Here is a 576,716-nt window from a genome sequence, read left to right as displayed (position 1 = left end):
TTGGATAGGAAAAGTAGAGGAAATAAGGCGCCTAGAAGACCTCGTCCTCACAGCACAGCACAGACAAGAAACCTTCTCCAACACTTGGCAACAATAGAATATTTTCATTTACTCAGACGAGGGTCAAGACCTAAAAGGATCCACCACTAATACATAAGATGTAATCCCCCTTAGTACCGATCCCCTATTAGACAAAGCTAACATAGATCCACATCAATGAGACACGAGAAAATCTTCCCGACACTCCTGGTTCGAGGGAACATTTCCCCTACCCCCCCCCCTTTTTTTTTTTTTCCCTCCACATCTCTTGACCAAAAACCCCCCTTTCCTTTGTTCTCAATATAACCCTGACTGCTTTTTCCATCCTTTCTATCCCCTTTTCTTGACCCCCCCCTTTTTTTTTTACAAATAAGAGAAAATGATGGGACCGGACGCATGTGCCTCTCCAACACATCTAGACGTAAATAAACACAGAGACATCCTCTTTTTTGGGTACAAAACCTTACTAATAACGACATGTATATCAAATAAGTTGAGAAATCCAGGTGACCACAGAAGAAGAAAATGTCACTCCACTGAAGTATATTAGAAGTGATACCTATGTGTCAGGATTTGATGTTAGTAATATTGTTCTCTACTTTGTCTCAATGTGTTATCCTGTAAAATGTAGGCCCGTGTGGCCCTGTTCCTGCTATAAATAAAAAAATAAAAAAAAAAATTAAAAAAAATAAATGGCAAACCGGACACTGTGTGGTGTCATCCAATGCACCCTGTTGCCATATGGGGTCTGTTGAGCTGCAGTGAATAGCCATCGAGCTATCACACTAATGGATCATCCAGGCCACCATCCAACTTCCTCAGCTGAGTTAGTTCCTGCTAGCTTCAACTGGCCAACTGCGCATGCATGGGCGTGGCGTAATACGTCATCCGTGACGCAGGAAACCTCTCTATCGCAGTGTAAACTCTGACATGTTTCACTAGATAGCACCTGTTTTTTTCAAGGATCAAAAGGGATCCAAAGCTGGCTGTGTACGGGGGGGGGGGGAATACAGAAGTGGCTGTGTACGGGGGGCTGTACAGAGGTGGCTGTGGACAGGGGGGGTACAGAGGTGGCTGTGGACGAGGGGGGGTACAGAGGTGGCTGTGGATGGGGGGCGGGTATAGAGGTGGCTGTGGAGAGGGGGGTATAGAGGTGGCTGTGGACAACAGAGGTGGCTGTGGACAGGGCGGATACAGAGGTGGCTGTGGACAGGGCGGATACAGAGGTGGCTGTGGACAGAGCGGATACAGAGGTGGCTGTGGACTGTATTATATTATACTGTCCTATTATTCACTCTGTATATAAATGTAATCTACAAAAGTGTCTGTGTTCTATAGTAAAAATGCAGCTCTATACCTCATTAAGAGTGCCACTCGGTGCTCACGTGACCCGCCGCCTCTCTCTTTTCTTCATCTAACAATTGCAGCGGGCGGGGCTGAGAATGACGTCAGTCAGGAGGGGAGGAAGGGAGGCAGCTAGTCACCTGAGCCACCGAGCAGCGCTCTTGATGAGGTATATAGCTGCATTTTTATTATATAACACAGTGACTTTTGCAGATGAAATTTTTAAACAGGCAATTCCTTGTGCATGGGTCAGGTGTCCATGTATTAATCACGGGCACTGACAAGCCAGAGATTTAGCGACGGCGGGCCGGGTGCGGGCCATGGGTTGCCAACCCCTGCTTTACTGCATATACAGACTGATTTTACTGTTGTGGGTTTAGCAACTCTTTAAGGTGATTGAAGACTGGCAAATTGCTAGGGTCACCCCAAGAGTGCATCCATAAAACCCCACCTACTGTGTGAGGCACTAGTTTTGCTTTTGTCCTTTTAGTGATGGACATGTGCTCCTCTGGCGAAGTGTTTTTCCTTTTTTCATCACTTTTGTTTGTGGAATAGGTGTGGATAGTAAGGCAGGGTTTCCTTCAAATTGACACCAATTTCTGGCATTTAATAACATGATCCATAGTGTGTAGCACACTATGTGATTTTATAAGCAGAGGATTTAGGAATTATCCCATCTAGTGTCAAGAAGATGAGGTAATTACATCACGCCTCCCAGATGATGCATTCCCACCCACCTTTTTTTGCCGAAAACACAGAGCACATTGCTGTACTCTTGCTGCCATAATACAGAGACAAAGTCACAGGAATACAGCCAATGCCTAGGTTATAGTAGCTCCTTATCTGCACGATTAAAACCCTATCCATTCTGCATGCTAGTCTGTGCATACCATACTTGGGAACCCCCATCTAACAATAGGAGACCATAGGAGCAAGGGAGCTGGGACAAAAAGGCTAAATAGCATTCATCTGCAGATGGCCTACAGTAAACTCAAACCTCTGTTAAAAGTGATAGCTGTTCCCTTGTGCTGGAGCAATGCCCTATAATGACATGGCTCCCCTCAGCTGCCTCTTGCTCCCTCTTATGGGGCGTACACACGGTCGGACTTTTCCACCTGACTGGTCTGACGGACGCCGACGGACCAAATCTGGTGGACAATCCGATCTTGTGTGGGCTTTACCGGACCTTCAGCGGACTTTTCCAGTCGCAAATCTGACGGACTTTAGCTTTGGAACAGGCTTCAAATCTTTACGTCGTAACTCCGCCGGTCCCAGAAATCCGCTCGTCTGTATGCTAGTCTGACGGACAAAAACCGACGCTAGGGCAGCTATTGGCTACTGGCTATCAACTTCCTTATTTTAGTCCGGTGTACGTCATCACGTACGAATCCATCTGACTTTGGTGTGATCGTGTGTAGGCAAGTCCGTTCGTTATAAAGTCCGTCGAAAGTCCGTTGGAAAGTTTGTCGGAGCAGTCCAGTCAAAGTCCGCCCGTGTGTACACGGCATTAGGCTTATACCATGCAGCCTGTCTGACTAAATAAGGCCAGAAATGCGTCTATTTCCCCTCATCGTCCTCTATTTCCCCTGACCTCGTCCAGGATTCAGAGGTGGGACCTCCTTTACTTGAGGTTATTTAGGGAGAAAAGTATTGACCCTGATTTTGTGATGGAGACTGCAGAAGATTTTGTATCCCCTTGCATTTTATGTGGCGCAAGGCACTATGGCTTTCTGCTAAATTTTCTCTTCAGTGGACAAACTAATTGATGTGGTGCACGCTAACCTTTGCTTAGTAACACCTGATTCTCCACAGCCTAAAGAAGTCCCTATGGGCGCTAAGAAAATAGGACAAGACAAATTGGTTGTGCAGTTTGAAGACTGACCCAATCCTGAGAGTATTGACTACTCCTCCTAAACTTTTTGCTAAAATGTATCCTATGGAAAAAAAATTTAAGAAGACTTGGGCTGTTCCAGTAGTGGATCTTGCTATTTCAGTTTTCAAAAAAACACCTTACAGTTCTTGGTGAGGATTTTACCTCTGTTATTCATTTGATGGGCATCTGGAAACCTTTATTCTTTGCCCTTGAAGGTCCTGCCCTGCAGCCAGCTATTGCTGCCATGTCTATTTACCAAACTATTGCTAACTGGACAAGACATATGGCCAGGTACCAGGGACCTGTTTTGGGGGACCCTGCTCTCTTAGAATAGTTGCAGCTGATTCCATTAGCATTATAGTTTTGTGTTGATGGTCTGAAGAATGTAATCCGCCAAGTCCCTAGAATGTCTCTTATCTCTGGGATTTTGAGGTTCAGAGCTATGTCTGCTGAACCTGCTTTTGTAAAAAAAAGTTTTTCAATGAGGAAGTCACCAGGGAAAAGGGTATTTCCACTCTATAACAAAAGTCAGTCTTCACTCTCCCTACATGTCTCCTTTCAAATCGAAGTTTTAACACCTTCTTTTTTGCAAGCCGTCGACTCCCAAATCCATCAGGCCATGCTCAGAAGCTCTCCTTAGAATGAAGGGGTGCTCCCACTGGAGTCTTTTGGCTTTTTGTTCCACACTCAATCCAAGATGTTACTGTCCTTTGGGTCAAATCTGTTCTTTCAAGAGGGTACAAAATAAGAGTTTCTATTTCTGTCCCCTCTTCGCTTTTTTTCTTCCAATCTACCAGCTTCAGACCAAAAGAAGGCGGATTTAATGACCACCTTGTATCAACTTCAGGTGTAAGAAGTGGCTGTACTAGTTCCTTTTATATAAGAATAATTTCAAGTTTTTTTATGGAAGCCTATTTACATTTGATGGAATCAATCTGTCACTGCTTCTCTCCAACAAGGAGAATATCTATCTAACCCCTCACATCAGCACTTTCTGGGTTTTGCAGTGGGATACAACAGTTTGTTGCACTACCATTCTGGCTCTCCTCTGTGCCCAGAGTGTTGACAAAGGTGCTTGCTTCGCATTCATGTCAGAGTTTACCTCGACGAAGACTTCATGCTAAAGCACCTCTCTTGGCCACACCTTGTATGCCAACATTTGAAGGACAATTCAATTCCTTCAAACCTTTGGAAAGTTGATTATCCTGCCAAAGTCTGCTGTCTAGCCTAAGAACATCTTAAACACAGCCCAAGCCAGAATTTTCCTTCCCCAAAAGAAAGTTGCTACCCTAAGATCCCACATGAGGATCCTCAGGTCAAAATGGCACCCCTCTGTTCACTTCTGCATAAGGAGGACCTGTCACAAACGATTCCTATTACAAGGGATGTTTACATTCCTTGTAATAGGAATAAAAGTGAGGAAAAAATGTAAAAGAAATTGTAAAAATAAAAAAATTAAAGTAAAAAAAAAAAACTTAAAACGCCCCTGTCCCCGGTAGCTCGCACTCAGAAGCGAACGCACGCGTAAGTCCCACCCACATATGTAAACGCTGTTCAAACCACACATGTGAGGCATTGCCACATGCGTTAGACCTCGAGCAACAATTCTAGCACAAGATCTCCTCTGTAACTCTAAACATGTAACCTGTAAAAATTTAAAGCGTAGAAAAGTAATTTTCTAGCAAAAAAATGATGATTTTTACATGTAGGAGAGGAGTGCCAGAATAGGCCCTGTATGGAAGTGGAACAACCACAACATACAGGGATATACAATGTAATACTGACATAAAATCCAAAACATTAGTTGGACTTGTGTCTTTTTTTTAACCTCGCCTACTATGTAAAAGTAATCGATCACATGACTTCTGATCACTCAGTTATTGATCTGATCCAAGTGGAAAACAGTGACTGTCAATGTCTGTCATTGTCCACTCTGTTCCTCCAATGCTCACTGGAGTGCTAAGCTGGGAGAACAGTCTCCAGCTCTCAGCCACATGCTGAAAGGTGGATCCAGCTGTCATTCAGGCAGCCTGTGGGATCCCAACAATATTATTGGGATCATTCCCAAGCCTGGCACAGCTCTGCCCCATCAGCTAATAGCAAGACATAGCCTGCTTTAAGCTGACTTTGGGTCACAGGACTACAAAAGTAAATGTTCTCCTGTGACCCACAAGAGAATCATGGCCAAAAAAACTTTGGCTATGCTTCTCTATTAAGACTGTGCTCTCGGCTTATTAACAGGATTATTAAAATATCTCAGAGTAGAAAAAGGGAAGTTTGTTTTGGCATGAGTTACATATTGACAAACTTTTCTGTATCCTTTTTCCATTTTCTTAATGGTATGCTGTTTTAATACTGCCTTTTTGTATTGTGCAGTTTGTTTATATTCTGTCAACACTATGTGTATGGTTTCTGTTAAAGGTTTTTAGGCTATTCCATAGTTGACAGATTACACAATGCAGTGTGGTTTTGCCTGAGTTTTTTCCCAATCTATAGAGCTTGTAAACAGAAGTGATACAATACATTTTATTATGGCTGACTGATGCATATATTGTGTAATTCTTTAGGCCCCTTTCACACTAGGGTGGTGGGGGCGTCGGCGGTAAAACGGCGTTATTTTTAGCGCTGCTTTACCGTCGTTCTAGGGGCGGTATTCGGTTTTAACCCCCACTGGCGGACGAAAAAGGGTTAAAACCGCTCGCATAGCGCAGCTACAGCGGCGGTATAGCCGCGCTGCCCCATTGATTTCAATGGGCAGGAGCGGTGAATACACCGCTCCTTCACCGCTCCAAAGATGCTGTTTGCAGAAGTTTTTTTTCTCTCCTGCCAGCGCACCGCTTCAGTGTGAAAGCCCTCGGGCTTTCACACTGGAGAAATAGCAGCGGCAGTTTTAGGTCGGTTTGCAGGCGCTATTTTTAGCGCAATAACGCCTGCAAACCGCCCCAGTGTGAAAGGGGCCTTAAAGGTAGTCAAAGAAGTGAAAGAGCAGTCTTTAGTTGAGAACATTAGACAGTTAATAGAAATTGGCCATGTGATAAGCATCTAAGTACAATGTACTAATGATTTGTTATAATTTTAATTTAATTTTAACAATACCTAGATGCTTAATATTTGGCCAATTATTTGAGAGAATCATTTAATATGCTGTTAATATTATTATGCATTCTTATATTTGACATTGCTCTGCTTCAAATGCCACCGGACACATTGGATTACAGGTACCGGTAATCGATAACCGGTATCATGTGATCGCTATGAATGGTCATAGCATACCTCCCAACATTTTGAGATGGGAATGAGGGACACCTATGTAGGCATAGGACACGCCCCCTGCCACACCCCTTAAAAGAGAATTAACCAAAAAAAAGGTTAATTAAATCCACAAGAACTTTTTTTACCACTACTATTCCTTTTAAAATGTACAAATGCAGCGATTTAGAAATTGAAGGAAAGGTTTAGCACCGGGAAACACTTTTTGAAAGATTAAAAAGTGCATTTTATATAAAACTATATGGATCAGACCAAAATGGGGGACAAATTAGGGGGGAAGAGGGACAGAGGAACATTGTTCCAAATCAGGGACAGTCCCTCGAAATCAGGGACAGTTGGGAGCTATGGTCATAGAGATCACACGATAACAATGTAAACAACCTGTCATGAATGGCTTTCCATTCATGAACAGCTTGCTTAATGTTGTAATCTGTGAGTGGTCCACAGCAATTGTGCTGCCCATTTTCCTGTGCACATTTGGTTTCCACTTTAGTCTGATTAGATATGGGAGGAGTTTCTGGGGGTTGTCTATCCCCTATTTGGTTTTATTTTACTATAAATACTTTCAGTCTGAGTATAGTCACCAGCTATGATTAAGCATCTATATTGATGTGAAGCGCCTTAGCCTGTCTGTACCTTTCATCACCATGATGTAACAGAATTTGGATATTCTACACTGTTTTGCCACGAATAAAAGGTGTTATTTGGAGTGCGGCCGTTCACCTGTTTTTCTTCAATTTTCATTAGCAATCACATGGTACCTGGCTACCTATACCATGTGATTGGCTACAGCTAATCATAGATCACAACCAAAAGCAAGCTGTTCCATTCACGACATCTAAAACGAAACTATTAATAACGGTGTAAAAAAAAAAAAAATCCTGATCGCCCCACTAGAGTAGCATAGTGTCACTATGGTAAAAAAAAGCCAAAAAAAAAATTCATTTTTTTTTTTTTTTAATTTATATGGTTACCAGTCAGTATATCTGACCACTGCCACACCAGTAGATGATGACGCTGCATTGCACTGGCGATAGTATGTAAAAAAAAAAAAAACACATTTGATTTCTATTTTCATAAAAATTGTGACAAAATTACAACTTCAAAAAACTTGCCACGCCTCTTACTAAATACCTCAGACTGCTTTCCAAAAAGGGGTATTTTGGGGAGGCATTTGTACTGTCCTGGCAGTTTAGAATAAATGGCAGTAAATGAGATGGGGGGGTGGGGGGTTCATCAGTACGTTAGAATTGATCAGTTAAAAAAAGTGTGTGTGTGGTAGCACTTTCACCGAGCAGCAAAAGGTCACTGGTTCGAATCCCAACCACTACCTGCGTGGGTTTCCTCCCACACTCCAAAGACATGCTGGTAGGTTAATTGCATCCTGTCTAAAGTGGCCCTAGTATGTTTATGTATGAATCTGAGTTGGGGACTTAGATTGTAAGCTCCTTGAGGGCAGGGACTGATGTGAATGTATATGTAAAGCACTGCGTAAATTGATGGCGCTATATAAGTACCTGAAATAAATTGAGAAAAAAAAATATATATACACAATTTTCTCATTTGTTTATTGACAGACACAGCACTCCATTATTCAGAACCATAGGGTTATATCGCCCCCTACAGGAGTAGGACACTAGGCAGAAAACGCCTATGGGCAGTCCTAGGTGATATACACCCCCCTCTCTGCTATAGGCCTTCAGTTTTTTTTCTGCCTAGTCAGGACCTAGTTCCTTGCTGGGATGTCTGGTCCTGGCAATTTTTTGTTTTTGCTTTTTAAGGTATTTTTTCTCTTGGATTTTTTCCTGTGAGATCTACAATCAACTGCCAGACTGAGCGATGGGCTGGATACTTAGATCCCGTGGTCTCCCCAGTCTGGCCAGCGAACACGTGCAGACCGCAGCTACGCGCATGGTCGGCCGCGACATAGCCCTACTGGAGGCGGGCTGGCCGAGTTAAACGCCTCGTGAGGTCCTATACGACCGGGTCTTGGCCTGTGTCACAGCGTTCCTCATGGCCGACAGCCCCCCCTTCTGTGGCGAGGAGGATCCATCTGGCAGCGCTACACTCGCTGGAGCGGTAAGTAAGGGGCCCCTCCTCTCCTTCCCTGGAGTGATGTGGGGCGTGGGTACTCCCTGGGGTGGTCGGTCCCTCTGGGGTTCTCCACTATATCCCCCTCCCCTTTCCCCGGGTGGCCTCTGGCTTAGGTGCTTCGGACGCTCTGTCCACCTCCCCTCCAGGGTTGTCACTATGGGGGGGGAGTACACCTTGGCATCTGATGGTTGGGTGACCAGACAACCGCACATCCGCGCCCTCTGCGGCAGCCCTCCACTAATTTAGGCCACGGCTTTGCGGCTTACGAGCACTTGCGGCGGAGGGCCAAAAATTAAGGCCACATTGCGTGGGGTGGCCCTAGAGCGGGCGGCGGAGGTCGACACTTTCCGTGCGGCATCCGCCCTCCTTCCTCGGTTCTAGCCTGGTCCGGTCTCCCCCGTGGACCTGTGCGCTCGGTGTTCCCTTATTACTTCTGTGTGGGAAACTCTATCCCCTGTATTTGCACGTGCTGTCGCTTCAGTTAGACTGTGCCGTTATCGGATGTGAACAAGGACCGCTGTGGGGGCTTCAATCTCAGGTAAGTAATTCATAATGAGCTAGTATGCTATACTAGCTCATTATGCCTTTGTCTTGCAGATTTTTTTTTTTTAGGGTTTACAACCACTTTAAAGAGTGGACTGTTCCACAAGTAGTGTGGATCCCCCTGTCTCTATGTTGCGCAAGGCGACCATGATTCTTTTAGAGGAGTCTCTGGCTTTAAAGGATTCGGCTGACATACCTGGAGGGGGAGCAGGTTCTCTCTGCTTTTGCTGAGTTGGTGGACCAGTTGGTCTGGGGGCTGCAGTTTTATGCAATGCCTCTTGGACGCAGTTCCCTTGGTTGCTAAGCTCTCTGTTTCTGCAGTGGTGCTTAGACATGTATTGGAGCTTAAGTGTTGGTCTGCGGACTGGGCTTTAAAAAAGCTCTGACTGGGTTACCATTGTAATTGTCTGTTTTGGGCTACCCTGGATGACATTGTTACGAGTCTCACAGGAGGGAAGTGTAAATGTCTTCCACAGTCTGAAATGGGGAAAAGGGCCTCGTAGCAGGTGCGGTTCTTCTCGGCACGCAATGGACCTGGTCTGGCAAGCTGAGAGTGGGGCTCCCTAGACCCACGGACAAGGCCCCTTCAGCATGAAGGCACGCCCTCACCTATGTCCTAGTGTTCCAGCCTTGAACCTCAAAGGGTTTTTTCCTTCCAATTGGCATCTGTCACTGGACTGTTGGCAGTTCTCCTTGGAGCTGTGCAAGCCCTGTTGCTTCAGGGTGTGCTTGTCCCGGTTCCAGTGGGTACAGAATGGAGTCCACCTGCACGGTGGTGGCGTCCTTTCATCATGGGGACTTTCGGGCTTCTGTCGACCTCACGAATGCTTATTTACGCACTCCAATATGTGCCCAACGCCAACATTTCCTTCGTTTTACTGTGGAAAAAGAGCATTTTCAGCTCGCGGTGTTGACTTTTGGTCTCGCCTCCACCCCTCGCGTACTCACAAAGGTGTTGGCCCCAGTTCTGGTGCAGTTACGTAAGCGGGGGTTTGCGGTCCTGGGCTGCTTGGACGATCATCTGCGAGCAGAGTCCTTAGATACCCTGAGGGGAGACTTAGCTCGCTATACAGACCTCAGTTTTCAGTTGGCTTCTATACTGCCTGAAGTCTACTCCGGCTCCTTACAGAAAATTGGATTATCTAGGCCTGACTCTGGTTTCATCTCTGGTCAGTGTTTCTTCCTCTGGACAAACTCCCAGAAGTTGCATGCTGCATTTTAACTACTGTTGTCTCGCAGGTGGGCCTCCCTGCGGTTCTGCAGGTGGGTGTCGGGCCTGATGGTATCTACCTTCGAGGCGGTTCCATTTGTGAGATCCTGGCGTGAAGTGCCCGAGCCCTCTGGGCTGTCAGATTCGGCTGAGTCAGAAAACCAAGGGTCCCTGGTCTGGTGGCTTCGCTCTCTGGGATTTTTGGCAGGGCACATCCTTTCTCCCCTTGTATTGGACAGTGGTCACCACCAATGCCAGTCTGTCTGGGTGGGGAGGTGTCCTGGGACTGGGTTCTGCTCAGGGTCGTTGGACGCTGGAGGAATCCAGACTGCAGATTTGATATCCTGGGACTTCAAACGATCAGACTATGTATGGATCATGGAGGTCAACTTTGGGGGCTCAGGGTATGGATCCAGTCGGACAATGCCACGGTGGTGGTCTGTGTCAATCACCAGGGCGGAATGAAGAGTGTGTTGGCAGCCCTGACAGTAGCCAGCATCCTCTGGTGGCCAGAACGCCTTCTTCCTGCTCTCTCCGCTGTATGCATTCTAGGAGTGGAAAAATGGCAAAAAGGGCAGGCGGTTGCCTCAGTCGGCTAGTGTTGGTCAATGGGGTAGTCCCTTCACCAGGAAATGTTGCATCGGATATGTCTCCGATGGGGCACTCCCGAGTTAGACCTGTTGGCGTCCCAACTTAATGGAACGGTACTGAGGTTTCTGGCAAGGTCACAGGCTCCTCTGGTGGACACTGCAGATGCTCTGATGGCCCCGTGGGGCCGGTATAGTCGGATCTACGCCTTTCCTCTTCTCAAGATTCTGCTGCGGCTTTTGCGCAGGATCGAGGCTGAAGGGATTCCGGTCATTCTAGTGGGCCCGGATGGTCTTGTCAGTCTTGGTACGCCAACCCGGTGCGCTTGGTCGCTGACGTCCCTTGGCGATTGCCTCTCAGGGAGGTTCTACTGTCCCAAGGGCCAATCTTCCATCCTGCTTCATTCGCTGGTTTTTGAAGGCCTGGCTGTTATGAGCCAGGTGCTGAAGTAACGACGCTGCTGAAGGTTAGGAAGCCTTCCTCTGGGAAAATTTACCACCAGACATGGATAGCATACATATCCTGGTGTGAGGCGCTTGCCATTTACCCTCGTTCTTGGTGGCTCAGATTTCGAGCTTCCTTCACGGGGGGGTTGAGCAGAACCTGGCCTTGAGTACTATCAAGGGCCAGGTGTTGGCCTTAGCGGTTTTCTTCCGCATCCCCTGGTCTCGCACTCCCTGGTGCATGCTCTTAATAAAGGGGTTCGACATCCACTGGTGCGGTCACTTCTACCGCCATGGGATCTACTCTTGGTGCGTTCGGTTCTACAGGAGCCTCCCTTTTAAAATATTCGGGAGGTTCTTCTGCTTGCTCTGTCCCAGAAGGTGGCTTTTTTGGTTGCTATCACCTCTGCTCGCAGAGTGTCGGAACTGTAGGCATTACCTTGTCATACTCCTTACCTGGTGATCCACAAAGATGAAGTGGTTCTTCGCCCTTGTCCGTGGTTCCCTCCTCTGATTCCTTTTGATTAAGGGCATTGTATTGCCTTCCCTGCATCCCAGGTTTAAAATGTCCTAAGGGATTTACCTTACATGCCCTGGATGTGTTCGGGAGATTCGGGTGTATTTGGCAGTCACAGGGCCTTTTTGGAGATCAAACTCACTGTTTGTGATCACAAGTGGGCTAAAAAGGGGGCTGTCTGCTTCTTCTGTGACCTTTCTAGATGGCTTAGACAGACAGTGACTCTGGTCTAGTCTATCAGGGGTTGGGTTCCTCCTTTTCCTGTTACAGTGCATTCTACTTGGCTGCTTATTGCTTCTTGGACCTTCCATCATCAGGCGTCGGCTGCTCTGGTTTGCAAGGCAGCCACTTGGTCGTTGGTGTACACTTTCACAAAATTCTACAACGTGGCTGTGCTGGCATCTGGGGATGCTTCTTTTGGCCGCAAGGTGTTGCAGGCTGCTTTAGAGGGTCTATTCCCTATTGAAGGGGTATTGTTCAGGTTGGGCTCCAGTTTGTTTCTGTGTTGAGCCCCTGTTACCTGGTTGGCACTTGTGTTAGTCCTGGGATTTTTCATTGTCCCACCCCTCATGTTTGGCACTGCTTTGGGACGTCCCTATGGTTCTGAATAATGGAGATCATTGACAGACACAGCACCCACCCCTCTAAGGAGTTTTTAATGCTTCTGACACTGCTTGTTACTAAACTGAAGGCCTATAGCAGAGAGGGGGGGTGTATATCATATACCTAGGACTGCCCATAGGCGTGGCCAAGTCTTATTTTTTTTTTTTTTTTTGCCTAGTGTCCTACTCCTGGCGATATAACCCTATGGTTCTGAATAATGGAGCTCTGTGTCTGTCAATGAACTCAGATAAAGGGATTTTACAGTAGGCCAAAAATCCTATTTTTTGGCTTTTTTTTTTTTTTAAATAAATTTTAAGTGCGGCAGTCCTTAGTCTTTTTTTTATATATAGTTTGTCCGCGGGAAGGCTTGATTGCTTTGCACTAGTAACAACTACCAGAGCACATTTCACCTCATCTATTGGAATATATACAGTGGGTATGTGTGTGTATTATATATATATATTACACACAGTGCGTCCAGAAAGTATTCACAGCGCTTCACTTTTCTACATTTTATGTTACAGCCTTAGTCCAAAATGGATTAAATTCATTATTTTCCTTAAAATTCTACAAACAATATCCCATAATGACAATGTGAAAGAAGTTTGTTTGAAATCTTTGCAAATTTAATAAAAAGAAAAAACGAAAAAAATGTGCATGAATATTCACAGCCTTTGCCATGACACTCAAAATTGACCTCAGGTACATCCTGTTTCCACTGAACATCCTTTGAGATGTTTCTACAACTTGATTTGGAGTCCATCTGTGGTGAATTCAGTTGACTGGAAATATTTGGAAAGGGCACACATCTATCTATATAAGGTCCCACAGTTAAACAGTGCATGTTAGAGCACAAACCAAGCCATGAAGTCCAAGAAATTGTCTGTAGACCTCTGAGACAGGATTGTATTGATGCACAGATCTGGGGAAGGGTACAGAACATTTTCTGCAGCATTAAAGGTCCCAATGAGCACAGTGGCCTCCATCACCTATAAATGGAAGAAGTGTGGAATCACCAGGACTCTTCATAGAGCTGGCCAAACTAAGCGATCAGGGGAGAAGTTTAGTTGGGGAGTGAAGTAGAATAGTAAAGTATCGAACCAGGCAGAACTTCAGCAATGCAGGTTTATTAACAGCTGATAACATACAGGTTTATGTTTAAAATATTACAATATACAGGTCTAATTTATACAGTTTCTTACAATGCATGCATATTAGATATAAATATTCTTACCCTCTAACCAAATTTAAACAATTGTGAATTGTTCTCACCTTGAACCAGAATGGGTCTTTACTGCCAATTCTTGGGAACCTCTCACCTGATAGGGACCAGCCGATCGGCCGGTGGTCTGGTCACGTCACAGAGTTCTGGGCTCCAGCTCGACCAAGTTCTTGAGGGAAATTCACCTGAGACCACATTCTGGGACAAGTTAAGAAGTCTTCTCTGACTTGTACGAGGAGACAAGTTAGGACAGATACTTGCCCATTGGTTCTGACCTCTGTGACCCGTGCAATAGGGCAGCATACACAGAGTTCAGCCTTATGAGCTCCTATCTGACTTGTCCGAGGGGACAAGTTAGGACAGATACTTGCCCATTGGTTCTGACCTCCATGACCCGTGCAATAGGGCAGCATACATAGAGTTCAGCCTTATGAGCTCCTATCTGACTTGTCCGTCTAACAATTGCAGAGCTTGCATTTATATACCATTTCACAAGTCTTATCTCAACTATCTTTCTTACCTATGATTGGTCGCTAAGGTCTACATCAAAGTAACCAACCATAAATCTGACACCTGTTCTACAACCAGATAAACTTAATAATTCCCAAAATTCCTATATGTTCATTAAAGTGATTTATAACTGTTTTTGTCCAATTAAAAACACCTGTATAGAGACAGTCTGGCACCCAGCTGTGTTATCAAACTCTCCTTATCTTGATAAGATTTAACTAGCTTTAAGGATTTGCAGATTTACAACTTTGAGACAATTAACTTTCAATAACCCCACCAGATGTTTTATATGTTTCACTATATGCATGTATTTTAACAGTTTTAATGAGGGCACAAGCAGACCTTTGTTTGACCCTGTCAAACTTAATTAATGTTCTGTACATAACTTTCCTGTATTCCACCTAATTATTTTAACCACCTGTTTTCTTATCTGTCTGAGACAATTCTACATAACTTGAATCTATTCTAATGAACTTTCATCCAGTAGACTATCTTAATACATTTTCAAGAACACCTGTTTACAAGTACTTGTCATAAAGCAGAGGTCATTTAAAGTTCAACACTTATAAATGAAGACTTTCTAAATCTATGGAAAACACAGGATACATTATTAAAAGATTAATAATTGTTGCTTTACTTATTGAATAATAATATTGATAAAACCACTACTATATAATAATATGAATAATAATAATATTTATCAATAAAATATATGCAAATCAATATATATAATATGAAATACATTGGCTAATATGAGATTCCACAACATTTCCCCCCTGTTGAGGCATAAGCCTCACAACAATTACAGTACAGATCACCCACCATGCTCTTCAGAGACCCCATGCACCCAACACTGATCACATAAATTGTCCAAAAAAAAATAAAAATAAATCAGTCCAAAAATAAAAATAAATAAATAAATCAGTCCAAAAAATAACACTGCACCTTCTTCTGTAGCTGCAAAGTCCTTCTCCATATGTGGCACGGAAAACATAGTTGTCAGTCTCAGTGGCAATGTGATCATTCTTGCCACAAACTTCTTGCAACAGGCAACAGTTACTCAGCAACATCACATCAAGGATAACAGGGAAGAGGAACAATCCGTTCAGCTAGTGAATGAAAGCCAAGTATGTGGTTCCAGGGACCATGCAGCAGACTCAGTCCCATAAGGCTCTGCCTTTTCCTGCATAGGTCTTTTCAGCTTAGCCAAGTGCTTGATGTTTTTTGGAGAGATCTCCTTCTTCATCATCAGTTGCTGGTCCAGTATCATAGCACAAGCTGCTTTGAATGCTGTAAGACACAAGTTCAGTGCATACCTGTTCTGCAAGGGTACAAGTCTCAGATTTTCCAGTTCCTCCTTTTGTGCATGAAATCCTTCCTTTGTAGCAATGAACATTTGTAACAAGTTACGTCATGTCTTCTGCGATCACCGAATATTTGTCTGGATATAAAATACACTTCAAAAATAGTTATAAAAAATAAAAATAAAAATAAAGTCAGTGTCAGGATACAATAGGCCTCTGGCAAGCATTTCAGGGCAACCTACAAAGCAAGCCATACCTACACTCTCATCTTATCTAATAACTTAATTTAGTGTGTTCCTTTTACTTCTACAACATCCGCTAAAATAATATACATATATCTATATAGTTTTATCATAATACAATACTCTTACAATATTAATAATATTTATTATTATAAATCCCTTGAAGTACATGTTTTCACTACAAAGTATTTTATATAGACTATTCTTTTTACATTTCCCAACCTATACTATTTCCCATACAATAATTGTAAAATTTTTATCATTTCTTAACCTTGACTCCAACTATCAGTCACTATTACCCTGGTCATGTCATACTGTCAATATAGTCAGTCCAGAAATTTCATTAGTTTTAATTTTGTAGTCTTCCCACAAAGTTTGCTAAACCCAAAACCATTTCACTTTTTGTCAATTTTTGCACATACTATACTGCAGAATATTTTACAATAACAGTCAGCATGGGTCTCTTCTGTCAGTCACTGCTATACTGTCTAAGTCAGTAGCCTACCTCTTCTATGTCTTAAAACATGAATTATAAAACAATATCATGACAAATATCATAACATATCCTATAAGGCATCAATAGCATACAGTCTTTAGCGATAATGTCATACGCATTACATTACACCTCCCCACTTTTTTTTTTTTTTTCAAAAAAAATGATAAAACTATTTGTTTATAATGATTGAACATTACTCAAAGTGGAACTCTACTCACAAAAATGTGATAAAATAAGGTTCATTAGCAAGAAAAATACATTCCACATTAATTATTATGCTACCATTTTACTGAAGCCCATAACCTTTGAGCAGCAGTAGAATTTCAGGCTGTCAGCAGACTGGCCTCTAGATTTTTAAGCAGTGCAAAAAAAATAGAGCACAACTGAGCCTGTGTAGAGCAGGGTGGAACAGTGGATTGTAAACAGTATAGGCACTTATTTTTTACTGTGCTTCATAGCTACACCTGCAAAAGGGGTCAGCCTCAAGTAACCCAGCAGGAATTAATTTTCTGACCAAAGTTCCACCTTAAGGTGTTCACAGTAATAATACTTATAACATATATAACAAACAAAACAACAGCAAGTCTCTACATACAAAGTATCACATATAATTAATTAGCATTGTCCATTACTGAAATACTTCCAATGTCTTTGTCTGCAACAGTCTCTTGTATGTATTCCACTTGCACTTATGTGAATAACACTCTTGATAATCTCAGTCAGACTTTGACTACTATAGAAATGGAAAATGTCACTGTCACAAATGTGGATTTAAACTGACACTTGAATTGTGAATTCTTCCACTTCCTTTTATGATCTTTAATGTACTTGCAGTCATCAAGGGTTACTGACAGACATTCCTTTAGTGGCTTTGACTGGAACAAGAGATCACATCTAAAACAAGGATCTGTTTAGAAACAAAACTACACCAATTTGGTTAATTATTTTAAACACATGAACATTTTATCTCCCACTGTACAGCATGAAGTCTAAGCAACTATGATCTGCCTCTAGAACTCCTAAATTTAGTGACAAATATATCCAAAGTTTCATATGGCCCAGCAAATTGTATTTAATTTGGTCTACAACAGCCCATACAACCTATCCACCAATGAATATGAGTGTGGACACAAGGTTCTATCGTCTATGCCAAGCATAGAGCAGAATGGAACTGATTTTTCATAAAAAATGGGTACAATTATCTGATATCAGTGCTGAATACACTCCAGTCCTGGGAAAAATTTCCCACATCAGACACTTAGCTGTTGTCTCATACATTTGCATGACCATATGAAAAACTGTGATTTACTTTAAAAAGGAGCAGACATTTATTAAAGTATATCTATATCTACAGCTTTGTTCTTTCATTGCAATAAAGTCTATATACAGGCACACAAAATAGACTTTGAAGAACTACATTTTGTGAAACTACATTGTGATTGTTCATAATTAAAAAGAAATCAAAATAAAATTACATGGTCACTTGCACAGTCTGTTAAATCTAAAGAGGTTAAGAAAATGTGCATTACTGTCCCTTCCTTAAGAATAATTATATACAAATTTTATTGTTAATTAGAATCAGGTAGGACAAAATAAGTTCTAGCCAATACCAATAAGGGACCTTGCTCACCAGAGCTTACAAGCTAAGATTAAAAATTAAGACTCTAATTATCTAATTCACCCCCCTGTATGTGCTACATATAGCACATATAATAAGATGGTAGCACTGTGACCATGCATCACTCTTCACTATTCTTTTTAGAAAATAAGAAACAAAAATAAATTTGGAGTTCCCTTGTACCAAATAAATAAATCCCATTACTATCTTTGTGAGTACTACTAAGTAGGCAAATATATAAAGATGACAGTATACATAATACTGTACAATAAGATAGGGACATGACAAAATAAACAACAAAAGCTACAAGGGAGAATAAGCACCCTACTTACAAGAGTGATACACTAAAAATAAAATGCACCTTTCACTACTACAGTCCATAATATAAAAGACAAAATACCTATTATAATCTACAGTTTATATTCTAATAAAAAATCAACAATGTTTAAGAATAAGAATGTATTCTGAGATGTTTTTTTTTGTTTTTGTTTTTTTGTTTTTTTTGTTTTTTTTTTTCTGGTCAGCTCATCCAGTTTCTGTCTAAAGGCACCTAAACGTGCCCCATTATCTCAGTACAGAGCACTGAGATGAGCTGTCAAAAAAAGTGATTTAATGCTGTTGCACATAAGCACCTAAACACATACTGAAAAAAATACAGTATTTCGTCTAACATGTAAAACCTACAACTGTAAAATCTTTTAAGCATGACATTAATTACATTAGCGGCATTGAATTTACAGATTTTTCCTTCCAGAAGCAGTATGCTGGATACAAAAAAAAATATGGGTGAACTTTGTGTCGTAAATTACTTAAAACGAACAACTTTCTTTTGTCTACAGTTTAAATAACTTCTAACTCCCTCAGCTCATTAATGGTGCTATCTAGCTGAGGTACATATTCAAAAGAATATAAAAAAAAAAATAATAAAATAAAAAATGAATCGTGCCTTCCACACACACACTCACTCACTGCCAATAACATTTAGAACTTTGACGCTAAAGTCAATCAGTCACCATAGATGTATCAATCCCTAGCCTCTCAACGAAAGACACATACAATCAATCACATAGGGATTCATTTTACACCTCATACAAAAAAAAACACACACACACATTTAACTCATATAAATATAAATCCTTCTATCAAATACTAATAACAAGTGTCACGAAATCAAATATATGACACAGAAAGTTCTAATTGCATTTGTATGGAGGATACATACCATTTCCCTATTCATCATACACTATGCAGAAATTAGCATCAGTTGCATACTTCTTACAATTCACTCATAGAACTAACACATAGGGTCCTTTCACACCAACGTTTTTACAACCACTACAGAATTATTCTAACCTAATATGGGAGATGATCAGTCTCCCTCACACATACAATATTCCCTAACAGTCTACAAAGATTACAAAGAAATTAACTTACATTTGTGAACATTCATTAACAAAATGTCATTATCTTCTGTTTTCTATCTAGCAATACAGTCACTCCACCTAGCAAAGTATGCATACACATGAACACAAATTCCTGACTATATATAAATATACAAATATTCACAGAATTATTAAAACTGACAGGTTAGTTAGTAATTACTTATGGACAGCAGTGCTCAGAGTAAAGCCAATAGGCACCGTATGCGCATACGTCTCCTTACCAAAACGCTTGTCTCAAGACACGAAAAACCACCAAGCCCTGCTTGCCACGGCGATCAGGAATGTCTCAACCTGATCTTAACTCAGACCGTTATAACAGATACATATAAACACATACACTTATAGCACAAAGACGATACATACCTTTTAACTTTGTTAACAAATGGAGCTCCAAAACCTTCACCTTATTTACCTGTCAGGATTTACCTTTCCTGACATCAACCTTCTAAACTCATGAGTATTATTTTACACCACAAAGGTACTTTTCCTACTAGTAGCTACATATCAGTACTGTTTCAGTTTTTTAACTTAGGCTTTCCAGGGATCTGATAACCCCAAAGCCTTCTCCTGATTGATTACCAATCCAGGAAACCAACATGCGTGTTACGCAAGTTCTCCAGGGGTCTTTAAGTCCCCAAAACCTCATCCAGACAAAATTTTGCAGTCAAGGTAAACAACATGCATGTTACGCAAGTTCTCCAGGGGTCTTTAAGTCCCCAAAACCTCATCCAGACAAAATTTAGCAGTCAAGGTAAACAACATGCATGTTACGCAAGTTCTCCAGGGGTCTTTAAGTCCCCAAAACCTCATCCAGACTTAAATTCGCAGTCCAGGGAATCAACATGCATGTTACGCCTAGGTTTACATAGAGAGTAATTAACCCTCTACAGGGGTACCCCTTCAGAAAATAAAGAAATCAAAGAAAAGAAAGAGAAAAGAGAAAAAACAAAAAAAAAATTAAAAAAATTAATAAATAAATAAATACATTTTCTACCCAGGGTATCTCATCCTGTACAATGTACTTTAAGGCACCCACAGTTGAGAAAACCCAACCTGCCATCACAAAGATCTGCCTGGTGGACAGCGATACCCCAACAACAACCACCCGCCCCTCCTAGCGCTAGCAAAACATGGCACAACACAATGCAGAACTAATAATAGGTGTCTGCTAACCTGATATAAATTGCGCATAATTGTGTTGAGCTCAGTGCCTCACCAGCATGGAGTTAGGCAAGATCGGAGTTGAGGTTATGCTGTCCCCGTACGGGCCACCAAATGAAGTAGAATAGTAAAGTATCGAACCAGGCAGAACTTCAGCAATGCAGGTTTATTAACAGCTGATAACATACAGGTTTATGTTTAAAATATTACAATATACAGGTCTAATTTATACAGTTTCTTACAATGCATGCATATTAGATATAAATATTCTTACCCTCTAACCAAATTTAAACAATTGTGAATTGTTCTCACCTTGAACCAGAATGGGTCTTTACTGCCAATTCTTGGGAACCTCTCACCTGATAGGGACCAGCCGATCGGCCGGTGGTCTGGTCACGTCACAGAGTTCTGGGCTCCAGCTTGACCAAGTTCTTGAGGGAAATTCACCTGAGACCACATTCTGGGACAAGTTAAGAAGTCTTCTCTGACTCGTACGAGGAGACAAGTTAGGACAGATACTTGCCCATTGGTTCTGACCTCTGTGACCCGTGCAATAGGGCAGCATACACAGAGTTCAGCCTTATGAGCTCCTATCTGACTTGTCCGAGGGGACAAGTTAGGACAGATACTTGCCCATTGGTTCTGACCTCCATGACCCGTGCAATAGGGCAGCATACATAGAGTTCAGCCTTATGAGCTCCTATCTGACTTGTCCGTCTAACAATTGCAGAGCTTGCATTTATATACCATTTCACAAGTCTTATCTCAACTATCTTTCTTACCTATGATTGGTCGCTAAGGTCTACATCAAAGTAACCAACCATAAATCTGACACCTGTTCTACAATCAGATAAACTTAATTATTCCCAAAATTCCTATATGTTCATTAAAGTGATTTATAACTGTTTTTGTCCAATTAAAAACACCTGTATAGAGACAGTCTGGCACCCAGCTGTGTTATCAAACTCTCCTTATCTTGATAAGATTTAACTAGCTTTAAGGATTTGCAGATTTACAACTTTGAGACAATTAACTTTCAATAACCCCACCAGATGTTTTATATGTTTCACTATATGCATGTATTTTAACAGTTTTAATGAGGGCACAAGCAGACCTTTGTTTGACCCTGTCAAACTTAATTAATGTTCTGTACATAACTTTCCTGTATTCCACCTAATTATTTTAACCACCTGTTTTCTTATCTGTCTGAGACAATTCTACATAACTTGAATCTATTCTAATGAACTTTCATCCAGTAGACTATCTTAATACATTTTCAAGAACACCTGTTTACAAGTACTTGTCATAAAGCAGAGGTCATTTAAAGTTCAACACTTATAAATGAAGACTTTCTAAATCTATGGAAAACACAGTATACATTATTAAAAGATTAATAATTGTTGCTTTACTTATTGAATAATAATATTGATAAAACCACTATTATATAATAATATGAATAATAATAATATTTATCAATAAAATATATGCAAATCAATATATATAATATGAAATACATTGGCTAATATGAGATTCCACAACAGGAGGTGACCCAGAACCCCATGGTCACTCTGACAGAGCTCCAGCATTTTTCTGTGTGGAGAGGAGAGCCTTCCAGAAGAACAACTATATTTGCAGCACTCCACCAATCAGGCCTGTATGGTAGAGTGGCCAGACTAAAGCCAGTAAAAGGCACATGACAGCCCACCTGGTGTTAGCCAAAAGGCACCTGAAGGACTCTCAGACCATGAGAACAAAATTCTCTGGTCTGATGAAACAAAGATTGAACTCTTTGACCTGAATGGCAAGCGTCATGTCTGGAGGAAACCAGGCACCGCTCATCACCTGACCAATACCATCATTACAGTGAAGCATGGTGGTGGCAGCATGATGCTGTGGGGTTGTTTTTCAGTGGCAGGAATGGGGGAACCAGTTAGCATCGAGGGAAAGATGAATGCAGCAATGTACAGAGACATCCTTGATGAAAACCTGCTCCAGAGTGCTCTGGACCTCAGATTGGGGCAAAGGTTCATCTTTCAGGACAGGACAACGACCCTAAGCACACAGCCAAGATAACAAAGGAGTGGCTAAGGGATAACTCTGTGAATATCCTAGAGTGACCCAGACTTGAACCCAATTGAACATCTCTGGAGAGATCTGAAAATGGCTGTGCACCGACGCTCCCCATCCAACCTGATGGCGCTTGAGAGGTTCTGCAAAGAAGAATGAGAGAAACTGCCCAAAAATAGGTGTGCCAAGCTTGTAACAACATACTCAAAAAAGACTTGAGGCTGTAATTGGTGCCAAAGGTGTGTCAACAAAGTATTGCACAAAGGCTTTGAATACTTATGTACGTGTGTGTGTGTGTGTGTGTTTTTTTTTTTTTTTTTTTTTTTCTAATATATATTTTTTTTTACAATAAATTTGCAAAGATTTCAAACTTCTTTCACGTTGTCATTATGGGGTATTGTTTGTAGAATTTTGAGGAAAATAATGAATTTAATCCATTTTGGAATAAGGCTGTAACATAACAAAATAAGAAAAAGTGAAGCGCTGTGAATACTTTCCGGATACACTATGTATGTATGTGTATATATACACACCATAGTTTTTGTAGACGCATTAACTTTCACACCAACCAATTAATATACACTTATTTTTTTTGGCCTAAATTGATGAAGAAATTGAATTTTCTTTTGTTTTTGTTGTTGTTAGGTTTTAAAACTAAGTAGAAAATGTAATTTTTATTTTATATTCAAAATGTTCTATCCTTTTTTTTTTTTTTTTTTTTTTTTTTTTTGTTTACATAATAAAACATGAAAAACCCAGTGATTATCAAATACCACCAAAATAAAAAAATTATATAAATTTAATTTGGTACAGTATTGCAATTGACAGGTAAAGTAGCACAGTGCTGAATAGCAAGAAAAATGCCCTGGTCATGAAGGGGGTAAAAACTGGAGCACAAGTAGTCCTTTTCAAACATCACCTGGTGCACTGGAAGAATCTTGGTACAGGGGCACTTCAGTTGACCAGTCCTGATGCAATCCTTATTTTGATATTGCTTGAATATTCTTTACTGGGTAAACTAGCACATCTCACTTTTTAACCAGAGGCACATGCATGTGTTTACATATGTAATCAGCTGAGACGGAAATATATCTCAAATGCCCTGGGAGCTAAAACAATATTGGCACTGGGAGGTTATCATTCCAATTACTGTCTTACTGATGCTCTTATAAATCTATTGCTCCCTGTTGTATTGTAGTGTTGTGTTTAGCCTTTTGTAGGCATCTGCTTGTGTAATGATTCTGTGACATTTTTACATAGATTGTATATAGTATTTTATTTTTAAATGCATTCATTCTATTATCTTTGCTCTTCTTTTTTTTGTTACTTTTTGCATATCCATTTTTATGATATATGATGGCTATCCATTTTAATTACACGTGGCTGCATAACTATTTCTGGTATTCATATGCTCCTATGCCAACATATGTATTGTGTATATATTAGTTATCCTTTAAACAGACCTGTTCATCAATGTGACGTGTTGTATATCTATAATTTTTTTTGTAATGTATAATTTTAAGTTCTTGCACAACTTCATGAATATCTGCATTTGAAATTATGTACTTCTTTTTTTGCTTCAGAGGATAACTGAACAAAGTTTTTAAAAGTTTGTTCAATCTATATTGGCACAGTTGCTCTTTTTGCAGCGACTTGATATTTCTCTGAGGATAGCCATTTATTTTGCTCTATTGAATCATTTGCCAGAACTAATTGCTGACAGATTCTGGTCCTAATTATGTATTCCCCAGAAGGGCTGTTTATCAGCATCATTCTAACAATATGTGTGCCTTAGAACATTCTTGGATTTACAGGATCATCTACACTGGCAGCATTTCAAATCTAAAGATCTTCTAAGATACCTGTGTATATAATAACTTATGTGATTCTCCACATATATCTAGAATATATTGTCCAGTGGAATTATAGATTTGAACTTTGATCTTTGTTTTATAAATGTTTGCGTTCATAACTTTACGCCTCTCCATCCTAGTTTGATTATCTGTTGAGGCTTCTATATGTGGTGATTATAGTTGGAAGTATAAGGCCTCATGCACACTGGTGTGTATACATTTATGCTCTAAATATGCTGGATTATTTTCTGCCAGAGCTTGGTAGAAAAAATGCCTCTAATGTATGGTGGTTTATGTGTTTGGTGTTGAGGGTAAATGCATTCTACTGGACAAATAGAGAGGGTATATTTACCCATCTGGAACAAAAATGATGATAAAAAACTTGACCCTTCTGCTCTGTAATATCCTACTGACTCATACTTTGCCAAATTAACTCTTCTGTACTGAGGACTGAGAGAAGGAACTGGAAGACTCCATCCAAGATGTCCGTGTACAATGTACCCCATACTCAGTCACATAGGGGGAGGGGAATCTTGGGGCCGGATTGTTAAAGGGGCTTCCAGATTCCGATAAGCCCCTAGCCCGCAGACCCCCACAACCATTGACCAGGGTTGTGGTGAAGAGGTCTCCATCCGCCATATTTTCAAAAAAAATCTATATTTTGAGGGGAACCCTATCCCAAATCTATATTTTGAGGGGAAGGGCCTGGTATGGATTGGGGGGGAGAACCCTATGCGTTTTTTTTTTTTCTCCCCCTCCCCATCTTCTTTGTTCTCCTTTTCAGTGGGAAAGCCTGCTGACAGCTTCAAACGCCTCCTGACTCGACATGAGGCTTTAATTTTAAAGCAAAGTAAGATGACGTTAACACTTTGTTTTGATACTGTGTGCAGCACTATGTGCTGTCCATTGTATCATTTTCATAGGCCTTTTAGTGGTGTTTTTAACACCACTCGAATGCTTGTTTTTAATGCCAGTGAGAATTTGGCCTTATCGTTCAGAACTGAAAGCAAGGAGAGACCCAACCAGATCCATAAGTTAAAGGAGCACACATACAATTGCATACACTTTGTTAGGCACACGGTTAACCCCTTGATTGCCTTGATTCCTGTTACCCAGACAGTGTCAGTGCGGTGTACAGTATCATCACTGCAGGGGTGGCCTGTCCATCGATCGCCGCCTCCCCCTATCCATGCATCCGGCCCCTTTCAGGACACCGGATGCATGGATTCCATTGCAGGGTGTTTTTGCTTTTTAAAAGCATTGATTATTATTATTTATTAGCCAGGGGCTCTAATAGGCTTCAAAATAAAGTGGGCTCGGGACGCAGAGAATGCACTCACAGCCCACCCAGGTGTGTTACGACAGCAAATGAATATTCACTATTGTAACACTGATCCTCCTCCCGGCCAATCGGGAAGCGAGTTTTGACACCCGATTGACTGAACGGACAGGCGATCCTATTGGTAGGCTAGGAGGAGGGGAGGAGCCACGCGCTGGAAGCCGCCGATGGTGCCTAGATAGGCTAAGTGCCGGCCCGACCGGCAAACAGCGGGGGCTTCAAAATAGGGTGGGCTTGGGGCACAGAGAATGTGCTCACAGCCCACCCAGGTTTGTTACAATAGCAAATATTTATTCGCTGTTGTAACACTGATCCTCCTCCCCGGCTGATCAGGAAGCAGGTTTTGACACCCAGCACCCGACTTGCTGAAAGGACAGGCGATCCTATTGGATGCCTAGGAGGAGCCACGCGCTGGAAGCCACCGATGTAGGAGAGGACACAGAGCCGCTACCCGCCTAGATGTGGGGCGGGAGAGGTACCCCCCAAAAATAACACCACCAGCCTCCACTGGATCACTGTATTGGTGTCACTCGCCAGATTGCCCACCACACTATCAGTCACATTATAGGTCGCTGATCACCGCTGTTACGAGTATGGTGTCCGTGCAAATCAATATCTTGATAACGATCAGAACTATACTAGTATGCCCAAAAACGTAGTGTTAGCAGGATCAGCCTCGATCACTGCCAGCGCTTGCGACATATAGTAGAAAACATGTTGCTCTAAATTTACGAAGAATTTTGATTCTTATTGGATAGGGTTTATAACAAAGTAGAAAATATTATTTTTTTCATTTAAATATAATAAGAAAACCCATTGATGATCAAAAACCACTAAAAGAGAGCTTTATTTAAGTGAAAAAAAAATAATATAAATCTCATTTGCGTACAATGTTGCGTGACTGAGTAAAGGCCAGATAAAAAAGCACAGTGCTCAGTAGCACAAAAATGGTCTGGTCATGGAGGAAGGAAACCTTCCTGAGGTCAAATGGTTAAGGTAAAAAAAGATCTTCTACTTCCTGTTCCTCCCTCTCTAAATACCTGAATCCTTTCTCAATTCAGTACTGTAATCTGCTGTGGAGGTGCTGATCTCTCTCCTGGTCTGGGTGCGAAATAGCACATTTTTCCGTATCGCACAAAAATGTGCTGCCTTTTGCAGACAATTCTTAATTACACCACCTTGCATCTAGCAAATATGCATACATTTTGCAAAGAAACAAATGTGTATGACCGCACTCAAAATATCAAGTGTTAAACTACCGAAAACAAAATGTTAATATCCACAAAATATTCACTTTCAAAATATTGTGCAAAATCGCGTGACTTTGAAGTCGTATAAGTTTGAAAGGGGCCTAATAGTTATTCCTAAATCCAAATAACAAAAACAAGTCCTTAAGCAGGGGTCTCAAACTCAAATTACCTGAGGGCCACAAGACAAGTTTTCATATACCATGGGGGCAGCATGCAAATTTTCAAACTTCAAAAACAACAGCACAGCTGCCAGCGGACGCACTATTAACCCCCAGCACTGGTGTCAGCGGATGCACTATTAAGTGTCAGCAAATGCACTATTATCCCCCATCACTGGTGTCAGCGGACGCACTATTATCCCCCAACACTGGTGTCAGCGGACGCACTATTATCCCCCAGCACTGGTGTCAGCGGACGCACTATTATCCCCCAGCACTGGTGTCAGCGGACGCACTATTATCCCCCAACACTGGTGTCAGCGGACGCACTATTATCCCCCAGCACTGGTGTCAGCGGACGCACTATTATCCCCCAGCACTGGTGTCAGCGGACGCACTATTATCCCCCAGCACTGGTGTCAGCGGACGCACTATTATCCCCCAACACTGGTGTCAGCGGACGCACTATTATCCCCCAGCACTGGTGTCAGCGGACACACTATTATCCCCCAGCACTGGTGTCAGCGGATGCACTATTATCCCCCAGCACTGGTGTCAGCGGATGCACTATTATCCCCCAGCACTGGTGTCAGCGGATGCACTATTAAACCCCAGCACTGGTCTCAGTGGACGCATTATTAAACCCTCAGCACTGGTGTCAGCGGATGCATTATTGAACCCTCAGCACTGGTGTCAGCGGATGCATTATTGAACCCTCAGCACTGGTGTCAGCGGATGCATTATTAAACCCTCAGCATTGGTGTCAGCGGATGCATTATTAACCCACAAATACCCCCCACACTTCACAAATACCCATCAACACTTCACAAATACCCCCTCTTCACAAATTTCAAGGACTTTGCTCAGCCTCGGTGTGGTGGCTCACTTACCCCTCCTCCTGGCAGTCAGCTGATGGCCTGATCTTCTGCCTCCTGAGTCCTCTCCTCCTGTCAGGTCCTGGCTTCAACACAGGCCTAGTGGCAGGGCATACAGAGAACACCACAATCTCCCGCCCTGAGGTGGGAGCAGGACCCTGGTTCCAGGGCTGAGCACAGCCTCCGAGGGAGCACAGCTCTGGTCGATAATCAGTGGCTGGGTGGGTGGGGCGATGTACGGATCTTCCCTCTGCTCTGTTTTCTCTCTGCTCTCCTGTGCTGTGTCTGTTTCCTTTGCTGTGTGCGCTGGGCTGCAGCAGCATGTGGGGAAGAGGACACAGGAGATGGAGAGAGAAAGCTCCCAGCCGCTGTGCGGTGCACCCCGCGCACCCGCCCAGGATCGGTCCTGCCTGCGGGCCATTTGTAACAGGTCCATGGGCTGGTACTTTGACACCCCTGCCTTAAAGTGATTGTAAAGTCTGTTTTTTTTTGGGGGGGGGGGTTTAATTAACAAACATTTTATACTTACCTGTTCTATGCACAGGTTTTACACAGACCAGCCTGGATCCTCCTGTTTCCGGGTCTCTCTTCCGAGCCACGACCTGGCCCAGCCCCCTCTCTCTTGATTGGCTGACTGGTTTTGATAGCATAGATAGCCAATCATGCTGCACTGCTGTCTCAGCCAATGAGGGGAGTCCCGGGCAGCTTAGACAATCCTGCAACATCACTGGATAAAGATTGGCTCAGTTAACCACTTCCATACCAGGCATTTTCACCCCCTTCCTGCCCAGGCCAAATTTCAGCTTTCAGCGCTGTCACACTTTGAATGAGAATTGTGCGGTCATGCGACGTTGTACCCAAATTCATTTTGGTCCTTTCTTTTGGTGGTATTTGATCACCTATGCGGTTTTTATTTTTTGTGCTATAAACCAAAAAAGAGCGACAATTTTGAAAAAAAAAAAAACACAATATTTATTACTTTTTGCTATAATAAATATCACAATTTTTTTACTCAGTTTAGGCCGATATATATTCTTCTACATATTTTTGATTAAAAAAAATCACAATAAGCGTATATTGATTGGATTGCGCAAAAGTTATAGCGTCTACAAAATAGGGGATAGAATAATGGCATTTTTATTTATTTATTTTACTAGTAATGGCGGTGATCTGCGATTTTTAATTTATTTTATATTGTGACTGCGATATTGCAGTGGACATATCGGACACTTTTGACACTATTTTGGGACCAGTGATATTTATACAGTGATCCGTGCTATAAAATGCATTGATTACTGTATAAATGTGACTGGCAGGGAAGGGGTTAACACTAGGGGTTATAAGGGGTTAACTGTGTGTACTAGGGAGTGATTCTAACTGTAGGGGGAGGGGACTCACAAGGGGAGAAGACCGATCAGTGTTCCTCTGTAATGGGAACACACGCATCAGTCTCCACACACACACACACACACACACACAGAGAGATCCACATCGCTGCTCTGTGACGAGCAGTCGCGTGTGCATCTCCACAATGCAGGGAAAAAATGCATGCACAGTATTCTCCATGTATTCCAATGGCCATAGTTCACACCAGTGCAGTCAGTACCAGTCAGTTTCTGGTGCAGAAAAAAAAGTAGAACTTTTTTTTTTTGTTTTTTTTGTTTGTATGCACAGATCTGTACTGGAACACAGCAAAATGTTTTAAAAACGCGCTGGAACTGTGTGTGGTGTGAACTGTAAGCAAAAACTCATCCAGAATGTATCCGGAGTACATTTTTGTGCTGCGAACGGACCCTTGAGCCTTTAACACAATACTGCTTTAGCAATTTAGTACTGACTGACAGAACAATATAAGAAAAAGCGATTGTATATAGCTGTGTGTTAACGGCCAAAGTTCATGTGTCAAGCAACAATCTCATCCTGATTAGTGCACAAGCAAACCAGTGCTGCACCCTGCTCTTTCATCTGCTGCACTCTGAAGTCTCTCTCTCTCTCGGGATTTTGTGTGTGTGTGTATATGTGTGTGTGTGTATATATATGTATATATATATATGTATATGTGTGTGTGTGTGTATATATATATATATGTATATGTGTGTGTGTGTATATATATATATATATATATATAATTACACACACACTATCTCACAAAAGTGAGTAAACCCCTCCCGTAGTAAATATTTTGTTATATCTTTTCTTTTCATGTGACAACACTGAAGAAATGGCACTTTGCTACAATGTTAAGTTGTGAGTGTACAGCTTGTATAACAGTGTAAATGTGCTGTCCCTTTAAAATAACTCAACATACAGCCATTCATGTCTAAACCGCTGGCTACAAAAGTGAGTACACCCCTAAGTGAAAATGTCCAAATGGGGCCCAAAGTGGCCACCATTTATTTTCCAGCACTGCCTTAACCCTCTTGGGCATGAAGTTCACTAGAACTTCACAGGTTGCCACTGGAGTCCTCTTCCACTCCTCCATGACGATATCACGGAGCTGATGGATGTTAGAGACCTTGTGCTCCTCCATCTTCCCATTTGAGGATGCCTCACAGATACTCGATATGGTTTAGGTCTGGAGACATGCTTGGCTCTCCCATCACCTTTACACTTAGCTTCTTTAGCAAGGCAGTGGTCGTCTAGGAAATGTTCTTGGGGTCGTTATCATGTTGGAATACTTTGGGGGGGGGGGGGAATCATGCTCTGCTTCAGTATGTCACAGTAAATGTTGGAATTCATGGGGTTTCCTCAATGAACTGTAGCTCCCCAGTACCGGCAGCACTCATGCAGCCCCAGACCATGACACTCCCACCACCATGCTTGACTGTAGGCAAGCCACACTTATCTTTGTACTCCTCACCTGGTTGCTGCCACACATGCTTGAAACCATCTGAACCAAGAAAGTTTATCTTGGTCTCATCAGACCACAGGACATGGTTCCAGTAATCCATGTGCTTGGTCTGCTTGTCTTCAGCAAACTGCGGGCTTTCTTGTGCATCATCTTTAGAAGAGGCTTCCTTCTGGGATGACAGCCATGCAGACCAATTTGATGCAGTGTGCGGCGTATGGTCTAATCACTGACAAGCTGACCACCCCACCAACCTTTGCAGCAATGCTGACAGCACTCATAAGTCTATTTCCCAAAGAAAACCTCTGGAGTGGAAGCTGAGCACATGCACTCAACTTCTTTGGTCAACCATGGCGAGGCCTGTTCTGAGTGGAAACTGTCCTGTTAAACCACTGTATGGTCTTGGCCACCGTGCAATCTTCATATAGCCTAGGCCATCTTTATGAAGAGCAACAATTCTTTTCAGATCCTCAGAGAGATCTTTGCCATGAGGTGCCATGTTGAACTTCCAGTGACCAGTATGAGAGAGAGAGCGATAACACCAAATTTAACAGACCTGCTCCCCATTCACACCTGAGACCTTGTAACACTAATGCCCCGTACACACGGTCGGACTTTGTTCAGACATTCCGACAACGAAATCCTAGGATTTTTTCCGACGGATGTTGGCTCAAACTTGTCTTGCATACACACGGTCACACAAAGTTGTTGGAAAATCCGATCGTTCTAAACGCGGTGACGTAAAACACGTACGTCGGGACTATAAACGGGGCAGTGGCCAATAGCTTTCATCTCTTTATTTATTCTGAGCATGCGTGGCACTTTGTCCGTCGGATTTGTGTACACACGATCGGAATTTCCGACAACGGATTTTGTTGTCGGAAAATTTTATATCCTGCTCTCAAACTTTGTGTGTCGGAAAATCCGATGGAAAATGTGTGATGGAGCCTACACACGGTCAGAATTTCCGACAACAAGGTCCTATCACACATTTTCCATCGGAAAATCCGACCGTGTGTACAGGGCTTAACAAGTCACATGACATCGAGGAGGCTAATTGGGCCCAGTTTGGACATTTTCACTTAGGGGTGTACTCACTTTTGTTGCCAGCGGTTTAGACTTTAATGGCTATGTGTTGAGTTATTTTGAGGGGACAGCAGATTTCCACTGTTATGCAAGGTGTACACTCACTATTTTACGTTGTAGCAAAGTGTCATTTCTGCAGTGTTGTCAAATGAAAAGATATAATAAAATATTTACAAAACTGTGAAGGCTGTACTCACTTTTGTGAGGTACCGTGTACAATGTGTGTGTATATATGTGTATGTGTATACACAGTGGGGACAGAAAGTATTTAGACCCCCTTCAATTTTTCACTCTTTGTTATATTGCAGCCATTTGCTAAAATCATTTAAGTTCATTTTTTTCCCTCATTAATGTACACACCGCACCCCATATTGACAGAAAAACACAGAATTGTTGACATTTTTGCAGATTTATTAAAAAAGAAAAACTGAAATATCACATGGTCCTAAGTATTCAGACCCTTTGCTGTGACACTCATATATTTAACTCAGGTGCTGTCCATTTCTTCTGATCGTCCTTGAGATGGTTCTACACCTTCATTTGAGTCCAGCTGTGTTTGATTATACTGATTGGACTTGATTAGGAAAGCCACATACCTGTCTATATAAGACCTTACAGCTCACAGTGCATGTCAGAGCAAATGAGAATCATGAGGTCAAAGGAACTGCCTGAAAAGCTCAGGGACAGAATTGTGGCAAGGCACAGATCTGGCCAAGGTTACAAAAAAAATTCTGCTGCACTTAAGGTTCCTAAGAGCACAGTGGCCTCCATAATCCTTAAATGGAAGACGTTTGGGATGACCAGAACCCTTCCTAGAGCTGGCCGTCCTGGCCAAACTGAGCTATCGGGGGAGAAGAGCCTTGGTGGGAGAGGTAAAGAAGAACCCAAAGATCACTTTGGCTGAGCTCCAGAGATGCAGTCGGGAGATGGGAGAAAGTTGTAGAAAGTCAACCATCACTGCAGCCCTCCACCAGTTGGGGCTTTATGGCAGAGTGGCCCAACGGAAGCCTCTCCTCAGTGCAAGACAGATGAAAGCCCACATGGAGTTTGCTAAAAACACCTGAAGGACTATAAGATTCTCTGGTCTGATGAGACCAAGATAGAATTAAGGCCAAAAAGTTCTAAGCGGTATGTGTAGAGAAAACCAGGCACTGCTCATCACCTGTCCAATACAGTCCCAATAGTGAAGCATGGTGGTAGCAGCATCATGCTGTGGGGGTGTTTTTCAGCTGCAGGGACAGGAAGACTGGTTGCAATCGAGGGAAAGATGAATGCAGCCAAGTACAGGGATATCCTGGACGAAAACCTTCTCCAGAGTGCTCAGGACCTCAGACTGGGCCGAAGGTTTACCTTCCAATAAGACAACGACCCTTAGCACACAGCTAAAATAATGAAGGAGTTGCTTCACAACTCCGTGACTGTTCTTGAATGACCCAGCCAGAGCCCTGACTTAAACCCAATTAAGCATCTCTGGAGAGACCTAAAAATGGCTGTCCACCAACGTTTACCATCCAACCTGACAGAACCGGAGAGGATCTGCAAGGAGGAATGGCAGAGGACCCCCAAATCCAGGTGTGAAAACTTGTTGCATCTTTCCCAAAAAGACTAATGGCTGTATTAGATCAAAAGGGTGCTTCTACTAAATACTGAGCAAAGGGTCTGAATACTTAGGACCATGTGATATTTCAGTTTTTCTTTTTTAATAAATCTGCAAAAATGTCAACAAATCTGTTTTTCTGTCAATATGGGGTGCTGTGTGTACATTGAGGAAAAAATGTACATATATATATGTGTGTGTGTGTATATGTATGTGTATGTGTGTGTGTATGTATGTATGTGTGTGTATGTATATATATATATATATATATATATATATATATATAAACACACACATTTATTATATAAAAAAAAAAATTCTAGGACAATAATTAAAAAGAAATGTGTGATCAGGTTAGGCTTGGCTTGTATATGTGACAATTGAGCTCATTAAATGTCAATTCAAACACGCCATTCAGAAATTAGGCCTGAGCACCAACAGACACACATTTATTGTACATGTCTGGGTAATTAGTTCCTTTGCCTCCAGTAAATGGGTAGAGGAATTACTTGTTGATTTATTCTGCATTAAAGCAACAGAAAGCGTTGTTATAGCAACTGGATGGATAATTTATTCTGGTTTTCTGATCTGTATTCTGAAGAGATCTCCAGGTAACCTAGAAGCACCCTGATTCCTTTAATACGTGACACATTAAAAACTGTATACATAATAAATCCTGTATACTGCATGTACCGTATCTTTAATGAGCCTTGTATCTTTGCTTTTCCCCGATAGTAAAACAGTGTGCAGTCAGCATGTAATACTTCTCTTGTATGCTGTATTTTTTTTTTTTTTTGAAAGGCTTAGCTATGTTGGGGCAAATAGTCTTAGGGCCCGTTGAGAGATGTGTGTGTATATATGTGTGTATATATATATATCTCTGGTATAGCTCATGAAACGAGGTGCATTACAATGTCATTCTTCTACATTGTTAACGCACCATGTACCATCAATAGTGCATGTCTGTCTGGGCGGTTAAAGTTGATCTCTAGCTATAACTTTTTGTATTTCAGTGGTTTTTATTGAAAGTTTTCAAAACATTTTTAACATTTAGGTTTAAACTGTATACCATATCTCAGTGTTATTATACAGTGTGCCTTTCTAGAAAAGTAGATTATCTTCTGGCCTGCACATCTGTTACTGCGTATTTCTCCAATTCAGAAAAGGATAAAATGATAACATAGCCGAATAACATTTCCGTAGTCGAAAAAATAACTATGAATATCCCCTGGTTTTCCCGTCCATCCACTACTCTCCATAAAGGAGGGGCAGGAAGGGGGAAGACCAAGACCATAGGCAATTCCAGAAAAAGAAAAGGAGAAGAATGAACGTAAGAAGCAAAGAATATCAGAGGAGGAAGTGCACTCCCTAAGATTAACTTGGTCAGTCCCTGAGATCTCACAAGGGGTCAGACAAGTATTTAATCCAGGGTTCCAAGATCTTATCAAATAGGCCTCGTTTGTACTGTAGGATTGCTGAAAGGCATTAATTTACCATGATCCATGACAACTTGTTTTTTACCAGGTCGAAAGGGATCGTGGGCGTCTTCCATGATCTGGCAATTGCTATTCTGACTGCCGTAAAGATGAAGGCTACAAGTTTCTCTGCCTGTTTAGGTGTGCCTTCTATCGGGCGTCCCAGAGGAGCTTGTTGCAGTGATTTACCCACTTGCCAACCGCTGCACACACATATACGTCAGCAGAATGGCACAGGCAGGCAAATGGGCGTACCTTTACGTCCCTTTGAATTTGCCACCTATCGCGCGTGCGCCGTGGGAGTGTGCCCTCGGTTCCTGCGAACTCGATGTTCGGCGGCCCGCGATTACGACGAGGAAATGCAGAACGCGGAGATGCCTATGTAAACAAGGCATTTCCCTGTTCTGCCTAGCAACGTGATCGGGATCTACTGCTCAATCCAGCGCTGTTGCTCTTTGGCACAGCTCTCTCTCTCTCCCCTCACAGGGCTCAGAGGCATCAGCGGAACCCATTGGCTACTGCTGCTGTCAGTCAAATCCTGTGAGGAGGCGGGGCCAAGACGGGCTATGTGTGTCTATAGACACACACTGCCAGGCTCTGGATTGAGCTGGTTAAGGAGTGCCCCCATAGCAAGTGGCTTGATATGGAGCCACTCAGAAGGGAAGGGGTGCCAGGAGCATCAGCAGGGGACTCCAGAAGAGGAAACTATTGCACAAAGCAGACAAGTATAACCTCTTTATGAGTTTTAAGAAGAAGAAAAAAAATTAATCTTTACAATTACTTAACTTAAGCTTAACTACTTAAGGACCAGCCGCCGCCGTTATACGTCGCTACTTTGACGTTAAGTAACGTTATGGCAGCTAGCTGCCGTAACCCCAGCATTTTTAAAAATGGCAGACTGTTCTCTTTAAGATAAGTGGTCTCTGCGGTGGATTCGCCGCGAGATCACTTTTATCGGGGGTGGCAGAGGGAGAGATTTTTATTTTTTTCAAATGACGTTTAATTTATTTATTTATTTTTTTTTATATTGCATTTTAATGTAAATATGAGATTGGAGGTCTTTTTGACCCCAGCTCTCACATTTAAGAGGTCCTGCCATACTTTTTTTCTATTACAAGGGATGTTTACATTCCTTGTATTAGGAATAAAAGTGACCCATATTTTTTTCCCGCCGAGCTCGCACACAGAAGCGAACGCATACCTAAGTCGCGCCTGCATATGAAAACAATGTTCAAACCACACATGTTAGGTATTGCCGCGATTGTTAGAGCAAGAGCAATAATTCTAGCCCTAGACCTCCTCTGTAACTTAAAACTGGTAACCTGTAGAATTTTTTTAACCGTCGCCTAGAGAGATTTTTAAGAGTAAAAGTTTGTAGCCATTCCACAAGTGGGCGCAATTTTGAAGCGCGACATGTTGGGTATCAATTTACGTGGCATAACATTATCTTTCACAAAATAAAAAAAATGGGCTAACTTTACTGTTTTCTGTAATTCGAAAATGTTTTTTTTTAATTTTTAAAAAGTGCGCTTGTAAGACCACTGCACAAACACGATGTGACAAAGTATTGCAACGACCACCATTTTATTCTCTAGGGCGTTTGAAAAAAATATATATAATGTTTGGAGGTTTGAAGTATATTTCTAGCAAAAAAAAAAATGATTTTAACTTGTAAACGCTGAGTTAAAAAAATAGGCATGGTCCTCAAGTGGTTAAAGTGGTTGTTAAGGCACTATGTGCCTGCTGAGCCTTGGCACTGTGGTCAGTTTACGTGCCTCCGTCACCCGCTGCCATCTGCAGCTCTCCTCTGTCCTCTCTCACCCCTCCCCTCCCTGCCAGCTCTCACTAGTGCCGCTCTGCTCCTCTCCCCGCTGCTGCAAAACGATGTGATGATTATACTGTCCCCTCTGTTAGATAAGAACATGTGTCCTAGTGTCTGTGCGTTATAAAAAAAAAAAAAAACAGATTTCTACCCGATTTCACAGCGCCTTCCGGTGCTCATGTGACTTCTCGGCTCTCCCCTCTCCCCGACTGACCGCTCCAGCGGGTGGGCCGAGAATTCCTGACATCAGCCAGGGAGGCGGGGAGTAGACGAGGAGAGCTCCAAGGAGTCACGTGAATGCTTGTAGGGCGCTGTGAAATCGGGTAGAAATCTGCTTTTTTTTTTTTTTTTTTTTTTTTTTTTAATATTAGTTCTTATCTATTTGTTCTTATCTAACAGAGGGGATGGTATAAACATCACAAAGTTTTGTAGCAGAGGGGGGAGGAGAAGAGCGGCACTAGTGAGAGCTAACGGGAGGGGAGGGGTGGGAGAGGACAGAGGAGAGCTGCAGATGGCAGCGTGTGACAGAGGTACGTAAACTCACCACGGTGCCAGGTCTCAGCAGGCATGATAAACCATGGTCAGTTTATAGAGGGGAGGGCAGAACCAGGCAGTATCAGCCAGGTATTTCAGGTGATAGAGGGCCAAATTGCACAGCACAAGCACTGTGCTGTATAACATGCTTTAAGGGGGCGGGGGGGGGGGGGGCAGGCCCTGTTTCCACTGCTAAAGCCAATCACAATCCTGCTAGCCCCGCCCACCATCTGGAAGACGATGACACTACCAATCTCAGAAGGGATTTCACTGTGATTGAGAACCACAATCAGGTGACAGTTTGTGGAATTACTGTTGAGCTTCTGGGAACTTTGATTAAATTATTCCTAAACCTTTGCGTCACTTACTACTGAACCCCTGCACTCTGTGTTCCTTTAAGCCACAGCCAGTATTCAGCACAATGAAAATCACACCCAACTTTTCCTGTGGCGCAGAGCGCCGCACTTTTTCTCAGCTGCGGGGGCCCAACTTATGATCCGGCATAAAGGCCCACTGCTTTCAGAAAGTACCCCTGACCTGAGCTCATCATTGCGCATCCATTCCAAATGCTTGTATGTGACATCACTTACAAGCACATGGGCTGGATGCAATCAGTGTTGCCAACTGCCAGTATTTTTTACTGACCGCCAGTAAAAAAAATGCACTTTTCTTCCTGCCAGGGGAAGGTTGCCAGTAAAAAATATGGCTGTGACGCTCAGCTCAGTTCTGGGCCAGAGCTAGCAGAGACCATCCTAGTGCCTGCTACAATGTGTTTGGGCAGCGCTGGCGGGGGGGGGGTCTGGCGGAGGCGGTGCCTGAGCATGTTGTGTGATGTCATCATGCAAGGGAGCCAAGCAGAGTGGCCAGGAGCGGGTCTGCGGGATGGGAGGAAGGACGGCCAGGAGTGGGACCGTCAGTGCTGTTTGGTCTGAGGGGACCACCTGGCGTGGAGAGAGACTGTCACTGTGACCCAGGAGGGGACGCGTTGGTGAGGTGTCATCATCATCTGTGCTGCTGCACACTGCTGTCAGTGTCACTGTGAGAGTCAGTTTCATGTGTGTGTGCTGCCCATTCTAATTTCTTGCTCTCCAGAGTACTGTCCCTGAGCTACTTACTATATCAAAAATAAAAAGGGGAAATAAGTGTTTGTGATGTTTTAGGGGGCGTGGTCAACATCACCCGGTGACCACGCCCCCTAAAACATCACAGTCCCAGCATGCCCAGGAACTGTGATGGCATAAGGGGGCGGGGTCACCGCCTATATAAGTCACATCGGAGTGCTTAGAGAGCATTCCAGCCAGAGAGAGCGTCGTGTCAACATCAGAAGAAGGCAGAAGTCCGGGCCACTGCTAGCAAAAGAGCAGAAGATAGCGGAGGAGCCCGGCAGAAGACCCGGAGAGCGCGGAGAAGAACTGGAGAGACCCCCGAAGTCGGAAGAAGACCTCCGGAGCTGTCTAATAAATTACTTTAAAAACCTGTGTAGTGTTTTTTTATTGACATTTTTTCCCTAGGTGAATTGGTAGGGGTACGATGTACCCCATACTCATTCACATAGGGTGGGGGCAGAGATCTGGGGGCCCCCTTATTAAAGGGTGCTCCCAGATTCCAATAAGCCCCCCACCCGCAGACCCCGACAACCAACGGCCAGGGTTGTCAGGAAGAGGCCCTTGTCCTCATTAACATGGGGACAAGGTGCTTTGGGGTGGGGGTGGCCCGCAGGGCGCCCCCTCCCCCAAAGCACTCACCCCCCCCATGTTGAGGGCATGCGGCCTGGTACGGTTCAGAAGGGGGGGTGCTCGCCCGTCCCCACCCCCTTTCCTGACCGACCGGGCTGCGTGCTTGGATAAGGGTCTGGTATGGATTTTGGGTGGGACCCCACGCCGTTTTTTTTGGCGTAGGGAGTTCCCCTTAACATCCATACCAGACCGAAGGGCCTGTATGCTCTTGAAGGGGGAACCCATGCCGTTTTTTTATTTAAAATTTGGCGTGGAGTTCCCCCTCAAGATTCATACCAAACAGTGCCGGGCATTGGCGGGGATCCGAGTCCGATCCCCATGCTTGTCGCTCATTGGGAAAGGAAAAATCATTTTCCTTTTCCAGATGAGCAGCTCGGCGCGGTTATCCGCAGCTGACACAGTGCACTGCGATTACCTGCGGTTATGTGCGGATAGCTGCGCTAAATCGCTCCTGGACGCAGTCAATTCTATTTTTTCTATCCGCACGGAACCGCATGTATCTAAATCGCAGCTAAACGCAGTGTGTGAATGGGGCCATAGGAAAGCATTGTGTGCTTTTAGCTGCGGTAGAAAATTAGAAAATCCGCAGCTAAAAGCACAATTCTATCCATCCGTGTGAAAGGGGCCTAAAATCATTTACAGCATTTACTTTATAAAAAATCCCTTTTGTGATTGAGAGTGTGAAGTTGACATTTTTTTTGTTATAAAATCGGCACACAAATTTCTTTGAAAACATTTTTCGGCACGCTGTGCTCAAAAGGTTGCCTACCCCTGGTGTAATGTGTATTTATCATTTTCTACATGTTACATTTATACATTTTACATTATTAATGGCTTTGTCTAGGATAAAATGCAGCTGGGAATTCCTCGCATTTTTGTGCTCACAGATTTTGCTTTTCTTTTCATACTACATTGAATATAAATAACTATTACTATATTATTATAATTTTTTTACAGAAATAACATTGTGTGAAGTGGAGTTTAGGACACCGTGGCATGCACTTTAGAAAGTTAGGCTGTTGCCCAAAGCAGCATAGAGAGTCCTTTAGTAGTATTATTACTTTTACACACAGGCCATGAAGGGGAGAAGTTGGGTGAGATTTTGTCTTTTAAAAACTCCCCACTAGTATTCAAATTTAGTTCCGTTTAACAGTTAGAGATCAATACTTAGACGTTCTCTCTTTCTCGGTCAGGCGTGTGTGTGTGTGTGTTTTTTTTGGACACATACTGACTTGACTGTCTTTTTTTTTTTTTTGTCCCTCTCACAATAAGGCTGGTCATAAAATCTTAGCTTTCACTTGTTCAGCCCCAGTAAATGGTGTATATTGTGCATTATATTCTGACAGCTGGTATCCCCATCAGAATACCCACAAGTCACTGTTTGGCCAACAATTTTTCCTCCAGCTTCCTCAGTCTTCAGATTGAATGATGTTGCGCAGAGTGGTGGTGACTGGGCCACCCATAACTTGATATTCATCTGGTTCATCAAGAACTGGCTGACATATGCACTGTGTATGGCCAACTTAGAATTTAAAGTGGTTGTAAAGTGACTGGCCTCAGGTGATGCAAAGAGAGATGAAACAAATCCTCCTGTAGTACTGGTTTATCTGCAGTCTTCTCTTTTCTACAACTATTCAAAAAGCAGAATGTATACAGCTTGTCTGAGCTTTAAGAAAGTAGGGGGCGAGGAGTTGCACTCTGCAGAGCTCAGTGAGGGAAGGGACACCTCCTTCACACAGTACACTGGAACAGAGCTGAGGCTGTCAGCTCCCTTGCCTGTCACCTCTTTATCTATTTGCGTAAGGAAAACCTATCTGATGTGACTCGTGCAGATAAGAGGAACAAGGCAGCAGAGAGAAATGACACTTAGTGCTCTGGATTGAGACAAGTACACACTATAGAGCAGTGTTTCTCAACCAGGGTTCCGCGCAATGCCGGAGCAGTGTGTGTGTGTGTGTGTGTGTGTGTGTAAGGTAGCTGTCAATACAGACTGGGGGTTGAGCAGAGAGAGAGAGAGAGCACATGGCTAAATCAGGCGGTGACATCCAGTGTTTGGCAGCAGAGATGCAGACTGCAAAGATGGGGATCACACAGTTAGATGAGACTGAATGTAGCAGGAGGTGAGATCATAATGGCTTTGTTATGCCATAACTGTATATAAAGCTGTTATGATCTCACCTCCCATCCAGCCACGTGCCCCTGCAGTCTGAATTCATCTCTACCATACACTGGATGTCACCCCCTGCTACATTCATTCACATGTTCCCACTCTCTGCTCCCCCCCACCCCTTCACAGTCTGCATTCATCACTGCCATACACAGGATGTCACCTCCTGATCCAGCCGCATATTTCCACTCTCTGTACTCCTCTCTGCCACCCTTTGAGTTCAGAGGAAGCATCAGGTAATAATGTGCACTTGCAGTGCATATTAACCACTTCAGCCCCAGAAGATTTTACCCCCTTCCTGACCAGAGCACTTTTTACAATTTGGCACTGCGTTGATTTAACTGACAATTGCGCGGTCATGCAATGCTTTACCCAAACGAAAATGTGTCATTTTTTTCCCCACAAATAGAGCTTTCTTTTGGTGGTATTTGAAAACACCTGCGTTTTTTTTTATTTTTTTTACGCTATAAACCAAAAAAGAGCAACAATTTAATAAAAAAAAAAAAAAAAAAGTTTCACTTTTTGCTATAATAACCCCAAAAATGTTTTTAAACATATTTCTTGATATGACCTAGGAATACCATAGGTCCCTCTCATTAAGAGAGCACAAGAGTGTCACCACAATAAGTATAACATTTAAATATATTCATTCCTTTGTTGTTGTCTTATATTTTATAGCTCACCCTACAAAAATGAGGGGGTAGATCTCCCTCCTGGACACAGTTTGCTCCCAGTTGGGGTGCCCAGAGAGAGAGATACTACACACTGTGTACTACTCCATTTAATGATCTAGTAAAATTGCTATACAACGCTCAATAAATGTTACAATGTTATAATGTTAAAAGTGGCAAACAATGTCCATCGTTTATCATTTATATTACTTGAATTGTATGACCAAACGTCATGTTTTTCTTATCTGCAAAAATCAGTAAAAGACTAATGTTTAAAAAAAAAAAAAACTAATTTCTTCATCAGTTTAGGCCAATATATATTCTTCTACATATTTTTGGTAAAAAAAAAAAATGCAATAAGCGCATATCGATTGGTTTGTAGTGTAAAGATTTGTGGCATATATATATATATATATATATATATATATATATATATATATATAAATTTATTTTAACTAGTGATCTGCTATTTTTAGCAGTACTGCGACATTGCGGCAGACAGAACGGACACTTTTTGACACATTTTAGGGACCATTGACATTTATACAAAGATCAGTGCTATAAAAATGCACTGATTACTGTGTAAATGTCACTGGTAGGGAAGGGGTTAACACTAGGGGGCAATCAAGGGGTTAAATGTGTGTTCCCTCAGTGTGTTATAACTGTATGGGGATAGGACTGACCGGAGGAGGAGACCTGACCTTCCTACTTAGTAGGAACAAACGTTAGGTCTCCTTTCCCCTGACAGAACAGGGATTTCCCTGTGCTGGACAATACACTCAAAGCTCTCAACATCCATCACTGGCTCACTACCTGAAGCAATCCTGGTTTCTTCCTATCATTATACGCAGAGAAGGCGTTTGACAGGTTAGGTTGGGATTACCTAAGGTTGGGGGTCCCCCCGCCGCGCAGCGGGCGCGTGCGCCTCCGATGGCTCTTAAAGGGGACGACATACCCGTACGGAGTTTTGCGCAGCCGTGCCATTCTGCCGCAGTATATCTGCCTGAGGCGGTCGGCCAGCGGTTAAAAACAACATCGGGTTGTTATACATCCGCCACAATATTTGTTTGCAGTGAAACTCCATTTGAGAAACCCTGTGTTATGGATTTGCGGAGCGATAAAGGGAAGCATACTGTTTACTGCACTGTTCCTCTTATATGTGATATCACTTCAGATAGACTAGAGGAGGGCTAGTGGGGATCAAGGGAAAAAGGCATGTTACAACAACAGCTTCTCTGCGTTGCTCTGCATTTATTTGTTAATTGTTGTTATATCTACAGCTGGTCAGATCTAATGTTCCATGAATTGTAGATCAGAAAAACGTTTTCAAGGCTTGCCTGAGATTTCAAGGTAAAAAGGTTGAGAAACACTGCTATATAGAGGGATATGCTTTGTTCAAAATTTAATGTCGGAGGTTTACAACCTCTTTTAAACTAAATTGATCCCCCCAAGCTGTTTTCTGGTTGATAAATGATACATACCCTTACTTATACCTGAGCTCTGGGAATTGGGCAAAATGCATCCTTGCAATGGGGTCTCCCAGCACTGCAAGATTTAAATGCTTGTTAGGTCTATGGAGGAGATGAAGAGGCTCTATGAGAACATACTTAACTTAAGCCCCACTACAGCCGGTTCCAGCGCTCTTCTCTCAATGAAGCTTCAGTCTGTGGGTGGTTCCCCTTGCGTCATCAGTGTGCAGCTACAGTATTATCCTTGCACTCTACATGGAAGGGGCTGCAGGGTGACTTTCCCTTCCATTTCCCTTTCTTTTCAAAATTTCATTTCAATGAAATTGCCAGTAGGGGGCTTTCTCGCTTAACATGCACTTGACAGTTGGCTTGCACAGAGCTTCCCATTGAGTGCATTTTAATTAGGCATGTTATTTCTTCCATAAAATTCCTGGTGGACTTGCCAGAAATCAAGCTCAGAGTCACTTTTTCTTGATCATACATCACGGGACACAGTTAGGCTAATATTCTTTACCTACTGGGTTATACGCCATCTCTAGGTTAATGGACGCTGGTAGACAAAGTCTTAGACAGGTAGTCCGCCCCTATATAACCCCTCCCATACAGGAAGTAGTTTAGTTTTTTTACCAGTGTTTGCAAGGTAGATGGACATGTTTGAGCTCTCACAACTATATGCCATGCTATGTGATAAGTATTTTAAATTATTACCGGTCAATTATCAACTGACAGGATCGGTATAATTAAGATTGGTGCTGTGAATCTTTCTGCTTGCTGACCCATTCATTAAACGATGGACTTCACATGATCAGTAGCAATATGAATCTTTCCGTTGATGTCATTATTCATAATTTATTATCCATCCTCCACTCCTTTTTCATTTCATATCTTAATACACTGATGGAGTAGTCTATATACATGATATGTGTCTATATCCCTCGTGTTGTTTTAACTTTTCTTAGATTAATGTTTCTCTGTTGTTCTTGTCTCTTCCCACATCCAGTAAGGGTCTGCCTCACATCCAGAGGCGTAGTCTGAAGCTTGTGGGCCCTGATGCAAAATTTGACCTGCCCCCCCCCCACCTCTTCCACCATGTGTGCAGACACACCCACCGCACGCCAAGATACTCAAAGTGGCTTAAGACTTTTGAGTTCCCAGAGTATCTTACATTAGAGGACAGGGATCAGAGAATCCCAGCTAGTGACTAGAAGACACTGAGCGGTGTCTTACCTCACCAGTGACATCGGTCCCATCATGGCTACAGGACGGCACTCTTCTCCTCTTAACTCGCTGAGCTTGGTTACCATTCCATGTTGCCAGCACACAGCACAGACACTTCCCCATCCTGGGCTGTTCTCACCCCATGCTCCTCTCCATTCAGGAAATGGCTCACAGCTTCTCCCCAGCCAATGAGAACAGAGGGGTGTGGATGGTGGAAGGCAAAGTGGAAGCCCAGTACTGTAGCGTGGCTGTGGGGCCCTAGGGCAGATCGGAGCTGGACTTTGTGAAGGATATGATAATATGACAGGGAGGCCGCCGGGGCCCCCTGGAGCTAGGGGCGGGGTTGCGATTGTGACCCCTGCAACCCCTTATGCTATGCCCATGCTCACATCCATACATTAACCGATCAGAAGTTACTTTTCTTTCTTGTTAGTCCCCTGGATTTAATGCACAGATATAGTTGACTGTCTGTTATGTTTAGTATAGATGTGGCATTGGAATAAATACATCTTTCCAAAACAATTATTTTAAATCATGATTTTTTTATTTTTTTTATTTATGGTTCATGATTTATACATTAACCAGTTCAAGACTTGCATATCAATTACTGTTGAAATATATGTAATTATCAGTTTAATTTTACTTAATGCAATGTGACATGAAATTGGTCCATGATTTTATCTACGCATGTAATCTGTTTTGTTAAGATAATTTGAATATTCCATACATATGAATGCCTCAGGTGGGAGGTCCTTTGAGGGGGATGCAGTGTGTGTATAAGTTCCTTGATAGGATTTTGCGTACTTGCACCTGCTTATGGATTCTCCCCCAGATGTTCTTCATTCATGCTTTGATTGTGCAGAGAGGGTGATTTTAATGAAATTCATTTTGATTGGCTATCCACCCCTATTTATATGCACAGGCAAACCATGCCACACTAGCTATGATTAAGCACCAACACACGGTGTGAAACGCGTTAGTATTCGCCTCTGCATCATATGGACTGACTGTTTTGGATTTTAATTTACAAATAAAGGTGTTGTATCAGTGTGCGGCCACCCAGGACTCTTTCTTGCTCTTTGATCCATTGCAGAGCTTGCACCTGTGTGCCTCATCAGGGCATGTGCTTCAAGGAGCTCTTGTCTGGAGCAGCAACATTTTTCTTCTGTCATCAGGCGTTCCTTGTGCAAGTTTGCAAGGCGGCCACTTGGTCGTTGGTGTACACTTTCACAACGTTCTACGAAGTGGATGTGTTGGCATCTGCGGATGCCTCTTTTAGCCGCAAGGTTTGCAGGCTGCTGTTTAGAGGGTCTATTCCCTCTTGAAGGAGTATTGTTCAGGTTGGGCTCCAGTTTGTTCTGTGTTGAGCTCCTGTTACCTGGTTGGCTCTTGTGTTAGCCTTGGGATTTTTCGTTGTCCCACTCCTCCATGTTTGGCACTGCTTTGGGACGTCCCTATGGTTCTGAATAATGGAGCGCTGTGTCTGTCAATGAACGAAAGAGAAAATGGGATTTTTGACGTACCGTAAAATCCATTTCTCTGAGTTCATTGACAGACCCAGCACCCACCCCTCTAAGGAGATTTAATACTTCTGACACTGCTGGATACTAAACTGAAGGGCTATTGCAGAGAGGGGGGTGTATACCACCTAGGACTGCCCACAGGTGTAGCCAAGTCTTTTTTTTTTCTGCCTAGTGTCATACTCCTGTAGGGAGTGGTATAACACTATGGTTCTGAATAATGGAGCGCTGTATCTGTCAATTAACTCAGAGAAATGGATTTTACGGTAAGTCAAAAATCCCATTTTCTTTTGGCGGTATTTGATCACCTCTGCGGTTTTTATTTTTTGCGCTATAAACCAAAAATCTGACCATCTAAAAAAACAAGCTATGTTTTTTACTTTTTGCTATATAATAAATATCCAACAAAAAATAAATTTCTTCATCAGTTTAGGCCAATATATATATTCTTCTACATATTTTTGGTAAAAAAAAAAAAAAATCATAATAAGTGTAAAGTGATTGGTTTGCGCAAAAGTTATAACATCTACAGAATAGGGAATAGATTTGTCATTTTTTTATATTTATTTTTTTTTACTAGTGGCGGTGATCAGCGATTTTTAGCGGGACTGCGACATTGCGGTGGGCAGATCGGACACTCTTGACACTTTTTTTTTTTTGGGACAGTCGACATTTATAGAGCGATCAGAGCTAAAAAATAGGCACTGATTACTGTATAAATGTCACTGGCAGGGAAAGGGTTAACAGGGGGCGATCAAGGGGTTAAGTGTGTTCCCTGGGGGGTGTTTTGCTTACTGTATGGGGGCTGGGCTGACTGGTGGAGGCGAGAGATCGCTGTTCCTAATCACTAGGAACAGACTATCTGTGTCTTCTCTATATACAAAATAATTCTGCGCTACCCAAAGAGAAAAGGAAACGAAAGCAGCTAACACGACCAACAAAGTATAAATGGGGAAAGCAAAGAAAAAGTGTAGCGCTATACAATGTCCAACATGAACGACAATAGACCAGTCAATATGCAGTGAAAGGGATCAACCGTATCTAGGAAATGAACAATAAAAGTGGGTAGTCCTCATGAAAACATTTTAAACAGAAAATTCCGGCATCCCAAATGCAGACAAGCTCACTCCCACCGAGAGATGAAAAGGCTTACCGGATGAGATGGACCCAAAGGGGCATACGCCACGTTGGGTCAGATAAGGCTTGGGTGGTGAGTGGCTGTGCTTGGCTCAAAAAAGGAATGTTATCTCACAGATTACTGTATCCCTCCAAGTGGCACCCTGGTCCTGAAGGGTGTGGGCAATCTCGCACATATGGATGGTCCTGCAGATCCTGGAAGGGTGGGGTATTACGTGGGTGAATCCCTCAAGGCGACATTCCATGGACCAGGAGATGGTGTTAATAGGTGAGGAGAGAAAGGAAGGGCCACATAGTGTAAATCAGAAAACAACATTTTTTTATTTAAAATAAATAGATGTACACTCACATGCAAATCCAAAGCAAAAAACAGCGCTGTGAGAAAATGGCGACAGTGGGGTCCTACCCGACGCGCCTCGTCCCCCCAGACAATTTTTGTTTTCGGAATGTCCATGGAATGTCGCCTTGAGGGATTCACCCACGTAATACCCCACCCTTCCAGGATCTGCAGGAGCATCCATATCCGCGAGATTGCCCACACCCTTCAGGACCCGGGTGCCACTTGGAGGGATACAGTAATCCGTGAGATAACATTCCTTTTTTGAGCCAAGCACAGCCACTCGCCACCCAAGCCTTATCTGACCCAACTTGGCGTATGCCCCTTTGGGTCCATCTCATCCGGTAAGCCTTTTCATCTCTCGGTGGGAGTGAGCTTGTCTGCATTTGGGATGCCGGAATTTTCTGTTTAAAATGTTTTCATGAGGACTACTCACTTTTATTGTTCATTTCCTAGATACGGTTGATCCCTTTCACTGCATATTGACTGGTCTATTGTCGTTCATGTTGGACATTGTATAGCGCTACACTTTTTCTTTGCTATCTGTGTCTTCTCCCCTGACAGAACGGGGATCTGTTTGTTTACACTGACAGATCCCCGTTCTGCCTGTCTCTGGAGCGATCGCAGGTGGCCGGCAGACATCGAATCCGCCAGACCCGCTGGTTGGCTCCCCCGCTCATGAATGGGCGTGCCCACAAATTGCCGTGTATGCGCCCGACATACAATGATGGCGATTTGTGAGGGGAGTCAACCTGCCGCCGTACAACTGCGGTGGGCGGTCTGTAACTAGTTAAAGAAGAGTCCCACAAACCATTAAAGCCTGTGGGGATCTTTCAAATGTGAAAGTACAGAGGATAAATATTGCTTTCAGTAATCTAGCCACAATTTTTTTCCATGACCATACACCAAATGCAGAGGAAAAAAAAGCCGTTTTCAATTTAATTGCAATGAGAGAAATCTGAAAGGTGATTGACTTCTCAGTCTATTTAAGCTTTTTGTTACTTTATGAAAGGTCTAAAGGGTCAGTCCAGCTAAAACTGCTTATTTCGTTTTGGATACCCTTTAATGAGTTGATCACCCACTAGCTTCTTTTATGCTTTAGCAATAAAGGAAGAATCCCTCTTTCTGCATTCCCAGTTCTAGCTACCTGCTTTGGACTTTACAAGGAGGGTTACTCCAGTGTTTTTCTATGTGTTTTATTGTGGAGATTACAGGTAGAGCAATGGCACTCCTGTTGATGCAGCAAGAGGATTGAGATTACATGAGTAAGGGAGGTGGTGGAGCCAGAAACTTCAGTGAGAAGGTCAAGCTAGTACAGTCCCAAACAGCGGGCCATTCAAACCTCAATGATCTATCTATAGGGCTTTGGCCATAGACTGATCTAAATTCAGCCATCAGCTGCAGCTGCTGATGAGGGTATTTGCCCTGTGGGTTGTGCAGCTGTCAGAATACAATGGCCTAGTGCGGCTATTCTCCCAATCATCAGCCCTAAATAAATAAAAAAAAAAACGAATCGTGCATGGCTAGCCTAAAGCCTCGTACACGATCAGATTGTTGACAGGGGATTGTCTGTTTGACAGACTGTTGTCTTAAAATCTGACCGCTAGTACGCTCCTTCTGACAATTGTTGTCCAACTTTCGGCCAACAAATGTTGGATGGCAGGCTAGTAAATTTTCAGCGGACAACGGTTGGTTGTCTGATTTTCATATCATCAGTACACAAGTCTGTCACACAAAAGTCGAAAGTACAAATACGCATGCTCGGAATCAGTGCTCACCAAACATGAAATTAGCAGAAAGGGCCCAAAGGGTGGCGCTCAAGACCTAAAATTCCTCATAGTACGTCACTATGTTCGTGTTTGTTGGCCGACAATTGTGTACTGTTAGTATGCAAGACAAGTTCCTGTCACACACCCTTTGGACAAAAATCAGACTCTCGGTTTGCCAACAATCGGATCGTGTGTACGAGGCTTTAGTAATAATGTTGGGTAGTCTCACCCTTTTTTCAAAGGTTTTCTTTACTTTGCGGTACATGGAGATTCCAAAGCTACCATAGTGGGCAATTCTGAAACCATTATCTATTATAAATGTATGTTGGCTGAAACAACATTACAGATATTTGTTAAAAATTGCATATTTCCCAAAGCACTGGTTTAACGTCTTTGTTTTGTATTGTAGATATTTCTTCTGGCCTGTCCACCATGTAAAGTTGCCACAGTAGTATTCAGGTGAGTATGGTACTATTAGATAATAGTAAGTTTCATTGCTGTGATAATTTACAAACTGTATTGCCAAAGGTTTTATTACAGGGGCAGATTTCATAAAGAGAATAGTGTCCAAAGGTTGTTGTGTGTATCCAGGGGCATTTTAATCCAGTTCTATACTGTACTGACATTTCAGAACCCCATTCCTACCTTCCTACTCATGTAAGCTATGTACGGTCTATGCTGGACTTGTTGGACTGATTTTATTTTAGAACTAGTTTACAATAAACTTTTCTAAGAGAAATGCAGGAGCTACCATTGCTGACCTGCATCTGAAAGTACCACTTGCCTGGTTGTTAAGCTGATCCTCCTGGCTTCAGTACATTGATTTTTCTGAAATATGTGCTTGTTCTTCACCAGTCACTCTAGAGTCTGAAAGGAGTTGTAAAGTCAGAAGGTTTTTTATCTTAATGCATTAAGATAAAAAGCCTTTTGTGTGCAGCAGCTACCCCAGCACCCCTAATACTTACCTGAGCCCTATCTCTGTCCACTGATGTCCACGAGTGTCTCGGCCATCCGAGACTCTTCCTTGCCATTGGCTCCCGCTGCTGTCAGTCTGCCAATCAGAAGAGAGAGGAGGCATGGCTGTGCCACAGCTCCGTGCCTGAATGAACACAGGGAGCTGTGACTCGGCTTGGGTGCCCCATAGCAAGCTGCTTGCTGTGGGGGCACTCGACAGGAGGGAGGGGCCAGGAGCACCGAAGAGGGACCAAAGAACAGGAGGATCTGGGCTGCTCTGTGCAAATCCACTGCACAGGGCAGGTATGTTTAACATGTTTGAAAAAAAAAAAATACCAGACTTTATAATCACGTTAATGCCCTGTACACACGGTCGGATTTTCCTCAGGAAAATGTTCTATGGGAGCTTGTTGTCGGAAATTCAGACCATGTGTGTGTAGGCTCCATCACACATTTTCCATAGGAATTTCCATCACACAAAATTTGAGATCTGGATCTCAAATTTTCCGACAACAAAATCCGTTGTCAGAAATTCCGATCGTGTGTACACAATTTCGACGCACAAAGTTCCACGCATGCTCAGAATCAAGCAGAAGAGCTTAATTTTTCTCGGCTCGTCGCAGATGTTGTACATCACCGCGTTCTTAACGTTCGGAGTTTCCGACCAACTTTGTGTTACCGTGTGTATGCAAGACAAGTGTGAGCCAACATCTGTCGGAAAAAAAACATGGATTTTGTTGTCGGAAAATCCTATCGTGTGTACGGGGCATAAGTCTTTATTTGCATGCTTGTTCAAGTTAGTGACTTAAAGTGCAGCATGACAGCCAGGCAACAACTACACGCTGTGTAAAATCTACATAAAAACAGAATGCAATGATTTGTGAATCTCATAAATCCATATTTTTTATTCACAATAGAAAACAAATGTTTAAAGTGAGAAAATGTACCATTTTAACAAAAAAAATAAGATAATTTTGAAATTGATGGCAGCAACACACCTCAAAAAAAGTTGGGACAGGGCCATGTTGACCACAGTGTAGCATCTCCTCTTCTCTTAACACTCTGTAAATGTCTGGGAACTGAGGAGACCAGTTGCTGGAGTTTTGGGAGAGGAATGTTGTCGTATTCTTGCCTGATATAGGATTCTAAATGCTCAACAATTTTGGGTGGACTTTCTCATATTTAACGTTTCAAAATGCAAATCTCTAAGGCCCCTTTCACACGATCGGACCGTTCATGTCCGCCTGTCAATTTTCACGGCGGACCTGAACGGGCGCTCCATGTTAGCCTATGGAGCGACGGATGTCAGTGGAGATATATCCGCTGACATCCGACCCGGTCCGATCCGCTAAAAGCAGAAGGATGGCCTTACATCCAGATCCGTCGCTATCGGATCGGGTGAGATCTAACGAAAACGGACATGCTGTCTGTTTTCATCCGATCCCTCCATAGGCAGCAGCGGCGCCTGACAAGCCCCTCCCCGCTCAGTGAGCAGAGAGGGACCTGTCATCCGCCAGCTCAGCGGAGATCAACGAACTGATCTCCCGCTAAGCCGGCGGACCAAGGCGGGCTCCTTGGAAACGGAGTCCGCCTCGTGTGAATGAGGCCTAAGATGCTTTTTTTTTTTTGCCAGTTAACCTGATTAGTTGCAAACTCTTCATCCAGCTCTTCCTTGTTATTACCACTTACTTTGTCAGATTTTTGTTGCCATGTCCCAACTTTTTGAGATGTGTTGACGCCATCAATTTCAAAATTACCTGATTTTTTTTCTTAAAATGGTTTAAACATTTGATATATTTTCTATTATGAATACAATATGAGTTTGAGATTTGAAAATCATTGCATTCTGTTTCTATGTAGCTTTTACAAAGTCCCAACTTTTTTTGAATCGGGTTTTTAGCATTTGCGGAATGAGATGTTATCACTGGTAGCCTCCATTGAGTAAGGAACATGAAATGAGAACTCCTGGTCCTAGTACAGGCCTGTTTCATCTTCACATTGCCCTTTAGCAGCCAAAATTTCCTATTCAAAAGATTACTGAAGAAATTACATTTTCCAAATTAGATATAAGATGTCGGTTTTTCTTCCTTTTTTTTTTTTTTAGGTTACAGATGCATATGCTGAATGGAGCTCTTCTTGCATTGCTCTTTCCAGTGCTGAATACGCGAATGGTACGTAGATTGTGTTACTGGCTTATCTCTTCTAAAGGGGAATAGCTGTTGCTTTCTTGCCTATATAGTGTGTGTATGTGTGTGTGTAAATACACTGAGCAAAATTATAAACGCTTTTGTGTTTGCCCTATTTATCATGAGCTGAATGCAAAGATCTACGTATATGTACACAAAAGGCCTATTTCTCTCAAATATTGCTCACAAGTCTGTCTAAATCTGTGTTCGTGAGCACTTCTCCTTTGCCGAGATCCATCCATCTCACAGGTGTGGCATATCAAGATGCTGATTAGACAGCATGATTATTGCACAGGTGTGCCTTAGGCTGGCCACAATAAAAGGCCACTCTAAAATATGCAGTTTTATCACACAGCACAATGCCACTGATATCGCAAGTTTTACGGGAGTGTGCAATTGGCTTGCTGACTGCAGGAAGGGCTGTTGCCCTTGAGTTGAATGTTCATTTCTCTACCATAAGCCGTCTCCAAAGGCGTTTCAGAGAATTTGGCAGTACATCCAACCGGCCTTACAACCGCAGACCACATGTAACCACACCAGCCCAGGACCTCCACATCCAGCATCTTCACCTCCAAGATGATCTGAGACCAGCCACCTGGACAGCTGCTGCAACAATCGGTTTGCATAACCAAAGAATTTATGCACAAACTGTCGGATCCCTCTCAGGGAAGCTCATCTGCATGCACGTGGTCCTCATCGGGGTCTCGACCTGACTGCCGTTTGTCGTAACTGACTTGAGTGGGCAAATGCTTACATTCAATGGCGTCTGACACTTTGGAGAGGTGTTCTCTTCACGGATGAATCCTGGTTTTCACTGTACAGGGCAGATGGCAGACAGCGTATATGGCATCGTATGGGTGAGCGGTTTGCTGATGTTAACGTTGTGGACCATGGTGGGCACGGGGTTATGCTATGGGCAGGCGTATGCTATGGGCAACAAATACAGGTGCATTTTATTGATGGCATTTTGAATGCACAGATACCGTGACAAGATCCTGAGGCTCATTGTTGTGCCATTCATCCACGACCATCACCTCATGTTGGAGCATGATAATGCACGGCCCCATGTTGCATGGATCTGTACACAATGTTGCATGGATCGGTACACAATTCCTGGAAGCTGAAAACATCCCAGTTCTTGCATGGCCAGCATACTCACCGGACATGTCACCCATTGAGCATGTGTTTGGGATGCTTTGAGTCAGCGTATCCAGCAACTTCGCACAGCCATTGAAGAGGAATGGACCAACATTCCACAGGCCACAATCAACAACCTGATCAACTCTTTGTAAAGGAGAGGTGCTGCAATGCGTGAGACAAATAATGATGGTAACAACAGATCCTAGTTTTTGGACCCCCAACCCCCCCCCCCCCCCAATACAGTAAAACTATACATTTTGGAGTGGCCTTTTATTGTGGCCAGTCAAAGGCACACCTGAGCAATAATCATGCTGTCTAATCAACATCTTGATATGCCACACCTGTGAGGTGGATGGATTATCTTGGCAAAGGAGAAGTGCTCACTAACACAGATTTATGTATATGTGTGTGTGTGTGTGTGTGTGTGTGTGTGTGTGTGTGTATATATATATATATATATATATATATATATATATATATATATATATATATATATGTATGTATATATATATATGTATATATATAAAAAATTATTTTATATTATATTATATTGTTTTGTTGCTTCACAACCTAGCATTAACATGGATTGTTTGAGGATTTGCATAATTTAATTTACAGAACATGCCCACAACTTTGAAGATGTGGTGTTTTTTTTTTTTTTTTTATTGTGAAGCAAACAACAAATATAACAAAATACCAGAAGTATGTGCATAACTATTCATCCCCCTAAAGTCAATACTTTGTAGAGCCACCTTTTGTGGCTATCACAGCTCCAAGTCCCTTTGGATAAGTCTCTATGAGCTTGCAAATCTTACCACTGGGATTTTTGCCCATTCCTCCTTGCAAAACTGCTCCAGCTCCTTCAAGTTGGGATGGTTTGCGCTTGTGAACGGCAATCTTTAAGTGTGACCACAGATTTTTTTTATTGGATTGAGGTCTGGGCTTTGATTAGGCCATTCCAAAGTGTTGCTTTAGCAGTGTGTTTGGGGTCATTCTCCCGCTGGAAGGTGAACCTATGCCCTAGCCTCAAATCACACATAGAGTGGTACAGGTTTTGGTCAAGAATATCCCTGTATTTAGCACCATCCATCTTTCCCTCAACTCTGACCAGTTTTCCAGTCCCGACTGCTGAAAAACCTCCCCACAGCATGATGTTGACACCACCATGTTTCACTGTGGGGATGGTGTTCTTTGGGTGATGTGATGTGTTGGGTTTGCGTCAGACATGCGTTTTCTTTGATGGCCAAAAAGTTCAATTCTAGTCTCATCAGACCAGAGCACCTTCCTCCATACATTTTGGGAGTCTCCCTTATGCCTTTTTTCGCAAACTCAAAACGTGCCATTTTGTTTTTTGCTGAAAGTAATGGCTTTCTTCTGACCACTCTGCCATAAAGCCCAACTCTATGTAGCATATGGCTTACTGTTGTCCTATGTACAGATACTCCAGTCTCTGCTGTGGAACTCTGCAGCTCCTCCAGGGTTACCTTAGGTCTCTGTGCTGCCTCTCTCAATAATGCCCTCTTTTACCGGTCCATGAGTTTTGGTGTGCGGCCGTCTCTTGTCAGGTTTGCTGTTGTGCCATGTTCATTTGGTTATGATAGATTTGATGGTGCTCCTAGGGATCATCGAAGATTTGGATATTTTTTTTATAACCTAACCCTGACTTGTACTTCTCAACAACAATGTTCCTAACTTATTTGGAGAGTTACTTGGGCTTCATGGCAGTGTTTGGTTAGTGGGGCCTCTGGGGCCTTTCAAAAAGGTGTGTATATGTAATGACCGATCATGTGACACTTAGATTGCACACAGGTGGACATCTTTTCACTAATTATTTGATTTCTTAAGGTAATTGGTTGCACCAGAGCTTTTTATGGGCTTCATAACAAAGGGGGTGAATACATACGCACATGCCAATGATCATTTGTTTATTTCTGAAAAATAGTTTTATGTATATATTTTTCTAATTTTACTTCACCAACTTAGACTATTGTGTTCTGATCCATCACATATAATTCAGGTTAAAAAAAATGAAACTAAAGGCTGTAATGTAACACAATAGGTGTGTGTGTGTATATATATATATATATATATATATATATATATATATATATATATATATATATATATATATATTTTAACATCACACTGGATATGTACCATACAGTGGATATAAAAATGTCTACACACCCCTGATAAAATGTCAGGTTTTTGTGATGTAAGAAAATGAGACAAGGTTAAATAATTTCAGAACTTTTTCCACCTTTTTAATGTGACCTATAAACTGTACAACTAAGTTGGAAAATAAATTGATATCTTTTAGGCAGAGGGAAGTAAAAATAAAATAATATGGTGAAAAAGTAAGTACCTCAGAGGTGGGATTTTTAAAGCAATTTTGAAATACAACAGATATTCAAAAAAGTTTTATTGAGACAAACAACATCAACATGATGTTCCCAATTAGGGTAGTACGATAGAAAAAAACATGTACATGTATCATGATATTGCATAGTAATCATCTAAAGTGGTAGCACTACACATGGTAAAACCATCCATATAAATTCCAAATGATGGTGAGCAGTGGGAATGTCAAACACGTTTCAAAATCTGTATGAATTTAAATCTTCTTCAGGGACTAGTACCACTTCTGAAAGTATAAAGTACAAATGCAATTTAGAAACCCAAAATTCCATATGAACATTTTGAACAATTATAAAGTATTATAGAGTCAAAACTTACATAGCCACTATATTATTAGAGAGCGCATTCCCTCGACCCCAAACAGCCTTTCACCATGTAAAGGGACCACTGGAAGAAATCCTTTAAAGGCACCTAAAAATAGGGAGGAAAAAAAAATTCGGACTGCAAAACAAAAGAAAGGAATATATCTGTGAGAATACACTCCAATCAAAATTTATACTTAATGCTAGCCTCACAGGAGATCCCTGAATTTCCCCAGAAAAAAACGGAGGAACGCCAGGAGGCTAAGCCAAACAAAATGAAAACAAAAAACAAAAATATGACCAACGATCAAAAAATACTTACTGGACAAAAACCTCCAGTGTATTCCACCAGTCACCCGCATCATGTAGCATAAGTAGATTGGAGCCAGTGACTTGCCCCCCCAAAAAAGCGTGAAGTACCCTCACTGGGGAGCGTCCCCGGCGTTCCCTTATGTATCCCATGCGGGCTGTCACGTTCGCCGTACATAGCGCAACGCTGTGACATCGCGGCGCAATGAGTCTGCACTTGAGGTGGCACCGTGACGTCATTGGACGGAACGCCGCCACACGTGGAACCCACAGTGCGGTGGCCAGCACAGCAGCAGAGGAAAATGTGGGAATTGTGCCGCAATTGCACAGCACAAAATATGGAAAGGGGGTGCCTAATAAGGAAAAGGCACCCGGATAGGCAACACTTTATTTCGAAAAACCGGATATACACATCTGGAGATGAGGAAGTAATTTGTGGCTTGGGGGTCACTAGACCCCTGAGAATAGGATCCACAGTAAGAATCGACCAATGTTTGCAGAGTATTTCTTTTTCATACATCATGGGACACAGAGTCAGGCTAATATTCATTACCTGCTGGGTTAAACTTCATCATTAGGTGAATGGACACTGATAGACCAAAGGTCTTCAGACAGGAAGTGATCCCCTATATAACCCCTCCCATACACAAAGTACTTTTTACCAGTGTCTGCAAGGTGGATGGCACGGTTTGTTTGAGCTCTCTGAGCTTCAGGTCTCTAGTCCCACAAATGAATCGAGGGATTGATCGATCGGATCCATTTGACACAGGGTTTTATGCTTAGATAAATGGTACCCAAGCCTCGCAAAGAAGACTCAAGATCCTGCGAGGTTTTGCCTGTAACGTGGCCTCCGGGCGCTGGACCCTGTGGAGTGGAGATCCTGGACACTACAGCGCTAAGGCATTTCCTGTAGGGTGCTGTATAGGTCCAAGGGAGTGGACCCTAAACATGAAAGGGTACCCAGTCCTTGAAGGTCCAAGTGACAGGAACCCGCCGTGAAGAGTGAAGATTGGGCCCTTAGCTTCTAAGTGGCCCTGCGCCTGGACGGGTAAGTGAAACCCCTTTATTTTATTATTGTGGGGTGTCCCAGTGATTGTAACAATCAGTCAAGCTAGCTAAAGGCTGGACACCTGTGTGCGGTGACCATACAGGTGAGTTCTGGGCTAACTGTGAGTGTTTGCAAAGTGTACCTTTTTTGCTTGTGTCTGGCTGTTTTTTACCTGTATGATGGCGCATTATGGTGCGCCATTTCACCTTGGTTCGCCATGGCGCACGTGCATTCGCAAGTGCGCCACTGGGCTCAGCAGTTTGGCGGCCATGGAACACGTGGATTTGCTGCACATACGCCATAGCCTTTATCTGGACGCACGAAGATTCGCATTGTTCGCGAATACAGTCACGCCCACTCGCCAGGACCGCCCACATGCGCGCGCACGCATAGAACGTTCCGGCGAACACCCAGCTTATTTAAGCTGTGTATGCCAAGCATGGGGTGCTTCCAGAAGGCAGCTGTGGGACACAGAGCAGGCTCTGCACAGACACTTGCAGTAGTTCATTTATACTTACCCGGGTCACGTGAGTCAACAGGTGTTGCTTGGCAGGCTAAGATGCTTAGCAGGATTGTTGCATAGGGGCTTGGTGAGCTCTATTAAAGGGTCTCCCTTTTTGAGGTGTTTTAACTACACCCAAGTAGACTTTTTGTTTGTGGCGTTGAATGTCTTTAAAAAAGGGGAGTGGGACTAACACCACAGGGAAGGGCACACCTCCGTCATCAGTAGTTCCTGATGAACCTAGTCATATCCCTAGTCTTGTATCCCCTGAAAGACCAGAGGCTCCCGGGCAATCTGAGCCGCTGCGCCTATCTGGTATCGTGCCTACAGCAACGCTGCTGCTTCACCCTTTATCACTAAGCATGAACTGTCCTCAGCCCTAGCTGGGTTAGAGCACAGGATTGCCGGCATGATTGCCTCCATCCCGCAGGGTGGCAGGAAGCGTGACAGATCCCCCTCCCCGGAGTCTCTTCATCTGGAGCAGAAATGGGTTGAGGATGGGGAAGAGCTTAAAGCTCAGGATTCAGTGGAGTGCCCGGCAGATGAATCTGCTTCCAAGAAATCTGGACAAGAAGATATCCACTCGATGTCTACCTCTCAGTCGCAGAGGTTTTTGATCCTGACTCTGACTGAAATGGTTCGTTCTGCCTCTTGCAGAGGTGACTGAGCCCCCCTGGTCCTCTTTGGGATCTCTGAGACCTTTTCAGGTCGCACAGACTTTCCCGCTACACCCCCTGTTGAAACAGGCGGTGTATGCTGATTGGGAACATCCTGACAGGACTTTTTTTGCCTCCTAAAAGGTTTTCCCTTTTATATCCCATGGATGAAAACTTTGTTAAAAAATGGAGCATGCCAGCTGTTGATGCAGCAGTCTCCTCCTTAAACAAGAACTTAACTTGTCGGGTAGATAATGCACAGGGCTTGAAAGACCCTGTTGACAAGAAATAATTGGAGCTATTATTAAAGGCTTCCTTTTTCTTTGGCCAGTTCAGCTATTCAGCCAGCTGTTGCAGCAATTGGTAATTGCCAGTTCGTAAAGGATCAAGTCAAACGGCCGGATAGGCCTAACCAGGAGGATGATTGCCTGAAAGTAAGACAGATATTCCTCAAGCGCTGTGTTTTGCTGTTGATGCTTTAAAGGATTCAATATAGCAGGTTTCTCGTCTGGCTCTCTTGTCTGTACATATGCGCAGACTTTTATGACTTAAGAACTGGTCAGCCGAGCTTCCTTGTAAAAAGTTATTGCAGGTTTCCCGTTTCATGGGGAATGTTTATTCGTTGATCACTTGGACAAATATATCCAAAAGATTTCCAGAGGGAAGAGTTCTCTACTTCCTGTGAAGAAAAGCACCAAACGTCCCTCGTTTAACAACCCAGGGACTGCTTCCGCAAATATCTCAGCGTCAGGGCGGTTCCATCGCCAACAGGGCGCTAGGGCCAGGGCCAAGACGCAAGGTCAGGGCCAGAAGGCCCTGGGTCCAAAATTCTTCTAAACCCAGCACCAAACCCTCCATTTGAGGGGATGCCCCCATAACATCGGGTGGGGGGAAGGCTGCTGCACTTTGCGGACATTTAGAAAACAATTCAGGACGAGTGGGTCACCTCAATTATGTCTTGCGGTTACAAGCTTGAGTTACGGGGGGGTGCCCCGAGGTTTCTAAGATCCAGCGTTCCCTCCAAAAAGAAACTTGTTGCTTCAGGCACTATATCATCTAGTGCATCAAGGAGTGATTGTAGAGGTTTCGGTATCCGAAAGGGGCACAGGGTTTTACTCAAACCTGTTTACTGTTCAGAAACCAAACGGGAACACAAGGCTCATTTTGGACCTAAGGCCCCTGAACAATCTATTGATACAATCCTTTCAGATGGAGTCTGTCCATTCAGTAGTAACCTCACCCCAGAGGGGAGACTTTTTAGCCTCCATCGATATAAAGGACGTGTACCTGCACGTACCTATCTTTAGGCTCTAGAACAGAGTATAATATACACAGTGAGGTATTTGAAAAGCTTAGGCTGGATCATAAATACCGAAAAGTCAGCCTTAATACCAGCTCAAAGTCTAAAATATTTAGGTCTGGTTCTAAACACAGTCCAAGCAAGAGTATTCTTGCAACCCGTAAGGATCTGTGCCCTGAAGGATCAGGTGTATCAGATAAGGGGCACCAGACAACCCTCCATTCGGCTCTGTATGAGTCTTCTAGGGAGGATGGTATCCTCCTTCGAGGCAGTGCCCTATGCCCGGTTCCATTCCAGGCCTTTACAACAAGACATCTTGTTGGCTTGGACCTGAGAAAGAAAAGCCCTGGATTTTCCAATGTGCTTATCCCCTCAGGCATGCTTAAGCCTAAACTGGTGGTTGCAGGATCAGAACCTGCGAAAGAGAAAATCTTTTCTCCTGGTAACTTGGAGAGTACTGACTACAGATGCCAATCTCTCAGGCTGGGGAGCGACCCTAGACAGGCTCACAGCTCAGGGGAAATAGTCAGGGACAGGGACAGAGCAGACCCTGCCCATCAACGTCCTAGTAGGTCTGGCCCTACGGTCCTGGACGGTGGCGCTTCAGGACTGCACCATCAGGGTTCAGTCTGACACTGGTCTATATAAACCACCAAGGCAGTACCAGGAGTCATTGAGCTCTGAAGAGGGTGAACTACATACTAGCCTGGGCAGAGGGACATGTGCCAATAATATTGGCAGTCCATATCCCGGGAGTAGAGAACTGGAAGGCAGATTATCTCAGCCGCCAGCAGATCTGCCTAGGGGAATGGTCCCTACAACCAGAGGTGTTCCAGGAAATTTGCCAATGTTGGGGGTGGCCAAAGGTTGACCTACTGGCATCCAGGTTCAACAACAATCTACAGCAGTTTGTGTCTTGAACAAGAGATCCTCTGGCAATTGGAGCAGATGCTCGGATAGTTCCATGGAGCCAGTACTCCCTGATTTATGCTTTCCCTCCGATCCCTCTCCTTCCACATTTGTTTCGCAGGATTCAGAGAGAGGGGATTCCAGTCATTTTGGTGGCACCAGCCTGGCCCAAATGGCCCTGGTTCCCAGAGGTTGTGAGACTGACGATAGACGGGCCATGGATACTTCCACGTCGCCCCGATCTACTGTCTCAAGGTCCTATATTCCACCCCAATTTACAGTCTCTAAATTTGAAGGCATGGCTAAAGCCAGGGTGTTAAAGGACCGTGGCATCTTGGGACCAGTGGTGTCCACTCTAATGCTAGAAAAGCTATCACTAGGAAGATTTATAATAAGGTCTGGAAGACTTTTATATTGCTTGGTGTGAAGCCAGAAAATGGCATCCTCAGAAATATGTGATGGGAGAATTCTCTATTCTACAGTCAGCTGTGGAAATCGAATTCGCTTTGAGTACAATCGGAGGTCAAGTTTCGGCCCTAACAGTATTCTTCCAAATGCCTTTAGCCTTTCATTCACTGATCCAAACCTTTATGCAAGGGGCAACTTGCTTGCTTCCCCCCATTAGGTCACCTATGTGTCCTTGGGACTTGAACTTGGTGCTGTCTGTGTTACGGAAACAACCATTTGAACAACTGTATCTGAGAATTGTTTGGGCTACCATTGCACTTTGTATGGCCCACACTCGCTTCAACTCTCTGCTGCTGACCAAGTGTAAGTCTGAAGCTAGTGACGTGTGAAGTTGGATTAGATAGTTTCCTTTTCTTTGCTTCAGTGAGTGGAACCTATAGAAGGGGGTGGCTGTGGAGAGATGTAAGTGTCAGACCTGCCTGGATCTATGTGGGTGTAGAGATGGATGTTCATTGTAAACCTACCTGGAGAATTCCATAGGCAATCTGTGACCTCCTATAATCTAGAGGTCATCTAACAGCGTGAGCGTATATCTATGAGCATAATTGGTAGTGGTTTTTGGACAATGTCTTATCGGGGAAGAGGAATGCAATAATTCGCTCACAGTCAATGTGTTGTGGGTAAGGGTGTCTTCACACACACACACACCGAGTGCCCAAACAGCGGCACAGAACCAACTTATTTCAATGTGCCAACATGAAATTAAACCTACCAGGGGCTCTGTACAGAGGATGGGACCAAAAAGGTACGATTCTGCCCAGAAAAAATGCACTTGCAGGGTTCAGGAATGCGTTGTGTTCAGAATACAGGGATCAGGAATGCGTTGGGTTCAGGAATGTGTTGGGTTCAGAAATGAGTTGTGCTCATAATGTAGGGATTGGGGGGGGTGATGTGAAGGCCAGCAGAGGACACTGCTATGGGGGTGACCCTTCCCAAAACAGTGTCCTCTGCCCCCTTCACATCCCACACACACACACACACACACTAGTGTCCTCTGCCCCCCTTCCCCTATAGCAATGACCTCTGGCTTCCCTCCCATTGCAGTGTCCTACCTTTGTATGTCCGCTGTCCTCCACATGGTCATGCTTGAGCGCCCGAGCGCCGATGCCATCACTGGCATAGAGCATAGAAGAGGCATCCATTATGTGAACCTGTTGCTTTGACCTGCTTGGGTAATGCAGAAATTCACTTTAAAAAATACAAATGTACTGTAGATTGTTGGGGTTGCATATTTTCATTTAACCATTAGGCTAAAGCACATACTTGAGAATTGGTAAATAATTTACTAGTATGGATTGCTTTTACTTTTCCTTCGTTCCTTTAAAGGGTGACGGCTAAATGTGCACAGGTAAAGCTTGTAATTTGAATGCTTAGTTATGAAGTTGTACTAGCATGTTGTGACAAATATAGAAATTCTCTAACTACTTCACCTTACTTTTACTTAATTTACTTATTAAGCTCCAGGAGGGATCCTTGCTGAATTTAAATAGCCTCCATAGACCGGATCCATCCAAAGTGCCACTGAGGCCAAAGCGGATGGTACCTGGGCCTCGAATACGAAGCACGAGGTTTTGCCTGTAACGCCTCTCTTTGCAGGGCTGGACCCAGGGCTTTGGTCATGCTAAATTACCTAAAAGCTTTTCCTGGCTGGGTGCTTTTACAGGTCCAAGGGAGTGGAACCCCGATAAAAAGGGACCGATCCTTGAAGGTTTGCTAAACGCAGCCCGTCGTGATGGGTGAAAGTTGGATTGACTGTTAAATCAGCAAATCCTGCGGCGGGGATTAGGTAAGGGAAGAAACTTAGGAATTAAAAAGTCCACCTATAATTTCTTCTTTAAGGGAAAAAAAGTTGTCATGCCTTAAATCTCCACTAGAGGGAGTATATGCACATACCTTAATCTGTTGTCTTCACTGTAAGCTCAGTGTCAGTCTGTGTGTGGCCGCAGCAGCTTGCAGAGGCATTCCTCTTAAGGTAAGAGACTTGCCAATGCTTTTTTCTTCCCCCTGAAGGGACCAGAGGGTTAGGGAAACATCAGTGGTGTACCCCCCTTTAATACCCCCCCCGCCGCGGGGGGTGTGGAGGTCCCGAAAATTGCTCCCACAGTTGTTCTCTCTGCTTGCTAGTGTCATGGGCTCTGCCTCCCCCCCCCCGTGGTGGGTCTGCGGACCCGAAAGCCGCCGTGACTGAAGATGCCTTTTCCTCCATCCTGCAGGGCCTGAAAGGAAGATTAGCAGCTTTAACCACATCCTCCATTCAAATGGATAGGAAGGGTGCTAGATCCCCCTCCCCCACCTTAGACCCTTTGCAAGGGGAACAGTGGGCACAGGATGAGGTGTTACCTTCAGGCGATCAGGAGGAAAGACAAACTGATGACTCCTCTGCAGAGGGAACAACGGTAGATGAACCCTTTTTCAGCCTCACAATCTGAGAAGTGATACAATCTCTTACGGAGATGGTTCATTCTACTTTCATGCTACCCCTAACGGAGTCTGCTGAAAGCTCAGTTTCTTCCTTGGGTTCTTTAAAACCTTCAAAGCCTTTTGCATGCGTTTCCTGTCCATGCATTACTAGAACAGCTTATTTATGCTGAATGGGATCACCCGGATAAGCATGTTTTTCCTTCAAAGAGATTTTAAGTTCTCTATCCTATGGAGAAGGAAATTCACCAAAAAATGGAAGGTACCAGCAGTTGACGCTGTGATTTCCAGTGTGAATAAAAGCCTAACTTGTCCAGTAGACAATGCACAAATGCTTATGGATCGAACAGATAAAAGGTTGGAATTCCTGTTAAAATCTGCTTTTTCTTTGACAGGTGCCGTTACTCAGCCTGCAGTCGCTGAAATAGGCGTCTGTCAATCCCTAAAGGACCAATTTAGACAGGCCCTTAAAGAGGTTCCTGCACAACAAGTCTGGGATTTGGCCGAACTACCAAAGGCATTATGCTTTGCCATAGCTGCAATTAAAGATTCTATTCACCAGGCGTTATCCCGCCTTACGCTTGCGCTAGTACACATGCGTAGAATCCTGTGGTTAAGAAATTGGTCAGCCGAAGCACCGTGTAAAAAGCTCCTGACTGGGTTCCATTTTCATGGGGATCGGCTATCTGGGGATGATTTGGACAAATACATCCAAACAATTTTTAGTGGGAAAAGTACTCTTTTGGCAGTTAAAAGAAAGTATAAACGCCCTTCATTTAAACTGGCTCTTTCTCCTGCGCCAGGGCTTCCATCTCTAGGCCGTGGTGACGGCCTCCGCCATCAGACTCTAGAGAAAAACCTCAGGGTCAGGCCCAGGCTCAAAAGAAGTCCTGGGGCCGGAAACCTGCAAAGCAGAATCCTAAAGCCTCATTATGAAGAGGCGCCCCCCCTCGCCAGGGTGGGGGGAAGACTTCTGCAGTTTTCAGAAGTCTGGCAAAAGGAAATTCAGGACAGATGGGTCATCTCCACGGCAACTCTAGGGTGCAAGCTGGAATTTCGGGACTTAACACCGTCTCGTTTCCTGTGGTCAAACATTCCTCAAAGATCCAGGGAAAAGGCAATCCCTGTTTCGGGCACTAGACCAATTAATGGCTCAGGGGGTGATCATACAGATCCCCACAGTAGAGCAAGGTTTGGGGTTTTATTAAAACCTCTTCACAGTACCAAATTCGAATGGAGATGTCAGACCCATTCTAGATCTAAAGAATCTAAATCAGTTCCTGAAGATCCGCTCCTTTCGCATGGAGCCGATCAGGTCAGTGGTTTCTATCCTACAAGGAGGAGAACTTCTGGCATCTGTCGACATCAGGGATGCATATCTGCATGTTCCTATATTTCCCGCTCACCAAAGGTTTCTGCGGTTCGCGGTAGAACAGCAGCATTTCCAGTTTGTAGCCTTGCCCTTCAAGCTAGCTACAGCACCCCAGGTGTTTACAAAAGTCCTGGCCCCACCTCTAGCCAGTTTAAGGGGACAGGGCATAACAGTCTTGGCGTACTTAGACGATCACTTGCTAATAAACCAGTCGGTGGCTCGTTTGGAGCAAAGTGTGCGCATTACAACCAGTTACCTGGAAAGTTTGGATTGGATTCTCAACTTAGAAAAATCTTCCTTAAAACCGATAAAAAGGCTAGAGTACCTGGGTCTGATCATAGACACAGCCCAGAAAAAGGTGTTCTTGCCTCAGGCAAAAATCAACTCCATAAGAGAGCTAGTGCGGATGGTCAGATCAAAAGGCAATCCCTCCATTCACCTTTGCATGAGGTTGCTAGGAAAGATGATGGCTTCATTCGAAGCGGTTCCCTATGCCCAGTTCCATTCGAGACTTAAAAAACAGTATCCTGTCTGCTTGGAACAAAACAATTCAAGCTTTGGACTTGCCAATGTGGCTGTCCCCAAGGGTGTCCCAAAGCCTCAGTTGGTGGTTGCTAACCCAGAATCCACTGAAAGGAAAATCCTTCAGACCTGTTATCTGGAAAGTGGTAAGGACAGATGCCAGCCTTTCAGGCTGGGGAGTAGTACTAGGGAAGACAACTGTCCAGGGACAGTGGTCAAGAGCCGAAAGAACCTTGCCCATCAATATCCTAAAGATTCGGGCAGTGAGTCTGGCTCTGAAGGCCTGGACTTCCATGTTATGAGATTGTCCTGTCAGGATCCAATCCGACAATGCCACAGCTGTGGCCTATATTAATCACCAAGGGGGCACCAAGAATCTCTCAGCACAGAGAGAGGTGAACCATATTCTAACTTGGGCAGAAAGGAATGTTCAGAGCCTATCGGCAGTCTTCATTCCGGGAGTAGAGAATTGGCAGGCGGACTACCTGAGTTGCCAGCAGTTATTCCCGGGGGAGTGGTCTCTTCACCCTGACATTTTTCGGGCTGTTTGCCAAAGATGGGGGACTCTGGTCATATATCTTCTAGCATCCAGATTCAACATGGTTAGTCAACGTTGTGTCCAGGACAAGGGATCCACTCGCATGCAGAACAGATGCGTTGGTGACCCCGTGGGATCAGTTCTCACTGATCTATGCATTACCCCCTATTCAGTTTCTGCCTCGACTTCTTTGCAGGATCAAGCTGGAAAGAAAGCCGGTAATACTGGTAGCACCAGCATGGCCCAGAAGGTCGTGGTATGCAGAAATCGTAAAGATGGCAGTGGAGGGTACATGGTCCCTTCCACTACGGCCAGACCTACTCTCACAGGGGCCGATATTCCATCCTACCTTGCGAACGCTAAATTTAACGGCTTGGCTATTGAAACCCACATTCTGAAGAAACGTGGGCTTTCCGGGTCAGTTATCTCTACCTTGATTAATGCAAGGAAGCCAGCTTCCAGAACTATATATCTGGAGGGCTTATGTTTCCTGGTGTGAATCCAAGGGTTGGCACCCTCGGAGGTATATCATAGGCAGAATTCTTGCCTTTCTACAATTAGGGGTAGAGATGAAGTTGGCCTTGAGCACTATTAAGGGCCAAGTCTCAGCTTTATCGGTCTTATTTCAAAGACCGCTTGCTACACATTCTTTAGTCTGAGGTTTTATGCAAGGGGTGATACTGCTTAATCTGCCAGTCAAACCTCCTTTTGAACCCTTGGGACTTGAACTGAGTTTTGTCAGTGTTACAAAAACAACCATTTGAACCGATCCAGCATATTACCTTAGTCCTTCTGACAAGGAAGTTGGTATTTTTGGTTGCTATATCCTCAGCAAGGAGGGTTTTGGAATTGGCTGCTCTTTCTTGTAAAGAGCCATATTTGATTATTCATGAGGACAGAGTGGTGTTGCTCCCTCGTCCAGGTTTTTTTACCAAAAGTGGTCTCGGGTTTCCACCTGAACCAAAACATTATCCTGCCATCGTTTTTTCCAAAACCATGTTCTAGGGAAGAAAAGTCACTGCATTGTCTTGATGTGGTGAGAGTGGTCAAAGTCTATTTAAAGACGACTGCTCACATTTGGAAGACTGATGTCTTATTTATTCTGCCAGAGGGTCCTAAAAAAGGACAGGCAGCGTTGAAATCCACTGTTGCTAAGTGGATTCGGCAAGTTATAATTCAGACTTATAATTTAAGGGGTAAGATTCCCCCTTTTCAAGTCAAAGCGCACTCTATCAGGTCGGTTAGTGCTTCTTGGGCAGTGCATCACCAGACCTCCATGTCTCAGATCTGCAAGGCTGCAACTTGGTCTTCAGTACATACATTCACCAAAAAATCAGAGGTTTTTGTTTGTTATCAAAGGTGCATTCACAGACCAGGACCTTAAACTGGCCGTACATGGAGCAAATATTGGCCGGTTCATGATGAACCAGATGAAATTCTGTAAGTGGGTGGCCCTGTTAGCCCTCTCCCACTTGACATCCCTTGTTTAAAAAAAAAATTGAAGGAGTTTAAAAGCCTTATATTAATACACAATCCTTGTGTGCCTCACAAAAGCAATTTGTGAGCACCTTGCAAGGAATAATGCAGTTAACCTCAGTACAGTTTGCTATATAACTTAGGCAACACAACAGAATTAAAAGTGTTGGCATCATAGATGTCACTAACAGCCATAGCCTCAACAATATCTGACAGACTTCTTAAAGCACAATAAGCACATTTATTACACCTGATAGGCTGGGCATGACTCTGCTAGCAAAGTCTGGAGGAGGGGAGATCAGGTAAAACGCAGGGTTTAAACTCCTCATTGAAGCCACCAAAACTGCTTAAAGTGTTACAAAACCCAGTAATATGAAAATCGATCATCCGCCCAGCCCCCCCCCCCCCCCCCCCACAGTGCCCTCAGCTTACAAATCATCTTTTCACATTAAAATACTGCCTTTTTTGACTGATCTGTATACCATGGTCATGTGATAAACTGCAGGGTTTGCCTGAGTGCTGAGTGTTCAGGTAGGAGGAGATTTCCTCTATAGCCTGTGTTATCATGCTGTTATGGGAGGTGGATCATCCATGAATCAAGATGTGACATCCCACCCACTGTGTTCTTTTTTTAGTTACTGGGCATTGAGGGGAAGGGAGGGACTGGGCTGTCATTTAGGGTCTGTATACACGCCCAAATGTGTTATGTGGATACCATGTGACCTGAAAAGCGCAGCTAAACAAGAAAATGTTCTCTCCAGCAATAGAGACTAAACTGAGCATGTGCAGCTTTACTACTCTGACTGTCTTATCTGGCCTTGCCAAGAGAGACCCTGCAGAAGGGGGAGAATCTGTCCATACAGGATCAAAGAGCTTTTTTACACAGTACAGAGGATTAACCCCTTAAGTTCCACATTGAGTATAACAAGCATGCTATTCTGCATATACAGATAGATTTTACTGTTGTGGGTTTAGTAACACTTTAACTATCCTGTGCCAGGGTGTGTCAGTAAATTTTCTATGTGCTCAGGGCACACCTATACACATTTTTTTAGTATGATGCATGTATTTTTATGCCAGTTCCATTCTTCTCTATGGCAGAGATGTTTGTTAAGTTTTAGCAAAAATGCTGCTTGCATTTTGTATCACAGTTAAGTAAAAAGAAACCTAGTAATATATGAACATGGTTTAGGTGGCAGAACAGGGCTTTAACAGGGTATATTGACAGGGACTGTTTGGGTCATGAATAATTTGAGGGGGATGGTTCCGTTCATGTGATGGGATATGGATCACCTCTGTAACACAGTTGGAAGCCCAGAAGATGATCAGTTCAATGCCTGGGCTTAGTTTTGGATCCCAAACTATCAAATTATGTGCTATCCCGGCACCATACACCAACTTTAACGCAACACTGCTTAAATGATTCGCCATTGTAAAACTGTGTTAAGAAGGTCTGTGTAATGTTATTACCCCTAAACATGTTAAAACAGTAAACACTAGTTAAAACTAACCGCTCAGGTCGGAGCAGTTGTACTAACAATCTGATGTTAGTACAGCGATCTCCCCTGCTGTTCTGTTGTGTTCTGACAGGGGTACGCCCCCCCTGGCCAGAGCTCTGTCTGGTCAGCACTCTTAGCCATTGGTTCTGATCGGGAGTCGGTCGGCAGACCTTTTTCGGTCATGCCCCTTGGACAAAAGCCGCCCCATGTGAACGGGGCTTAAGAGTGATTCTTCTCCATGTAAACATAGGAAGCAATAAAAACCTGACAACTCTATCTCAAAACTAGAAGAATGTTTTGCTAAAGTTCCATGTTCAGGGAGTTGTAGAGTTTGAGTTTGGTCCACTTTGGAGTAGTTTATGTGTAAACACAGGCATGGGTGGCAACAAGACCCAGATCTATTGTAGGCCTTTAACCATCTGACTGAGGTAAAAAAAAAACTCCTGAAAGTCTTGCTGGTCTCTAGGGAATTTAGATCTTTAAACCATGAATACTCAATTTCTAGGAATAAGAAAGACAGATGTATAATGTGGAGGATGCGCCATATGTAAATATATAGATAGTTTGGGAAATTTCAGTAATGTGGATGGAACAAGTGAATTTAGCGTTTATACAGTAGAAAGTCCTTCCCCTCTGCATGATTATCTGCTTCGGATAATGAAATGAGAGGAAAGAGATAGAACAGGGATTATAGGCACAAATGTGAGGTCTCTTATCTGCAGGTAGTCAACACAGCTAAATAAAATATTTTATGGGTAGGTAGTGGCCATTTTAAGAGTATATAAAATGTTTTTTTGCACACACAGCTGCCATTTGAAGTGGAGGTGTATTACATTCAACACATCCTGCTCTACATAGTGCCCATCTACCTGATGCGGAAAGGAGGTAAGACTTGCCATGTTTGTTTTATTTGTCTGATATTTTTACATTTGGGCCTTTTATTTTTAGTTCTATTCCTGCAAAATCTTCAAACTTGTTTAACCACTTAACCCCTTCCCGACCGCTGTGCGATGATATACATCGGCAGAATGGCATGGGTGGGCAGAAGTACATACATGTACGTCACCTTTAAGATGTGGCATTAAGATGCGCCGTGTGGTCCTTGACCACGGGTCCTGCGGACTCTATGTCCTCCTGGTGATCATGTCACGGAGCGGAAGAACTTCTGAAGAAATTCTGCTCCGTGACACGATCACGGGCACCCGGAGGACATAGAGTCCGCGGGACCCGTGACCGTGTCACGGAGCGGAAGAACTTCTGAAGAAGTTCTGCCTAGTGATATGACAGAGATCACTGCTCCCTGTCATCGGGAGCAATGATCGCTGTCATGTGTATAGTAGCCCACCCCCCCCATACAGTTAGAATCACTCCCTAGGACACACTTAACCCCTTGATCGCCCTGTGGTAAACCCCTTCTCTGTCGGTGTCATTTACACAGTAATCAGTGCTTTTTTATAGCACTGATCGCTGTAGACAATGATCTCAAAATAGTGTCTGATGTGTCCGCCATAACGTCGCAGTCCCAATAAAAATCGCAAATCGCCACCATTACTAATAAAAAAGAAAAAAAAAAAATTATAATAAAATGCCATAAAACTATCCCCTATTTTCTAGATGCTATAACTTTTGCGCAAACCAATCAATATACGCTTATTGCGATTTATTTATTTATTTATTTTACCAAAAATATGTAGAAGAATACATATCGGCCTAAACTGAGGAAAAAATTTTTTGCTTTTTTTTATATATATTTTTGGGGGATATTTATTATAGAAAAAAGTAAAAAATATTGCGTGTTTTTTTTTCTTCAAAATTGTCGCTCTTTTTTTTCGTTTTATAGTGCAAAAAATAAAAACCACAGAGGTGATCAAATGCCACCAAAATAAAGCTCTATTTGTGGGGAAAAAAGGACGTCAATTTTGTTTGGGTGCAACGTCCCACGACTGTGCAATTGTCAAAGACGCAGTGCCGAATCGCAAAAAGTGCTCTGGTCAGGAAGGGGGTAAATCCTTCAGGGGATGAAGTGGTTAAGGACCGAGCCTCTTTTTTAGATGTGTTGTTTACAAGTTAAAAACAGTTTTTTTGCTAGAAAATTACTTAGAACCCCCAAACATTATACATTTTTTTTCTAACACCCTAGAGAATAAAATGGCGGCAATACTTTCTGTCACACCGTATTTGCGCAGAGGTATTACAAGCGCACTTTTTTTTTTAAAAATACACTTTTTTGAATTAAAAAAATAAGACAACGGTAAAGTTAGCCCATTTTTTTTCTTATATTGTGAAAGATAATGTTACGCCAAGTAAATTGATACCCCACAAGTCACGCTTCAAAATTGCGCCCGCTCGTGGAATGGCAACAAACTTCTACCCTTAAAATACTCCATAGGCGACGTTTAAAAAATTCTACAGGTTTCATGTTTTGAGTTACAGAGGAGGTCTAGGGCTAGAATTATTGCTCTCGCTCTACCGATCGCTGCGATACCTCACATGTGTGGTTTGAACACCGTTTTCATATGCGGGCGCTACTCACGTATACGCTCGCTTCTGCACACGAGCTCGGCGGGTGACGGGGCGCATTTAAAAAAAAAAAAAAAATCTTATTTTACCTTTTATTTTTATTTTTACACTTTAAAAAAAAAAGTCACTTTTATTCCTATTACAAGGAATGTAAACATCCCTTGTAATACAAAAAAAAGCATGACAGGACCTCTTAAATATGAGATCTGGAGTCAAAAAAACCTCAGATCTCATATTTACACTAAAATGCAATAAAAAAAAAAAAAAAAATTGTCATTAAAAAAAAAAAAAACAATACAAAATAAATATGAAAAAAATATGAAAAAAATGGCATTTTTAAGAGCTATGGCCCTTTTTATGACGTTTTGACGTTGCTTCCGCCCTGCAATGTTATAGAGACGGGTGGGGGCCATCTTCCCCTTTTTCGTCTCCATACCCAGCAAGGGAGAAGATCCGATCGCCTCCTCTCCCGCCGCTAATAAAAATTATCTTGTGGCGAATCAGCCGCTGAGACCACTCTTATCGGAAAGCGTACCGCCGGCCAAAGAAGAGGATCCTGGGGCTGCCATAACAATGATATTCCTCTTCAAAGTTAAGATGTATATCGACGTGCGGCTGTGCGTAAGTGGTTAAAAACCACATTCAGTGCAGCTGCTCATAGCAAACCATCAGAATTTCTTTTACTAAAGGGAAGCATGTATTCCAAATGTTTGCTATGTGGGGCTCATTTAGCAAACCTTTTAGGCAGACCATACACGGTTTGAATCTTGGCCAGTTCAGCAGGAACTGGCCGAGATGCGAACTGTGTATGGGCAGGCTAAATGTACCTAGTTGACCTATCAATTAACATGGGTACAATCAGCATGTTGAGTTTTATCTGCAACTATCGCTGGTGGCTGCTAGGCTTCCCCGCCGGGAGAAGTCAATTGCTCCGCAGGAGGGATTTCAACATCTATACTGTCTGTATTATTGGGAGAATCAAGCGTATGGCCAGGATAAGTATGATGTATGGCTCTTGTATTAATTTAGTATTCTCATTTTACAGTTGTATGCAAAAGTTTAGGAACCCCTGACAATTTCCATGATAGTCATTTATAAATATTTGGGTGTTTTGGATCAGCAATTTCATTTTGATCTATCAAATAACTGAAGGACACAGTAATATTTCAGTAGTGAAATGAGGTTTATTGGATTAACAGAAAATGCGCAATATGCATCAAAACGAAATTAGACAGGTGCATAAATTTGGGCACCCCAACAGAAAAATCACATCAATATTTAGTAGAGCCTCCTTTAGCAGAAATAACAGCCTCTAGACGCATCCTATAGCCTGTAATGAGTGTCTGGACTCTGGATGAATGTATTTTGGACCACTCCTCCTTACAAAACATCTCCAGTTCAGTTAGGTTTGATGGTTGCCGAGCATGGACAGCCCGCTTCAAATCACCCCACAGATGTTCAATGATATTCAGGTAGGGGGAAGGCCATTCCAGAATATTGTACTTGTTCCTCTGCATAAATGCCCAAGTAGATTTTGAGCAGTGTTTTGGGTCATTGTCTTGTTGAAATATCCAGCCCCGGCGTAACTTCAACTTTATGACTGATTCCACAACATTATTCTCAAGAATCTGCTGATACTGAGTGGAATCCATGCGATCCTCAACTTTAACCAGATTTCTAGTACTGGCACTGGCCACACAGCCCCACAGCATGATGGAACCTCCACCAAATTTTACTGTGGCTAGCAAGTGTTTTTCTTGGAATGCTGTGTTCTTTTGCCGCCATACATAACGCCCCTTGTTATGACCAAATAACTCAATCTTTGTTTCATCAGTCCACAGCACCTTATTCCAAAATGAAGCTGGCTTGTACAATTGTGCGTTTGCATACCTCAAGCGACTCCGTTTGTGGCGTGTGTGCAGAAAAGGCTTCTTTCGCATCACTCTCCCATATAGCTTCTCCCTGTGCAAAGTGCGCTGAATTGTTGAAGGATGCACAGTGACACCATCTGCAGCAAGTTGATGTTGTAGGTCTTTGGAGGTGGTCCGTGGGCTGTTTTTGACCGTTCTCACCATCCTTCGCCTTTGCCTCTCCAATATTTTATGTGGCCTTCCACTTCTGGCCTTAACAAGAACTGTGCCTGTGGTCTTCCATTTCCTCACTATGTTCCTCACAGTGGACACTGACAGCTTATATCTCTGCGATAACTTTTTGTAGCCTTCCCCTAAACCATAATGTAGAACAATCTTTGTTTTCGGGTAATTTGAGAGTCGTTTTGAGGCCCCCATGTTGCTGCTCTTCAGAGGAGAGTCAAAGAGAACAACAACTTGCAATCGGCCACCTTAAATACCTTTTCTCATAATTGGATGCACTTGTCTATGAAGTTCAAGGCTTAATGAGCTCACCAAACCAATTGTGTGTTCCAATTAATCAGTGCTAAGTAGTTACAGGTATTCAAATCAACAAAATGACAAGGGTGCCCAAATTTATGCACCTGTCTAATTTCGTTTTGATGCATATTGCACATTTTTCTGTTAATCCAATAAACCTTATTTCACTACTGAAATATTACTGTGTCCTTCAGGTATTTGATAGATCAAAATTGCTGATCCAAACGCCCAAATATTTATAAATGACAATCATGGAAATTGTCAGGGGTTCCTAAACTTTTGCATACAACTATATATGGTAAATTTTTTTCCTGTTGTAGCTAGTAGTTTTACATGTATTTCATACAACAGATACATTTTATTCAATGCATCAGGTAATTGTGATTAGGTAACACAGTGCTTTCCAAGTACTCCATTCTCTTTCTGAAAGAATTTCTGCATCTCCATAACATCCACATGGTGGGTCTGCCAATTCTACCATTTGTCATCCAGCCTGATAAGTCTAACCTCTGTCCAACAAGGCTATATTTGTATGAAGGATTGTATGTTCAGCACAAAAATAATTTTTAGATTATTTGAGTGAAAGAAAAGCCTAACTATTCTTAAAAAACGTTTCCTCACCTATCCTCCTATTTCAGTATACTGCATACCCTGTGTAAAAAAAAAAATCTGTGTATTTACCGCATTTTAAACTGCTCTGGTCTGGTCTCGTGATCCTGCAGCTCCGGTTCCACTGTGTCAGTGAGTGGCTGAGCTGCTGCAGGGGAAGAGAGTGCCAACAGCTGGGCTATGAGAGTCTATGGTTGACAAGTCAGCTGTAGCTGCAGGATCATGTGACCAGACTAGGTTAAAATAAATAGGTAAGTACACAGATCTTTTTGCACATGGTATACAGGATAGATAGGGGGTGGGGGGGTAGTTAGTTAGTGTTAAGAATAGTGTTGGGCTTTTCTTCCACCTTAAAGTGGTTGTAAAATCCCAGACAAAAATATGAACAAAGCATATCCCTCTGTAGTGTGTCCCTGTCTCAATTAAAAGCACTAAGTGTCATTTCTGTCTGCTGCTTCATTCCTTTGCTATCAACATGAGTCACTTCTGACAAGTTTTCCTGACACCAAGAGAAAAATGGTCACAGGAAAGGGATCTATAGCTGATTGACAGCCTCAGCTCTGTTCCTGCGTGCTGTGTAATTTCCTCCAATCAGCTTTCAGAGTTTTCCTGTAACTCTTCACCTCCTTTTTTTCTGAACTCTCAGACAAGCTTATAAACTCAGCACTTTGAATGGATGTAAGGAAGACTGCAGATATACAGATACAACGTATGTAGCAGGATTTGTTTCATCTCTGTGTGTATCACCTGAGGATAGTTCCTTCACTGGGTATATGTAAGGGTTTACAACCACTTTAAAGCGTAGCAAGGTACAACTATTCATTCTGTTGTAAGTGGAACTTTTTTTTTTTTTTCCCTTGGGTCATTTTATTCCATTCTGTGTTTCGGAGAACAAGGCCTCATGCACATGGGCAGAAAAAAAATGCCACATTTCGAAGCATTTATAATTTCTTTTGTATGCTCTGAATGCAGCTCTATTTCAGCCACTGGGTCCATGCAGCATTTGCGGGGGATAAATATTATTAATAGAATGAGTTTTACATGCTTATGCTTCTAAAGACCATACACCTGTAAACTTGCATAATTATACACCAAAATGAGCATTTTTATTTCACTGTATTCATCAAAGATGGAAGTATTTTAATACGCCAAAGTGCATGCAACCTAATATAGCCAGCCCAGGGACATGTATGTATGTTGCTTGGATCCATGTATGTAACGCTATTGTCTGGCATAGGGTGACTGTAAAGGTGTGGGCTGTGTTGTAGGTGCCTGCAGCCATAGGTGACGCCTTTTTTAAAAAAAAATTTCCGATCAGCCAGCAGGTTGCATCTACACAAGCAAGGTGGATGGGGGAATCCTGCCTACTGGGACATTGTTTTCTGACATCTGGACTCCTCCGTTGTCAATACACACTGATTGGTGACTGCAGCTGCTGATCAAGAAGACTTTTTCAACTAGCTCATTCGACAGAAGTCGATCGTTATCCATACATGGATTATATTCTGCTGGTCCCCGATGAACCAGCCAAAATTCAATCCATCTTTGGTCAGTTTTAAGGCTCCATTTTGAAAATCTAATCTTGTTTTAAAACCCCTTCCCGCCGACCGTTCACATATGTGCGTACTCGGCTTTCGGGGGTTATACCGGGATGATGCCCGCAGCTGCAGGCATCATCCCGGTACCGTTGTGTCGAGCGGGCGATTGGCTACCTGTATATAACAACCGATGCGGCTAAAAGCCGCTCGGCTGTTATACCGGAGGAGCGGGAGGGGACATCCCCCGCCTCCCGCCGCTCTTACCGTGCCTCCCGTGCGATCGGGAGGCCTGGTATCCAATCGGCTGCCCCCGGCGGCTGTGAGCGGGCTGGAACGAAGCTGTGGGCGGCTTCGTTCCAGCCTTCTCAATGTAAACGCGGAAGCGACGTCATGACGTCACTTCCCGTTACTCGGCTGCCAATGGCGCCAAATTTAAAAAAATACACAGTATTCAGAATCGCCGTTTTTGGCGATCTGAATACTTTGCAGTGCAGAGGAGGGATCGGGGGTCTTTGAGACCCCCGATCCCTCCATAAAGAGTACCTGTCACCACCTATTACTGTCACAAGGGATGTTTACATTCCTTGTGACAGCAATAAAAGTAAAAAAAAAACATTTTTTTTTAAAACACAATTTCTAAGTCTAAAAATAAAAAAAAAAAATTTTTTAAAGCGCCCCCGTCCCAGTGAGCTCGCGCAGCGAAGAAAACGCATACGGAAGTCGTGCCCGCATATGTAAACGGTGTTCAAATCACACATGTGAGGTATCGCCGCGATCGTCAGAGCGAGAGCAATAATTCTAGCCCTAGACCTCCTCTGTAACTCTAACCTGGTAACCGTAAAAAAAATTTTAAGCGTCGCCTATGGAAATTCATAGCTACCATAGTTTGTCGCCATTCCACGAGTGCGTGCAATTATAAAGCGTGACATGTTTGGTATCTATTTACTCGGCGTAACATCATCTTTCACATTATACAAAAAAATTGGGGTAACTTTACTGTTTGGATTTTTTAAAATTCATGAAAGTGTCCCTTTTCCAAAAATTTGCGTTTAAAACACCGCAGCATAAATACCGTGTGATATAAAATATTGCAACAATCTCCATTTTATTCTCTATATTCTCTGCTAAAAATATATATATATTGTTTGGGGGTTCTAAGTAATTTTCTAGCAAAAAATATGGATTTTAACTGGTAAACACCAAATTTCAAAAATAGGCTTAGTCATGAAAGGGTTAAAATGCTTATTTTTCTGTATACACTCCCAAGCAGGATTTCTTCCAGTCATTGTCCCCAGCTTATTCATTGTTCATCTCTGGTCTTCCTCTTTTGTTAGAATTCAGTCTGAGCAATGCAATTCAGATATCAGTTAGCCTGATTCAGCTTATTTCACTATTGTTGATGGCCCCTTCCCCCTACAACACAAAAAGGAATTTCCTCTGTGCATTTCACTGAGGCCTCATGTACACTGCTGCTGGTAAACGGACGGACGGACGTTTAGTAGCAGTTGGGAGTTTTTTTTTCAGCTGCCCCTGAACTCTCCTCTGTTCTCTTATCAGTACATGTACACAGGGTCGTTTACAGTCATTTCTAGGCAGTTGAGTTTAGAGCCATTTGTTTGATATGCGTTCAGAAGCTGTGTTTACAACTCTTGTCTAGCCACGTTTTCATTTTTGGCTATTTATTTTTTTAATTGCTCCTAAACGCAAACGCGGCTTGTAAACGGGGCAAAACGGACGTTTTAAACTTGGGTTACTATCTGTCAAGTTAATCGCTCAGGAGCGGTTGTAAAAACGTCCTGTGTACATGAAGCCTTAAACACACGGATTAAGATCCCATGGTAAATCTCCATTTAATCAGACAATGGGAGAAAATGATTCAAAATATTTTATTTGGTTGCTTCTATGAATTTAACAAGTTACCACAGAGCCTATCCAAAGCCAGCTGCATGTCTTCATCAGTCCATGTTTGTCACTATCCGGTTCATTTCAAATCTCAGATAAAATCTGTGTGTCCAGTCACATTTGGGACAGCTAGACAGAGCGTTGCAGAGTTGATATTGGCCGGATGTTAGTAAACAAAGAAGCAAAACTTTGGCAACAAATGTAAAAATGATAAAAGTTTTCTACATTTGTTTCCTGTTAGGCAACATTGTGATCAAGCTTTACATGTGACAATATTGATTTAACAAACCTGTCCTGTCACCCAAAAAGAAGAAACCAATAAGCTGTACTGTTCTAAAGATATATATTTATTTTGGGTCCTCTGTCATTTCACTACCTCCTTTCTTTTTTCTGCTGTACCTGATTCCGGAGAAGGTGAAAAATCATTTGCAAAAAAAAAAAAAAAAATACATATAGATAAATACTCGGTTTTCTTTAAAGCTGAACTCCAAGTCTAAAAACTACTTTAAATCCAGCAATGTATTCAATCAGCCACTTCAGTACTGTCAGTGGGATAGCCAATCAGAGCTCTATTCTGCTTAGTGCTGTCAGTCTACTGTTTAACCCTTTCGCTGTCAGGGCTGTTCCTGTATTTTTTTTTTTCTTTATTTTTTGCAAGCATATTTTAAAAAAATAAAAAAATTAGGCCTGAAGATTAGTTAATCCACCCAAAATTTAGCTAAAAATGGATATTAGCCATACAGCTTTCTTTCTTGTTCAACCAACTGACCTCTGGAAGGTTGTACTCCACTTCATAACCAGAGAATTTCTTTGCTATTCAGCACTGTGCTACTTTAACTGGCAACTACACGGTCATGTGACACTGTGCCCAAATCAAATTTATATCATATTTTTTACACAAATAGAGCTTTCATTTGGTGGTATTGGATCACCACTGTTTTTTTATTTATTACATAAACGACCAGTTAAAATCAATATAAATCGAATAAAATCAAATTTCTTCATAAATGTAGGACAAAATGTATTCTGCTACATGTCTATGATAGAAACCAAACTGAGGTTTCTGGGGGCACTAGCATAGTACTGATTGTAAACAAGATACTGATTTGAACAGACGCTATACTAGTAATGGCAGTGATCAGCAACTTCTAGTGTGACGGGAAATCTAGCGCTAACTGACACTGGCTGGGAGGGCTGCTAACTGACACTGACGTCGCTAATGACATTAATACAGTGATCTATGATCATACTGTACTAATGGCACTGGGCCACTGGCCGAGAAAGGGTTAACGCTGAGGGGTAACTGTGCCTAGCAGGTGTAATGTTTTCTGCTTTTATTAACAGATCTATCTGCTTTTTCAACTCCGAGTTGATTTCAGGGAGAAGAAACAGACAGATCGATGTCTGTGTACAGAGTTCTGTGTGTTTTGTCAACACAAAACTCTGTGCTGTGATTGGCCACAGCCGATCAGCAAGTTTCAGCCAAAATTATTGGCTGAAATCTGTTGACAAACTTGTGCTGTGCCGCCCACTCGCAGTATATCTACTGTGAGTGGGTGGCAAGCGGTTAAGACAATGAAGTCAGCAGCACTTTCCCAAACTGTCTTTCAGGACAGCACCTGGAGAGAGCGTAGCTCCACCCACTTTTCTAGGAAACACAGTACTCTTAAAGGGTAACTTAATTTTCATGGCAAAAAAAAAATGGCAAATGAAAAATAATATAGCATATACAGTTGCGACACTAGTCATATTGCAATTGAATGTTAATAAAAATTACCTGCAGACGCTGTCATTTTCTGTAAATGCTATGCAACATGGCTACCTGGAGGTGTTCTGTATACAGATTGTGTACAGAACGCCTCCCCAGAAATATAATTTCCTGCTTGTGTGATTGGCTCACTTCTGCTCCCAGAAGTCTACACTAAGTCAGATTTTTGGCATCCCCTGCAATAAAAATGTCATTTTAAGTAATTTATTCCCAAAGGGAGATGCAGACCCAGCAGTTTTCCTCACTGGATCCCTACAGCTGCAGCAACTGGTTGATAAATATGAAACCACTCCCAATAGACTCACTCAGCACAGGGGCACAGAGGAACAAACAGTGACTTCTTCAGAATAACAAAAGAGAGGAATCTGCAACAAAGTTTGTTAAAATCCCTGCAATGTACATAAATCACCCAGAGGGGAATGTTTTTTTCCCAACAAAAGTGGCGTTACGCTTTAAACTTTAAAAGGCAGGATAATTCTCCCATGGCCTCAGTTGTAGTGTTTCCTCCATCACGGTGGAAGCGCTGTGGAGAACCGTAAGTGTGCTACGCTTTCTCCAGGCATGGAAATTTGTGGTAGCGTACCTTGCTTTTTCTTTTGGAATATCTTTGGGCCATCCCAGTACCCCCCTAGATGGGTGGGGGGTGCTCTGGAGCTCCTTTCATCCTTCCGGCCTTGCAGGGGATTCTGTCCTGATTCGGAGTGTTTGGAGGCAGGGGCTGTGGCAGGTGTCCTAGCTTTCCCTGAGCTTCTGCTCGCTCGGATCCTGGTGGCGAGTGACGTCAAGTCCAGAAGGGGTGGGATTTTTGGCCGGGCGCAAGCGGCTTCTGGTTCTGGCCACTGTAATGCACATAACATCTAGTGCTGTCTTCCCTGTAGTTGATTCTTGGCTGGGCTTCCACTCTCCTGTTACACCATCTTGGATGTGGGAAGCGGATGTGACTTTCTGATGTTTTACAGCTAACTCCCCAAACACATGCTTAAGGCAGGACAGCACTAAGGGACTTGCAGCCTCCTGGAATTTTTGACGTATCCCAGGAGACTGTGGGTGGGAAAGGCAAAGACCGTCATTTTTACCTCAGCCAGAAATCAAGAAATGGGAGCAGGTACCTTTCAAAAATGGTACATGCCCCCTGAAAAAAGAGTGAAGGTCTGCTTTATCCTAACTTATCTGTAGTAAAGTATATCTTGTGTTGTGCAGGAATGCCCTTTCCTCTTCCTGGCTCTGAATTTCTAGAGTGCAGCGGGTTAATAACTTCAGGTCTGTGGGCTGAATTCAATAGCAAAAGTTCCTGACTGGAACCCACCCCCTCCTCCTCCATTGAGAAAGTTTCTTCCATGCTAGCAGAACTGGGGACATTGGTTTGAATTGAATCTCCACCATAACACTACCTACCTGGAGTTTGCATGTTCTCCCTGTGCCTGTGTCGGTTTCCTCCCATACTTCAAAGATATGCTGGTAGGTTGAATCTTGTCTAGGTTGGCCCTAGTATGTTTATGAATGGATGTGAGTTTGGGACCCTAGATTGTAAGCTTCTTGAAAATAGGGGTTGATGGGAATGTAAAATACACTGCTCAAAAAAATGAAAGGAACACTTTTAAAACACATCAGATCTCAATGAGGAAAAATATCATGCTGGATATCTATACTGATACGGACTGGGTAATGTGCTAGGAACAAAATAATGCCACATCTTTTGATGGAAATGAAAATTATAAATCTACAGAGGACTGAATTCAAAGACACCCCGAAAATACACATCTTTTCTGACTGTTTATCACTAGTTATGCATTTGGCTAGGGTCAGTGTCACTACTGGTAACATGAGGCGATACCTGGACCCTATAGAGGTTGCACAGGCAGTCCAACTCCTCCAGGATGGCATATCAATATGTGCCATTGCCAGAAGGTTTGCTGTGTCTCCCAGCAGTATCAAGAGCATGGAGGCTATTTCAGGAGACAGGCAGTTACTCTAGGAGAGCTGGACAGGGCCGTAGAAGGTCCTTAACCGATCAGCAGGACGGTATCTGCTTTGTGCAAGGAGGAACAAAATGACCTCCAGCAGGCCACGGGAGTATATGTCTCTGACCAAACAATCAGAAACAAACTTCACGAGGGTGGCCCGAGGGCCCGACGACATCTAGTGGGCTCTGTGCTTACTGCCCAGTACCGTGGAGCTTGATTGGTATTTGCCATTGAACACCAGAATTGGCAGGACTGCGACTGGTGCCCTGTGCTTTTCACAGATGAGAGCAGGTTCACCCTGAGCACATGTGACAGATGTGAATGGGTCTGGAGAAGCTGTGGAGAACGTTATGCTGCCTGTAACATCGTTCAGCATGACCGGTTTTGGTGGTGGGCCAGTGATAACCTGGGGAGGCATATCCATGGAGGGATGCACAAACCTCTACAGGCTAGACAATGGCACCCTGACTGCCATTAGGTATCCAGATGAATTCCTTGTATAAATGCCAACCCCCCCCCCCCCCCAAAAAAAAGAACTTTTTGCGTGACTGTCATGCTAACAGTAAAGCATCCTGAGACCATTCATGTGTGCGGTTGGCTGCTACTCAGCCAAGGGAGTGGTGGGCCCACTTACAATTTTGCCTAAGAACACAGCCATGAATAAATGGTACAAAAACATCCTCAGGCTCCAAGAACAACTTCTAATCATCTAAGAATAGTTTGGTGATGAACAACAATGCTTTTTCTAGCATGATGGAGCTCCTTACCATAAGGCAAAAGTGATAACTAAGTGGTTTGGGGAAGTGGGAGCAAAAAATTAAAATTTTGGGTCCATGGCCAGGAAACTACCCAGACCTTAATCCCTTTGAGAACTTGTGGTGGACCAGGGTCATGGTCAATCCGACCTCAAGAGGCTGGTGAGTGAACCAAAAAAGCCCCACAAATTCTGACAAGCTGCAAGCATTATAACTGATGTGGCATGGATGAGCATGAATGGGGATGGATGAGCCATGGATGGGAGTGGCTGAGCATGAATGAGTATGGCCAGGTATGGCTGAGTAAGGATGGGTACGGCTGAGTACGGATGGGTAGGCTGGGTACGGCTGAGTATTGCTGGGTATGAATGGGTATGGCTAATTATGGATGGGGGTGGATGGGATGGCTGAGCATGGATGGATGGCTGAATATTGCTGAGATGGATGGCTGATCATGGATGGATGGATGAGTATGCTGAGTATGGATGGATGAGTATGCGGAGTATGGATGGGTGAGCATGGATGGATGGATGAGTATGGATGGCTTAGCTAAGTATGGATGGCTTAGCATGGATGGATGGCTGAGTATGCCAAGTATGGATGGGTATGCTGAGCATGGATGGCTGGGTATGGATGTCTGGGATGAGCACATATCAGCGCTGTGGGCACTACACATCCAGCCCACAGTGCTGCTGCCACTGATCTCTCCCCTCTCCCCTCGCACGTACCAATAGGTATTGAGTGAGTGATCACGTGGTAAACGGCCGCTGCTGATAGATATTATGAAAACAAATCACTTGCTCCCATTAAAATTCAGTGACTAAAGTGCACAACATAGACCGACAAACAAACAGCTTTTACTTCAGAATAACAAAAGGTATGAAATCTGTAAGAAAGTTTGTAAAAAAAAAAATCCCTGCAGTGCCAATGTAGATAAGACTGTTCCCAAAAAGTGGAGTTAAGTGTTGCTGTGCTTACCTTTTGTATGAATTTCAGGATGAGTTGTCTGCAAATGACACTTCAAGTTTGTTGTGTCTTTACCAGTGAGTGTCGCTCCACATGGTTTGCAAAGAGTCTTGTTGTCCTTAAGGCTGGGTTCACACTGGTACGACGCAAGTCGTACCACTTTGGATCTGACTTTCCCCTGCGACTTGAAGTCCGACATGTGTCCGACTTCAATGAACATGGATCCGACTTTGATCCCCGACAATACCAGGCACTGTGTCTGGTATGAATCTTTAGGGGGAACTCCACGTAAAATGTAAAAAAAAAAAACGGCATGGGTTCCCCCTCCAAGAGCATACCAGGCCCTTCGGTCTGGTATGGAGTTTAAGGGGAACCCCCACAGCGTGGGGTCCCCCCAAAATCTATACCAGACCCTTATCCGAGCACACAGCCCAGCAGGTCAGGAAAGGGGGTGGGGACGAGCGAGCGCCCCCTCTCTCCTGAACTGTACCAGGCCGTGCCCTCAACATGGGGGGGTGCTCCCCCCAAAGCACCTTGTCCCCATGTTGATGAGGACAAGGGCCTCTTTCTGACAACATTGGCCGTTGGTTGTCGGGGTCTGCAGGCGGGGGGGCTTATCGGAATCTGAAAGTCCCTTTTAACAGGGGGCCCCCAGATCCCGGCACCCCACCCTATGTGAATGAGTATGGGGTACATTGTACCCCTACCCATTCACCTAAAAAGTGAATAAACACACTACACATGTTTTTAAAGTAAAGTCATTTATTATTAGGCAGCTCCGGTGTCTCTTCTGATCTGTTCTCCCCTCTCCGGCTCATCTGTGTCCTCCGCTGATGTCTTCTGCCTCTGTTCTTCTTCCGATGTTGACTCAACTTTCTCTCCCGCTCTAATGCTGGGTGCACGGTGTGCCACTACTTATATTGGCATGGGGCGGGGTCACGTGTGACATCATCCGGAGGCCCCACCCTTTATGACATCACCGCCCGGGGCATGATGGGCAGTGATGTCATAAGAGGCGTGCCTCCGGTGACCCCACCCTATGCCAATATAAGTAGTGGCACACCTGGCATTAGAACGGGAGAGAGCGTCAAGTCAACATCGGAAGAAGACAGCGGAGAAAACCGGGCAAAAGAGATAGCAAAAGAGTGAGAAGACAGCGGACAAGACCCGGCAGAAGACAGCAGACAGAGGGAGAAGAACGAAGAGGTGAGAAGAACCAACAGAGGCAGAAGACGTCAGCGGAGGACACAGAAGAGCCGGAGAGGGGAGAACAGATCGGAAGAGACGCAGGAGCTGCCTAATAATAAATTACTTTAAAAACGTGTAATGTGTTTTTATTTTTGACACTTTTTTTAGGGGAATGGGTAGGGGTACAATGTACCCCTAACTCATTCACACAGGGTGGGGGGCCGGCATCTGGGGGCCCCCTTGTTAAAGGGGGATTCCAGATTCCAATAAGCCCCCCCCACAGACCCCGACAACCAACAACCAGGGTTGCCCGGAAGGGGCCCTTGTCCTTATCAACATGGGGACAAGGTGCTTTGCGGTGGGGGCGCAGGGCCCCCCTGCCCCAAAGTACCCACCCCCCAATGTTGAGGGCATGATACGGTTCGGGGGGGGGTGCTCGCTCGTCCCCACCCCCTTTCCTGACCTGCCGGGCTGTGTGCTCGGATAAGGGTCTAGTATGGATTTTGGGGGGATTCTTTCTTAAAATCCATACCAGACCAAAGGGCCTGGTGTGCTCCTTGAGCGGGAACCCATGCCATTGTGTTTTTTTTTTTTTTTTTATTTGGCGTGTTCCCTTCAAGATCATCAGAGCAAGTCGCATGCCAAAATCAGTCAAGACGGCTATCCGACTTTGATCCAACTTCAGTGATATTCAATGGGCTGAAGTCGGATCAAAGTCGGACCAAAGTAGTTCAGAGAGCACTTTCAAAGTCGAACCGACTTGTGCCAGACCAGTTAAGACTGCTCCCATAGGGAAACATTGATTTTCACACGTAATGCGACATGAGCTCCCGATGTCTGAGCGTTTGTCGTACCAGTGTGAACCCCGGCCTTACATCAAATGTAAAATACATCCACATATCTTCTCTTTCTACCAGTGACAGTCACATTTCTGTTATAGTTTGGAGTTGTGGGGAGGAACTGGAAGCCTGTATGCTGCAGTGCAGTGTGCACAGTGGTCTGAGTAGAGTAGGCCTGTAAAATTTGGAAAAAAAGGCAGCACACACAGCGCTGAAGCCTGGATTGTGGTCTGAGAGATGGCCTATAATCGACAGTGCAAAAGAGGCCTGGATGCCACTGCCAGTGGTCACAGGAGGCCTGCACAGTTGCACTTGCACTGTTGTACATTGTGCACTGGATGGACGGTGGTTGTCTGAGGGGAGGCCTCAGGCCTGCTGTACGCCTGTACCACAATTATTGTACTGTACTGCACTGCACTCACACAGTCTGCTCTGCCTCTGGGCACCTGGCGCGGTGTCAGGAGGAGTTGGGAGACCTGTAATGCACACAGTGCCGCTCTCGCTCACACTCTCTGGCACTCTCTGAGTCATCACAGTGCTTGCTGGACGCAGATTGCGGAAGTAGGCGGAGCTCAGTAAAAAATGGAAGTTGGCAAACGTCCCTCCTTGCCATTTTCGTCTCGTCATTCAATAACGAAAACGGATTGGATTTTCGTCATAGTTTTCAACAGTGGACGAAAATGTGCTGTACTTTTTATTTTATTTTTCGTCACTGTAAAAATTGCGCTGGCGAAATCTTTGACTAAACCATTTTGAGTTGCTGCTATGAAATTTCAGCAAAATGGACTAGCCTGCTGCATCATTTTTTTCACTTTGATTTTCGGGGTTTCTTTGAATTCAGCCCTCTGTAGGTTGATAATTTTCATTTCCATCAAACGATGTGGCATCCTTTCGTTCCTAACACATTACCCAGTACATATCAGTATAGATGTCCAGCATGATACTTTTCCCCATTGAGAGCTGATGTGTTTTCAAAGTGTTCCTTTAGCCACTTCTGGACAGCCCGTGTATATACGTCGCTACTTTGATTTTAAATACCGGGGTTATGGTAGCAGATAGCCTGGTATATTTTTAAACAGCGGGCGGTCGGCTTTAACATAAAAGTGGTACCAGTGGTTTATTCGCCACAGGATTACTTTTATGGGCGGTGGGAGAGGTGTCCCCTCCCCCCACCGCTTCCCAGTCGTTTTCCGCTACTTACCGGAGCTGGCGGAAATGATCCGATTGCCTGATGGGCAGGGAGTTGAGTGAGGGCAAGATTGCTTTTAAGTGTAAACGTAAGATCTGAAGTCTTTTTGACCCCAGATCTCACATAAAGAGGCCCTGTCCTGCTTATTTCTATTACAAGGAATGTTTACATTAATAGGAATAAAAGTGATCAAAAAGTTTTTTTTTTTTTTAATGTGACAGTGCAAAACCATTAAACAGAGCAGGCGAGTATAACATGTTTATTTTTAAGAAAAAAAAAATTATTGCGTTTTTTCTCACTTTAAGTGTTTCATATTGTTTAAATATTTTCTCATTTTTGACCTGGCATATATCCACCAAAAAGCTCAATCTTTACATTTGCCAAAAAAGAGCAACCTGCAGTTCTGGTAAACCCAGCATTACTGGAGAAGAAAAAAGAATCCTGGACGGCCGCACTCAATGAAAAAGAAAGCACCTTTATTGTGACAAAAATACCAGAACAGGTCACATAAAATAGGATGATGCAGGACAGCAGCTAACGCTTTTCACATCTTACTGATGCTTACTCATAGCTAGATTGAAAGTTATCAAATGTGTACATATAAAAGGGAAGTGATTTAAAAATATGTAGAACACCTGGTAATCAACTCAGAGTTGGAAACCGCACCCATTACACAGTTAACCTTCAAAGATCCAGAAAATAAAGAGTGTTAATATAAGTTAATTGAGTTAAAAAACTATGGTCTATACATAAGACACTGGAAAATCGCAGTTCACACAGTGCACAAAATTGTTATCAAATAACCACAGGAGATGCAAAAAGTAGTTAGAAAAAAAACAAATGCATTTATATATATGTGCATAAATACATACTAATAAAAGTGAAATGAAATTTTTGCAAAACATTATGTGGAACAAAAATTGTTTTATATGTGCTGAACTCATGCGATACACATAGGCACTACGGTGCGCTAAAAGCTTGTCAATATGGATAAAAGAAATTATATATAAATTTATATATGCAATTTGCGATTGACTGATTAAAATCGCTCAAAGATTGTCACATCGCATAAAACATATGAAGAGGTTAAATTTCTTATGACAAGACATAGACCGCCATGCAAGCGCACAGAAGTGTAAATGTGAAGATAGCCTGAACTAAAGCTCATATAATAAACCATGATAATACCAAAAATGTAATATAGATAGCAATTGAACGAATAGTCAGGGGAAGAGTTAATGAAAACACATTAGAGGAAAAAGAGAAAGGAAAAAAAAGTAACCAGAAAATACCTGTATTGGGACACAAAGTCTCACTTGAATTGCTGCAAACAGGATATAAGAAAAAATGGATAAAAAAAGGACATTTGGCAGTGGACTGTATACACTGGAACAAACAGTCTCACTTAAACCGCTGCAAACGTGATGAAAAACTGAAGAGAGATGGTGTAACTATACTGCAATTGCTATGATGTAGGGAAGTGCTGTCCAAGATATCGTTCAGGATATCTGAACCTGGAGATTGGGAGTGTCACGAAGCGCACAGTCAAACGCCAAGGCTTAACTCCATTAGTGATGCTCATATAAAATGAGCTATACCACCAAGTAGAAAGTCTCACTCCATCTGCTGCAGTGAACCCAGCATTACTGTCCCTCTCAGTAAGGCTCATAAAACGACTGTGTATGTAGTTAGCTGAGACTGTGCTCTGTAGTTGTTAATTGAAAAGCCTCAGGGTTTGATAAATAACATTTGTGCTAAAGCTAAAATATTTTTGCTGCCCATTGCAACCACTCAAAATATATAAGGCCATTTAAAAAATAAATGCATTTCATAGACTCTCCACATCTATAACTACATGTAATGAAAAAAGTGGTGTACTGGGGACATCTAGTGTTCATTTAAAGGTATGTTTGAAAAATGATACATACACTTGCAGAATTGGAAATTCTACAGTGTTTAAGAATTTGACCAAGCTTTATAAAATACATTAAATACATGCTGAAGCCAATTCAATTATTTTTTCAGTTCACATCGCAAAGGTTTCTCCAGCACTAAATCCAGCTTGCAAGCACAGGAAATCCAACTATGAACTGTTTCTAGTGTTTAGACTTAGGAAAAAGATTTTTGTTGTATATATTTGATGCCACATTGTCAATCAAAGGGACCTATGCACTTTGTGGTCTCTATATGGATTAAAATTTGGCTGGTTCAGCAGGAATTCAATCTATGTATGGTCAGGCTGATTGTACCCAAGTCAACCCATCGATTTGAATCGGGTACAACCAGCCTGTCAGATTTTTTACATGCGATTACATGCCACCACTAACCCAAACACAGCTTATCCACAACCTAAACCCAACACCCTCAGCCCAAAAGTAAAGGTTTATGTTATGTGAAAAAAACAACATTGCTATGAATCTGAACAGGTTTTTACTATTTTCTCCTAGGTGTGTATACACCAGAGCCACTCTGTAACTTCTGGTGGGCAATTCTGGCAACTGGACTCATGTTTTTCTACCACTTCAGCCTTCTCCAGATACTAGGCTTGGTGAGTGTATTGTTGAACTGTTACTCTATGTAGAACTATAATTCTTGTGTCCGATATGTTAGTAGTCATATTTAGTATGCAGTGTCCCTGACTTATCCCCAGCTTCTCCCATGTATATTTGTTTTTCATATACAAAATGTGGTCATTAACCACTTCACCCCCGGAGGAATTTACCCCCTTCCTGACCAGTGCATTTTTTGTGATTCGGCATTGCGTCACTTTAACTGACATTTGCGCGGTCATGCAACATGGCTCCCAAACAAAATCGACGTCCTTTTTTTCCCACAGAGCTTTCTTTTGGGGGTATTTGATCACCTCTGTGGTTTTTATTTTTTGCGCTATAAACAAAAAAAAAAATAGCGACAATTTTGAAAAAAAACGCATTATTTTTTACTTTTTTGCTATAATATCCCCCAAAAATATTAAAAAAAACATTTTTTTTGCTCAGTTTAGGCCGATACGTATTCTTCTACATATTTTTGGTTTAAAAAAATCGCAATAAGTGTTTGATTGGTTTGCGCAAAAGTTATAGTATTTACAAAATAGGGGATAGTTTTATGGCATTTTTATTATTAATTTTTTTTTTTTACTAGTAATGGCGACGATCAGCGATTTTCTTTTTTATTGTGACTGCGACATTATGGCGGACACATCGAAATTTTTGGGACCATTGTCATTTATACAGCAATCAGTGCTATACAAATGCACTGATTCCTGTGTAAATGACACTGGCAGTGAAGGGGTTAACCACTATGGGGCTAGGGAGGGGTTAAGTATGTCCTAGGGATGTGTTACTAACTGTGGGGGGGCGTGGCTACATGTGACACTTCACTGATCTCTGCTCCCAATCACAGGGAGCAGAGATCAGTGACACTGTCTCTAGGCAGAACGGGGAGATGCTTGTTTACATTAGCATCTCCCCGTTCGTCCTCTCCGTGAGGCGATCATGGGTATCCCCGTGGCGATCGAGTCCGCGGGACCCGCGACCCGACTCACGGAGCTCCCGGCCAACACACACGCAGTGGCGCGGCGGAAAATTTATAGGGGTGTACGGGTACGCCCATTTGCCCAGCCATGCCATTCTGCCGACGTTTATTGGCGTGCACCGGTCTGGAACCGGTTAAAGGGAGTCTATTGCTTTCCTTTGTATGAGGAAAGCACAGGTTCACATAATGCCCCACCCCGGGATTAAATCGCCCCCCTTCCACTCGCCAGCCTCTAACTAATTCCTAATACTAAAAACAAAAGTTACAACCCTATCAAAAAGCTCTATGTACTTATCTGTAGATGAGGTCATGTGGTGCTCTAGCCCAGGGCTCAAAATTTCAAGTCCTGAGCTACTAGCCAGGCCTTAAGGGTACTCGCCACCAGTTGCCCCACCCAATCCCTATCCTGCCCTGCCTCTAATTCCATCCCTAAACACACCCTCATAAATTATCTCATGAAATGACACTTAAAAGTTTTATGCAGAAATAAGTTACAAAAATAAATATTAACAACAACTTTATCAGTGCAGCCTGACCAGTGCAGGGGAAGAGAGAGGAGAGAAAGAGGAGAGCCGGCTGAATCATCAGAGTGTGGCTTACCCTCTGTAACAGCTGTCATTTGAATTGCCGGGCGCTCGCCCTCACACACAGTCACACCTCCTGGCCCGTCCCCTTTGATAGACGTCACACGTCCCGGCATTTGGACAGGTGTTCTGTCTATCAAAGGAGCCGGGCCAGGAGGCAGAACTGTGTGTGACGGCGCGCGCACGGCAATTCAAATGAAAGCTGTTACAGTGAGCAATCCCTGCTCTGTGATGGTCCGGCCGGCACTCCTCTTCCTCCCCTCTCTCCTCCACTTAGCGATCGATGGGAGAATGGCTCCTATTCAACCCCGCCTACCGGCGGTGTCCACCCCCTCCCCTCCGAGGCAGCCCATGCTCCCCCTCAATCATTTTCCGCTCGCCAAATGAGAGCAGGCGAGTGGAAATTTTGAGGGCTGCTCTAGCCTTCTATTCTGTTTACTTCCTGCACGGGTCCTTCTTCAGATATCCACATTTACTGCCAGGATGTTATCGGCACTTCCTGTTGGATGGCCAGCGAGGCCCTATCAGGATTGAGGAGACTGATGTCAATGGAAGGTAGTCAAGGGGACCTTCATTCTTAGGAGGTCTTCACCGCACTAGACAACTGGACCACCCCTTACGGAAACGGTACCTATGTGGAGCCTGGGTAAAAGCTTACCAGGACCGTTTAGAAAGGCTGGGTGGGAGAGGTGATAAGAAGATAGCATTGAAACCACACTCTGGGCAAATTCTAACCCCTAAAGATGCCTTTCCCTCCCCCAATCTTTAACCAAACCCTGAAATGTTTCACTTAAAGGACACCTGTGATCAAATAATGGGGGAAAAAAAATATCCTGCTGTATCTAATCTTTGTTTACCTTTTACCTAGATTACGGAAGTAAACCTAAACAACATGTTGTGCCCAGCTGTGTCTGACCCCTTCTATGGGCCCTGGTATCGTATGTGGGCATCAGGACACCAAACCATCATGACCATGATCCATGGGAAGTTGATTGTTGCTTTATTCTCCTCTGGCTCGCCTCGCTTTAAGTTCTTGGTGGAGCGGTTTCCTTTTTCAGGAAAGAAAGTGGATTGATCGGCCACTACAGGAGTGGCCCAGTTTCAACCTTTTCTTAGCCAAAACTCGTAAACAACTGGCATACAGAAGTTAAAAGGGCTACCAACCCTTTCATTATTATTATCCAGTGTTAGGAACTTCCAGGTGCTTAAACAAGTGACCTTACAGAAGGAGCCAGGGTGTTAAATATGCTTTTCACTTGTAATTATTTCTAACAATTTTGCTGCACTATGAGCCAAACTGTATGCTAGGCAGCATTAGGCAAAATTTTATGAGGGCTAAGGTGGCTGCCCATCTTTGCACAGGGATCCTTCTGACCTGTTTTCTAGTTTGGGAGTGCAGTCTGTTACAAGAACTGATGCTTTTATTTATAATTATTAATGGGGAGTTCAAAACAACCCATAGCGAGTCACTTTTCTCTGTCTAGACTGTGGGCCTGCAGTGTTAAATATATTGTTTATTCTACTGTGATTTGATTTTAAAGGTCGTCTGAATGACTAATGTGCTAAGGGATCTATTTCCCCTACATTTTTAAAGGCATACGCATACCTAGGCCCCTTTTTCACATGTGTGAATCAGTTTTCAGACATCCGCCTGCTCAGCAGGGATTGATTCGTTGATCCCCGCTGATCCAGCGGATGACAAGTCCGTCTCTGCACACTGTGCAGAAACGGACCTGTCAGATCTCCGCTCTCCTCTATGGGGGGGGATCGGATGAAAATGGACCGCCTGTCCATTTTCGTCCGATCCAATCTGCCAGAGGGATGGAAAATAGGGTTTCCATCCGTCTGGATTTTGCGGGGCGGATCAGATATCAGCGAATATGTCACTGCTGACATCCATCGCTCCATAGAGAAATGGTATGGAGCGATCGTTTAGGTCCGCCTGAAAAAACTGACAGGTGGATCTGAACCATCCACACATGTGAAAGGGCCCTTAGAACTAAGGGTACTTCTATTCAAAGTATGTTGCTGTTGGACAAATCTCTGGATCTGTGCGTATCACTTACAATGGGGAAAATTGAGACTGACTTCAGAAAACAAAATGCTCCAAACTGTCCTCTGTGACTAACTTGGGTATTTCTTCTATTGTTTGCTAGTACTAGAAAATGGTTACTAGAGTCTGGCTGTTTGCTCTTTTTTTTTATTTTCTTCCATGTATCCTAAAATGCCAACATATTTTTCATTTTAATATTTACCTGCATTATTATATTTTACTCTGTGCCTCCTTGTCAAATGTAATACTTATAGGACACTGCCATAGTTTTATCTAACTCCAGTTACAGAATGTTCTCTGCCAGGATGTGCCATCACTATGACCAATTCTTATACTGTGTTATTGGTTCTATATTCTAAGGTAAATGTGTGGGTATTGTAAAGAAGATGAATGAGTTGTCATGGACAGCTTGTTGCATTTGATGCTGTTAGGAGATAGTGAGCACATCACTTACTGCAAGGCAACTACTGCTGTCTTAAAGAGGAGCTCATCGGTGAACGCCGTGTAGAAGACAGGCAGAGGACAAGGGACCAGTCATCAGTATAACCTAAATTTTCCTTGCAGCTGATCTTCCCCATTACTGATATAATGGGGGAAAGATCAGGAAATGTTATGTCATGTTAAAAGAGAAGTTTTTTTTTTTTTTTTTTTTTTTTTAAATGTTTGAGTCATACTTACCTATGTGGATGCAGCATCAGACCAATGCTATATCTGTCCCCTGCCATCTCTGCACTGAGAACCGAGCCACTGAACATTTGCAGATGGCTCGGTTTTCACATATCCCTGAGAGGAGAGCTGCTGACTGTCAGTCATAGTCTCTCCTCTCTGCTTCTCTACGTTCACTGGAGCACTGAGCTGTGGAGGGGCAGGGAGCGGCCGTCTCAGCGGCTCGCTGAGACTGCCATCAATCAAGGCAGCTGGCAGATCCAGACTTGGGAAGTCGGGATGATGCGCCGCCTCGACAGATGGCAGTGACGTCAGCGGAGAGCGGACTTCAGACCGTTCTCCGCTGAAACCGTTTCAAAGGAGTGCAAAACAAATTTCACTTCTGTGACCCTTAGGAGAAGCCCAGCCTAAAAAGCTCAGGCTGGACTTCTCCTTTTAATGTTCAATTTTAAGTGAATCTGTCACAAAAAAAGAAAGGGAACTGCTAGTAGGAATATGATACAGACATTCACATCTGCTGACACTGAATAGCAGCGAGGGGCGTAGGGCATAAGAAGAAACAGGCAATCTTTATTACTGCAAGGAAATGTTAGAGCTTTGCCCATTCAGAATTGCTAGTATTTGGCTTTAGCAGATGTGAATGAGAGCCTATGTCCAGACACCTTGAGCCACAGTTACTTTAAAGAAACTTTGAAGGTTTCCATTGCTGTTATTGCAGTCTGCAAATGCTAGTTGCTCAATTGTCATGGTGACCCTCTGCCTTCAATACTTTAAAGCTAAACTTCAGGATCCTGACCACCTAGTGTTAGTAAATCACTGTCCTGCTCAATTAAACTACTGAGATTTTTTTTTTTTAATAATGCCCTTTTGTTAAAATAGTAAATGTAATGGTTTGATGTAAGTTTCTGCATTGTTCCTGGGTACAGGGGGAGAACCTAAGCTGGCACCAAGTCACACCTTTACAGGGAACTAAGCACTACATTTCCCGTGTTTTGGTGTGAAAGTCAGGAAGCGGTGAGCATTTTTGTTGTTGCGGCACAGAACTGAATTCTGGATTACACTAAATGTATCAGTCCCAGAACTAAGTAATGTAAAATAACATGAGGGGCAGTTCTGTGATGTTGACTTGCTTCAGTATAGCTGCTGGATGTGGGTGAGTACGATCAGCACAGCACCCAGACAGGCCCACCCCTCCTTTTGATTGGCAGCCATGTTGTTAGCTGCTCTTGCTAGTTAAAACATGTGGGATGGTCATGATCAGGTGCTGTGCCGATCGTACCCTTCCTCAGGACACCCTTGCCCTTTTTAAAAGTACTTCTGGGAGGAAATGGAACCGTTATGCTCAGTTGCACATACAGGAATATAGGATAAAAGAAAATGGACCACCAAAAACGACTATATATATTCTATATATATGCAGGTACCTTTATTAGATAGTATTATAATCTTCCTGGCTAGAGTTCAGCTTGAAATCACTGATCCAGAGCAAGAATGCAGATAAGTAGTTTCAGTTATTTGTTTCAGTTTATTGACTCAAAGTATGGAATCCAGAGAGTAAGCAAAAAGTCAGGCAGCTAGCATTTTCAAGAGGTCAGCAATATCAGCCTCTGCTTGTTAGGAAAGGTTTATTTTAAGTGCCCAGGAACTGCATGTCCTCATTGTCACTGGCTATTAAGGCATGTTGCAAATGATTGCTCTTAAGATAGACACTGATGCCTTGGCCAAGTAGTGCTTGTACAACATTGGTAATGCATTCTATGCTTCCTTCAATTAAAGAATAAATACACTAAGCACTATTCATAGGTAAAACCTTTACATAAGATAGCCCAGTACAATTTTAAAAAATTGCAGTCTTTTCGGTTTAAACATGCTTTTTTTTTTTATGGTGACTATGACTGCCAAGAATTTTTTGTCTATGGTCCTTTCTCTTCTTGGCTTAGACCTACTGGAAATTGGAAATACACTCCCATGATGAGATGCAATGAGAGTCTTGCCTGCTCTGATCCTACAGCAGTGTGTGGTCAGTGGTCAATAAATTTCTGTGGTCCCCAGGTTGTTGGGAAAAGAATCCAACTGATCGCATTCTACTGAAAAATGTATTTTGTATAAATGTCGTAGTGATAGTTGGAATCCCATTAAAGCAGCAATCTATACAGGTAGGGTACCTTCTATAAATTTGGCTGGAGTAGATAGATAACTTCAGGGAGGTGCATTAATTAAAATTTCGAGACCTAGTTTAGGAATTTAGTAGCATGACAGGTTGGCAATGCCCCATGGTCAACCTTTCCTTCTAAAAATGCTAGTTTCTTCTAGAGTTTTGTCCATCATTGATCAAATAGCTTTAGTACTTTGAATCACCGATCTGGATAAAATATGTAGATCTGGAGTTTGGCTTAACTGGCAGCAATATTGTTCTGGTCTGTGTGATTGGAAGTCAAATCCAATCAGGCTATTAACATTTTCGGCAATAGCAGCCGACATATTCCTGTCAAAATAGTCTGATTTACAACTGTTGTTACGGAAGCCAATATAGCAGCAGTTGTTAACAAAAGACAGATTTGTCTAATGCTAACTCGCTAAATTTTTCTCCAAAGGATGCCATGGGACTGCTGTTTTTTTCTGTTTTATTGATTGATGCTTAAATGAGACCAGAGCGCTTTAAAATCTGTTTTTCAGTACAGATCCATCCACACTTCATCTATTATTTGCTGCTAACTTGTCCAAACCTCCTGTTATTCTCCAGCTGTTTATAAAATGGTGTTCTAGGCAGTCCTCCCTCGGTGTGCTTACAGAGAGTATTCAATACCTTGCCTTTCTCTAGTGTAAATATAGAATATGCCATGGATTCTTTCTTCATCTTCCAAGATCAAAATCAGAGAAATCTTGTTTAATACGTACCTCAGTTCTGTAAAGTGCCATACAACATATTTCTAAATTTTGCCAATCAAAATGCCAAAGGCCACATATTTTAAGGAAGACTACCCTAAGCACTATTTATATCCAAAATGGCTATATAACATTATGGTGCCCTCACACCTATTCCAGGAACCCTGAGAAGTAGTTCAAAGTTTTCCTCCTTTGTGTGGCTACTTCTCAGTATATCACAGCTTAATGTAAACAAGGAAAAACTGCCGTGTCTCATAAAATGGCATACATTGCTTGACTATTAAAATGGCATACATTGCTTCAGCTCCTAACATGGCATACATTGCTTAACTATTAAAATGGAATACATTGCTTCAGCTGTTAACATGAATACAGGAATACTTTGCTTAGCTTTTAACATGGAATATATTGGTTAAGGTCATAAATTGGCTCCTTTTGACTGTGCACCTGTACGGTCAACTTTAGCTGTGTTTACCTGAGGTAAAAATCTGGAATCAATGCAAGTAATTTTTGTTTTATATTATTTTTTGTTATTATTTATTTCCCCTGGTCTACTGAACAGAGTATGAATTTGAAAATAGTCTATATATTTTATATTACATTTAAAAGTACTTGTATAATTGTGTTGTCAATCATTTGATCCCTTCTCTTTGTAAGCGGTTTGATGTGTTTGTATGTTATCGTGGGTTCAAATTTCTATACATTTTGTATGTTTATATAACAATACTAAGTAATAGATACAGGCTTTGTTTTACAATCCTCAGAGGCCACCTGTTAGGCTGACAGATTTTGCATCGATGGGTCATTCCGTTTAAAATCTATACTTTAGTTTTTGGTAGATGCTGAGGAGTTAGTTCACCTCAAGGCACAACAGGAGGATTGTGAGGGAACAGGTAATCAAATGTTTAATCTTGGCTGATCATTGAAATATTGTCTTGTTCATCTCTATAGGCTGTGTTGTTTGCATATTAATAATTCTGGAAATTACTAGAATGATTGTACGGTTAGGAAAGTTTAGTAACTTAGGACCTTCGTATAAAACGGCAGTATGGCCTTACCGTGGCCATACTGCAGCTTTATAAATAATGGTATATATAATGTGTTTTTTTTTTTTTTTTGAAGCGCAGTGCCATGCTTTACCAATGTGCATTATGCTCTTCTTGTTTCAGGCCTCCCAAATGGAGTGCCATTCATTCCAGTGAATTATAGCAGAGAGTAGATATCTACTATGCACTAAAAGTAGGCCCAGTAATGTATGTATGTATGCTGTAACTAGGTTTTCTAGTTTTCTTTTAAAAGAACATTTTTATACATTTATAGATGGTCTGTACTTTTGGACATGGTAACAGTCCAATTGGAATGGGTAAAAAGTAATAGAATGGCAAAAATAACTTTCCTGGGGAAACTGTGGATCCAGGCTCCCTTCATTGCTGGTCACGTGACCAAATGCCCTCATATGCCCAGCACTGTAGTGTGCTTGGAGCAGCTGTTTGTTTAGGAAATATCAGTACTCAAAGTATATGTGGTCCCTTACCTAGAACAAATTAAACCGCAATAATGTCAACAAAAAAATGAGGTATTGGAGCCAAGAGTAATGTCAGTGCAGGCTTCTGTTCTTGACATCAACAAACATGCTTCACCAATGCAGCCCTCTTCAGGCCGGGGAGTCCAACAGCCAAAAGAAAAACAAGAGAGAGAAAAGGCCTATAGCATTACTCAATAAAAAAAAAGTTATTAGAAACAAATTTACATCCTGAGGGATTCCTAGGTCTTGACAACACACTTTCAAATCTAGACGTTCCTGTCACTTGTGTTCTGTTGTTTCTATGCATTATTTGCCTTTGGCGCCTTGTGAGTATGCAATTGCCCATTTTTCTTTCTATCGTGTAATCTACTAGGCCTGTGTGCCCTTTTGTTGTGGACCCTTACCTTTTAAAACTCATTCAGTTTAAAAAAAAAAAAAAGAAATGCAAGACAAAATATTTGTGTATAGATATAAGAAAAAAAATTCTAAATACCTATTTTTCAATTGAACACATAACCTCTGTTGCATTATGAAATGGAGTAACACACTTTATCCACTTGCCGACCAGCTCACGCAGCTCAACCCGTGCAAGGAGGATAGCGGGCGCGTGCCCGTGGACTTGATGTCCGCCGGCAACCCGAGAACGCAGTGAGGAGAGGCAGAATGGGGAACTGCCTATGTAAACAAGGCGATAACCCTGTTCTGCCAGATGACATGACAGAGATCTTGCTGTTCCCAGTGATCTGTCATGTTCCAGTAAGCCCACCTACCTACAGTTAGAACACACCTAGGGGAATACACCTAACCCCTTGATCACCCCCTAGTTTTAACCCCTTCCCTGCCAGTGTCATTTTTACATTGATCAGTGCATTTTTATAGCACTAATCAATGTAATAATGTCACTGGTCCCCAAAAAGTGTAATTTTGGGTCATATTTGTCCTCCACAGTGTCGCAGTCCTGCAAAAAAAAAAAAAAAAAATCGCCTCAATTACCAGTAAAAACAATTTAAAAAAAGTCCCTAAATCTATCCCGTAATTTGTAGACGTGATGACTTTTGCGCAAACCAATCAATATACCCCTATTGCGTTTTTTTTTTTTACCAAAAATATGTAGAAGAATATATCTGCCTAAACTGATAAATAAATTTGTGTATGTATGTATGTATGTATATATATATATATATATATATATATATATATATATATATATATATATATTTGGATATTATAGCAGAATGTAAAAAAAAAAAAAATTTTTTTTTTTTTTCTTTAAATTGTTTTTTTTTGTGTATAGCGCAAAAAATAAAAACCGCAGGCGTGAACAAATACTACCAAAAGAAAGCTATTTGTGGGGAATAAAAAAGGATGTTTGGGTACAGTGTTGCACAACCGGCGCAATTGTCAGTTAAAGCGACGCAGTGCTGTATCGCAAAAATTGGCCTGGTCATTAAGGGAGCAAATTTTTAATTAAGGGAGCTGAAGTGGTTAAGGTAATCTATTCTTCAGACAGATGGTAATCTTGCACTTAGTTAACATCTGAGTACAGATCAATTTTAACACCTGATCAGTTTTCCAAATCTGGGCATTTTTTGACCATTGTTACAGGAGGTGTTTATCTCACGCCATTGGTTCTCTGGAGTCTGTTTCAAACTCCTAATTAATTTTTATAAAAGGAATTGCTCAATTTTATTAGAGTTTTGATAGATATATGCTATTTACCATGCAAAGGTCCAGAATGGCTAGAGTATAAACTTTTCTTCCAACAACATTTTAATAGGCAAATCCTTTGCTACTTCAAGTGGGTGTTCACTGTGCTGCTTAAAGCGAAAGTCAAGTTTTGCCAAGCACCCTTACATACACCCCCATTTAGGTGAATTATATACATTGTAAGTATTCAGCAAACCTTGCTTCTGTCCTGTGAATATCAGTATAGACATTATAGGGCCGCGTTCTGAAATTAAGTGGGAGATTTTGACTGTTAATACTACTGCACAAACAGAGAAAGTGTTGACTTGTTTAAAAAATCTTAGCTGGCTTCAGATTCGGAAATATAATTTTGCATAAAAAAAATGTTTTTCCTTTGACCTGACCCTGAACACCCAGTCTGATGCTGCATTTTCAAAAAGAGCTGGTTTTGTTTCTGTATCCAGTGCCTAAACAAGTGTATACACTTGGGGGGAATTTAGAGACAAAATCGCTTTTAAACCAGTGCTTTTGTAAGGGAAATTATTTCTGAATCTAGTTTGCGGTCTAACCCAAGATCAAGTTACACCACTAGATATTAAAAATGATTTCAATAAGTCCCCAACTCTATCTGTGCAATTTCCATGTGGAAATCATGTGGTGCATTTATCATGCCATGTTACACGTGTCCCCTAAGACCCCTTTCACACTGGGGCAGTTTTCAGGCGTTTTAGCACTAGAAATAGCACCTGAAAACTGCCACCCCAGTGTGAAAGCCCAAGTGCTTTCACACTGGGGTGCTGCGCTTGCAGGACGGTAGAAAAAGGCCTGCAAGTAGCAGCGCTTCCGAAGAGCTGCCCATTGGAATGAATAGGCAGCTCTTTTCCGAAGCGGTTGAAAACCTATTCGCAAGCATCGCAACACGGGTGCTTTTAACCCCTTCTTGGGGGTTAAAAGCACCCTGCTGCCGCCCAAATAGCGGCGCTATAACAGCTGTAAAGTGCTGATAAAACGAGCAGCGCTTTACCGCTAATGCTCGGGCGGCTGCAGTGTGAAAGCAGCCTCAATGTCAGTGGAGTTTGTGTTAACTCTTAGACCTGGTTTCATGTAGAATTCCAGCCAAATTTTCTTTTTAGGCTGGCCTTAGACTATTGCTTTGTCGTGAGGTGTGATTAAAAATGCACATCCCTCTGTGTGATGTGTTTAAGTGCCACTCATTTAAAATGCTGCCCCAATAAACAAGTACAGTAGGTGCCAACAGATTCAAATTGCAGAGCACATGCCAGTGCACTTTTTAAATAAAAAAAAAACGGTCCAGTTTTACTTTCATTGTGTGTGTTTCAGGCCTATTCTAAATGAATGGGCTGCCTTAATGTAATGCACATGTAACCCAACAGAACAAAGGTATAAAGGCCCCTTTCACACTTGTGCGACTTTTCCTGCAACGTCGCATGACAAGTCATACCCCATGATTACCATTCGTATCTGTGTGACTTCAAGTCGCAGTAAATTCAAAGTAGTCCCTGCACTAGTCTGATGCAATTTGAGGTACATAGACCTCAAGATTACACAGGCATTGCTTAAAGCCATGGCAAAATCCTGCAACTTTCAGGTCGCACAAGTGTGAAAGGGTTCTAAGTGAGATGAAGTCCTTAAAGCAGAAGTAAACCCATCCATAAAACAGTTTAATTTCTGGCACGTGCCAGAATGTAACACTCCCATTGGTTGTGCTCTCAACCAAACTATCAAACCATCCAATGGCTGGTGTCATAACTGATCACATGTGCAGCATCATGGCAATTGTAGATTAAACATAGGCAAAGATGGCAGCTTCCTTGGCTGAAAACGATAGGGGGTTTACTTACACTTTAAAGCAGGAGTAGGCAACCTCGACCCTCCAGCTGTGGTGAAACTACAAATCCCATAAGACATTGCAAGACCCTGACAATCACAGGCGTGACTCCTAGAAGCAGAGGCATGGTGGGATTTGTATTTTTACAACAGCTGAAGTGCCAAGGTTGCCTACCCCTGCTCTAAATTCTTTAAAGAAAAAGTTACTCTTGCTTAGGTTTTATGTGCCCCCACTGGAGTCCGTAAGACAGGAAGTGAGGAAAAGTACTTCTTGATAGGGAGATAATAAAAATCTGACAGAAGCTCTAACCTTTCTTACTACATACTACATGTCTGGGGTTCTACGTAAAATAAATATTAATGGGAAGAGTATGCAAATAAGTTGAATAATATAGTGCAGTCCCATGTAAACACATTTTTATTAAAGTTTGTTGTATTTTAGAATAATCATACATGAACAAGAGAAATAGCACAGGTAGATGCTGCCTAAAATTCTAGTATACGTCAAACAGTTTTCCTGGTATGCCGATAGCTGCAATTTCAAAGCAAAGTATTTTTTAAAAGTAAAAAAAAAAATCTCCATCCAAAAAAAAGTATATTGTATTTGTTTTTCAGCAGATAGCAAAACTGGCACCAACAATTGAAAAAAAACCTCCAAAAAACTAAACATTGTGGTTTACAATACAATATCCATTTCCTAACATTTGCAAAACTTTTTTTTAACACTGTAATGGCATGAAAACATTTTAAGCATCCAGCTATCAAAACACATTTGTGGAGAAAAATTGTACGATCTAGGCAAAGGGTTCAAGGCCTATTATGTGAATTTTAACCCCTTCCCGCCGACCGTACGCATATCTGCGTACTCGGCTTTCGGGGGTTATACCGGGATGATGCCCGCAGCTGCAGGCATCATCCCGGTACCGTTGTTTAGAGCTGGCGATCGGCTATCTGTATATAACAACCGATGTGGCTAAAAGCCGCTCGGTTGTTATACCGGAGGAGCGGGAGGGGACATCCCCCCCTCCCGCCGCTCTTACCGGGCCTCCCGTGCGATCGGGAGGCCCGGTGTCCAATCGGGTACCTTCGGCAGCTGGGGGCGGGCTGGAACGAAGCTGTGGGCGGCTTCGTTCCAGCCTTCTCAATGTAAACGCGGAAGCGACGTCATGACGTCACTTCCCGCTTACTCGGCTGCCAATGGCGCCGAATTTAAAAAAATACACAGTATTCAGAATCCCCGTTTTCGGCGATCTGAATACTTTGAAGTGTAAAGGAGGGATGGGGGGTCTTTTAGACCCCCCATCCCTCCATAAAGAGTAACTGTCACAAGGGATGTTTACATTCCTTGTGACAGCAATAAAAGTATTTATTAGTATAAACACCATTTATTAGTATAAAAATAAATAAAATAAATAAAAAAAAACTAAAAAATTTTTTTAAAGCGCCCCCGTCCCCGCGAGCTCGCGCAGCGAAGAAAACGCATACGGAAGTCGCGCCCGCATATGTAAACGGTGTTCACATCACACACGTGAGGTATCGCCGCGATCGTCAGAGCGAGAGCAATAATTCTAGCCCTAGACCTCCTCTGTAACTCTAACCTGGTAACCGTAAAAAAAAAAAATTTAAAGCGTCGCCTATGGAAATTCATAGCTTCCATAGTTTGTCGCCATTCCACGAGTGCGTGCAATTATAAAGGGTGACATGTTTGGTATCTATTTACTCGGCGTAACATCATCTTTCACATTATACAAAAAAATTGGGGTAACTTTACTGTTTGGATTTTTTAAAATTCATGGAAGTGTCCCTTTTCCAAAAATTTGCGTTTAAAACACTGCTGCACAAATACCATGTGATATAAAATGTTGCAACAATCTCAATTTTATTCTCTAGATTCTCTGCTAAAAAATATATATATAATGTTTGGGGGTTCTAAGTAATTTTCTAGCAAAAAATATGGATTTTAACTTTTAAACACCAAATTTCAAAAATAGGCTTAGTCATGAAAGGGTTAAAGATGCGTTCTACAATAACCAAAAATCTCCTTTGGGGCTTTATTTGGCAGAAAGTCACTCAGAAAAGGTAATGTGCTTAGTGTTTTGTCACGTTTTTGGGTTTGGGCTGTGGTAGATACAGGCTAGTATGTGGGTAAATGACCAAAGTTGTTTGGACAGTGATTTCACCTTGTAAGGGGGATAGTGGGCCCGGTCATTCTGCATTCCTCAAACCTTACATCAGCAAGGTAAAACTATAGATATGGCCTTTATATGGGTTCCTTAACCAGGTCTTAGGAAGCTTCCCTTAACATTAGTGAGCCACAGTGAAGGAAAAATAGGGTTTCACCATCAGCTTAGGTCTAGTATTTTTTTTCCACTTAAATTTAATTTCCTATGTTGTTTTATTTTCTTAGATTAAAATCATTTATTTAAGTAATATAGAAACACTCAACTGGTCATTGTGTTTGCTTGCATATATTTAATAGAAAGGCTTCCATTATTTAAGATTCTTCTGAAAACTACAACCCAGTTTGTGTGATTAGTGTGTTGTGTAATATTGGCTGTATGTGTATGGGGTATTTTGTAACTTGGTTTTTACTAAAATGTGCAAATAAGTTTTGGTAATATTTGGAAATAAAATATTGTGGATAGAAAGTGTGGTGTTCTTTATTTCCCAGTTAAGCCTGTCAACCATAGGCACATTTTATGCTTAGTTTTGAATGTCAGTGACTGCCCTCATCTAAACACCAATTCACTTTTCAACCTTTGTCTTTGCTGCACACACTACTTGAGTACAACCTCTCATGGGGCTGTGCAAAACAGTCTCAAACTGGACAAGACTACATAGAGTCTTCAGGACCATTGGGACAAAATACCAGCTTTCACACAATTATCCACCAACAATATCCACTGGGTTTATATTGGACTACAGATCTAGTTGGAGTTGCTAATTGCACGTAAACTAAGCTCATGTGATAAACTATGTCTTCTAATATAAGCCTCTCTTCTCTTTCTTGACTGTGAAGTTTCCATGTCTAAACAGAAGTTAAACTGATTGTTAAGTCTCTTTTTTTAAAGTTAAAAATAACAAACATGTTATACTTGCCTCATCTGTGAAATGGTTTTGCACAGAGCAGCCCAGATCCCCCTCTTCGGTGCTCCTGTCTCCTCCCTCCCAGCTTGCTATGGGGGCACCTGAGCCGCAGCTCCTTGTGTCTATTCATACACAGAACTGCGGCCCGGCCCAGACCCTTTCTCTCCTCATTGGCTGACTGACTTTGATTGACAGCAACGGGAGCCAATGGCACCGTACTGCTGTCTCAGCCAATGAAGAGAGGACCTCAGGTAAGTATTAGGGGGGCTGCTGCAAACAGAAGGCTTTTTATCTGAATGCATTAGGATATAAAACCTTCTGCCTTTACAATCACTTTAATTTAGCAACAAACTACCTATGTACAAAACTAAGTCAATACTAACCGGTAACTGCCACTCAAGTACAGGCTACATTAATTCTGTAGTGAAAGACATATGGGGACTGCTGCCCTTCGAGAATACAAACGCCTCCAAAAATTATGTATAAAAATTATTTCTTGAGGGGGATATGGCTTTATAGATTATTAACCAACCCAAGTTTTACTGTCAGCCACAGGAGAAATGGACACCAGGCAGATAGACTAAAGGCCAGCCCCATATGGGCTTTAATACCTTACATCTGCCTAGTTACACTTTAGTGTCCTAAGGAAAATGGCTGTCCCCTTCCTCCTTATTTTTTTTTCCCCCTTTGTGCTTGAATTAGAAGATTGTGTAATATTTACAGCTACTGTTGGATTCAAGCCACTTATTGAAAATCTTGAAAGTTTCTCCATTTAGCCATTCAATGCATAATTCCAAGTCACTTTACTGGTGTTCCCTCAGCAGTAACATACCATCTGTGTTTTAGTGGCACAGGATTCCCCTCTTCAGGCCAAGTGTTGGAACAGCTCTGCTGACCTATAACTGAACATTCTAGAGTGTGTGTACACTTAGCTATTGCTATGCTGAGGATTCTTCTTGTGATTTGTACCTATGGATTCAGCCAATAGGGCACAGCTGGAGAACTGAGCTTTTTTATATTATATTAAAGTCTTAACTGCCATAACTCTGCGTACAGGTAAAAAAAAAAAATAAAAAAAAAAAAAACACCCTTTCTTAAAAAAGATGTCTGCATGTAAAGTGGTTTAATGTATTCTGTGCATGTAAACCTGATTCAGGAAATTTGAGCTGGGCACATATCTGTAGTATTTTCTTGTCTCTCTTCAAAGCCCTAAGTCCTGTGGCTTTCTCCTGCTCAGTTCTGTTATCAGCATGATAACTTCTGACGTGTTCTCTGTCAACTGTTCTGAAACCAGGCTGAATTTTGTCGGAGTGGGTGCTATAACTAGATTAGCAGAGAACTGGTCTTTTCAAAGCACAGCAAGTCTTTGCGTATGTGGAGGGGAGTTTTGCCTTTCCTCCAATCAGCTGTCTCACAGTGTATGGCAAGGTGAATCAGGAAAAGAAAATTCTAACAGGATGTGCACTTTCTAAACAGTATATACAGCTGAAGACTGCAGATATACATGTAAAACCTATATAGGAGGATTTCATCTCTGTATCATCTGAGGCTGTTCACTTCACTGGGTATATGGGAGGGTTTACATCCACTTTAAAGGTATAAAAAAAAAAAAAAAAAACCTGCATGCAGCTTCCCCCCTGAGCCTGTTCTCGATCTACCGATATACACGAGAGCAGTGGTCCTCTCTCCTTATTGAACAGAGAGGCTGCAGCAGGAGCCATTGGCTCCTGTTGCCCTCAATTACAGCCAGTGCAGGGTTGTCAATGGACATACAGAGCTGGCTTGGGAGCGAGTCTGCATAAATGCCCCCATTGCAAGTGGCTTGCTATGGGGACACTCAGCCGGGGGGAGAGGCTAGAAGCTCTGGCAGGGGACCTGAGAAAAGGAGGATGTGCAAAACCAGTTTACAGAGCAGGCAAGTATATGTTTGCTATTTAAAAAAAAAAAAATGTGCATTTAGCATCACTTTAAATTGTGATAACCAATATTAAAAAAAACACTATACACAAAGAAGTACAATGCTTTAAAAAAAAAAGTACATATATAGTGCCTTGAAAAAGTATTCATATCACTTGAAATTTTCTACATTGTCATATTTCAACTGTAAATGTATTTTATGTGATAGATCAACACAAAGTGGCACATAATTGTGAAGTGGAAGGAAAATTATGAATGGTTTTCAAAATGTTTTACAAATAAATATCTGAAGAGAGAGTGTCATGCATTTGTATTCAGCCCCCTTTACTCTGATACCCCCAACTAAAATCTAGTGCAACCAATTGCCTTCAGAAGTCACCTAATTAGTAGATAGTGTCTTCCTGTGTGTAATTTAATCTCAGTACAAATACAGGCTTTTATGTGAAGCCCTCAGGTTTGTTAGAAAACCTTAGTGAACAAACAGCATCATGAAGGCCAAAGATCAGACCAGACAGGTCAGGGATAAAGTTGTGGAGAAGTTAAAAGCAGGGTTAGGTTATTTAAAAAAAATATCCCAAGTGTTGAACATCTCACGAAGCACTGTTCAATCCATCATCCAAAAATGGAAAGAGTATGGCACAACTACAAACCTACCAAGACATCGCTGTCCACCAAAACTGACAGGCTGGGCAAGGAGAACATTAATCAGAGAAGCAGCCAAGAGGCCCATGGTAACACTAGAGGAGCTGCAGAGATCCACAGCTCAGGTGGGAGAATCTGTCCACAGGACAACTATTAGTCATGCACTCCAAAAATCTGGCCTTGTGGGAAGAAAAAAAAGCCATTGTTGAAAGAAAGCCCATAAGAAGTCCCATTTGCAGTTTGCAAGAAGCCATGTGGGGGACACAGCAAACATGTGGAGGAAGGTGCTCTGGTCAGATGAGACCAAAATTGAACTTTTCCTCCACATGCAGCATTTTGCTTCTAGGCCAAAAAATATCACTGCACATCACCCTTTGGCAACATCATGTTGTGAGGTGCGCTTCAGCAGCTGAATAGAGCAAAATACAGGGCAATCTTATAAGAAAATCCATTAGAGTCTGCAAAACACTTGACGGGGGCAGAGGTTCACCTTCCAGCAGGACAACGACCCTAAACATACAGCCAGAGAGTTACAATAGAATGTTTTAGATCAAAGCATATTCAAGTGTTAGAATAGCTCAGTCAAAGTCCAGATCTAATTCCAAGGGAGAATCTATGGCAAGATATGAAAATTGCTGTTCACAGACATTCTCCATCCAATCTGGCAGAGCTTGAGCTATTTCTCAAAGAAGAATGGGCAAAAATGTCACTCTAGATGTGCAAAGCTGGTGGAGACATCCCCAAAAAGAATTGCAGCGAAAGGTGGTTCTACAAAGTATTGATTTAGGGCTGCTGAATACAAATGCACGCCACACTTCAGATATTTATTTGTAAAAAAAATGTGGAAACCATTTATTTTATTTCTACTTCACAATTATGTGCCACTTTGTGTTTGTCTATCACATTAAATCCCAATAAAATACATTTACATAATAGTATTTGGGGTCTTTGACACTTCATTGCTTGTCATAAAACTGAAATAAAGTCCATAATATGGGACAGTGCAAGCCACAAAACCATCTGGGTACAGTAAGAGATGACATACTGCTTACTGGAAATTAATGACCCTCTAGTTATGAGTGGTCAAAGAGAGCTCGATGGTATTGAGACAATCTATATGGATCTCCTCAGACTTGGTTCTATGTGTGAAGGGACCAAAACCCAGGATGCCAATATGCAAAATAAAATAAGTCAGAGTGATTGTATGTTGACAGCACACTCACTTGTGAATAGTCCATGTTGGAGCACAGCATGCACACACTGTCACAGTGAGACTCCACCTCTATCAACACAGTGAAGAAATCAATGCCCAAAAAGTCTTCAAAAGGAATAAAACCCAAAGCGAACAACCAAAGTGCTTACCAGAATTAATGAGACAATCCACATATAAATAGTATTAGCAGGCTTAAAAACAGTGCAACACTTCTGCCTTTGGGATGGATAAGTCCCGCTCCACTCAACTCAGCAATATACAGCAGACAGGAGATTAAAAAAAAAAAAAAGAAATGGGCTCCATAGTGTTGTAAAGTTAAGAGACATGTTATTAAAAGGGAAAACCAATGCACACAAAATAGGAGAACTATGGTAACGCGCGTGTATTACAAACATCCACTGAGAAACACCTATAGATCGGCCAGGTTGCATGAGGATGTCAGACTGCAGTGACCACAGAGCCTTCCTAGCGCACCACTTAGGTGCGTGACTATTGCTGGTTGATGGAATAGCCCCTTTTTTGTGTGAGCGACATGTCTCGCACCAAAATGGAAGGGCAGGCACCCTGTGGCTGTAAATACAAATTTCCTACACCTGGCCTTTTTTGTGAACAAGATGGAGACTGGTACAGGAAAAAAATGGCTTTTGTACTTCTCACAAATCACAAATGTCAAAGTCAAAAATGCTTGCACCTGTGGCCATTTCAGGATCTCCTATTTCTTTTGCTTCCGCTGACACCCCCCCCCCCCCCCCCCCAACCCTGTTTATTTTCTAAATAGAGGCAGTTTGTTTCACTTAAGAGTGAGAGGATTCCACCATTAATTCATCTACTGCAGGGTCTTCCTCGATACTCAGACCTAAATGTTGCACCAATGTTCCTTTATGCCCTGTTCAATGAATCTGATCTGGGAAGCAAGATAAACAATTCCTTTCCACTAAATGGTTCCTGGTGCTCTAACCCTTTTTTGTTGAATTTATCTCACAAAATGAACTACTCCTTCAAAAGGTTGATGGCTCCGGTGTCTGACCTTAACAAGGATCTGACCATTGCTATTAAAGAAATAGCATCCTTTAGGCCAGATTCACATATGTGCGAATTGAATGCGGTTTTCACCGCATCCAATTTGCATGACGGGAGTGTGACCAGCTCTCAATGGAGCCGGTTCACACAGGTTTTGGGCGGCTGCGACACAAATTCCAAAAGGGTCCCATGTGTTTTTGGGTCCGGACCATCTGTTCAGCCTTTTGTTTTGTGAAATAAAAGATAAAAAAAAAAAAAAGTGATGGTATTACGTTGAGGGAGGCGGGGGGGATGAGTGGGAGTACTCCCTTACCTCAATTATGCAGAAGGAAAGATCAGTGTCACGAGTAAACTCCTTTTGCAACCAAATGTTCTTTCCTGACAGCTCCATGTCAGCCACATCCAGGTAAGGCCCTGCCCACCCCCATGCAATCAGGACCTAGCTCATAAATTTGACCCCCCTGCCCTGAACGGCGTTCCTTTTCTTCCCTCTATGTGGTCAGGACCTGGTGCAGTCTCCTACCTTGCTGGACCAAGGATCTGGCCATTCGTCCGTCCAGTGTGGGCCTCCTGGACGTAGCCCCTATTATGTCCGCTAAACGCATCAGCTGTGTAGGGGTTCCCGCTGCTGGATTTCGGGGCATCGAGAATTGGACCAAGGGTCTGCAGCCAGAGTGGCATTGTCTCTCTTCTACCGGATAGAGAACAGCCGTGGAGCCCCCAGGGTTCTTGCTGTACAGCTACAATCAAGCCCTCTGGCCCTAGCAAGATGGTGGTGCGTTCCACAATAGTTCAAGTAAGTCGGGTGGATGGAGCATGTGCGAGGCTAGTGACTAGGGATGAGCTTCGTGTTCGAGTCGAACCCATGTTCGACTCGAACATCTGTTCGACCGTTCATCGAATTGCGAACGATATGGGCCGTTCGTGCCAAATTCGTGTGGCACGTCACGGCCCATAATTCACTGCGGCATCGCAGTGCATTGCTGGCTGATGATTGGCCAAGCATGCACTATGACCCACATGCTTGGCCAATCACAGCGCCGTCCGTAGAGAGAGCTGTAATTCGCCAAAGCCAGGGTGGCTTTGGCCAATTATGGCTCAGGGGGTTTAGAACACGCCCCACACTATATAAGGCCGCGTGCACGGCGGCCCTGTGTAGTGTGTTCCGACGTGCTTAGAGAGAGCAACAGTGTCATTTCATTTGAGTTAGCTAGATTAGGCAGGACAGTCAGTGAGTTAGCTGCACTTACAGTGTATTGTGTATATGTGTGTGTGTGTGTGTGTATGTATATATATATATATATATATATATATGCATCCCAGGTGTTGTGTGTGTGTGTGTGTGTATATATATATATATATATATATATATACACACACACACTGTATTCAGTTTAGCTAGATCCGTTCCTGTTATCTTCCTACTGACAGGCAGGCTTGTCTTGTTACAGTATTTACAGCTACCTGAAGAAAATTGCTGGTGTTCTTTTGATCCTATTAGTACCACAGTCAGGCAGCTAGACTATTTACAGTTAGTGTAGTGTGTCCTCCTCACAGTGTTCAGTTAAAGCTACAAGTTAGTTTAGTGTGACCTCTGCACAGTGTTCAGCTAAAACTACAAGTTAGTGTAGTGCGTCCTCCTCACAGCGTTCAGCTAAAGCTACAAGTTAGTTTAGTGTGACCTCTGCACAGTGTTCAGCTAAAGCTACAAGTTAGGGTAGTGCGTCCTCTTCACAGTGTTCACCTGAAGCTAGCTGTAGAAGGTTGGTGGTGTTTTCCTCATTCTATCACTACCGCAGGCAGCTAAATAAGCTACAAGTTATTTTTTGTGAGCTCTGCACAGTGTTCAGCTAAAGCTACCTGTAGAAGGTTGGTGGTGTTTTCCTGATTCTATCACTACCGCAGGCAGTTAAATAAGCTACAAGTTAGTTTTTTGCGAGCTCTGCACAGTGTTCAGCTAAAGCTACCTGTAGAAGGTTGGTGGTGTTCTCATACTACAGGCAGGCAGTTAATTTTGCTAGCTGCAGTATCAAAAAAAAAATAAAAAATATTATATATATATATATATATATATATATATATATATATATATATATATATATATATATCCCAGCTTAGTGCAGTTACAGGCCATTAGTATGTCTGGAAGGCTAACAAGGAGAGGCAGACAGTCATAAGCCAATAAAAGAGGGCAAGCAGGCTCTGTGTCTAGAGGCAACAGTGCTGGTCGTGGAGACGGTGCATCCTGATCAGCACGTGGCCGTGGGACACGCTTGGCCTTTTTTTCGGCAGCTGGCTGTGTTGAGCAACATGCGGAAGACTTGGTCGAATGGATGACCAAGTCGTCCTCATCCTCTCTCACCCATGCTCGGGGTACTTTGTCTGGCAAAGCAGCTGCCAACGTGGCCTCTTCCCTCGGCTCAATGGCATCAGTGACTCCTTCCCTAGCCCCACCATGTCCTCCTGAGGAGTCCCTTGAACTGTTTGACTACATGCTCCAGGAGGATGCCCAGCATTTAGAAGGCTCTGATGATGATACTGAGCTAGATGAAGGCAGTAACGTGAGCACGGACAGAGGGGGTGCCCAAGAAGGACAGCAATCTGGCAGTCATGCTCCCCCTGCTGCAGCATACTGCCAGGTTTGCTCCAGTGATGAGGAGGGAGGGGATGATGAGGTCACTGACTCAACATGGGTGCCTGATAGGAGAGAGGAGGAGGAGGCACATCACCAACGAGGCAGGATGCCCTCCAGGGGCCAGCCTAAAGGCAGCACACTGACTGCATCACACCCCAAAGCTCCGCATGTGCAGGGCGCTGCTGTCTCTGCGCGTTATTCCAAAAGTTCTTTGGTGTGGGCCTTTTTTGAGACGAGTGCATCAGATCGCACCGCTGCTATTTGCAACATATGTCTCAAGCGTATCTCGCATGGCCAAAACATCTCCCACTTGGGCACCACATGTTTGACCAGACATATGTTGACCTGCCATGCAGTTCGTTGGCAAGCGTATCTAAAAGACCCACACCAAAGAACAAAGGACCTCTCCTTGCTCCTCATCAGCTAAGATCTCCAACCCCACTATACCTTCAGTCCTCTCTGAGACCTGCACTGAGAGGAATGAAGGTGTAGGAATAGGTGTGTACAATTACTTGTGGGCAATCTGCTTTCGGTACACCGACGTCAGATTGTACCAGGCAAATTTCCCTGCCCCAGCTGCTGTACCGCCGAAAGAAGTTTGCTCCCAGCCATCCATATGCCCAGCGGTTGAATGCTAGCTTGGCAAAATTGCTAGCACTTCAACTGCTGTCTTTTCAGTTGGTAGACTCTGCCCCCTTCCGTGAGTTTGTGGAATGTGCGGTTCCACAGTGGCAGGTACCCAAACGCCACTTTTTCTCACAGAAGGCGATTCCGGCTCTCTACCGGCATGTGGAAGGCAATGTCCATGCCTCGCTGGACAGGGCGGTCAGCGGTAAGGTGCATATTACCGCTGACTCATGGTCCAGCAGGCATGGACAGGGACGTTATTTAAGTTTCACGGCGCATTGGGTGACTCTGCTGGCAGCTGGGAAGGATGCAGGACAAGGTGCAGTAGTGTTGGAGGTTATTCCGCCACCACGCCTCCAAAATGCCACTACTAATGACTGTGACACACCTCTCTCCTCCACCCCCTCCTCCTCTTCTTCCTCCATGGCCTCTTCCTGTGCTTTGTCCTCGGAACCAGCGGTGCTCCGTAGCCGTTCAAGGGGCTACGCAAGTACGCAGGCCAAAAGATGCCATGTGGTGCTTGAGCTGGTGTGCTTGGGGGACAGGAGCCACACTGGGGCAGAGGTTCTGTCAGCTCTGCAGGGGCAGGTTCAGAGGTGGTTGACGCCACGCCAACTTAAGGCAGGAATGGTGGTTTGCGACAATGGCACCAACCTCCTCTCTGCCCTCCGACAGGGACAAATGACCCATGTGCCCTGTTTGGCTCACGTCCTTAACTTGGTGGTGCAGCGGTTCTTGGGCAGGTACCCGGGCTTACAGGATGTCCTGTGGCAGACCAGGAAAGTCTGTGTGCGTTTCCGCCAGTCATATAATGCCAGTGCTCGGCTGGTGGACCTCCAAAAGGAATTTAACCTGCCCAAGAACCGCCTAATCTGTGACATGCCCACCAGGTGGAACTCAACGTTGGCCATGCTGCAGCGGCTGCACATGCAGCAGAGGGCCATCAATGAGTACCTGTGTGACTATGGCACCAGGACAGGGTCAGGGGAGCTTGTTTTTTTTTCCCCATGCCAGTGGGCCATGATCAGGGATGCATGCACTGTCCTGTCACCATTTGAGGAGGCCACGAGGATGGTGAGCAGTGACAGTGCATGCATCAGTGACACTGTCCCCCTTGTCCACCTGTTGGAGCACACGCTGCGTGGAATAATGGACAGGGCACTTGAGGCAGAACAGAGGCAGGAAGAGGAGGACTTCCTTAGCTCTCAAGGCCCCCTTTATCCAACAGTGTTCCTGCGTGCCCGCCGATCACACAGGATGAGGAGGAGGAGGAAGATTGTGTCAGTATGGAGGTGGAGCCTGGCACTCAGCATCAGCAGCAGTCTTTAAGGGATCAGTCCCAAGAAACACATGGACTTGTACGTGGCTGGGAGGAGGTGGCTGTGGACCATGTCGTCCTTAGTGACCCAGAGGACTCCGGACCAAATGCCTCAGCAAACCTACGCTGCATGGCCTCCCTGATCCTGCAAAGCCTGCGTAAGGATCCTCGTATTCGTGGTATCAAGGAGAAGGACCAATACTGGCTGGCAACCCTCCTTGACCCATGTTACAAGGGTAAGGTTGCGGACCTTATCTTGCCATCGCAGAGGGAGCAGAGGATGAAACATCTTCGGGAGGCCTTGCAGAAAGGTCTGTGCAACGCCTTCCCAGAGACTGGGAGGTTACAAACTCCTGTTTCTGGACAACGTGTTGCTGAGGCTTCGGTCAAAGAAGGAGCGGTGGAGAAGGTGGCCGTCTGACCGATGCGTTCGGACAATTTTTTGGTCCGCAGCCCCAAGGTATGATCGGTTCCAGCAACCATCGCCAGCGTCTGTTTTACATGGTGCAGGAATACCTAGGGGCAAGATCTGACTTAGACACCTTTCCCACCGAAAATCCTCTGGGTTACTGGGTCTTGAGGATGGATCACTGGCCAGAGCTTGCACAGTATGCAATTGAGCTACTGGCCTGTCCTGCATCCAGCGTTCTTTCGGAACGCACATTCAGTGCTGCTGGAGGCTTTGTAACCGATCACAGGGTGCGTCTGTCCACCGACTCGGTCGATCGACTGACCTTCATAAAAATGAATCAGTCTTGGATCACCACCAGCTACCAAGCACCTGATGCTGATGTAACCGAATAATTTTTTTTGAAATCTCAGATCCCTTCAAAGACTGCCTATGCTGATGCTGAGTGACTATCCTGAGTAATTATCCTCTTCCTCCTCAATGATCACACTGATCGCTTGTAAGAACATTTTTGGTTCTGGGCGCCACCACCAGTGCCTAAGGCCTAATTTTTTAGCCCCTGTTTAACAGGGGCATGTAATTACAATTTTTGATGCAATACTTTGCAGCAGGGCTCGTTCCTGCGTTCCAACTAGAGTATCTGTGAGGGGTTGCAGTGTTGTGGCACCAGCACCAGTGCCTAAGGCCTAATTTTTCAGCCCCTGTTCAACAGGGGCATGTAATTACAATTCTTGATCTAATATTTCACAGCAGGGCCCATTTCTGCGCCCACCAAGAGCGAGTGAGGACTTACAGTGTTGTGGCACCAGCACCACGACCACCACCAAAGGCCCAATTTTTCTGCCCTTGTCCAACAGGGGCATGTAATTACAATTCTTGATCTAATATTTCACAGCAGGGCCCATTTCTGCACCCACCAAGAGCAGGGGGGCCTAACAGAGTTGTGGCACCAGCACCACCAAAGGCCCAATTTTTCTGCCCCTGTTCAACAGGGGCATGTAATTACAATTCTTGATCTAATATTTCACAGCAAGGCCCGTTTCTGCACCCACCAAGAGCGAGTGAGGACTTAGTGTTGTGGCACCAGCACCACCATCACCACCAAAGGCCCAATTTTTCAGCCCTTGTTCAACAGGGGCATGTAATTACAATTCTTGATCTAATATTTCACAGCAGGGCCCGCTTCTGCACCCAAGAGCGAGTGAGGACTTACAGTGTTGTGGCACCAGCACCACCACCAAAGGCCCAATTTTTCTGCCCCTGTTCAACAGGGGCATGTAATTACAATTCTTGATCTAATATTTCACAGCAGTGCCCTGTGAGGGCTTACAGTGTTGTGGCCATAACAACACCAAAGGCCCAAATTTCTGCTGAGTATATAGGGCAGGCCCCTACTTTCAAACATCTAACTTACAAACGACTCCTACTTGCAAACGGAAGGAGACAACAGGAAGTGAGATGAAATCTACCCCTAGGAAGGGAAATTCTCTCCTGTAAGAGTTAATATGGGAAAAACATTTCTCCTTTCCACTGATGCTTTCCAATCCTTGTTCCACAAAAAACCCCACATTTTTAAAAAACATTTGTCATTGGAACAAAAAGTGAGGTGAAATCTTCTGAAGAGGAGGACAGACAGCAAAACAAATGTCACAGGGGTGATAACCCTTCCCTATGTTTTCCAAAAAGCTTAAAAAAGATTTTTTGGCTGGAGCTAAACACGTTAAAAATGTACCCGTTCAAAATTACAAACAGATTCTACTTAACAACAAACCTACAGTCCCTGTCTTGTTTGCACCGCCTGTATACTGCTGTTCAGAGTACAGAGCCTGTATACTGCGGTTTCCTTTTTTAATTTGGGTGCGGGGTTCCCCTTAATATCCATACAAGACCCAAAGGGCCTGGTAATGGACTGGGGGGTACCCATGCCGTTTGTCTCACTGATTTTCATCCATATTGCCAGGACCCGACATTACATTAAAGCCGCAAGCAGTTTTAAATTTTTTTCCTTTAAAAATTACATTTTGTGCAGGGACTGTTCTAAGCACGGGAAACACGCGCCACTTTACAGGCATACTATAGACACCCCCCAGGTACGATATTTAAAGGAATATTTCTTTTTTTTTTTACTTTAAGCATCATTAAAATCACTGCTCCCGAAAAAACAGCCGTTTTTAAAAGTTTTTTTTGCATCGATACATGTCCCCTGGGGCAGGACCCGGGTCCCCAAACCCTTTTTAGGACAATAACATGCAAATTAGCCTTTAAAATGAGCACTTTTGATTTCGAACGTTCGAGTCCCATAGACGTCAATGGGGTTCTAACGTTCGTGCAAATTTTCGGTCCGTTCGCAGGTTCTGGTGCGAACCAAACCGGGGGGTGTTCGACTCATCCCTATTAGTGACCAATCGGATGTCACAGGGGTGGGACCAGAAGTCTTGCTACAGGATTTAAGCTGGTGGAGGTTCAGTATGATGCTGCCATGCCAGAAACAGTGTGCTAGCGCTGCTGTGATTGCAAGCAGGAGAGTGAGGTAGGCAGGGGTGCCTGCTGCGGTGCTGGTGGGCTGTGTGAACCATAGATGACCTGTCTTCCTGTGCTTCCTCAAAAGTCTGCATCTCCTATCGCTGCAGATGAGATGATGCCAACCCCAAAAGACCAGCATATGCTGAGAAGGTAGGTGGCTCACCCACTGCTACGTGGGATGGTCATGTTCTGATTTTAGCACTTTTTAAAAAAAAAACAAACCTTTTAAAATATTTTTTCCACCAACTCATCAAGACACCACTCATCTCCACACTCAGAGAGGCTGGTCAGAACAAGAGTACTGCTCTAGGTCTAGGCCAGTGCAGAGAAAGGTCAAGAGACCGTCATGATTGATCGAGGTCCAGATGCCGTAGCTTCCCTGCGAGAACCCAAAGCCCATGTCACCATCCTCAACCTGGGTCCCAGATGTGCTGGGCTTGTCCAAAGGAGTCGCTTCCTGGCAAAATAGTTTGCCAAACTTGCCTTAAGGATGTAAACAAGGATAAGGAAGCAGGGAAGGAGGAGATGTGTCCCTTATGAAAAAAAGCATTCAAAGATATGGTAAAGTAATTTGCTGAGCGGCTGCAGCCATCACATTGGCAAGTCCTTTCTGTGTCCCAAGTGACTACACCTCAGCTAAGATCTAGACCTGAAGAGGCCCAGGCGCTACCTAGATCAGCATCCGAAGACTCGTCTGGAGAGGAAGGAGACGCAAGTTACGAAGGGTTCGATTTCAACCTGGTACAACCCTTCCTTAAAAGAGGTTAAGGAGGCCTTACAATGGGAAGATGTAATCGAAGAGCCGCTAAAGAAACAGCGCTGCTATTTCAAAAACTGGAATAGACAGGGTCTCGCCCTCCCCCTCATGGATGAAATCAAAAGCATAATAGAAGATCATGGAGGCAGCCAGAGAAAAACACCTTTTTTCGGAGCTGCCTGGCCCAAGTTGTATCCTTTCAAAAAGGAGGATGTCAAACATCTGGAAGACGCACCTGTAGTTGATGCAGTCCTAATGTGCCTAGCCAGGCATGTTACGTTGCTGCTAGACGATGCAGTCTCTTTCAAGGACATCCCCGATAGGAGGGTAGATTTGACCTGAAAAATGTCTACACAGTCGCAGGAGGGGCATGCAAGCCATCGATTCCAAGCCAATCTCCAGAGCCATGGAGGTCTGGATAGACAATTCAGAATCAGCCATTGCCAGCGATCAGGAGAAAACCGAGATAATGTCCTCACTCAACAACCTGAGGCCGACAGCAGGGTTCATGGCGGAAGCCGCCATTTACATAATCAAATCCCTGGCACGCGTGTTGCTTGGCGCAGTCACAGCAAGACACACCTTGTGACTCAGACCTTGGGTAGCAGACCCATCCTCCAAACAAGGCTGGTGCAAGATCCCCTTCGAGGGAGGGTCCCTATTTAGGGACAAGCTCAATACAGCAATAGCCAGGGCGACAGGGGGAAAGTACAGCTTCATTCCCCAGGACAGGAGGTTACTCCGTCAAAAGAATCTAGCCTTTGGCCAGCCCACCAGAACAGAAGGGAGAGAAACAAGATCCTTTAGGCCAGGGAGGGAGTTCTGCAGGATTTGGAATACTCCCTTGGGGTCGAAACAAAAGGCAGTCGCCCCTGTGGGCCGGGAGCCCTAGAATTTTTTTGTACGTGTCCCCGTCCATGCTTGCCTGGTGGGAGCCAGGATGTGCAGTTTTTGGCAAGGATGGAGAACGTCCGGGACTGCTGGGTACTGTGCACCATAAAAAAACGGGACATTTCTGGGAGTTTCTCAAGAAACCAAAGGTGAACTGCATACCGACCACTCTCCCCTCATGCTCCCTGAAAAAGGAGGAGTATCTGCTTCAGTACATGGACACACTCCTACAACAGCGGGCGATAGAACCAGTGCCCCATAGAAAGCACTTCTCAGGAGTCTATTTACTGCCATCTTTGGTACAGAAAAAGTCAGGAGACTGGAGGCCGGTAATCAACCTCAGATGGCTGAACAACCATGTGAAGAAAGAACACTTCAAAATGGAATCATTACAGACCATCCTGAAGGTGATACAACTGGGGACTTGCTCCTCTCGGTGGACTTGATGGATGCATATTTTGACGTGCCGGTCGCCCCACGTTTCCAAACGATCCTCTTCAGTACCAATTTGCCTGCCTGCCCTTCGGGTTGACAACCTCACCCAGTGTCTTTTCCAAGGTCCTGCTGGCACTGGTGGCACAGTGGAGATGCTGGTTTCGCATTCATCACTACCTAGACGACATTCTGCTGTTGGACCAAGACAGGGACAAGTTGCTGTCTGACCATGACAGAGTCATCACAACCCTTTAATAGCTCTGGTGGCTCAAATTGGGAGAAGAGCCAGTTAGATCCATCCCAGCTGCTGGTCTATCTGGGCGCAGAGTTGGACACAAAGTCCGCAAGGTCGGCCACCTGTCTCCCCGCCAAGACCTGACTTCAGCTGTTTGGGCCCAGTGGCACGCTTGTCCATTCCAGAATGGGCTCTTCCGGCAGTGAGACTCCCAGAATCTGTATCTCTCTGACACAGTCCATGAGACAGAGTCTGGCTTGGTGGGAAAAGAAGAGGAATCTGATGCAGTGTCACTCCCTCCTCCCAGCGTCCTGGATAGTGATCACCCCAGATGCCAGCAAGTCAGGATGGGGAGCCCATTGTGAAGACCTGTGGGTGCAAAGCAGATGGTCTCACCCAAAGGAAATTTTGCCCAACAGGTTGGAGCTGAGGGCAGGATATCAAGCTCTCTTGGCCTTTGTCCAGGTAATCCGTGGGGGCTTGGTCCTCCTAAAGATGGAGGACGTAAGAGCCGCAGCCTATATCAAGAAGCAGGGAGGCACGCAGAGTCTGTCCCTCCTGGAAGGGGTAGAACCCATAATGAGTTGGGCCCAGGAGAATCTGCTTCGCCTATTAGCAGTATATATACCTGGACACGTCAATCTCCAGCCAGACTACCTGTCCAGTACCACAACGAATGGTCCCTTCTGACACAAGTATTCAGGGAACTTGTAGCCTGGTCTTGTCTCCCAGAGGTGGACCTCTTCCTATCTCCGGTCAACGCGAAGCTCACCAGATTCTGCATGAATTCGGATCATCCATGGGCAACCCTTGTGGACGCTCTGACTGCGAAGTGGGACTTTCAGACAGCTTACGCTTTTCCCCCGTGCCATTAATACTGCTCTTTCTGAACCGACTGAGACGGGAAGACGTCACAGTACTGGCAGTGATCCCAGACTGGCCAAAACGCCCATTGGATTCCTCTGCTCTTATGCATAAATGTCAGGGCGCCTCGTATGTTACTGACGAGGCCAGATCTCCTGAGCCAGGGTCCAGTTCTACACCCAGCACCAGAGAAACTAAGGTTAACGGCCGGGATATTGAAAGGTGGAGGTGCATAAACCTAGGGTGCTCCGCAGACGTTTTACAGACCCTCATGAAGGCCCACAAAAATAGCATGAACAATGTCTACAATAGAAGCTGGCAAAGTTCCAAGAGTATTCAGCATCAGTGGGACTCAAAATGTAAGAACTCAGAGCCTGTCACATCCTTGAGTTCCTGCAGAAGGGCCTAGAAATGGGACTAAGTGCAAGTACGCTCAAAGGCCAAGTGTCAGCCATTTCCGCATTCACAGGAATTCAGTGGGCCTCTAATGGCCTAATAATCTAGTTCTTTAAGGCTGTAGCAAAACTAAGGCCCCCTAGAGCACCGACAATTTCCAATTGGGACCTGCCACCAGTTTTGAATTTGCTGGCCTCACCCAGATTCGGCCAAGGAGTGTCACTGAGGGACTTGATGAAAGCATCTTTCCTGGTCGCAATAACCTCGTCCAGGAGGTTCTCGGAAATAGCGGCTCTGGGAGCTAAAGAGCTCCACACGTCCTTCGGGGTGGGTAGAGCCAGTCTAAGGCCAATGCTAGACTTCATTCCTAAGGTGGCCACCAAATTTTACCAAAATAAATAAATAAATTTAAAAAAAAACTGGAAGGATTTCCCCAAGGGTTTTTTTTTTTTTTTTTTTAGCAGCTAGGTATTCTAATCAAAAAAGTTTATATAGATTATAATATGGTAAAATCTTTATTGAACAAAATACAAGAATGGGAATAGGATTTAAAATATGAGTTCTAGCTGCAGATGTGTACAATCATGTTCCATTACAGCTGGTAATTACACAGTACAGCAATCGATTGACAGTACATTGCAAGAATGATATCCACATGAACACCCCAACACGTTTCAACTTATTCAGTCAGTCGTCTTCAGGGTTTTTTTTTGGCTCTAAAGAGATATATCAAAACATCCCATATGTTCAATACCTCATATTCTGATCGCCTTTGTGCATGTGATATATTGGTAAATTGATAATTACCGCTCAGGAAATGGAACTCTACCCTATAGCCATAAATTGTTTAAAAAGATCCCAGCGATCCAAAAATTTCCACCCGCCGTTCCCACCTCCTCAAGATGAAGCCTGGTCCAGAAGGCTTGCAAGGAGCCACACATATGGACCCTTCTGGGATGGGGAAAAGTACAGCACCTGTAATGTTTTACAATAATCTCATATTTTCCGGGTGGTTAAACACCCATCTCCCCCTCTCCAACGCATGAGAGCTAAAATACGAGTTATGTCGTGGTTAATATTCAAGTATTGTGTAAATTGTAACATTTTTAATTTTTTATCAGAACAAGCAACTTTCAAGGTGATGAATGAGCATATCCTGTATCAGGTTAGAAAGGAAAAAATGTTTCCTTCCCAATAGCGAAATGTTTAGACCCTTACATTTCGCAAACTTTCTCACATGCTCCTTTTCCAAAAGAAATGCATCAGAAAAACATAATAGGAATACTATTTTGGATAAACTAAAACATTTCTTCATTATAGAAAGAAAGACTGGATATTTAACATGCTTCAGGTTCCCAAAAATCTTCATGTTTTTGTATAAACAACATTGTGAATACATATATAATGCTTTTTATTGTTTTATTGTTTATTTTTCAATGGTCCTCTCTCCTCATGGCCCCTTCTGCGCCTCTCTGGTGGGTGTGGTCTCTGTTAGGCTTCCCAGCAAGGTAGGGAGACGTGGTTCTCCACGGGTCTCCCTGCTTACTATGCTCCCCCTGCAGTGCTAATTTTGGCCACTGGGGGGTGCATCATTATGCCGGCAGCATTCTTTGATCACCACTGGGCGCTCAAGGGTGCGGTCTATGGACCACGCTCGGCGTAACCCCATCTTGCATGTGCAGCAGAGGTGACGGCAGTGGATGAGGCTTTGGCCATCCAGAACGCTGAGGGAGCCACGCAGTGGCCTTTTCCATGCAGGCCGGGGCTCCAAGGGAGGGGGGAAAAATGTATGGCACCTGTGGCTAATTGGCCATAATATGGGAGACACCATATAAGGTGCACAGCCTCCAGATGATTCCAAGATGATCCCTGGAGAGCTGCTGCACATGAAAGATAACAGTCCTAGAAGTGCTTTTATTGGAATGCTGAACTAATGTTCTATTTTGCCAACACCTCATTCAATAAGAACTAGAGTCCATTTATATTAGGTACTATGGTAATATTTATCATTTTTTATTAAAATTGATATGGTGCTTTTCCCTGCACATCAGAATGATATGCCTTTGTTGGCAGGAGATTAAAATTGCAACATTTGTCAGCCAAGGTAACTGTATTTTTGTGCTTGGTTATTTTTTTATTTACACAGAATGGTTTACACAATTTTGCACTTTTAAACCCTTTTTTCACATATTTTGTTCACTCGCTTTTTACACACTAGCATCTATTTAGATATACATGGCAGTTATTCCTCTCATTGCACTTATTTTCACTCCTACATAGTCATAATTTTTCATTCACACACACTTCCCACACACTAGGAGACACCCCACACCCAATCCCTATACTTAACCTTTCACCCCCCCCCCCTCCCCCTTCCATCACAATAGACACCAAATTAGGATTCTACATTTGAAATTCCAATAGTGCTTAATCAAAAATAAAAAAAATCCAATTCGATTCTTATTTAAAACTACTAATACTTGAATCAAAAACCAAATGGTATCCTATAAATATCTATATATATATATAAATTTCAAACGAACCAGTATATATGGACATTAACAGACTCCGCATGTTCCACTAGTACTGCAAATGGACAAAGTGATCATTTTTATTTTACTAAACTTTTACCATTTCATTGATTAATTCATTGAGATTATTGTAAAACGTTACAGGTGCTGTACATTTCCTCATCCCAGGAGGGTCGACATGTGTGGCTCCTTGCAAGCCTTCTGGACAAGGCTTCATCTTGAGGAGGTGGGAACGGCATGTGGAGATTTTTGGACCGCTGGGATTTTTTTAAACAATTTATGGCTATAGGGTAGAGATCCATTTCCTAAGCAGTAATTATCAATTTACCAATATAGCACATGCACAAATGCTCACAGAATATAAGGCACTGAACATACGGGATGTTTTGATATCTTTTTAGAGCCAAAAAAACCCTGAAGACGATTATGACCGTATAGGTTGAAACGTGTTGGGGTGTTCATGTGGATATTCTTGCAATGTACTGTAAATTGATAGTTGTAATGTGTAATAATTGACGGCTGTAATGGAAAATGATTGTACACACCTGTAGCCAGAACTCATTTTAAATCCGATTACCATTCTTGTATTAATTTTGTCCAAATTTTTTTTATCAATATTATAAACTATATAATCTTTGATTAGAATACCTACCTAGCTGCTAGAAAACCCTTGGGGGAATCCTTCAATTTTTTCAATTATTTGGGGTGTACAGCCCTTCAGACTCTCCGATATGCGTTTTTCTATTCTACCAAATTTCACCTAAGTCAGGAGATAGTGCTGCCCACCTATTTCCGGGAAGACTGACAAGTCAACCTACTGGATGTGGAAAATAAAACATTGAAGCAACCTCTGGCATCAGAATCTTGGACTCCCTGCTCGCAATTCCCGAAGCAAGGGATATAAGGCCTCTGGCAGGATCATCGCCACCTGGCTCGTAAAGACAGTCACCATTGCATCTAAGGATAAGGGGTTGGCACCTCCAGAGAAAATAACGGCTCACTCCACAAGGGGTGTTTCAATGTCATGGGCAGATCCATGTGGGATATCTCCAGAAGTCAGATGCAAGGCAGCAACCTGGTCATTCATGCACACGTTTATCTCTCACTACTGCATTGACCCAGCAATGTTAACTACATTTAGCAGCATCCCACCCTTGTATCTAGTTATTTCCCGGAGAAGGCTGACATGGAGCTGTCAAGAAAATGGAAAATTGTATATCAAATACTTACTGCAATTTTCCTTTCCTGACGAGTTCCATGTCAGCGCAGACTCCCACCCTATGGACAAAGTTATAGTTACATAACGCCGTTCAGGGCGTAGGGGTCAAATTTATGAGTTAGGGGTCCTGATTGCATGGGGGTGGGCGGGCCTTACACGGAGGTGGCCGACATGGAGCTCGTCAGGAAACAAAAATTGCAGTAAGTATTTGATATTCAATTTTCCATTTCTTGAAGTCAGATTCCAGCTCTTGGACTCACGCATTTTTTCCACTGCCTCTGACTCCAAGACTTCAAAACACGCTTGGTATTCAAAGAGCTCAAATTGCCGCAGCATAAAGATCCTGCCTCCCCAGCTCCATCTCAGGTGTGAGGATGTCTGATCACCTTTTTGGGCATTCGAAAAACTTGCATAGCGAAGCATGGGTGTAGGAGGTTGTATCCACAGGTTACAAAACTAACAAAGACTTCAAGGTATTTGTTAAAACACGTGTTACGCTTTGAAAACCCAAAGGTGGCCTTTACTCCATCTTGAATTTAAATACTCTCAATGCCGTTGTACATCCTCAGAAGTTATGGATGTGATATATTCCTTCAGTTTTTCACTCACTTCATCGTTCAGCATCCAACATCAAAAAGCGTGTAACAAATTCCTACCTTTCCAGGTCACCAAAGATTTTATTCTTTGTCATGGGTGACTACCACCAGTTTGTGTCCCTTCATTTGGGCCTTGCATTGGCCCCAAGAGTATTCATAAAAGTCCTTGCGTCAGTTCTGGGTCCTCTTCTGAGTGGCATACCATTTAACAGATATCTCTTATATACTGGATGATCTGCTGCTGTGAGGACAGATCTGGCTGGCATTGGACCTCATGTGCCATTCACAATGCGGATCTTGGAGGTCTTTGGATGGATCCTGAACTTTGAGATGTCATCTTGGATTCTGGTACATCACTTGGAGTACTTGGGCCTTCTCCTGGATACCTTTCAATTCAAGGTCTTCTACCCCAGGCAAAACTGCAGTCGTGTTTGGCAAATTTAATCCTTTTGTCAGGACTCCCTATGGAGCTGCATTATGTGAGTGCTGGGACTGATGGTATCCACCTTTTTAAAGTGGCTCGATTTGCTCGCTTCCACTCTAGAACATCACAACAGAATACTCATTGCTTAGGACAAGCCCTCATTCTCTGGCCAAGATTACATCCTCGAGCCAAGTCTATGTCATGGTGGCTTCTGTCCCTGGCTTTTTTTTTCCTTCCCTCGTGGAAGATTGTTTCAATGAACATCAATCTACTGTGTTGGGACTGAGTTCTGAACCATCTGTTTGTTCAGTTTGTTGGTCTCTGGGGGAATCCAAACAAAAAGAGCAAAGTGCGCAGACTAAGTTTAGCGGGTGTGCAAAACATTTATTAAAAGAAAGACAATTAGCAACTCACAAAGACAAATTATGGTTTTCATTTTTGTTTTTTTTTTTAAAAAGGATTCCCAGCTAAGGACACCAAGAAAACTGTCACAATGGATACAGTAGATACGGTCTGGATGTGTCCCTGATCAATGCCACATCAGTCATATTGTCCTTAATCACTGCCATCCCAGTTAGTGTCCCTGATGCCCACCACAGCAGTCATTGTGTCACCATAAGGACTTCACATGTGTGATGCTCTCTAAAGAGCCATCCATGTTCGGATCATTCTTCAGAGAGCATTTGACAGGCAATGAGGAGGCATTGTATTGCCTCTAGGGATGAGCCTGATGTTTGAGTCAAATGTAAGTTAGACACGATCAGGTGTTCGCAGCAAATTCGAAAGCCGCTGGACTGGAGGTCCAAGGGGTTAAAACAGGTGGTGAGGAGGCAATTAGGGATGAGCCGAACACCCCCGGTTTGGTTCGCACCAGAACACATGCGAACAGGCAAAATATTACTACGAACAAGCGAATACCGTTAAAGTCTATGGGACACGAACATTAAAAATTAAAAGTGCTAATTTTAAAGGCTTATATGCAAGTTATTGCCATAAAAAGTGTTTGGGGACCCGGGTCCTGCCCCAGGGGACATGTATCAATGCAAAAAAAGTTTTAGAAAATGCTTTTTTCAGGAGCAGTGATTTTAATAATGCTTTAAGTGAAACAATAAACAATAAAAATACCTTGGGGTGTTTGCTTTCCAAAATGTGGTAATGTGTGGTGTTCCACAGTCCTGGTGCTCCAGGGCCTCCAAAAATGTGATAGGTAGTCAGGAAATTAGATGCATAATTTACATACAATCTATACTTCTTGAAAACCCCAAAAGGTACCCCTTGGATTTAGGGCTCCTCTGTGCATCTAGGCTGTGCAAAAGTCGCACACATGTGGTATCCTCATATTCAGAAGGCATAGTAGACTGTTTTGGGGTGTAATTATAAAGTATACCTACACTGTGTGTGAGACATAACTTAACAACTTATGAACCGCCCCACGTTCATTTACTGTGGCAGGGCAGCCACAAAAATCGCATACCTGTACGTGATTCTTGTGCGCACCAGAGCCGCGTGATTGGACACAGCTAGACCCAATCAGCAGGTCCCGCGGCAGCCCGCAATCGCTCGCTGGAGAGAAACAGATATGTCCCCTCCACTGTAAGAAAACACTCATAGGGAACACAGTTAACCCTTTGATTGCCCCTGATGTTAAACCCTTCCTGCCAGTGTCATTTATACAGTGTCAGTGCATTTTTTTTAGGAAACAGAAAAAGGGTGCACACACAGCTTCAGGCAAAAAATGGACACACCTGATCCAAAGTGCTAATCCCGACTCATCACCATATGCAATATCAAGAAGAGAAGAAAAGATTGATCGCACACTTGAATTCAAAAGATGCTGTAGAAATTTCTTTATTATCATGAGCCAGACAAAATTGTAGCTTTGGAGTGGATCCCTCGGGGTCTCCATATAAAAAAGTTTCCTAGTTTTGAACTTTGTGATGATGAACATAAAGAGAGATGGACTGATACATTGTCCAATTGTTGAAATTAACAAGCTGCAATCCGATATCCTGACTCTTCAGGAGGAAATTAAGCCTTTTCAGAGTACGGCTGATTTCACCGATTTAGAAAAAATTTTAAATGAGCGTCTAAACAAACTAGAAATGGACATTATTGAAACCAAAAAAGATCAAATGTTCAGGGATAAGCTGGATTCTGATACTAATACCGTTTATGTTTGGAAGCACAAACGAAACTGGGATAATACATCTGGGAAACATGTCAGTTTTTCTGACACGGAGACTGAGATTATAGAAGATCCTGTACTTACCTCTGATTTGGATTTCGCCATTACACGCTCTGCAGAGGGCAGACGCACTGATGGAAGCAGCACACCCAATTTTCCAAAAAACAGGGCACAGATGAGCAAGTGCTCCAAGAAACAAAAAGACCGTGCTCCAAGAAAACAAGAAGGGGACGCAAACAGGGACACCAGCGGTGGTTCCAATCGTTATCCACTACAGACTGTCCGCGCAAGATGAAGTAGGTATCTGCAATGTCTTGAACCTTTCTGATAGGTCTTTTTCCCCTCATGAGACTTCCCTATTGTCTAAAGGCCTTAACTTTTGTCCCCAAAAGACGTTTCAACAATTTGATACTCTTTTGGACATAAGTTTATTAGAAATTTAACAATAAAAAAAAACAAACATCATTTTGATAATAATCATATTGATCTTGGTTGCACATATGAGTCTGCTGATGTACATAGTTCTCGATACCACTGTACAATTCTCATTTAGAGAACTGTGTGCTTTAAATGATTTGGAGGATTTGTCTCAATTTTATCCAATTGGTGCACGTTGTCCCGAGATGGACAAGTTCCAAAAATTAATTGAAAGATCTTTTGTCATTAGCATCTAACATATCGGTTGACACATGCACCAATCGTGATAATCTTTCAGGCAGTGAAAGAAAGGCTTTGAGGCATTTGGAAGATGACGACTCCATCGTCATTAAAAATTTGTGAGGTTTAGTGGTGATATTGAATGCAGATGCGTATAGATCGGAAGCAAAGAGAGAGCTCTCCAATGATGAGATCTATGAAAGATTAAAAAGTGATCCCACTAAGAAGTTAAAAATGATTGTAACCTCTGTAGTAAACAAGGGGATATGTTTAGGTATTTTTGATAATAAAACTGCAGCTAATTTAATCCCTGACTTTCCAGTTGCACCAATCTTTCATTATTTACCTAAAAAGCACAAGGGGTTGGACCCCCTGCATGGGAGGCCTTTTATCTCTGGTATTAATTCTCTTAATGAAAGATTGGGTCAGTTGCTTGATTGCTGGTCAATCTCCCCAGTTATCTCAAAGATACCAATCATTTGTTAAACATAGCAGGTGACACCGGAGGGGACGATCGTTCACTCTGGGTCACCTGCAATGTTTCTTGCCTCTATTCTAGTATTCCACATACCCAAGTTTTAGAAGCGGTTAGTTTTTTTTCCTCACACGTGACGTTTCCTGTAGCCTAGAAAGAAAAAATGTTTATTCTGGATGTTTTGGAAAACCTTTTAAAACATAATTTCTTTTCTTTCGATGGTGAATGGTTCCTAATTTTCGCCATCATTGGCATATATATATATATATATATATATATATATATATATGGATGGTGGGGGCATCTCCATATATATGGTTCTTCTAATCCATACTGACTTTTGATGAAAAACATTTTTTCGCTACATAGACGATTTATTTTCATTATGGACATAGCTTTTGGTTCCTTGGATGAATTTTTGAAGTATCTCTGGGCTCTGAACAAATGTGAAATTAAATTCCTTGACGTTCAGTGTGGTCGAGGTACTTCAATACATACTGGACTCTACAGGAAACACTTTGCTGATGGCCAGATCTGGCCATCCGACACACCATCAGAGGTATTCCTGTAGGCCAGTTTCTCAGGATTCGCAGAATCTGTAATGATCCTGCGACATGCCCTATATACTCGTTTGTTGCAAAGGGGGTACCCTAGATACATTCTTGGTAGGGCAGTTTTATTTTACTAATTCTAAAAATGGGAATGACCTCCTAAAACATAACCATATTGGTAAAAACAAGAAAACAGCAGTGTGTTTCAACAGAGGGAGACCCACCATCAGTACTTTGTTCAGTCAGGAATTTAATGGCATTAAGACAATTGTTCACAGATATTTAGCCCGGGTTCACACCTATGCGAATTAGAGGTGCGTTTCCGCACCTCTAATTCGCATAGCAGGAGAATGTGACTGGCTCCCTATGGAGCCAGTTCACATATCTCCGGGGCGGCTGCGGTGCGCACTGCACAAAAACGCTGTGCGTCTTTGGCTGCGTTTCGGGGCCGAATTCAGGCATAGAATCGGCCCTGATTCGTCCCTGAAACGGTGAACAGGGACGCACAGCGCTCCTGTGCGATCCGCAGCCCGTTGTGGTGTGAACCCGGGCTTACTGATCCTATTTGAGGATCGGATTTGTGCCAATTTACTGAAAGATGGTATCAAATTTGTTTCCAGACGTGCTCCCACTTTGGGAAACTCTCTCACCAAGTGCCTTTGAATCAAATAAAATCAAGTCACACACACTTGGTTGCATTGCAAGGCCAATTATAGTTGTGGTGCAACTGTTCCTGCTTTGCACATATTACTAAGGGGAATGTTGTATGTTCATACTCTAATGGTAAACATAAATTAACATCTTTTTTGTAACTGCAACACCCGTTATGTAATATATATCATTACATGTACCATCTGTAATGTACAGTACATTGGTCGCACCACAAGACGCCTCAGAGACAGGATTATGAGATATATATATATATATATATATATATATATATATATATGAAGAAATTATCCACCAATGTAGCCATTTTAATCAATTTAATGAAGGCAATACTTCGGCTGTTGGTGTGCAAATCATAGAGAAGGTTCATACACCCAAGCGGGGTGGTGATGTCTTTAGACTTCTCTGTAAAAGAGACATTTTTATTTTAAGACTCGCATTCCGTTTGGAATGAACTTTGAGTGGGACATTACTCATTACTATGATTAGTTCCTCTCAATCATGGAGGTAAAAGAGGGGGTGTAGGGGTGTTTGTTTTTTGCCCTTGCTTCATCATTCCTTGCTTTGTGTGAAAAAAAAATTTTCCCCCTCAAAAGCGAGTGATTTTGATTGCTTTTCATTATTCATTTTTTTTTGTGTTTTTCCCTCCTTTGAAAAGCGAGTGATTTTGGTTGCTTTTAATTTTTTTTCTTCCCCTTAAAAAGCGAGTGATTTTGGTTGCTTTTCAATATAATCTTTTTTCCCCTTGAAAAGCGAGCAATTTAGGTTGCTTTTCATTTTATTTTTTATTTTACCCCTTGAAAAGCGAGTGCTTTTGGTTGCTTTCTAGGGTGGTTCTATGTGGAATATTTGCGATGTACATGCATTTATATACACAATATTTTGCCTCCACATGATTTATATATATGTGGACATGGTTAATTTTCATGTGTATGCGCATTCTTTCCATCATGTATATGGTTTAGCATCTTATTGTTTCCTCTTATCCTTGAACAGTTTCCAAAAAAGTCTTTAATAATAAGTATTAAATCACATAATTAGACTTAATTTGTTATACAGCGATATGTGTGATTTATAATGGTATATATACATGTTTTTTCGCTAATTTTTCTATTTTCGTTTGTAATACATTTCTTGTTTACATTGTCTATTTTTTGTTTTGACTATTTTGTGATCAGATGTTTTAGCAAATGTTTTTAGAAAAAATGTTTTTATGTCGGTGAAGTTTTGTGTCGATTGCTCTTTAACTACAGGTGTTTTGTGTTAGGTGTTTGATTTGATATACGCCTTTAAATAGCTTGTATTGTGAGCATTTCAATTGTTGTTAACAAGCACGGTTCTTTTCGCGTGAAACGCGTCAACTGATCATCATTGCAATTTTGTCTGGCTCATGACAAAAAAAATTTCTACAGCATCTTTTGGATTCAAGTGTGCGATCAATCTTTTCTTCTCTTCTTGCCATTTTTTTTTTTTTTTTAGCACTGATCACTGTATTGGTGTCAAAGGGCCCCAAAAAGTGTCACTAAGTATCAGATTTGTCTGCTGCTATGTTGCAGTCCCGCTAAAAATCACGGATCGCCGCCATTACTAGTAAAAACAAAAAATAAAAAGTCCCTAAATCTATCCTATAGCTTGTAGATGCTTTAACTTTTGCGCAAACCAATATAACCAATATACGCTTTTTGGGATTTTTTTTTATTACCAAAAATACGTAACAAAATACAAATTCGCCTAAATTGACTTAGAAATTAGATTTTTTTACTTTTTATTGAGAATGTTTTATAGCAGGAAGTAAAAAATATATATATATTTTTAAATAGCTGTCTTTTTGTTTATAGTGAAAAAAAATAAAAAAAACAGAGGTGATCAAATACCACCAAAAGAAAACCCTGTTCATTGGGAAAAAAAAGACCTGAATTTTATTTGGGTACAGCATTGCACGGCTGTGCAATTGTCAGTTAAAGCAACACAGTGCCGTATCGCAAAAAATTGCCTGGTCAGGAAAAGTGGTAAAAATTACAAATTTGTAAAAATAAAAAAATACATTTAATTTCTTCATTCTCCAAAAAATTTACAAAAAATTACAACTTCAAAAAACTCACCATGCTTCTTTCTAAATAGTTTGGACGCCTACTTTCCAAAAAGGGGTCATTTAAGGGGGTATTTGTACTGTCCTGACCTTTTAGGGATTCAAGAAATTATCCATATCCTATTCAAATATACACTATATTACCAAAAGTATTGGGGCACTTGCCTTTACACGCACATGAGCTTTAATGGCATCCCAGTCTTCGTCCGTAGGGTTCAATACGAGGTGGCCCACCCTTTGCAGCTATAATCGCTTAAACTCTTCTGGGAAAGCTGTCCACAAGGTTAAGGAGTGTGTCTATGGGAATGTTTGACCATTCTTCCAGTAGCACATTTGTGAGGTTAGGCACTGAATTGGACGAGAAGGTCTGGCTCTCAGTCTCCGCTCTAACTCATCCCAAAGGTATTCTATCGGGTTGAGGTCAGGACTCTGTGCAGACCAGTCAAGTTCCTCCACCCCAAACACGTTCATCCATGTCTTTATGCATTGGTCCTTGCCTTAATTCTTCATTGCATAGATTCAACAAGGTGTTGGAAATCTTGACATGATAGCATCACGCAGTTGCTGCAGATTTGGCGGCTACACATCCATGATGCAAATCTCTCATTCCACCACATCCCAAAGGTGCTCTATTGGATTGAGATCTGTTGACAGTGGAGTACAGTGAACTCATTGTCACGTTCAAGAAACTAGTTTGAGATGATTTGAGCTTTGGTGCATTATCCTGCTGGAAGTAACCATTAGAAGATGGGTGCACTGTAGACATAAAGAGATGGACATGGTCAGCAGCAATACGCAGGTAGGCTGTGGCATTTAAAACGATGCTCAGTTGGTACTATGGGGCCCAAAGTGTGCCAAGGAAACATCCCCCACACCATCAAGTGTACGTCATTCATCCAAGTTCAGTTCTCTTGGGCGTCTGGAACACCCAAGACACAAGGGTAACCCTAGTCCAATCACCATGGTGGCATGCAGCGTGTCAAGGTAGATGCTGATTATCCAAGAACAGGTTTGTGAAACTACCCTTTTCTGCTTCCATAACCCAGTCTGCATGTTGTGACTGGCGTGGATTGTTTGCAGTACAAAGCTAAAGATATGAATTGTCAAATAGCTGGGGGGGAAAGATGTTAACATGGCATTTATATGCTGGTGTTCAAGACTTCAACCCGTTTAGGGAAAGTAGTCCCAGTGAGGTGCAGATGGCCTCCTAAGTACCAGCTGTCCATTTTGATGACCATGAGGTGCACATTTCAGACAAAGTAATATCACTTTGCCTTAAGGTGGAGGAAGACTGCTAAATCCTGAATTGCAGACCTATTGGGCTATGCATATACAACCCCTGGCAAAAATTATGGAATCCCCAGTCCCTGAGGATGTTCCTTCAGTTGTTTATTGTTGTAGAAAAAAAGCAGATCACAGACATGGCAAAAAACTAAAGGAATTTCAAATGGCAACTTTCTGGCTTTAAGAAACACTAAAAGAAATCAAGAAAAATAATTGTGGTGGCCAGTAACTGTTAGATTTATAGAACAAGCACAGGGAATAAATTATGGAATCACTCAATTCTGAGGAAAAAATTATGGAATCATGAAAAACAAACAAAATAACACTCCAACACATCACTAGTACTTTGTTGCACCACCTCTGGCTTTTATAACTGCTTGAGTGATAAACAGTACTCTTCATCAATCTGGCTCCAGCCTTCTCTGATTGCTGTTGCCAAATCATCTTTGCAGGTTGGGGCCTTGTCATGGATCATTTTCTTTAAAGTGTAAGTAAACCCTCCTGTTGTTTTCAGCCAAGGAAGCTGCCATCTTTGCCTCTGTTTAATCCACAACTGCCATGATGCTGCACATGTGATCAATGACACCAGCCATTGGATGGTTTGACAGTTTGGTTGAGAGCACAACCAATGGGAGTGCTGCATTTCCGGCACATGCCGGAAATTACTGTTTTATGGCTGGGTTTACTACCGCTTTAACTTCCACCACAGATTTTCAATTGGATTGAGATCTGGACTGTTTGCAGGCCATGACATTGACCTTATGTGTCTTTCTTCAAGGAATTTTTTCTCAGTTTTTGCTCTATGGCAAGATGCATTTCATCTTGATAAATTATTTCATCATCCCCAAACATCCTTTCAATAGATAGGATAAGAAAAGTGTCCAAAATTTCAATGTAAACCTGTGCATTTATTGAAGATTTAATGACAGCCATCTCCCCAGTGCCTTTACCTGACATGCAGCCCCATATCATAATTGACTGTGGAAATTTGCATGTTTTCTTCAGACAGTCGTCTGCATAAATCTCATTGGAATGGCACCAAACAAAAGTTCCAGCATCATCACCTTGCCCAATGCAGATTCGAGATTCATCACTGAATATGACTTTCATCCAATCATCCACAGTCCACGATTGCCTTTTCTTAGCCCATTGTAACCTTGTTTTTTTGTGTTTAGGTGTTAGAGATGGCTTTCTTTTAGCTTTTCTGTATGTAAATCCCATTTCCTTTAGGCGGTTTCTTACAGTTCGGTCACAGATGTTGACTCCAGATTCCTCCCATTTGTTCCTCATTTGTTTTGTTTTACATTTTCTGTTTTCAAGGCATATTGCTTTAAGTTTTCTGTCTTGACGCTTTGATGTCTTCCTTGGTCTACCAGTATGCTTGCCTTTAACCACCTTCCCATGTTGTTTGTATTTGATCCATGTTTTAGACACAGCCGACTGTGAACAACCAACATCTTGTGCAACACTGCGTGATGATTTACCCTCTTTACCTACATACTAACAAGCAGATTTAATCTGATGCAGGTGTTAGTGTTTGTAATGAAAATTTACAGGGTGATTCCATAATTTTTTCCTCAGAATTGAGTGATTCCATAATTTATTCCCTGTGCTTGTTCTATAAATCTAACAGTTACTGGCCACCACAATTATTTTTCTTGATTTCTTTTAGTGTTTCTTAAAGCCAGAAAGTTGGCATTTGAAATGCCTTTAGTTTTTGGCCATGTCTGTGATCTGCTTTTTTTCTACAACAATAAACAACTGAAGGAACATCCTCAGGGACTGGTGATTCCATAATTTTTGCCAGGGGTTGTAGATCCAAAAACGCATTAGCAATGTGAAAGCCCCTTGGATGAATGGCAAATTATCACTCACATTCAACTGGACCTGTTCAGTAATGTTTATAACTAGCTATACCATGATTTGGATCAATTGAAACATGTACACTACCTTCTTCTAAAGAGCAGTGTTTCTCAAACTTTTTTGTCTTGCAGCGCACCAAAAAGATCTAAACATTTTCACGACACACCTGAAAAGATTTAACAATTTTTGTGGTGAAGAACTTGTTTATTTTTAAATTTTAAGTGAAGGACGTGCCTGCTTTCGAAGCAAATCAGATTGAGGTTGAGGCTCCTAAGTCGACATACGGAACAAAAAAATGGAACGGTCTCATATTACAATTCGAGCGATCGGGTTTTCCCGAGATCCTCGCACAAATCTCACATTACGAAAGGGACCAATAAATGACAGACTGACAGATTGCGTTTTTATATCGGTTACTTTAACTTTTGCGACATTGATTTACCATTTAAATTTTGATAAGTTCAAGGTTTCAAAATGCTAGTAAATTTTAAATATTTTTCAAAACTCACACGGCACACAGTTTGAGAATCACTGTTCTAAAAACTAGAAGAGGCAATTTAGTAAGCTGTTGAATGCAGGTTTATAAACTTATATTATTGCATTGTTCCATTAGGGCCATCTGCTCTAGTTACTTATTCATTTTAGTGAAGCAGATTTTTATCAAGTAGATCAATGATAGCCATCACTGAAGAGCAAGCGGCAGAGACATTGTATTTTCATTTTAGTTGAAGTTAATGATTTGAAAATAATACAGTGGATCACAGGTATGACCGAGAGCTGCAGTCTTGGCAAAAGGTTAAGAACATACATCAGCTTCATTACTCAGCATTCTTAACAGACATCAAACTAGCACAGAGAAACAGAACATAGGAGACAAAATGTATACGAGCTGAACAAGTAATTTCTGTACCATACACAAACTACGCAATTTCACTTACTGATAAAACAGTAAAAAGTACACAAATATGTGCATTAATAAAGAAATTACAGGAAGCGTGATGTCCTAACGCCTACAATAAACACCTGTCACAGACTACATAGCACTGTGGTTATTGGATGATAGTAATAGAAGAGGGTGGTTTCACATCTTGAGTCTTGTTCTTGGGCAGTCAGCATCTACCTTGGCACATCACCATGGTGATTGGATTAAAGTAACTGAGCTACCCATGTATCTAAAAGTGATGGGGTATGTGTCCTTGACACTCAATAGAATGAAGAAAGATACTTGGACGAGTGACAAAGTCTCCAGCTTTATGGAGATGGTGATTTCATTTTCCAGCAGGACTTGGCACCTGCCCACACTGCCAAAAGTACCAATACCTGGTTTAATGATCATGGTATCACTGTGCTTGATTGGTCAGCAAACTTGTTTGACCTAAACCCCATAGAGAATCTGTGGGGTATGGTCAAGAGGAAGATGAGACACCAGGCCCAACAATGAAAGCAACCTGGGCTTCCATAACACTTCAGCAGTGCCGCAGGCTGATCGCTACCATGCCACGCCTCATTGATGCAGTAATTCAGGCAAAAGGAGCCACAACCAAGTATTGAGTGCATACTATACTGCACATGGATATCATTATCAGTAAGCTAACATTTCTGTATTATAAAAGCTGAATTTTAACTACTTTTGCTGTCTTTTGACTTGTACCATGTGAGTTTAAATCTTGAAGGCTGTTTAGTGTTTTCATTAAAGCTTTGTTTACGATATTAGACTATTGGTACACTTTTTTATTCACATGTGGAGATTATATGAGACGCACGGCTGGAGTTCGGATGCTTGCTCTAAAACCCTATCCATGTGGTTTAAATGCGCTTTAGCCTAACATGAGAATATAGGCATTGGAATTCGGTGAGTGCGTTTCTTTAGGGGAGTGGAATCACAGACACATTGGTGTGGTGAATGGATTAAGAGATCTTCACATCGACTATAGATCCTCTTCAATATTTTATGGACTTTATTTTTTATATTTTGGAAACATTTTTTTTTTTTTTTTTTGTAGCTTCAAAAGCTACATCATATCACTTCACTTGTCACAGGGTGTTTAGTGCTATTTGTCAATTTAGTGCTTTAGCATTTATTATATTTTAGCACATGTCAGTTATATTCTCATTTGTAAATTGTGAGTCACATGTCACTTTAGGGGATTTAATACTCCTTGTGCACAAACATTTAGCGCCTCTATTTTGACTTTGTGTCATTGTCCCAGATTGACCAGTAGTTAAAATTCAGCTTTTATATTTTATCCTTTTAAGTGGCAGCTTCCACATACTCTGTATATATCCAGAGGCGCAGTGGCGGTATTTTGAGTAGTGGCGCCTTTTTCTCAATTATACCCACAGGATAACATTTCTGTATTAAAAATCCTTTTTATTAGTCTTATGCAATATTCTACTTTTCAGAGATACTGAATTTTGGATTTTTACTAGCTGTAAGCCATAACCATGAAAAGTAAGGCCTCGTATACACGATATCATAATCAGAAGGGAATATTCCTAAGATGAGCTGTGTACGGATTTTCAGATCGTTAGTACGGTGCTTTCGACAGCCGATTTGACTTTTTCATCAAACAAAAGCTGGATGTGCAGTTTATAAAATTCTTGTCGGATGTTTACTCAACGTCTGATTTTCAGATGGTCAGTACAGAAATCACACAAAAGTCGAAAGTACAAACACGCATGCTCGGAATCAAGGAACGACTGGGAAGAGTTCGGTCTTGTAAACTACTCTTCGTAATCTAGAACATTAATGACGCAGCAATTGATGAAATGTTGAAATGCAGTGCACAGTCTCACCTTCTTCAATGGGGTAATAATGATGCTGCTTTGCTGGCGATACTGATGTAGTTATGCCAAACGTGTTTTAAAAGTCATTTGGTTTGTACAATCAGAAAATCTAATCAACGCTCACCAAACTTCTACTGATACGAAATTAGCAGAAGGGGCCCAAATGGTGGCGCTTGAGAAAGGAACTTCTTTATACTCTCATAGTACGTCACTACGTTCGTGTTTGCGGATAGTTAGTATGCTAGACAAAATCCTGCACACGCGCTTTTGACAAAAATCTCGGTCGTACAACGTGTGTATGAGGCCTTATGCTTGAAATATATCACTGTGTGTAACAAAGCTATATAAAATATAAAATTTTCACTTTTTGGATGGAAATTCTGAAATAAGCTAACTTTTTGATATTCTAATTTTATGAGATGCACCTGTAATCCCAGACCGCCTCGATGCAGAGATCAGGGCTCTGTGGGGGTCAATCATTTCCAGGACTCCCTGTTACACTGAAGATACCTGTAAGTCTTAACCACTTCTGGACTGCCCATTGTTATACGTCGGTACTTTGAAGAGGAGTATCGTTGTTATAGCAGCAGCTAGCTCGTCTTCTTCAGCGGGTGGTCCGCTTCAAGATAAAAGTGGTCTCTGCCCCCCCCCCGCCAGGCTCCGGTGCCCTCCGCCGATTACCGGAGCCATCGGCAGCGGCGGAGGTGATCCGATCTTCTGTCTTGTGTGACATGGAGACGAGTGAGGGGAAGATGGCCTCTACTCGTCTCCATATCAATGCAGGGCGGAAGCGACGTCAAAACGTCACTTTCGCCCATAGCTCTTAAAGGACCTTTTTTTGTATCTTTTTAAATGACAATTTTTTTTTATTATTGCATTTTAGTGTAAATATGAGATCTGAGGTCCTTTTGACCCCAGATCTCATATTTAAGGAGGTCCTGTCATGCTTTTTTTCTATTACAAGGGATGTGCAACCTGTAGAATTTTTTAAACGTCGCCTATGGAGATTAAGGGTAAAGGTTTGTCGCCATTCCACGAGTGGGCACAATTTTGAAGCGTGACATGTTGGGTAACAATTTACTCGGCGTAACATTATCTTTCACAATATAAAACTGTGCCAACTTTACTGTTTTCTTATTTTTTAATTCAAAAAAAGTGTATTTTTTCCAAAAAAAGTGTACTTGTAAGACTGCTGCGCAAATATGATGTGACAGAAAGTATTGTAACGACCGCCAATTTAGTCTCTAGGGTGTTAGAAAAAAAATGTATAATGTATGGGGGTTCTAAATAATTTTCTAGCAAAAAAAAAAAGTTTTTAACTTGTAAACAACAAATTTCAGAAAGAGGCCCTGTCCTTAAGTGGTTAATGACATTGGCTGTATGTTTGGGGTCCTTGTCCTGCAAACATGCTTGGTGGCTGCAGCAGGTGTCAATCCCAGCTGCAGTAAACAGTTGATTCTTGTCATTGGGATTCGCAGCCTGGCTAAACGCCCATGTGAACACAGTCTTATGCCGCGTACACACGAGCGGACTTCTCGTCCGCCTGAATTCCGAAGGACTTTGACGGAGTTCCGACAGAGTTCCAAAGAGACGGACTTGCCTACACTCGATCACACGAAAGTCTGATCATTTTGAACGTGATGACGTATGACTGGACTAGAATAAGAAGTTCATAGCCAGTAGCCAATAGCTGCCCTTGCGTCCTTTTTTGTCCATCGGACTAGCAAACAGACAAATGGATTTTTTTGATCGGACTCGAGTCCATCGGAAAGATTTGAAACATGTTCTATTTCTAGGTCCATCGGAATTTTCAACAGAAAAGGTCAGATGAAGCCCACACACGATCGGAATGTCCGACGGTATCGTTCCGTCTGACCTTTTCTGCCGGACAATCCGCTCGTGTGTACGCGGCATTAGGCTCCATGCACACTGGCTTAAAAATCACTGCTTCTACAGTAATTTTGTTTGGAATCTAGAAGCAGCTCAATATTATCCTATGTATACATGCACAGAACAATTAGAAACATATTTTTGGAGCTCAACGTTTAGCGGCAGGAAAGAAATGGTAGAAAAAAAATGCAAAACTCAAATTTTTAATCTTTGTGCAAAGTGGCAAGGGAACAGGCTTTTTTTTTTTTTTTAAAAGTGTGCATGGAGCTTAATTTATTTATAAACAGATTTGTGCTATTTATGCAAAACCCTGCACACATCTGTAGCCTAATTTTCACTCCAACAATTTTACAATTATAATTCAATCTGTCTGACTGTAGGCATACACACCCTGCTCAGAGTAGCAGTACTTAGGCCCCATGTACACTGCTGCTGCTAAACGCATGTTCAGAGGCAGTTGGACACTTTTTTCAACTGCCCCTGAACTCATTCAATGTTATCTTATGTGACCATGTACACAGTTTCGTTTACAGTCGTTTTTAGGCAGTTGCGTTTAACAGCCTTTCGTTGAAGGCAAAAAAATGAGTTCAGACGCTGAAGATTTCCGCGTTTAGCCGCGTTTTCGTTTATAAGCGTTTTTAAAAAAGGTACCCAATTTTTTGGACATTAAAACACTAAAAAATTATGGAAAACAATGAGAAAACATAAAAAAAAAAAAGGTTCAATAACTTTTAATTACTTGCAATGATTCATAGACCATATATAGCCCTTGATACAATCTAATACACCACTAGCAATGTTGTTTTACAAAGTATAATTGTAATTTGACCCATATGTTGTTAGATATGAAAAAGATGACCTCACCATTGAGCCCGACCACCAACGTGATCAAACATAGTTTCATGAAATTTGATAGTCACCAACAGACGTTCCTCTGGTGGCACACTCTTCCTCATGTTCGTGTCCAAGCGTATCAGACTGGGTCAAACTTTTTTTAGTAGAATGTCAAATGAGGCAAAGGACATGCGTGTAAAATTTAAAAATTTATCAGGGTAAGTACGCAGCTGCATGTACATGTTGGTAAAATATCCTACTGACCTGTGCTGAGCGATCAATGGATGGGTCCAGTAGCGAGGAACTCTTTTTTCAGCGTCGTTCTAGCCTCATCAAGAGCAACGTCAGGAGCATTTCCTCACATATGCTCATTATGCTCATTATGGGATCCATTGAAAAAAAAAAAAAAAGCACAGAAATGGGGACAAATACAAGGACACCGCTGCGCTCTCTGCTGCTGCTACTCACTCTGGTCTCACAAAATGGCTGAAATAGTTAAATAAAACATTTTTTTGAGCTTGGGGAGGGTCTTGCATTATCCTTACTAAACGCTTCTAGACGTGAACGCGGCATGCAAATGCGGCTAAACAGGCGTTTCTAAATGCCAGTTTCAAGCTTTCAAAAAAAAAAAAAAAAAAAAAGTTCAGAGGACTTTGCCTCAGCGTCTCGTGTACATGGAGCCTTAAGTGTCCGTGGCATCTTGAGAATTTCACATCAAAGACTGCAGAGAGTCTATTGTTTTCCATCAGACTGACCCAGTTTAGTAGACTTGTAGCAGGATAAAAAGGACTGCAAGGGCTCAACCACACTAGTAAGCAGAATCAACTGTATATAGTGAATATAATAAACAAGTATAATTGCCTCTATGTATATAATTGAGGTAAAAGTAGGGATGTAGTCACCATAAAGCACAACTAGTGGGATTAGTGTCTAGGGCAGCAGGGTTAAAGTGAAAAGTACTAAGACTCACCACAGCACCTATAAAAGGTGACACTTTTTTCTAATTTTGTTTCTGTTGTCTTAACATCTCTGGTTAAATCCAGCAACAAAAGTGAAGAAAAAAGGAATGTAAAGGATGTTGAGAGGAATCAGAAATCACATGTAGGGTCAAGCAGAATACAGTGTACACTATAGACAACAATCACATATTCCATACTTACTATGTACACTTATACAGTGTCTCACAAAAGGAAGTACACCCCTCACATTTGTGTACATATATTATATCTTTTCATGTGACAACACTGAAGAAAATACACTTTGCTACAATGTAAAGTAGCTAGTGTATAGCTTGTAAAGCAGTGTAAATTTGCTGTCCCCTCAAAATAACACATAGCCATTAATGTCTAAACCACCAACAAAAGTGAGTACACCCCTAAATGAAAATGTCCACATTGGGCCCAATTAGCCATTTTCTCTCCCAGGTGTCACGTGACTTGTTAGTGTTACAAGGTCTCGGGTGTGTTAAATTTGGTGTTATTGCTCTTACTGGTCACTGGAAGTTCAACATGGCACCTCATGGCAAAAGAACTTTGAGGATCTGAAAAAAAAAAAAGAAGAATTGTTGCTCTACATAAAGATTGCCTAGGCTATAAGAAGATAGCCAAGACCCTGAAACTGAGCTGCAGCAAGGTGGCCAAGACCATACAGCGGTTTAACAGGACAGGTTCCAGTCAGAACAGGCCTCGCCATGATCGACCAAAGAAGTTGAGTGCACGTGCTCAGCGTCATATCCAGAGGTTGTCTTTGGAAAATAGACGTACGAGTGCTGACAGCATTGCTGCAGAGGTTGAAGGGGTGGGAGGTCAACCTGTCATTGCTGAGACCATAAGCCGCACGCTGCATTAAATTGGTCTGCATGGCTGTTGTCCCACAAGGAAGCCTCTTCTAAAGATGATACACAAGAAAGCCTGCAGTTTGGTGAAGACAAGAAGACTAAGGACATGGATTACTGAGAACCATGTCCTGCGGTCTTATGAGACTGATAAACTTATTTGGTTTAGATGGTGTCAAGCGTGTGAGGAGTACAAAGACAAGTGCGTCTTGCCTACAGTCAAGCATGGTGGTGGGAGTGTCATGGTCTGGGGCTGCCCGACTGCTGCCGGCACTGGGGAGCTACAGTTCATAGAGAGAACAATGAATTCCGATATGTACTGTGACAGCACATACTGAAGCAAAGAATGATCCTCCTCCCTTCGGAGACTGGGCCGCAGTGCAGTATTCCAACATAACAACCCCAAACACACCTCCAAGACAACCACTGCCTTGCTAAAGAAGCTGAGGGTAAAGGTGATGGACTGGCCAAGCATGTCTCCAGATCTAAACCCTATTGAGCATTTGTGGGGCATCCTCAATGGCAACCTGTGAAGCTCTGGTGAACTCCATGCCCAAGAGGGTTAAGGCAGTGCTGGAAAATAATGGTGGCCACACAAAATATTTACACTTTGGGCACAATGTGGACATTTTCACTTATGCCCCGTACACATGGTCGGATTTTCCAATGGAAAATGTCCGATCGGAGCGTGTTGTCGGACATTCCGATCGTGTGTGGGCTCCATCGGACATTTTCCATCGGATTTTCCGACACACAAAGTTTGAGAGCAGGCTATAAAATTTTCCGACAACAAAATCCGATCACGTCAATTCCGACCGTGTGTGGCCTGTTCCGTCGCACAAAGTGCCACGCATGCTCAGAAGAAATTCCGTGACGGAACAGCTCGGTCTGGTAAACTTAGCGTTCGCAATGGATACAACACTTTCATCACGGTGCAATGTTAAAAATGGTTTAATACAGCGCACTCTCTTCTTCTTTATAATGTGAGAAGAATGAAGTAGTTTTGCTGCTCATATTCACACAGACTTCTCACAAACTTATTTCTTTATTATTTAATCGGGATTCCCTTAGTATATTTTGATTTGTCACATCTGACAAAAATATATATATTTTTTTTTTAAAGGCAGATTTTTTTTTTATTTTAGGTTTGTATTTTTTCCAAGGCTGATCTTTGTTTTATTTTATTTTTAGTTTTACTCCAGAATATTTGTGTGTTTTGTGTGTCAAGTTACCACAACACCATTATTATCTTGTATTATTTAATCTCAAGGAGATTGTTTGGTGCTGGTGTCCCTTGTTAATTTCACATTGTATATTTGAAATGTACCTGAATCCTCACCAACAAACTGTCCTTTTTGGAGGAAAACACACATAGGCAAGTATAATTGAAACCAAAAATCCTTTATTAAGGGCCTTAGAACCAAACAAAGAGGGAGGCAACGCTGGAGAAACAGCAGAAATTAGCGAAGCCTTGGACCCCCAGGGCAGACATCAATTCTTGAACATCAAAATTGGTGGCCTGAGTCCATATGTAAGGGAGTGCAGTCTGGTCCAGAAGTCCCAGAGATCTGGAAAGCAGCAGATGACATCTGTGTCCCCAGGCTGTGGTACCACAAGAGGCTGCATCTTTTGCCAGACTAGACTGGATCCAGGGTCATCACTTTCTGGTCTTCCTTCCACGCTTCCTTCCTGGCTGTGGCTCTGCTGTTGGAGATGTGGCAGGAGGAGGAGTATGACCTGGAGGAGGAGGAGGACTAGTAGGACCTGGAGGAGGAGGAGTAGGACCTGGAGGAGGAGGACCATGTGTGAGGTCACAAATGTGGGTTGCTGATGTTATTTGGGCCCTCCACCCCTTATTGAGAGCTTCCAACATTAATGACTCACACACGAGTTGCTGGCCCTCCTCCATCCGCTGCATTTTACAGGCAATTATGACAGCAAAGTCCTCCTCCACAGTGTGGGGTGCTCCCAGGGCCTCTGTAGCCTTCCAAAAGAGGCCTATGGCAGCCTCCTCTAGGGTACTCCTCTTCCTGCCACTTTCTCTTTGCAGGTGTAGGGGAGGGACCTGGATATCAGGCAGCCTGCTCGGCCCGGCCACTTCCTGGCTGAGACTTCCCTGTGTATAAAAAAGGGACATGGTTGTAATGTTTTGCATCATCAATCACAATCATAAATTAGTACTCCAAACTAACATCTAGTAAACATCACTGATCGGACAACCAGAAATATTTAGAAGAATGCTATACCTGGCTCAAGCTGGGCTCCTCCACATGTTGCTGCCTGGAAGGCCCAGGTTGGGCATCAGAAGCCTCAGCTGGGTGGGAAGGAAGCGTGGAAGGAAGACTGGAGAGTGATGACCTGGGTTCAGTCTGACCTGCCAGAAAATGCAACCTGTCATAGTACCACATCCTGGGGACATAGATGTCATCTGCTGCTCTGGATCTCTGCGAATCCTGGACTTTCTTGTGCTCCCTTACATATGTGCTCCTCAGGCCACCAATTAGGATCTTCAAATAGGTGATGTCTGCCGTGGGGATCACCTGCTTCACAATTTCCAACAATTGATCCAGCGCTGCCTTCCTCTTTGTTTGGTTCTTATAATGTGGGTGGTTGATCTCCCACAGACAAGGCAGCTCCCTGAACATGTCAATGAATATTGCCATGAAGTCGGTATCGTTCAAGATATCCATTTTCACTGCAAGACAAAACACAAGACAAACCCTAATGTCAGCCAAAACTCTCTTAATCTTGTTACAATATAGGCCTCAATCTAGAAGCAGTATAGGCCCAAGTTTGGCTCTCACCTTCGTTATTACGATCGGCGCCTCCGATGCTCCTTCCTCCGCTCACAGATCGTACGTAATACGCACGCGTGTTATGCTTTATACACACTGCGCATACGTGTAATTACGCCCGCCCCTGACGTTCTTTCTAGTCTATTCCCCTTTTCGTTCTGCGCAGTGGGGGAAGAGCACATGGCGGAGACACAGTAGGTGTATGCTAATTACAGGAACGAGGAGGAGGAGGAGGAAAGCCCGGATCCGTCCCGATCCAGGAGATTTAAGGCCTGAAATATGTCCTTTGGGGAGATGTTGAAGATGGTCGACATCCTGAAGAAGGCCGACTATGATGGAAAGTATGGACCTTACCCTTACCCCAACCCCAATGTCAGAAAGGCAAAGATCATGGTGAAAGTGGTCAGGAGTCTGCACCGGAATTTCGGGGTACGATGATCGAAAGATCAGCTCAGGAAGCGGTGGTCGGACCTCAAATTACGAGAACATGAGCAGTACAGAAAGATCCGGAGAGTGCTGCAAAAAAGTAAGTAGTTGTGCTGTGTTCCTATTCTTTATGTTTATTACGTTCGTGCTGCTCCATGTGCTTTTCTTAAAAGTGTACATTTGAAAATGGCAACTTTCATGTTCATGGGCACATTATTCGTTCGTATCAAACATTTTTTTTTCGGCCTATAAAACACCATTGTTTTGGCCATATGCAATTGGCCACATTTTTTACGCCCTACTTGTATGAAACTAATTTGGTTGTGTAGATGGCTTTGTTACTAGAATGAAATGCAAACTAGATTCTGTGTAAGGAGAGGACACTGAGCAGCTGTTTTCACATCTGGACACTGGAGCACTAGTGTGGGACACCAGAACACCATTTTTATTAGGGGGGACACACAGGTGCTCCAGTGTATACTATAGGGGGGTCTCCATCTGTGAAGCTTGTACCAAACAGGTAAAGTATTGCAGCTTGACAAACGACACTGAAAATTCTACAATTGTACCCCACTTCCAAGCAATGTTTCCTATTTATAGTTCTGCCATCAAATATCTGTGTGCTAAGTATAGCATTTTTGTTTTACATAGGGGAGAAAAGACTCGGAGGACACCCCTCCCCTCTGGAAGAAGGGGAAATCCCCCCAACACAAGAAGAGCAGGAGGAAGAAGATGTGGTGGAACTAGTCACCACAACAGGTGAGTGTCTTCGACCACAGGCTCAGGTAAGAGATGGATGCCGGCATATTTTTGATACCTGTTTTTGTTTGGTTTCTCTCTTTTTAGGTGATTGTGATGTTGTGGATCCAGATCCTTTCACATCAGAAAGTGCCCAGATCCTGATCGAGGAGATCATGGGGTGTAATTTAGCTTTGGAAAACCTCCAGAAAAACATCAATGATGTTATTCAAAAAAAATAACAACATCATTGATGTTTTGGGGCGAGTTTAAAACCCCTCCAAATCACTTTCTTTTTTTGTGTGCTACAAAGTTCAAAATGTTTTAGCGATTTTTAGAAAAGCAAAATTTGGGGGATGCACACAGTGTGCCAACATGTGCTATCTGCCATCACGGGAGATCAATGTAGGCGTTTTGGGGGTGCAACCCCTTCCTCAATAATAAAGTAGCTGAGAGGAAGGGGTTTCTCCCCCAAAACACGTCCCTTGATCCCCCGTAATGGCAGGTAGCACATGTTGACATTGGGAAATTTGTGTGCATCTTCCAAATTTGGCTTTTCCTGGGGTGACTTCACCCCATCTGAACGCAATATCAAACACAGTTCCTAAATAATCATGTCTGATATTGCCTTCAAGTTCTACCAAATCTGAACTTTGTAAGTTCAAGATTTGTGTCTTTCTGGTTGGTTCTACACATGCCTGTTTTATCTTAAATGGACATTTCTATTTTTGATAATGCCACCCCAAAAATTGTTATACAACAAACATGTTGGTTTGTTTTAAAAACCTTTTCTAAATGCACATGTGATTGTGCAGCTAGTAAAAAGATTGTTAATCAAGAATGTGTGGATTATTGTCTCAACGCTACAACACTTTTGTGGTGATGCAATTGCTGTTTTCTGTGACAATGGGGGTTATTTCCTAAGGGCAAATCCTCTTTGCACTACAAGTGCAGTTTCAGATGCACTTGTAGTGCAAAGTGTCTTTGCCTTTAGTAAATAACACCCAACAGTGCTTTGTATAAGGTTACACAATCACGCCATTTTCTGGACTCACCACATTTCTGTGAGGGTCAGCTAAAACAAACAAGCAGTAAATGTCACCAAAGATTTGCGTTTTATTTTTTTTATTGGATCAAGGTTTCACAAATTGTCTGGCATATTGATGGCCCCCCTACCCGCAAAGAACTCAAGGTATCTTAACCGGACATCACGGGCACTCAGGGAGGGCAAGCCAGGATGGCCACTTTCAAGCACTGTCAGGGTTGTTTCATTTATCATTCCGGCCTCAGGCCCAACTGAGCTAGCATAGTTGGCAGAATGTTGACGTAAAAAGTTATGTAGAACACAGCACGCCAGGATTATAGGATTCAGTTTATACTCCGTCATATGGATGGGTGTAAGAAATAGGCCGAACCGGCTGGCCATGATTCCAAATGTGTTCTCCACCACTCTTCTGGCTCTGGCCAGCCGGTAATTAAAAACCCTCTGTTCCGGGGTGAGGGTCCTCATCGGGAATGGCCGCATAAGATGGTCCCCCAGCGCAAATGCTTCATCCGCAACAAAGACGAATGGGAGTCCTTCCTCATTCTCTTCTGGAGGTGGCAAGTCCAAGCTGCCATTCTGGAGACGCCTGTAAAACTCCGTCTGGGCGATGACTCCACCATTGGACATCCGGCCATTCTTCCCCACGTCCACATACATGAACTCGTAATTAGCCGACACCACCGCCAACATCACAATACTATTGAACCCCTTGTAATTATAATAGTATGACCCCGAGTTGGGTGGTGGGATGATGTGGACGTGTTTCCCATCAATTGCCCCTCCGCAGTTAGGAAAGTCCCACTGCTGGGCAAAGTCTGCCATTCCTGTGGCGTGGAAGGAAACTGTTGAGGAAAACAAAAAAACGTAGTATTTTTGCATATAAACATGGAAAGCAGATTAGACACAAACATTCTTGGCCAACATCCAGATGACATTTATTAAGGTGAATTTTACAACCCCAAAGTATAAGGTACACCTATCATATTCCCCCTCCCCCCTCTCATGGGCCATTTCTAACATTATAGGGGGGGGAATCTTGGACAGGTAACCCTCTTCACTTCATTGAGAGATGAATGCCTAAATAATGGGTATTACTTGGAACAGCCCCTCCTTAGTTACACTATTGGCAGCCCACTGGACAGGTAAGAAGTGTCATAATACAAAGATATAAATACACACTGTACACATTTGGACATTCCCGCTATTACCTATCAAAATAATAATAGTATTCAAAAACTTTAAACAGTACCATTTGAAAGTATACCGGCAGGCCCTTGCACTACATGCTTTGGGGAATTCATCCATAAATCTGACCACAAAAGAGATGGGTATAGTGTGTATGGGTTTGGCAAGGTCAGATAGAGGATTGAGTATAGATAGAGAATTGGGATCAGCTGACTTAGCAGTTGGGGGGGAGGGAGGGTTCAAAATGATTTGGGGACACCACAAAAACAAGCCTCTGGCATTCTGCCTGAATTTAAAGCACAAATCACATTTCTAAACATTTTAGGGGTGTTTGGGGTAAAGCACTACTATGGAGCTGATAAAATACATTGTTAAGTGACTACATGAGGTGAATATAGGGCCAGGAGAGCATGCTGGGGAGGTAAATGAAGGCAAATATGTATGAAGGACGAAAAAACCCATAAAATTCCAGCATGCATGAGGAGAAAGGGGACATTCACAGCATATTACAATCATGGTAATTATGGAATGAGGAAAGAAATACAATATATTAGCAAACATTCAATACAATAAAATGTGATATAAAAGGATAAAAATCTTACCTTCATATACTCCTTCTGCAGGACCTGGATGATGGCAGAACAGGTCTCTGGGATAATGATACCCAGAGCCTGGGGGGAGATGCCTGTTGAGAACTTCAAGTCCTGCAGGCTTCTCCCTGTCGCCAAGTACCGCAGGGTAGCAACGAGCCTCTGCTCCGGAGTGATGGCTTGCCTCATGCAGGTATCCTTCCTGCTGATATAGGGGTCAGCGAAGCCAACAAACGGTGAAATACGGGGTCCGTCATCCTGAGAAAGTTCCTGAAATCATCAGGATTATTCTCACGGAGCAAAGGCATATGAGAGAACTGGTCACGCTGAAGCAACCAATTCTTGGTCCATGAACTCCTCCCCACCCTGTTCATGGACTGGACTTGTGTCAAGGTCAGGACCCCAACACCAAGCCCCCGCACAGCACGAACTCTACGAGGAGTACGTATACGTAACATGGCTAGAAAACGGTCGGCTGCTCAGAGCAAAGTAACAGAACGCACTGAAGAACAGCAAGGCCTGTGAAGAGCAACCTGAAAAACAGCAACGAGCGGACAAGATCGCACAGGAAACTCCAATACGAACTGACTGCACGCACTGAAGAGCAGGTACAAACCCACAGGCACAAACTGAACGGCAGAAAACGATCTGAAAGCCACGAGTCTGAAAAAGCACGAATCGTCTCTCACCAAACTTTTACTAACACGAGATTAGCAAAAGGAGCCCAAAGGGTGCTGCGCTTGGTTCTGAACTGGCCTTTTCTAGTCTCGTCATACGTGGTTGATGTCACTGCGTTGTTGGCTATCGGAAATTCCGACAACTCTGTGCGACCGTGTGTACTCAAAACAAGTTTGAGCCAACATCCGTCGGAAAAAATCCTAGGATTTTGTTGTCGGAATGTCCGATCAATGTCCGACCGTGTGTACGGGGCATTAGGGGTGTACTCACTTTTGTTGCCAGCGGTTTAGACATGAATGGTTGTGTTTTGAGTTTTTTTGAGGGGACAGCACATTTACACTGTTATACAAGCTGTACACTCACTACTTTACATTGTAGCAGTCACTTTCAGAGCAAACAAGTTTGACTCTCAATCACTTCTGGAGGTGGGCGTTAGGGAACAGAACACCCATACACTTTGCATACTCCAGTAGAGATAAAAAAAAAAGGGGGGAATTTACTAACACTAGAGCATTCAAAATTTGGTTCAGTTCTGCATATAAACCAATTAGCTTCCATGTTTTATTGTCAAAGCTTAATTAAACAAGCTGAAGTTAGAAGCGGATTGGCTACCGTGCACAAATGCACCACATTCTGACTTCTCCAGTTTTAGAAAATCTATCCCACAATGCTAACAGCCTTTAAGGGCAGAGGACCTTTAAGTCAACCTGACATTTTTTTAAGTCGGCTCCTGGCTGCAAGAATGGTTCAACTGCCAACTCCTTGGGAAGAGGCTACCACACTTCGGTCAAAGACCATGCTTCTGCCCAGCTTCTCAAGTACCTAGTGCAGTTTTGATCCCCTAGCATGTAGGCAGACAGGTAGGGCCTACAGGGGTAGAAAGGTTGTTTGTCACATCCTCTATACTTTTCCAATAACTCACTGGGTGCCAAGCACATGAGAAGCCCACACCACGTAGAGTCACTTTACTACACACATGGGGTACCTTTGTTTTGTGGAGGAATATTCAACCTTAAAATGGACCTCCACTCTGAGATTTAATGTACAGTCACACTGCAACTGTTCTCCAGTTAACCCCTGGTAAACTTTAGGAGAGACATGCTGAGCCGATGTCTACATCCACCTGTCCAGCATTTTCCACTACTACTCCCCAGTAGCAGAGTGGGCCCCACCATACACTCAACTTAACTCTTAACTCAGGCCACCTATACAGGTACATGCCATCAACAGGCTGCTGGTTAAACTTCCGTTACTCTAGGTAACCATTTGCATCTTCACACCACTCCACTCCGATGCCTTCATACCCCAATGTGTTTAAGACCCACTCAGTGACTTGTACGTGCCTGGTTTACTTACATTACATCCCTTTGGCAGTTTTCACACTGGGGCATCGGCGGTATTTTTAGTGGGGCTTTACCGTCGTTCTTGCGGACATTTTCGGCCGATAGTGGGGAGCTTTTAACCCCCGCTAGCGGTCAAAAACGACCCGCAAAGTGCCGCGGTTCGGCGGCGTGGCCCATTCATTTCAATGGGCAGGAGCGGTTTAGGCTCTAAAGATGCTGCGTGCGGGAGTTTTTTTAATGTCCTGCCGGCGCATTGCCTCAGTGTGAAAGCCCTCCGGCTTTCACACGGAGACTGCAGGGGAGCCATTTTTCAGGCGCTATTTTTAGCCCAAAAGCGCCTGAAAACGCCTAAGTGTGAAAGGGGTCTTTCAGCAACTTCAGACCATGCAAGGACAAAGTTTCAACCAGTTTACTTAAGAAAGGTGCAAGTAGGCATTTTAAAGTCCAACAGTTAAAGGCATTATTATTTCCTATTCCCTAACACTAACTACAGGCTGACTAACTACTGGCATACTGGCAAAGATGTAGTCCAAGAAAAGATAAGTCCTTTATAGGCATCTCCATGTAGGAACAAGTCCTTCTGATCAGTGTTGGTGTCTTCAGAGCGAATCACAGGTTCCTATAGTTCTACCTGTGGATGGTGATGGATAGCATCCTTCTCCCACTTCTACCTCTATTAGAGACCATGGTCCCTTTTATATCAAACAGGACCAGTGGGCCGGGCCCAGAGAATTACCCACCAAGAGGTGACTCTGCCATATCCCCCTGTCCCTCATCACTGGCTGTAATAGTCTCCCGTTGCTTTGTCTCAGCCGAGGAGAGGGAGACCCGGGAAAGCCAAGGCTATGGTTCACAACGCTGGATTGGGCTCTGGCAAGTATTGGGGGGGAGCTGTGGGTGAGGGAGCACGTAGTCAGGTTGCCTACTGTGTGTATTTAGTTAGCACCCAGCTGCCCAGGTTTGGAGGGAAGGGCTTAATGTTTGTGCAGTCTTGTGTGTACACAGGTTTTCCTCTGGGGTCCAGCCTCCCTCCTGTGAAATATAAATGAAAAAAGGTCCAGATCCTGAGAGGGAGTACCTAGAACACAGGACCTGGAACTGACGAGGGATGCATACACGTTAACTCAGGACTATGCCTTAGGAAGGCAGGTAGATAGATCACATTTTGATTTTTTGATCAGGTACTTCAGAATCTCTTATGCAATTTGTAGAGACATTGAACAAAAATGAATTTGAATGGGTAATTCTCTCAATTTTACACTAACATGGTACAAATGCTCTTTACCCTTCTTATGCCCTGTACACACGGTCGGACTTTCCGACGGAATATGTGCGATCGGAGCTTGTTGTCAGAAATTCCGATCGCCTTTGGGCTCCATCGGACTTTTTCCATCGGAATTTCTGACACACAAAGTTTGAGAGCAGGCTATAAAATTTTCCAACAACAAAAACCGTTCGTGTCAATTCCGACCGGACCGTGGACAATTCCGACGCACAAAGTGGCACGCATGCTCAGAATAAATTCCGAGACGGAACTGCTCGGTCTGGTAAAATTAGCGTTCGTAATTGATAGAGCGCTTTCGTCATGCTACAATGTTTTAAATTGTTTAATGCAGCGCACTCTCTTCTTTATAATGCTAGAAGAATGAAGTTGTTTTGCTGCTCATATTCACACAGACTTCTCACAAACTATGAATATAATATTTGTATTTGTCAGATCTAACAACATTTTTTGGGGTTTTATGTTTTTATATTTTAATTAATTTGTTGTTTGTTTTTTTAATCAAGATCTCCTGTTTTTGTTAATTGTTTTTAATTTTTTTTTTTGGTGATCTCCATAATTATTTTTGTGGGTTTTGTGTGTCAAGTTACAACACCACCATTATTATATTGTATTTTAGAATTTCAAGGAGATTGGTTGGTGTTGGTGTCCCTTGTTAATTTCACATTGTATTTTTTAAATGTACCTGCCTCCTCACAAACTGTCCTTTTTTAAGTAAAACACATAGGCAAGCATATGTGAAAAATAAATAGCCATTTATTCTGGGTCATAACAAAATAAGGAGGAAGGCAACGCTGGATAAACTGGTGAAATTAGCGAAGCCTTTGTACCCTAGGGCACACATCAATAATTTTACAGTCAAAATTGGTGGCCTGAGGAGTCCTTATAATAGTGAGCACAATCCGGTCGAGGACTACAAGAGAACAGGAACAGCAGCAGGTGACATCTATGTCTCCAGGCTGTGGTCATACAAGAGCCTGCGTCTTTTGCCAGACCAGACTGAACCCAGGGCCATCACTCTGGTCTTCCTTAAAGGCTTCCTTCCAGGCTGTGGCTCTGGTGTTGGAGGTGTGGCAGGAGGTGGAGGAGGACCATGGTTGAACTCACAAACGTGGCTTTGGCATGTGAGATGGCCCCTCTTCCCCTTATTTAGGGCTTGTAAGATGAGATACTCACATATTAGGCATTGGCCCTCCTCCATTTCCAGCATTTTGCAGGCTGTAATATAGGCAAAGTCCTCTTGAACACTGTGGGGGATTCTGAAGGCTGCAGTAGCCTTCATAAATAGGCCTGGCTGAGACTTTCCTGTGTATAAAAAAGGGACATCATTTTAGTTTTTGGTTCATCAATCACACACAATTTTCAACTCATGACTGTTGCAAATTGAAAGTTGATAGAAAAGACTATCACTCTGAGCCCAGCATTTTTCATTCTTGTCACAATCATTTATGGCCACTACTGTCTATTGATATGTAAAACACTTTGTGAAATTATAAATTGGTTATCAAAACTAACATATTTAACATTCATTTGACAAACAGAAATATTTAGAAGAATGCTATACCTGGCTCAAGCTAGGCTTCTCCACATGTTGCTGCCTGGAAGGCCCAGGTTGGACGTCAGAAGCCTCAGCTGGGGGGAAGGAAGTGTGGAAGAAAGACTGGAGAGTGCTGGCCTGGGTTCAGTCTGACCTGCCAGAAAATGCAATCTGTCATAGTACCACAGCTTGGGGACATAAATGTCATCTGCTGCAGCTGCTGATCTCTGGAAATCCTGGACCTTCTTGTGCTCCCTAAGATAAGTGCTCCTCATGCCACCAATTAGGGCCTTCAAATAGGGGATGTCTGCCGCGGGGATCACCAGCTTCACAAATTCCAGCAATTGATCCAGCACTGCCTTCCTCTTTGTTTTATTGTTATAATGTGGGTGGTTTACCTGCCAGAGACAGGGCAGCTCCCTAAACATATCAATGAATATTGGCATAAAGCCATGATCATTGACTAGATCCATTTTCTCTGCAAGACACAACACAAGACAAACCCTAATGTCAGGGTAAACTCTCCTAATCTTATCCCAATATAGGCCTCAATCTATAAGCAGTATAGGCCCAAGTTAAAATGGTACCTTCGTTATCACAATCGGCGCTTCCGATACTCCTTCCTCTGCTCACAGATCGTACGTATGACGCACGCATGTTACGTTTTATATACACTGCGTATGTGTGAAACTCCACCCACCCCTGACGTTCTTTCTAGTCTATTCCCCACCCCTTCTCTTTTGGCGCAGTGGGGTAGAGCACATGGTGGAGAGACAACAGGTGCGTGATAATAGCAGCAACAAGGAGAAGGAGGAAAGCCCGGAGCCAGAAACGTCACGATCCTGGAAGAGAAGATTTAAGGCATCAAATATGGCCTTTGTAGAGATGGTGGACATATTGAAGAGGGCCGACTATGATGGGAAGCATGGACCTTACCCAAACCCAAATGTCAGAAAGGCCAAGATCATGGCTAAAGTTGTGAAGAGTCTGCACAGGAATTTTGGGGTACGACGATCCAAGGATCAACTGAGGAAACGGTGGTCGGACCTCAAATTAAGGGCGCACAATCAGTATAGAATGATCAGGAGAGTGGTGCAAAAAAGTAAGTAGTTGTCCTTTGTTCCTATTCTTTCTTTTTATTACGTTTGTGCTGCTCCATGTGCTTTTCTTTACTGTTGTACAGTTTAAAAAGTCAACTTTCATGCACATGGGCACATTAATCGTTTGTAGGAAACATTGATTGTTCGGCCACTAAAATATGATGTTTTGTCCAGATGCAGTTCAATACCTTTTTTTTGGCCTACTTCTATTAAAAAAAGTTTGTCTAGATGGGTTTGTAACTAGAATGAAATGCAAACTAGATTCTGTGTAAGGAGAGGACACTCAGTAGCTGTTTACACATCTGGACCCTGGAGCACTAGTGTGGGACACCAGAACACCCCCTTTTTATTAGGGGGCCCACACAGGTGCTCCAGTGAATATTATAGGGGTGTCTCCATCTGTGAAGCTTGCACAAAACAGGTAAGTATTCAAGCTTTACAAAGGACAAAAAATAATCTTCAGCTTGGAACTCTGCCAAAACAGACAATTGTATCCCACTTCCAAGCAATGTTTCATATTCCTATTTCTGCCATCAAATATCTGTGTGTTAAGTATACCTATTTTTGTTCACACAGGGGAGAAAAGACTCTAAGGACACCACTCATCAGAGGACACCAGGGACCCCCCACCTCAGGAAGAAGGGGAAATCCCCCAAACCCAACCAGAGGAGAAGGGAAACGTTGTAGAAATTGTCACCACAACAGGTGTGTCTGCGACCACAGCCTCAGGTAAGAGATGGATGCCTGCATATTTATAATACATGGTGTGTTTTGCTTGTTTTTTTTGTAGGTGATCAGGATGTTGTGGAAGAGGAATGTAATTTCACCAGTGAAAGTGCCCAGATCCTCATTGGGAAGATAATGGGGTGTAATCAAGATTTAGGAAACAAAGCAAAACGTCAATCATATTCAAAACAAAATGAAGAACATCATTGATGTTTTAAGGAGAATCTAAAACATATTCTAAAAAAATAATTTTTTACGTATGTTAAAAGCCAAATTTAGAAGATGCACACAGTGTGTCAACATGTGCTATCTGCCATCAATGGGAGATCAATGTACGCGTTTTGTGGGTGCAACCCCTTCCTCGGTAATAAAGTAGCTGAGCGGAAAGGGTTGCACCCACAAAACACGTCCATTGATCCCCCATGATGGCAGCTAGCACATGTTGACATTAGGCAATTTGTGTGCATCTTCTAAATTTGGCTTTTACAGGGGTGACATCACCCCATCTGCTGAACGCAGTATCAAACACAGTTTGTACATACTCATGTCTGATATTGCCTTCACTTTATAAAGGTTGAACTTTGTAAGTTCCAGAGTTGTGTATTTTTTTATGGTTTTAAACATGCCTGTTTTACCTATAAAAGGCCATTTATCATTAATGTGACCTAAAAAAGTTATACAACAAACATGTTGGTTTGTTCAAAAACCCTTTTATAAACGCACATGTGATTGTGCTTTGATTAACCACTTTCCGACCGCCTCACGTCTATATACGTCAACAGAGCGGCACGGGCAGGCAAAATCACGTACCTGATACGTGATGCCTTCCCGCGGGCGGGGGGTCCGATCGGACCCCCCCTCCCGGTGCCGTAGGCGGTCGGCTCTTGTTCGCGGGCGATGAGAGGTCAGGGGGAGGCCATCCATTGATGGCCACCCCCTCCCGATCGCTCCCAGCGAATCAAATGCTTCCTCTCCCTCTGTAATGTAAACAGAGAGGAAGTGATGTCATCCCTCCTCGAGCCGGTCTTTTTGATCCGGCGCCGAGCAGAGAAGACATCCAAGTAAGTGCACCAACACTACACTTCCAGTAGAACACGCAGGCACACTTTTCACCCCCCTGTCACCCCCTGATCACCCCCCTGTACCCCCTGTCACTCTGACACCAATAGCAGTGGTTTTTTTTTTTGCATTGGTGTCAGTTTGTGACAGTTATAAGTGTTAGGGCAGTTAGGTTAGCCCCCTTTAGGTCTAGGGTACCCCCGTTTAGGTCCAGGGTACCCCCCTAACCCCCCCTAATAAAGGTTAACCCCGTGATCACCCCCCATCACCAGTGTCGCTAAGCGATCGTTTTTCTAATCGCTGTATTAGTGACACGGGTGACGCTAGTTTAGGGAGGTAAGTATATAGGTTCGCTGTCAGTGTTTTATAGCGACAGGGACCCCCATATACTACCTGCTAAAGGTTTTAACCCCCTGATTGCCCCCTAGTTAACCCTTTCACCAGCGATCACCGTATAAGTGTTACGGGTGACGCTGGTTAGATAGTTTGTTTTTTGTAGTTTATTATAGTTTATTATAGTTTTAGGGCACCCGCCGTTTATTACCTTATAAAGGTTTAACCCCCTAATTGCCCGGCGGTGACAGAAGTTAAGTTTTTAGGATCAGATAAGGTCTGCGTCGCCCCAGGCAGCGTCAGGTTAGCGCCAGTACCGCTAAAACCCACGCACGCAGCATACACCTCCCTTAGTGCTATAGTATCTGAACGGATCGATATCTGATCCGATCAGATCTATACTCCCCAGCAGTTTAGGGTTCCCTGAAACGTAGTGTTAGCGGGATCAGCCCAGATACCTGCTAGCACCTGCGTTTTGCTCCTCGGCCCAGCCCAGCCCACCCAAGTGCAGTATCGATCGATAATTGTCACTTACAAAACACTAAGCACACATAACTGCAGCGTTCGCAGAGTCAGGCCTGATCCCTGCGATCGCTAACAGTTTTTTGGTAGCGTTTTGAATCAGTCGCTGACAGTCAGGAGCTTTTTTGCCTGTGAGTCTCACTAGTGTACCCCCTAAATTTAGAGCCCAAAATGGCAAATCGAAGGTACACTAGTGAAGAGGCCTACACGTTTCTGAGCATGACAGATAGTGAAGAGGAAGTCACTCATCTGTCAGATTCAGGCTCAGAATACGATCCTGTAGAGGACAGCGGCTCCATGACAGATAGCTCTGACGACGGAGTTGTGGTCCCTGCTAAGGTCAGGCGTACCAGACCCCGAACTTATTCTGTCCTTGAAGTGCAAGAACCGCAGGGCTCTCGTATGGAGCAGAGAAGTACTAGTGCCGCTATTCCTTCTGGTGAACTGGCAAGCACCAGCGGCCTAGTACACCCTGGTCGTACATCCAGCACTGCAGTAACACTTGGTGACGTGGCGAGTCCCATAATTGCAGTTCAAGCTGGCGAGGTGGCAAGCACAAGTAGTGTCCCGCTGCCACCAAGAAGACGAACACAGGCCCGTCGTGCCCATAGTGCCCTTCCTGCTGCATTCGCCAATCCGAATTGGGTACCCACCACTTCTGCAGCACCCGTACTTCCCCCTTTCACTGGCCAACCCGGAATTCAGGTGGAAACAGTTGACTTTACGCCACTGTTTTTCACCGAAGATCTTTATAGATCTATTGTGGACCAAAGCAATTTGTACGCTGGTCAACACATCGCCACTATTCCCCAGTCCTCCCTTGCCAGAGATTGGAAACCAATTACGGTTTCCGAATTTAAGATCTTTCTGGGCCTTTCCCTCCTCATGGGGTTGAATAAAAAGAGTGAGTTGCGGTCATATGGTCCACTGACCCAATTTACCATTCGCCCTTGTTCTCTGCCTCCATGGCCAGGGCACGATACGAGCAGATTTTGCGGTTCATGCACTTCAACGACAATGAACTCTGTCGTCCTCGTGGAGACCCTGCATACGATCGGCTCTACAAAATTCGGCCCCTCGTAAACCACTTCAATCAACGTTTTGCAGACTTGTTTACTCCCCATCAAGTTGTCTGCGTTGATGAGTCCCTGGTTAAATTTTCTGGCCGCTTGTCATTCAAACAGTACCTTCCCAGCAAGTGTGCCAGATACGGGGTCAAGATGTATAAGCTCGGGGGGCGTGGCCGACCGGAGAAGAAGATGGACGCTTAAGCCTGCAGCTCGTCAGCCAGGGGACACAATCCGCCACAACAGGCCGCCATCACGACCCACATCCACATCATCCTTGCTCCATCCACCCACCAGAGCAAGATGCAAGCCTCCAGAAAGAGAATTACGGAGCATATACCTCAAAAACGTACAGAGTTTGCCTACAAGCCGGCGCACACCGGATCGCAAGATGGCGCCGACCAGGCCGCGCCGCGAGTCTCCTATACCGACCTCCCGGATGCCATCGCAGACGAACAACCACCTCCAGGTACCGCTGCTGAGCCCCACTATACCCCTGAGGGTGACCCTCTTCCTCCCAGCCCAGCCAAAGCTAAAATGCAGTTGGATGCGCCGCAGCACTGGACGCAGCGTCCACAAATTGAGGCCCAGGCTCTTACTCCTCTCTCCATGGATCAGGCCTTGCACTCATCCATGGCTGCATTCCCCACCTCAGGGCAGCCAGTTATGGACACAACATTAAAAGATATGCTCCTCTCTCTGCAATCATCCCTAATGACAGACCTCTCATCCATGTTTCACAAAATCACCTCTGACATCCGCACACTGGACGACAGGGTGACTAACACTGAACAGGGCCTACATGCCTGTACCTCTACAGTGAATGTCATCATTGATACCTATGATGAAGTCAAAGAAGAGCAAGCATGGATGCGCGCCAAGCTGGCCGATTTAGAAGATAGGTCTCGCAGGAACAATGTTAAACTGAGAGGAATTCCTGAGAGTGTACCACCCGCAGACCTCCCGCGTTATGCAAAAGAATTGATGCACATTGTCATCCCCGAAGCATCTCCACGAGATGTGATTATCGATAGAATACACAGAATCGCTAAACCGTCTCACCTTGCAGCCTCAGTCCCCAGAGACGTGCTGATGAGGATCCACTTTTACCACATAAAGGAAAAACTCCTCATGGGAGTAAAAGCTAAAACACCTTTACCAGCTCCCTACACTGAAATTCAATTCTTCCCAGATCTGTCTAAGTACACTCTCCAAATGAGAAGACAGATGAACCCGATCACCAAATGTCTACAAAATCACAAAATACCATATAAATGGCGATACCCAGCCACCATACTCTTAGTGCGCAATGGTCAAAACCATACCATTGGAAATCTTGACAAAGGCCTAAAACTCCTCCACTCCTGGGGAATAATTCCAGAACTGCCAAAAGAAACCCCTCCAGACAGAGGCCCCAATGCACCCCGTAGGCATCTGGAGCACACTTTCCACTGAAGGATGATCCTTTCAATGCTACCCACGGCCACCGATCGTCATTACAGCTCCCCTGAGCGCTGACAGCTTGTTACCCCTGATCTCTTCTTCCCGTGTCATTAACTTTGTGCACCCCATTTAGAGGAAATCACGGTGTTCAACACCCCCTCTTAGTCACCATTTGCTATACCCATAGCGAAAAGATACACCGAATCACTCATCAGCAGAGTATCCCACTGATACTGTTTCCAGTTGTTATTCTATATCTGGTTATTCTATTTCTTTTTTTTTTTTCTTCTCTCTATTTTTGAAACTGATGTTCTCCTATTGAATTCTACTACTGTGCTCCTTAACATATTGCTCTATTCGCAGTCTTACAGTCCACCCTCCATACAGCTAACCAGGCAACCACAGGCCTGCAACTAAATCTCGCCTTCAAGCCACTGCAGGGCCACGTCGTATCACCCCTCTACTAGCCTAAAAGACTTCCGAATCTAGGACCCCAGCTCATCTTCACCTGACTTCCGCCTCCAGATCTCCTTTGAACCTCAAGACCATCTAACCGTAAGTGCCATCTGCATCGCTCAACACCCATACCACCACAAGATGCCGCTCACTATTCTATCATTAAACACCAATGGGTTAAACCACCCCGCCAAACGTCACTCACTTTGGAAAACTGCCGCAGAACTCCATTGTGACATTCTGTGTGTCCAGGAAACACACCTGATACCACACCATTCTTCCCTCTGTAAAAACCATCAATTTCCCCATATTTTTCACGCATCACACTCCCTGAAAACCAGAGGAGTCATGATCGCAATTAAGAACACTGTTGACTTCCACCTATTAGATGTACTCACTGATCCTGAGGGTCGCTATATCATTCTAATATGCATCATTAACAAAGTGACTTACTCTATCATAAATGTCTATGCCCCAAACTTTCGCCAAATGAAATTTCTCCGTAAAGTTCTTAAAGCAGCCAGACCTATCCAAAAGGGTCACATGATTCTATGTGGAGACTTCAATCAAGTCCCAGATGCAACCATGGACTCCACGTCAGCAACAAAAAGAAGGGAATCACCTCTGAAAGCATTTTTACCCTCCCACAACCTATATGATGTTTGGCGATGCCATCATGGCTCAGAACGGGACTTCACTTTTTTTTCTCCCAGACACAATTCGTATTCGAGAATTGACCTTTTTCTCACTGATAAATGTATTCTACAAAAAATATCCAGCTCTGTGATCCACACCACGACATGGTCGGACCATGCCCCTATCTCAATTACAATCCAAGACTCCAACCTACAACACAACACTTTTTTATGGCGAGTAAACAACTTTATTATTCAACATGACAAATATGCCCCAGAAATATCTGAACAAATCACTGATTTTTTTACAATAAACAGGGGCTCGGTGCCCGACCCTGCCGTGGTGTGGAGCACGCATAAGGCGTATATGAGGGGGATGCTAATTAAACTGAGCTCCCATCATAAACGGAAGAGGACGCAGCGCATAGACGAACTGACAGCTCAAATAACAGCCCTAGAATCAAGACATAAAAAAAACCCTCATGACTCTCAGACGAATCAACTTCTATCCCTACGACAGGAATTCAGGTCTTTACTCCTGCACTCATATGAATTCCTTTTAAGGAAAGTTAAAGCATCTACCTATTCCACCTCAAATAAAGCAGGAAAGAAATTAGCACAACGCATCAAAGGTAGATGCACAAAATCTAAAATTGATCAATTGATCCACCCACACACGAAAATCCCCCTAAGTAATCCCCAAGATATAGCTGATGCCTTTAGCACATATTATGGAGATTTATACAACCTAAAAAGAGACCCTCATACCCCACAACCCACACTAACTGAAATAGACGCATTCCTCGACAAAATAAATCTACCCAGACTGACTATGGACCAACTATCCGCCCTTAACGCACCCTTCACTGAAAAAGAAATTAAAACTGCCATAACCTCGCTACCCAGTGGAAAAGCACCAGGACCAGACGGATTGACCGGGGAATACTATAAACAATTCGCCCCACAGTTAACACCTCACCTAACCGACCTTTTCAACAACGCTGCCTCCTCTTCCAATTTCTCCAATGAATATTTAAAAGCTTTGATTATAACGCTACCGAAACCAGGGAAGCAGCCGAACACCCCACAAAATTTCCGCCCAATCTCATTGTTAAACCTAGACCTAAAAATTTACGCTAAAACAATTGCAACAAGACTAATTGCAATCATGCCCACCCTTATCCACCGAGACCAAACCGGGTTCACGAAAGGCAGACAGACTTCTGACGCCACTAGACGGATGATTAACCTCATCCACCATATAGAATGCACTGGAACGCCTTCTCTGCTTCTATCTCTAGATGCAGAGAAGGCGTTCGATAGAGTCCATTGGTCCTACTTGAGGGCGGTTCTACAGAAATTTGGGTTCCAGGGCACTATTCTGAGCGCCATCATGGCACTCTACTCCACACCTGAGGCCCAGGTATATGTAGAGGGCATGCTTTCACGCCCATTCTCCATTACTAATGGTACCCGACAGGGGTGCCCCATGTCCCCCCTCATATTCATTATGCTAATGGAACCACTTGCGGAACATGTCCGCTCCCACCCACAAATCTCAGGCCTAAAAATTGGCGACTCCCACCATAAAATCAGTCTCTTCGCCGACGACGTGATTCTCATCCTTTCCAACCCGACTGCTTCCCTGGGTGAAGTGCAAAAACTGCTAGAATGGTTCAGCTCGGTATCGTACTATAAAGTGAATACGACTAAGTCCTTTATACTAGACATTAATATTGACGCTACCACGAAAAACCTTTTACAGCTACAATACCCATTTGCGTGGGCCGACACTGACATTACCTACTTAGGCATCCAACTACCACGGAAAACCAAACACATATACCAATACAACTTCTTACCCCTTCTCCAAAACATTCAAGCGACATCACAACAAATATCAAAACATGAAATTTCATGGACAGGTAGACTTGCAGCGTTCAAGATGATATGCCTCCCCCAAATCTTGTACCACTTCAGAGCTCTACCCATCCCTCTACCTGTCTCCTTCTTTAGAACTCTTCGTACAATCTTTAACAAATATCTATGGAAAGACAAAAAGCCACGGTGTGCCCACTCCACTCTGACTAAACACAAACTAGCGGGAGGTACGGGTTCCATAGATTTTGAGGATTATCACTTGGCAACCATCCTAGCCCAACTTCCCTCCTGGTTTCAAACCCATCCGTCAACACAATGGGGACAAATAGAGAAGGCTTCACTCACCCACTCTAACCTAACAACATGGATACTTAGCATACCGCTAGGCACCACAATCCCAACTGCTATATCACCAACTATGAAGGCCACGGCTCAAGCGTGGAAGAAACTGTCAACCCTCTCGCCATCTACCCCCACAATGATGCAATCCCATATTCCCTTAAGCGCCTTGCTACACCTAATGCCTGAACTCTCATTATCAACATGGAACCTCAATGGCATCCATTATCTACACGAATTATTACATGACAACCACATCAAACCATTCCCCCAACTACAATCAGAATACACTCTGCCTTCGATTGAATACTATACCTACCTCCGCATACGCCACTGTTTGAAAACTATCCCCATCCCTCTATATTGTATCCAATCTAAAACCTGGGACTACCTCACCAACCCTACCACGAAAACTAAAGGAATCTCTTACTTTTACAACATCCTACACCAAAAATGCATCTTCTCAAAACTGAAACCACATCACAGGTGGGACATTGATCTTGCGTACACCTACTCAAGTGATCAATGGCAACATGCCCTCAAGTCCATATATACAGCCACCAAATGCGCGGCCCTCTGGGAACTAACCCAGAAGATATCCCTGCGCTGGTACATGACACCAGCTAAAATAACATCCTTTAACCCAAAAATTCCCAACACGTGTTGGAGATGCAAATCCTCCTCAGGTGACCTATTTCATGTATTCTGGGCATGTTCTGCCCTTAAGAAATACTGGGAAAATATTTTCCATCTAATATCACAAGTAACCCACACCAGGATCCATCCACAACCGGCGCTTGCAATCTTAAACTTAAATATAGAAGAAATACACCCTACATCCAGACTAATAATCACACATATTCTACTGGCGGCCAGACTCAATATTGCTAGACAATGGAAGTCTGACAATCCCCCGACATTAGCCCAAGTTGTAGACACCGTGGCCCTGCACTGCAGCTATGAAATAACAACTGCAGAATACACAGGCCATGCAGCACGAGCACACAAAAACTGGCAACCATGGACTGATTGGACTAAAACTGCACACCCCACATAGTAGCACAACACCTTAGATCACACTTTCTTGACCGAGCAATATGTGCAACCCTACTGGGAGACATTTCTATTCAAATCACAAAGTTCATAATAGACAAATATGGTGAACATGTTTAGATGTGCGGAAAGGCCTCTCCGCTTCAGGGGTACTAAAGATCCCACATGGGGTGCCCCTCCAGCGGAATGGCCTAAATGTAATCAATAACACTCTCACCAATACATGTTTACTACTGGTTACATTTAAACACTGTTTGTGGACTTATGTTTATATGCTTATATCACATATGTTTAATCAAACGTCGTTGCACGACGTACAATCTCGAAATTGTACTCTGTATTTCCTTTATAAAATCAATAAAAATGATAAACGAAAAAAAAAAAAAAAGATGTATAAGCTCTGTGACAGGGCCACAGGCTATACATGTAGTTTTATGGTTTACGAGGGCAAAGATAGTCACGTAGAGCCGACAAACTGCCCTGACTACATAGGAAGCGCTGGCAAGATAGTGTGGGACTTGGTGTCACCCTTATTCGGAAAGGGGTACCACTTGTACGTGGACAATTATTATACGAGCGTGCCACTTTTTAGCCACCTTTTTGATCATCAGATTGGAGCATGTGGCACCGTGCGACCTAATCGCCGGGGCTTTCCCCAGCGGCTTGTAGATTCCCGTCTTAGGCTGGGGGAGAGAGCCTGCTTGAAGTATAATAACTTGCTCGCTATGAAGTGGAGGGATAAGAAGAATGTTTTCGTTCTCACCTCCCTTCATGCAGACACGATGGTCCAAATTCCTACGGCGACTGGTGTTGTGGAGAAACCCCTCTGTGTCCACGAATATAACCTTAATATGGGAGGGGTGGACCTCAACGACCAGTTGTTGGCGCCGTACCTAATTGCCCGTAAGGCCAGATGCTGGTACAAAAAAGTGTCTGTTTATTTATTTCAATTGGCTTTGCTGAATGCTTATGTGCTATACAGAGCTTCAGGACGGACTGGATCCTTCCTTAAATTCCAGGAAGAGATCGTCAGAGCCCTTCTGTATCCAGACGGTGCTCCACCTCACCATCCCCAACCAAATGCAGTAAGCCGGCTGCATGAGAGGCATTTTCTTTATGCCCTCCCGAGTACCCCTACCCAACGAACCCCCCAAAAAAGATGTCGTGTCTGCAGCAAGCGCGGATTTAGGCGTGACACCCGGTATTATTGTCCCCTCTGTCCTGGCAATCCTGTTCTTTGCATTGGTGAATGTTTTGAACGCTACCATACACTAGTGGAGTATTAGCGTAGGGTACAGCACTGCACAGACTAGGACACACTTTCACAGGGTCTCCCAAGATGCTGTCGCATTTTGAGAGACCCAAACCTGGTACCAGTTAAAAAAGTTAAAGTTACAAAAAAAAGTGTAAAAAAAACAAAAAAAAGTTAAAAAAAAAAAAAAAAATATATAAAATAAAAAAAACAAAAATAGTTGTTGTTTTATTGTTCTCTCTCTATTCTCTCTCTATTGTTCTGCATTCTATACTGCAATGTTTTATTGTTATGTTTTTATCATATTTGCTTTATAGATATGCAATTTTTTTATACTTTGTTTTTTTATTGTTAACCACTTTTTTGTTTTCAGGTACGCCATTCAGCTGCAGAGCGGATTTATTTATCTTGACAGCAACAGCGTTTGCTCCCACGATACATAAAGCCGTGACTCCAGCGCTGTCGGAGGTGATTTCACCACCACAGTTACATACTTCAGCATATATGCCGAAGCGTGGGGGCAGCAGTGGGTGGAGGAGCGATTTGCTCCTGCCTTTTGCGGGAGGATGCCCCCATGCTTCGGCATATATATACGGTGCATGTATGCCCATCATTAGAAGTGGGTGGATGAAGGGAGGTATTCTAATGGTGGGCATACCCACCGATCAATATCTTTTTTTCGTTCAGCCCACAGGCTGCATGAAAAAAAAGTTTACAATGTATGCCCAACAAGGACCAGCAACGTACTGGTATGTTGCTGGACTTTGAGTGGTTATACCAGAATGATGCCTGCAGGTTTAGGTATCATCTTGGTATCATTCTTTTCAGCCAGTGGTCGGCTTTCATGTAAAAGCAATCCTAGCGGCTAATTAGCCTCTAGACTGCTTTTACAAGCAGTGGGAGGGAATGCCCCCCCCACCACCGTCTTCCATGTTTTTCTCTGGCTCTCCTGTCCCAACAGGGAACTTGAGAATGCAGCCGGTGATTCAGCCAGCTGACCATAGAGCTGATCAGAGACCAGAATGGCTCCAAACATCTCTATGGCCTAAGAAACCGGAAGCTACGAGCATTTCATGACTTAGATTTCGCCGGATGTAAACAGCGCCATTGGGAAATTGGGAAAGCATTTTATCACACCGATCTTGGTGTGGTCAGATGCTTTGAGGGCAGAGGAGAGATCTAGGGTCTAATAGACCCCAATTTTTTCTAAAAAGAGTACTTGTCACTACCTATTGCTATCATAGGGGATATTTACATTCCCTGAGATAACAATAAAAATGATTAAAAAAAATAAAAATGAAAGGAACAGTTTAAAAATAAGATAAAAAAGCAAAAAAAAAAATAAAAAAAAAAAAAAAAAAAAAGCACCCCTGCCCTCCCTGCTCTCGTACAAAGGCGAACGCAAGCGTCGGTCTGGCGTCAAATGTAAACAGCAATTGCACCATGCATGTGAGGTATCACCGTGAAGGTCAGATCGAGGGCAGTAATTTTAGCAGTAGACCTCCTCTGTAAATCTAAAGTGGTAACCTGTAAAGGCTTTTAAAAATGTATTTAGTTTGTCGCCACTGCACGTTTGTGCGCAATTTTAAAGCATGTCATGTTTGGTATCCATGTACTCGGCCTAAGATCATCTTTTTTATTTCATCAAACATTTTGACAAAATAGTGTGTTTTAGTGTATTAAAATTTAAAAAAGTGTGTTTTTTCCCCAAAAAATGCGTTTGAAAAATCGCTGCGCAAATACTGTGTGAAAAAAAAAATTAAACACCCACCATTTTAATCTGTAGGGCATTTGCTTTAAAAAAAAATATATAATGTTTGGGGGTTCAAAGTAATTTTTTTGCAAAAAAAAATAATTTTTTCATGTAAACAAAAAGTGTCAGAAAGGGCTTTGTCTTCAAGTGGTTAGAAGAGTGGGTGATGTGTGACATAAGCTTCTAAATGTTGTGCATAAAATGCCAGGACAGTTCAAAACCCCCCCAAATGACCCCATTTTGGAAAGTAGACACCCCAAGCTATTTGCTGAGAGGCATGTCGAGTCCATGGAATATTTTATATTGTGACACAAGTTGCGGGAAAAAGACCAATTTTTTTTTTTTGCACAAAGTTGTCACTAAATGATATATTGCTCAAACATGCCATGGGAATATGTGAAATTACACCCCAAAATACATTCTGTTGCTTCTCCTGAGTACGGGGATACCACATGTGTGAGACTTTTTGGGAGCCTAGCCGCGTACGGGACCCCGAAAACCAAGCCCCGCCTTCAGGCTTTCTAAGGGCGTAAATTTTTGATTTCACTCTTCACTGCCTATCACAGTTTCGGAGGCCATGGAATGCCCAGATGGCACAAACCCCCCCCAAATGACCCCATTTTGGAAAATAGACACCCAAAGCTATTTGCTGAGAGGTATAGTGAGTATTTTGCAGACCTCACTTTTTGTCACAAACTTTTGAAAATTGAAAAAAGAAAAAAAAAATACGTTTTTCTTGTCTTTCATCATTTTCAAAAACAAATGAGAGCTGCAAAATACTCACCATGCCTCTCAGCAAATAGCTTGGGGTGTCTACTTTCCAAAATGGGGTCAATTGGGGGGGGGGTTTGTGCCATCTGGGCATTTTATGGCCTTCAAAAATGTGATAGGTAGTGAGGAGTGAAATCACAACTTTACGCCCTTAGAAATCCTGAAGGCGGTGCTGGGTTTTCGGGGCCCCGTACGCAGCTAGGCTCCCAAAAAGTCCCACACATGTGGTATCCCCGTACTCAGGAGAATCAGCAGAATGTATTTTGGTGTGCAATTCCACATATGCCCATGGCCTGTGTGAGCAATATATCATTTAGTGACAACTTTGTGCAAAAAAAAAAAAATTTCTCACTTTCCCGCAACTTGTGTCAAAAAATAAAATATTCCATGGACTCAACATGCCTCTCAGCAAATAGCTTGGGGTGTCTACTTTCCAAAATGGGGTCATTTGGGGGGGTTTTGTACTGCCCTGCCATTTTAGCACCTCAAGAAATGACATAGGCAGTCATAAACTAAAAGCTGTGTAAATTCCAGAAAATGTACCCTAGTTTGTAGACGCTATAACTTTTGCGCAAACCAATAAATATACGCTTATTGACATTTTATTTACCAAAGACATGTGGCCGAATACATTTTGGCCTAAATGTATGACTAAAATTGAGTTTATTGGATTTTTTTTATAACAAAAAGTAGAAAATATCATTTTTTTTCAAAATTTTCGGTCTTTTTCCGTTTATAGCGCAAAAAATAAAAAATGGCAGAGGTGATCAAATACCATCAAAAGAAAGCTCTATTTGTGGGAAGAAAAGGACGCAAATTTCGTTTGGGTACAGCATTGCATGACTGCGCAATTAGCAGTTAAAGCGACGCAGTGCCAAATTGTAAAAAGTGCTCTGGTCAGGAAGGGGGTAAATCCTTCCGTGGCTGAAGTAGTTTAAAAGATTGATAATCAACAATGTGTGGCTTCTTCTTTCAATGCTCAAAAGCATCTTTTGGAGTAAAGTTGTTGTTTTCAGTGACAATGGGGGTTATTTACTAAAGGCAAATGCACTTTGCACTACAAGTGCACTTGAGACTGCAAAGTGTAGTTTCCTTTAGTAAATAACACCCAACAGTGCTTTCTAATTTTACACAATCACGCCATTTTCATGACTCCCCAAATTTCGGTCATGGTGTTGAAAATTATTAATATTTTTGTCAGTAATGCATTACATACATTAACAAAAAAAAAACAAGGTGTGTGTAGCAGACCCACAACATAATAATAATAGTTAGCCGAAGAAGAGATTGTCACCTCATGTGTCAGTTAAATTCCAAAAAAATATAACATTAATAAAAGATAACCGAGGAGACAGCTAAAAGAAAGCCAAGCAGTAAATCAAAGCAAATATTTTTTCAGTTTCAAATATATTTTTATTTAAAAAATATCTCAGACATTGTCTGGCATATCGATGCCCCCCTACCCACAAAGTATTCCATGTACTTTATACGGACCTCACGGGCACTCTGGGGGGTGCAAGCCAGGATGGCCAGTTTCAAGCACCGTCAGGGTTGGTTTATTAATATGAATTCCGGCCTCAGGCCCAACTGAGGCAGCATAGTTGAAAGAATTTCTCCTTAAAAAGTTGCGGAGAACACAGCAACAGAGGATAATGTGATTGAGTTTATATTCAGCCACGTGTATCGGTCTAAGAAATAGGCGGAATCGGCGAGCCATTATTCCAAACGTGTTCTCCACCACTCTTCTGGCTCTGGCCAGCTGGTAATTAAAAACCCTCTGGTCCGGGGTGAGGGTCCTCATAGGGAATGGCGGCATAAGATGGTCCCCAAGTGCAAACGCTTCATCCGCAACGAAGACGAATGGGAGTCCTTCCGCATTGTCTTCTGGTGGTAGCAAGCCCAAGCTGCCATTCTGGAGACGCCTGTAGAACTCGGTCTGGGCGATGACTCCACCATCTGACATCCGGCCATTCTTCCCCACGTCCACATACAGGAACTCGTAAGTAGCCGAAACCATCGCCAACATCATAATACTATTGAACCCCTTGTAGTTGTAATAGTATGACCCCGAGTTGGGGGGTGAGACTATGTGGATGTGTTTCCTATCAATTGCCCCTCCGCAGTTTGGAAAGTCCCACCGCTGGGCAAAGTGGGAGGCCACAGTCTACCATTCCTGTGGCGTGGAAGGAAACTGTGGAGTCAAACCAGAAAATAAAAATGAGTCATTTTGCACATAAACATTGAAAGCAGATTAGACACAAACATTCTTGGCCAACATCAGTATAAGATTTATTTTAGGGAGTATTTAAAGACAAAAATATAAGGTCCACTTATCAGATTCCTCACCCCCTCTGATGGCCCATTGTAAAAATTTTAGGGGGGGGGGGTGTTTTGAACAGGTAACCCTCTCCACTTCATTGAGAGATGAATGCATACATAATGTGTGTTACTTTGGCCAGCCCCTCCTTACTTAGACTATTGGCAGCCCACTGGACAGGTAAGAAGTGTCATAATACAAAAATATAAATACACACTGTCCAAATTGGAGCACAATTTTAACATTCTGCAATTACCTATCAAGATAATAATAGGATACAAAAACTTTAAACAGTACCATTTGAAAGTATTCAGGCAGGCCCTTGCACTACATGCGTTGGGGAATTTATCCATAAATCTGACCACAAAAGAGGTAGGTATTGTCAGAGAGGTTCTCGGTTCAGGACACTTGCTGGGCACTCTAGAGGGCGCCGGTTGCCTATTTAAGCTGATGGGATGCTGTGCTCAGTGCTGTCTGATCATCAGCTTCCTGTTTCTGAACTTCCTGTTTCCTGTGTATTGCTCTGATCTCCCTGTGACCCGGCTTGTTTACTGGATTCTCTCTCTCTGCTATCCGCCTGCAAATTGACCCCGGCCTGCCTCTGACGTTGAACCTGCCTGACCCCTTGTACCGTGCTGATTGCCTGTTGCCAAAACCTGCCTGTGACCTGGACCTTGTATCTGCCTGCTCCCTTTGTACCGTGCTGACTGCCTGCTGCCAACTTTGCTAGTGACCGGATCTGCCTGCTCTGCACCTGTTAGCTTATCTCCAGCCTACCTATTACCACCTGCCAGCTTGTGTCAGGATCCTGGGCCTTATTCCTGCAAACCACCCGCCAGGCTCTCATACCATTCTGTGCTCCTGTGCCTTCTGTGTACTCTATCAGGGTCCGGGAACCAGATACGTACGGGAGGCCATCCTCTGCTACATTGGGCTCGTCAGTCTGGTACGGGTAAGTCTGACAGTATCGGACAGCCATGTCCGAGCCTGAGCAGGGGACCTCTCCCATGGATGAATTATGCAGACACCTGGCGGGTCTCACACAGGCAGTAAAAAGCCTTCAAGAGGGCTATACCAGACTGGAGGAACGAGTTCAGGTGTTGTCCTCACCTGCGAACCCACAAGTTGCTTCCTCTGCTGGACTCTCACCTGCACCCTCAGTGGTTATGTTACCCCCTGAACCCAGGGTCCCTACTCCCGAAAGATTTACTGGTGAGCGCAATAAGTATCGAGCGTTTTGCAACGCTTGCGAATTGTACTTCGCATTGCAACCACGCACCTTTTCTTTGGAAGCAACCAAGGTGGGATTTGTCATCTCCCTGCTATCTGGAGAACCACAGTCCTAGGCCCACCGCCTTTTGGAGCAAAAATCAATCTGTCTGGATAACCTGGATACTTTCTTTACCGCCATGTCTCAATTAAATGAGGACCCTCAGTTAAAAGCCACTGCTGAATCCGCCTTACACGCCCTACAACAAGGGCACAGGCCCGCGGAAGACTACGTTCTGGAATTTAGGCGGTGGAGTTCAGACACGGAATGGAATGACGCGGCCCTCCGTTACCAATTCCGTTTGGGGTTATCCGATGCACTCAAGGACGAACTAGCACGGGTTGGCATACCCCAAACCCTGGAAGATCTCATTAACCTGTCGGTGCAGATTGATCGGCGCTTGAGAGAGCGCCGTTCCGAGAGGTCTGTTAGCCAGTTCCGTCCCACTTGGGTCCTCCCCAAGGTCCCAAGTGCTACCAGCTCTGTAAGCCAAAGTCTTCATGCACCAGCTGCCTCAGCCCTTGATACTTCTGAACCGATGCAACTGGGGGTTCTCTGCCAGTCCCTCACTTCTGAAGAACGACAGCGCCGACGAGTCAATAACTATATGTATGTATTGCGGAGAACCAGGTCATTACGTGAGGTCTTGCCCAAATAAGACACGTAAGTCTCATTCAGCTACTTCTAAGTTTGCACCTGCCTTGCCTAACTTTGCTAACCATCTGGCTCTCTCCGTTATCCTCCAGCTTCCAGGACAGGATCTGCTTACCTCGGCCATCATTGACTCAGGAGACTGCAGTTGCTTCATTGATCTCGCCTTTGCGGCCCATCATCGCATCCCTCTTCAATCAAAGTCGCAGGGACTTGCTGTCAACCTCGCTGATGGGTCCACCCTTAGCTCTGGTCCGGTCACTCAGGAAACCATCCCACTGCTGGCTATCCTGAACAACTGTCATCGGGAGTTTCTCCGGCTGGACGCCATTTCTTCACCACTCTTCCCTATTATTCTTGGAATGCCTTGGTTGCAGGCTCATAGCCCCAGCATTGATTGGGTTTCTGGAAAAATCAAGTTCCCGTCCAGTTACTGCCAACAGCACTGTTTATACAGAACTCTTGCGGAACCCAGTCAACTCTTGTGTCTGAACACCGACATGGAATCGCAGCAGGCGATTCCTGACGCTTACCGAGACTTCTCTGATGTTTTTAGTAAGAAAGGGGCAGAAACCCTTCCGCCCCATAGACCCTACGACTGTCCCATAGAGCTGTTGCCAGGATCTGAAGTTCCCTTTGGGAGAATATTCCCTTTAACTGAGCAGGAGTTGGTTACCCTCAAAAAGTATATTGATGAAAATCTTGAGAGAGGCTTTATCCGCCCTTCTACCTCACCAGCCGGAGCCGGCATCTTTTTTGTTGAAAAAAAAGACCACTCGCTACGACCCTGCATCGATTATAGGGAACTCAATAAAGTGACCATCAAAAATCGCTATCCCTTACCTCTCGTGCCAGAGCGGTTTCAAAGATTGGGTTCAGCCAAAATCTTTACCAAACTCGATCTCCGTGGGGCCTACAACTTAATTCGCATTAGAGAGGGAGACGAGTGGAAAACGGCCTTCCGTACCAGGTTCGGACATTTCGAATACCTCGTCATGCCCTTCGGCCTGTGCAACGCACCGGCGACTTTTCAACATTTTGTCAATGACATTTTTCGTGACCTTCTAGATTTATACGTTATAGTATACCTGGACGACATCCTGATCTTCTCCCCCTCAGTTGATGAACACCGCAGGCATGTCAGGAATGTGTTAACCCGGCTCAGGCAGCATGGACTTTATGCCAAATTGGAGAAATGTGAATTTGAGCTCCAGAGCATTCAGTTCCTCGGCTTAATCATCTCTACCGATGGTGTTAAGATGGACCCTCAAAAGGTTGCAGCTATCCTGGACTGGCCCGCTCCCTCCGATAGAAAAGGGGTCCAACGCTTTATCGGCTTCGCCAATTTTTATCGGAAATTTATAAGGGGCTTTTCTGCTATAATCACCCCCATCACGGAACTGATGAAACAGGGAAATCAATTCTGTTGGTCCCCTCAGGCACAATCGGCCTTTGGAAGGCTCAAGGAACTCTTTACGTCCGCTTCTATCCTGAAGCACCCAGACCGTGCTTTACCGTTTGTCCTTGAAGTGGACGCATCGGAGGTCGCGGTGGGGGCAGTGCTTTCTCAGCGGCAAGGTGCCATGGCTCTTCTTCACCCCGTGGCCTTCTTCTCGCGAAAACTCTCAGATGCAGAGAAAAATTATGATGTAGGAGATCGGGAGTTGCTGGCCATTAAAGCCGCACTTGAAGAGTGGCGCTACTTATTGGAGGGGGCTGCTCACCCCATTTTGGTCTACACGGACCATAAGAATCTAGAGTACTTGAGGTCAGCCAAGAGATTGAGACCACGGCAGGCAAGGTGGGCTCTGTTCTTCTCTAGATTCCAATTCCACATAACGTACAGACCAGGTACCAAAAACACCAAACCAGATGCATTATCTCGTATGTTCCATGACTCCAGGGAACCTTTGCCTCCAGACACCATTCTTCCGGCTGGAAACTTCCTGCTTCTTCAAGGAGATCTCATATCACAAATTAAACAGGCCTCAAGGAATTGGTCCCCTCCCGTGGAAGTTGATGTAAGCTCGCAAGACGGCCTGTTCCAATACAAGGACAAAATCATGGTCCCAGAGGATCTGAGGATTGCTGTACTGGAACTCTGTCACGACCACAAATTGGCTGGGCATTTCGGTGTGTTGAAGACAACAGAGCTGGTACAACGTACCTTTTGGTGGCCCCAGCTGGTAAGCGACTGCAAGAGTTTTGTGGAGTCTTGTATCACCTGTGCTTGGAGCAAGAGCAGTCGAGCGAAGGCCTGGGGTCTATTAAGACCCTTACCCGTGCCGGAAAGGCCATGGAAAATTATCGCGATTGACTTCATCGTTGAGCTCCCGCCGGCAGAAGGCTACTCCACCATCTTTGTCATTGTAGACAGACTCTCCAAAATGGCCCACTTCCTACCCATGAAGGGTACCCCATCAGCTTTGGAAACTGCAAAAATATTCATTAAGGAAATTGTACGTCTACACGGAGTCCCCTCAAGTATAGTATCTGATCGGGGGGTACAGTTTACTTCCAGGTTTTGGAAAGCTCTCTGCAGATCTCTTGAGATAGAATTGGCATTCTCATCGGCCTACCACCCCCAGACAAATGGGCAGACGGAGAGAACTAATCAGACTCTAGAACAGTATCTCCGATGTTTTTCTGCTTTCTCACAAAATGACTGGGTCTCTCTTCTGCCTATTGCCGAGTTTGCCTACAATAACTCTGTGCATTCGGCCATCAAGCAAACACCATTTTTTGCAAACTATGGTTTTCGCCCATCCTTTTTAACCAGCTCCTTACCTGAATGTGCGATTCCTGCAGTCTCTGAAACTATGAACTTCTTCATCAGTAACAACAAATTATTGCAGGAAACCATGGCTAAAACCCAAGAGTACAATAAGAAGATGTATGACAAGAAGAAGCGAGGACAATTGTTGTTGGAACCTGGCAACCAGGTCTGGCTGTCTACCAGTAATGTAAGGATGGCCTGTCCCTCGAGGAAGTTAGGTCCCAGGTTCATGGGTCCCTTTTCAGTCAAGAGAAAGATCAATGATGTAACCTATGAGCTGGACTTACCTAACTCACTGAAGATCCATCCGGTCTTTCATGTGTCTCTACTTAAACCCGTTACCCCCAATTCCTTCTTGGGTCGCAATACTGGCCCGCCTGAACCCGTAATTATCGACAACGAGGAAGACTTTGAGGTGGAGGCAATTTTGGATTGCAGGAAGAGACAAAACCAAATCCAATATTTAATCAACTGGAGGGGGTACGGACCAGAAGATAATTCTTGGGAGCCGGAGGGTAACTTACACGCTGAAGAACTCTTGAGGGATTTTCAGAACACCCATGCGGATAGACTGGCCCGGCTGGGCATCCGGAGGCTGCCCTTAAGGAGGGGGCATTGTCAGAGAGGTTCTCGGTTCAGGACACTTGCTGGGCACTCTAAAGGGCGCCGGTTGCCTATTTAAGCTGATGGGATGCTGTGCTCAGTGCTGTCCGATCATCAGCTTCCTGTTTCCGAACTTCCTGTTTCCTGTGTATTGCTCTGATCTCCCTGTGACCCGGCTGGTTTACTGGATTCTCTCTCTCTGCTATCCGCCTGCAAATTGACCCCGGCCTGCCTCTGACGTTGAACCTGCCTGACCCCTTGTACCGTGCTGATTGCCTGCTGCCAAAACCTGCCTGTGACCTGGACCTTGTATCAGCCTGATCCCTTTGTACCGTGCTGACCGCCTGCTGCCAACTTTGCTAGTGACCGGATCTGCCTGCTCTGCACCTGTTAGCTGATCTCCAGCCTACCTATTACCACCTGCCAGCTTGTGTCAGGATCCTGGGCCTTATTCCTGCAAACCACCCGCCAGGCTCTCATACCATTCTGTGCTCCTGTGCCTTCTGTGTACTCTATCAGGGGCCGGGAACCAGATACGTACGGGAGGCCATCCTCTGCTACATCGGGTTCGTCAGTCTGGTACGGGTAAGTCTGACAGGTATAGTGTGTATAAGTTTGGCAAAGTCAGCAGATAGAGGATTGGTATCGGCTGACTTATCGGTTGGGGGGAGGGAGGGTTCCAGATGAGTTTGGGACCCAAAAAAAAAGCCTCTGACACCCTGCCAGAATTTAAGGACACAAATAACATTTTTACACATTTTAGGGGGTGTTTAGGGTAAAGCACTACTATGGAGCTGACAAAATACATTAAGTGACTAGGCAAGGTGGATATAGGCCCAGGAGAGCATGCTGGGGAGGTTAGTGAAGGCAAATATGCATGAAGTACTATAAAAAAAAGTTAAAAAATTCCAGCATGCATGAGAACAAAGGGGACATTCACAGCATATTACAATCATGGTAATTAGGGAACGATGAAAGAAATACAATATGTTAGCAAACATTAAATACATATAAATTTACAAGTTATGCGCTGCGCTTGGGTGACCCCAAAAACAAAATTAATAATAACCAACTCTGTGCTTACTAGTGCGATAATATTAAATACAAATAATATGAATGTTGAATAAATAAACAAGGTGTGAAAAAAACAAGTGCTTGTTACACCATAAATTAGTGCTTATTAGTGCTTTTTATACCATACCTAGTGTCTTAATCAACATAAAAAGTGTGCTTAGTGCTCAATACACAGTAACCTGCTTTTCTTAAATGAAAAAAAAAAGAAAAAAGTTCTCTTTGGCACTCTAAATAGTGTGTGCAAATAATGTCCAGCAGTGATAATAAAACAATGCGTGCAGGTGGTGTTCAGCTGTGACAACAATCCAACATCATGCCGAAGATATCCTGAGTGCAAAACATGCTCCTGTGCTCCTTCGTGACCCCCTTAAGCTAATGTGCTCACCTCAGAGCATGTGACTCAGCTTCTACCCTGAGTCCAAAATTGCTTTGGAGCCACCCCTGGGCTCAGTCTCAGTGTCTGCTCCACTCCTCCAGCTGGAAACAATGTGGCTCCATACATAGAATGAAAAGGAAACTATATAGTGTAATATAGTCAAAATACTTTTATTAAAAGAAAACGCTCCCCACACCGGGGTACTCACATGGCACTGGTGCGTCAGTGCACCATACTATAACGGCTTTCTATGCAAAATCAGTGGAAGTTTGGTGCAGTATGCTGTGCTGAGACAGCGCTGGTGTAAAGTCCGTGTCAGTCTCTCCGTCATGGCCCCTCCCCTACGCGTCTTCGACACAGGGATCATGTGTCATCATCAGGGAGATCCCCCTGAGTGTCATCAGCGTATGAGTGGAAGCAGAGGTCTGATTTTCTGATGATTTTGAAGAGTGGGCGGATGAAGATGTTGAAGAGCACAGGTGACAAGGGTGGACCTTGAGGGACTCCATAAGGAATTGTCTGAGTTTCAGAGGTGAAGGCTCCTAGTTTCAATGTCTGAACGATTTCCTAAGGAGGATGCGAACCATGGTAGATCTGAATCTGTGACTCCTAATACTTCTGTGAGGCGGATGAGTAGGGTATTGTGGTCCACTGTGTCGAATGCTGCACTGAGGTCCAACAGTACCAGGAGACATGATTCTCCGTCGTCTGCTGCTTCGAGGGCGTCGTCCCATATTTTGAGAAGTTTCTGTGCCATGGCCTGGGCTGAAGCCTGATTGCAGTGGGTCCAAGAGTTTGTGTGTGTCCAGGTGGAGTTGTAGCTTTATGTTGTTTGGTGATGTGCTGTCTGAGGCTTCTGATGATGTTTTTGGTGGTGTCAGTGGTGATTGGGATCAGTGAAAAATTCGGTGATTGTGTGATGTTCGTGTTGATTTCCTCTTTTTGCTTTAGTTTAGAATGAGGTTGTTTTTTTTCTGTTGAATTTTTTTCCGAATGTTGTTGATAAAGAAATCCGATCTCTTGAAAAATTCTTGAGATTTGTTTGGGGGCTCTAGGCAGGTAGGGTTCATAGTCTGAGCGACTATTTTGAAAATTTAACGAGGGAGGTTTAAGGCTGTTGAGATGGTGTTTGAGAAATGTTCTTTTTTTGCTTTGAAGATTGCTTTGCGATATTTCTTAGTGAGTGCTTTGTAGTTTGTGTGGTTTGTGATTGTGTTTGTTCCGTTGAGTGGTTTGAATTTAGCATTGCTATTTTGTTTGATAATGTGGCTTTGAAGAGTTCGGAGTGTAGTTTCTTCTGAGATCTGGTCCAGTGTGTTGTTATTGAGTGTTTCGGTTTTTGGAGGGTGGTGTTGCTGGCAATTTTAAATTTGATAGCTTGGTGGTCCGTCCATGGTAGCGGTACGTTGTCGAATATGTTGATGTCCATATTTTGTTTGAAGATGAGGTCCAGAATGTGTCCTGAACCATGCGTGGGAGCATTTATCAGTTGCTGAAGACCTAGTTCTTCCAGTTAGTTAATGCAGGCGGTGGCGATGGGGTCTTGGGTAGAGTTTGCCCAGAGGTTGAAGTCCAAGTACCAGAAAGTTTTTGGTTTTTAGGGTGTGTATAGAAATGAATTCCATGAAGGGTGTAAGGAGATTAGTCTTCGGTCCTAGTAGTCTGTAGCATAGTAGTATGTGGATGGTATCTTGGGTGTTTGAAGATGTAGGGTGAGTGTCTCCATGAAAGGCACTGAGTTCTGTAAAGTTGGTTTGATGAGCGCAAGATGAGATTTGAAGATCACTGCTAGGCCTCCTCCTTTTTTTTCCTATTCTATGCTCAGTTAGGAAATATATACAAAATAATTCTGCGCTGCCAAAGAAATAAGCAGCTAACACAACCAGCAAGGTATAAACAAATAGAGAAAACAAAATAGGTGTAGCGCTAGAAGATTATAAAAGAGTCCAATGTAAAAAACATTAAACCGGCAGTTCAAAAAATAATTGACAAAAAAGGGTCTTCCTTGGGAAAGGAATGAGGGATCTTCAGGAACTAGACACTTCAAATATATAAACCATCTGGAGTGGAGACATGCACACCACCAAAAGTGAGGAGGCTTACCAGAATCGGTGGACCCAACGGGGTGTACGCCGAGTAGGGTCAGATAGGCTTAGGTGGTGATGGCTGCAGGTGGCCCCGAAGGGCAATGTTGATGGAATAGCTCACACGTTGCTGTGTCCCTCAAAACAATGCCGGAACCGGGGAGTATGGAACAAACGACACGTTGATTGTATCCCTCAGAACGGTGTTAAAAACCAAAGGAAGGCAGTATCAAATGGAAAAAGGAAAGGAAAGGCCACAGTGTAAATCCGTATAAAATTGGAATTTTTATTTAAATTTGATATACACTCACATGTAGATCAATAAAAAAACAGCGCTGTTTTTTTATGGATCTACATGTGAGTGTATATCAATTTTAAATAAAAATTCAAATTTTATACGGATTTACACTATGTGGCCATTCCTTTCCTTTGGCAATCAATGTTTTGGGTGATGAAATCGTGGACTTCCAGTCTGTGCTTGACTGCGGATCTGGTGTTGATCAGGGCGCATGCTAATTGTTGTGGTTGAATTGGTGTCTTCCTGTGTTCGATGGTTGATTGTAGATTGGTCCTTAGTAATTGTCCTTAGTAATTGTTCTTTTCGTAGTATTTTTTGAATGGAGGTTGGTAATTTTGAGGTGGTATTTCTTAGTCCACTGAGTATTTGAAGTTGCACATGGCGAGAAAAAAAAAAGTTGATGATGATACTGATATAGAGACGATGAGGTTGCTGAGAAGATGATGGTCCTGAAGGATGCAGTTGATAAAGGGGTGGTGTTGCTGATGATGTTGCGAATAGTCCTGGCGGTGGTGATGGACGGGGGGGCCCCGCTGGCCTAACCGCCCTCCCGTTGATCCAGAGGAAGGCGAAAAACCCCTAGCTGAGCTGGCCAATTGCTGCTGCAGAGGTAAAAAATTCCTTCCTGACCCCCCGAGAGGAGATCGGAGGACCCTGGATCAACTGCTAATGGGTGGTGCCCCGAGGTACTTGCCTAACCGGGATGGTCCAGGGATGAAAGAGAGAAGGAGAGTATGAAGAGAGGTGGGTGGGAGACTGTCGAAACAGAAGGAGAGGGCGCTAGGGTGAACCTAGGCCACTACTTACCAGTACTGCAACCGCGTCTGGGTGGCTCAAGATGGATGCCGGGGCTAGGCCTGAGCCGTGGTTTATCCTGGCTCTCTGTATCACCTGGTGCCCCTGCGGTGAGGTCCGGTGGCAGGGGGGGTGTTCCGGGGTAGGAAAATGGCACGCTGACCCACTGAAACAGAAGTGGGGGTGAGCTGAGGAGGTAGGCCAGCACGGGGCTGGAGCTAGGCCGCAGCCGCAGTCTGTCCCTCGTGTCTAGCAGGCTAGAGAAGAGGCAACCGGACAGCGGCTGTGGATGGTGCACTGGAGAGCTGGGGGCTGAGTAGGGGTCAGGTGGGACCAGGTCCCATTTCAATTATGCTGGAGAGTCCGGGGATGAGTTCCAGGTGGCCAGTGGAGTGCTGCGGCCGCGTCTGGGTGGACCAAGATGGCCGCCGGGCTAGGCCCGAGCCGCTGGCTGTCCAGATGCTCGGTGGCTCCCGATGCGGCTACGGTCCCGTTCGTTGATGGTGGGTTGGGTCCGGGTTGAAGGGAAAGCTCGGGCCTGCCGATCCAGGCTGGGGGGGTGAAACGGTAGGCCGGCACAGGGCCGGAGCCGCGTTCTGTCCTATGAGGCCGGCGGGCTGGAATCGATGCGTCTGGATGGCAGCAGACTGCGCAATGGAGAGCTGGGGGCTGAGCTGCCGTGTGTGGGGTCCAGGGTGGTCCCGCTCCCGTTCCTGGTACACATTGCTGGGGAGTCCGGGGATGAATCCTGGATGGCTGGGTGGCCGGAGCTACTGACACACACGTCCGCTCTCTGCTCTGACAACAGTACAGATGATGCGATCCATGTGGGTCACGCCCAAAAGGGACATTTAAATGTGGTTGTTGTGACTATTGTCAGTTTATAAGGGAAAGCAAGGAATTTATATTGCCTAACTCAGAGAATTTTCAACCTCAACACCATCAATTGTAACACCATAGGAATAGTCTACATACTAACCAGTGAAGGAGCGTCCATAATGGCGCCGCCCCCTCTCTGACCAATGGATAGATTCATGCATTGCATGAATCTATCTATGGCCGCCACTGCCACCCCTTTTCGGGTGCCTGAATTACAGCGACAAGGGGTGTTTTTGAAGCACCCGATTAGAGCCATAGGCTCTAATAGACGTAAAAAAAGTGACCTGCTAGCGCCAGGTTCACCCAGGTGTGTTAGAAAACAGCGAATTAATATTCGCTTTCCTAACACTAAACCGCCTCTCCGCCAATCAGGTGCTTGGGTCTCTTACCCGTCACCTGATTGGCTGAAACGTCAGGCGCTGTGATTGGACGCCTATCAGGCATCCAATCACCTATAGGAGAGGACGGGAGAAGACGTATGGAGGACACCACTCGCCTCCGTCACCCGCTGGCCCACCGAGACAAGTTAAGTGCTGGGCAGATGGCGGTCAGGGGGGTCACAGTGGCTGCATTTGATGGGTTTTTTTTTTCTGAATTTTTCAGTTTGTTCGCGCCCCCCCAAAAATGTTGAGCACCAGCCGCCACTGCTACTAACTTGTGACTGTGGTTCCCAAAAACAAAAAAAAAAAAAACAAAACATTTTGGAAAAGAATTAGTGATCTTGTAAGTGACATCACCACAGGGATCCTGGACAAGAGCCCAGTGGCCAGACCCTTTTCAGAGAGACACAGATATAAGACACTCTTTGAAATTTACAGCATTAGCAAGAATACATCCCCCATTTAGAAGGAGGGGATTTTAAACGACTAATTTTACAGGCTGAATCAAAGTGGATCTATAGCCTAAGGGCAAATGTCCACCCAGTGTTGAATGATACGATTAGCTTCGCACCATTTCTTGATGTGAATTAACGTGATGTAATATATATAAAAAAAATATGTAATTCTAGTGTGTTCTATAAACGGATATCTTTCTGTAATCAGGTATTGCAATATGCCAAATTCAAGGGGAGAGCTTTCCATCCTCTGGAACGCACTACCCCAATCTGTCCGGCTACCTCCTACTCTGTCCACTTTTAGGCAATCCCTGAAAACTAATTTCTTCAGGTTGGCCTATCCTGCCTCCAGCTAACAAAATAGTCTACTCCCCTCATCAGTTCATCCCTCACAGTCCCTACCTTTTGTTTCACCAGCCCCTCCCTCTTAGATTGTAAGCTCGCAGGAGCAGGGATTCTCTAACTCCCTTGTTTTGGATTGTACTGTTGGTATAGTGTCTCCCTACATTGTAAAGCGCTGCGCAAACTGTTGGCGCAATATAAATCCTGTATAATAATAATTTCCCCTTTGTTTCCATTTTTTTTAGGTTATATGCAGGTTATATTGTATGCAGCATATATGTACGATATCTGGACCTCCGGCCCATATCCCCTCTTTTTCCATAATGGCCCCATGCATTTGCTTCCAAAGTGACAGCAATAGGTAGCATTTGTGCTGCCATCCTCTATGTTTTATATTAGGGTTGTCCCGATACCACTTTTTTAGGACCGAGTACAAGTACCGATACTTTTTTTCAAGTACTCGCCGATACCGATTACCGATACTTTTTTTTTAATGTCACGTGACAGTGTTTTTTTTTTTTCATTTTTTTTTTTTTTTTTTAACAGTGCTTGCTTTTTTTTTGGGGGGGGGGAGGGGGTGAACGTTGTATGTGTGTGTTATTTTTTTTTTTTTTTACAATTTTTATTTTTTACAATAATATTTCTTTTATTCTTTATTGTTTTTTTTTTTTTTTTTCATCAGCCCTTTTGGGGGGCTTTGGTGAGATATCAGGGGTCTTAACAGACCTCTGATATCTCCCCCTTGAGACAGAGAAAGAGACAGAGGATAGAGAATCCCCAGTCCCTTTCTCTGCAGCGTCAGCTGCACTGACAATGAATGGAGAGAAGACCGCAGCTTCTCTCCATTCATAAACTGACACATCGTAATCACAGAAGATTACAATGTTTCAGTTATGTGAATGGACAGAGTCAGCTGACTCTGTCCATACACAAAGGAAGGAGGGGGAGGACGGAGGAACTGAAGGGGAGAACGGAGGGGACAGATAAGAGCAGAACGAGGGGACAGCGGAGAGGGACAGATAAGGACAGATAAGAGCAGAACGGAGGGGACAGCTGAGAAGGACAGAGGAAAGGAGGGGGCACGGAGGAGGATGCAGTGACAGTCAGCTGTGAGCGATCACCGCTGTCTGTCACTAAAGCTGGTGAAAGCCGCTGGGGGAGAATCTTGTAACTCCCCCACGCGCCGATCACAGCTGACAGTCAAGGTATCGGGGGAGGCATCGGGAGCATTTGCCCGAGTACAAGTACTTGGGCAAATGCTCGGTATCGGTGCCGATACCGATACTAGTATCGGTATCGGGACAACCCTATTTTATATACTTCTATTTTTATCCATATATGCATTCCAGTATGCGAGAGATGGCACCATCTTGTGGATCCTTTTGGCATCCTGCACCAGAGGTATAAATCTCTATCTTCTGTCTCTCTATGCCACATGGAGCTTGTTCCTGAATCGAGGTGCTTCACTTCCGGTTCATTGGAGCAACACGCCGATGGGTCATTTCTGGTCTACCGGTATGACACGCAGCTGCGTCACTTCCGGATGGATGGAATGGGCCTTTGATCTACATCCCAACCGAAGATAATCTCAAGGTGTGGGATGCTCATGTCCTGCTTTTTAGCACGAATCGGAGCGCCATGGGATGGTCAATTAGGAGAGGGGAGAGGTCCTTCCCCTACCTAGAGCACCTATTACCCTGTTTATTGGATGGTTCCCTGGGATAGGGCAGCACTTGGAGACAGCCACCAGATATAAATTGGACTATGGCAGCAGATGCTCCATGGCTGCTTCTGACATGATGTGGACAGTGGTCGTGAGGCATAGGGAGTCTCCTTTCTTGCACTAGATATGTGTGAACCTTATATGACACATATACATGCATGTGAATTTCTCATGTCTTATCTACTCTTAGATATGGTAATACAATCCTTGGAATACCTCTGAAAAGCATCCAACTATCTGGAAAGCTACAACAGGATCACTTGGAGATATATATCACACATACGTTTTTTTTTCCCTCAGAACATAGGCGCAGGAACTAACCCCCACCCCCTCCCCCTTTCAAGTCATCCTTTGTCTCCACTGCCTACCCACCTCTGAGCACCACCTGTTTTAGAGAAAACAAAACCAAGTATCAGTTTGTGATGCTAATTGATTTGTATGGAATTCAATAAGTAGAAAAGCAATAAAATAAATCCCCCCAGCAACAGATCTACCCCAACAACAAAAGATCCTAGCAGCAAAATACTTCTCCAGCAAAAACAGATCCACCCCAGCAGCCAGTAACAATTGACTCCTCCCTCTACAGTAGATCTCTCCTAGCTACAATTGATCCCCCCAAACAATGCATCCCCTTAGCAGTCTCCTGTAAGTTCATCTTTTAAACAGTGGGCTATTTCACTATATATTTTCTGTGATGACATTGTCCAACTTTGTAGGATATAGCTACAGTGTCCTCTTTTCATTTTATTTTCATCTAGTGGTGTTGTTTCCCATGGGCCAGTAGGTGCATATCTATATCCGGAGCTTGATAGTACAGTGCCTTGCAAAAGTATTCACCCCCCTTGGCATTTTTCATGTTTTGTTGCCTCACAACCTGGAATTAACATGGATTGTTTGAGGATTTGCGTCACTTAGTTTACAGAACATGTCCACAACTTTTTATTGTGAAACAAACAACAAATAGGACAAAATAACAGAAAAATAGGATTTTTATATTAGCTTACCTGTAAAATCTTTTTCTTTGAAGTACATCACGTGACACAGAGCCATAGCAGTTACTATGTGGTTATAGGCCACCTTCAGGTGACAGACACTGACACGCCCTAAATTTAAAAGTGAACTCCCTATATAACCCCTCCCACCCGTGGGAGTACCTCAGTTTTGTAGCAAAGCAATACACATGTATACCAAAGAAGGAGGGGACCTCTGTGTCCCACAATGTACTTCAAGGAATAGGATTTTACAGGTAAGCCGTTATAAAATCCTATTTTCTTATCGTACATCACAGGACACAGAGCCATAGTAGTTACTATGTGGGATGTCCCATAACAATGCCAACTGAAGGGAGGGAGACAACAAAAGTAGGGCACCAAGAGACTAGAGGACTCATACTGCAGCTTGAAGTATACTGCGCTGAAAGGCGATATCCTCATGATCTTTTACATCTACTTGATAGAATCTGGTAAATGTATGGACTGAAGACAAAGTTGCGGCCTTGCAGATCTGAGCCATGGAGACTTGGTGATACACTGCTCAGGAAGCACTAACAGCCCTGGAGAAGTGCGCTTTAATATGAAAAATTACTTGACGAATCTATTTAGAAATAGTAGATTTCAACGCTGCCTGTCCTCTTTTAGGACCGTCTGGCAACACAAACAAATCATCTGTTTTATGAATCTGAGCGGTCACTTTCAATAGACTGACCGCTCTCACCACATCAAGAGAATGTAGTGATCTTTCTTCCACAGAACGAGGTTCTGGAAAAAAATGAAGGCAGAACAATATCCTGGTTTAAAATGAAAAAAACGATACTACCTTTGTTAGGAATTCAGGATGAGGCCGCAATACAACCTCATTTTTATGAATAAACCAATATGGCTTTTTACAAGAAAGAGCAGCCAACTCTGATACTCTTCCTGCAGAAGATATGGCAACCAGGAAAATAACTTTTCCTTGTCAAGAGGACCAAGGGAATATCTCATATTGGCTCAAAAGGCTGCTTCTGTAAAGCCGACAGGACTAAATTTAAGTCCCAAGGGTTCAGGGGTGACCTGACTGGAGGATTAATCCACATTACCCCCTGAATAAAGTTATGAACCAGAGAGTGGGAAGCAAGTGGTCGTTCAAAAAAAAAAAAAACACTGATAAAGCTGGTATCTGGCCTTGATAGGATTAAAAATGAAGCTGGCCTTGAGTACTATCTGTAGGAATTCAAGGATCCTACCTATGACATATTTCCTGGGGTGCCAACCCCTGGATTCACACCAGGAGACATACGCCTTCCAGATTCTATAGTATATGACTCCGGAGGCCGGTTCCTAGCATTAACCAAGTAGAAACTACTGAAGCTAACAGCCCACAATCTTTTAGAATGTGGGTCTTAATAGCCAAACCGCTAAACTTAGCGTTTGTAAGGTAGGATGGAATACTGGACCTTGCGAGAGAAGGTCTGGCCATAGCAGTAGGGTCCAAGGGTCCCCTATCGCTATTTTACAATCTCGGCAAACCAGGATCTCCTGGGCCACAAGAATCCCCTCCTTCCCTTCTTGCTGATCCTGCGAGAAGGCGCGGAAGCAGCAGAACAGGAGGGAACACATAGATCAGTGAAAAACTGATACCACAGAAAAACTAAAGCATCTGTTCCGTATGCTAATGGATCCCTTTGTCCTTGACACAAAGTTGTTGATCTTGTTGTTGAACATGGACACAACCAGATCCACGTCCGGAACTCCCCATTTTTGGCATATTGATAGAAAGATGTCTAAGTGAAGGGACCATTCTCCCGGGAATAATTGTTGGCGACTGTGACAGACTCACCCGGGACAGAGGCTTTTGGAGGGGACTGAATGCTAGCCTCTTGCCTACCGATTATGGGCCCTGGCATTTGGGGGAACGGTACGCTTTGTGAGCTGTATGCCTGGGGACCCTTGAGATGGTGTTACTTTGGATTCGGGTCTTTGTCCCCAAGGACACACAGACTCTGGGAACCCTGTGTATGCCATATTAGAAATGGTGACTGAGAGGGTATGTCTTGGATTGCTTAAAATGGGACAGTAACATTTATCCACAATATCTCCCAGGAAATATGTAAAGACTATTCTTGGTTTGTTTGATTCTGAACTCAACATGTTAGTTGAGAGAGCTGATCACATTGGCCTCTAGAACTGGGTAGGAGCCGGACAGTCTACTCCTACTATAGTTTGTTGCCTACTAGGCTGAGGAGGGTGGGGGATCACATTTGTATTATTAATTGTAATTAGCTCCTGCTATTGTGAGAAGGTGTCCTGTGTTTATACTAATGTGTGAAGCTCGGTGACAACAAGTCTGACCTGTAGTGAAATCCTGATTAATCATAACAATGCTCCGGAGGGCACAGAGTCACATCGGCTGCTTTAAGGGATTCGTTAATTAGCTCATGTTAATTAGGTTTCTGGTTACAGTTCTTATTGTAAGCCTGCTGTATATATTTGTGTGTCAGCTCAAATAAATCAGTCCATGTTCAGCAGCTAAACAAGTATTGTGTTGTTTTGTGCTTGTGAACGGTTGGAATATCTGATATCTGTATTCAGACTGGGAGGAAGCGGTATATCACGAAAGCACTCAAGTGGAGTGTGGGACATTCTGTTACAGCGACTCAAGTAGCCCGCCTGCCAATTCCCTATCACTGGAATGAAAAATTGCTGATAGGCAAGGAATGTTGTTTCCCAAGATAAAATATGATTCACCCTCTCTCTGGGCTGCACAACTTCTCGTGCCCCCTTGGTGATTGGCACTGTCAGATTGGATCCTGACAGGTCAATTCCATAGTCTGAGCGTCCAGGCCTCCAGGGCCAGGCGTACTGCCCGAATCTCTAGAATATTGATGAGCAAGATCATCTCTGATTTGGATAATTTACCTTGGACAGATGCTTCCTCCAGGACTGCTCCCCAGCCCAGAAGGCTAGCATCTGTTACCACCTTCCAGGTAACTGGTAGAAAGGATTTTCCTTTTTGAAGATTCTTAGATATCAACCACAAATTAAGGCTCTGACACACATTGGATAAACGTATTGGGAAGTCCAGAGCTTGGACCTTCTTGCTGCAAGTTGACAGGATACTGTTTTGTAACAGTCTAGAATGAAACTGCGCATAAGAAACGGCCTAGAAAGAAGCCACCATCTTTCCCAACAATTTCATGCAAATTCGAATAGAAGGATTCTTCTTTGTATTTTAAAAGAAATCCAATAAAAATCGAATTTTGTCATAAATTTAAGCCAAAATGTATTCTGGTACGTTTTGGGTAAATAAAAATCCCGTTAAGTGTATAATAATTGGTTTGTGTGATCACGGACAGATGTATGCAAATGATCATGTACAGATGTGCACAGGTGATCACAGACATATGTGTGCAGATAATCATTGGGACATGTGATTTTACTGTTACATATGTGGGGGACAGGTGTTTTTACTATGTGGGGACACGTTTGTTTACTTTGTGTTTTTTACATTGTGGGGACATTAGACTGGTGATCAGTGAGTAAAAAGCTGTAAAAAACAGCTCATACTCGCTGATCACCAGCCGGCTGCAGCGATCCGCTCTCTTCACTGACAACTTCTGTGTGAGGAGAAGAGAGCCGATTGCCTAGCAACCAGCTCTGTATTTACATCACGTGATTTGACACGGCCGTTAGTGATCAGGAGGGCCAATCACAGAGCCCTCCTGCCGATCGGAGATGCGCAGTGTGCGGGTGACACGAGTGCAGCAGGATCACACTGCTGCGTGGGCACGCGCGATCCCGCTCCTTCTGAGGGACGTTCCTGAATGTCCACTCAGAAGGAGAGAGCGCCCACCTGGCCATTTATGTGCAGTGGCCGGGTGGATAGTGGTTAAGGAGGATTTTTTCTAGGTTGAGAATCCAACCTAGGTATTTCAGATAGCTGACTGTGGTGACCAAACATTGGTTTTAAGCAGGCTACCGATTGATCTATCAAGAGTACATTGTCTAAGTAGGCTAGTATCGTTATACCTTGAGCCCCTAACCTGGTTTAAGGAGGAGCCAGGATCTTTGTAAACACTCGAGGTGCAGTAGCTAGACCAAAGGCAGAGCTACAAACTGGAAATGAAGATTTTCTACCTTGAAGCATAGAAATTTTTGGTGAGCAGGGAAAATCGGCACATGGAGAAAGGCATCCTTGATGTCGATTGACGCCAGAAGTTCTCCCCCTTGTAGGATGGAGACTACTGATCGGATTGACTCCATGCAAAAAGAACGGTATTCAAACCGGTTCAGATCTTTGAGATCTAAAATGGGTCTGACATCCCCGTTTGGTTTTGGAATCGTGAAAAGATTTGAATAAAAACCCTAATCCTTGCTCTTCCAAGGGGACCACTGATATCACTCTTTGAGACAAGAGATGATCCAAAGCTAGAAAGAGACTTTTTCACTGGATCTCTGGGAACATTTGATCTGAGAAAATGAGGAGACGGGAACCCTCGGTTAGTTTGTAACCTAGATAAATTGAAGCCACCCATTTGTCTTGACATTGTTCCTGCCAGACCCTTGAAAGCTGTAGAAGCCCCCCCCCACACTCGAGCGAGCGGGGGTGCCTCTTCATAAAGAGGCTTTAGTATTTTGTTTTGTGGGTTTCCTCCCCCAGGTCCTCTTTTGGCCCTGGGACTGACCCAGAGGTTTACCTCTTAAACCTGACGGTGGAGGCCGTCATGACTGCCTGGAGGTGGATGTCCCTGGCACCGGAGAAGAAGCATGTTTTAAAAGAAAATATGCTTAAAGAGGAGTTCCACCCAGGGGGGCCATCAAAAAAAAAAAAAAAAATTAAAAGTCAGCAGCTACAAATACTGCAGCTGCTGACTTAATTGGGCACTCACCTGTCCCTGGGTCCAGCGATGCGGGGGATCGAAGCCCCGCTCGTCCCCCCCTCCGCTCGTCGGCACCGGCATTTCAACTGTGGGCGCCGGGCTGTGACTTCACAGCCTGGCACCCACTGCGCATGCGCGAGCGGCGCCGCGCGCCGTGATTGGCCGCTCAATCACCTGAGACCTGTAATGGGTCCCAGATGATTGACAGGAGGGAGGGAGCAGAGCGGAGCCCTTCCTGTGCCTGGGGGGGGAGTGATGTCAGCAGCCCAGGCAAAGGAACAGGCAGACTACGAGGGACCACCTAGCAACAGGCATTTAGAGGTAAGTGAAAAAAAAAAAAATATCCAAATGTTTTTTTGTTTTAGAATTTTTCCAGGTATTTTTGTTTTTTGGGTGGAACCCCACTTTAAATTTCTTTTTAACCGGTAAAAAGGGAAATTTTTCCCATTCGAAATTTTTTGGATATACCTATTCAGATTGTCTCCAAATAACCATTCACCATGAAATGGAAAACTGGCCAAGAGCTTTTGCATGGTGCTTTGGCTGACCAATTTTTCAACCATAGGATTCTATGCACATGTACCAGCCCTAGCATGAGCCGTGAGGCCTGGAGAATGGAATCTTTCATAGCGTCTACTGTAAAACACAACGCTTCTGATATCCCAGCCAAATCTTGGGCCTGCTGATCAGGAATAATCTTGAGTACCTCCATAAACTGGTCCTTTAAGGACTGAGATACTCTAATCGCTGCCAGCGCAGGCTGAACCTGCAAACGAAATAAAGCTTTTAAAAAGGAATTCCACCTTCTTATCTGTTGGATCCTTTAGCATATGAGCATTGTCTACTGGACAAGCAGATACAGAGGATATGGCAGCGTCAACTGCTGGAAAGTATTGAAAACTTTTTTGGAGGAAAAAACTGTTTATCTGGGTGCTCCCACTCAGAATACATAAGCTTTTTTAGCCATTAATGGATAGGAAAAAACAGATTGAGGAGGCTTTAGTAAACCCAAACCAGAAGTGGGCTCATCCATTGACTGCGCTGATTGGCAGTAAAAATGTGGAGCGGACCAATTCAAAGTGAGACTGTACCAACCACATTTCATGCGAACCTGATCCTTTCATATTAGGTTCTTCGGACATGAGGCTCTTCCTGGTACCTTGAGAGAAATTTGTCATCTCTCACCCCTTGTTCCTCAGCATGAGGGTCCTGAGCAATGGACGGGGACCTTTTATGCTTAGTCCTACTCTGGGATGGAATTAAAGCATCAATCTTTTGCTCCAAACTAGCTGCAACACTTGCCCCTCCTGATGGCTCATTCTGACCAGCCATATTACACTCAGGGGTGGATGCCTTCTTTTTTTGAGATGGGTCTAGGCTCCCTAGTGACTATAGTCTTTCTAGAGCCCTTTTTTGAGGTGATTTTAACCTCCCTTCCGACCATAGCCCGATGCACAAAGCAGAGGTACTACCAGAATGAATGCATGCATTGCTTGAGCAATAGTCCAGCTCTGCTGCTGCTATTAATGCTCAGCCTGATGCAATAGTAAATGTCAAAGGAATGTCTGTGTCACCAAACCACATATATACCTTCGCTCTTGTATCCCTTTGCAGCTTGCAACAGCAACAATAGTGCCATTAAAACACACATTCCCCGCGCTGGGCGTTGAAGGACGTCAACGCTGCGCTAAAACCCCTCCCTTGTTGCTACGGCCCTTCCTCTCTCCTTTCAAAAGAAAGCTTTTCCCGCGCGAGCTCCGATCCTATGGGATCAGAGAGAAATGGCAGAGGGGGGTCCTGGAAGTTGCCGAGTGGCATGCCGTTCGCTCTTTTCTTTTTTGAGCATGCTTTCCCTGCAGAAAAAACAGCACAGGGGGGCGTCTGGTGGGGAGGCAAAGACCTCCCCAGACTTACCTGCTGACGACCGGAGGAAGAGAAAACTCCTGTTTCCTGGACAGATTGTGGGCTCTCTGAGAAGCATGAGACGTAAGTGCTCTATACAGCCCCCAGTGGTGACATATAGGCATGACAACATTTACTAAATTAAAGAAGACATAAGATTTTGAAAATTTTAGAAAAACTCCACTTACCTTTCCCGCCGCAGGGTTTTCTGTGGTAAACCAACAGGCCCAATCTTCACCCTTCACGGTGGGTTCCGTTAAACCTTCAGGAGCTGGGGATCCTCAAGGAAACCCACAATCCTGGACCTGCAATAGCATCACCGCCAGTAAAACTTCATGGCCTTAATACCAAAAAGTACTGAATCCCGGGGTCCAGCTCTCTAAAAAGAGAAGCGTTACAGGCAAGACCTCATTTCTTCGGATACAAGGCCTGGGTACCATTCCATTCGTCCAAAAAGACACTTTGAATGGATCCACCTGCAAGGCTAGCCCCAGAAAAGATTGCCCCAGTGGAGCTCAGCACAGCACATCTTTACTCGTGACCAACACCTTAGACACTGGCGAAAAAACTGAGGTACTCCCACCAGTGGGAGGGGTTATATAGGGAGTGCACTTTTTAATTTAGGGCGTGCCAGTGTCCATCATCTGAAGGTGGCCTATAACCACATAGTAACTACTATGGCTCTGTGTCCCGTGATGTACGATAAGAAAAGTCAATGTGCATAACTATTCACCCCTGTAAAGTCAATACTTTGTAGAGCCACCTTTTGCGGCTATCACAGCTCCAAGTCGCTTTGGATAAGTTTCTATGAGCTTGCCACATCTTACCACTGGGATTTTTGCCCATTCCTCCTTGCAAAACTGCTCCAGCTCCTTCAAGTTGGATGGTTTGCGCTTGTGAATAGCAATCTTTACGTCTGACCACAGATTTTCTATTGGATTGAGGTCTGACTTATACCCTTAGACCCTGACTTATACTATTGAATAACATTGTCCCTTACTTGTTTGGAGAGTTCCTTGGTCGTCACGGTAGTGTTTGGTTAGTGGTGCCTCTTGCTTAGGTGTTGCAGCCTCTGGGACCTTTCAAAAATGTGTGTATATGTAATGACAGATCATGTGACACTTAGACTGCACACCGGTGGACATCATTTCACTAAGTATGCGACTTCTGAAGGTAATTGGTTGCACCAGAGCTTTTTATGGGCTTCATAACAAAGGGGGTGAACACATACGCACATGCCAATTATCAGTTTATATCTGAAAAATAGATATATTTTAGATATCTCCCACACACACACAGTGGGGACGGAATGTATTCAGACCCTCTTAAATTTTTCACTCTTATATTGCAGTCATTTGCTAAAATCATTTAAAGTTCATTTTTTTCCCTCAATGTACACACAGCACCCCATATTGACAGAAAAACACAGAATTGTTGACATTTTTCAGATTTGTTAAAAAAGAAAAAAACTGAAATATCACATGGTCCTAAGTATTTAGACCCTTTGCTGTGACACTCAAATATTTAACTCAGGTGCTGTCCATTTCTTCTGATCATCCTTGAGATGGTTCTACACCTTCGAGTCCAGCTGTGTTTGATTATACTGATTGGACTTAAATTGGGAAAGCCACACACCTGTCTATATAAGACCTTACAGCTCACAGTGCATGTCAGAGCAAATGAGAATCACAAGGTCAAAAGGAACTGCCTGAAGAGCTCAGAGGCAGAATTGTGGCAAGGCACAGATCTGCCCAAGGTTACAAAAAAATTTCTGCTGCACTTAAGGTTCCTAAGAGCACAGTGGCCTCCATAATCCTTAAATGGAAGCCGATTGGGACTACCAGAACCCTTCCTAAAGCTGGCCGTCCGGCCAAACTGAGCTATCGGGGGAGAGGAGCCTTAGTGAGAGAGGTAAAGAAGAACCCAAAGATCACTGTGGCTGAGCTCCAGGGATGCAGTCGGAAGATGGGAGAAAGTGGAAGAAAGTCAACCATCACTGCACCAGTCGGGGCTTTATGGCAGAGTGGCCCGACGGAAGCCTCTCCTCAGTGCAAGACACATGAAAGCCCACATGGAGTTTGCTAAAAAAAACACTTTAAGGAATCCAAGATGGTGAGAAATAAAATTCTTTGGTCTGATGAGACCAAGATAGAACTTTTTAGCCTTAATTCTAAGCAGTATGTGTGGAGAAAACCAGGCACTGCTCATCACCTGTCCAATACAGTCCCAACAGCGAAGCATGGTGGTGGCAGCATCATGCTGTGGGGATTTTTTTCAGCTGCAGGGACAGGACAACTGGTTGCAATCGAGAGAAAGATGAATGCTGCCAAGTACAGGGATATCCTGGACGAAAACCTTCTCCAGAGTGACCTCAGACTGGGCCGAAGGTTTACCTTCCGACAAGACAATGACCATAAGCACACAGCTAAAATAATGGAGTGGCTGCACAACTCCGTGACTGTTCTTGAATGGCCCAGCCAGAGCCCTGACTTAAACCCAATTGGGCATCTCTGGAGAGACCTAAAAATGGCTGTCCACCAACGTTTACCATCCAACCTGACAGAACTGGAGAGGATCTGCAAGGAGGAATGGCAGAGGATCCCCAAATCCAGGTGTGAAATACTTGTTGCATCTTTCCCAAAAAAAGGCTCATGGCTGTATTAGATCAAAAGGGTGCTTCTACTAAATACTGAGCAAAGAGCCTGAATACTTAGGACCATGTGATATTTCGTTTTTTCTTTTTTAATAAATCTGCAAAAATGTCAACAATTCTGTGTTTTTCTGTCAATATGGGGTGCTGTGTGCACATTGAGGAAAAAAAAGAACTTAAATGATTTTAGCAAATGGCTGCAATATAACAAAGAGTGAAAAATTTAAGGGGGTCTGAATACTTTCCGTCCCCACTGTATATACAATCATGTGACCGTAAAGTTTTTATGACAAGATACACCTTAGTGTGTGTTTTTTTTCTTGACTTACCTATATACTGTATTTTTAACTATGTATTACATTTAAGAAAATATTTTTATTATACCTTTGGCATTTTATGTTCTTAGAGGCATATGTAAAGTCCCGCAGTAAACACTTGTAGTAACTCCCTACCTTTTCCAATACGCCTTAAGCTCACTGGGCAGCTTGGAAAGCCAGATCACTGGAATGCTTCCAAGGACATGAACTCCTTTGCTCGAGTTATCTCCAGTAGGGCCTATTCTCTAAGAGCCCATTCACACCTGATCGTTTTGTAGCTTGAAGCCTCAAGCTACAAAACGCTTGAGGGGAAAAAAATCCATTATTCTCTGTGGAGATGGTTCACATCTCCACTCCAAGTCGCCTGAAGCTCAAACAATTTCTGGACCCTTTTTTGTCGCGCGAATCGGGGAAGATTTGGGCGTTTTTGGAGCAGGAAGCAGATGACAAAATCTAACAACATAACAACAAATGATGAAACAAATGATCATTTTTCCTATTGGCTAATAAAAAAAATGCCAAAGCTCAAAAATGCCGGACAACGCTGCATGGAAACGCGCAAATATGCCCGAAAAAACGCACAAAACGCCGGAAGAAACACTCAAAAACGCTACGCTCAGGTGTGAATGCAGCCCAAGGGACTTGACCCCTACAGGTAACCTGGGGCAGCCACAGTTAGGTTTAGTTAGGGAAGGGGCATTACCGAATGTTATGCCGAAGTGCCGTAAAGTTGTTTCTACTGCTTAAATTGGATGTAAACCTGATTTTTTGTAATTAAGACTTGTACCTTTTAGAGTATAGCATGTCATCTGTGTCCAGCCTTGCCACAAAGAGTTAAACCAGCTCTGAGCAATCCTCTCGTTTTTTTCAGTAAGATGAAAACAGCCAGAGAAATAAGTGTCTGTTTCTTCCCCCCTTGCTGCAACAGACAGGTGATTTCCTTATCTCATGCAGGAGCCTGAGAGGGGCATTCTGTGTATTTCATCCCCCCCCCCTTTCTTCTCCATCTCTCCCAGGATTGGCTGCTCCACACGTCAGCACGATTGGGCATGCTGAAGTCATGTGGTGACTTTCCTGGGTTTTGACTGTATGTTGGTGATCATGGGGCATAATACACGAGACCAGCAGATGTTCAGATTAAGAAATACACAGGAGAAAATATATGTTGCCAAAGGGAGTGTAGAAGTTAGTAGGGAGTCTGACATCACAACTACGCCCATCAAGCCCTGGACAACAGACCCACCCACAGAATCTGCAGTTTTTCAGGTCTCATAACAGACAGAGGGGAGATATTTGAAAGGTAAGGATTAGGAATGAGCTTCGAGTTCGAGTCGAACTCATGTTCGTCTCGAACATCGGCTGTTCGCAAGTTCGCCGAACAGCGAACAATTTGGGGTGTTTGCGGCAAATTCGAATGCCGCGGAACACCCTTTAAAAGTCTATGGGAGAAATCAAAAGTGCTAATTTTAAAGGCTTATATGCATGGTATTGTCATAAAAAGTGTTTGGGGACCTGGGTCCTGCCCCAGGGGACATGTATCAATGCAAAAAAAGTTTTAAAAACGGCCGTTTTCTCGGGAGCAGTGATTTTAATAATGCTTAAAGTGAAACAATAAAAGTGTAATATCCCTTTAAATTTCGTAGCTGGGGGGTGTCTATAGTATGCCTGTAAAGGGGCGCATGTTTCCCGTGTTTAGAACAGTCTGACAGCAAATTGATATTTCAAAGGAAAAAAAGTCATTTAAAACTACTCGCGGCTATTAATGAATTGCCGGTCCGACAATACACATAGACGTTCATTGATATAAAAGGCATGGGAGCACGCAACCTGGCAGGCCGCAGGAAAAGGGGGGGGGGGACGAGAGAGCGCCCCCCTCCTGAACCGTACCAGGCCACATGCCCTCAACATTGGGAGGGTGTTTTGGGGTAGCCCCCCAAAACACCTTGTCCCCATGTTGATGAGGACAAGGGCCTCATCCCCACAACCCTGGCCGGTGGTTGTGGGGGTCTGCGGGCGGGGGGCTTATCAAAATCTGGAAGCCCCCTTTAACAAGGGGACCCCCAGATCCCGGCCCTCCCCCCTGTGTGAAATGGTAAGGGGGTACAAAAGCACCCCTACCATTTCACTAAAAAACTGTCAAAAATGTTAAAAATGACAAGAGACAGTTTTTGACAATTCCTTTATTTAAATGATTCTTCTTTCTTCTATCTTCCTTCATCTTCTTCTTCTGGTTCTTCCTCCGGTGTTCTCATCCAGCATCTCCTCCGCAGCATCTTCTTCCCTTCTTCTCCTCGGGCCGCTCCGCATCCATGGCATGGAGGGAGGCTCCCGCTCTTCTCTTTATCTTCTTCTCGGGCCACTCCGCATCCATGCTGGCATGGAGGGAGGCTCCCGCTGTGTGACGCTTCTCTTCTGATGGTTCTTAAATAAAGGAGGGTGGGGCCACCCGGTGACCCCGCCCCCCTCTGACGCAAGGGGACATGACGGGACTTCCCTGTGGCATTCCCCGTGACACCACAGGGAAGTCCCGTCAAGTCACCATGCTTCAGAGGGGGTGGGGTCACCGGGTGGCCCCGCCCCCGTTATTTAAGAACCGTCAGAAGGGGAGAAGCGTCACACAGCGGGAGCCTCCCTCCATGCCACGATGGATGCAGAGCGGCCCGGAGAAGAAGATGAAGAGAAGAAGATGAAGAAGAGAAGAAGATGAAGAAGAGAAGAGCGGGAGCCTCCCTCCATGCCATGGATGCGGAGCGGCCCGAGGAGAAGAAGGGAAGATGACGCCACGGAGGAGATGCTGGACGAGAACACCGGAGGAAGAACCAGAAGAAGAAGATGAAGGAAGATAGAAGAAAGAAGAAGCATTTAAATAAAGGAATTGTCAAAAACTGTCTCTTGTCATTTTTAACAGTTTTTTAGTGAAATGGTAGGGGTACAATACCCTTACCATTTCACACAGGGGGGAGGGCCGGGATCTGGGGGTCCCCTTGTTAAAGGGGGTTTCCAGATTCCGATAAGCCCCCCGCAGACCCCCACAACCACCGGCCAGGGTTGTGGGGATGAGGCCCTTGTCCTCGTCAACATAGGGACAAGGTGTTTTGGGGGCTACCCCAAAGCACCCTCCCAATGTTGAGGGCATGTGGCCTGGTACGGTTCAGGAGGGGGGGCTGCTCTCTCGTCCCCCATCTTTTCCTGCGGCGTGCCAGGTTGCGTGCTCGGATAAGGGTCTGGTATGGATCTTTGGGGGGACCCCAGGCCGTTTTTTTAATTTTGGCGCGTGGTTCCCCTTAAAATCCATACCAGACCTGAAGGATCTGGTATAGATTTTGAGGGGGACCCCACGTCTTTTTTTTTAAATTTTGGCCGGGGTTCCCCTTAATATCCATACGAGACCTGAAGGGCCTGAAATTTCACTGCACAAGACTCCAAGGCTCCAAGGTTTCCCCTGTAAGAGCCAGCAATACCAGAGAGAGATACCACATAACAAAGGGATGGGAGCTAACTGTTCTCTGCCTACTTAAGGCTTTAAAGAACCTAGATATCCAGGGATTTATTGCCAACTGTTGCTCCAAAAAAACACTCAGAGCAGAAACTTGGCAATTTTTAAGGGTCCTGAGGGCCAGCCCTTTATCTGCCCCACTCTGAAGTAACTCTAGTACTGGTACTGAGCTGTGAACGCTATAGGAGTTTTCTGCGCACCAAGAGTTGAACTTTTTCCAGACTCTTAAATAGGTAGCGCACGTCTCCCTCTTCCTACAATCTAGGAGGTTTGACACCAATCGATCAGATAACCCCTTACTCCTGAGCATTTCCTCCTCAGCCAGGCTGCCAGATTCCACCTCTCCACTTGAGGACAGCAGATTGGGCCTGGAGAGAGGAGGTCTTCCTGGACCGGCAAAATCCAAGGAGGTTCCACCGCCAGATCTTTTAGGAGAGAAAACCATGACGCTATTAGGATCAGGGTCGTGTCCTCTCTCTGGAATTTCCTCAATACTGCAGGCAATATTGCATTGGGGGGGCCATAACACCTGGTAAAAACGCCAGCTCTGAGAAAGTGCATCCACCCCTATCGCTCCATCCTACCGATTCAAAGAGAAGTAGGGGGTTTTTGCGTTGTCCCTTGAAGCAAACAGGTCCAGACATGGGACTCCCCACTTCTGGGTAATCATCCTGTACATGTTCTGACTCAGGACCCAGTCGCTCTCCTTCAGCATGCTCCTGCTGAGGAAGTCCGCTAGCTGGCCCAACTCCTCTTTCAGATGTACTGCTGAGAGGGACAAAACCAGGACTTCGGCCCATTTGAAAATTGCTTCCGTCGGAGTCCACAGGGAATTGCTCCTGGTGCCCCGCTGTCGGTTTATGTAGGCAACCGCTGAGGAATTGTCCGAGCGGACCTGAACGTGATATCCCCAGAGCTCCTGTTGGAAGGCTTTGAGGGCCAGTGAAATAGCCCTCAGCTCCCTCCAGTTCGAGGACCTCTCTGCGTTCTCGACTCTCCAGGAACCCTGCGCACCAGACTCGCACCTAGGTGTGCCCCCCAGCCAGTGCATTTGTTGTGATGATCCTTGACATCGGCAAAACCTATGCCAACCCCTGGGATAGATTTACTGTCTTTCTCCACCACCACAGGGATCTCTTTACTCATGTTGGTACGAGAACTGTTAAGTCCATAGACCTCTGAGTGTGGTCCCAAATTCCCAGGATGAACCACTGCAAAGGGCGAAAATGTAACCTTGCCCACTGTACGGATGGGAGAGCAGCCGTCAGAAGACCTAAGGCTGACATGGCCTGCCTTATTGAGACTTGGTGATAGCTCTGCAGAACTGCCAAAGCCCTGTCCACTTTCTGAAATTTTTCTTGGGGGAGAAAGACCCTCCGCTTGGTTGAATCCAGGATGTAACCTAGGAAAGTGACCCTCTGGGATGGAACTAGGTTGGATTTTTCCAGATATAAAAGCCATCCTAGATGTTCCAACACTTATTGCCTCCTGCAAATCCTGGACCAACTTTTACGGTAAAGGGAGCAAAAAGGGGCAGGTCGTCCAGGTATGCGAGATTCCTCGCAATCGCAGAAAAGCCAAGATATCCACCATGACTTTGGTGAATATGCGGGGGGGGGGAAGAAGATAGCCTAACAGGGACAGCCCAGAACTGTAGATACCCTGTCTCCTCCCCGTGCTTCACTGCTAGTCTGAGAAACCTCTGACTGCCCTCTGCAATAGGAATGTACAGGTAAGTGTCCCTTAGATCTATGGACGCCATGTAGCAGTTCGGGGGGGGGGGGGCAGCGTCTTCACAGAGAAGATAGAGTAGATGCAAAACCTTCTGTAGGTGATTGATCGGTTGAGAGGTTTCAGGTTCAGGATGAGCCTGAACTTCCCTGAGAGCTTCCGAATTACGAAGACGTGGGAGTAGAACCCTCTGCCTATCTCCCCAGGTGGAACCCGCGATACTACTTCCTGCTGTTCCAGTTCCTCCAGTGAGGAAAGCAGCGCCGCCTTTTCCACACACCTTGGCAGGTCTTTAACTAGAAGCCTGTGTGGCGGGGGCTTGAGAATTTCAGTCTGTAACCCCCCCTTACAATTCCTAGGATGAATTGATTGGAGGTGACCGACTCCCACTGTTGGAGGAAAGCACCCAGTCTGCCTCCCACCAGGGTTAACCCGTCATTGGGTCTTTTGGGGCTGTTCAGGAGGGCGAAAAATGGCTCCTCCGCGCCCTCTGTCCTTGTTGGTTCAAACTTTTTTCTGAGACTCTGCCCTCGGAAAACCAAACTTCTTTTGCGGGTGAGGTTTCTTTTTAGACTGTTCCCCAAACTTCCTCTACGGAAAGGCCTTCTTTTTGTCGGCTGTCCGATCAAGGACAGCCTCCAAGTCTGGACCAAACAGTAAATCCCCAGTGAAAGGGACTCCGCAAAGATTTACTTTTGATGCATTGCCCCTTTGCCAGGTTTTTAACCAGAGAACTCTCCTGGCCAAATTGGCCAGGGCGGAGGACCTAGCGGACATACGAACCGACTCCGCTGAGGCATCCACAATGTACGCGACCCCCCTTAAAAGCATGGGGAAAGGAGGAATGAATCGTTTCCGACCACCACCAGGGTCCCAGAAGTACACCTCCTCCCCTCTGACCAAAGAGGGGGGGTTCACCCATGGAGCTAAACGGGAAGATGGTAAGAGAACACCACCCCAGGGTTCCACTTACCTTAGAGTGGCTGGTGATGGCGTCACCCGGCGCAGATCGTAAAGCGCCCGTCTCAGACATCCCTTTAGGCCAGAAAAAATGTGGTCCTCCTTGAGCTGCTCCTAATGCTGTCACTACAGCCAAACGGAGCCTCCACCAGCTGTCATGCCACTCGCTTTATGTCCTGCGGCCGGAACCAGAAACCATGGGTCAAGTTGAAGTGCCTGCCCCCCGCCGGAACTGTCACCCGCCATCCAGCCCAGCCTCGAGCTCACGCTGGCCACCACAGAGCTAGGGGAAAACTGCACCTTCTGCTCCCATCTTCCCCAAGGTACCGGAAAGCGAGTGCCCTGGCCTCCATCTTCCCCAAGGGAGGACAGGGTGCAGCACCGCACTATGCAGGTGATGGGCTCCCCAGCCCAGCTGCTGTGCCTGAGAGATCTGGCTCTCCCTTCCAGGAGAACACCAGCCTCAGCTTGGTCCTGGTTCCTAACAGTGTCTCCACGCTGGAGGAAACACCGAAACTGACCGCCTGGAAGGAAGGAGTGGCTTAAAGCTCTGGTGGAGGCAGTGTTTCCTGAGAAGGGAGGTCTCTCAAAGGTGCTGTCCTGAAAGACGAAAAAAAATATAGCGTATACAATTGCGACACAAGTCATATTGTAATTGAATGTTATGAAAAATTACCTTTCCTGTCTGCAGCCGCTGTAATTTTCTGAAAATGCAATGCAATATGGCTACCTTGAGTCGTTCTGTACACAGAATGTGTACTGAACACACCCAGAAACAATTTCCTGCTTGTGTGATTGGCTCATCGATTTTCCCAGAAGCCTGTCTAAGATACAAGTCAGATTTCAGGCATCCCCTGCAACAAAATTGGATTTCTGTACTCACCGTAAAATCCATTTATCCGAGTTCGATGGACACAGCGCCTCCTTAATCTTGACCATTGGGTTATATCGCCTCCGCAGTAGTAGGACTAGGCAGAACAAAAAAAACACCTGGCTACACCCATGGGCTGTCCTCGGTCAGTATATAACCCCCTCCCTGCTCTAGGTATTCAGTTTAGTAGCAAGCAGTAATAGAAGTATCATGAACTCCATAGAGGGGTGGGTGCTGTGTCCGTCGATGAATTCAGAGAAATAGATTTTACGGCGAGTATCCCATTTTCACTTTCGTTCGACAGACGCAGCGCCTCCTTAATCTTAAAAATTGGGATGTCCAAAAGCAGTGCCAAAGAACAATGAGGGGTGGGCAAAAACCCAAGGCTAACCACAAGAGCCCTAACCAGGACACAGGAGCTTTAACCGGGTCACAGGAGCCCAATTTGAAATACATTTTAAAGAAAAAACACCCCTCAAGAGGGAAACCCCCCCCCAGTAGCACCAAGTTTAAAGTGGAGGTCCACCCACCACTGCAAAAATTAAAGGCCAGCAGCTGCTGATTTAATAAATCGGACACTTACCTGTCCTGGAGTCCAGCGATGTCGGTACCGCAGCTGTTTCCATCAGCTGTCGGGTGCATGCTGCCTCCATTGCGAGTAAGGGAATTCAGCAGTGAAGCCTTATGGCTTCACGCCGGGAACCCTACTGCGCATGCGTGAGGCTCCGCTCCGCTCCTTTCCTACTGGCCCAGTGGCCGGTGAAGGAGGGGGGACCCCGGGCGGTGAAGTCAATACCCGCGGTTGAGGCTCCTGGAAGTGGGAACAGGATACCTGTTAAAGACAGGTATCCTGCCCCCCTGAAGGTGCCATATGTGGCACCTGAGGGGGAAACGAGTACAACGAGCGGCGGTTCCACTTTTGGGTGGAACTCCGCTTTAAATCCCATGGCAGCAAGAGAGACCGTACAGGCGGAGCCACATGCCAGACTCCTGGAATGAAGGTATGAACTAAAGAGTGAGTGGCTAGGGGTCGCTGAAAGAAGACTGCTAAGGCAGACACAGGACCCTTGATGGTGCTCAAAGTCAACTTCTGCTCAACGCCCATTGAATAAAAGCTAAGATCCGAGCCACAGAAAAGGATTGAGGATGAACGCCAATCGACTCGCACCAAAAAAAGTATGCTTCCCACATACGATGGTATATCTTACTAGAAGTCGACTTCCTCGCGTTCACCATAGTAGGGATCACTGATCCCGACAGACCCCTATCTCTCAGTACCTGGCTTTCAATGGCTAGGCCATTAAAACCAGTTACTGTAAAGCGGGATGGAAGCTCAGCCCTCGGTACAACTGGTCCTCTTTGAGAGGTAGCTTCCAAGGGATGTTTACGGCCACCAGAAGACTTTTGCCCTCAGTCCTTCACAGGCGCTGCAGAAGAGGAAGGTGTTGGCCCCGCAGTGGCACTAGGACAACTGCGGTGTCTACCAGAGGAACCCGCGAGATTGCCACGAGCCTCAGTTACTTCCTGTCGACCTGAACCTACTGAAGGGGCTGACGTTTGAGAAGAAAAACTACTAACCTGGTCAACATTCACTCCAGAGTCAGACCCAGGTAACCCAATTTCCTGAACTGGGCTAGAGGGGACCTTAGGTAGTTCGGATGTCACCCGAACCCTAACAGAAATTATACCCACACAAGGAGACACAGGGCCCCCCAAAGTGGTAGAATTCTGTCCCCCTTCTTTGGTACCCCCAAAAGGTTCAAATCGTGCACCCCCGTGATGCTCACGAAGGAGGTCCATGAATCTGGAACCAGTGAAGATGTCCCCCCACCCATTCAATGGGTGAGGGCAGACCTTCATGCTTCTTGTGAGTGGATCTGGAGAAGCCTGCTCTAGGCTTCCTTTATCTGCAGTCCCGGGAGCCCAGAAGAATTTCTTATGGGCTAAGAAAGGCCCCCCCGTCTGCGGCGAGGCTCATTCCCTTTCCTAGATTGAGGCAGGAAGTTATTCTCCCTCCCGTGACATCCTTAATGTCGTCATCCAGGGTAGCCCCAAACAGGCTGTCGCCTTGAAAGAGCAGATCAACAAGAGCTTTTTTAGAGGCTTGGTCTGCCAACCAATTCCTAAGCCACAGCACATGTTTAATCACCACCGCTGAAACAGAAATCTTGGACAGCACAGGAGCTGCATCACAAATATACTGCAGCCCATGGACCAACTGGACTGTCAAATCAACATAAGCAGCAGGAACCTGCTCACTACCCAGACACTGGCGCAAAAGCTTAGCTCATTTAGTTAAGGTCTGCGACACCAGGGCTGAGGCCAAGAATGAACGCAATGCCGACCCAGCCATAGTAAAAATGCTGCATGCCACAGCCTCCGCTCTCCTGTTAGCTGGGTCCTTAAAGGATGGGGATTCCTCTACTGGGATCATGGTTGCTTTATTCAACCTGGAAACAGGAGGGTCCATCACTGGTGGGATAGTCCACTTTAAAAGTGATTCTTCAAAGGGGTGGTGTGCGCAGTGACTTATGCGTAACAGAGGACACAGCCTCATCTGTGGCCCTGTCAGCCGCATCCTCCATCTTTAATGTCTCCCACACCACAGTAACAAGTGCGTCCACCAGCGCTTTTTCACTCGCTGCTGAGACTGCGGAGGACTCATCCTCACTAAACGGACAAGTCAGGGGGCGAGATATTAAACCCCCTGGACGGGCCACTTTCCCGGCGGCATCAGGCTCAGAATTAGATGAGACAAACTAAGCAGGGGAATGCAGTCGATGCTTCCTCCTGGGTCTTTGCCCACATGCTACTTCCACCCAGGATACCAATGACTCAAGGACTACCGTCAGTGCAACCATGTGAAGCTGGGGTTCAAAGGAACCTGCCATCTTCACGAGGGGATCAGTGGGTGAGATGTGACCCTGAGGATCCATAGGAAAAAAGACCCTGTAGTACAAAAGGAATCTTTGGCACCACCAAGGGATACCCCAATGGCCAGGGTACCCATCAGAGAGGGAGATACACAAGGACCCCCAAAGACTCACCCTCCCAGCTGGAACAGCGCCGTAATTCGGACCCAGCATACACCAATGGTTGGCATCTATTTCATCCATCCCGGGCAGAAAGAGGAGGAGCCCTAGCATCTCCATGAGGCTCCAGCCGTCTCCTTAGACTAAGGAAAAATGGCGACCATGATGTCAGACTACACAAACATAGCCGTCAGCCGAAAACCAGCCAAACCAAGGGAAAATTGCCACTGTAATGTTATTGGACCTCCCAAACATGGCCGCTGGTCGTTTCACATGCTGAAGCATGCTGCCAGGATCTTCTCTGTACCTTCAACATCACTGCACCCTCTGAAGGGGACCCCCCTCCAAAAAGGTACTGTACTCCACCAGGCTAGGTGAACATTTAAGGGGACACCCCTGTGCACTCTGCACCGCTGTGCTCTCAGCACTGGGACCCCCAAACTGCACACTACACACACAGCAGGGCATGCACCCCAGGGGTCTCCGCTGCACCCTCTGCACTGGAACCCCCCCATACCGCCAGGGCAGGACACACACCACCCAGAAGGGGAATGGCGATGGAGACCCCCAGGGGTCCCTGCTGCCTGCCCTGGGACTCCCACCAATCCGTGGGGGGAGGGGGAAACCCAGCTTAACCATGGGACTTTAGAATAGCAGGAGGAATCCAGCAGGCAGGTCCGACCACCCCTGGAGGGAACCCGCGTCCACCCCAAACCGCACAAAGGAGGAGAGGGGACTGTACTTACCAACCATGGTGTGGGTGACCCTCCATACAGAACTCTTCGCCACCGAAGTGGGGGAATGTCGGCCAAGGGACCGCTGCGACTCGGACCAGAGCCGGTTCGCATGTGACCCTGAGAGACGTTTAACTTGCAGGCCAGCCTTTGTCCGTTGAGGCTATGTCACGGCCGACCTAGCGCGTACCTGCGGTCTGCACGCGCTCGCTGGCTGGACTGGGAAGACCACTGGATCTAGATTATCCAGCCTGGCAGTTGATTGTAGATCTTCCAGGAGAAAATACATGGAAGAGAAAGGAAAATTTGCTAGGACCAAAAGATCCCAGCAAGGAGCTAGGTCCTTACTCCTGACTAGACAGAAATAAACTGAAAATCTAGAGCAGGGAGGGGGTTATATACAGACCGAGGACAGCCCATGGGCATAGCCAGGTGTTTTTTATTATGCCTAGTCATACTCCTGCGGAGGCGATACAACCGAATGGTCAACATTAACTCCTTCCCGCTGTGCGTACGCACATACGCGGCCTCGGCTTTAAGGGGTTATACCAGGAAGATGCCTGCAGCTGCAGGCATCATCCCGGTACTTTTTTTTTTTTTAGAGCGGGCGGTCGGCCAAAAGCTACTTGGCTGTTATTCTGGAGGAGCGAGAGGGGACGTCCCCCCTCCCGCCGCTTTTCCTGGGCCTCCTGTCCCACCGGGAGAGCCAAGACATGATCCGGCACTTCCGCCGGGTAGAGTAAGACTAGAATGAAGCCGGAAAAGGCTTTGTTCCAGCCTTCTTTCTGTAAGCATGGAAGTGAAGTGACGTCACGTCACTTCTGGTTTACTCAGCTGCCAATGGTGCAGTTTCTTCTTCTTCCCAATCCCCCCACAGAGTGTACCTGTCACCACCTATTACTGTCACAAGGAATGCTTACATTCCTTATGACAGCAATAAAAGTGATAACTTTTTTTTTAAAGTGACAATGTAAATAAATAAAATAAAGAAAAAAAAATTTAAAGCGCCCCCGTCCAGCAAAGAAAACACACGCGCAAGTCGCACCCGCATATGAAAACGGTGTTCAAATCACATGTGAGGTATCGCCACGATTGTCAGAGTAAGAGCAATAATTCTAGCACTAGACCTCCTAACTCTAACCTGGTAACCGTTTTTTTTTTTTTTTAAAGCGCCGCCTATGGAGATTTTTAGGTACCGTAGTTTGTCGCCTTTCCACGAGTGTGTGCAAATTCAAAACATGATATGTTGGGTATCTTTACTCGGTGAAACATCTTTCACATAAAACAAAAAAAAACAGGCTAACTTTACTGTTTAGTTTTTTTTTTTAATTCATGAAAGGGTCTTTTTTCCTAAAAAATTGCATTTAAAAAAGACTGCTGCGGAAATAGTGCGACATTAAATATTGCAACAACCGCCATTTGATTCTCTGCTTAAAAAAAAAAAAATGATATATATATTTGGGGTTCTAAGTAATTTTCTAGCAAAAAATATGGATTTTAACTTGCAAGCAACAAATGTCAAAAATAGGCTTAGTCATGAAAGGGTTAAGGAGGCGCCATGTCCGAACGAAAGAGAAATGTCATTTTTGGTGAGATCCTCCTACCTCTAAAGGGATGCAGGCCCAGCAGATTTCCTCATCAGTGCTCTGCAGCTGCACAGCTGATAATTACGAAACCACTCCCATTAGACACTCCTAGCACAGAGGAACACAGGGGTTCTAAGTAATTTAAGAACAAACAGGGATTTCTACAAAACAACAAAAAGGTAGGAATCTGCAACAAAGGTTGTTCCAATCCTTGCAAGGTACAGACATCACCCAGAGGGGAATGTTTTTTCTCAACAAAAGTGGAGTTGCACTTTTACCCCCTTCATGACCACAGCGTTTTTTGCCATTTGGCACTGCACCACATTACCTGGCAATTGCGCAGTCATGCAACACTGTATGAAAAAAAGATGGAAAATCTTTAAAAAATTATTTACTTTCTGCTGTAAAACATATCCAATAAAAATTAAAAAAATCTAATTTCTTTATGAATTTAGGCAAAAATGTATTTTGCTACATGTTTTTGGTTGAAGAAAAAAAACAATAAGTTTATATTAGGATTGATGACAGTTATAACATCTGGTATTGATGCTGGAATTTTTATTTATTCTACAGCCGTGGCCAAAAGGTTTGAGAATGACAAATCTAAAATTTTCAAAGTTTGCTGCCTCCATTTTTATGATGGAAATTTGCATATACTCAAAAATGTTATGAAGAGTGATCAGTTGAAGTGCAATTGTAAAGTCCCTCTTTGCCATGAACTTAATATAAAAAAAACAAAAAACAAAAAACATTTCCACTGCATTTGTGAAGGCGGCTTCAGGGCGCCCAAGAAAGTCCAGCAAGCAGCAGGACGGTCTTACAGTTAATTCAGCTGCCGGGGTCGGGGCACCACCAGTGAAAGGATATACAGATATCCTTTCATGTACCCATGAAAGGATCTGTATATCCTTTCATGGGTACATACTAATCTATATCGCTCATATATCTATCTCTCTATGTATATTATCTCTCTCTCTCTCTATAGTTAGTATCCCACAAAGGTGAGTACACCCCTCACATTTTTGTAAATATTTTATTCTTTTTTCATGTGACAACACTAAAGAAATTACACTTTGCTACAATGTAAAGTGGTGAGTGTACAGCTTGTATAGCAGTGTAAATTTGCTGTCCCCTCAAAATAACTCACACATTAAATGTCTAAACTGCTGGCTACAAAAGTGAGTACACCCTTAATTCAAAATGTCCAAAGTGTCAATATTTTATGTGGCCACCATTATTCTCCAGCACTGCCTTAACCCTCTTGGACATGGAGTTCACCAGAGCTTCACAGCTTGCCACTGGAGTCCTCTTTCACTCCTCCATGATGACATCATGGAGCTGGTGGATGTTAGAGTCCTTGCGCTCCTCCATCTTCCGTTTGAGGATGCCCCACAGATGCTCAATATGGTTTAAGTTTGGAGACATGCTTGGCCAGTCCATCACCTTTACCCTCAGGTTTTTTAGCAGGGCAGTGGTCATCTTGGAGGTGTGTTTGGGGTCGTTATGATGGAATACTGCCCTGCGGCCCAGGCTCTGGAGGGGATCATGCTCTGCTTCAGTATGTCACAGTACATGTTGCCATTCATGGTTCTCTCAATGAACTGTACCTCCCCCGTGCCGGCAGCACTCATGCAGCCCCAGACCATGACTCTCCCACACCCATGCTTGACTGTAGGCAAGACACACTTGTCTTTGTACTCCTCACCTGGTTGCCACCACACATGCATGACACCATCTGAACTAAATAAGTTTATCTTTGTCTCAGACCACAGGACATGGTTCCAGTAATCCATGTCCTTAGTCTGCTTGTCTTCAGCAAACTGTTTGGGGGCTTTGTGCATCATCTTTAGAAGAGACTTCTTTCTGGAGACAACAGCCATTCAGACCAATTTGATGCAGTGTGCGGCGTATGGTCTGAGCACTGACAGGCTGACCCCCCACCCCTTCAAACTCTGCAGCAATGCTGGCAGCACTCATACATCTATTTCCCAAAGAGAACCTCTGGATATGATACGGAGCACGTGCACTCAACCTCTTTGGTTGACCATGGCGAGGCCTGTTCTGAGTGGAACCTGTCCTGTTTAACCGCTGTATGGTCTTGGCCACCGTGCTGCAGCTCAGTTTCAGGGTCTTGGCAATCTTCTTAAAGGCCTAGGCCATCTTTATGTAGAGCAACAATTCTTTTTTTCAGATCCTCAGAGTTCTTTGCCATGAGGTGCCATGTTGAACTTCCAGTGACCAGTATGAGAGTGAGAGCGATAATACCAAATTTAACACACCTGACACCTTGTAACACTAACGAGTCACATGACACCGGGGAGGGAAAATGGCTAATTTGGTCCAATTTGGACAATTTCACTTTGGGGTGTACTCACTTTTGTTGCCAGCGGTTCAGAGATTAATGGCTATGTGTTGAATTATTTATAGGGGACAGCAAATTTACACTGTTATACTAGTTGTACACTCACTACTTTACTACTAGCAAAGTGTTATTTCTTCAGTGTTGTCACAAGGATAAAATAAAATATTTACAAAAATGTCAGGGGTGTACTCATTTTTGTGAGATAGATATAGCTCTCTCTATCTTTATCTCTATATCTAGAAATAGATATATAATCTCATCTATATATATATCCATATCTATATAGAGAGAGATGGTATAAAAATATATAATTGCACATGGCAAATTACACGTGTGGGAGCAACTGTGTGTATGTCTGTTGTTGCAAACCAGATACCCTGTGCGCATAACAAGAAGCGTGCATGTGAAAATGCCCTGGGGGGGTATTTTCAGGGACAGCATGAACTGGGGGCGGGGTGGTCCTGGGGATCATCCAATGGGAGGAAGATTAGATGATGGTGCCGACATCCAACTCTTCATTCAGGCCTTCAGGTGAGAGACTATCAGGTTTGAATATCCAATAAGTCTCTCTGCCACACAGTTTAAATCTTTCTCCATCAGGTAGGGAATGGGAACTAGATTGAATGGCGGTGACCTTCAGTAATGTAGGGTTTCTTTCGTGGTGGGCTAGAAAGTGTCTTGAATACTGCATTTGGGGTAGAGTTCTTTCAAGCTTCTCCTGTGTTCCCCAAATCTGGTACGAAGAGGTCTAATGGTATGCCCTACATAGCACATTTTACATGGTCAAGTGATGAGGTAGACCACAAAGTTATTCGAACATGTTAGGAATTCATCATTAGCAAAAGTATTGCCTTTTTGGTCAGAAAAGGTCTTTTGTCCATGGGTCACATGTGCACAAGTAAGGCATTTTCTTTTGTGACACTTATACATGCCAACAAGTGAAAACATTTTGGGAATGGAGTCCAGAAGGGGCTTCTTGTTATTGCTCAATTTACTGGGGTCTATGAGGTTTTTGACATTGTTGGCTCTTTTGAATACCAGTTTATAGGTTTAGAAGCTATTCGTGTCTTTAGTTTTGGATCATTGCACAAATTCCCCCAATGTTTAACGAGGGTCTTTTTGATGGCCCAATGATATTTGGTGATGAAAATGGCACCTTTATGAGTAGGAGATGGGTCTACTTTGTGACGCGATCATGTTATCCTCAGAGTGAGACTCAATTGAATATTTTTGAAAGGCTGAATAGATGTCTTCTTCTTGATGACCTTTCTCCAGGAACTTTTTGCAAAGGACTTGACTCTGAGCTTTATAGTCTTCTACAGAGCTGCAGTTGCGTTTTAAAACGGCAAAACTGACACTATGGTATGTTAATCCATGTTTTGTGGTAGCGACTTTTCTTGTGTAGATAGGAATTCCCAGCAGTGGGTTTGAAGTGAGTCCTTGAACTTATTTTACAATCTTTGTCATGAAAAAGTTCAAGGTCTAGGAAAACAAGCTCATTAGGTTCAGTCACAGACGCGAATTGTATACCAAAGGGACTGTTATTGCAATATTGGAGAAATTTTTAAATGAGGTCTAAGTCTCCTTGCCAGATGACCATGACAGATGACAATGTAGCTTCCATAATAGACCACGTGACATGAAAAGGGATTTTCAGCCCACATGTGGTGATCCTCCCAGTATGCCATAAAAGGTTGGCGTAACTAGGGGCAAAGCTAGCCCCCATAGCTGTTCCTCTGATCTGCAAATAGTATTCCTGTTCAAACTCAAAATTATTGTGATGAAGAATTAACTAGAGCGAGGTGACATCCAAGGAGACCCAAAGGTAGCCAGTGTCCCAAATATATTGATCTAAGGTGTCATATAGTCAAAAAAAAAATTATATATATATATATATATATATATACATACATACATATACATACACATACATACATACACACAGTGGCTTGCGAAAGTATTCTGCCCCCTTGAACTTGTCAACCTTTTGCCACATTTCAGGCTTCAAACATAAAGATATAAAATTTTTATTTTTTGTGAAGAATTACCAACAAGTGGGACACAATTGTGAAGTGGAACGAAATCTTTTGGATTTTTGAAACTTTAACTAATAAAAAAATGAAAAGTGGGGCGTGCAAAATTATTCGGCCCCCTTGCGTTAATACTTTGTAGAGCCACCTTTTGCTGCGATTATAGCTGCAAGTCGCTTGGGGTATGTCTCTATCAGTTTTGCACATCGAGAGACTGCTCGAGCTCAGTGAGGTTGGATGGAGAGCGTTTGTGAACAGCAGTTTTCAGCTCTTTCCACAGATTCTCGATTGGATTCAGGTCTGGACTTTGACTTGGCCATTCTAACACCTGGATACGTTTATTTGTGAACCATTCCTTTGTAGATTTTGCTGTATGTTTGGGATCATTGTCTTGTTGGAAGATAAATCTCTGTCCCAGTTTCAGGTCTTTTGCAGACTCCAACAGGTTTTCATCCAGAATGGTCCTGTATTTGGCTGCATCCATCTTCCCCTCAATTTTAACCATCTTCCCTGTCCCTGCTGAAGAAAAGCAGGCCCAAACCATGATGCTGCGACCACCATGTTTGACAGTGGGGATGGTGTGTTGAGTGTGATGAGCTGTGTTGCTTTTACGCCAAACATATCGTTTTGCATTGTGGCCAAAAAGTTCGATTTTGGTTTCATCGGACCAGAGCACCTTCTTCCACATGTTTGGTGTGTCTCCCAGGTGGCTTGTGGCAAACTTTAGACGAGACTTTTTATGGATATCTTTGAGAAATGGCTTTCTTCTAGCCACTCTTCCATAAAGGCCAGATTTGTGCATTGTACGACTGATTGTTGTCCTATGGACAGACTCTCCCACCTCAGCTGTAGTTCTCTGCAGTTCATCGAGAGTGATAATGGGCCTCTTAGCTGCATCTCTAATCAGTCTTCTCCTTGTCTGAGCTGAAAGTTTAGAGGGACAGCCAGGTCTTGGTAGATTTGCAGTGGTCTGATACTCCTTCCATTTCAAAATGATCGCTTGCACAGTGCTCCTTGGGATGTTTAAAGCTTGGGAAATCTTTTTGTATCCAAATCCGGCTTTAAACTTCTCCACAACAGTATTACGGACCTGCCTGGTGTGTTCCTTGGTCTTCATGATGCTCTCTGCGCTTTCAACAGAACCCTGAGACTATCACAGAGCAGGTGCATTTATACAGAGACTTGATTACACACAGGTGGATTCTATTTATCACCATCAGTCATTTAGGACAACATTGGATCATTCAGAGATCCTCGCTGAACTTCTGGAGTGCGTTTGCTGCACTGAAAGTAAAGGGGCCGAATAATTTTGCACGCACCACTTTTCAGTTTTTTAATTGCTAAAAAAGTTTAAAATATCCAATAGATTTCGTTCCACTTCACAATTGTGTCCCACTTGTTGGTGATTCGTCACAAAAAATTAAAATGTTATATCTTTATGTTTGAAGCCTGAAATATGGCAAAAGGTTGAAAAGTTCAAGGGGGCCGAATACTTTCGCAAGCCACTGTATATATATTATGCAAGAAAGCATTATGCCTCACCTGTTCCCATGTCACACATGGCAAAAAAACTTTCAACACTAATGGTAATCAATATACCCTAAAGTCCCTTTTCAATTGTTCCACTACCTACATCATATATTGCACCTCCTGTCCCTGCAGGCTGCTGTATGTAGGCAGAACCATCAGGACTCTGCGTGCCAGGTTCGGAGAACACAGAAGAGCAGTACAGGCGAACAATCCCTTATATAGCACTGCTCGTCATTTTACCACCCATCACCAACAAAACATTACAGATTTAAATGTGTGGGTCATTGAATCTATATCAGACCATTTTACCCCTGCGGAAAGATTCCAACGCCTATGCAGGCAAGAAACCTTCTGGATATTTACCTTAAACAGTATGGCACCTAATGGTCTCAACGAAGATATAATATAATGTGTCTCTGTGTGTAAGGGTTGATCAGTATTATTTGAACTGTTTGGAATATATACTGTACATGATTTTCTGTAGGTTCATACCCTTTTCTTTACCTTTTTCCCTTATTATCTATTGTCCACTGTTCTCTCCCTCAGGCTTTCCCATAGTCATACCCAACCTGTATTATTTATATTGGTTGTTTTTTCACTGCCCCTATTTCTCCATTTCCTTTTTTACGCATGGGTGTTTTCTGCATACTATCAGTTTATAGTTATACCCACGTATGCCAATTTTCTAGCTAAACTCATTTTTCAATACATTATACATATTATTACAATTTTGTCCCACCTTCGACATTTTTATATATAACACCATTCTAACAATTATGTCAGATTTTTTAGGATTTGTTAGGTTTTTGTATAATTTTTTGGGTGCGATAGCCATATATATATGTTTTTACATATATTTTTCATACATATATTTTTATACATATATTTTTTTTATATATACATATTCTCTATACTTATGCCACATATACTTTTCTAAAAACAGTTTACATATATTAATTTTTCTTTTCTTTTTGACTTTATTCTTATGTTTATTGTATTTTAATATTCTCATTTTTCCATTTCTTATTTATATATTTTTATTATTTTTTTTATTCTTCTTTATTATTATTTTTATTATTATTTTTCATTTATTATTTTATTATATATTTTCATCCTTTTTTTATTTTTTATTATTTTCTATTTTTCATTCATTCATTTCTCCTTTTTACATACATTCATTTATATTCTCCATTATTACCCCTTTTTTACTTTTTATTTTCTACCTTTGCTTGGTGCACCAAACTTATTTCTTATACTCCACTCATTCCTTCAGTACGTTGTGCTCTGTTTATGTTGTTGCTTAGCAACCGACTCCATAGTTTCCATATAAAGGACACTTGCTCCACTAGCCCGCTAGATCGGAAGAAAATGCAGAAGCATTGAAACGCATCATCTGACACGCCCATACGTCACTTCCGCTCTCTGGTTCCTTGTACAGTGTTTGCGCTCCACGCTGGTTCCCATCCGGTTCCTGTTTCCTGCTACAGTCCTGGCTCTCCATGTCCCAGTAGATGCCAGCTCTCCTTGCGGACACTCGGATCTTTCCATCTCCCGCGCAGCTCAGCACCCACAGCAGAGACCCCATAGCCCACCCGCACACTTCAGTGCTGATATCATCTAAACCGGAACCTGCACCATGTACCTCCGCTAACATCTCAGGAAGATGTCCCTGGACCAGCTATATGTCCTTTGCCTGTATTCATCTTGTTTCCTGTGAGTAGCCATTTGGCTGTTTTTATACATTTTAATAAAGCCTTTATGATACTACACTTAGATTGGCGCTTATTGTCTTTCAGAGCTGTTGCTTCCACTCTCAAGTAAGCTGCCGCTGGTGCACAGTATCAGATTCCTTTAAACCATATTATTTCATTGACAATTATTTTTTGTCATCTTCTGGACGTTTTTGGCAGAGTCTACATTTGTGTTTGTATATTCATTATTATTCAGTTATACTGCCCCCCCTTATCTTGGACTTTTTTACTTTTGTGTGTATAATTTATATTTATTCATGTCTGATTGTGTTCTTGCGCCATTTTTCTTTCTCTTTTTTTACCTCAGTTTTGTAGCAAAGCAATACACGTGTATACCAAGAAGGGAGGGACCTCTGTGTCCCGTGATGTTCTTCAAAGAAAAGGATTTTACGGGTAAGCAGTTATAAAAAATACTATATTTTCTTATCGTACATCATAGGACACAGAGCCATATTAGTTACTGTGTGGGATGTTCTATAGCAATGCCAACTGAAGGGAGGGAGACACAACAAAAGTAGAGTACCAAGAGACTAGAGAACTTATACTGCAACCTGCAGTACACTGCGCCCAAAGGCTATGTCCTCATGCCTTTTACATCTACTTGATAGAATCTGGTAAATGTATGGACTGAAGACCAAGTTGCAGCCTTGCAGATTTAAGCCATGGAGGTATGGTGATGCACTGCCCAAGAAGCACTAACAGCCCTGATGGAGCGCACTTTAATATGAAAAGGAGGAACTTTCCTCTAAAAACCATAAGTTTGAACAATCACTTGACGAATCCATTTAGAAACAGTAGATTTTGATGCTGCTCGTCCTCTTTTATAGAGCCATCTGGCAACACAAACAAACCCTTGCTGACGAATCTGAGTGGTCACTTTCAATAGACTCCGATCGCTCTCACCACATCAAGAAAACATAGTGACCCTTCTTCCACAGAAACAAAGTTCTGAAAAAAAAAAAAAGACAGAACAATATCCAGGTTGAGATGAAAACCCGATACTACCTTCGGTACGATTTCAGGATGAGACCGCAATACAGCCTCATCCTTATGAGCAACCAATACGGCTCCTTACAAGAAAGAGCAGCTAACACTGATACTCTTCATGCAGAAGATATGGCAACCAAGAAAATTATTTTTCCCCCGTCAAGAGGACCAAAGGAATAGCTACTACTGGCTCCAAAAAAAAAAAGGCTGCTTCTATAAGCCAACAGGACTAAAATTAAGTCCCAAGGGTTCAGGGGTGACCAAACTAGGGTAAAATCTGCATTACCCCCTGAATAAAGTTACGAACCAGAGAGAGGGAAGCAAGTGGTTGATGAAAAGAAAGACCGATAAGGCCGACATGTGGCCATCGATAGTACTCAAGGCCAGCTTCAATTCTAATCCTATCTGTAGGAATTCAAGGATCCTACCTATGACATATTTCCTGGGGTGGCAACCCCTGGATTTATACCAGGAGACATATGTCTTCCAGATTCTTGACTCTGGAGGCCGGCTTCCTAGCATTTACCAGAGTAGAGCTACTGAGGCTAATCGCCCACGATCTTTCAGAATGTGGGTCTCAATAACCAAACCGCTAAATTTCACGTTTGTAAGGTAGGATGGAATACTGGACCTCGTGAGAGAAGGTCTGGCCATAGTGGTAGGGTCCAAGGGTCCCCCACCACCATCTTTACGATCTTGGCAAACAAAGATCTCCAGGGCCACACTGGGGCTACAAGAATCACCTCCTTCCCTTCTTGCTTGAGCCTGCAAAGGCGGCGCGGAAGCAGAACAGAAGGGAACGCATAGTTAAAAAAAAACAAAAAAAACAAACTGAGCCCACAGAAAAAAAAAATCAAGGCATCTGTTTCGTATGCCATCGGATCCCTTGTCCTTGACACAAAGTTCCACATCTGGAATGCCCCATCTTCCGGTATATCAACAGAAACATGTGACTCAAGTAGTCCGCCTGTCAATTCCTATTCCTAGAATGAAAATTATAAATAGGCAAGGAATGTTTTCTGTCAAGATAGAATGATTCACATCTTCCTGGGCCGCACAACTTCTCGTGCCCCCTTGGTGAACGATAAAAGCCAAAGCTGTGGAATTGTCGGACTGGATCTTGATAGGACAATTCCGTAATTTGATCGTCCAGGTCTCGAGGACCAGGCATACTGCCCGAATCTTTAGAATATTGATGAACAAGGTCATCACTGATTTGGATTATTTCCTTAGGACAGATCCTTCCAGGACTGCTCCTCAGCCCAGAAGGCTGGCGTCTGTTGCTACCACCTTCCAGGTAACTGGTAGAAAGGATTCCTCTTTTTGAAGATTCTTGGATATCAACCACCAATTGGGGCTCTGACACACATTAGGGGATAAACGCATTAGGAAGCCCAGAGCTTGGGCCTTCTTGTTCCCAGTTGATAGGATACTGTTTTGCAGCAGTTTTAAATGAAACTGCACATAAGGAACGGCCACCATCTTTTCCAGCAAATTCATGCAAAGGTGAATAGAAAGATTCTTCTTTGACTTGAGTAACTTAAATCCGTTCCCTTATGGAACTGACCCTTTCCTGGGAAAAAAAAAACATCCTCTTCTGAGCTGTATCAATGATCAGTCCCAAGTACTGCAATCTCCTTGATGGATTTAAGTCTGAGAATCCAACCTAGGTATTCCAGGTAGTTAACTGCGGTGACAAAAGTTTGGATTAAGCGGGCTACCGAATTGATCTATGAAAAGATTTAAATAGGCTAGTATTGTTATGCCTTAAGCCATTACCCTGGCTAAAGGAGGAGGCAGGACCTTTGTAAACACTCGAGGTGGAGTAGCTAGACCGTAAGGCATAGCTACAAACTGAAAATTAAGATTTTCTACCTTGAAGCGTGAATTTCTGGTGAGCAGGGGAAAAAAATGGCACATGGGAGGAAAAAAAACCATCCTCAACGTCGATTGAAACCAGAAGTTCTCCCCCTTGTAGGACAGAAATTACTGATCGGATTGACTCCATGCGAAAAGAATGGATATTCAACCCTGGTCTAGATCTTTGAGATCTAAAATGGGTCTGACATCCCTGTACGGTTTTGGAACCGTAATAAAAGGTTTGAAAAACCCTAATCCTTGCTCTACCAAGGGGACCACCGATATTCTTTGAGACAAGAGATGATGATCCAAGCTAGAAAGACTTTTTACTGGATCTCTGGGAATGTTTTGATCTGAGAAAACGAGAAGGGAACTCTGACATTGTTCCTGCCAGACCCTTGAAAGCTGTAGAAGCCCCCCTCACCCGAGTGATTGGGGGCGCCCTTTCATAAGGCTTTAGTATTTTGTTTTGTGAGTTACCTCCCCCAGGTCCTCTTTTGACCCCGGGACTGACCCTTAGGTTTACCTCTTGAATCCTGATGGTGGAGGCCGTCCTGACTGCCTGGAGGCAGATGCCCCTGGCACTGGAGAAGTACATTTAAAAGAAAAATACTTAAACTTCTTAACCGGAAAAAAGGGAACTTTTCCCATTAGAAATCTTTGGATATACTTATCCAGATTGTCTCCAAATAACCGTTCACCATAAAAAGGGAAACTGGCCAAGAACTTTTTGTATGGCGCTTCGACTGACCATCTTTCAACCATAGGATTCTATGCACATGTACCAGCCATGAGCCGTGAGGCCTGGAGAAAAGAATCTGTCATAGCGTCAACTGTAAAACAGAACTCTTCTGATATGCCAGCCAAACCCTGGGCCTGCTGTTCACGAATAACCTTGGAGTACCTTTTATAAACTGGTCCTAGAAGCCTATAGCACATGGAATTCCCAGGCGTCTCCCATGCAAGTACTAACCAGGCCTGACCCTGCTTAGCCTCCAAGATCAGACGAGATCGGGCACTTTCAGGGTGATGTGGCCTTAGGTCTCTGAACGCCAGCGCAGGTTTAAATGACTGAACCTGCGAGCGAAATATAGTTTGTTTTTTTTTTTAACAGGAACTCCAACTTCTTATCTGTTGGACCCTTTAGCATATGAGCATTGTCTACTAGACTAGTCAGGTCTTTGTTTACAGAGGATATAGCAGCGTTAATCGCTGGAACTCCCCATAAACCCTTCCTCCATAGAATAAAGTATTAAGAACTTTTGCAGAGGAAAAATGTTTATCTGGGTGCTCCCACTCAGAATACATAAGCTTTCTAAGCCATAAATGGATAGAAAAAGCATGAACTGATTGAGGGAGGGGGCTTTTAGTGAACCCAAAGCAGAAGTGGGCTCATTGACTGACTGCGTTACTGGCAGTAAAAATGTGGAGCGGACCAATTCAGTGAGTAACTGAAAACAAACTTTCCTGCGAGCTTGATACTTCGCATCAGGTTCTACGGAAGCGGAGACATCAGCCTTTTCCTGGTCCTAGAGAGAAAATTTGCCATCTCTCGCTCCTTGTTCCTCAATATGAGGGTCCTGAGCAATTGACAGGGACCTGTTACACTTAGTCCCAATCCGGGATGCGATTAAAGCATCAAACTTTTATTTTAAGCTTAAAATGGTTGAAGAAAAAAACCTTCTTAGCAATATACACAGGGCCTGCAGTGTTTAAGAGCAGCTGCAACACTTGCCCCTCCTGACGGTTCACCGTGACCAGCCATATTACTCTCAGGGGAGGATGCCATCTTACTGGGATGGATCTAGGCTTCCGTGTGACTAAAGTCTTTCTAGAGCCCTTTGAGGTGTTTTTACCCCCCTTCTACTATAGCCCGATGCACAAGCAGACGTACTACAAGAAGGAATGCATATACTGCTTGAGCTATAGTTCAGCACCGTTGCTGCTATTAATGCCCAGTCTGATGCAGTAGTAAAAACGTGTCAAAAGAAATGCCTGTGTCACCAAACCTTTAACGCCACCCTCCACAGCCTGCAGTAACACACAATGTGTTTTTAAAAACTTGCCTCCTCACGTTTGGGAGTCGGAGAACACAGACGGCGCTAAGCCCCGCCCACCAGCGTTGTCTACAGCACCTCTTACTGTTTTTTTAAAAGCTAGGGTTTTCCCACACGAGCGGCGAATTACAGGTCCTCTTTGTCCAAGAGACAGCATGGCGTGCCGAGGGGGTTTGCAAGCTGCCGAGCAACGTGCTGATCGCACTTGTTCCTGTTTTTTTTTTTTTAAAGACTCTGAGCACTCCTTCCCCATAAAGGGGAGATCAGCACAGGGGGGTGATCAGCGGGGAGAAAGCCCCCCCCCAAGCTTACCGGAGGTCCTGCTATCTTCTGGCTGGAGGAAGCATTTCAGCTCTCTGACACGACGCTGTTTCCAGCATGAGGCGGTGAGTGCTCAATACAGCCCCCAGTGGTGACACTTTACAGACTCTTAAAAGAGACATAAAAAAAATTCAAAAAAAAATTTCTTAGAAAACTCCACTTACCTTTCCCACCGCAGAGTTTTCTGTGGTGAACCAAAAGACCCAATCTTCACACTTCATGGTGGGTTCAGTTAAACCTTCAGGAGCTGGGGATCCTAGAGGAAACCCACAATCCTGGACCTGCAACAGCACCCTGCCAGTAAAACTTTATGGCCTTACTACCAAAAGTACTGGATCCCAGAGTCCAGCTCTCTAAAAAGAGAAGCATTCACAGGCAAAAACCTTGTTTCTTCGGGTCCCATTCAATCTAGCCAAAAGAAACACTTTGAATGGATCCAGTCAGCATGGCTAGCCCCAGCAGGGATTGCTCCACACAGCACATCTTTACTTGTGACCAACACCTCAGACACTGGCGAAAAAACTGAAGTACTCCCACCAGTGGTAGGGGTTATATAGGGAGTGTACTTTTAATTTAGGGCATGCCAGTGTCCTTTCCCTTGAAGGTGGCCTATAACCCACATAGTAACTACTATGGCTCTGTGTCCCGTGATGTGCGATAAGTAATATTTGTATCATTCCAAAGCTGTATACTAGTAATAGCGGTGATTAGCAACTTATAGTGGGGCCGATAGTGTGGTGGGCAATCAAACACTAGCCGACGCTGCCTTGGGGGGGGTACACTGACATCAATAGTGACACTAATACAGTGATCAGAGCTAATACTATACACTGTTACTGTACTGACACTGGCTAGGAAGGAGTTAACATCTAGGGGCAATCAATGGGTTAAAATGTGTGCCTAACAATGTTTTGTGTGCGATGTGCTGCTGTTACTGAGCAATCTTACAGTTTTTCCCCTTCTTTGAAGGAATAAGAAAACAAGATCACCTGTCAGTGTTCGGAGCTCTGTGTTTACAACACAGGGCGCCCTTCCCTGAATGATGAAGCTAATCAGTTGGTGATGGCAATCAATGATTGGCAGTGACCTGCTGATCAGCTTGTGCTGTAACAAATCACAGCACAATTGGGGCAGTGGGTATGCGCCCTTACCTGGAAGCACTAATCAAGTATGAGATACACGATTTAGCGCAGAGCAGCCACCCTGCAGCAGTATATCTGTGTGGGGTGGTTGGCAAGCGGTTAATAAGCATAAAGGTTAAAGCTAAACTCCAGGCGCAGGAACTTTCTAAGGACCGGGCGTAATGAATGTTGGTGCCATAATGTAAGTACCACCAAAACATATTTGCCCAGGGAAATCAGCATTTACTGCCTCAAACACCACAGGGAAAAGATTTACTAATCAATATTGAGACCCATCTGGCAAATAGAGAGTAGGTAAGATGAAAGGCTCTTAGAACCAATATTCCAGTTTCGAAAGAGACAGAAAATTAGCAGAAAACACTCATATTTATAAGATACTTAGCTGGAACACTTGCTGTAGGGAAGTGGGCAAACCTGTGCAGGCAGCAAGAATCAGCCACTAACGGGTATTGAGACACTCAGAGGCTGTTTCCACAGTGTCGAAGTAAAGTAAAGAAGGCTGAACTTTACACCTTTGTCCCTGAGGCATTTGCAGACTTCCATGTAGAACCTGTGGCATTGCTGGATCTCTGGCAAATTGGGGAAAAACAGGAGCTTCAAATCTTCATTGTGCAAATTTGGTTTGGCGCAGGAGGTTACCAAGATACGGTCCCGATATGTCAAAGAATTAGGAATTTAACCTATATCCTCACAGGGTGACACTGTGGATACAAAGCTAGTAATATGCCAGTGTCCCATGGCTACTGGTTATTTCTAATTGCACCGATTTGGATTAGAATATATAATTTGGAGGTGTTGTTATCCGAGTCCTTGGGGTCATATAATATTATGTTTTCTTTATATGTTTGTAAATCACGATTTTAACTTTATCCAATTCAAATTTCAATTTATTTTTATTTACTCTATGTGTGTGCCTATAAAGTTCATTTTTCAATTTTCAAATACGGTCCCGATAGTTGAACAGGCATAGAAGGAAAGTACGTGGTGGAGCACCAGGTGTAGGGGGGACCCTATTCCTATTGGCCTGTTCAATCACAGTGGTAGATAGATTATATATATATATATATAAAAAATCAAAGCGTGTAGTCAGTTGTTCGGCAATCTCTCAAACTCAGGTTTGGTCCCTTCAGCTCACTCAGGGCAACAGAGAATGCGGCTCTTCTTTTGTCTGAGCCTGTTTTTAATGTCAATGGCTTTTTCCTGCAGTGCTTTAACCTGAAGGGCATGAAGATGCCTGGAGTCAGACCACAGTGTGTCCTCCACTGCTATGTGATCCTTTGCCTCAGATACATAAGAGGGGAACTTCTCCAGATTATGACAAAATTAGGCTGAGATCTTTAGCCAGAAAATCTATTTTAGCATATCCTTGCATGCGGTGATCGCCGGCAGAATGTTTGCGCTGGACGGGGCCCCATCCGCCTCATCCACTCCATCCCCTTTTGAAGTCGAGTGCCGACTGACATGGCTGCAGCTGGGGATCTCTTGGCCAATATGATCGCCAAAGGAGGACAACAGGGAGCGCTCACCAGAGCAAAGGCAGGTCCGGAGCTCCAGCTCCTAGCGTTCAGTCAGACTCTCATCCCGGCCATGGGCCACAGATGTTTACAACCTTAATGCTCACCACAAACTTGCAGACCCGAATGCTACAGCATCTTGCTTGCCAGTGAAAATGCATCCACAGAGCAATAAAAGGTTAAGCCAACTACGTGTCATGGTAGGAAATGTGCTTTCTGCATTTTACAGTCAAGGTCAGAGACAAGTTGCTACCTGTGCCATATGATTGCCACTTTGACAGGTGTACAGATCCTGTGTTAGGTGTACTGTCATGAGAGGACAGGGAAACTGTTATAAGCAAGATTGCTTTTCAGTCTTTTTCTGGTGTATTGGTAGGTTCCTATGTTTTACCTTCCTTGTTGCTACCAGAGTCCTAAGCTAGACATTTCCAGCCTTTCCATGCTTGGCTTTGATTCCCACCTCTGGAGAGCAAGGGTCCATTCACACGAGTGCGCTGCAGTAGTGCACTGCAATTTCATTCTTGATCCCTGGTACCCTATACATTTTCCCAGCACAATGGACTATTGTGTGTTGTGGTGCACTGTCCAACATGCTGCATTCACAATTTTTGGTCTGTTCAAATGCAATGGCTGCCCTAAAGCAATTCATGATGCATACATTTTATGCATCACAGCATACCAGTCTTGTTTGAATGGGGCTTCAGACGTAAGCCTGGTACACTTTTTTTCATTCAACCCAGCAGTCAGAACACACTGGTCAGCGGTCGCTGCCATTGGCTGATCAGATGCAGATTGGCTGCTGGTTTTCCAGCATGCTCGTTCGACAGAAGTCGGTTGCAAGATCGGCTTCTGTCGGACAAGCAGAATGATGCAAACTAAATTTTGTGAAGAAGCCCAGAACAAATGAAAACCATTACAGATATTAATGCATTTTGTACGATTCATATAAAAAAAACTTCAGTCTTTTTTCATATTTTTATTGGGTAATTTAAAAAGGTAACAATAGTGTTAAAACTACTACAATATCTTTCCACATCCATAGCTTACAGACCCACAATAACCTTCTATATATAGATTTTTTTTTGCCTTTTCTCCGTTTTTACCTTTTTTTAGCCTTACCTATCATAATAAAAATGCCCATTTTTAACAGTTTCTTCACACTAATAGCAACTATATGTGGAGGGAAGGATCTAGTAATAATGGAAAGGAGGCAGGTACAATGTACTTTGTGATGTTATTGTAATTCATAATCAAGTTAATAAGTAGGTACATTAGGGACCATGGATACTCCAGGCACCCACGGTCCCCATTTTGTAGACGTCCTTCTAGCTGTAGATGCCCACAAAACATTGCTCTGCAATGTCTTACGAAGACCTTTAGCTCTGAAGGTGATCACCAAAATGTCGCCATTAAGCTGGTGATGTAGTCAAAGCAATATTCTTCTGTAACATATAAAAACACTAACTTAGAAACTAGATCCCAAAAAATTTCTGAAAAAAGAATCAACTTTGATATACAAAAACAGTCATTGTAGGTTTTATACAAAAGTTTTAAACATAAGTTCATTTTCTCAGTGCGTTTTTCAACCAGCTTTTGTTACTGGGTCCAGCGCAAAGTGTTTTTATTTTTTTTTTTATATTTTTTTTTCCCCAGAACAGTAATATAAAAAGAAAAGAAAACTTCTCATAGAAATAATCTTTTGCTGGTCTTAAGAATGAAGGTAACATGGAACCCTCTAAAACTCAGAGGCACACAAGAAGGGTTCCTTACAGAAAAGCATGAACGGGGAAAAAAAAAGTCATCAGTTTATTTAAACAGAGGATGCATTTCCAGTCTCCTCAAAATAAACCTGATTCACTTAAACATCACTAGAAAAAAAATCAATTAGAAACTGTACAAAAAAAAAGTTTAAACATTAGAATCCTGCAGGATTGTTTGATAGAACTGAAAGGCTTTAAGGAGCAGCATTAGAGTATGGCCAGAGGTTTCTTTGGTTTGGTCTAACATATACAAGAGATGAAATCTATCTCAGACAGAATTAATTTTTATTTTTTAAGAAACCTGTACATTTGAAGACGTGAAAGACTGTCATGCAAGCAAGACTTGTTTACCTTCGGATACATTCCTGCCTCCAGATGCCAATGGCCACATGCTAGATTGGGACTTAGACAGGACGTATATGAAAATTTTCTGTAATTTTGTGTCACCCAAGGCAGCATTTGTTTACAAGGCTCCACCCCTCTGCATAGCAGCTATACCTGCCCCTTTAATCAGTTAGGAAACAGTACAGTGATTTATATCTGTTACCCAAGTGTCCACAGCAGCAGGAAGAAGCTGAGGGGCCAGAAGCCAAAGGTGACCATCTTGTTTTGACCTGCTACTTGAGGGCAAAGCCCGAGACTTGTCACATTACCCCATGGTAAAAATAGGCCTGGCCCTTATTCAAATCACCATCTGTTCCATTGTATGTTTGAAAGATTTTGTTTTTACATTTTAGCCACATTTGGTTAATCTACAGTCTCATGCCTGGAGGCCACTAAGATTTAGTACACCTTAGCTCTATTAGTAACAACTTAAAGGAATCCTGGAACAGGTGCAAGTATGTAGGCTGCCATGGCTGACCTCTGCTTCTGTAAATGCTGACTGCCTGCTTGCCATGCTGAGCCAATGGCTTTGACATTCAGAGTCACTGACCTAGGACAAGTATGGTGATAGCCATATGACTTCATTCTGACTTGTTTCAGGTCAGCGACTCATTTTTAAAACCAGAGTGTTTTCAGTAAGCAGGTAACAACTGTAGCCTTTATATTTAGCTCTGTAGAGAATTTTATTCCCTGTGATTCCTGTGAAGTGAGCCAGGCAATGTGACCCATTCCTGGCCACCAAAGCAGAGAAACACAAAAGTAGATGATTTCAGGACAATTATTTAAAGTACTTCTGCAGTGTCATCTACTTTTGCAAGGCCGTCATCTCCATATTAAGCAAAAATCAATGCAAATTATTCCACCTAAAAATAAAGATATGGTTTTAGAAAGGAAACAGAAGGAAACCTAAAATACAAATCACTATCACTTCATAGATGTAGGTGGGCAAGCACAAATGCAATGCAGTTTTACATACTGAATGCTTTAGGCAGAGAAGTCTTCAACAATTCAGTAAAACTGCACTGCAAAATGCCTGCTATATCTGAAGTCAAAAAGGCATTGCTCATTGGCAGCGGTGTTGGGCCAATGTTCTAGAAGCCAAAAAAAAGATTTTTGCCATTTAATTTGTTCTAAAATTCATGAAGATTTACATGTTGGTTGCATGTGCCTAGTTTTGTTTAAAATTATTCTATTTTCATTAACCATGATTATTATATTCAAACAGAGCTAAAATGAACTTCCCAGTGGGTGTAATTGCATAGCTGGACCCTGGCATCAGTCAGGTAGATGGTGGGAAAAAACACATTTATGTAGCTTGGCATTTAAGGCTTATGTCAGCGACTAAACATTTTCAGTAATATGCTTCAATCCAGTTTCTTTCATACAAACACACTTTAAAAGGGGGGGGGGGGGGGGGGGATATGGCTCTCTTATCGAGAAAGAATTCACTTAGTATATAGAAATTATTTCCAGATTAATGGTAGCAGGAAAACCTTGGAGCGTCTCATCTAAAAATGCCAGTGTTCTGTAATGTACAGTGAGTAATGCCTTTAAAACTGCATCGGTTGTCAAAACAAGCTCACGTAATTCTGTGAAAACAGAGAAGTGATGGAGTAAGCAATACACATTAAACCAATCCAACATCTTTATCTTTTTTTTTTTTTTTTAAAGAAAATTAGTTAAGAAAGACACCTGGGATCTGACTTGATTCTCTGCAGCTCACTGCTCACTTTAACCATTTGTAAAGAATGCCCCTTTGCAAAATAGGTTTCTGACATTAGTAGAGACAGTCAAATCACTGAATCAGGAACCATACAGCAAACCTTGTTTTCTCAGAGAAGTGGAATAGGTTCAACTTCTCTGTTATGGATCTAGAGCGGGGTCCATGAGTTAGGTAATGACTGCTTCAATCAGAGGCTTCTTAGAAGGGTGTTCCGCTTCAAGACATTCTCCAAGTATAGCTTCACAGACCTAAATCCTACCCCAAAGACGATATTTGTTAAATGAATCCATCTGTAAACAGGCTTGCATAACAATCTTCATACTAATTTTAAACAGCTACTAAGAGACAAATGCAGTTTTGCACTAAGCTGTACACAAAAGGACACACAAACAAATCCTTTTTGTTGTTTTTCAGTCTCCCCTAAGCCATGCTGGGAAGTATTGCTGACCTTGTGCTATCAAAACCTGCAGGATTGGCATTTCATCAGTAACACATTATTACACTGGTAAGAAACATCTTGTAGAACATCTGCATATATCGAGGATTAGTATATAAAAAAAAAAAAAAAAATTCTGATATGAACTTGAGTTGGCATGACCAGTCACAGGACCTTGTGCAAGGATGATTAGCACCTTTAAATACATAGCATTTGAAAAACAAAGGAAATTCTAAAGCTCATTTTGAGAAAAAAAAAAAAAAAAAAAAAAAGAAGTGTTGCAACCTGTGGCAACATCAAAAAAAACAAAAAAAACAAAAACAAAAACAAAAAAAAAAAAAAACATTTTGCTGTGCCTATACTTGTAAAAATAGATTTTTTTTTTGCAGCAAAAATCATGATTTTACTTGTGCTCACTTTATTAGCTGGATGCAAAAGAAGATTCAAACAGGGTCTCTCACTAAAAAGGCAGCACAATAACTCCCCGGGAGAACGCCACATGATGCAAGGGAAAAGAACCAATGGACAAAAATCTAAAACTTGTAACTCCATGCACCTGAGTATGGGGAGGAATGGCAAAAATGAAATTCACACCCCTTGGCAGCTCCTTAGACAGGAGAGCCTACAATGTATTGGTCTGAAACTTTGGAAGCTGCTCAGATACCAAAAAGATCTGCATGGTTATTTTTTCTGGCAGCAAGTAATTTAAGGCATCCAAAAATGTCAGTGGGGAGATCTCTGCTACAGGGGGCTAGCAGCAGCAACAGTGACCAATGTTTTGAGCAAAATGATGTGGATGAAGGAACTGCTCTCTTAACATCTTTTGTTGCAAGAATGGCTTACTATTTGATCTGTTCAAAAGCCCTTTCCAGCACCAAAGAGGTTAAACATCTGCAATTTTTTTTAAACATAAGCTAGTCTAAAGGTAAAGAGTTGTATAATAAATAACCCATTGTCAATCCCAATAACTGGAATGAACCCGATTCCACCACAATGAGCGGAGCTACTGCCAGCTTTAGAATCTCATTACACAGTCACACAAAAGTGCATTGCTCTTTAGTTTTATACATGCTGGTATGCTTGTTTAAGTGGAGGTTGAATGGTAGTACCATACCTGACAGCACTGAATCCATCTTTGTGTATATATTACCTGTAAATCTATGAATAATGGCACTTCAGATAAAAGTTAAGCATTTAAATAAAAAGAGCATGTTATAACAAGTCCATACCCTTATCCTATAGCTACTGACTACATCTCAACTTCCTGCAATAGCAAAGCTAAATCCTAGGAATTCAGCCACTTTGTAAGAAGTCAAGGCACACTATGATTTAAGTCCAAGGAGGTGCATGGCATCTCCTGAATGCATCTATTTAAATCAAGACACTCAGGGCTATGAGAGGGGAGAAAGGCCCACAATGCAGCTTTGCCTGTCCCTCCCCTCTGCTGCCCATTTAGTGAAGCTTTTGTATTATGTGAACACATTCACAAAATACAAAGGCGTCCGTGTTTGGTTGAAAAAAACCGAGACCTGAAGAATCAGCATTGAGCTCTCAAAACTACAGCGATAGCTTTCTTCTTTGAGTACTATAAACCAGTCAGATCTAAATAATAAAAAGAGACGTTCAGGAGAGGTTATGCACCACGTTGGACTTGACTCACAGTGACTTCTTTTAACAGTGCTGAATTGCTGTAATTCAGATTTTCACTTTCAACTTAACATCAGTCCTGGGAGGCTGGCAGTACCCAGTAGCTCCCATCTCTATTATATTGTTTTATCAAAGGGACATAGCTGAAAAAATGTAGGAACCTCCAAAGTATTCATACTTCAAAAACCCACAATGCGTTTCAATTGACTACTTAAAAGGATTTTAAAGGACTACTTCTAAGTGTTTCAAAGTACTACTGCTGCAAAATTAAAAATAAAACTTGTCACACCAAAATGTGACAATTTCATCATTACATAAAACTTTAAATAAAATTTAAAAAAGACTAACCTAAGTAACTTTCAAAATGAAAAAATGGCTATTTTGATTTCATGGATAATATCCATTACCATTGAGTCTTTGCATGTATGAAAACATCACTGGAGTAAAGAAAAAAGAAAAGCATCTGTGAGATAGTTTTTATTCTTAGGCAGTCGAGTTAAAGTGTAGACAAACATTATTGGGGCACTAGCCAAGTACCAATAAGGCACTTCTGAGTCATGCTGCACTGGTGACTGCTGCTGCTTTCTCAAAAAAAAAAAAAGTTACTTACCTGCAGCCTTGGAGGGTGATGTCACAGCTGAAGTTCCAGTGGTGAAACTGACAGTCGGGGCTGGAGCACAGCGATTACAGGCCACACACTACAGCTCCTCCATACAGAAAATATCTTGTATTCTTTTTAAAGGATAAAAGGCAATCTCCCCTTGTCCAACCACAGAACACTTACAGGGTGTTTTCAAAATGGAGGAACTGACACGAGTGACCTGCTGTGAAAAAGACCCAGTCCGACTGTCCATTTAACAACTTCAATGGGGACATCAACCTCAAAGGCTGCAAATAAATTATTAGGGAGGTACCATTTTACTGGTACCTAGCCAATGCACCAAAGGATTTTGCCCAAACTTGAGCTTTAACATCTGATTGCTCAGAAAAACCTTGTAAAGTACTATCTAGATACTAGAATGTAAATCGACAAATCACCAAAGTAGGCTGCAAAAATTACAGCTAGTTAATGGCTTAGGTATGTATAATTATCAAAAGAGGGCATATGGAAACCATCCCAACTTGGGCTCTACTAAAAAATAAAAATATTGGAGTAACAAGCCAGCAGTTCAATGCAAAATCACCCTTACTGGTAGAGAAGGCTGCAGTACCTGACAGATAATGCTACAATACATGTTGCCGTTAAAGCGCAGTTCCATCCAAAAGTGGAACTTCCGCTTTAAGGCCTCCTCCCACTTCCTTTCCGGTCGCCTTAGGCGATCAGAAGTTCTCCTTCCCCCTCCCTTCCCAAGTCTTCTGGGACACGACAGGTCCTAGAAGACTTTGGGGCCAGTCACAGAGCGCAGCGCCACTCACTCATGCGCAGTTGGCTTCCGGCTGTGAAGCTGCAAGCTGTCACAGCCGGATGCCTATAGTAGAGATGCCGGCGCCACCGAGGGAGGAGAGGGTAGAAATTGCAGCGCTGGATCGTGGGACAGGTGAGTGTGTATTAAAAGTCAGCAGCTAAATTTTTTTGTTGCTGCCGACTTTAACACAAAAATGACTCCGCTGTAAGGTCTTCATCATGCATCATGACAGTGCAATCAGTGCAGAAGACGTAGAACACAGGTTTGTATACCAGCCCTAAAAATGGTCTGCTTGCACAGTACTGATTGACTGCATTATATTGTCTGCCTCAGCCATAACTCTAGACTTTTGGAACCATATGTTTATTGGTAGTTTTATGAACTTAAATTCAAATATTTAGTGGGATTTAGCATGAAAGAATCCTAATTAAACATTTTTTACAAAGGGCCGGAGTTGCCCAAATTGTCCAATTCCTGCTTGTTTTTTTTTTTCAGATTAAGAATGACTTGACTGAAAATTTACTTTGCTGTAGCAAAGCTATAATAAGTCTTACTACTGTTATCCTTTATGTACGAATACATGAAATTTGGTCTTTCATGTTACATGAAGACCCATGGATATTTACACAAAGAGAAAGAGGAGACATAGGCCATATCAGGCGATGAACAAGCGCTGTAGCACATTTCATGAAACAAAAACCCATCGGATTCCTATTATTCATATGAAGGCAAGTTACCCAATACTGCAAGGGAGGGTTTAAACCACTGCACAAGTAAAACAGATGAAATTCCATAATCTGTACCTAATGGGTTTCTGCTGCTATACTCAACCCCGGTCACCTACAGGTCCTCGTCTCTCATTAGCAAATACAGAGGGAAAAAAAGGGGGCCAAAAAAAAAATCAACCATTGCGTATGACTTCTTTCTCTGCTGCACGAGTCACCTAATCTTGTGAATTATACAGTTCTCCTAAAATATGCTTTCAGAATCAGTGGAAATGCCAAGAATTCCTCTTCCAACAGTTATCAAGAACATGCAAGACTTGTGAAGCTACTCTAGAGGGCTATACTAAATACAAATAAAATAGATATGTACCACAAACTGACTAGCTAGTGCACACACACAGAACTCAATTATCCATCACAGATACATCGTCGCCCAATAAAAGTTTCCTTCCATCCACAATCATTGAGAAACCCTGATCAGTAGGGAAAGGTTAGCAAAATAAAATTAAAAAAAAAAACAAAAAAACACAAAAAAAAAACTGTAAAATAGTAAACGAAGAAAAAAAAATATGCTGCAAAAAAAACTCAGTAGCTCAAAAAATTTTCATAAAAAAGTTGAAAATATTCATTGTATATACTTAATATGTCTTCCCACCCGTTGCCCTGATTAGCACTGCTAAAGTAATGCAAAGACTAAACAGGACAACGGAAACAATCATCATAAAATAGTACAGTAATAGAGATAGCTAGACCAAGAGGGAGCTGGGTCTCCTGGGAAGAGTTCTGCTGAGAGGTCTAGTGACTGGTCATGCGGCTCAGTGTCAGGAATAATGGTTGTATGGTGGGAGAGGGTGCCCGATGCCATTTTGGAAGTGATGGTGCTGACGGTGGGATAGATATTCGGCATAGCTCATTGTCATCTTCTCACTACGGTATCTGAAGAGGAAAAAAAAAAAAAAAAAAAAAAAGGTATGCAGGTAATAAAATACATTGCAATAACAGCATTTTTATGATCTTTCATGCATTCGCTTAGGTTGCTTCAAATTATTTAGCCTTTAACCCCTTCCCAACTGCAACCTGTATGTTAACTCTCACTGGCGCAATGCCCCAAGCTGGGGACATGTTAATAAATGTTCTCTTTTACGAAGGCCAGCAGTCAACATTTTGTGTGGCTGTAAGTTCATATGTACAAATGTCAATGACCGTCTGGAAATCAGAATGGTCCTTGGTCATGTGATCACTAGTGTTAGAGATGTTGTGTTAACACATTAATGACCGCTGGTCGTGAAAGGGTTAACCAAGATTAAAGTGAATGCAAACCAAATTCATGAAATTTGAGCTGGGCACATATCTGTAGTGTTTTCCTATCTCTCTTATCAGCCTGATAACTTCTAACAAGTTCTGACACAGGAGATAAAAGCAGCCTGAAGTTTGTGTCATGCGAGGTTGCTATAAATAGATTAGCAGAGTGCTGCTCGGTTCAGAGTAGAGCTCTGCACATTACTTCCTTCCTTTGCCAATGTGTAGTGGGGGTGTGTGCGCCTCTCCTCCAATCAGTTGTCTTGCCTGTATGCCAGTAAGCCACTCCCAGTGCTAAAAAGGAAGAGAAAATATAACAGGATGTGCATTTTCTAAAGAATATATAATGATGAAGGCCGCAGATATACATGTAAAAAACTTATGTAGGAGAATTTGTTTCATCTCTGTGTATCATCGGAGGCTATTCACTTCACTGGGTATATGTGAGGGTTTGCATCCAATTTAAACCTTAACCAAGATTAAAACCTTTCATACACATTTCTGTTCAAAGGAGGTTTTCAATCTCGGGGCTTAATGGGGCAGAAGCAAAATTACCAACTGGTATGAAGAAAATTAGAGCAACTGAAAACTTGCAAAACATGGTGGATACAGCCTAATGGGGACAGTTAAGGATGAACAAAAGACCAGATCGCTACTGTACAGATCAGCAGCAAGTGAACTGTGCTTCTGGGAGGTCTCCATTCAACACAAGAGGCTGATCAAATGAATGGCTGGCATGCAAACAAACCATGTAGACAGGCTAGTAAAAATGCTCCATTTTGCAGAAAGACTTGATAAAAGCTTTGCTTGTTGGATAGCAATAGTAAATGGGAATGTGCACATTCACCATAGTAAACTTGCAAGTAGGAAAATTTTTATCAAATTTACATAAAATGCTTTTGGAATAAAAATCGATCTAAAGATATTATTGCATCTTAAATAGAAAACAAATTTTGTTTATCCAGCATGAAATGGAGCTTAGGTATTTAGTATGAGGCTGTATATTCTACAATATTTATATTTTTGGTAAACACCTTCAACGAATCCAAGCTCTGCAAGCTGAGATAACATGCTCTGCATTGATGAACTCACACAATTTCACAGTAACCATGATGTTTTGCAAATCTATGTACACTACAAACTGTATGACTGAATCGGTTCTAATATTGCTGTTTTACTAACCTGACAGCCTATTAATCTAAATAGGAAACCTTCAATTTGTTTGCAAATAGTAAAGATTCCAACTACCAACAAGAATGAGTCCTTACATTTAATGAGCACCTATCATTTCAGATCCATCACAGCAGCGACTGTTAGCAGGCATCCACGTACCTGCTGCCGCCACGTCCATCACCTTGTTAAGTCACTGCCGCATCACCAGCCGTCCTATTAAATTGAATGGGACTGTCTGAGTCAACAGCGGGTCGGAGGCGGCGCTGCAGGACAGAGGTGACAGTTGCTCTTTAAAAAAAATATTTAAATCAAGTTGATTTAACCAGTTAACAACCGCGCCATAGCTGAATTACGCCTACAGCGTGGCTCGATAACTCTGGGAGGGCGTACATTGATGTCCTCTCAGAATCGCACTTCCGGGAATATACGTGACCGATGGGTCCGGAGGACACGGCGCACCAGGGTAAATGTCTGCCGACAGCGGACGTTTACCACGTGATCGCTCTGTCAAATGATGGAGCGATCACTTGTAAACAAACCGGCGTCATATCCGGTTTCTCTCTCCCCTCTCTGTACCAATCAGTACAGTGTGAGCGAGGAGATCAGGTGCAACAGCGCTGTGGGCTGGATCTGTAGTGTCCACAGCGCTGATGTGACAATTCCTGCCCTTATCCAGCCATCCCTTCTATCCCCATCCATCATCAGCAATACTCATCCCTCCATCCATCATCAGCAATACTCATCCCTCCATCCATCATCCGCAATACTCATCCCTCCATCCATCATCAGCAATACTCATCCCTCCATCCATCATCAGCAATACTCATCCCTCCATCCATCATCAGCAATACTCATCCCTCCATCCATCATCAGCAATACTCATCCCTCCATCCATCATCAGCAATACTCATCCCTCCATCCATCATCAGCAATACTATCCCTCCATCCATCATCAGCAATACTCATCCCTCCATCCATCATCAGCAATACTCATCCCTCCATCCATCATCAGCAATACTCATCCCTCCATCCATCATCAGCAATACTCATCCCTCCATCCATCATCAGCAATACTCATCCCTCCATCCATCATCAGCAATACTCATCCCTCCATCATCAGCAATACTCATCCCTCCATCATCAGCAATACTCATTCCTCCATCCATCCATCCGGCCATACTCAGCCGTACCCGGCCATACTCAGCCATGCCACATCAGTTCACATCCATGCCACAACAGTGCCTCACAAAAGTGTAATAAGTAGTCAAATTAGATTTGAAACTTGTGCCCCTAGAACACCTGATGCTGCTCCCTGCATGTTGAGCCTCTCTATGTGACCAGGCTGTGGAAAAGTCTCCCACATGTGATATCGCCGTACTCAGGAGTAGGAGAATCTATTTTGGGGTGTCATTTTTTGCTATGTACATGCTATGTGTTAGAAATATTGTATAAATGGACAACTTTGTGTAAAAAAAAAAAAAAAAAAAAATGGTATTTTCATTTTTACACATTTTCCAAAAACTTGTAGAAAAAAAATGACATGTCCAAAAGACTCATTATGCCTCAGATTATACATTGGATGGTTTTCTTTCCAAAATAGGGTCATTTTTGGGGCGTTTTCATTGTCTTGGTGCTCCAGGGCCTTCCAAAGTGTAAGAGGTGGTCAAGAAATTATGTGTGTAATGTATGCTCCAAGAACGCCTGATGGTGCTCCTTGCATGTTGGACGGCTGTATGTGGTCACACTGTGTAAAAGTCTCACATGTGATATCGCCATACTCAGGAGGAGTAGAATGTGTTTTGGGGTGTAATTTGTGCTATGTATATGCTGTGTGAGAAATAACCTGCTAATATAACAATTTTATGAAAAAAAAAAATCTTGATTTTGAGGGGAAAAAATTACAACTTCAAAAAACTCATCATGCCTCTTACTAAATACCTTGTAATGTCTACTTTCAAAAAAGGGGTCATTTGGGGGGTATTTGTACTTTCCTGGCTTGTTAGGGTCTCAAGAAATGAGATCAGTACATCAGGTGATCAATTTTCAGAGATTGGCACCATAGCTTGTGGACTCTAACTTTCACAAAGACCAAATAATATGCACAGATTTGGGTTATTTTTTACCAAAGATATGTAGCAGTATACATTTTGGCCAAAATTTATGAAAAAAAATTACTAATTTGCAAATTATAACAAAGAAAAATTCATTTTTTCCCCAAAATTTTCTGTCTTTACTTTTAGGGCACAAAAAAAAAAAAAAAAAAAAAAAACGAGCTGTGATTTAACCCCACAAAAAGAAAGCTCTATTGGGGGAAAGGACAAAAATGTCTTATACAGTGTTGCATGACTGAGTAATTCTCATTCAAAATGTGAGGGGACCAAAAACTGAAAATTGGTGTGGTTAGGAAGGGGGTTTAAGTGCCCAGTGGTCAAGTGGTTAAATCAAGCCTTTTTACTTGTGATTTAAATCAAATCCACCCTGTGTGGCAGCCACCTGATTTCACAGTCCCTGTAATTTAAAGCACAATAACCAGGAAAATTCACCTGGACCGAATATTTGATGTCACAGTCACCGCTTTACATATATGCCCCAAAAGTGGAACTATGCCCTCTAATACCAGTGAAAAATAAGCATTCACATAAATACACATTTTAAATTGTATTTCTATAGCTTTTTCTCAAAAGGCACTGAGGAGGAGAGATAGCCATTTTGACAGATCCAACCACTAAGATACTGTGGGGGTGGGGGGGTTATATCATTTATATACACACACACACACCCCCACCACCTATCCATCTTCCAGCACCACCCTTCTTTCTGTCCCATCTGACTTTCCAGTCTTGCCCCTTTTTGAGAATGTGGAAACAAGTATCATTCATGTACAATACAATCCACCATGGTGTTGCTACTTACTACTGCAAAAGGATACTGCAGAAGGTAACTACTGAACAGGCAAAGGTCACCATTACACATTAACTACATATACAGTAAACACAGACTACTCAAGGGGCAAGGCTGACCATGTTTAGTAGGATTAGTGTACTTAAGCATGGTCCTATCAAGGTAAGCAATTCTTCAAAGTAAACATTTTAAACGGACAGAGTGCAGAGGAAGTACTGAATCAGTTGCAGTATGAAGAACATCCTTGCTCTGGTTTAAATGTTTAGTGAAAACTTATATGGATACAAAGCAGAGAAAACTGACATTTCGGGACACTGGAGAACAGCTTTTGAAACACCAAAATGGTATTTGTCTTTGCTAAGCGAGCCTACCCTGCTACCACTCTGGCTGCTGTCTGGTCTGCACCACTTCCACTGCTGCCTCAAGCATCAACCATCCAGTTGTGATGCTGCCACCAACCCTGTGAATGCCTAAAAAGGAATGAGGAGCACCAGTCGGAGGAGTGTAAGATGGTACTGGGACACCGACAGGCACAAAGTCAACACAGAAAAATGGGGGAAAGAAGAAGCATCTAAAGTGCTTTACCTACGTGCCCCAAAGGGAACCCCTTTACACAGCAATTAGGAGAGGCAGACAGATCCGCTTCTGATGAAAGAGAGGCAGAGACCATATCAGTCCACTAGGAACTAGGTTGAAGACCCCTAGGTCGAAACGCGTCGGGTACATACACCACTCTCTTTGTTGCCCATTTGTTTTTATCCACCGTGATCACGCTTTTATTTGTGTATGGTCGTTTTTGTCAATAAAAACACCTTTTTATCTGCACCATGTGGAGGCACATTCTTTTTGTTTCCACATTTACCGCTTGAGAACCACTCCCTCCAACTGCTCCTTTCGGGGGACCGTTTGTGAAACTTCTGATGCACGCTGGGACGGTTCGGTGTGAGGACGGTTCGTTGTGAGGACCCATCCGGTTGCCGGCCGAGATCCATACAGACCACAATCCAAGAGATTGGCGATTCCTGAGCTCCCATTCCACGTCATTTGTGACAAACTGCGCATGCGATTCCCTGTCGCTGACATGGGAATCCACAGGATCTGGTAAGAGGCTTTTTTGCACTTTCTCTGAATGACCCATTGGGACCCGGTTTCTCGGTTGGGAAGTTGCTGTATGATGCCAGGTGTTTTCTGACAACCATCAGACCATCACCACCCCTTGGAGTACTTATACCTCCTGTGCGGTTGGACATTTACATCCATCTATGGACGTTTGTGTTTCAAGGCACCTGTGGTCAATTAGTTATTTCTTGACTGTTTCACCATTTTAAAGACCTATATTCATTTGTACATGCGCTGCATTTTTCCATATGCCTATTTTGTTGTTTTTGTCAAACTGTATGCAGCAGCTTTCATTCATTTTACTGGTTAGCGCGGTGTTTTCTATTGATCTCTGACACTAGGAACTGATAGTTCTGGTTGGGATGCCTGTTTGGAAATGCAGCCTCGAGATTACTCTGCAGCCCAATTGCAAAAAAAAAAGCCCCACTAACACTACAATGAAACATTTTCACTGTAGGTGCTAAAAAACAAACAAACAAAAAAAAAAAAAAAAACAACACTACTATGTATGTCAGCTGCTGTTGGTGGCCAGGAGAATATTTGGGTGGTGCTACTGTATATCACACCCAAGCATCCCCAATGCCAGTACATAAACAGAGCGAGAGATAGCAATAGAGTGTCTATATATACACAGCACCATCTTTAATGTGATGCATAGATAGGGTGTGCTCCCAAGTCTGTCTGTTATAGGGGTCCTGACCAGACCCCTTGAGATGGAGCACCCCATCATCCCCCACCAGTACTTCTAATTAGCGTCCACCTGAGTTATAGGAGTCGTCCTTTTAGTTCTCCCATAAAGAGGAGAGTATTTCTCCCATTGTTGAAAAGTGGGATCTTTCATTCTAGGACCCACTGAAAATGGGGTACTTTGATGCAGTAGTGGGCTTAAGCACTGCATGGCCATATGGTGTGACCAAATCCCCATATTTGCTTATTATGTTCAGGTGCTTTAAATAGCCTTGAGGGATTTTAATGACATTTTTTGTATGTGTGTGCTATAATCTTTTGATATATATATCTATCTATATATCTATCTATACACACACACACACACACACACGTAACTGGTAGAAGAAAGTGGACTGTATATTTAATGTAAAAGAAAGCCCGATCCAGATCAGTAAGCTGATCTGCCAGTAAAATCCCCTACGCACGGAAACTTAACAGCTTGGCAACTAATGAAGTTGATGAATGTAGGTCAGGGCAGGACAAGGGCAGTCCCAGTGAAACCAGAGCTGCAGGCACAGGCTTACACAGGATGTGCACAAAGTGTTCAGCTCTCAGATCACGGTGCTAATCCCTCTATAGTTAAAAGGGTTGCAAAGCCTGGTGTCTGTTTTTGTTTATAGCTCTAATACTCTGAACAATAATCATACATGTAGAAACTTTTCCAACACTACTGAAGAGTCTGCATGCGTTAACCCGTGCTACAAAATAAGGATAAGAAACGTTTGCAGTAAGCACCTTGCAGAGCAGGATTGCAGACCTATGCTTGAGACAGCAGGTTGGGACATTCTGAAAGTGCCCACAGACTGTCTCTCAGGAGTTGAAAAATGGCTGAGTACCAAGTCCTTCTGGTGCCACTAAGATCACCAGAATGCCATCCATTTCAAGGGAAAATGCATATCAGTCAGATCTGATCCCAACAGTGTCACTAGTGTGTCCACTGCAAAGGCCTTTGGATCCACGATTTTGGCCACAAATCCGTTAACCTTGTTTTAGAAGCGGGATGCCAAAGGAGCTATGGCCGGTATCCCTCAACTGTGACCAGAGCACTTCAGGGCGAAGAGACCTAGGTGCTCAAGACTAAGTCGCCTGCCAATTGTCTATTCCTGTAATGTGGACTGGTGAACATGGCTGAAACTTGGCAGAATTAGATCCATTGCTCAAAAGGCCACGCAGCTTTTGGTGTCACCCTGATGACTGATGCAAGCCATGGCTGTGGCATTTGACTGAGCCTTCGTTGGTTGTCTTTGAAGCTGGTTGTTCCACCACAGCAGAGATAAGCAAATGGCCTTTAGCTTGAGAACACCGATATAAGGCCTGGTGCATGGGCAAGTCCAGATATTAAAGAAGTTTCTCTCACGCAGCCAGTACATTTGACTAGAGGCCTGGAATGAAACTTGGCAATCACCACCACCTCAAAAGGTGGCCAAAATGAGCCCAAGGCCTGGGCTGCATTCAACACCAAGATCAAGTACCTGAAGTGGTTGGCTGGATCTAACAGATCTTTGGAGGTTGAGGATCCACCTGAAGCTCTAAAGTCTTTGTATTGTCTATTGCACATTAGCTGCCAGGTAACCAATGCTTATTCCCTGAGAGCACAATAGCGCAAGGATTGGGGTAAGCACCTTGGTGGGAGCCATGGACAGGCAAAATCTAACAGTCAGTTTTGCTGCCCATCACAAACAGCACTGATTAGGGGGAAAATAGGACTGTGCAAACATGCATACTTGATATGCATAGATGCTAGAAGTTCCCTTTGTAATTGCATCGATGTAACAAACCGGTCCAGTTCCATCCAAAACCTTTGGATCTGCAAGGCGGTGTTGAAAACTTTCAGGTCTAGGATGGACAGATCCCGCTGTTGGGATGCAGATACGTAAAAAGCTTTGAATAAAAACCCTGAAATTGTTCCTCCAAGGAAACAGGGATAATCGCTTCTGAAGAGTAAAGTCACTGCAAGGCAAACTGAAGGACCTGCAATCTCCTCAGAGGCGTGAGAAGGGCCGCAAACCTTTTGTCTACTGGGCCTTTGAAGATTGACATCCTCAAAGTGCAACCATCAGGAATTTGCTGGAGCACTAAATAGATGAATTCCCAGACAGGATCTTTCCACTTTTTGTGGCAAACCCCCTGAACTGGGTATTGCTGCACAGACATCTTAGGAGAGGTATACACTGGTTGTGGTCAGTCCGTGTACACAAGGCTGATGGTGCTTAAGCTTTGTGCTAAACCACAATTTATCAGTAAAATTATTTTCCCCATTAGGGGTAGAATATTCTTGAGAAGGAAGGGACTGAGGCCCAATGTACCGGAAGCAGGGTTTTCAGAGGATTACCAACAACCTCATCATGGCCCTGTGCAGTATGTGCTGGCCTGCCCACTCATCTAATTTCCCTTCTGCCTGACATCCACCATGGAGGGTGAGGGGAATCCCCTGAAGGGTACTCACAACCTACTGCTGTAGAGCAGAAGGGGTGCAGTCACGACTACTTGATAACCCAATGAAGGAGACCTGAGCCACAATTTGAAGCAGGGTAGAGCTGGAGCTGCTGTGTGCTTTGTCCGTAGTAAAGCAAAGTGCTCAAAATGGCGCTCAAACCTAAGAAAAGCTGAGGTACCCTCTCAAGGGAAGGACTGTGTACACAGAACAGGCCAATAGTGTGTCCAAAAGTGTCACAGGAGAGGCACCAGAACTCTCCTCACTATATGAATAATGGTTCATGCCATTTTATGGCCGTTATAAACAAGTGCCGCAAGATGCTCCTTGGCCACAACAAACTTTTTTTTTTTTTTTTTTTTTAAATAAAGTGTTGCAGCAGCCTTGCTCCCGGCCCAGAAAAACTGCAACTATACAACTCTATGTGCACAAGGCAGGGACATCATATAACGACAGGGAGAATTCCTCCATCCACCACAAAATCAGGTCATTTTTTTTCATTCAACCCTCTAGTTCAGGGGTCTCAAACTGGTGGCCCTCCAGCTGTTGCAAAACTACAAGTTCCATCATGCCTCTGCCTGTGAGAGTCATGCTTGTAACTGTCAGCCTTGCAATGCCCCATGGGACTTGTAGTTTCGCAACAGTTGGAGGGCCGCCAGTTTGAGCCCCCTGCTCTAGTTGAATGAAAAACTGAACCATGCATGGGCAGCTTAATATACCTTCATGATGAGGTACTGTGCAGGAGGAGTGTTTAAGAGTGTAGGTACCATGAAGGGAAATGCCAGGCAGGCTGGACAATGATAACTAGGAATCTGCATTTTGGATAGCTGTATTATATTCCAAAATATGCAACAGGCGGGTCGATGGAAAAGGATGGCACACTTATCCCTTTTTTTTTCCCCATGTAGATACTAACAAAAAAAAAACAACCAAAATCACTAAAAAAAATGTTAACAAGCAACTTTTAGGCCTCGTGCACACAGAATGTTTTTACAGCCAGGCTTTTAGCAGCGTTTACTGGCAGGAGCTTTTAGAGGCTGTTAAGCCCCTTTCACACTGGGGCGGGGTCAGAGGTAAAGCGCCGCCATTGTTAGCTGCGCTTTACCGTCGGTATTCGGCCGCTAGCAGGGGCGGTTTTACCCCCCGCTAGCGGCCCAGAAAGGGTTAAAAACCACCGCAAAGTGCCTCTGCTGAGGTGCTTTGCCGGCGGTATAGCCGCGCTGTCCCATTGATTTCAATGGGCAGGAGCGGTGTATACACTTAGGCCCCTTTCACATTGGGGCGGTTTGCAGGCGCTATTAGCGCCTGCAAACCGACCCGAAACAGCCACTGCTGTCTCTCCAGTGTGAAAGCCCCGAGGGTGAATACAGACAGTAAAGCGGCGCTAACAAAAGCGGTGCTTTACTGCTGACGCCGTTCCATTGTGAAAGGGGCCTTAGAGGCAGGAAAAAAAAAAAAAAAAGAGCATATTTATTCTGGCCAATGAAATGAATTAACGCCCCAAGAGCTTGACGCCCATAAAAGCTCCTAAAAGCTTGACAAAAACCTGACACTTTTATAAGCTCCAGGCATTTTTTCTGCAAAAATGCTGCTGGCTTCAAGTAGTTAGGCTTCATGTACACAGGACGTTTTTACAACCACTCCTGAATGATTTAACCTGACAGTAACCCACTATAAAAACATCAGTTTTGCCGCGTTTAGCCACTTTTACATTTAAAAGCGTTAAAAAAAATATTTTTTTTTTTTCAAAATAGCCAAAAATGAAAAACGCCAGTAAACGAAACGCGGCTAAACATGAGTTACCATGTTTAGAAGCGTTTAGACGCATTTGGGGCTTGAAATGCCTGTAAACTCAGCTTCTGAATTCATTTTTTTGCTCCCCAAAAAAATGCTTCTCAACTGCCTAGAAAGGACTGTAACCGACCCTGTGTACATGTACAGATAAGATAACAGAGGAGAGCTCAAGAGCAGTTGAAAAAAAAGTCCAACTGCTCCTAAACGTCCGTTTACCAGCAGCAGTGTACATGAGGCCTTAGGAAAGGAAAAAATAAAAAAACATTTATACTGAAGAGCAGACTTTATTTTGGTTTTGAGTAGAGAAGGGTAAAGGGCATCTGACAGGTTTTTGCCATATGGGTCCCTGCTGCAGAGATTAAAGTGGAGTTCCACTCCAAAAAAAAATAAAATAAAATCATTAATGTACATTAAAAAAAAAAAAAAAAAACATTTGGAGAAATTTTTTTTAATTCACCTCTAAATACCTGTTGCTAGGGGGTCCCTCGTAGTCTGCCTCCTTCAGCACCTGGGCACTTGACGTCACTTCCCTCCGTGCAGGAAGGGAGATCAGCTCTCCCTGCTCCCTCTAGGCAGTCATTTGGGACATGTCACAGGTCCCAGATGACTGCGCAGCCAATTATGGCTCGCGGCTCGTGCATGCGCAGTGGGTGCCCGGCTGTGAAGCCACAGCCGGGCACCCACAGTGACAATGCCGGCATCGCCGAACGGAAGGGGAAACGAGCGGGGCTTCGTTCCACCGCATAGCTGGACCCTGGGACAGGTAAGTATCCGATTATTAAAAGTCAGCAGCTGCAGTATTTGTAGCTGCTGACTTTTAAATTTTTTTTTTTTTTAAGCGAAACTCTGCTTTAAAGTGATAAAGTTTTTTTTTTTTTGTTTAACATGTTATACTTGCCTCCTCTGTGCAGATACTACTCCAGAAATATTGGAGGCACCCGAGCTGCAGCTCCCTGTGTTCATTCAGAAAAGCTTGATATGGCTCCCTTGAATGAAGTGCTAATCAAATGGAATGTGAGGAGTCTGGGTAGCCCTTCTAAGCGGCAGGCAGTGTTTACCTCACTAGGGAGATTTACTCCCTCAATTTATCTTCAGGAAACCCACTTAAATCCTCAGACTTTGCATTATTTAAAACAAAATCAGTTTTAATACTCAGTATCACTCTACATATACATCATACTCTAGAGGAGTGTCTATACTTATTTCTAATGGAATTTTCATGTAGACAAATTAAGAAGGATAGTAAAAGGTCAATTTATTTTTTTGTACTGTACAGTATCTGGGCAACCATACGTGTTTGGAAATATATAAATCCCCCAGCCACATTCAACTGAGGTGTTTAGAGAGTATATTCAGTTCATATCTGATAAAATAGATCGTGCATGCCTATTGGTTGGTGATTTTAATAATTATATGGACTCCATAATGGACAAATATATATAATATAACGGAAAAGCCCTACGGCCTTTGCCAGATATGTAGCTGAATTGGGACAGATAGATCACTGGAGACAGCGTAATCCAACAGGCAATTTTCATGCTTCTCTAGTAGTTATAAAACTCTCTCTAGAATAGATCTAGCTTTGGGGACATTCTATGCTTTCATATTTGTGATATTAAGCCCTTCCCGCCGACCGTACACAGATATGCGTACTCGGCTTTCCAGGGTTATACCGGGATGATGCCCGCAGCTGCAGGCATCATCCCGGTACCATTGTTTTGAGCGGGCGATCGGCTACCCGTATAACAACCGATGCGGCTAAAAGCCGCTCGGCTGTTATACCGGAGGAGAGGGAGGGGACATCCCCCGCCTCCCGCCGCTCTTACCGGGCCTCCCGTGCGATCGGGAGGCCCGGTGTCCAATCGGCTGTCTCCGGCGGCTGTGGGTGGGCTGGAACGAAGCCATGGGCGTCATGACGTCACTTCCCGTTTACTCGGCTGCCAATGGCGCCGAATTTAAAAAAATATACAGTATTCAGAATCGCCGTTTTCGGCGATCTGAATACTTTGAAGTGCAGAGGAGGGATCGGAGGTCTTTTAGACCCCCGATCCCTCCATAAAGAGTACCTGTCACCACTTAGTACTGTCACATGGGATGTTTACATTCCTTGTGACAGCAATAAAAGTAAAAAAAAAAAAATTTGTTTTTTAAAAACAGTTTTAAAATCTAAAAATAAATAAAAAAAATTTTTTTTAAAGCGCCCCGTCCCCGCGAGCTTGCGCAGCGAAGAAAACGCATACGGAAGTCGCGCCCGCATATGTAAATGGTGTTCAAATCACACATGTGAGGTATCGCCGCGATCGTCAGAGCGAGAGCAATAATTCTAGTCCTAGACCTCCTCTGCAACTCTAACCTGGTAACCGTAAAAAAAATTTAAAGCGTCGCCTATGGAAATTCATAGCTACCATAGTTTGTCGCCATTCCACGAGTGCGTGCAATTATAAAGCATGACATGTTTGGTATCTATTTACTCGGCGTAACATCTTTCACATTATACAAAAAAAATGGGGTAACTTTACTGTTTGGATTTTTTAAAATTCATGGAAGTGTCCCTTTTCCAAAAATTTGCGTTTAAAACACCGCTGCACAAATACTGTGTGATATAAAATATTGCAACAATCTCCATTTTATTCTCTAGATTCTCTGCTAAAAAAATATATATAATGTTTGGGGGTTCTAAGTCATTTTCTAGCAAAAAATATGGATTTTAACTTGTAAACACCAAATTTCAAAAATAGGCTTAGTCATGAAAGGGTTAAATATGAGGCTACGGGTATTTCAGATCATTTACCTATAGTATTAAACTTTCCCTTTAGGACTAATCCAGGATGTACATTATGGAAGGTGAACCCATATTGGTTGTCACTTTTTCCTTCAGCTGAGGCAATTATGACTGAATTAATTGCGCATTAGAATATAGAGACTCTGTTTCACTTTTGACATATTGGGATGCATTGAAAGCATACCTTTGAGGTCTTCTTATTGCGCAGATATCAAAAATTAAGAAACAATCTAGGCAATGGGAAAGAAACACTAGCTGGATAATATGATGAAAGCCAAATTCTTATATATAACCAACCCTATGATACAAAAAAAGAATGGCTCTACAGCTAACAGCATTATGCAGCAGTGGCTAAGAAAAAGGCAGAAAATAAGATTTTTTTTTCTACAACAACCATATATTGAGGGAGAGGGGACAGGACATTTATTGGCAACTATTGTAAAAGCACAGCGGTCGGCATCATATATAAATGAATTACAATCCTCATCCCCAAATAAGAGAGCTGATACTACTGCAGAAATATCGGAGGTATTCTGGGAATTTTATCAGGCACTATATAAGAGCAGGGTATCCTACTTGGTTGGAGGAGTCCCTGGATGGATTCTTCGACATCTAACAAGCATTTCAAATGATGAAAGGGTGGCTTTGGAAGGCCCATTAACATTGGAAAAGCTAAGAAATGCAGTATCCAACCTAACCAATAATAAAGCACCAGGACCAGATGGTCTTCCAGGTGAAATATATAAAAAGTATGGGGATATACTGCTACCTGAACTGCTTGACGTCTTTAATTACGTCATGGAGGTAGGTTCACTACCCCCCACTTTATGAAGCAGTAATTATAGTCTTATTGATAGGGATCCAAGTAACCCCGATTCATGCTGTCCAATATCTTTGCTAATATCAGATATTAAGTTGGTGGCAAAGGCATTAGCAACTAGACTATCAAGATGTATCTCAAAATTAATCCACTGCGATCAATCAGGTTTTATTTCTAATAGATCCACAGCAAATATTTGATGGTTATTCCTAAACTTACAACTCCCAACAATAATATTGGGATAATATGGGAAATAGAGCCATAATGTCACTTGACGCAACTAAACTATTCAACAGTACAGAATGGGCATTTCTGTGGAAATGCTTAAAACGTTATGGGTTTGGTCCTAGGTTTATTAAATGGATACAACTTTTGATGACTCCCCAAGTGCAAGGATACAGGTGAATGGATGTGTATCGGCCTCTTTTTCGCTGTCCAGAGGGACGAAGCAGGGATATCCTCTATCCCCGCTCCTTTTTGCTCGGGCCATCGAACCACTTGCAGAGGCCATCTGCTCCTCTACAAACTGGGATTTCATAGAGCTACAAGTGAAGATAAGATAGCATTCTATGCGGACAATACTCTAGTGTTTCTGGGGGATACGGGCTCATCCTTGTCTGCAGTTATGTCCTTAATAGATCTGTATAGATCCTTTTCAGGATTCAATATCAACTGGGAAAAATCTGTAGTGATACTTGTGGACCCAGGGTATGTGGAACATACGTGCCAGATTCATCAGCTGGCCTTGGTTACATTTAAATATTTGGAAGTGGTAATTACATTGAGCTTTACAGCATATACAGATAGGAATATACTCCCACTTATTGCCAAATTTAGACAACAGCGTAAAACTTGGAGTAAAATTTCTTTGTCTATGGTGGGGAGAGTGAATTTGGTGAAAATGGTTTGGATGCCCCAGATGCTATATGTACTGCACAATTGTCCTATATGGTTGACGCTACGACTATTGATTCGGTTTTTAGGGATTTTATGTGGAAGGGGGGGGGAACCCAGAATTAGACTAGAAACCTTAAAACAGCCTATAGATAAGGGGGGAATAGCGATACCAAATGTAAGATTATATTTTATCGCATCACAATTAGAACATTGGCATGGCTGGGAGGTAGTGAATATGGAACACTACACAGAAGATAATAGCATCCTAATTTAAAAACACCCTCTGGTCCAATTAATTTATAATAAAAGGGGGTTTCCTACTTTTTACTTCATCCACAGGATTTGGGAAGCAGTGCGAAGTACCACTCAGCATAAAGGGTATACGAAATATATGCCCATATGTGATAACTTTTGTCTTTATGAACTGGGCAGACTCTTATAATTCTTAGATTGAAAAAAGGCGGGCATAATGCTTTTGTACCGGCTATACGAAGGGGATGTTCTACTTCCTTTAGATGTATATTAAAAACTTCTATAAATATCTTCAAATACATCATGCATTACAAACTCAAAGTTTAAAAATCCAATTACAGTATGAACACTCTAAAATATTAAAAAAGGGAACTTCAACTGCCTGCACGAAACAAGGATTAATAGCAGATCTTTATTCCAACTTACAAATAGAGAATGCTGAAAAACAAAAATAGGTTTTGCCCGGTGGCAAGATGAAAAGAGCTCTGGAAACACTTCACAAGATATCTTTCGCCATCTCAGCTCTTTATTATACATAGGGCTCATTATGCCCCACAAAACCTCCATGCTTGGGGAAAAAATATAACACTGTTATGTCCGAGATGCTCTCTATTTATTGGCTCTCTTCTCCACATGCTTTGGCGATGTCCGAAGTTTCATCTTTATTGGGAAAAAATATTTACAACCTTAAACTTACTATGCTTTACTGAAATAATAGGAACGCCCAAATTTGCACTATTGGGAATAATACCTGATGAAGTATTACCTGTAGAGATGTACACTATGTGGATAAGATCGCTATATTTAGCAAGTAAAATTATTCTACAAAAATGGTTTACCGCTGATCCTCCAACCCATAAACAATGGGTAAAGAAACTTAATCATATACTTAAAAGAGAAAAATTAATGTATATGCATAGAGGGACATCTCAAAAGTTTGGTAAAATATGGTCATGGTGGATAGAACCTAGTAACGAACTTTATGTTGGTTTATCTAGTAGAGATGAGTACAGGCAATGGAGATAGTTGGGAGTAAGGAGCTGAGGTAGAAGGAAGTGGAGTAGATGAGAAGAATTAACTGCTTCAGCCCCGGATGATTTTACCCCCTTCCTGACCAGAGCACTTTTCGCAATTCGACACTGTCGCTTTAACTGACAATTGCACGGTCGTGCGACGTTGCACCCAAAGAAAAATTGACGTCCTGTGTTTCCCACAAAGATTTATTTTGGCGGTATTTGATGACCTCTGCGGTTTTTATTTTTTGTGATATAAACAAAAAAAGCAACAATTTTGAGGAAAAAAAAAAAAGAACGCATTTTTTACTTTTTGCTATAATAAATATCCCCCAAAAATATATAAAAAATTTTTTTTCCCTCAGTTTAGGCCGATATGTATTCTTTTACATTTTTTTTTTTTTTTTTTTTTTAACAAATCGCAAAAGTTATAGAGTCTACAAAATACGAGATAGATTTATAGCATTTTTATTATTAATTTTTTTTTTTTTTTACTAGTAATGGGGGGCGATCTGCGAATTTTATCGTGACTGTGACATTATAGCAGACACGGACAATTTTGACACATTTTTGGGACCATTGGCATTAATACAGCGATCAGTGCGATTAAAAATGCATTGATTAATGTAAAAATGTCACGGGCAGTGAAGGGGTTAACCACTAGGGGCAGTGAAGGGGTTAAGTATGTCCTAGTTTGTGTTCTAACTGAAGGGGGATGGGGACTGTGCAGGGAAGATAACAGATCGCCTGTTCATACTCTGTATGAACAGACGATCTCTGTCTGTTCTCCCCTCAGGGAACCGGAAACTGTTTAAACACACAGATCCCGGTTCTCGGTGTGCCCCGATCGATCCCGGGAGCCCGGCAGTGATAGAGACCGCCTGGCACTCGCTTGGGCTCGGGGGGCAAGCGGTGGGTGCGCGCGCCCCCTTGTTGCCACAGGGCGAAGCAACGTTACATAACACCGTTTCGCCCAGCCGTGCCATTCTGCTGCAGTACAACTGCGGCGGCTGGTCGGCATGTGGTTAATAAGCAAAAGAAAGAAACGGAAGCTGGATGGAGGATGCTTCCATAGTTTGATGACTAATATTAAGGGAGCTTAATTTAATTTGATTAGTAGATTGTATTTATGCTCTTATGCTTTGGTTATTATACAAGTGAATTTGATATGAGAGGAGCAAAGTTTGTCTGATTTATGTTTTTCTTTTTTTTTTTCTTTTCTTACATATTTAATAACTTCAGATATTTAATGAACTTATTTGATATATTAACTGTTTGTATGAATAATTATACTTTTTTTTTTTAACAAATAAGACACGGAGCCGTTGCCCGGCCCCCACCCCTATTCTCTCCTTATTGGCTGACTGACTTTGACAGCAGCGGGAAGCCAATGGTGCTGCGCTGCTGTCTTGAGCCAATGAGAAGGGGAGTCCCAGGCAGCCGAGACACTTACATCGCTGGATTGAGATGGGGCTCAGGTCAGTATCAGTGGGCTGCTGCACACAGTTTTTTTTTTTTTTTATCTTAAAGTGATAGTAAAGTCTCTTTATTTTTAAACATGTTATACTTACCTCCCCTGTGCAGTTGGTTTTGCACAGAGCAGCCCAGATCCTCCTCTTCTCGGGTACCTCTTCTGTGCTCCTGGCCCCTCCCTCCTGTCAAGTACCCCTACAGCTTGCTATGGGGGCACCCGAGCCGAGTCACAGCAACGTGTGTCCATTCAGACAGGGGGCCCCGACCCAGCGCCCTCTCTCAATTTGCTGACTTTGGCAGCCACGGGGGTCAATGACACTATTTCTGTGTCTCAGACAATCAGGAGGAGAGTCCTGGACGGCCAAGACACTCATGGGCATCGCTGGACAGAGATGGGGCTCAGTAAGTATTAGGGGTTCTAGGGAGAGCTGCTACACACAGGTGTTTATCTTAATGCATAGAATGCATTAAGATAAAAAAAAACTTCTGCCTTTACAACTCCTTTAAAGTGATTAAGCCACTATATACTTGTTATCTAATCATCTCAGTTTCGTAATCCTTTGTGTGCGTTTTATTAAAAAGAAAGCCGTCTATACCCAATTTCAGAGCGCCGTTTGGCAATCAAGTGACCGGCCACCTCTCTCCATCTGACAGCTGCAGCGGGAGGGGCCGAGAATCCCCTGCTGACATCAGTCGAGAGGAGAGAGACCACGTGAGCGCCAAGAGGCACTCTGACATAAGGTGGCATTTTTTTCATAAAACGCACACACAGGGGTACACAGGATTATATAAAAATGTTAATGTTATTTTACCAGGAGTGGAGGGGCAGACACTGTCACTGGCCGACAGGCAGGGAGAGGATGTGGGAGAGCAGAGAGGAGAGCTGCGGATGACGGAGGCACGTAAACTGACCATGGTGTCAGGGCTCAGCAGCCATGATAAACCATGGTCAGTTTACCGGGGGGGGGGGTTGCAGAACCAGGCAGGATCAGTTAGGTATTTTAGGTGATACAGGGGACCAAATACAGCATGCTTTAACTGGTTCCCGACCAGCCGCTGCAGTTATACTGCGGCAGGTTAGCTCCCCTGGGCGAGCCGTTGTAGCTGTACGTCAGCCGCTTTAAGAGCACTAGGGGGGCGTGTGCCCGTGGCGTTCTGTCTCAGAGAGACAGAATGGAGGCCTGTCAATGTAAATAGACAGATCTCCATTTTGTCAGGGGTGAGGAGACTGATTAGTTGTTCCTAATGCTTAGAAACAACAATCGGTCTCCTCCCCCAGGCAGTCCCATCCCCCCCAGTTAGAAACACTCCCTAGGTAACACATTTAACCCCTTGATCACCCCCTAGTGTTAACCCCTTCCATGCCAATGACATGTACAGTAAATCAGTGTTTTTTTTATTAGCTCTGATCGCTGTATAAATGTGAATGGTGCCAAAAAAGTGTCAAAATGGTCTGATCTGTCCACCGCAATGTCGCAGTCCCAATAAAGTTTAGCAAATCGCCACATTTACTAGTAATAATAAAAACGTCATAATATATCCCCTATTTTGCAGACGCTATAACTTTTGCGCAAACAAATATACACTTAGATTTTTTTTTTTGCCAAAAATTTGTAGAATACATAGCCTAAACCAAGGAAGAATTTTTTTTTGTTTTGGTGGATATTATAGCAAAAAGTAAAAAATATTGGGTTTTTACAAAATTGTCAAAACCGCAGAGATAATCAAATACCAAAGAAAGCTCTATTTGTGGGGAAAAAAGGACGTCAATTTTGTTTGGGTACAGCGTCACACGACCGCGCAATTGTCAGTTAAAGCTGAGCAGTGCCGTATCGCAAAAAAAGGCCTGATCGTTAAGGGGGCAAATCTTCCTGGGCTCAAGTGGTTAACCACTTAAAGGTGGTGTAAAGGTAAACGTTTTTTCACCTTAATGCATTCTATGGCTCTATACACCACCACAAAGGATTTGAAATGAAACGAACAAGATGTGCTTTTACCGCAGACTTTCAGCTTTAATTTGAGGGCATTTGTATCCAAATCAGGTGAACAGTGTAGGAATTACAACAGTTTGTATATATGCCTCCCACTTTTTAAGGGACCAAAAGTAATGGGACAGATTAACAATCATCCAAACTTTCACTTTTTAATACTTGGTTGCAAATCCTTTGCAGTCAATTAAAGCCTGAGGTCTGGAACGCATAGACATTACCAGACGCTGGGTTTCATCCCTGGTGATGCTCTGCCAGGCCTCTACTGCAATTGTCTTCAGTTCCTGCTTGTTCTTGGGGCATTTTCCCTTCAGTTTTGTCTTCAGCAAGTGAAATGCATGCTCAATCGGATTCAAGTCAGGTGATTGACCAACTGTTGTGAAGGGCGTTTTCTTCACCAGGGAAAGAATTCTTCGGTCATCCACCACAGTTGTTTTTCGTGGTCTTCCGGGTCTTTTGGTGTTGCTGAGCTCACCGGTGCATTCTCTCTTTTTAAGGATGTTCCAAACAGTTGATTTGGCCACACCTAATGTTTTTGCTATCTCTCCGATGGGTTTGTTTTGTTTTTTCAGCCTAATGATGGCTTGCTTCACTGATAGTGACAGCTCTTTGGATCTCATATTGAGAGTTGACAGCAGATTCCAAATGCAAATAGCACACTTGAAATGAACTCTGGACCTTTTATCTACTTCTTGTAAATGGGATGAGGGAATAACACACACACGCCATGGAACAGCTGAGCAGCCAAATGTCCCATTACTTTTGGTCCCTTAAAAAGTGGGAGGCACATATACAAACTGTTGTAATTCCTACACCGTTCACCTGATTTGGATATAAATACCCTTAAATTAAAGCTGAAAGTCTGCAGTTAAAGCACATCTTGTTCTTTCATTTCAAATCCTTTGTGGTGGAGTATAGAGCCATAGAATGCATTAAGGTGAAAAAACCTAACTTTACTTTTACTATACACCTAAAATTTATAAGAGACTAGATAAGCCACCCAGAAGGCCTATTAGTGGCATCAATTCAGTCTTTTCTAGGTTAGGTGAATACCTAGACAAGTTTCTTAAACCTCTTGTCTGTAAGGGGAAATCCTATTTACGAGATAGTGCTCAACTCATGGAAGAATTACAGCTAATAAATGGAGCTCAGGATTATTTATTAGCCACTATAGATGTAAATTCTTTATACACAAGTATTGTACAGGAGGATGGAATACTGAGTGTAGAAAAAGCCCTTCATGAGCTCACGTCCATGAAACAAGAACAGATTAACTTTATCCTTGAAGGCCTACAGCTTGCCATGACATGCAACTATTTTTGGTACAACCAAGAGTACTATGACCAAACAAAAGGAGTTGCTATGGGCGCACGATATGCTCCAAGTGTAGCTAACCTACTTATGACCATGTGGGAAGAAGAGTAGATCTATGCTAAGAAAATTCCTCAACTAAAGTTGTACCGCAGATACATAGACTATCTGATTATACCGTGGGAAGGCACATCGGACACGTTTTAAGAGTTCCTGCAGAATTTAAACACTAACAGGTACGGTCTGACGTTAGCGGGAAAATGGAATAACCATAAGATTGAGTATCTGGACCTTGAAATTATGAAGAATGGGAACGGCCTGCATACTAAAACTCACTTTAAGGCAACGGACAGAAATGGGTACATCCCAATAACCAGCTGTCATCACCCTCAATGGAAAGGGAATATTCCCAAAGGCCAGCTCATTAAACTGCGGAGGAACTGTGCCCCAATAGAGGATTACCTAGAGCAAGCAGATATCCTGAAAAACGCTTCCTGGAAAAAGGATAGAAGTTAGACCAATTGGTCAAACTGAAGACTAATATAGCCCAAATGGACTGAAAAAATGTGTTCACTAAATCTAAGAAAGGGGAGAACAGACTAAATATGGCATTTATTACAGGGTTCAAAACCCAATATAAACAATTTGAGCACATCTTAACAAAATACTGGCCTATCCTAAAAGAGGATCACGTCCTTGCAGACCTATTACCAAATAAACCTAAGGTAATATATAGAAAAGCTCCAACGCTGAGAGACTACCTAGTTCATAACGTAATCGAGCCACCTAAGTCCATAAAAATATTTCCAGAAATGAAGGGCTTCTATAAATGCCAAAGATGCCCACCATGCAGGGTTAGCAAAGAACAACCCCGTAAAAGGGAAACCTTCAAATCTACAACTGACAATAAAGAATATCGCATTAGGGAACTCATAACTTGTCAAAGCACGCATGTAACTAACATCATAGAGTGCCCATGTCAGTTACAATACGTGGTCAGAACCACCCGCCCTCTGCATGTATGCATAAGGGAGCACATTAAAAACATCAGAAAGGGGTTCCCCAAACATCACCTCTCACGTCACTTTGATGCAGTACACAACCGTGAACCCTTTGGTTTAATCCTTTATGGGATCGACTGCATTAAGGACCATTGGAGAGGTGGAAATAAAACCACACTTATATCGCAAAACGAAACCGCTTGGATATATCGGTTGGGGTCCCTTGTTCCAAGGGGCCTCAACATAGATATTGATCTAAATTGCTTTATAGCCAACCCCTAAAAAACTGTATAATAAAGCTAACCATAGTTCAATGGTAACTTGAAATATGGGAGTAGCGGTACATGTGCTTGTATTGCTCTTTTTACCCCTCACGGTATACCACCCTGGGGTTATAGGCCCTGTATTAATATAGTATGCTTCAGTATATATGTTTATCATATACTATTATTATTGATTACATCTATGCTTCCATGCATCCATTTATTCTCAGCCACATTGATACTTTTATTAAGCTTCCCTCTTCTGATAGTATAAGGGATGCTATATTTAGCATCCAAAAGAAAAAGAATCGCATATACTGGTAGGATTAGTCCTTCCTTGGTTAAATCCTCCTGCATCATTACTTACATATATGTGGGCACATATTTTTGATGTTAATTTTATTTTAACGTTTGTATTTATTTTTATCTTATATTTATTAAGATACACAGTATAGAAAGGAATCCTGTATGTAGGATTTATATCGGATATGCAGGTTTGAGTCTGGGTTTTTGGTAAATTATAAGGATCAATATGCCCATTATATCTGGCACTAGCTACCATGTATAAACACAACGCAGAGGTTTACTAGGTAATATCTGTATTGTAACATTATAATATATTACTTAATGGGAGACCCTCAGGTCCTGTATAGCATACCATAATTCCGGTGTCAAATGTGGTTCATTAATGTATATATATTGCTTGCCGAGAGCCTGCCACGGCGTCCATTTAAATTATGTAGTATAATTCAGTGCATGTTTGCTATCCCCCACTGAGCTATCATTGCGGACATAGCACTGAAATTGTTTTCAAAACCCGCCCCTTCCTATATTGCGACTGGCCACCCCAAGATTGGGGGACGGGACAGACATAGCGGCTCTCTCATTTAATGACGTGGTGCGTGGCGTGCTGGCACCATCGCTGAGGACGTCTGACGAAACGCATACGATGGCACCACGCACGATACGTCATTTCCTGGTGTAGTTGCAGGTGGAACGCAGCGCGATACTGCTGTACCCAATGCAGGTCACCAGCGTTCGCTGCACTAAATAGGCTTATATACTCACCATTAGCCGGCTATTATTATATCACAGCCTGGTGGGTGGCCCTCTGGTGATATTTACTAGCCTTTCCAGGACTATTTTTAAACTTTTTAAATTTTAATACCTTAATACATTTTTTGTATCCAGTTGTTGTTTATATAATTATTTTTTTAATAAAAGAACTAATTTACTACACTATGGAAGTCCACATCTCTTTTCCTCTATGAGGAACCTACTACAGATCATAGTACCTGGAGAAAGGAAACATATCCTAGGCACCAGAACAACTAAGGTGGTGGAGCGACCGCCGTGGTTATAACTACAAGCGTATTACCCCTGTGGGGGTGAGTGGATCCGGTGAGTAGGGACCCTGGAGGGGGAGCACAAAGTCACGAGAGGATTTCCTGAAAACACCTAAAGTCACCATTTTTGTGCTACTCATTCTGAGTGAAGATTTAATCATATTATATGGACTACCAGCTGCACATTTATTTAAGAACACTTTTCTATAAAAATATATATATATATATATATTTATTTTGTGTATATTTCTTATATATCTACTTAGGTTCTTCACAAACACCTAAGCCACCATATGTGAGCCATTTACTTGTGAGTGAAGATTTAAGTATATGGACTATTATTTGTTTATTCACTTTTAGACACTTTTTCATATTAACCACGTCAGTGAAAATCACGGAATTTAAGTGGGCTTGCTCAGTGCTCACTCCACTTACAGTAGACAACCATGTTTATGTATGCCTTCTTTGTGTGGTTACTTTTGGTTATTGTTGACTTTCTGATTGGTATATCACAATTAAGCACTGGGTATGTACTTGGAGCATATTTGATCACTATATTCATTTGTGGTGAGATATTAGTCTGCACATATATTATTTATTCATTATTGTTTGGTATACCACACCATTTCAGATACACACAACTAACTGGCCACCTATACGCAAACTAGGGAGCGCCATCACCCCCTTTCACGTCCCAATATTTATGGACCTGACTATATATATATATATATATATATATATATATATATATATATATATATATAATCTCTATCTCTCTCTAATAGGAATAATATATATATATTTATTTTTCTTAATAGCCTAGAGAATAAAATGGCGGTCATTGCAACAATACTTTGTCACACCGTATTTGCTCAGTGGTCTTAAAAGCGCACCTTTTTTTGGAAAATTTACACTTTATGGAATTAAAAAATGTCAAGAGTAAAGTTAGCCCAATTTTTTTTTTTTATATTGTGAAAGATGTTACACCGAGTAAATTGATACCCATCATGTCACGCTTCAAAATTGCGCCCGCTCGTGGCATTGCGACAAACTTTTACTTTTAAAAAATTCTACAGGTTGCATGTTTTGAGCTACAGTGGAGGTCTAGGGCTAGAATTATTTCTCTCCCTCTAACGATTGCGGCGATACCTTACATGTGTGGTTTGAACACCGTTTACACATGCGGGCGCTACTCACGTATGTGTTCGCTTCTGTGCGCATGCTCAGCGGGGCGAGTTAAAAAAGTTTTTTTTTTCTTATTTTACTTTTTATTTTTACACGGTTCTTTAAAAAAAATTGTGTCACTTTTATGTCTATTACAAGGAATGTAAACATCCCTTGTAATAGGAAAAAAAAAAAGCATGACAGGACCTCTTAAATATGAGATCTGGGGTCAAAAAAGACCTCAGATCTCATATTTACACTAAAATGCAATAAAAATAAAAATAAATAAAAAGTAATTTGAGGGAAAAAAAAAATGTCCTTTTAAGAGCTATGGGCGGAAGTGATGTTTTGACGTCGCTTCCGCCCTGCAATGGTATGGAGCTGGGTGGGGGCCATCTTCCCCTCACTCAGCTCCATACAACACACTGAGAAGGATTTGATCGCTTTCGCTGCTACCGACGGCTTCAGTAAGTGGTGGCGGGGGGGCTGCGATAAAAGTGATCTTGCAGCAAATCCGCCGCAGAGACCACTTTTATCTGAAAGCCGACCGCCCGCTCTTGAAGAGGATACTGGGGTTATGGCAGCTAGCTGCTGCCATAACAACATTCCTCTTCAAATATCCAACGTACAACGACGGCGGGCGGCAAGTGGTTAAAGAAAACAGGATTTTTTTTTTTTTTTTTTTTTAGGGTAACAAATTCTTTAATGCATCAAGAAAAAAAAAAACCTTCTGTCTTTACAATCACTTTAACCTTAATTTTTGTTTTTTGTAAGGGGGATCATTCCTAATTTACAACCTAAAACTACAAAGAGGCCAAGCAGATCGTTAAAATCCCAAATTCAAAATGTATCTAGCCCCACTCACCACAATAAGAAAAAAAAACAAAAAAAAACAAAACATACATATATACATACAATCAGCATCCCGATTCAAAGATGTGGTGACTGCATTAGAATTTTTTTTTTTTTCCTTTAGGCTCCTTTCACACTGGAGAGGTTTGCAGGCATTATTGCGCTAAAAATAGCACCTGCAAACCGCCCCTAAACAGCCTCCGCTGTTTGTTCAGTGTGAAAGCCCGAGGGCTTTCACACTGAAGCGGTGCACTGGCAGGAGAAGAAAAAATCTCCTGTCAGCCGCATCTTTGGAGCGGTGTATTCACCGCTCCTGCCCATTGAAATCAATGGGACAGCGCGGCTATACCGCGGTAATACCGCGGCTATAGCCGCGCTATACAAGGGGTTTTAACCCTTTTTCGGCCGCCAGCGGGGGGTTAAAACCGCACCGCTAGCGGCCGAATACCGCGGTAAAACAGCGCTAAAAATAGCGCTGTTTTACCACCGATGCCCTCTACCGCCCCAGTGTGAAGGGGGCCTTGCTTTCACCTAATGATTCTGCCAGTTCAATATTTATACAAAATCAGTGTTGCCCCTTTAGGCTTCTTTCCTGATTTGGCTTATGTACACCTTCCTCTCCCAGAGTGTTTCAAGTTCATGAAAGAACTGGGAAGGCAGATAACCCCATTTGAGATTCCAGTTCAGTGCACAGGAAGTTACAAGAAAAGTGGATTATTGGCAGGATCAACAGGTATTTTCTCTGTGTGCAGAAATGTACTTGGCCAGAAAAAAGTGAGTGAATGCAGCCACTACATCTAAGAACTCAACCTGAAAAAAATACATTTTTGTTCATGGCCAAGATATTAAAAAAAAAACAAAAAAAAAAAAAACAAAAAAACAAAAAAAAAAAAAAAACAAAAAAACAAAAAAAAAAAAAAAACAAAAAACAAAGAAAAGTAGTGCTCCAAAAAAAATAAAAATTTTGTCTGGAGTTGATCTTATCTGCTTGTCATACCTGGTCAGTTTAATAGTTTTCCTGAAGTCATTACTGATTGCAGCTTTGTATCCACCTTTCCTCAATAAAGAATCAATAGTTTGTATGTGGTCCCAACCTGCAACACAAAACATAAAAGCCAGTGTTTGTGGGGTATGTAGGTCTGAGCATGCTTTAGAGGTTTTATCTGGTTTAAACGTGTATTACTAGGCATAAACCTTTTTTTTCCTAGCTTGGGTCAAAATGTAGAAATATTATAGACTTGTCAAATTTTTACTACCATCTCCACTAGAGAGATTTACCCTCACTTCTCATCACTAAACTAAGAAAGAAGTCTGCAACTGGCATATCTGACTGATGTTTTAGCCTTCTACTACTCTAATAAAGTCTATGTCTGCTGTTGGAGAGATATCCTCAAGCAAAGGTAAATCTAACAGCCATGGATTGGAGTAAAAACCATGACGGTGTTCTACACCTTCCCCAATCTATCCAAAATAAAGATAAACATTTTGACTGGACATACACTCTAATGAATGCAATTACATTTATCAGCACACTTAGCACTTGTTTCTTGCCAATGACTAATTAGCGCAAAATGAACACACAAAGGGCACTTTTACACTAGTCTTGTTGTGCTTCTGCTCAAACAATGCAATGAGAGCTGCACATTTTCATTTCATATACATATAAAATTTACCAATTTTATTGCAAATAGTTGAGCAAATTGTGCATATTCTGCAAGAGGAGCCCCTAATACACCCATCTTCCACTATATATACTTGAAGCACAATAATATATAGGCTCATCTAAGGGCTCAAACTGCTTTTCTAAGTACTACCTAGAGAGGCCCTGAGTTTGACCGCCCTTCTTTATAAAAAAAAAAAAAAAAAAAAAAAAAAAAAGGTTACATATAATATACACACACACACACATACATACATATACACACATATATACATATACACACACACACACACACACACAGATATATCTATCTCTCTATATATCTATATCTAATCTAAATATATATCTTTTGCTAGCATTGGCCTGGTCTTCTTCCGATGTTGACACGACGATCTCTCCCGCTGTAATGCCGTGTACACAACTTATAAAGGCATGGGGTGTGGTCACCGGGTGATGCCATCCGATGACCCCGCCCCTTAGGACATCACCGCCCCATCATGCCCGGGCGGTGATGGCATAAGGGGCAGGGTCATCGGATTACATCACCCGGTGACGACGCCCCATGCCTATGTAAGTCCTTGTGCACCGTGCATACGGCATTACAGCGGGAGAGCGTGTCGTGTCAACATCGGAAGAAGTCCGGAGGGAAGAAGACGACGGAGAAGACCGGGCCAATGCTAGCAAAAGAGCGGGCAAAAGAGCAGAAGATAGCTGAGGAGCCCGGCAGAAGACACCGGAGAGCGCGTAGAAGTTGGAAGAGACCCCTTGGAGCTGCATAATGAATTACTTTTAAAAAAACTGGTCTAGTGTTTTTTTTTTTTTTTTTTATTGACACCTTTTTCCCCCAGGTGAATGGGTAGGGGTACGATGTACCCCATACTCATTCACATAGGGCCGGGAATCTGGGGCCCCCTTATTAAAGGGGGCTCCCGGATTCCGATAAGCCCCCCCCACCCACCGACAACCAACGGCCAGGGTTGTCAGGAAGAGGCCCTTGTCCTCATCCTCCCCCTGCCCCAAAGCACCCACCCCACCATATTGAGGGCATGCGGCCTGATACGGTTCGGGGGGGGGGGGGGGGGGCTCGCTTATCCTGACCGGCCGGGGCTGCGTACTCGGATAAGGGTCTGGTATGGATTTATGGGGGGACCCCCACGCCGTTTTTCCAGCGTAGGGGGTTCCCCTTAAAATCCATACCAGACTGAAGGGCCTGGTATGCTCTTGGAGGGGGAACCCATGCCTTTTTTAATTTAAAATTTGGCGTAGAGTTCCCCCTCAAGATTCATACCAAACATAGTGCCTGGAATTGGCGGGGATCCAAGTCGGATCCCTGTTCATTGAAAGTCGGACGTATGTCGGCTTCAAGACGCAGGGCAAAGTCGGATCCAAAGTAAGACGGCTGTCGTGTCGCACCAGTGTAAACCCGGCCTTAACCTACAAAATCCCTGACTTTGGGCAAGTGCACAAAGTGAGAAGTGTAAGAATTGGACTACTAAAAGTGTAGTTACACCAAATATTGATTTGATTAAAAATTGTCTTCTGTTTGTTCACTCTGCATTTTGTAAATTGGTAAAAATAAACAGATTTAAAATATATTTTTGAAAGCATTCTTACTTTACAGTATTCCTTCACACCAGCCTAAAACCTTTGCACAGTAATTTATATATTTGACTGTATAATGGCCATGACAGTGTGTACTTGGCAAAAAATGTTGCCAGTGGAATTGAACCATCATACATAATGGCCAGTAGAGCTTGCATGTCAACTTTGCAACCCACCCTTTTAAAATCACAATAAATCGATGTTGAGAAACTTTAAAAAAATTTTGAGGTCTTAACATGAACATGACCGTAAAAAAAAAAATCTACAATGCTATATAAAGATGTAGAGGGCTCCAAAAATAAAATTTAACAGCTTGTCAGGATTTTTTTTTTTTTTTTTTTAGTAGTTATACAAATTTTACAGTTCAAAAAACGTATCATCTATTAATGCTATATTAAGATTGGTCTAGTGCAAGCAATGCATTCTTTTGCACTTTGATGGCATTTTCTTCCATAAATGGCAATGCCATAATACAGTACAGTTTTCATTAAACAAATTCAAAAGTATCAGTAATCTAAACCTCATTTGCACCAGGTGGCATTTTGCGCTCTGTGTATAGGGGAGCCTTCTTATTTCAGTAAGCTGCCCTACACTTAAAGCAACACAAGCATCTTTGAGTTTTGCAGTATCTGCTGTGCATTTTTCACGTGCTAGCTACATTTGGGGTGCCATTAACAATGAATGTTACTGCAATTGCGACATGCTTTTTTGCACTGTGTGAATGCACACTTTTTACGCTACTGTAGAATGAATGCCGTCCGAGGTGGACTAAACTAAAATCTTAACCATGAATCCTTGTATGTTACAATGAACGGTTTTAGATTGACTGACCCTTAAAAGTGAAACTTTGGCTAAATGCAAACACACACCGGCAGAACACAATAGCACTGCGGAAGGCATTCGCTGATGGGGGGATTCTAGCAATTTTCATAATTTCCATTCATGGCGGAAGGAAAGAAAATTGAATCATCTATGAGTTGCTTAAGTCAGGACAGAAGTCAAGGCCTGTAAATATTGCAGAGCTCACTGGGTACACAGGAAATTTAGAACAATGTAGGAGTATTGTCTGTACCAAAACATAGGGAATATAAGTTTATACTGGTGCTATCAGGATAGCACTAGTGAAGGGGATTAGTAAACATCAATTCTGTAGCCAAAAGGTAAATGACTGACAAGGATAAATCAACTCAAACCATAGTCACTGCAGAGCAGGGAAAACCCAGTGCAAACAGATGAATGTGTATGATGAACTGAACGTGAAGATGCTATAGACCAGTGATGGCAAACCTTGGCACCCCAGATGTTTTGGAACTACATTTCCAATGATGCTCCAGCACTCTGCAGTGTAGTGGAGCATCATGGGAAATGTAGTTCCAAAACATCTGGGGTGCCAAGGTTCGCCATCACTGCTATAGACTACTTACAAACTTAGAAAGAGTCCAAGAAAGTTCAAACGGTATTAAACCCAAAACCAAAAATGTATTATATGACAGCTTACCAATCCTTAGATGTGGTGGCTGCATCAGTTTTCTTTTCTTTGGCTTTTTTCCCTTGTTGAACTGGCCAGTAACATACCTCCTGTATTAGTGAGACAAATCTGGATGAAGGAGCACAGGAGGCACAGGAGACAGAATTGTCAGTCTAGTGGGGGGGAGGGTAGTGTTAAATGTATTAGCAAATTTAGTTTACATTAATTGAAGCCAAATGCCAGCTCAATTTATAAACAGTTACAGAAAATAGTTTTTTTTTCTTTTTGGGATAAATTTTTGCCTGAATAAACCAAAGCTTATTTTAATCACCCCTGCCAGGGTTAAGTGGTTTGTCTCATCCATATAAATTGGAGAGATAGTGCTTTTGAAAAACAAAAAATAGAACAGCCATCATGTCTAAGAATTGGTAAGCTGCAATATGTTTGCATTTGGGTTTAATACTGCTTTCACTCCAAAGGCTCAAAGCACTGATCAGCAGTTTTCCATGGCCTGCGACAGAGGTGGGCAAGCAAGGGGAGATAACCTCCAAAAAGGCACCTGTGGAAAGTGCAGAGGCCACAGTCAGCGCGCGACTTACAGCAACCATGCTGTGCTAGAGTGATGGAGAGTAAAGATTCTTCTGTCTCAGAGTGCACACTCACTAGCGCTCAAACACAGCATGAACACTGAGTTACCAGCTTCCATCCTGTAACCTCTGCACATTCCACAGCTGGCTTTCGGAAGTGATTGTCAGTGCCCAGAGCCTCTGAAGTGAACACTCTGACCCAAATTGTAAGTGGTTCATTGTTCATTTAATCATGCACATTTGTTTGCGCCAAAATTTCCCTGCCTTGGTAGTACCGTTTGATAACTTCTGACCCGAAAGAATATAAAAGCCTATCTGAAGGCCCTCACTTTTCCTTTTAAATCTTTTAACTGGGTTATATGCAGTTAACTTTAAGTGACTGAACACTGGCAAAAAAAAAAACAAAAAACAAACAGTTGGGACATTACCCTTCAGACTCCTAGCTAGTCTGTTTTTTGTGTCCTCAGATGATGGACCTCTTCTCTCTACAAAGAGAAGCTCACCTTCTTATATGAAAGTTTTACTTTTGTCTGGATCCCTTTCTCCATGGTGATTCTTCCATCAAGAAAGGCTGCACCATAGCTATTGCATCTTTTCTGCAGATTCTGGATCAATTGATCCCTCGGCAGTGCCCCAGGAGACCAGATCCTGTCACATGGCAGATATGAAGACAGTAATAAAACAATAATGTTGCCTTTGGCATAGGATCCTGCTGTGGGCGCTCTCCTTGGAACATATTGCAATGTGTGGAGTTAGCCGCAGAATGCTTTATAGGTCCAGAGTCTGCCTGGTATGGAGCCCAGTCCCTGAAGACCCCTGCGGGGGTATGCACATTGTGGGCGACAAGCCAGGAAGGGGTTAACTACCATGCAGCGATTAGTTAAGTACAGGGCAGAAGCTTCATATGAGGGCGCCCCCACTTGTTTTTTCCCCTTGAGGAATTTCCCGCTGCCGTTCTCCTGTGGAGTGGAGAGAGTGTGAAATGGCAAGAGTAATTTTTTGGCGTCCTTGCCCTACTGACCAGGTAGCACTGGAGACTGCCAGCAATAGAGCTTTTTACACCTGCTCTGCTGAATTGAGTAGCACTCTACTGCACTAACTCATTTCAGATGCAGTTTCTGCACCTGTGCCACCCTTCCATGCCTCTATGGGCATCATCCACATTAAATCTGGTCACCTTAAGCGCAGTTTTAGCGGTGACACGCCATACTCCTGTGGTTGCACCCTACAGGCACTCCAACTACTGTAGATATTTATGAATACACCTTTGGAACAACTTTTTATAAGGCATGGCAGATCATAAGCATAGGGACAGGGGGGTCTGAAGGGGTCATTTGCTCAAGCTAGGCCTTTAGCTTTTTGGAGAGAGTGTAGGCACAGCGGTTCAGGGCCTGGGGTACCTGCTCCTCTGATGGCAGTTCCCATCCTGACTCCATGCCTTTCTCAGGTCATTCAACGGGCTCAGCAGCCATGCCAGCCTTTTTTTAGGAGTAATTTTTTTCACAATGCCAGAGCTTACAGGCAGAATTTGGGTCAATAATATGGGTCAAAACTGTGCGGCTCCAGCCTCCCCACTGGGCCAGTTTCTGAAGAGGCGGATATTGCAGAAGAGGCGGCTATTGCAGAAGAGGCGGCTATTGCAGAAGAGGCGGCTATTGCAGAAGAGGCGGCTATTGCAGAAGAGGCGGCTATTGCAGAAGAGGCGGCTATTGCAGAAGAGGCGGCTATTGCAGAAGAGGCGGCTATTGCAGAAGAGGCGGCTATTGCAGAAGAGGCGGCTATTGCAGAAGAGGCGGCTATTGCAGAAGAGGCGGCTATTGCAGAAGAGGCGGCTATTGCAGAAGAGGCGGCTATTGCAGAAGAGGCGGCTATTGCAGAAGAGGCGGCTATTGCAGAAGAGGCGGCTATTGCAGAAGAGGCGGCTATTGCAGAAGAGGCGGCTATTGCAGAAGAGGCGGCTATTGCAGAAGAGGCGGCTATTGCAGAAGAGGCGGCTATTGCAGAAGAGGCGGCTATTGCAGAAGAGGCTCCCTTGCTCATACAGACCATGCAAAAAAATGGAAACCAACTCACTATTATATACAGTGCGGAGAACAAGTATTTGATACACTGCCGATTTTGCAGGTTTTCCTACATAAAGCATGTAGAGGTGTGTAATTTTTATCAAAGGTACTCTTCAAGTGTGAGACAGAATCTAAAACAAAAATCCAGACAATCACATTATATGATTTTGAAGCAATTCATTTTATTGCATGACATAAGTATTTGATACATCAGAAAAGCAGAACTTAATAGTTGGTACAGCAGAAACCTGTGTTTGCAATTAGAGATCATACGTTTCCTGTAGTTCTTGACTAGGTTTGCACACACTGCAGCAGGGATTTTGGCCCACTCCTCCATACAGACCTTCTCCAGATCCTTCAGGTTTTCACTGGGCAATACGGACTTTCAGCTCCCTCCAAAGATTTTCTATTGGGTTCAGGTCTGGAGACTGGCTAGACCACTCCAGGACCTTGAGATGCTTCTTATGGAGCCACTCCTTAGTTGCCCTGGCTGTGTGTTTCAGGTCGTTGTCATGCTGGAAGACCCAGCCACGACCCATCTTCAATACTCTTACTGAGGAAAGGAGGCTGTTGGCCAAGATCTCGCAATACATGGTCCCATCCATCCTCCCCTTAATACAGTGGAGTCGTCCTGTCCCCTTTGCAGAAAAGCAGCCTCAAAGAATGATGTTTCCACCTCATGCTTCACGGTTGGGATGGTGATCTTGGGGTTGTACGCATCCTCCTTCCTCCAAAGACAGCGAGTGGAGTTTTGACCAAAAAGTTTTAATTTGGTCTCTCAAACCACATGACCTTCTCCCAATACCTCCCAACATTTTGAGATGGGAATGAGGGACACCTACTAACAAACGTATGTAGGCATAGGACACGCCCCCTGCCACACCCCCCTTAAAAGGAAAATTACCCCCCCCCCCAAAAAAAGGTTAATTAAATCTACAAGGACTTTTTTTCAACCACTACTATTTATATTGGCTTTTAAAATGCAGCAATTTAGAAATTGGATGAAAGGGTTAGCACTGGGAAACACTTTTTGAAAGATAAAAAGTGCATTTTATATACAACTATATGGATCAGACCAAAATGAGGGACAAATGAGGGGGAAAGAGGGACATTGCTCCAAATCAGGGACAGTCCCTCAAAATCAGGGACAGTTGGGAGCTATGCCTTCTCCCATTCCTCCTCTGGATCATCCAGATGGTTAATGGCAAACTTCAGACGGGCCTGGACATGCGCTGGCTTGAGAAGGGGGACCTTGCATGTGCTGCAGGATTTTAATCCACAACAACGTAGTGTGTTACTAATGGTTTTCTTTGAATCTGTGGCCCCAGCTCTCTTCAGGTCATTGACCAGGTCCTGCCGTGTAGTTCTGGGCTGATCCCTCACCTTCCTCGTGATCATTGACTCCCCACATGGTGAGATCTTGCATGGAGCCCCAGACCGAGGGAGATTGACCATCATATTGAACTTCTTCCATTTTCTAATAATTGTGCCAACAGTTGTTGCCTTCTCACCAAGCTGCTTGCCTATGGTCCTGTAGCCCATACCAGCCTTGTGAAGGTCTACAATTTTATCCCTGATGTCCTTACACAGCTCTGGTCTTAGCCATGGAGGAGAGGTTGGAGTCTGTTTGATTGTGTGGACAAGCGTCTTTTATACAGGTAACAAGTTCAAACAGGTGCAGTTAATACAGGTAACGAGTGGAGAACAGGAGGGCTTCGTAAAGAAAAAAACAGGTCTATGAGAGCCGGAATTCTTACTAGTTGGTAGGTAATCAAGAACTTATGTCATGCAATAAAATACACATTTAAAAATCATACAATGTGATTTTCTCGATTTTTTCTGGATTCTGGATTGCAGACCTCTACATGCTTTGTAAGTAGGAAAACCTGCAAATCGGCAGTGTATCAAATACTTGTTCTCCCCACTGTAGGTGTTGCACCATCAGGTAGTCGTGCATAGCAGGTACAGCATCCCTAGAATTACAGTCTCACCAGTTATGGTGTGGTCTCCGAGACTTAGAATTGAAAAAATATAGGTACAGGGGGAAAGCGGACCCCCTGATAAAGTCACGGGCAGACCAAGCTGCTTGTTAAGGGAAATTTTATTGCACGATTGTAGAAAAAAAATACACTGAAAATACAAATACTAGGCACCCACCAACACCTAAACTAATATAAAATAAGACAACGTTATCTAATTAAAAGAAACCGCATCACATCATGCATCAAGCACACACCATATACTCCCAAATAGGTATTATTATAAGGAACAAAAGGTAGCAATTAGATAAGCACATAGACACTGGTGACAAGCACCATCGGAAAACGTGCATATATCGCCCCTAATGACTGTCGGGTCCCCAGCAGGCATCTATTTATACAATTTTCTCACATAATTCATGGACAGCTACAATTCCAAAGCCAGCCACTAGATGTCAAACTCCCAGTTGAATACCACACATTCGTTCTGCTGCTTACCAGGGAGGCTCTGATATAGGCATATCAAAAACAGGCAAAAGGCAGACAGATTTGCCAGTATTAGAGGGATCAGGGCACAGAGGGAAAAGGCAGAGCATAGCTACTAAAAAGTGCAGTACAGGACTCCCTCGCAGATGGGCCCTCATGAAGATGCCTGGGATACCTGAAGGACACTAGAGACTCCTGCATAAACGGTCGGGTGAGCAGACCATTGGTCCTTTGACTGTCTAAATCACTGTATAACTACTCCTGCCCTGACCCATAGATAACCTCAACCCACCGCTCTATTTCCAAACCTCTCACTGGGCTCTCTCTACCAATATGGCTTGGCTGGAGGGTGAAGATAACTACTAATTGGTAGTGGCTACATGCCATCCTCTTCAGTGCACCTGTCTGCTGGACAATAGTCAAATCTAGCCAAACTCAGTGGTAGTGGCTTCATAGGGTCCACTACCCAGTGTGTGCGACCTGCCATATTTACACCCCCTATATCCCCCAGCTGGGGGCCCGATGGTCATTAGGGGCGATATATGCACGTTTTCTGATAGTGCTTGTCACTGGTATCTATGTGCTTATCGAATTGCTACCTTTTGTACCTTATATTAATACCTATATTTGGGAGTATATGGTGTGTGCTTGATGCATGTTGTGACGCAGTTGCTTTTAACTAGACAATGTTGTCATATTTTATATTAGTCTAGGTGTTGGGTCCCTAGTTTTTTTTTTTTGTTCAGCGCATTTTTTCTACAATTGTGCAATAAAATTTCCCTTAAGCAGCTTTGTCCGCCCGTGACTTCTTTCGCAGGGGATCCTCTTTCCCCCTGTACCTATATTTTTCCCTTGCTCTTACAGGCTTAGAATCAAAATGACAATCCTTGTTAAAAAAAAAAAAAAAAAAAAAAAAGGAAACCATAGCCATTCTTATAGAAGTATGTTCTGCTTAGCTTTGGAGCAGCCTGACCACTCTGCTTTCCACAAAGTATACAGCATGGGAGCTTTAAAATTCACAAGGCCAGCCAATACTTTCACTTGTTGAGCCTATCCTGTATGAGGACTGGTCTCGCCCCAAGGAGATACTCTCCTCCAAAGAGTTTCGCCCAACAGTATTTTAAGTGGGTAGATCCTGTAATCTCCTGCCCTAAATAATGATAATCCTGTGTTTAAAGACCCGGCAGACAAGAGGTTAGAGGCAATCTAAAACATGCTTCTCCCTGGCAGTTCCCATCATGCAACCTGCCGCTGTTTCTATTGCAGTCTGAGCCAAACATATGGCAGTGGCCCTGGTACCATCCGTAAGGATGCCTCAGTCTAGTGCCAACTGAAACAGATACCTACAGCCCTACACTACTATGTGAATGGCAGATACTCTTTCCCAAATTTCCAGGTGGAGTCATCTTCACCAGCCATGTGCATAGGACCCTTTGGTTTAAATGCTGGTTTGCTAAAATCAAATTCAAAAATGCATTGAGAAGTTACCTTTAGATAGTGAACACTTGTTTGGTCCCACTTTGGACAAACATCAAAGTTACAGGGGCACAAGTACTCTCCTCCCCCAAAAGATAAGGGCTAATGCCTCCATCAGCAGGTCTTCCTCTCCTGATGTTAGGAAACTGTTCTTTCATCTCTCTTCCAACAGCAAGTCTAAGACAGGAACTTTTGTAAAAAGACATGGCCCTCCAAGCCAGCTAAGTCTGGTGCCAAGGCCTCTACCAGGCGATGGGGAGCTCCCCACTAATCTGAGTGGGGGAAGAAGTTTGTCAGCCTTACCGGTTTTCTAGCCCCAACAAATCCCAAACCTGTGGGTTCAGTGTAGTATCCTGGGGCCCTAGTTGTAGATTCTTACACTGCCTCTACCTTGCCTCACACTTTAAAATATGGCCCATAGCCCCTTCATGGGAGGGTCTCTTGCTTCTTACAGTGAAATGATTTCAGTGTCTATACAAACTTCTTTACATTCCCAAAGCCCAATGGGGTAATCTTACCCATTCTGCACCTGAAAGTTCTCAAATTGTTCCACGGGTAAAAAGTATTGCATAGAGAATTGCAGGCTAGTCATTGCCTTTCTTCCAGGGGATTTTTGGGCCTCCCTATACATCAAGGATGCATACCTACACATTCCCATTTTTGCACAACACACGCCACCTGTAGTGAGTGACCAGCATTATCAGTTTGTACCCTTTCTATCTGGTTTATGGGCATTCGAGTTTTCACCAAGGTGCTTGCCTTTGTTTTGGCTCGCCTCTGCGCAATGCTTGAGAGATTCATATCGTGGGGCATCTGGACCATCTTCTGCTGAAGAATCAGTTATCCCGTTACCAACAGCCCCAAACAGTATCAACTCTGCAGAGTTTTGGGTGGATTGAATTTCTGAGGAAGTTATTGTAGGACCAATCTAACAGGTTGGGGTTTCTGGACTTGTCTATAGACCATATCCAAGATTTCACTACCCTGAGACAAAATCTTTGTCAGTTTGTGTCTAAATGAGGGTATTGGGTCTCATGGTTGCCTCCTTAGAGGCTGTACTATATGTTCAATTCCACTTCAGACCAACATTCTGGCAGCGTGGGTCAAACAGACTCTCGATTGCGTCTGTTGGACCAGTCTACACATCTGACTCCCGGGGCCAGACTTTAGCACGGTGGGTTTACAACCCAGTGCTGGAGTGAAGGGAAGCTTTTCCCTCCACAATCATGGAAAATTCTCATGACAGCTAGCTTGTCGGTCTGGGGTGCAGCCCTTAACACCCTCTTGGTGCAGGGGACATGGTCATAAAAGGAAGTCTTTCCATCAACATTCTGGAACTCGGGGCAATTAAGTTGTCCTTTTTACACTAGATTCTTCTTCTGTAAGGACACCCAATGATAATCTAGTTGGACAATGCCATGCCCGGGGTCTACATCAATAAGGCATCAGGAATCATGCAGTTCCAAAAGAATCAGGTTTGATTCTCTTAGGCAGAACCTCACATTCTATCATTCACATTAAAAGGCAAAGAAAATTGGAAAGCAGACTCGGTCATCAACATCTAGATCAGGGGAATGGGCCCACCCATCTCAAAGGTTTGAGATCAGTTGAGCCCGATGTATGCATTTCCACTCCAGGATTCTTCTTTGCCTACTTTGCAAGACAGGTGGCTTTCTGGTGATTTTTATTGCCCTGACTTGACCCAAGAGGGCCTGGCACTCAGACGTCTGGCAGATGCTCCGTGGGTCCTTCTGGATTTATCCAGACCTCTAGTCTAAAGAGCCAGTGTTAAAACCACCCACTAAAATCTATTAGGGATACACCCTTGTCTGGATCTTTCACGCAAGGTGGCCTTTCTTGCGACTATAACATCTGCTAGTACAGTCTCTGAAGTAGCAGGACTTATCCTGTAAGAAGTCCTTCTTAATTTTGTACAGGGACAAAAATTTCTTGAGGCGCAAGGTGGTCTCCACCTTCCACCTTAACCACAGTATTGTCCGTCCTGCTCCAAAGCATCCCAAGTACATTTCTCTGCACTGGCTGGATGTTGCACTTGCTGTGAGAGTTTACCTCTCTATCGCTGCTTCTTTTCAGAAATCAGATGCCCTCTTTGTGCTTCCTCAGGGCTCATGCAAGAGTCTACCTACATCTTGTTCCACCATTACAATGTAGATTAGTCAATCATCAAAGCCTATAGTTTGAAGCATAGGATTACTCATATCCTGCATTGGAGACACTCTACTAAATCTGTTTGTGTATGAAGAGCCTTTAAGCATTAGGCAACCGATTCTCAGATTGACAAGGCTGCCACTTGGGCTTCTGTTCACACAATTGTTAAATTTTACCAGGTGAATGTTCAGGCCCCCTTCAATACCAAATTTGGACTTAATGTGAAACTTAGCTGTTCTAAGTTTTTGAGGCTTCTTGAACAGCTTGGTTATGTGGACCTGCTGACGTTGTTCATGCTGTCCACCCCTTAAGCTGGACTGCTTTTGGATATCCCACTTGGAAAGCCTGGTACACACCAAGTTGTTTTCTGTTCAATCCAGAGATGCGACATTAGTACAGCAATCTCCCTCACTGGGCTGTTGTGTTCTGACAGTGGGACGACCCCCACGCCAGAATATTCAAATCAGCGCTCTCAGCCATTGGCTTTGAGCGCCAATTGGCTGCTGGTTTTCCAGCATGCTTGTCTGACAGAAGCTGGCCAAACAGCTGGCTTCTGTCGGAGCTGCTGCCATACACATAGGCTGAATGTCAGCTGGTTTTTATTGAACCGGCCGATGCCGCCCAGGATTCGGCCTGTGTGTACTGGGCTTGAGGATATATCTGTTCAGTACTGTATGAACAGAAAAATAAAATGTTTTACACCATCAGTAAAATCTTTTTTCTGGAGTACAGTAGAGAACTCTTTACTGCTCTTATGCCTGCTATGAAACAGAGGCTAGCTGGGAGTGGGAGGGGTTTTGTTTTTTTTTTTTTACATTGTCTAGTCAACTGAAGGCAGGTGCATATAACCCAATGGTTTAGATTTAAAGAAGCCCATGTTCTTTACTGTACTCCAAGAAACTGATTTTATTGGCAAGTAAAAAAAAAAAAAAAATTATTTCCCCCCTTTTTGTACACTATTTCAGGAGCAACCAGTACATTAGATTCTTCATCTCCTCCTTCCTCTGTGTATGACCTACAATGCTTCTTTACCTAGTGCTGCATCAACAAGCTGCATAGTTTAACCACCTCAACACCAGCGCGTTTATTCATTTTCAAAAAATTGTGGGTAAAACAAGATCAACTTGGTGCGTCTACATTCTAAAACAAGAGTAATTTTGGAGGTGTTTATACTGTCCTGGCAATTTTAGCTGGTGTGCCTTATAAGAGAAACATTTCTTCAAAAACGTAATTTTTTTTTTTCAAACTATGACAGCAATAAAAATGGTCTGGCAGTGAATGAGGTATATACTAAAGTATAAATAAAAAATATATATAAAAATATACATGATATACATATACATTCATACACATTCTATACATTATTCTTGCTACAGCAGTTTTATCCCCCCCCCCCCCCCATCCTTATCTAGATGTATCATCTCAGATATATACTGAACAGTACGCAGTGGATGAAAGTCACTCATCAAGAGCGCTAGCTTCAACCTGTTACATACAGATTACCACTAGGAGGACAATTTGCAAATCTGTATATAGTACACCATCATGGAAATATGGCACAGCAAATGGGCCCCAAGGATGTATACCAGTATCTTCTACAAATTGTGAGGAGCACACATTGAAGCGATTTCACCAACATATCTGTCCATACCTATCCTATAATCAGGCTTTTAAAGCAAGCCGTAAAAGGTTTTGTTTTCAGAACTAGTCTAACAAGGGCAACTAAAAATTATAGTTTGAATGCAAGTTCACTACACCTAAACAAAAAGATTTTAGTTTTTTATGTACCTCAAGCAATAAACAAATCTGAAATAAGAATTAGGTGAACTGAAAGTTTGATCAAACCCGGCCATTTTAAAAATTTTGAAATTAAAGTCCTGGGTAAAAGATACTATAAGGTTCATGCCATTACCTTTACAATCTAACCACCTCTCCTTCTGCATCTCTTAATTAGTTACTAATTGCCTAACAACTGGGCTACACACTGCCAAGCTGCCATTCTACCTGCCCAATGAAAGCATTTCTTTGGCCATTTTGGGCACTCTTGGTGAACAGAGTGCAATCAGGTGGGTGGACGTAGGCTCAAAAATAAGATATTAACGCCTTTGCAGAGTTACACTTTATCAGATGCACAGATGAGGGTTTTCTGGATGACAAATAATATGCATCTTTTAGCATCTGCTATTAGGCAGGGTTTTACAAACCTAAATGATTGACAGGCTCCCTTAAAACAATTACTAGCCTTACAGTGGAAGCAAACTACTGCATTTTTAAACAGAAAACATTCACAAAATAATTCAAATTTAAGATAGAAGCCTTACAATTATCTGATCCACCATCTGACATCAATGCAAGGTCACATATTGTATTTCTGGTTTGTATGAAATTTGTAATTTTTTTTTTTTTTTTTAACTCTTTAACCAATTGTTATGAAATAAAGTACATCAATGACCTTGCTCCTTTGCAACCTCCGGTAAGTACGTGGCGGTTCTTTTGGATCCTTTTTCATTGATGAATTCTATTCTAATGCCATGTACACCCACCTGAAAGAAACCGGTAGTTTGGTTAGTACATTGCAGCAGAGATAATATAACAATTATTCTAGAGCTGCGTGGAAGGTCACAAAGAATTTTGCCCATTTCCTTTGCTTGTCCTTTAGAAGTTAACGCTGCAAAATAAAAAAAGGAGTTTATATGTTAAATTGGAGGTACAAAGATGGCAAGCTGAACTGTCTGCAAAATAAAAAAAGCTGAAGAATTTGAAGTGATGTGCTACACTCCGGGGGGGGGGGGAGCAAAAAACACTTGCAGTGGGGCTCCCCCTCACAAGTGTTAAATGCTCATTTTGGTCTAGTGTACCATTAAAAAGGCACCGGCTCTCCTCTTCCCTCCAACGATCTTTGTTGTGGGCAGGCCCGTGGTGTCCTCCCTTACAATGCTGGGCTGATGAGGACATTAGGGTTCCTACAACTTTTTTGCAGAGCACCAAAGTAAAACTGCATTTAAGAGGCACCCTAAACAAAAATGAGTTCAGCTTTAAATCAAGTATGATGCCCAGTAACAATGGAGGTAACCACTGAGGACAAGCAAAATCTTTCAGAAAATGCAGTCTATCAATCTGTTAAATATCACTTTGTTTTGTACCTCATGCTATACTTACATTTATATAGGGTCTTTAAAGCGGAGTTCCGCCAAAAAAAAATATTAAAAGTCAGCAGCTACAAATACTGCAGCTGCTGACTTTTAAAATATGGACACTTACCTGTCCAGGGCGCCCGCGATGTCCTCACCTGAAGCAGCAACTTGTTTGACTTTCATCAATGCTTTTCAGATATCCATTTTACCCTGTGGTGCTTTCTTTAAATCCTTGCACATGAGGTTACATTATGGTAGTGCTCACAGAGGGAGGTCAAGTTGCGATGCCAGTTAGCTGTATGGAAGTTGGGCTGGAGCAATAAAGGTCAATGGAAAATCTCTGCAAGCTCTGGAACACCTACCAAATAAATGGTTTGGTGGCCTAAAGAGTGAGATTTCCCCAATTACAAAACTAAAATAGTCCAAGTGTAATGATTTTCCACTTTACTGAAAATGGGCATCCCTTCAACACTAAACCTAAAGCGCAAAGATTATGCGAGTATGGATAAAAATATGACCAAAACATATCTTTGAGGGCGTGTACTTTTGAGGCTATTTTACAAGTCTGCATAAAAGCATTTACAACAAAAAAAAATAAATAAAAGCCACCTGCACACAGTACATCCAGAACATCTTGATCAATTTAAAATATAGCGAAGCTCAAGAGGTCAATACTACTTCAATAGCATTAGACAGTAAACACCAGAGTTATATTTAACAGACTGATATTCCTGGAATGCAGACAGCTTACTTTAGAATATGAGAGATAGAGTACACGGACACAACAAAGCCAAGACATTTAGGAATGCACATAACTTGCAACTCTGGATGCGTAAAATTAATCTTGTGACAGGATGGATGATGAAACCTTATGGCATAAATGATAGAGCTGACCCATTCACACAGTGATCAGATTATCCACAAGCGAATGGTCAGGCATTTGCATGATCTTCAGTTTACATGACATGCACATCCATTATCCAGGGAATTACTGGCAAAATCCTCATTACTGTCTATGTGGTAATAGTAGTAGACAGAACAAACCTACTGTACATCTATTCCTTACTGCTGTAACAATTGAGATGAACAGCACATTTAATAAACTCATCAGGACAGTCAATGTTTTAGTATGCAGACTGTTTTCCTAATCCAACTGAATGTAAAACATGCTGGCACATTGTCAAGATAGTATAAATCGTGGTGCAATCTCTTTCCCTGTGAGGCCACCCTAAACAGAACATGTACAACATGTTCACTAAATCACCTCGTTACAAACATTTGACTTTTATCCATGCAACACACTACAATACAACTGAACTGAGGGTGGCCATACATTATACAATTTTCCTATTCAATTTTCTTTTAGATTTACCAAAACCATATGGCCCTTGCAATACACAGTTGAAGGTAAATCTAAAGAAAGTTGAAGAAAATTGTAGTGTATGGCCAGCCTAACTAAGCATAGCCACCCCTACTGACCAGATGTGTCACAATTAATTGAATGCAGGGTGCCAAAAAACAGGGTGGATAAAAATAGATTTAAAAAAAATAAACACATCCTTTTTTTTTTTTTTTTTTTAATTTAAATCAGATTTTTTTTTATTTTTATCAATTTTTTTATAAAAGGCTTTTGGAGTAAATATCAACCAGATAGTTTCCTATTTAAGATACATTAATAATTTAGTTTATTCATGATGAAATGGAGCTTAGTTATGTAGCATGAGGCTCTATATTCCACAATATTTACATTTTTGGTAAACTCGTTCAATGAATCCAAGCTCTGCAAGTTGAGATAACATGCACTGCATTTATGCATTCATACAATTTGACAGTAACCACAAGATAAAACACAGTTCAGGAATATTCCTTCATCCCATTGCTTTGCAAATCTGTAAATCTATGTACACTACAAACTGTATGATTGTTCGAAGAGAAATGCAACTGTACCAAGCTCCAAGTGTGAGGAGGAAGGGCAAGCAGTAAAAATGAAAGTGAAACCTAAGAAACCTTGTGATCTTTCTGCACATAGCTTGAAGTGCTTTATTCCTCCCTTGAGGAGCAATATGGCAGCAGGCCGTAAGACACACAGTTTGGGAATATTTACTAACCTGACAGCGTATTATTCTAAAGAGGAAACTTTCATTTTGTTTGCAAATATTAAACATTCCAACTACCAGCAAGAATGAGTCCTTACATTTAAAGAGCACCTGTCATTTCAGATCCATCATGGCAGCACCGGTTAGCGGGCATCCACTCACCTGCTGCCTCCACATGCCTGACCGTGTTGTGTCACTGCCACATCACCAGCCGTCCTATTAAAGTAATTGGGACTGTTGGTGAGTCAACAGCGGGTCAGAGAAGGAGTCGCTGTGGGATGACAGTTGCTCTTTAAAAATTATGATTTAAATCAAGTCGATTTAAATGTAGCCTTTTTACTAGAGATTTAAAATGGACTTGATTTAAGTCAAATCTACCCTGGTCAAAAATAAGCATAACTGAAAAATGTTCTCAGTATTGGGAATTATATGGTGTTTAATTTCATGGAATAAATGCATCGGTGTCCACAGGCCTTCTCTTCACTCTTCATGTTGAGAATAACAGGTTTCCTACAGTGTGCATTAGAAGCTGCGACTCTGATAGAGCCCACTCCACATCATCTAGTTCTTATCTCTCCAGTCTGCCCCTGGCCCAACCAGTCAATTGTCCGATTTAATTTTAACCGCTTCCGGACCAGCCGCCGCAGTTTTACTTCAGCAGGTTGGCTTCCCTGGGCAAAACGACACCATCTTATGTCGCTTTGCCTTTTGGCCACTTGGGGGGGGGGGGAGGGGGGCAGGGCGTGACGCCAGAGCCTATGCGAGTGCCCGGTGGGCGCGATGACCGCCGGGCACCCGTGCATGACAGAGCGAGAACTGGGATTTGTGTGTGTAAATACACAGATCCCAGTTCTCTCAGGGGAGAAGAGACTGATCGTGTGTTCATACTGATGAACACCGATCTGCCATCTATCTCTCCTAGTCAGTCCCATCCCCCCCCACAGTTAGAACACAGTGAGGGAACAGTTAACCCCTTCACTGCCGGTGACATTTATACAGTAATCAGTGCATTTTTATAGCACTGATCGCTGTATAATTGTCACCGATACCAAAAATGTGTCAAAAGTGTCCGAGGTAACCGCCACAATATCACAGTGCCGTTAAAAATCGCTGATCACCGCCATTACTAGTAAAAAAAATTAAAAATAACATGCCATAAATCTATCCTCTATTTTGTAGGCGATATAATTTTTGCGCAAACCAATCCATTATACTTTTATTGCGATTTTTTTTTACCAAAAATATGTAGAAAAATACATGTCGGCCTAAACTGAGGAAAAACTTTTTTTTTTTAAATTGGGATATTATAGCAAAAAGTAAAAAAGTGTCCCTTGATAGTACTCCAGGCCAGTTTCATCTCTAACCCCCATCTGCAGAAAGGCAAGGAAATACTTTCTAGGACACCAACCCCTGGATTCACACCAGGAAACATATGCCTTCCAGACTCTATAATAAATTACTCTGGAAGCTGGCTTCCTTGCATTAATCAAAGTAGATATCACTGAGCCTGAAAGCCCACGATTCTTTAGAATGTGGGTTTCAACAGCCAAACTGTTAAATTTAGTGTTTGTAAAGTAGGTACTTTGTCGCAGTAAGTGGGCTAAGCACTATATGACCATATAGTGTGACCAAACCCCCGTATTTTTTGAATATGTTCAGGTGTTTTTAACTAGCCCTGCATGAAATGTCATTCTTGTATGTGGGCGCTGTAAAATATTTTGTACTGTAAAGTAGGTTGGAACACTGGTCCCTGCGATAGCAGGTCTGGACGTAGTGGTAGGGGCCATGGGGCGAGTGGATCCCTTGTTCTTGACACAAAGTCGTCGACTTTGTTGTTGAACCTGGATGCAAACAGATCTACGTCCGGGATCCCCATCTTTGGCATATAGCCAGGAAGATGTCAGGGTGAAGGGATCATTCCCCCCGGGAACAACTGCTGGCGACTAAGTAGTCCGCCTGCCAGTTCTCTACTCCTGGAATAAAGATTGCTGATATGCATGGCACATGCTTTTTTGCCCAGGTTAGGATCTGGTTTACCTCTCCCTGGGCTGTCTGACTTCTGGCGCCCCCCCACCGGTGATTGATATAAGCCACTGCCGTGGCATTGTCGGATTGGATCCTGACAGGAGAATTACACAACCTGAATATCCAGGCCCTTAAGGCTAGGTACGCTGCCTGAATCTCGAAGACGTTATTGGGGAAAGTCTTTCAGTTCTGGACCACTGCCCTTGGACCGACGTCTTCCAGGACTGCTCCCCAACCTGAAAGGCTGGCATCTGTTACCACCTACCAGGTAACTGGTAAGGATTTACCCTTCTGCAGATTCTTGGGTATCCTCCACCAACTGAGGCTCTGACGCACTTTTGGCGACAAACACATTGGAAAATCTAGTGCTTGGATCTTCTTGTTCCAAGTCGACAGGATAGTTTTGCAGCAGTCTCGAATGAAACTGAGCACAGGGAACGGCTTCGAATGAAGCCACCATCTTGCCCAACAACCTCATACAAAAGGCAGATAGAAGGACCCTTCTCTGCCCTGACCACCTGAACTAGCTCCTTTATGGCGCAGATTTTTGCCTGGGGTAAGAACACCCTCTTCTGGGATGTATCTATAATCAGACTCAAGTACTCTAAACTTCTAACTGGTTTTAAAGAAGATTTCTCTAGGTTGAGGACCAAACCTAGGTAATCCAGGTAGTTGACTGTGGTGACCATGCTTTGGTCCAGGCATACTACCGACCGGTCTATCAAGAGAAGGTTGTCTAGGTATGCTATTATCGTTATACCACAAGTCCTTAATCTGGCCAGAGGAAGGGCCAGAAGTTTTGTAGACACCTGAGGTGCAGTAGCTAGACCGAAAGGCAAAGCTACAAACTGAAAATGTTTTTCTACTTCGAAACCCAGATATTTCTGGGGAGCAGGGAGAATAGGTACATGCAGGTAACCATCCTTGATGTCGGTTGATGCCAGAAGTTCTCCTCCTTGTAAGACAGAGACTACTGCTCAGATAGATTCCATGAGAAAAGAGCGAATTTTCAGGAACTGGTTTAGATCTTTCAGATCTGGAATGGGCCTGACCTCCCCATTTGGTTTTGGTACCATAAAAAGGTTTGAACAAAACCCCAACCCCTGCTCTTCCATGGGGACCATCATGATCACTTTTTGTGACAAAAGTCGGTCTAACGCTAGAAAACGACTTTTTCTCTGGATCTTTGGGGACATTTGACCGAGGAAACGAGGAGACGGGAATTTTTGAAACTCTAGTTTGTAACCCATCGCTATTGTGGAGACCACCCATCTGCCTCGAAATTCTTCCTGCCAGACCTTTGAGAACTACAGAAGTCTTCCCCCCCACTCGAACGAGCGGGGGCGCCCCCTTCATAAAGAGGAGGATTTAGCGTTTTGTCTTGTGGGTTTCCTCCCCCCGGATTTCTTTTGTCCCTGGGGTTGACCCCGAGGTTTACCTCTTGAACCTGACAGTGGAGGCCGTTGCAATTGCCTGGAGGCTGTTGCCCCTGGCACTGGAGAAAGAGCCCATTTAATGAGGGACATTTAATCCTTTTCTTAACTGGCAAAAGGGTACTTTTCTCACTTGATATTCTTTGGATATATTTGTCCAAATCATGCCCAAACAGCTTTTCACCACGGAAAGGAAAACGAGCCAAGAGCTTTTTGCATGGCGCTTCGGCTGACCAACTTTTCAACCATAAGATTCTACACATATGCATCAACCCAAGCGTAAGGCGAGCGGTTTGAAGAATAGAATCTCTGACTGCGTCAATTGCAAAACACAAAGCTGCTGGCAGGTCAGCTAACTCCTGGGCCTGCTGTTCAGGGAAAACCTTGAGCACCTGTTTCAAATGGTCTCTCAAGGATTGACGCCACTGCGGGTTGAGTCACTGAACCTACCAAGGAAAAAATATATCTTAACAGGAATTCAAATCTCCATCAGTTAGATCAAACTTTTATTCACAGAGGATATAGCAGCATCAATTGCTGGTATACTCCACATCTTAGTGAATTTTTCCTCCATAGGATAAAGTGTTGAAAACTTTTTAGGAGGGAAAAAATGCTTATCTGGGTGATCCCTCTCAGAATATGAATATATATATATTCTTTGGGGGGTGTTGTTGCAGGGGGGGTCCTTAGGGTGACCCTTTTGTGCCCTTATCCTTTTGCGGTATTTGTACCATTCCCTCTGGTTATGGTGTGGGGCACAAACGCAAAGGTACAGCCAAGAAAATGCACCTACTGCTGACCAATAGTCCAGCAACTACCGCTGCTATTAAGCTCAGCCTGATGCAAAGTAAATGTGTCCTGGGAATGCCTGTATCAACCAACACTCACATGCGACCCGTCTGCCTGTGTCCCTCCTTTAGCTGTATGCACCTGAAAAAAGTGCACTTTATAGCTACACAGCCCACGTTGAAGCATGCCAACACCGCTAAGCCCCGCCCCCTTTCATCCGACCACCCACCACATCCCCCTCTCTCATCTTTTTCAAAGATACAGCTTTCCTGCGAACAGTCTCCGATCCGCTGGATGGTATATAGAGGAGGGCTGGGGTGGAGGAGAGCCGTTGGATGGAGGACCGCCGTAATGGCAGCGGCGCAGCACACCGCCGACTGAGCCACGCACCCTCTGCCTCCTGGGGTGAAGCTGTCCAGGAGGGGGAAAAACCCTTTCCCTGCATCTTACCTGGGGCTTGGGCTGGAGGAAGCATGCAGTTTGACACAGAGGCGAGACTGACAAGCATGGAATCAGGTACGTGCTCTTGGAAGCCCCCCGGTTGTGACTATAGGCATAACAGCATTTACTTTAAAGGAGATATACCCACAATAATTACAAAAATTCCTTAGGAATCTCCCTTACCCTAGCCAGCTGCAGGGTTCTGTGGTAACAGACCCAATCTTCACCTCTCACGGTGGGCTCCGTTAAACCTTCAGGGACTGGAGCCCCCTTCTTATATGGGGATCCACAGCCCTGGGCCTGTAAACCACCCCGCCAGGAATATGGCTGAAAAAAACCAAATACTGGATCCTGGGGTCCAGCTCTCTAAAAGAGGAGCGATACAGGTAAAACCTTGTTTCTTTGGACACGAGGCCCGGGTACCATTTAATTCAGTCTGGAAAAGATACTTTGAATGAATCCAGTTGCATGGCTTGCCCCAGTAAGGAATATTCCAGCAGAGCTCAGCACAGCAAATCTTTACTCGTGACCAACACCTAAGACACTGGCAAAAAAAAAACTGAGGTACTCCCAGGAAAGGGAGGGGTTATATGGGGAATTGAACTTCCTGTCTAGGGTGTGCCAGTGTCCATCACCTGAAGGTGCCATATAACCCATACAGTTATTATTGTGGCTCTGTCCCGTGATGTACGATAAAGAAATAAAAACCACAGAGTTGATCAAATACCACCAAAAGAAAGCTCCATTTGTGGAAAAAAAAAAAAGACGATGTCAATTTCGTTTGGGCAGTGTCGCACGACCGCTCAATTGTCAGTTAAAGCGAGCAGCCAAATCTTCCGGGGCTGAAGTGGTTAAAGCAGAGTCGCCCCCCCCAGCAAAAAATAAATTAAAAGTCAGCAGCTACACATACTGTACATGCCGACTTTTAATATTAGGAAACTTACCTGTCCTGGAATCCAGTGATGGCAACCCAGCCAATGTCTTCATCAGCTCTCAGGTGCTGCCATCATTCACGGTAAGGGAAACCGGCAGTGAAGCGTTTTGGCTTCACAGCCAGTTCCCTACTGCGCATGCACGAAGCGAGCTGCGCTTTCTGAATGGCCTGGTGGCGGGGGAAGGAGGGGCGCGAACTTCCAAATGATCTCGCCGCAGCGAGATCTCTCTGAAGTGGGGACAGGTACCTGTCAAACACGGGTACTCACGCTAAAGGTGCCAAATATGGATCCGAAAGGGGGGCAGGTGGTAAAGCCGATAAGCCGAGCTTACACTTTTGGGCATTACTCTGCTTTAATCAAGGAGGCCAAGTATAATATGTGGACATTCATTGCTTAAGGGCAGTCTGCATTCAAATGCTGTCTGCCTATTTCTCCAGACGGACAATTACCCAATAAGTCACTGATTTTTGCATTACGCCTCCCACAGCCAGCCCATATCTTTCATCAGGGCTGAGAGCTCTTGAGAGCTTAATAACCCTTCCTACTCCCAAGCAAGACTCAGTCTTGCAGCAAGCAATAGGGAGATCATAAGAGGGGAGACACCTGTGTCCTGTCCAAGAAAGGATTATTGGCATGCCTGTAGAGTCCTATTATCTTAACCCTTGACACTGACATCACGTAAATGCGGCCTCACTGCACTGGGCTGTATTCCGTGGGGCCACATACACTATTACTAAAAGTATTGTGACGCCTGCCTTTACACCCTCAAACTTTAAATGGCATCGTCCATAGGGTTCAATATTGAGTTAGCCCAACCTTTGCAGCTATAACAGCTTCAACTCTTCTGGGAAGGCTGTCCACAAGCTTAGGAGTGTGCCTATGGGAATGTTTGATCATTTTTCTATTTGTGAGGTCAGACACTGATGTTGGAGAAAAGGCCTGGCTCGCAGTCTCCGCTCTAATTCATCCAAAAGGTGTTCTATCGTGTTGAGGTCAGGACTGTGCAGGCCAGTCAAGTTCCTCCACCCCAAACTCGCACATCCATGTCTTTATGGACCTTGCTTTGTGCACTGGTCCAAATCATTTGGGGGGGGGGGATTATGGTTTGGGGGTATTTTTTTTAGGGGTTGGGCTTGGCCCCTTCGTTCCAGTGAAGGGAAGAACTCTTAAGGCATCAGCATACCAAGACAATTTGGACAATTTCATGCTCCCAACTTTGTGGGAACAGTTTGGGGATGGCCCTTCCTGTTCCAACATGACTGCACACCAAAGCAAGGTCCATAAAGACATGGATGAGCGAGTTTGGGGTGGAGAAACTTGACTGGCCTGGACAACGTCCTAACCTGAACCCGATAGCACACCTTTATAGAAGAATTGGAGCGTAGACTGAGAGCCAGGCCTTCTCGCCAGCATCAGTGCCTAACCCAGTGTTTCTCAACTCCAGTCCTCAAGGCGCCCCAACAGGTCATGTTTTCAGGATTTCCCTCAGCAGATGAAACCACTGTGGTAATTACTAAGGCAGTGAAACTGATCAAATCACCTGTGCAAAATAATGGAAACCCTGAAAACATGACCTGTTGGGGCGCCTTGAGGACTGGAGTTGAGAAACACTGGCCTAACCTCACAAATTCGCTTCTGGAAGAATGGTCAAACATTCCCATAGACACACTCAAACCTTGTGGACAGTGTTCCCAGAAGAGCTGAAGCTGTTATAGCAGCAAAGGGTGGGCCAACACAATATTGAAGACCGTATGGGCCAACACAATATACAAGACCGTATCTGCCTTTGTGCTGGGAACAGTTCCCAGCACAGAGACCAGGGTCTCAGCGAGAGCCCCGGGTTCCGTACTAAAAATCGGTAACACCCAATTCCAGATCACCTGATCGCTGTGGTATCCTCTGATTGGCTAGCACAGTGATCAGTCACTGTAAAGCCCAACCCTGTGTGTCTCTCTGCCTGCGGAGAGGAAAAAAAAAAAAAACACTGTAAAAATAAAGAATAAAATAAAAACACATAGATCAAGGTTTAATCTAGGTCAGTGCCAGGATTAGTGTTTGGGTCAAAAGTAAAAGGTCAGGGTCAGTATATTTGGCCAGGATTAAAAAAATATAAATAAAAATGTAAAATTAGTATTAGTTTTAGGTAGGACGAAAAAAAAAATAAAAGCAAAATGCACATTATGGGCTATACTATGGGTAAAAACGACATACACGTGGTATCGCCAGGAGCAGCAGAATGTATTTTGCGTTGTTTTTTGGTGGTAGGTTATGGTGGTAACAATACATACACAGCTAAATGTAATATATTTTTTGTACTACTTGGGCCAGTTTTTCTGTGATTAACCGCTTAAGAACCAGCCGTCGCATTTATACTGTGGCAACGTGGCTAAATCCCACAAATCGCCGTAGGTGTACGTCGGCTCATACACAGCGATTTCTGGGCGGGCGCCCATTGCACAACAGGGGAGCCAATCAGCGGGTGGGGAGGACTATGTCCGCCGGCCACCAAGGATCGTTCCCCGCAGTGACAGAACGGTGATCTGCCTGTGTAAACAAGGCAAATCTCCGTTCTGACAGGGGAGATCACACAGATCCTGTCTTTCTGCTATGCAGGAAAACTGATCTGTGTGTTTCCCCAGTCACACAGTCCCCCATACAGTTGGAGCACACAGTGAGGAAACATATTTAACCCCTTGATCACACATTAACCCCTTCCCTACCAGTGTCATAGTACAACAGTGCATATTTTTAGCACTGATTACTGTAATAATGTCACTGGTTCCCCAAAAAAGTGTCATAAATTTCAGTTAGGTGTCCGATCTGTCCACCGCAGTCCCACTAAAAATCACTGATCGTCTGCATTACTAGTAAAAAAAATAAAAATAAAATAAAAATGCCATAAATGTATCCCCTATTTTGTAGACACTAACTTTTGCGCAAACCAATCAATATTGCATTTTTTACTAAAAATATGAAAACAAATTGGCCTAAACTGATGAAGCTTGTTTTTACATTTTTTTTCTGGATATTATAGCAAAATGTAAAAAGGTTTTTTTTTTTTTAAATTGTCGCTCGGTTTAAAGCGCAAAAAATAAAAAACACAGAGGTGATCATATACCACCAAAAGAAATGGCCTGGTCATTAAGGGGGAAAATCTTCCGGGGCTGAAGTGGTAAAAAAAAAAAAATCAGGACATATCTACTGTATTACCATTTACCTCTAAATAGAAGCCAAAAAAAAAAAAAAAAAACGTGGAATAATTCACCTATTCATCTGGATGCACAAAGTTGTGATGTAACTTTACTAACGTATCAGAACTGCATGTGCACACACACAGACAGCATGAGGGGGACACAGAGCTACTGTCAAACTTCACTGTGGAGGAGACAGGTAGTGTGTGAGCATGACACGGGGACATTTAAGGGTAAATAGAGAAGGGGAAAAATAAATAAATAAAATACAAAACACACTTAAAGCGGTTGTAAACACTGCATGGTCACTTGTACGTTACAGGTAAGCTTATATTAATAAAAAAAATAATAAAATACCAAATATCCGCTTTTAGGAAAAGGTAAAAGAATTGCAGCCTCCCTAAAGAAGAACTCCACCAAGGTGGGTTCCAAAGAAATTTAAAAACGCAAAAAAAGGGAAATGGCGCTGTTCAAAAGAGGTATACGTGAAGACAACCCAAAAATAAGATATATGATAAATAATTAATCTGGTGATGAATAATTAAGAAACAAAAAATAAATAAAAATCCCTAATCAGGTGATATCAAAGCTCAACTAGATATATGAAATGTGTGAAATTAGGTGAGTATACCAAGGAGTAGAGTATACACAAAGCAAGTGATAAGTGCATCAAAACTATAAAACAGTATAAAACAAAGATTAATAAAAATCCGTGGTTATGCACAATAATGCAGCCCTTAATATTGAAGTGATTAGCAATGTTCTCAAGTTTGTGAATCAGTCCACCTGAAAATCCACTTCCCCTCGTACTTCAATATGCCCCTCCTATGTCCGCAATCACCAGTGCGCTTCACCCATGCAGGGGTAAAAGGCGTAGAAGTATTATCCGAATGACGATGTCCCCCTTGCCGGGATTCCTCTGACGACCAGACAGTCTATCCACAGGATGGGTCAAATGCCCCAGAATGGGTCTTTAATCCTCAGACAGGGACTGAGATTACATTTCACCTAGGTGGGATGGACCAGCAGATCTCCACGTAGAATTTCGGAAAAAATATATAGGACCTTATAGCGTGAATCCGTAAACAAGAGAGTCTTTATTGAATATATGTTAAAAAAAACCTAGACGGAGCTCCAACTGCTCCGACTAGCGTGCAGGGAAAGTAACTTCTGCAATCCCGGCGTGCGTTCCACCACCGTAAAGGCAGAAACCGGAAGTCCGGGGATGGTGGATCTGACGTTGTGTGTACCAAGTATGTCCCGCCTTATGCGTTTTGTGTGACAAGCCTAGATTCACACATATGCGATGCGGCAAAGGGCGGTATTACAGCTCCGGTTCCCGCATCGCTTCTATCCCGCAGGCAGTTCATTGCCCTCTGCGAACTGCTGCAGGTGTCAATATATGTTAATGACAACCCCAGCTCGGTTTGCAGATCGCAGCGCGAACTGTGAACCCGCACAGGAATCGGATCGCATGGGTACGATGTCTGTGTTCACACAAATGTGAACCCAGGCTTAGCCTAGGTTCACATATGTGCGATCTCAGATATAGCATGTGATTCGCACCCGCACCGCAGGTGCCAATCACATGTGATGTTTGTGCAATGCAAGTTCAGCCACACAGTTGTATGGCTGAACTCGCATTTGATTTGCACGAAAATAGTGCGGGGACTCTTTTTCCCTGCACTAGAATTGGATCGCATGGGTGCTCCCACCTATATGCAATCTGATTCATGTGAGAGTTCACATTTTTCACTACAATCTGTGAACGGATCTAGGCGTGTCATTAACAACGTACTGACACCGACAGCAGTTCGCAGAGAGCAGTGTGCACTGCCTGCTGGAGAAGTGCGATGCGGGGACCGGCGATGTAATCGCGCTGGTTCCCACATCACACATATGTGAGCCTAGGCTGAATGTGACCTATAAACTGTACAACTCAGTTGAGCAACAAATTGAAATCTTTTAGGTGGAAGAAAGTAAAAAATACAAAATCAACATGGCTGCATAAGTGTGCACACGTTTGGGGTCAGTTCACACCACGAAAATGCACTCAGGATACGTTCCAGATCAGTTTTTGCTTACAGTTCACACCACACGGACTTCCAGTGCATTTTTGATACAATTTGCCATGTTCCAGTACAGTCCTGTCCAGAAAAAAAAGTAGCACGCTCTACTATTTTTCTGCACTGGAAACTGACTGGAACTGACTGCACTGGTGTGAACTAGAGCCCTTGGAATACATGGAAAACACTGTGCATGCACTTTTAGTGCAGAAAAAAGCGCATGGAACTGCATCTGGTGTGAACTAGCACTTAAAATACTTTGTTGAAGCACATTTTGATTTTATTACAGCACTGTCTTTTTGGGTATGAGTCTACCAAGCATGGCACATCAACTTGGCAATATTTGCCCACTCTTTGCAAAAACACTCCAAATCTGTCAGATTGTGAGGGCATCTCCCGTGCACAGCCCTCTTCAGATTACCCCACAGATTTTCAAATTGGATTCAGGCCCAGGTCATTCCAAAACTTTAATCTTATTCTGTTGAAGCCATTCATTTCTGATTTGGATGTATGCTTTGGGTGGTTGTCATGCTGAAAGATGAAGTTCATCTGAAGTTCAGCTTTCTAGCAGAAGCCTGAAGGTTTTGTGCCAATATTGACTGATATTTGGAACGGTTAACAATTCCCTCTACCTTGACTAAGGCCCTTGTTCCAGCTGAAGAAAAACAGCCCCAAAGCATGATGCTGCCACCACCATGCTTCCCTGTGGATATGGTGATGTGCAGTGTTTTTGCATCAAACATCTCTTTGGGAATTATGGTAAAAAAGTTCAACCTTGGTTTTATCAGACCAAAACACATTTGCCCACATGCTTTTGGGAGACTTCAGATGTGTTTTTGCAAAATTTAGCCGGGCTTGGATGTTTTTTCTTCGTAAGAAAAGGCTTCCATCCTGCCACTCTACCCTGTAGCTCAGACATATGAAGAATATGGAAGATTGTTGTCACATATACCACACAGCCAGTACTTGCCACATATTCCTGCAGCTCCTTTAACCACTTCAATACCCGGCCATAGTCAAATGACGTCCACAGATGGGATCTCCCATCCTGGGTGGACGTCATATGACGGCCTCGGCTTTCCGCCGCTACTGCGGGCCCCCGGGGGCCCGCAGAGCGGCGATCGGGGTACCGTTGTGTCCCTCAGGACACAGCCATTCCCCGAAGGGGGTATTGAAGCGGCGGGGCGGCAATGCAGAGCGGCATTGGGAAGCGGCATATATCGTCGGTAACGGCGCGCAGAGCTGTGATCGGGGCTGAGGCTTTTCCCCTGGATACAGCTCAGCCCCAATCACTGTAGCCAATGACATGGCTCTTCACCACATGACCAGCTGTGTCCAATCACAGCCGGTCAGTAATGTAAATAAAAACACTGTGTGTAACTGCTGTTGCTGGGCTCTTCTCACACACCGATACAGTGTGAGGAGAAGAGATCAGCTAACAGTGAGTTACCTATTATACATGTACTACTGTGCCCAGATTGCCCCCCCTAAATAAAGAGTACCTGTCCACCAGGAGTACCTGTCCACCAGAGTACCTGTCCACCAGAGTACCTGTCCACCAGAGTACCTGTCCACCAGAGTACCTGTCCACCAGAGTACCTGTCCACCAGAGTACCCGCCACCTCATCACCTGCCACCAGAGTACCCGCCACCTCACCACTGGCCACCAGAGTACCCGTCACCTCATCACCTGCCACCAGAGTACCTGCCACATCACCACTTGCCACCAGAGTACCTGCCACCTCACCACCTGCCACCAGAGTACATACAGCCAGTCAGCCACTATGTCCAGAAAGGTGTACACCCCAGAAGAGGCATACCAAATACTGAGTCTGACAGAAGAGAGACGGGGAGCTCTCAACGCTCAGTTCAGATTCTGGTTCGGAGTATGAGCCCCCCGAAGGCAGCACATCAGGATCCGAATCAGAGGAGGAAGCAGTCCGTCAAAAAAGACGAAGGTCTGAACACCTGGCAGCTACCAGCAGTGCCAGCGGCGGTAGACCCCAGGAGGAGGGGCCCAGTACAAGCGCTGCTAGACCCCAGGAGGAAAGGCCCAGCACAAGTGCACGCCAAAGAAGTAGGGCCCAAATCCATCTTCCAGATTCCTTGGCAAACCCATTGTGGCTGCCTTCTACCACAGGGTCAGCCACGATCCCCCCTTTTACAGCACAGCCGGGTGTGCAGGTTTTTCACAAATGGATTTTTTAAATTTATTTTTCCCTAACGAATTGATTCAAGGCATCGTGGACCAAACTAATCTCTTTGCCCAACAATTCATTACAACCAACCTCAGCTCCAGTTATGCCCACCCTTTTGAATGGAGACCCCTAATGGTAGTGGAGCTAAAATTGTTTTTAGGCCTAACCCTCAACATGGGGCTTACAAAAAAAAAATTTAATTCATAAGTATTGGTCGACCAAACCCATCCACCATATGCCAGTTTTTTCATCAGCCATGTCCAGGTCCCGATATAAAATCATAATGCGCTTCTTGCATTTTAGTGGCAACTCACAGTGCCCCCCCCCCCCCCCCCCAAACTTTGACAAACTATATAAAGTTCGCCCCCTAATTAATTTTTTTTCCCAAAAGTTTGCCGAAGTTTATGTCCCTGACAAAAATATATCTGTGGACGAATCCCTGGTGCATTTCACAGGCCGGCTGGGAATCAAGCAATATATCCCCAGTAAGAGGGCGAGGTACGGCTTGAAGCTTAACCAGCTTTGTGAAAGCGCCACCGGTTATGTGCACTCATTCCGCGTGTACGAAGGCAGATTCCCAGCTCCAGCCCCGAGTGTCCCTCGTACATGGGAATAAGTGGGAAAATTGTTTGGGAGTTGGCATTCCCACTCCTCCAAAAGGGGTACCATATTTATATGGACAATTATTATACTAGTTTGCCCCTTCTCCGCCACCTATATCTCAAACAAACTTTGGCCTGTGGTACAGCAAGAGAAAACCGAAAGGGCTTCCTACAGTGTCTTGTCACAACATTCAAAAAGGGGAATCGACAAGATTGAGGAACGAAGAAGTGTTGGCTGTGAAGTGGAGGGATAGAAAAGATGTGTACATCATGTCCACCATCCACGATGACACCTCGGTGGAACTTCACAGAAGACGCGGTACCGTTCGCAAGCCTACCTGTATCACTGAGTACAATACATGGGGGGGGGGGGGGGGGGGGGGGTTTAAACGATCAGCTGTTGCAGCCCTATCTTTCAACAAGAAAATCCCTATTCTGGTACAAAAAAGTCGCAAGTTACTTTTTTCATTTGGCCCTTTTAAATTCTTTCATAATCTACCAAAAATCAACAGAAACACCCACCACCTTCATAAAGTTTATTGAAGACATTGTCACTGCCCTGATTTATCAGCAAGTATCCCCCCCAGAAAACATTCGCTCCGATTCTGTCAGTAGACTACATGCGCGCCATTTCCCGGACCATATTCCACCAACAGGATCCGGAAGAACGACGCCGAAAAAAAATGTCGGGTGTGCACCAAAAAAGGAATTAGGAAAGATACCAGCTTCCATTGTACCGACCGTCCCTCCCAACCTAGCCTTTGCATCGGAGAATGCTTCAGGCGATATCACACTTTGGAAAATTATTAGTCCATATTTCTAATACTGCTATTTCCCAGTTTTTCATTTCTGTCCTGAATATTTCCCTTCCTCAACCAACCATATCATTGCCTTCCATGTGAACCGACCCTGGCCTGTTTCTCAACTATGCCTCTGCCTACCGTCTGCATTGTTTTTCCGCTATATTTTTGCCTTTCACGTGAACTGACCCTGGACTGTAATCGACTATGCCTCTGCCTACCATGTATTTCTGCCTTTTACCTGCACTGACCTCGGCCTGTTGACCATGTTTTTGTCTGTCCCTTGTATTGATCTTTCACCCTGCTACACAGGGGTCTCACATATGCGAGGGGCTCCAGAATAGTGTTCGGAGTTCAGAAAACCAGTTTTTGGTTTTCTGTGTTCCCATAACAGGGTCTGGTTGCCCGGAGGCTTCAAAGCGATTTGGGTGGGAGAAGCCTCTACCCGTCCCCATTCTTTCCTGACCGATGCCCTAAGCTTGATGGTACTGCCTGCTCCCTGGACAAATACTCTGGCTGTGCTGACCATACGTCTGCCTGCTGCATGTACTAACTATGGACAGTATTCCTGCCTGCTGCATGGACGATCCTTTGATCCTTTTGCTGCTGCTGACCCCATCCCTGCCTGCTATCTGGACTAATGCTTTGGCTGTGCTGACATCTCTACCTGTACTGACTATTCCTGCCTGCTGCCTGTTTTGCTGTCGCTGTCCACGTTCCTGCCTGCTACCTGAACCGATGCTCTTCTCTGTGGACCACTGCACTACTAAAACTGCAGGTAATCTTTTCTTTACCATTTACTCAGCAGAATGTATTTTGGTTTGTAATTGGTATGTACAGTACATGCTATGTGTTAGAAATATGAATGGCCTTCAACAATGTGATAGGTTGGCAGGAATTTGTGTGTAATGTATGCTCCTAGAACAACTGACAGTGCTACTTGGATGTTGGGCCTCTGTATGTGGCCAGACTATGTAAAAGTCTCACACATGTGGTATCGCCATACTCGGGAGGAGAATCAGAACGTATTTTGGGGTGTCAGTTTTGCTGTGTTGGAAATATCTTATAAATGGACAACTTTGTATTAAAAAAAATGCGTTTTCATTTTTTTCCCACATATTCCAAAAACTACTGGAAAAAAAAATGAACCGTGCAAAAGACTGCCTCATAGATTATACGTTGGGGTGTTAGCGTTCCAAAATGGGGTCATTTTGTGGGCGTTTCCATTGACCTGGTGCTCCAGGGCCTTCAAAAGTGTGATAGGTTGTCATCAAATGAGATGTGCAATTTATGCTCGTAAAACGCCTGACGGTGCTAGTTGGATGTTAGACCTCTGTATGTGGCCAGGCTGTGTAAAAGTCTCACACATGTGGTATCACTATACTCAGGAGTAGCAGAATGTATTTTGGGGTGTCATTGCAAGTATGCATGTGCTGTGTGAGAGAAATAACTTATGACAATTTTGTGCAAAAAAAAAAAAAAATTTCCAAGAATTGTGGGAAAAAATTACAACTTCAAAAAACTCACCATGCCTCTTACTAAATACCTTGGAATGTCTGCTTTCCAAAAAGGGGTAATTTGGGGGGTATTTGTACTTTCCTGGCTTGTTAGGGCCTCAAGAAATGAGATAGGCCTTCAGTATATCAGATGTGATCATTTTTCAGTGATTTGCACCATAGCTTGTAGACTCTATAACTTTCACAGAGACCAAATAATATACACTAATTTGGGTTATTTTTTACTAAAGATATGTAGTATACATTTTGGCCCAAAATTTATGAAGAAAAATTACTTATTTGCAAAATTTTACAATAGAAACTAAAAAAAAAAAGTTTTTTTTTTTTTTCAAAAATTTCTCTTTTTTCGCTTATATTGCAAAAAATAAAAAAAAAGCAGTGATTAAATACCACCCAAAGAAAGCTATGTTTGTGAGAAAAAAAAATGATAAACATTTGGTTTGGGTACAGTGTAGCATGACTGAGTAATTGTCATTCAAAGTGTGAGAGCGCTGAAAGCTAAAAATTGGTCTGGGAAGGAAGGGTGTATAAAAGTCCTGTATTGAAGTGGTTAAGGAGAATGTTGCTGTAATGTTACTCCTTTAATGTTGCTGTAAGCCTCTTGGCAGCCTCCCTGACCAGTTTTCGTCTCATCTTTTCATAAATTTTGGAGGGACGTCCAGTTCTTGGTAATGTCACTGTTGTGCTATATTTTCTCCACTTGATGACTGTCTTCACTGTGTTCCATGGTATATCTAATGCCTTGGAAATTCTTTTGCACCCCTCTCCTACCCGATACCTTTTAACAATGAGATCCCTCTGAGGCTTTGGAAGCTCTCTGCGACTGTCGTATTGGCTACAAGAAAATGGCTACCATGCATTCCAATGACTGGCTTGAATGCATGTCCATGAGAGGTCCACCCCAAAATGGCTTAATCTTCCTGTACACTCAAACATGGCTGCTGGATCACTGGTAAAGTGACTGGCACGGCACCGCAAAAATGGCTGCCTCACAGCAACTGGTGGCCGCAATGAGGCCTTGCGTACCCCTCACAGAAGCACGGCATAGGAACCCACAACAGAGAAAGTCCCCTTCTGCTCAGGGATGCCCAAGGTGGGGACCCCACACTCTGCCAGGTAGGACAGGAGGGAATCCAGAGACCAGGGGGGAGGAGGGAACCCTGCAGGACCAACCACTCCAAGGAGTACCTGTGCCTCAAAAAAAATTGAGGGCCATCTCCAATAGAGCGTGGGAGTAAGGCTCCTGAGACAGATCCTCCTCTCCACCGAAATGGGCTGTCTTGCCAGGGTAACACTAATACACACTGCATGCACCAGGTCAAGTGTGTCCCCACGAGACGCTGCTCTGAGTGTACATTCAGACATGGAGTCCTGGATCAGCCCAACTCTCTCCCCATTGGCTCACCGACTGACCGCAACAGGAGCCAATGGCAGTGCGCTGCCGTCTCAGCCAATGAGGGGACTCTACTGCAACATCGCTGGATTGAGATGGGCTCAGGTAAGTATTAGGGGGGCTGAGGGGGGGATGCTGCACATAGAATGCATTAAGATAAAATACCTTCTGACTTTACAACCACTCTAAGTCTATTTGCTGCATTTCAACATATGCAAACAAATGTAAAGTAACTTTAAGATCCATGCTTAAAAATATATTTTTTTAAGAACAAAGTGTGAATAGGATCCAAAAGTGCACACACACACAGCTAATGTACAATTTAAGTAGTGCTTTACCAAAAAGAAGAAGTTGAAGGACTATGATGCTGGGAACCTTTGCATAACAACCAACAGCCATCAGTGAAGATTAAAACAGCTGGCTACCTTCGGATAAGATTAAATCAAATCCCCTTTCATTCTATGAGCAGAGCACACGTCACAGAAATTATACAATCTGGCACGTTTCTATAACCATTCCTAGAAATCACAAGAGCTGCAAGCAGTGTTCTATCATCTGTGTGTAATACTTTAATAACCTTCTCTATATTGTTCTATAACAGTGAGCCTATGGAAAATAAATAAATGTACCTTTTAGAAAATAGACAAAACTGAGAAAGTATTTGTCCCCTTCCTGATTTTTTTGCATATTTGTCACACTTAAATGATTCAGATCAAACATTACCGTAACAGTACACAAAAATAACCTGGGTAAATACAAAATGCAGTTTTTAACCACTTCAGCCCCGGAAGAATTTACCCCCTTCCTGACTGGGCCATTTTTTTGCGATACGGCACTGTGTCTGACAATTGCGGTCTGACATATTTCTGGTAAAAAACAAAAAACAAAAAAGGGAAACAAAAAAAAAAAAACAACGCAATAACCGTATATTGCTTGGTTTGCGCAAAGGTTATAGCGCCTACAAAATAGGTTATTGATTTAAGGGATTTTATTTTCTTTTACTAGTAATGGCGGCAATCTGCGATTTTTAATCGGGACTTGCGACATTGCAGCGGACAGATCGGACACTTGACACTTTTTGAAACCACTGACGTTTATACAGCGATCAGTGCTATAACCAACCACTGATTGCTGAACAAATGTCACTGGCAGGGGTGGGGTAAACACTAGGGGCGATCAAGGGGTTAAGTGAAAAATGTGTTCCCTGACTGTTTTCTGTGGGGGGGAGGAGACCGATCGGTGTTCTTATATACTAGTAACACATGATATGCCTCCTCTACACACAGATCCACGTTCCTGCTCTGTTACAAGCGATTCCGGGTACCCGGTGGACATTGTGGCCACCGGGCACACGAACTGGCTCCTCAGTGACGCTGCAGGCGTGTGCATTGGCTTCTCAGTGACGCGGTGGCGACCGCCCCCTATACCAGGCAGGAAGTAGATGCCATATGACGCCCGCCTGGGATGGGATATCCCATCTGTGGAAGTCATTTGACTATACGCCGGGGCTGAAGTGGTTAAATGATTTAATTTATTAAAGGGGATTCAAGAAAGACTGGGCAAAAATGGCATCCATGGGAGATTTCCAAGGCGAAAGCCACTGCTGATCAAAAACACAAAGGCTCATCTAACATTTGCCAAAAAACATCTAGATTATCCCCAAGATTTTTGGGCAAATATTCTGTGGACTGATGAGACAAAAGTTTAATTTTTTGGAAGGTGTTACATCTGGTGTAAAACTAATGCAGCATTTCATAAAAACATCATACCAACAGTCAAACATGGTGGTGGTAGTATGACGGTCTGGGGCCGCTTTGCAGCTTCAGAACCTGGATGACTTGCCATAATTGATAGAACCATTAATTCTGCGCTCTACCAGCAACCATCAGTTCATGACCTCAAGCGCACTTGGGTTATGCAGCAGAACAAAGATCCGAAATACCAGCAAGTCCACCACTGAATAGCTCAAGAAAAAAATTAAAAAGGTTTTGGAATGGCCTAGTTAGTCAAAGTACAGACTTAAATCCGATTGAGATGCTGCGACAGGAGCTTAACCACTTCCCACCCACAGTACATCATATGATCCTGGGCTTTGAGTGGAGATATCTGAATGATGCCGGCAGCTATAATTTTTTCTGCAGGCGATTGCCTGCACAGTAAGAACAATCGTAGTGGCTGTTCAGCGGCTTGATTGTTCTTAAAGGCGGTGGGAGGGGACATTATGACGTCACGTCCAGCCTGGCAGTTGTAAACACTTACGTGCACTCGTCTGGAAAGCGGAGATCGTTTTTTTGTTTTTTCTATCTCAGGCTTTTCCAGCCTGGAGGAGACATGTGGGGTCTTATTGACCCCCACATCTCTCCATAAAAAGGACCTGTCATGTACTATTCCTATTACAAGGGATGTTTACATTTCTTGTAATAGGAATAAAAGTGGTGAAATTTTAAAAAGGAGATGTAAAAATAAAACAAACCAAAAAAAAAAAAATGTAAAAGTGCCCCTGTCCCCTGCACGCAGAAGCGAACGCATACGTATGTCGCGCCCATATCTGTAAAAGGCGTTAAATCCACATGTGTGGTATCACTGCAAATGTTAAAGCGAGAGCAACAATTCTATCCCAAGATCTCCTCTAACGCTAAACAGGTAATCTGTAAAAAATGTTAAAAGCATTGCCTATGGAGATTTTTGAGTACCGAAGTTTGGCGCCATTTCACGAGTGCGCACAATTTTAAAGCATGCCATGTTAGGTATCCATTTACTTGGTGTAACATCATCTTTCACATTATACAAAAAAATTGTGCTAACTTTAGCGGGTTTTTATTCATTTATTTTTCATTTTTCATTTATTCATGGGAAAAAAAAAAAAAAAGTTTGAAAAATTGCTGCACAAATACCATGCGACATAAAAAAGTTGCAATGACTGCCATTTTATTCCCTAGGGTCTCTGCTAAAAGTAAATATGTTTGGGGGTTCCAAGTAACGTTCTGTTACTCGGAACCCCCAAACATATGTGACAACAAAAGAAAAAACTAATATACTCATAAGCTATAGATCAGTAATAAGTGAATCTATATATGGTAATAACGGCAGTCCATTACATAATCATAGCATATAAACCAATGATGAATGAATCTATACAATAGTCCATGGGAACTGGTATAGGCTGGGAAAGATGATCCTTAGCAGGTAGCATATAGAAACATAACGCCACCCATGCAGACAAAGTTGCATATATTCATTAGACAAGAATCTGCCTCGCGATCATAGTGAATCGCACTGACACACAAAGTGTTTGTCCACCACCACATGAATAACACACTTACCAGCTAGTACCACCTCCCAGTGCTGGGCTGTGTTTGGTTAAGATGGAGCTAGGACCCAAGCTGTATACACTGGTGGGTGGAGAGCTGGCATCTACCCCATCCCCCAAAACCTGTGTAGTACTACTGTTGCAACAGCCTCAATTACTACTGCAAATGCTATGCTGAGGTGGCATGAAGGAGAGGAGTTGGAGTATGTTCCATTGACCTATGTGAAAGACTTGGTGGAAAGGGGTGACCCTGGATGTCCTGCCACATATAATCCTTGATGAAAAGCATTGTATGACTCCCTTATATAGAAGGGATCATTACTTCTAAATATGGTGTCTGAGGGAGGATACTTGAACCTAGCGGAAGTATATGATCAGCTGCTTTGCCAGTGCAACATGAGAGCTCATCTGGTCTGATTTGCCATCTGCTTGGAAAAGGCCCTGGCTGGGTATTAGCCACAAGCAATTCAGCTTGTGCATGCTGGTAAGCATTTTATTCATGTGGTGGTGGACAAACACTTTGTGTGTTAGTGTGATTCACTATCACCACGAGGAAGATTCTTATCTAATGAATATATGCACCTTTGCCCGCATGGGTGGTGTGATGTTATTATACGCTACGTGTTAAGGGTCATGATTCCCAGCCTATACCCGCTCCCATGGACTATCATTATATAGATTCAGTCATCATTGTTAATATGCTATGAGTATGTAATGGACTGCCATTATTACCTTCTATAGATTCACTTATTACTGGTCTTTAGGTTATAAGCATATTAGTTTTTCCTCCTTTTGATGTCACATATTATATATTAGTTGAGAGAGCTCTCTCTATTTATCACCACATTTTTCTTTCTGTGTATATCTCACAGCAGAGTGGCTGCTTTTTAGGAATCATTAGACCACAACGCAGTTTTTTTCTTTTCAGATGGTAATTTTATCATGTAGGAGCAGAGCGGCAGAATAGGCCCAGATGGGAAGTAGTTAAACAGGTCCATGCTCAAAAACCCTCCAATGCAACTGAATTAAAACAAACCTGCGAAGAGGAGTGAGCCAAAATTCCTCGACAGCGATGTTAAAGACTCATTGCCAGTTATTACAGATGCTTGATTCCAGTTGTTGCCGCAAAGGGTGGCACAACAAGTTATGAAATTTAGGGAGCACTTTTTCCACACAGGGCCAGGGAGGTTTGGACAGCTTTTTTCCCTTAAAAAAATGAAATAATTTAAAAACTGCATTTTGTATTTACTCGGGTTATCTTTGTGGAATATAAAAAGCTTGTTTGATGATAATTAAATGTGACAACTATAAAAAAACAAACAAAAAAAAAAAACAAAAAAACAAAAAACAGGAAGGGGGCCAATACCTTTTCACAGCACTGTAGTTGTAGCCTTTACTTACCTTAATGCCTGGCTATGCAGGGTTTTAGTCCCAAGTCCTAAAAGAAGACCCACACACGGGCACTTTAAAAAAAAAAAACACAAACAAAAACAAAAAAAAACACACACACACACGCGTTATACTTACCTTTGTGCAGTGGTTTTGCGCAGAGCAGCAATCCTCTTCTTGGGTTCCCCGCTGGCGCTCCGGTCTCCGTCTGGACCACTGTCCCCAATAGCAGGCCGCTTGCTATGGGGGCACTGGTGCGTGCTTGCTCCAGAGTCCTGCTCTATGCGTTCATAAGACACTGAGCTGTGGCTCGGCTCCGCCTCCCACTCTGTTCATTGGCTCCCGCTGCTGTCTCAGCCAATGATGAGAGGGAGTCCTAGGACAGCCAAGGCTCACGTGCACGTCGATGGACTGAGAGGGGGGCCTCAGAGGGGCTGTGGGGGGAGCAGCACACAGAAGGTTTTTTTTACCTTCATGCATCGAATGCATGAAGGTAAAAACCTTCAGTTTTTTTTTTTTTTTTTTTTTTTTTTTTTTTAGACATTAAAATTCATTATCCACTCTAAAAAGAAAATAGCAGATGTTACATAGACACATGCATTTTTCATGCTATTCCTCCCGCTTGTCACGCAGTGCCGGTTCACACTTGTGCGATGCGGGAACCCTGCCAATCCACTGCGGGTTCCCGCATTGCACCCAACTCGCTGCAGTTCACACCGCCATATGCAAACTGCGGGGTGTGTCAATACATTGTTAATGACACTCCCATTTCAGCTCGCATATTACACTGCGAACTGACAGTTCAGACATGAATTGGATTGCATGGGTGTGAACACCCATGCGATCAGATTCTGGTGCGAACCAGAAAAAGGTCCTGTGCGCGTTTAGACCGAAAGCGATGCGATTTCAGCCATACTATCTGTATGGCTGAATTCGCATCGCACGGACAGCGTGTGCGAATCACATGCGATCTTGCACTACCCAGCAGTGTCAACTGGCACTAAAGCTGAATTGTTCATGTGTGTTGCAGTGCTCACAGGTAGATGTGAATGGGCCTATATACGGTAGTTTATTTCCTTTACACACTAAACTGCTATGCATAAATGTGAACCAGCCACATAGGAAAGAATGAGACCTCTGCTGAGTTTTGCTGCATTAAAAGAGCCAAGTGTAAAAAGGCCCTTAAGGAGGCAGTCAGCTGACAATCAGCAATGTGAGCATAAACTTTCAGGGCCAAGCAAATAAAAAGACTGACAATTGCTAAACTGGCAATGCGACGCTTCAGTCAGGCAGCCTGACAAAGGAATAGCTCAGAGGCACTAAACAGTTTGAACCGTGTTACTGTTGCATGTTCAATAAAAAAATGTAGATCTTGAATAGATATGAGCATATCAATTCACATATTAAGCAAACTGGATGAATCTGATCATTTTCAGTTTATTTTCTTCAAGTAAATATACACAACTAATCTGCAGGACAGTTCTCAAATTTGGGCAATTAACACAGCAATTGCAAGGAACTGGGGAGACTGGGTGAATCTATGTGACTATTTAAGAGACTGTCAGATCTCTAAAAGGTTTAAATCCATCAAGCCCTCCTGCAGTAAAAGATGGCTTATACTCTCCTCTCCCCTTTTCCTTCAACCTGTCCTCCATCTTCTACACTCGATATGACACTGCCAGGAGTTTTGGATGCACATGTTCCTTGCCACATTCTGATGCTTTCCTCTGAAATCCTGTGTCACCGCAGGACTCCACATTAACATAGGGAGTCAGGGAAAAGATTAAGCATACGGCTGGGGGCAGAGGCATCCGACATTCCTAGAGTCAAGTACCAAGGTGATTTCCTGAGACTACAGCGATGGAACAAAGGTGAGGCAGGAGACATGGGTTACTAGGAAGGTGAATTTATGCCGTCTATTACAGAAGATTTCTTCCTTGAAATGTTTAGGGACTTGATATGGACTATTAAGACACCTAAAAAATCTGGCACAGCATTGGCATGGAGTTTACAGACTACTTTGCAGAATAAAAGCAAAAACAGAAAACAATATACCGACAACATCCCAAATAGGTCTTCAAATGATTGTGTTAGACTGTGTGGTGCTTAGTGGGGCAGAAGCTGATGCAGGTGGTTGTGTGCTCTGTAAAGTGCTGCGCAACAGGTAGCTGCTACATAAAGAAGGTTAAAAATAATAATAAAGATTCACTCAGCTCCATAGCCAGGCAATTTAAAAACTGATTCTCTCATCTCTACTCTTGAATATAAAGCAACTGACACATCTGTTGACTAACACTGCAAAAACAGCTTGCTCAGCTTTTCTTACCTCCCAGTCCAAGTAATCACATACATCTTCAAAGTTTGTAAGCAGAGACACTGAGCAGAATAGCCGTGGCAGCTCATCCCTCGTCATTGGGGGAAAACGGCTATCTTTAAGGGCACTGAAATGATCAAGAAAAAATATTCTTTAAATAACCACAGCCAAATTAAAAAGAAAAAATACATAAAATGAGCTGTAGAAAGTAGTAATTGTAACTCAATAGAACGTACCTATGGGAGAGTTGCTGACGAGCAGATACTTTAGCATTCGTAACATACTATATATATCAGTGGTCTCCAAACTGCGGCCCGAGAGCCGGATGTAGCCCTTTGCTTGCCTTTGTCTGGCCCTTGTGGCACTATGCCACCTGACACCAACGATGAGGCACCATTGCTTTCACTGACACCAGTGAGGCACTATTCCTCCCATTGTTACCAATAATAGGGCATCATTTCTCCCACTGAAAACAATGGTGCACTGTTCCTGCCACTAATACCAGTGATGGGACAATATTCCTCCTCCTACTACTGACATTTTAAATCCCATGGACCACCAAGCCCGATACATTGTGGGCTCCCATCAATGCTGGGGCACGGTCTGCTCTCATTGACCACAGTACGGCCCCTCCCAAAGTCTGAAAGGCAGGAAACTGGCTATTTGTTTAGGTAGTTTGGAGACCCTTGATTTAGATCGGGGTCTCAAACTGGCAGCCCTCCAGCTGTTGCAGAACTACAAGTCGCATCATGCCTCAGAGTCATGCTTGTAATTGTCAGCCTTGCAATGCCTAATGGGAATTGTAGCTCTGCAACAGCTGGAGGGCCACCAGTTTGAGACCCCTGATTTAGATAATGCATGAGAACTGGAGCAAAAATCTGACTGGCTGCTGCACAGCATGTCCTCTTGCTACAGTCCATTTAAACTGACCTCTGTGCCCAATCTGAAGGCACAATTTTGTGCATGTCTAGCAGAGGTGCAGCTAAAGGTCACAAGCATTCTACTGTAAACTCCAGATACATCTCAAAAACTGGTGGCTACTTTTTCATCCTCTGTGAGCATACAATAAGCCTACAAGCTCAATACTCCAGGCAATAGTAGTAAATATAATAAAAGAAAGAAACTGGACTTGCTGTAAAATTTCTTTGGCGTTCACTTCAGGACAAGAATTAGACTGTAGGGTTATACTGTCGCCCACAGGTAAAATTTACACTGGCAATAGCATTCAATATCCCTGCCCACAACTGCCTAAAGTTTTATAGCAAAGCTATCCAAAAGCAATCCTGAGAGGTATGCAACATAAGGCTATGTCTAGAATTGGACCCAGAAACTTAAACTCATTACTCTGTTCCAGTGACAATTTCTGAAGATTCAGGATCCATGTGAACAGATACATTTTCTGTAAAGTCGAAGCCACTTTAGCCTATACAGCCCATGCCAACTGTTGCCAAAACAGGAGGCTATCCAAGGAACCGAGGAAGGCCGTGACCAAAAATCCAGTTTGAAGACCTGGCATACCTTCTTCTGCACCCATGGAAATGCAATTTGTCCAACATAGAAGTGAAGGCTAAGCAAAGCGACGACAAAAAAAAAAAAAAAGACACTAACCTCTGGTTTAACCTCCCTGGCGGTATGATTATTTCGGATTTTAGGTGCTGAAAGCGGTACAATTATTTTGCATGGAAATTTGGCGTTTTATATTGTAGGTCTGTAATTCTTAACAATAACACACTTAAATCTGTCCAAACAAGAGTCTAGTAGATATCCCGGGTATGATAAAGTTTGAAACACAAAAACATAAATTATAATATAATAGATAAAAATAAATTAAAAAAAAAAAAAAATAAATAAAAAAATAAATAATAATAAATAATAATAATAATAATAATAATATAAATTTCCCCACGATTCACTATCGCTCAATTCTGCAAGTGTTCTAATTTACTATCGCTGTTTTCTAGCTGGTCTAAAGCCACTTTTGATGTAAAGGGACACTTTTTGGTTGCTATGGACAATCTCCAGTTTCCAGGCAGAAAGAACAGTATATATAACATAAAACTGCATGCAGGGCATAGGACAAAGCACTGGGGACAAAAGGGATGTGAAATAATTTCATACAGTACTGTAATCTGTAAGATTACAGTACTGTGTTATGTTTTTACAATTTTTTGAATTTGCCGCCAGGCTCTGCCCCCGTGCGTCGCGTCGCTCGCAGGTAACGGAGCCTGGCACGGAGAGGCTTCGGAGGAGGACGGAGCCCGCAGACACAGCGGGGGACATCGCAGGATCCCGGGGACAAGGTAAGTAAAGCCACACCAGGATCCTGCGATGTAATCCCGAGTGTGGCTCGGGGTTACCGCTAATGGTCCTGAATTTTAACCCCGAGCCACACTCGGGAAAACCGCCAAGGAGGTTAAAAAAAAAAAAAAAAAATCCAAGCATGTATTCTCAGTAGGGATGCACAGATACCATTTTTCTTCATACAACCAATACTTTTTAAAATTTGTTTTTAGCCAATACCAATTACCGATACCTACCGCAACGGTTTTGTATCACACTTCAGCTGCCAGCAATGGCACAAAACATTGAAAAGTTTTTTTTACAAATTAATTTTTTTTTTTTTTTTTTTTTAACGTTTTGCACTTTTTTCAATGTGAAACGTGTAAATATATGTTAAAGGTGTAAATATTAAACAAACAAAAAAGTTAATAGTTTATATTAGTATAAAAAAAAAAAAAAAAAAAAATCAGGAAAATTAAATGGAGCATAAGGAGTTCATTAAGGCTGATTATAGTAATTAAGGGGTTAAAACAGAGGACCACCACACCCCAATTTTTTTTTTTTTTACTTGACAGGTTGTTTTAAACTGACTTATTAATCTGAAGATCAAAGTTCATCCCTTTGATCGATGAATGAACAGAAAGATGCAAAAAGGAACAAGGTTTAGTGTTTCAGCAGCTGAGCAAGGTTGTTCATAAACATTGATCAAATTGATATAGTTCATCAATTATAATTATATTAAACTATATCAATTTGATCAAAGCATTAGATCACGCGCCTTCCACCTTTCCTTCACCTGGCTCTCTTCGGACCACCCCTGGTCAGCTTAGGCAGCGGGACACGCATGATCATCTTTTAATTCCCTCCCTTTGAAAGTACTACCACTCTATACTAGCAACGCCTTCACAAGCGCAGGAGAAATTATTTCTTTGTTTATATGTTCATAAACATTGCCCGGCTGCTTTTTTTTTTTTTTTTTTTTTGACGGATCCAATTGCCGGCTTCACACTACAGCTGTCAACCGGGGAACCCCACTGACAGCTGAACTAATAATTGCCGATTTACAGCAGAAAGAACCAAACCTGGAAAGTATTGGTGCACTTGCACGAGTACCGATACTAGAGCAAATGCTTAGTATCGGTATAGGTGCAACCCTAATTCGGGACTCAAAGTACCTTGTATCTTTCTCAGCCTTCTAAAAATTCCATCTTATTTTTGCTGCTCTGATATTCAGTTGGAAAATGGCTGGTTTTCTCTCCATGGTATGTAGGAATGAAGCCCTCTTTTGGCCAATCCCGAGATGGACTAGGGATGTACACATGGTGTAGGTGTAGGAGCTCATAGTTTTCGTTTCTGCCACCTCAGAATTTCCTTTAACAATTCAATGAAAAACAGATTAAAAGGGCCATTAAGTAATGGTTGTGTAAAGATTTTTTAAGGATATTAAATAGATAAAAAATGTTAATAGGTGTATGTGGACAAAAAATGTGAAATGTGCACCAAAGTCCACAACAAGTGCAAGATTCTACATAGAACCCTTCAAGCTATTCCATGGCGTATATAGCATAGGGTGTAGATGTGCAAAACACTGGCATTAGTGAAAAGATGAAAAAAAGTGCATAATAAAAATATTAATGGAAAATACCATAAAAAATGTGTACATCACCATTTAACTCATGTGCCCAGTAACATGAAAAATACATGTGAATTGACCAGATGTAAATAAACATTAATATCCCCTCTGACATGAGTCGTGAACAAGATGTGGGTAAGTATTAGAAAGATGATCAAGAAAATTATTTATGATAATGAATAAATGCGGTCAAAAAAATGCAACATATAATGTATGTACTGCACATAATATCGTCCAATTTAAATTGTCCAATGAGTGACGGAAATTCCTCTCCACAGATGGTAGGTGTATTTAACAAATGTGTAAACCCCAATGAATATTCAATAATGATGTGTCCGTGTCATACAGGCCCCCTCTTGTGCCCTCACTCACCAGAGAGCCCAACCCCTGCAGGGGTGAAAGACATGGATAGATCCTGTGGCCGGAATCCTGGACGCCCAAAATCCCCCTCTCAGGTTCAGCGAGCTCCTTCCCTCTGGGTCCACAGTGTTCTTAAGTAAGTATCCACCGGAAAAAAAACAATATGTATGGAGAAACAAGGAATCCTTATAGTGTAAGTCCGTAAAAACTCAAAATTTATTAGCCAAAAACTGGATCATATAAGTTAAAAACGGGAGCTAACAATACTCCCCTGACAAGCAAATCCAAAAACGACTGGTATCTGGGGTAGCGAGGTGGCGGCTTGTGTTCCACCAACCTAACTACTGAAACCGGAAGTACAGAGTCAAGAACGTAGGAGCGACGTGTGCGTACCATATGACCACGCCTTACGCGTTTCGTCTTCAAGACGTCATCTGAGGCGTGGCCATCTTGGTACGCCACACGTCTTAAATAGTACAAGGGAGGCGCCGCTTTGTGCAATCGGAGGAGGCTGGCGGGGACGTCCCATCCACCCGGCAGGAATAGATGTGTGATGCTAAGGGGAGAGGATAAGCGTAAATAGATACAAGCGTCCCCTGGTGAAAACCAATGAGAATGCAAGATCGGGCGCCTCCGTATAGTATTGAAGTATCAAGGAAATATTAAGTCACAATATACCAGGGACATACGGGCGAACCTTGACCCAGTGCATAATGCCCGAAAGAGGGAAGTTTAAAATAGGAATACTATATAACCAATGTTAATATAAAAGTGTTGTAAACCTGGTAGGTATAAAAGGGTGAAAATACAAATAAAAAATGAAAATAAAAATAAAGAAAAAAAAAAAAAATGGTAAAAAAATATAAAATAAAATATAAAAATAAAAATGGAAAAATATGTTAAAATATTAAGTGTCCATATGGGTATAAGAAGTCAAAGAAGTAGTATATATGATGTAGCAACTAAAGCTACCACCCATGGTATATGAAATATATATCCACATAGTTGCACCACCCGGCAAGAATGCAAATTAAAATGCTGTGCTAGTACCTCTAGATATTTCATATCCCTATCCCCAAAATGTGGGCTCATTCTAGGGACCAATGTGCAAAAAGAAGATGTGGGGGGAATGGTGTCCTCCCAAATATATGTGTATGTAAAATTCCACAATAAATAGTTATGAGATGGAATGGGATAGATCTAAAAATGAGAAAGCTTATATGGTGTTATGATACTCGAATGATATATAAACAGAAATATTTGGGGGATATTCCATATCGTGTATCCAAAAAGGGCCAGCGTGACTCAGATTGAAACACGTTTCCTAGAATGAGCCCACATTTTGGGGATAGGGATATGAAATATCTAGAGGCACTAGCACAGCATTTTAATTTGCATTGTTGCCGGGTGGTGCAACTATGTGGATATATATTTCATATACCATGGGTGGTAGCTTTAGTTGCTACATCATATATACTACTTCTTTGATTGATTTCTTATACCCATATGGACACTTAATATTTTAACATATTTTTCCATTTTTATTTTTATATTTTTTTACCATTTTTTTCTTTATTTTTATTTTCATTTTTTATTTGTATTTTCACCCTTTTATACCTACCAGGTTTACAACAGTTTTATATTAACATCGGTTATATAGTATTCCTATTTTAAACTTCCCTCTTTCAGGCATTATGCACCGGGTCAAGGTTCGCCCGTATGTCCCTGGTATATTGTGACTTAATATTTCCTTGATACTTCAATACTATACGGAGGCGCCCGATCTTGCATTCTCATTGGTTTTCACCAGGGGACGCTTGTATCTATTTACGCTTATACCCTCCTCTTAGCATCACACATCTATTCCTGCCGGGTGGATGGGACATCCCCGCCAGCCTCCTCCGATTGGACAAAGCGGCGCCTCCCTGTACTATTTAAGACGCGTGGCGTACCAAGATGGCCACGCCTCAGATGACGTCTTGTTGACGAAACGCGTAAGGCGTGGTCATATGGTACGCACACGTCGCTCCTACGTTCTTGACTCTGTACTTCCGGTTTCGGTAGTTAGGTTGGTGGAACGCACGCCGCCACCTCGCTACCCCAGATAGCAGTCGTTTTTGGATTTGCTTGTCAGGGGAGTATTGTTAGCTCCCGTTTTTAACTTATATAATCCAGTTTTTGGCTAATAAATTTTGAGTTTTTACGGACTTACACTATGAGGATTCCTTGTTTCTCCATACATATTGTTTTTTTTCCGGTGGATACTTAAGAACACTGTGGACCCAGAGGGAAGGAGCTCGCTGAACCTGAGAGGGGGATTTCGGGAGTCCAGGATTCCGGCCACAGGATCTATCCATGCCCTTCAACCCTGCAGGGGTTGGGCTCTCTGGTGAGTGAGGGCACAAGAGGGGGCCTGTATGACACGGACACATCATTACTGAATATTCGTTGGGGTTTACACATTTGTTAAATACACCTACCATCTGTGGAGAGGAATTTCCGTCACTCATTGGACAATTTACATTGGGCGATATTATGTGCAGTACATACATTATATGTTGCATTTTTTTATATATATTTTTTTGACCGCATTTATTCATTATCATAAATAATTTTCTTGATCATCTTTCTAATACTTACCCACATCTTGTTCACGACTCATGTCAGAGGGGATATTAATGTTTATTTACATCTGGTCAATTCACATGTATTTTTCATGTTACTGGGCACATGAGTTAAATGGTGATGTACACATTTTTTATGGTATTTTCCACTAATATTTTTATTATGCACTTTTTTTCATCTTTTCACTAATACCAGTGTTTTGTACATCTACACCCTATGCTAGATACGCCATGGAATAGCTTGAAGGGTTCTATGTAGAATCTTGCACTTGTTGTGGACTTTGGTGCACATTTCACATTTTTTGTCCACATACACTTATTAACATTTTTTATCTATTTATTTTTCTTGGTGTTACTTTGGGTTGTTGGTTTTTTGTTTTTTATAGTTTGTGAACAGCGCCATTCCCCTATTTAGAACATATTGTATCACGTGGATTCCACTTCGGTGTTTCCATTTTGCCTTGGGGGCTGCAGTTCCTTGGTGACATTGATCCTAAGCGCGGAATATCTGATCTCCATCTTAAGGATATTGTTTAATTTAACTTTAAGGGTTAAAAGAATGCAATAAAAAACACATACCCATCTAGATGGCTGCAGCATTGATCTGATACAGCTGTTCCACACTAGCTCTGAACTGAAAATTGAATGATAACCACTGACCACTTAGTTCTCAGGTCCACTCTGAGCACAGAGCAGTGACCATCAGCCTCAGCTTAGTGCTCTGCCCCTCCAGCGCTCACTAAAACTCTGGGCTGGGGAGGGGGCAGTGGCAGCTGGCTCAGGCTCCTGGGTGGATCCGACTGGACTGGCTCCATGTCAGCCAACAGAGAGCTTTAGCCTACTGTCAGTAAAATCTGGGTCACAGGAATTCAGAACTAACGGCACTCATGTGACCCATGGGAGATGTATGGCCAAAAAAGCTTTAGCCACACTTTAAAAACAAAACCAATTTCCAGACTGACCAAGAGGACTACTATACCAAAGGCAATGAAAAGGTCTGAAATAGGACTCCAGCCAGTACCATGTTTTCTAAAAACACCCAATAACTACAGAAATATGAAGGAAAGGATCTTTTCGAAGCAATGTGGGAAAGTACTGCATTGAGATCAAAGTTAACATCTGCATGAGGGTAGGTGGTGCTGCTTGAGAAGTTTACAAAATCCACAGCAGCTTTGTAATCAGCTGGAGGATTTAAAACCAGACTTCAAAAGTACAATTTAAGTGTTCTCTGTTGCACTTGTCGTGGTGTGCATCCGTACAGATCCTCTGCTCCCCAAGTCCAGAAAAGCAGTGGTGTAACATGTGGTGGCTGTTGGACAATTATGTGCCTAAGACAAGAGACAATAGAAATCAAATGTTTTGTAAGCTGGGTTTGAGCTGTTGACTGCTTTAAGACTGTTGTGAGAGACTACAGTCATATTTACTGAGCCACATAGACCACTTTTAACTTCACAGGATTTGATTTACTAACAGGAAGCAGAGCAACTTTTTATTTTCTCATTGGTTCACCTGCAGCAGCTCTTATCCAATCAGTAACAATGCCTGTCTTTCTTCAGTGGTGGAGAGAACATTTAGTGGTCAACACATGCATAATTCCCAGGCTCACTATCCAGCACAGGGACAGTGACCGGTAGATTCTGTGGGTTCACATCTCCCTCTGTGTTCACTCCTTAAATAGGATTGTATCACCGAGGGAGGGAGGGACCAAAAAAAGAAAATCTATTCCGCTAGTAAGCCTGAGCATAAATAAAAAAAGGAGGGTTCATTCATGTAGCCAACTTGCAAACTACATAAAGTATATAGTAAGCCCAGGGACAAAAAGAACTTTTAAAGAATAAGTTGACATAAAAAAAAAAAAAAAAAAAAGTATTTTTTGCAATGCAAAAATATGTGCTTTTTTTTTTTACTAGAAGCCTGTAAAGCATTGCACCCGCAATCAGCAGATCATGGGTGCAACACGGCCTCTTGCAGACTGAGTAAGCTGTCTGCTCATGGCTCACACAAGCAGGCAGTTACACACTGACAAGAAGCATCAATGAACTACCTAGAGTGCTCAACAGCGCGCCCTGGTAGTTCATGGAGGACTACAAGCTGACAGCTGCAAAGGAGGTCGGTACTTGTAGTTCTTACATTCACAGAACTCTGAATGAATCAAGTAGCTGTGTGGGCCAGTGTTTCTCCAGTAGGCAGCAGTATAACCCGACAGTCTGAAGAAGTTCTGTGCACCCCAATAGACAAAGAAAAATGTATTATGAGTACATAGCTTAATAAAAAAAAGAGTAATCAGGTGTAGGTCCTATTCTTCTATGATTAAGTGTACCATACATAAAAGTCATTGAAGCTTTATAATACAGTATATACCATTTTCAGCAGCACAACATTCAAAACAGCAGCTTGGAGTGCACATGGAAAGTCTGTAGTTGAAAATGTGCTTACCTGTAGCGATACCTGTTGCTGTGTGGATCCCCTAGTCTGTTCTCACCTATACATAACCCCCAACTTTGACTAGCAATAAGTCTACATAAGCATTACATGAGGTGCAGGTAAGCTGGCTTTTCAATGAAGCAGAAGGGAATCGTTCACAACAACAAAAATTTCTTACATGTTTTTTCTTCTCAGAAAATGAACCAACGGGTAAAAGATATAAGAGTTTATGTCTGTACAAACCCTGCAGTGGTGGAAACCATAGCAAATATAGTTTTTCAAGTTCATCTTTAAGTTGGTCAAATCAGATAGCGCCAAAGTCATCACTCAGAATAACACTTTGTATTTGTTGGGCTGCCAAGAGAAATAAAAATACGCCATTGACCTTTTTTTCCTTATATAAAATATTTTTTAGATGTGTAGCGAACACACCAAAGAGTAACCGTTTTGCAAACAATTTGGGTGTTTCATGCATACCAGACCTTGCTATGTAAATCAGGATACTCTTCTCTCTTCTATATAGCTGTAAATTTTCTTTTGTACTCTATAGCCAATAATTGTGCTGGTTAAAGTCCAGGTTCACAAATATCTTTTACTATGTGTTTTTAGAACCAATGAAAAACTTGACTCAATTTTACAAGAAATTGTTAATATGGTAAGAAAAGGTGAACATAAAGAAGCGTCTAACATTTAAAGCAGGGGTAAGCAACTTTCTGCGCCAAAATATGTTTTAAATTGAGAGCCAAATTTTTAACAAAAATGTCCACGTATTCCTAATCAAGAGTAAACTGTGGCTCTATGAACTAGATTCTACAATAACTCCCAGCATTAGTGTCGGGGACTACAAGAACATGGCATACTCACTTTGGACTTTCGTGTCCTGGTTCAGAAGCCAAATCATTGTCTCTTGCCGTGGGGTTTACTCTCCTCTCTGCTCACCCCGCACCGACCTCACTCTCCTCTCTGCTCACCCCGCACCGACCTCCCCCTCCTCTCTGCTCACCCCGCACCGACCTCCCCCTCCTCTCTGCTCACCCCGCACCGACCTCCCCCTCCTCTCTGCTCACCCCGCACCGACCTCCCCCTCCTCTCTGCTCACCCCGCACCGACCTCCCCCTCCTCTCTGCTCACCCCGCACCGACCTCCCCCTCCTCTCTGCTCACCCCGCACCGACCTCCCCCTCCTCTCTGCTCACCCCGCACCGACCTCCCTCTCCTCTCTGCTCACCCCGCACCGACCTCCCTCTCCTCTCTGCTCACCCCGCACCGACCTCCCTCTCCTCTCTGCTCACCCCGCACCGACCTCCCTCTCCTCTCTGCTCACCCCGCACCGACCTCCCTCTCCTCTCTGCTCACCCCGCACCGACCTCCCTCTCCTCTCTGCTCACCCCGCACCGACCTCCCTCTCCTCTCTGCTCACCCCGCACCGACCTCCCTCTCCTCTCTGCTCACCCCGCACCGACCTCCCCCTCCTCTCTGCTCACCCCGCACCGACCTCCCCCTCCTCTCTGCTCACCCCGCACCGACCTCCCCCTCCTCTCTGCTCACCCCGCACCGACCTCCCCCTCCTCTCTGCTCACCCCGCACCGACCTCCCCCTCCTCTCTGCTCACCCCGCACCGACCTCCCCCTCCTCTCTGCTCACCCCGCACCGACCTCCCCCTCCTCTCTGCTCACCCCGCACCGACCTCCCTCTCCTCTCTGCTCACCCCGCACCGACCTCCCTCTCCTCTCTGCTCACCCCGCACCGACCTCCCTCTCCTCTCTGCTCACCCCGCACCGACCTCCCTCTCCTCTCTGCTCACCCCGCACCGACCTCCCTCTCCTCTCTGCTCACCCCGCACCGACCTCCCTCTCCTCTCTGCTCACCCCGCACCGACCTCCCTCTCCTCTCTGCTCACCCCGCACCGACCTCCCTCTCCTCTCTGCTCACCCCGCACCGACCTCCCTCTCCTCTCTGCTCACCCCGCACCGACCTCACTCTCCTCTCTGCTCACCCCGCACCGACCTCACTCTCCTCTCTGCTCACCCCGCACCGACCTCACTCTCCTCTCTGCTCACCCCGCACCGACCTCACTCTCCTCTCTGCTCACCCCGCACCGACCTCACTCTCCTCTCTGCTCACCCCGCACCGACCTCACTCTCCTCTCTGCTCACCCCGCACCGACCTCACTCTCCTCTCTGCTCACCCCGCACCGACCTCACTCTCCTCTCTGCTCACCCCGCACCGACCTCACTCTCCTCTCTGCTCACCCTCCTCTCTGTTCACCCCGCACCGACCACTCTCCTCTCTGCTCACCCTCCTCTCTGTTCACCCCGCACCGACCTCACTCTCCTCTCTGCTCACCCTCCTCTCTGCTCACCCCGCACCGACCTCACTCTCCTCTCTGCTCACCCCGCACCGACCTCCCTCTCCTCTCTGCTCACCCCGCACCGACCTCACTCTCCTCTCTGCTCACCCCGCACCGACCTCACTCTCCTCTCTGCTCACCCCGCACCGACCTCACTCTCCTCTCTGCTCACCCCGCACCGACCTCACTCTCCTCTCTGCTCACCCCGCACCGACCACACTCTCCTCTCTGCTCACCCTCCTCTCTGCTCACCCCGCACCGACCTCCCTCTCCTCTCTGCTCACCCCGCACCGACCTCCCTCTCCTCTCTGCTCACCCCGCACCGACCTCACTCTCCTCTCTGCTCACCCTCCTCTCTGTTCACCCCGCACCGACCACACTCTCCTCTCTGCTCACCCTCCTCTCTGTTCACCCCGCACCGACCACACTCTCCTCTCTGTTCACCCCGCACCGACCACACTCTCCTCTCTGCTCACCCTCCTCTCTGCTCACCCCGCACCGACCTCACTCTCCTCTCTGCTCACCCCGCACCGACCTCCCTCTCCTCTCTGCTCACCCCGCACCGACCTCCCTCTCCTCTCTGCTCACCCCGCACCGACCTCCCTCTCCTCTCTGCTCACCCCGCACCGACCTCCCTCTCCTCTCTGCTCACCCCGCACCGACCTCCCTCTCCTCTCTGCTCACCCCGCACCGACCTCCCTCTCCTCTCTGCTCACCCCGCACCGACCTCCCTCTCCTCTGCTCACCCCGCACCGACCTCCCTCTCCTCTCTGCTCACCCCGCACCGACCTCCCTCTCCTCTCTGCTCACCCCGCACCGACCTCCCTCTCCTCTCTGCTCACCCCGCACCGACCTCCCTCTCCTCTCTGCTCACCCCGCACCGACCTCCCTCTCCTCTCTGCTCACCCCGCACCGACCTCCCTCTCCTCTCTGCTCACCCCGCACCGACCTCCCTCTCCTCTCTGCTCACCCTCCTCTCTGTTCACCCCGCACCGACCACACTCTCCTCTCTGCTCACCCTCCTCTCTGTTCACCCCGCACCGACCTCCCTCTCCTCTCTGCTCACCCCGCACCGACCTCCCTCTCCTCTCTGCTCACCCCGCACCGACCTCACTCTCCTCTCTGCTCACCCTCCTCTCTGTTCACCCCGCACCGACCACACTCTCCTCTCTGCTCACCCTCCTCTCTGTTCACCCCGCACCGACCACACTCTCCTCTCTGCTCACCCTCCTCTCTGTTCACCCCGCACCGACCACACTCTCCTCTCTGCTCACCCTCCTCTCTGCTCACCCCGCACCGACCTCACTCTCCTCTCTGCTCACCCCGCACCGACCTCCCTCTCCTCTCTGCTCACCCCGCACCGACCTCCCTCTCCTCTCTGCTCACCCCGCACCGACCTCCCTCTCCTCTCTGCTCACCCCGCACCGACCTCCCTCTCCTCTCTGCTCACCCCGCACCGACCTCCCTCTCCTCTCTGCTCACCCCGCACCGACCTCCCTCTCCTCTCTGCTCACCCCGCACCGACCTCCCTCTCCTCTCTGCTCACCCCGCACCGACCTCCCTCTCCTCTCTGCTCACCCCGCACCGACCTCCCTCTCCTCTCTGCTCACCCCGCACCGACCTCCCTCTCCTCTCTGCTCACCCCGCACCGACCTTCCTCTCCTCTCTGCTCACCCCGCACCGACCTCCCTCTCCTCTCTGCTCACCCCGCACCGACCTCCCTCTCCTCTCTGCTCACCCCGCACCGACCTCCCTCTCCTCTCTGCTCACCCCGCACCGACCTCCCTCTCCTCTCTGCTCACCCCGCACCGACCTCCCTCTCCTCTCTGCTCACCCCGCACCGACCTCCCTCTCCTCTCTGCTCACCCCGCACCGACCTCCCTCTCCTCTCTGCTCACCCCGCACCGACCTCCCTCTCCTCTCTGCTCACCCAGCACCGACCTCCCTCTCCTCTCTGCTCACCCCGCACCGACCTCCCTCTCCTCTCTGCTCACCCCGCACCGACCTCCCTCTCCTCTCTGCTCACCCCGCACCGACCTCACTCTCCTCTCTGCTCACCCCGCACCGACCTCACTCTCCTCTCTGCTCACCCCGCACCGACCTCACTCTCCTCTCTGCTCACCCCGCACCGACCTCACTCTCCTCTCTGCTCACCCCGCACCAACCTCACTCTCCTCTCTGCTCACCCCGCACCGACCTCACTCTCCTCTCTGCTCACCCCGCACCGACCTCACTCTCCTCTCTGCTCACCCTCCTCTCTGTTCACCCCGCACCGACCACTCTCCTCTCTGCTCACCCTCCTCTCTGTTCACCCCGCACCGACCTCACTCTCCTCTCTGCTCACCCTCCTCTCTGTTCACCCCGCACCGACCTCACTCTCCTCTCTGCTCACCCTCCTCTCTGCTCACCCCGCACCGACCTCACTCTCCTCTCTGCTCACCCCGCACCGACCTCACTCTCCTCTCTGCTCACCCCGCACCGACCTCACTCTCCTCTCTGCTCACCCCGCACCGACCTCACTCTCCTCTCTGCTCACCCTCCTCTCTGCTCACCCCGCACCGACCTCACTCTCCTCTCTGCTCACCCCGCACCGACCTCACTCTCCTCTCTGCTCACCCCGCACCGACCTCACTCTCCTCTCTGCTCACCCCGCACCGACCTCACTCTCCTCTCTGCTCACCCCGCACCGACCTCACTCTCCTCTCTGCTCACCCCGCACCGACCTCACTCTCCTCTCTGCTCACCCCGCACCGACCTCACTCTCCTCTCTGCTCACCCCGCACCGACCTCACTCTCCTCTCTGCTCACCCCGCACCGACCTCACTCTCCTCTCTGCTCACCCCGCACCGACCTCACTCTCCTCTCTGCTCACCCCGCACCGACCTCACTCTCCTCTCTGCTCACCCCGCACCGACCTCACTCTCCTCTCTGCTCACCCCGCACCGACCTCACTCTCCTCTCTGCTCACCCCGCACCGACCTCACTCTCCTCTCTGCTCACCCCGCACCGACCTCACTCTCCTCTCTGCTCACCCCGCACCGACCTCACTCTCCTCTCTGCTCACCCCGCACCGACCTCACTCTCCTCTCTGCTCACCCCGCACCGACCTCACTCTCCTCTCTGCTCACCCCGCACCGACCTCACTCTCCTCTCTGCTCACCCCGCACCGACCTCACTCTCCTCTCTGCTCACCCTCCTCTCTGTTCACCCCGCACCGACCACTCTCCTCTCTGCTCACCCTCCTCTCTGTTCACCCCGCACCGACCTCACTCTCCTCTCTGCTCACCCTCCTCTCTGTTCACCCCGCACCGACCTCACTCTCCTCTCTGCTCACCCTCCTCTCTGCTCACCCCGCACCGACCTCACTCTCCTCTCTGCTCACCCCGCACCGACCTCACTCTCCTCTCTGCTCACCCCGCACCGACCTCACTCTCCTCTCTGCTCACCCCGCACCGACCTCACTCTCCTCTCTGCTCACCCTCCTCTCTGCTCACCCCGCACCGACCTCACTCTCCTCTCTGCTCACCCCGCACCGACCTCACTCTCCTCTCTGCTCACCCCGCACCGACCTCACTCTCCTCTCTGCTCACCCCGCACCGACCTCACTCTCCTCTCTGCTCACCCCGCACCGACCTCACTCTCCTCTCTGCTCACCCCGCACCGACCTCACTCTCCTCTCTGCTCACCCCGCACCGACCTCACTCTCCTCTCTGCTCACCCCGCACCGACCTCACTCTCCTCTCTGCTCACCCCGCACCGACCTCACTCTCCTCTCTGCTCACCCCGCACCGACCTCACTCTCCTCTCTGCTCACCCCGCACCGACCTCACTCTCCTCTCTGCTCACCCCGCACCGACCTCACTCTCCTCTCTGCTCACCCCGCACCGACCTCACTCTCCTCTCTGCTCACCCCGCACCGACCTCACTCTCCTCTCTGCTCACCCCGCACCGACCTCACTCTCCTCTCTGCTCACCCCGCACCGACCTCACTCTCCTCTCTGCTCACCCCGCACCGACCTCACTCTCCTCTCTGCTCACCCTCCTCTCTGTTCACCCCGCACCGACCACTCTCCTCTCTGCTCACCCTCCTCTCTGTTCACCCCGCACCGACCTCACTCTCCTCTCTGCTCACCCTCCTCTCTGCTCACCCCGCACCGACCTCACTCTCCTCTCTGCTCACCCCGCACCGACCTCACTCTCCTCTCTGCTCACCCCGCACCGACCTCACTCTCCTCTCCGCTCACCCCGCACCGACCTCACTCTCCTCTCTGCTCACCCCGCAATGACCTCACTCTCCTCTCTGCTCACCCCGCAATGACCTCACTCTCCTCACCCCCCGCAATGACCTCACTCTCCTCACCCCCCGCAATGACCTCACTCTCCTCTGTTCACCCCGCACCGACCTCACTCTCCTCTGCGCTCACCCCGCACCGACCTCACTCTCCTCTCTGCTCACCCCGCACCGACCTCACTCTCCTCACCCCCCGCAATGACCTCACTCTCCTCACCCCCCGCAATGACCTCACTCTCCTCTGTTCACCCCGCACCGACCTCACTCTCCTCTGCGCTCACCCCGCACCGACCTCACTCTCCTCTCTGCTCACCCCGCACCGACCTCACTCTGCTCACCCCCCGCAATGACCTCACTCTCCTCACCCCGCACTGACCTCACTCTCCTCTCTGTTCACCCCGCACTGACCTCACTCTCCTCACCCCCCCCGTAATGACCACTCTCCTCTCATCCTGCACTGACCTCACTCTGCTCACCCCGCACCGACCTCACTCTCCTCTCTGTTCATCCTGCACCGACCTCACTCTCCTCTCTGTTCACCCTGCACCGACCTCACTCTCCTCTCTGTTCACCCTGCACCGACCTCACTCTCCTCTCTGTTCACCCTGCACCGACCTCACTCTCCTCTCTGTTCACCCTGCACCGACCTCACTCTCCTCTCTGTTCACCCTGCACCGACCTCACTCTCCTCTCTGTTCACCCTGCACCGACCTCACTCTCCTCTCTGTTCACCCTGCACCGACCTCACTACTCTCCTCTCCCCAGGCACTCCAGCCCAGCTCCCAGTCCTCTGATCTTGCCTTGCAGAACCACAGAGCAAGGGACAGGGCTAGATCCAGCAGACAAGTCACACTACGGCTCCCTACTGGCTTGCCATTCAAATGTCAGGAGGTAAAGACAAGTTGAAGCTGGTAGTCTGGCTTTGTGGTATACCAAATACCAGAAAAGGCATTCAGGCATGCCACTTTGTCGACCCCTGATCTAAAGCATTCAGTCCTTTGATAAATTACACCTCCTACAGTATATGGTGCAACATTGATGATTTACTACTTTCAAATCACAGGCAAGACACTGCAAGAATAGGAACACAAAAATTTTTAGTCATGGTGACAATGGCTATCCAAGCCCTTATAATGCTTAAAACTCAGAATGAGATTTTAACCAGTTCCTGCACGGCCAATAGCAAAAGGATGGTTGGGTGGGACTTTCATCGTTATGGGGCTAGTTCACACATGAAGTCCAGTGTTTTTTTCTGCATCAAAAACGCATGGAAAGAAGGTTATGTGGTTCCCAATGGCATAGTTCACACCAGTGCGGTTAGTTCCAAGACATTACAGTTCCAGAAAAAAAAAAAAAAAGTAGAACATGCAGCATTTTTCCTGCACTTGACTGTACTGGATTGCGGTAAAACTCATTAAAAACACCCCTGAATGCACTAGAAGGCATCAAACACATCAGACCCCAGTACAGTGGGTTAAAAATTAAAAAAAAAAAACCTGAAATGCATCTGGAACTGATTTTACGCGTGAACCAGCCCCGAGTACATCATATGACCTCCTTCCAGAATGTGTGGCACAATCGGTCACTGGCTGTGTCCGGCGGACACAGCTGATAACTATACCGGCCAATGCCAGTAGCATGTGATCGTGGTGACCAATCACAGGTGACCACATGACAAACGTAAATAGATGGCTTCCTTTCATGCCATGATTGGTCACAGTGATTACATGATACAGACAGGACCAATCAGATTCATTCAGTAAAAATGGTTGCTTATAGCAATGAAATTAGCTGGTATAAGCACCCATAATGTGAAAAAAAATAAAATAAAAGCCTGATCACTTCTCCAGTGTAATACACAGTGTTACCATGGTAACACTATTGCTCTGGTCACTTAACCACTTCCCAACCGGCTCCTGTACATATACGGCGGCAGGATGGCTCTCCTGCGCAAATCGCTATATGTACGGTGGCTCCTTTAAGAGCCATAGCAGGCACGCCGGCCACCTGCTATCGCGGGCACGAGAGCCAGGATGGGGATTTGTGTGTGTAAACACACAAATCCCTGTTCTGACAGGATCGCGGCGGGAGGGGCCCCTCTCCCGCCACCGATAATAGGGATCTTGCAGCGAATCCGCTGCAGGGACCACTTTTATCTGAAAGCCGGCCGCTGCATGAAAACGGGGATACCGGGGTTATGGCAGCTAGCTGGTGCCATAACAACAATATACCCCTTCAAAGTTTGGACGTACATCGTCGTGCGGCAGTTGGCAAGTGGTTAAGCATTTTGTATAGCATAGGGAAGGGTTAACACCCCTGCGACGTTTGTTTTGCTGTTTGTGCCCCTGTTCAGAAGATTTCACCTCATTTTCTGTCCCAATGACAAATTGGATTTTGAAAATTTTGGGTTGTTGTGGAAACAGGCCTTGGTTATAAAACATTAGTGGAGGTACCTTTTTCCATGATAACTCTTACAGGAGTGAATTTCCCTTCCTAGGGGTAGATTTCCTCCCACTCCCTGTTGCCTCCCTCCGTATGCAAGTAGAAGTCGTTTGTAAGCCGAGTGTTTGTAACTAGGGGACCGTGTGTGTGCGTATATTATAGATATAGAGAGCGCAAGAGACTATATATATTCCCTCTCCATCTATGTACGACTGTGGATTTGACTTTGCCCTGCGACTTGAAGTCTGACTTCAATGAACAGGGATCCGACTTTGATCCTTGACAATACCAGGCACTGTCTGGTATGAATCTTTAGAGGGAACTCCACATACACACACAAAGTAAAAAAAATAAACCAGCATGGGTTCCCCCTCCAAAAGCATACCAGGCCCTTTGGTCTGGAATGGCTTATAAGGGGAACACCCAAGCAGAAAAAAAGTGGGGGCCCCGCCAAAATCCATACCAGACCCTTATCCGAGCACACAGCCTGGCAGGTCAGGAAAGAGGGTGGGGAAGAACAGGCACGCCCCCCCCTCCGGGGTCACCGGAGGCCCGCCCCTTATGACGTCACTGCCCGTCATGCCCCAGGCGGCTACGTCATAAGGGACGGGCCTCCGGTAACCCTGCCTCATGCCAATATAAGAAGTGGTACACCGCGCACCCAGCATTAGAGCTGGAGAGCGTGGCGTCAACATCGGAACAACAGAGGGAGAAGACAGCGGAGAAGACCCGGCAAAAGAACGGGAAGACAGCGGAGAAGACCCGGCAGAGGCAGAAGACAGTGGACAGAGGGAGAAAAACCAGAGAGGGCTAGAAGACATCAGCGGAGAAGACCTAGAGAGGGGAGAAGACCCGGCAGAGGAAGAAGACATCAACGGAGGAGACAGAAGATCCGGAAAGGGGAGAAAAAGTTAGAAGAGACCCCAGAGCTGCCTAATAAATTACTTTAAAAACATGTGTAAATGTGTTTTATTTTTGACAATTTTTTAAAGTTGAATGGGTAGGGGTACAATGTACCCGATACTCATTCGCATAGGGTGGGGGGCCGAGATCTGGGGACCCCCTTGTTAAAGGGGGCTTCCAGATTCTGATAAGCTCCCCACCCTCGGACCCCAACAACCAAAGGCCAGACTTGACGGGAAGAGGCCCTTGTCCTCATCAACATGGGGACAAGGTGCTTTGGGATGGGGGGGTGCAGGCCCCCCCCCCCCCCATGTTGAGGACATGCGGCCAGGTACGGTTGCGGAATGGGGGAAGGCGCTCGCTCATCCCCAGCCCCTATCCTGACCAGCCGGGCTTGTGCTCGGATAAGGGTCTGGTATGGATTAGGGGGGACCCCCATGCTGTTTTTTCGGTGTGGGGGGGTTCCTCTTAAAATCCATACCAGGTATGCTTTTGGAGGGGGAACCCATGCGATTTTCTTAAAAATCGGCATAGAGTTCCCCTTCAAGATCATCAGAGCACAAGTCGCATGTCAAAGTCAGATAATACGGCGATCCAACTTTAGTGATATTCAATGGGCTGAAGTAGGATCAAAGTCAGACCAAAGTAGTGCAGGGACTACTTTGAAGTCAGCTCGACTTGAAGTTGTACTAATATGAATGGTAGTTATTGGAAATCACGGGAAACGACTTATCATGCAACTTTGCGGTCCCAAATCGTTGGACAAGTTGTACAAGTGTGAAAGGGGTCTTAGGCCCCTTTCACACTGGGGCGGTTTGCAGGCGTTATTGCGCTAAAAATACCGCCTGCAAAACCGCCCCAAAACAGTCTCCGCTGTTTGTTCAATGTGAAAGCCTGAGGGCTTTCACACAGAAGCGATGCGCTGGCAGGAGAAGAAAAAAATCTCCTGTCAGCCGCATCTTTGGAGCGGTGAAAGAGCGGTGTATTCACCGCTCCTGCCCATTGAAATCAATGGGACAGCGCGGCTATAGCCGCGCTATACGAGGGGTTTTAACCCGCACCGCTAGCGGCCGAATACAGCGGTAAAACAGCGCTAAAAATAGCGCTGTTTTACCGCCGATGCCCCCTACCGCCCCAGTGTGAAAGGGGCCTTAAGGATTGGACCTGTCTTCAATTAACCTACAGATGTAACTACTGAAAAACTCAAAGGTAATCAAGGCAGCTGAAACAATTGAACCAACTCAAAGGTTCAGCTACAACATCCTGTAACCCCTGATTTGCCAAAAAATGCTTATTCTACCAAAATGGTTCTTCAAAGTTCTAAAAATATGAGGTATAAAAGGGCAAATAGGAAAAATGTATGACATGAGAAATGTATGTAAAAGTATATGTAAAAAGAAACAAAAAAAAGTTTAAAATAAAAATTCAAAAATAAATGAAACAGATACATGACAAAAATCAAATGCGATAAAAATTGTGTCTCATATAAAAATATATGTATCAAAATATTGTATGTTCTGGGAATGATAGAAAAAAGGTTGATCGTAATTCTGGCAAACCAAGAACTACATCAATAAGATATATATCAAAAGGTGCCAAAAACCATATACACACACACATATATATATATATATATATATATATATACACATATACACACACACACACACACAAAAAATATATATATATACACACACACACATATATATATATATATATATATACATACACCATAAATATCCAAGTACATATCTCAGCAAACTAAAAACAAATCAAAATGTATGGAGCAAAAAAAAGAAAATAGAAACCCAATAACCCCCAAGGGGGGGGGGGGGGGATGGGATATGGTTAACTCAAAGAGAATAGGATCAGTCCAAGAAATGCGGTCATAGACAAGTTATGGTCATACAGAAAGGTATGCATCCAGTACAGGGAATGACTGAAATTTCCAAAGTTATGTGTAAACATATTAGAAGTACTGTGAAATATACAATTAACCATGTAATGAACTTCCCCTCAACGAATGGCGCTTTCATATTATAGCAAAACCCCAAGAAACCCAGGAAGTCTAGAAAAGGAGGAGAATAGGACAAAACCCCTCATTCATAAAAAATGGGAAACGTCACATTCAAAGTTTAAGCCAGTCGGCTTTCTGGTGTTAAAAGAGAATACCCAATACCCCTCCTATTTGCACAAGATTGTGAATTTGTCCCCACCTCTCACTGGTGACACCACCTTTTCCACCCCTTGAATAACCAAACTAGAGAGACATCCTTTTGATGATCATTCCAATGTCTGGCAAGGTTTGTAGCATGATTTTTCTCTACATCGTATAAATGATTGTGGAGACGATCCCTCAAACTACGTGTTGTCCGACCCACATATTGTATTTGGCACAACTCACAGGTGATAATGTAGTTTAAATACCTAGTGTTACAATTAAAAGATTAAAGTCTTATGCTGTCCATTTATCGTGGTTGAACAGATGTCATCACCCCTTTTAACATGAGAACACAAACACCCGTTAGTGCCACATTGGAAGGTACCCTTTAAACTGTAACCAATGTGAATTGCATTTCTTACTGAGTGTAAGCTGGGGGACAATGTTCTATCCAGAGTGGAGGCTATGCGGGAAACCGTTTTAACTCCCTTGAATCTGGGCATACACAGGGTCATTAAGTAGTACAGGTAAATATTTAAGGACAACATTCCTGATTTTTCCAAACTCAGAACTGAAGGGAGTTGAAAAACAAGAGCCTGGGGAGGAGTGTCATACCCAAGTTTACTTCTGTGTTTTTTTAGTTTTAGGCCTCATGCACACTGGACATTTGACATTTTTACAGCAGCTGTTTTTGGTTGTAGACGTTTTTTTTCTACAATCATTAAACTCTCCATCATGTTATCCTATGTGTTCATGCACACATAGGCTGTTAGAGTTTTGGGCAGTGGCGTTTGAGCAGTAAAAACAAAAAAAAAAAAAAAAAAAAAAAAAAAAAAAAACGCCAAAACTAGTGGGTTCAGAGACGTTTTTCAGCTGTAAAAATGCTCTAATGCTGATAAACGCAGATAAAAAAAAAAAAAAAAAAGATAAACGCTATAGCAAAAACGTTGAAAAAAAGTTGAAAAACTCACGGCAAAGCTACGGACGTTTTTATAACGTTATTTTAACATACAGTGTGCATGGGGCATTATGATGGTATTTTTATTTCTATTCTTATCTTGCAGCAGACTGTCCCGTGTGGAGTACTCTCAGCAATATTAATAGCTCTAATGAGGACAGGTCTGGAACAGCCCCTGTCCTCAAAACGTCGGGTCATATCTGCCACCTCCATCTTGAACCCTGTATCCTCGCTGCAAATACGCCTTCGTCTCAAAAATTGGCCAACTGGTATGCATGCCCCTTAGAGTGTGCTCAGGGTGGCTAGAACCAGCTCTCAAAGTGTTACCTGCAGATGGCTTTCTATACAGACTAGACATTGCGCTCCATGCCGGTTTGTGTGACATCCAGGAAATCAAGGATTTGAGATCCCAGTGTCCTGTGAACCGTAGATTTACAATTATCATTCATGTAAAACAGCCAATTGTCCAAACTGCTCACATGGATGGAGAAAATGAAAAGCAGATAGTCTATGTAGCGACAGTAAAACAGAGTATCCAGTCAAATTCAAAAACGCGGGACCTCTCCCACCATCCCATAAAAAGGTTGGCCATGGGGGGGGGGGGGTTTGCCCCCATGGACGCCCCACATTTCTGGGGATAGCAGTCCCTGAACATGAGTTATTTCAATTGTTTCGGCTGCCTTGATTACCTTTGCGAGTTATTTGTTGGTTACATCTGTAGGTTAAATGAAGATAGGTCCAATCCTTAAATGATATAATATAAGTGTTTTGAGTATGTATCTTCAGCTATGACTAAGCACCAGTAAGGGGTGTGAAACATATTGGCTGTATTGATTCCACTGTCTCTGTATGCTGTATGGACCGATTTTATTCAATAGACATTTTTTCATTGGAGTGCGGCTGTCCGGAATTCCTTGATTGTATGTGCTCTACACACAAAGGCAGCCTGTGCAGGGAAGGTGAGGTTTTTGGGACTGCTACCTGGAGCGGTATACTACTGCCTCTTACTAAATACCTTGGTCTACCTTCCAAAAAGGGATAATTTGAGACCATTTGTACTGTCTTGGCATTTTCAGGACTCAAGAAATTAGACAGGGTGTCAGTACATTAGGATTGATCGATATATATCTAACACACACACACACACACACTGCACGATTCTGGATAAAATGAGAATCAATTTTTTTGCTTAGAATAAAGCACACGATTCTCATGGCATAACATCTTTCACATAGCACAATTTTTTTGTATTAACGGTTCCGATTTTTTTTTTAATTGTCGTGTATTTTTGCCCGAAAATTGTGTTTGGAAGACCGCTGTGCACATACAGTGTGACAAAATATTGCAAAGACTGCCATTTTATTCTCTAAGATCTCTGCTAAAAAAATATAATCTAGAATATAAAATATAATATATTATATAATATATTCTGTTTGGGGGGTGTAAGTATTTTTCTAGCAAATACAGTTTAACTTGTATGCAACAAGTGTCAGAAAAAGGCTTAGTCTTTAAGGGGTTAAACTGACCTCATTTACAGACTGACTATCTCTCAGCACTGAGGAATGTTTATAAACATTTGGCTTTTTTGACAGCTCTGAGCAAAGAATGGCTCTACACTGTTTACAGAGAATCGGAGAAAATATATATATATATATATATATATATATATATATATATATATATATATATATATATATATATATATATATATATATTATGGACTCTAACTTTCCTACAGACTAATTGGGTTATTTTCAACAAGGAAATGTAGCAGAATACATTTTGACCTAAATTTAAGATTTCCACATTTTAAAACAGAAATGAACTAAAACATGTTTTTCACGTTTATTTAGCAAAAACTAAACCCAGCGGGGATTAAATAACCATCAAAAGAAACCTCTATTTGTGAGAAAAATTTCTTGCGGGTACAGTGTTGCATTACTGCACAATTGTCAAAGTGTAACAGCGCTGAAAGCTGAAAATTGGCCTCGGCAGGAAGGGGGTAAAAGTGCGCAGTATTGAAGCAGTTAAATTTAAAAAGCAGTAAATAGTATTTTTCAGGCATAGTACACATAAAAAAAAAACCCTACTGATCCAGTAGGTTAGCAAGGGCCAGTTTAAATGCTCTGTTTTAGAGTGGGCAGTTGTCAGTTTCCACTGCAGTAAGGGGGCTGCCTCATTTGCATTTTAGTGCATCACACAGTTGCTCTTTTTTTCAAATTTGAAGTGCATTGCACTGCTGTGTGGTGCCTACCTGTGAGCTACAATAAAAAGCAGCATGTCTGCTTTTTATCACAGCTCACTGCAACGAACCTCCGGACTGCATTGAAGTGTAAACAATGCACATAGAAAACCGGTTTCTATGTGCCCTAGTGGTGACTGGGGTTCTTCCACAGTGGAATTTTTTTTTTTCTACTCCCTGTAAAAAAATGTTCTGAGTTCATTGACGGACACAGCTCTTCCATTCTTGACCGTAGGGTTATAGCTCCACCTTCAGGAGTAGGACGAGGCAGAAAAGAAAAAAAAAAAAAAAGGAAGAAGCAGCACAGCACCGCCTAGAGGCAGTCCTTACTGGTGGTAACCCCCCAACTCTGCTATAGGCAGCTCAGTTTGTTAAAAAGCAGTGGCAACAAAAAAGGAGGGGTGGGTGCTGTGTCTGTCAATGAACTCAGAGAAAGGTATTTTACGGCAAGTAGAAAAAAAAATTCAGTTTTCTCTTTCGTTCAACGGACACTGCTCTTCCATTCTTAACCACAGGGACGTCCCAAAGCAGTGCCACAACGAGGGGTGGGAAAACAGGATAAAAGAAAAATAAAATTCCACCCAAGAGAACCTCCCATAAGGGGAACCAGAAACCTCAGACAGCAGCCTGCAAAACTTTGCGGCCAAAACATGCATCCGAAGATGCCAAAACCTCAACTTTGTAAATGTAAATGCCGATCCTCGCTGAGCAGGCAGATGACAGGTCCGTCGCTGCACAGACCTGTCAGAGCGCCGCTCTCCCCTATGGGGGATCGGATGATGATGGACCGTAGAGTCCGTCGTCACCCGATCCGATCACGGATGAAAAAGTTGGTTTTTCCTCAGTTACACTTTTTCGGAGCGGGTCGAATGTCAGCGGACAGGTCACCGCTGACATCCGACGCTCCATAGAGGTCTATGGAGGGTCCGTTCAGGTCCGCCTAAAAAACTGACAGGCGGACCTGAACGGATCGGCTGTGTGAAAAAGGCCTTATATTTACCAAAGTTTTATAATAGGATGAAACACCTATCTAGCCAATCACTCTGGAACCAATCAGGAAGGCCCTTGCACTACATAGTTGATGGTAAATCTAAAGGAGATTGTACAATCATAGTATAAAGCTGGCCATACACTATTCAATTTTCCTATAGGTTCACCAAAACCATATAAGAATAAACCTGAACACTTTAAATTTGTATGCAATCAGGCAGGCTCTTGCACTACATAGTTCAAAGTAAATCTAAAAGGAAAATTGTATAATGTATGGCCAGCCTAAGGTAAACTTTACAGAACCCAGGACATACTTCTTTTGTTTTCATTACTACAGCTCTATCCACATAGGCTGTTATCACATCTCTGATCTCCGGCACACATCAAAATGCCAAATGAACATTCTATGCAAGAAGAAAGTTAAGGTAGATGGAAAAAAAAAAAAAAAAAAAGCCTGTATACAGTGGGGACGGAACGTATTCAGACCCCCTTACATTTTCACTCTTTGTTATATTACAGCCATTTGCTAAAATCATTTAAGTTCATTTTTTTCCTCATTAATGTACACACAGCACCCCATATTGTCATAAAAACACAGAATTGTTGACATTTTTGCAGATTTATTAAAGAAAAAACTGAAATATCACACAGTCCTAAGTATTCAGACCCTTTGCTCAGTATTTAGTAGAAGCACCCTTTTGATCTAATACAGCCATGAGACTTTTTGGGAAAGATGCAACAAGTTTTTCACACCTGGATTTGGGGATCCTCTGCCATTCCTCCTTGCAGATCCTCTCCAGTTCTGTCAGGTTGGATGGTAAACGTTGGTGGACAGCCATTTTTAGGTCTCTCCAGAGATGCTCAATTGGGTTTAAGTCAGGGCTCTGGCTGGGCCATTCAAGAACAGTCAAGGAGTTGTTGTGAAGACACTCCTTCGTTAATTTAGCTGTGTGCTTAGAGTCATTGTCTTATTGGAAGGTAAACCTTCGGCCCAGTCTGAGGTCCTGAGCACTCTGGAGAAGGTTTTTGTCTAGGATATCCCTGTACTTGGCCGCATTCATCTTTCCTTCAATTGCAACCAGTCGTCCTGTCCCTGCAGCTGAAAAACACCCCCACAGCATGATGCTGCCACCACCATGCTTCACTGTTGAGACTGTATTTGACAGGTGATGAGCAGTGCCTGGTTTTCGCCACACATACCGCTTAGAATTAAGGCCAAAAAGTTCTATCTTGGTCTCATCAGACCAGAGAATCTTATTTCTCACCATCTTGGAGTCCTTCAGGTGTTTTTTTTTTTTTTTTGTTTTTTTTTTTAGCAAACTCCATGCGGGCTTTCATGTGTCTTGCACTGAGGAGAGGCTTCCGTCAGGCCACTCTGCCATAAAGCCCCGACTGGTGGAGGGCTGCAGTGATGGTTGACTTTCTACAACTTTCTCCCATCTGCATCTCTGGAGCTCAGCCACAGGGATCTTTGGGTTCTTCTTTACCTCTCTCAGCAAGGCTCTTCTCCCCCGATAGCTCAGTTTGGCCAGACGGTCAGCTCATCCCAAAGTCTTCCATTTAGGGATTATTGGAGGCCACTGTGCACTTAGGAGCCTTAAGTGCAGCAGAAATTTTTTTGTAACCTTGGCCAGATCTGTGCCTTGCCACAATTCTGTCTGAGCTCTTCAGGCAGTTCCTTTGACCTCATGATTCTCATTTGCTCTGACATGCACTGTGAGCTGAAAGGTCTTATATGGACAGGTGTGTGGCTTTCCTAATCAAGTCCAATCAGTATAATCAAACACAGCTGGACTCATATGAAGGTGTAGAACCATCTCAAGGATGATCAGAAGAAATGGACAGCACCTGAGTTAAATATACAAGTGTCACAGCAAAGGGTCTGAATACTTAGGACCATGTGATATTTCAGTTTTTCTTTTTTAATAAATCTGCAAAAATGTCAATAATGTGTTTTTCTGTCAATATGGGGTGCTGTGTGTACATTGAGGAAAAAATGAACATAAATGATTTTAGCAAATGGCTGCAGTATAACAAAGAATGAAAAATTTAAGGGGGTCTGAATACTTTCCGTCCCCACTGTATTTACTAGAGAACAGTGATCACTGATTGAATGCATTTCATTAAAAAAAAACAAAAAAAAAACATGGAAGTGGTCAAGTAGGTAGGAGCGTAGAGGATGCAGGGTGTGTGCCAATTAGGTCAGCTGGTCAACTCCTTCCTGTGTCATGACCTAAAGTCTGTCCAGGAATTAAGGCAGAAGTAATGAATAAGTGTTTTTAAAGAATGAAGAAAGTGAGGTAAGTGTTTAGAATAAATGGAAAGCCGATTTAATAAAGCATTGCTCCTCCCATGCTGCATTGCAGTTTTCAGTGAGCGACTTTTCCTTGCTGTGTCCTTGTGTGTGCTATCTACGTTGTCCGATGGAGTCCAACAATTTTTGGGACAGCAGGACATTGTTTGTCATATTTGAAATATATGTGAAGAAAGGAGAGCAAGAAAAAGCAGATTGTGGCTAGGAAACGGTCAAGTTTGGACCCATCCCATGCTACTGAAGTGGCCTGAGGTTGAGTTCACATATAAAACAAAACCAAAAAAAAAACCTTAAATTTATTGCAAACGGATCTTAACTGATCGGACGTTGATGGACATTGTCCGTTAATATCAGTTTTCACGGATCTCGCCGTACCCTTGAACGTTAAAAAAAACAAAAAAAAAAACCAGATAAGATCGGAAGGTAACGGACGGAATGCATTGTTGCCCGTTGACGGATGGATGGTCCGATTGTGTGAAAGGGGCCTTATAGAGGAGTGTGCACCTTTCCAAATCATGTCCAATCAATTTACCACAGTTGGACTCCAATCAAGGTGTAGAAACATCATTTGCAAACATTTCTAAAATTATGTTTTCATTTTGTCATTATGGGGGTACAGAGTAGATTATTGAGAAAAAAAAAAAACCTGAGATAGGGTCCTGGCTTTCCAATCCTCAAGTGCTAGCAGCAAAGCAGCGCAGGGAAGCAATGAGCTCAAGCATGTTAGTTGCCTGAGCTTTTCACCTGGGAAGCAGCCAAAGCGCATCCTATGCGGCAGAGGACTTCATCGCTTCGTGATACGTCCTTTGCATGCATGCAGCTGCGGGGCGGGGAATGCCTTTGCTGCCTAGGGTTTACTCTTGCCTTGAGCAAGTTTCGGCTCTTGTGCACCAGGGTGCTGTGTGCCGATCCCAACTAGTCCTCCTCTCACTCAATGCAGGGTGCTTGTCAGCGATATCATGTGGGATGGATGAGAGTGGAGGGCAAGCAGGGACCAGTATACCACAAGTAGATCTTCCACTGCCTTACACACTACTGACCTCTGCACATTGCCCGACACACTACTTCACTACTTTAGTGAAGTAATTGCCACGCGAATAGCGATTAGTAAACTTTTGTGGGTACCTTCATCCTTCAATCATTTTTAAATAGAGGGGAATGGGAGGGGAGGAGGAAAAAAATCTTTTTTCTCATAAGGACTACTCCAATCAAGTCCCACCTCACCACCCAAAGCTATTTGGACTATTCCGGTACCTCATACAAGCATATAATTATAGGTAAAAGTTTAAATTTATTCAAAAAACTATCAATTTAAAACATCTATATACACAATATAGATATCACAGATAACTGTTATAATACAGAGATTACAGTAACATTTAAAAGGGCCCACAAAGGTAGTTGAAGGCTGTTGTTTAGAGTACTTGAGAACGTGACCTCAACAGTTTCGCGGATTGACTGCTTCTTCAGGAGGCGTCCAAGTAAGTTCTCTAAGGGTCAAATAACTACAATTACACATACAGTGAATAATAGTAAATACATTAACAGTAAAAAATTGGAGTAATTGGTTGCAGATGAACATATAAAAACTCACCAACCACTGCCCTGTTCGGGCTTAGACGCACTGTGAGACGCCCAAAATGGGCGCTCCCCGGGGGTGGGCAAGGGAGGTTTTTTATGGCAGAAAAAACTAATGAATAAAAAGAATGAAGAGCATATCAGGTAATAGAGATAAAGATCAGTTTTCGATAAGTGACAACCACCCAGGTGAAATAAGGAGTCAAATAAGGTGACCAAGAGGGGGAGGGAAAGAAAAAATGGGAATGAACGCCGGGGGGGGGGGGGGGGGGGGGGGGGGGGGGGGGGAAGGGGAAGGGAAGTGAAAAAAAAAAAGGGGGGGGGGGAAGGGAAAGGAGGAGGGGAAAAAAGGGCAGGGGAGAGGAGGAGGGACACAGGGGCGGAGGGGGGGGGGGAGAGAGAGAGAAAAAGAAAAGGAGGGAAAAAAAGAGGGGGAAAGGAAAGGGGGGAGGGGCCGGGGGAAAGGAAAGGGGAGAGGGGCCGGGGGAAAGGAAAGGGTAGAGGGGCCGGGGGAAAGGAAAGGGGAGAGGGGCCGGGGAAAGGAAAGGGGAGAGGGGCCGGGGAAAGGAAAGGGGAGAGGGGCCGGGGGAAAGGAAAGGGGAGAGGGGCCGGGGAAAGGAAAGGGAGAGGGGCCGGGGGAAAGGAAAGGGGAGAGGGGCCGGGGAAAGGAAAGGGGAGAGGGGCCGGGGGAAAGGAAAGGGGGAGAGGGGCCGGGGAAAGGAAATGGGAGAGGGGCCGGGGGAAAGGAAAGGGGAGAGGGGCCGGGGAAAGGAAAGGGGAGAGGGGCCGGGGGAAAGGAAAGGGAGAGGGGCCGGGGGAAAGGAAAGGGGAGAGGGGCCGGGGGGAAAGGAAAGGGGGAGAGGGCCGGGGAAAGGAAAGGGGAGAGGGCCGGGGGAAAGGAAAGGGGAGAGGGGCCGGGGGAAAGGAAAGGGGAGAGGGGCCGGGGGAAAGGAAAGGGAGAGGGGCCGGGGAAAGGAAAGGGGAGAGGGGCCGGGGGAAAGGAAAGGGAGAGGGCCGGGGGAAAGGAAAGGGGAGAGGGGCCGGGGAAAGGAAAGGGGGAGAGGGGCCGGGGAAAGGAAAGGGGAGAGGGGCCGGGGGAAAGGAAAGGGGAGAGGGGCCGGGGGAAAGGAAAGGGGAGAGGGGCCGGGGGAAAGGAAAGGGGAGAGGGGCCGGGGGAAAGGAAAGGGGAGAGGGCCGGGGGAAAGGAAAGAGCGGAAAAGGAAAGTGAGGGAAAAGGAGGAGAGTGGGATAAAATTGAGGCAAGAAAGGAGAAAAAAAAAAAAAAGAAGGGAGAGAAAGAAAGAGGGTGAGAAAGAAACAAGGAAGAGAAATAACAGCGAAAAGGGGAGGGGGGGTGAAAGGGGCTGACGCCCCTTCCATCGACACAGGCTGACGCATTACGTACACGTTTATTAGCACGCGGTTATAGCCGCACCAATGTGAGAAAAGCATTTAATAGAGCCTTTGCCCTGGATCGCCAGACACTGCTGTATGGTCCCCCCCGTACTAAACGACTTTTAATGCGGCAATCATTACCAGATATTCCACTCACCATCACCAGCTGCGCAACATACTTTCCAAACATTGGCATTTACTGACTGAGCATCACATTGTCAAAAAACATTAAATCCACCCCTGAACTAGTATTCAGAAGGGCTACTTCATTGAGAGATAGAACTTACCCATAGCATTATAGAACCCTAAGACTACACCTAAAGAGCCCCGCGGGCACTTACAAATGTGGTAACTGTCCGCATTGTCCCTGGATTCTAGAGGGACACCAATTAGTGCTCCCCAATGGCGAGCTACTATTTCCGAGACATTCAGCCAACTGTGGTACTAGAGGCATTATTTAATGACCTGTGATTGCGGGGCGTTTTACGCGGGAAGACCGTTAGGGAGATGAGGCAACGACTGGGAGATCATTTATATGCATCAACAAATGGCAAACTCACTACGGTGGGGCGACATATCGGTATCCACCATAAATTCAACCCTGATTTGTTAAATTCACTGTACTGGAGGTTATCCTGAGGACCCCAGAGGGGACGACTGGGATCGAGAAATTCTCAACCGGGAATCTTTCTGGATAGAACGATTGAATGCCCTTACCCCTCCTGGCCTTAATGAGGCACATACGTACAAGTACTTCTTGCAGTAGTAACGATGATGCCTGTGACCTACCCAGTCTTGCTGCCGCTCCCTGTTGGCCCCCCCCCGTCCCTGCCCCCGACATCTAACTTTCCAGGTCATGACCTCTTTTCTACAACATGAGGTTGACCCATTCTTCCCTCTTCTTTTTCTCCCCCTTCCTCCCTCCCCCTCTCCCCCCGTTTTGTCCCCCTTCCCCTCATTTTTTTCTTTCCTTATTGTTTCTGCTCATTCATCGGAAGTCCCTCTTGCCTTATCTCTTTTATGTGAGAACAATAGGCGGTCCAATTAATGCCTAGAAAATACTTAACAATATGACTGGTTCTGTTTTTGCAACTTTATATATTAAATTGTTTTATTACTACAACAGTACAATGTTGTCTAAGTTGATTGTTTTATAAGTCACTGATGTATGCATCCAGATTGGTCGATCAGACGCTATGCACAGATCTCTTGTATGTACTACACTGTAATTCTGACTTTAACAATGGAATGTGCTCACCACTAATGTGCGGGTGTGAGGAGTTCATTCTCCCCTAGTGGCGGCAAGTGGCTTTCCAGGCCAAGGAGGGGCCCCTCCTCTGGATCGGGCCTCCTTCCCTCCGCCTCCTTCGGCGGTGTAATCCACCGCCATCTGAGTGGGCTAGGCGCATGCGCGGCAAGCTTCCGCGCATGCGCACTAGATGAAAGCCTGACCCGGAGACGATGACGCGGACGCCTCAGCGCCGCACGTCTTCCGGGTTGGGGGTATATAAGGCCGCCGTCATGTCAGCCTTGTATACACGGCAGACACTTGGCAGGCTACTCATAGATGGACGGACCACAAGTAAGCAACATACTAGCCTTTGCTACGCTTGTTTTTCCCTCCTCTCCTTTCTTATCTGCTAACAAATGCCATTTGCTTTAAAGAAAATGACGGCATTCCTTCATGGTTTTCTTTCCTCCTTGATCTTATAGGTCCGCTAGGACAACATCATTAGTATTTACAGTCTCGACTTGCTATGCCTTTTGGTTTTAAAAGCCGCTAGGCTTCATCTTAAAACAATTGTCTAATCAAACGGTTTTCAAGTACCATCAATCCTGCCCAGGGTGAAAGTTACTGAGCCCCCATTGGTACTCAAACAATGGTGGGTGTTTTTTTTTGTTATTCATTCATTAAGATTTGATTAGGTGCACCACAGGTGGAGGGCTGCTCTTTCCAATTCCTCCACCCTCCCCTTTTCGCTGTTATTTCTCTTCCTTGTTTCTTTCCCTTTCTTTTCCTCACTCTCTCTTTCTTTCTCTCCCTCTTTTTTTTTCTCCTTTCTTGCCTCAATTTTATCCCACCTCTCCTCCTTTTCCCTCATTTTCCTTTTCCGCTCTTTAATCCCCCCCCCCCGCCCCCCCTTTCCTTTCCCCCTCTTTTTTCCCTCCCCTTTCTTTTTTCCTCTTTTTTGTGTCCCTCCTCCTCTCCCCTCCTCTTTTTTCCCCTCCTCCTCCTTTCCCTTTTTTTTTTTCCTCTCCCCCCCCCCCCCCCCCCTTCCCGCTCTTTCCCCTCCTTTCTTTCCCTCCCCCTCTTGGTCACCTTATTTGACTCCTTATTTCACCTGGGTGGTTGTCACTTCTCGAAAACTGATCTTTATTTCTATTACCTGATATGCTCTTCATTCTTTTTATACATTAGTGTTTTCTGCCGTAAAAAAACCCCCTTGCCCGCCCCCGGGGGAGCGCCCAATTTTGGGCGTCTCACAGTGTCGTCTAAGCCCGAACAGGGCAGTGGTTGGTGAGTTTATATATGTTCATCTGCAACCAATTACCACTCCAATGTTATGTTACTGTTAATGTATTTACTATTATTCACTGTATGTGTAATTGTAGTTATCTGACCCTTAGAGAACTTACTTGGACGCCTCCTGAAGCAGTCAATCCGCGAAACTGTTGAGATCACGTTCTCAAGTACTCTAAACAGCCTTCAACTACCTTTGTGGGCACTTTTTTTTTTTTTTTTTTCCAAAAGAACATGTTTATTGTTGAAAAGAAAATTCAACATACATTAATAATTACATATCATACAAACGTAGGATAGGAAATTGTACAATGAACATAGGTAAATACATTTTAACCTGTGGAGTGTACCAGTGCATAGATACCTATAAGGCTTTACGTAACGGAAATTGGCATTTTCCCTGAATTATCTCTTCCAAAAACAGGAGTTATAACAGTAAGTACAGATTTTAATGTATTGCATTGCGGCATTATATCGGACAGTGACCGTGTCCCACTCATCATATATACGGGTTAACATCATAGGTTCACTCACACATGTATAAGCATTGTTTAACCATTTATTCCATATTTTATGGTACTTGTTTGGGCATCCCCTGTGTTTGTACATAATCTTTTTATATGGTAATGACGCAGTCACTTCTCTAATCCAGGCCTGTATGGTGGGAGGGCCTGTACTCATCCAGTGTTTAGCGACTAATTTTCTGGCACAAAATAATGATTCACTGAGAAATGTAACTAGGGATCTATCTGTGGTGGCATCTGGAAGTAGCCCGAGGAGACATAATTTGGGGTCAAGTTGGACCGGTGATCCCATGTGATCGTGCAGGAATTTTATAATCTGTGTCCAGTAGCTTTGTATCACCGGGCACAACCATAATAGATGGAAGAATGAGCACGGGTTACTAAAGCATCTTGGGCAATTCGGGTTTTGGCAATTCTAGAAGGCGTGAGATAGGATTTATGTATTATATACAGCTGAGTCAGGCGTTCTGAAATTTTAGGTGACTTTCTTTAACATTCTCCAGTATATCTTCCCAATCATAGTCGTCTATTGCCCCTACATCTTCTTCCCATCTAATCCTTGCTTTGTCAATAATCCTTGCTACCGACTTATTTCGCAGCGCAGTGTATAGAGTGGAAATAAGTTTGTCTGGGTTTGTTCCTGTAATCACATCTACCAATGATAGTGTTTGTGGGTTGGGGAGGCCATTCGCAAATTGAGTTTGGAGCACGTGTTTTAATTGCATGGGGGGGGTCATATTCCTCACATAATGTTTGGAAGTGTCTTACACCAAATATAGTAATGACCTGGAATAAGAATACTGTCCCTTTAGCGGCCCAACTGGTAGCCCCAGGTAGGGATACCAGCTCATTCAATTGAGGATTGTGCCACAGAGGTGTGTGCGAGTGAAAGAAGTCGGCTCCAGTAAGTTTGGTCGCCCTCTCCCACACGCATCTATGTTGGGACAGCAGCAAAATTCGATCTTCTCTCTTATGCCTCCTGTTCCCACCTCTAAATAACACTTGTAATGGGGAATATAAGTTACTATTAGTTTTCTTACATACTAAGAATTGGTACCTTTCTTCATCTGTCTTGTGGATATAATAAAAGTGCGAGAGCTGAGCTGCTATGCAGTATGTATACAAATCCGGTAGGGCTGCCCCTGCTGAGGAGGTCGGGTTCTTGAGCGTATTCCAGGCCAATCTCTGTCTATGAGAGCCCCAGACAAAAAAGAGTTAATAATTTTATCAATTGTTTTAAAGATTTTAAGGGGAATGAGTATTGGGGAGTTCCAGAGCACATAAAGGAACTTCGGCAATAGTATCATCTTAAACAAGTTGATACTGCCCATTATTCCCAGTGGGAGTCTTGCCCAGGTTTGTGTACGGGATTTTAAGTATGAGAATAACGGTTCTATATTGTTAGTGATAAATTCCAGTGGGTGCCTAGTAATCTCTATGCCTAAATATTTGATGGAGGCAACTCTTTGCAAGGGAAGAGAAGCCACGCTGTGCGTTGGAGATGTCATGTCTAGGGGGAGGATCTGAGACTTGGACCAGTTCATACTGAGACCTGAGTGTTTACCAAATTCCTCGATGGTCGATAGGACTGCTTGCAGAGATGGGCCAGTGTCCTCTAGGTAGAGAAGCATGTCATCTGCGTACAAGCTTAACGTCTCTGTCAAAGGTCCCATACGCAACCCACGAATATGTGGGTTCTGCCTAAGGGAAATAGCAAGGGGTTCCACTGCTAGGGCATACAATAAAGGGGACAGCGGGCATCCCCGACGAGTTCCCCTTCCCAATGGAAAGGGATTGGATGTCCATCCATTCACCACCACACTAGCCACTGGGGAGTAATATAGTAATTGTACCCATTTTATAAAGTTAGGGCCGAATCCATAGCCCCTGAGACATTCCCACAGGTATCCCTATTCCACCGAATCGAACGCCTTTGCGGCGTCAAGTGCCACTACATCTCCCGTATTCTCGTGGTCTGCTTGGATATTCATGTGCAGGCGTCTGAGATTCATTGCTGTGTTTTTCCCAGGCATGAATCCCGTCTGATCGGGATGAATGAGGGAAAGAATACTATTATTGAGGTGCATAGCTAGTATTTTGGCTAGTATTTTTATGTCAGCTTGAAGGAGCGAGATTGGGCGGTCTGATTCTGGTAGTTAGGGATTTTTACCTGGTTTAGGGATTACTATAATTACTGCCTGGCGGAGAGTTTTAGGGAGGGATTCCGTTTCAAATATGTGATTATATAATTTCAAAAGTTCAGGGGCTAGTATCTCCGAATATGCTGCATAAAAGTCTAACGGTATGCCGTCCCCACCCGGTGCCTTAGCTGGTGCTAACGATGCTATGGCCAAAGCAACCTCATCCACTGTGAGAGGAGCCTCTAGGTCTTGCAGTTGGATCTCAGATAGTTGTGGAAAGGGGACATCCCGGAGAAACGTACTAGTTTCCTGTGCAGTGGCTCTTACCTTAGAGGAATATAAATCTAAATAATATTTCCGAAATGCTTCTGCAACTGCAGGGGGGTCTGAGAGTATGTCATTATGGGGACCTATCAGGGTTACTACCACTGGGGGGCTAGTGTCTGGTGGGCCAGGTATGCTAATAATTTACCGGTACGCTCCCCTTGTTCGAATATGCGTTGTTTTAGAAAGAAGAGTTTCTTTTTAGCATTTTCATATTGTAAGTGGTCTAAGACGGGTGTGTAGTCTAATTGCCGCTGCTCTGTCCTGAGTGGGGTCTTTATGAAATTCCCGTGCTAGTAGGTCTACTTTGTCTAAGGCTTGATTAATAACTAGGGCGGAGGAGGCTTTTATTCTGTTTATGCGCGAGGAGAGGACAGTGCGAACGTGTAATTTGTAGGCTTCCCAAACATGTCCCACTGGGGCAGTGTCCTTGTTAACATTAAAGTAAAATTGCCATTCTTTGTGTATGTCTTCTTGATCTTTCAACATTGAGAGCCAGAAGGGGTGTAGACGCCAGGTATGAGGTCCTGTGTTCTGGGCTAATTGGAGAGTTGCCCAACAGGGGGCATGGTCAGAGAGGGATCTAGTGTGATATCCTGAGCCTGATAGTCGGGGAAGTAGTGTGTCAGAAATTAGAATGAGGTCAATCCGGGACATGGTGGAGTGGGTTGCCGAGAAGCATGAGTATGTCTGGTCATGGGGGTGATTGTATCTCCATGCGTCAGTGAGAATTCCTTTAGCGTGCATCCTAGTCTAGTGATGTCAGGGGGGTGGGCACTCTGGCTCGACTGTATTCTATCCATCTGGGGGTTTAAAATCATATTGAAGTCCCCCAACCAAATTGCTGGTATATTGGGGTGTTGAGTCATATAAAGCAAGCCTTCTGTGATTAGATTGGATTTATATGGCGGGGGTATGTAGAATGCCATGATCAAATATTGCGAGCCGTATAGTGTACAGTGTAGGAAGATAAAGCTACCTTGGGGGTCTGTGCGCACCGAGATAATTGTGAAGGGAGTAGTTTTAGCTATAAGAACTGAGACCCCCCGAGAGTATGGAGAGTGGGTGGCATGGGATGCCCATCCTATCCAGGGCCGCTTCAGCGCAAGCTGAAGTTGTCCTGTAACATGTGTCTCGAGTAATACAGTTATATCTGCTCGGTATGTTTTAAGGCAAGTAAAAATTGCCGTGCGTTTTAGTTTGTCTCGGATCCCATGGATATTCCAAGTGAGAAATTTCAAGTTAGCCATGTTAGTGGCGTAGCAAATTTTTTAAAGATATGAAGAAGGTGTTTTCCTGGGACACATGCCAACCCTCTCCACTCCAAGGCAAATGTACCTCCGCCTCTCCCTCTCTTAAAATAACGTGTACATACGTTCATTTCATTGCAGACTATTATTCATGTTCTTTACCTTAACCTTAACATTTTCCCTTCCTGCCCTCCGCCTCCCAAACTTGACTGGGGCTTGCATCCCAAAACTTGTGCTGCTGCAACAGATTGGTATTACTTGCAAGACATTTAGAAAAAAAAAAAAAAAAAAAAAAAAAAAAGCAAATGCACATTGAACATATCGACAACGGCGGTAGCTTATTGGGCAGCGCCAGTGTCAAAACAACAATCTCCCAGTGGGGGCGAACAAGTACAGCGGGTCCCCGGGTTACAAACAAGTTAGGGACTGTAGGTTTGTTCTTAAGGTGAATCTGTTTGTAAGTCAGAACTGGTACATTTTTTAAGTGTAGCTCCAGCCTAAAATTATTTTTAAGCTTTTTGGATAGCATAGGGAAGAGTTATCACCCCTGTAACATTTGTTTTGCTGTCTGTGCACCTCTTCAGAAGATTTCATCTCACTTTCTGTCCCAATGACAATTGGATTTTGAAAATTTTGGATTGTTGTGGATACAAGGATTGGTGATAAAGCATCAGTGGAGGCACCTTTTCCCCATAATAGCTCTTACAGGAGTGAATTTCCCTTCCTAGGGGTAGATTTCCTCTCACTTCCTGTTGTCTCCCTCAGTTTGTAAGTAGGAGTTGTTTGTAAGTAGGGTGTTTGTAACTAGGGGACCCCCTGTACTGGGTAACAGTCCAGCGATGGAGCAACCGCAGTGAGGGTTATCAATCAGAACAAGAAAACCTCTTAAATCTGAATTCGTACTCCGCTGCGGCTTCTAGCAGATAGGGATGTGCAAAGTCCATGACAGATATCGTATACATATTGTGGTTATAAGCCGATGACTTTTCCCTGTATTCCATTCTGAAGCAGTTAGTGACATGGTAAGGGTTAAGGAAAATAAAAAAAGAAAAGGGGAAGACTGGCCAGTTGACCCAGGAAGTGTGCCTGCTCAGAATAGAAATGTCCGCCATGAGGGCAGTTTTAGGAAAATTTATGGGCTTTGTGGTATGGGTCGTATATCATTCAAGCAGTATTAAAGGCACCTTGTTATCTTCAAGAGATTGCCGAGAAAAGGTTGGAATCATTTGTAATCGAGTTCAGAACCATGCCTTGTAGCTATCCTTAACCATCCATTGGCATGTAGATTGAAATCGTTATAAACACATCTATGGATGTATGCTATGGCAGTCATGGAGGGTAGTGTGTACAGGGAATTGTAAAGTGGCACTCACGTAATGTTGCTGACCAAAACATGTTTTAGGCAGGCCGGTTCCTCTGTGCGTCTTGTTGATCTAGCCACGTTGAAGCCAGATTTGGATCCTCAAAGAAGTGTACCCGATCTTCACCGACTATACGAAGGCGGGCCGGGAACAACATTGCATACTTGATATGATGTGTTCTCAGGTGGCGTTTGACTTCAGAAAATCGTGCTCTTTGTCGCTGGACCTCCGACGAGAAGTCTGTAAACGCTGAGATGAATCCGGATTGAAACAGAATGTTTCCTTTTAGTCTGGCGAGGTGCAGGACCGCGTCACGGTCCCTGAAGTTTAACAATTTTGCGATGAAAGTACGTGGGGGCGCCCCCTCAGGCGGGCGGCGGGCTGGCATACGGTGAGCACGCTCCACCACGAATGTTGCCGAGAAGGCCTCTCTGCCATATGTAGCAATCAAAAGTTGCTCAAGAAAGGTGGCTGGATCTGTGCCCTCAGAGCCCTCCGGTAGACCTTTGAGGGCACTTTTAAATGTTACTGTAATCTCTGTATTATAACAGTTATCTGTGATATCTATATTGTGTCTATATAGATGTTTTAAATTGATGTTTTTTGAATAAATTTAAACTTTTACCTATAATTGTATGCGGTACCGGAATAGTCCAAATAGCTTTGGGTGGTGAGGTGGGACTTGATTGGAGTAGTTCTTATGAGAAAAAAAATTTTTTTTCTCCTCCCCTCCCATTCTCCTCTATTTAAACACTACTTACATTGGCGAGAACTAGGAGCGCACAGTGTCAGGCTAGCATTGAGACCAACCAGGCCAGAAACCAGTCCAGTGGATCTTTGATGTTGTCCAGGTAGATCTCCACTACTGAAAGGTTGTCTACCCCTGGTCTAAGCTATTTATAGGATTTAATTTATACAAGTAATATCTATAAAAGATGCCAATCATATGTACCCTGCAGTTTTTAGCAGTTTTGTTTCTATTGCAGAAAACAAACACACATTTCAGTGTGGTAAATGAGTGCATGAGGGCTGCATAGGAGCTGCATAAATAACTAGGATTACAAAATTGCTGTACAAATCAGCTACTTAAAAAAAAAAAAAAATTATATAATATGTTCTGGGTCTCCAAAGAAAGTTTTCTGCACTTAGTAAAGGGTTCCTGGTTCAGGCATGCTAGTTATACCTGGCAAGGTCAAATGCAAACACTGGAAAAAAAATATATCACACAACTATATTGCAACAAAGTTTACAAAAATCGTAACCTTAAAAAAAAAAAAAAAATGTACCGGTGAAACAAATGTTGCAAATACCTGGTAAGTGTGTACTCCCTGAGACCAGAATGCAGGTTCATGGCAGAAAAGGTTCCTATGCATCCACGCAATCTTTTGTCCCGTCCTATCTTCCATGTCACAAACAGGGGGCTTGCAAAGAAAAGCAAACATATATAAGAACATACACAACCATTAGACCATATAAACAATGCAATTTACTTGAAAGTTATTAATGTTTGGTACATAATGCCTGACCTCAATGATTTTAACCCACATTAAAACAGCTCTCGCAGCATATAAATAAATATATATATATATATATATATATATATATATATATATATATTCCTTAGCATTAATAATGGGCCTCCCTCCACACCAAAGAAGCTCATGTATCAAAATTGTCACTGAGCCATGCGCATTTGGCTTTTTACTTTTTGGACGCAATTTTCATGCATTCTGTCACACAACCGGGGGGGTAAATTGCACTGCGTTTGGGGTGCCATTAATAGGTTTTAAATATAGGATATTTTTACCTAAAACAAATAATGGGACAAAATCAGACTGCAATTACATGCTCATGCTGCAGAGCAATTTATGGCAGCTGGCTGCAGCAACAATAAAGTCAGCGTAAAGACAACCAGTTTGCTTAAAGGGGTTGTAAAGGTAAAAGTTTTTTCACCTTAATGCATTCTATGCATTAAGGTGAAAAAACTTCTGACAGAACCGCCGCCCCCAGGCCCCCCGTTTTACTTACCTGACGCCTCGAAAGTCAGCTTCGCGTTCCCGACATCTGTTCCTCCGCTCACCCTGGCCGCTGATTGGCTGCAGTGGATGGATTGAAAGCAGCGCAGCCATTGGCTCGCGCTGCTGTCAATCACATCCGATGACGCGGCGCGCCGGGGGGCGGGGCCGAGTGATACAGCGAGCGGCTATAGCCGCCGGCTGTATCACGGGAGCGCGCCCGCAAGCACTCACCACCGTGCGAGAGAGCTCGCATGAAGGTGGTAAATGCTTGCGGGGAGGAGCTGAGACAGCCGCCGAGGGACCCCAGAAGACCAGGTTCGGGGCCACTCTGTGCAGAACGAGCTGCACAGTGAAGGTAAGTATGACATGTTTGTTATTTTTAAAAAAAAAAAAAAACACCTTTACAACCCCTTTAAAGTTGAAGTTTATTGTGCTCATATACCTTTCTTTGCCACTCCCCTTCCTGACAGTTAAAGATATTAAAAACAAATCTTTTAGTTTGCAATATACAGCGAATAACCATAACTTTATGACCACCCACCTAGTATTTTGTAGGTCCCCCTTTCGCCATCAAACAACCCTGACTCATCGAGGCATGGATGCCACTAGACCTCTGAAGGTTTGCTTCTGGCACCAAGCCGTCAGTAGCAGATCCTTAAGGCCCCTTTCACACAATCGGACCGTTCAGGTCCGCCTGTCAGTTTTGACAGCGGACCTGAACGGGCGCTCCATGTTAGTCTATGGAGCGTCGGATGTCAGAGGAGACATGTCCGCTGACATCCGACCCCGTCCGATCCGCTAAAAGCAGACGGATGGTGCTACGTCCAGGTCCGTCGCTGGCGGATGAGATCGGATGAAAACGGACATGCTGTCCGTTTTCATCCAATCCCGCCATAGGCGGCAGCGGCGCCCGACAAGCCCCTCCCCGCTCAGTGAGCAGAGAGGGACCGGTCATCCGCCGGCTCAGCGGAGATCAACGGACTGAAACGAAGTCCGCCTCGTGTGAAAGGGGCCTTAAATTCTGTAAGCTGCAAGGTGGAGTCTCCATGGATTGGACTTGTTTTTCCAGTACATTTCACAGATGCTCGAATTGACTGAGATCTGGACAATTTGGAGGCCAAGTCACAACAACTCAAACTCATTGCTGTTTTCCTCAAACCACTCGAACTATTTTGCAGTATTGCAGGTTGCATTATCCTGCTGATAGAGGCCACTGCAATCAGGAAATACTGTTTCTATGAAGGGGTGTACTTGGTCAGTAACTATGTTTAGGTAGGTGATATATGTCAAAGCAACATCCACATGGATGGCAGGGCCAAGGTTTCTCAACAGAACATTGCCCAAAGCATTGCATTGTCTCGTACGGCTTGCCTTCTTCCCATACTGCATCCTGGTGCCATTTCTTCTCCAGGTAAGCAACACACTAGACAATCCACATGATGTAAAAGAAAACGGGATTCATCCAACCAGGCCACCATCTTCCTTCAGTTCTGATGCACGCATGCTTATAAGTAGGCCCTTTTGGCTGTGCACAAGGGTCAGCATGGGGACCCGGGCTGGTCTGCAGCTCCAAAGCCCCATGCACAACAAACTGCAATGCCCATTTTTCTGCTTTCAACACATTTTCACAGACATGTTTACTTGCTGCCTAATAACTCCTACCAACTTTCAGATGCCATTTAACAAGATTAACCAGTGCCGACCAGCCGTCGCAAAACTGTGGCAAGTTGGCTCGGCTGCACAAATTGACATACTGGTACGTCGGTTCGTGCACTGGCTTTTGCGGGCAAGGGGACTTCCATGTCCGACAGCCACCCGCAATTGCGGGAAAGAGCAAAACAGGGGATCTGTCAATGTAAACAAATTGATCCCTGTTCTGACAGGGGAGGAGAGAGATCAGCTGTTCCTAGTGATCAGGAACAGCATCTCTCTTCTCCCAGGCAACCCATCCCCCACACAGTAAGAAACACCTTCCAGGGAACACAGTTAACCCCTTAATCACCCCCTAATGTTAACCCCTTTCCTGCCAGTGTCATTTATAAAGTGCATTTTTATAGCACCGATCACTGTATTGGTGTCACTGGTCCTCAAAAAATGTCACTTCGGGTCAGATCTGTCCGCCGCAATGATGCAGTCCCGCAAAAAAAAAAAAAAAAAAATTTTTCGCAGACCACCATTATCAGTAAAAACAGCAACAAAAAAAGTCCCTAAATCTTTCCCCCATTTTGTAGACGCTATAACTTTTGCGCAAACCAATCAATATACGCTTATTGCAATTTTTTTAACCAAAAATATGTATTATACATACTGGCCTAAACTGATGAGTTTGTTTTTTTATATATTTTTTTGGATATGTATTATAGCAGAAAGTAAACAGTTTTTTGGGGGTTTTTTTCAAAATTGTCACTCTGTTTATAGCGCAAAAAATAAAAACCGCAGAGGTGATCAAATACCACCAAAAGAAAGCTATTTTTGTGGGGGGGGAAAAAAAAGGACATCTATTTTGTTTGGGTGCAACGTCGCACGACCACACAATTGTCAGTGAAAGGGACGCAATGCCGTATCGCAAAAATGGCCTGGTCAGGAAGGGGGTAAATCCTTCCGGGGCTGAAGTGGCTAAGGTTATCCCCTGATCTGTATATACTCTGTCGCGTACACACAAGCGGACTTTTCGACTGGACTGGTCCGACGGTCTACTTTCGCCGGACTTCCAACAGACTTTCCTAATGAACGGACTTGCCTACACACAATCACACCAAAGTCCGACGGATTCGTACGTGATGACGTACAACCGGACTAAAATAAGGAAGTTGATAGCCAGTAGCTGCCCTAGCGTTGGTTTTAGTCCATCGGGCTAGCATACAGACGAGCAGATTTTTCGACCGGACTCGAGACCGTCGGAAAGCTTTGAAACATGTTTTATTTCTAGGTCCGTCGGACTTTTGGGGAAAAAAAAAGTCCGCTGGAGCCCACACACGATTGAATTGTCCGACGGAGTCCGGTCCGCCGGACCAAGTCTGCCAGAAAGTCCGCTCGTTATCTGTGTGCTGTTCTTTGCTGTGCCGTAAGATCATGGCTGGTCAGAGGGGACTGCAGGGTATGATAGTATCTTCCTGTAAACACAGCACTCTACCTTCTTTCTAGAGTCCTCTCAAGCAGTGGGCTGGCTCTTGGAAGGTTTTATGAAAACAGCAAATGGGTGTGCTTGTTGGTGGCTATAAAGGCTCAAGGAATGGGTGTTCCGAGCAGTGATAATTTAATCAATGAAAATGTTTGTCATAATTTTCATCAGGGGCTTTTTTACAGTGACGAAAACAAAACTAAAAGTACAGCACATTTTCGTCAACTGACAAAATAGAATCAGCTTTCGTTAACAAAAACGGACGTTAATCCTCATGAATTTACTGTATTTATCGGCGTATATTTGTTTATTACCAATAGGGGGCGGGGATCGGGCGGTTCGCCCCCAGGTGCCACACATTGGGGGGTGGTCAAGCCAGCTGTTCCGCCTCTCCTGGCCCTTGGACAGCACTGCCAGCAAAGTCTATCATTAGGAAAAAATCGCCAGCCCCTTCTTCTATACTGCTCCTCCTCCTGTGTCACTCATTGTAAGCTTAAGCTTCTAACCTTAATAGATTTGTTCTTGTTGGCCGCTCTCCTCCTCCGAGTGTTGCTTTAGATTGGAGAAGAGCGGTCACATGACCATCCATGAATCTTCAGAGGAGAGCAGTCATGTGACCGGGTCCATGCAAGAACGAAGCTATGAGGTAAATTTAGAGACTTTGATTTACAATGAGAGTGACACAGGAGGAGCTGTGTATGAGAAAGGGCTGGCAGTAATTTATTCTCAACTTTAGAGTACTCTGGCAGTGCTGTCCCAGGTGACTGAGGGTCTCCTGGGAATGCAGGGGGGGCTGTGTATTGTGCAGAGGGTGGGGGGCTGTGCTGTGTACTGTGGGGGGCTTTGTATTGTGCAGAGGGCTGTGCTGTGTACTGTGGGGGGCTTTGTATTGTGCAAAGGGTGGGGGCTGTACTGTGGGGGGCTTTGTATTGTGCAGAGGGTGGGGGGGCTGTACTGTGGGGGGCTTTGTATTGTGCAGAGGGTGGGGGGTTTTGTATTGTGCAGAGTGGGGCCTGTGATTTGTGTACTGTGCATAGGATGGGGGGCTGTGTATTGTGCAGATGGTGGGGGGCTTTGTACTGTGCACATTCAATTTTAGTTGACTAAAATGATATTAGACTAAAACGTACTGGAGATCTTAGTTAACTAAAATACGATGACTAAAAAGGGACTAAAACTAAAATGGCATTTTAGTCAAAGACTAAAACTAAAACACTTTCAGAAGACTAAAAAAAGGGACTAAAGCTAAAATGCCATTTCAGTCCTAAGACTAAAACTAAATCAAAATTTGCTGCCAAAATTAACACTGGTTCCTAGTCAGACTGCATTTGTATTCAAATCACGCTATACAGCGCTCGCTCAACATTGAGACTAAGGTTGGCCATACACAGTTCGAATCTTAGCCGGTTCAGCAGGAAGTGGCCGAGATTCTAATTATTAACCTCTTAAGGACCGGGCCTCTTTTTTTAGATGTGTTGTTTACAAGTTAAAAACTTTTTTTTTTTTTTGCTAGAAAGTTACTTAGAACCCCCAAACATAAATTTTTTTTCCTAACACCCTAGATAATAAAATGGCGGTCGCTGCAATACTTTGTCACACCGTATTTGCGCAGCGGTCTTACAAGTGCACCTTTTAAAAAAAAAAAAAAACTTTTTTGAATTAAAAAAAAAAAAAACAGTAAAGTTAGCCCAAGTTTTTAATACTGTGAAATATAATATTACGTCGCGTAAATTGATGCCCAACATGTCACGCTGCCAAATTGCGCCCGCTCGTGGAATGGCGACAAACATTTACCCTTAAAAATCTCCATAGGGGACACCTAAAAAATTCTACAGGTTGCAGGTTTTGTGTTAGAGGAGGTATAGGGCTAGAATTATTGCTCTCGCTCTACCGATCGCGTCGATACCTCACATGTGTGATTTGAAAACAGTTTTCATATGCGAGCGCTACTTGCATATGCGTTCGCTTCTGCACACGAGCTCGGCGGGAGGGGGCGTGTTTAAAAAAAATGTTTTTCTTATTTATTTTATCTTTTATTTTTACACCGTTTAAAAAAAAAAAAAAAAATTAAATTGTGTCACTTTTATTCCTATTACAAGGAATTTAAACATCCCTTGTAATAGAAAAAAAGTATGACAGGACCTCTTAAATATGAGATCTGAGGTCAAAAAGACCTCAGATTTCATATTTACACTAAAATGCAAAAAAAATAAAAAATTTAAGAGCTACGGGTGGAAGTGACATTTTGATGTTGCTTCAGCCCTGCAGAGTCATGGAGACGGGTGGGGGCCATCTTCCCCTCACTCGTCTCCATGCACAGCCACGGGAAGGATCCGACTGCCTCATCATCCGATTACCAGAGCTGTCGGCAGCGGCAGAGGGCACTAGATTGCGGCGGGAGGGGGGGGCCCTCTCCCACCGCCGATAAAAGTGATCTTGCGGCAAATCTGCCGCAGAGACCACTTTTATCTTGTACCGGACCACCGGCCGAACACCGGGATACCGGGGTTATGGCAGCTAGCTTCTGCCTTAACAATATCCGTCCTCAAAGTGAGGAAGTACATCGGCGTGTGGCGGGCCGGAAGTGGTTAATGGGCAGACAGAATGTACCAAGTTGAACAACTTGGGTACAACCAGCCTGCCAGATTCTCTTACGATTATCACTAACAGCTGCTAGCAACAATCACTATCTTTGGAAAATGGCCCGGCAGGAAGGGGTCCCCCTGTCAGCACTGTTTGGGGAAACGTGCGAATCTCTTTCCAGCAACCCATGGTTACAGAAAAGAAATTTGCATTGTGTATGGCCGACCTAAAATGACTCACAGGAGCAGAGAGAAAATAGCTGGAAGGGACGGACAATGAAGATTGGGAGGAGGGAACTAAATGACACTTGATGTAATTCAGCCTAAAAATTAGGATTTAATGCACCTAGCTGCAGCTTCCAATGCGCACTGTATGGAATAGTGTGCAGGGAAATTAGACATCGCTTTCAGCACAGGAGAGGACGCCTGGTCCCAAGCATACAAGAAGGGTTAGCAGAACTTCAAACACATGTATAAAATAACAGCCTTTAGTCCATGAAGTGTTACCAAAACCTTTTTCTTAGGACCCGTCTTAGATATTTTCCTGCTTTTGTAACAATTGTCTTCATTTATACATGGCAGTTCAGAAGCTGTGTCTGTCATGCTTTGTGTTTCTTTGGAAGCAGCATGCCCTACTGAGGGTGCATTTGAACTGCAGGCAAAGCAAAGCTTGTCAAGCAGTGCATTGCCCTTACTGTGTTGGACAGGGTGGCTTATACTGTAAAATTTATGATGTAGAGGCTTCCCCTCCTTTCTGTGCCAGACACAACAGGAAGAGAAGGGGAACCTCTCAATCGAGGCAAAAATCACAGCTTTGACAGCTCTCATTCAACAGGTGTGCCTATTGGGAGATTTTCCCTCATGCACTCTGTTCCAAATGCCAGATTTTGCAATATATATATATATATATATATATATATATATATATATATATATATATATACACATATATATATATATACACACACACACACACACACACACACACACATATATATACACACACACACATATACCTACACACACTTAACATGTAGTTTTACTTAATGTTGAAAACTTTTCATCTTTTAGTTTCCATGGTTATCTGTACATGTCATGAGTAAACCCATTCATAACCTTCCTCCTTTGCAGTGGCTCCATCCACTAGCAGGGTCCCTATGGAGCCACCGTAACACACCCCCCCCCCCCACACACACACACACACGGTCTACAGATTATCATCAAGCCACTCTGCATAGATCGACTCTACTGCAGAAGAGGACTTGTGACCCACAAACATGACTGATTGATGTGAAGACAAAAACGATCTGATTGTAGAACAGGTAGTCCCACGGGTGGCTGTGAACGAAAAACAGCAAGCATACTCGCTGAACAGAAGTTTGGAGAACACTGCACCCAGACTAGTGGTGCTTCTAAAACTATTAGGCTACTTTCACTCTAGGGCGTGAGGGAGGCATCGGTGGTAAAGCTTTACCGTCGTTTTTGCAGCCCTCTTCGGCCGATAGTGGGGTGCTTTTAACCCCCGCTAACGGCCACAAAGGGGTCAAAGGCGGCACTTTGCCGGGGCTGCCCATTGTTTTCAATCCTTTCTCAGCGGGAGAAATGATTTTCCTTGCTAGAAAAGAGACGGGGAACAAAGCCACCAGATCAGGGACCCTTTGGTTCCTTGACTCAGACAAATCTGACTGTTTAGAGAGTCGGAACATTCATCCCATTTTAACATGATCTCCCTTTGCAGGGGTCTCGTATGGAACTGAGCGAACAGGACCACCTCGAACGTAGACACCATCAGGCCCAGTATCCGCATGCAAATCCGCAGGGAGACCCACCTGCTGGACAGCAGCAAGCGGGCCGCCTGTAATTTCTGGAGTTTGTCCTGCGGAAGGACCACTCTGGCCTGAGCGGAATCCAGAGTCAGGCCCAGATAAATCAATTTCCGAACTGGAATCAATGCAGACTTTTGGTAATTTATCAGCCACCCAAATTCTGCCAGAGTCTGAACAGTGATCTCCACGTCACCCCTCAGGGCCGCTGGGGACATTGCTCGCAGCAGGTCGTCCAGGTAGCCCAGAACAGCAAATCCCCGCTGGCGCAGCAGCGCTAGAACCGGGGCCAACACTTTGAAGACCCGAGACCAAAGGATGACTCCGCAAACTGATAATGCTCCTCTCCCACAGTCAAGTGGAGGAACCGCTGGTGCTGTGTACAAATCGGAATGTGCAGGTAGGCATCCTTGATGGTCGATGGAGGCAAGAAAGTACCCCTGATAAAGAGATGTCACCACGGAGCGAATGGGCTCCATTCTGAACTTCAGCACCCGCACATAGCGGTTCAGGGCCTTGAGGCCCAGAATCGGACATACCGTACCCTCTTTTTTGGGGATCGTAAATAGGTTTGAATAAATACCCTGGAAACGTTCCGACACTGGAACCCGGGACAGTCACCCCCTGGAGCAACAGGCCTTGCACTGCTCCCCAGAGGGCTAACAATCGGTCCAGAGACAGATGCAGATTGGACGGAAAAAATCTGCTTGGGGAAAAGTCCTGAACTTGATCTTGTAACCAGACAGAATCACTTCGTGTACCCACTTGTTGTTTATAAGAGAAGTCCACGGACCAGGAAACCAGCGAAGATGTCCCCCCCAACCGGACTGCGGGTGAGGGCGCCTCTTCATGCCAAAGGAACCTTATCTGGGGGTCTGGAGAAGCCCGCTCTTGGTTTGCCTGACCAAGGCTGCTTGGGACCTCCCGAGAGAGGCTTGAAAGACAAGACTTTGTCAGTGGACCCTGAAAGACGAAAAAAACTGTGCCGAGAAGGAAGGCCCAGCTTGCCTCCTTCCCCTTCTTTGAATGTGGAAGAAAAGTACTCACTCCCCAATAGTATGCGATGCATACTAGCACATTAAAATGCCAAGGTCTTACAGTTTTTTTTCTCTATTCTACAGCGGTTTACTACCGCTTTAAAGTGTATTTTTCCCCCAAAAATTGCGTTTGAAAAAAAACAGCTGCACAAATACATAAATGAATCGCAACAATCGCCATTTTGTTCTCTAGGGAACCTGCTAGAAAAAAATGAAAATAAAAAAATAACAATGTTTCGGGGTTCCAAATTTTCTAGCAAAAAAATACTGGGATTTAAACCCAAACAAAAAGTGCAAGAAAAGGCTTGGTTGGCAAGCCACCCATTGGAAGCTGAGAAAAAAAAAAAAAAAAATACCAGGATAATGCCTGTAGCTGCAGGTATAATCCTGGTATTACCCCTTTAACCTGACCACATATGGGTACATCGCACAGGCTGCAGTGGCCAACGTGACCCATTGTTTTATTTGAATAGTAAAAACTAAGGTAAATTGCATAGTGGAGAAAAAAACTAAAATAATGTGGCTACATAAGTGTACACACCTTCTTAGGCCTCATGCACGCTGGATGGTTTTTACAGCTGCTGTTTTTGGCTTCAGAATTTTTTTCTGCAGCCAGTAAACTCCCCAGCATGTTATCCTATGTGTCCATACACACATAGGCTGTTTTTGGTAGGGGTGTTTTGCCTGGAAAAAAAAAAAAAAAAAAACAGAACTTGTGGGTTTTAGCCTAGGTTCACACTGCTGCGGGATTGAAATCATGCAAGTTCAGCTGAACTCACGTGATTTCATACCTGCATGTCAGTACCGACTTCGGGGACAATTTCAGAGACATTTGTGCGGGTTCCTGCACAGATGTCTATTGAAATTGCACCCGAAGTCGCCAAAAGTAGTACAGAAAGTACTTTGAGGAATTGGTGCCATTGCCGGCAATAGCTGCCGATATGGCATGCGATTTGACATGTCAAATCGCTTCAATGTGCACCTAGGCTTAAGAGGAGTTTTTCAGCTGTAAAAACGCTCTAACTCTGATAAAAGCTGAAAAACGCCCCAAAAAAAAAAAAAATGTGGCTATTCGGCATTTATCAGTGTTTTTGAGCCACAAGCTTTTTTGGGAGGATAGTTTAGCTATTATAAAAAAAAAAAATAAAACTCTACAGTCAACACTACTGGCTTTAACGCGTCCAGTGTGCATGAGGCCATATAATTAGGGATGTGGCTGCGTTTATAATTATCCACATTCAAACTTAATTAGTAGTAAGTCCACACCTGCCATTAATGAAAGTGCCCGATTAAGCTCATTAAAAGATCAGCTGTTCTAGAAGGATTTTTCTGACATTTTGCCTAGGTTCACATTGATGCGATTTCACATACTATTGCACCGTCCAAATCGATGTACAGATGTCTATTGAAATCACACCTGAAGTCGACAAAAAGTAGTGCGGGAACTACTTTTGGGAATCGGTGCAGCGCCACAAAGTTGGCATCGCACCGATTCGGACTGTGCTATTGCCGGCAATAGCCGATTTGGCATGCGATTTGACAGGTCAAATCGCATGCCAAATTGTACCAATGTGAACCTAGGCCAAGGCTGGGTTCACACCGGTATGACACGACATTAAATCCAACTTTGCCCTGCGACTTGAAGTCCGACGTTCATCCGACTTCAATGAACGGGATCCAACTTTGATCCCGACAATACCAGGCCCTTTAAATCCGATATGAATTTTTAGGGGAACTCCACTCCAAAATGTAAAAAAAAAAAATTAAAAAAAAAAAAATCCACAGCATAGGGTTCCCCCTCCAAGACCAAGATGTCAACAAATATAAACCTGCCTTCCAAAAATACAAATTCCAGCCTCCACGCAACTTTATCCCGTCCCCGTCTTCTCTACCTTCAACTCTGTACTTTGTCCTCCACCCACCTTCTCACTGCCCAGGAGATTGATACAATTTGCGAGGAGATCTCTGTTCAGATACCCTTTACACTTCCTGACCACAGGTACAAGCATTACTTCCCTCTTTCAGCCCCACCATTATAGACGAGGTTGCTGAACTACTTGCCAACATCTATCTTACCACTTGCCCTGTGGATCCTGTTCCCACACAAATGCTACGTTCACCCTTTAACTCTATTCTAGACTCTCCAACCCACATCTTCAATCTCTTCCTCTCTTCTGGCATCTCCCCCGACTCTCTAAAACATGCACTTGTCAACCCCATACTTAAAAAGCCCTCACTGAACCCATCCAATCCCAACCTACGCCCATCTCCTTGCTCCCCTTTTTATCCAAACTCCTTGAACATCTGGTCTACAACCGACTGAGCGACCACCTTGCTAATAGCCTTCTTGATCCCCTTCAATCTGGATTTCATCCTCAACACCACATAAACTGCTTTCCTAAAACAAACGATCAAAACCAACGGCACTATTGTGTACTCCTACTCCTGGACCTCCCTCCTGCCTTTAATACGGTTGACCACACCCTCTTCAAAAAAACTCCACGCCTTTGGTCTCCGTGACTGTACTCTTGGCTGGTTCTTTTCCTACGTATTCGACCGCACCTTTAGCGTTACTTACAATTCTACTTCCTCTTCTCCCTTTCTTTGTTGGGGTCTCCCAAGGTTCTGTTCTTGGACCTCTCCTTATTTTCAATCTACACCTCCTCCCTGGGTCAACTAATAGCCTCACATGGCTTCCAATACCACCTCTACGCTGACGACACCCAAATAGATTTCTCTTTATTAACAGATATATCAGCCTGGCTGTCACACCACTTCCTCAAACTCAATCTATCCAAAACCGAACTTATAATTTTCCTCCCCCATGTGCCCCTTCCCCTGATCTCTGTCAAAATCGATAGCACAACTATAAGCCCATTCCCGCATGCCAAGGTCCTAGGTGTAGTCCTGGACTCTTAACTCTCCTTTAAGCCCCACGTCCAATCACTGTCCAAATCTTGCCGCCGCAACATCTCCAAAATACACCCCTTTCCAACCAATGATATAACAAAGCTCTTAATTCACTCCCTGGTCATCTCTCACCTCAACTACTGCAGCTCCCTTCTCATTGGCTTACTTATACATAGTCTATCCCCCCTTCAATCCATTATGAATGCTGCTGCCAGACTCATCCACCTTACCAATCGCTCTGTGTCTGCTACTCCTCTCTGTCAATCCCTCCACTGGCTTCCGCTCAACCAACAAATTAAATTCAAAATACTAACTACTTACAAAGCCATCCACAACTTAGCCCCCAGCTACACCACTAGCCTAGTCTCTAAATACCAACTTATTCGTTCTCTTTACTCCTCTCAAGACCTCCTGCTCTCTAGCTCCCTCTTCACTTCCTCGTATGCTAGTCTCCAAGACTTTTCCCAGAGCCTCTCCAATCCTATGGAATGCCTTACCCCAATCTGTCCGCTTATCTCCTACTCTATTAGCTTTTAGACAATCCCTGAAAACCCTCCTCTTCAGAGAAGTCTACCCTACCTACACCTAATAACTGTATTTTCATTTTCTCCATCAGCTCATCCCCCACAGTTATTACTTTTTGTTTCACTTAACCCTCCCTTCTAGATGTAAGCCAACGAGCAGGGCCCGCCGATCCCTCCTGCATTGGTTTGTATTGTAACTGTACTGTCTGCCCCCATGTTGTAAATAATAATAAATATTATTAATACTAGACCGAAAAACGGTGTGGGGTTCCACACCAGACCCTTATCCCAGCATGCAGCCCGGCAGGTCCGGAAAGGGGGTGGGGGACAAGCGAGCGCCCTGCGCCCCTCACCCCAACGCACCTTGTCCCTTATGTTGGGGGGGAGTTAGCAAACTGGGCCCCCCCAGATCCAGGCCCCCCCCACCCCATGTGAATGAGTATGGGGTACATGGTACCCCTGCCCATTCACCAAAAAGTGTCAAAAATAAAAACAGCACACAGGTTGACAAAGTAATTTATGAAAGCAGCTCCTGCGTCTCTTCTCCTTCCGGCGATGTCTTCATCCACCAGTTCTCCTCTCTCTGCAGTCCTCTCTCTGATGTCTTCTCCCGCTGTAATGCTAGGGCCACCATGTGCCATTACTTATATAGCCATGGGGCGTGGCCACCCTGTGACCTCAGCCGAAGGCCCCGCCCCCTTGTGACACCACCCGGGGCATGATTGGGCAGTGACGTTACAAGGGAGCAGGGCCTCCAGGTGACGTCACAGAGTGGCCACGCCCTATGGCTATAGGTAATGGCACACGGTTGCCCTAGCATTACAGCAGGAGAGAACATCGAAGGAAGAACAGAGGGAGAAGACAGTGGAGACAGGCGACCCAACAGAGGGAGAAGACAGCGGAGAAAAGAGAACCGGCAGCAGAAGACAGTGGAGGGAGAATAACCGGAGGATGAAGACAATGCCGGAGGGAGAAGAAATCTGAAGAGAGCCGCTTAGTTTATTTTTGACACTTTTTGGTGAATGGCTCATTCACATGGGGGGGGGGGGATCTGGGGGACCCTCTTGTTAAAGAGGGCTTCCAGATTCCGATAAGCCCCCCGCCTGCAGACCCAGAAAACCACCAGCCAGGGTTGTCGGGAAGAGGCCCTTGTCCCCATCAACATGGCGAAAAGGTACTTGGGGTGGGTGGGCATAGCCTTAGCTGCATGCTTGGATAAGGGTCTGGTATGGATTTTAGGGGGGACCCCATGACTTTTTGGCCTGGGGGTTCCCCTTAAAATCCATACCAGAGCTTGGAGGGGAGACTTGCAAAGAGTTTGCGAAGCATCGAAGGGATCTCCTGGCTGGGAAGCATCAGTCAGAAGAGGGGGGGGGGGGGGTTTCCAAGGCATTAGATATTCCATAAAACACAGTGAAGATGGTCATCAAGAAGTGGAGAACATATGGCACAACAGTGACATCACCAAGAACTGGACGCTCCTTGACAAATTTATTAAAAAATGAAAAAGGGAGCAAAAAACTGGTCCAGAGGGCTGCCAAGGTCTACAACATTATGGCCTCATGCATACTGGACATAAAAAAAATGCAGCCTATACAGGCGTTCAGAGTTTCTTCTTACAGCCTGTAGAAGCAACTCTACGTTACTTGAATGTGCATTGACACAGGCTGTTTTCAGGCATATTTGTAGAAGAACTTTTACAGGCCAAAAAAAAAAAAAAAAAAAAACCCCAACAAGTGCATTTTTGAGAAGAGCTTTCAGGTAGAGAAAATGCTTGACGTGCCTATACGTGGCGATTAGGAGCATCAAGTGTACATTTTTTCTAGTGATTTGGATAAAAAAAAATAAAAAAATAAAAAACAAAAAGCTTCTAGATGTGTACAATATGCTCCATAAAAGTTTATGCTGTTTTTTTTCTGCCAAGCAGTTCAGGCATTTTTTTTCTGCTGCCTAGTGTTCATGGACCCTTAAAGTGTTTGCTACCACCCCCAAAAAAATAAAAATTATATATATTCTTTTAAAGCATTAACAGCACAGTGCTTTACTGTGCAATTTGGCCCCCTGTATCACCTGAAATGCATGGCTGATCCTGCCCTCCCCCTGCAAACTGACCAGTTTATCATGGCTGCTGAGTACTGACACCATGGTCAGTTTATGCGCCTCCGTCATCTGCAGCCCTGCTCTGTCCTCTCCCTGCCCGTCAGGTGGTGTCATGGCCGATCGCTTCCCTCCTGCTGAAGAAATTATTAATTTCTTGAAATAATCCCCTCTGTTCTATTACATTATGTGCCCCCATGCATGTTGCTCATCATCTGCAGCTTCATACCCAATTTCAGAGCGCTGCTCACATGACCACCTGCAGCTCTCCTCCCGGCTGACGTTAGCCGGGTATTCTCAGCTCCTCCCACTGTAGCTGTTGGATCAGGGAAGACAGTGGCGAGTGGTCACAAGTGCCGCTCTGAAATTAGGTAAGAAACAGCATATTTATGATAAACATGGAGGGGGGCACATAATGTAATAGAACAGAAGGGATTGTAAGAAGAAAAAAAAAAGTGGCTTAACAACCACTTTTAAGGAACTGCAAGATGTAATGGTTGTATAATACACATGACAACAATCTCCCATATTCTTCCTATATCTGGGCAGTAGAGTGGGAAGGCAGAAGCCTTTATACTACTAAAACATCCAAGCCCAGCTACATTTTGCAAAAACTTACAAGAGTGCTTTCACACTGGGGCCTCCGCTCGTTTTAGCGGAGCTTTATCGCTGCTTAAGCAGCGCTTTTCGGCAGCTAGCAGGGCACTTTCAACCCCCGCTAGCGGCCGAAGGGGTTAAAAGCTCCTGTGTTGCTGCGCTTCCTAAACGCTTTTTAGGCGCTTTGGAAGCTCTGCCCATTCATTTCAATGGGCAGGGTGTTTTGGAAGCGCTAAACCGCCCCAAAGATGCTGTTTGCAGGACTTTTCCCAACTTCCCACAAATGCGCCGCCCCAGTGTGAAAAGTCACACAAAATGAACGGGAGGCGATTTTCGGGTGCTTTACAGGCGCTATTTCTAGCGCTAAAACGCCTCAGTGTGAAAGGGGTCTGAGTCTGACAAAAGCATATGGGAAAATGTGGAATGGTCTGATGAAACCAAATATACCTTTTTTCGACCAGAATTCTAAAAAAGTAAGTTTGGTACAAAATAAACGCTGCTCATCAACAAAAAATACCAGACCCACAGTGAGGCGTGGTGGCAGCATTATGCTTTGGAGCCTTTTCTCTTCAGCTGGAACTTGGGCTTTAGTCAAGGTGGAGGGACAGTTCCAAATCCCATTCAATTCTGGCAAAAATTTAAATATGAATGATAGCAACACTTTTAACTGTCCGTCCACAATGCTGAATAGGAACAAAAAAGTACTTTTATAAATAAGTGTCAAAGTGATAAAATTTACAAAATTTGCTTTGTGAAATAACCACCACTGTGCCATCACCTCATGGGAAACGCACCAAAAAGGCCTTCCAGATCATAGGAAGGTGAAAATATAAGCATATATTGTATTTTTTATCAAAGACTCCCAACATCATCAAGCTGATCATACATGTTCCCAGTGATGTCTCTTTAAATGTTCCAACAAGTTTAACAGCTCAGCATTTGCTGTGAATAGGGTTGTATATACAATGCTCAAAAAAAATTAACATTTTTTAATCAGAGTATAGCATCAAGTCAAGTAAACTCCTGGGATATTGATCTGGTCAGTTAGACTCGGTTCACACAGGGACGACTTGTCAGGCGACCTAATCGCCTGACAAGTCGCCTCCTGTTCTGTACAATGAAACCGTTCTAATCGGAGCGATGCAAGTCGCTCCGACTTAGAAAAAGGTTCCTGTACGACTTTGGGGGCGACTTGCATAGACTTCTATACAGAAGTCGTTTTGCAAGTCGCCGCGGAAGTCGTTTGCAGGTCCAAGTCGTGCCGCCCGTGTGTGAACCGGGTCTTAAGTAACAGAGGGGGTTGTTAATCAGTTTCAGCTGCTTTGGTGTTCATGAAATTAACAACAGGTGTTTTACTAGAGGGGGACATTTTTTACCTACCCATCTTTTCTGTTTATCACGCTTTTGCATTTGGCTCAGGTCAGTGTCACTACTGGTAGCATGAGGCGATACCTGGACCCTATAGCGGTTGCACATGCATTTCAACTCCTCCAGAATGGCACATCAATACGCCAGAATGTTTGCTACATCTCCCAGCACAGTCTCAGGAGCATAGAGAAGATCCCAAGAGACAGGCAGTTACACTAGGAGAGCTGGGCAGGGCCGTAGAAGGTCCTTAACCACTTGCCGACCGGCTCCTGTACATATACGTCAACAGTTTAAAGATGGATATCTCGGTAACGGCAGCAGCTCCTGCCACAACCGAGGTATCCATCTTTTCGGCCGGTGGTTCTGTTTATGATAATGGTGGTCTCTGCAGCAGATTCGCCGCAAGATCACCGTTATCGGCGGCGGAAGAGGGGCCACCCCCCCTCCCGCCGCTCTCCCGTGCCCTCCACCGCTTACCGGAGCCATCGGCAGCGGCAATCGGGACCTGTCCATGGCTGGGCATGGAGACGAGTGAGCGGAAGATGGCCGCCACCCGTCTCCATACTATAGCAGGGCGGAAGCGACGTCAAAACGCCACTTCCGCCCATACGTCTTAAAGGGCCATTTTGAAAAAATGACTTTTTTTTTTTTTTTTTAATTGCATTTAAGTCCAAATATGAGATCTGAGGTCTTTTTGACCCCAGATCTCATATTTCAGAGGACCTGTCATGCTTTTTTCTATTACAAGGGATGTTTACATTACATTTCTTGTAATAGGAATAAAAGTGATTTTTTTTTTTTCTTAAAACAGTGCAAAAAATAAAATCAAGTAAGATAAGAAAAAAAAAAAAAAGTTTTTTTAAAGTGCTCCTTCGAGCTTACACGCAGAAGCTAACGCATACGTGAGTAGCACCCACATATTAAAACGGTGGTCAAACCACACATGTGAGGTATCACCGCAATCATTAGAGCGAGAGCAATAATTCTAGCCCTAGACCTCCTCTAACTCAAAACATGCAACTTGTAGAATTTTTTTAAACGCCACCTATGGAGATTTTTAAGGGTAAAAGTTTGACGCCATTACACAAGCGGGCGCAATTTTGAAGCGTAACATGTTGGGTATCAATTTACTCGGCGTAACATTATCTTTCATAATATAAAAAAAAAAAATTGGGCTAACTTTACTTTTGTCTTATTTTTTTATTCAAAAAAGTGAATTTTTTCCAAAAAAAAAAGTGCGCTGCGCAAATACGGTGTGACAAAGTATTGCAATGACCGCCATTTTATTCTCTAGGGTGTTAGGGGAAAAAAAAAAGTATAATGTTTGGGGGTTCTAAGTAATTATCTTTAATTTTTAACTTGTAAACTCCGAGTCTGAAAAAGAGGCCTGGTCTTTAAGTGGTTAAACGGGACCGGAATCTGCGCCATTGTTTAAGGAGGAACAGAATGAGCATTGCCAGAGCCCTACAAAAATGACCTGCTGCAGGCCACTGGTGTGAATGTCTGACCAAACAGATTTCATGAGGATGGCCTGAGGGCCCGATGTCCTCTAGTGGGCCCTGTGCTCACTGCCCGGAACCATGGAGCTCGATTAACATTTGCCACTGAACACCAGAATTGGCAGGTCCGCCACTGGTGCCCTGTGCTTATCACAGATGAGAACAACCTGTGTACATGTAAGAGACGTGAAAGGGTCTGGAGAAGCCGTGGAGAACGTTATGCTGCCTGTAACATCGTTCAGCATGACCAGTTTGGTGGTGGATCAGTGATGGTCTGGGTAGGCATTGTCCATAGAGGGAGGGACACACAGACCTCTTCAGGCTAGACAATGGCACCCTGACTACCATTCGGTATCTGAATTAAATCCGTTAGAACACCTTTGGGGACATTATGTTTCAGTCCATCTGGCGTTACCACGTTGCACCTCAGTCTGTTCAGGAGCTCAGTGATGCCCTGGTCCAGATCTAGGAGGAAATACCCCTGGACACCATCCACTGTCTCATTAGGAGCATGTCCCAACGTTGTCAAGCATGCATACAAGCATGTGGGGCCAGAGTACCATTTTTGAGTTGCTGTAATGAAATTTCACCAAAATTGACTAGTCTGCTGTATCATTTTTGCACTTCATTTTCGGGGTCTTTGAATTCAGTCCTCTACAAACGCTGTGGCATCCTTTTGTTCCTAACACATTACCTAGTCCATATCAGTATAGATATCCAGCATATTTTTTCCCTGTTGAGATCTGATGTGTTTTCAAAGTATTCCTTTAATGTTTTTGAGCAGTGTACACATACATAATATACACATAAAAACACACACACACACAGTACTATGCAAAAATTTTAGGCAGGTGTGAATAAATGTTGTAAATTAAGAATTATTTGATAAAACAGAAGTGTTAGTTTATTTTTATCAATAATTTTTTTTTTTTTTTTTTACTAAAAGTGTACATGAACAGAAGAGAAATCAAAATTTGGTGCGACCACCCTTTGACTTCAAACAGCATCAGTTCTTCTAGGTACACTTGCACACCTTTGACGGAACTTGGCAGGGAGGTTGTTCTAATCATCTTGGGGAACTACTCACACAGACCTTCTGTGGATGTAGGCTGCCTCAAATCCTGCCTCTTCATGAACTCCCAGACATGATGTTGTGATCAGTGCTCTCAGTGCTCTATGCAGTTGCAATTTGGTCACACACACACAGATGAATGGGCCTGCACATGATGGGCAGCACCGCCCGCTGAATGCGATCGGTGTCAAAACCTCATGGACTTGGCATGTGTACACCCCCTTCTGCTGCCTTTACAACTTGAAGGGGAGCAGTAAAAACATAACCTCAATTGTGTGTTTTTACTGCTCCCAAACAGCAAATTACTTATAGAGGCAGAACTACAGGATACAAAACAAAAAACAAATGGGAGTACAAGACATAAAGCTACAAAGTACAGCTACATATGTCAACGTACATTTGTCCTGTGTCACTGTACAAAGCCAACTAATAAATCATGAGCAAATCATATGGGAAAAGCTGGCAGCTTCATGCTAATCTCTGGCAGGACAACATACACCAACTGTATACACCAGAGAAAAAAGACCAGGTTCCCTGTGAATGCTTTGTACATTTTTTCCAGAAACCTGAAAAAGCAGCTTCTGTGAGTATTCAAACTTACTAGTCATTACTTTTGATAAAAGCAAAACCATTATAATATGATACCGTGGCTACAGAGGTCTACATAGAACTGCTATATTTCTGAAGCAGAAAAATGCCTATTTTTAAAACAAATCTCAAAGCAAACACCTATGGGATTTATTTTATGAAATTGGAACAAGTGCCACATACTATTCCTGGAGCAGCAACCAATGAATAGAATCAGCAGAACTTGTATATTTGAACACCTGCTTCCAAGAGAGCCAAATCCATTAAGGCGGTAGTAAATTCTGCTTGGACACTGGTATCTGTAGGGGTACACGGCAGCACACTTAAAATTACTGCAGACTACTACTGCGACTTGCTGAACAAAGTACGAACAGCATTGATAGAAATGTGGTGAGGAAAGCTATGGAAAAATACTGCTTTTTGCAGGGCAATGCTCCCTCACACAAGGCAGGAAAGACACTGGCTGTTTGAGGATTTAGTGTTTCAGTACACAGACCATGCACCAGATCTTGCTCTGTCCAACAACCACCCATTTCCTAACCTCAAAAAGACACTATGGCTCCGTTAACCTAGGTGCGATGTGGGAACCCTGCGAATCCACTACAGGTTCCCGCATCGCACCTGACGCGCAGACAGTTCACACTGCCATATGGGAACTGCTGAAGTGTCAGAACAAAGTTGATGACACCCCCTAGATCAGTTCGCATATTGCACCTATGTGAACCCAGCCTGAAAGGACACACATTTTCGAAAAATTCAGAGGTCATAGAAGCAACAGCGCAGAACGGGGGGGGGGTTATATACGTAGAATAGCAGGCAAGTTTTGTTGCTCTAGCTAGCTCATTTTCCTCTTGGTGGGGCCGGGAACTTTTCAGCTCCCCCTTCGTATATTTAACCTCTTGGCATCCGCGCTATAGCCGAATGACGGCCACAGCGCGGACCTGAATTTCCGGGAGGCCGTCATATGATGGCCTCCCCTTTGCATGCGCTGTGATCACCGAGTCACTGAGACTCGAGTGATCACCGATCCAAGGGGCCGGTCCCGTCCCCTTACCATGTGATCAGCTGTCAGCCAATGACAGCTGATCACTTGATGTAGACAAAAGCTCGGTAATCTTTTTTTTTTCTTCTCACGCTGACAGCGCGAGGAGAAAAAAAAAAGCCGAAAACCGGCTCATCTGCAAGCGACATCGGTCCCGAAAAGGAAATTATGTCTCATCTGTGGCACCTGCCATTGCCACCTGATAGTGCCCACCAGTGCCGCCCCATCAGCGTACATCACTGCCTCATCAACGTACATCAATGAAGGAGAAAAAATTTCCTGTTTTAAAATTTTTATAACAAAATATTTAAATTTTTTTTTTTTTTTTTTTAATTTCGGTCTTTTTACGTTTTTTTAACAAAAAATAAAAACCGCAGAGGTGATCAAATACCACCAAAAGAAAGCTCTATTTGTGGGGAAAAAAAAAATGATAAAAATTTCAATTGTCATTCAAAGTACGTCAGCGCGGAAAGCTGGTCTGGATAGGGGGGGGGGGGATAGGAGGGGGGTTTAAGTGCCCAGTAAACAAGTGGTTAATCAAGCAGCCCTTACACTGCAGTAGACATTATGCACAGCAGCCCAGGTATGCCCTCTCAGTTGAAGTGTACAGTATTTAAAAAATGTCTGCAATCAGCAGATTGTGAGAACTGACACTCCTAATTTACAGTGTTTCGATTCCAGAAGGTGGGAGGGACTGAAACAAAACACTGTGCTCCAAGCAGGAGCAACTGGTATACTGCAAGTATAATTATTTATAGTATATTCCATATACATAAATCGCCACCATCTTCCTTTTTTTTTTTGCATCTAAAACTAGAAGATGCCAGAGTCTAAGTCCATTCATTTTCCGAGACTGTCTATGCAGTGTTCTTACAATTTACTAAACCAGTGTCCTAAAATCCATACAATGATCATTCAAGTTTAAATATTCAGTAACTCTCTGCCAAAGAGAAAGAATCCACTAAACATCTGAGGGGAAAAAACAAACACACACAATGCAGAACACGCAACCTCTCCTTCTGAGACATGACCTCATATGACTGCAAAGCAGTGGGAGTAAACAAAAGTGTCCTTATAAGAAAAAGCACATCCTTCTGAGCCATCACACCCCAACACACAATGAGAAGGCTCTATTACTAAAGTCTGCAAAAAGAGTTAACTACAGTGGCATGAAAAAGTATTCATACCCCCATTGACATTTTCCACGTTGTCATGTTAAAACCAAAAACGTAAATGTATTTTATTGGGATTTTATGTGATAGACCAACAAAGTGGCAAGTGTGAAGTGGAAGGAAAGTTATAAATGGTTTTCTAAATTTTTATGTGCATTTGTATTTAGCCCTCTTCATGCCAATACCCCTAACTAAAATCTAGTGGAACCAATTGCCTTCAGAAGTCACCTAATAGGTAAATAGAGTTCATCTGTGTGAATAAATACAGCTGTTCTGTGAAGCCCTCAGAGGTTTGTTAGAGAACCATCATGAAGGCCAAGAAACACACCAGACAGGTCAGGGATAAAGTTGTGAAGTTTATAGCAACGTTAGGTTCTAAAAAACATCCCAAGCTTTGAATCTCTGACGGAGCACTCCATCATCTGAAAATGGAATGAGTATGGCACAACTGCAAACCTACCAAGACATGGCCGACCACCTAAACTGACCGGCAGGGCAAGGAGAGCATTAATCAGAGAAGCATCCAAGAGGCCCATGAGATCCACAGCTCAGGTGGGAGAATCTGTCCACAGGACAACTATAAGTCGTGCACTCCACAAATGCATGCCACACTTTTCATAGTTTTGTAAAAAAAAAAAAAAAAAAAAATTTGAAAACCATTTATCATTTTCCTTTTACTTCACAATTATGTGCCACTTTGTGTTTGTCTAAAATCTCAACAAACTACATTTATGTTTTTGGTTGTAACATGACAGAATGTGGAAAATTTCAAGGGGCATGAATACTTTTCAAGACAATATATAAACATACCACATCTGTCCTAATTAACCACTTGCCTACTGGGCACTTAAACCCCCCTCCTGCCCAGACCAATTTTCAGCTTTCAGTGCTCTCACACTTTTAATGACAATTATTCAGTCATGTAATACTGTACCCAAATTAATTTTTGTCCTTTTTCCATACAAAGAGAGCTTTCTTTTGGTGGTATTTGATCACCTCTGGGTTTATTTTTTGCGCTATAAATGAAAAAAAGACCATAAATTTGGAAAAAAAAAAAATGCATTTTTGTTTCTGTGATAAAATTTTGCAATCTTAATTTTTCTTCATACATTTTGGCCACAATTTATACTGCTACATATCTTTGGTAAAAATAACCCAAATTAGTGGATATTATTTGGTCTTTGTGAAAGTTAGAGTCTACACCTGATGTACTGACGGCCTACCTCATTTCTTGCAACCCTAACAAGCCAGGAAAGTACAAGAGACTAAATCTCTCCTGCCAAGCCAGTGTCTGCTCCCGGCGGGGGAAGCCACAACAACCCCCCCCCCCCCCCCCCCCAGAGTTAACTGCTTGTTATACCTCAACGGCTTCACAAGAGGCTCCATCACTGTAAAGGGGAAGTTCCATCCCCATATCCCACCACGTCCTATTTTTTTCCCCTCTCTAAAGTAGCATTTTGAGCTAGAACTATGCTTTAAACAGCTCCCACCCTTAACTCCTATACTAATTACCCTGTAAAAGGAACATGCCTATATTTATTTATTCTCACAGCACTCCGGTCCAGTTACTTGATCTCCCCAGCAGCTGGCATCAGAGGAGAGTGCCAAACGATGGAATGCCTGGGCGGTAACGTCATCCATAGGCTTACTATGGGCCATCTGTTAGCCATCCCTCTTCTACCCTAAAGCCTACTGGGAGTCGATCACGTGACCAGAGCACCCTGAAATTAGGCAAGAACAATCTTCCTTCTACAGGGTAGTTTATAGGTGTTAGAAAGGAGGTGGAAGCAGTTTTAGGGTTAGGTCATCCTCAGGAATGCGCCAGGACATGCAGTTCCAGGCAGGTAGATTTTCTTCTACATTTAGTCCTGCTGTGGGCAAGCAGCAGGACTCATGTCGGCAAAGTGCCCCCACCCCGCTTGCTCATCTGCGGGCACGGGACTAGAATAGCGAGTGCCGCTGGCTAGAGGGGAGGGAGTAGAGCACATGTTCGCTCTCCTCCCCTTCTTGCTCCTGACCCGGAAGCAGCGTGTATCACCATTGTCACCGGTGATCACGGCCAGGATTTAACCACTTCAAGACCGCCGCATGACGATGTAGTCCAAACTTTGAACGGGGATATCGTTGTTATGGCAGCAGCTAGCTGCCATAACCCCGGTATCCCCGTTTTCGTGCGGCGGCCGGCTGTCAGATAAAAGTGGTCCCTGCGGCGGATTCGCCGCAAGATCACTTTTATTGGTGGCGGGAGAGGCCCCCCCCTCCCGCCGCGATCCGGTGCCCTCCGCCGCTTACCGGAGCCGTCGGTAGCGGCAGAGGCGATCGCGTCCTCCTCCGTGGTTTGTCTGGAGAGGAGTGAGGCCAAGATGGCGCTCACTCGTCTCCATGACACTGCTGGGCGGAAGCGACGTCAAAACGTCACTTCCGTCCACGCCTCTTAAAGGCACATTTTTTTCAAATGTCATTTTTCTAAATGACTTTTTTTTTAAATTGCATTTTAGTGTAAATATGAGGTCTGAGGTCTTTTTGACCCCAGATCTCATATTTAAGAGGTCCTGCCATGCTTTTTTCTATTACGGGATGTTTACATTCCTTGTAATAGGAATAAAAGTGACACCATTTTTTTTAAAAAAACAGTGTAAAAATAAACTATTGTAAAATAAATAAAAATTTTTTTAAAAATTTTTAAAACCCCCCTGTCCCGACAAGCACGCCCGCAGAAGCGAACGCATACGTGAGTAGCGCCCGCATATGAAAACGGTGGTCAAACCACACATGTGAGGTATCGCAGCGACCGGTAGAGCGAGAGCAATAATCCTAGCCCTAGACCTCCTCTGTACCGCAAAATATGCAACCTGTAGAATTTTTTAAAAGTCGCCAATGGAGATTTTTGAGGGTAAAAGTTTGACGCCATTCCACGAGCGGGCGCAATTTTCAAGCGTGACATGTTGGGTATCAATTTACTTGGCGTAACATTATATTTCACAATATAAAAAAAAAATTGGGCTAACTTTACTGTTGTCTTATTTTTTTATTCAAAAAAGTGAATTTTTTCCAAAAAAAGTGCGCTTTTAAGACCGCTGCGCAAATACGGTGCAAAAAAAAGTATTGCAATGACCGCCATTTTATTCTCTAGGGTGTTAGAAGAAAAACCATATATAATGTTCGGGGGTTCTAAGTAATTTTCTAGCAGAAAAACCTGTTTTAAACATGTAAACACCTAAAATCCAAAAACGAGGCTGGTCCTTAAAAGCGGGGGTCCACCTATCTATCATCGTTTTTTTTTTTTTTTTAGTTCATTCACAAACTTTTCTTCTCAGCATTACATACTCACATATTGTGAGTAATATGTCCGCCTGTGTCAGATTTCATTGGAAAGAATAACTTATATTATTCACTGCAGGCGGTTTCCATCTTCATTGTGGGCATTTGAAGCCCACAAGCATTTATTTCCTGGATGGGGTGAATGCTGTGCTCCCAGCATTCACCGCTCGTTCCCGCACATGCTCAGTGGCATCCTGGGAAGCCTGAGACTAGTTCCCAGGAGACTGTGCGGAGTCTGGGAGAGGCTAGAAACACGCCTACTCCCACGGGAGGAGAACCAGGAAGTGCAAAGAAGAATAGAAAAATAAAAGGTAATTGCGGCGATTTAAATTTTTTTAAACGGCATGTCAACATCTAGGCAAGGAAGAGAATACATACAGATATTGTTCAAAATTTGGGTGGAACCCCGCTTTAAGCGGTTAATGCAATGCGATCTGCAATGCATTACATTCAGTAGAACACAGGGGAGACATCCAGGGTCTTTTAGACCTGTGTGTCTCATTAAAAAGAACCGGCCACAAAAAAAAGAAAAAAAAAAGAAAAAAAAAAAATCCACATAAGGGACTTTGTTCCCAATAAGGATGAGCCGAACACCCCCCCAGTTCGGTTCGCACCAGACCTTGAACAGGCAAATAATTCAGACGAACACACGAACACTGTTAAAGTCTACGGGACACGAATGTGAAAAATAGAAAGTGCTCATTTTAAAAGCTTATATGCAAGTTATTGCCATAAAAAGCTACTTGTTTTTGACAAGTCCCTGTCGCCCACTTCCGGGTGATGGTGCCGTCCCCTCTCCTCCTTCCCCGGGCCAATTAGAAAGCGCAGCACACTTCGCGAAAGGCTTCGCAGTGGGTTTCACATAGTGGAGATGGCAACAGCCGATCGGAAAATTGGCTCGGGTACAGACATCGCGGGTGCCCTGGACAGGTAAGTGTCCATATATTAAAAGTCAGCAGCTACAGTCTTAAATTATTTCCCCCAGGCCGGGGGGGAAAACACCTCTAAGAAAAAAATTAAGTTTTTTTGAAATTGTAAAATAAAGTTACACCCAAGCACAAAATCCCCCCTCAAAAATAATTGTGCAGCCCCCCCCCGACATATAAGCACGTAAAAACGTAAACGCATGCATAGGGACGCCAACGCATGAAAGCGTAGTTTGCGATACTAATGTTACAATATCACTAATCAGTGCCCTGATTACAATCAGTGCCAACCAGTGCCAGCAATCAGTGGCCATTAGTTATACCAGTCAGTGCTGCTCATCACTGCTGCCCACCAATGCCGTCTATCCATGCCTCCTCAACAGTGCCACCTAATCAGTGCCCATAAGTGCCACCTCAGTGTCCATCAGTGCAGCCTCATCAGCGCCCACCAGTGAAGGAGAAAAAAATACTTATTTCCAAAATTTACTGACAGAAACTAAGAATAATTTTTTCTTGAATTTTTTAGGGAAAGAAAAAAAAAAAAAAAAAAATCAAAAAACCCAGTAGTGATTAAATACCACCAAAAGAAAGCTCTATTTGTGTGAAGAAAATTATAACAATTTCACACGGTTACAGTGAGCATGACCACGCAATTGTCATTCAAAGTGTGACAGCGCCGAAAGCTGAAAAATGGCCTGGGCTGGAAGGGGGTGTAGGTGCCCTGTATTGAGGTGGTTAATATTTGCAAACAAATTTAAAGTAAAAGTCCATGCAAAAACTAAAATCCCTCCATCTATAGCCACCAACATTCTAACACTAACCTCACTAGCCTTGTAAAGAAAAAATGAGTATACATACCTTTTCTACAGGCAATCCGACCCGATATCCGTGGCTTCGCTGTGGAGGTGGGTGCAGAGGACACGTCCGTCAACAGAAGCCCCATAGTAATGTCACTTCCTATTTCACAGCCGTTGTCAGACGTGTACTCAGCTTCCGCCACTGGAGATCGCCTGCAGAAAAAGGTATGTATACTCTTTTTTTTTTTTTTTGTTTTGTTTTTTAAACACGAGAACTCATTTTTTCTTTACAGGGCTAGAGAGGTTAGTGTTTGAAAGTTTGTGGCTATAGATGCAGGGATAGGGATTTTAGTTTTTACATGGACTTCCACTTAAAATCTTTCATATTTGCAAACAAATTTAAACTACCAGCAAGAATGAGTCCTTACATTTAAAGAGCATATGTCCCTCACCTTGTTGTGTCACTGCCGCATCACCAGCCATCCCATTAAAGTTAATGGGACTGTCGGTGAGTCAACAGCGGGCCAGAGGAGGAGCCGCTGCGGGACAGAGATGACAGTTGCTCTTTAAAAAATGTAGAATAAGCTGTTAGAAAAACAGTAATCTCAGAACCGATTCAATCATACAGTTTGAAGTGTACATAGATTTGCAAAACAATGGGATAAAAGGAATATTCCTGAACTTTGTTTTATGTCATGGTTACTGTGAAACTGTGTAAATGCATCAATGCAGTGCATGTAATCACAGCTTGCATTCATTAAAAGGAGTTTACCAAAAAATGTAAATATTGTAGAAAGTACAGCCTCATGCTAAATAACTAAGCTCCATTTCATGCTGATTAACTAAATTATTAATGTATCGTAAACAAACTATCTTTAGATTTTTACTTCAAAAGGCATAAAAAAAAAAAACCACGATTAATATCCACCCTGACCATGGCTAAAAAACAGGGATCTTTGTCAACAAATGAAAAACTCATAATAAAATAATTTCTGTAAAGTAGTAATGCTGAACTACGATTTGAAAAGATTTAAAAATGCTTCATTTTTTACTCTTTTTTTAGCTTTACTTGGCATAGGTGTTCATGTTTATGCACAAAATACTTTAGAATACTGCCAAAGTTAATGTGTTACAAAACCCAGGACTCTGTATTCACTAACTATATCTGGTCTCCCACAGTACATGGAAATGCAATAATTTTAGTAAGCATGAACTGCTAAATACCTTTTCTCATCAGTAGTATATAGCAGTCTTGTGATTTGTATCAGTGTCTGCTCAAGCTGGCAGGAGATTTCATTCTCCCCCCACCCTCTGTCTAGACAGTGCTGATTTGCCCTGTGCTGATCACTTGCACCCTCCCAAGAAAAAAAATGGTGGAGGGGGTTGGACATGGCGTAGATCGCCCCAGATTCTATCGCCGGAAATGGGACCAAATACCTGTATTAGACAGGTATCTGCTCCCCCCTGAAAGGTGCCAAATATGACACCGGATAAGCGGAAGTTCCATTTTTGGATGGAACTCTGCTTTAAGTCTAAAGGATTTTACCTTAAAGCAGAGTTCTTCTAAAAAAAATTAATAAAATCGGACACTTACCTGTCCAGGGATCCAGCGATACAGGGGACTGGTCTCCCTCTCCTCTCTGCGGCACCGGCATTGTAACTGTGGGCGCCCGGCTGTGGCTTCACAACCGGGCACTCATTTCGCAAGCGCGAGCCACACGCCGTGACTGGCCGGGCAATCATCTGGGACGTGTCCCAGATGATTGCTGAGAGGGAGGGCAGGGAGGTGATCTCCCTTCCGGTGCCGCGGTGCGCCGGAAGTGGGAGCTGGGAACCTCTATATAAAATTAAAAAAAAAAAAAAAAAGCCCCCCCCCCCCCCCCCCAAGAAAAAATTACATGCCAAATTTGGCATGTCAGGGGGTCACCTCCCTTAAAGCAGAAGTTCCATTTTTGGGTGGAACTCCGCTTTAAGGGAGTTCACCTTTTTGCAACAGGTTATGTTATAGGTTACACCCATATTTAGGGTTTAACATGTTACAGATGCACCAGCCTCCATACCCCCCGAATTGACAGTGAGGATCTAATGGCGATTAGGAACACAGCTTTAAGAGTGAGACATCTGAGTGACGTTTCCTCCAGAGCTTAACATGGACTCCTTGGTAGGGATTGCAGGACTACTGACAAGTCCCAAATTCCTGACCGGTGCTGGTCTTGATCTTGCAAGAGCTCTAAAAAAAAAAAAAAAAAAAAAAAAAAAAAAAAAAAGAAATAAAAAATCTAACTACCAGAGGTTCAGAAACTTCAGAAGCCACAGATCTTTCTAAGAACACTGCTACCTGTACTTTCAAGGTACTGACTGCTAGTCCCCCATCTTGCAAGAACTCCAAGATGGAAACCATGCTCCTTGGGTCTTGGGCAGATGAACCGCACCATGAATTATAGACCTTCCAAACGTCAGTATAGAAGGCCCTTGTTGCCCTTTTTCTACTTGATTGTATAGTTTTAATCAGACGGTCAGAAAACCCCTTGCTCCTTAGAAGCTGCTCCTCAGATATCAGGCTGCGAGAGACAGGCTGGCCACTGTTGGATGATTTACTGGACCCTGGATTAGCAGATTCTGCCTGAGAGGTAGATGCCAACAAGGCTTGATCGCCATTCTCAGAACAGTTGGGAACCAGGCCCTTTTCGGCCCAAACTGAGTAATTAGGATGACTGGTATCTTTTCCCGCTGAATCTTCCTATCAGTGGGATTAACTGTAACGGGGGGGTTGGGGGAATAGCGTAGCGCATCCATCTCCATGGATGCGCCAGAGCGTCTATACCTAGTGATCTGTCGCGATTAAGGAAAAGAACTGAGGAACCTGTGTATTCTCCTTTGAGGCAAACTGGTCCACCTCTGGCTGTCCCCACATACTGGCAATCATTACGAAGACCTGCAGATTCAGAGACCACTCTGCTTCCTGAATGGGGCACCTGCTCAGGAAATCAGCCACTCTGTTTAGGGTCCCCCTTTAGGTGGATTGCTGACAGGGATAGCAAGTGCTTCTCTGCCCACAGAAGGATTTCCGTTGCCAGAGCTTGTAAGGATCTGCTCCTTGTGCCACCCTGTCTGTTTAGATAAGCCACAGCCATGGCATTGTCTGTTAACACTTGAAAGTGATAAAACCGGAGATCCTGCACGAATACTACCAGAGATAAAAGCAATCACCTTCAGTTATCTCCAATTTGAGGACCTCGTCGCCTCCTCCTTGGACCAACTTCCTTGAGTGAAGTTGGTCTCCGATAGATGTCAGGAGCTGACATCTATCGGTCTTCTTTCGACTGGAAAGGCCCAATCTAGACCCCTTGATAGGATCTCCTGACACTTCCACCACCATAGTGACCTCTTCATTCTGGTTGGAATCTTCACCTCCGTGTCCAAGGATCTTAAGCTGTGGTCCCATGACCTCAGGAGAAAAGACTGTAGACACCTGAAATGCAGTCTTGCCCACTGAATAAGTGGCATTGTTGAGGACAGTACCCCCTAATGCCGACATAACTGGTCTCATCGTTATTGGCTGGTTGGTCTGCAGCATTGACACAGCGCACTGGACTTTGTCCTTTTTCTCTGGGGGGAGAAAAATCTTCTTTTCTATAAAGCATATTTGATCACATCTCCTGTGACGGATTTAGGGAGGATTTCTGAAGATTTAGAATCCATCCTAGAGATTCCAAATTGTTGTGCGCTTTGGGTAAGTTGTCCTGAAACCTCTCCCCTGAGAAAAGGTCTAAATAGGGAATCATTGCGATTCCCTGAAGACGAAGCGGGGCTAGAGCTTCTGCCATCACCTTGGTGAAGATGACAGCCCGAATGGCAAGGCCCTGAACAGCAGATGATGAATCACGCCTTCCCTCTTTACCGCCAACCTAAGATACTTCTGGGACTGGAGCGAGATTGGGATGTGCAGGTATGCATCCATTAAATCTATTGACGCCATGTAACATTCTGGGGTCAGCAGATTTCTGACTGAAAAAAAAAAAAAAAAAAAAAAATCTAGTCCATCTTGAACTTTCTGTACTTGACAGATTTGTTCAGAGGTTTTAGATGGAGGAGAATCAAATCGGAATTTTCCTGTTGGCTTTCTTAACAAAAAATAAATAAATAAATAAATCTAATAAAAACCCTGTTGCTGCTCATCTGGTGGCACTTGGAACACTACACCCTGCTGCATCAGTTCTCTTAAAGAGGACTTCATGGCCAGGGCTTTTACTGGATCCTTTGGGGTATTCGTCACAAGAAATGTTCTTAGGGGGGTTCTGTAAACTATTGTGTAGCCCTGAGAAAGAGTGGTCAGCATAAACTGATTTGATCTTATGCCTGACCAGTGAGGAAGGAAATTTTGCAGCCTTCCGCCCACCCGCAGGGTCGAGTCATTGGTATTTTTCGGCTTGCGTAGGAGGATGGGAAAAGGACTCTCGCCTTTACCTTTAGCTTTTTGTGTGGACCAATTCTTCCTCCTCCCCTGGGGACTTGCTGTCCTGCTCCTGAACTCTTTGGGGTTGTTTCTTCTTTACCAGGAAGGACTTCTTCCTACGGCAGTCCTGTCTAGAATGGTATTTAAATGAGGGCAAAAGAGGTCACCTGAAAAAGGAATCCCACAGGACTGGCCAAGTCTTCAGCAATAATCTGCCGAATTTGTTAGGGCTGAGGATCGAGCCGACATTCTAATTGCTTTGGCTGAAGCATCCGCTATATAGGCTGCCACAGAGGACAAGGTGAAAAAGAAACCAAAATCTTCTGTTTGGGTGAATCCGCTACTATGAGCTTTTAGCTGGTTAACCCAATACTCCAGGTTCCTAGCTACGCATGTCGTGGCCATAGCTGGCTTTAAATAGGTACATTACCGATTGCCAAGATCTCGAGTAAAAGATCCATACGCTTATTCACTGGATCCCTTAGGATCCCCATTTCTTCAAAGGCCAGGTCGGTGGATCTAGAGACCTGGCGGAAGGCAGTATCCCAGCTTGGGGACCTTGTTCCATACCGCAGAGGGGGTCTTCCTCAAAATGGAAAGTGACTCTTGTGGGCTCGAGGAAAAAAAAAAAAAAAGGTTCTCTCTCTGGTTCCTGCCATTCTTTTTTATGGAGTCCGAAATGACAGAATGAACCGACGTGCGGTCGTGCAGCGTCAGTTCCTTTTTTTCATCACTTGGGCCAAGGGTAACATGTACGGCTCCAAGAAGCCCATCAACTTCTTCCAGGGATAGTATAAACTTGGAGGGGGTCACTTCAACCCCTTCACCCTCCTCCGAATCATCAATGGAAGGTGCGGGGGATTGTTTTTCCCTGGTATAAGGACCTTCTGACAGAGTCTTTAACACCGAGAAGACTCTGAACTGGACGGCTGACTAGGAGCCAGACTAATGAGTCATGGAATGTCTGAATTGTGGCACATAGTTCCTTCTTCACTGAGGCAACCAAATCATCACAAATGGAAGCAGATTCCTCTTTAAACTAAAGAAGCGATGCAAGTAATGCATAGGTCTTTTTTCCAATTCTCTCCCATCTTGGCCTTGCATGAGGGGCATCCTTTTCCCCGGATCAGAGCTTTTGGCCTGAGAGAGAAAGAGACCCAGTCTCTGTTTGCGGACCACCCAACAAGGTGCACTAGGGTGAAAATATGGCCTCCAGTGCCCAGACAGGCCCTCGCCACCAGGGGGAAAAGAAAAGAGACCGGAAAACCCAGGTGAAGGAAATGGGCAGACTTAATCCACCGCCTCCTACCTGAGCCTTGCTTTTGCCTGTGCCTGTCCCCACCACTGCACACCCGCCATAGAGGGTGTACAGTGCTCCGCTTGTGGCCTCACACGCCACTTCTGGACTCTCATAGTGCCACTGCACGGGACAGGAAATAGGCGCCAGCTCCTGCCCTGCCTCCTCCCCCTGCGTCTGCTGCCAGAAATTATGTCAGGCGCTGACCCAGTGACCTGCTAATAGGAAGTATCACTTCCGGGCGCGGCCGATAATTCCTCTCGGCCAACACAAAGTGGCAGCGATGCACGCGCAGCCGCCGCTCCCAGGACACTGGATCTGGTCACCTGATCTACTGTGGCTCTCCCTGAGCACCTAGGGGGTAAGAGGAGCCCGAACCTACCGCTGTCAAAGCCCTGGTAAGACTGGAGGGCTGAAGGTCTCAGAAAGGAAGGAGGGAAAATTAAAAAAAAAAAAAAAAAAAAAAGGACCTGGTCTCTCAGGAGCACCCAAGAGATTCTGCCTCCCCTCCAAAAGATGTTCCCTCTAGGCAAGAGGAGATACAAAAACTGAGGTGTGGTGCCTCCCTTTAAAGTTCTGGAGGAAGGCGTTTCCTGTGGTCCGGTGGGAGGAGTCACTATCTCTCAGGTGCTGTCGTGAAAGACACCTTGGGAAAAAAAGGGTGCATTAAGGACAACAGGCATTATTATAGTATAAACACAATGCACAAAGATGGTCTGAGAGTTAACAAGAGGCAGAAGTTAAAACAGCAATTTCAGATGACTGTTTCAGTGCGCAGCTGAGCTATCACATGATATTCAATGGAAATTTAGTATAGGGTGCGGTCTAGAAAACAAGACACAAGGAAGCAAAGGGACTCAAGTTGCCCATGAATGCACACATGAACACTCCTCACCTCTAACAAGATGTACAAAAGTTGCTATTAATGCTAGGCTGCCTGATGGGAATTTAAACCAGGAGGTAGTTTCCTCCACTGCAGTAATGAAGCCATGTATGTTCCTGTATGCTTTGTGCGCACGTTACCAGGGAAATTGATAAACACAAAATAATCAGTCTCCAGGTATGCTTTATGATCATTTATTTTAAATGGCAAAGTACCCGAAAGGCTGCTCTCTCACATACACACAGATGGTACCATTCAAAAGATTAAGGGTCCTTTCACACGGGACGGATCAGAGATGATCCGCCCCGTGAACATCCGCTTGCTCAGCGGGGATCGCTCCGTGGATCCCCGCTGAGCAGGCAGATGACAGGTCCCGCTCTCCCCTATGGGGGAATCGGACTACGACGGACCGTAGAGTCCGTCATCCGATCCGAAAACGGATAGAAAAGTAGGTTTTTCCTCCGTTACACTCTTTCGGATCGGAGCGGGTCAGATGTCAGCGGACATGTCACCGCTGACATCCGACATTCCATAGAGGTCTATGGAGGGTCCGTTCAGGTCCGCCTAAAAAACTGACAGGCGGACCTGAACGGATCGTTCATGTGAAAGAGGCCTTAGGCAGTGCGAAGAAATGCTGTAAAGAAAGAATGTTTTCGAAAAAAAAATTTTTTTCTTCAAATTACAAAATGCATAGTAGAGCTGCACAATTAATCGTCAAGAATCGTTATCGTGATTACTCGTCAAGAATCGTTATCGATCTCGACTAAAGTGTTTCACAATTCTTTCTATGTAAAGAATTCTCTCTGCTCTTTTGAAGCCACAGCCCTCAAAAGAAAGGAAGAGAAAAACCGGGCAGTGTGCCGAGAAACAAAACATTCTTTATCAATTGAACTTAAGTATAAACATTGTAACAATTTGTCAATGGAATAGACTTCCTGTGTAAGTGAAAAAAGTTTAACCACTTAAACACTTATGCCCGTACACACGATAGAATTTTCTGATGGAAAATGTGTGATAGGACCTTGTTGTCGGAAATTCCGACCGTGTGTGAGCTCAATCACACATTTTCCATAGGAATTTCCGACACACAAAGTTTGAGAGCTTGCTATAAAATTTTCCAACAACAAAATCCGTTTTCGGAAATTCCGATCGTGTGTACACAAATCTGACACACAAAGTGCCATGCATGCTCAGAATAAATTAAGAAACGAAAGCTATTGGCTACTGCCCCGTTTATAGTGCTGACGTACGTGTTTTACATCACGGCGTTCAGAACGATCGGATTTTCCGACAACTTTGTGTGACCGTGTGTATGCAAGACAAGTTTGAGCCAACATCAGTCGGAAAAAATCCATGGATTTTGTTGTCGGAATGTCCGAATAAATGTCCGACCGTGTGTACAGGGCATAAACCTTTTTCTGACATATGTTGGTTTCAAGTTAAAATCAATTTTTTTTTGCTAGAAAATTACTTAGAACCCCCAAAACATATATATTTTTTTAGTAGACACCCTAGAGAATAAAATGGTGGTTGTTATTTTATGTCACATTGTATTTGCGCAGCGGTCTTTCAAATGCAATTTAAAAAAAAAAATTACTTTAATGAATTTAAAAAAAAAATCCAGCAAAGTTGGACCATTTTTTTTTTTTTTGGTATAATGTGAAAGATTTTATGTCGCGAGAATCTTTTTATCCTAAGCAAAAAAATCGTGATTCTAATTTTGGCCTGAATCGTGCAGCTCTAATGCATAGTGAGTGAACAGAAGAACATTTTAAATCAAGTGAATAATAATTGGTGTGACTACCCTTTGGCTTCAAACCAAAATCAATTCTTACACTTGTACAATTTGCACAAAGGCAGGTGTTTTATAGGATTATAGTTAAGTGTATGATTAACCAACCAACTCTAATTTCATATGTAGGTTGAAACGCAGCCATTAAAAAAGGAGGAAGTAATCTTCCATCTTTTAAGAGGAACTGCAGTCTACTCACATAATTTGTAATAAAAACATCTTTGCCATTCTGAAGCTTCCATCCAACCACTTTGCATATTATCTTATATATACACTAATTCTGTACTGGCCAAATATGCTGCAGAAATCTCCATCCACCAAGTCTGGCTGCAATCATTTTAACTGTGGGCAGCTGAAGTTGCTGCCTGTTCACTTCCTGGATTTACAGACACAGAGGCACACCTCCAGCTCTGCAGCTCTGATTGGCCCTCTTATGACTCACCCCCCTTCCCAAAGTCAGAGTGAGAGAGCTGTGCATGATGTCAAATGCCTAGGCATTTTTCCAGACAAGAAACAGGAAGTGGGCTGTATAAGGTATTTACTGGCAGAAAAAAAAAATGTTTTATTATCCAAAGTTAAAACAAGGGCAGAAGATTTAATAGATGGAAAGATGAAAAAATGACTGAAGTTCCGCTTTAAGTTTTACCTATAGGCAAGCCTATATTAAGGCCTACATATATGTAGTGTAAATATGTCCTAAACTTGCACCATTTAGGAAATATTTACTATCCTAGCAGCCAGTTAAGTCACTGGCGCATGTACTCTGAAGGAACGTCCGTGCGTGCCAGCATTCATACTGTTAGAGCCAAACCCAGGAATTTGAAGAAACACAAGAGCTCCAAACAGCTTGTCACTTTTGTTACACCATATTTAGTTGAATTTCAACAAGTCACTAATATAAAGCGGAACCTCCCTATTCTGCATTCCGATAAAACCCTATATGTTTTATCCAATGTTGTTCATTTCTCCAAACATCAAATACCTACACTTAGCTCCCTTTTATCTCCAAGTCTTGTGTCACTTGACACTAAAAATAAAAAAAGGCTTGGTTAACCTATCCAGGTTCTTACAAATGTGAAGACTTGCAGATATTGTCGTACACACACTGTGTCCAAGAGTTTCGTTTCTGCCAACATTAAGGAAGAGTTCAAAACACAGGACTATCTCAATTGTAGTACAGATCATGTTTACCTAATCCAATGCACTGCGGGTGGTTTACAGTACGTTGGCTGTAAAATTCGTCCACCGTTCTCTCATAGCAGAATAAAAGCATTTTTATAGCACTAATCAATGTCACTGTTCCCCAAAAAGTGTCATTCGGGGGTCAGATTTGTCCGACACAATGTCGTAGACCCGAAAAAAAAATAAAAATTAAATAAATCAGATTGTCGCCATTACCAGTAAAAAAATAAATAAATAAAAGTTCCTAAATGTATCCCATAGATTGTAGACGCAATAACTTTTGCGCAAACGAATCAATATACGCTTGCGTTTTTATTTACAAAAAATATGTAGAAGAATATACATCGGCCTGAACTGATGCATACATTTGCGTTTTTTTTAGATATATATTATAGCGAAAAGGAAAAAAAAAAAAAAAAAAAAAAAGTTGTTTTCAAAACGGTCACTCGGGTTATAGCGCAAAAAATAAAACCCGCAGGAGGTGAACAAATACCACCAAAAGAAAGCTCTATTTGTGGGAAGAGGACATAAATTTTGTTTGGGTACAGCGTTGCACGACCGCACAATTGCCAGTTAACGTGACAGTGCCGTATCGCAAAAAATGGCCTGGACATTAAGGGGGAAAATTCTTCCGGTCCTTAAGTGGTTAAGGGCTGACGGCCGAAACATGTTGACTCTTTGACCGCTGTTCACATGCAATAAAACAATGTTTTAACTGACTTTCATAGCACCAGCCTTTCTCCTCTTTTGCATGGACTACAGTATATGGAGGTTTACATAGACATCATAGGCTGAGTTCTGTGTTCTTGAGGCTCACCAGGCATTGCACAGGAGGTAGTAGCTCGGATGCACCTGTTCCAGCATGCCGTTACCAGCGGCCCTGGCCAGTCAGTCACAGAGCCACGAACCCGGAAGGAAGACAGGTATAGATGGACGCCGTTTTATGGTAAGTTTCACATAATGTGCTAGTGGGTGGAAAAAAAAAAAAAAGTGTGCAACCGCTTTAACGGAAACAAACAGCTGTGTAGGAACAGCCAAACTCTGCTACTAAACTGAGGTTGTGGAAGACTGTCATGTCACAGGTCATACACCATGGCAAGAGAAAGCACTGCAACAAGACACATGGTAGTTTTATACTGCGTCAGCAAGGTCTCTCCAGGGCAAAGGTTTCAAAGCAGACGGGCTTCAAGATGTGTGGTTTAAGTTCTTTTGGAGGAAGCACATAGAAACAGACAACGTTTAGGACCATAGAAGCCAAGAAAACTTAATGCAGTAGATCAAAGGTCTTCAAACTATGGCCCTCCAGTTGTTCAAGAACTGCAATTCCCATCATGCCTAGCCATGTCTGTGAATGTCAGAGTTTTACAATGCCTCATGAGATGTGTAGTTCCGCAACAGCTGGAGGGCCGTAGTTTGAGGATCCCTGCAGTAGATGAAAAACACATGCTTACTTCCCTTCAACATCGGAAGATGCCCAGCAGTGCCATCAGCACAGAACTGGTGAAAAAGCTGTGGGACCTAGGTACACTGATCTACTGTCCAGAGAAATTTGGCCAGAAGTGGCCTTCATGGAAGAACTGTAGCCAAAAAGCCACACCTCCAATGTGGAAGGCTAAGCCATTCAAGTATGCATGAAAACACGAACTGGGATGCAGAAAAAAAAAATGGCAGCAGGTGCTCTGGACTGACGAGTCAAAACTTGAAATATTTGGCTGTAGCAGGAGGCAGTTTGTTCGCTGAAGGGCTGGAGAGCAGTACAAAGAATGATGGCAAGAGTGAAGCATGGTGGAGGTTCCTTGCAAGTTTGGGGCTACATTTCTGCAAATTGAGTTGGAGATTTGGTAAGGATCAATGGTGTCCTCAATGCTGAGAAATACAGGCAGATACTTCATCATGCCATACCATCAGGGAGGAGTGTGATTGGTCCCAAATCTATTCTGCAGCAGGGCAACACCCCAAACATACAGCCAATGTCATAAATGCCATTTATATCCTGTCCAGGTGAAGGGTATCAGACTGAAAAGGAAGGGAAATCTTCCCTTACAGGAAACAGTATTTTAGACATGATAATGGTTCTAGTTCTTTCTTCACTATCCACAATCTGACTGCACAATCTCCTTTAGATTTAACAAACAACGTAGCGTGAGTGCCTACCTAAACATTTCATTAAGAGACAAATCAGGTAGGCCCTCATATTGCATAGCTAAAGGTAAATCTAATGGAGATTCTACAATCAGATGAAAAAACACATCTTCAGTAGGTTAAGCCCTTGTTGCTTACAAGTTAAAATCAGTATTTTTTTGCTAGAAAATTACTTCGAACCCCCAAAACATTTTTTTTAGCAGAGATCCTAGAGAGAATAAAATGGCGGTCATTGCAAAATATTTTTGGTCAGACTGTATTTGCACAGCAGTCTTTCAAATGCAATTTTTTTTTGGGGGGGGGGGGGGGGGGGGGGGGACACTTTCATGAATAAAAAATAAATAAAAAGAACACAGTAAAGAAAGACCAAATATTTTTTTGGATAATGTGAAAGATGTTACGCTGAGCAAATAGATACCCAACATGTCAAGCTTTAAAGTAGCGCACACTCGTAGAATGGGGACAAACTACGGTACTTAAAGTGGTTGTAAACCCACTCCACTAAAAAACATCCCTGCAAGACAAAAAGGTATAATGAGCTAGTGTCAGAGACTTTGGGTTTTAGGAGAACCATGGCCTGGAGAACTCTCCAACAACTTGGCAATTAGAGTTGCCTTTGACTTGCTGCTGGCGTTCTGTCCCATTGATTCCAGCAGATCCTACTAGCTCATTATGAAATACTCACCTTAGATTGAAGCCCCCCAACAGTGGTCCCTGTACACTGGTCTGGGCCACATCGCTTCCGGATTTATTTACAGGTATCGCGGGCTACGGAGCCGCAATGACATCACTCCCACGCATGCGTGCAGGAGCCACTGGTAACGGCCGAACAAGCTGTTGCTTTCGTGCGCATGCGCCGATGACGTCACCACATGCTGATACAGGGGATATCTCCTAAACTGTGCAGGTTTAGGAGATATCCATGGTAGCTACAGGTAAGCCTTATTGTAGGCTTAACTATAGTAAAAAGGTGGATTGTAAGGGTCTACAACCACTTTAAAAACCTCCAAAGGCGACGCATATTTGTGTTACGTTTGCGTGAAGGGTTTAAAGGCCAACCTTTAGCAACATGTAACCATGTAACATACTGCAAAGTACTCCCCTTTCTACAGCAAAAGGGGGTTGGAAGCCTGATCCCCGGTCAGGCGACCAAAAAATGGAGCATATTGGACTATTACGGTACAGTAATTAAGGGTAACCATAAGAGCAAGTGGCAACAATAATAAAATTATAATTCATTTATTGATGCAATGAACAGAACATGATAATACAAAAACACTTAATAAAAATACAGGCATATCACCAATGGATTCAATAGTATACAGTACAGCACAAAATCTCAGATATCATATTCCTCGACTAGTTTCGCGGACACAATCCGCTTCATCAGGAGGGAATCTGAAGATAAGTTTTTTCTGACTAAACAGTCTTTTCCCCCCCCCGTTTCCCTCCCAATCCCTCACTATCCCTCTTCCCCACTCCCCTATCCCCTTCTCCACCCCCATTCCCCTTCCCTTCCCCAGCCCCATCTCCTCACTTGTGCACTCTTTCACTTATATCATACAACACCTCTATGCCCTTTTTATTATCACCTCCTCTTATTTGGTTGGTCACCTATTGTAATCTTTCACTCTCTACATAATGCGACTTTAATTTTTGGCAATTTCCACAACATTCACCCACCTACCCCCCCTTGTCATCACCTTTCTCCATACTCACCAATTTATGTTTCACTTCTTCCTGTATGTGGCAATTTAGGGTACCTCAATTCTAATATACATTTTATCCTTATTATTCCGTTATTTCGTTAGCTCCCCCAGGTTGCCGTGGGAGATCATTTGTTGGTGTTGGGGCCTTGCGCTTGGGGTCTGCTGGGACCTGGGTAAGCAGATTCGTTCTCTCCCCTACCCCCCTATCTCCATTATCTATGTGTATGTTTTGATGCTGGAACATAAATTATATGATCATGTATGTTTGTAAACCTCGTATTTTTTTAATTGTCAGGTTCAGACTGTTTAGTCAGAAAAAACTTATCTTCAGATTCCCTCCTGATGAAGCGGATTGTGTCCGCGAAACTAGTCGAGGAATATGATATCTGAGATTTTGTGCTGTACTGTATACTATTGAATCCATTGGTGATATGCCTGTATTTTTATTAAGTGTTTTTGTATTATCATGTTCTGTTCATTGCATCAATAAATGAATTATAATTTTATTATTGTTGCCACTTGCTCTTATGGTTACCCTTAATTACTGTACCGTAATAGTCCAATATGCTCCATTTTTTGGTCGCCTGACCAGGGATCAGGCTTCCAACCCCCTTTTGATATTGATTTCTGGATGATGGTACATATGCACTTCTGCTACCTTTATATTTTACTGTAGAGAGGCCACTTCTCTAATCGTATACATTGGGTGGATAACACACCCATTTTTATGTCGAGCGGGACACCTGGGTAGGCTGTCTCAGTGGAGGGGCTATCAATGCCCTCCACCCTGCGGACCCCATTTGTCCCACCCTTCATTTTTAATCAACCCCCACTGACACACAATCTTGTGTGTTTTTTGGGAGGGCCTCTAGTATACGCAATTTTATCCCTTTATACTACATTATGGCTAATTTTTAGCCCCGATGCAACCCTCCGAGACAGATGCCTAGTAGGTCGGCCAGACACCCTTACCTTGGCTACCCGCCCTCTTTTCACATGTTTTTACCCAATCATGTGTTATTGTCTTTGGCCCTCCTTAACCACTTCAGCCCCGCTCACTGTATATATACGTCATTTTTTTGAAGATGGATATCTCGGTAACGGCAGCAGCTGCTGCCACAACCGAGATATCCATCTTTTCAGTGAGCGATTCTGTACACGATAATGGTGGTCTCAGCGGCGGGTTCGCCGCAAGATCACCGTTATCGGCGGCGGGAGAGGTGCCACCCCCCCTCCCGCCGCTCTCCCGCACCCTCCGCCGCTTACCGGAGCCGTCGGTAGCGGCGGAGGCGATCGGGTCCTTTCCCTGCTGAGGTATGGAGACAAGTGAGGCCAAGATGGCGCCTACCCGTCTCCATACCATGTGACGGCCGGAGCGACGTCATTACGACGGCTCCGCCCACTCTCTTAAAGGCACAAATTTTTTTAGTGTCATTTTTTTAAACGACTTTTTTTTTTTTGCATTTTAGTCTAAATATGAGATCTGAGGACTTTTTGACCCCAGATCTCATATTTAAGAGGACCTGTCATGCTTTTTTCTATTACAAGGGATGTTTACATTCCTTGTAATAGGAATAAAAGTGATCCAAATTTTTTTTTTTAAAAAAACAGTGAAAAAATAAATAAAATAAAATAAATAATAAAAAAAAAAAAAAAAAATTTTTTTAAAGCGCCCTGTCCCGACGAGCTCGCACGCAGAAGCGAACGCATACGCGAGTAGCGCCCGCATATGAAAACGGTGGTCAAACCACACGTGAGGTATCGCCGCGACCGGTAGAGTGAGAGCAATAATTCTAGCCCTAGACCTCCTCTGTAACACAAAACATGCAATCTGTAGAATTTTTTAAACGTCGCCTATGGAGATTTTTAAGGGTAAAAGTTTGACGCTATTTCACGAGCGGGCGCAATTTTGAAGCGTGACATGTTGGGTATCAATTTACTTGGCGTAACATTATATTTCACAATATAAAAAAAAATTGGGCTAACTTTACTGTTGTCTTATTTTTTTTTTCAAAAAAGTGAATTTTTTCCAAAAAAAGTGCGCTTAGAAGACTGCTGCGCAAATACGGTGCAAAAAAAAGTATTGCAATGACCGCTATTGTATTCTCTAGGATGTTAGAAAAAAAACAATATATAATGTTTGGGGGTTCTAAGTAATTTTCTAGCAAAAAAACCTGTTTTAAACTTGTAAACACCTAAAATCCAAAACGAGGCTGGTCTTTAAGTGGTTAAACTTATATGCATATCATGCAGTTAGGTGTTATGGGTTTGTGTCTCGGTGGGATCATTGCACCGGTCTCTAGGGTATTACCATCCCTAGTTTACCCTAATTAAGCTTTTCAATTATTTTTTTCTATATTGTATCTACCTTTTTTTATGTTTGATCAACTCTTATATTGTTGTTTTCATATTTTGTTTTATGGAGACCTCTGCTTCCCCAGTCTTGGTCCTGGCACGAGCGCCGGCGCGGACTCCTCCCCCTGTGTTCTCCCGCGGCGGCCTGGTGAGGTCCCTGGTGGAGGGATCGGTCTCCCACACGGGACCGCCGCCTCCTCTTGCACCGGCCTTGGCTGGGACTACGTTCCCGTGGCCATGCAGCCGGTGCGCATGCGTGCGCGCGCTGTGTGGAACCTCTGACCCTGTGACGTCGTGCGCCGGCGTCCCACCGACGCGCGGCGCAGCATCGCAGGGTTGGGAGCTATTTATAGCAGGCTATGCCTGCCAGCCGGACGGTTCGGTCTGCTGCCCTTGGGTGCCTATACCTTAGCCAGCCTAGTGTAAGTCTATGGTAAGTACCTATCCACCCTTCTACCCAAGTCCCATATCACTGGGCACTAACATCATGTATCTCTAAACTACCGTATTTTACCTTGCAGCTGTCCTAGGCCTAGGTGAACATGCCTTGGTCTGTGTTCGCCCATCGCTTGCAGTCCTTCCTATTACCCTCCCTCCTACCCTATTATGGAACCAGTTTCTGGCAGGGTGTCCCCTTCGGGAGCCCTTCTATGCTTTCACTAGTTCCAGGTACCGTTTGGCCCCTTTTTACCCATATGTTCACATTGTTCTATTCTCCTTCTCACTTTCCCCTCCCCCCTCTTACCTTCTTACTCCCCCCCTCCTTCTTTCCTCCCCCCCTCTCTCCCTCTTCTCCCTTTTCACCTATCCTCCCTCGTTTTTTCCCCCCCTCTCCTTTCCCCCTTTATTTTTCTTTCCCCCCCCCCTGTTTCCCTCCCAATCCCTCACTACCCCTCTTCCCCACTCCCCTATCCCCTTCTCCACCCCCATTCCCCTTCCCCAGCCCCATCTCCTCACTTGTGCACTCTTTCACTTATATCATACAACACCTCTATGCCCTTTTTATTATCACCTCCTCTTATTTGGTTGGTCACCTATTGTAATCTTTCACTCTCTACATAATGCGACTTTAATTTTTGGCAATTTCCACAACATTCACCCACCTACCCCCCCTTGTCATCACCTTTCTCCATACTCACCAATTTATGTTTCACTTCTTCCTGTATGTGGCAATTTAGGGTACCTCAATTCTAATATACATTTTATCCTTATTATTCCGTTATTTCGTTAGCTCCCCCAGGTTGCCGTGGGAGATCATTTGTTGGTGTTGGGGCCTTGCGCTTGGGGTCTGCTGGGACCTGGGTAAGCAGATTCGTTCTCTCCCCTCCCCCCCTATCTCCATTATCTATGTGTATGTTTTGATGCTGGAACATAAATTATATGATCATGTATGTTTGTAAACCTCGTATTTTTTTAATTGTCAGGTTCAGACTGTTTAGTCAGAAAAAACTTATCTTCAGATTCCCTCCTGATGAAGCGGATTGTGTCCGCGAAACTAGTCGAGGAATATGATATCTGAGATTTTGTGCTGTACTGTATACTATTGAATCCATTGGTGATATGCCTGTATTTTAAGTGTTTTTGTATTATCATGTTCTGTTCATTGCATCAATAAATGAATTATAATTTTATTGTTGCCACTTGCTCTTATGGTTACCCTTAATTACTGTACCGTAATAGTCCAATATGCTCCATTTTTTGGTCGCCTGACCGGGGATCAGGCTTCCAACCCCCTTTTGATATTGATTTCTGGATGATGGTACATATGCACTTCTGCTACCTTTATATTTTACTGTAGAGAGGCCACTTCTCTAATCCCCTTTCTACAGCAACCCCCAGCAAATTAAAAAAAAAAAAAAAATGTAAATCCCATCTGCCACTGAGGCAGACTTGTAGTCATCGATGGAACACGAGTGTGGTAATCGGGACACTCGTGGGCCATTGACACTTCCTCTAATTCTCTAAATAAAGGTCAGTGCAGAGAGCTGCAGGAAGAGTGTGCAGAACCCGAACATTGCACCTGTGATCCGTTGATTGCGGGTGTAATGCTCTGCAGACTCCTGTGGACCGTGGAACAGAAAGGGAATATATTCACAAAACGGGGCACAAAGCAATAAAAACCTAAAAGATATGAACCCATCACCTTCTATCAAAACAATTAAATAAGGTTTGGCTGGAGTTCCAGATTTAATCAGCCTGTTGAGCAGTAAGGATTATGAAGATTAATGTCAAGAGGCATAACAAGCATCAGAGAAAATAGCATTTTACTAAACAAAACATCTACACTAAAAATCAAATGAGAGAAGATTTTAGGTAATGTATTTAGGGTTTGAATACATTATATTGATAAGGGAAACAGTGTTTTTGTGAATATATTCAAGAGAATTCAATAAATCCAGAACTTTTCTGATAGTATGGCTCTTTAAAATGGCTTGTGCCAAATTAAGAAATCCTTGCTACCCGTTTTGTTACCTTTACCAAACACGTGCTGTAGATTCAGGTAGTTTGTATTGTCTATTCATGCACTAGATTAAAAAAAAAAAAACAAAAAAAAAAAAAAAAAAACCTCCAGTTTGAAGATAAAACTGGAGATAATTAAGACCTACTCTAAGTTGGCCAAAGAAGCATATTTGCTGCTGCTCTCTCCTCCACACCCGTCACAAGTTGTTAACGTGGAAGAAAACGCGAACTATAAATATGTTAAAAAAAAAAAATGTTCCCTCCCCTCTCCTCCTAAAATTTACTGACTAACCCGTATAAAATGATACGTGTACTTACCTACTGTCAATCTGCTCCAGTCACATGGTCCTGCAGCAGAGTCTGAGGATCTGTAAAGATACCCAAAGGCTCCTATGGCTCAGGTCGTTTTTGGAGATACCTCTCCACCCTTGCAGCACCTGCTTACTGACAGGGGAGTCTGTGGGATCACAAAACTGGACCGGAGCAGATTAAATAAAGTGAAAAAAACAAAAAGAAACCAAGCTCACGTAAAAGACAAATTAAACAAGTTAAATATTTTATACGTGTAAAGCTGCAACTCTACCATGGGATATTATACACCAATTCCAAAAACACAATCTGAGCTGCACAAAAAAAAAAAAAAAAAGTTAGGCCCGGTTCACACTGATGCGAGTTCATGACGAATGTGATGCGTCAAAAAACACTTTAAATTCGCATGTCATCCCTAAAGTCATTGTTTTCAATGACGGTCGTTCACATACATGCGTTGCGATTCCTCTACAAATGCAATTAAAAAAAAAGGGTCTTATGCAAGTTTACTGCGTTGTGAATTTAGTCTCCATAGACATCAATATAAAATCGTTCTTGAATCGCATTGATGGTTCACATATGTGCGAATTTCACCACACTACTCTACACAAAAACCAGGAAGTACACAACACTTTTTTTTTTTTTTTTTTTTACATTATGATGCCATTGGCTAGAATATCAATCGCAGCTATGTCTAACTCTTGAAATTCGCAGTAAAATTGCGGTAAATTCGCACCTCACAAAGGACAAAAAACAGAACAAAATCACAGCGCATCAGTGTGAACCGGGCCTTAATCAGCACACGTGTAATATAAATAAATAAGTGGAATAATAGTCCCTTTTCTAACGAACATGTTTAATCATATAGCGAACTCTAAACTTTTTCCCAAAGAGCTACTGGAAGCAATAATAATAATAATAATAATAATAACAACACTACCGAAACAAGGCAAATACCCCTCATCCCCTCTAAATTATAGGCCCATATCACTATTAAACTCCAACCTAAAAATTTATGCAAACATCTTGGCCAACAGACTAGTAAACATAACCTCCCCCCTCATAGGACCTGACCAAGTAGGCTTTATTAAGGGCAGACAAGCACCAGAAGGCACTAGAAGAATTCTAAACTTAACATTGATCGAACATCCTCATTGCTTCTAACATTAGATGCAGAAAAGGCATTCGACAGAATGCACTGGGTATAAATTTCCAAAATGAACTAAATTTGGATTCCAAATATTCATCCATTCGGCAATTATGGCGCTCTACTCACAACCCACGGCTAAAGTATTTACATCAGGTATAATCTCAAAAAAATTCTCCCTTACTAACAGGACCAGACAAGGATGTCCGCTATCCCCATTCTTTTTTTTCAGTAGCAATAGAACTAATTGCAGAATATATAAGATCAACCCCTAATATCAAAAGGTATAACTATAGGACAATATGAGCATACATTAGGTATATTTGCAGATATCATACTTACATTACCCAGCCCTAACTTTTCCCTGCCAGAAGCTCAAAAATTCATAGAAAAATTTGGTGAAGTGTCGTATTACAAAATAAATCAAAACAAGTGTTATGCTCTCCCTATGAACCTTCCTATGACAATAATACGCCATGTGAGAAACATGGCTTTAATCGGGATAACTCCTCAATAACCTATTTAGGGATACAACTCTTAGACCCCTTTCACACTGGGGCGCTTTGCAGGCGATACAGCGCTAAAAATATCGCCTTCAAAGCTCCCTGAAAGAGCCACTCCTCACACTCAATTGTGAAAGCCCTCAGGCTTTCACACAGGAGCGGTGCACTGGCAAGACGGTAAAAAAAGTCCTGGTAGCGGCATCTTTGGAGCAGTGTGTAGAGTGCTCCTGGCCATTGAAATTAATGAGGCAGCGCAGCTATACCGCCGGCAAAGCGCAGCTGCAGCAGCTCTTTGCAGTGGTTTTAACCCTCTCGGCCGCTAGCAGGGGGGTAAAACCGTCCCGCTAGCAGGGGGGTAAAACCGTCCCGCTAGCAGCCGAATACCGCCGCTAAAACTACTGTAAAGCGGAACTAAAAATAGCGCTGTTTTACCGCCGGTGCCCGCACCGCCCCAGTGTGAAAGGGCTCTTACCGACCAACCAAAATATACGAAGTTAACTACCCCCACCTTTTAAGATCTAGTCAGCAAAGACCTACAAAAAAAAACCCCAAAAAAACACAACTTTCCTCGGTAGGGAAAACAGCCGCATTTAAAATGCAAACCCTCCCTAAAATATTATACTATTTTGGATCTTTACCCATCCCAACCAAATTTTTTACACAATTAAATACAAAAACTAAAAAATAACATGGAATGGGAAAAACACACCACACAGGGTGGCATTCTCCATTTTAACTACCAGAAAATCTTTAGGAGGAATGAATCTATCTGATATCAAGAATTATTATGCAGCCCTATTAGATCAGATGAAATTTTGTCTGTCTACTACGGTAGACAAACTATGGTTAAACAGAGAAAAAATAGCCACAAAAAGACACAACTTATATGCCCTGGCAATAGCTTACGCTATACTCCCAAAGATTAAGATACCCAATTTACTCAATATCAGAGTTACACTAATAGCATGGAAACCTATACTTTCTAAAACTAAAGTCATCCAAAATAGATTCATACTATCTATACCGACAGGAACAATTATTGCAGAATACGCCTAAATGTTGATGAATGGATTAAGGAAGGCTACCATCTTTATATAAATCTACCCTTGCAGTATAAATAGATCACTTTAACCTCCCTGGCGGTTTACCCCGAGTGTGGCTCGAGGTTAAATTTCAGTACCATTAGCGGTAACCCCGAGCCACACTCGGGATTGCATTGCAGGATCCTGGTGCAGTGTACTTACCTTGTCCCTAGGATGCTGCGATGTCCCCTCGCTGTGTCTGCAGGCTCTGTCCTCCACCCGATGCCTGTGTGCTGGGCTCCGTTCCCTGCGATGCATGGGGCGGAGCCAGACGGCAAATTCAAAAAACTGAAAGTACATAACACATACAGTACACTGTAATCTTACAGATTACATTACTGTTTGAAATCATTTCACATCCCTTTTGTCCCTAGTGGTTTGTCCAATGCCCTGCATGCAGTTTTACATTATATATACTATTTTTTTCTGCCTGGAAACTAGAGATTGTCCATAGCACTCAAAAAGTGTCCCTGTACGTCAAAAGTGGTTTGAGACCAGCTAGAAAACACAGATAGTAAATTAGAACACTTGCAGAATTGAGCGATAGTGAATCGTGGGGAAATTCATTGTATTATTAGTATTATATTATTTTTTATAATATTATCATTTATGATTTTGTGTTTCAAACCTTCATATCTGGGTCTACTAGACTCTTGTTTGGACAGATTTAAGTGTGTTATTGCTAAGAATTACAGGCCTACAATATAAAGCTCCAAATTTCTATGCAAAACAACTGTACCGATTCGAGACGCAAAAATCAGACATAATCATACCGCCAGGGAGGTTAAGCAAACTAGGAAAGTAAACCCGATTAAAGGAGTTCAATCCCAATAATCCTATGGCAATTTTCAACCAACAACATACCCAAACAATAAAAGGAATTTCCCTCTTTTACGAACTACTAACTACCCAAATCACATTAAAAATATACACATTAAATGGGAGAGAGACTTAGCTCAAGAATGTTCTTGGTACCAATGGAAAAAAGCCATTCATTCATATCCACTAAGCCTTCAGCATGTAATAAACACTGGGATAATGCACAAAAAATACTGAATAGATGGTATTTGACCCCACATAAAATTATCAAAAATGAATCCCTCTATATCTGACGTGCTGGAGATGTAATGATCAGACAGGCAACCTTCTGCACATACAATGCCTTGCAAAACCATTCACCCCCCTTGGCATTTTACGTATTTTGTTACATAACAGCCTTTAGTGCAATGTTTTTTTAATCTGACTTATATGTGATGGATCAGAACACAATAGTCTAAGTTGGTGAAGTAAAATTAGAAAAATATACACATAAAACGATTATTCAGAAATAAAAAACTGATAATTGGCATGTGCATATGTATTCACCCCCTTTGTTATAAAGCCCATAAAAAGCTCTGGTGCAACCAATTACCTTCAGAAGTCACAATTAGTAAAATGATGTCCACCTGTGTGCAATCTAAGTGTCACATGATCTGTCATTACATATACACACCTTTTTGAAAGGCCCCAGAGGCTGCAACACCCAAGAAGGAGGCACCACTAACCAAACACTGCCATGAAGACCAAGGAACTCTCCAAACAAGTAAGGAACAATATTGTTGAGAAGTACAAGTCAGGGTTAGGGAATTAAAAAAAAAAAAATATCCAAATCTTTGATGATCCCTAGGAGCACCATCAAATCTATCATAACCAAATGGAAAGAACATGGCACAACAGCAAACCTGCCAAGACGGCCGCACCAAAACTCACGGACCGGGTAAGGAGGGCATCAGAGAGATAACCCTGGAGGAGCTGCAGAGTTCCACAGCAGAGAATGGAGTATCTGTACATAGGACAACAATAAGCCGTACGCTATATAGAGTTGGGCTTTATGGCACTGTCAACAAAAAAACAAAATGGCACGTTTTGAGTTTGCGAAAAGGCATGTGGGAGTCTCTCAAAATGTTTGGAGGAAGGTGCTCTGGACTGATGAGACTAAAATTGAACATCAAAGAAAACCCTATGTCTAGCGCGAACCCAACACATCACCATCCCCACAGTGAAACATGGTGGTAGCAGCATCATGCTGTGGAGATGTTTTTCAGCAGTCGGGACTGGGAAACAGGTCAGAGTTGAGGGATTGATGGTGCTAAATACAGGGATATTCTTGAGCAAAACCTCTACCACTGTGTGATTTGAGGCTAGGACGGAAGTTCACCTTCCAGCAGGACAATGACCCCAAACACACTGCTAAAACACTGGTGTGGAGTGGTTTAAGGGGAAATATGTAAATGTGTTGGAATGGCCTAGTCAAAGCCCAGACCTCAATCCAATAGAAAATCAGTGGTCAGATTAAAGATTGCTGTTCACAAGCACAAACCATCCAAATTGAACGAGCTGGAGCAGTTTTTCAAGGAGGAATGGGCAAAAATCCCAGTGGTAAGATGTGGCAAGCTCATAGAGACTTATCCAAAGCAACTTGGAGCTGTGATAGCCGTAAAAGGTGGCTCTACAAAGTATTGACTTTAGGGGGGGTGAATAGTTATGCACATTGACTTTTTCTGTTATTTTGTCCAATTTGTTGTTTGCTTCACAATAAAAAAAATCTTCAAAGTTGTGGGCATGTTCTATAAATTACATGATGCAAATCCTCAAACAATCCATGTTAATTCCAGGTTGTGAGGCAACAAAACATGAAAAATGCCATGGGGTTGAATACTTTTGCAAGGCACTGTATTATGGAGCTGTAAAAACCTGCAAAGCTTCTGGAATTCAATAGCCTCCTTTATAGCGGATCTTACCGGAAACTAAACTTAACCCGGCCACAGCCTTACTAGGTCTTAATTTTGACATATACCCTAAAATGTTTAGAACAGTAATCCACACACTAATAGCAGCAAGGTTCACTATAACCAGCCTCTGGAAATCCAGTGACACACCCATCTTATCGACTGCTATAGCCAGACTAAATATCCAAGCTCAGTAAGAACTTATGCTTGCTTATAGAAACTACTCCACCAACACATTCAAAAAAAATGGAGCATAGATCTCATTCTAGAACATCCAACTACCTAAAATAGTGCAATTTGTAACTTTTCCCGAAGTTTTATTAATCTAATTAGCAAGGTTTTTGTTTTTTTTTGTACTAAAATATTTAGTTTACTTGGAGGCCTGTCCATGCCTACAGCTTGAACCCATTAGGGGTAGACTGGTACAGGCTATCAAGTATTATACTTTTATGCAAAAATCTTTATGGACCAATGTAACCATGTTGGTTACAAATGACTAACGTGAATGACAATCTGTATTAAAAAAAAAAAAAAATTTAATTAACAATAAAGTAGTGGAATAATGTAAATCAGAGATCAAATTAGGTCCACGTGAATAAAGAATCCCCTTGAGTGCTCATGAAGTTACATCGGCATGGGGGGGGGCACTTTAACAAGGGGATCCCCAGATCCTGCCCCCCATGTGAATGAGTACGCGAGCGTGCCACCCCACCAGACTGCATAGATTTTGGGGGGACTTCAGCAACATTTTTTGGGCGTGGGGTTCCCCTCAAAATCTGACAGTTTTTGTTTTGTTTTTTTTATTGCTAGCAATTCTTTTTACATTTAGCTGAATCGATTGTTAACGACCATAACAGTTACTAGTTAATGATGCTGGCTGCCGCCCGAGCCTTAACCAGCCATTTACAGTCTATATTAAGGACGCCGGCTAACACTTGTAAGACTTTGTAAAACAACTCATGCAGTATTTTATTGTTTTTTTTAGTGTATGCAAAAAACTTGGATGCCGTAGGACAGTGGTTCTCAACCTCAGTCCTCACGTACCCCCAAAAGGGCCATGTTTTCAGGTTTTCCTTTACTTTGCACAGCGGCTTTAAATCAATATCAATAACATGGTATTGGTAAGAGCCATTTTATCTAAGGGAAGTTCCCAAAACATGGCCCGCTGGGAGTATTTGAGGACTGGAGTTGAGAACCACTGCAGTAGGATACTGCTTTGTGAATGGAGCCCAATATGCTTATTGACACCAGTAGGGAAGATGAAACTTGTATCAAATACAAAACCTAAATAATGAAAATGACCCCTGAGCCATTAGAGATTCCTTTAAAAGAAACCCTAATAAAATTTCCTACACCAAGAGCCCTTTCACACCGATGCCCTTTTGTGCAGCTTAATCACTTCGATACCAGGCACTTTTAGGCCCTTCCTGCTGAGGCCAATTTTCAGCTTTCAGTGCGGTCACACTTTGAATGACAATTGCACAGTCATGCAACACTGTACCCAAACATTTTTTAGCATTTTGTTCACACAAATAGAGCTCTCTTCTTGTGGTATTTAATAACCCCTGGGATTTTTTTTCTGCTAAACTAAAAAAAAAGTCTAATCTCTTTTTAACGATTTTTTTTTAAACACTTTGACCAGAGCAAAATAACGTTAATTTTTTTAATGCAAGCATTTTAGTAAATGAAATTGATTTAGTTTGTTTAGTTGCGATTAGCCACAGCTGATCACATGGCACAGATGGCCCAGTCTGTACCATATGATCACTGTGACCAATCACAGCTAGCATCACAATTGTACACAATGGATGGCTTGAAAGGAAGCCATCCATTGTTTACAACTGGCATGTGTCCTGCTGCGATTGACTGATCAGTGTACTGGCCCACTGTAACCATCGGCTGTGTCCCGTGGATACAGCCGTGACTGATCGTGCCGCAGCCTGGCCCCGTGCTAGGCGCGATCCAGGAGGACGAGAGGCCGGCCCCAGTGTCATTATGCCATAAGCCGGGCAGCAATGCGTTAAATTAGTCAAGCAAATTTTTATCTATTCCATGCAGTGGGACTTCATACACAAAAGCCCACCAGTGTGAAAGAGGCTCAACGTGATTGTAAAGGCAGACGGCTTCTTAATCTTAATGCATTAAGATAAAAATGCCTGTGTGCAGCAGCCCCCCCCCCCCCCCCCCAATCCTTACCTGAGGTCCATCCAGATGCAGCAATGTAGAAGCTTCTTGGCTGTCCGGGACTCCCTCCTCATTGGCTGAGACAGTAGAGCATCCCCATTGGCTCCCGCTGCTGTCAAAGTCAGTCAGCCAATGAGGAGAGAAAGTGGGCAAGGCTGGGTCACGGCTCCGTGTCTGACTAGACACAGGAAGCTTTGACTTGGCTTGGGTGGCCCCATAGCAAGTAGGGGCACTCAACAGGGAGGGAGGGGCCAGAGGAACCAAAGAGGGACCCATGAAGTAGAGGATCTGGGCTTATCTGTGCAAAACCACTGCACAGAGCAGACAAGTATAAAATGGCAGTCAAAAATAAAATGGCAGTCATTGCAACTTTTTGCGCAGCAATTTTTTAAACACGTTTAAAAAAAAAAAAAAAAAAGACAGTAAAGTTAGCTCAATTTTTTTGTATAATGTGACAGATGATGTTATGCCAAGTAAATAGACACCCAACATGTCACTCTTTAAAATCGTGCACACTTGTGGAATTGTGCCAAACTTCGGTACATAATCTCCATAGGCGACACTTTAAATTCTTTTACAATGGTTACACATTTAGAGTTAGAGGAGGTCTGGGCTAGAATTATTGCTCTCGATCTAACATTCGCGGTGATACCTCACGTGTGGTTTGAACGCGACTTACGTATATGCATTCACTTCTGCGTGCAAGTGCTTTAATTCTGTTTCCTTTTACAGTTTCCCTTAAAAAAAATTATTTGATTACTTTTATTCCTATTACAAGGAATGCATGTATGTAAACATCCCTTGTAATAGGAATAGTGCGTGACAGGTCCTCGGTCTAATAAATAAATGAACAAGTCCCCGGCATTATTTACTTCCGCTGGCCCAGACGTGACGTCATAACGTTGCGCCAGGCCTCTAAGAGTCAGAATCTGCCGGGGGCCATCTGTCTCTCAGAAATCCCTATGGCTAACTTCTGCTAGCGTTCGATTCCTTCTCGATCATACAGGCAAGCTGGGAGAAGCACCGGCGGAAAGGGGGGGGGGGGGTTACGTCCCCTCCCGCTGCCTGTAAGGCTGAACAGCCACTATGATTGTTCTTACAGTAAAGGAAATTGCCAGCTGAAAAAAAACTATATCTGAATGATGCCTGTAGCTGCAGGCATCATTCAGATATCACCCCTGAAAGTAGGGTTGTCCCGATACTAGTATCGGTACCGATACCGAACATTTGCCCAAGTACTTGTACTCGGGCAAATGCTCCCGATGCTTCCCCCGATACCTTGAGAGTCAGCAGTGATCAGCGTGTGGGGGAGTTACAAGCTTCTCCCCCCGCAGCCTTCAGCTGCTTTAATGACATACAGCAGTGATCGGTGCATGTAACTCCCCCACACGCGATCACCGCTGACTGTCACCGCATCCTCCATGCCCCCTCCGTTCCGCCGCCCCCCTCCTCTCTGCCCTCTCGCTCCATGTCCTCCTCCTTCCTTTGTGAATGGACAGAGTCAGCTGAATGTCCATTCACATAACTGAAACATTCTAATCTCCTGTGATTACGATGTCTTCTCTCCATTCATTCTCAGTGCAGCTGAGGCTGCAGAGAAAGGGACTGGGGAATCTCTATCCTCTGTCTCAAGGGGGAGATATCAGGGGTCTGATAAAAAAAAAAAAACCAAAACACACTGTCACATGACATTAAAAAAAGAAAAAAAGTATCCGTATCGGCGAGTACTTGCAAAAAAAAAGTATCGGTACTTGTACTCGGTCCTAAAAAAGTGGTATCGGGACAACCCTACCTGAAAGACCAGGACGTCATGACGGCCTGCGGTAAGGAAGTGGTTAATCCATAAGAGAAAAAAAAATACCAGTAATGTCATTGCTGGATCCTCCATTAAATGCAAGTTGCCTGGCTGTAATGCTGACCCACTTAAAAATATTTTAGGAACCCTTGAACAGATATGCAGATCATAAAACTCTGAAATCTTTATTTACAAAACAATTGCAGGTCAGCGATCTAAATAAAATAGAACTAAGGCTCCATTTACATATATGCGAATTGGATGTGTTTTGGACCGCATCCGATTCACATGACATGTGAACCAAACCGGCTTTCTATAGAGCAGGTTCACATAGCTACAGTGTAGAGCTGCACAATTCTGGCCAAAATGAGAATCACAAATTTTTGGCATAGAGTAAAAAGATCACGATTCTCTCACGATTCTTGCAATGTAAAATCTTTCACATGATACAAAAAAAAAAAAAAAAAAAAAAAATGGGCTTTACTGGTTAGTTTTTATTTTTTTTACTGAATAAAAACTAACCAGTAAATTTAGCTATATATATATATATATATATATATATATATATATATATATATATATATATATATATATATATATATATTTTGTTTGGGGGTTCTAAGTAATTTTCTAGCAAAAAAAAAAAATTTTTACTTGAAACCAACAAATGTCAGAAAAAGGTTTAGTGTTTAAGTGGTTAAACTTTTTTCACTTAAACTGAAATCTATTCCATTGACAAATTGTTACAATGTTTATACTTAAGTTCAACTGATAAAGAATGTTTTGATTCTTGGCAGACTGCCCAGTTTTTCTCTTCCTTTCTTTTGAGGACTGTGGCTTCAGAAAAGCAGAGAATTCTTTGCATAGAAAGAATTGTGAAACACTTTAGTCAAGATCGCGATAACGATTCTTGACGATTAATTGTGCAGCTCTACTACACTGCAGCAGCAGTGCTAATTCACTGCAAATTAAAGAGTTCTGTGCATTTCCTGAGCACTGTGGTGCAATTCAGATGCAAATTCCAGGCTCACTGCCTTCAGTGGGAACACATCGTCATCAGTTTTGAACACAAATTTGATACGAGAAAAAAAAAAAAAAAAAAAACTGCACGGGGGTCCCCCCATGATCCATGCAAGGCTGTATCAGTTGTGGAAAAATATAACTGTTTTATGACAAAATGTCCCCATACATGTATAATAATATCTCTCACCCACAGGTGGTGTAGTGAGCAAGCTGACGTTGGGTTTTAAAATGGCTGCTGCACATTGACCATGTGGCTGTGGAGGGGGGGGCCTACATCCTGTGACTACATCTTGTGGGTGGTCTCTGGTATACAGGACTATAATAGAGAGAGGGAGGAAGTCTGTTTTGGAGCTGTGGAAAAGGCCAAGCATGCAGCAAGGATATTGTCTGCATCTCATTGTCCTGTTCCAGTGGAAGCTGTTGCCAGAGTTACGTATATGACCTTTCTTTTGGGATATTGGAAATAGGAGTGTATGTTTATGGTCATTTTTATGTGTAAGGAACTTTATGTAATTTCATGTCCAGTAAAGTTTTACTTTATGCTTTTTATCAAAACTGCTCTTGGGGTGTCTGTTTCATTTTAAATATTCACTAGATATTTAAGTGACTGTTCAGTGTACCTTCATTATAAAATTTTGTTGTTTTCCACATTTGAAACAAAAGCCTATTTGGGTCTTGTACGGATTTTAAGGGGAACCCCACGCCAAAATTTCATGACTCAATGCCTTAAATGTGAGCACTGAACTGCTCTGCACTTGTTACATGAATCGTGGAAATTGCTGGATTAAGATCGTGTTGGGGTTGACTTGAAATCATGATTTTTTTTAACGAATAATCGTGCAGCTCTAGTGGCAATTCTAATTTTTTTAGGTCACGCGATATTACCGCAAAAGGTTTAGTAAAACATACACTCAAGTTATATTTAGGGCACACAAAATTTTTGGGGGTAAACTGTAAGACAAGGGTGCACTGAGTAAATAGATACCAAACTTCAAATTTGCGTGTGCCGCAAAATAGCGACAAAATTCAATACCTTAGATTTTTTAGGCGACACTTTTAAAAGCCCCCCTTACAGGTCATCAGTTGAGTCATACATATGGAGGCCTCAAAACATTTGGGGGGGGGGGGGGGATTTTATGGTGTGTAACTTAAATTTTTTACAATTTAAATATATATGATTTTTGTGGTGACAGGTTCTCTTTAATGAAACATCCAGGTTTAGACCCTGGATGTCTAACCTGTGCTCTACTGAATGTAATTCAATGCTGGTCCCGGGCTCACAGATGGAAAAGCGGAGCCTGGGATATATGGCCAGAAGGGAGAATGTGAGCTGTTATCCAGGGGGAAGTGAGAAAGCGATTCTTTGCGACAGGTACTCTTTATGGAGGGATCTGGGGTCTAATAGGACCTCAAATCCCCCCTCTGCCCTTAATAGCATTCAAAACACCAAGATCTGTGTTTTTGAATACTTTTGATTTTTTTTAAAATGGGATCGTTGACATGGGGGTAAACCAGAAGTGATGTCATGTCATCGCTTCCAGGTTACCATAGCGGTGACCCAATCAAAGCAAATCCTGGCCCAGCTCTGTTTGGGTGTCCGACTAGCCAGCAGACGTACCTGGTAGTAGCTCAGGTCTTCTGGTGGGACAGTTGCTATTACAAGAGAGCCAACCGCCAGGCATTACCCTGGTACAACCTTTTGAAATCCAATGATGTACCAGGTATGCGATTTGGCGGCAAGTGGTTAAATATAACTTACTACACACAAACATACGCCAAAAGGATCAGCAATCCCAAAAGTAATATTGTATGAATTCTGTCTATATAGTTTTGTTTAAAGCTGTTTTATAGTGATCTTTGGCTAGTCTGTACATTTCGCTGTAGGCTCTTCTCTGATTCCTGTAACCCCCCCCCCATCCTCCTCCTGTTTCTCCTCTTACAATGTCAACAAACATTCAGTACCTTAAGCAGCTCACCCTGCCCACAACAAGGGCACAACTAGGCAAAACACTTGCTGGCTTTGCTCTCCCACAGCCCACAAGTTTCCACGCTCTGCCCCTCTAAATCTATACAGGAATATTTATCCTACCCTGCTTTCAACAAGCTGGATGAATTTTAGACTCTTTGTTCCCCTAGCTTTAGCTAAAGCCTATATACACCCTGAACTGCCAATGCTGTGACCAACTCTAGTACAAATATAAAGATTGTGGTGTTGAGAACCAACAGGCACTGAAAAGACATTCAATAAGTAAAGCTTGGTGTCTGTAGTGTACATGGAAACCCAACCACTAAAACCCATACAAGTTTTAACACGCAAAAATTTCAAAAGTCATTTTAATTTTTTTTTTGTTTTGTTTTTTTTTTTTAATCCGCAGCTTTCATAAAATACCAGGTGGTCCTGCCATGAAGATCTTTGATCGAGCAATTCCTGCGATAGGGTGACAATGTTCTGCAGGGGAAATTTATCAAAACTGGAGAAGCCAGAACCTGGAACAACTGTGCATGGCAACCAGTCGGCCTCTATTGCCTTGTTTCAACTGAGCTGATCGGTTCGGTACGCTATTTTGGGTGTTTCCATTATGAAAGCTGCCCATACAACCGAACCGTACCATTCAGGGTCCTGCTTCAGATGTGGGGCCATAGAAAATGGAACAGTTCGGTTAGGGCGGAGCTACGATACATTCCACTGATTGGCTGACAGAAAACCCTCTGCTGTGCTATGCTGAGGCATTTTTTCTAAACCCTGTATGGCCCCTTGTGGTCCCACTTGCAGTGGAAATGCTCACCAGAATAGACCAGACCATTCTAGGCCATTCAAACTGTACCGACCCGAACCGATCCGCTCAGTGGAAATGAGGCATAAGTCAGTGGTTCTTAACCTTACTAGTGCCGTGACCCCTTGATAAAATTTCCCAAGTTGTGGGGACCCCTAACAGTAAAATTATTTTCGTAGTGTGGGTTGTCAGCACCTAAGGCAAGCCAAGTAATTTGTGCCCCTAACCCACAGACTAACGCTCCCCGAGTCCCTTCCACTCGTACTATATTTAAACTCCTTGTGGTACATTTTATGATGTACCACTCAATTTATAAGATATTTCTAACACATAGCAAAAATTACACCCCAAAACACATTCTGTTACTCGTCCTGAGTACGGCGATCCCCACGTGTGAGACTTTTACACAGCCTGGCCACATAGAGTTCCAACACTGAAGAGGTACACATCTAATGTAATTCCTACCTATCACACTTTTGAAGGTCCTGGAGCACCAGGACAGTGGAATTACCCACAAAATGACCCCATTTTAGAAAGCAAACACCCCAAGGTATATTCTATGAGGCATGGGCTGGAGATAGGTCCTCTTTATTACTGGGGGCAATCAGTGTGTGTTGGTGTGCACTGTAAGCGGCAATGAGCTGTTACCGATTGTGTGTGAGGCAGCGAACCCAGTAACAGCTCGTTACCACTGTTTGTTTACATTCTGTAATTGGACACAGTCAGTCACGTGGTATAGAGCCATTTTTATTGGCTCTTTACACTGATCTGGGATGGGCTGTGTCCCGAGGGACACACCTAATCCCTTATCGCGCGTTGCAGGACCCCCACAGGAGCAATGAGAACGGGAGGACGTCATATGGCGCCCGCCCAGGATTGGAGAGTGTTCCTGCCAGCGTCATTTTACTATGGCCTGGTATGGAAGTGGTTAAAGTGGTAAACTTTGAAAATGAAAATTCTCCCATCTGTCTCCCAATCATAACCTGGAATTGTCACTCTGGCTTCTAATGGAGACTACAAGAGACCGCTGTCAGGAAACACAGGTCACTGCTGGAGTGTGGACAGGATGTGCCCGCAAATCACACTGCAGTAACCCATAGTAACCTGAGACGTTGTTGGCCCTGTGTGTATGACACAGGATCCTATTCCTCCCCTCCCCCCGGAGCCGGCACTTACTATGGGTCATTGGTGAAGCGAGGTGTGCGGGGCGGCTGGTACCCATACAGGTGGCAATAGAGAACATCGAAGCAGAAGGAGCACATCTCGGCGGAGACCACCATCTTGCGGGAGCCTGGACTTAAGCTGGAGCCACAGCCCGGAGAGAGAGTCCCGCAGCCCGGGGATAGGCTGTTCCCACAAGCCAGGCCGTTCACCCGGCTACTTCCGCCGGGCCCGCTCCCGGGGCCTCCGAGGCCCAGCTCCGCCCCGCGGCACTGGCTCTCCCCGCTGCAGTGTGGGCCGCCCGGGCCCCCGGAGCCAGACGGCGGAGAGCTGGACAGTTTCTGCTTCTTCACCCCGCAGCAGCCCGCCGCCATCTTGGAACAGTCTCCCACGCACCGCTTCCGACCCATGCTCCGGGCGTCCTCCTCCTGTGCGTGGTGACGTCGGAACGTCAGGCCTTCGTAGCTCCGCCCAGTCCCGTCAGTCAGACAGATGCTCGTCCCGCCTACTGCCTCTTACAGCTGCTTGATTGGCAGGCTGAGGGAAGTGCCGGTCACGCCCCCTTTCTCGTCCTGTGGCTGGATGACGGACAGGCGGGTAGACCCTGCAGAGGGAGACACAGAGCGGGGAAGGGCTGTCAGTGCAAACAGCTGGCATAGACAGAAATGGAGCTGTCACACCTGTAACATGTCATACATAGAGGAGAGGGAGGGTAACATCACCTTATACACATTCATACTATGGAAGAGGACTGGGGCCAAACAAAACTTTATTCAACAAGTATCCTTACAATTCTGTGTTATTATCAGCATTGTGAAAGGGAAGTGTTTATTGTGTACATGACATCACCAGACACAGATGTGCTATGTAATGGTGTGTATCCATCCCCAGCAGGCGGCTGTCTGCTAAAAATCTTCCCTTAGGTGTCTCCTCCATAGCATACAGGTCTGAGCTCCTCCAGCACTGTGACAGGCAACACATTATTTAGGTCCAAAACTGAAACACAGCTGACAGCAGAATATATACCAGAAAACACTATAGTCTCATAAATGTCTCTCACAGCTAACAGTAATGTGATCTGAGCCACGCATGCGTAGCTCAGACCACATTTGCAGCACCTGCTCTGTGCCGCAAAACAGCAACTCCGGTGCACATTCATGGAAGTGACGTCATCGCGGCCAGAGAGAACGAACCTGGAAAGAGGACCAGCTGAAGATGGAGTGGTGACAGTGCAGCACTGGACAGGACAAATTCACAGAGTTTAATATCGCTTGAGCCCTCATTCACACCAATGCAATTTTACAGTTCAAAATCACATGACAAGTCGCACCCTATTTTCAGCACTGGAACCGTTCAAATCATTGCGGCTCAATTTGCAGCAACTTTGAAAAAGGTCCCTGCACTACTTTTCTGCAATTTCACTGCGACTTGCATTGCCTTTCTGTTAAAGTGTTTGTTAAGTCTATTGTTTTATTCACTGCCACCCCCGCTATTAGAGGCTGGCATCCCACACTTTGCAAGTCCCTTGTAAAAACGAGTGTTCTAAATACCTCTTGTGAGCTGTCTTCAGGCCGGTCACCTGACTCGTGGCCGCTTTACAGCTCCGATACATTGCTTCTGTGGGAGGGGTCGTGATCTTCCTCTGACGTCAGCCTGAGAGATCACGTAACCTCCCACAGAAGCAATGTATTGGAGCTGTAAAGCACCCGCGAGTCATGTGACCGGCCTGAAGACAGCTCCCAAGAGGTATTTAGAACACTCGTTTTTACCAAGGACTTGCATAGTGTGATATGCCAGCCTCTAATAGAGGGGCTGGCAGTGACCAATGTAAGGTTGTTATTTTTAATAGTAGCGGTGGAGACAGAGAAGGCACTGACAGGCAGGAAGGAGGGGGATAGAGGACAGCTACGTATGATGGAGGGAGCAGCTCTGGTTATCGTGGTCAGTATAGAGAGCGAATTCAAGAAGTGGCAGGATCAGGGAGGTTTTTTTTAGTTTAGAGGCAGGCAGATTACACAGCACAAGCACTGTGCTGTGTAATCTGCTTTAAGGGACCAGAATCTGTTTTTTTTAGGGGTTAACAAACACTTTAAATGAAGTTGCAAGCCACAATGAAATTGGCATTTCAAATCGTAATGGGGTTGATTTACTAAAACTGAAGAGTGCAAAAACTGGTGCAGCTGTGCATAGAAACCAATCAGCTTCCAAGTTTTTTGTCAAATCTTAATTAAACAAGCTGAAGTTAGAAGCTGATTGGCTACCATATACAGCTGCACCAGATTTTTGCACTCTTCAGTTTTAGTAAATCAACCCCCAGTGATCTGCGGCTTTCAAATCAGGCTGAAGTAGCGCACTGATGTGAACCAGGGCTAAAGCTGAACTCCAGGTGTGGATATTTTTGCATAGTTACACTGGTCCAGCTTGGTCCAATGTACATACGCATTTCTCATATGAGGGGCAACTGTGCAAGTGGATAATCACTGTAGTAGTCAATGTTACTTCAACAAATATAAAAAGGGGTTGATTTACTAAAACTGGAGAGTGCAAAATCTGGTGCACCTCGGTATCGAAACTTCAGTTTAATTGTTTTTTTGTCAAAGCTTAATTGAACAAGCTAACGTTGGAAGCTGATTGGCTACCATGCACAGCTGCAGCAGATTAGTAAATCAACTCCAAAGCATTCTTTGATTGGACAAGGTGGAGATTACAATGTCAACACCCCACCACAGAGAATGCCTTGTATTAATTGAAAACATTGTATTCTGTGAATGGTATCCAAACAAGCAACCTCCTATGTTCATGTGTTCACTATACAGGAGGGCTCAGCATGCAACCTGCAGCAATCACCATAGTAGAGCTAACTGCTACAGTGTACTTACATTGATCCAAGCTGGAGCAATATAACTATACAATAAATATCATATCTGGAGTTCATATGGAATTCATACTGCTCATATTACTACTCTTCCACAATCCATGGATGGGCAGAGGAGCTCTTATCATTCAATTCCTCCCCTTCCATTCACAGAACATGATGCATTGTGGGAGTGTAGTAATATAAGCAGTAAGAATGGTGGAGAGGACAGAAGGGGGTGTGCTCTCAGAACAACTTTTCACAGTACTAGCGGAGACGTTTGGGAATTTTTTCTTTTTAGAAAATATACTCACCTTGGTGGATGATGCATCGATCTGATGCTACATCTGTACCCTGCCTGCTCTAAGACTGAGAAGTGAGTGATCAAACACTGCTGATCACTCAGTTTCAGCACTCTGTGAGCAGAGAGCTGGTGACAGTCAGCGGGTCTCTGCTCTGCCCCCCGCACTTACTGGAGCTGGGCTCTAGAGGGGGCTGAAGCTGCTGGCCCAGGCTCTCAGCAGTTCACTGAGAGGCTGAGCCAGGTGCCAGTCCAGGCTCCTAGGTGGATTCCAACCATATGGTTGGAATCTTTTCCCAGCCTGGACTGACTCTGTGATGTCAGCTGACAATGGACTTCAGCCCACTGTCGGCTGAAAACAGATCACAGGAGTGCAGAACAAACTGTCTACTTGAGAAGTACAGCCAAACTTTGACTTGGCTCTACTTCTTCTTTTGGTTTTGGCTCTACTTCTTTTCACAATGCCAAAAGATAGGTGCTCAGGGCAGTATTTGCGGCTGTGATGAGGCATTGCAGGGAGGATTTCTAACAGCGGCAGCTGCATGGAATTGGATACACACTATTACACATTACTATGTGTGCTAACCTACCCCCCCCCCCCACACCCCAAAACTAACCCCTACACTTTAAACTAGAAGGAAAGGATGAAATAACTACCCACGGCTCGTACACTTGGTGTATGTAGTTTGTAAGGAATCTCTATGCAAATACATTTATTTAATCGTCTTCCAATTAGTCATGTGACCACAAAGCTCCAGTGGGTGTGTCTGTTAATGCTGCTGGTGGGCGTTAACTCTATCAGAGCCAACAGGAATCTCCAAACTTTCTAAACAATGGGCCACTTTATTGTCCTTCAGAATTTAGGGAAGCTGGACTATGACCAGCAGGAGTGAAAATTTTCCTGGCATCAGTAGGAGTAAACATTGCCACATTTGGTGTCAGTGGGAGCAATACTGCCCCATCATTGGTATCACTGGGAGATATAGTGCCCCATTATTGGTATCAGTGGGAAAATGAATGCCCCATTGTTGGTGTCAGTGAGCAGAACAGTGTCTTGTATCAGTGGAAGAGTGCCCCAAGTGCCAAATAAAGGCAAGCAAAGGGCTGCATCCAGCCCCAGGGCCACAGTTTGAAGACCACTGCCTTAGAGCCATGGATGCCAATTGGATGATGTCACTGCTCTAAGAGCTGAAAGCCGCAGTCAGGCATGCATAGATAATAAGTAGAAAGAGGGAATGGGATTTTTAAGGTGCAAATTAATTTGAAGAATAGTAATAACTATGTTATATAAGAATTTTTTTTATTTTAGAAAAAATAAAAAATTGTAAAAAACAATTGGCAAGTACAAATCAACAAGATTTTGTGGATACAGTATAAAAGCGATGCTAGAACCCAGGGACATACACATGCTGTCGTTGAATGCCAGTCCTATTAATAAGTACTGGCGGTTCTAGACAGCATTCATCCCTTGGCTTTGCGTCCACTGCAGAACTCTGGTTTTTCGGTCCTTGAATGCCCCCTATGGTCACCTTTAGCACATGGTTCTCTGGACGCGGTTAGACACCTGTGACCCTTTAGTGATTTGACCAATATTTCAAGAGACCAAGAAGGCTTGTACCTCTAGCTGGACAGAATCCCCTGAAGAAGCCTGATATATGGGTTAAACATTTTGGGAATTCTATCCTTTTATGCTGTATCCACAAAATCTTGTTGATTTGTACTTGCCAATTGTGTTTTTAACAATTTTTTATTTTTTCTAAAATAAAAAAAATGTTCTTATATAACATAGTTGTTACTATTCTTCAAATTAAATTGCACCTTAAAAATCCCATTCCCTCTTTCTGCATATAATCTATTAAGGGATGTGGTGCTATTACTAAGTTGATTTGTCTGTGATCAAAAACTTCTCTCGTCTGCACAGATAGACATACGCACCACAGCCGTGTAGTCATGTGACTACTTGGAAGATTAATAAAAGGTTATTTCCATTGAGATTTCTTACACCCTGTATACAGCAAGTATAAAAGCAATGTGGAGGCCACATTTAAAACACCAGTTATTTCATCCTTTCCTTCTATTTTAAGGTTTCTTTGGTCCCTGTTCTTATTTGTAAGATCTACAAAGGGACACTATTACTGGCAGTCAGGCACAGTTTACATCTATAAGTGATGATGATGCATTTTTAAAGAAAGCAGCAACTGTATCTTCCATAGGGATAAATGGTATCATATGCAAAGCACATTAAATATGCAATCATTGTAGAACACATAGGTGTGAATGACTCTATAGGGGTCTATTTATCAGTTTATTTTTTCACTGAAGTGTAAATCTTGGGTGAAAGTTGTGTGTCTCGCAGGTAAAAAAAACACTGATAAATAGACCCCTCTACATCTCATGTTGTCAGTGCAATCCTTTTACTGCACACTGCTGTGTACCATTCACATCGACATAAAACAGATGTAGACCCCCCCACACACACCTGTCAACGTATCTCCCAATGAATGGTAGTGTGGCACTGTGCATTATGGTGTGTTGCAATACAGGTTTGTTTTTGGTATGTAAGGTGTGTTGGGCTGCCCTCCAGAATGCATGCCTTACTGAAACAACAGTTTTAATCTGGCCTAAGGGTTTAATGTCCTCTACACTGTGTGATTATTTTTTTTTCATACACTGGTCATAGACATTAGACAATAGTCATATGTTAAAGCATATACAAACCCAAACACAAAAATGTAATATATTGCAGATTACCAGTCATTAGATGTGGTGGCTGCATTTGTTTTCTTTTTCAGACTAAGAACGTTTTCAGCAAGTAGAAAAAACAAATGCAGTGCCCTTGTCACTTCCTGTGAAATAAAGAGACAGGCACAGAAAAGAAACTCTATCTTTCTTTTTTTTTAAACTACTAATTCTATTAACTACTATGAAATAGGGATGAACAAAGCAGACATGTTGGTAGTCCATAAAGTGAAGAAAATGGTCGCACTCTGAATTTTCAAAAAACTTGCTTGATGTACCTTTATTGTCACAAGTGTATAAAACAAACACAGGACAAGTAGTTGACGCGTTTTACAAGCAATAGCTTGCTTGTTCACAACAAGGTGGTTGTGAACAAGCAAGCTATCACTTGTGAAACGCGTCAACTGCTTGTCCTGTGTTTGTCTGATACACTTGTGACAATAAAGGTACATCAAGCAAGTTTTTTTGAAATTCAGAGTGCGACCATTTCTTAATTTTATTTGCAGTGGACGGTGGTAAGCCGGGGTCTGCATCTGTTATCCATTTGCACCTGAAGATTTGCCTGGAGCGGTGTGTGCTCTTCTTTGATGTTTGTAGTCCAGCCTGTGTGACAATTATGACCACCTTCATAGATACGGTGGAGAAGTAAGTGTAGGCATCCAGGGACAGGAAGTGTTTTTCCCAGGATTTTCAGGTGAAAGTAAAGGCAAAAGGTATGTGACAATCATGGCTGTCTCCCTAGATACAGTGGAGAAGTAAATGTAGCTATCCAGAACAGGAAATATTTTTTACAGAAAAAAAAAAAAAGAACACTGCTTTAGCTACTAGATCTAAGAACTGGTAAGGTTCAATATATTACATTTTTGTTTTGGGTTTAGATACACTTTAAGGAACTACACTACTGTAGAGAGATTTTTTTTGTTTTGTTAACAATAACCCTCATATATGTGTGTGTAATGATGGCTTAGAAGCAGTCATATAACTGATCTAACTGTTAAGTTTCCTGGAACACACAGTAAATACGAATATGTTTCCAGGTTTCTTTTGGAGCCACATTATTATTAATACAATGAACTGTTGTCATTCGTTGCATGTTGACAGTTGTGCTCTGAACTTGATGGAAGTAATTATACTTTATTAAAAACAATTAGAAACAGTTCCCATTTGAAAAGCATTGTAAAACAAAAGTATCTGTATGCAAGGTAAGAATTTCCAATCCCAGACCATGAATTGGTATTATTAAACAAGGTGTCCAAGACCTCCCGGAATGATCCCTGCGGCAGTGCTGCCCATATCCATAGCAATTATCAAGCACCTTTGATTACCAATACAATGGAAAGTGATTAAAAAGAAAACAAATTTTACGATTAAACCAGAACTACACTGCATCTGAGCACTACCAACCAAAACCCTATTTATTTAATTTTAATATTGAAAGCAAACTCCCCCATCCATCCATGTCTCCATGCTTTATTTTGCTGAGAAATCACTTTGAAAAACACCCACTAGCATTTCTAGCTGCATCCATCTTGAGTAAGGGAAAATGATTTATGTAGCATTTATTTCCTGAAATACATCTGCCCTTAGCTCAGGCATGCAGCGAGAAGAGTTTCCTTAGCTGACTAAACCCGTCTATCCTCCTGAAGACATCTGGAATGTATGACTTCATTTGCCTAGGCCAGAAACAAAGGAAGTAACTGTAGAAACATTGAAAAAAAAGTTTGAAACAAGTAAATATGATTAACTTTTCTATCTATTTCCTAATACTAGCAGAAAAGGATTAAAAATAGGCAATGTTGACTGAGAGAGTGAAGTTCTGCTTTAATGATTTTGATTGACAGGCAGACTTTGCCTGATTTTACACATTCAAATAGATTTAGCAGCTTGAAAGAATAATGTGACCAAACAGAAATCAATAGAAAACAAGAACTCTGTCAAGCAACCTGATAGATAGCTTTCAGGTTTCGCATCACATTCTGTTGGGGTTTCTTCAACTCGATTTCCCAATGGTTGATCAAGTTGATAAATAATCCCAAATATATATTTTTTAGATCCTTTTGCATTTTCAATGGAACATCTATTTGAAATTAGGATTGAATGATCCAGTTGAATGCATTACTAACATTAGGTTTCCAACCTTCCCTGTAACCCTAACATTATTAATCCTTTATGTAAGCCTAACCCCTTTTTTACACACTTCCCTTTTGGCCTCATGCACACTGGACATTTTGCCATCTCTCCTAGATGCCTTTTCCTCCTGGCAGCAGCATTTTGGCAGAAAAAATGTTTGACGCTCGTAAACGCGCTTAACACGTTTACGCGTATAAAGTGCTTGGGTGTTATTTAAATTAATTGGCGGGAATAATAATTTAGTGCTAAATGTGCCTAACATTAACACGCGTTCTAACACTCTAAAGCGCATTTACACGCGTCAACCTTTTTTTCTGCCATAACAACACTGCTCCTGGAGACATTGGCAGTGAGTTTTTTTTCTGCCTCTAAACACCTATAAAAGTCTATGTGTTCATGGACACATAGGCTAACATGCAGGGGCATTTAGAGGCAGAAAAAAAATGCCAGCTGCCCCTAACAGCCATGTTAAAAATGTCTAGTGTGCATGAGACCTTTCTATGCCAGGGTCCCTTATCCCAAAGCCTAACCCTATGTCATAAAATCTCAGAGTTTACAGTTAATGTTTTTAAAATGACCCAAATGCTAAATGTGAACTAAAAATGTTTTTAACGGACTACAAATGCTTTCTATATCCCATTCCCTAAATAGGAAAGTGTTACACAACATTAAGGCTCCATGCACACTGAAGCTCAAAAAAGCTTTTTCTTGACGCCAGATTGCTGACAGAAAACTCTGGTTGAAAAATGTGCTTTTAACAGCGTTTTGTACTAGCGTTTATGAGCGTTTATGAGCATTTTTTAGCGTTAGCGTTTATGGGTGTTTTTAATAAAAATACACAGAAGACAATCCAAAAATCCCACAATGCATTCCAAACTCCCACAATGCATTGAAAAAATAGAACGCCGAATGCTAATTAACACGCGTTTATGAGCGTTTATCGGCGCTTGGAGGTTTTTGCCATTTTTTTGGCAGTGAAAAACGGCACTTTGAACGCAAATTTCTGGCGTTCAGAAAAAAGCCCATAAACTCCACTGCTCATTAAAGCTAAAAAACGTCCATGTGTGCATGGAAACATAGGATAACATAGAGTGGAGTTTATGGGCTTTTAAAAAAAACGCCCAAACTGCAATAAACTGCAGTTTATCAGCTCCAGTGTGCATGGAGCCTTAAGCAATATTAATGTAGACACTATATTAAACCTCACATAATATAACTATTGTCCTTTCAGTGCTGGCTGTTACCCTTTGATTCAATATGTCTTTGTCAGCTATTTTCTGAATACGAAACAGTACTCTTTCATACGTTCATTAATCATTACTGATGGGATTTGACCTCTTTTAAAAGGAGAACAAGAAGGACAATGAATTTTACATCATATGTTAGTTGATTTGATGCTCATCCTACTTATAGTTGACAATAATTTCTAGGGACTCCTAACTTATAAGATAGAGCTGAAATAAAAATACAGGAGGCAGGGATATAGAAGGTAAGGGGGGTTAATCCCAAGCTACTGAGAATTTTGTGGGCAAAAAAATAGCAAATAAAGAAAAAATAATATAGCACATACAATATGATTAGTGTCCCAATTATAATTGAATTAGAGCTGCACGATTCTGGCTAAAAAATTTTTCTTAGAATAAAGATCACGATTCTCGCGGCGTAACATCATCTTTCACATTACACAAAAAAAAAAAAAAAAAAAAATCGGGCTAACTTTATTGTTTAGTTTTTTTTTTTTTAATTCAATGACTTGTATTTTTCCCAAAAAATTTAGTTTGAAAGACCGCTGCGCAAATACCGCGTGACATAAAATATTGCAACAACCACAATTTTATTCTCTAGGGTCTACCAATTTTAACTTTGTAAGAAACAAAGGTTTAGGCCCCTTTCACATATGCGGACCGTTCAGGTTCGCCTGGCAGTTTTTTCAGGTGGACCTGAACGGACGTTCCATGAATCTCTATGGAGCGACGGATGTCAGCGGTGACATGTCGTGATCCAATCCACTCCACTAAATCCAGATGAATGGTGGTCCTAGTTTCCATCCGTCTGGCAGCTCGGATCAGATGAAAACGAACAGGCCGTCTGTTTTCATCTGATTCCCCCATAGAGGAAAGCGGAGATCTGACAGGTCCGTCTCTGCACAGTGAGCAGAGACGGACCCCTCATCCGCCAACTCAGCGGGGACCAATGGATCGATCCCTGCTGAGCAAGCGCGATCCGTTTAATGGATCCGTATGTGTGAAAGGGGCCTTAGTCTTTAAGTGGTTAAACTTCCTTTATTTACAGACAAGTTCATTCCTTTCATCTAAGAACGAAAAGTTACAATGTTTATACTTATGTAACAGCCTGAACAATGTTGTGAAAAACTTGACAGGCTGCCCTTTTTTTTCTTTTGACAGCTGAGTGAGCGAAGAACTCTCTACACTTGTTACATAAATGAATCGGGAAATTCTGCATAGAGATCGTGAGGGGGGTTGAATCGAGATCACAATTTTTTAACGATTAATCGTGCAGCTCTAAATTGAATGTTATTAAAAATTACCTTTCCTTTTCAAATCTGCAGCCACTGTTATTGCAATATGGCTGCCTGGAGTTGTTCTGTACACAGAGTGTGTACTGACCACTCCCCAGAAACATCATTTGCTGCTTATGTGATTGGCTCACCAATTTTCCCAGAAGTCTGCCTAAGATACAGGTCAGATTTCAGGCATCCTCTGCAAAATGTCATTTTTGGAGAGGTACTTTCAATAGGAGCACGTCTAAAGGGATGCAGGCCCAGCAGATTTTCTCATTAGTGCCTTGCAGCTGCACACCTGACAGTTACTTATGAAACCACTCCCATTAGACCCACTCAGTACAGAGGCAAAGACAAACACACACGGATTTCTTCAGAATAACAAAAGGTAGGAATCTGCAACAAAGGTTGTTATGATCCTAGCAATGTACATTGGTCACCCACAAAAGTGCAGTTACACTTGAAGGTTTTGTTGGTTACACTTGTGTAAATTAGCCCTGTCTCTGTATAAGCAATAAATCTGTAAGGCAGATTCAAAATAGTGCCTTATTGTAACACACAATATATGCACATTTTATGGTGCATTAGAGTAATAATTGGTAACACAAGAAACATAGTGTGGTGTGTTGTAGTGGCATTCATACCAAAAAGCATATCACAGTGTACATAGGTACATAGGTGAACCATCGGTGCAATGTGGTGCTCCGTGATAAAAAGAAATGGTGCTGTTGCCTTATAACCTGTGTTGTAACGCATAGTCATTCGATTTAACTTGAATTAGCTGCCTTACTACAATGCATGTTAATATGATAAATATCACATTTTAACATGTGTGTGGTAGCTCAACACAGTGCAACAGACATGTGTGAAGCCAACATCTTATTGATGACATTAGCCCAGTGGGAATGGTTATACTATGATTCCTTTGTCTTTTAAGTGAATGAATTAGGCAAGGTCAAATAAGAAGAATTTACACAACATTCAAATCATCATAGTTCAGGGCTGAGTTATAATATATATGAAGAACTAGCTTGTCTATCTGATTATGTAAAAAGAGGACATTTTACTGTAGATGTGTCATCACAGGAATTACAAACAGGGAGTGGAAGTTCTCCAATTCACTTGCCCATACTGGAACTAATAGGAGGTTTCTGAGACACATTAATGCTACTTGTAGAGTCAAACATAGCTCAACTTTTGTACAAAAAGCAGTCAGTAGAGGTTTCCAGGTATGCCAGTCAGCATTGTTCTTGACATATATTCTCAATTAGCTACTTTAGGGATTATTAATCTTAGTAAATCTGAAAGCAAATTTGTGCTTCAGGTGCATTTTTATACAGCAGTAGTATGTACAGCACCTGCGTAACAAAGAATGAAATGATAACAGCAGTTTACTGCAAATTGAAGTATATCAAATGCCAAAAACAAAAATGTATTCTATATTGCAGCTAAACAGTCCCTAAATGTGGTGGCTGCAATAGTTTAAGTTGTAATAAAGTAGTAGTAGTAGTAGTAAAGTATTGTTTTCCATTTATTTTCAATTAAAAATGTAACTTATTAAAGAACACTAGGTGATGGCATTCCCACTAAAATAGTATAGGAGCTAAAAGCCACTCCTAGGAAAATGAAAAATCTTTGCCAATATATTTAGGAGGCAATATCACGTCTTGAAAAAGATCTTTGTTTAGTGCCAGGAGAAGGTTCTTTCGCACTTGAGTTTAAAATAAAATTCTTCCTCCCAAATCTGTTTTTCACATTTATTTAAGCATTCCCTTCCCCTGTTACTTTTACTACTATACAGTGGGGATGGAAAGTATTCAGACCCCTTTACATTTTTCACTCTTTGTTATATTGCAGCCATTTGCTAAAATCATTTAAGTTCATTTTGTTTCCTCATTAATGTACAAACAGCACCCCATATGGACATAAAAACACAGAATTGTTGACATTTTTGCAGATTTATTAAAAAAGAAAAACTGAAATATCACATGGTCCTAAGTATTCAGACCCTTTGCTCAGTATTTAGTAGAAGCACCCTTTTGATCTAATGCAGCTATGAGTCTTTTGGGAAAGATGCAACAAGTTTTTTACACCTGGATTTGGGGATCCTCTGCCATTCCTCCTTGCAGATCCTCTCCAGTTCTGTCAGGTTGTATGGTAAATGTTGGTGGACAGCCATTTTTAGGTCTCTCCAGAGATGCTCAATTGGGTTTAAGTCAGGGCTCTGGCTGGGCCATTCAAGAACAGCCACGGAGTTGTTGTGAAGCCACTCCTTCATTATTTTAGCTGTGTGGTTAGGGTCATTGTCTTGTTGGAAGGTAAACCTTCGGCCCAGTCTGAGGTCCTGAGCACTCTGGAGAAGGTTTTCGTACAGGATATCCCTGTACTTGGCCGCATTCATCTTTCCCTCGATTGCAACCAGTCGTCCTGTCCCTTCAGCTGAAAAACACCCCCACAGCATGATGCTGCCACCACCATGCTTCACTGTTGGGCCTGTATTGGACAGATGATGAGCAGTGCCTGGTTTTCTCCACACATACTGCTTAGAATTAAGGCCAAAAAGTTCTATCTTGGTCTCATCAGACCAAAGAATCTTATTTCTCACCATCTTGGAGTCCTTCAGGTGTTTTTTTAGCAAACTCCATGCGGGCTTTTATGTATCTTGCACTGAGGAGAGGCGTCCGTCGGGCCACTCTGCCATAAAGCCCCGACTGGTGAAGGGCTGCAGTGATGGTTGACTTTCTTCAACTTTCTCCCATCTCCCGACTGCATCTCTGGAGCTCAGCCACAGTAATCTTTGGGTTCTTCTTTACCTCTCTCACCAAGGCTCTTCTCCCCCGATAGCTCAGTTTGGCTGGACAGCCAGTTCTAGGAAGGGTTCTGGTCATCCCAAACATCTTCCATTTAAGGATTATGGAGGCCACTGTGCTCTTAGGAACCTTAAGTGTAGCAGAAATTTTTTAGTAACCTTGGCCAGATCTGTGCCTTGCCACAATTCTGTCTCTCAGCTCTTCAGGCAGTTCCTTTGACCTCATGATTCTCATTTGCTCTGACATACACTGTGAGCTGTAAGGTCTTATATAGACAGGTGTGTGGCTTCCTAATCAAGTCCACTCAGTATAATCAAACACAGCTGGACTCAAATGAAGGTGTAGAACCATCTCAAGGATAATCAGAAGAAATAGACAGCACCTGAATTAAATATATGAGTGTCACAGCAAAGGGTCTGAATACTTAGGACCATGTGATATTTCAGTTTTTCTTTTTTTAATAAATCTGCAAAAATGTCAACAATTCTGTGTTTTTCTGTCAATATGGGGTGCGGTGTGTACATTAATGCGGAAAACAAATGAACTTTATGATTTTAGAAATCTCTTGTAAAAAAACAAAAAAAACCAAATGATTTTAGCAAATGGCTGCAATATAACAAAGAGTGAAAAATTTAAGGAGGTCTGAATACTTTCCATCCCCACTGTAAGTCAGAAGAGGAGATGGAAGTTAACATGGAAGCTATAGACAAGAGGTAGGAGGGAAATATTTTCCAGATAAAATAAGGCCCCTTTCACACTGGGGCGGTGGGGGCGTTGGCGGTAAAACGGTGTTATTTTTAGCGGCGCTTTACCGTCGTTTTATCGGCGGTATTCGGCCACTAGCGGGGCAGTTTTAACCCCTGCTAGCAGCCGAAAAAGGGTTAAAACCACCCGCAAAGCGCCGCTACAGCATCGCTATGCCGGCGGTATAGCCGTGCTGCCCCACTGATTTCAATGGGCAGGAGCAGTGAGGGAGCGGTGTATACACCGCTCTTTCACCGCTTCAAAGATGATGTTTGCAGGAGTTTTTTTTTTCCTCCTGCCAGCGCACAGCAGCGGAAGTTTCAGGTCAGTTAGCAGGCACTATTTTTAGCGCAATAGCGCCTGCAAACCGCCCCAGTGTGAAAGGGGCCTAAGTGTGGTGTGATCAGACCTGATGTATACTTCCTTATGAGCAAAATATTGAAAGTACATTACAGTATATTCTAAATCTGCACTTGTACAATGCAAAATCTGTGGACAGGATTGGTCAAAAGTAATTTACCATTATCAAGGGTCACTGAAAGGAGAGCTACCACTAGCCCTCCTGTACAGGGCCCAGGCCTCATCACTCTAGCAGGGGGGGCCTGGGCAGCTGACAGGCAGGGGGAGTTGAATCACAGACAGAATGCGGTGTGGATGGCAGGCAATTACTGGAACCGATTTTCCTGTAGCAGCTGAAAGCCTGCAGAAGGTAGAGTAGGAGAAGCTGGGAGGGAGAGCCACACAGAGGCAGAGTTCCTGTAATCGCTCCCCCGACACACTGATCACCCTTCCTGGCCACAATCTGATTCTTCCTGCTTCCCTTGCTCCCCCCCATGTACCCCCTTTCCCCCTGTGGAGAGAGAATCACTCACTTACTGTGTTCAATCATAATTGAACCATAGTAAACTTGTATGTTTACTGTGCTTCAGCTTGTTTTGAGGGAGGGGGGCTGTCAGGTAGGCTGTACAGGGACCCTTGATATCTAGCAGCAGCCCTGAGCATTATATAAGATAGGTAAGCAGTAGCAAAAAAACAGACATATGGAAAAGACAATTATATTACTGATAATGATATAGATTACCTTTCCACTTAAAAGCCAGTCAATTGGTAATAGTATTAATTTGAAATACATAAACTGGAACTTTAATACATTATTTGAAATAATAAGTTAGTAAACAATTTAATAATACGAATTGCCATTTACCCACCCTATCTCACCCTAAAATCAGTAAAAGGTGGGTAAATAGCAAGGTATACTGTACAGTAAGCTAATGTGCTTACACACTGGTGCTGCAATGTGAAAAGAAGGCTTAGCTAAAGTTGAGCAAGTTGGTAAAGTCAAATAAATTTAGGAGCTGTCGGCCGAACAGCACCTGCAGCCAATCTACTGTAAAATCTAAGCATGGTTTGGGTGTCCTGACAGCCACCACTAGTGACTGTCAGAATACAATAGCCTGGCAGGGGGGATTCTTCCATCCATGCGGTTAGTGTATTGACAGCTTTGGGCTACAATCATACAGACGATTTGTGTGTCTCCAGCAACATTTACCACAGGTAATCGCTGGCTGTGCAGAGAGCAACGAATAGATGCGACTGCCAGCAACCTGTCATTATAGTGAATGGTGCTGTAGGCTGCATCTAGCCGCTGAGAGCTGCATCAGGTACTGCCGCTACAATTCGCACCGGTCTTAATGAATGGTGTGAATGTAGCCTTAGACAGAGCTGTACTTTACTGAACTGGTTGTCAGGATGAAGTGTTCAATTTACACACCCCTCTAAATAGATGCCCATGTCAGCAGCACAGTTTAGAAAACCTGTAAAACATATTGCCAAGACAAAGTGTGCCATCTCCTGCTGGTGAGCTCAATGTGGATGTCAAGCTATAAGCATGTCCCTGTCTGAATGAAGAAATGTGATCCAACAGGCTCTGGAAATTACTGCACAATCTCTTTGATTGTACATGCCAAAAAAAGTCACGGAAGAGCATTCAATGGAGACAACAAAGGAGTTCCTCCTCTGAATGCTGGAGCCTCTCCTCGGACTCATGACGTCACTGGTTGCCAGACACCAGGCGGCAGGCGAGTCTAGCAACCAGTGCAGTGGGCAGCAGAGAAGCCATGGGACGGTGCAATAAGAGAGTCTAGGTAGTCGGGGTGGCACTGCTGCTGCTGAATGTAAGTGACTGCCACAGCTTCAGCGCCCCCCCCTTTGTGCCAGCTTGTGGTGCGGTGCATCCTGGGCACCCGCCCTGGATAGGCCCTGAGTGTCTCGGGGGAGGGGCTCTTGCTCACCCTTGCCCCCCCATGTGGACGCCCATGATTCCCTCACTTTCTGTTTAGGCTATGGGACAAGAAGTGAAGGGAAATCTCCCCAATGGGACACAGATACCAAAAACTAACAGAGGTTAGAACCCTCCCATACTCTATCCAAAGTGAAAAAAAAAATGTTTTACTTTAAACAAGCTGTTGTAAACATAATGTGAACAATCAGGCTGTAACAAGAATGGCCTGCTTAAAGGCTAAGTTCACCTTTGGAACATGTTACATGTTCCACCTGTATTTTGTGTGGAACATGTTACATGTTCGTTCCTGTTCCTGCCCCCCCCCCCCCCTGATTTCCTCCTTCCTGTGACAGCAGGTGGGGGATCTTCGTCCCACACCCACTCACTGACTGGTTGCTACACTCATTACTGCTCACTGATTATTTGCTAGAGGTTACAGCACATGATTTCTGCTTGTTGATTGGTTCCTAGAGATTACTGTACATCAATACTGCTCACTGATTGGTTGCTAGAGGTTACTGTACATCATTACTGATTGGTTGCTAGAGGTTACAGCACATCAATAGGGGACCCATTAATAGACAGAAAACTCCCAGGGACCCTAGGACTCCTGGGATCAGTGGCAGTGCTGGGGGGAGGGAAGGGTGTGATCAATGACAATACTGATTTTTTTTACCGACTACCAATATAAAGAGGAGTTTAAACACTGGCCACCAATGTAATAGGGGTTTAAACTGACCACTAATGTAATAGGGGTTTACACTGACCAATAATGTAATAGAAGCATTCACAGTAGCCACCAATGTAAGGAGGGATTTACACTGACCACCAATGTAAGGGGCTCGTTCACACTGGCCACTAGTGTTAATGAAAGGATTCTACACCAAGTACCAATGTAATGAGAAGATTTACACTGACCACCAATGTAACTGAGACATTTATCCTGCATTCACATTTGCGTGTGTCGGGAATGCATGCAAAATCTCTTTCCTGACAGCACAGAAACGTGCTGCCCTTTAGCAGATACACAGCAGTGCCATTAATTGTTAATGACACCCTCATGCATCTGCTGACATGTGCCTTGGCACTGTGTGATTTTGAAAAAGGGTTTGGGACTTTCTTCCGCATTTGTAGCGCATAGAGCAGCCAATTGAAATGAATGGGCTGCCCTACACGTGACCTACATCTTTATCCACCCCGTCAGTACACCTTTGCATCCTAAAACTCCTGCTAACCTCTGCAACCCAAACCTCCCCCATCCTCTCCACTCCAAACCCCCTCCCCTTTAACTCTACCTGCCTCCTCTATTCATCTTTGCACCCACCTTCCTTACCTCCATACATCCCCTCCTTGCTCACCTGTGCACTCCAAACTGTAATTCCTTCTCTGCCTACCTCTGCACACCCCACGCTACCCACACTATTTATTATTTTATTTATAAAAGGTGAACTTATCATTTAAGAAGCATAGGTATACCTAATACACAATGTTTACACTGTTTGTAAAGAAACAAGCCAAACAGAACAAAAAGGTAAGGAGCGTATGAAAACCAGTAAAATTGTATACATGCTTTCCCCACTTATATTCATATTATAGGAAGGTCAGGTCAACAAAGAAATTGGACTGTATGATAAAACCAAGGAATAAAGATTGTCAGAATGCCTAGCAATCTTAGCTATGCTCAATACTACATTATTGGTTGAAATCAATGGTGATTTGAAATATCTGTTTACCAAGATCAAAGAACAAAGTTTCAGAACATATTTAGCCTCAACATACAAAAGAAGACAAAGATCATGACAATTGGTAGTGTCAATAATTTTATCATTAATGGAGATGAAATTGATACAGTAGATGTCAACTGACAAGGATCAATAATCAATAATAAAACATTTAGCAGCTGAGAAACCATCCAATAATTGACTCTTGGAAGAAAAACAATGAGTTATATACAGAATCTTGTTGTGCAAAGATGTAGGGTGTAAGAATCCAAGTTGCTTAAGTCATGGTATGTCTAACATATTATCAGATCGTGCAAAAGTTGAACTGTGGGGCAGGAAGAAAATTGGAGCCTTTGTATGATTGTGGTGAAGAATAACATTGCATATACTATGGACTGACCCTAGAACAGTTCCTTCTTTACTTCCTCCCACATGTAAAGCATCTGAAGCTAACTCCTACACATTTCACATGTATGGATTATGTTTGTCAAATCAAATTATCCTGTTTTAGATCTAATCGTATATGATTTACACAGTTTATAAGCTGAAAATATGTTGTACTTTAACTAATCAGAGAACAGTCAGGGTGGGAGATGTGGTTTTAAAATGACTACATCTGTCAATGAATGTGGTCATTTGAGATACTTTTTGATTACATCTTTGACTGAACTCGAGTCAAACAAGTAAAATATGCAGACTATAAGTAGTCGGCTTGAGCAGCTAATGTTGGTCTATCAACGTCTCCAGTATTTAAGAGACACATTTTCTAATCCACCAATGAATCAGCATCAGTGAGATAGCTACACCCTTTGACAAAAAATGTGCCAGCTTGGCCCTGCCAGGAACGGGCTGATGCAAATAGGAGGCATCTGGTTTACATTGTACACCAAGATTTCTAATTAAACCTCCCACTTGTTATGCAGTACATAGAGAGCTTGCTGAAAATTAGATCATCTTCCAGAATCTTCTCTACAGGGTACATTAAAGCTGAACTCCAAGAAAACAGCTAAAACACACACAGATATCATACATACATGGAAGCTGGTTTACCTTCTGTCCCATAGCACAGTCCTGTCTGGCAGGACAACAGCCCTGATTTTACTCGGTTTATCTCTCTGTCACTCTTCTCTCTCCTCCTATCAGCATGTTCTTTGTTAGCACATAGGTACTGCAGTACAACTAATTGGCTCCTTGTGCTTCTTCCTAGGGTTCTGCTATACAGGGACTGCAAAGGGCTGATACCAAGCTATGTTCAAGTACAACGTACTTACACCGCTTACTTCTAAAATATGACAATTATTTTTATTGAATAAAGAGCTACATGAATGTGTAACTTTTATATCTGCTTGGAGTTCAGCTTTAAAGTGATACTTAAGGATATTTTTTTAACAAACATGTTATACTTACCTGCTCTGTACAATGGTTTTGCACACAGCAGCCCTGATCCTCCTCTTCTCAGGTCCCCCGCTGGAGCTCTGGGCTCCTCCCCCTGCTGAGTGCCCAAATAGCAAGCCACTTGTTATGGGGGCACTCCTGCATGCTTGCACCCAAGCCCTGCGCTGTGTGTCCATTGACAAACAGAATGGGGCTCAGCCCCGCCTTCCTCTCCCTCCCTCTGCGATTGACAGCAGTGGGAACCTATGGCTTCTGCTGCTGTGTCTGAGCCAACGAGGAGGGAAAGAGCTGGGAGAGCAGCTGCTCTTGTGAATATCGGTGGATCGTGATTGGGCTCAGGTAGGTATTAGGGGGAGCTGCACACAGAAGGTTTTTTATCTTCATGTATTCTATGCATGAAGATAAAAAAAAACCTTCAGTCTTTAGAATCCCAATAAGAGCTATTATAAGTGAAAGAATAGTGAGGTAGATTTAAGAATTGTCACTTCTACCCAAACTTACTACACTTGCCCCAAACATATGTACATCAATGCAGCTGAGTTTTTTTCACCAGTCATAACATCAAGCTAAACACGAGGAATGACAGATGTATTGCTTTCTGTGGTAAGAAATACTCGACATTGCATTTGATCTGAGAAGGGCGTCTCCACCTGCAAAAGCTTTGAAATGTAGTCTTAAGGGCTGAGACTTCATTCATCCAATCCTATACAGTACAATGACACTCTTTACATAACATTAGCCAGCTGCTTCGCCTGCCTTCTTCTAATTCCAGTCTTACTTCAGTCTATTTAAGTTTTGATTGGACTTTAATAATGCATTTGTACTTTCTGAGCAACCATCTACAGTAATTATTTTATAGCCGATAAAGAGGTGCAATCATATTTGTGTTTTATCACACTGATTGCATTTTATTGGCTTTATCTAGGCACACTGTACTTTATAACTAATCTCAAATCATCTGTGAAACATTACTCTGTAGGAATTTTTTTTGCATAATGCATAGGAGCCGACCACAACTCATTATTTCCTGAACACCTGCAATCCTAAAGGGTATTTGTTAATTTAAGTAATTATATTACATTTTTATTTGACTTGTGTTGGTGGGAGTATATATTTAAACTGTTTGTGTGTTTTTATATTAAATTCTGAAAAAGAGAGAACTATTATCTTGTATAAAAGTGTGCCTGATTGATGCCTGAATGATAGAGTATCTCCACTCAGGGGACCATCTCAGAATATCATACTAGTGCTGACCCAGGAGGCAAATGCCCCACTGCCCCATCCAAGCCCTTCCTTGCTGCATTTGCTGAACAACCCATGCTAATGCACACGGACACAAAGACCAAGTGAGAACATGAAGGGCCAAATGGCTCAGATGGCAAGGGTCAACCCTTCTTTCTGTAGAGGGATGGACACCAAATACGGATGCCTAAGTAATGTGCGATAGGATTGGTTCCAATGGTGGTGGCAACATTACAAGATACAATATCAAAAGAGAGGAATGATGCAGTAAACGGTGGGCTTCAGGCAGGGAACAAACGTCTATAGCCAGGTGATAGCATAGAGTACCCTCTGTAATGAAACAAGGCCAAAATGGGCTTTGTAAGGTCATTAGTAGGACAGAAAGTCTCAGTGTGACTATTAACACAGTTTCTATATGCACTTTGTATCCCCCCCCATTGGTTATCATTGATTAGCAAGAAGGAGATGCTGACAAACAAAGGAGGATGGAAAATATAGTTTTGGTACATGGAATCACATAACACCACTGCGGAAAGGAAACTACAACTCCCAAAAAGCTTTTCGGCCAAGGGGGAAGAGTAAAACAATAAGGAGGAATGCCTCAAGTAAGTTATAGGTCCTAATGGTCAGACCGGAGAAGAGAAAGGATGCAGGAATCTGCGCACTGAGCCTGGTGGATTTGCCTGTCCTTCCACACAACCGACGCATCCACGAAGGAGTGGCTGGGACTGGAAATCTAAAACTCATTAGTATAGGAGCGTCAGCGGCCTCAGGCAAGCTACAGGATCCAGGTAAAGAAACTGTCAGTTTTCACCCGCAGCCACTATTTTCTCAGGGAGAGGACAGCATTTATTTTTACTATCAACAAAGCTGTCAATTTCATTTCCGGGCACCATTATCTCAAAAAAAAAACCAGAAGCCATCTTGAATAGTCAGCAACAATCCCAGGGGGAGTTTTCAGCTTAACTCGTGACTACCATTACAACGAGGTGTGACCAGTAGTCATTTCTTGAAGGGAGTTAGGCTGGCCATACATGGTGCAAATTTCTTTCCTGCAACCCGGGAGGAACTGCCAGTAGAAGACGGTGATTATTGCTAGCAGCTACAGCAGCTGCTAGAGATAATCATAAAAGAATCCGGCAGGCTGGTTGTACCCAAGTTGATCGATCAATCACCTTGGTACATTCAGCCTACCCATCAATAGTTCGAATCTGAACTGGCCGAGATTCAAACCCTGTATGGCCAGCCTGAGATAGTATATTTCTGTATACACCTCTCAGTGATTTAAGGCGAGGATTCCAGCCAATTATAGTGATTTTTCATTGAGCCAAGGCAAATCTTGACAAACATCACTTATAGTCTATACATCTCAGTACAGATCTGGTGGTCCCTCATCATACCTGATAGATCAGGTCAGTCTATCTGGCTGAAAGGGGTCCCAGGGAACAAGGATTGGTGAGAGAGGATTGTCAAACCCTAGTTACACAAATTACAGAAACAAAACAGATACTGCTATTACACATGTTTAGGACATCCAATAGAAATAGAATTCATCCTGCTTTCTCCTCCCGTTGGAGCTTTCAAATTATCTTCACCTATCAGTGTTTCCGTTATTTTCTAAAGTATCCCCTTATATACATCTTTAGAAGGATTGATTATCCTAACCAAGATTCACCACTTGTGCACCATCAAAGAAGGGCCCCAACTAAGCTAGCAAAAAGAAAGTTTATATTTTGAGAACAATTTCCTCTTATCTTAATTATTACCATAGGTCTCACTATTAGCTCTCTGAAGTTTTTTTCTACATTCTTTTATTATAGCTACTCTGTTTAGACTCTGGTCCCGTTATAGGTCAAGTTATAAACATTGTAGAATCTGGGCCCAGTCAACATTAGTAAAAAAAAAATCTCCATAAATCTACTGTTTGTTTTGTATTTGCATTGCATAGTAGTAAATTATTACAAAGTTGTAATTATAGTTGTATAACCTTGTCTTGACCTTGACTCACTTACCTTCAGTATACCCAAGGTCATTTTAAACGGGTGTGGTTTCTACATGTCAAACAGCCAGCTGTAAGCACAACATTGTGTCTTTTCAAAAACACATAAGACACTATCTCAGGCAAAGTGGCATCATGGCAGAAGGGCATAAATGTGGCAAGAGATAAAGAAAGGATCAAGACTATTCACATCATACATATTCCCTTTAAACTATGTCCTTCACTGTGTGTATAATGAAGATACCATGCACTGCTATTTAAAATAGGGATAATTAGGGTTACATTTTGGAAAAAAGCGAATGGCTCACTACTGATATAAAAAGGGTAAGACTGGTTTACGTTACTCTCAAAGTAAACATATTGCATAAACATGAACTATGTTAAGTTCTGTTCTCCAGGATAATGTGTAATCAGAAGGCGTGAAGTAGCAGTAGTGTTTTTCTTACGCCAAGAAGTGAGGTCACATTTTGAACCTTTGCCAACAGGCCATCAAATTTCAAATAAATAAAAAGACAGTAAACTTTTTAATAAGAAATTCAAGCTAAAAATATTTTATAATCGTTATATTAATTTAGCAAAAAAAAAAAAAAAAAATCACACACTTAGTCCACCCACAACTAATATTTTGTTCTTTATTAAATGCAAGAGAATTATACTTTTATGGAATGTAAAGAAAAAAACTGTGCTAAAGTGCTTAGTTCAAATATAAATGTAAGACAGCAGCACTCACAATTGTTTGAACACCAACAATACAAAACAAATAAATCAAATACATGTATTGCTCTATCTCTTTAAACTCTTAATTTTGAAAAATTGTGTTTGAATAACAGTCAGAAATTAACAATAAAGAAATAAAAAAATCCCAGCTACAGTGTCATAAAAAAACACACATACAGTGGATATAAAAAGTTTACACGCCCCTGTTAAAATGTCAGGTTTCTGTGATGTAAAAAAGAGACAAAGATAAATCATTTCAGAACTTTTTCCACCTTAAGTGCGATTTTACTGCAAATTTCAGGAGTTGGACATAGCAGCGATTGATTTTTTAGCCAATGGAATCATAATGTAAAAAAAAAGGTGTTAACTTCCTGTGTACTTCCTGGTTTTTGTGGAGAGTAGTGTGGTGGAATTTGCACCCATCTAAACCAACAATGCGATTCCAGAATGATTTGCATTGATGTCTATGGAGACTAAATTTGCAACGCAATGCTGTAAACTCGCACAAGACCCCTTTTTTTAATCGCATCGCATTCGTAGAGGAATCGCAAAGCATGTATGTGAACGACCATCATTGAAAACAATGACTTTAGATTGTTTTTGACGCATCAAGTCGTTATAAACTCGCATCAGTGTGAACCGGCACTTAATGTGACCTATAAAATGTACAACACTGAAAAACAAACTGAAATCTTTTAGAAGGGGGAAGTAAAAATAAAAAACTAAAATAATGTGGTTGCAGAAGTGTGCACACCCTCCTATAACTGGAGATGTAGCTGTGTTCAGAATTAAGCAATCACATTCAAACTCATGTTAAATAGGAGTCAGTACACACCTGTCATCTAAGGTGCCTCTGATTAACCCCAAATAAAGTTCAGCTGTTACGTAGGTTTTTCCTGACATTAGTTGCATCTTACAGCAAAAGCCATGGTCCGCAGATAGCTTCCAAAGCATCAGAAGGATCTTTTTGTTAAATGGTATCAGTCAGGAGAAGGGTACAAAATAATTTCCAGGGCATTAGATATACCATGGAACAAAGTGAAGACAGTCATCATCAAGTGCAGAAAATATGGGACAACAGTGACATTATCAAGAACTGATAAAACTTGTCAGGGAGGCTGCCAAGAGGCCTACAGCAACCTTAAAGGAGCTGCAGGAATATCTGGCAAGTACTGCCTGTGTGGTACATATGACAACAATCTCCCTTATTCTTCATATGTCTGGGCTATGAGGTAGAATGGCAAGATGGAAGCCTTTTCTTATGAAGAAAAACATCCAAGCCCGGCAAAATTTTGCAAAACACATCTGAAGTCTCACAAAAGCACAAAATGTGTTATTGGCCATAATTCCAAAAGATATGTTTGGTGCAAAAACAACACTGCACATCACCAAAAGGACACCATACCCATAGTGAAGCATGGTGGTGGCAGCATCATGCTTTGGGGCTGTATTCTTCAGCTGGAACAGGAGCCTTAGTCAAGGTAGAGGGAATTATGAACAGTTCCAAATACCAGTCAATATTGGCACAAAACCTTCAGGCTTCTGCTAGAAAGCTGAACATGAAGAAGAACTTAATCTTTCATCATGACAACGACCCAAAGCATACATCCGAATTAACAAAGAAATGGCTTCACCAGAAGAAGATTAAAGTTTTGGAATGGCCCAGCCAGAGCCCAGACCTGAATCTGACTGAAAATCTGTGGGTTGATCTGAAGAGGGCTGTGCATAGGAGATGCCCTCACAATCTGACAGATTTGGAGTGTTTTTGCAAAGAAGAGTGGGCAAATATTGCCAAGTCAAGATGTGCCATGCTGATAGACTCATACCCAAAAAGACTGAGTGCTGTAATAAAATCAAAAGGTGCTTCAACAAAGTATTAGTTTAAGGGTGTGCACACTTATGCAACCACATTATTTTACGTTTACTTCCTTCCTCCTAAAAGATTTCAGTTTATTTTTCAACTGAGTTGTACAGTTTATAGGTCATGTTAAAGGTGGAAAAAGTTCTGAAATGATTTAACTTTGTCTCATTTTCTTACATCACAGAAGCCTGTCATTTTAACAGGGGTGTGTAGACTTTATATCCACTGTACATACACATTGCTTTTAAATCAGTGACAAAGTCCATAAGTGTAAACATTCCAAAAATCTCAATTAGCACAGCCTAACTATAATAAATTATTACAAATTAAATGCACAAATTGCTGCTAACACTGCAAAGTGTTTTCACTACACTCAATAACAGTAAACTTAAAGTGTCACTAAAGTCAGTATTTTCTTTTATATTAAAATAACAAACATGTTATACTTACCTGCTCTGTGCAGTGCTATTGCTCAGAGCGGCCCCGATCCTCCTCTTCTTGGGTCCCCGGGGGCAACCTTGGCTGCTTCTCTTCTTTTTCTGACCACCATAGCCAGCCGCTTGCTATGGGGAGAAATGTTTTCCGCGCGCTCCAGACCTGTGTCTATGGAGCCACGCTCCATAGATTTACACAGCGGGACTTAGGCCCACCCCCCCACTTCCTGTTCACTGCATTTGATTGACAGGAGCAAGAGCAGGGTAATATTTCAAAACCAGAACGTGGCGCCTCCACAATGGAGGTCGGGGTGGCGGTGTTTTCAGCGGCATTTTACATTGTTTTTATGCAGTTTTACCTGTTTACTGTATGTCCTTTTAATTAATAAACACTACACTATGAGGCATATCTTTTGTTTATAGCCTTTGGTGTTCTGGGACCTAGAATGGAGCCCTATCCTGTGAAGTTAGATAACTGAGAGGAAAGAGTGAGAGTGAGAGGAAATTTTGGTGGAGGCTGGTGATCGACAATTGCACCTAAATTTTACACATGGAGTGCTGCCCACCTGGGTGTAATTTATCAGAATGGTAAGAATATTACACCATATGAATTTTTTTTTCTTTTTCCAACCTGGAGTTCCAGAGAAAAGGACAAAGGGAGAGGGTTCATCATACTCCACATGAGTGGCATTATCAATGCGTGTCTGCTGCACTTAATTGTGTAGCCACGATTTCTGGTAAGCCTTCAATTCTTATGGTGGTCGGACACCTTCTTTTTGCACTTATTGAGTTGGAACATTGGACTTTTTGTTTAATACAGAAGGACTTTTACATGTCCACATATTCACGTTTAAGAATTAATACAGCGCTGCACATATTTTTTTGTATATTTTTTATATAGCAAGAGCCAATGGCTCCTGCTGCTTCTCGAATGCTGTGTGAAGAGGAAGTAAGGGGAGAAAAGATGCAGCCATGCACAGCACTGATCTCTTCTCCCCTCTCTTCCCCTTCACACAGGGAAGTGGGGGCACAGGGAAACTGAAAATGTTTTTTACCTTAATGCAAACAATGCATTAAGGTAAAAAACGTTTTTACGTTTAGTAAAACTTTAAATCCAGAAATGATTTGCTGATAAAGTATATTTGATTGAAATTGAAGTTGTGGCATGTTATTTTTGCACTTATGCACTGTTGCACTTTATTTTTGTTACACAGTGGTTATATTTGTGTTTTAATGTGTCAACACACTATGCTTCAAAAGTTGTGTTTAGAGAATAATCCTTGAGGTGCTCCTCCACAATTGCTTCAAATGCTTACCAAGACGTACATTTCGTTTCAAAAGACATCTTCCAGGGGCATTTGACGTCTTTAGAGACGAAACGTACATTGGTGATGGGCGGAATATAGTGGTGACGTCATCACGCACGTTGGGAGAGGCAGAGCATGCAATGCTTGTTTGCATAGCTTGCTGTACACTAAAGTTTTGTGAGTGCAGATCCTTTTTTTTTTTAAATAAATGCTTTAACCTAAATACTGCACTATGAAGCCTCTTTCTGCGCAGGCTCATAATTCTCACTACATTAGCAAAAGTATTAGCTTGTGCACAAGACGGAATGTGCATATGGGCATATGTATGCACACATTTATGCACACTGGCACCAAACAGCCTATTTAGGTTTGACTATGGCATGAACAGATTGCTGAGTAGTCTTTAGCTAGTTCCTGTTTAAAATGAGCCCTGCTCTGCTATATCTGCTTACCTGTGCATGACCCGACTTGCCCTTGGCCAATCTCTGGATACCTGCCTGCCTACTGTGACCTCGGCTTGTACTCTGACTCTGCGCCTGTCTTGTGCTCCTGTGACTCGCTGCCCGACTGTGTACTGACCCTGGCCTGTATCCAGACTCTGCTTCTGCCTGATGTTCCTGTACCTCACTGCCCGGCTGTTGATGACCTTTTGTCTTGTGTCCTGGCTATGCTCCTGCCTGCTGATCCAGTGTCACCGTGGTCCAGTTTCTGGTTCCTGTCTGGTGATCCACGGTCATCTGCTTCCTGCAAACCTCAGCTGGCGCTGCCTGTTACACTGCATCTCGTGCCACTCTGTGTCCTCACACCTTCTGTCATCGCCACCAGGGGTGTTGGACAAGAGATGCAAGAGAACGATCTACAGCTTAGGCTCCACTAGGTGTATGTGATAATAGGTGTGGTTTTTTTTTTATTTCTTGATTGTCAATTTCTGACCATTATTCACACATGATTTTTCACAATTAACATTTTAAAGATATGTGCAACACATTTATTTGATTCACAAGAGAATTAAACTACCTGGCAATTTCTTATTCTCAAGGAGTCTTTATTGCTGAGAAATCTGCACTTTAATTCCTTGGTCTGCACTCCTGCTTTGACCATTTTAAGAAAATTCCGCTATTCCTGGCAGATTTATGTTATTTTATTTTATGAAGAAAGCAACAGGAGTTTGGGAACATACAAAAGTGGGAAGAACATCCAAAACTCTAGGATGGACAGGAAATTTTGCTATATGAGATGAGAATTAAAGTTGGTAGATCATACGGGAGTATTAAAGACAAATAAGAGGCAAAGGGCTGGGTCGGCCCACCATACTCGACCTATAAATAAAATATCACTTTTAGTTGGACTGGCCCTGTCTTTTTATACAATATTGAAGATGTTTCATACATGTAAAGTTCATGAAACTTCATATTTAATATCATCCTACTGGCTTTTTAGATCCATTGGCAGTTCCAGTAGTGGACTTTCAGAAAAGACCTGGCAAGAGGAGAATGGGGGGGGTAGGTGTCCATGGCAATATGGGAAATGGAGTAAATGTCCATGGCAATATGAGGGATGAGGTAAATGTCCATGGCAAGATGAGAAATAAGGTAAATGTCAATGGCTTACTCTTGTTTTGACATACAAGGGCTGGCATATGACAAAATTAGAAGGCCTCTTAGTATGGCACATACTTGCAATAGAGCAATAAACAGACCCCAGCAGCTCTAGAAGTTTTGATAGAGGTCACTAGCCTATATTAACAATCATTTAATTTGGGTACAACTTTTTAGAGGTTACATCATTTTATAAGTTATAGCAGAATGATCATAGAGGGAAATAATGCTGCTTGACAATACAGACTTACTGCCCCTTTTGGTTCACATAGCTACTTGTTGCTTTAAACATGGAACACAATGGTTTTAGGCCTGGGCAAAATCTGATTACAGCCCTGAACCAAAAATAGCCACGGCTCCTCTGGATAAATCTCTTGGTTGTAGTTCCTTAATCAAAACCCCCAACTGTGGTACTGGCAGGTGATATGGGCATAGGGTAGATGAAATCAGAAGCAAGGGACAAGTTATGTCACTATCAGGATAGCAGATCAGGAAACAGAAACCGGGCGACAAGGCTTGTCATTACCAGGAAAGGGGATCAGGATACAGGAACCAGGGCACAAGTTGAGACATTATCAGAAATGGAACAGGATACAGGAACCAGGTTGTTGTTTTCAGCAGCAATTGAAAAGATTGTAAATACAGGAAATGGTCCAGGAACTCAAATAATACAAATTACTCAAAAATAATAGGAACCTTTGTTCAGGTACAGTCACAATGGACAGAATGTAATGTATACTTGCAACCAAGGACATGCTGTATTGTGTCTATACTGCAGTACTGAATAAAGTCCACCAGATGGCCCAAGCACACCCCAAACCTATATTGAATTGTTACAACAGCTCAGAGATATCCAATTACCATCTTTTTATTGAAATATATCCCAACATCAGAGTGTCAAAATTTGTAATAATCAATTATCAAAGCACCCATTGTCTGTTACAGTAATCCAGAATCTTACTAACAAGAGATCCTTAGATTAAACATATTCAGGGAGAGGCTTAGAATTGTACTTGAAGTGCTACTAAACCCAGGACCCTGCATTCACTATATCTGGTCTCCCACAGTACACAGAACGTGGAAATGCAATTATTTTAGTAAATCTAAACTGCTATTTTAGTAAATATAAACCATGTTGCTAGGATATGGCGCAACCCCGATCTCTGTAAAGAGCCGCGGCCACGGTTCTTTAACCGTGTGATCGGCTGTGTCCAATCACAGCCAGTCACATGTAAACACGGAAATGCCGGTAATCGGCTCTCATCGCCTCACAATGACAGAGTGTGTGGCGAGGAGAGCCAATCAATGGCATCCCCTCGCAGGGGACATCGAGACATGTAATCAGGGCACTGATCATCAGTGCCCTGATTACAATAAAGCACCACCAGTGCCAGCAATCAGTGCCCACCAGTGCCCACAAGTGCCAGCATTCAGTGCCCATTAGTGATGCCAGTCAGTGCTGGCTATCAGTGCTGCCTATCAGTGCTGCCCATCATTGCTGCCCATCAATGCCCATCAGTGCCCATAAGTGCTGCCTATCCATGCCACCTATCAGTGCCCACAAGTGCCGCCTATCAGTGCCCACCAGTGCCACCCATCAGTGCCCACCAGTGCCACCCATCAGTGCCCACCAGTGCCACCCATCAGTGCCCACCAGTGCCACCCATCAGTGCTGCCTATCAGTGCTCAGTGCCACCTATCAGTGCCCATGAATGCGGCATATTAGTGCCTCCTCATCAGTAGCACCTAATCAGTGCCCATAAGTGCCGCCTCATTAGTGCCACCTCATCAGTGCCCATAAGGGCAGCCTATCAGTGCCACCTCATCAGCGCACATCAGTGAAGGAGAAAAATTCCTTATTTACAAAATTTACTGACAGAAAGTAAGAAACTTTTTTTTTCCCCAAATTTTTTTTTTTTTAGTAAACAATAAAAAACCCAGCAGTAATTAAATACCACCAAAAGCAAGCTCTATTTGTGTGAAGAAAATGATAAAAATGTCACAGTGTTACAGGGTTACAGTGTAGCATGACTGCACAATTGTCATTCAAAGTGTGACAGAGCTGAAAGCTGAAAATTGGACTGGGCAGGAAGTGGATGAAAGTGCCCTCTAAGCAAGTGGTTAACAGAAAACTGTTAGTCAATTTTTAGCACTCTAATAATTGTGATAGTGAAAGTCACTGTCTTTGGGACAATGGGTTTAAAATGGACACAGGACTCTCAAAGAGTCAGTTTGAGAAGCTCCAGCGGAAATTTTGTGAGCAGAGAAAACTAGGTTCTAAGTTTTCTCTGGACTTGTTAAAGCGGAGTTCCACACAAAAATGGAACTTCCGCTTTTCCAAACCCTCCCCCCCTCCGGTGTCACATTTGGTACCTTTCAGGGGGGAGGGGGGTGCAGATACCTGTCTAAGACAGGTATTTGCACCCACTTCCGGCATAGACTCCCATGGGAGTCTACGCCTCTTCCCGTCCCCACCGCGCTGTCTCCTGGGAAACACACAGCTCCCAGGAGAGAGCGGGGACCACTTGGGACGCGCAGAGCGACTCGCACATGTGCAGTAGGGAACCGGGAAGTGAAGCCGCAACGGTTCCCTTCCTGATTCCCTCACCTAGGATTGCGGCGGCAGCTGCCGAGAACTGAGCGGGTTCTCGGCGTCGCCTGCCGACATCGCTGGACCCTGGGACAGGTAAGTGGCCATGTATTAAAAGTCAGCAGCTGCAGTATTTGTAGCTGCTGGCTTTTAATATTTTTTTTTTTTGGCGGTGTGGGTGGACCCCTGCTTTAAGTCTGGATCAGGGCTGAAAACTTGAAGACCCCAAAGAGCATTGGGTGAAATGGAGTCTTCAGTCTTGTGTCCAAGGTTTCAAGAAAGTCTGCAGGTTGTGTGTGTGTCCAGGAGCACACACTTGTTATAAGGCAGATCTGAGCATAGCTCATAGCCGCTTAGTTTATTTAGTGGCAGGAGGCGGCGGAGCTGTCAAATGGCAGTAGTCATTTTTTTGGGTTTTTTTTGTTTTTCAGGTCAGCGGCCGATGTTCATCGTGATGGACGATCGCTCTACACCGGGGGGGGGGACATTGTTCTTTCTTGATAGACTTGACAAAAAGTGTGTGTGGTTTTATTTAATTTTTTTTTAAACTTTTTTGGTGAATGAGTACCCCATACTTATTCACACGGTGGGGGAGGGGATCTGGGAGCCCCATGAAAAGGGTTAGATTCCAATAAGTCATCCCCCGCAAACATGGGGACAAGGTGCTTTTGGGGGCCACATGTCCCCCCCATGTTGAGGGCATGGGGCCTGGAATGGTTCGGGGGTGCTTCCTCGTCCCCCCCCCTTTCCTGGACTGTCAGGCTGCATAAGGGTCTGGTATGGATTCTGAGGGGGCCCCATGCAATTAAAAAAAAAAAAAAATTGGTGTGGGGTTCCCTTCAAAATCCATACCAGACCCAAAAGGGCCTAGAATGGATTAGGGAGGACCCCTATGTTGTGTTTTTCTCTCAATTTTTATTTCCGGCAATTGTGTTTACATTCAGCTGTCAGCAGGGAATCCCTCTGACAGCTGATGAATTATCCTTTGTGAAGGACGAGGCGAATGGCTTGCCAGTTCGCTCCTTAACAGCCTATACACTGATTTAAGGATGCTAGTGGGCCAGTGGCTAGAAAAAAAAAAAGAAAAGGTTGGAAACCTGTGTGCTTAGCAGCAGTTAACAGCGTTTAGGAGCTTCTAGGAGATGTCAGCTTTTTTTTCCAGCTGGCAAGTCATTCCCAAAAAAAAAACTCCTGGAAGCTGAACCTGGAAAACGCTTCTGGCTTACAATAGAGTGCATGGACACAAAGAATAACACTATTTGCTTCTAGGGGGAAAAAAAAAGCTCAAACTATCTGCTAGGAGCTTAAAAATAAGCTAGTGTGCATAGAGCCAGAAGCTGTCTGTAAATTCTGATTTTATGTTGATCTTTATTTACATAGACTGCTGACTATGCAGCTTTTTGTGATAAGTTGCAGAGCCCTGCTCCCACTGCTTAGAGGAAATCTAATGTGTCAGTATTATATTCAGCTAACCAGGAAGTCTTGTCAGTGTCAGAATGCACATGACAGTGTCAGGACTAGGGTTGCCAAATGTCTGGCTTGGAACCCAACAATCCAGTTTTAGAAACCACTGTCTAGTTCTATAATTTGCTCCCTTGATGTCCAGTTTTATTAAGGTCAGGCCTTCAGGTTCCATTTTCTGCAGCCTTTAAGTGAGGCACTGTTACCTCACCTGCCGCTAGAGCTGGATGATAGCTTTGGCTCAGCAGATTTTAGTGAATGGCACAAGTAGGCTTGTGCCTATAGGCCACAGAGGCAGCTTTTCTTTGTACAATCATTAATCACACAATAATCGCATATAAACATATTAACACAGCCAAAGGTTTTGTGATTACAGGCTCCAGTAATGGAAACACGACACTGCTCTGCCATTGTACTCACCATGGTGCCATGCTTCAATATGCTGGTGTGTGCTAACTGAAGCTTACTGGTTAGAGTCCCTTAGGACAAGTCCATCAAGAGACCCGGGTTCCACCGAGGGGCTGAACCTGGGCAATGTGCTGCTGGAGGCAATAAGGTATCAGATCACTAGTGGTGGCCCGTGCGCCCCTAACACCGATGCCGCCCTTCCTATCCATACCCTGGACCCTTTCAGGAGGCTGGGCGCATGAATTACAATTGCGCGGATAGACGGGGGTTGTGTATTTTGAAGCACCTGATTAGAGCCAGAGGCTCTAATAGGCTTCAAAATAGGGTGGGCTCGGGGCGCAGAGCATTGCGTTTGGAGCCCACTCAGGTGTGTTGCAACAGTAAATGAACATTCGCCAGAGGCTCTAATAGGCTTCAAAATAGGGTGGGCTCGGGGCGCAGAGCATTGCGTCTGGAGCCCACCCAGGTGAGTTGCAACAGTGAATGAATATTCACTGCTGCAACACTGATCCTCTTCCTGGCCAATCAGGAAGCGGGTATGAAACCTGTTTCCCGATTGGCCAAAACGTCAGGTGAGCCTATTGGATGCCTAGTGCTGGGAGGAGCAGAGAGGAAACGCACTGCAGAAGCTGCTCCAGGAGAGGACACCGAAGCAGCTTTCCCCGAGCCCGCCGCTTAAGGACAGGAGCGACTGTGCTGGAAGATGGCCACCTCAGCTCCGCACTCCATAAAGACCCCACCACTGCTCACACTGCGCCTATCCAGGGTAAGAACTGACCAGATAAGGCATAATTGACTTTACTGAAGTAATTGTAAATTAGACTGGAAAGATCCCCTAAGCGTAGGATGTTTTAGGAAAAATGTATAGGCTTTCATTCAGATACTCCGAGATCAGTACTTTTTGAGTCACAGACCAAGAACATGTATGGAGCAAGTAAAGTTACAATGCCTAATCTGCATACTTTTTCAGAGTTAGAGACTCAGCTAATATTGAAGCCACAGGATCAACACCACTGTATATTCACTAGAAATTCAAAACCTAGTTTTTCATAACAAAATGCTGGTTCAAAGGTTCCAAATGCCAGTTTCAGTCACTTAAAAATTGCTGTGTGTCTGACTAGAGGTAAAGGGTTCTGGGGGCACAGTTCCTTTTTAACACTCTCCAGTTTGCATTCTGTGACTGATGGGAATGATACTAGGGCAGAAACAACTAATCGATTAATCGACAACTAATACATTATGAAAATAGTTGTCAACTATTTTCCTAATCGATTAATCGGCCAGACGATTAGTTGGCCTGCATTTAGAATTCATTATTTGTTTACACATCAGGAAATACAATGAAGCACACATACAGTACACCGTCCATACATATCAATAAGTGCCTGTGAATGTGTGAGGAGCAATGCCTCATGGGACATGTAGTCCTGGGCAGGAAGTGAGTGTTTTTTTTTACCTTGCTATAGGGGTGCTCTATATAATACTTTGTAGCTTGCTTTGGGGCACTCTGAAGGCAGGAGGAGCCAGAGGCATCGGTGGGGGACCCCAGAAGAGGAGAATCAGGGCTGCTGTGTGCAAAAGCATTACAGAGCAGGTAAGTATAACATGTTTGTTGTTTTAAAAAAAATCACTTTAAAGACTCTGTGCAGGGAAGATCATCATCTAAACCCAGAGAAAGTGGAGGCTGATAGACTGGAGGTAATAGAAGGCATTACAATTACATTTAAAGTAAACTTTTACCAGTATTGTGCATTATATTTAAAATAATCATATCCATGAAAAAAATATTATATAAAATTATTTGTATGATATAAGTAATATATATTATTACTTTCACGGTTTCACAGTATAATTGAACTCCTTATAGTAGCGATTATTGCAAACACGCACAGCAAAAAGCACTGCAGAAACGGATCAAAAGCAAACTGCATAGGTGTGAAATGAACCTTATGCTGGCCATACATGTATCGATTTTAGGACAAGAAAATATTTGTACATTCGCTGAATGAAAGAATGTCATTTGAAAATTTCTCTTACTTTTAACATTCAGTTTTAAAATGAATGTAATTTCTGAAAGAAAACCACATACACTGTCTAAAAATTCCTTTGACCAAGAAGTTTTCTATTCTGCTTCTTTGAATTTTCCCTTCACTGTGGTCAAAAACGAACGTCGGTTTGACCCCAGTAATGATTAGAAAATCGAACGAACGTTCCTAAAATGAACATTTTTTTGTATGGCCAGCATAAGTGACAGCAGGCGCAGGTAGCTTTTATTAAGCCACCTGCCTATGACAAGGGAGTCTGTCTTACATAATATAGTACAGTTCTGTCTGAAAATCCACAAAACAGTCTTTTTTTTTTCTTTGAATAAAAAATTTGATCTCTGAGTCTGATGATATTTACCAGATTCAACCTCTAATAGTATATACAGCATATCACTTCCGTTTGTTATTCTCAGAGTGGATTAGAGATTTTGCTCCCTAACCATATAGTTGGTTATTTATATTTACCACTGCATAGTGATATTTAAGAATAAATTGCCTTTTATTTTAAACTTTACATATGAACTAAACTATACACCACACTTTTTTTTAAGGTTATTATCCGATTCATCGAAACAACAATTGATTATGAAAATAATCGTTAGTTGCAGCCCTAAAGATACCATTTCTCAATCTAAAGCAGCTTATGAAGAACAGGTCCCTATAAGGCTCAGACCAGACTGTGTTTTGCCATGATTTACCAAGCTGAAGATAACTAAATCACAATGGTTTAACCACACCTATTGAGACATGCCCACTTTTAATAAACCATGCCAACGTTTCACCATTGGGCCTCAACCTGTTTCCTCATTCAGATTTCCCTGAACTAAGAGCAGACAGCCCTTCATGCCACAAACTGTAATAAGCTCCATTCTCAAGCTAGAAGGAATTTGAACTGGCCCCAAGGGGAATCCACAGTTCATAGAAAAGTCCAGCCACATATCAAGCTGGAAATGAACAAGTTAGACAGAGTGCATAGAAAAAAAACTTTGGGTTTTGACACTGGATTTTTTTTCTGATGGTTGCAGTGTAACGATCAGGTTGTTTTGTTGAGTTAAAAATTGGAACATCAATGTGACGCTGTAAAGGGTGAGGTGGCAGTGACTGGATAGGATGTCTGCCATGTATAATGGGGCTGTGAAGAGAAATTTCAGATGGCTGGTTACAGAAGCTGTACAACTAGTATGAACAGGAGCAGAGTGCTGTAAAGTAGGGTACTGATATATGGTTGGGAGTAAAGTATACGAAGATGAAGAGCTTCAGGAATGCCGGTGTCTACATGCAGAAATGGAGTGGTGTAAATTATCTGTGGCTGGAGATGACAAGTCTGACCAAGCTTGAAGTAAGCTTTGAACTGAACTTACCTGAATATATACTGAATAATTTTATTAAAAACAGGGTTTATCATCCTCCAACAGCTACACCAGAGACACAACCTGGGACCCACTAAAAGGAAGAGAAAAATTATCACTACAAGAGTTAACAGGTAAAGCCAGTGGAAATTGAAATTCACCAAATGGAAAAGATGCCTTGACCAACAAAAGAATGAGCCACATATATGCAGTCCAGCAGTTCACTAGTTTTTTCCTATAATATCTGGTGGCAACATTCCCTTTCCCCTGTGGTTAGCAACACCTAGTAAAGTACCTCACCTGGAAGCTTCTTGAATTAGGACAGCAAGTGTATACAATCAAAGTGATGGATTCCTTGTGCAGCCAATCAACCAATGTTAGGAAACCATGGGTTGACATCCCGTGAAGCAGGTGTAACCAGATATGTGGAGCTGCACAGAGGTGACCAAACTCAGAACTAAGCATAAAAACTATGTTTATAGGGCACTCAACACAGGTGGAAAACAACATAAACACAGCAAGCAATGCAACACCTGTGAACACACATGCGAAGAACGATACCACAGGGGATTAGAGCAAATCAGGTAAAGCAGAGCCAGGCAGTTGTGTACAAGGAGCAGTGGGTAAAACAGGTCAGAAAACAGGGCCAGAATGGAAGTCAGGTTCACAGAAAGCAGGATTAAGATCAGGAGGTTCACAGGGAGCAGGTACAAGTGGCAGGATCAGGATCACAGGATTTAAACAAACAACAGAGAGCATAGGCATGCAGGTAAGACACTGAGAGCTAACTGAGGAGGAGCTAAATACCTTCCAACAGCCAGCATCAGGTGCAGACTAATTCCTGATACCTACTGGCTGCTGGGAGACACCCGCTGGCTTTGGATCTGTGGACTACAGTGCCACTAGAAGGTTATCCAGCACATAACAAAAAGGATTTCCACAATTAAGCCCACTTGTGGGTGAAACGCATCATTGCAGAGTTTTAGGGGCAGGGCTCTGTGATGCAGCACATTGAATTCTTTTATGTACGCTGGAAATACAGTGCATCCAAAAAGTATTCACAGTGCTTCGCTTTTTCCACATTTTGTTATGTTACAGCCTTATTCCGAAATGGATTAAATTCATTGTTTTCCTCAAAATTCTACAAACAACACCCCATAATGACAATGTGAAAAAAGTTTGTTTGAAATCTTTGCAAATGTATTAAAAATAAAAAATCACATATACATAAGTATTCACAGCCTTTGCCATGACACTCAAAATTGAGCTCAGGTGCATCTTGTTTCTACTGATCATCCTTGGGATGTTTCTACAACCTGATTGGCGTCCACCTGTGGTAAATTCAGTTGATTGGACATGATTTGGAAAGGCACACACCTCTCTATATAAAGGTCCTACAGTTAACAGTGCATGTCAGAGCACAAACCAAGTCATGAAATCCAAGGAATTGTCTTTAGACCTCTGAGACAGGATTGTATTGAGGCACAGATCTGGGTAAGGGCACATACATTTTTCTAGAGCATTGAAGGTAGCAATGAGCACAGTGGCCTCTATCATCTGTAAATGGAAGAAGTTTTGAACCACCAGGACTCTTTCTAGAGCTGGCTGCCTGGCCAAAGAGAGAAGAGAACCTTCCAGAAGAACAACTATCTCTGCAGTACTCCAGCAATGAGGCCTGTATGGTAAAGTGGCCAGACAGAAGCCACTCCTCAGTAAAAGGCACATGACAGCCTGCGTGGAGTTTGCCAAAAGGCACCTGAAGGACTCTCAGACCATGAGAAACAAAATTCTTTGGTCTGATGAAACAAAGATTGAATGCTTTGGCCTGAATGACAAGCGTCATGTCTGGAGGAAACCAGGCACCGCCAATACCAGCCCTACAGTTAAACATGGTGGTGGCAGCATCATGCTGTGGGGATGTTTTTCAGTGGCAGGAACTCGGAGACTAGTGAGGATCCAGGGAAAGGTGAATGTATCAATGTACAGAGCCATCCTTGATGAAAACCTGCTCCAGAGCACTCTGGACCTTAGACTGGGGCGAATGTTCATCTCCCAATGGGACAACGACCCTAAGTACACAGCCAAGATAACAAAGGAGAGGCTACGGGACAACTCTGTGAATGTCTGAGTGGCCCAGCCAGAGCCCAGACTTGAACCCGATTAAACATCTCTGGAGAGGTCTGAAAATGGCTGTGCATCGACGCTCCCCATCCAACCTCATGGAGCTTGAGAGGTCCTGCAAAGAAGAATGGGAGAAACTGACCAAAAACAGGTGTGCCAAGCTTGTAGCATCATACTCGAAAAGACTTGAGGCTGTAATTGGTGCCAAAGGTGCTTCAACAAAGTATTGAGCAAAGTCTGTTAATACTTATGTACATGTGATTTTTTATTTTTAATAAATTTTGCAAAGATTTGAAACAAACTTCTTCTTTTACATTGTCATTATGGGGTATTGTTTGTAGCGTTTTGAGGAAAATAAGGAATTTCATTTATTTTGGAATAAGGCTGTAACATAACAAAATGTGGAAAAAGTTAAGTGCTGTGAATACTTTCCGGATACACTGTACTTGGTGTGCAGCCAGTTTTTTTGGCGACCCTAGTCAGGACTCTCTGATTGGGTGCATATAGTGATCATGCCGAAGACTGGCCATACACTATATGGAGGATGGGATAAACAGTTCCATCTCTGTATTTGCAGACGATACTAAGCTAAGCAGGGCAATAACTTCTCCGCAGGATGTGGAAATCTTGCAAAAAGACCTGAACAAATTAATGGGGTGGGCGACTACATGGCAAATGAGGTTCAATGTAGAAAAATGTAAAATAATGCATTTGGGTGGCAAAAATATGAATGCAATCTATACACTGGGGGGAGAACCTCTGGGGGAATCTAGGATGGAAAAGGACTTGGGGGTCCTAGTGGATGATAGGCTCAGCAATGGCATGCAATGCCAAGCTGCTGCTAATAAAGCAAACAGAATATTGGCATGCATTAAAAGGAGGATCAACTGCAGAGATAAAACGATAATTCTCCCGCTCTACAAGACTCTGGTCCGGCCGCACCTGGAGTATGCTGTCCAGTTCTGGGCACCAGTCCTCAGGAAGGATGTACTGGAAATGGAGCGAGTACAAAGAAGGGCAACAAAGCTAATAAAGGGTCTGGAGGATCTTAGTTATGAGGAAAGGTTGCGAGCACTGAACTTATTCTCTCTGGAGAAGAGACGCTTGAGAGGGGATATGATTTCAATTTACAAATACTGTACTGGTGACCCCACAATAGGGATAAAACTTTTTCGCAGAAGAGAGTTTAATAAGACTCGTGGCCACTCATTACAATTAGAAGAAAAGAGGTTTAACCTTAAACTACGTAGAGGGTTCTTTACTGTAAGAGCGGCAAGGATGTGGAATTCCCTTCCACAGGCGGTGGTCTCAGCGGGGAGCATTGATAGCTTCAAGAAACTATTAGATAATCACCTGAATGACCGCAATATACAGGGATATGTAATGTAATACTGACACATAATCACACACATAGGTTGGACTTGATGGACTTGTGTCTTTTTTCAACCTCACCTACTATGTAACTATGTAACTATGTAACTATACAATTTTCTTGTTCAACTTTCCTTTAGATTTACCAAAACCATATAATATGAGGTCCTACCGAAACAATTTCAATTTGTATGTCATCAGGCAGGCAGTTGCACTACATAGTCGAAGGTAAATCTAAAGGAAATTGAATAAGAAAACTGTATAGTGTATGGCCAGCCTAATGCCCCATACACACGATCGGATTTTTCGACAACAAATGTTGGATGTGAGCTTGTGGGCTGAAAGTCAGACCATGTGTATGCTCCATCGAGCATTTGCTGTCGGACTTTCCGCCAATAAATGTTTGATAGCAGGTTCTCAAATTCTCAACAAAACTTTGTTGTCAGAATTTCCGATCGTGTGTACGCAAGTCTGATGCACAAAAGTTCACGCATGCTCGGAATCAAGCAGAAGGAGCCGCACTGGCTATTGAACTTCCTTTTTCTCAGGCTCGTTGTATGTCTTGTACGTCACCACGTTCCCACGTTCGTAATTGTTGGCCAACATTTGTGTGACCGTGTGTACTCAAGACAAGTTTGAGCCAACATCCTTCGAACAAAAATCCACGGTTTTGTTTTCGGAAAGTCCGATCGTGTGTATGGGGCATTAGACTCTATCTGAATGGGTCAGAATGGGTCTATAGGGCATTGCCAGCCTGCAACTTATCACAAATGTCTGCAGCCATTATTTCTTTTCTGACTGGACTCAGTACCATGCTAGCATGTCTCCATCAGACAGGCTGCCGGCAGAGCAAGGGAGACAAGAGAGGCTTTATTTTTTAAACTGCTCTATTTACAATTAGATGTTAGTGTTTGTTTCACCTCTCTTCACATGAAAATAAATGAAGCTTGTCTGACAATATATGTGTTCCAAACAACAAGCTACACATTAATCAGCATGCAATTCCATCCAATAGTAAACCCTTTCCCCACAACCACAACTGAAGGATGCCGATTTGTAAATTGTATCTTCAGTAAACCGAAAGTGCTCATACACTTAGGCTGGGTTCACACCTCCAACGTATGTGGCTCGCAGCAGGGGTCCGGTGCGTCCCTGTTCTCCGTTTCAGGGACAAATCAGGGATGAATTTTGGCCTGAATTTGGCCCTGAAACGGAGCCAAAGACAGAACTCTGCACCTGCAACGGAGATATGTGATCCGGCTCCAGAGAGAGCCGGTCACAATCCCCTGTCATGCGAATTGGATGCGGAAAACCAGCATTCCAATTCACATAGGTGTGAACCCAGTCTGACACTTGTGTTTACTGGTGATTTTATCTTGATTTTTTTTTTTTAATTCTATATTTTATTTTTCCAACAATTTTTATACATATAAACAAATACATTCTAGTTACATGCGTATCACATAGTATAATAAATCAATTCTATTTTCATCCAATATTCCCCCTCCCTTACAATTGGTAAAGTGGACAAACTAGGGAGAGGGGGAGGATTATTCCCCCCCCCCCCCCCCCCCAGTCCGCCCACACAAAAAAAAAAAAAAAAAAGAGGAACATCTCTTTCTTTCCCCCTCTCCCCCCCCACTTCTCACTTATGCACGAATATAATTTACCAGAACAGGAAACAGGGAGAAGGGAGGCAGAGACAGGGAGAAAAAGAAAAAAAAAAGGAATTAAATTCTCTGTGTGATTGGTGGTTTGTGACAATGGCACCAACCTTCTCTCCGCCCTCCGACAGGGACAACTGACCCATGTGCCCTGCTTGGCTCACGTCCTTAACTTGGTGGTGCAGCGGTTCCTGGGCAGGTACCCGGACTTACAGGATGTCCTGAGGCAGGCCAGGAAAGTCTGTGTGCATTTCCGCAAGTCATAAAATGCCAGTGCTCAGCTGGCTGACCTCCAAAAGGAATTTAACCTGCCCAAGAACTGCCTAATCTGTGACATGCCCACCAGGTGGAACTCAACATTGGCCATGCTGCAGTGGCTGCACATGCAGCAGAGGGCCATCAATGAGTACCTATGCGACTATGGCACCAGGACAGGGTCAGGGGAGCTTGTTTTTTTTTTTCCCATGCCAGTGGGCTATGATCAGGGATACATGCACTGTCCTGTCATCATTTGAGGAGGCCACGAGGATGGTGAGCTGTGGCAGTGCATGCATCAGTGACACTGTCCCTCTTGTCCACCTGTTGGAGCACACGCTGCGTGGAATAATGGACAGGGCACTTGAGGCAGAACAGAGGGAGGAAGAGGAGGACTTTCTTACCTCTCAAGGCCCCCTTTATCCAGACAGTGTTCCTGCGTGCCTGCCGATCACACAGGAAGAGGACGAGGAGGAGGATTGCGTCAGGATGGAGGTGGAGCCTGACACTCAGCATCAGTAGCAGTCTTCAAGGGATCATTTACAGTTCGAAGTAACCCATGGACTTGTATGTGGCTGGGAGGAGGTGGTTGGTGGATCATGTATCCTTAGTGACCCAGAGGACTATGGACCGAATGCCTCCGCAAACCTACGCTGCATGGCCTCCCTGATCCTGCAAAGCCTGCAGAAGGATCCTCGTATTCGTGGTATCAAGGGGAGGGATCATTACTGGCTCGCAACCCTCCTTGATCCACGTTACAAGGGTAAGGTTGCGGACCTTATCTTGTCGTTGCAGAGGGAGCAGAGGATGAAACATCTTCGGGTGGCCTTGCAGAAAGGTTTGTGCAATGTGTTTCCAGAGCCTGGGAGGTTACAATTTCCTGGTCGTCCTGGACAACTTGTTGCTGAGGCTTCGGTCAGTCACAGAAGGAGCGGTGGAGAAGGTGGCCGTCTGACCGATACGTTCAGACAATTTTTTAGTCTGCAGCCCCAAGGTATGATTGGTTACAGCAACCATCGCCAGCATCTGATTCACATGGTGCAGGATTACCTAGGGGCAAGATCAGACTTGGACACCTTTCCCACCGAAAATCCTCTGGGTTACTGGGTCTTGAGGATGGATCACTGGCCAGAGCTTGCACAGTATGCAATTGAGCTACTGGCCTGTCCTGCATCCAGCGTTCTTTCGGAACGCACATTCAGTGCTGCTGGAGGCTTTGTAACCAATCACAGGGTGCGCCTGTCCACCGAATCGGTCGATCGGCTGACCTTCATAAAAATGAATCAGTCTTGGATCACCAGCTACCAAGCACCTGATGCTGATGTAACCAAATAATTTTTTTTTTAATGTGAGATCCCTTCAAGACTGCCTATGCTGATGCTGAGTGACTATCCTGTTATGCTGAGTGACAATCCTCTTCCTCCTCAATTTTCATGCTGATAGCTTGTAAGAACATTTTTGGTTCTGGGCACCGCCACCAGTGGCTAAGGCCCAATTTTTCTGCCCCTGTTTAACAGGGGCATTGTCATGGTTATGCAATAGAGCTTGTCTGTCAGCTTACCTGTCTCCATGTGTTCATCTCTAGACCAGCTGACCCTCACCTGACTGCTTTTATAAACTCTCCTCTAGCACGGCTCCACCCCAGCTCCTATCCGGGAACCCTATATTAACCTGTGCACTGCAAGCCAGCAGTGCTGATCAACCATTGTGTGTTAGTTTTCGTGTGTACTTGCTGTGTTTCCAACGTCTGATTCCAGTTACCGACTTTGGCCTGTTCTCGACTTTCCCTGTCTGCTTGTGACCCTGACCTTTGGCTTGTTATGTTTATCCTTGTCTGCTAGTCGCCATGACATTTGGTTTATTCCTTACTTTCCTTGTTGTTCCAGCCTGCTGCCTCCTTCCTCTTCTCCTGTAGTCTACCGTGAGCTGTGAGACCCTGGGGGCCGCAACCTGGAGCCAGACTGCAGCTCAGTCCATCCTCACCACTAGGGGCTCTGGTGAACACCTGCTGGCTCTTAGACTCCGCGCCCTGGGGAATCTATGCTCTAGCTCCCAGTGGGATCTGTGTTAGTGATCCAGTAGACCTGCTTCCTTAACCTCCCAGGGTTCAATCCGCAGCAGTCAGTCCTAGGGTCCACTACCTAGCAGTGCACTTCCGACTCCTACAGAGTGCATCTGTCACCTAGCCTCAAGGTGACCTGACAGTTTGATCAGCCATGGACCCGGCTGATATGCTGCTACCCGCAGATGATCCGTTGCAGGGCTTAGTTCGCAGACTTGAGACCCAGGAATCGCATCAGACCCAGGTGATGTGATTCCTTCAGGATTTGGCATCCCGTTTTGAACAGGTTCAGGCCTCATTAGGACCCCCGGTTCAATAACCTCAACCTATCTGCTGCTCCCCCTATCGCACCAGTCGCAGCCACACATTTATTACAACTGCCAGCTCCGGCTCGTTTCTCTGGGGACTCCAAGGCTTGCAGGGGGTTCCTTAGCCAGTGCACAATTCATTTTGAACTTCAGCCCCAAAACTTCCTGTCCGATCGGGCGAAAGTAGCCTATATTATATCCCTCCTGTCCGGCGAGGCGCTAGCTTGGGCTGCCCCTCTGTGGGAACTGAATGATCCAGTGGTTTCTAGCCTGTCTGATTTCTTGAAACTTTTTCGGAATATCTTCGAGGAACCGGGTCAAGTCTCCTCAGCGGCTAGCGCTCTTTTACGTCTCCGTCAAGAGTCCGCTTCTGTGGGACAGTATGCCCTTCAGTTCCGTATCCTCACAGCTGAATTAAGCTGGAATAATGAGGCCCTAGTTGCAACTTTTTTACATGGCCTCTCTGATAGAGTGAAGGATGAATTAGCAGGAAGATCCCTTCCTGTTGATCTGGACGGTGTCATCACCTTGTGTAACCAGATCGATATTCCCTTTCAGGAGAGGGCCCTGGAAAAAAAAGACACCAGGACTCCCCGTTCCTTAGGCAGCCTGAGCCCCCAGTCCCTTCTCTTCGATCTGAGGAGCACCCCCTGCCCACTGAGGAACCTATGCAGCTGGGCTGGACCAAGTTGTCTCCTGAAGAACGCGTTAGACGCAGAACTCTGGGTCTGTGCCTCTATTGTGGGGGCCAAAGGTCATTTTCGTGACACTTGTTGTCTTCATCCGGAAAAACGCTCGGGCCTAATACATGTGGAAGGTGGAGTATTAGACCCTGAAATATCACCTTCACCTTCTCATCTTCTTCTTTCTGTGTTCCTTCATGTCAACACTTCCTCTCGTTCTGTCTCGGCACATCTGGATTCTAGAGCCGCTGGCAATTTCATGGATTGGGAAACTGCATCTTCCATGAGACTTACCCTTTTTCCCCTTTCAACGCCATTGGTGGTTTTGGCGATTGATGGCACTGTTCTCCCAGGGGGTCCTATCCGCTTCCAGACCCTCCCTGTTAAGATGTCGGTAGGGAAACTCCACCAGGAGTGGATATCCTTCCTTGTCTTACCTAAGGTTTCATCTCCTATAATATTAGGTTTTCCTCGGTTACGGTTCCATTCTCCACACGTTGACTGGACTGCTGGACGGATCCTATTTTTTTGGTTCCTCCTGTTCCTCATCCTGCCTACTCAAGGTTACCCCAAAAGAGAAACTTCCTGTTGGCACCATCCCAGTATCTCCTGCTCTTCCCGCTGCATATAGCGATTCCTGGAATGTCTCCTGCAATAGTCGGGCTGAGGCACTCTCTGGGTCATGTGGCACCATGGATGAGGAGCCCACCTGTGAACTTGAGCCGATCATTCACTCCAGTTTGCATGGTCATTTACCTTTGCCTGTTCCTGGACCCCCTTGGACGCACACCCAGGCTGACTCGTCCACCAGTTCCACAGTCGTTACGCCCTGTGATGCGATTCTGGTGGTCGCTGTACCTGGCAATGCTGCATACTTCTGTGACACATCACTTTCTAAAAAACCTGGTCTCAGGGATCCACTGACTTCTGCTCAGTCTGATGATCCTGTGCTGGATGTCCAGCTCATCTTTAAGGGTCTGGGGGACCCTGCTCAGACTCCTGATGGTCTTCTTATGCCTTTACCCATTCCTAAGAATCCTTTAGCCCTTAATAAGTCCTCTTGTCCTCTCCCTACCTCGGTTTCGGTCTCTGAGGATAATTTTAGGTAAGAGGTTAGTCAAGTTCTGGATTCCTGGTGCCGTAGAGGCATTCTTCAGTACCTCGTACATTGGGAAGGGTTTGTTCCTGAGGAGAGGTCTTGGATCACTGCATCTGAGATCTTTGCACCTCGTCTGTTGAGGAGGTTTCATCTGGAGTTTCCCTTTAAGCCTGGGCCCAGGTGGGGGAGGGGGAGGCCTCATAAGAGGGGGGATACTGTCATGGTTATGCAATAGAGTTTGTCTGTCATCTTACCTGTCTCCATGTGTATATCTCTACAGACCAGCTGACCCTCACCTGACTGGTTTTATAAACTCTCCTCTAGCATAGCTCCACCCCTGCTCCTATCAGGGAACCCTATATTAACCTGTGCACTGCAAGCCAGCAGTGCTGATCAACCATTGTGTGTTAGCTTTCATGTGTACTTGCTGTGTTTCCTACGTCTGATTCCAGTTACCGACTTTGGCCTGTTCTCGACTTTCCCTGTCTGCTTGTGACCCTGACCTTTGGCGTGTTATGTTTATCCTTGTCAGCTAGTCGCCCTGACATTTGCCTTATTCCTTACTTTCCTTGTTGTTCCAGCCTGTTGCCTCCTTCCTCTTCTCCTGTAGTCTACCGTGAGCATGAGCTGTGAGACCCTGGGGGCCGCGACCTGGAGCCAGACTGCAGCTCAGTCCATCCTCACCACTAGGGGCTCTGGTGAACACCTTCTGTCTCTTAGACTCCGCGCCCTGGGGAATCTATGCTCTAGCTCCCAGTGGGATCTGTGTTAGTGATCCAGTAGACCTGCTTCCTGGACCTTCCAGGGTTCAATCCGCAGCAGTCAGTCCTAGGGTCCACTACCTAGCGGTGCACTTCCGACTCCTACAGAGTGCATCTGTCACCTAGCCTCAAGGTGACCTGACAGGCGTGTAATTACAATTTTTGATGCAATACTTTGCAGCAGGGCTCATTCCTGCACTCCAACTAGAGTATCCGTGAGGGATTGCAGTGTTGTGGCACCAGCACCAGTGCCCAAGGCCCAATTTTTCAGCCCATTTAACAGGGGCATATAATTACAATTTTTGATGCAATACTTTGCAGCAGGGCTCATTCCTGCGTTCCAAATATAGCATCTGTGAGGGGTTGCAGTGTTGTGGCACCAGTGCCTAAGGACCAATTTTTCTGCCCCTGTTCAACAGGGACATGTAATTACAATTCTTGATCTAATATTTCACAGCAGGGCCCATTCCTGCGCCCACCATAAGTAACTGTGAGGGCTTACAGTGTTGTGGCAACACCACCAAAGGCCCAATTTTTCTGCCCCTGTTCAACAGGTGCATGTAATTACAATTCTTGATATAATATTTCACAGCAGGGCCCGTTCCAGCGCCCACCAAAAGTAACTGTGAGGACTTACAGTGTTGTGGCACCACCACCAAAGGCCCAATTTTTCTATCAATCTTCAACATCGGCATGTAATTACAATTCTTGATCTAATATTTTACAGCAGGGCCCGTTCCTGCACCCACCAAGAGTAACTGTGAGGGCTTACAGTGTTGTGGCAACACCAACACCTAAGGCCCCAATTTCTGCATAGTATATAGGGCAGGCCCCTACTTTCAAACATCCAACTTACAAACGACTCCTACTAATGCAAGGAGACAACAGGAAGTGAGATGAAATCTACCCCTAGGAAGGGAAATTCTCTGCTGTAAGAGTTAATATGGGAAAAATGTGTCTCCTCTCCACTGATGCTTTATCACCAATCCTTGTTTCAATAAAAACCCCAAATTTTCAAAAAACATTTGTCATTGGGACAGAAAGTGAGGTGAAATCTTCTGAAGAGGTGCACAGAAAGCAAAACAAATGTTACAGGGGTGATAACCCTTCCCTATGTTTTTCCAAAAAGCCTAAAAATAGATGTTTTGGCTGGAGCTACACTTTAAAAATGTACCAGTTCAAAATTACAAACAGATTCTACTTAACAACAAACCTACAGTCCCTGTCTTGTTTGCACCACCTGTATACTGCTGTTCAGAGTATATAGGGCCTGGGGACCCCACACCTTTCCTTTTTTTAATTTGGGTGCGGGGTTCCCCTTAATATCCATACAAGACCCAAAGGGCCTGGTAATGGACGGGGGGGGGGGGGTACCCATGCCGTTTGTCTCACTGATTTTCATCCATATTGCCGGGATCCGACATTACAATAAAGCCGCAAGCAGTTTTAAATGACTTTTATTCCTTTACAAATGTCATTTTGTGCAGGGACTGTTCTAAGCACAGGAAATACGCGCCACTTTACAGGCATACTATAGACACCCCCAGGTACGATATTTCACTTTTTTTTTCACTTTAAGCATCATTAAAATCACTGATCCTGAAAAAACTGCCGTTTTTAAAACTTTTTTTTGCACTGATACATGTCCCCTGGGGCAGGACCCGGGTCCCCAAACCCTTTTTAGGACAATAACTTGCATATTAGCCTTTAAAATTAGCACTTTTGATTTAGAACGTTCGAGTCCCATAGACTTTAACAAGGTTCTAAAGTCCACGCAAACTTTTGGTCCATTTGCAGGTTCTGGTGCGAACCGAACCGGGGGGTGTTCGGCTCTTCCCTACTTGAGACCCTAAAATGCCAGGACAGTACAAATACTCCCAAATGGCACCTTTTTGGAAAGTAGACAGTCCAAAGTATTTAGTAAGAGACATGGTGATTTTTTTTAAGTTGTAATTTTTTGTCCCAATTTTTGGGAAAATTAAAAAATTAAACAAGTGGGAAGGCTGACTGCAGGTTAGCCTGTATTTGTAGGAGGAGTCGGGCTGTATTTAAGCCGGCCCTCTAGCCTCCATTTCCTGTCAAGGTTTCTTTTGTGGACTGTCAATAACCGTCATTTCCGGGCGACTTGCTGAGGTCACTTCCGGGTTTCAGATCAATATGGAGGTCGTGCGGCTGCAGCAGGTGTTGCTTCTCCCCGCTTTCTCGCTCAGGGTTACAGGCCACATCCTGGTGTGCCATTGGGGGGGCCGGAGCAAGGTTATCACGTGATCATTTCTTCATGTTGTAGGCCTTACGGAGTTCTACCACTGCGGGGTCACCCATCATGTTTATGGGTGCTAACGGATTGAGATGTTCGTTTTTAATTGGATTGTGCGGTGGCAAGTCTCCTCATCAGTTTCTTATACGGTTCATGTATGCATCATAACATTTCACCACTCATATAGTTGCCTGACACGTCTTCAGGTTTTCCTTAGGCCTGAGCTACCTTTTAATTTGCCTGCCATGCTTCAGGTTGCTCGGCTTCTGTATTTCAGGGGGTTGACACGTTTTCAGTCCTACTCATACGTTGTATTTCAGGGTTGGCCTCGGTAACCAGGTGCAGGCCTTAAAGGATAAGAGAGGAAATCTAGTTCGAAGGTAAGTTATGGTGACTTTTGTTGTACTATTTAGATATCGGTACTTTTGGTTCGCCGCTTACCGGTGTCTCGTTGCCATTTCCATACTTGGTACATGTTTTCCCTTCACATTTTAGGTCACGGCTTTCACCACTGCAGTATTACCTATCACATTTATAGGTAACAGCAGGTTGAGGTGATCATTTCTAATTGTCTTGTGCAGTGGTAAGTCTCACCCGTTTCTCATACAGTAGACGTTAGACTGTTTTCACATAAGGTTGTCATTGCACCACATTTGACCTGGCACACCTTCAGGTTACGTAGGCCTGAGTTTCTGTTTTTAATTGGCCTGCTGCACCTCAGGTTACTCTGTCTCTGTAATTCATTCAGTTCCATTTCCACATTCACTGTAGGTTCATCTGTGGTGCAGAGCATACAGCAGCGGATGCTCTGTCTTGTTTGAACTACCCGCTATTTTCGGACAGGTCCCAGACTCAGACACCTGTGTCACACTGTCCCCGCTTTTCTCACTGCTAACAATGGACTAGATTCCAGCTGGGCCGGCGCAACAGTTTTGATCAACAAGTCATTGTCATTTAACGCCAGGTAGGCTTATGACACGGCCTGGAATACGTTCCAGGCTTTCTAGTCTAGGTATCCTAGGTGTGATTGCCACAATGTTCTATATCTACTTGCATTTGTTGCTTTCTGCCACTCATAGCTCAAGCTATCCTACAGTCAGTGCTATAAAGACATATCTGGCAGGTGTCCAGCATTGTTGCCCTTGCAGGATCCAGTGTTGCCAACCGCCCGTTAATTTACGGGCAGCCCGTAAAAAGCACCCCATTTTCGGGGCGCCCGTGAATGCCCGTTACGGGCAGCCGGTGCCCGTAAAAAATATGGCTGCGGGCCGGCCATGCAACTGCGCATGCGCCGTTCCGAAGCCTGCAGGACTCGGGAAATATCGTACGAGCTCGGCAGGCCGGCGCATGCGCAGTAATGTAATGACGCCGCCTGGCGCCATTTTTGAACAGAAGCCGCCGGCCGCCGCTCGTTCTTCAGTTCTCGGCGGTTCAGCGGGGGGGAGCAGGAGGAGCCATGTTACCGGGCCCGGCCACGGCAGGACGTCAGTGAGTGAGTGACAGAAGTAAAAGCCTCTGACCATCTCCTGTGCTCGCAGCCTCTGCTCTGACCATGATCTCCTGTGCCCACAGCCTCTGCTCTGACCATCTCCTGTGCCCACAGCCTCTGCTCTGACCATCTCCTGTGCCCACAGCCTCTGCTCTGACCATCTCCTGTGCCCACAGCCTCTGCTCTGACCATCTCCTGTGCCCACAGCCTCTGCTCTGACCATCTCCTGTGCCCACAGCCTCTGACCATCTCCTGTGCTCGCAGCCTCTGACCATCTCCTGTGCCCGCAGCCTCTGACCATCTCCTGTGCTCGCAGCCTCTGACCATCTCCTGTGCTCGCAGCCTCTGACCATCTCCTGTGCTCGCAGCCTCTGACCATCTCCTGTGCCCACAGCCTTTGCTCTGACCATCTCCTGTGCCCACAGCCTTTGCTCTGACCATCTCCTGTGCCCACAGCCTTTGCTCTGACCATCTCCTGTGCCCGCAGCCTCTGACCATCTCCTGTGCCCGCAGCCTCTGACCATCTCCTGTGCCCGCAGCCTCTGACCATCTCCTGTGCCCGCAGTCTCTGACCATCTCCTGTGCCCGCAGTCTCTGACCATCTCCTGTGCCCGCAGTCTCTGACCATCTCCTGTGCCCGCAGCCTCTGACCATCTCCTGTGCCCGCAGTCTCTGACCATCTCCTGTGCCCGCAGTCTCTGACCATCTCCTGTGCCCGCAGCCTCTGACCATCTCCTGTGCCCACAGCCTCTGACCATCTCCTGTGCCCACAGCCTCTGACCATCTCCTGCCCGCAGCCTCTGACCATCTCCTGTCCGCAGCCTCTGACTTATTCCTACATCATGTCTGCAGTCTCTGAGGGGGAGTCGGGAAAGGAGTCAAGAGTGGGAGCGCCGCCGGGATCATGGGGTCACGGGAGAAGGCAGACGTGTGTGGACTGTGGAGAGGAGACCATAGGAAAACCAGAACCACCAAGCTGGAGCCATCTGACTGAGCCCTGCACGATGCACCTGAGAGGAGGTCAGTGACAGCACCGCCAGGCCAGTCTAGGGGGGTTGCTGATGTAAGGGGGAGTGAATACAATAATGTAAGGGGCACTGATATAAAGGTTTCCCCCTAAATTAGTAACTCCCCTTACCTTAGTGTATTCACTCTGCGGAAGGTGGCCTCTGGTCACCAGAGTGCCCACCACAGCAGAGTTCCTGGCATTCCCCTTTACATCAAAGTCTGCAGGATTGCCCCTTACAGTGCAAAGGGGAACTCAATCTGCAGACCCTGATGTAATTGGGAACTCTGATGTAAAGTGAACACAGTGGAATCTGATATAAGGTGGTCTCTGGTCACCAGAGCCTCCCCTCTACATCTGAGTTCCCCCTTAGATCATGATCTGCAGCGTTCCCCTTTACATAAGAGTTCCCTTTCACTGTAAGGGGGATCCCTGCAGACTCTGATGTAAGGAGGGAACCTAGTGCTAGCTGGGTTATAGTAACCTGACCTTCATGTCAATGGAGAAATATGTTTTTTAACTTTTGTTTAGCTTAAACACATTGCTAATAGCACTAGCTATATGTTTATAGTTCAAATATGTATCCTTGTACTGTTTAGCACTGAAAATAGTAACTTTAGGTACTTTTTTGCAGCGCCAGTAAAAAATGCAGATCTGCCAGTAATTTTCATGATTTTTGCCAGTAAAAAAGTGGTGCCGTTTGTAAATTTTGTCATCCTGCCAGTAAATTTCACTTCAGGGGGTTGGCAACACTGGCAGGATCCCTAATAGGCCATTCATTTTTGCAGCACATCCCATCTAGGCCATTTTCAAGGAGATTCAGAAGAGCAGCCCCCCTACCACGGTTAGCAGACTCCCCATTACAGGGCATATTTCCGGAGCATGTCCGTTTTACTCTCCAGGGCTCCTTTTCAGGCTGCTACTGTCAGAAACCATGAGATCAGACCGAGACAGAAGTACAGTTAAATCACACTTGTTTAATAATAAAAGTAAATAGAACAAAACGTAGTCAAAACATAGCCAGAGTTCAGGAACCGAAATGGATAGTCAGACAAGCCAAACCCCAGGGAGCCGGAGATGAGCGTAGTAAAACAGCAAGCGGGATCTGGAGCCAGAAGGGATGTCAGCCAAGCAAGTCTTTTAACAGGAATGCAGAAGAGCATCTCTGTGATGTTGATTAAGGCGAAGGCAGAGATCTTCTGGGCTGGATGGCTTATGTAGGCAGGACTGACTAGCAGGATATCATCAACATCTGAGTAACTGTGGAGAGATAGAAGCTGGTAATTAGCCGACAGCTGAGTGGCCAGCTCAGAGAAGGAAGGGCTGAGCCCAGCCCTGACAGTATCCCCTCCTCAACGACCCCTCCCCCTTGGAGGACCACCAGGCTTGAGGGGAAAACGTCTATGGAAATCACGGAGGAGGACAGGGGCATGTATGTCCAAGGATGAGACCCAAGAGCGTACCTCCGGAACGTACCCCTTCCAATGCACCAGGTACTGTATGCACCCACGGAACCTACGGGAGTCAACAATGGACTGTACTTCATACTCCTCATGGTTCTCAACCTGTACAGGTTGTGAGATGACAGCCAGATCCTGTCCCCAACCTGGTAGGAAGGCACAGGCAGGCGTCTGCGGTCAGCATAGCATGGAGTCTGTACCTATCATTAGCATGTCGCAAAGCCTCCTGGACTTGTGCCAAGTGGAACGAAGACCACAGAGATGCTCTTCTAATGCAAGAATACTCAGCAGAACAAATGAGTCAGGCAACATGGAAGGTTGGAAACCACAGTTCGCCATAAACGGAGACAATCGGGAAGCAGAATTCAAGGCACTATTGTGAGCAAACTCTCCCTACAGTAATAGGTCTGACCATTTGTTATGATGGTCAGAAATATAGCAAGGTAGGAATTGCTCCAAGGACTGATTGGCTCGTTCAGCTGCCCCATTAGACTGCGGGTGATACGCAGAGCAAAAAGCAAGCTGAATTCCCAACTGTGCACAAAAGGCTTGCCAGAACCAGGACACAAACTGACTACCCCTGTCTGAGACAATCACCTTGGGTAGCCCATGTAAGTGAAAGATCTCCAGAGAAAAAATGCAAACCAGTTCCTTAGAAGTGGGCAACTTCTTAAGTGGAATACAATGAGACATTTTTGAGAACCGGTCAACCACCATTATTATTATTATTATTATTATTATTATACAGGATTTATATAGCGCCAACAGTTTACGCAGTGCTTTACAATATAAAAGGGAGACAATACAGTTATAATACAATAAAAGAGGATTAAGAGGGCCCTGCTCAGAAGAGCTTACAATCTAATAGGGTGGGGCAGGTGGTACAAAAGGTTGTAACTGTGGGGAATGAGCTGTTGGAAGTGGTAGGAGATTAGTTGGAGACGTGATAGGCTTTCCTGAAGAGATGAGTTTTCATGGATCGCCTGAAGGTAGCAAGAGTAGGGGATAGCTGGATAGATGGAGGTAGCGAGTTCCAGAGGATGGGAGAGGCTCTGGAGAAATCCTGGAGACGAGCATGGGAGGAGGAGATGAGAGAGCTTGAAAGCAGGAGGTCTTGAAAAGAGCAGAGAGGTCGATTTGGATGATATTTGGAGACAAGATTGGTGATGTAGCTCGGGGCAGAGTTGTGAATGGCTTTGTATGTTGTGGTTAGTATTTTGAATTTAATCCGCTGGGTGATTGGGATGCCAGTGTAGGGATTGGAGTAGAGGGTTGGCAGACACTGAGCGGTTGGTAAGGTGGATAAGTCTGGCAGCAGCATTCATGATGGACTGAAGAGGGGATAGCCTATGGAGAGGTAGGCCAATGAGAAGGGAGTTGCAATAGTCAAGGCGAGAGATAACAAGGGAGTGAATGAGGAGCTTGGTGGTTCTATTTGTTAAAAAGGGGCGAATTTTAGAGATGTTACGGAGGCAAATTCTACAAACTTTTGACAATGATTGGATTTGAGGCTGAAATGACAAGTCAGAGTCTAGGATTACACCTAGTACCCTGGCATGAGGGGGGGACTGATGGTTGCATTTTTGATTTTGATGGAAATGTATAGGATACGGATAACTGTGTTTCCCTGGGAGTTGGGTAATTCCACAATGAAATCCATAGACAGGTGGGTCCAGGGCCTCTCTCCATTGGGTATGGGTTGTAGGAGGCCCACTGGAAGATGTCGTGGAGTCTTACTCTGAGCACACACGGAACAGGCAGCTACGAAGGCAGTCACATCAGCACATAGACTAGGCCACCAGAATTGTTGGGAAATGGCCCAAAAGAGTTGATTTTTCCCAGGGTGGCAGCCTTGGGAGAATGGTAAGTCTGGAGCACGGCAGTATGGAGACCCTCTGGGACAAAGCAACGGTCACAAGGTTTCTCAGGAGGAGCATGGACCCGAGCAGCAAGAATTATGTCACCCAAGGGAAAAGTGAGACTGGTGCAAACCGTAGCCGGAATACGATCAGGAGGAAACACAGGAACCGGAACCGACTCCAACTTGGAAGTGGAGGAAAATTGTCGTGACAAGGCGTTAGCCCTTACATTCTTAGTACCAGGTAAGAATGAGATGTAACTGAAACTTGACAAGAAAAGAGCCTCAGACAAGAATGTGAGATTCTTATGGTCAGTAAGGATGAGAACTGGCACAGTGGTACCTTAGAGGAGATGTCTCCATTCTTTCAGGGCTAAAATTATCGCCAACAGCTCTCTGTCACCAATCTCGTAATGGCACTCCGCAGGTGACATTTTCTTGGAAAAGTAGCTACAAGGATGCAAAGCGCCCTCAGAGGTAGGACGTTGAGACGGAAGGGCGCCAACTCCAGTCTCAGAAGCATCAACCACAAGGATAAAAGGTAACGTAGGCTCAGGATGTGTCAACACAGGAGCAGAAACAAAGGCAGCCTTGAGATTCTCAAAGGCTTTAACAGACTTCGGAGACCAACTCTGTGGGTTACCGTCCTTTCTGGTCATATCAGTCAGGGAGGGGCTTGACCAGAGATGAGAAGTTGCAAATAAACTTCCGATAATAGTTGGCAAAGCCCAGAAAACGCTGCAGAGGATGTAAACCCATGGGTCGGGCCACTGTAAGACTGCTGAAAGTTTCTCTGAGTCCATCGAAAAACCAGCAGTGGAAATGACATAACCCAGGAATTTAACCTGTTCACAATGGAACTCGCACTTCTCCAATTTACAATAGAGATTCTTCTCTCTTAGTTTCTGAAGCACACGACAGACATCTGTGTGGTGGCTTTCTAGGGACTTGGAAAATATGAGGATATCATTGAGATAAACCACCACACATAACTGCAACAAATCTCGAAGGACATCGTTAATGATTTCCTGAAAAACTGCCGGGGCGTTAAAAAGGCATTACGAGGTACTCATAATGGCCTGTTCTGGTATTAAACAGTGTTTTCCACTCATCGCCCTCCTTAATCCTCACAAGAATGTATGCCCCTCTCAAATCAAGCTTCGTGAAAACCATTGCTCCCTTGAGGTGGTCAAATAACTCCGTAATCAATGGAATCGGATAGGCATTCTTAAATCGTGAAACGATTGAGACCCCTATAATCAATACAAGGTCTCAGTTTACCACCCTTCTTCACGAAGAAGAAACCAGCACCAGCAGGGGATGAGGATTTACAGATGAAAACTCGAGAAAGTGCGTCTGCAACATACTCCTCCATGGCCTTATCCTCCAAAGGGTAAATCCGGCCACGAGGGGGTATGGCACCAGGTTGAAGGTCAATTCCGCAATCATGCGGCTGGTGTGGAGGCAAACTACCGGCTTGACCTTTGTCAAAGACATTGCTAAAATCGCGGTACTCCTCCGGCAGGGAGGAGAGTGAATAGGTGCACAGGACCTTGGCTACCTTCTGGAAGCATGTCTTACTGCATTGTGGCAACCAGGAGAGAACCTCAGCACACAGCCAATCAAAAGGGGAGTTGTGCTTCTGTAACCAAGGATAACCGATAACCAGCGGAAACTTAGGTGAGGAAATAACTTGGAATTGGATTATTTCATGGTGAAGAGCCCCTACAGCCATGGACAACGGAACTGTCTCACGAGTCACATGGGCAGGCTGTAGGGGTCTCCCATCAAGAGCCTCAATGGCAAGTGGAGTGTCATGCAGCTGCAGCGGAATCAAGTGCTTTGATACAAAGGCTGCATCAATGAACAGGCCTGCAGCCCCAGAGCCTGCATCTTGACGGATGACTCAGCCCAAGAAAGGGTGACCGAAACCAGGGGCTTATCCTTCTGGATAACAGGGGACGAAACAACGCCACCTAAGGTCTGTCCGTGACAGGACCTTAAGGTTCGGGCGTTCCCTGGACGGGTAGGACAAGACTTCAAAAAGTGACCTGCCTGGCAACAATAAACGCACAATCTCTCCCTCCTCCTAAAGGTTCTCTCATCTGCAGAGAGACACGTGAAGCCCAAGTGCACGGGTTCATCTTCACCGACCAACTCGGTACCAGGAGGCATGGGAGGTGAGGGAGGCACGGGTGGGACTGCAAAGCTCGGAGGCAAACGTACAGGAGGCTTCCGCAAGCGCTCCTTAAAAGAGAGACTTTCTTTAAGTCTGGAGTCAATGAGGATGGCAAACGTGATCAATTTCTCCAGCTCAGTGGGTATATCTCGGGCTGCTATCTCATCCTTGATGGAATCCGAGAGACCATGAGAAAGAGCATCCACGAGGGCCTCATTGTTCCAAGCAACCTCTGCTGCCAGAGTACGGAATTCAATGGCGTAGTCGGCAACAGTTCTCGTACTCCATTTGATGGACATGAGGCACTTGGCAGCAGAAGCGGAGCATGCGGGAACATCAAATACCCTTTTCAAGGAGGCCACAAACTCAGGGTAACAAGTATATAAAAGTGTAGCGCTATTGTGCCAAATAACCATATAGACAAAATCAAATATTATTACATATACAAATGTGATAAGGAAATTTGTTCTAAAGTGGAATAAAGTCTCTGGTGATCTTCAAGTGTCACTTATGTGTAATGATTGTTCATAGTTCATACTCGAATAAGACGGTCCTGTTCACCACGTGAGTAGCCAATATGAAAAACTAATGCAATGGGACCACCACCCAGATGAAATGCAGGCTTACCAAAAGGGTTGGACTCAAAAGAACGTATGTTCTATGAGTCAGACGAGCTTATATTGCCAACCAGCAATGGAGGAAGGACCTTAAAAGTCGATGATGATGGAACTCCAGAAACATCGAGGCTTTAAGAGAATCTTCTCCTTATAAGTGGTTACCCGTCTGGAGAGAATGGCCCGTAAAAGATAAAAAAGGGGCCACATAGCATAATTCCGTAAATAGAAAACATTTATTGATAAAAGTAAAACACTTCGCACATTTTGTGCAGTTAAAAAGCGCTTTGTATAAAATCGTGGCGACAGTGGAGTCTCCCGATGCGTTTCGTCTCACTAGACTTCGTCTGGGGTGCTCATCCACTGCTGCCGTGCTCCCTAATAAAGATACTGTGACCCCCATGATGAGAATCCAGCTCGTACAAAGTTCAATCATGCACTTCCGGGTTCCTCCAAAATGGCGGACCCGCGTGCATTCCAAGCCTAACTATTATGTCCGGCTTTGCATTCCAGCACCTTAAATATATTTCTTATATTTCCCTATGTATAATACTTTATTGGATCAGGCATAGCATTATCCAAAATCCCAAGTTTAGCAAAAACAGTGTACATTACAGTTTAGGAATCATTAATAAAGGCATTAATGTCCAATTCCACATTCATACCCTGTGGAAAATGAGACTGGAACGCACGCCATTATCGGAAGCTTCGTCATGCGTTCCACTTCGTTTGAAGCACAAGTCCGACGTACGTTCGACCATCACATTGAGACGTGGAACGCACGCCATTATCGGAAGCTTCGTCATGCGTTCCACTTCGTTTGAAGTGCAAGTCCGATGCTGACGTCGTGACGTAAGTTCAGTCACGAGGTCTTGATATGGAACACATGCTGCCTTGCATATTGCAAGACAGCGAGCCCGGAACTCGCTGAAATATGAGACGGACAGTTTTCTCTCATTTTTTAATTTGTATTTATTAGGTGTTCTCTAAACTTGTGATTTTGAATAATACCATGCCTGATCCAATAAAAGTATTATACATAGGGAAATATAAGAAATATATTTAAGGTGCTGGAACGCAAAGCCGGACATAATAGTGAGGCTTGGAACGCACGTAGGTCCGCCATTTTGGAGGAACCCGGAAGTGCATGATTGAACTTTGTACGAGCTGGATTCTCATCATGGGGGTCACAGTATCTTTATTAGGGAGCATGGCAGGAGTGGATGAGCACCCCAGACGAAGTCTAGTGAGACGACACGCGTCGGGAGACTCCACTGCCGCCACAATTTTATACAAAGCGCTTTTTAACTGCACAAAATGTAAGTGTTTTACTTTTATCAATAAAAGTTTTCTATTTATGGAATTATGCTATGTGGCCCCTTTTTTATCTTTTACGGGCCATTCTCTCGAGACGGGTAACCACTTATAATGAGAAGATTCTCTTAAAGCCTCGATGTTTCTGGAGTTCCATCATCATCGACTTTTAAGGTCCTTCCTCCATTGCTGGTTGGCAATATAAGCTCGTCTGACTCATAGAACATACGTTCTTTTGAGTCCAACCCTTTTGGTAAGCCTGCATTTCATCTGGGTGGTGGTCCCATCACATTCATTTTTCATATTGGCTACTCACGTGGTGAACAGGACCATCTTATTCGAGTATAAACGATGGACAATCATTACACATAAGTGACACTTGAAGATCACCAGAGACTTTATTCCACTTTAGAACAAATTTCCTTATCACGTTTGTATATGTAATAATATTTTTTGTCTATATGGTTATTTGGCACAATAGCGCTACACTTTTATATACTTGTTACCTTGAACAAAATATTCTATTTGTTGTGTCAGTTGCTGAAATATTGAGCAAGCGCAGGGTTAATTTTTTGTTTTTCTATTTGCACAAACTCAGGGTAACTCAAGACAACAGGTTTTTGCGAGTTCCATAGAGGGTTTGCCCAGGCCAAGGCTCTCTCAGAAAGCAAAGATATCACAAAACCTACTTTGCTTCTGTCCATGGGAAACGCCTGGGGCAGCATCTCAAAGTATATCTCAACCTGGTTGAGAAACCCTCTGCATTGAACTGGATCACCCCCAAATCGCTGTGGAAGCGGAGCAAAACCAGACATACCTCTAAGGCCCCATGTACACGGGACGCTGAGGCAAAGTCCTCTGAACAAATTTTTTTGACACCTTGAAACCGGCGTTTAAAACACCCGTTTAGGCGCGTTTGCATGCCGCGTTTAACCGCGTTTGCGTCTAGAAGCGTTTATTAAGATTACCTCATTTAAGACCCTCCACAAGCTCAAAAAGCATTGTAAGTTAACTATTTCAGCCACTTTGACCAGAGTGAGTAGCAGCAGCAGAGAGCAGTTGTCTATTGTATTTGCCTCTATTTCTGTGCTTTTTTTTGCAACGGATACCATAATGAGCATATGTGAGGAAGCTCCTGACATTGCTCTTGAGGAGGCTAGAATGACGTAGAAAATTGCGTGAGAGGTCCAGAGTCAGAGTTCGTGGCTATTGGACCCATCCTTTGATTGCGCAACGAATGTCGGCAGGATATTTTGTAAACATGTACGTACACCTGCATACCTACTCCGACAATTTTTTTAATTTCACACGCATGTCCATTGCCACATTTGACCTTCTACTTGAAAAAGTATGACCCAGTCTGACACGCATGGGCACCAATATGAGGAAGAGTGTGTCACCAGAGGAACGTCTGTTGGTGACGATGAGGTATGTGCATATATTTATATATAGATATACAGTGGGGACGGAAAGTATTCAGACCCCCTTAAATTTTTCACTCTTTGTTATATTGCAGCCATTTGCTAAAATCGTTTAAGTTCATTTTTTTCCTCATTAATGTACACACCGCACCCCATATTGACAGAAAAACACAGAATTGTTGACATTTTTGCAGATTTATTAAAAAAAGAAAAACTGAAATATCACATGGTCCTAAGTATTCAGACCCTTTGCTGTGACACTCATATTTAACTCAGGTGCTGTCCATTTCTTCTGCTCATCCTTGAGATGGTTCTACACCTTCATTTGAGTCCAATTGTGTTTGATTATACTGATTGGACTTGATTAGGAAAGCCACACACCTGTCTATATAAGCCCTTACAGCTCACAGTGCAAGTCAGAGCAAATGAGAATGATGAGGTCAAAGGAACTGCCTGAAGAGCTCAGAGACAGAATTGTGGCAAGGCACAGATCTGGCCAAGGTTACAAAAAAAATTCTGCTGCACTTAAGGTTCCTAAGAGCACAGTGGCCTCCATAATCCTTAAATGGAAGACGCTTGGGACGACCAGAACCCTTCCTAGAGCTGGCCGTCCTGCCAAACAGCTATTGGGGGAGAAGAGCCTTGGTGAGAGAGGTAAAGAAGAACCCAAAGATCACTGTGGCTAAGCTCCAGAGATGCAGTCGGGAGATGGGAGAGAGTTGTAGAAAGTCAACCATCACTGCAGCCCTCCACCAGTCGGGGCTTTATGGAAGAGTGGCCCGATGGAAGCCTCTCCTCAGTGCAAGACACATGAAAGCCCACATGGAGTTTGCTAAAAAACCCCTGAAGGACTCCAAGATGGTGAGAAATAAGATTCTTTGGTCTGATGAGACCAAGATAGAACTTTTTGGCCTTAATTCTAAGCAGTATGTGTGGAGAAAACCAGGCACTGCTCATCACCTGTCCAATACAGTCCCAACAGTGAAGCATGGTGGTGGCAGCATCTTGCTGTGGGGGTGTTTTTTAGCTGCAGGGACAGGACGACTGGTTGCAATCGAGGGAAAGATGAATGCGGCCAAGTACAGGGATATCCTGGACGAAAACCTTCTCCAGAGTGCTCAGGACCTCAGACTGAAGGTTTACCTTCCAACAAGACAATGACCCTAAGCACACAGCTAAAATAACGAAGGAGTGGCTTCACAACAACTCCGTGACTGTTCTTGAATGGCCCAGCCAGAGCCCTGACTTATTCCAATTGAGCATCTCTGGAGAGACCTAAAAATGGTTGTCCACCAACGTTTACCATCCAAACTGACAGAACTGGAGAGGATCTGCAAGGAGGAATGGCAGAGGATCCCCAAATCCAGGTGTGAAAAACTTGTTGCATCTTTCCCAAAAAGACTCATGGCTGTATTAGATCAAAAGGGTGCTTCTACTAAATACTGAGCAAAGGGTCTGATATGTGATATTTCAGTTTTTCTTTTTTAATAAATCTGCAAAAATATCAACAATTCTGTGTTTTTCTGTTAATATGGGGTACATTAATGAGGAAAAAAATTAACTTAAATGATTTTAGCAAATGGCTGCAATATAACAAAGAGTGAAAAATTTAAGGAGGTCTGAATACTTACTGTCCCCACTGTATATATAGACATATAGATGTACAGATGTATTATTTTTGTTTTTCCTTTATTTTTTGTATAAATTTTTTTTTGTCTATTTTATGCATATTTAAACGTTAAATTGATTTTTTATAATTTATAACATTTTTTGGGGCAAATTTTTTTTATATTTATAATAATTAAATATTAATTGATTAATATATTTATTGGATTTTTTTTAGCTGTATATGGTATTATTTTTGTTTTTAATTACTTTTTAAAAAAATATATTTTGTCTATTTTATGCACATTTAAACCTTAATTCAATTTTTTATAATTTATAAGATTTTTTTGGGCATTTTTTAAAAATATTTATAATAATTAAATATTAATTGATATATTTATTGGATTTTTCTTCAGCTGTATTTGGTATTATTTTTGTTTTTTAATTACTTTTTTAAAAAAAAATATTTTGTCTATTTAATGAAAATTTAAACGTTAATTCAATTTTTTATAATAATATAAAATTTTTTTGGCATTATTAACATAAATTTGACCAGGGCAAAATGGAATTTTTTAAATCAAAAATTTCAATTTCATGAAACTAGATTTGATCAAGTCGGGGGTCAAGCTCAATGGTGGGGTCATCTTGGTCAAATCTGAACATATGGGTCAAATTCCAATAAAAATTTGGATACAGCAATGCCAGTGGTGTATTGCATTGCATCAAGTGCTATATATGGTCTATGAATCATCGCAAGTAATTAAAACATTTTTAACTATATTTTTTTATGTTTTTTCATTGTTTTTCCATCATATTTTTGTCTTTTCAAGTCTAAAAATTAAAGTTACGCTTACCGGTAACGTCTTTTCCTGTAGTCTTTCAGGACAGCCACTATGAGAGATAAAATAAAATTAAGTGCGCTTGCAATCAAATGATCACTAATCTGAATTCATATATTATTTGCATAAATATATAAGTGCATGTATACTGTGCGTAATTGGTGAATCACATAACACAATCCAAAAAAGCTTAGATATAGGTGAACTTAAATATCGAATTAAGTGCACAATAAATAATAAAACATGTTAATAAATATAAAAGGGTCAAAATATCCTGAGTGGTGACAGTAGATGAAAAGTAAAGTTCATTCATAGAAAATTCAATGAAGATGCATCAGTCTCATTAGGAAGGATCACATATCCACAGTTCTTTGAAAACCACCAGTGTAAAAGAAAGAAGAGAAGGTGGTGTGAAGGGATATCCAGACAGACAGTGACTCCGGGGGATACTGCAGATGGACCCTTACCAGGAATGGTGGACCTCCCTGATAGCAAGGTCATGTAAACGTGCAGATACAGCCCTCTGCAGGGACAGCTGGATGATGGTGTCCGGGTCAGCAGATGTGAACAGCGTTCCAATAGGGGATGATTCCAGTGCGTCTATCTGGAGGGGGGCACCCGCCGGGCCCGGGGGGGCCGTACGTGCAAAAAGAAAAAGGCTCCGATGGTGTAGTAGGATATAACATTTATTGTAGAACGCAGGCAGGAAAAAACAACTCCGCCATACAATGATTAAAAACAGATATAAAAACCGGCATAAAAAGCGAACACCCGTGCAAACATGGGGTGGACGGCGTGATGGCGTACAGTGCGTAGCCACGCCATCACGCCGTCCACCCCATGTTTGCACGGGTGTTCGCTTTTTTGAAGTTCACCTATTTCTGAGCTTTTTTGGATTGTGTTATGTGATTCACCAATTACGCACAGTATACATGCACTTATATATTTATGCAAATAATATATGAATTCAGATTAGTGATCATTTGATTGCAAGCACACTTAATTTTATTTTATTTTGGTTTATTACACAGATATTAGTGTATTTTTGTTGCAGCTGCAGTCTAGTTTTGTTTCTGTTTATTGCTTGTTAGCGCAGGTTTCTCGTTTATATTACTATGAGAGATAGTCTCCTCCTCTTCCTTTAGGAAACACTGCGCCAGCCCATAAATTCTTTACTTCCCCTGCCGGAACTCCGTTTTTTTAAGATCACCTCCGGCCAGCTGGGGAGACACAAGAACACATTAATAACATCACTATCCAATATCATTACCATGCTGCGTTCTGGTATTTTGTAAGACCCCCCAAAGTTTTGGGTGGGTAACTAGGGCTGTTATCAGGAAAATTAGTAGACCAGACTGTGTGGACTGCACAGAGGAAACCAGAAACACATGTAAGTGAAAAATAAGGGTGTTTATTATTAAATGGGTGACAAATAAGTGAAATATATATAGTGCAAACTAACCACAGACCCACAAACAAATGGTATATACAAATGGATGGGAAATACCGTAATCGTAACAAAAGCCGGGCCGAGGTCATACACAAGGAGGTCAGTCAGATGGGAAAGGACGGGGAACCAACAGGACAGGGAGAGGATGGATGGATAGGCTGCAGGGCAGGGATCCAGGGAAACCAGGAAACCGGAGGGACAAGAACAGGATGGGCTCAGGATAGGGATCGGATCAGGTCAGGACAGATGCAGGCTCAAGGACAAGATACAGGCAGCAAGATCAGGGCACAGGGAGAGAGATACCAAGGAAAGCATGTGAGGGCTTGCCGGGTATTTATAAGGCTGCAGTAATTGACCTCATGTTACATGAGGTGCTGTCTGCTCCACACTGCCTGAGTACACCCGCTGGTGGACACCAGTACTACGGCCCAAGGATGCAACAGTGCCACCAGCAGGTGAGTCCTCTTACTACAGGTCCTAGGTGTTGGAAGACACCCGCTGGTGGACACTGGTACTGCGATCCAAGAGACCGATAGCGCCACCAACGGGTAAACCTTCTCATGACAGCTGTCTTGAAAGACTACAGGAAAAGACGTTACCAGTAAGCGTAACTTTAATTTTCCCTTTTCGTCATTCAGGACAGCCACTATGAGAGGATAATCGAGCACTTACCAATTAGGGTGGGACAACAGCTTGCAGAACTGTTCGCCCAAAGGCCTGCTCACCTGCCGACACTAGGTCCACTCTGTAATGCTTAACGAAAGTGGAGTAACTGGACCATGTCGCTGCCTTGCATATTTGCTCTGGCACTGCTACAGCCTTCTCTGCCTGGGAAGTTGCCATGGCTCTGGTAGAGTGTGCCCTTATACCCATAGGGATCTCCTTCGCCGCTAATGAATATGCCTGACCAATAGTTAATCTAAGCCATCTGGCAATCGTGCGTCGAGGCGCTCTGAGTCCCTTTCTGGTCCCGGAAAACAAAACAAATAAAGAATCAGACTTTCTTATTGTCTTAGTCATTTCTAGGTATTGTAGGATAAACATCCTTAGATCCAAAAAATGAAATTTCAGTTGCCTTTCTCCTGAGGGATTGGGACAAAATGAAGGTAGGACTATTTCCTGGCTTCTGTGAAAACCTGAAGCCACCTTAGGCAAAAATGCTGGATCAGTCTTAAGGACTATCCTGTCTGGAAAAATAACGCAAAAAGGAGGTCTAATTGATAAAGCCTCAATTTCACTGACCCTCCTGGCAGTTGTCACTGCTACTAAAAATACTGTTTTTAAGGTTAGTTCCTTTAACATACATCTGTCCAAAGGCTCAAAGGGGATTCCCGTTAGGCTCTGTAAGACTAAAGATAGATCCCACCCGGGAAAGGGTGGACCTCGGATAGGTCTCTGTCTGCACAGCGCCCTAAAGAATCTGACTACCCATGGATTGATGGCCAGAGATTTCTCTAAATATACACTGACATATACTATATATATAAATATACTGCTGACATCTGACTTTAAGGGTACCTATGGATAACCCCTTGTCTGCTCCACACTGCAGAAACTCCAACACAGCTATGGGGCTCTGCCCTGAGAAGGAGTTTCCTATGCACCATTTGTTGAAAAGGAGCCAGACCTTTTTATAAATCTGACGCGTCTCCTTTTTTCTACTGTTGAGGAGGGTGGAGATTAATCTCTGTGACAATCCCTTAGATTTTAATATACCCTCCTCAGTAGCCAGGCCGCTAACTTCCACTGGTGTACTTGTGGACAGAGGACTAGGCCCTGTGAGAGGAGATCCTCCTGAGGTGGAAGGAATAGGGGTGGCTCTGCTGCTAACTGACTAAGAATTGAAAACCATGCCCTTTTCGGCCAATGTGAAGCTACTAGAATGAGAGAGATGCTCTCTAGTTGAAACTTCCTCAGAACTGCCGGTAATAACACCGGAGGAGGGAAGGCATAGCATGTTTTGAAATGCCAATTCTGGGTTAACGCGTCCACCCCCAGTGCTCCTTCTTCTGCGTTTAGGGAGGAAAAACAGGGGGTTTCGCATTGTCTCTTGATGCGAAAAGATCCACTTCCGGGGGTCCCCATTTTTCGGATATGAGATTGAAAACCTCCTGGTTGAGGGCCCAATCTCCCTCTCTCAGTCTCCTTCGGCTGAGAAAGTCTGCTATTATGTTCCTTTCCACTCTCAGAAAAAACGCTGAGAGTGAGAGAGTGTTGGTCTCGGCCCAATTTAGAATGTCTGTTGCTAGGGCCAGCAGACTTCCGCTTCTGGTGCCTCCCTGTTTGTTTATATAGGCCACGGCAGATGAGTTGTCTGATCGCACCTGGATGTGGTGGCCCTGAAGTTCCTTTTTGAAAAATCTGAGGGCTAGGCCAACTGCCCTCAGCTCTTTCCAATTGGACGATCTTTTTAGTTTGTCGCCCTTCCACATGCCCTGTGCTAGAAGGGATCCCAGATGTGCCCCCCAGCCTTTGCCGCTTGCATCCGTGGTTACTATCTGAGAAACTGGGACAAGCCACAGACGTCCTTGCGACAAGTTCATTTTCTTCCTCCACCACCAAAGAGATCTCTTTATCTGATGGGGAACATGTACTAAGGTGTCTAGATCCCTCTGACTGTGGTCCCACACCCTTAGTACAAATGACTGCAGGGGACGAAAGTGTAATCCTGCCCACTGCACTGCTGGGAGAGTAGAGGTTAGAAGGCTTAGCATTGACATTATGGACCTTTTGGAAACCAGATGGTTGCACTGGAGGGAGAAAACTGCTCTCTCCAGTTTTAGATTTTTTTCCCCGGGAGAAAAACTCTCAAAAGCGTAGTGTCCAGCGGGTATCCTAGGTACATAATGCGCTGTGAAGGAATGAGGCTGGACTTTTCTAAGTTCAGCAGCCACCCCAATCCTGTTAGTACCTTCTTTGTTAGATCGAGATTCTTGATTAATTGTTCTGGGGATACTGCAAATAGGAGCAGGTCGTCCAGGTTAGGCTATAACTGACACTCCCTGGAGTCGCAGGAAGGCCATGACCTCTGCCAGGACCTTGGTAAATATGCGGGGCGAGGAGGATAGCCCGAAAAGCAGTGCTTGAAATTGTAGATGCAGTATTGCACCGTCCAGGCTAATTGCTAAACGGAGAAACTTCTGAGAGGTTTCTGTGATAGGGACATGTAAATACACGTCCCTGAGGTCCAGAGACACCATAAAACAATTGTGTGGTAGTAGGGCTCTGACCGTGAAGGTTGACTCCATATGGAATCTTTTGTAGCAAATTGACCTGTTTAGGGACTTTAAAGTGGATGTAAACCTGATTTTTATTTTTTTAAATATATCATACTGTAGAGTATAAGATTTCCTATCATTTGAGCCCAGTCTTGCCACACAGAGTTAATCCATCTCTGAGCAATCCTCTTTTATTGTTCAGTGAGAAAAATCTTGACAAACTGAGAAAAACATTGTCAAATACTCCCCCTTGCTGTGAGTGACAGGTGATTTACATCTTGTGCACTAGCCTAAGACACAGGCATTATTTTTTAATTCCCTACCCCACTCCTTTCTTCAGCAGCTCTGCAAGGATTGGCTATTCTACACCTCAGCATGATTTGGCATGCTGAATTCATGTGGTTACTTTCCTGTCTTTTCACTGGATGTTAGAGATCATAGCCGAAGTTCAGCAGAAGTTCAATGTTAGAAATACACAGGAGAAAATGCATATTGACAAGGGGATTGTAGAGGTGGGCGGGGAGTCTACTGACATCACGACTCCACCCACCAAGCTCCAGACAACAGACCCACCCACAGAATATGCAGTTTTTCGGGTCTAATAACAGACAGAGGGGAGACATTTGACAGGTAAAGATACATGCAGGATCCTTATAGATAACCCTTATGGCAGTAGTTTAGAAAGGATGAAATTGGGTTTACATCCACTTTAAATTCAGAATCAATCTGAATTTCCCTGAGGGTTTTTTCACCACAAATAAACCCCCTCTCCTTCTTCCCCCTTTGGTACTCTGCGAACTACGTTCTGAATTTCTAGTTCCTTTAGAGCGTCTAACAAAGCCTTGGCCTTTGCCGTGCAGTTGGAAAGCTGCGTGACAAGGAACCTTTGCGGGGGGGGGGGGGGTGTCTTGTGAATTCCAGGAGATACCCCCTTCTTATGATCCCCAGGATGAACCAATTGGGGGAGATGGTCTCCCACTGTTGGAGGAAGGCCCCCAATCTTCCTCCCACCATACCTAAAGAGTCATTGATCTTTACGGGCTTTTTCAGAAGGGCGAAAAAATCGCCCCTCCTCTGCCCTTGCCTCTTTGGCCCCAAGTTTTCTTCTGCCCCCCTTGTTTTGGAGCTTCCCTGCGCTTTTGCGGACGAAACCCCTTCTTTGTTTGTGCTGGGGTTTTCCGTTTGAGTGGGAAGGACTTCTTTTTGTCCGCTGTACGGTCTAAGACTGTATCTAACCCAGGACCAAAGAGTAGATCACCTGTCAAGGGTATCCCACACAACTTGACCTTAGAGGAGGTGTCGCCTGGCCAAGTCTTCAGCCAGAGGGCTCTTCTGGCCGAGTTAGCCAGAGCCGCTGATCTGGCCGACATACGTACTGATTCTGCTGAGGCGTCTGCTATGTATGCAATTCCTCACAGAATCGTGGGGAAAGAAGATAGGATAGTCTCCTTGGCCGTGCCAGCTTCAATATGCTCTTGAATCTGGAAAAGCCAGTGTTCTAAATTGCGGGCTACTACCGTAACAGCCATTTCTGGCTTTAAGTTACCTACTGTTGAGTCCCACGTCTTTTTAAGTAGTGAATCTATCCTTTTGTCCATGACATCCGACAAGGCCCACATATCCTCAAATGCCAGGTCTGTGTGCCTAGAGACCTGAGAGAAGGCGGCGTCCAATTTGGGATTTTTATTCCAAATGGACGCTGGATCCTCTGAAAAAGGGAACCTTCTCTTTAGGGAGCTAGAGAAAAAGGGTTTCCTTTCGTGATCCTGCCACTCTTTTTTAATCGTTTCAACCAGTACTTCATGTATTGGAAAAACTTTTTTCTTTTGCTCTCCCAAGCCCTTGTACATTAGGTCATGGAGTGATAGGGGTTTTTTATCCTCGTGTATACAGAGGGTTGTATAAATTGCCCCTAGGAGATCTTCTACCTCATCCAAGGACAATTTATATCTAGAGATTTTCCTGGACTTCCTGTCCTGGTCCTCCCCATCTGATTCCTCATGGGAGTCAGAGGTGCCACTGTCTGGTTGCCTTTGCTCCACCCCGGAAGGGCCTGAAATCTCCTCTGCCATAACTATATTAGTAGATCTGGCAGGTGCAGAGCCCTGAGCATGTGGCGGGGTTGTGTCCTGCTGAATGGGATTAGAGGGAAGCTGAAACTTTTCAAAAAGCGTTTTAAAAGATGAAAAAGTGGATGAAAGCTCTTTCACAGAGGCTGCCAATCCGGACTGCTGTTCAGATTCCCTTTCCTTCACCAGGGAGTCTATGCAGTCTTTACACAAAACCTTGGTCCATGCTTCCCCTTAACTGTCTCTACGAGAGGCACACTTCCTTTTAGAGACATGAGTGGACTTTGTCTTTTCTGTAGCTTTCTGAAATTACATATGGAAAAAAGACATTACATTCAGCGTTTTTAACGGCAAACAACCCTGGGAGTGCACTAGACCCACCACTTAGGGATCTAAGCCACCCCCACCCCCTGACCACCCAGGGGGTCTGCCCCCCCTCTAAACAAGGAATCATACATGAGGGGGGGCAATCCTAGATAGAGAGGACCCCTCCCCAGGGAACTCTTACCTTCGGAAGGCTGGAGATAGTGTCAGTATGAGTCGCAGCATCTGCCTCCAACATGACTGCAGGTGGTTGCCTGTGTTGAGTCTCACGCTGCCTGTGTGTGTTTCTGACTCTCTCCAGCCTGTGCCCGGCCCCCTATCAGCTCCGTGATCCGGAACCGGAAGCCGCGGGTCAAAGGGAGACGTCCGCTCTCCGTCGGAAATGACGTCACCCGTCGTCCGGCCCACTGGTTCCAAAAAATTGTGGCCTATATAGCGTACAGGGAGAGTGGACTGTCTCCTTGCTGCGGCCCTGTGGACGCGATAGGGGTCCCCCGCAACCTGATGCCGCCCTCGACAAGGAAGGGGTGGCTTCTGCTGCGGGTATGTACCGCTTCTTCTTACCCTGGAAGCCCCTGCTTCCTTAGGGGTGTTATAAAGAGGCCACAATCTCCCTGACTGTTTAAGCCTGGTCCCATGCACAGTGTCTCCCCACCGGAGGAAACACTATTAACTGAGGTCCGGCAGGGGAAGTAAGAATTTATGGGCTGGCGCAGTGTTTCCTAAAGGAAGAGGAGGAGACTATCTCTCATAGTGGCTGTCCTGAATGACGAAAAGGGAAATATAGGGTACCTTTAAAAATACTTATAAACGAAAACGCGTCTAAACGCGGGTACCCGCGTTTAGCTGGGTTTGGCAACTGAAACATGGAAATCTTCGGCGCCTGAACCAATTCTTTTGCTTCCAAAGAAACGCTGTTAAACGCAACTGCATAAAAACGGCAATAAACGAGAGTGTGTACATGGTCACATAGGATAACATTGAATGAGTTCAGGGGCAGTTGAAAAAAGCTGCCAACTGCCTCTGAACGTGTGTTAAACAGCGTCCCGTGTACATGGCCTAATAGAGGTAATACACGGGGAGTGTGCCTGCACAGAGACTGGCGCAGCAGCAGGGATGGGCTGCAACTCAGGTTGTACCGGAGCAGCCACAGTGGGAGATTCCAGGTGAGCCATGCGACTCAGGAGCGTTTGTAACGCCATGCAAACTGATCCATGCGGTGATCTTGCTCATCCAATCTGGAAAAAATATTACCAAAAAGTGGATTGACTGTATCTTCTGAATTCATGGCCTTCGCCTACTGTCAGAAACCATGAAATAAGACCGAGACAGAAGTACAGTTAAATCACACTTGTTTAATAAAAAAAGTAAATAGAACAAAACGTAGTCAAAACATAGCCAGAGTTCAGGAACCGGAAGGGATAGTCAGACAAGCCAGGTGTCAGGGAGCCTGAGATGAGTGTAGTAAAACAGCAAGCAGGATCTGGAGCCAGAAGGGATGTCAGCCAAGCAAGTCTTTTAACAGGAATGTAGGAGAGCATCTCTGTGATGTTGACTAAGGCGAAGGCAGAGATCCTTTGGGCTGGATGGCTTAAGTAGGCAGGACTGACGAGCAGGATATCATCAACAGCTGAGTAACCGTGGAGAGATAGAAGCTGGCAATTAGCCAACAGCTGAGCGGCCAGCTCAGAGAAGGAAGGGCTGAGCCCAGCCCTGACAGCTACCCAGCTTGGTCCTCAAGGTGGCCATGTATCTGGCTTTCTATGGTTTCCTCAGGCCAGGTAAGTTCATTCGTACTGTACGAGATTCCGCATACTCTTGATCTACCAGTTAGTTAGGTACACCGATCATTTCCGGTTGCCTCTGGATGCTTTCAAGACGCAACAGACAGGAGTCGATACTGACGTTAGAGTTTTCGAGACCAGCGATGCCTGGTGCCTGGTCACAGTTTTAGATCAGCTCATGATGATCACTGTGGATAAACCCAGGGACAGTCCACTTTTACCTTTCCCTAGTACTCCCCTCTCCACGCCACAGTTCATGAAACATTGCCACACCCTGCTGTCAAACCTAGGTAGGTCCCCAAAGCTTATTCTGGCCATTCTGTCAGGGTAGGGGCGGTTTCCGCTGTTTCTCGCCAAGGGGTCCCTGTTCACATAATTAAGAGGTTAGGTACGTGGAATACGTGGAATTCAGCATGCTTCTCCATATATATCCCGATTCCACATGTGGAGATGTCACAGGCATTTCATGCATTTTTATGCTGCATATGATGACTTTCAATAAATCTGTTTTGCTAGCTCATCCTACTGTCTTTATTTTTACCCCCTTTAGGCATACTGACCACGTGACTATGGCACACCCCAGGTCACTTCCTGTTTTCCCCTCATACCTTTCCTAATACGGTCTACTAGAGACTCCGAGCACAGAAAAGCAGAAAAGAAAATAAGAATGTATTTTTTGGCACAAAGTTGTCAATAAAAAATATATTTATAACACACATAGGCACACTAAGAATCACAGCCCAAAACACATTCTTCTACTCCTCCCAATATAGGGATAGCACACGTGTGAGACTTTTTCACAGCCTAGCCACACAGAGGGCCCAAAATTCAGGTAGCACCTTCAGGTTTTCTAGGAGGATAAATTGTGCATCTAATTTCCTACCTATCAAATTTTTGGAGGCCCTGGAGCAGTGGTTCTCAACCCTGTCCTCAAGTACCCCCAACAGGCCATGTTTTGGGAATTTCTCTTACATAGAATAGCTGTCCAAAATACCAAGCCATTGACTATGAATTAGAGCACTTGTGCAAGATAAAGGAAAATCTGCAAACATGGCCAGTTGGGGGTACTTGAGGACAGGATTGAGAACCAATGCCCTGGAGCACCAGTACAATGAAATGACCACATTTTGGAAAGCAAACATCCCAAGGTATTTTCCAAAAGGTATTTTGAGACTTAATTTCTTGCCACAAATTTTTTGGAAAATGCAGAATAAAAATGAATGTTTTTTTTGTTTTTTGTTTTTTACACAAAGTTGTCAATTAAATAAGATATTTCTCAAACACAGCATAGGCATAGTTAGAATTACAACCCAAAACACATTCTGCTATTCCTTTGGAGTATAGCAATAACACATGTGTGGGACTTTTTCTCTGTCTCGACAGATTATATACCAGACATTGTGTCTTGTGTATCACACAAATCAACCAATTGTATCAAAAGCAATGTACTGTAATGGTCACCTCTATACAAGTGGTCAGGCAATATAGTTTAGTGTAGCGTTACATATAGCAGTTTCATTCTTATAAGTCAAGTAAGCCTAGACTACTGTTAAATGGCTGCCCCAAGGAATGCATGTTCACTGGGCAGGAAGTACAGGAGGCTAAAGAAAGGGAGAACAAAAGAGTTCCTGTGGTTCCTGTAGTGAAGTTGTCCGGAGGGGATAGGTGGGACTCAGGACTGAAACTAGGGGGGGGGGGGGGGGGACATCTGCCCCGGGCGCTGTGGCTCCTTCCTCCTACTCCTCCTTCCCCGGCGCCATCCAAGATCTTCGCAATCCTCTCAGGGAAGCCACTGCCAGTTCCTATCATGAAGGAAAGTCAGCAAGACCCGCTCTGTGCTGAGCTGTCAGCAGAAGCTCAGTCAACTCCAGCACTAACACCGGGGACGACCTGGGATCTGCACACACAGAGGCTAGATGTCCTCTGTGCAGCTGGAATAAAACCCCCCTCTCCCACCCCGCGCGGTCCCGTGGTCTGTGCGACTGGCACAATGTACATGAAGCAAGGGGGAGGGGGGGCACCGGGCATCCAGACATTACTGGCACCTGCGGCCACGTCATCCCTCCAGGCCGACTGCTGCCTGTGTAACAGAGCCGAGGAAGCTTCCTCTAGGCTCCTCCTTTGCTCTACGCGGTCTCACAACAAACCACGAGGAGGAAACTGACAGGACAGGAATATCATCTCCCGCCCACATCCAGCCACACTTTATCTGAGGTCTGTGTTGAGAGGGGACATTTGAGGGGGAATTAAATAAAAATTGTGGTGGCAGTGGCATTTGTACGGGGGGGGGGGTGGGGGGAGAGAAGAGGGGGGTTGTGATGGCAGGGGAATAGGATTTACACTGGATGGCGGGATGTCAATCTGGTCATGGATAGGGATTTGGGGGTGGGAGAACTTTGTACTGATTCCTGCATGACAGCTCACCCCTGAACCCTGCATGTCAGCGCACCCCTGAACCCTGCACGACAGCACACCCCTAAACCCTGCATGACAGCACACCCCTAAACCCTGCACGACAGCACACCCCTAAACCCTGCACGACAGCACACCTCTAAACCCTGCATGCAGCACACCCCTAAACCCTGCATGCGTCACACCCCTAAACCCTGCACTCTGTACGCAGTGTACCCCTGATCCCTGCATGACAGCACACCCCTGAACCCTGCACTCTGTATGCAGCGCACCCCTAAACCCTGCACGCAGCGCGCCTCTAAATCCTGTACTCAGTACGCAGCACCCCCCTGAACCCTGCACTCTGTACGCAGCGTACCCCTGATCTCTGTACTCAGCGTAGCCCTGAACCCTGCACTCTGTATGCAGTGCACCCCTGAACTCTGGACTCCATAGGCAGCGCACCCCTGAACCCTGCACTCTGTACTCAGCATACCCCTGAGCCCTGCACCCTGTACTCAGCATACCCCTGAACCCTGCACTCTGTACTCAGCATACCCCTGAACCTTGTACTCTGCATAGCCCTGAACCCTGCACTCTGTACTCAGCATAGCCCTGAACCCCACACTCTGTACGTAGCATAGCCCTGAGCCCTGCACTCTGTACGCAGCATAGTCCTGAGCCCTGCACTCTGTACGCAGCATAGTCCTGAGCCCTGCACTCTGTACGCAGCATAGTCCTGAGCCCTGCACTCTGTACGCAGCATTCCCTGAGCCCTGCACTCTGTACGCAGTGCACCCCTGGACCCTGCACTCTGTACGCAGCGCACCCCTGGACAATATGACTGCTATGGTGGTGATCAGGGACACTGTAAGTGGTGCAGCGATGTTTATGGACACTAACTTGTTACAATTTTTTTTTTTACATACTGTCATCAGAATAATGCAGTTTCACCATAGCGACACTGTACTACTATCAGGGCTAGACTCAGCTCTTTCTTCTCAGAGCTCTGTGCTCAGCTGTCGATTAATTGCCAGCACTCTTCATTCCACAGTGACTCACCTGATCTTCATTTCCTGCTCTTCAGCTAGCTCTGCTAGCTATTTAAACTGCATGGATCAGATCTTCTGTGCCTTTGCCTTGGTCAACATATCCGGACTCTCTCTGCTGTGTTTTCTTGTGAAAGACTTTTGCTTGGCTGACTTCCCTCCTGGTTCCTGATCCTGTTTGCTGCACCGAACTTCGCTGATCTCTGGAGTCCTGTTTTTCTGGCTTGTTCTGACTACCTGTCCTGGTTACCGAACTCTGGCTATGTTTTGACTACGTTTGCTGTTTATACCATTTTATCATTTTATTAAATAGTGTGATTTTTACTGCACGTCTTTCTCAGTCTGATTCATGGTTCCTGACAGTAGTCAAAGGCCATGAATTCAGAAGATGCAGGCAATCCACATGGATCAGTTTGCCATAGAGTTACGGACATTCCTGAGTCGCACTGCTCACCTGGATCCTTCCACTGAGGCTGTTTCGGCGCAACCTGTGCTGCAGGCCGTCCCTGCTGATGCTCCAGTCTCTGTGCAGGCACCCGCCTCCAATATTACCTCTATAAGAGGTATGTCTGGTTCTGCTCCACTTCCCCAGAGATTTGGGGGCGATCCAGTTCATTGGGTTTCTTGTAGGTTTTCTCAACCAGGTTGAGATATACTTTTAGATGCTGTCCCAGGCGTTTCCCACCGGTAGAAGCAAAGTAGGCTTCGTGATTTCTTTGCTTTCTGAGGGAGCCTTGGCAAAACCTTCTATGGGAGACGCAAAACCCCGGAGTCCTGAGTTACCCAGAGTTTGTGGGTTCCCTTAAAAGGGTATTTGATGTTCCGCATGCTCCACTTCTGCCAAGAGCCTCATGTCCATCAAACAGATTACAAGAACTGTTGCCGATTATGCCATTGAATTCCGTACTCTAGCAGTAGAGGTTGCTTGGAACAATGAGGCCCTCGTGGCTGCTTTCTCTCATGGTTTCTCGGATACCATCAAAGATGAGATAGCAGCCCGAGATATACCCACTGAGCTGGGGAGGTTGATCACATTTGCCGTCTCATTGACTCCAGATTCCGAGAGAGACTTTCCTTTGGGCTTCACACGTCTCTCTGCAGATGAAAGGGCCTTTAGGAGGAGGGAGAGATTGTGCCTTTATCGTGGCCAGGCAGGTCACTTCCTGAAGTATTGTCCTACCCATCTGGGAGAAAGCTTGCACCTGAGGTCCTGTAGAAGACAGACCTTAGGTGGCATTGTTTAGTCCCCAGTTATCCAGAAGGATAAGCCCCTGGTTCTGGTGACCCTTTCTTGGTCTGAGTCATCCATCAAGATACAGGCTGTAATCGACTCTGGGGCTGCAGGTCTGTTCATTGATGGTGCCTTTGTGTCTAAGCACTGGATTCCGTTGCAGCTTCGTGCCACTCCACTTGCCATCGAGGCTATTGATGAGAGACCTCTACAACCTGCCCATGTGACTCATGAGACTGCTCCACTGACCATGGCCGTAGGTGCTCTTCACTGTGAAATAATCCAATTCCAAGTAATTTCCTTAATTAATTTCCCGGTGGATATTGGTTATCCTTGGTTACAGAAGCACAACCCCTCTTTTGATTGGCTTTGTGCTGATGTTCTTTCTTGGTCACCACAATGCAGGAAGACATGTTTTCAGAACGTGGCTAAGGTCTTGTGCACCTCTTCACTCTCCTCCCTGTATCGCAAATTTAGCGATGTCTTTGACAAAGGTCAAGCCGGTAGTTTGCCTCCACACCGATCATATGATTGCGCAATTGACCTTCAACCTGGTGCCATACCCTCTCGCGGCCGGGTGTACCCTTTATCTGTCTCGGATGACAAGGCCATGGAGAAGTAGGTTGCTGATGCACTTTCTCGAGAGTTCGTTTGTAAATCCTGGTCTCCTGCTGGTGCTGGTTTCTCCTTTGGGAAAAAGATGAGTGGTGAACTGAGACCTTGTATTGATTATAGGGGTCTTAATTGCTTCATGATTAAGAATGCTTATTCGATTCCATTGATTACAGAGTTATTTGACTGCCTTAAGGGAGCAACAGTTTTCACAAAGCTTGATTTGAGAGGGGCATACGATCTCATGAGGATCAAGGAGGATGATGAGTAGAAAACTGTGTTTAATACCAGAACTGGCCATTATGAATACCTTGTAATGCCGTTTGGTCTTTGCAAAGCTCTGGCAGTTTTACAGGAATTTATTAACAGTGTCCTCCAAGATTTGTTGCAGCTATGTGTGGTGGTTTATCTTGACGATATCCTCATATTTTCCAATTCCCTAGAGAGCCACCACACAGATGTCTGTTGTGTGCTTCAGAGGCTTAGAGATAAAAACCTTTATTGTAAATTGGAGAAGTGCTAGTTTCATTGTGAACAGGTTAAATTCCTGGGTTATGTCATTTCCACTGCTGGTTTTTCAATGGTCCCAGAGAAACTTTCGGCAGTTATACAGTGGCCCTGACCCATGGGTTTACGTCCATTGCAATGTTTTCTTGGCTTTGCCAATTATTATCGGAAGTTTATTCGTAACTTCTCATCTCTGGTCAAACCCCTGACTGATATGACCAGAAAGGACGGTAACCCAGAGAATTGGTCTCCGGATTCCATTATTGCCTTTGAGAGTCTCAAGGCTGCCTTTGTTTCTGCTCCTGTGTTAATACATCCTAATCCTACGGTACCTTTCATCCTTGAGGTTGATGCATCTGAGACTGGAGTTGGTGCCCTGCTGTCTCAACGTCCTACCTCTGAGAGCGCTATGCATCCCTGTGGCTAATTTTCCAAGAAATTGTCTCCTGTGGAATGCAATTATGAGATTGGGGACAGAGTTGTTAGCGATCATTTTAGCCCTTAAAGAATGGAGGCATCTCCTCGAAGGTTCCACTGTGCCGGTTCTTATTGTGACTGACTATAAGAATCTCACATTCTTGTCTGAGGCTAAACACCTCTCCCAGAATGGCGCGATGGGCTCTTTTCTTGTCAAGCTTCAATTACATAGTTTCATTCTTACCCGGTACTAAGAATGTAAGGGCTGATGCAATGTCACAACAGTTCTCCTCTGCTTCCAAGATGGAATCGGTTCCTGTACCTGTGATTCCTCCCGGTCGTATTCTGGCTACGGTTCGTACCAGTCTCACTTCACCTTTGGGTGACAGAATTCTTGCCGCTCAGATCCATTCTTCTCCTGAGAAACCTTGTGACCGCTGCTTTGTCCCTTAGAGTCTCCGCACTGCCATGCTCAAGACTTACCATTCTCCCAAGGCTGCTGGCCACCCAGGGAAGAATCAACTCATTTGGGCTATTTCCCAACAATTCTGGTGGCCTAGTCTATGCGCTAATGTAGCTGCCTTCATAGCTGCTTGTTCTGTGTGTGCTCAGAGTAAGACACCACAACACGTTCCAATGCGCCTCCTACAACCCATAACCAATACAGAGAGGCCTTGGACCCACCTGTCTATGGATTTCATTGTGGAGTTACCAACTCTCAGGACAACACAGTTATCCTTAGGGTGGTTGACCGGTTCTCGAAAAAATGTGTTCCTTAGAGCATTCCTGGATTGGAGGAGCATCTCCGTGGCCTTCGTTCCACTTGGGTACAGGTCCATACTGACCGCAGATGCCTACCTGTGCCTTCCTACCAAGTTGGGGACAGGGTCTGGCTGTCATCTCGCAACCTCCAACTCAGTGTTCCTTCATTAAAACTGACACCATGGTTTATTGGGCCTTTCGCATCCTCCGTAGGATGAACCCAGTGGCTTACGCTTTAGACCTTCCTCCTGATATGCATATTTCATGTCTCCCTAATAAAACCTTTGGTATGCAACTGCTTCACCACCTTGGTACCACGTCCTCACCCTGTTCAGGTTGAGAACCATGAGGAGTATGAGATACAATCTATCATTGATTCCCGTAGGTTCCGTGGGCGCATACAGTACCTGGTTCATTGGAAAGGGTACGGTCCGGAGGAACGCTCTTGGGTCTCATCCTCGGACGTACATGCTCCTGTCCGTGCTGTCCATAGACGTTTTCCCCTCAAACCTAGTGGTCCTCCGGGGGGAGGGGTCTTTGAGGAGGAGGTACTGTCAGGGCTGGGCTCAGCTGTCGGTTAATTGCCAGCACTCTTCATTCCACAGTGACTCACCTGGTCTTCATTTCCTGCTCATCAGCTAGCTCTGCTAGCTATTTAAACTGCAATGATCAGATCTTATGTGCCTTCACCTTGGTCAACATATCCGGACTCTCTCTGCTGTGTTTTCCTGTAAAAAAGACTTTTACCTGACTGACTTCCCTTCTGGTTCCTGATCCTGTTTGCTGCACCCGACTTCGCTGATCTCTGGACTCCTGTTTCTCTGGCTTATTCTGACTACCCATCCTGGTTACCAAACTCTGGCTGAGTTTTGACTACGTTTGCTCTGTTTATACCATTTTATTAAATAGAGTGATTTTTAGTGCACTTCTGTCTCAGTCTGATTCATGGTTCCTGACAACTATTCTGGGAAAGTGATCATGACTTTTTTTATATACACTATGATTGTTTATTACAGTGATGATCACTTTAAAAGCAATTGCTTGAACTGTCATGAATGACTTTCACTCATGACTCATTGTTTACTATTGTGATTATTGTGACTGGCTACAGCTATCACATAGTACAGGGCTGCTATTATTGGCCCTGTACCATGTCATTACTTTGACCAATCACAGAGATCACAATAGTAAGCATAGCCATTCATGACTAGTACCAAGCACCGTAATCTGCTCTGTCCTCTCGAGCACATGAGCGGAAGGACGTACCCATACGTCTTCCTGGAATAATAGAGCACCCGCCAGGCCTAGTATCTATGGGAAGCACTCAAATACCGCCTACATTTTTGCATTAAAATAACTCATTCTGTATTTCAGTAAGCTAAGGGAAAATCTCTTGCAAAGAGAACAGCCTATTTGCCTTTTGTAAATCAATTCCATTGACTATAACATTTACTGTATGTAGAATTGTTTATGTTATATAAAAATAGTAAACTTATCCTTTTCCTTTGCATACAAAATGGGATTTTCAAAACACTTAAAAAACAATGATAGTAATATTCTAATTGTTCATGTGTTAACAATAGGAAGTGTGGTAGAAAAGGATACCTTCTTTGTTTAGTTATAGAGATATTAGGGGTTATTTACGAGAGGCAAATCCACTGCAAAGTGCACTTGGAATTGAACTGAAAGTGCACTTGGAAGTGCAGTCGCTGTAAATCTGAGGGTAGATCTGAAATGAGGGGAAGTGCTGCTGATTTTATTATCCTATCATGTGCAAGCTAAAATGCTGTTTTTTATTCTCCTTGTATGCCCCCCTCGGATCTACAGAGACTGCACTTCCAGGTGCATTTTCAGTGCAATTTCAAGTGCACTTTGCACTTGTAGTGCAAAGTGGATTTGTCTTTAGTAAATAACCCCCACTGTGTTCTTTAGCTGTTTTATGTGTCAAAAAAAAAAATATCTACTTCTAGTTAAATGTATTGCAACTTTTTATTCTTTTACAAATGTTTTTTGTTAAAAAAGGAAACAAAGAAAGGCTTGTTAGTTCGTAACAATTTAACTAAGGCCTCTTTTAGGTGCATTTGACGTCTTTTTGTTTTTCTGCCTCTTAACACCCCTCAATGTTAGTCTACATGTCCATGCACACATAGGTGTCTACAGGTATTTAGAGGCAAGAAAAAAAGGAAGAAAAAAAAAAACTCTGCCAGCGCATTCAAGAGCAGCAGCGTTTTGGCATAAAAGATGCCTGACACTCCTAAACACGTTAATGCTAGGTGTGTTGAGTGCTTGAGTGTTACTTAATTTCAATGGCCAGACTAAATTACTATTCTAGCCAATAAAATGAATTAACGTCCAAGAGTTGGATGTGCCTACACGCTCCTAAACGAATTTACTAAAACGCGGCTTTAGCTGCGTTTTTGATGCTACTTCTCTCCTGCCAGGAGAAAGGTGTTCAGGAGAGCTGGGCAAAAGAACAGTGTGCATGAGGCCTTAAAGCGATATACTTTTTCTCCGAAATTAGTCAATACACATACACTACCTAATGGCCCTGTAATCCATTTGTCATGAAATCGTTACTGTGTTTTTCTGCCTCTGTGAGCTCCCAAACCTCTTCTTTCCCCCCTGGCCTCAACGTTACTTGTGGTCATGTGCACTGCTCTATGCACACTTCAAATCCCATAGTGCATAGTCCATCTTGAAAATGAGCAAGAGAGGGTGGCTACATTTCAACATACAATGGAACCATGAAGAACAAATGTAGCCACCCTTTAACAGGAAGGCAGATCAAAGAAAAAGCAGCAAAGAAAAAAAATTAGGGGATTTGGAGGAGGCTGAGAGCAATATAATGTTTTTTTGGGGTTTTTTTTTGTGATTAAGAATACATATTTGAGTAGAATTTTCTTTTTTTAAGCCAGAGTTTAAGCCGGGTTCACATATGTGCTGCGGTTTCCAGCCTAGGTTCCGTTGCGTTTCTGTTCACCGGCTCTGGTGCGATTCAAGTCTGAATTTTTGCCTGATTTCGCACCTGAACTGGACCCAAAAACGCACAGGACCCTTGTGTCACTTTAATACTTACCATACCTGGTTGAATTGTTGGCCTCACTTTTCAAATATTATCATAGTCAGCATCAGGTTTGGTTCCTCATAAAATAACACACCCTTTGCTATCCTAAAAGCGGGGCTAACATCTACAAGCAGTGATGTCCTGTAAAAATTAACATCAATCATAAAAAATAATCAAGCACATTGTAAAGAAAAGGTGAGCAGGGATGAAAAACAGACACTTTGTACACACAAAGTAAGACTTGCGGTTTTGAAGGGGGTGGGGGCGCGGTTAAACACTCAGTTGAGCTACGTTTTTTACTGTCCCCCCCAACCACCCCCCCTTAAGCAGTGGATGGGGTGTACACATGCAAAGCATCACGGCTGTGGGAAGGATAAAACCTCCTGTTGCGTTTGGTGGGCAGTACAGCTCACTGAATGAGACTCATTCAAGTGAATGCGCAGTGGTGCAGTCTCTTAGTAGTGAAAACAGACAGTGAGGAGGTGACATAATACCTCCTCACCACCTGTCAAACACCCTCTAATGCTAGTGTAAACAAACCCTAACTGCAGATTTCAGCCAAGTTAACACAGTGGGGGGAATTAACAAAGAGCGGCTGTATGCCTAGACCACTCTTCTAAGCTGAGGAAATGCAGCAGATTATCACCAATAAACTAAAGAGACAAAAGCCCAGCTGATAAGCCAAAAGCCCCTCTGATAATTTTTTTAATTTGACCAGACTGTATTTTTTAGAAAAAATATTTTTTTACAAATTAAAGACATACATACAAATGACAGCAAAAAAAAAAAAAAAAAGACACAACCTAAATAATAAATAAAAACCCACACCATCCCATCCAGTGGCGTCACTAGGGTTGGGGTCACCTGGTGTGGTAAAACATGGTGTCACACCCTCCCCCCCCCCCCCGCGGTACTAAGCAGGCTAGTGTGTCGATTTTGCTCTCCCCCTAAATCTGTCACAATGGATGGAGATGGGATTGGGGTGGGATGGATGGAGCCAAGATGGGATCGGGGGGATAGATGGAGCCAGGATGGGATCGGGGTGGTGGATAGAGCTGGGATGGGATCGGGGGATGGATGGAGCCAGAATGGGATTGGGGGGGATGGATGGAGACGAAATGGGATCGGGGGATGGATGGGGCCGGAGTGGGATCGGGGGGATGGGTGGAGCCGGAATGGGATCGAGGGGAATGGATGAGCCAGAATGGGGTGGTGGGTGGAGCCGGGATGGGGGGGTGGATGGAGCTGGGATGTGATCAGGGTGGTGGATGGAGCCGGGATTGGATTGGGGGGAAGTGGATGGAGCCGGGATGGGATCGGGAGGAGGTGGATGGAGCCAAGATGGAATAAGGGAGGAGGTGGATGGAGCCAAGATGGGATGGGGGGGTGGATGGAGCTGGGATGGGATCCTTGATTTGGGGGGGGGTTAGAGGATATGTGCTAGGGGGTGCTTTGGGAAGGAAGAGGAACTGTGCTGGGGGGTTAAACTTCAAATCTGCCCTTCTACTTCTAGCACGTCATTTCTAACCCAAAACAAAGCACCCCCCGAGTACATATCCTCAAACCCCCCTCCCTAAAATTACTCTGTTACCTGCCAATGCCCCCCCCCCCAATCACCATGTCCCACTCCTCTGCAATACCTGTGTTATTACATACCTCGGCAGGTGCTATAGCGTGGTGTCCCTCTTCCTCCTCCTCAGCTCTTCCTCCCGGCCTGTGAACTTGAAACGTCAGAGCCGAGGAGGAGGTAGCCGTAATCCGGTCTGCACTGAGTGCAGCCGGCAGGGACAGAGATTAGTTGCGGTGTGTGTGGGATGGTCAGACCCCGTCACCTCTGTCTCTGCCTGACTCCCTGCAGCTGAAGAGATCCTGGAAGGGAAGGAGGGAGCCACGGTGCAGCTGCCAGTCTGAGCCTGGTGTCACCCTCTGGTGGGTGTCACTCGAGTGGGAGCAGCACCCCCCTAGAAATGCCACTGATCCCGTCACAGCACTGTACAAATAGTACATATCAGTTACCGGGTTTTTAAATAACAAAAAAAATCTAACCAGCATTTCCATATGCGGTCATATTTAAACCTGGCATTGCATAAGTATATTTGTTTCTCATATGCCTAAGACCCCTTTCACACTGAGTCGCTTTCACGCTACAAAAAGCACCTGAAAAGCTCTCGAAAACCTATTTCCATTCAAATCAATGAATGCTTTCACACTGGGGCAGTGCGCTGGCAGCGCAGTGAAAAAACACCCATCTCTATTGAAATTAATGGAAAGCTGTTCAAAAGCCCCTGAAAAGCTCTTCAGAAGCACTCAGTGTTTTACTGGCAGTTTAGAAGCGCCTCAGTGTGAAAGGGGCCTTACTCTTATTCAAATCTTGGACCCAATCATATCATATCATAGGGGGAGAGACTGAAAGTCATTTAACAATGATCATTCTTCGGGCAATAAACCCCCAGGAGTTTGCACTCATCGAAAAGAGAAGAATCAAAATACATGTCAGTGTCAGTAGACCCTTTGATAATTAAGAGTGATCTGTTCCCTGTTCTATGGCTGTGCCACTTTAAGCAATCTGCTAGCAGGCTTCAGAACTTCTTGAAGTTTGTTGAAAGGCTGCTGAAGCTTGCTAGCAACTTGCTTAACCACTTGAGGTCCGGACCATAGCCGAATGACGGCCACAGCGCGGACCTCAATTTCCGGGAAGCCGTCATGGGACGTCCTCCCCTGTGCACGCACACCGCGCGCACCCTACAGGGCGCGCGGTAAGCGTGCTGCGATCACTGAGTCACGGAGACTCGGATGATCACAGATCCGTGTAAGGGGCCGATCCCGGCCCCTTACCATGTGGTCAGCTGTCAGCCGATGACAGCTGATCACATGATGTAAACAAAAGCTCAGTGATCGTTTTTTTTTTCTCCTCACGCTGATTCCCAAAAGTAGTTCCTGCACGACTTTTGGCGACTTCGGGGGTGATTTCAATAGACATCTGTGGAAGAACCCGCACAGATGTCTCTGAAATCGCTCCCGAAGTCGGACTGACATGCGGGTTTAAAATTGTGCGCGTTCAGCTGAACTTGTACGATTTCAAACCCAGATCAGCGTGAACCTAGGCTGAATGGTACTTTAATGACTTTAACAAAGCTTGCTGTTTGCACTGCTTTTATAGAAACTGAAGACTCTGTGAAACAGGCCTAAAAATTAATGAGTAAAAAGTATTTCTAGATTCAGAAGGATATTAAACTTTAGATGACATTGCCTATGAAATAACTAAGGATGAGCTCCGGCGTGTTCACACAGTCCACGTACATTTCCGATCTCTGCAGCTGTGCATCGGGACAATGTCTCACTGCCTGTGATTAGCGCCGACTTCCTGGCACGCTCTGCACGTGGGCTGTGCGAACAAGCTGCCAGTAAAACGAGAGAGCTTTTCAGGCGCTTTTGAAGCGCTTTCCATTCATTTCAGTGGAGAAGGGCGTTTTTTTACCACCCTGCCAGCGCACTGCACCAGTGTAAAAGCATTCATTGATTTTAATGAAAATAGGTTTTCGTGAGCTTTTCAGGCGCTTTTTTTTAGCGTGAAAGCGCCTCAGTGTGAAAGGGGTCTTAGAAATAACTACCGCTCTATTTCCTTAATCACCAACCCAAATAGCAAACTGCTGAAGCCAACTCCTACCTATGTATTCAATCTTCACAGGTGCTAGACCTGACCTCTAACGTTCCATCTCAGCCCTTTTCACTTTTATGTTTCCATGATCTTTTCTGTCCTACTTTTTCTCCTTCATTTAGTTTAAAGTTTTTGTAGTTCAAAAATATGCAGCCTTTAGGGATTTTTATTGCTTGCCTTGTTAAATGTTACCTATATATAGCTAGTAAGAATACCTGCAAACCACTTAAAGGACTGCTATAGTGAAAAAGATTGTATTCTTTTAAAAGTACAAACTATCAAAGTGTATTTAAAGCCTTGGAGTTTTGGATACAGTGATGAAAGGGAGAATCACCTTTTTTATATGTCATCCTCACCGGGACTGAAACTACAGAACAGGCATCAATGGAGACACTTGTTCCTGTGACAACTGTCCAACAGGGGATTTCCTTTAGTTTGGAGGGATTTCTTTTCACTTGCTGCAAGATAGAAAACATTTTCAAAAAGCCTAGCCTAAAAAAAAAAAAAAAAGTTAAGCCTAGTACACAGGATCAGAAAATCATACAAAAAAATACCGCTTTCGAAGCAATCGTACGATAATCTGATTGTTAGTACACAGCTATTATCCGAAGGGACAAACACGAAAATGTTTCTCATACGATACCAGATCATATGATTTTCGTTTAAGCAGTACAGTTTTCATCCGAAAATACAATACAAACACATTACATCACCAGAATTCTTATTCTGTCGTATGAGAATTTTCATACTTTAGTAACCTATTAGTTTTCGATATGGAGACTAGCATGCAAAAAAAGCTGGACGATCATTCAGCTGATAATCTGATTGTGTGAACTAGGCTTTAGGCTACATTCACAGCAGTTTGTATGCAGCCAGGGGTGGCTGTTGGAAAGAATCTGCTGGTTTACCATTGTAAACAATGTTTGCACACACTGTGCATTCAGGATTGGCATTTCTGTGGCGTTTTGCCTGCAAACAAACTGCTAGTCAGCCGTTTCAGCATATAGCCACCTCTGGACACAACAAACTATCCGCCGCTAAGCTGCCATGTTAAAGCAGCCTTAGTACTTATCTGTTCCGCTGCCTTCTTCTACAATCTTCACTCTGTTGCCAAGGTAAGTATGCTGAAAAATAGTCTACGCCCAGTACACTTCTGGTGCCTATTTTGTCGTTACCAAGAGTGTCTGATGCGGATCATTCTTATCCTACAAAGGGGCAAAAACTGATGGACAGTGGGACTGGTAGGCATTAAAGTGTGTTTTTTTTTTTTAATAATTTGGGATAAAATGTAGAATGATTGGAACTGTTTTTTGCTTTTTTGTAGCTACCTGATTCACTCTCTGATTCACTCTCTATTCGTTTTGGTAAACATTGCATCTAGTATAGAAAGTGATGGTAATTCCAACATGTGGTGACCTCTGTTATGGTAATAGCTGTTTAAAAGGGGTTACCCTCTTAGTTCCTGCTGAGTCTCTGGTACAGGAAGTGAAGGGAAACCTCCCCAACAGAACACAGACAAAAAAAGATTGACAGGGGTTTTTAACCATTTCCTACTGTATCAAAAACTATATGAGATATAGGCACACCACCAGAACTACATCTCATCATTTCAGCCCATACCTTTTGAATGAGCTGTTTAACAAATTGCAATGCACATATGATGCACAGCCTCGTGGGGTCAGTGAGCCATACAATAAAAGGTGCATATTCTTTTTGGAGGTAAAACGATATTCTATTTAATTGCAGAATACTGCCCTCTAGTGTTTTTTTTTTATAAAACTGATCACTAAATTATGGGGTGTAAAGTGGCATAAGTGCATTTGCAATAAGTGAAAAAGACACTTACAGAAGCAAATTGTATAAAAATATATACACTTAGGCAGGAAATTAGAGAAAGTGAACTTCTCTGATAGAAGAACAGAACTAGATCCCCACAAGTGGCAACCAAATGGCTTTAGCTTTTATTTTCATAGCTTGACTGAACAAGCTGATGCTAGAAGCTGATTGGGTGCTGTGCAGAGCTGCTTTAGATTCTACAAGCTGCAGTTTTTGTGAACAATCTAAGTTTATTGAAGTTTTCAATAACAAAAATGGAGTGTACAAATACAGAAAAGGAACAGAGGTATCGTACAGGGTAACCAAAAACATAGAAATAAAGATATATATATATATAAAAAGGTTCCAAAGTGAACCTTTCTAAGAAAGCAGGAAACTGAAAAGCCAGTTTCCTCTTCATGTTACAAGCTCCCTGGAGCCCCTCAACCTGTCTGGTTGAGAATTCTGGGTCACCTCCTCCTTCTAGAGCCTGGCAGGGCAACGCTCTGCCACAATATATATATATATATATATATATATGTAGATAAACATGAGCACCAAACATGTGCACTAAAAAACATGAGTGGTGCACAAGATACTCCAACAAAGGTACATAATACTGGGATCAAAGATAATCTGGATAGACGTACCCAGATATGAAGATTACAGAGGCTGTTGAAGGATATCAAACAACAACAGAAAGGCAAATGGGAACGGCTCAGCAGGGGTACCAACGGAATAGGGGGACAAAAATGCAGTTAAAGGTATAAACCATAAGTTGGGTCTCGTGGCCTCGAGCTCAAGCAACATAGGAGGGAGAGAAAAAAAAAGGGGGAGGGGGAAGATGAAGGAGAGAAGATGGAGGAAGAAACAGAGAAATGGAAAAGAGAGGAAAAAAGTACAGGTGAAGCCAGAAGTGGGTAACCAGATAAGAGATCACATATCCGTACACTGGGGCCAGGCCTTATCCCTGCCCTACAAGGAGGTCTCGTAGCTCAGATGATTCGGACCGGAGAGGATTGAGGAGGAGGTGGGTGGAGTTTAGCACTTTGCCTCCTCAGCTATGAATGCCAGGGCCTCACTGTGTGTGCGTGATGTCACTGGTTGCTAGATGCCAGGCGGTAGACATTCCTAGCAAACAGTTAGTACAATGTAGCTGGTAGGGTGGCTGGCTGTGTTAGTTTCAGTCTGGGACACTGTATTTTCCCGGAATAAAGGTGCCTGGGACCTGGGACAGACATGCCAAATGGCACCTTAAAACCAGCCCACTGAGCCATCGGCCCACTGGGAAACTCCCGGTAATCCTGATGGCCAGTACATGCCTGCTAGCTACCATTACGGGAACATAGCGGGCATCGCTGTCAGGTACCATTTTGAATGGAAAAGCTAGGGGTTAAGGAGCTATTAATCCAAAATGTGTGCACTGGGACTAGAATAAAGCGCAGGAATCTTGTGGAGCATGGCTGGGCCCAGCCCTATTTGTACTAAAGTGTGATCAAGAAAAAGGCCAACCAACCCAGTCAAAAGCCTTCTCTGCATCAACAGAGAGAAGGCAAGCTGGTATTTTTGCCAATTGGACATGAGCAGTAGTGTTTTAAGCATGTTATCACGTGCCTCCCTTCCTTGTGCGTCGCGCTGGGTGAACATGAAGTACCAATTTATATAATATATAATATGTGTGTGACCCCCTAAATATATAAAGTGCTCAATGCAGCCTCTCACTCCTCAATAAAATGCAAGTGCTCTCACCTTCACATGAATTTCCAATCATATGATGAATTAAATAAATTAATGAATACATGAAATTATATAAATGAAGATACAATACAATTAACAAAACAATGTGCTTATAAATCAATTAATTAGTAGTGACTAGTCCAATCTTTGGTGATTATAAACAATATTATAGTCCAATATGTGATAGGAAAAAAACAGATGCTGTGAAACACAAACCTTCGCTTTGCTCCATCTCTGTGCATATGACAAATTAATCCTTGTGCACCCTCCACCGGATGTACCCTCACCTTAAAGCTTAAAATAAAAGCACCTGTGATAATAGCCAATCCTCTAGGGCAGTGGTCATCAACCCTGTCCTCAGGGCTCACTAACAGGCCAGGTTTTATGTATTACCTTGGGGAGATGCAGACTAGAATACTGCAATCACTGAGCAGCAAATTATATCACCTGTGATGTATTTCAGTTATCTTGCAAACCTGGCCTGTTAGTGGGCCCTGAGGACAGGGTTGATGACCACTGCTCTAGGGTACTCCTCCTATCGTTCCTCCTTCCTTTAGTGCAGGGATATGCATTTAGCGGACCTCCAGCTGGTGCAGAACTACACCCAGAGGCAGAAGCATGATGGGACTTGTAGTTTTGCAACAGCTGGAGGTCCGCTAATTGCATATCCCTGCTTTAGTGTATGACCGGGCAGCTGTTTTCCCCTCCGAATATTCCTTCCTGATGGCTACTATCACAAGTGTTTTGTAGTTGCTCAGATTGGAACTGCAGTTAGGTACAGCAAGAACTCTGTAGCCAGCTACTGATCCCCAGAGATAATGTGCAGAGCTTCCTCAAATCTCGCAAATGTGCTATTGTGACATGGACCTGTGAACTAGAATTACAGTGTGTACTTGCTTTTGGCTTTATTAGCTTTATGTTTATAGCCTACTAATGGTTTGCACCTAACAAATTCATCAATCTATCCTAGACTTTTTAATATTAGCAATCTTGCTTGATTTACTGCTTGACCTATTCAGTTTTAATTCCTTTGTCAGTGAGATTTTCTTCACATCAGAACTCTTCTCATTCCATACAGATCTATATGGATGTAAAAGCAGCTTAGAGGTCAAATGCAGATGAATTGCACCTGCAATCATTTTTAAAGAATAATTATAGGCATGGAATATTTTTACATAGTTTCACTGATCCAGCTTGGACCAATATAACTATGCATATGCAGTATCATACCTGGCTAATGCCCCTGGAAGCTGGAGATCCCTGAAGTAGATACCACTATTTTTTTAATCTCCACTTGCTTCTAGGTCCCCTACTGAGTGGCCTGACTAATGCATTGTGAATACATGAGGTCAACTGTTCAACACAGACGCCATTCAGAGAATGCTTTTTGTTTTCTAAATGAATGCAAAGTGTTCTCTGATTGGATGAGAACACCCTGTCCAATCGAATAAATGCTCTGCATTCATTTAGAACAGTGGTCTCCAAACTGCTGCCCGGAGGCCAGATGCGGCCCTTTGCTTGTTTTTATCCAGCCCTTGGGGCACTGTTTCTTTCACTGAAACCAACAATGGGGCATTATTCCTCCCACTGACACCAATGAAGGGACTCAATACCTCCCAATGACACCAACGATGGGGCACAATTTCTCTCCAGTGACACCAACAATGGGGCCTAGTGACCCCAATGATGGGGCACAATTCCTCACAGTGACAACAACAATGGGGCCCAGTGACCCCAACAATGGAGCACAGTTCCTCCCACTGACACCACTGATGGGGCACAATTACTCCCACTGAAACAAACAATAGGACATTATCTATGTCCCACTAATGTTGGGACCTTTTCTACTCCCAATGACCACAGTCCGGCCCCCCTAAATTGTGAAGGACAGTGAATTGGCTCTTTGTTTAGAAAGTTTGGAGACCCCTGACTTATAAAATGCAAAGCATTTTCCAGCTTCTTGGGGCATTGGCCAGGCATGATATTTGCATAGTTAGGCCTTTTGTGTGAATAGCAAGCTTTTAAAAAGGATTTGCAGAGCTTTTAGCAAGTTTTGTTGTAGCTTTGAAAGTACCATTCAGCTCCAGTTTGTAAATGCTTAAAGTGGTTGTTAAGCCATTTTATGTACTTTATACCATTCTCTCTGTTTAATAATCCTTTGTGCCCCTGCATCTGTGTTTTATAAAAATAAGCCATTCTTTACCTTATCTTAAAGTGCCGCTCAGTGCACACGTGACCCGCTGCCTCTCTGCTCTCCCCATCTGACAGCTGCAGCAGGCAGGGCCAAGAAACCCCCGCAGACATCAGTTGGGAGGCAGGGAGGAGAGGAGGGTAAGAGGCGGCGGGTCACGTGAGTGCCAAGCGGCGCTCTGAGATAAGGTAAAGAACGGCTTATTTTTATAAAACACAGACACAAAGGATTATTAAACAGAGAGAATAGTATAAATTATTTAAAGTAACCTTAGCAGCAGGAGGGGAGGGAGCGGGCAGTGACACAGGAGCAGACAGGCAGGGAGGGGAGAGGGGAGGAGGACAGGGGGAGACGCAGGAGACCTGCAGATAGCGGTGGACAATTGAGGCAATTGAGGCACAAAAACTGACCACAGTGTCAGGGCTCAGCAGCCATGATATACCGTGGTCAGTTTACAGAGGGGAGGGCAGAAACTTGCAGGATCAGCCAGTTTTTTTAGGTGATAGAAGGGGCCAAATTTCACAGCACAAGCACTGTGCTGTATAAAATGCTTTAAAGGAACAGGATCAATATATTTTTTAGGTTAACAAACATTTTAACATAGATCCTAAAAGGAGTGCTGATTGCCACCCTAAACAAATTGCTGCTGTAGCAGGCTTCAGCATGGCTTGAAGCATGCTGAAAGCCTGCAGAAACTTGCTAGCAGCTTGTTTAAAGTGATCTGTATATAATACACTGCTCAAAACAATTAAAGGAACACTTTGAAAACACATCAGATCTCAATGGGGAAAAATATAATGCTGGATATCTATACTGATATGGACTGGGTAATGTGTTAGGAACGAAAGGATGCCACATCTTTTTATGGAAATGAAAATGATCAACCTACAGAGGGCTGAATTAAGACATCCTGAAAATCAAAGTGAAAAAATGATGCAGCAGGCTGGTCCAATTTGCTGAAATTTTATTGCAGCAGCTCAATACAGCACTTAGTAGTTTGTATGGCCCCCATGTGCTTGTTTGCATGCCTGACAACGTCAGGGCATGCTACTAATGAGCATGATGGTGTCCTGGGGTATTTCCTCCCAGATCTGGACCAGGGCATCACTGTGCTCCTGAACAAACTAAGGTGCAACCTGGCAGCATCTGATGGACCAAAGTATATTGTCCCAGAGGTGTTCTATTGGATTTAGGTCAGGTGAGCATGGTATCAATGGTATTAATTCCTTCATCCTGCAGAAACTGGCTGCATACTCTCGCGACATGAGGCTGGGCATTGTTGTGCACCAGGAGGAACCCAGGACCCACTGCACTGTCAGACAATGGGTCTAAGGATTTCATCCCGATACCTAATGGCAGTCAGGGTGCCATTGTCTAGTCTGTAGAGATCTGTGCGTCCCTCAATGCATATGCCTCCCCAGACCATCACTGACCCACCACTAAACGGGTCACGCTGAACGCTGATACAGACAGCATAACGTTCTCCATGGCTTCTCCAGACCCTTTCACGTCTGTCACATGTGCTTAGGGTGAACCTGCTCTCATTTGTGAAAAGCACAGGGTGCCATGGTGGACCTGCTAAATCTAGTGTTCTCATGAAGTCTGTTTCTGATTGTTTTGTCAGAGACATTCACACCATTGGCCTACTGAAGGTCATTTTGTAGGGCTCTGGCAATGCTCATTCTGTTCCTCCATGCTCAAAGGAGCAGATACCAGTCCTGCTGGTCGGTTAAGGACCTTCTATAGCCCTGTCCAGCTCTCCTAGAGTAACTGCCTGTCTCCTGAAATCTCCTCCATGCTCCTGTGCTGTGGAGACTGTGCTGGGAGACACAGCAAACCTTCTGGCAATGGCACGTTATGATGTGCCATCCTGGGGGAGTTGGACTGTCTGTGCAACCTCTGTAGGGTCTAGGTATCGCCTCATGCTACCAGTAGTGACACTGACCCTATCCAAATACAAAACTAGTGAAAAACAGTCAGAAAAGATTAGTAGGGGAAAACAATGTCAGTGGCCGCCACCTGTAAAACCATTTTTGTTTTTGAGGTCGTCTCATTGTTGCCCATCTAGTGCACCTGTGATAATTTCATTAACACCAAAGCAGCTGAAACTGATTAAAAGTCTATTTTTTTGTTGTTTTTTTTTTTTAATTAAATAACTTACAGTACCTGCTCTGTTGCACTGATTTTGCACAGGGCAGCCTGGATCCTCCTCTTCTCGGGTCACTCTTTTCTGCTCCTGGCCCTTCCCTCCTGTTGAATGCCCACACAGCAAGCAGCTTGCTATGTGGGCACCCGAGCCGAGCTGCAGCTCCGTGTGTCCATTTAGACACGGAGCTGCAGTTTGGCCCCACCCCTGTTCTTCCTTTACAACTCCTTTAACTGACCAGATCAATACCCCAGAAGTTTAATTGACTTGATGCTATACTCTGATTAAAAAGTGTTCCTTTAATTTTTTGAGCAGTGTGTTTCCAATCAGAAGCTGAAGGATACTTTAAAGGCTTAGAGAAATCTGCTCAAAGCTTACTGAAAGTTTTATGAAAGCTTGCTGTTCACGCTGCTCTTATGCAAGCTGAAGTCCATGTGAAGTAAGCCTTACATTAGTCCAAGCTGGACCAATCTAACTATGTAAAAATATATCATGCCTGGAATTCTACTTCTTTAAATAATCTCAGAACCACCTCAAACATATGTCAAAGGCAAGTTGCACTTGCCAACGATGCATACCCAAAGCCTGTCAATACAGACCCTGGTATAATTTCCCCTGGCACGTGGAGAGGGATACTAAAATGTTTACAATGTGCCAATTGTGTGAAACAGAAATCCAATGTCAGCTGTGATCACTACTCCAATGTGTCATATTTTAAATATAAAATGCATATATACAGTAAGAGAAAAGGAAAACATGATTTGTTATTACTGCTGTAACAATCTAGTACCTAGTTGCTGCCAGTGCAAGAGCAATGACAATATTTTGCACCATGGCAACTAAAATGTGGCTGGGGGGTATCCAAAATGTCAAGGTGACAATATAAGTAATAAGAGTGTCTTAAAAATGGTCTGACAGGATCAGAAAAGCTCCCTGAGAAGCAGACAGACACAAAGCTTAGACTTTGGTTTACTGAAAATTCTGCAGCTTATCACACCTGTCTCAGTTCACTATTAAAGTATATCTAAAGGCAAAACTTTCTTTCTTATTTTTGAATAGAGTGGAGATGGATTAGAATGCTTGTCAGTTTTTTGCTGTCTATGTCCCTGTTAAGGAGATTCACCCTCTCTATTTGTCCTGTTTACCTTTAGCATTGAAAGTCATTGTCATTAAAAGAAAATCCTAAATTTTAGGTTGTCCCCAGAAAAGTAATAGTAGGGAAATCTTCCAATGGGGACACTAGTTCTGGTGACCTGGGGGTCCCAAAGGAGCTCCCTTAACCACTTTAGCCCCGGACCATTATGCTGCCTAAGGACCAGAGGTCTTTTTCCAATTTGGCACTGCGTCGCTTTAACTGCTAATTGCGCGGTCATGCAATGCTGTACCCAAACGAAATTTGCGTCCTTTTCTTCCCACAAATAGAGCTTTCTTTTGATGGTATTTGATCACCTCTGCGGTTTTTATTTTTTGCACTACAAACGGAAAAAGACCGAAAATTTTGAAAAAAAATGATATTTTCTACTTTTTGTTATAAAAAAAATCCAATAAACTCAATTTTAGTCATACATTTAGGCCAAAATGTATTCGGCCATATGTCTTTGGTAAAAAAAAGTCAATAAGCGTATATTTATTGGTTTGCGCAAAAGTTATAGCGTCTACAAACTAGGGTACATTTTCTGGAATTTACACAGCTTTTAGTTTATGACTGCCTATGTCATTTCTTGAGGTGCTAAATGGCAGGGCGGTACAAAACCCCCCCAAATGACCCCATATTGGAAAGTAGACACCCCAAAGAAATTGCTGAGAGGCATGTTGAACCCATTGAATATTTATTTTTTTTGTCCCAAGTGATTGAATAATGACAAAAAAAAAAAAAATTACAAAAAGTTGTCACTAAATGATATATTGCTCACACAGGCCATGGGCATATGTGGAATTGCACCCCAAAATACATTCAGCTGCTTCTCCTGAGTACGGGGATACCACATGTGTGGGACTTTTTGGGAGCCTAGCCACGTACGGGGCCCCGAAAACCAATCACCGCCTTCAGGATTTCTAAGGGCGTACATTTTTTATTTCACTCCTCACTACCTATCACAGTTTTGAAGGCCATAAAATGCCCAGATGGCACAAACCCCCCCAAATGACCCCATTTTGGAAAGTAGACACCCCAAGCTATTTGCTGAGAGGCATGTTGAGTCCATGGAATATTTTATATTTTGACACAAGTTGCGGGAAAGTGACACATTTTTATTTATTTATTTATTTTTTGCACAAAGTTGTCACTAAATGATATATTGCTCACACAGGCCATGGGAATATGTGGAATTGCACCCCAAAATACATTTAGCTGCTTCTCCTGAGTATGGGGATACCACATGTGTGGGACCTTTTGGGAGCCTAGCCGCGTACGGGGCCCCGAAAACCAATCACCGCCTTCAGGATTTCTAAGGGTGTAAATTTTTGATTTCACTCTTCACTGCCTATCACAGTTTCGGAGGCCATGGAATGCCCAGGTGGCACAAAACCTCCCCAAATGACCCAATTTTGGAAAGTAGACACCCCAAGCTATTTGCTGAGAGGCATGGTGAGTATTTTGCAGCTCTCATTTGTTTTTGAAAATGAAGAAAGACAAGAAAAAACATTTTTTTTTCTTTTTTCAATTTTCAAAACTTTGTGACAAAAAGTGAGGTCTGCAAAATACTCACTATACCTCTCAACAAATAGCTTGGGGTGTCTACTTTCCAAAATGGGGTAATTTGGGGGGGGGTTGTGCCACCTGGGCATTCCATGGCCTCCGAAACTGTGATAGGCAGTGAAGAGTGAAATCAAAAATGTACGCCCTTAGAAAGCCTGAAGGCAGTGCTTGGATTTCGGAGTCCCGTACGCGGCTAGGCTCCCAAAAAGTCTCACACATGTGGTATCCCCGTACTCAGGAGAAGCAGCAGAATGTATTTTGGGGTGTAATTTCACATATTCCCATGGCATGTTTGAGCAATATATCATTTAGTGACAACTTTGTGCAAAAAAAAAAAAAAATTTGTCTCTTTCCCGCAACTTGTGTCACAATATAAAATATTCCATGGACTCGACATGACTCTCAGCAAATAGCTTGGGGTGTCTACTTTCCAAAATGGGGTCATTTGGGGGGGGGGGTTTTGAACTGTCCTGGCATTTTATGCACAACATTTAGAAGCTTATGTCACACATCACCCACTCTTCTAACCACTTGAAGACAAAGCCCTTTCTGACACTTTTTGTTTACATGAAAAAATTATTTTTTTTTGCAAGAAAATTACTTTGAACCCCCAAATATTATATATTTTTTTAAAGCAAATGCCCTACAGAATAAAATGGTGGGTGTTTCATTTTTTTTTTTCACACAGTATTTGCGCAGCGATTTTTCAAACGCATTTTTTGGGGGAAAAAACACACTTTTTAAAATTTTAATGCACTAAAACACACTATATTGCCCAAATGTTTGATAAAATAAAAAAGATGATCTTAGGCCGAGTACATGGATACCAAACATGACATGCTTTACAATTGCGCACAAACGTGCAGTGGCAACAAAATAAATACATTTTTAAAAGCCTTTAAAAGTCTTTACAGGTTACCACTTTAGATTTACAGAGGAGGTCTACTGCTAAAATTACTGCCTTCGATCCGACCTTCGCGGTGATACCTCACATGCATGGTGCAATTGCTGTTTACGTTTGACGACAGACCGCCACTTGCGTTCGCCTTAGCGCGAGAGCAGGGGGCGACAGGGGTGCTTTTTTTTTTTTTTCTTTATTATTTTTTTGCTTTTTTATCTTATTTTTAAACTGTTCCTTTCATTTTAATTTTTTTTTAATCATTTTTATTGTTATCTCAGGGAATGTAAATATCCCCTATGATTGCAATAGGTAGTGACAGGTACTCTTTTTTGAAAAAATTGGGGTCTATTAGACCCTAGATCTCTCCTCTGCCCTCAAAGCATCTGACCACACCAAGATCGGTGTGATAAAATGCTTTCCCAATTTCCCAATGGCGCTGTTCACATCCGGCAAAATCTAAGTCATGAAATGCTCGTAGCTTCCGGTTTCTTAGGCCATAGAGATGTTTGGAGCCACTCTGGTCTCTGATCAGCTCTATGGTCAGCTGGCTGAATCATTGGCTGCATTCTCAGGTTCCCTGTTGAGACAGGAGAGCCAGAGAAAAACACGGAAGACGGTGGGGGGGGGGCATTCCCTCCCACTGCTTGTAAAAGCAGTCTAGAGGCTAATTAGCCGCTAGGATTGCTTTTACATGAAAGCCGACCGCTGGCTGAAAAGAATGATACCAAGATGATACCTAAACCTGCAGGCATCATTCTGGTATAACCACTCAAAGTCGTGAATGGCGTACCCAAAGACAAAAAAATGGTTAACAATAAAGCACAGTAAACGGTAAAGTATAAAAAATTGCATACCTGAAAAGCAAACATGATAAAACATAATAACAATAAAACATTGCAGAATAGAATACAGTAAAAAAGAGCAGAACAATAGAGAGAGAGTAGAGAGAGAGAACAATAACACGACAACTATTTTTTTTTTTTTTTTTACACTTTTTTTTGTAACTAACTTTTATAACTGTAACCGGTTCCAGGTTCGGGTCTCTCAAAATGTGATGGCATCTTGGGAGACCCTGTGAAAGCGTGCCTAGTCTGTGCAATGCTGTACCCTACGCTAATACTCAACTAGTGAATAGTAGCGTTCAAAACATTCACCAATGCAAAGACCAGGATTGTCAGGACAGGAGGGACAATAATAGCGGGTGTCACGCCTATATCCGCGCTTGCTGCAGACACAACATCTTTTTTGGGGGGTTCGTTGGGTAGGGGTACTCGGGAGGACATAAAGAAAATGCCTCTCATGCAGCCGACTGCATTTGGTTGGGGATGTGAATGGGGGAAGTACGGGCGCTGCAGAAGTGGTGGGTTCCCAATTAGGATTGGCGAATGCAGCAGGAAGGGCATTATGGGCACGACGGGCCTGTTTATCTTCTTCTTGGTGTCAGCGGGACACTACTTGTGCTTGCCACCTCACCAGCTTGAACTGCACTTATGGGACTCGCCACGTCACCAAGTGTTACTGCAGTGCTGGTTTGACTACGACCGGGGTGTACTAGGCCGCTGGTGCTTGCCAGTTCACCAAAACGCTACCAAAAAAAACTGTTAGCGATCCCAGGGATCAGGCCTGACTCTGCGAATGCTGCAGTTATGTGTTTAGTGTTTTGTAAGTGACAGTGATCGATCGATACTGCACTTGGGTGGGCTGGGCGGAGGGGCAAAACGCAGGTGCTAGCAGGTATCTGGGCTGATCCCGCTAACACTGCGTTTTTGGGAACCCTAAACTGCTGGGGACGCTAGTATAGATCTGATCAGATCAGATATTGATCCGTTCAGATACTATACCACTAAGGGAGGTGTACGGTGCGTGCGTGGGTGTTAGCGCTACTGGCACTAACCTGACGCTGCCTGGGGCTGGTGCTTGTCAGTTCACCAAAACGCTACCAAAAAAACTGTTAGCGATCGCAGGGATCAGGCCTGACTCTGCGAACGCTGCAGTTATGTGTTTAGTGTTTTGTAAGTGACAGTGATCGATCGATACTGCACTTGGGTGGGCTGGGCTGGGCTGGGCCGGGCGGAGGGGCAAAACGCAGGTGCTAGCAGGTATCTGGGCTGATCCCGATAACGCTGCGTTTTTGGGAACCCTAAACTGCTGGGGACGCTAGTACAGATCTGATCGGATCAGATATTGATCCGTTCAGATACTATACCACTAAGGGAGGTGTATGCTGCGTGCGTGGGTGTTAGCGGTACTGGCGCTAATCTGACGCTGCCTGGGGCGACGCATATCACCGCCGGGCGATCAGGGGGCAAAACCTTTATTCGGTGATAAATGGCGGGTGCCCTGACACTATAAAAAATAAACAAACTAACCAGCGTCACCCGTAACAGTTATACGGTGATCAGTGGTGAAAGGGTTAACTAGGGGGCAATCAAGGGGTTAAAACATTTATTAGATAGTATATGGGGGTCCCTGTCGCTATAAAACGCTGACGGCGAACCTAAATATTTACGTCCCTAACTAGCGTCACCAGTGACACTAATACAGCGATCAGAAAAATGATCGCTTAGCGACACTGGCGACGGGGGGTGATCAAGGGGTTAAAACTTTATTGGGGGGGTTAGGGGGGGTACCCTAGACCTAAAGGGGGCTAATACTAACTGTCCCACCACAGTAACTGTCACAAACTGACACCATGCAGTAATCAAAAAAAAAAAAAAAACCTGCTTGGTGTCAGTGTTAAGGGGGGGGGGGTGATGGGGGGGTCGGGGGGTAATCGGGGGGGGGATCGGGGGTGTATTGTATGCCTGGCATGTTCTACTGTATGTGTGTGTGTTGTGCACTCACATTTCAGTCTTCTCTCCTCGGCACCGGAACAGAAAATGCCGAGCCGAGGAGAGATGACATCATTTCGTCTGCCTATGTGTACAATACAGAGGCAGGGAAATGATCCCATTGGCTGGGAGGGGGGGGCCACGAATGGATGGCCTCCCCCTCACCACCGATCGCCGGGGAGGATTTGACGACCGCCGCAGGCACCGGGGGGGGGGGTCGACGTACATCGTCGTGCGCCGGTCGTCAAGTGGTTAATTTGCAGGGTTTTCCTCTCACTCCCCGTTTGGCTATGGGACAGAAAGTGAAGGTAAATCTCCAACATGGGACACAGATGGCGAAAAAAAAATCTGACAGGAGTTATAACCCTTGCTTGCTCAATCCAAAATATGGATTAAAAAGTTTTGCCCATAGTTCAACTTTAAGTGTAAAGTTAAATAGTTTTTTCCACACACCTTAATAAAATAATTAAAAAAAAATATATATATATATATATATATATATATTCTTTTTTTTTCCTTTGTTATACCTCACACAAACCTGGGCTACCACATCTTCCAACTTTAGAGGGTAAGAAGGACAATTTTCAGTGCAAAATATAGACAACAGCCACAATTGTTAAACAAAACAAAACAAAAAACAGCTAAAGTCACTGGTGCTTTTTTTTATCATTATTTTCATTAAACTACTGTTGAACGATACCCAGTGCAGTATTTTTATTTTACTACCTTTAACAATACCCAATGCAATAATTTAAAAGTTGAGTTGAATGAAACCGTGGGTGCAGTATAAACACTTTTCACATACAAAGTGTGTATTTATTTATACCTAGAATAGAGATATATGGGGAGAGAAGAAGAACACAGAGACAGAGGGATTCAATTCTAAAAGAATGTCTATGCTTCCAACCGAGGGACAATTGCAAGCTATGGGTTACTGTCTGTAAAAATAATGGGTCAAAACAATCCAAAGGTTGCCCAAAGATATAGTAGAGCCAAAAATGTACATGACTGCTGAGAAGTAATTAACAAAACCCAATCTTAGCAGCAATTTCCATTAAAGTTTGTGGGGGTGAATCTTGGTGACAAAGTTATGAAGTTTTTAAGGCTAATAGGCAAGCTATTAGCAAAAAGGCATGGGTAGCTGGGCAATGCCATGGAGACAGTTACCAAGCATAAAAAATGTTTAGAAACCCAGATTGTGAGAGGTTTCTTTTAATATGGCTTCAAGGGCCACATGGGAAAAGCATCAATCCTTTAAATTACTTGCATGAGAGATGCTCTTTAAGATGTGGAAAAGATTGTTCAACTTTTACCTTTAATGTGGCCTAAATACAGCAACATCACTCAATCTTAATAATTTCAACTTTAAAAAAGGCTTATTTCGGTAGTTTTGGCTGCATCTGATTTTTTATCAATTATCAATAGGCTGAATTGACCTATGGAATCAACAGCCACAGCAAATCTAAAAACTATAGACAGACCTTTTCCTGGTAGACAACCAATATTTTTTTTCATGTGCACCACTTTCTTACCCCTAATCATTTACCAGAGTGGCCAGTTTTACAGGAACATCATGCAACGCTCCAAAAAGAACACTATAGCTATCTCCTATCTAAATATTGGGTTTCCATACTTATCGGATACACTGAATACACCAAATGTATGCAAAATCAGTTTTGAAGAGAATCTGCCTGAATTTGCTGGGTTCTCCTAAACTCATCACAATTTTTTTACTCAACTGCAGTTTCTTGGTTGATCTGGAGGACTAGCAGAAAGTCTGGTCCTGAGTACCTGAGCTAAATGGTCTTTTAACAGGACCATCCTAGAATTAGCCTATAATGTGCTGTTGGTGTGGTACTGGGTCCCTGTGCACATCGCAAAAGCAGTTCCACCCTACAGTGACAAATGCTTCAAGGCTGTGGCCCTGCAGAGTGACGTTCTATACATTTAGCGGCCATGCCCGAGATTACCCTTTTTTGGTCTTGAATATTTGACATTCTAACTAACTTTATTTCCTGTTACTGTTCAGAGAGACCCAAGGTTAGCCTTCTTACATCACACCATTCCACCATCTCCCAAAAGAAACTGGCCACCTATCGTTTCTTAGCAGGCAAACAAACCATAGCCTGAGCTTGAAAATAATGAAAAGATGTCCAGTATTCTTCAAGACTGTCAGTCTGTTTTTGAAAAACTGGCTTACTTTTGCCCTAAGGCCCCATTCACACCTGAGCAATTTTCTGTTTAAAGCTTGTAGTTCTAAAATGCTAAACAAGTCAAATCCCATTCATGTGAGCATTCTGTCGCCTGAAGCAAAATGCCTGTCACTCAAAAAAGTATATGGGCTTCTTTTTGGCAGATTACAAGCATTTTTGGCCCCATAGACTTCAATAGAAATGCCTAAAAATCTGTGACTTGAGCATTTTATGAACATTTGTCTCACATTTTCTGCTCAAACCGCAGCTCTCCACCCCCAATTTCCTCCTAGAGCTTTCTATTGGTTAAACAAAAACACACTGAAGCTGTAAAACGATTGTATTATGCCTCTGAAACACTTGTAATATACTTCTCAGATTCTCAAATGAAAACGCCTGAAAGTCACTCTGCTCGGGTGTGAACAGAGCCTAAATCCTTCTAAGCTATATAGAGTTCATCTATCTAGCTTAGACATGAGCCAAATGAGAATCCCCAGTTCCTTCTCTTCCCCAGGTTTTCCCTCTCTCCCTCTTCCACTTATGCCATGTACACACGATTGGTTTTCTCTTCGGAAAAAGATATGACGGCTTTTCCTACGGGATTCCGCTCAAGTTTGCCTTGCATACACACGGTCACGCAAACGTTTTCTGAAATTACGACCGTCAAGAACACGGTGATGTACAACACTACGACGAGCCAAGAAAATGACGTTCAATGCTTCCGAGCATGTGTCGAATGGTTTCCGAGCATGCGTAGGGAATTTGCACGTCGGAATTGCCACAGACGATCGCATTTAAGGATAGGAAATTTTCCCGACCGAAAAATTGAGAGCATGCTCTCAATCTTTTGCTGGCTGGAATTCCGCCAGCAAAAGACCGATGGAGCATACACACAGTCACATTTTCCGACGAAAAAGTCTCATCGGTCTTTTGCGGGCCAAAATTCCGACCGTCCGTGCGTGGAATTAGTGGTGTTCTCCTCCTCCACCTTCTTCTGTCCTTTTCTTCCCCCTTCTCCTCTTTTTTTATCTCTTCTTCCAAGCCAGTGACTTTGGATATTAGTCCTAGACACTAATCTACTGTTACCTGCCATTAGGGTCTTTAATGATGTATGCATTGAACTTTTGCCCCCACATGGCTACACAGTTGGTAAACCTTTTAAAATCAACAAAAATTTTCAAACCGAAAAATTTGAGTGTTTTATTACCTGAGAGACAATAGCCACAAATATCATTCAGCGTGCTGGACAGTATGTGAGCATCTTCGTTATGCTGCAATATAAAAAAGATGAGGCAGGGTTTTTTATGCAAAAAAAATCTGAGTATATTATCTAAGAGACAATATGTACAAATATTGATCAGTGGCTAGACAGCATATACACTTTATATATGAGGTAGAGACGAGAAAGGTTTAATTGTGAAATAAACAGAGTATATTATCTGAGAGACAATAACCACAAATATTTTTTAGTGTTGGAGCATCAAAACAGGCCATAAACAACAAGGTGCAAGACAGTATTTTCCTTACAGCAAACATAAGAAATTTGGCAGCTGAAGTTCAGCTCTAAAGATCTAGTGTTGCACCTACTGGAGCACCAGAATAAGCCAGAAGAGGTGGATGTAGCTGGTAATGGTGGCAGCTATTATTTATTGTTTATGTGTGGGGGGAGCAATGATAATTTAGGCTGGGTTCACATCTAAGCCGCATGCGGCTCATAGCATGGGTCTGGTGCGTCCACCGTTTCAGGTCCGATTTCAGCCTGAATTTTTGGCTGAATTTGAACCTGAAAAGGACCAAAAGATGCACAGGACTCCTGCAGCGGAGATATGTGAACCGGCTCCATAGAGAGCTGGTCACAATCTCCTGCTATTGTGAATTGGATGCGGAGAATCTGCATCCAATTCACACTAGTGTGAACCCAGCCTAAAAATTTAGTCTGTAGCATCACTCAGCAGCAGGGGATTTATAGCAACTGGTAATTTAAGGCTTGTTAATTTAACGAAAGGGAGTTGGTCCTCACCGAACCACTGTACCACCAGGTTGAGGACATGTGCAAGCCAGGGTAGATGTGTGATTTTTCCCCAGACAATGAGTGACCTGCAGCTTAGTGCTGTTGTCACACATGACCTTGCTTAGTTAAAGATGGTTTTGGGGGAGCCAGCTGTCGGCCTGGCCCTGCAGATCTGGCAGTTCTGGCGCAGTGTTTCACCTGTCCCCTGGGCATAAAGCTGCAACACAACATGGCAGTGTTTAGTCTGGGATGTTGCATATGCTCTTGATTGCTTGGGGGAGAATGCTAGTTTTCGAGAAGACATAGGATGAGGCCAGTGAGGAGGAGGGGGTACAGGTAAACGTACTCTCACTATCAGACATGATGTAGCATCCATGTCAGCTCCAGCAGAGTCCCTGATCCTGCATCCTTTCCACACACCAAAAGATTTACCCAGTGTGCCGTTAGGATAAGTGGCATCCCTGACCATGCCTATTGGACCATATGTCTGTGATTCATGTGTACACTGCTGCTGACAGCATAGTCCAGTGACACAGACACATTACATTCCACATGTGGGTGGAGGGAAGGGGTGGCCTTCTAGGTAAAATAATGAGGGCTTGGTACCTGTCATTATGGTGTGGCACGGGCCATAAACTTATGGATGACTGCTGATTCCACAAGCTAGAATGGGAGCAGCTGCAAAGTTAGCAGTTTATCCCTTTGAAAAGGGATCAGCGGTGGATGACCTATCAGAGGCCGGTAGAGCAGAGGCTGCCAGATATTCAGCCTGTCGACTCCTAAACTGTCCATTTATTTTAAATCTCAATGATGATTTTGCAATTGCAACGTGCTTCTATTGATGTCAGTGACTGAGTTTCACAGGAGGTGCAGCCTGTCAAGCTCTGCAAGTTGAGTTAAATTTGATGCAGCCATGGCATGTGTGCCACCCTGTCCAGCTGCAATATTAGGATTTAGGTTGGAGGTTGGGGGGTTCTAAAAATGCAGATCAAATGCTTGTTTTTACTGCCCCTTTGCTGTCTGTGTAACATGGCCCAAAGGCTTCATTCTCATTATCCGGATCTGCTTTCACGGAGTCCGCCTCTGTCCGCCAACTCAGCGGGAGATCTCTCCGCTGATCTCCGCTGAGAAGGCGGATGACAGGTCCCTCTCTGCTCACTGAGCGGGGAGGGGCTTGTCGAGTGCCGCTGGTTGCTATGGAGAGATTGGACGAAAAAGGACAGCATGTTCGTTTTCATCAGATCTCACCCGATCCAATCTGCCAGGAACGGATGCGAACGTAAGGCTTCATTCTCACGAGGCGGATGCACTGCCACGGAGTCCGCCTCTGTCCGCCAGCTCAGCGGGAGATCTCTCCGCTGATCTCCGCTGAGCCGGCGATGACAGGTCCCTCTCTGCTCACTGAGCGGGGAGGGGCTTATCGAGCGCCGCTGGTTGCTATGGCGAGATCGGACGAAAACGGACAGCATCTGCCAGGGACGGATGCGAACATAGGGCCAGCTGTCTGATTTTAGCGGATCGGACCGGGTCGGATGTCAGCGGACATGTCACTGCTGACATCCGTCGCTCCATAGACTAGCATGGAGCGCCCGTTCAGGTCCGCCAACAAACTGACAGGCAGACCTGAACGGTCCGACAGTGTGAAAGGGGCCTTAAAGTCAGGATACTAATTACATTTATTTTAATTTTTTTTCAAAAAAAGTAAGTACTTCTTTTTTGTTACAAATAAAAATTCCACTTACACTCTTCACAAAAATGACAAGGTCTCTGGTAACCAGGCATATTGTGAGTATTTGACATATTTAGAAATGGCAGAGATTCTTTTGTTTTCAGACTTATCAAGGAGCCCCTATGTTTACAAGAAACCTGTAGAAGAAAAATATTTCTATTGTAAGAAAAATGAGTGCTCATTTACACGCATTTAAGTGTTCCATTGTGCGGTAACATGCGTTATGGCAAGCTTTGACATACACTGTGTTAGGATGGCCTATTGATTATGACTGGGCCACCAAGGCACCACAACAGAGGAAAACATTTACGTAAACCCTTTTTTGGCAAGGCAGCACACTACAACGCCAGGTATATGTGTGCCATGAGTTGTCATTCCTATAAAATGCTTTGAAGTGCCATTTACAATGCACAGCATCGCAATGCACCATACACTAAGCGAGAGCATTGCAATGTGTTGCAGAAACGTGTTTTGCTGCTGATTGGGTTCTCCTGATGTCAGCATTTTCTGAAACCCAGAGCATTCAGCTTTTCTGACTCTACTACATGAATTATTGGCCTGTAATCATGATATAATGTGCTACCGTGTAAATCCATATAATCATGGCTAGCCATAGAAGAGATATGTACCGTGGATGCATAGGACTTTTGCTTTGTGTGTCCAGAATTTTAGCTTTGTGCAAATAATCACCCACGGCTTAATGAGTACTTTGTTCCACAAAAACATTTTTCACAGTCCATAAAAAATCAATTAATATCCTAGAATGAAATTAACATTTCAATTCCCAGATTGATACTGGGTCAGATATAGCACCAAGCACAAAAATAAACATGTAAAGAGTCAGCTGTTACTTTATCTGATGTTCACTGCGAAAAGCGTGGGTAGTGGAAGAGTGAGGATAAGGAAGAATATATGCTTTACTGACATAAATCCAGCTGTGTTTCTATGTTTATATGCCTGGGAATTCTGGGAGCCCTGATGTTACACATGGGCTCTCATGTCCCAGTTGATGTTGGTGCTCCCTGCTCTCCCCTGTAGCTGCCGCTCACTGACACAGGGGAGCCAGAGCTGCATTGGACGCAATGATGCCAGGGAACAGTCCACTGCTGGAGCATGGGGGAGTGCCATCTGTTTAAGGAGTGGAGGATCAGGTAAGCAAAATGCTTTTACTCTCTCCTGGACCTAAACAAGCAATTAGTTCTTGCAGTGCGTGTGCAGCCCCACTGCAAGGAGGAAGTTTTAGATTTCCCAGAGTTTGGATTTAACAGTGGACAGTTTAGTCTGGAGTCAGTCTGTTAGCTTGAAAAAGGTTGAGGGGAGGTTTGGGGAGGAGCAGAGAAGCATCTTGCCATTCTAGGCTAAAGGGTTGTGTGTTTCTATGGATGCACACAATACAGGGAGACAATTCTAGTCCCTGTATTTAGGGAGGGGCCAGGAGCGCCGGCGAGGAACCAGAAAAGAGGAGGATCGGGGCTGCTCTGTGGAAAACCACTGCACAGAGCAGGTAGGTATAACATGTTTGTTATTGTTAATGCTTCCCGACCAACCGCCGCAGTTATACTGCGGCAGGTTGGCTCCCCTGCGCAAGCCGTTGTAGCTATACATTGGCTTGCGGGGTTGGGATAGCAGGCACGCGCATGCCCGCTGCACAGCGGGGGTGCCGGTGCTCGTGGCCGATGGTCGCAATGACCGCCGGCCACGACCAATCATGGGCAGGAGAGACAGAACAGGGACGAGTGTGTGTAACAGGAGTGACAGATCGTGTGTTCCTATTAGCTAGGAACCACGATCCGTCACTTCCTCCAGTTAGTTCCCTCCCCCTTCAGTTAGAATCACCTCCCAGGGAACACAGTTAACCCCTCCATCGCCCCCTAGTATTAACCCCTTCACTGCCAGTGACATTTTTACAGTAATCAATGCAATTTTATAGCATTGATCGCTGTATTAATGCCAATCGTCCCAAAAATGTGTCAAAATTGTCCAATGTGTCCACCATAATGTCGCAGTCATGATAAAAATCGCAGATCGCCGCCATTATTAGTAAAAAAAAAAAAAATAATAATAAAAATGCTATAACTCATTCCCTATTTTGTAGAAGCTATAACTTTTACGCAAACCAATCAATATACACTTATTGCGATTTTTTTACCAAAAATATGTAAAAGAATACATATCAGCCTAAACTGAGGAAAAAAAATATTTTTTTATATATTTTTAGGGGATATTTATTATAGCAAAAAGTAAAAAATAATGTGTTTTTTTCAAAATTGTCACTCTTTTTTTATTTATAGCGCAAAAAATAAAAACCACAGAGGCGATCAAATACCACCAAAAGAAACCTCTATTTGTGCTGAAAAAAGGATGTAAATTTTGTTTGGGTACAACATCGCACGACCGCGCAATTTTCAGTTAAAATGACGCAGTGCCGAATCGCAAAAAGTGCTCTGGTCAGGAAGGGGGCAAATTCTTCCGGGGCTGAAGTGGTTAAACAAAAAAAGTTAAGACTTTAGTATCACTTTAAAAAGTGAGGTGTAGCGTCTGCTTAACCCATGATGTGTGATAAAGTGAAGTAAACCTAGGCCTAATTTACTATTGAGTAAAGTGTGGTAAAGGGAACTTGCATTCAAGTCAAATTTCCAGTTATGTACAAAGGTTTTTGGGGCTGCTGTTAGAAATCACGGGGCCCTATACAGCCTATTTGACATGGCCCCCCACCCACCCCTGGCAGGATGTGACCGAGGACATAGATTTATCAGTCTCTTTCTTTGCAGCCTCAGTTGCGAAGATGAACAAATTCGAAGTGCTCTTGAGCTTCTTGCTCATTTACAAACTGAAGCACAGTTTACTATGCTTCTGTGATGAATGGACACAGGAGTGATTGGTACCCATCACTCATTGTGTTCATTCAGGAAAGGAAGGGGCTGATAAATTATATATTTACTTGCCCCTTCCCCCGCTCTCCACCCTGAAACATCCCCCTGTGTGCCCGCAGCAGCTTCCGGCAGGAGAGGAGGGAAGCCAACAGCACTGCGGGGAAAGGGGCACATGGGGGGGGGGGGGGCAGACAGCAGATGGAAGGTGTGCATGAGCTAGAACCACTCCCCTGCAGTGCAGCCAGAGGGAGTAGCTGGCAGAGTTACACGGGAAGGCAGAAGAGGATTGGTGTCTGCAAAAAGACAGTACAGCCAGCCCTCCTGCTTAGCAGGTGACTTGGCCCCCTTTTGAACTGATGGGGCCTGAGCCCAGTACAGGAGGGCTGGCTATACTGCCTTATCAGTGGCCCTGGGTGTCCGCATTGGAAAATGTCTCTTTATTCTTCTTTTAGTGACAACTCAATATTTTGGATTTTACCATCACTTTCAATCTCAGGAGAGTGGTGACCAGCACAAACAATGTGAATTTCACTATCGGGGCACAATAAAAACTTGGCATGTGTTCTAATCCCTCACAACTCTACCGAATCTAAAAAAGTAATAAAAATTTGGCTTTAGATAGAGTTTGAATTTTCATGGAGATTACATTACTGACATGACATTTAATATGTAAAATAGGAAGAACCGCGCTAACACAAAAACATATAAGCAGCAGCATATAGTGCGATCACACCAAAATCTAGAGCCTTGGCTAGGCTAAAGCCACTTGCCCTTTTATGCTTGCCATCTGGTAAGCAGGCTCTACTACTAGGGTGGATTGTCACTACTGCTTAGAAGTGCACGGTGGTGGTTTTTTCACTTTGAAATAAGGACTTGGAGAAATCCCCTTGATGTCATTTATATGAACTTTTAATAATTTTAGCGCAGCTTTTTACATGACATTTAATATGGTTCAATATATATTTTCAAATGTTATAACCGCACCATTCCTTTTGCTCATGCACTTGTAAATATTATAAATGTAAATATATATATTTATACTTGTTGTTTTGGATTTTAGGTGTTTACATGTTTAAAACAGGTTTTTTTGCTAGAAAATAACTTAGAACCCCCAAACATTATATATTGTTTTTTTTTCTAACACCCTAGAGAATAAAATGGCAGTCATTGCAATACTTTTTTTCACATCTTATTTGCGTAGCGGTCTTCTAAGCGCACTTTTTTTTGGAAAAAATTCACTTTTTTGAATAAAAAAATAAGACAACAGTAAAGTTAGCCCAATTTTTTTTTTATATTGTGAAATATAATGTTACGCCAAGTAAATTGATACCCAACATGTCACGCTTCAAAATTGCGCCCCTTTCACACTTGTACGACTTGTCCTACGACTTGGGACTGCAAAGTCATATGACAAGTCGTTCCCCATGATTTCCAATGCTTACCATTCATATTACTACGACTTCAAGTCGTGCCAACTTCAAAGTAGTCCCTGCACTACTTTGGTCCGACTTTGATGTGAGTTACACAGGCAATCCCTGAAATCGCGGCAAAAATCACAGCAAAATTGCAGCTGCGAAAACGCAGCAAAATCACGCGACTTTAAAGTGCAATACGAATTCAGCTCCATAGACTGCGTTCACACCTGAGCGGTTTCAGCTCATAAAGCACTCGTAAAACGCCCAAAAAAAGCCAGAAAAACGCCCAACAAGCAAAATCCCATTCATTTCAATGGCACCTATTCACTATCTGAGCATTTTGGCACCTGAAACAAAAATGCCCTTCGGTCTGGTATGAATTTTAAGGGGGAAAAAAAAACAGCGTGGGGTCCCCCCAAAATCCATACCAGACCCTTATCCGAGCATGCAGCCTGGTAGGTCAGGAAAGGTGGTGGGGACGAGTGAGGGTCCCCCCCCCCTCCTGAACCGTACCAGACCGCATACCCTCAACATGGGGGGGGTGGTTGCCTTGTGGCATGGGGGGCCCTGCGCCCCCCACCCCAAAGCACCTTATCCCCATGTTCATGAGGACAAGGGCCTCTTCCCGACAACCTTGGCAGTTGGTTGCCATGGTCTGTGGACGGGGAGCTTATCGGAATCTGGAAGTCCCCTTTAACAAGGAGGCCCCCAGATCCCGGCCCCCACCCTATGTGAATGAGTATCGGGTACATTGTACCCCTACCCATTCACCTAAAAAAAAGTGTCAAAAATAAAACACAGTACACAGGTTTTTAAAGTAATTTATTAAGGCAGCTCCAGCGTCTCTTCCGATCTATTCTCCCTCCTCCGCTGACATCTTCTGCCTCTGCCGGTTCTTCTCCCCTCTCCGGGTATTCTCTGCTGATGTCTTCTAGCCCTCTCCAGTTCTTCTCCCTCTGTCCACTGTCCCCTGTCTTCTACCTCTGCTTGGTCTTCTCCGCTATCTTCTTGCCCTTTTGTCGGGTCTTCTCCCTCTGTTCTTCTTCCGATGTTGACTTGACGCTCTCTCCCGCTCTAATGCTGGGTGCGCGGTGTGCTACTACTTATATTGGCATGAGGCGGGGTCACCGGGTGATGTGCACCTAGCATTAGAGCGGGAGAGAGCGTTGAATCAACATTGGAAGAAGAACAGAGGGAGAAGACCGTAGAGAAGGAAAACACCCACCCCCCATGTTGCGGACATGCGGCCTGGTACGGTTCGTGGGGGGCGCTCGCTCATCCAAATGCGCTTTTTTGACCTGCCGGGCTGTGTGCTCAGATAAGGGTCTGGTATGGATTTTAAGGGGGACCCCGTTTTTTCCGCTCAGGGGTTCCCCTTAGAATCCATACTAGACTGAATGGCCTGGTATGCTCTTGGAGGGGGAGCCCATGCCGTTTTTTTTTTTTTTTTTTTTAATTTGCTGTGGGGTTCCACTTCAAGATCATCAGAGCACAAGTCGCATTCCAAAGTCAGATCAGTTAAGACGGCAACCCGACTTTAATCCGACTTCAGTGATATTCAATGGGCTAAAGTAGAATCAAAGTTGGACCAAAGTAGTGCAGGGACTACTTTAAAGTTGACACAACTTGAAGTCGTACCAATATGAATGGTTGTCATTGGAAATCATGGGGAACGACTTGTCATGCCACTTTGCAGTCCCAAATCGTAGGACAAATCGTACAAGTGTGAAAGGGGCCTTAAGCTCAAAAAAGCTTCTTTGGGGCAGATTACAGGCAAAAACATGGCAAAAAACGCTGTAAAAACGCGCGCCTGTGAAACGCTCAGGTGTGAATGCAGCCTATGGCGTTTTTCAGGCGTTTTGCTTCAGATGACAAAATGCTCAGGTGTGAACAGGTGCCATTGAAATGAATGGGATTTTGCTTGTTGGGTGTTTCTCAGGTGTTCTCTCTGTGTTTTACAAGCGTTTTATGAGCTGAAAACGCTCAGGTGTGAATGCAGCCTAAAGCTCAAGAAAGAACATGAGCTTCTTTGGGGCAGCTCTAGCGTGAAAAACACTGTAAAAATTGCTTTAAAATCGCACGACTTTGAAACACTCAGGTGTGAATGCAGCTTTAGGGCCGGTTCAAACCAGATATAGTTCCATGCACTTTTTTTCTGCACAAAAGGCATGCACAGTGTTTTCCATGAATTTCAATGGCTCTAGTTCACACCAGTGCAGTCAGTTTCCGGTCAGTTACTGCACCGGAAACTCACTGCAGGGTGTGAACTAGAGCCATTGAAATACATGGAAAACACTGTGCATGCCTTTTGTGCAAAAAAAAAAGTGCACGGAACTACATCTGGAGTGAACCGGTTCTAATAGTAACCGCACATCATTAATGTCCTTTTCCCAGCCTGACTGACTTGTGACCAGTATAGGCACATGACCAAATTCTTGATTAGAACGAGCTGGTAAGTGTGTCAATTTTTAGCATCATTTACTCAAACAGAGCCAAGTGGCGAGGCTGCTTAGAGCTATACACTGCACAAGGCCTAGCTGTATGGGGAGAAGAGCTCTCCTCGCCCGAGGAGTGAAAGGGTGATAGTGATAACACTGCTCATTCATTAGGCTGTGATTTTATAGAGCAAGGGAAGGAAGCCCCATTTCACCTGGAGGCATCGCTGCTAAGACATCTCTGGCTGTTTTAACAGATCTACAGCCTGCCTTGGCACATTCCCTCAGGCTTGCAGTAGGTAGTGCCAGGATACTGTACAGGACTCATCACTGGGGTTCCGTGTCTACCACGCAGTGCTGCGTCATACTTCACACATAGTCCCTTGGACTATAGGTTCCGCTATTAGCTGACCGTGATTAATGGCATGCAGAAAAAGTCAGGGGGCTACCGGGCCTTTAACTATCTCATCACCACAGGCCCACAAGCACATTGTATATTCAAATTGCCATAGATAAAAGAGAGTAGATAGATAGATAGATAGATAGATAGATAGATAGATAGATAGATAGATAGATAGATAGATAGATAGATAGATAGATAGATAGATAGGTGTATCGATAGATGTATAGATAGATGTATAAATAGGTGTATCGATAGATGTATAGATAGATGTATACATGTATAGATAGGTGTATAGATGTATAGATAGGTCTATAGATAGATGTATAGATAGATTTATAGATAGATGTATAGATAGGTGTATAGATAGAAGTATAGATAGATGTATAGATAGGTGTATAGATAGATGTAGAGATGTATAGATGTATAGATAGGTGTATAGATAGATGTATAAATAGATGTATAGATAGACGTATAGGTGTATAGATAGATGTATAGATAGATGTATAGATAGGTGTATAGATAGATGTATAAATAGATGTATAGATAGGTGTATAGATAGATGTATACATAGATGTATAGATAGGTGTATAGATAGATGTATAGATAGGTGTATAGATGTATAGATAGGTGTATAGATATATGTATAGATAGGTGTATAGATAGATGTATAGATAGGTGTATAGATAGATGTATAGATGTATAGATAGGTGTATAGATGTATAGATAGGTGTATAGATAGATGTATAGATAGGTGTATAGATAGATGTATAGATGTATAGGTAGGTGTATAGATAGATGTATAGATAGGTGTATAGATAGATGTATAGATAGGTGTATAGATAGATGTATAGATGTATAGATAGGTGTATAGATAGATGTATAGATGTATAGATAGGTGTATAGATAGATGTATAGATGTATAGATAGATGTATAGATGTATAGATAGATGTATAGATGTATAGATAGATGTATAGATGTATAGATAGGTGTATAGATAGATGTATAGGTAGGTGTATAGATAGATGTATAGATAGGTGTATAGATAGATGTATAGATGTATAGATAGGTGTATAGATAGATGTATAGATGTATAGATGTATAGATAGGTGTATAGACAGATATATAGATGTATAGATAGGTTTATAGGTAGATGCATAGATGATAGATGTATAGATAGATGTATAGGTGTAAAGATAGATATATAGGTGTATAGATAGATGTATAGAGAGATGACACATGATTTAGAAGCAGGCCTATGTGGTCCATGTGTTTGGAGCAGAAGATAGAGCTACATAACAGACAGTGTATAGTATACAGACAGACAGACGGATCCATAGGTAGATAGACAGGATGAGACATCCATGGAATATTAGAGATGTCATGTGAGAATGAGAAGACAATGGTAGGATTGCAGAGCTGTGAATTGCCTCTCACTCACTCACCATGTAGAATATGAAGGGACTTACAGAGGAATGGAGATCAGATGACCCTGTCTGCGCCTGCCATGGCAGCCTTGGAATAGATGGTCACAGAACACAAGCTCTCCCCACACAGATCCCATCATGAGAGAAAAAAAAGGCTGCAGTATGAGGAGCTGTGCCCTTACCGTAGTGCAGCTGTCTGCCAATCCGGGTGAAGGAGCCTGGAATGGGGAGGAAGAGGCTCCAGCGGCCGCCTGTAGAAGGGGGAGATGACAGGAAGGGAGAGGAGAGGAGAGGAAGGAGAGGAGAGCTGACAATGCATAGAGCTGCGGGTTCTTATCATGCTCCCTGCGTTTCCCTGAGCTGCATCTGCACTACAGAGAGAGAGAGAGGGAGAGGGAAATGTCCCAAAATAGCCCCGGTGTTCTGCCAATGACTTGCTGAAACCTGAGGAAGAATTGCTGAATGTAAAGATGTGGGTCGCTGTGAGTGTGAGGATTACACTGAGGAGAAAAGGGCTGGCAGGGGATCCAGGGGCACCATGTGTGTACTCAGCACTGGGGTCCATGTCACCCACACACTGTCCGGGGGGCCCCGAACCCCTTCTCTGCCACATATACATGGGGGGATCTTTGCTGCCTGGACTCGTTTTCCTGCCTTGTGGTTCTACAATGTTCCTGGCAGCCCGCTTACATTGTTTTAAAGGAATAGTCCACCTTTTACAAACATGTAATAAAGGCATCCACATTATTCAAATTAAAAAAGTGTGCTGTTATTAGATTTTTGTATTGTAGTCAGCAGAGCATTGCAATTGCATTGAGTGTGTCAAAGGTGCCCTGCACAGGCTCACATCCCGGTTTCTTGCCGAGAATGTTCCCTCGGCGGATAAGTTCCCCCCTGTACTGCGCAGGCGCAGCGCCTGCGCAGTACGGACTACTGTCAGCCGCCGGAGATAGCCGAAGCTCAAACGCTTCAATCAGCTGTACACGGCGCCTGCGCTCTGGGTCCAGGTTCCTTCCCCACCATCCAAGTGGACCTAGAGGGGGAATCTAAAAGAGCCGAGCGAAGCGAGGCCGTGCCCGAAGCGTGGCGAGCCCGCGAGGGGCCCTCTTACAGGCGCTGTGTACAGCTGATTTTCAGCTATTCTGCTTCGGCTATTTCCGGCGGATCCTACTGCGCAGGGGGGAACTTAGCCGCCGAGCGGAACTTTCTCGGCAGAACACCGGCAACAGATCATATAGGCAGAGTAGGCAACTGCCTATGGGCCCCATCCCGTTTAAGTACCCTGCGAAGATGGATCAAACTAATATTGATTTGATCTTGAAAGAAAATTATAATGAAGCTTTCCTAACCACTGCAGCCCCGGAAGGATTTACCTCTTCCTGACCAGAACACTTTTTGCGATTTGGCACTGCGTCACTTTAATTGACAATTGCGCGGTCGTGCGACATTGCATCCAAACAAAATTGATGTCTTTTCCCCACAAATAGAGCTTTCTTTCGGTGGTATTTGATCATCTCTGCGGTTTTTATTTTGTGCTATAAACAAAAAAAGAGTGACAATTTTGAAAAAAATGCATTATTTTGTACTTTTTGCTTTAATAAATATCCCCCCAAAAAAATACCTAAAAAAAACTATTTTTTTCCTCAGTTTAGGCCGATACATATTCTTCTACATATTTTTGGTAAAAAAAATCGCAATAAGCTTATATTGATTGGCTTGCGCAAAAGTTATAGCGTCTACAAAATAGGGGATAGTTTTATGGCATTTTTATTTTTAATTTTTTTTTACTAGTAATGGCGGTGATCTGCGATTTTTATCGGGACTGCGACATTATGGCAGACACATCGGACATTTTTGACACTATTTTGGGACCATGGTCATTTATACAGTGATCAGTGCTATAAAATGCATTGATTACTGTATAAATGACACTGGCAGGGAAGGGGTTGAACACTAGGGGGGCGATCAAGGGGTTAAGTGTGTCCTAGAGAGTGATTCTAAGTGTGGGGGGGATAGGTGACCCAGGACTGTGGGGGGGAGGGGCTACAACATACATGACAGCGTTCACTGCTCTCGATGACAGGTAGCTGTGATCACTGTCCTGTCACTAGGCAGGATGGGGAAATGCTTTGTTTACAAATGCATCTCCCCATTCTACCTCTCTGTGACACGATCGCAGGCACCCGGTGGACATCGAGTCTGCGGGACTCACGGACACAGAGAACGTGGCGGGCACATGCCCGCAGCGCCGCTTCTTAAAGGGAACGTACCTGTATGCCCTTTTGTCCACCAGCGCCATTCTGCCGACGTATATCGGCATGCGCTGGTCGGGCAGCGGTTAAATTGTTTACAAAAGATAGAAAGAAAAAAAATCAATCAAATTAAAGAAATTAAATCTTTACTTTAACCCCGTTCCCACCACTGCTTCCAAGCCTTGTAAGAGCTTCTAAATGCCGGGAGGCAGGCATTCAGCTCATGTGACTGGCTGTGATTGGCTGTCACAAAGGTCACATGATCAGAAAGCTCCTGATCACAAATATGCATCGAGAGCTTTCCGGTCCCCGCCGGGGACTGTGCTGGGATCGCTCAGGGCGCACGCTCTCAGCACAGACATGTGTTTACATAGAGTTGCATATATACGGGCATGCTGCATTAAAGCCCACCCACCAAAAGGCCGCATATATATGTACCATCTAAAAACACAAATCTGTTGCGCTGGGAACATATACTGAGAATAAAAATAAGCAGCTGGCACAATATGCTTAGATAAACACAAACAGATATATGGGAAAAGATGCAGCGCTAACTACATAAATAAAAAGGATCCATGATTATAGTCCATAGTGACCAAATGAATGATTGCTGGAGTTTAAGGTGTCCTTTTATGAAAGTGCGGTAAAATACCGCTTTTCAGTTCTCAGGCATTCTCAGAGGAGATCGCTCTCCTCTGAGTGCCTGTTTATGAAAGTGTGTAGATCGCTTCTCATGTTGAGTTGAGGAGCGATCTACAAATGCCGGGAACTCCTGAGAACGGCTCCTCTCACTATAATCTCGCGTGATATAGCGGGATTACAGTATGAGGAACCATAAAATACAAAAGTTTAACACAAATCAGCACACATTATTCCCCAACATATTAATAAAATAATAAAGTTAAATTCCCCCTACACAATATACATTAACCTAATTTTAAAAAAAACATTGTTTTTATCAATATTTAAAGATCATACATGTCCCTATTTAAATGTGAATGGTGTATAGTAAATGAATGTAATGCACATATGTAATGCAGCTATACACCATTCATATAAATACAAAATACATTTATAATCATTAAAAAAATAATTTTAATAAAGTATACAAGTATATATATTTATTAATAAATTAAAATAAAATATATTTCATTATAGATAAACATAAAAATTGATAAACTGGTGCGATGCGAGAACACTGCGAATCCACTGCGGGTTCCCGCATCGCATCGACTCGCATGTCTGTTCACACTGCCATATGCGAATCGCTGAGGAGTGTCAATACATTGTTAACGACACCCCCAGATCAGCTTGCATATCGCACTGCGAACTGACAGTTCGGACATGAATCGGATCGCATATGTGTGAACACACATGCAATCCGATTCTGGTCCGAACAGAAAAAAGGGTCCTGTGCGTGTTTGAACCGAATGCGGTGCGATATCAGCCATACTATCTGTACAGCTGATATCGCACCGCACAGACATCGTATGTAATGTGAATGGCAGTGTGCTGCGAATAACATGCGATGCCTGTGCGATGTCCGGCATCGCACAAGTGTGAACTGGGCCTAAAAGTTAACAACACCCCCAAATCAGTTCGCATATCGCAGTGCGATCTGCAAACTCGGACAGTAATCGAATCGCATGGGTGTGAACACCCATGCGATTTGATTTTGCTGTGGACCAAAAAAAGGGTCCTGTAAGAGTTTGGTCCGAGGGCAATGCAAATTTAGCAATACTATCTGTATGGCTGAAATCGCATCGCACAGAGATCGGATGTGATTTTGCACTGCAATGCGGTGCGAATCACATCCGATCTCGGACACCGCAGCAGTGGGAACTGGCCCTAAATCATATTGCATTTGCACCAAAATGGTACAGGACCCTTTATTTGGTCCGCACTGGAATCGGATCGCATGGGTGTGAACACCCATGCGATCCGATTCCTGCACCATTACATAGTTCGCACTGCGATCTGTGAAATGATCTGGGGGTGTCATTAACTTTACATTGACACCCGCAGTGGTGCGCAGATGTCAATGTAGGTGCGATGTGAAAACCCGCACAGGAATCACGCTGGTTCACGCATCGCACAAGTGTGAACCCAGCCAGAGACGTGAACATCTAAAAAAAATATAGCTACACATCTATCTATAGATATATATATATAGCTATAGATATATATATATCTATAGATAGATATAGATATATATATATATAGCTATATCTATCTATCTATCTATCTATCTATCTATCTATCTATCTATCTATCTATCTATCTATATATATATATATATATGTATATATATGTATATCTATAGATATATATATACACTATAAATTCCTATCCTGCTGGTTTTGGGGTGTGTAATGGTGGGGAAGGTGTGCTCTGACTGTTTGGTGAAAGAAAGAAGTCAAAAGACTTCTTGCTTTCTCCAGAATATCAGCCAGTTTCACGCTTCTCACTCTGATTCTCCACTTCTGAAATGGTGAATCAGAAAGTGAGAATTCTGTCACAGATCGCCAGTGAGGTGCTGAGATCGCACCTTCATAAACTGGCCGTTTCTGTGAAGTCAGTTACAAATTCTCACTGTGCTGAGATAATCAGCGGAGAACATTTTCTCCGCTGATTATCTCAGTTTCATAAACTGGTAATGAGCTGAGATCAGCGGTGAGACTCGGGATCGCCGCTGATCTCAGTTTCATAAAAGGACACCTAAATCAGATGTCACAGGTATGAAGAGACCGCCACCATCACCCAAACACACTGCCTCTTACCATCAGAAAAACTGTTATAGGCATAGGTATCAACCAGATGACAACTCCAGCAGCAAGGGGATATAATCAGCAATTCCACCTCAGCATCCGAAATCTCAGTGAAAAGATAAAAAACTCCTCATAAATGGTTTATTGAATAAAATGCATAGAATGCATTGGGATAAAAAACCTTCTACCTTTGCAACCACTTTAAGAGGGGAGAGAGAGGTCAGCTGTTCCTAGTGATCAGGAACAGCGATCTCTGGGGGTTATTTACTAAAGGAAAATCCACTGTGCATTATATGTGCACTTGGAAGTGCAGTCACTGTAGATCTGACGGGGACATGCAAGGAAAATAAAAAACAGCATTTTAGCTTACACATGATTGGATGATAAAATCAGCAGAGCTTCCCCTCATTTCAGATCCACCTCTCAAATCTACAGCGACTGCACTTCCAAGTGCACTTGTAGTGCAGAGTGGATTTGTCTTTAGTAAATCAACCCCTCTGTGTTCTTCCTGTCAGCACTTCCTCCACACAGTTAGAAACACACAGTTAACCCCTTGATCACCAATGTAGTTAACCCCTTCCCTGCAATTTTTAGCACTGATCACTGTATAGATGTCACTGGTCCCCAAAAAGTGTCACTTAGGGTCAGCTTTGTCCGCCGCAATGTCGCAGAAATTAAAAGTCCATAAATCTATCCCCTATTTTGTAGACACTATAACTTTTGCGCAAACCAATCAATATGCGCTTATTGCAATTTTTTTTATTTACTAAAAATATATAGAATACATATTGGCCTAAACTGATGAATAAATAAAACAACATTGTTTATATCATTTTTTTTTATATAATTTATTTTTTTGGATATGTATTATAGCAGAAAATAAAAAAAAATATTTTTTTTTTTTTCAGTCTTTGTTTATAGCGCAAAAAATAAAAACCGCAGAGGTGATCAAATACCACCAAAAGAAAGCTCTATTTGTGGGAAAAAAGGATGTCAATTTTGTTTGGGTGCAACGTCGCACGAGCGTGCAATTGTCAGTTAAATCGACGCAGTGCCGAATCACAAACAATGGCCTGGTCATTCAACAGCCAAATCTTCCGGGGCTGAAGTGGTTAATGTATACAATTGTTGCCGACACTAAAGCCTCGTACACCCAGTACAATTGTTTGCAGGGGATTGTCTGTTGACAGATTGTTGTCCTAAAATCTTACAGTTAGTACGCTCCTTTTGACAATCGTTGTCCAATTTTCAGCCAACAAATGTTGGATGACAGGCTAGTAAATTTTCGGCAGACAACAGCTTGATTTTCGTATGGTCAGTACACAAATCCATCACACAAAAGTCGAAAGTACAAACACGCATGCTCGGAATCAATGCTCACCAAACAAGAAATTAGCAGAAGGGGCCCAAAGGGTGGTGATCAAGAGCTGAAATTCCTCATAGTATGTCACTACATTCGTGTTTGTGGCACGACAATTGTGTACGGTTAGTATGCAAGACAAGATCCTGGCACATGCCCTTTTGACAAAAATCAGAAGCTCGGTTGGCTAACAATCGTACCGTGTGGCTTTAGACCCCATACACACTATACAACTTTTGTTGTCTGATTCCCTTTAGATTTACCAAAACCATGTAGTGCAAGGGCCTGCCTGATTGCATACAAATTGAAACTCTTAAGCTTTGACCTCATATTATATGGTTTTGGTAAATCTAAAGGAAAAAATCTAGAGAAAATTGTATAGTGTGTAATCAGCTTTAGTCTTGTAAATTACTTAAAAAGTATTTTTACAGTTGGCAGGAATACGCCATCTTTCACAACTATATAACAGTTGGCAGGAATACGCTATCTTTTACAACTATATAACAGACCAAATCTCAAGTCCTTTATGGAAGTTCAAGCGAAATTCGACATACCACGCACCAACTTCTTTAAATATTTGCAGTTACACCACGCATTACAAACACAATCAAACCATGCTCCACTTCAGCTGACTGACCATACACTGATACAGGGGATCCTTATGGAAGGCGACAAAAAGGGAATGATCTCTAGATGCTATAATATTCTCCTTAATGCCAAACAGGACCCTTCCAGTCTGCCTTGTAGGCGAGGTTGGGAGGGGGATATAGGGACCATAGATGGGGAGATGTGGGACCTTTGTCTCTCCTCCGCCCCTTTGGTGTAGGTATCAACCTCTCAAAAACTGTTGCATTTATACCTGCTGCACAGGGCATACAGGACAGGGGTCCTGTATGCCCTGCAAATGGGAGACTAGGGATACCCCACTCTGTCCGAGATGTGAAGGTGACCATGGCGATCTAATTCACATGCCTTGGAAATGCCTCAAACTCTTCGCTATTGGAAGGAGGTTATAGACGTGATATCTCAGGTTTATATGATAACCATCCCACAAGACCCAGTTGTGTGTCTGCTGGGCGCACTGAACGAGGAGACCCTAACCCCTTCGGCTCATACAGCGGTCTTATGATTGTTGTATGTTGCACACAAGCTGATTGCACAACTGTGGATCATCCCCAGGGTGCCCACTAGGAGGCAATGGGTGGAACAAGTTAACAAACTACTGATAAGAGAAAAATTAACATACCAATACAGAAATGTCCCACGTAAATTTTACTCATTATGGCAGGCCTGGTTAGATGTCCCAGGATTGGCACCACATCAGCTGATTAAAGACAGGCTCCTACAAGGGTAGGTGACACGAAAACCACAAATTAGTGGCTGCAAATGCATGGTGGCATATACAATCCCAGGGTATACAGAGGACCCTGGTGGGTCGAGGTGGTTCATTTGTTTGAGTTTATCACACCCTCAGGGCTCTGAGGGTCTACAAAAGTTCAACTGTTTGTTCCTTTCCTTTTTTCTTTCTTCTTTTTCTCTCTCATACGTTCTTCTATATACCCAGGCCAGTACTAGAAAATGTAATTTGCATGGTTCTGTATACACTGTACTGACTGACAGCATAATATGAAATCTCAAATGTTTGCACCTTTTTTCTACTGTATACTGAATGTCATATACCATGTACTGTAAAAGACAAAATAAAACCTTTTTTCTGATTAAAAAAAAAAAAAAAAGTATTTTTACTAAATTTGTTTTTGTATTTTACAGCAAGCAGCGGGCTCCTCAACAGGAGTGATCCTCTAAGCTTAGAGTAGCCTTTTTCAAAAAGAGGGCCATGGTACCCTGGGGGTGCATTGGCAAAAGCCTAACATTTGCCCCAAATTGCCCAAACATTGTCAAAAAATCCAATTGGGGAATCAAGCTTGTCTTTTTTTTGTTACACAAATAAACAGGTTTTTATTTTGCAGCAGTACAACCATGGGCAATGGTAAAAAGAGCAGTGCAGTGGGTGTGTAAACAAGGAACACAATTAGCAAGAAAAGTAAGACAAATTATGCTTATCTTGGTTCTCAAAAGGATTCCCAGGTGGGGAAGACATCAAGAAAAATGTCAATGGATACACTGGATGTGGTCTGGATGGCACCTGCAATAGATAAGCTATTGTCAATCAACATGTGCTGCTTCCTGCTTTCTGTACTGAGGCTGCCTGGTCAGCTCGGCTATCACACTCCTCTCTTTCCATCAGCAGCTCCATCTTTGGATCCTGGATGCCTCCTCCCAGCTGCAGATGCACCAATGACTGTAATGCATGAGATCATCCACATGCTGTGAGTTGCCAATTATTGTGTGCTGTGTCCACCTCCCTACCTTGCTGCACTCAGGGGTTGGCGCCCCCTTGCTATTGCAGGTACCATTCAGACCACATCCATTGTATTCATTGTGACAGTTTTCTTGGTGTCCTCCCCACCTGGGAATCCTTTTGAGGACCATGATAAGCATAATTCGTCTTACTTTATGTGAGTTGCTAATTGTCTTCCTTTAATAAATGTTTACACACCCACTACACTTAGTCTGCGCACTTTGCTCTTTTTGTCTGTTTGCTTAAAGATCTCTTCATTCTCTCAGAAGTGCTGCGTTAAGTGTTCTGGATTGGATTCTTCCATGGTTCTTAAAGCCATAGGATTTATCCTGAGGATTTGGACCACACTGCACTTTCCATCAATGTAGTTTGTCTCAGCCCAAGCTGCACCCATTGCATCATATTGACGATTTATATCTTCAACCATGGGCACCATATGGGCCAGCTTCTGGAGTCTTAGCCCGTTCCAGACTTTGGCTGTGTGCCACACGCCCCAAAACACATCCTTATTGTACACAGGGTGTATGTAGCATGTCCAGTTTGTCTGCCTTGCTACAGGGACACCCCTATCACTCCCCCAGCAGTTCTCCACTCTGATTTATCAAAGCCAGGACTGCTCTGTATACAGTGCAGTTTTGGGCAGCTGATCTGTCAAAAAAAGAAGTCTGACGGTGTTTATCAAAACATTTCTCAACAGAAAAGATACAAAATAACATAATGTTATATTTGTATCTGCACTGGTCATTCATCTGTAGATCGAAGTTGACTTTGATTTGCAGATGAATGGACCCAGTAGACACAAATATAACAATATGTTCCTTTGTATCTTTTCTGTTCCAGTCTGAGAAGTGTTTGATAAACACTGTCAGACTTTTTTTTTTTTTTTTTGAACGTTGTCAGTTAAAGCGACCTAACTTTTTTTTTTTTTTTTTTAGTAAAATGTTCCAAGTCCTTATTTACCATTAGTTTATTATAATCAGCCCTATTTAACGCCTTATTCCCCATTCTCCATTCAATTAATATTTTCCTGCTGATGCTTTTTTGCTTAAATATTTAACCTTTTTTTATTTTTCTTCGTTTTTTTTGTTAATATTTTTACACATAGAGAGGACAAATTACAGAATAAAATGCACACTTTGTATCTGCAGCAACACTATTTATTTTAAAACTAACATTGGTCAAATGAGAAAAAGTGAGTTTTGTTTCATTTTTTTGCATTTTGAAAAATGCCGACTATGACGGGAAGTATGGACCTTACCCAAACCCAAATGTCAGAAAGGCCAAGATCATGACTAAAGTTGTGAAGAGTCTGCACAGAAATTTTGGGGTATGACGATCTAAGGATCAACTGAGGAAACGGTGGTCGGACCTCAAATTAAGGGAGCACGATCAGTATAGAAGGATCAGAAGAGTGCTGCAAAAAAGTAAGTAGTTGTCCTGTGTTTTTATTCTTTATTTTTATTACGTTCTTGCTGCTCCATGTGCTTTTCTTTACTGTTGTACAGTTTAAAATGGCAACTTTCATCTTCATGGGCACAATAATCGTTCATAGGAAACATTGTTCGTTCGGCCACTAAAATACGATGTTTTGGCCAGATGCAGTTCAATCCTTTTTTTCTGGCCTACTTCTATTAAAAAAAGTTTGTTGTCTAGATGGGTTTGTAACTAGAATGAAATGCAAACTAGATTCTGTGTAAGGAGAGGACACTCAGCAGCTGTTTACACATCTGGACGCAGGAGCACTAGTGTGGAACACAAGAACACCCTTTTTATTCGGGGGCCCCACACAGGTGCTCCAGTGTATACTATAGGGGTGTCTTCATCTGTGAAGCTTGCACAAAACAGGTAAGTATTCAAGCTTTACAAAGGTCAAAAAAAATTCTTCAGCTTGGAACTCTGCCAAAACAGAAAATTATACGCCACTTCCAAACAATGTTTCATATTCCTATTTCTGCCATCAAATATCTGTGTGCTAAGTATACCTATTTTTGTTCACATAGGGGACGTTGTCAGTTAAAGCGACCTAACTTTTTTTTTTTTTTTTTAGTAAAATGTTCCTAATCCTTATTTACCCTTTGTTTATTCTAATCAGCCCTATTTAATGCCTTATTCCCCTTCTCCATTCAATTATTATTTTCCTGCTGATGCTTTTTTGCTTTTTCTATTTTATGAATGATAAATATTTAAACTTTTTTTTGTTTTTCTTTTTTTTTGTTAATATTTTACACATTTAACATTTAATTATACATTTCCTATTTTATTGTTGGTGAGAGGACACATTACAGAATAAAATGCACACTTTTTATCTGCAGCAACACTATTTATTTTAAAACTAACATTGGTCAAATGAGAAAAAGTGAGTTTTGTTTAAGTTTTTTTGCATTTTTTTTTTTTTGTCTAAGGATTGTGAAAAAATTATTGCAAGAAAATATGAAAAGAAAGCCCTGTTTGCCCTTAAAAAAACAATATATGTATTGCTTTGTTATCTTAAAGTGTTACTAAACCCACAACAGTAAAAATAGGTCTGCATATGCAGTAAAGAATGCTTGTTATACTCACTGTGTAACCTAAGGGGTTAATCCTCTGCATTGTGTAAAAAGGCTGTTCGATCCTGTCTTCTCCAATCATCTCCTTCTTCCACTGTCTCCAAAAAATAACCTGATATCTACAGAGCCAGGGGACAGGCTGCACATGCTCAGTTTGGTGTGTATTGCTAGAGATATTTTTTTTCTTGGGAAAGTGCATGTGATCAGCAAAGGACCAATCAGAACTGTCCAGACAGAGTGTCAGGGGTCATGCATTCTTATAGGACAGTGAGAGCAGTATATGAAAACTCCTCCTGCAAGCTTTAACCAGACACTCATAGAAGTCACAAGACTGCTCTAACTGCTGATGAAAAAAGATATTTAGCATTTTATAATTACTAAAATAATTGCATTTACGTGTTCTGTTTACTATGGGAGAGCAGATATAGTGAATGCAGGGTCCTGGGTTTAGTGACACTTTAAGTAATGACAAAGTTATTGCCAAACAAACAGCATAATTGTAAAAAATGCATAGGTCCATTAGTGGGTAAACAGTTGTGAGAGGCAAAGTGGTCAGTAACGGATGACATCATATGGTTGATAAGGAGGATATCGGGTACTCAAGGAGATCCTTGTTTGCCCCTCTCCATCAGAAATGGAGTCATGTTAACTAAATGAGGAAGAGGCACTGAAAAAGAAGAGAATTGCTGGAACACTAGTTAGTACCAGCGTGCAAGGTATATTTAAAAAAATAAATCATCACTTATGTTGGATGTGGTGTCCTACATGTGTGGATGTTGTTGCATTGTGTAAAACTATGAGTTTAGTTTTTTTACATTTTAGAATACCATCATTTTAAACAGTGCCTCTGCTGAAATAACTTTGAGAAACACTGTCATAGAGTGCATTTTCTCTGCCACATATTGTTTGACCTTGTACCAGCAGTGTGTGCTACAAAGATTTGATTTTGTTGCTGACGTTTAATAGCCTTGCCAATCAGTGGACCCGGGGAATCTGCTGAATCATGCTTGAAGAGCTATTAAATATTTAAAGTACTTCCCGTTCTGTGTTTTTCACCCTGGGCTTCTACCTTGTCAGCCTAATGCCCTGTACACATGATCGGACATTGATCGGACATTCCGACAACAAAATCCTTGGATTTTTTCTGACGGATGTTGGCTCAAACTTGTCTTGCATACACACGGTCGCACAAAGTTGTTGGAAAATCCGATCGTTCTGAACACGGTGACGTAAAACACGTACGTCGGGACTATACACGGGGCAGTAGCCAATAGCTTTTATCTAATTTATTCAGAGCATGCATGGCACTTTGTGCATTGGATTTGTCTACACACGATTGGAATTTAACCGATCAGATTTTCTTGTCGGAAAATTTTATATCCTGCTCTCAAACTTTGTGTGTCGGAAACTCCAACAGAAAAAGTCCGATGGAGCCCACACATGATCGGAATTTCCGACAACACAATCAGATCGCACTTTTTCCGTCGGAAAATCCAACCGTGTGTACAGGGCATAAGAAGTCAGTCTCTCCTAGGCCTTGAGTCTAGCACATGCAAGGATGCAGGCATCTCCCCTCCAGGGAAGTGCCCCTGGATGTGTTGGCTGCTGGAGACAAGAGTTTAAAGCTTAGTACACACAGGCCGAATGTCGCTCGGCATCGGCTGCTTCAATAGAAACCGGCCAGCATTTGGCCCATGTGCACTGCAGCAGATCGACAGAAGCCAGCTGTTCGGGGCATAGGGCATGTCCAAAAAAGGTTACTAAGATCAGAAAGATAGTACAGTGGCTCTTCCTGAGCTGTCAGATTATTTGTAGTTCAGCCCTGCTGGGTTAAACGAAAAAAAAAAAAAACTGCTAGTGTGTACTAGGCTTAAAGCTTTAAGGGAAGCAAAGCTGCAACTGTCCCCACATATAGATATGTGGTGAGATATAGTTGAGTGGGAAGTTATACCCAGAAATCATTCCATCCTATTTTATCTTGGCAAAGAAGATTGAGATACCACATGAACCTCAATTGCCAAGTAGCCAGAGCTCTGCAAGAGTCAAACCAACACAGTCTGTGGTTCAGGAGGTAACCCTGAGAGACTTAGGAGAAAAAGATCCAGAAGCAATTATTACCTAGTCTATTATTTAAAATCCACTGTACTATGGAGATATCCTGATCCAGGCCTCACCGCCCTTCACGTTGAATATGCAGTAAATCCTATCCTGTTTTAAAATCGACCAAAGTGCATGACACCAATTTCTAATCATCCTGAGCAAATATCCACACTGAGAGTTAATGTGTCTAGGACTTTACTGCCAAGTAAATGCCCCAAGGACATTGTCACTGTAGCTTTCTGAGAGCCAATTATTCATGTGTAACTGTTGAAAATCAGTACAAATAGTGCTACATTTTGGTGGCCAATGCGAAGCCGTGAATGGTGTTGCTCATAGAAAATGTAGGTTGAAATTAGAATTGTATTTGAAATTGAGTGGTTCTTTGTGGGCTATTTTATTTTTAAAAAGAGACATCTGCAGAGCCTTTTGTGATTGGATTTTTTATTGGAAAAGCACTCCGACATTTGCTACTTTGGCTAGTAGTGATGAAGTTAACTGACGCTAAATCCTTGCCCCTGCATTGGTGGGAAGATTTTGGCATGAACCCACCATCTGAACCAGTGCCAGTATGCTGAGAGGATGTGGAAGTAGCTGCTGCCTTGTTCAGGACAGGCAGACCATGTAGCGTTGCTTAGAGAGGAAGATGCAGAGAGTGAGAGCTGGTCAGCATTTTACAACATGTACTGTAGTATGTGCAATGCTTCTTTACACCAAGCTTGGTAAAGAGTGTGAATACTCAGCCAATAGAGCAGCTGCCATTTTGAAGAGAGAGAGAGATGTGCTGGTAGACATGTGAGTCAGACTGTCTCCGGTGAGCCCTTACTGAACCCGTTATTGGATATTCAGACACCTACTACCTACACTGTGGACTGGACTATTGGCTAAATGAGCGAGGAGTGCCCCCTGGCAGTATCAGCAGTGTGTGAGTACCCACCATTAGCTCAACTAGTCATCAAGAGTCAAGCTACCACGTATCCTGCAATTCTGGCAGTAACTTCAGGTCCATCCAATGTCCACCCTACAGCTTCAGTTAAGGCAACCTGGAGATACCAACCAAGATCACCATAGCTGAACGACCAGATTGGAGCATCATGCTGGAGGAGGGTGATAATTATTGGAATGGGAGGGGGTAACCATTAGCCAAGTAACCAATGTTGGCCCATAGAGGAAAAAACTGAGGAAGTTAGGTTAGACTTTGAGCAGGAGGAGGAGAGGAACTTGTCACCAGAGGAGGCTAGATGGCAACAACAGGGTGACATGTCACCTGCACAGTGGGCCGGTAGTTTCAGATGTTTTGGGTACCTGATCCCTGACCAGCCTGCTATTAAAGTTGCTGAACCTAAGAAGGGTCCTAGGATGGACAATTCTTTTAACCTTTAATCCTACAGACTCCCCCTGGGCTTAGCAGCCATAGCCCTATCCCAGAACATTGCTAAATTTTCCTTTATTAAAAAGTCTGTTATTGCATGTGTGCTGCCAGGAATAGGGAATGCTGCAGATATGACAGGACTGTCCCTTCATCAACATTTTATGCCCTGTACACACGGTCGGATTTTCCGACGGAAAAAGTGCGATCGGATTGTGTTGTCGGAAATTCCGATCGTGTGTGGGCTCCATCGGACTTTTTCCATCGGAATTTCGGACACAGAAAGTTTGAGAGCAGGATATAAAATCTTCAGACAACAAAATCCGATTAAATTAAGAGACGAAAGCTATTGGCTACTGCCCCGTTTATAGTCCCGACATACGTGTTTTATGTCACCTCGTTCAGAACGATCGGATTTTCCGACAACTTTGTGCGACCGCGTGTATGCAAGACAAGTTTGAGCCAACATCTGTTGGAAAAAATCCATGGATTTTGTTGTCGGAATGTCCGATCAATGTCCGAACGTGTGTACAGGGCATGACAGTGCCTTTAAAAAGTATTTATACCCCTTGAAATTTTCCACATTTTGTTACAACCAAAAACGTGAATGTATTTTATTGGGATTTTATGTGATAGGCCATCACAAAGTGTCACATAATTGTGAATGGAAGGAAAATGATAAATGGTTTTCAAAACTGTATACAAATAAATATCTAAAAAGTGTGGCGTGTGACTTTATGTGACTTTACAATTGTTGTTTTCCCTTAAAACCCCTACCATATCCCATATGTAATTGTATAGGCTATCCATGATGTTTGATAGAAGAACTGTAAGGGACATTGTTTTGCACAGGAGAAAAATGTAGGGATTGAGTATTTATAATAAATTCCTTTTTGTAATTTTGTGAATCTTTGACCAGCAGTGGGCTGTTTTTTATTTTATTCTGATCTTAGGAGGACTTTGTATATTATTCTTTTTCGGCTGGCAGATTTTTTGATATTAACATGGATTGTAATTGTATTTTATGTTTAATCGTGTTTGATTCAATTTTCATAGAAAAAAAGATACACAAAACGTTGTATTAATGATACAGAAGTTGAAAATGAAGACAAATGTGTGTGGCCGCATGTGGGTGTAGGAACGTGTGAAATTTACACATGGGGTAGAAGGCAGCAGGCATTTTACATTGTATATATAATAAATTCAAAATCAGACAAGCAGTTCATTTGAAATAAAATATTTTATTGGATAAATATTTTGGCCGCTGCTGTTTTTATTGGTTTAATACATTTTCTAAAGTATTTACAAATAATTTTATTATCACATCACCTAAAGTGGTGTTCCGGCCGAAATTATACTTTTTAAATAAAAATACCCCTATAATACACAAGCTTAATGTATTCTTGTAAAGTTAGTCTGTAAACTAAGGTCTGTTTTGTTGGTTTATAGCAGTAGTTTGTTATTTTATAAACTTACAGCAGGCCGTGGCCATCTTATGTGTGGGCATCTGAAGCCAGACTGTATTTCTTCCTGGATCTCATCCTTGCAGATCTCGCACATGCTCAGTGCACCACAAGCAGTGTAATAGGTTTCAGGTCAGGTTTCCATAGCAACGGCAGTGTCAGAGGAAGTTGCCGCCCCTTCCCAGAAGGCATTGCAAACAGGAAATGATGCGATGAGCCACGGCCAGGGAGGAGGAAGTGAAAAATGAATACAGTAGCTATACAGTAGGTGCTGAGAAAAAAAAATATCCAATTCGTTTACAGTGCACAGTTTAGTGAGGGATGCTGAAGAGTTGTAAAAGTGGGTGGAACTCCACTTTAAAAGTATAGATAAATAAATAAAAAAACCCAGCCACTACGGCTCAGGCTTAATAATATTCTCTCTTCTGAGTAATCAAAACAAACTTACCCCAACTGACAGGAAGTATGATAAGCATACTGCCTGTCACCTAACCCCAGCCCGTTGCTTTTTCTATGCAAGTTGGGAAATCATTGTTTCAAATATCAAGCCCAATATCTGATAAATGAATAGCGTCCTCACGGTATAAACCACAATGTCCACCCTCCAATTCTAAGTGCCGAAAACTAAAGCCAAAAGAATGCTTTAATAATGTATAAATAGATCTATTGACACGCTTTCTAATTTTTTCGAAAGGACGTAAGTAGAATCAATCCATCGAAGTCAAGGAATGATTTCGGAAAATACAATTCTTAAATGAGGAAAAGCCAAGCTGTTGAGATTAGTTACTTGTTTGTTGAAGTTCAAAAACTAAATCTAAAGTCTTCATCTGACCAGGGCCGGATTTGCCACAAGGCCACCGAGGCCAGGCCTCGGGGCGGCAGCGGTGCAGGGGCGGCGCCGCTCCTGCGGCGACTTCGCGGCCGCCCCCCCTTTCGGGCTGCTCGTTAAAGTTGATTAAGGGCACCGGTGCCCTTAGAAAAGATGGCCGCGAGCCGCCCACTACTGCGCATGCGCAGTTCTGAAGCGGCCGGGCTCGGGAAAGCTCGTATGCGCTCGGCTGGGCGGCGCATGCGCAGTAGCGTGATTGCGCCGCCCGGCGCCATTTTTGAAAAGATTAAGAAGTAATGTCAGCGGTGCGGCGGCGGGGGGAGAGAGATGACATCTCTCATTGCCAGCACCGCTGTTCCGCCCTCCTTCATCTGGTGGCAGACAGGCAGCGTGGCAAGTGACATCAACATCTGGTGGCAGCATGGCAAGTGACATCCCCACCTGGTGGCAGTGTGGCAAGTGACATCCCCATCTGGTGGCAGCGTGGCAAGTGACATCCCCATCTGGTGGCAGCGTGGCAAGTGACATCCCCATCTGGTGGCAGTGTGGCAAGTGACATCCCCATCTGGTGGCAGTGTGGCAAGTGACATCCCCATCTGGTGGCAGTGTGGCAAGTGACATCCCCATCTGGTGGCAGTGTGGCAAGTGACATCCCCATCTGGTGGCAGCGTGGCAAGTGACATCCCCATCTGGTGGCAGTGTGGCAAGTGACATCCCCATCTGGTGGCAGCAGGGCAAGTGACATCCCCATCTGGTGACAGCGTGGCAAGTGACATCAACATCTGGTGGCAGCGTGGCAAGTGACATCTCCATCTGGTGGCAGTGTGGCAAGTGACATCAACATCTGGTGGCAGCGTGGCAAGTGACATCCCCATCTGGTGGCAGGCAGAGTGGCAAGTGACATCTCCATCTGGTGGCAGCGTGGCAAGTGACATCTCCATCTGGTGGCAGCGTGGCAAGTGACATCCCCATCTGGTGGCAGGCAGCGTGGCAAGTGACATCTCCATCTGGTGGCAGCGTGGCAAGTGACATCCCCATCTGGTGGCAGGCAGCGTGGCAAGTGACATCTCCATCTGGTGGCAGCGTGGCAAGTGACATCCCCATCTGGTGGCAGGCAGCGTGGCAAGTGACATCTCCATCTGGTGGCAGGCATAGTGTCAAGTGACAAGCGATGGTGGCAAGTGACACGCTCAGGGCTCCCAATGATTCTGCATTATGGTGAGTTAAACTATTTCATTTTACATTACAATGTAATGATAGAAATAATGTGTTTCAATCATCCTGACACCATACCAACCATGGTGCCGGGGATGATTGAGGCACTAACACCAGCCATTGCCCTGAAAAATTGCCCGCGAAAAATCGTTACCCAGTGCGCTTACCCTGAAGTATTTTTAGTCTGTACAATTAAAGTCAGTTATTTTCAGTGTTCTCGTGTGTGGAGATATGTTTTTAATTGATCTATTGTAGCAGTCATCGATAAAGGACGAGAATGGTGGTGTGTGTGTGTGTGTGGGGGGGGGGGGCGGTATTGAAGGACCCGGCCTTGGGGCGGCAAAGGGAGTAAATCCGGGCCTGCATCTGACTGATGTCTTTACCCCCTAAATGAATAAGTAGAAAATCAGGCTGTGGCTAACAGTCAAACAATCTATAAAACTCAGACTGTAAGTCATTCCATCGCATACCTCTCCAGCCACTCCAGTATGCTTTAAAAGAAGAATCAAGACTCAATACACAAAGGAGTGGCCAAGAATCCAAACAACATTCAAGCGACCTGTTAGAAAATTAAACCAAAGTGTTAGGACGGATATACAACTTGTAAGAATCAGATCTCCATCTACCCAATTTCTTAATAAAATTTGCATGAAAACCAAGTTTGGCAGCTTCAGTGGCTGCACCTATTCTAAAAGAATGAGAAGTTAAGCAAATATGATTCAAATGTAGATAATCCTAACAGCTGTGAAAAACACGATTAAACTGGTATCTAGTTAATGGAGAACCATCAACATGAACAAACAAATTATCATTAAAATCAGACCTTACTAGAAAATATTGTCTTAAAAGCCATATAGGACAAATGTCACGTAAAGGACACCAATTTAAATAAATCCAATGTCCCTTGCCATACCCATCAGTCTTATGCCCCGTACACATGGTCGGATTTTCCGATGGAAAATGTCCAATCGGAGCGTGTTGTCGGAAATTCCGACCGTGTGTGGGTTCCATGAGACATTTTCCATCGGATTTTCCGACACACAAAGTTGGAGAGCAGGAGATAAAATTTTCCGACAACAAAATCCGATCGCGTCAATTCCGACCGTGTGTGGCCTGTTCCGACGCACAAAGTGCCACGCATGCTCAGAAGTAATTCTGACACGGAACAGCTCGGTCTGGTAAACTTAACGTTCGCAATGGATACAGCACTTTCGTCATGCTGCAATGTTAAAAATGGTTTAATACAGCGCACTCTCTTCTTCTTTATAATGTGACAAGAATTAAGTAGTTTTGCTGCTCATATTCACACACACTTCTCACAAACTTATTTCGTTACTATTTATCGTGATTCACTCAATATATTTTGATTTCTCACATCTGACAACATTATTTTGGTGTAATTTTTTTTTTTTTTTTGGCTTTAATGTAGATTTTTTTTTTTGTGTTTGTATTTTTTTGAAGGGTGTTTTTTGGATTTTTATTTGTACTCCTGAAATTTTTTGTGTGTGTTTTTTGTGTCAAGTTACCACAACACCATTGAAATGTTGTTATATTTAATCTGTAGGAGATTATTTGGTGTTGTTGTCCCTTGTTAATTTCACATTTTATGTTAGAAATGTACCTGAATCCTCACCAACAAACTGTCCTTTTTGGATGAAAACACACACAGGAGAGTAGAATTTCCCAAAATAAAACTTTTATTAAGGGCTCACAACTAAACAAAGAGGGAGGCAATGCTGGAGAAACAGCAGAAATTGGACCCCACAGGGCAGACATCAATAATTTTCAAGCAAAATTGGTGGCCTGAGGAGTCCTTATCTAAGGGAGGGCAGTCTGATCCAGAAGTCCCAGAGATCCGGAAAGCAGCAGATGACATCTGTGTCCCCAGGCTGTGGTCATACAAGAGACTGCAGCTTCTGTCAGACCAGACTGAACCCAGGGTCATCACTCTCAGGTCTTCTTTCCACGCTTCCTTCCACACGGTGGCTGCGGTGGTGGAGTTGTGGCAGCAGGAGGAGGAGGAGGAGGATGGTCCAACTCAATCACGTCGGTCTTGGGTGTTAGTTCCCCACTCACCCCCTTAGTTAGGACTTTATAAATCAGTTGCTCACACAGGAGGCGTTGACTCTTCTGCATGCCCTGCAGTTTGGTGGCAGCCATGCAGGCAAAGGCCTCTTCAGGAGTGGGTAAGGCTCTGAGGGACGCAGAAGCCTCCTGAATGAGCCTGAGCGCTGAATCCTGCATGGGAGTCGTCTTCCTCGCTCTTTTATATGGAAGGCGGAGGGGAGGAACCTGCGATTCTGTCAGGCTGCGACTTGTCCCAGGCTTCTCTTGGCTGACACTTAGCCCCGCCTCCTCCTGGCTGCCACTAATCCCCGCCTCCTCCTGACTGCCACATTCCACGACCTCCTCCTGGCTGAGATCTTCCTGTGTATGAAAAAGGGACATAGTTTTAGTTTTTTATTCATCAATCACACACAATTTTAACCTCCTGACTGTTGCAAATTGAATGTTAACAAATATAACAGACTATCATTCTGAGCCCAGCATTTTTGTTTCTTTTAACAATTTTGGGTGCCCACTACTGTCTATTAATATTTAAAACACTTTTTTTCCTTGTCAAAAGAAGTTTATTGAGTATACAATGTTATAAAGATACATAAAGTAAGTTTACAAGGATCTATAAAGTAAGCTCATTGTTTTACAGTAGGGTTTATATAGGTAAATATCATGAAATTTCAAATATTAAACATTGGGTTCACGTAAACCTAAATTAAAGATATATATCATTTCCTTAGTTACTTTTGTAGGTATTTAAATGATTTATACCTACTATACATATTGTTTACAAGTAGAGTGTATATAGGTCAAATAAATTCTGATAATGAGCTTTAATCGTAAGGTGGAGAAAAGGAAAGAGAAAGAAGAAAAAGGGTTGAAAGGTAGAGGTATGGTCCACAAGGTTGTCCCGCTCGTCAGTTTATTATTCTTTTTAGTTCTCTTTGAAGCCTTAGAATGGGTGTCTCTGTAAGTCATTTAAACTGTTACCATGGCAACAGGACAGAGTCATTGAAGTTTGACAGGAACTGTTGTTTTATCCAAGGATGCCAAAGTTTTTAAAATTTTGGAATTTGATTTTGATCGATGGCTACCATCTTAGCATGGGACATTGTATTATTCATTCTGTGAATTGTTTCTGCTAGTACCAATGTAGGAGATTTCCATGCCTTAGCCACTGTTTGTTTTGCAGCCGTTATTAGTTGGATCATAAGCTTGAATTGAGAGAGTGTTAACCATTCCGGTTTTAGATTAAGTAAAGTTAAATATGGATCTGGTTGTATTATTTTTTAAAATATTTTAGATGCAATCACGAAGACTTCCTTCCAGAAGGTTTGGATTACTCGGCACGTCCACCATATGTGTAAATATGTGCCTATTTCTGGGCATCCTCGAAAACAAAGAGCTGAGGTATTAGGTGAATATTTTGCCACTCTAGCGGGTACAAGGTACCAGCGAGTTAGGACTTAATAATTTGTCTCCAGTGCTAAGATGTTGGGTGAAGATGACTTATGCCCCGTACACACGGTCGGACATTGATCTGACATTCCGACAACAAAATCCTCAGATTTTTTCCTACGGATGTTGGCTCAAACTTGTTTTGCCTACACACGGTCGCACAAAGTTGTCGGAATTTCCGATCGACAACCACGCGGTGACGTCAAGCACGTACGACGAGACTAGAAAAGGCCAGTTCAGAACCAAGCGCGGCACCCTTTGGGCTCCTTTTGCTAATCTCGTGTTAGTAAAAGTTTGGTGAGAGACGATTCGCGTTTTTTCAGACTCGTGGCTTTCAGATCGTTTTCTGCCGTTCAGTTTGTGCTTGTGGGTTTGTATCTGCTCTTCAGTGCGTGCAAGCAAGTTCCGCGTGACTTTAGTCACTGTATTCTTGTTCGTTCATTACTGGTTTTCAGGTCGCTCTTCACAGGCCTTGCTGTTCTTCAGTGCGTTCTGTTACTTCGTTCTGAGCAGCCGACCGTTTTATAGCCATGTTTCGTATGCGTACTCCTCGTAGAGTTCGTGCTGTGCGGGGGCTTGGTGTTGGGGTCCTGACCTTGACACAAGTCCAGTCCATGAACAGGGTGGGGAGGAGTTCATGGACCAAGAATTGGTTGCTTCAGCGTAACCAGTTCTGTCATATGCCTTTGCTCCGTGAGATCCGTGAGAATAATCCTGATGATTTCAGGAACTTTCTCCGGATGACGGACCCCGTGTTTCACCGTTTGTTGGCTTCGCTGACCCCCTATATCAGCAGGCAGGATACCTGCATGAGGCAAGCCATCACTCCGGAGCAGAGGTTGGTCGCTACCTTGCGGTATTTGGCCACAGGGAGAAGCCTGCAGGACCTCAAGTTCTCGACAGGCATCTCCCCCCAGGCTCTGGGGATCATTATCCCAGAGACCTGTTCTGCCATCATACAGGTCCTGCAGAAGGAGTATATGAAGGTAAGATTTTTTTCCTTTTATATCACATTTTATTGTATTGAATGTTTGCTAATATATTGTATTTCTTTCCTCATTCCCTAATTACCATGATTGTATTATGCTGTGAATGTCCCCTTTGTCCTCATGCATGCTGGATTTTTATGTAATTATTATTTTATGTCCTTCATACATATTTCCCCTTCAATAACCTCTCCAGCATGGTGTCTCCTGCCCCTATATTCACCTCATGTAGTCACTTAACAATGTATTTTATCAGCTCCATAGTAGTGCTTTACCCCAAACACCCCCTAAAATGTTTGGAAATGTTATTTTGGATTTAAATTCAGGCAGAGGGCCAGAGGCTTTTTTTTGTGGTGTCCCCAAATTTTTGGTAACCCTCCCTCCCCCCAACTGCTAAGTCAGCTGATCCCAATTCTCTATCCTCAATCATCTATCTGCTGACTTTGCCAAACCCATACACACTACACCCATCTCTTTACTGGTCAGATTTATGGATGAATTCCCCAAAGCATGTAGTGCAAGGGCCTGCCTGTATACTTTCCAATGGTACTGTTTAAAGTTCTTGTATCCTATTATGATCTTGATAGGTAATAGCAGAATGTCCAAATGTGCTCAAATGTGTACAGTGTGTATTTATATCTTTGTATTATGACACTTCTTACCTGTCCAGTGGGCTGCCAATAGTGTAACAAAGGAGGGGCTGTTCCAAGTAATACCCTGTATTTAGGCATTCATCTCTCAATGAAGTGAAGAGGGTTACCTGTCCAAGAGTCCCCCCCCTATAATGTTAGAAATGGCCCATGAGAGGGGGGGAGGGGGAATATGATAGGTGTACCTTATACTTTGTTGTTTTTAAATTCCCCTTAATAAATGCTATCTGGAGGTTGACCCATAATGTTTGTGTCTAATCTGCTTGCCAGGTTTCTGTGAAAAAATAGTAATGTTTTTTTTTTTTTCCTCAACAGTTTCCTTCCACGCCACAGGAATGGCAGACTGTGGCCTCCCACTTTGCCCAGCGGTGGGACTTTCCTAACTGCGGAGGGGCAATTGATGGGAAACACGTCCACATCGTCCCACCACCAACTCGGGGTCGTACTATTATAACTACAAGGGGTTTAATAGTATAGTGATGTTGGCGGTGGTGTCGGCTAATTACGAGTTCTTGTATGTGGACGTGGGGAAGAATGGCCGGATGTCCGATGGTGGAGTCAACGCCCAGACGGAGTTCTACAGGCGTCTCCAGAATGGCAGTTTGGATTGCCACCTCCAGAGGACAATGTTGAAGGTCTCCCATTTGTGTTCGTTGCTGATGAAGCATTTGCGCTGGGGGACCACCTGATGCGGCCATTCCCGATGAGGACCCTCACCCCAGAACAGAGGGTTTTTAATTACCGGCTGGCCAGAGCCCGAAGAGTGGTGGAGAACACATTTGGAATCCTGGCCAGCCGGTTCCGACTATTTCTGACACCCATCCATATGGCGGAGTATAAACTGAACCATATTATACTGGCGTGCTGTGTTCTCCATAATTTTTTAAGAAAACATTCAGCCAACTATGCTGGCTCAGTTGGGCCTGAGGCCGGAATCCCAAATACTTCCACAATGACGGCACTTGAAAGCGGCCGTCCTGGCTTGCCCTCCCTGAATGCCCATGATGTCCGGTTACGATACCTGGAGTTCTTTGTGGGTAGGGGGGCTATCAATATGCCAGACAATATGTGACACCTTTTTTAAATAAAAAACAACCAAAAGCAATTCTTGGTGGACATTTACTGCTTGTGTTTGTTTTAGCTGACCCTGACAGAAATGTGTTGAGTGCAGAAAATGTCGTGATTGGGTAACCTTATAAAAAACAGTGTTGGCTGGTACTTCCTAAATACAAAAACACATTTCACTTCAAGTGCACTTGCAACTGCACTGAACCTGCACTTGTAGTGCAAAGTGTATTTGCCCTTAGGAAATAACCCCCATTTGTGCATAAAACAACAATTACATCACCCCAAAAGTGTTGTTGTAGTGTTGAGACAATAATCCACACATTCTTGAGTAAGGCACTTTTTTATACCTGCACAATCAAAATGTGCATTTACCAAAGGTTTTTAAAACAAACCAACATGTTTGTAGTATAAAATGTTTGCAGTAGCATTATAAATAATCAAAATATCCATTTCAGATAAAACAGGCCTGTGTAAAACCAACAAGAAAGCCAAAAAACTAGAACTTACAAAGTTCACATTAGGTAAAACCTGAAGGCTATATCAGACATCAGTATTTAGGAACTGGGTTTGATATAGCGTTCAGATGGGGGGAACTCACCCCTGGAAAAGCCAAATTTGGAAGATGCACACCAATTTACGAATGTCAACATGTGCTATCTGCCATCAGGGGGGATCAAGGGACGTGTTTTGGGGGAGCAAGCCCTTCCTCAACGCTACTTTATAATTGAGGAAGGGGTTGCCCCCCCAAAACGCGTCCATTGATCTCCCGTGATGGCAGATAGCACATGTTGGCACACTGTGTGCATCCTCCAAATTTGGCTTTTAAAAACATTGTTAAAATTGAAAATACTGAAAACCGGTCATTTTGTGGGGTTTAAATTCGCCCCAAAACATCAATGATGTTATTATTTTTTGTAATAACATCACGTATTTGTTGCTGGATGTTTTGCAATTGGAGATTACACCCCATGATCTCCCCTATCAGTATCTGGGCACTTTCAGAAGTAAAGCGTTCTGGATCCACAACATCACGATCACCTAAAAAGAGATAAAGAACAAAAAAAAAGGTCTCAAAAATCTGCCACCAGCCATCTCTTTTACCTGAGTCTGTGGTCGCAGACAGGGCCGATCCTAGGGTCACCGGCGCCTGGGTGCAGAAATATTTCTGGCGCCCCCACATGGGCGTGGTCATCTTACCAACTCCACCCCTTTACAAATGATTCTATGGCAACGACTCAAATACAGAGCTGCTCCCCTAAGAAGTCTTTGTTACCCTGAAATCCTCCCATGATCTCTTAACAATAAAGAAAATACAGGAAGAGAGAACACTAATGAGACCTGGAGGGGAACCTCTCTGATGCACACAGAGAGGGCTTCTGTTAGAAAGAGTCCCCAGACATAATACAGGATACGGTCAAAGACTGCAGACATGATACAAGAGCTGGACAGAGACTGCAGACATAGTACAGGAGATGATCAGAGACTGCAGACATAGTACAGGAGATGATCAGAGACTGCAGACATGGTACAGGAGATGATCAGAGACTGCAGACATGGTACAGGAGATGATCAGACTGCAGACATAGTACAGGAGATGATCAGAGACTGCAGACATGATACAAGAGCTGGACAGAGACTGCAGACATAGTACAGGAGATGATCAGAGACTGCAGACATGGTACAGGAGATGATCAGAGACTGCAGACATGGTACAGGAGATGATCAGAGACTGCAGACATAATACAGGAGATGATCAGAGACTGCAGACATAATAAAGGAGATGATCAGAGACTGCAGACGTGGTACAGGAGATGATCAGAGACTGTAGACATAGTGCAGGAGACGATCAGAGACTGCAGACATGGTACAGGAGATGATCAGAGACTGCAGACATAGTACAGGAGATGATCAGAGACTGCAGACATGGTACAAGAGCTGGACAGAGACTGCAGACATAGTACAGGAGATGATCAGAGACTGCAGACATGGTACAAGAGCTGGACAGAGACTGCAGACATAGTACAGGAGATGATCAGAGACTGCAGACATAGTACAGGAGATGGTCAGAGACTGCAGACATAGTACAAGAGCTGGACAGAGACTGCAGACATAGTACAGGAGATGATCAGAGACTGCAGACATAGTACAGGAGATGATCAGAGACTGCAGACATGGTACAGGAGATGATCAGAGACTGCAGACATGGTACAGGAGATGATCAGACTGCAGACATGGTACAGGAGATGATCAGAGACTGCAGACATGGTACAGGAGATGATCAGAGACTGCAGACATAGTACAGGAGATGGTCAGAGACTTCAGACATAGTACAGGAGATGATCAGAGACTGCAGACATAGTACAGGAGATGATCAGAGACTGCAGACATAGTACAGGAGATGATCAGAGACTGCAGACATGGTACAGGAGATGATCAGAGACTGCAGACATGGTACAGGAGATGATCAGAGACTGCAGACATGGTACAGGAGATGATCAGAGACTGCAGACATAATACAGGAGATGATCAGAGACTGCAGACATAATAAAGGAGATGATCAGAGACTGCAGACGTGGTACAGGAGATGATCAGAGACTGCAGACATAATAAAGGAGATGATCAGAGACTGCAGACGTGGTACAGGAGATGATCAGAGACTGTAGACATAGTACAGGAGAGGGCTTCTGTTAGAAAGAGTCCCCAGACATAATACAGGATACGGTCAAAGACTGCAGACATGGTACAAGAGCTGGACAGAGACTGCAGACATAGTACAGGAGATGATCAGAGACTGCAGACATAGTACAGGAGATGGTCAGAGACTGCAGACATAGTACAAGAGCTGGACAGAGACTGCAGACATAGTACAGGAGATGATCAGAGACTGCAGACATAGTACAGGAGATGATCAGAGACTGCAGACATGGTACAGGAGATGATCAGAGACTGCAGACATGGTACAGGAGATGATCAGACTGCAGACATGGTACAGGAGATGATCAGAGACTGCAGACATGGTACAGGAGATGATCAGAGACTGCAGACATAGTACAGGAGATGGTCAGAGACTTCAGACATAGTACAGGAGATGATCAGAGACTGCAGACATAGTACAGGAGATGATCAGAGACTGCAGACATAGTACAGGAGATGATCAGAGACTGCAGACATGGTACAGGAGATGATCAGAGACTGCAGACATGGTACAGGAGATGATCAGAGACTGCAGACATGGTACAGGAGATGATCAGAGACTGCAGACATAATACAGGAGATGATCAGAGACTGCAGACATAATAAAGGAGATGATCAGAGACTGCAGACGTGGTACAGGAGATGATCAGAGACTGCAGACATAATAAAGGAGATGATCAGAGACTGCAGACGTGGTACAGGAGATGATCAGAGACTGTAGACATAGTACAGGAGACGATCAGAGACTGCAGACGTGGTACAGGAGATGATCAGAGACTGTAGACATAGTACAGGAGACGATCAGAGACTGCAGACATGGTACAGGAGATGATCAGAGACTGCAGACATAGTACAGGAGACGATCAGAGACTGCAGACATGGTACAGGAGATGATCAGAGACTGCAGACATAGTACAGGAGATGATCAGAGACTGCAGACATAGTACAGGAGATGGTCAGAGACTGCAGACATAGTACAGGAGATGATCAGAGACTGCAGACATAGTACAGGAGATGATCAGAGACTGCAGACGTGGTACAGGAGATGATCAGAGACTGCAGACATAGTACAGGAGATGATCAGAGACTGCAGACATAGTACAGGAGATGATCAGAGACTGCAGACGTGGTACAGGAGATGATCAGAGACTGTAGACGTGGTACAGGAGACGATCAGAGACTGCAGACATGGTACAGGAGATGATCAGAGACTGCAGACATAGTACAGGAGATGATCAGAGACTGCAGACATAGTACAGGAGATGATCAGAGACTGCAGACGTGGTACAGGAGATGATCAGAGACTGTAGACGTGGTACAGGAGACGATCAGAGACTGCAGACATGGTACAGGAGATGATCAGAGACTGCAGACATAGTACAGGAGACGATCAGAGACTGCAGACATGGTACAGGAGATGATCAGAGACTGCAGACATAATACAGGAGATGATCAGAGACTGCAGACGTGGTACAGGAGATGATCAGAGACTGCAGACGTGGTACAGGAGATGATCAGAGACTGTAGACATAGTACAGGAGACGATCAGAGACTGCAGACGTGGTACAGGAGATGATCAGAGACTGTAGACATAGTACAGGAGACGATCAGAGACTGCAGACATGGTACAGGAGATGATCAGAGACTGCAGACATAGTACAGGAGACGATCAGAGACTGCAGACATGGTACAGGAGATGATCAGAGACTGCAGACATAGTACAGGAGATGATCAGAGACTGCAGACATAGTACAGGAGATGGTCAGAGACTGCAGACATAGTACAGGAGACGATCAGAGACTGCAGACATAGTACAGGAGATGATCAGAGACTGCAGACATGGTACAGGAGATGATCAGAGACTGCAGACATGGTACAGGAGATGATCAGAGACTGCAGACATGGTACAGGAGATGATCAGAGACTGCAGACATAATACAGGAGATGATCAGAGACTGCAGACATAATAAAGGAGATGATCAGAGACTGCAGACGTGGTACAGGAGATGATCAGAGACTGTAGACGTGGTACAGGAGACGATCAGAGACTGCAGACATGGTACAGGAGATGGTCAGAGACTGCAGACATAGTACAGGAGACGATCAGAGACTGCAGACATGGTACAGGAGATGATCAGAGACTGCAGACATAGTACAGGAGACGATCAGAGACTGCAGACATGGTACAGGAGATGATCAGAGACTGCAGACATAATACAGGAGATGATCAGAGACTGCAGACATAGTACAGGAGACGATCAGAGACTGCAGACATGGTACAGGAGACGATCAGAGACTGCAGACATGGTACAGGAGATGATCAGAGACTGCAGACATAGTACAGGAGACGATCAGAGACTGCAGACATGGTACAGGAGATGGTCAGAGACTGCAGACATGGTACAGGAGATGATCAGAGACTGCAGACATAGTACAGGAGACGATCAGAGACTGCAGACATGGTACAGGAGATGATCAGAGACTGCAGACATAGTACAGGAGATGGTCAGAGACTGCAGACATAGTACAGGAGATGATCAGAGACTGCAGACATGGTACAGGAGATGATCAGAGACTGCAGACATGGTACAGGAGATGATCAGAGACTGCAGACATAGTACAGGAGATGGTCAGAGACTGCAGACATGGTACAGGAGATGATCAGAGACTGTAGACATAGTACAGGAGATGATCAGAGACTGCAGACATGGTACAGGAGATGATCAGAGACTGCAAACATGGTACAGGAGATGATCAGAGACTGTAGACATGGTACAGGAGATGATCAGAGACTGCAGACATAGTACAGGAGATGATCAGAGACTGCAGACATGGTACAGGAGATGATCAGAGACTGCAGACATAGTAGAGGACATGGTCAGAGACTGTAGACATGATACAAGAGACAGTCAGAGACTGCAGACATAGTACAGGAGATGGTCAGAGACTGCAGACATGGTACAGGAGATGATCAGAGACTGCAGATATGATACAAGAGAAGGTCAGAGACTGCAGACATGATACAGGAGATGGTCAGAGACTGCAGACATGGTACAAGAGAAGGTCAGAGACTGCAGATATAATACAGGAGATGGTCAGAGACTGCAGACATAGTACAGGAGATGGTCAGAGACTGCAGACATGGTACAGGAGATAATCAGAGACTGCAGACATGGTACAGGAGATGATCAGAGACTGCAGACATGATACAAGAGAAGGTCAGAGACTGCAGACATGGTACAAGAGAAGGTCAGAGACTGCAGATATAATACAGGAGATGGTCAGAGACTGCAGACATAGTACAGGAGATGATCAGAGACTGCAGACATGATACAGGAGATGGTCAGAGACTGCAGACATGATACAAGAGAAGGTCAGAGACTGCAGACATAGTACAGGAGATGATCAGAGACTGCAGACATGATACAGGAGGTGATCAGAGACTGCAGATATAATACAGGAGATGGTCAGAGACTGCAGTTCCTATGGACATTAGTAGATAATGGCCGATTGGCCCTCTCACCTGACCCAGCGATGGTTCCTCTGATCAGGAGTAAGCTCACTCTGAAATGCCCGTGGTGACTCCGCTGGGTAGCACCCAGATCTGTATTCTGGCAATGACTCCATTCCTTTCTCCGCCAGGGATGGCACCAGGCTGTGTGGCTTTCCCTCTGGTGGCGCAGGGCAGCGGGGTTTCCTCTCTGATGGTGTTCCCTGAGCACTGCCCTCTCCCTCTGGAGTCCTGGGTGTACTTCCCTGAAAGCTTTCCCAGGCTCCTGTATCTCTCTCTCTCCCATTTAACTGAGCATGCTGCGTGGACTGCAGTTTCCGTGTTACAGTGGGGCTGCCAGTCCTCGGGACTACATGTCCCACAATCCTCTTCTCCTTTTTCTATTCTATTTTTCCCTGGCTGATATGAAGGCGGGGGAAGAAACATAGTGGGAGGCTGTGCTGGTCAGCGCCGCTCACTAGTATAGCAGTGCACGTGCGGAGGAGAGGGAGAGGGAGGGGAAGGGGCGAAAGAAGAGCCTGCAGCTGCAGTGACGTCACTAGGGTTGGTGTCACCAAGTGCGGTATAACATGGTGTCACCCTCCTTCCACCAACTTTAGTCGCCCCTCAGTACAGACCTCCCTCCACTAAGTATAGACCCCCACTAAGTATGAACCCCTCTCTCAGTACAGACCCCCCTTCATCATTATAGACCCCCCCAGGACAAACCACCCCCCTCCATTAGTACAGATCCCCCCCAGGACAAAGCCCCCCTTCATTAGTACAGACCCCCCCCAGGACAAAGCCCCCCTTCATTAGTACAGACCCCCCCCAGGACAACCCCCCTCCATTAGTACAGACCCCCAGGACAAACCCCCCCTCTATTAGTACAGACCCCCAGGACAAACCCCCTCCATTAGAACAGACCCCCTAGGAGAACCCCCCTCCACTAGTACAGACCTCCACAGGACAAATCCCCCCTTCATTAGTACAGACCCCCCAGGACAAACCCCCCTCCATTAGTACAGACCCCCCAGGACAAACCCCCTCCATTACTACAGACCCCCCAGGAGAACCCCCCCTCCACTAGTACAGACCCCCACAGGACAAATCCCCCCTTCATTAGTACAGACCCCCCACCAGGACAAACCCCCCTCCATTAGTACAGACCCCCCACCAGGACAAACCCCCCTCCATTAGTACAGACCCCCCCCCAGGACCCCCCCTCCATTAGTACAGACCCCCCGGACAAACACCCCCCCTCCATTAGTACAGACCCCCTAGAACAACCCCCCTCCATTAGTACAGACCCCCAGGACAAATCCCCCCTCCATTAGTACAGACCCCCCCAAGACAACTCCCCCTCCATTAGTACAGACCCCCCAGGACAACCCCCCCCATTAGTACAGACCCCCAGGACAACCCCCCCATTAGTACAGACCCCCCAGGACAACCCCCCCATTAGTACAGACCCCCCAGGACAACCCCCCCATTAGTACAGACCCCCCAGGACAACCCCCCCATTAGTACAGACCCCCCAGGACAACCCCCCCATTAATACAGACCCCCCAGGACAACCCCCCATTAGTACAGACCCCCCAGGACAACCCCCCAATTAGTACAGACCCCCCCAGGACAACCCCCCATTAGTACAGACCGCCCCCCCAGGACAACCCCCCCATTAGTACAGACCCCCCAGGACAACCCCCCCATTAGTACAGACCCCCCAGGACAACCCCCCCATTAGTACAGACCCCCCAGGACAACCCCCCATTAGTACAGACCCCCCAGGACAACCCCCCCATTAGTACAGACCCCCCAGGACAACCCCCCCATTAGTACAGACCCCCCAGGACAACCCCCCCATTAGTACAGACCCCCCAGGACAACCCCCCATTAGTACAGACCGCCCCCCCAGGACAACCCCCCCAGGACAACCCCCCCATTAGTACAGTCCGCCCCCCCAGGACAACCCCCCCATTAGTACAGACCGCCCCCCCAGGACAACCCCCCCATTAGTACAGACCGCCCCCCCAGGACAACCCCCCCATTAGTACAGACCGCCTCCCCAGGACAACCCCCCCATTAGTACAGACCGCCCCCCCCAGGACAACCCCCCCATTAGTACAGACCCCCCAGGACAACCCCCCCATTAGTACAGACCCCCCAGGACAACCCCCCCATTAGTACAGACCCCCCAGGACAACCCCCCATTAGTACAGACCCCCCAGGACAACCCCCCCATTAGTACAGACCCCCCAGGACAACCCCCCATTAGTACAGACCGCCCCCCCAGGACAACCCCCCCATTAGTACAGACCGCCCCCCCAGGACAACCCCCCCATTAGTACAGACCGCCCCCCCAGGACAACCCCCCCATTAGTACAGACCGCCCCCCCAGGACAACCCCCCCATTAGTACAGACCGCCCCCCCAGGACAACCCCCCCATTAGTACAGACCGCCCCCCCAGGACAACCCCCCATTAGTACAGACCCCCCAGGACAACCCCCCCATTAGTACAGACCGCCCCCCCAGGACAACCCCCCCATTAGTACAGACCGCCCCCCCAGGACAACCCCCCATTAGTACAGACCCCCCAGGACAACCCCCCCATTAGTACAGACCCCCCAGGACAACCCCCCATTAGTACAGACCGCCCCCCCAGGACAACCCCCCCATTAGTACAGACCGCCCCCCCAGGACAACCCCCCCATTAGTACAGACCGCCCCCCCAGGACAACCCCCCCATTAGTACAGACCGCCCCCCCAGGACAACCCCCCCATTAGTACAGACCGCCCCCCCAGGACAACCCCCCCATTAGTACAGACCGCCCCCCCAGGACAACCCCCCCATTAGTACAGACCGCCCCAGGGACAAACCTCCCTCTATCAGTACAGACACATTAACACCCGGGCAGCAGCTAGAGAGGACAGAGTGCAGCCGCGCCGCCCGGGTGAAGAACAGATCGAGCGGGAGTGAGAGGCAGCGGAGGAGAGAGTGAACCTCTGTCAGGCTGCAGGCACGGGCCGCCCCCCCTCCCCCCAGCGAAGTCACTGCGCGGCTGGTCTGTCTCAACACAGAGACCAGCCGCTCCGATCTCCGGCGGCTGCTCTCCTCTGACAGGAGGAGGAGGGAGGGGGGACAGGCTCGCTCTAGCAATGTAAAGTACAGCGGCGCCGGCGCGGCCGCTCCAAGGCGGTGAGCTGCTGCGGACAGAGCTATTTCTGGACACGGAGGAGGGAGGGGAGCACTCTGGCGCTTCAGCGCCCCCACCTCTCTGGCGCCTGGGTGCACTGCACCCCGTGCACCCGCCTGGGACCGGCCCTGGTCGCAGACACTCACCTCTTGTGGTGCCAATCTCCACTACATCTTCTTCTTCCTCCTGCTCAGCATCTTGGGTTTGGGGTAGTTCCCCTTCTTCCAGAGGGGGGGGGTCTGTGTTCTCCTGGGATGAGGGGTGTCCGAGTCTTTTCTCCCCTATGTAAAACAAAAAAGGTATACTTAGCACACAGATATTTGATGGCAGAACTATAGAAATAGGAAACATTGCTTGGAAGTGGGGTACAATTGTCTATTTTAGCCGAGTTCAAAGATGTCTTTTTTTTATTGCCCTTTGACAAGCTGCAATACTTTACCTGTTTGGTACAAGCTTCACACATGTAACCCCCCCTATAGTATACACTGGAGCACCTGTGTGCCCCCCCTAATAAAAATGGTGTTCTTGTGTCCCACACTAGTGCTCCAGTGTCCAGATGTGAAAACAGCTGCTCAGTGTCCTCTCCTTACACACAATCTAGTTTGCATTTCATTCTAGTAACAAACCCATCTACCTAAACAAATATTTGGCATCCAAGTAGGCCCCAAAAAAATGTGGGAAAATGCATATGGCCTAAACAATGGTGTTCTAGAGGCCGAACGAAAAATGTTTGATACGAACGAATAATGGGCCCATGAACATTAAAGTTGACCTTTTTAAACGTTACAATTAATAAAAGCATATTGGAGCAGAATGAACGGAATAAAGCCAGAAAGAATATAAACACAGCACAACTACTTACTTTTTTGCAGCACTCTCCGGATCTTTCGGTACTGCTCCGGCTCTCTCAACTTCAGGTCCGACCACCGCTTCCTGAGCTGATCTTTTGATCTTCGGACCCCGAAATTCCGCTCGAGACTCCTGACCACTTTCGCCATGATCTTGGCCTTTCGGATGTTCGGGTTGGGGTAAGGCCCATATTTGCCATCATAGTCGGACTTCTTCATGATGTCGACCATCTCCAACATCTCCCCAAACGACATATTTGTGGCCTTAAAACGTCTCCTTCTGGATCGGGACGTGCCTGGATCCGGGCTTTCCTCCTCCTCCTCGTTGCTACAATTAGCACGCACCTGGTGTGACTCCGCCATCATGCTCTTCCCCCACTGCGCCGAACGAAAAGGGGCGGGGAATAGAATAGAAAGAACGTCAGGGGCGGGCGGAGTTACACACATGCGCAGTGTCTATAAAGCGTAACACGCGTGCGTATTACGTACGATCTGTGAGCGGAGGAAGGAGCATTGGACGCGCCGATCGTAAGAACGAAGGTAAGAGACAAACTTGGGCCTATACTGCTTCTAGATTGAGGACTATATTGTAACAAGATTAGGAGAGTTTTGTCTGACATTAGGCTTTGTCTTGTGTTGTGTCTTGCAGTGAACATGGATATCTTAATGAGAGATACTGACTTCATGTCACTATTCATTGATATGCTAAGGGAGCTGCCCTGTCTGTGGGAGATTACCCACTCCCATTTCAAAAACCAAGCAAAGAGGAAGGCAGCACTGGAGCAATTGTGTGAAATTATGAAGCAGGTGATCCCCACGGCAGACATCACTTATTTAAAGATCTTAATTGGTTGCCTGAGGAGCACATATCTGAGGGAGTGCAAGAAAGTCCTGGATTCACAGAGATCCGGAGCAGCAGATGACATCTATGTCCCCAGGATGTTGTACTACGACAGGCTGCACTTTCTGGCAGGCCAGACTGAACCCAGGCCATCCCTCTCCAGTCTTCCTTCCACACTTCCTTCCCCCCCGGCTGAGGCTTCTGACGCCCAACCTGGGCCTTCCAGGCCACATGTGGAGGAGCCCAGATTGAGCCAGGTATAGCATTCCTCTAAATATTTCTGCTTGTACTATCAATGATGTTACCTAGATGTTAGTTGGGAGTACTAATTTATGATTGTGATTGATGATGCAAAAACTAAAACCATGTCCCTTTTTCATACACAGGGAAGTCTCAGCCAGGAGGTGGCTGATCTGCAGGTCCCTCCACCCACCCTGAAAACAGAAAGTGGCAGCAGGAGGAGTAGCCTAGAGGAGGCGGCTATCAGATTTTTTTGGAGGGCTACAGAGGTCCTGGGAGCACCACACACCAGGCAGGAGAACCTTGCGGCATTCATTGCCTATAAAATGCAGAGGATGGAGGAGGGCCAACAAGCCAGGTGTCAGGCCCTCATTTCAGAGGCTCTGGAGAAAGGTGTGAGGGGACAACTTACACCTCACACACAGCTTTGGGATGGTCCTCCTCCTCCTCCTCCCTCTCCTCCAGGTCCTCCCAGTCCTCCTCCAGGTCCTCCCAGTCCTCCTCCAGTTCCTCCCAGTCCTCCTCCTCCTCCAGGTCCTACTCCTCCTCCTGCCACATCTCCTACTGCACAGCCACAGCCCGGAAGGAAGTGTGAAAGGAAGACCAGAGAGTGATTGCCCTGGATCCAGTCTGGTCGGCCAAAAGATGCAGCCTCTTGTGGTACCACAGCCTGGGGACACTGATGTCATCTGCTGCTATCCGAGTCTCTGTGAATCCCGGACCAGACTGCCCTCACTTATATATGGACTCCTCAGGCCACCAATTTTGAGGTTTAAGAATTGATGTCTGCCCTGGGGGTCCCAGGCTTCACTAATTTCTGCTGTTGATCCAGTGTTGCCTTCCTCTTTGTTTGGTTCTGATACCTTAATAAAGGATTTTTGTTTTGAATTCTACTCTCCTATGTGTTTTACTTCAAAAATGACAGTTGGTTTGTGAGGATTCAGGTACATTGCAAATATACAATGTGAAATGAACAAGGGACACCAACAACAAACAATCTCATGGAGATTAAATAATAAAAGATATCAATGGTGTTGGGGTAACTTGCCACACAAAACACACACAAAAATATTCTGGAGTAAAAATAAAAATAACATTGAACAAAGATCAGCCTTGGAAAAAATCCAAACATTAAAGAAAAAAAAAGGCTTAAAAACCAAAAAAAAAATATAAAAAAAATATAAAACTGTCAGATGTGACAACTAATAACAATATATTGAGGGAATCCCACTAAAAAAACACAAATCAAACTTTGTGAGAAGTGTGTGTGAATATGAGCAGCAAAACCACTTAATTCTTGTCACATTATAAAGAAGAAGAGAGTGCGCTGTATTAAACCATTTTTTACATTGCAGCGTGACGAAAGTGGTGTATCCATTGCGAACGCTAAGTTTACCAGAACGAGCTGTCCCGTGTCGGAATTTCTTCAGAGCATGCGTGGCACTTTGTGCGTCGGAACAGGCCACACACGGTCGGAATTGACGCGATCGGATTTTGTTGTCGGAAAATTTTATCTCCTGCTGTCCAACTTTGTGTGTCGGAAAATCCGATGAAAAATGTCTGATGGCGCCCACACACGGTCGGAATTTCCGACAACACGCTCCGATCGGACATTGTCCATCAGAAAATCCGACCGTGTGTACGGGGCATTAGATGTGAGCCATATGTTAGACCAGTCTGTGTCTTCTAAAGTTCGTCAGAGGTCCTCCTCCCACCTCTGAACGTAAGAGGGTCTATTAAGATTTGCTACTCCATATAATTGATTATAAAGTGATGAAATTGTACCTTTAGCAAATGGATCTTTTGTACAGATTGATTCAAAAATGGATAATTGGGATAATGGTGTATCCCCCTTTAGGAATGGTGTATAGAAATTTTTGATTTGGAGATATCTGAATATCTCAGAGTTTGGTAGATCATATTTTTCTCTAAGCGATGGGAATGAAAGGAATGATTTAGATGCTATGAAGTCATTTAGTGTCTGAATGCCTGATGTTGTCCAAGCTTTAAAAGAATTTGGGTAGATCCATGCTGGATAAAAGGCCGGATTTCTGATAAAAGAAAGGAGAGGATTGTGTGGAGATAAAACACTTTTTTTCAATCACCAATTAGTGATCAATCATAACATCTAGTAAAGATCATTTCTTTATTGACCAGAAATCAGTAGAAGAATGCTATACCTGGCTCCAGCTGGGCTCCTCCACTTCTTCCTGGCTGGAAGGCCCAGGTTGGACATCGGAAGCCTCAGCTGGCGTGGAAGGAAGAGTGGAAAGAAGAGTAGAGAGGGATTCCCTGACTTCAGTGTGGTCTGACAGAAATCGCAGTCTCTCATAGTACCACAGCCTGGGGACATAAACGTCATCTGCTGCAGCTCCGGACCTCTGGGAATCCGTGACCTTCTTGCGCTCCCTAAGATAAGTGCTCCTCAGGCCACCAATTTTGTTTTTTAAATAGGGGATGGTTGCTGTGGGGACCACCGGCTTCACCAACTCCAGCAGTTTCTCCAGCGCTGCCTGCCTCTTTTGTTTATTATTATAATGGGGGTGTCTCACCTGCCACAGACAGGGCAGCTCCCTGTATTTGTCTATGAACAGGGGGAGGAAATTGTGGTCGTTGAACCCATCCATTTTATCTGCAAGACACAACACAAGACAAACCCTAAGGTCAGGCTAAACTCCCCTAATCTTGTTAAAATATAGGCTTCCATTTCGAAGCAGTATAGGCGCAAGTTTAGATCTTACCTTCGTTATCACAATCGGCGCCTCTGATGCTCCTTCCTCCGCTCACAGATCGTACTTAAGATGCATGCGTGTTACGCTTTATACACACTGCACATGCGTGTAACTCCGCCTGCCCCTGACGTTCTTTCTAGTCTATTCCCCGCCCCTTTTCGATCTGCCCAGTGGGGGAAGAGCACATGGTGGATACAGAGCAGGATCGTGCTAATTGTAGCAACGAGGAGGAGGAGGAGGAAAGCCCAGATCCGGAAACGTCCCAATCCAGAAGGAGTTTTAAGGCCTCAAATATGTCCTTTGGGGAGATGTTGGAGATGGTGGACATCCTGAAGAGGGCCGACTATGAGGGGAAGTATGGGCCTTACCCCAACCCCAATGTCCGAAAGGCCAAGATCATTGCGAAAGTAGTCAAGAGTTTGCACCAGAAATTCGGGGTACGATGATCGAAAGATCAGCTCAGGAATCGGTGGTCGGACCTCAAATTACGAGAACATGAGCAGTACAGAAAGATCCGGAGAGTGCTGCAAAAAAGTAAGTAGTTGTGCTGTGTTCCTATTCTTTTGATGTTTATTACGTTCGTGCTGCTCCATGTGCTTTTAGGAACTGTTGTACAGTTTAAAATGGCAACTTTCATGTTCATGGGCACATTATTCGTTCGTAACAAACATTTTTCTTTCGACCTATAAAACACCATTGTTTAGGCCATATGCATTTGGCCACCATTTTTACGCCCTATACTTGTCTGAAACGAATTTGGTTGTGTAGATGACTTTGTTACTAGAATGAAATGCAAACTAGATTCTGTGTAAGGAGAGGACACTGAGCAGCTGTTTTCACATCTGGACACTGGAGCACTAATGTGGGACACAAGAACACCATTTTTATAAGGGGGCCACACAGGTGCTCCAGTGTATACTATAGGGGGGGGCTACATCTGTGAAGCTTGTACCAAACAGGTAAAGTATTGTAGCTTGACAAAGGACACTGAAAATGCTACATTTTGGAACTCTGCTAAAATTGACAATTGTACCCCACTTCCAAGCAATGTTTACTATTTCTAGTTCTGCCATCAAATATCTGTGTGCTAATTATACCATTTTGTTTTACATAGGGGATAAAAGACTCGAAGGACACCCCTCATCCGAGGAGACCAGAGCCCACCCCCCTCTGGAAGAAGGGGAAATCCCCCCAACACAAGCTGAGCAGGAGGAAGAAGACGTGGTGGAACTAGTCACCACAACAGGTGAGTGTCTGCGACCACAGGCTCAGGTAAGAGATGGATGGCAGCATATTTTTGATACCTCATTTTTTTGGGGGTTCCTCTCTTTTTAGGTGTTGTGGATCCAGATCCTTTCACATCCGAAAGTGCCCAGATCCTGATCGGGGAGATCATGGGGTGTAATTTACAATTGGAAAACATCAAGAAAAACATCAATGATGTTATTCAAAAAAATATAAACATCATTGATGTTTTGGGGCAAGTTTAAAGCCCCTCCAAATCCCTTTGTTTTTTGGTGTGCTACAATGTGAAAAATGTTTTTGTGATTTTTCCCAAAGCCAAATTTGGATGATGCACACAGTGTGTCAACATGTGCTATCTGCCATCATGGGAGATCAATGGACGCGTTTTGGGGGTGCAACCTCTTCCTCAATAATAAAGTAGCTGAGAGGAAGGGGTTTCTCACCCCAAACACGTCCCTTGATCCCCCGTGATGGCAGGTTGCACATGTTGAAATTCGTAAATTGGTGTGCATCTTCCAAATTTGACTTTTCCTGGGGTGACTTCACCCCATCTGAACGCAATATCAAACACAGTTCCTAAATACTCATGTCTGATATTGCCTTCAAATTCTAGCAAATGTGAACTTTGTAAGTTCAAGATTTGTGTCTTTCTTGTTGGTTTTACACATGCCTGTTTTATCTTAAATGGACATTTCTATTTTTGATAATGCTACCCCAAAAATTGTTAGACAACAAACATGTTGGTTTGTTTGAAAAACCTTTGGTAAATGCACATGTGATTGTGCAGGTATTAAAAAGTGTGTTAATCAAGAATGTGTGGATTATTGTGTCAACGCTAAAACACTTTGGTGGTGATGTAATTGGTGTTTTTTTAGTGAAAATGGGGGTTATTTCCTAAGGGCAAATCCTCTTGGCACTACAAGTGCAGTTTCAGTGCAGTTGCAAGTGCACTTGTAGTGAAAAGTGTCTTTGCATTTTGTCAATAACACCCAACAGTGCTTTGTATAAGGTTACACAATCACGCCTTTTCTGGACTCAACACATTTCTGTCAGGGTCAGCTAGAACAAACATAAGCAGTAAATGTCCACAAAGAATTTCTTTTTTTTGCTTTTTTATTTGAAAAAGGCTTCACATATTTGCTGGCATATTGATGGCCCCCCTACCCGCAAAGAACTCCAGGTATCGTAACCAGACATCACGGGCACTCAGGGAGGGCAAGCCGGGACGCCCGCTTTCAAGCGCCGTCAGTGTTGTTTCAGGTATCACTCTGGCCTCAGGCCCAACAGAGCCAGCATAGTTGGCCGAATGTTTCCTTAAAAAGTTATGGAGAATACAGAACGCCATGATGATATGATTAAGTTTATACTCCGCCATATGGATAGGTGTCAGAAATAGGCAGAACCGGCTGGCCAGGATTCCAAATGTGTTCTCCACCACTCTTCGGGCTCTGGCCAGCCGGTAATTAAAGACCCTCTGTTCTGGGGTGAGGGTCCTCATAGGGAATGGCCGTATAAGATGGTCCCCCAGCGCAAACGCTTCATCAGCAACAAACACAAATGGGAGTCCTTCCACATTGTCCTCTGGAGCTGGCAAGTCCAAGCTGCCATTCTGGAGACGCCTGTAGAACTCCGTCTGGGCGATGACTCCACCATCGGACATCCGGCCATTCTTCCCCACGTCCACATACAAGAAGTCGTAATTAGCCGACACCACCGCCAACATCACTATACTATTGAACCCCTTATAGTTGAAATAGTATGACCCCGAGTTGGGTGGTGGGATGATGTGGACGTGTTTCCCATCAATTGCCCCTCCGCAGTTAGGAAAGTCCCACCGCTGGGCAAAGTGGGAGGCCACAGTCTGCCATTCCTGTGGTGTGGAAGGAAACTGTTGAGGAAAACAAAAATAAATGAGTATTTTTGCACATAAACATGGCAAGCAGATTAGACATAAACATTCTTGGCCAACCTCCAGATAGCATTTAGTAAGGGGAATTTAACAAAGCCAAAGTATAAGGTACACCTATCATATTCCCCCTCCCCCCCTCTCATGGGCCATTTCTAACATTATGGGGGGTGTGGAAATCTTGGACAGGTAACCCTCTTTACTTCATTGAGAGATGAATGCCTAAATACAGGGTATTACTTGGAACAGCCCCTCCTTAGTTACACTATTGGCAGCCCACTGGACAGGTAAGAAGTGTCATAATACAAAGATATAAATACACACTGTACACATTTGAGGACATTTGGACATTCTGCTATTACCTGTCAAGATAAAAATAGGATACAAAAACTTGAAACAATACCATTTGAAAGTATACAGGCAGGCCCTTGCACTACATGCTTTGGGGAATTCATCCATAAATCTGAGCACAAAAGAGATGGGTATAGTGTGTATGGGTTTGGCAAAGTCAGCAGATAGATGATTGAGGGTAGATAGAGAATTGGGATCAGCTGACTTAGCAGTTGGGGGAGGGAGGGTTACTAAAAATGATTTGGGAACACCACAAAAAAAAAGCCTCTGCCACTCTGCCTGAATTTTAAGCTAAAATAACATTTCAAAACATTTTAGGGGGTGTTTGGGGTAAAGCACTACTATGGAGCTGATAAAATACATTGTTTTAAGTGACTACATGCGGTGAATATAGGGCCCGTAGAGCATGCTGGGGAGGTTAGTGAAGGACAATCTGTATGAAGGACCTAAAAAATTAATTACATAAAAATCCAGCATGCATGAGGACAAAGGGGACATTCACAGCATATTCCAAACATGGTAATTAGGGAATGAGGAAAGAAATACAATATATTAGCAAACATTAAATACAATGAAATGTGATATTAAAGGATAAAAATCTTACCTTCATATACTCCTTCTGCAGGACCTGGATGATGGCAGAACAGGTCTCTGGGATAATGATCCCCAGAGCCTGGGGGGAGATGCCTGTCGAGAACTTCAAGTCCTGCAGACTTCTCCCTGTCGCCAAGTACCGCAGGGTAGCGACCAGCCTCTGCTCCGGAGTGATGGCTTGCCTCATGCAGGTATCCTGCCTGCTAATATAAGGGGTCAGCGAAGCCAACAAATGGTTAAATACGGGGTCCGTCATCCTGAGAAAGTTCCTGAAATCATCAGGATTATTCTCACGGATCTCACAGAGCAAAGGCATATGAGAGAACTGGTCATGCTGAAGCAACCAATTCTTGGTCCATGAACTCCTCCCCCCCTGTTCATGGACTGGACTTGTGTCAAGCTCAGGACCCCAACACCAAGCCCCCGCACAGCACGAACTCTACGAGGAGTATGCATACGCAACATGGCTAGAAAACGGTCGGCTGCTCAGAACGAAGTAACAGAACGCACTGAAGAACAGCAAGGCCTGTGAAGAGCGACCTGAAAAACAGTAACGAACGAACAAGAACACAAAGACTAAGTCACGCGGAACTTGCTTGCACGCACTGAAGAGCAGATACAAACCCACAAGCACAAACTGAACGGCAGAAAACCATCTGAAAGCCACGAGTCTGAAAAAGCGCGAATCGTCTCTCACCAAACTTTTACTAACACGAGATTAGCAAAAGGAACCCAAAGGGTGCCGCGCTTGGTTCTGAACTGGCCTTTTCTAGTCTCGTCGTACGTGCTTGACGTCACCGCGTTGTTAGCGATCGGAAATTCCAACAACTTTGTGCGACCGTGTGTACGCAAAACAAGTTTGAGCCAACATCCGTCGGAAAAAATCCTAGGATTTTGTTGTCGGAATGTCCGATCAATGTCCGACCGTGTGTACGGGGCATTACTGTAATGAAGAAAAATCCTCAATTGGTTATCCTCAATAATTACATTCTTAATTTTCATCGGAGAGGGCTTACTTTTTGCAGCAGAGACAACCTCCGATATGCGAAAAGCTCCAAAGAAATGGAAAAAAAAAACAATTTAAAAAGAAGATCTTCATAAACAGAAGAACAAACCTTTGCAAAAACAGAACACAAACCGCTCAATAGAGCAATATCAATAGGAGAGCGTTCATCTCTGCGAAGCTTAGATTTCATACCCTTTTAATGCTTGCTTGACAGAAAAGAAACTCAAACAATGTGGCAATGAATTTAGCTTTAGAAAAAATGAAACGCCAGCTAACGTTTTATTCAGATTAGACCATGAATATTGTTTATCGATTAAAGAACTAAGAAATAATAATATAACTTCTTCAAAAGAAAATTGTACAAAATTATTAGTTTGTATAAAGGACATCAATAACTTCCAAGAGGAAATATAACTCAACCAAGTAGATTTAGCCAACAAGTGTTGAATATGGTCGAAAATTATATTTGATCCCATAAATGACAGGGGCATGGAACACCTTGAAGATCCGCTTCTGGCATCAGATGATAAAAAGGATCCATCTGGAATCGAGAAAGCGAGTCTGCCAAACTGTTTTCTCTACCAGGAATAAATGTAGCTCCAATCCAAACATTTAATGACAGACATTTAAAAACCAAATATCTTAACAATGTATTAACCTGTGGTGATTTGGATGAAAGGCAATTGATAGCATAACCCACCCCTTTATTGTCAGTACTGACAAGTAATCCCCTGTTCTGAAAAGAATGTCCCCATAATTCTATCGCCACAATAATTGGGAATAATTCTAGCAACACTACGTTCTTGCAAAAACCTTGCACAGTCTATTTTGAAGGCCAACGGGAAGCACACCAGTGCATCATCCAAATAGCGGAAAAAAACGACAGATCAAGCCGCATCAGTGAAAAGAGAAAAAGCCTCCATGGAAATAATTCAAATTGACAAATGGCTTTACCATTAAAATGTTGTAAAAATTGCAACCAGATCAACATATCAGCTTTTTCTCCAGACAAGCACACATGAGATGAAGGATTTTTTAAACTCCGAAATAACAGAATAAAGATGTCTAGAAAAAATTCTAGGGGAAAGGAAGGGGATCACCGCTCCAGGTGGAAATGTAGATATGAGACTCTCCTTGGAACTGGAACACCAGGTGCCGGCTAAGCATATAGCAACTATTTGTTGGACTCTTTATAAATAAAGGCTATATTTCGGAGTGTGGCTGTCCAGAATTTCTTTTTTCCCTCTAGAAAAAAATTCTACCAATCGGAAGAATTCTAGTCGCAAAGGCTAACATCCCAAGCAGAGACTGCATTTCTTTTAAAGTTTTTTTTACGTCTAATAAATGTAATCAATAACTGAGAAATTTTATCTCATTTATCTAAAGTTAGTCTAAATTCCATATTTAATGAATCAATAGTCACACCCAAAAATTCTAAACAAGCAACAGGGCCAACAGTCTTTTCTTCAGCTAAAGGAATATTAAAATAACTACAAATACTAAAAATGGAATCCAATAAATAATTGCATTCTTCCGAATCGTGTTTACCCAAAAATAAAAAATCATCCAAATAATGTATTATTAAATCCGAACCACATACAGTTTTAACTACCTATTCCAAAAAGGTTGAAAATGCCTCAAAATAATAACAAGCCAAAGAGCACCCCATGGGTAGGCATTTATCAACATAATATTCCCCTTATACCCAATGAGCAAAAGGAATCAGTGTGTATCAGAAGAAGTCTAAAAGCAGATTTAACATCTGCTTTAGCCAATAAAGTGCCCTCACCTAACGAACGAAGATGTGAAATTGCAGATTCAAAAGATACATAAGTAACTGAAGACAAAGACGGATCAATTTGATCATTTAAAGAATCACCGTAAGCATATGACAAATGATGGAATAGCCAAAATGGATGGGGTTCCTTTTTAGGGATAATCCCCAAAGGAGAAATTCTCAAATTAGCAAAAGGAGGCTGTGAAAATGGGGCCTGCAATTCTCCCCTCATTAACTTCTTTTAACAATTTATTCCTAACAACAGAAGCTAATGCGGCAACAGAAGGTAAATTATGCACTTACGTACTTACAACCAACTCCATTAAATTTAGGAAGCTGAAAACCGTGCGAAAAACCCTCAATTAATAGCAATGTTTGCTGCCGATCAGGGTAAATTAGTAGCCAAGGCAACATGTTTTCCATGTTCACTGGCGATCTGGCTTTTTATCCGTAAAGTCTCTAGGTTGTTGTTGAGAATGTGACGATAATTTATGAAAACATTTTGCTACAGGGTGAGCACCAGAGCAAAATGCAAATTCCTGCTTGTACCTACAGGAATGAAGCCATTTACACTGGCTGTCATTATGCGCAAAACAAATCCCCTTTTTAAAAGGCAGAGTAGAGTAAACACTAGAAGAAACATTGGTTGGATGAGACAGAACAGGTCGAGGAGGGAGGAATAAATTCAATAAATTACACACCATTGTAAAGTAGGATGAATACTCAATTTATGTCTGAATGCTTCATCATACGTAAACCAGGAATATCCACCGAAGTTACAATAAGCTTCCAGAACAATGTCCATATGTTGGAAAAGTCCTGCACTCTTATTTGGAAACTTCTCACAAATATCTCTAGAAAAAATTGAAAAAGCCAATTAAAATTAAAAATTAAAATTAAAATTAAAAATTGAGTTGGCAATAGGCTTTTTACGATCATCCTCAAGCCTATTGTCCTTCTTATCCAGTTTGGATAGGTAGTCTTTTGAAGACGGTAATAAAGTTAAAAACTTAATGTATTCAGCACTCCAACTCTTTTCTTTGACACCCTTGGGCAAATGAAAACCCAACGGTGAAAGTATACAAGGCATCACTTCTTTACCAAATAATTCAGACCTGTTGGAAGAAGCATTTGTAAATGAAACAGTAGAATTGGAACAATTAAGTAAATTGTGATCCACACCCTTATCAACAACCACATTAGCAGCACTAATTCGATGCAAAGGTTGTTGAGGATTATCAACAGCAGACCATACAGACGCTGCAGGATCAGAAATATCATTACTATGAGAAGCCGTTGAATTGGTGGGCACAGTAATGCTAGCAATAATATTAGTTAAAGTAGGAGACAAATAGTTCAATAAATGCAAAGTATGAGATCCACCTCCCAGAGGGGATTGAGGAGTCACAGCCGGTGTAAACCGTTGTGTTAATAGAACAGAAATACTCTGAAAAGACGATCTAGGTGCTGCATTTGATAGAACAGAGCCTTCAGGAACACTGCTGGCTGAAGCTGTATGTGAAGATCTGCAGTCAATATCCTTCCTAGCTATCCTAGAAGAGGCTCCGCTAACTGCGTCACAGAGTGTCAGTTGATTCCCTGCCAACGATGTCTTCCTCACCGCAGCTGAGCTGACAGGCACTCGTTTACCTTTCTAGACCAGCCCAGCTGATCGATGTGATGTAGCTCTGCTAGGGGATGGACTGTAGCTCCGCCTCTGAAGGCGCCTCCTCTTACCGAGACTTCCGCTGTTAGTCCCGCCCTTAGAGACTGAGGGCTCTTCATTCACAAATACAGGGTCAGCTGGTACGATGCTTTTGGCTGTCTCCGGTCCTTGTTCGCTGACAGGATGATGCTGCACAGGACCCGGAACAGAAGAGATGCCAGCCATGGAGCCAAAAACTTCCTGCACCATCATAGTAGAAGGTAAAGAAAGGCAATACTTTAACCAATCCACATCTTCGGTACCAGCCTTTTCAAGAAGTTGTAACATCAGAGACCATACAGAGCCAGATGAGCAGTCAGAAGCCATGGAAACGGCAGGAGAGCTGTCCTCTTCACTTTCTTCTGGCAACTGTCAATGGTCCATAACCAGTAGCCCCTATTTATAGGGGTATTTTGCAGTATACATGCATTCATTAATGGGTTAACTGATTTTTAATTGACCTATCCTATATTAAATTTTAAATTTATATATTTTTTATTGGATAACTCATGCTAGCCTATGAATTTATCCCATTTTCAAAACTATTGGGATATATGTAAGACAATTACTGCTGCCTCAGATCCCATGAGGAAAGGGGGGGGCTATAAATAGGCTTTTTCCCCCCTTTTTCCTTTACATTCCTGCACCTGCACAGATGTGAACCTAGCCTATATTCCTTGTATAAAAGGAAACCACAATGTCCTGTAATGCCATGTGGATATTGTGACATCGTAATAAAAAACTCTATATTATCAAAGCCAAAATTTTCAGCGTTTTCAATCAACATTCAACTGTTTTTTTCAGTTCAATTGAAGAATATGTAAAAGTGGGATTACATTTGGTAAGAACAATAAGGCTAACAATAATCACCCTTTTTATATTGTCTCACATTACCATTTATGTAAACTTGGGTCTCACGTGGATCGTATGAGATATAAAGAGGAAGACGATTATGAACAGATAAAAGTGGAAGAGAAAGAAAAATAAAATAAAAAAGGGTGTGGGTGGGGTTTTGCAGAATAGAGGTAAGATGAGAAGAGTGGTAGGGGGTCTTATAATGCCTCCGAAGTTCCAAGTAACCAAAGAAGAAAAATCATAACGATTTGGTATTATCTGAATGATCTGTCTCGCAGTTATGATGTAAAATTTGAAGAGTGTCTAAGGTGAGTCCATACAGATCATGTGGTCTTGTAAGTGTTAGATTTATCAGTTTCTCATGAGGCCATCCGTTCCATATGAGGTATGGGGGTTGATTTACTAAAACTGGAGAGTGCAAAGACTGGAGTAGTTGTGCATGGTAGCCAAACAGCTTCTAACTTCAGCTTGTTCAATTAAGCTTTGACAATAAAACCTAGAAGTTGATTGGTTTCTATGCAGAGCTGCACCAGATATTGCACTCTCCAGTTTTAACTCCCCCCTCTCCATGAAGTCCATTTTGCATGCCCTCTCCACCACTGATCGGGTGTCTGATATGCGTCAATTCCTGGATAAAATAATACGTGCAGAGGTTAGAAGATGTTTGTGTAAACTCTTTTTGATTTATTTATAGGAACCAATCCAGGTAACATAGAAAACAGAGTGACTTGAAGGATGTATAGGATCTTACCACTCACAAGCTTATGATAAATCTGTTTTTTTTTTTTCCACAAGGGGATAATCAGAGAACCCGTGCCCCATATGTGCATCATTGTACCTGGAGCCTGTGAACATCTACAGCAAGTATTCAGGATAGATGGATCTATATTATATAGAACTGTAGGGCAGTTATACCATCTAGAGAAGCTTTTGTAATTATGCTGCTGTGCTCTGGACGACACAGAGGTCCTGTTTGTAAATGTCAGTATCTTGTCCCAATCTAACTCTTCTGGTGAAGTTTTTAGTTCTTCCCCCCCATATGCAGATACAGTGTGGGACTTGGGAGTAATATTCTCTCAATAAGATTTGGTTTATATTAGATATTAGGCACAAAGTATGTTTGTTTGGGAAACCAATGACTCAAAATCCATGTGGGATCTGTAAGTAAGTTTGAAGGGAGTAAGGTCCCAAGATAGTGTTTTAATTGGAGTATTCAAGCCAGGCCTTAGAAGTATTGTGGCAGGCAGGTAAAATCTCTAGCAAAGGAAGCAAGTCGCTGATTCACACCAATTGTGATGCTGGAATGTGCGCGGAAGCATGTTTTTTTCCACACCGCACAGGAACAGATGCACAAGGGTGTCATTAATTCTTAAAGACACCCTCTCTCATTTAACAAATGCGGGTGTGTTTGCTGCCACCAAAACACAAGGTACAGCTTTACTATGTGGTTTGGTGCGGCTCGATTTTAAAAGTCGCACCTGCCAAACTTTTTGTGCCTTTCCACACGTTAGGAAGCCTGTTGAAATTAATGAGTTGTCAAAAACGCACTGCGTGGAATACTGCAAAAAATGCACATGTGCAAAAGCATCTTTTATGATGTGAAATGGCCTTTACTACAGGAGTGAAAATGAGATTGGTACAAGGTTGGGGGGAAGGGACCAGGTCTAGTGGAGGGCAATCCCTTATTTAGGTATGTGTCCCATACATGCAGAGTGGCTGATTCCAGAAGAGACAGGAATTCTTCAGGAGGTCTGTGTATGGGTAATGACCAAGGCAAAAAAGCTAGGTCTGGGGTAATGGGATTGTTCTTTAGAGTGGTCCACAATTTGGTAAAGCCTTCAGTCTAAAATTCTAATCAATGATGATGCATGAAAGTTACATGACATGTTTGTTAATGCCACAACACCTTAATTCTTCTGTAGTAATAGGATGGTGTTTTATAATTCTTATTTTTTTGTTGCCATATGAAATTGTGTATGGCAGTATTGATATGGGATACAAAGCCTGAAGGTTGAAAGCACAGGGATTATTTGAAAAGTGCACAATAATTTACGTCATTTATCCATTTTAATAATAGTCATACATCCAAACCATAACGTTTTTTTTTTTTAAAGACTGTAGACATGTTTGGACCGTGTGCAGAAGGGGTTTATAGCTTAATTCCGCAATGCTAGATAAGGAAGTTGGAATATGTATTCCTATACTGTATATTTATTGGCCTCATGCTGCCATTTCAAAAAGAACTTGAATTGGATATGAGATAATTCCTGAGGGGGTAAAGATATGTTCAAGACATCTGTCTTGTCATAATTCACTTTCAAAGCGCTTACATGCCGAAATTTGTCAAATTCTCTGATAGATGGTAGATGGTAGTGATATAAGTTGTATGTGGAGTTGTGACATACAAGAGGAGGTCATCTGCATAAAGTGACAGTTTATAGTGGTAGGTACCCACTGCATTCCCCTAAATATCTGGGTTATTACACAGATCTATAGTTAAGTGTGCCATGTTTAGAATGTACAATAATGGGGAGGATACCCTTGGCGAGTACCATTGTGGATCCAAATAGGATCCAAGAGAGGATAATTTGTATGGACACAAGCAGAGGGGTTATGATAAAGAGCCAATATTTTGTAAAGAATATATGGACCCAATACCACTTTTTTTAATTGTTGCTCTAAGGAATTCCCAGTGTACTTGGTCAAATGCTTTCTCAGCATCGACCAATATTAAACAGACTGGTACATTGCGTTTCTGGGCATATTTCATCAGGAAAATAGTACTAAGGGTATTATCCTTGGCTTCTTTACTTGGTCTAAATGAACAATATTAAAGATCAGGAGTGTGAGGCAATTAGCTATCAGTTTGTTGTAGAGGGGAATGTTGATATTAATGAGAGATATAGGACGGTAACTACTGCACATTGTGTGATTGTATTTTATAAGTGGGCTGTAGTTAGCTTGTTTGTACCACAACAGCAATGATCCTCTAAGTATAGAGATTATTTTCTCTGCTACATGTTGTTACAGCTTGCTCCAGTAGGGTGTGCTAGAAAGATATGATTCTGTGCTACAGATGCTTGATAGCCTTGTCAATCAGTGGGCCTGGGAAATCTGCTGAAGCATGATGGGAGAAATAATAAATATTCAAAGCATTCTCTGTTCTTTCTCTTCCATTCTGGGCTTTTGCTCTGTGAGGATGTCAGGCTAAGAAGTCAGTCTCTCCTAGGCCTTGAAACTAGCACATGGAAGGATGAATGGATCTTCCCTCCAGGTGGGATGGCTGCTGGAGACAAGAGCATAAGACCTTAGGAGAAGCAAAACTGCAAACGTCCCCCTCATATGGATATGTGGTGAGGTATAGTTGAGTGGGAACCTTTTAATGCTTTTATGCCTTGCGAAGATTGAGATACCACTTGAACCAAAGTTGCCATGGAGCTAGAGCTCTGTAGGAGTCCAGCCAGCACGCTCTGTGATTCATAATCTACCAAGACAGACTTTGGAGAGAAAGATCTAGAAGATATTTTGGCCTAGTTTATTATTATTTGAGATCCAGTATACTATGGAGATATCCTGATCCAGGCCTAACTCTCCTTCACATATGCTAGGCAAATGCGAAATGCAAATGCAAAATGATGTCAAAGTAAAGGTAAAATGCACTTCTCCCACTAAAATTCTCTCCCTGCTGCATGTCCACCTTGAAAATTACATGTAAACATTGAAGAGAAGTTTGTGCTGAGTACTTATGTAGCACATATGTAGGTTTTTAATCCGTGGGTATGCAGCCTGGCTGTCTCTGTCTGAGTAGGTGTAAAGTGTTTTTCCTGACACAAGCATGACAGCATACATGAATGGGATAGGCTCCGCCCCTCGCCCAATCAGGACTGGTTATACTATATATAAATTCCTCAAATGCTCAACTGGTTATAGCTATGAATCAAAGAAAAATTTTATTTTTGCCCTCACCTTGCCAGATTCATCTGGCCAGCCATACAGGTTCAGCCTCTTTCCTGTGACGAAGCCCCTCTGTTCGGTTGTAAAACTTCCATACGAGGGAGAACCCCCCAGGTCCAGATACTGGGGGCTGGGATACTGGTCTCTGGATGGAGGTAAAACCATTCTGCCTTGTGGTTGGGTTGGGACTGATCCAGTCTCTCCTCGCTGGTGAGTTGTGGCCCCACACACACATTTTTGTTGGTCTGGCTTTGGGTATGTTGGTTTCTCTTGCAAAGATGCTGGAATATTTTGTCAGGGCTGCCCCCTTCCAAGATGGCTCCTTGTCTGCTTCCTGTGCTTGGACTGCGCTTTCAGTCAGCAGGGAGCAGCAAGATGATGTTGGGGTAACTGCTGGCCTGCTGTAGTAGAGGCCGGGAGCCCCAGGCAGCTGCCTGAGAATGGATTGGTGGCCACCTGTTCAGGAATGGAGCCTCCTCCATCCCCCTTAGAGTCAGTCAGGGAGGTGTGCTGCACAGAGCAGGTAAGCTTTCCATGGGCTGTCATGATGTGTCTGAATCATTTTGCTGTTAATATACAAGCTGACAAAGTAGGTTAAACTGCTGTGTATAGTTCTGTCTGTTTCATTTGCTTCACAGGTTTTGTTTGTCTGTCTGTAGGACTACTAATGCATGAACTGATATACAGGTGTTTGCTGCAAAGTTGAGTCTTTCCTATTAACTCACCAATGACTGGCTTTACAGATTTGGGATCACTGTGTCAATGCTCTAATGCTTGGATATGCTGTTTTTAACCTTTACAGGGCATTCGCCTAGGGTAGGTGATCCTGACAGGTATATTTGTAGTGCATGCAAGGGATTGCAATTCTTAAAGGGGGGGGGGTGTAGGCAGCTGTAGTGCAGGGCAGCCTAGCTGGCTGCAAGAGGTAGTGGGTTAGCAAGTGTATATACTCACTTTCCAGCCTATTTGATATGTTGATGTGTACATATGTTCAGAGTTGTCTGGCCTCTATCATTGTCTCCAGCACCATTTTGGAGAAGCCTGCTGTCCTGATAGGACAGCAAATCTCGGGAGATTTGGTTGGGCATTTTTGGGTGGATACCTTATATAAGAAAGCCCAGCCATGTTTAGTTCAGTTCACGTGTGTGCATAGACAGGGTTAGAGAACCCGCTTGTCAGGGAGAGTTAGGAGAAGATAGGGAGAGTGTTCCGGCTTGTGAGGGATAGCTCAGGGTTCCTACGGAGTCCTGCATCAGCAATCCTGGTCAGCTAAAAAGCTCCCCATTGCAGATAATAAAGCCGACGCCCTTGCTGTGAGGGCGGGACAAGCGGATCAGATGTAGCGCAGGGGTTACATAGTTAGTCAGGTTTAAAAAAGACACAAGTCCATCCAGTTCAACCTTAAAAACAATAAATAAATAAAATAAAAAATATCGTACAATCCAATATACCCAATTTTATACCCACAGTTGATCCAGAGGAAGGCAAAAAACCCCAGCAGAGCATGCTCTAATTTGCTACAGCAGGGAAAAAATTTCCTTCCTGATCCCCCAAGAGGTAATCGGATTTTCCCTGTTTCAACTTTACCTATAAATGTTAGTATCCAGTTATATTATGCACATTTAGGAAAGTATCCAGGCCTTTCTTAAAGCAATCTACTGAGCTGGCCAGAACCACCTCTGGAGGGAGTCTATTCCACATTTCCACAGCTCTTACTGTGAAGAAACCTTTCTGTATTTGGAGATGAAATCACTTTTCCTCTATGCGTAAAGAGTGCCCAAGTTATCATGCTAAATATGTGGTATGCTTTAAATAAGAGTTTGGCTCCCTCTAGTGTCCTTTTCTTTTAATGCTGTTAGAACTTTTGTTTGGCTTCTGTAAAGCCATGCTCCAATGCATTGTGGGGGATGTAGTAATGAGGAAGTGACTCAGGTGTTGAAACTCAGTCTGTGAACTACTGACCCACAATGCCCAGTTCACCTACCCACAAGCCCAAGTCACAGAACAGCCTGCTGGGTAAGGAGATAAAAGGGACAGGCGTGGCATGTTTACGGTGTTCTGCTGAGAAAGTTCCCCCCGGCGGATAAGGACTCCCCTGTACTGCGCAGCGCTTGCGCAGTACGAGCCACTGAAAATAGCCGAAGCTGAACAGGTGAAAGTCAGCTGTACACGGCGCCTGTAACAGGGACCCTCGCGGGCTCGCTTCGCTCGCCATGCTTCGGCACGGCCTCGCTTCGCCCGGCATAGTTATATTCAAACTCTATGTTCACTTGGTGGGGCTTGAACCTGGACGCAGGCGCCGTGTACAGCTGACGATCAGCTGTTCAACTTCGGAGTCTTTCGGCGGCCATACTGCGCAAGCGCAGTACAGGGGGTCCTTATCTGCCGGGGGAACTTTCTCAGCAAGACACCGGCCTCTTGGGATGCCTTTCAAAGCCTGCCTGCAGGGAGGTCTGTGTGTGACTGACAGACTGCGGCCTGAAAGGCGCGGAGCGGAATCGTGTGGCCTCTGAGGAGCTCCAGAGCACAGTCAGCTGGATCAGCGTGCGGATGGACCGGAGGACCCAGTATTTCTAAAGGTTTCCTGCATTACAGTCATCAGCCATCAGAAGGAGTGGTGCGGTGTGACGGCGCCAGCTTGGATCGGACTGAGATATCAGGAAAGGAGCCTTACAAGCATCTGGGCCTATTGTGGTGAGCGGGTACTTTCCCAGATCAATATAGTGTATTATTGACTAAGTGTATCAGCTATAGACTGCTGGTGTGAGACTTGTAGTCCCACAGAAGAATCTCACTTATCCATAGGCTGCATGCAGTGGAACTTCAGGGTGGCCTTTTCTGTGCTATAAGTTGATGCTGCATCACATCCACTGATAAGGAGAAAGTATTATAAGTGCCCTTCTGTTTGCCAATACACAATCATCAGCACAGTACTTATTCCACAGTCTGCTGTCTACTTGTTTCCCCTGTTTGGATTTACAAATACTGCAGTCTAATACATGAGCTAGCTGAAGATCAAGAAGACAGACTTCTATCATCTTATACAAAGTACTATAGTTCACTCTGCATATTGGGACATTGCATCACAACCTAGTGGGAGCCCTTGAGCACAGGATATATTTATTGTGTTGTACTACTGTGTGTCCATAACTATTATTGCAGATTTGGTGTGCATGCTTGGAGGCCAGTGGGAAGGCACTCAATATAAGTATTTGAGGATATTGAGCGTCTGTCTTACTGCGCGCCTGCCTGCATGTACATCCTTATGGTGGTCATTGAAGATTGAAGTTTCATGTACACATTGACTGTTATCTTTTGTCATTCTTTATTCCTAAGTTACCACACTGTTTATAGTGCTAAGTATTTTCTTAGTAAACTTCTTAAGTGGTTAATTGACAACTTGTGTGAGACTCCATCTCTACAGCTGGCGAAGTGACGAGTTCCAAGGCTACAGTAAATATACTATATAGTGTACCATTGCTGTGTTTCTCTTTACTGCTGGGTCTCACACTAACATTATCACACAGGTGTGCCATAGGGGTTGAGTCTGTTCTTGGGGTTGATAGGCAGAGTACAGGATTAAACATTTATCAGCAGCTCCTATGGGGGTGAGTGCTACACCTATATCCATCTGCTGAAGGAATACTGTTGTAACCGGGTAACGTGTGTGAATAGCAGCCTCTACAGATACGCATCGTGTGCTTGGGTTTATACTGTATTAGTCAGTGGAAAGCGCCTATAGTGCTGACGAATACAATTACCGCTTACATCAGAAGTGACTGTGCTGTGCCTCCATGCTTGGAGTGAAACTACGTGCCTTACTGCTGTAAATACTCTTTTTTACTACCGTCTCTCTGGTAATAAACGTTGCCTGGTTTATAAAGTCAGTACGTGTGATTCCTTCTGTGAAAACGCTACACTTTACCCTCTTACATATGAACCCTTCATTGCGCTGCTTATGACAGAATGATGCTTCAGTTCGGATGCCACTGCTATGCATTTATATTGCTGTTGTTATGCGTTTAAGGTCTGCTTTTCGGTGCAATGTGTGTAATGATTGCTATGCATTAACCTATTATGTCTAAATGCCAGCGTGAAAAATTCAGTGTTCTGCTTAAGTTACAGTGCTTTCAGTAATCGGTTTATTACACTATCTGTAATTGCTCTTGTCTAAGGGTTTAACCTTTGCTCACAGCATATAGGTCCATTTGCTGCTTCAATGTCTGCAAATGGGTGTGTGGATGGCCACTGATATTGTATTAAGGCTATATCCTAGCCAGTACTTCCAGGTATTTATTATGACCACAAACCTGCAGCTCATATCTTAAACCATAAGCTTACCCAGAGACCAGCCATGATCAATACGGTGAGGGTCAGGTAAAAAAGAGTGCGTGGGCAGTATGGATTGTAAAACTCTCCCAGCCCTTAAATACCAGCACCACCCCCCAAAGGAAAAGTGGCAACTTGTTCTTCCAACAGTGACAGGTCCTGTTTGGCTCTAAAAACTGCCATACATTCAAAGTACTGTCAGAAGGGGCAGACTAAAGGAAATCACAGGGCCATATTGGGCAGAATGGGAGTGTGGTTAACTGACATGACCGCCAATATACTATGCCAAGTTGCATATCAGGCGGCAGTAAACACAAAGGCAGATGTGTTCACTAGGGATGAGCTTCGACTCGAACATCAGCTGTTTCGCCAGTTCGCCGAACAGCGAACAATTTGGGGTGTTCGAGGCAAATTCGAAAGCCGCGGAACACCCTTTAAAAGTCTAATGCCCCGTACACACGGTCGGACTTTGTTCGGACATTCCGACAACAAAATTCATGGATTTTTTCCGACGGATGTTGGCTCAAACTTGTCTTGCATACACACGGTCACACAAAGTTGTCGGAAAATCCGATCGTTTTAAACGCGGTGACGTAAAACATGTACGTCGGGACTATAAACGGGGCAGTGGCCAATAGCTTTCATCTCTTTATTTATTCTGAGCATGCGTGGCACTTTGTCCGTCGGATTTGTGTACACACGATCGGAATTTCCGACAACGGATTTTGTTGTCGGAAAATTTTATCTCCTGCTCTCCAACTTTGTGTGTCGGAAAATCCGATGGAAAATGTCCGATGGAGCCCACACACGGTCGGAATTTCCGACAACACGCTCCGATCGGACATTTTCCATCGGAAAATCCGACCGTGTGTGCGGGGCATTAGGGAGAAATCAAAAGTGCTGATTTTAAAGGCTTATATGCATGGTATTGTCATAAAAAGTGTTTGGGGACCTGGGTCCTGCCCCAGGGGACATGGATCAATGCAAAAAAGAGTTTTAAAAACGGCCTTAAAGTGAAACAATAAAAGTGTAATATTCCTTTAAATTTCGTACCTGGGGGGGTGTCTATAGTTTGCCTGTAAAGGGGCGCATGTTTCCTGTGTTAAGAACAGTCTGACAGCAAAATGACATTTCAAAGAAAAAAAGTCATTTAAAACTACTCGCAGCTATTAATGAATTGCCGGTCCGACAATACACATAAAAGTTCATTGATAAAAACTGCATGGGATTCCCCCATAGGGGAACCCTGAACCACAATTTAAAAAAAAAATGGCATGGGGGTCCCCTAAATTCCATACCAGGCCCTTCAGGTCTGGTATGGATATTAAGAGGAACCCCGTGCCAAAATAAAAAAAAAAATGGCGTGGGGTCCCCCCAAAAATCCATACCAGACCCTTATCCAAGCACTCAACCTGGCAGGCCGCAGGAAAAGGGGGGGGGATGAGAGAGCGCCCCCCCTCCTGAACTGTACCAGTCCACATGCCCTCAACATTGGAAGGGTGCTTTGGGGTAGCCCCGCAAAGCACCTTGTCCCCATGTTGATGGGGACAAGGGCCTCATCCCCACAACCCTTGCCCGGTGGTTGTGGGGGTCTGCGGGCGGGGGGCTTATCGGAATCTGGAAGCGCCCTTTAACAAGGGGACCCCCAGATTCCGCCCCCCCCGTGTGAAATGGTAAGGGGGTACAAAAGTACCGTCTTCTGACGGTTCTTAAATAATGGAGGGCGGGGCCACCCAGCGACCCTGCCCCCCTCTGACGCACGGGGACTTGATGGGGACTTCCCTGTGACATTCCCGTGACATCAGAGGGGGTGGGGTCACCCATTACGTAGGTCCCCAAACACTTTTTATAACAATACCTTGCATATAAGCCTTTAAAATTAGAACTTTTGATTATTCATGTTAGACTTTAACGGTGTTCACGTGTTCGAACAAATTTTTTGCCTGTTCACATGTTTTGGTGCAAACCGAACAGGGGGGTGTTCGGCTCATCCCTAGTGTTCACTCAAGTGCAAACTAACTGGGTGGATCTCAAGTCGCTAACGCTCAGGTACTAAGCTAATCAAACAGCTGAGTTTTGTTTAAAGGGTACCTCCTGCCTCAAAAACAGCAGGCCAATGAGCATTGACCAGATGTGTCTTCATGCTAACAGAGGATACAAGATCCCCTCTGTAAAGCCCAACTTTTACTGCAGAGGCAGTTAGCCAAGCCAAGTAATCTTCATCAGACTAGCCAGAAGTGCCAGTCTGCCAGCAGATAATGCTTCGCAGAGACATGGGAACAGCGACATGGATTTGGAAATGAAGGTTTATACTACCATTAGGGAGTATGGTGTGGCTTGCTTTGGGGTTCATTTCAGTAGCCAAGGATATCTGATTCTCAGCAGATGAGTTGAAGGCAAACTTGGCCAGTAGTACGCCTCTGTGGTGCTTGATCCATGAGTGAAATTGGAGTAACCAGTTAGGCAGTACAACCACTATGGAGGCAGCAGGCTGTTCCTCCTCCTATTCTGTGAGGGTAGTCAAGCCCTATGGCTTAACCCACTGACCGCGTATACCTCTAAGTCGAATGGAACGTGATTTAAGATGGAATCAGTGATGTCCAGATCAGGGACTAGGGATGAGCTTTCTGTTCGAGTCGAACATGATTTTGACTCGAACATCGGCTGTTCGCTCGTTAGACGAAGATCGAACATTATGGGGCGTTCGCACCAAATTCGAGCGGCGCGTCACTCCCCATAATGCACTTCGTCATCGCAGTGCATTGCTGGCTGATGATTGGCCAAGCATGTACTATGACCCGCATGCTTTGGCCAATCACAGCGCCGTCAGCAAAGAGAGCCATAATTGGCCAAAGGCAGGGTGCCTTTGGCCAATTATGGCTCAGGGGGTTAAGTCCACACCCCACACTATATAAGGCCGCCTGCACGTCGGCCCTGTGTAGTGTGTTGCTGGCATTAGATTGAGCAGGCAGTCTGTTCCTGGTGTACTGTTTCTAATCTACTTCAGGCAGGCAGGTGATTCAGTTAGCTGCAGTGTATTTAATATATATATATATATATATATACAGTCAGACTGGTATATATATATATATATATATATATATATATATATATATATATATATATCCACTGTATCCAGTTTAGCTAGATCTCACTGCAGTCTGTTCCTGGTGTACTGTTTCTAATCTACTTCAGGCAGGCAGCGCAGGTGATTCAGGTAGCCGGTCAGATATACAGTCTCCTACATATATATCCACTGCATTCTAGTCTAGCCAAGCCTATACCTGACTATAGGCCATTCCTGGTGTATGTATTCAAAGACACTTTCAGGCAGGCAGACCAGGCAGGTGATTCAGTGATCTGCAGTGCATAAAGATATATATACAGTCTCCAACATATATATATCCACTGCATTCTACTCTAGCCAAGCATATATCCGACTGCAGGCCATTGCTGGTGTACGTTTTCAAATACACTTTCAGGCAGGCAGGCAAGTGGTTCAGTGATCTGCAGTGCATTAAATATATATACAGTCTCCAACATATATATATCCACTGCATTCCAGTCTAGCCAAGCCTATATCTGACTGCAGGCCATTCCTGGTGTACATTTTCAAATACACTTTCAGGCAGGCAGGCAGGCAGGTGATTCAGTGATCTGCCGTGCATAAAATATATACAGTCTCCTACATATATATCCGCTGCATTCTAGTCTAGCCAAGCCTATACCTGACTATAGGCCATTCCTGGTGTACGTATTCAGACACTTTCAGGCAGGAAGGCCAGGCAGGTGATTCAGTGATATGCAGTGCATAAAGATATATATATACAGTCTCCTACATATATATCCACTGCATTCTAGTCTAGCCAAGCCTATACCTGACTACAGGCCATTCCTGGTGTAAGTATTCAAAGACACTTTCAGGCAGGCAGGCCAGGCAGGTGATTCAGTGATCTGCAGTGCATAAAGATATATATACAGTCTCCTACATATATAACCACTGCATTCTAGTCTAGCCAAGCCTATACCTGACTGCAGACCATTCCTGGTGTAATTTTTGTGTTTTGCTAATCCAGTGATCTGCAGTGCATTAAATATATATATATACAGTCTCCAACGTATATATATCCACTGCATTCTAGTCTAGCCAAGCCTATATCTGACTGCAGGTAGTTCCTGGTGTACGTTTTCAAATACACTTTCAGGCAGACAGACAGGTGATTCAGTGATCTGCAGTGCATAAAATATATATACAGTCTCCTATATATATATATATATATATATATATATATATATATATATATATATATCCACTGCATTCTAGTCTAGCCAAGCCTATATGTGATTGCAGGCCATTCCTGGTGTATGTTTTCAAATACACGTTCAGGCAGGCAGGCAGGTGATTCAGTG

General features: G+C 43.8%; 2 protein-coding genes and 1 pseudogene across 2 annotated transcripts in view; 1 reads left to right on the top strand and 2 right to left on the bottom strand.

The window, feature by feature from the left end:
* The window catches only part of TMEM164 (transmembrane protein 164), a 166,193-nt gene extending 61,671 nt beyond the window's left edge, over positions 1–104,522 (top strand). The window contains exons 2-6 of the mRNA XM_073599366.1: positions 49,857–49,906; positions 52,506–52,572; positions 70,271–70,349; positions 89,540–89,640; positions 92,079–104,522. Of these exons, the coding sequence (XP_073455467.1) occupies positions 49,857–49,906; positions 52,506–52,572; positions 70,271–70,349; positions 89,540–89,640; positions 92,079–92,285 (504 nt within the window). The 3' untranslated portion in view covers positions 92,286–104,522. The remainder of the gene's footprint in view (positions 1–49,856; positions 49,907–52,505; positions 52,573–70,270; positions 70,350–89,539; positions 89,641–92,078) is intronic.
* A 114,822-nt stretch (positions 104,523–219,344) lies between these two features.
* LOC141109185 (5S ribosomal RNA) lies at positions 219,345–219,462 on the bottom strand (annotated as a pseudogene).
* Positions 219,463–229,307: 9,845 nt separating this feature from the next.
* On the bottom strand, positions 229,308–505,023 carry AMMECR1 (AMMECR nuclear protein 1). Its single transcript, XM_073599365.1, has 7 exons — positions 504,977–505,023; positions 401,865–402,453; positions 341,644–341,754; positions 301,281–301,395; positions 274,088–274,178; positions 259,143–259,239; positions 229,308–232,470 (listed from the first exon to the last, which is right to left on the bottom strand). The coding sequence occupies exons 2-7, from the start codon at positions 402,257–402,259 to the stop codon at positions 232,356–232,358; spliced, it is 924 nt and encodes a 307-aa protein (XP_073455466.1). The 5' UTR covers positions 402,260–402,453; positions 504,977–505,023; the 3' UTR covers positions 229,308–232,355.
* Positions 505,024–576,716: the final 71,693 nt, after the last annotated feature.

The sequence above is a fragment of the Aquarana catesbeiana genome, linkage group LG09 (genome assembly GCF_042186555.1).
Source record: "Aquarana catesbeiana isolate 2022-GZ linkage group LG09, ASM4218655v1, whole genome shotgun sequence".
NCBI classification, from domain to species: Eukaryota; Metazoa; Chordata; class Amphibia; order Anura; family Ranidae; genus Aquarana; species Aquarana catesbeiana.
Note: the sequence above shows the minus strand (reverse complement) of the source record. Positions and strands in the feature narration are given on the sequence as shown.

What these genes read in the sequence shown, in the direction of transcription:
- AMMECR1 (XM_073599365.1), bottom strand. Translation starts at nt 402,259, where the DNA reads ATGGGTCGGAAGCGGTGCGTGGGAGACTGTTCCAAGATGGCGGCGGGC. An exon ending in AGGGAGTACACACTTACCAG is followed by an intron (nt 301,396 to 341,643) that starts GTATTTGCAACA and finishes TGATCATTTCAG; the next exon opens with TGCCCTTAAAGATAGCCGTT. An exon ending in GGAGGTTGCAAAGGAGCAAG is followed by an intron (nt 259,240 to 274,087) that starts GTCATTGATGTA and finishes TTTGTGTTGCAG; the next exon opens with GTTGGGACCACATACAAACT.